Source organism: Scyliorhinus canicula, chromosome 9 (genome assembly GCF_902713615.1).
Source record: "Scyliorhinus canicula chromosome 9, sScyCan1.1, whole genome shotgun sequence".
Lineage (NCBI taxonomy): Eukaryota > Metazoa > Chordata > Chondrichthyes > Carcharhiniformes > Scyliorhinidae > Scyliorhinus > Scyliorhinus canicula.
This window is the reverse complement of record NC_052154.1, coordinates 13,223,808-13,764,484: the sequence shown is the minus strand read 5'-3', so window position 1 is coordinate 13,764,484 and position 540,677 is coordinate 13,223,808. Positions and strand designations below refer to the sequence as shown.

Below are 540,677 nucleotides of genomic sequence, written 5' to 3'. Positions count from 1 at the left end.
TGTAGGTGTGGGTGTGGGGGTGGGGGTGGGGAGTGGGTGTATGGGGGTGGGGGTGGGGGGTGGGCAGTGGGTGTGTGGGGGGTGGGGAGTGGGTGTGTGTGTGGGGGGGGGGGGCTGCCATGGTTCCAGCTCAGAGCAATTGGACTGAATGTGAATATCGCTCTGAATGTCCGCGGGAGGCACGCACCTGGTGCTCAGAGTCAGAAAGTGTCCCAGCACAGTAAGAGGCCCTTCGGCCCACTGTGCCCGGGCCAGCCATCAAAACCCCTGTCTATTGAGCCCCCACCTTCTCAAACTGGCCTGTGGCCCGAGCTGCCGTTATATCGCCCCCCAGTCAGCTCTCTGTCAAAGTGGTTGCTGAGCCGCCTCTGGTCCCCAGGGACTGTGCCGACTGTCATTTCCATTGCAATCCCATTGCCCAGCATTGGGGGGGGGGGGGGGGGGGGGCTTCGGACATTCAGGCCATGGGATGTCACTGTCTGTTCGCCTTGCAAGTGTCCCGTCCGATATTCCCATCTCTCTCGCACGTCGCTTATGTGAATTGCATTCTGTGGGATCTTACTGTGCACGGAGGGGCTGCTGGCTTTCCTTCCATTGCAACAATTGCAAGGACAGAGAGAGAGAGAGAAAGATAAATCCCTTCGCGCTACAGGAACTTGGAGACGTTTGAAAGAAATGGAAATGCTTAACTTTCCAAAGCGATCTCCACGCCAGGCGCTGCCCTTCCAAAGTGATTGGTGATGTGAAGCGAATTGAGACATTCTCGCTGCTGCTGGAGTCGACATCACAATTAGAACATTTGGTTCCACTATTATTAATAGAAATGAAAGCAGTGCACCAGACAGACAGACATCCGGATGGAACTGTGCAAGACCAGGGCACCCAGAGGGGTGGGATTCTGCAGGCTCCACATCAGTTACATTCAGGGCCTGTGACAGGACAAGCCAATGCAAACTGCGTTGCTATTGACCGAGCGTTAACGCGTGCAAGAGGTCAGATCAATGCTTTTTGGAAGGTGGTGTTTATTTGTTGATTAATAAACTGCCTGGCCGGGGCGAGCAGCGTTTAGCGTCAGTCACTCAACCTGTGACACTTCAGCAATAAGTTCCAGCTGACAGGGTTCAGGGCGCCGTGTCCTCCCCACCAGCTTTCCCTGGGTCACACAACTCAGCGGCCAAATAGCCACAGCGACCCCCCCCCCCCCCCCCCCTCACCCCCTTCTGGACAAGCTCAGAATTCCAATAAAGCAAAACAAACGCTGACAATCGCTACCCCAATCCAATGATGGTCTTAAAAAAAAGGCAAAACAAATGTTCTTATATCCCGGCCACAGGAAAGCTGGGCTTTCCAAATTAATTCATGATGCTCAGACCAATGAAACACATTGTTGAAACACAGTCACAGTAACTTCATTGAAGCCTACTTGTGACAATAAGCGATTTTTATTATTAATAGACTCTTGGGAGTTTTGCAAAGGGAAATGATTGGGAAAGTATCACGGGTCAATTGTCTTCAATTTTAAGGATAGCCTGCCTTTATGTGGCGCCTGTCATGAGCAATTGGGCGTTACAGAGTTGTAGTGAGTTGTACATGATGTCGCACGCCCTAAATATTGCAGGACAAGCACTTTCGATCTCAAAGCCAAGGTTAAGCGAGAGCACAGGACGGGTGAAGGTACTTCAGCCTTCTGTATTCCCGGGAAACCACAGCGCTCCCAGTGCGCCACTGGCAAACCATTCACCTGGATGGATGCATTGGCGAAGAATCATATCTTGAAAATCACAGGCTCCACGCAGCGCATTCACAATTCATTGGGGGTTATGTAGAAACTCGCTGTGCAAAGAATGCGGGATAACTAACCAGGCAGATGTCCAGAAGGAAAGAGAGCGGGTGAAAGACAACATTAATCTGATTTGAGGCTACTTTTTTTTATTGGCCCTCCTTCAGTTTACTGACGTCAGATATAGTTTTTAAAAGAAAGAACCATGCTGCGGTCAATAACACTTGGGGAGAAGGATTTTCACCGCGAGGTCGGGTGTGTACAACATGCAAAGAAGTGAAGGTGTTGCTAATCAGTGCGGTTGGCCAGGCGTCGGGTGATCTATCCATGGTGGACACCTTGTAAAAGATGATAAGACCGGTCAGGGGGGAGACTTCGACCAACAGAGCAGTTTCTACTCTCCACGTGAACGATCGCCTGTGGGTGAAAGGCATTCTTATACGATGTCTCTCCCGGGCAGACAAGCAGAACTTGGGAGGTAGATGCCGCCATGGAGGTGAAATCCATACCAAAATCCAATCTCTTCGAGAAAGAGGCCCCCGCCCCTCCCTCCACACACACACACACAATTTGCTGCGGTGGTGGAGGAGGGACCGTGAAAGAGGGACTTGACCCCTTCCAACTCCTTCTGACCAATTGATTGCAAGGAAAATGCAGAGTCTGCTGCAGGAATTCTTTTCACCCCCCCAACAAGCCTACCTGATACTGCAAACAAATTTAAACAAGGAAATAAGTCCACCAGGTTAAAGTCCAACAGGTTTGTTTCAAACACTAGCTTGCGGAGCACTGCTCCTTCCTCAGGTGAATGAAGAGGTAGGTTCCAGAAACATATATATAGACAAACACCAGGTAGGAATGTTCCCTTCCAGTCCGGGAACACTTCAGCAGTCAAGGGCATTCAGCCTCTGATCTCCGGGTAAGCGTTCTCCAAGGCGGCCTTCAGGACGCACGACAACGCAGAATCGCTGAGCAGAAACTTGTAGCCAAGTTCCGCACACATGAGTGCGGCCTCAACCGGGACCTGGGATTCATGTCGCATTACATTCATCCCCCCACCATCTGGCCTGGGCTTTGCGGAAATCCTACCAACTGTCCTGGCTAGAGACAATTCACACCTCTTTAACCTGGTGTTACCCCTACCTCTGGATATGTAAAGACTTAATTATCTGCAAATGCTCGCATTCCAAGCATTGTCTGGCATCTCTGACTTTGTCTATATATATGTTTCTGGAACATACCTCTTCATTCACCTGAGGAAGGAGCAGTGCTCCAAAAGCTAGTGTTTGAAACAAACCTGTTGGACTTTAACCTGGTGTTGTAAGACTTCTTACTGTGCTCACCCCAGTCCAACGCCGGCATCTCCGCAGCTCTGGAAGAGGGTTTATTCGGGATGTTGCAGCCCTGCCTTCAGAAGTGAGCAAACATTAAACCCGGTGCAAAGGACCAGGTCACTTCCCTGCCGAGCAATACATTTGATTGTCTCCTTTTCACCGTCCCCAGTTCAATAAAGATCCACTATTCTGTGTGACACATCTGTCTGTCCAGCTAAAGGACACCGGAGGGGAGATTCTTTTTACTCTCCAGGGAACAGTTATGAGCTGGAACGTGCGCCAAGGCTAGCAGAGGCAGATTCAGTTGCAAATTTCCAAATGTTTACATGCTTGGCACGGGGAGGGAGATGCAAGGCTGGGGGGCGGGGGGGGGGGGGGGGGGTAGATGGTAGCAGTGGGTCATTAATTAATTGGTCGGCTCTTTCAGAAGGGGCCGACACACAATGGGCCGAACGGCCTCCCTATCAGCCCTGTGGGATCCAATAGAAAGAAACCTCCCCCCCCCCCACCCCCACATGTCATTCCAATCGGCCGCCCACTCAGAAGTTGTACTTTGTGAATGCGGTGCCACGTGAGCAGATCTGTTGACCAGGTTTTGCAGCTCCGAGCACCGCAGAATTGCACCGAGCGCCGCAGCAGAGTTTTGTGTAAGTTCCAGCAAAGTGGGGAGGTCATTGTTGAAGGTCATCTCGCTCCTCTGCAGTCGTTGTTTGTACGGCCCACAGTGAGAGTCTCACATCGGGCTGTGTATCCAAATGGACCTCGCGTGATTAAAGATATGAGCAGAACCATGTCACACAGGATGGCCAAGGCCAAGTTGGACAGGAAATGCAGTTCTGGGTTTCAAATTTAAAAATTCGCTAATATTAGCAGATCAAAAGGAAACGCCACCAAATTGAACGTCCCTTAAACAAAACCTGCCTGATATTTGCACCGGGCAGCTTTTGAGTCAGGCCATTTGCTAATACATATTATATACCGAGGAATGTTTGTTTTTTGTTTTTCACAAATTGCATTCCCCCTCTAGATTGAAGCCACTTGTTATTAAGATTTTCTATTTTAAAATCATTTGCACCAGTAGATGTTTCACCCGACTCACCGGCTCAGGGGTGTCGTGTTTTGAATTAAGAGTTGTTGGGGGGGGGGGGGGGGGGTCTCCATGTGGTGTGTTCATGCAATGAACCCCACCAGGCATTTGCCCTCTTCTCTGGCTCCTTTCTAAGTTGTTGGGACATCAGTTCCAGGTATCTTACATTCTGAAGTCAGACTTGTGATCCAGTGGGTATGGGAGATTGAGGAGGTGATCTCAATCATCCCTTTCATTGTTAAGGCGATTCTATTTACTTAGGAACAGAGAACCCCTTTCCTCTGATGGGGGAATCAGGAACGGGGGTATCACCTTAACAGTATACCCCGGGTAAAATCTACGTCCAACAAAGGACATGTTTAAACCTCTCTGTTCCAAAGGACAGTGAGCGCGGGATGAATTGGACTTTTCCAGGCTTGAGATCGATACGGGTAAATGCATCAGCCATGATTTTAATAAAATGATGGCGAGAAGGCGAGAAGGGCCGAATGGCCTCCTCTCCTACTTCCAATTCTTCCTCCCCACACCCAGTTAACGGAATCCTCTTCAATTTGTTATTTTAACTCCGGCCCAATGGGCGATCGCTCGTTTCCACCTCTTGATAAAAAGATGAGGATTATGGAGGTGACAGACTACACAGGCTGGGGAGAGGGCAGGGTGTGGGGGGGGGGGGGGGGGGGGGGGTCTGAATCAGCACAGGCTGGGGAGAGGGCAGGGTGGGGGAGGGGGTGGGGGGGTCTGAATCAGCACAGGCTGGGGAGAGGCGGGGGGGGGGGCTGAATCAGCACAGGCTGGGGAGAGGGCAGGGTGGGGGGGGGGCTGAATCAGCACAGGCTGGGGAGAGGGGGGGGGGGGGGGGGGGGGGGGTCTGAATCAGCACAGGCTGGGGAGAGGGCAGGGTGGGGGTGGGGGGGTCTGAATCAGCACGGGCTGGGGAGAGGGCAGGGTGGGGGGGGCTGAATCAGCACAGGGCTGGGGGAGCAGAGGGCAGGGTTGGGGGTGCATCCAGCACAGACTGAGGACGAGGGCGACGGCAGGGGGGGGGGGGGCTGAATCAGCACGGGCTGGGGACGAGGGCAGGGTGGGGGAGGAGTGGCTGAATCAGCACGGGCTGGGGGAGATGGGCAGGGTGGGGGGGGTCTGAAATCAGCACAGCTGGGGAGAGGGCACGGCGGGGGGGGGGGGCTGAATCAGCACGGGCTGGGGAGAGGGCAGGGTGTTTGGCTGAATCAGCACAGGCTGGGTAGAGGGCAGGGTGGGGGGGGGGGGGGTTGAATCAGCACAGGCTGGGGAGAGGGCAGGGTGGGGGGGGGCCTGAATCAGCACAGGCTGGGGGAGAGGGCAGGGGGGGGGGGAGCTGAATCAGCACAGGCTGGGGAGAGGGCAGGGTGGGGGTGGGGGTCTGAATCAGCACAGGCTGGGGGAGAGGGCAGGGTTGGGGGGGGGGGGCTGAATCAGCACAGGCTGGGGGAGAGGGCAGGGTGGGGGTGGGGTCTGAATCAACACGGGCTGGGGGCGAGGGCAGGGTGGGGGGGGGAGGGCTGAATCAGCACAGGCTGGGGAAGAGGGCAGGGTGGGGTGGCACAGGCTGGGGAGAGGGCAGGGTGGGGGGGGCGCTGAATGAGCACAGGCTGGGGGAGAGGACGGGGTGGTGGCACAGGCTGGGGGAGAGGGCAGGGTGGGGGGGGGGGGTGGCACTGGCTGGGGGAGAGGGCAGGGTGGGGGGGGGTCTGAATCAACACGGGCTGGGGGCGAGGGCAGGGTGGGGGGGGGGGGGAGGGCTGAATCAGCACAGGCTGGGGAAGAGGGCAGGGGTGGCACAGGCTGGGGAAGAGGGCAGGGTGGGGTGGCACAGGCGTGGGGGAGAGGGCAGGGTGGGGGGGCGCTGAATGAGCACAGGCTGGGGGAGAGGAACGGGGTGGTGGCACAGGCTGGGGGAGAGGGCAGGGTGGGGGGGGGGGGTGGCACGGCTGGGGGAGAGGGAAGGGTAGGGGGCTGTGGTGGGCAGGTCTGAATCCCCCTCAATCACAATTGAAGAGATCGGGGGCAGGCGTCAGCGCCGGGACTGGTTTGCGAAAACCTTTACTAAAACCTCACGAGTTACCCCAGCAAATGCCGGGCCCAACAGGTGTTGACTGGTTTAACATTGGCTGAGGGCCTCAGGGCGTCGATATATCTCCAAGTTAAGGTGCAGATCCCAACTGGGACTTCGAAGCTCTCACTCTGAGCAGCTGATGTGATGGAAAGGAGGATTTGACGCGGGTTTCAAAGTCTGACCCTAACTTTGTGAAATAGACTCCTGCCGGATCCCAGTCTTGAATTTTATTGCGAATTCCATTTCCAGTTGGTATCTATTAGGCTAGCGGTACACCAAAGTCCCTTTGAAGACAATGCAAAGAGGACATCCCCTTGTAAGTTCCGACCGCCTGGTGCCAGGAACGGGCACCGCACATTGTTAGAATGTCAGAGTCACCAATGGATGCGCTTGCTGTCGGTGTTGGCACTGGTCTGGTGGGCACACTGTGCTCCCTGTCCCTGGTTCCCACATGGGCACAGCGCACCCTTTCACCCTCACCTAGTGCTCTGCCCTGTCACCATGACTGGATTACTTAGCGGAATGGTTCAACCACAAACATGAGCCCTTATCTTTCCTTTCTTCTGCTCAAAAACATTCGCTTGCACCACATCAGCCCATCAATCGCAATTCGCTTGAATGTATAAACGAGGGATTTTATTGAAACCGCTCCTGATATTTAAAACTCACGAGTTAGAATATACGGCCGAGAACCACCAAATCTTAATCACAGCCCGAAAATACCGCCTTCAGCCACTGCTAGCAAGACCAATAACTCTTTAAAAACAAGTGGCTCCTCCAACCAGGTCTTTTTTAAAGCCTGATTTGTCGTATCTCTTCAAAATAAACTCTTGCAAATTAAAGTTTCAACAAACACAACAAAGAAAATCGTCAAAGTCACTTTTTATACGTAACTTCTTAAGCAAAATATTATGCTGGTCCCTTTTCCCGTCTGTTCCATTTGACCTAAGATTCTGGATTCAGGAACCTGCAGAGGATCAAATAGGGAAGGACAGTTCCTCGCTTCCCCACTCCACCGAAACACGGTTTCCAGAACATTTCTGTCCACCTCCTTTGCTCAGAACTCGACCCCCGCTCCCCGTTTTGCTCCGAGCTCACAAAGTAGAAACCAGAAGAGCGCTTTCACTCGTCTCTCTCATCAACGACTGACTTCCAGCGCAAGTTATCCTCTCGCATTTTCATACATTAAACCCCCCCTCTCAGAACAAAAGACACCCTCTCTGTCCTGATGAATTGAGGACTAGAGGGTTAAACCCATTTCTGATTGATTGACACGATTACGCTCCTCCTGGTTCGAAGCCCACCATGGATATCCATTAACTGTGCCCTGTTGACGCAAGCATTTCCTCGTCAATCCCACATCACTTTCATATTTCCACAATCGATGAATCGATCGGAACATCAATCAGCGATTGCTCCTGGGATGCCTTGCAGAATCGATGAAATGGGGCCCCCAGTGCGCTGAATGGCCCCCTTTAAAAATACGTGGACTCATTTCTGGAGTATCTTTAATTAGGATTTCCGTAATCCCCCCCAAAAAAAGACACACCAAGGGGAAATATTGAACAACCGTCCAGCTGATTGCAGCATGCTTCACCCTGGGTTATTTTGACAGATGTGCAGTGAATGATGTTGTGATAGTTGAGTAAACCTCTTCATGCTTCAGTGTGGAACGGCACTGAGTCAAAGTTCCAGGAACACCGTGACTGTCTGCAGACAAACCAATAGAATTAAGTTCCCATGTAATGTTTAAATATCGATCCAAGTAACAATGGGCACAAGCGGAAACTTTCCGAGTTGCCCCCCTCCCCTGAATTTGGGTTTCAACTCAGAGTTCGGAGCTTGATTGGATTATTATCTTGGAGTCATGCCCAGAGGGGATCAATTGTTCTATGACCAGACTGTCTGAGTAGCTGGACCAGACTACAGCATTCTAATCATTCCAAGCTATCCATTATTTTCTATTTAATACCAATAACACGTTGGATGTCCTGTTTTTCTGCCCTTATCAGACTAACTCCCCAGGCTCTCTCACGGATGCGGAGGTGCTGACTTTGGCAAAAAGAGGCAGGAAATCTTGCTAACGCTTAACAAATCTGTTAGCATCTGTGGAGAGAGGAACAGAGTTAACGTTTCAGACTGATAACCTCTCAGATTGTTTATTGATGCGGAGATGGTGAAGGAGCTACGCTCCAAATGCTAGTGATTCCAAATAAACCTGTTGGACTTTAACCTGTCCTTATTGTTTATTGATGAAGAGACGTTCAGAACCGCAGGGCGTGACTAAATGCTTCCCAGCCAATTAAGTACTTTCGAAGTGCAGTTCCTGTCCTCGTGTAGAAAACGTGGCAGCCAGTTTACACACAGCAAACTCACACAAACAACAATGCGATAATGACCAGAGAGTCTGTATTTGGGATGTTGATTGAGGAATAAATATTGGCCAGTGTACCTCCCCTGTATAAAAGCAAAGTACCATAGATGCTGGAAATCTGAAATAAAACCAGACAATGCTGGAAAAACCTCAGCGCTCTGAAGGAGAGTCACATGGACCGGAAAGGTGAACTCGATTTCTGACTCCACAGATTCTGCCAGACCTGCCAAGTCTTTCAAAGAGCAAAGAAAAATGCAGCACAGGAACAGGCCCTTCGGCCCTCCAAGCCTGAGCCGATCACGTGTCCTTTCTAGACCAATCGCCTGTATCCATCTATAAAGATTATTATTACCCCGTCTGTTCATGTGTCTATCCAGATAAGTCTTAAAGGTCGCTATGGTATCTGCCTCAACCACCTTACTTGGTAGTGCATTCCAGGCCACCACCACCCTCTGTGTAATAGTCTGTTGTTAACTCTTTGACAAAGTGCTATGGGATCTTTTATATCTATTGGGAGACAGGGACAGGCCCCTGACAGCACAACACTAGCCTCAGTACCACACTAGAGTGTTAGTCATGATTTTTGTGCTCATCCCTAACCCATCCCTAATTGCGCTGTAACTGAATGGCTTGCTAGGAATCCATGACCTGGATTCACATGTAGGCCAGACCAGATGAAAACGGCAGATTTCCTTTCCCAACGGGACATTAGTGAACCAGATGGTTTTTTTTTGCGTATATCCACAATGGTTTCATGGTCATCATTCAACTTTTAATTCCGTCTGCCGTGGTGGAACTTGAACCGAGTCCCTAGAGCAATACCCTGGCTCTCTGGATGTCTAGTCCAATGACAACACCGCCAAGTCTCCCCTCGCTGCATTTTCCCAGCATTTTCCATTTTCTTTTCTGATCTCCTGTACCCACAGGAGATTTTTCTTACACCTCCCTCAATACCCTGAGAAATGACAGCTTTTATGTAATATCTCAGCTTTAGTCATGTCTCGATTTATCTCCAACCAGCTCCTTTGCATTTTCAAAATACAAACACCTTTTGGTAAATTTGTGCTTCAGTACATTACGTGGCAAAATATCAAGACAGGGGCACTTCTTATAGATATCATAGTATTTACAGTGCAGAAGGAGGCCATTCGGCCCATCGAGTCTGCACCAGCTCTTGGAAAGAGCACCCTACCCAAGGTGCTGGGTTATCCCCATAACCCAGTAACCCCACCCAACACTAAGGGCAATTTAGCATGGCCAATCCGCCTAACCTGCACATCTTTGGACTGTGGGAGGAAACCCACGCACACACGGGGAGGATGTGCAGACTTCACACAGACAGTGACCCAAGCCAGAATTGAACCTGGGACCCTGGAGCTGTAAAGCAATTGGGCTATCCACAATGCTACCGTGCTGCCTGGCATCGCTCCCTCTAATACTGTGCTTGACATTTTGCCTTTATTCTATCATACATGCAACACACATCAATATTCAGTTGACATGCATTTCCCATCTGAGGCACACTCTTGTCACTTATCACAATTTGAATGCTGTAGTGTGTTAAAGATTTGGACTTACAATCAGGTATCTATTATCCCAAATACTGCATTCTATTTTCTGCGGTTTCAGGAATTAAAATTTTAATTTTCAAATCTGGGTGATAAGCCAAGGACCAAAATAGAGGACCTAATAGAGATTGAAACGAGCAGGACAAATAGAAATGAATACATTAAGGAAATTAATTGATATTACCAGCTTTGGTTTGAAAATCCCAGGGGAAGGAAAATCTAAGGTGAGTTAAGGATTTTCAGCTGAATACAGCTGAATTGAGCAAATTACAGCTTTGACTTGCTTCACCCATACATTTAATCCACCTAGATCCCACAATGTGCAGCAAGATGAAAAATTTAACATCGGCAATATTGGCAGCCATAGTCCCTCAACGCTTTCAGTCAACAATGAATCCCTGCGTCAGTATTGTTATTTTCACAAATTAAGTGAATGTCCTTTTAAGGTGTCATCTGTGACTCAGGTGGTGACGCACTTGCCTCGGAGTCAGGAGTCACTCCAGTGCCGTATTGAACGAATGCTACGTTGTCAGATGTGCTGCCTTTTGAATCAAATGTCTCTTCCCTCTCGGGTGGATCCCAAGGCATTATTATAAAGTGTTGGGGATCCTCCCCGGAACCTTGAACAACATTTATCTCTCAAAGAGCATCGTAAAGACAGGCCACCAGGCCATCCAGCCCGTTGGTGTTGTGGGACCTTGCTCCGCACAATTTCCTACATTACATCAGTGAATTTATTTCAATAGTGCTTCATTGGCTGGAAAGCGCTGTGTAACATTCTAAGATTGTGAAAGGCATTGCACACATACAAGTTTTTCTCTTTTGAAGTAAGTGTGAAATAAGCATATTCTTCTTTCTGGCCATGGTCTTAACTAAATCACTTAAATACAACCGACTCCTCTTAAAAATAAACTACAAATTTTCAGCCCAGGGTTGGTAAAATTAACTATAAATTACACATTCATTTCTGCAATGTAAAAATACAAATTAAAAAGAGGAAAAGTGGCTGGCATTGTTTCAAGTAATTGACAATATTTTCTTATTTGGATATTAGAAGAGGAATAAAGGGAGGATTTTGTTAAGAGAATTTACAATATGTTTAAATTATGATGTTAGGCCTGGTTTACTGTGGATACACAGCACTGGTGGGAGGTGGGTATGCTGGCAGGTGAGCAAGGTGGTAGACAGGTAGGGTGGCAGGTAGGTGAGATGGTGAATGGGTGGGGTGGCAGAAGGGTAAAGTGAGTAGGTGGGTCAGGATGGGTAGTCAGTTCTGGTTGGGGTAGTTGGATGGTCAGGGGGTTAACTTAGTCGGGAGGGGTAGTTGAGTGGGGTTGGGGGGCGAAGTCACGGTTGTCAGCCTGAGTAATTGGGGGCTAAGTTTTGTAGTTACCCAGTTGTTAGACTGTGAAACATTCCCTGGGTAACTATTCAGGTGAGTACAGTGGAACTATCAAAATTCTCTGACTCTAACTCAGAATTGAAGAGTTTTGTGGAGGGCGCTGGGGAGCAGAAGAATTGTCCGTTGAAAGTTCAACTTCCTGGGGAAAGGCCCATAGAAGACAAGGTGTTGTAATGTCCGCAGCGCCCCGACATGAATCCTGGATTGTATGCCTGGTCTCGTTATTGGGCCATTGTGAGATTTGAGTGCAGAATCTATAATGATATAAAAGTCAGATGGAAAGGTCAGGAGGTCAGACCCCACGAGCACCTGCCAACTACCAGCATGCTGTAAAAGGGAAAATAACAGAAGGCTGTAGACGCTGGAACTCTGAAATCAAACCAGAAATACTCAGCAGGTCTGGCAAGATCTGTGGAGCGAGAAGCAGAGTTAAGGTTTCAGGTTTGTGACCTGAATGTCGATGTTCAAATGAAAGATCTTCAGTCTGAAATGTTAACTCTGTTTCTTTCTCCACAGATGTTGCCTGACTTCCGGAGTATTTCCAACATTGTTTGATATAAAATGGCTTCAGTTTTGCACCAAACAAATTTTGTAGTGTCATTTGGATGCGACTTCAGAGGGGTAATGTGGGATCACGTAAAAATGCAGGCTGACATTTCTTTGGGCTTGCACTGGGGTGTGAAATAAAAGTTACCTGAATTACATTGGGCTAGCTGGAATATAAAAATATCTATAACTTTTAGCAATTTTTAACGTTGACCGTTTTGCTGACTGCCCTGTTCATTCTTTGCTGATAATATTTGGGGATGGGTGAGAAGAGTAGGATGTATGTATAACATTCTCGTCTTGCACCCAGGCAGGAATGCGGTCAATGTATCACTCTGATTCACTTGTTCTTGACTCACTTTGAACATATGTTAGTCTGAAACTGATGCTACGTGTATAATGTGGCCCCCAAAAGGCACAGATTTGGGATAGTATATCTAACCTGAAAAAGCAACGCGTAGGAAAAAATAACCAGTTTAAATCCCTATTTGTGTTTAGCACAGAAAAAAATACAAATTTTGAAATTAGCTTCAGTTTATTGACAGTAAAAGAATTGAAAGGTGGACGGTCTTTGTTATGAACACATGGTTTCACTTGGCACCACCTTAATGTTTACTTAATGTTTAAGAAATTATGTCAGACTCTCAAATGCCATGATTGGTGAGGTTACAGTGACTGCCCTTGATATCAAGGCATCATTTGATTGAATGTGGCATCAAGGAGTCTATGGGAATCAGGGGGATACTGATTGGTGTCACCTTTCTAGCATAAAAGAAAATGGTTGCGGTTGTTGCAAGCCACTCATCTAAGTCCCAGGACATTGCCACAAGAGTTCCTCTGGATAATGTCCTAGACCTAGCCACCTTCAGCTGCTTCATGAATGACCCTTTTTTCCATCAGAAGTAGAGATGTTCGCTGGTGATTGCACAGTGTTCAGTCCCATTTGAAACTCTTTAGTTACTGAAGCAGTCCATACCCTCATGTAGCAAGACCGGGACCAGATTCAAAGCTTGGGATGATAATTGGCAAGTAACATTTGTCCCACACAAGTGCCAGGTAATGACCATTTCCAACAGGAGAGAATCTGATCATCTCCTCACGACATTAAGAAGCATTATCATCATGGAATCCTCCACCATCACCACCCTTAACTGTGCCAGCCATATAAAAGTTCAAGGCAGAGACTGGGAATTCTGTGGGTAAACTCAAACTCGCTCTTCTTCAAACAGGTCACATTGATTGTCATGCAGATGTTCCTTCAGGAGCAGAGATGGACTGATGGTTTCCAAGGAGTGAGGATGCTGTCCAATTACGAGATTCAGGGGTCTGTATGGAAGCTGGGACACACCGACTTCTTGTTCTCCAGACATTTACAGCACTTTGTAACAGTTTTTAAAAGCTCCTCAAAGGTGCATTGTTCCTGACTTCCCAATGCCTGTGCATCAATTCAAAAGACACAAGTCAGGAGAATGATGGAATGCTCTCCCCTTGTCTGGATGAGTGCAACTCCAACAACAGCTAAGGAGCTCGAGACTATCCAGGACAAAGCAGCTTGTTTGATTGGCACCGGCTCTACCACATTAAATATTTACTTTATCCACCACTAACGCACTGTGGCAACAGTGTGTACTATGTACAAGATGTACCATAGTAACGTGCCAAGAAATCTTGACAGCAGCTCCCAAACCCGAAATTGGGAAAAACAAGAGCGGCATCAGGCTCATGGGAACACCACCACCTCAAAGGTACCCTCCAAGTCACAAACCATACAGAGTTGGAAACATATCACTGTTCTTTCACTGTGATGGGATTAAAATCCTGGAACTCTTTTCATTATAACACTATGGTTATAACTACAGAACAAGCACTGCTGGGTTTTTTAAAAAGCAGCTCACCAGCACCTTATCAAGGGCAATTAGGGATGAGCAACAAGTGCTAGCCGAGCCAGTGATGGTCACATCCCACAAATGAATAAAAAAAAGTGACTCACCCAGTTTGAACTTGGGTTTGCATCTTTCTGGCCACAGGTCACTCGTAGTTGTTCAACGTAAATCAAGATAGAGGGCAAAGACTCTGGAGATGACAATAATTTTTTGTTTCGAAGTCAGAAGAGGATGTATCAGACTGACAAGAGCATGAAAAACACAACATTTGGAATTCTATTACCTTGCGCCACAGAGCACTAGTCCTGTGTGGATGACCTGAGCTTATTTCAATTACCGTGTGCCCAGATTTCACCCAGAAACATACAATTCACTGGTTCATGTTCTGTGCATAGGTAGAACATCCGTGCGTGTTGTCTCCTCCATCTTGAGGAGCTGGTTTAGGGGCTGGTTTAGCTCACTGGGCTAAATCGCTGGCTTTTAAAGCAGACCAAGCAGGCCAGCAGCACGGTTCAATTCCCGTACCAGCCTCCCCGGACAGGCGCCGGAATGTGGCGACTAGGGGCTTTTCACAGTAACTTCATTGAAGCCTACTCGTGACAATAAGCGATTTTCATTTTCATTTTCAGGAGAAGAGACCTGTGGTGATGTGCATCACTGTAAATACACAAGGGGTTAATGTAAATTCACGTAGACTAGATAGACAATAGAGACCAGAGACATGACACACAGACACTCAACCAATAGGCCAGTAAGACAGGACACGACCAATGGGCAATCACGACACACACAGAGGTGACACTACCACGGGGGGGGGGGGGGGGGGGGCATTACACCAACCCATATAAAATGACACAGCAACATGCTTTTTCCAGTGGAGACACTTAGTGTGTACACAGGGTTGATTGATACACATCACACCCACCATGTGGATTTTAGCAAACCGGTTAGATAGTCTGAGTAGCTATAGCAGGATTAACAGGAGAGTCGAATCCAAGTTGGAGAATCGTTAACAGTTTAATAAACGTGCTAAAGCTATCTCCAAGTCTGACCCTTCCTTTGTCAGAGAGCACATCAAGGAAGCAGCTAATGCTACGTCAAGAGCATAACAAAACAAGACCGTCGCCTGTTGGGTGAAACAGAGCTGTGGAGACCTACTCTCATTGTTGGCAGCGGAGAATACAGAAAAATAAGACAGCCGAGATGAGACTTAATAACAGGAGGTAGTAAATTACATGAAATGGGGCAATCTGTAAGAATCTGTGCATTAGTGGTGGATAAAGTAAATGTTTAATGTGGTCGAGCTGCTGCCAATCAAACAAGCTGCTTTGTCCTGGATAGTCTCGAGCTCCTTAGCTGTTGTTGGAGTTGCACTCATCCAGACAAGGGGAGAATATTCCATCATTCTCCTGACTTGTGCCTTTTGAATTGCTGCACAGGCTTTGGGAAGTCAGAAACATTGAGGAACTTTAAAAACCGTTACAAAGTGTTGTAAATATCTGGCGAACAAGAAGTCGGTGTGTCCCAGCTTCCATACCGACCCCTGAATCTCATAATTGGACAGCATCCTCACTGCTTGGAAACCATCAGTCCATCTCTGCTCCTGGAGGAACATCTGCATGAGAATCAATGTGACCTGTTTGAAGAAGAGCTAGTTTGAGTTCACCCACGGAATTCCCATTCTCAGCCTTGATCTTATAGCCATAACGTTTATATGGCTGGCACAGTTAAGGATAGTGATGGTTGTCATGTGAGAGTACCTTTAAGAATGGGTTTTAAGAAATGTACCTTTAAGAAATGGGTGTTTATCAGTGATGTCAGAGTGTGGGTGGAGCTGGGCTGTCTGTCAGTTTTTTTACTTTTGTTTTAGGCTGTATGCTGTAGGGTGTGTTTTAGTTTCGTTTTCAGTGTTGGAGCTGAAGCCAGACAGAGCAGGTGTACGGTCTGATCTCTCTGCCATGAAAAGACTGTCTCTTGATCATTTGATGAATTTAGAATTATAAATGTTCTGAGTAGTGACTTTAACCTGATGTGCTTCTGTTAAATGTTATGTTTTTTGTCAGTCTTCTGGATGTTGTTTGGGAAGTTATTAAGGATTACGTAGTGTTGTATTCTTTGGGGGTTGTATTTGAATTGATGGTTGGTAAGATATTCACTGTGTGTTTCAATAAGGTTAACTTGAGTTCATAGAATAAACATTGTTTTGCTTTAAAAATTACTTTTCCATTTCTGCTGTACCACACCTGTAGAGTGGGCCGCGTGTGCCCCATGCCACAATCTATTAAAAGTTGTGGGTCAGGTGAACTCCATGATACACTTTGGGGTTCTCTAAACCCTGGCCCATAACAAATTAGGGACTCGAGGGGGATAAAAGTCTATCTATTGGATTGGCTTAGTGAACTCAGGTGTGGTATTCTAGTTTAAGTGGGGAGTGTGTTGTGGACAATGGCTCTTTCAGAGGCTCTGAAGTGTTTGGGGATGGAGACGGTCACATGCAGTACCTTATGGACAGAGACTAAAGGCAGACTGTTAGATTTGGCAAAAACATTGCAGTTAACATTACCTGACAAAATGCGAAAAGACGAGGTAATTATGGTGGTGGCTAAGCATTTAAAGTTGCCTGAGATACAGTTTGACTCATTGGAAATGGCAAAAATTCAGTTACAACTTCAACAAATGGAACATGAGAAAGAACTAAAGCAGCTTGAATATGAAAGAGAGAGAGTGGAAAAAGAAGAGGAGAGAGAAGAAACGGGAAAAGAAAGAATAGCCCTAGCAGAACAAAAAGAAAGAGAAAGGGTGATACAGATCAGGGAAAAAGATAAAGAGAGAAAGTTTGAACTTCAGAAAATGGCCATGAAACATGACAGTCAGTTAAAATTGGCAGACGTAAAGGGAAACGTACAGTTGGATGATAGTGATGAGGATAATGAGAAAGAGCGTCATAGTCGAAGGCTTGATGGGGATCTATTTATATATGTCCAAGCATTGCCAAGGTTTGATGAAAAGGAGATGGAAGCCTTTTTCACTTCATTTGAGAAGGTAGCTAAACAAATGAAATGGCCACATTGTTAGCACCATGAATCAATGCTATTTAAATCCATTGTTGCTGACCAGTTTTATCTTCCTTCCCACTCCCCCAATAACTTATAGTATCCTCACCTGGAGGAGTACTTCAGTGCATTTTACAAGTTGGAGAGGAAGACACTAAGTGGTGGGGGTGGGGGGAATGGGGAGAGAGGAATGGTTAAGATTGAGATGTGGCATACATTTCCATCTGGAGTCTGGGTCAAAACACGTATAGCCTATTCTTCTGACAATAAATTCACCATTTGATGGCTTTACGAGACTTATGTGAAAAGATGTTCTTGTTTCAGTCCCCAGCAGGCATGGGTCTACCCACAAAACCACCATCCCCTAATTCCGGTCTAATTGGCAGTAATGTTCAGCCAAGCCTAAAATAATGGGTGCGAAAAATAGGTAACGGGGAAATAGGCGAAGCTATAACAAAGTTGGGCTGAAGTGTTGTTGAGTTTTGTTGTATACCAGACTGTGCTTGGTGCAAAAAGCAGATGCCTGGAGTGGGAAGGGTTCCATTTCCTCAGTGTCAACAAATAGAAAGGGCTAATTCAAAGAGCTGACATAGAGGAAGTTACACTTTCTTGTGGTTCCTTCTGCTTACAATCATGTCTTCTGGTTTTCTGTGAAAATACTTTGCTAATTTCAACCAGTATTATTAAAGCTTGAATTGTAACGTGCTCTTTAATGATGTAAAACCCATCTCGAGATTGATGCACTATCACTGAAATCTACCTGAGATTAGTAGAAATAGTACCAGCTCAGTGAGTCCTACAAGACTGTGATTAATAGGCACTGCACATTGTACTGCTGTCATTAAACGTCAGAGTTACTGAGTTTACTAATGGGAGTCAGTTCTGATTGATCAAAGTCAAGCATTTACACATGTACAGGACGCATGAATGTGAAATCTCAATGTAAGGTCATAGTGAACATTAAGTGAGTCAAAAGTGAATCCATCTATCTGTAATACTGAGGCCTCTTCTGAAACCAAACGAGGAAAAGATATTAAAATTGCTTTGTTTTTCTGAATTCTATTTCCATTGATAAAAAAAAACAAGAGTCCACCCAGTAACAAATGGATTCTTTACCAAATAATAGAGAAACTTTTTACCATCGCTTGTTATTCTTCTCTCTCGCTTTGTTTTGATCAACCTTACAGGCAGACATCTCGGGCTGTATTTTCCAGTTCAAGGTGGGAAGTGGTACTTTAATGACCCTGGAGATGGGTCTGATGCTCGTTTTAGTAGCTGGGGTGTGTGGATGGGAATGGAGGTGGGGCACCATGGACGTGGGCCACCTTCTGGCTCAAATTGACAGCCATTGCTGTGCGTAGCATTAGCAAAATGACAGGATATCCATCTACTCAATGACCAGGGCAAATGGAGAACATAAGAACATAAGAACATAAGAACTAGGAGCAGGAGTAGGCCATCTGGCCCCTCGAGCCTGCTCCGCCATTCAATTAGATCATGGCTGATCTTTTGTGGACTGCTCGGGGGTTGCGTAACTATTTAGCATGTGGGAGTCTCGTTCGTTATCAGAATTCGGAGAACTGGAACCTGGGATAGCTTAAGGAAAGTGTGGTTATTAAAATTTAATTGCTGCTCTGTTTTGCACTCGTTTCCTCATCAAATAAAACTGTTCCAGCACTGCCCATCTTGTCAGGCTGGTGCTGGCCAGCTTCACAGAGGTCCGAATGGCCACCGCCCCCAAACAAGGGTCAAGAGGGGAGGTGGCAAAGCGGCAACCCAGGACGCTGCCTCCATTTTGTTTTGCCAACCCGTCTCCATATCATCCTGATACAGAACGGGAAAATCCAGCTAACCTCATGCCAAGTCTAATTCAGGATCATGTCCCAAACAAGATATTCTGTCCTTCTCAACTAACTGAATCTCCCATGTTTTCTATTTTGAGGGCAGAAAAATGAACTGGGCAACACCTCTTCACCCCCGCAATTTATTAAGTAACGGCTCGGATAGTTTTAGGATTTGACAGTGGAACTAGACAGTACTCAGTTATCATTTGAGGAAGGATCCTAAATGTAGCCTCTTTTGAAGAATTAACTAATTCCTGCTCAGAAGCTTTAGACGAAGAGATCCTTTGTTACTTTCTGCTCGATTAAAGAAACTTTCTGTCTCGTCTTTGCACCATCCTAACCTGTCCTGCAAATATGTTGGTCCAGAATTAACTTTCAAGTCAAGTTCAACACACTGAGGTGGATTTGAGTGACATGGTCCTTTCACCTCTGGAACTTCTTACACCAAATTCAGTCCAGATGGTTGGAATGTAATTATATCCACAGAGGCTGCTACATTCCTCAGATGAAACAATTTGGACAGCTTCCACAAAAAGTGTCTCATGCTCTGCGCCTACACCTCTCTCTCTCCATCGTTAAGACCGCCCCTTTGACCAAGGATTTGGTCACCAGTCCTGTTAACTCCTTATGTGACAGGTTTTGTTGGATACTCTTCCAGTGAAGTGCCTTGGGACGGTTTAAGCACATAACGCAAATATCGGTTCCTCTGTTGATTCTGCACAAATTGGAAAGTTCATTTTTGACGTCATAAAGGTGAGTGGTGTGGGGAATCCTGTAGGAAAGATTGTTTTTCGGAGGATGGTATTTAAAGCAGGTTGCAGGGAAGTCTAGAGGCAGTTTTAGTTCACATCTGATTCACACTGTTTCTGCTTTGGAAGTGCCTGATGCAGACTGTGGGGGTGTGCAATGCAAAGAAAAAGTTTGTTTTCCCAGAAACAGATAAATTAAGACGTATGAAACTACTTTCAGTAGGTTTAAACAGCAAGCAAAGTACTGCAATTTCATGTGGACGTGACACTGTTTTCATCACTAATAACGCACAGTGATTTCCGCCTAAAATAGATAACACTGTAGTTTATTAAATAGGAAAGGTCACTTGAATAAAAAAAATATGTATGAAGGATTCCAAAATTCTAGTCCTGCTTAAGGGTAGAGGCAGGGTGGTTTGATCATCTGAGGCTGCGCTTTGGTGCGGTCGTTGCAATTCCCCTTGTTTTCCACTCTAGTTTTTTTTTGTCGGGGGGGCCATCTACAGCACACGTCGCTCGTGTTGTAAGGTCATGTTGAGGAAAGGCTCCAGGTTACTTTGTCCTTTAGGCCCATCAAGGGCTTTGCTAGAGCGCACACCAACAGAGAGTGGCTCAATGAGATCTTTGAGAAGGCTCCAAACCTTGCCTTGAGTAAGGTCATCAATCTAGGCGACTGAAAGGAAAACATGACTCTTTTTGGAGGCAGTAGTTTGAAGAAGTTAGATACCCCCCTGGGTTTGGCAAATTCTGAGGTAGCGGGGCAATGCCCCGATCCACTGCATAATGCTGCAATGAAGTGGGCACCGCCTGTGTCCCCTTGTGGATGCCTGATGCCCACCTGCCCTTGCAAGTGATCTCTATCCACAGCACTTAACATGAGATGTCAAGTGTAGGGTGTGACACAGTGGCACAGTGGTTAGCACTGCTGCCTCACGACGCTGAGGACCCGGGTTCGATCCCAGCCCCGAGTCACTGTCCGTGTGGAGTTTGCACATTCTCCCCGTGTCTGCATGGGTCTCACCCTCACAATCCAGGGTCGGTGGATTGGCCATGCTAAATTGCCCCTTAATTGGCCAAAAAAGAATTGGGTACTTTAAATTAAAAAAAAAAGAATTACAGCAGGTGGATATCTCAACTCAACTGTACTTGTGGAAGCCGAGTGGGCTCCAAAGAATTTTGAAGTTTCAACAATTTAAACTGCCTGAGTAGTGATCTGAAAGATATCCTGGTCTTTTCTGCAAACACCAATGTGTAGCATTGCATTCAGCACCCAAAACAACCTTGCTGGTTCTGTTTTTGGTATTTGGACTAAATTGCCACCTTTATGGAACAATTTGCATCATCACAGAACCACAAATGCTTACAGCAGAGAAGCGTGTCTGTGCTGGCTCCCTCGAAGAGCAATTTACCTATTGCCACTCTATGCATCAGTGCCACAGAAATGTTGATAGATATTTGTATCTGAACTAACTTGCTGTATTCCCAGCTAAATTCCATGTCTGCTTCAAACAAATTAATTGAGACCAATGGCAATTGTCTTTCCACTGTTGACCGTTTCGATCTGACCAGCATCGCCAATACTGTTGTTAATATTAATAATGTTGATGATTGGATTAGATTGGATTGGATTTGTTTATTGTCACGTGTACCGAGGTACAGTGAAAAGTATTTTTCTGCAAGCAGCTCAACAGATCATTCAGTACATGGGAAGAAAAGGGAATTAAACAGAATTCAAGAAAATACATGAGAATACATAATAGGGCAACACAATATATACAATGTACTACATAAGCATTGGCATCGGATGAAGCATACAGGGTGTAGTGTTAATGAGGTCAGTCCATAAGAGGGTCATTTAGGAGTCTGGTGACAGTGGGGAAGAAGCTGTTTTTGAGTCTGTTCGTCCGTGTTCTCAGACTTCTGAATCTCCTGCCCGATGGAAGAAGTTGGAAAAGTGAGTAAGCCGGGTGGGAGGGATCCTTGATTATGCTGCCCGCTTTCCCCCGGCAGCGGGAGGTGTAGATGGAATCAATGGATGGGAGGCAGGTTCGTGTGATGGACTGGGCGGTATTCACGACTCTTTGAAGTTCCTTGCGGTCCTGGGCCGAGCAGTTGCCATACCAGGCTGTGATGCAGCCCGATAGGATGCTCTCTATAGTGCATCTGTAAAAGTTGGTAAGGATTAATGTGGACATGCCGAATTTCCTTAGTTTCCTGAGGAAGTAAAGGTGCTGTTGTGCTTTCTTGGTGATAGCGTCGACATGAGTGGACCAGGATAGATTTTTGGTGATGTGCACCCCTAGGAATTTGAAACTGCTCACCATCTCTACCTCGGCTCCGTTGATGCTGACAGGGGTGTGCACAGTACTTTGCTTCCTGAAGTCGATGACCAGCTCTTTAGTTTTGCTGGCATTAAGGGAGAGATTGTTGTTGCTGCACCACTCCACTAGGTTCTCTATCTCCCTCCTGTATTCGGACTCGTCGTTATTCGAGATCCGGCCCACTATGGTCGTATCGTCAGCAAACTTGTAGATGGAGTTGGAACCAAGTTTTGCCATGCAGTCGTGTGTGTACAGGGAGTAGAGTAGGGGGCTAAGTACGCAGCCTTGCGGGGCACCGGTATTTATAGTGTGGATGAGCAGAGGGATCTCGGTGTCCATGTACATAGATCCCTGAAAGTTGCCACCCAGGTTGATAGGGTTGTGAAGAAGGCCTATGGTGTGTTGGCCTTTATTGGTAGAGGGATTGAGTTCCGGAGCCATGAGGTCATGTTGCAGTTGTACAAAACTCTAGTACGGCCGCATTTGGAGTATTGCGTACAGTTCTGGTCGCCTCATTATAGGAAGGACGTGGAAGCTTTGGAACGGGTGCAGAGGAGATTTACCAGGATGTTGCCTGGTCTGGAGGGAAAATCTTATGAGGAAAGGCTGATGGACTTGAGGTTGTTTTCGTTAGAGAGAAGAAGGTTAAGAGGTGACTTAATAGAGGCATACAAAATGATCAGAGGGTTAGATAGGGTGGACAGTGAGAGCCTTCTCCCGCGGATGGAGGTGGCTAGCACGAGGGGACATAGCCTTAAATTGAGGGGTAATAGATATAGGACAGAGGTCAGAGGTGGGTTTTTTACGCAGAGTGGTGAGGCCGTGGAATGCCCTACCTGCAACAGTAGTGAACACGCCAACATTGAGGGCATTAAAAAATTTATTGGATAAGCATATGGATGATAAGGGCATAGTGTAGGTTAGATGGCCTTTAGATTTTTTTCCATGTCGGTGCAACATCGAGGGCCGAAGGGCCTGTACTGCGCTGTATCGTTCTATGTTCTATGTTCTATTGAGGACTATTGTGGAGGAGGTGTTGGTGTTCATTTTTACTGACTGTGGTCTGTTGGTCAGAAAGTCAAGGATCCAGTTGCAGAGTGGAGAGCCAAGTCCTAGGTTTTGGAGCTTTGATATGAGCTTGGCTGGGATTATGGTGTTGAAGGCGGAGCTGTAGTCAATAAATAGGAGTCTGATGTAGGAACCCTTGTTTTCGAGATGCTCTAGGGATGAGTGTAGGGCCAGGGAAATGGCGTCTGATGTGGACCGGTTGCGACGGTATGCGAATTGAAGTGGGTCAAGGCGTTCCGGGAGTATGGAGGTGATGCGCTTCATGATCAGCCTCTCGAAGCACTTCATTACAACTGACGTCAGGGCCACCGGGCGGTAGTCATTGAGGCACGTTGCCTGGTTCTTCTTTGGTACCGGTATGATGGTGGTCTTCTTGAAGCAGGTGGGGACCTCGGAGTGGAGTAGGGATAGGTTAAAGATGTCTGTGAAAACCTCTGCCAGCTGGTCCGCGCAGGCTCTGAGTGCACGACCGGGGATCCCATCCGGGCCCATCGCCTTCCGTGGGTTCACTTTCTGGAAGGCCGATCTGACTTCGGAAACTGTGATGGTGGGTATGGGTGAATTATGGGTTGCTGGGGCACTCGATAGCGGATTGTTGGTTACCTGCTCAAACCGAGCATAGAATGCATTAAGTTCATCGGGGAGGGGTGCACTGCTGCCAGAGATACTGCTCGGCTTCGCTTTGTAGCCCGTTATGTTGCTTCGCCCTTGCCACAACCGCCGAGAGTCTGTCTGTGACTCTAGTTTAGTTTGATATTCTCTCTTGGCATCTCGGATGGCTTTGCGGAGGTCGTACCTGGATTTCTTGTATAGGACAGGGTCGTCTGCCTTGAACACCTCAGATCTGTCCTTCAGTAGGGAGTCAATCTCGCGGTTGAGCCATGGTTTCCGGTTGGGGAACGTACGTACTGCTTTCTTTGGCACGCAGCCGTCCACACATTTGCTGATGAAGTCTGTGACGGTGGTGACATACTCATTTAAGTTGAGTATGAGATGAACCACAAGCCTTCCCTTATATTGATCAAATGACCACACAACCAGTTAGTTAGTTCAAAAGATGGTTTATTTACATACACAAGGGTTATATTGACATGCAAACACAATATCTACTACGAGTTAAACTATACCTATCAGCTATAATAACCTATACTTAACTTCAGGGCGACCGGCACTGTGCAAATGGATAAGGCCTTTATCTGTATTTTACTTGGCTGGTTCGAAGAAGATGGCTCTGTCTCTGCTGGGCTTATCCGTCAGGTAGCGATCGTTGGTCTTGAACTTAGCTGGCTGTTCCTGCTGCAATTGGGCTGGCACAGGCTGGATCGAAAAGAGACAGAACACATGGCTGTGTCCTCTTTTATCCCTCTGGGATTTCGCGCTCTTTGGGGCAGTCCTTATCCTTGGACCGAATAGTTCGACAGGGCTCTGATCACTGTCTTCGATTTTGGCCAATAAAGGGGCGGGTGCCTTGGTCTGGGTGGGTCCTTAGCGATCATTGACCTTGGCAGTTGGGCTTTCTGAGTAAAAGGATTGGCGCCGATCAGTCTGTGGCTGTACCGGTTGCTTGATTGGAGTTCTATTGTCCTGGGAGAATGGGCCATTGAAATGCAAACGAGCGGGGATTTCGATTAGGCCTGGTGACCTGTGTTTCAGATACACATATGCTCTGTATCTGTCTGAGTCCTGGGTTGGCCATAATTCCCATGTTCCTTTGCAGGTGGCCATCTTAGATGGCTACATCACACAACCCGGGTAGGCAATTAATGCAAAGGTACAATGAAGGAAGAGAAGTGCCATTTGTTGGTGAGGACACATTACAGCATGAGAAATAAAGGATGCAATTGAAAGACCACATTCACCTGCATTGCATTCACTTATAAGGGCTCCACAGGAAGATGAATAATGCACATAGGAAGGTGTGCATTATAGAATATTGTGTAGTGCCCACTCATGCTCCCTGGTATCTAGTCAACTGTGTGACATTGATGGTGGCAAAGCCAAATTAAGCTGGCTAGATTTACGAAGGCTGCCGACAGTGAAAACCCATTTCTCATGAGGTGCACCGAGAGTGATTGACATTAACATGGTCCTAACACAGCATAGGGCACCTATCAATGGGTCACCAGAATCACGCTAGGAAATCAGTGTCCTGTCACCCAACTATAATCTTTCTTGGAATGGACTTTTATTGTGGAATAGACAGTACTTCATTTTAATACAGTACATCACCAAAACTAAAGGAAGAGCTGGATTTTGTCGTGTAGTCACTGGATTCAAGGCTTTCTTGTTTTCTGTTTAAACAATGTATTCCCACAAAGAGTTAACTATAGAAGGGGCACTGTCTCACATAATGATCTTTCTTTCTGAGTTATTGTTTAATGTCAAAAAGGTCAATTTTATGTTCCCAGCTTTTCTGCCAGAACGGACTGCCTTTCTCCTGAAAATAAATGTTTCGCCACTGAGACTGACTGCTTGCTCCATCACGGACAATGAGTGTTTTACTGCCAAGACTTAGCATTTCTTGACTTGGACTGGATAGAGCTGACTGTTGGGGTGTTTCTGATCTTTACTTCTCCCAAATCAGCATCGGTCCGTAGCACACATATGCATAAACACGCACACCAGCCCCTGCCCCGTTTCAAAAGAAATCCTCATTACCTCGCTGAGCCACAAATAACATTGAAGGAATCCTTCCCCCCTAAGGGAATGCTATTGACAGGAGATGCATGGTTTTCTTATAGACAATGACGAAAATAAAAACCTGTATTCTCCAGAATCCCAACAGCAACGTAGGTCAACTTTCCCGGGGGTTTTGTCAGCTTGTGTTGGGCTTTGTGTCTCCTGCCCTTGCTTGCTTGCTTGCTGGCTCCATGCGCTTGTGTCCTTGTTGCTTTGTGGCATAGTGCAAGGACATGGATGCAATGGAACATTTCTCTGACACTACTTTCCCACTAATCTGCAGTTATCATCAACGAGGGGCTGGTTTAGCACAAGGCTAAATCGCTGACTTTTTAAGCAGACCAAGGCAGGTTAGCAGCATGGTTCAATTCCCGTACCAGCCTCCCCGAACAGGTGCTGGAATGTGGCGACTCGGGGCTTTTCACAGTAACTTCGTTTGAAGCCTACTTTGACAATAAGCCATTTTCATTTTTTCTCATGAACAGTCAGGTGGAATAGCACTCCACCCAGGCCCGCTCTCCCGACCTATCCCCGTAACCCCATCTAACCTTTGGACACTAAGAGGCAATTTAGCGCAGCCAATCCACCTAACGTGCACATGTTTTGGACTGTGGGAGGAAACCAGAGCACCCGAAGGAAACCCACGCAGAGACAGGGAGAATGTGCAAAATCCACACGGTCATCCGAGGCCAGAATTGAACCGGGGTACCTGGCACTGTGAGGCAGCAGTACTAACCACGGTGCCACCTTGCCACCCTAAATAGTAGATGGTAAACCTAAACCTTGCCTCCCATCTGAGGTGGCTGTAAAAGATCTGAAGGAAAGTCAGTTCTCTCCATTATACAGGTGACTATTTGTCCCTCAACCAACACCTAAAAGAGGTGATCTGGTCATGAGAACTCGGTGGGTGTGAAAGTTTGCTGTGTGCTGTGTGTTTCCCACATTGCAACAGTGGGCTACACTTCAATCATTCTGTTCAGCATTTTGTAAGATTCATGGTAGGTGCTATAGAAATGCAAGTTCTTAAAAAAAATTTAATGATTAAAGAACACATCAACAAAGAAAATATCAGGATTTAAACTATAATCCTGCACTTTTAAAAAATTCTGAGTTAATGAATATTGCAATCCTACTGGATCAGTCAGATCCTATTTGAAAAAAGTCCAGGGCAATAATATCAGGAGAATTATCAAAGAATTGAGATTATGGAAGAATGTGAATTGACTTGAACTGAGAGTGTGCTGAAACGAATTAACATAATAAAAAGTTACTTCCTGGAAGTATTCAGCAGAGGAGACATTAGTCACATGCCAATAGTCATGGAAGATTCTGCAACTAAACTATAATGACTTTGATATTACTCACATAGAGGTCCTGGAAAGACTCAACAGCAATGTATCCCTAGGGATGCATGTTCTGCACTCAAGGGTGCAAAATGAGACTAAGGATAAAATGCAGTAAGTTTTCACCATCGTCATGAGAGAGTCAACGAACTTCGGAGTCATCCCACTTGGTAGAGAAAAATCAGCACCAATTTTTCAAAAAAGATGATACAGAAAACTCAGTAAACTATAGATTCATCCGATTTCTCCTTCCCCATCTGTAGTGTGTCTCATGTCTTCCTCTCCGTACAACATTGACCAGGAAAGACAGCAGCTTGGGATCAAATATTCAACTCCAGTCAAGTGCTCTGATTGCTAGTTTCCTCAATGCCATCACAGCTAAACTAACACTTCTTCTGCCCTTAAGAAAAGATTCGCAGAGCTGTTTGGGTTGCCAGTGCTCTAAGATTTAACTTGGAGTTTGTTTAGTTTTTCATGGGATTTTAGCATTGTTGCCGAGGCAACCCATCCTGTTGCTCTTCCTGAATTGCCCTTGAAACACTATAGCCCATTTGGTGCTGTTGGGAAGGGAGTTCCAGGATTTTCTTTTTTAAATTTTGAGTACCCAATTCATATTTTCCAATTAAGGGGCAATTTAGTGTGGCCAATCAACCTTCCCTGCACATCTTTGGGTTGTGGGGCCAAAACCCATGCAAACACGGGGAGAATGTGCAAACTCCACACAGACAGTGACCCAGAGCCGGGACCAAACCTGGGACCCCGGCGCCGTGAGGCAGCAGTGCTAACCACTGCGCCACTGTGCTGTCCTTAGCATTCCATGTTTTTAACCAGTGACAGTGAAGGAATGATGGTTCTGTTCCAAGTTAGAATGGTGTGTGTGTTGAAGGGGAACATGCAGGTGATGGTGTTCCCCTGCATCTGCTGTCCAAGGCCTGCTGGGCAATAGAGATCGTGGGTTTGGAAGACATTGTTGAAGGAGCCTTGGTGAGTTGCGACGGTGCGTCTTCTCGATGGTACACACTGCTGCCTCTGTGTGTCAGTGGTGGAGAGAGTGGACGTGGATGGTGGTGGATGGGGGTGTTGAACAAGTGATCTGTTTTGTCCTGGATGGTACAGAGTTTCTTGAGTGTTGCTGGAGCTGCACTCAGCCAGGAAATGCTGAGTGTACCATTACATCCCTGACTTGTGTCTTTTAAAATGGTAGACAAGCTTTGGGGAGTCAGGAGGTGAGGCACCCACTGCAGGATCCCTTGCCTCTGACCTAGCCACAACTTGCAGGAATCAAAGATTAATTAATCCCCTGGACATCATTGTTAGTTATCCTGGAAAAAAACTCATAGACAGTAAAAAAAAAGTTTTGTAATTTTCCTTGAACACTACTGTTTATCATTAGTTGTAAGAAAATAGAAAAGGGGGGAAAGGCTGAGTGGGAGTCAAGAACCATCCACTGGGTATGGAAGAGATTTTTCATGTATTGTTTGGCATGGGAGGCAGGGTACTGTGAGGATAGAGAAAGGAGAGGTTGGGGGTGCAGTTAAAGGTAGGAGGTTAGACGATGGAACCCGGAGGAATACATTCAACCAGAGTTAGCAACGCGAAGAGCAGCAGATGTACACAGATCTGTCAGTAAGTAGCTGTACAAATAGGGACTAATATCCACACTATAATATTCTTGGCATCATTTGACAAATACAGAATATTAACTGAGTCTGCAGGGGTAAGTAAACTATAAACTATATTGGAACATATCTTATAGCTGCTTATATCTTCCACAAGGTTGTACAAGAGAGAGTCAGATCATGGGTGCTGCATCACTTCCTGCGATGGTGTACACAATGTCTGATGAGCATATCAAACAGCAAAAGTTAAACAAAATGTTACATCACCGCCCCTCCTCCCGCCAAGTCTCTGATTCCCTTTTCCACAGGGTAACGAAGAAACTCTGGTGCGTGGCAATCCTCAATCTTTTTTTGTTCTCTTACATCTTCTTTCTTCCATTCTTCTTATAAGGGCAACTGCTTTGGCAGTTTCATGCGCCGACCGGAATGGGTCCCCTTCCCATTTGGAGAGGATGGGGAGGGTTTGAGTCCTGTGGGTGTTCCCTCAGATAGGACAGGAGGGAACTTGGTCGATAACTCAGGTTCACCAGACAGGTTGTCATCTGGACTGGTGGAGGGCTGTGGCAGCTCTAATTGGCTCAGATGAGTAGATGACTTCTTCAGGGGAGTAGGTGGCTCTTCTTGCACGGCAACAAGTGCACATCTGTTCCATCTCACATACTGTGCACCGTTTCCGTGAGCTAGGTCCATGGATGCAGTAGTGTCTGTTCAATCACTTATCCATAGTCAGCTCAGTCTCTGATCCAAACTGCCACTCCTGCTTGGAGGTCCGGCAGGTTGAGAGCCTTGTGATATTTCTCATAGTTCTACCTCTGGCTGGAATGACATTTGTCCCCTTCCTCTCTCATTTTGTCCAAGAGATTAGCTTTTACTTGAGGCGCGAGCCGTTTGTGAGACTGGGGGAATTGAGTTCTCAGTCTTCTTCACATGGGGGTTCACATGGGGCTAAATCATTTTAGAATGGTGCTGAGTGATAGTTCTGAAGTGCAAGTTGGACGTCGCCGTTCCTCTTCAGCAATGCTTTCACTGTACGCACTTTTCTTTCAACTTTGACATTGGCTTGAGGGTATCTTGGTGAATTATTATTATGGACAAATCCATACAATACTCATTAACTCATTAAAGTGTTTATTGGCAATCTGTAGATCATTGTCTGAGATTACAAGGTCTGGGATTCCATATTATTCAAATACCTCCTTCAGCAATGTAACCTCTGCTTCAGAAGTGCAACCTGCCATTGATCAATATCTAGCCATCTGGAATAGTAGTCTACTACCATCAAGAACATCTTACATCTGTGTTTGATGAGGTCCATCCTGAGATATTCCCATGGTCCTGATGGAAAGGAAGATGACATCAATGGTCCTCTTGTCTCCTGACAATGAAAAGCACAAGTTTTACAGCTTTATACCATCTTGTCCAATTATTTTGGGAAACCTGGCTACCAAATGGAAAATGTTGTGATGCTCAAATGGCCTTGGTGCAATCATTGCAATATGGCGAGTCTCAGAGCTCCTGGAATGACCAATCTCTTATCATAGATAAGTAACTATCTGAAAGGTCCTCTCTGTTCACAGTATCGCCTGAGAATGGAATGTGTACTGGGAATCGTTTGACACAACACTCTCTGAACTGAGCATATTATTCAGCAGATTTCTGTGCATGTCTGATTTCATTTGGTTGCTGAACTGTTGCTGATAGAGTTAAGGTTGTTGGTGATGCAAAGATTTTGTATCTCTTCAACATCACCTTGTTCGGGTCTTGTCACTCGGACATGGGACAAAACATCCTCTGTATGTATCCTCTGTTTTGGATACTGTTGGGGGAGATGACTCACCAGGGGAAGGCAGTAGTAGCCAGGCTCATGGCACCGTGGCTAGCTCTGCTGCACAGAAGGGCGGGAAAAAGACTGGCAGGGCTATAGTCATAGGGGATTCAATTGTAAGGGGAGTAGACAGGCGTTTCTGTGGTCGAAAATGAGACTCCCGAATGGTATGTTGCCTCCCAGGTGCTCGGGTCAGGGATGTCTCCGATCGGCTGCAGGACATACTGAAGGGGGAGGGTGAACAGCCAGTTGTCGTGGTGCATAAAGGCACCAACGATATAGGTAAAAAAAGGGATGAGGTCCTACAATCAGAATTTAGGGAGTTAGGAGGTAAGTTAAAAAGTAGGACCTCAAAGGTAGTAATCTCAGGATTGCTACCAGTGCCACGGGACAGTCAGAGTAGAAATTCAAGAATAGTCAGAATTAATACGTGGCTTGAGAGATGGTGCAGGAGGGAGGGGTTCAGATTTCTGGGACATTGGAACTGGTTCTGGGGACAGTGGGATAATTACAAACCGGATGGTCTACACCTGGGCAGGACTGGAACCAATGTCCTAGCTTTTGCTAACACTGTTGGGGAGGTTTTAAACTAATGTGGCAGGGGGATGGGAACCAGATTAGGAAGTTAGAGGTCAGTAAAGAAGCAGCAACTAAAGCCAGTAAGGTACGAGACAATAAACTCAATGTGACTAAGGGGAAGAGTAGACAGGGAAGAGATGATGAACGCAAAGGTGGTCTGAGGTGCATTTGTTTTAATGTGAGAAGTGCAGCAGGTAAGACAGATGAACTTAGGGCTTGGATCAGTACCTGGGAATATGATGCTATTGGTATTACTGAGACTTGGTTGAGGGAAGGGCAGGACTGGCAACTGAATATCCCAGGGTATAGATGCTTCAGGAGGGATAGAGAGGGTGGTAGAAGGGGTGGAGGAGTTGCATTACTCGTCAGAGATGATATCACAGCTGTGATTAAGGAGGACATGATGGAGGATTCGAGCACTGAGGCAATATGGGTGGAGCTGAGAAATAGGAAGGGTGCAGTAACATTGTTGGGACTTTACTACAGGCCTCCCAAAAGCGAGCATGAAGTAGAGGTGAAAATATGCAGACAGATTATAGAAAAATGTAGGAGCAATAGGGTGGTTGTGATGGGAGATTTTAACTTCCCCAACATTGAATGGGATTCGTGTAGTGTTGGAGGCGTAGATGGAGCAGAGTTTGTAAGGAGCATCCAGGAGAGTTTTTTAGAGCAGTATGTAAATAGTCCAACTCGGGAAGGGGCCATACTGGATCTGGTATTGGAGAATGATCCCGGCCAGGTGGTTGATGTTTCAGTCGGTGATTACTCTGGGAATAGCGATCACAATTCCGTAAATTTTAGAATACTCATGGACAAGGACAAGAGGGGTCCGAAAGGAAGAGTACTAAATTGGGGAAAGGCAGCGTATAACAAAATTCGGCAGGAGCTAGGGAATGTGGATTGGGAGCAGCTGTTTAAGGGTAAATCCACATTTGAAATGTGGAAGTCTTTTAAGGAAAGGTTGATTAGGACAGACATGTTCCTGTGAAAATGAAAGATAGAAATGGCAAGATTAGGGAACCATGGATGACAGGTGAAATTGTGAGACTAGCTAAGCTGAAAAAGGAAGCATACATAGGATCGAGGCAACTCAAAACTGATGAAGCTTTGGAGGAATATCGGGAAAGTAGGACGAATCTCAAACGTGCAATAAAGAGGGCGAAAAGGGGTCATGAAATATCTTTGGCTAACAGGGTTAAGGAAAATCCCAAAGCATTTTATTCGTATGTAAGGAGCAAGAGGGTAACTAGAGAAAGGATTGGCCCACTTAAAGACAAAAGAGGGAATTTATGCGTGGACTCAGAGGAAATGGGTGAGATTCTTAATGAGTACTTTGCATCGGTATTCACAAAGGAGAGGGACAAGACGGATGTTGAGGCTAGGGATGGATGTTTAAATACTCTCGGTCAAGTTGTCATACGGAAGGGGGAAGTTTTGGGTATTCTAAAAGACATTAAGGTGGACAAGTCCCCAGGACCGGATGGGATATATCCCAGGTTACTGAGGGAAGCGAGGGTCGAAATAGCTGGGGCCTTAACAGATATCTTTGCAGTATCCTTGAGCACAGGTGAGGTCCCGGAGGACTGGAGAATTGCTAATGTTGTCCCTTTGTTTAAGAAGGGTAGCAGGGATAATCCAGGGAATTATAGACCTGTGAGCTTGACGTCAGTGGTAGGCAAACTGTTGGAGAAGATACTGAGGGGTAGGATCTATTCACATCTGGAAGAAAATAGACTTATCAGTGATAGGCAGCATGATTTTGTGCAGGGAAGGTCATGTCTTACAAACCTACTAGAATTCTTTGAGGAAGTGACAAAGTTAATTGATGAGGGAAGGGCTGTAGATGTCGTATACATGGACTTTAGTAAGGCATTTGATAAGGTTTCCCATGGCAGGTTGATGGAAAAAGTGAAGTCGTATGGGGTTCAGGGTGTACTAGCTAGATGGATAAAGAACTGGCTGGGCAACAGGAGACAGAGAGTAGTGGTGGAAGGGAGTGTCTCAAAATGGAGAAGGGTGACTAGTAGTGTTCCACAGGGATCCGTGCTCGGATCACTGTTGTTTGTGATCTACATAAATGACCTGGAGGAAGGTATAGGTGGTCTATTTAGCAAGTTTGCAGATGATACTAAGATTGGTGGAGTTGCAGATAGCGAGGAGGACTGTTAGAGAATACAACAAAATATAGATAGATTGGAGAGTTGGGCAGAGAAATGGCAGATGGAGTTCAATCCAGGCAAATGCGAGGTGATGCATTTTGGAAGATCAAATTCAAGAGTGGACTATATGGTCAATGGAAGGGTCTTGGGGAAAATTGATGTGCAGAGAGATCTGGGAGTTCAGGTCCATTGTACCCAAAGGTGGCAACGCAGGTTGATAGTGTGGTCAAGAAGGCATACAGCATGCTGGGGTATTGAGTACAAGAGTTGGCAGGTCATGTTACAGTTGTATAGGACTTTGGTTCGGCCACATTTGGAATACTGCGTGCAGTTCTGGTCGCCAAGGATGTGGATGCCTTGGAGAGGGTGCAGAGGAGGTTCACCAGGATGTTGCCTGGTATGGAGGGTGCTAGCTATGAAGAAAGGTTGAGTAGATTAGGATTGTTTTCGTTGGAAAGACGGAGGTTGAGGGGGGACCTGATTGAGGTCTACAAAATTATGAGAGGTATGGACAGGATGGATAGCAACAAGCTTTTCCCGAGAGTGGGGGTGTCAGTTACAAGGGGTCACGATTTCAAGGTGAGAGGTGGAAAGTTTAAGGGAGATGTGCGTGGAAAGTCTTTTAAGCAGGGGGTGGTGGGTGCCTGGAACACTTTACCAGCGGAGGTGGTAGAGGCGGGCACGATAGCATCATTTAAGAGGCATCTAGACAGGTATATGAATGGGCGGGAACAGAGGGAAGTAGACCTTGGAAAATAGGAGACAGGTTTAGATAAAGGATCTGGATCGGCGCAGGCTGGGAGGGCCAAAGGGCCTGTTCCTGTGCTGTAATTTTCTTTGTTCTTTGTTCTTTGTATGCTAATGCTGCTTTGCTGGAACATTTGCTGCAAACCTCAAACCCCTCAGTCCAAATTGTTGCACACATGGAGTCATTTTTGCGAACTCCTTAGAATTTAAGAGTCTCACTGAGAGCTTGCGGCTTGTCTCTATCTGGAAGTGGAGACCAAGAACACAATCTGCAAACTTCTCATAAACCCACACAGCAGATACTGCTGCTTTCACTATCGCTGGATATCTCTGTTTCGTCGCTGTCAGTGAACAGGATGCGTGGTAAACAGGTCTGCACTTTCCATCCATCAGTATCTGAAAGAGCACATCTCCCAGTCCTGCACAAGATGCCTCTGCAAGATAGTGGGTAACTCTGGGTCATCAGGAGCTGAAATATTAGGTGATATTCTTTTCTCAAAGGACCTCAGTTGTGCTTCCTCGCAGTACTGTGTATAATCTTGATGTAACAGCTGACATCGTGGCTCATTGACAGGATGGGCAGGAGTTTCCCACCTTGGTTTACCACACCCATGAATCTCTGGAGCTCAGTCAATTTCTGAGAATCTAGAAAATCCTTCATCGCTTGTGTCTTCTGTGGATCGACTCTGATACCAGTGACGGGACTCTCGGTTCCGAGTCCGCCCCGATACCGCTGCTGCGAGGGCGGGGAATTTGGCGCTCAGCCAAATCTCCCATTCACTGCAGCAGGAGTGGAGAATTCCGCCACAATGAATGGACGGTGAATCCATGTGCAGGTACATCCCTATATATGCCCAAGGAGCTTTTCTGCGAGAATATCTGATTAGCATATTAAACAGTCAGAGTTAACTCATTATACGACACAAAGCAGTGTCATTCCAGGCAACTCTGATGGTTTACTGACTATGCTAAATTGCCTCTTATTGTCCCTTAGGTGAGGTGGGATTACAGGGCGGTGGAGTGGGCCTCGGTAGGGTGATCTTTCAGAAGGTCGGTGCAGACTTGATGGGCTGAATGGTCTCCTTCTGCACTGTAGGGTTCTTATTATTCTATTATTCTAAATGCCGAATGTTGCTGAATGTTTTCCTGGTGGTGCCCAGAATCGTACTGCTTTGTGGTCGGATTATACTTTTTCCACTGTATCCAGCTAAGCTACAGAGGACAGAAACCAAGATGGCAGCGCAGGAACATGCCATATGGTTAATCTTAAAGCAAGTAGAGATTCGAAGGGCTCTTCCCGATTGGTGGCGGGATTCTCCAATCCCGCTGCAGTGAATGGGAGATTTGGCTGAGCATCAAATTCCCCGCCCTCGCTAGCAGCGGTATCGGAGCGGACTCGGAACCGGGAATCTCGTCACTGGTATCAGAGTCGATCCACAGAAGACAAGAGCGATGAAGGATTTTCCAGATCCTCGGAAATTAACTGAGCTCCACGGCGCCGAGATCCCGGGTTCGATCCTGGCTCTGGGTCATTGTCCGTGTGGAGTTTGCACATTCTCCCCGTGTTTGCATGGGATTCGCCCCCACAACCTAAAGATGTGCAGGTTAGGTGGAATGGCCACGCTAAATTGCCCCTTAACTGGAAAAAATGAATTGGGTACTCTAAATAAAAAAAAAAGCAGGTACAGATTCAAACTAGGAAAAGTAGGTTCAGATCCTGATACAGGTTGAGCGTCCCTTATCTGAAATTCCGAAAGCTGAAAAATTCCAAATCTTGCACTTTTTTTCGAGTGCCGATGCTCTGTCACGAATGGGAAATCCCACAAGGCACCTGCGTGATGCCCAGTTCCCAATACGTGCCACATGTGTGCCGTTCCCAACGTTCTGCACATACGCGGTTCCCAACGGGCAATCTCTTTTCTTTTCTCAAAGGACATCAGTTGTGCTTCCTCGCAGCACTGTGTATAATCTTGATGTAACAAGATTACATGCGCAGTTCGCAACGCGCGCCACAACTGTGCAACATATTCCGAAATCTTAAAAATTCCAAAATCCAATATACATCCGACCCCCAGCAATTTGGATAAGAGATGCTCAACCTATAGTCATAAACCTTTCCCACAAAGGATGATCCATTTCTCTGTAACCACCTCCATTTAAATAAGATATCAATACTCCTTCAATTCTGGCCTATTAAGCATCCTTGATTTTAATCACTCCATCATTGACTATCATGCCTTCAGCTGCATGGGTCCCAATCTCAGCAATTCCTGCCCTAAATATCTCTACCTCTCAATCTTTCTTCCTTTCAGATGATTCTTAAAAACATACCAGGTTGGCCAACTGCCCGAGCACTTGTTTATTCAGCTTAACGGTAGTTTGATAAAGCTCCTGTGAATTGCCTTGGGACGTTTTACGACACCAAGCCTGCTGTGTGAATGCAAGTTTCTGTTGTTGTCGTCGTTGGTGCTGAGAATTAACTTCTGGGCCGGGAAGTCGAGTCAAGAAATCCTGGAATTCCCAACGAAACAGTTGGATGCCGTGATGGAGGACTGCAGGGCTGTTTGGAACAGATGGGCTGAGTGGCCTTTCTAATGTGTTTCAACTGCGTGATTGCGACAAAGGCAGCGGGTGGGATTTAACACCTTCCCGCATGGTGAGTTTGGAGGTGAGGGGTGCATTTGATCAGGTGGGAGGGTACAAGGTGGGGGACCCCATTGCCTTCCTGCATTAATCCCATTGAATTCTGGGTTGGGGGTGGGGGGGGGGGGGGGGCTCATGGATGGCCGTTCTTCCCCATTTAGTGGGAAATTAAGGGCTTCAATCAGCTGCTGCTGGTGTTCAACCCACCCGGATAAACATAAAGTAAACCGTAAAAAGTAACAGTAATGGTAAAGGAGACTTAAATATAACAAGGTGGAATGGCTGTCTTTTCATTACCTTATTAGTATTCAAGCACTGAGCATAAATACTGAAAATGAATTGAAACGTCTGTATCTCTGACACGAATGTGTGCCCCAGGGTACATTATAGAGGTAATAAGTAATGAGACTATGGAAGTTTAGTGCAGGGTTTTACCCACCAGAAGTGCATCTTGGCAGGAGGTACAGCTGAATGATAAAGGACCTGTCCAGCCAAGATGGAATTGTTTGTGGTCAAAGCAATTCCACTGCTAACAATTAATTTAAAGAAACCCTGTAAATAAAATAAATCCATTGAAAAAACAAACAAACAACTCTTCAGGAATTGCTGCCCGTGTCCCAGGCTTGTTAACCTGGAGCTGAGCCAACACGAGGAGTTTCTGCTGTGTACTTGCACTCCCCCCCCCGACTCGAGACCTTGTCCATTGGCAGCACCCCATTGAAGGGCGCCCGTGATAACGATCGCCACCACATATGTCACCTGAAGCAGGATGAGCATTGGCAAGGTTGGCAGATGAGGCTTGATATCCTCTGAAGTCTATTTTTCGTCTGCCAAAAAGACGGCGGGATGTGATTTCCTGGGTGCCGTGCATCTTTGGCATGGCAATTATTCATTCCGGAGCCATGCCAACGATGGGGACTGGTTCTCCAAGATGCGGGCAGCCTCTCTCATGAGCTGTGCATCCCGTGTGCATGCTCAGCTGGTGAGGCCACCATCTGACCACCTATTCATCAAACCTCGGATGCAAGTCTGTGGGAGTCATCACAACAGGTCTGATTCATTGCCGATTCATTGCCCTCTCTGAGGGCTGCTATAAAACTAAAGATTATGATCACCCAACAAACCCTGTTTTTCCTTTCGCCTTGTTATCTCTCTCTTTCGTATCCTTTCGCCCTCTGTCTCTCTTTTTTCGCCGCCACATTCCTTTTCTTCTTTGTTCCCACCTCACATTCTGCACTGTTCTGTCTTGTCTCTGAGTAACAACAAAACTGGGTCCTGTTCCAAAGATTTTCTCATGAAGCATAAATAATTAGGGGTTGGATTCTCCGTTGCTGAGTCCAAGTGCTGAGGCCAACGAAGGATTCGTGGAGTTCCAGGTCAGATAAATCAGTGCCACACCCGCACCGATTCCGCTACCGGTGAGGGGCTAGCACCGATGCCGCGTGGAGCACCAGCAGAGCACATGGAAAACGGTGCGGGAATCGCCGGGTCCGTGATGGACAGTTGTAGGGCTGACAAACTGCAGCCGTGCTTAGACTATACACCCCCCACACACACACACTGATCGCGGCCGGAAATATGGCATTAGTTGTGCTGGAGTGCCCACACAGCTGATGAGTCAGCTAAGGCCAGAGGGCACCCAGGCGGTGCCCGGGGGGGGGTCACCTATACAACCCAGGGCACCAGGTTCACGACTGTTAAGAGCACACGTGGACCGCACCGTCAGGAACTCGGCCCATCGGAGCCGGAGCATCACGGGTGGGCCCGCTAATGAGATGCGAACGGGGTTGCAACTATGCGTCACAATGATGCAATTTTTGAGAAGGCGGAGAATCGTGATTCGGCGTCAAAACAGCGCCTGCCGCGATTTTGGAGACGGCAGCAGTTCTCCGCCCGATCGCACGCCACAATTCCGGTGTCGGCCAACGGTGAATCCTGCTTCTTATGTTTGACAGAGAACATTATCAGCCATTCTAAAACTGTAGGATGGCTTACATGACAAAAATAGAGACATAGATTGTTAATTTTCTGTCCACAGATTGAATTTGGTGTTAAAAATAGCCGTGATTCACAGCATTGCGATTGACCCTAGTTTTCTAGATCCATTTGTAGAAATATACTCAGACCCTCATTGCTAATGTAACTCTGATTCCTAATCTATTGTGGAATGTTCCATTTGGAAACAATTGCGCCTTTCAGCGACTCAGAATATTTCAAAGTGTTCCTCTGCCAATTAAATACTTTTGAAGTGTAGCCACTGCTGTAATTCAGTAAATGTATAGGCAATTTGCGGACAAGGTCCCACAAACAGAAATATGTTAATGATCGGACGACACGTTTCACCGATTTGTTGACTGAGGGATAAATATTGGTCAGGACATGGGGATAACACCCCTGCTCGACTTCAAAATTGTCCCAGAGTATCTTTTATGCTCACCGAGGACAGCAGATGGGACTGCATTTAACACCATATCAAAAAGACAGCACCGCCGACAGTGCAGCGCTCCCTTCGTACTACCCTGGATTATCCTAAATAATTGTACTCCGATCACTGGGTTGAACTGGGACTTGCAACCTTCTGACTCAGAGGTAAGCCGACTCATAGAACCAGAGAATTTACAGTGCAGAAGGAGGCCATTTGGCCCATCGAGTCTGCACCGGCCTTTGGAAAGAGCATCCTACTTAAGCCCACACCTCAATCCTATCACCGTAACCCTACTTAAGGCCACACCTCCACACTATCCCCACAATCAAGTAACCCCACCTAACCTTTTTGATACTAAGGGCAATTTAGCACGGCCAATCCACCTAACCTGCACATCTTTGGACTGGGGGAGGAATCCGGAGCACCCGGAGGAAACCCACACAGGCATGAGGAGAAAGTGCAAACTCCACACAGACAGTCACCCGAGGCCGGATTTGAACCGGAGTCCCTGAATCTGCGAGGCAGCAGTGCCACCGTGCCGATCAACACTGTCAAATCATTCAGGATAATTAATTTGCCATAAATTTCTGTTCAATCACATCAATAGAACAATAGAACATTACAGCACAGTGCAGGCCCTTCGGCCCTCGACGTTGCGCCGACTTGTGAAACCCCTCTAAAGCTCATCTACACTATTCCATTATCATTCATATGTTTATCCAATGACCAATTAAATGCCCTTAATGTTGGCGAGTCCACTACTGTTGCAGGCAGGGCACTCCACGCCCCTACTACTCTCTGAGTAAAGAACCTACCTCTGACATCTGTCCTATATCTATCTCCCCTCAATTTAAAGCTATGTCCCCTCGTGCTAGCCATCACCATCCGAGGAAAAAGGCTCTCACTGTCCACACTATCTAATTCCCTGATCATCTTGTATGCCTCTATTAAGTCACCTGTTAACCTTCTCTCTATCGAAAACAGCCTCACGTCCCTCAGCCTTTCCTCATAAGATCTTCCCTCCATACCAGGCAACATCCTGATAAATCTCCTCTGCACCCTATCCAATACTTCCACATCCTTCCCGTAATGCGGCGACCAGAACTGCACGCAATACTCCAAATGCGGCCACACCAGAGTTTTGTACAGCTGCAACATGACCTCATGGCTCTGAAACGCAATCTCTCTACCAATAAAAGCTAACACACCGTACACCTTCTTAACAACCCTATCAACCTGGGTGGCAACTTTCAGGGATCTATGTACATGGAAGATCTCTCTGCTCATCCACACTACCAATAATCTTACCATTAGTCCAGTACTCTGTATTCCTGTTATTCCTTCCAAAATGAATCACCTCACACTTTTCTGCATTAAACTCCATTTGCCACCTCTCAGCCCAGCTCTGCAGCTTATCTATGTCTCTCTGTAATCTGCAACATCCTTCCGCACTGTCCACAACTCCATCAACTTTAGTGTCATCCGCAAATTTACTCACCCATCCTTCTGCGCCCTCCTCCAGGTCATTTATAAAAATGACAAACAGCAGTGGCCCCAAAACAGATCCTTGTGGTACACCACTAGTAACTAAACTCCAGGCTGAACATTTCCCATCAACCACCACCCTCTGTCTTCTTACAGCGAGCCAATTTCTGTTCCAAACTGCTAAATCACCCTGAATCCCATGCCTCTGTATTTTCTGCAATAGCCTACCATGGGGAACCTTATCAAACGCTTTACTGAAATCCATATACACCACATCAACTGCTTTACCCTCGTCCACCTGTTTGGTCACCTTCTCAAATAACTCAATAAGGTTTGTGAGGCACGACCTATCCTTCACAAAACCGTGTTGACTATCCCTAATCAAATTATTCCTTTCTAGATGATTATAAATCTTATCTCTGATAATCCTTTCCAAAACTTTGGAAAACAACGCCGGCCGTCATTGGCCGATGGTGGACTCTTCTGATCCCTCAGTCAAACACAATAAATTGATACAAAAGCAAAATAATGTGGAAGCTGAAAAGCTGAAAAAGAAATCAGAAAATGCTGGAAATGCTCAGCAAGTTAGGCAGCGTCTGTGGAGGTAAAGACACCATAAATATTTCAGACTGATGACCTTTCATCAGAAAGGTAACAGAAAGAAACACAGGAAGTAGTAGACAAAAATAGCACGTCTAGCATCATTTGCGGAGAGGAAAACAGGGATGATGTTTTGAGATCGTATGACTGTTGTTGGGAACTCTACTTCAAAGCATAGTTTTTAGCAGATTACTTTGATCAGTGTTTACCACTGTTGATTAGTGGTTAGCACTGTTGCTTTACAGCACCAGGGTCCCGGGTTTGATTCTTGGCTTGGGTCACTGTGCGGAGTTTGCACGTTCTCCCCGTGTGTGCGTGGGTTTCCTCCGGGTGCTCGGGTTTCCTCCCACAGTCCAAAGATGTGAGGGTTAGGTGGATTGGCCATGATAAATTGCCCTCAGTGTCAAAAAAGGTTAGGTGGGGTTACTGGGTCATGGGAATAGGGTGGAGGTGTGGGCTTAAATAGGATGCTCTTTACAGGGTCTGGTGCAGACTCGATGACCATTCGATTTTGGAAGAATCAATGTTCCACCAAGTTGGCCATGAGGACTACATTTCTGAAGCAGTAATCATGCTGACAAAAGAAAGGACTCGGGTGACAACCTTACAAAGGTCCGAAGAAGAGTTTCTCCAGCACTTTCTGTTTTTATTTCAGATTTCCTTCATATGTAGCATTTTGCTTTTGTATCAAAATTAATAGGTTTATGCAGGTGAAGGGGGGTGGGGGGGGGGACTAGGGAACCAAAGCCATACCTTCCTTCGCTCCGGAAGCATGCCCCTGACCGCATCGCTGGCCATTGTAATTTTACACATTGCTCTCACGCTGCCTTTAGCCGGCTGCAGTGTTCCAATGAAGTTCAACATATACGGTAGGAACAATGCCTCATCTATCATTCAGGCACTTTGTTGCATTCAGGACTCAACACTGACTTCGGCGATTTCAGATTGCCATCACTAGCCCCATGTTTTCTTTATCTCTGGTAATTTTTATTGTACTGTTGTTTCAGTCTCCTTTTTGCTTTCAGATGGTAGCAGTTCATCATTCTGCCATTCACACCTCCTCTCGACACATCTTTCATGTTTTGTCCCATTTACCACTTCCTTTGGCCCTGTGCTAACTCCTTTGTCATTTAATCTCTCCTGCCTTTCACCCGATCACAGACCTTCCCTTTTGTTTTAAAAAAAAATGTTTTTAATAAGGATTTTCCCATTAAATGGAACAAAGGTAAAGGTGGACATACGCTGAAAACAAAAGAAAAATAAATAAAATAAATATATATATGGATCGGTCATCTCTTCCCATTTGTTCTTTCCCTGCCCTCAACCACTCTCCCTTCAGTTGTTTAAAATATTTCTACTATTCCCAGTTCCGGTGAAAGATCATGGGCAGGATTCTCCGTCCCGCCAGCCCCTTTTTCCAGCGTGGCGTGCCCTGCTGGCAGTGGGATTCTCCGTTCCTGCAGCCAGCCAATGGGGTTTCCCATTGTGGCCACCCCCATGCCGCCGGGAACCGCACAGACATGGGTGCGCTTCCGGCGAAGCGGTAGATCCCGCCGACGGAGAATCCCGTAGCCCAGACCTGAAGCGTTGAGCAGGATTTTCTGCACAACCCGCCAGATGTTTTGCGGGGGCAGAGGCCGCCATTGGCCGGCGGTGGACTCTTCTGACCCTGCCATCAGCAGGACTGGAAGTCCCAGAAAGTCCCAGCTGTTGGGTGGGAATTACCAGCTGTTCATGCCGACCGGTTATTCTGGTCCCACGTCAGCGCACGGGATTCCCGGCAACGAGGGGTACAGTCAATGGGAAATCCCGTTGACAGCGGCCGGGCCGGTAGATCCCACTGGCGGGCCTTGCCTGCCCCTGAAAAACATTCAGCTGGTTGGTGGGTAAATCCCTTCCGTTAACTCTGTTCCTTTCTCCCAGAAGGTAAGCACCTGCTGGATGCTGGATGAATTCCTTCCACTTTATTTCCGCAGTTACGGTCTTGTTTCAATTTTGTATCCATATTGTCATTCTGTTATTGATGGCTATATTAGGGATTGAGATAAAAGGGGTGTATATTAAAAGAAAGGTTTGCACTTGAAAGGCACCCAGTCATGCCCACAGGGCATCTGAAATTGGTTACAACCAAAGAATTACTTTGGAAGAGCAATCACTGTTATAGAGGCAAATACAGGAGCTTATTTGTAGATAGGAGGGTTCCATGTACAGTAAATATGAGAAATGACCAGTTAATCTACTTTTGATGGTGTTGCTTGAGGGAGTATTGTTGGCCAGATACTGCGACAACCTTAAAATGCTAGAATCCCATTAAAAAAAGCAGGTAATAAAATTTAGAAAACCATGATAAAATCAGGGACAGTCAACGTGGATTTCTTAAATGTTTGACTAACGTATTAGCGTTTCTCCTTGTGGGGGAGTCCAGAACACAGTTTATCAATTGAGTTGAGATGAGGAGACATCGTTCTCTCAGCGGGTCGTTAGTCAGAGGAATTCCATTTCCCAGAGAATGATGGAGGCTGGGCCATTGAATATGTTCAAGACTGAGTTTGTTCGATTTTTGATCAGCAGGGAAGTCAATAGTTATTGGGGGCAGAGTGGAGTTGAGGCCACATTTAGATCAGCCCCAATCTTATCAAATGGCAGAGTTCGCTCAAGGGGCTGAATGGCCTATTCCTACTCCTAAATCTTGTATTTTACCATTCTTCTTCAAGCAGTGCAGTAGTTCAGAAATAGCTGGTGAGAGTAAATCAAAAATCCTGAAGAAATTGATGTTCTTCAACGCTCAGGAATGATTGCAATCAAGAATATCATACAGGGCAAAAAGAAAATCTCAAACTGACTGATACCCCTGGAATAGATGACAACATAACCAGCCAGACAGATGGAGGGCACAAAGGAAGGCAACACAAAACAATGGTGGATAGTAACATCAGATTTAAAACAGATTGGCAATGTCTTATAGATTACATCGAATTTACAGTGCAGAAGGAGGCCATTCAGCCCATCGAGTCTGCACCGGCTCTCGGAAAGAGCATCCTACCCAAGGTCAACACCTCCACCCTATCCCCATAACCCAGCCCAACACTAAGGGCAATTTTGGACACTAAGGACAATTTAGCATGGCCAATCCACCTAACCTGCACATCTTTGGACTGTGGGAGGAAACTGGAGCACCCGGAGGAAACCCACGCACACACGGGGAAGATGTGCAGACTCCGCACAGACAGTGACCCAAGCCGGAATCGAACCTGGGACCCTGGAGCTGTGAAGCGATTGTGCTATCCACAATGCTACCGTGACAATGGCAAATGACAAGCTGCTGTTGCTGTTTCCAGGGGCATTAAAGGCCACAGGGCACGAGAAGCAGCAGGCTCCCTACACCTCCGATCTGCATCCTGGGGCCACACCTAGACGTAGCGGCAGAGCATGGAAGTTTAAGAAGATTGAGGATCACTGAGTGGGCACTGGGGGTGGACATGTCGCTCTACTATTGTGCCAGGTTGTGGAGGGCACGGCTGACCACCACAATGCGGGAGACCCTCTAGTGGGTGTACTGCAGCGCTCCACCAGAGCAGTCCATGTAGCTGAACCGCATTTTCAGCAGTCCGATGCACTCTCAATGACAGCACAGACGGCAACATGGGCTTCGTTATATCAGGTTTCCGCCTCAGTCTCCAGCCTTTGCACTGGCGCCATCAGTCAGGACCTCAGCGGGTACCCCTTATTCCCCAAGAGCCATGCCAGCATCCTGGGGTGGTCCTCAAAAATCTCTGAGTGTCCCAGAATGTAGCTATCATCCATGCTCCCGGGTAAGCATGCACAGGCGTACATAATCTGGAGGTGGTGGTCGGACACGAGTTGAACATTCAGTGTGTGGAACACCTTCATGTTAATGAAATGCGCGTCCTGATGTCCCGGTGCGCGCAAGACGACATGCGTGCCATCGATAGCCCCCTGGGCCCGAGGCATCCTGGTGACGATGGAGAATCCTGCCCCGGGCATCTTGATGGGCTTGGTCCAGTTCAAAGTTTATATAGTCAGCTGACCGGGCCCACAGGGTAACTATGACTTCATGGATGTATACCACACAAGCCCTGGAAGGAACCGGTGGCATAAAAGTTCAGATCCGTGGTGACCTTCACGGCCACCCGGAGCAGGTGTCCTTCTCCTCCAGGGGATGCCAAGTCCGCAAGGGCGGCTGGGTCTGCTGAGAGTGTGGCAGCCCCCTGCACATGGAGTGCTGCCTCCAAAATCCTTCAACCTGGGCATCTTGGTGCGCCAGGAGGAAGGATGTTTTGAGGATACACTTCAAAACTGTAAGTTCAGTGATTGCAGATTGTGAAGAAAGCGAACAAAATGGGACGGGTAGCTGAAGTTGTGACTTAAGTCTTACGGAAGAAAAATTAAAATTGGAAAAGCTCAGTGGGTCTGGCAGCATCTGGAAGGAGGGGAAACAGAGTCCGCTTGGCTCTTCATCAGATCTAAAGAGAGGGAGATATGTGTTAGAAATTTAAGTGTATCTGTGAAAGAGTGCAACAAAATGTAGCAACTTTAAGAACAAAAGACAGATGTGCTGGTGTGGGAGGGGGTCGGGGGGAGGTGGCGGGGAAGCGTCGTTTGCATTGAGGCAATCCATATGGGATCATATGCGAGACTTTAAAAAAAAAGGGTGGTTAAGATGGAAGAGAAAGTCATAGTCTAAAGTTGTTGACCTCAAAGATTAGTTACAATTGTATGGTGTCTGGTGAGGCTTCTTCTTCCGATGACGTCAGCACCTGCTTGGTGTATTTGAATTAAGATACCTCCCTTCAAACACCAAAAACTCTCCGAAATTCCCCAGAAGGCTTTTGATTGTGGTGAGGAAAATATTCTTCACTCCGAGGGGTGTGAATCTTTGGAATTCTGCATATGGCTAGGGATGGTCTGTCCTTAAATAGATCTTATAGATAGATTCTAGATGCCCTAGAGAACAGAAGGAGGCCATTTGACCCATCAAGTCTGCACCAATCCTCCCAAAGAGCACCCTGCCTAGGCCCACTTCCCTGCCCTATCTCCATTGTCCCATAACCCCATCTAACCTGTGCACCTTGAGACCCGAAGGGGCAATTTAACGCAGCCAATCCCCCTAACCTGCACATCTTTGGAATGTGGGAGGAAACCGGAGCACCCGGAGGAAACCCATGCAGGCACGGGTGAGAAAGTGCAAACTCCACGCAGACAGTCATCCAAGGCCGGAATCGAACCTGGGTCCCTGGCCCTGTGAGGCAGCAGTGCTAACCACTGTGACACCGTGCCGATCTGCGTGTTCAGGTCTGCGGGCAATAGATTTTTGGACACGAAGGGAATGAAAGGCAGCAGGTGGAGGTGAGGTGGAAGATTAGCCATGAATGGCGGAGCAGGCTTAAGAGGACCTAAGGCCTGTTCCTGCTCCTATTTCTTGCGTCAGTGTTGCATGAATCCCATACTTTACCTAGAATGCCAGCCCTGCGGGGTTGCGGACCCACTCTATTCGCAAAAAAAAAAGAAAATGAACAAAGATCTGCTTTCAACTTTGATTATTTTTCCTTCATTTTTTAATGTCTAATTTTTATTTGTTGACTACCCGCCTGAAAGGATTGATAAGGGTTGGAACTATGATACAGGGATCATGGTTACCATAGGTGACTCTCAATCTCTTCTTTAGGTCAGAAAGATGCATGTCTTGAAGAAAAAAAAGGCAAGTGGGACACAGTGGGTGGGGTTTTCCAGCCCCTCTGGCCAGTGGGATCTTCCCATCCTGCCACAGACAACGGGGATTTGAGTGGCTGAAAAATCCAGGCCCATGTATTTTCTCCAATTTATGGCCTCCTCTCCTGCAGAGTCTTTGATCATTCGTGTGCCACATAATTCAGCCAGGATTGATGCTGACCGCAGATCTGCTATATCAAACAGTTCAGTTTATCAGAATAGCCTTTTAAAAATCAAACCACATGTCTACTAATCCAACCAACAGCAGTAATCTAAGGAGTAAAGTGAAGAAAGCCGATTGTAAATGTCAAGCCATTTCCTTTGCATTTACATCATCTCAAATGGATCATGTGGTTGGTTTTCAGCACATTATATTAATCATCCTTTCTTTCAGCATAGCTATCTGCATCTTATTGCCTTATTTGTTCACCACTTCTGACCAATTCGAACAATTGCGAGAAGATATTCGCTTCACAAGAGAGTTTTGTTGTTCAGCCAGGGATCAGGCTATTTTGGATTTGGTAATGTGTAATGAGGCAGGTTTACCAAACAATCTGAGAGTGAAAGGTCCCCCAGGAAGCAGTGACCATAACACGATAGAATTTAGCATTCAATTTGAGAGTGAGAAACTGGGGTCAGAAACAACTGTGCTAAGCTTAAATAAGGGTAATTATAAAGGAATGAGAGTGGAGATGGCTGGCGTGGACTGGGAAAGGAGCTCAGCAGGAAAGACGGTTGATCAAAAATGGCAGACGTTTCTGAAAATAGTTCATGACTCACAACAAACATATATCCCAATGAGGAAGAAGAATTCTCGGAAGGGGATAAATCAACCATGGGTAACCAAGGAAGTGAACGATAGTATTAAAATGAAAGAAAAAACAAATCACATAAAGTGGCAAGCATTAGTGGTGGGCCAGAGGATTAGGAAAGTTTTAAGAACTAACAAAAGATGACCAAAAAATAATAGAGGGAGAAGATAAACTATGAGGGTAAACTAGCAACTAACACAAAAATGGACAGCAAGAGCTTCTTTAAATGTATAAAAAGGAAGAAACAGGCTAAAGCTAACATAAGCCACTTAGAGAATGAGACTGGGGAAATAATAATGGAGAACCAGGAAATGTCAGAGGAGTTGAGCAAATACTTTGCATCAGACTTCATGGTGGAAGATACTATTAACATGCCAAAAATGCTAAATGATCAAGGACAGAAGGGGGAGGAAATAAATAGAACTACAATCACTAGGGAAAAAGTACTATTATATCTTAACTATGCAATACACTATGAATCTTATCTTCGTCAGCTCCAGTCTAATCTCCCCTTAGCTTAAGTGCCAATGCAATTTATAGTACTGTCCCTGAGCTCCCTCTAGTGGCTAGGTTTAGCATACCATTAACTCTTCACATGCTGTACATTTGTACAATGTCACAGTCAGGATGACACAAAGTCTACAGAGGGCTATCGACAGGTTATGTGAGTGAGCAAAAACGTTGCAGATGGACTATAATGCAGGAAAATGTGAAATTATGCACTTTGGTGGGAAGAATAAAGAAGCGGAATATTATTGAAATGGAAAAAGACTGTGGAAAATTACAAAACAGAAGGGATTTGAGGGTCCTTGTGTGTAAATCACAAATGCAAATTCAGCAGATAATTGGGAAGGCAAATGAAATGTTGGTCTTTATTTCAAAGGGAATGGAGTATAAAAATAGGGAAGTCCTGCTAAAACTATACAGGGCACTAGTTAGACCCCACCTGGAGTACTGTGAACAATTCTGGCCCCCTTATTGAAAAAAGATATATACTGGCATTGGAGGCAGTCCAGAGGAGGTTCACTGGGTTGATCCTGCATATGGAGGGATTTTCCTTTGAGGAGAGGTTAAGGAGGTTCGGCCTGTAATCATTGGAGTTTAGAAGAATGAGCGAGGAACCTATTGAGACAGGGTAGGTTCTCAGGGGGCTTGACAGCGTAGATGCTGAGAGGATGTTTCCTCTTGTGGGAGAGCTGAGGCCCTGGGGGCATAATCTCAGAGTAAGGGGTCACCCATATAAGACAGAGATGAGGAGAAATCTCTTCTCTCAGAGGGTCGTGAATCTGTGGAAATCTTTACCACAGAGAGCTGTAGAGATGGGTCTCTAAATACATTGGAGGCTGAGATAGACCGGTTTTTAATCAGTAAGGGAATCGAGGGTTAGGGGGATAAGGCTGGAAAGTGGAGTTCAGGATTATCAGATCATTCACGATCTCATTGAGTGGCGGAACAGACCCAATGGGCTGAATGGCCTCCTTCTGCTCCTATGTCTTGCCGTCTTAAAACTTTAATTGGCTGGTTTCCAATTCTTAAATGTGCAGCTGACGTTGTTCGGAGGCGATCCTCTCAGAGGATCCCCAGTCTGACGGTGCGACAAAAGGTTCCAGTGAAGGAAACCTGTTCAATGATTGTGACTTCAATTGTCCTGTGCCTCCTCAGACCTCTCAGTTATCCCGTTGGGCATTAAAGAACGCTGCATCAAATAGTGACCGTGAAGTGACATGAAATCCCAAGCCATCCTAAACTATGAGCCATAGGAATAGCTGCTGGCTGTTCAACCCGGCAGCGGGCTTTGGAGAAAATCCCACTTCCTCTCACTCTCATTTTCAGCACACAGGTACTGTAGCTCTGCAAGATGAGGAACCAGGTGAGCAACGGTATGCCATCTCCATATTTTGCACGGTATTTTATGAGTTGTGATGAATTAGAAGCATAGAATTGCAAGGTGAGGAAAGATCAAGATGCATCTAGCACAGCGTCTACAAACATTGGATTGGATTGGATTTGTTTATTGTCACGTGTACCGAGGTACAGTGAAAAGTATTTTTCTGCAAGCAGCTCAACAGATCATTCAGTACATGAAAGAAAAGGGAATTAAACAAAATTCAAGAAAATACATGAGAATACATAACAGGGCAACACAAGATATACAATGTAACTACATAAGCATTGGCATCGGATGAAGCATACAGGGTGTTAATGAGGTCAGTCAATAAGAGGGTCATTTAGGAGTCTGGTGACAGTGGGGAAGAAGCTGTTTTTGAGTCTGTTCGTGCGTGTTCTCAGACTTCTGAATCTCCTGACCGATGGAAGAAGTTGGAAAAGTGAGTAAGCCGGATGGGAGGGATCCTTGATTATGCTGCCCGCTTTCCCCCGGCAGCGGGAGGTGTAGATGGAGTCCATGGATGGATGATCCGATGATATAAAATATTGCAGATGGTGGAAGGCTGAAACAAAAACGGAGAAAAGCTGGAAATACTCAGCAGACCTGACGGCATCTGTGGAGAGAGAAAATGGAGTTAATGTTTCCAGTCCGATGACTCTTCTTCAAAGCTGATCAAATGCTAATTGGAATTGTTGACCAATCTCAGCCATCAACGCCTATTCATTTGTCTGCAACAGACCCTGAGATGAGGTGAGGAAAGCTCCCGGTAGCCTTTGGAAACCATGGGGCGGGATTTTGCCGGCGGTGGAGGGTGCAAAGAACAGGAAACCCTGGTTGACAGCGGTGATACCGGAAGACCCTGCAGCCGGCCAGTGGCGGGCCGTTGCCAGGGCAAAGCACGCCACCGGGGGAGCTGATAATCCCATCCCACAGGTATCTGGAGGGGAGCTATTCCTCACTCGAAACTGAGAGTTTCTTCAAAGCCAAGGCTGACAGGTGTAGCCTCCTGGTCAACATGTGCATGGGAGGAATCTGCACTTTGCACTGCTATTGACGTTCTTCTTTGTTATTTAATGAAGGTAGTGGCCCATTTAAAATATATTTAAAACAAAAGGGCCAACAAATCCTTTGAACCACATAGAAAGGGATGTGCAATACGCAAAGAGTGTGATTTCGCCGCCATAATGAACATAATGGCTCGTATGCCGGTGAGATTTCCCTGCTCAAGTTTCCCCCACCCCACTACCAGTGATGTAACGGGGTTCCTGTCATGCAATGACAGGAATCCCATTTGAATAAATTTTAATATAATTAGCAGGCCTCCCCACTTTAACATTCCTCCTGCAGGAAAGTTCCGCCCTCCGGTGGCGTGACGTCAAATCGGTGGGGTCCATGGTGGATTTTTAAAAACGGGGAATGAGCGAATAGACCCCACTGGGGTGCACGGGTAAGTTTAGCCCCACCTCCCTGGGAGCAGAAGACCATGGCCGGACAGTACCCTGGGACTGCCCAGGAAGTGTCAGAGGGGTGGGTTTTCATTGGGGAGGTTCGGAGCGTGTGTGTGTGTGTTGGGGGGGGGCTCCGTGTCTATGGGGTGATTCCTTTGTTTTTTTAGACCAACGAACCCTTATCAGGAGGCTAAATTGCTGGCGGGGCGGCACAATGAGACCATGTCCCGCCCTCATGATGTTCTGGGACCTGCCTCCTCGATTATTTTCCCCCAAAGCGTTCATCTATTTGACAGGAAAAGCCAACAACACAGCTTTACCCGTCTGAGTTGGCACTTCAAATTGGAAAATTCTGCCCGATGTAAATGATTTATCAATATCTTAAAACTTGTTTGGTTTTCAGGTCTGCCAACCGTGTTTTGCAGCGCGGCACCCTTCGCCGGCAGCGGGATTCTCCGTTCCCGCAGCCGGCCAATGGGGTTTCTCATTGTGGCCACCCCACACCATCAGGAAACCTGTGGGCATGGGTGCGCTGCCGGCGAACCGGAGGATCCCGCCGACGAAGAATTCCGCTCAATGGTTTTCAAACTTTTTTCCCGGGACCCACTTTTACCAACGTCCGACCTTTGTGATCCTCGCCGGCCGACCTACTCGACACACTCATTAATGCGGCAGGTGAACCTGCTTGGTCCTCACAATCTCACTTCCTTTGTCATTCAATGTTACATTTCTGCTTCGAAAAAAATAAGGTTTGGCCTCGAACTTGCCATGCTTCAAATGCCATTGAAATTTTCAAGGATTTAAACTTTAATTTGTCCTGCCGTGGACTCTCTTGTGCAGCTCTCTCCAGCGGATTCAGCTGAGAGACCCTGGCCTCTTTGTGGCTCTGGCCCTCTCTTCCCTAAAAGGATCCATCTTCAGTTCTTCACAGTCCTGTTGCCTTGCTTACTGGCAGCTAGAACATGGAGGAATTGCTCCTCTGTAATTGAACGCCAAAACATGGACATGTAGGGCACGTGACGTCAGTGTACGTGCCGGGCGCGTGACCTGCTCTCTGCTGCCACTTCTGGTGGGAAAATTGCATCGATTGCATTTAAAAGCTGGTCACGGCCAGGATTCTTAAAAGCCTCACTGGCAAGAAATTACAGTCACTTAGGATTGGCTCTCTGAATCTTCCTCTCTATATCTCGAGATAGCAGGAGGTTGGAAGTCCACAAGTGCCACATATTTTTGATCATGTGCCTTATTAAGAAAAAAAGACTTGCATTTATGTAGCATTTTTCATCACCATGATGTCTTTTTGTAGCTAATTAATTAGTTTTTAAAGTGTCATCATGTTGTAATGTATGGCGATTTTGCGTTAGCCGGCAGCGGTGTCAATGCGTTTCACTCTGCATGTACAGTAGGCACCGTTTGCATATCATTAGCGGGCATGACGCAGTATTCTCTGGGGCCTCCGCGATTCTCCGCCTCCGATGGGCCGAGTTCCCGACGGCACGGTTCACTTGTGCTTTTACAAATCATGAAACCGGTGTGGCGGCTGCTGAGGGAGAGAGAGGGGTAACAGAAAGTGTCCAACGTCGCCATAGTTTGCTGACAGTTGTGCCGCTGGCTGGGGGTGGGGGCTTCTGCCAGGACTGGGGGGAGGAGGGGGGGGGGGGTTGGTCAGGAGGTGGACTGTGGGGTCGGGGTGAATGGGCAGGGAGCATCATTGCCACAGCCTGCCAGGCAGCCATTCAGCTGTGCACGCCGCTGACTGCCCACTGTGAACGTAACACCACAGGTCATATGGGTGCCCCCCAGGTTGTACGGGTGCCTTCCCCTGCCACCCAGACACCCCCCCCCCCACCCCCTCGGAATCCTCTGGCCCCAGCTGGCCCATCAACAGAATGGACACGCTCAGTGCCATCTTGCCGGCTGGGCTGAGTGTGTGTAGGGAGTGGAGTTCTAATACACGGCTGCAGCTTGTCAGCCTTCTGAGTGCCAATCCCGACCCTGGAGAATCCAACTCTGTTTTCCATTGGAATCGATCGTGTTCCAAGTGGTTCCGGTCCTGGCCCCTCAACAGTCAGTGAATTCGTCCAGGTGCGGCGCCAGTTTTGTTGTCATAGAACTCCACTAATGCTGCCCCAGCCTCAACATTTAGTCACAGGGACGGAGAATCCGGTCGAGGATTAATCCTATGCATGTTTGTGTCGTTTTGTGCCCAGTAACAAAATTAAGTGCCAACCTTGTTTTTTGTGCAATATTGGATAAAATGTAATAAATGCATTGTTCTCTATTTAATTAGGACATTTATCCAGGTCTCAATTCTTTGAGGTCAGAACCACACAGTAATCATCTCAACAGAGCATTGGAGCAAATGGAGCAAAAGGAATGAGGTGATGATTTAACTTTCTGGGCTGTTTTGGTAAATTGGCCAAGTTGATGCGTCTGGGCCACACTGTGTTGATATTTGCACTAAGAAACTTGCCTGTCAGTGAGCTGACTGAAATTGCAATTCAGAATGCCAATTCTTTGTATTGCCTATTTGTAAGTCCCCTATTGAGTAACTTTGAAAAAAAGAATAGTCTTTCAAAACGATCAACTTCATAATATAGCAGCTGTGTACATTGTTGAACAAAGGATGCTGGACAAGATGTATTTTCATCAGGTCTCCTCAATAAATATTTCAATTTATGAGCAATTACGTTTCTCTTGAACTCATAGCCACTTTAAAGCAAAAGAAGCTATGAGTGTTTTGGTAACTGTAATAAAAGTCACTTCACTACCCAAATGTGCTGATAACCAGATAGGACACGACATTAGCCACAGAGCAAAATCCTGACATGAATTTCCACTGGTTTTAGTCATTTTTTATGTGCAATGACTTTTCTCTTTTTTTAATGTGTTTTATTGGTTTGCATTTATAATAATATTGAAACGAACATTACACAGCAATTCAGAGATATCCACAGAATGGGTATCTGCATACATTTACAATAGCAAAGAGGAAAAAACAAAACAAAGGAAAGACACAACTATAGGAACATACACATGTGTGTATATGAGGGTAACAAGAACACGCATGTGTGGGCTCTTCATGGAGGAGGAGGACAAATGTGAACAGTGCCATGGGAGGCCCGGCCAGCCACACCCACATGCTCTGATCTTGTCCCAGTCTTGTCTGGTACTGGGCCTCCTCCTTTGAGGCCATATTCCACGTTTTAAAGGAGGCGTCTATTGTCGCTGGGGTGAATTTATGGTTCTCGCAGGTGGGGGTCATGACGGACATTGTTACCAGTTCGAAGTGGTGCCTGACTTAGTTCCACATCCTTGGCGTAGCCACCACCACTGGGAATTTTAAGTACTTGGCTGGGGGGAATGGGACTGTGGTCAGTGCCTGGAGAGATGTCCCCATACAGGAGCTCTCCTCCGTTTTTACCCATTCTGCTCCCGGCTCTTTGATTCACCCTTGGATTCTTTTGGCAATGGCTGTCCAGTGGTAGAGTTGGAGATTCAGACGGGCAAGTCCTTCCATGTTCCTCCTTCTCTGTCGGACTCTCTTGTGGGTCCTAGGGGTCTTCCCCACTACACCCCTCCCCCCACACACAAATGCAATAATCCTCCGCGGTGGATCTCCTGTTTTGGACCTTTGCCGGTGTGACCTTTGGGTTCTGTCCACCTCTGGCAGCTTGGGGAAGCTTTCTCCCCCAACCAGCTTTCCCAGCATCTGTGCTCCATATTCTGCTGGGTTTCTACCTTCTGTGCCATCAGGGAGCGTGGCAATCCTGAGGCTCTGGTGGCAATCCTGAGCCTCTGGTCTTCCACCTTCCCTTTGTGCGCTTCTTGGGCCGCCACTAACCTTGCCACTTCTGTCTCGAGTGAGGTGGTCCGATCCATTCTGGCCAGTGGCTGTTTTTTTGTCCAGTTCCCGCACCGTCGACTCTTTAGGTCTCCATTCCCCCTTTGAAGGGGGCTAAAGCGATTACTGTGGCTGACCTCACGGTCACCATGAGGGCCTCCTCAATGGAGTCCCCGTGTTTTAGCAGCTCTTGCGTAAGGAGCTCCATCCACTGCCCTGTCGGTGGGTGGGCTGGCATTTGCGTTGGCGACCCCTCTCGATTTGTCATGTCCTGCTCCACTTTGCTCCATGTGTCAGAGGTCTGGATCTTCCTCTTTCGGCTCTTGATGGTCTTAGTGGGGGGGGGGGGGGGGGGGGGGGGGGGGGGGTGGTTATTGGTTTTGTGACTGATTTTCGGATTAAAAGGACCTAGGTTGAAGTTTCCACAGGAGAGACTCCGTTCAGCACATCACTACCACCGAAAGTGGCGACACATCTGCCAAAAGTTTTCATTTTGGGCAGACTCAGTGAACCAAATTGTGCGCAAAACCCCCGGTAGTTTTCAGAACTGAATCTTTTTTCAAATTTCCACTCATTTTCATACTGCCAAATATAAAAACCTCCACAAACCAGTGCAAGTGGGTAGCATTTTAGAACGTAACTTAAAAAAAAAATGTTTGCGTGAAAGAAACCTATGCTATATTTAAGAGTGGATGTCTGGTCTTGTTTCATTAATGTAACTGAAAATGATTTATCAAAAAAATAACAGGGCAACCTGCTTTGAAATAATTGAAAATGACTTAAAAAAATAATACAGGGCCGATTACCAATTTCATTGGCTTGAACGACTCAGTTTCTGATGCTTTTTAATATTTACGAGATTTTAAAAAGGTGCCTATTTAGTCCTTGGGCCAAAAGAGTTTAATTTTAAGATTCCCCTTAAAGGGTTGCAAAGGGCCGCAAAGAGTGGAAAATCACCATGGTGATTCATTTAGATTGGGGGTTTGGCCATTTTTTGTGGGTGGGTCCAAGGTCCAGCAATTCTTTTTTAAGAGGAGTTCAAAAGATTACAGAAACTTGATTCCCATTGGGCAAGGTCGATATTTTACTGCCTTCCAACGGTGTGCTTTCTGCTGACCGAGGTGGCCCGCCATTAACTGGTGGCGGGATCTTCCTGTACCACCGATGTCTGCGGCGCTTCGCTGGGCTCGTCCATACCACAGCCGGGAACCCGCCGTGCGGGGAGGGGGTGTTGCCTTTGCTGGGACCGGAGGATCCCGGAGGCAGGAAGGACCAGGAAATCCTGGCCGTAACTTGCATTTTGAATTCCTCGCCCTTTTGTGCGTGTTGGCCGATTCCAGTTGAATTGGCAAGGGAATCTATGTGTGGAGCCAGAGGAAATGGGCAAGGTACTAAATGAATACTTTGCATCAGTATTCACCAAAGAGAAGGAATTGGTGGATGTTGAGTCTGGAGCAGGGTGTGTAGATAGCCTGGGTCACATTGAGATCCAAAAAGACGAGGTGTTGGGCGTCTTGAAAAATATTAAGGTAGATAAGTCCCCAGGGCCAGATGGGATCTACCCCAGAATACTGAAGGAGGCTAGAGAGGAAATTACTGAGGCCTTGACAGAAATCTTTGGATCCTCACTGTCTTCAGGTGATGTCCCGGAGGACTGGAGAATAGCCAAAGTTGTTCCTTTGTTTAAGAAGGGTAGCAAGGATAATCCAGGGAACTACAGGCCGGTGAGCCTTACGTCAGTGGTAGGGAAATTACTGGAGAGAATTCTTCGAGACAGGATCTACTCCCATTTGGAAGCAAATGGACGTATTAGCAAGAGGCAGCATGGTTTTGTGAAGGGGAGGTCGTGTCTCACTAACTTGATAGAGTTTTTCAAAGCGGTCACAAAGATGATTGATGCAGGTAGGGCAGTGGATGTTGTCTATATGGACTTCAGTAAGGCCTTTGACAAGGTCCCTCATGGTAGACTGGTACAAAAGGTGAAGTCACACGTGATCGGGGTGAGCTGGCAAGGTGGATACAGAACTGGCTAGGTAATAGAAGGCAGAGACTGGCAATGGAAGGGTGCTTTTCTAATTGGAGGGCTGTGACTAGTGGTGTTCCGCAGGGATCAGTGCTGGGACCTTTGCTGTTCGTAGTATATATTAATGATTTGGAGGAAAATGTAACTGGTCTGATTCGTAAGTTTGCAGACAACACAAAGGTAGGTGATGAGGACTGTCAGAGGATACAGCAGGATTTAGATCATTTGGAGACTTCGGCGGAGATGGAGATGGCAGATGGAGTTTAATCTGGACAAAAGTGAGGTAATGCATTTTGGAAGGTCTAATGCAGGTAGGGAATATACAGTGAATGGTAGAACCCTCAAGAGTATTGAAAGTCAGAGAGATCTAGGTGTACAGGTTCACAGGTCACTGAAAGGGGAAACACAGATGGAGAAAATAGTCAAGAAGGCATACGGCATGCTTGCCTTTATTGGCTAGGGCATTGAGTATAAGAATAGGCAAGTCATGTTGCAGCTGTATAGAACCTTAGTTAGGCCACACTTGGAGTATAGTGTTCAATTCTGGTCGCCACACTACCAGAAGGATGTGGAGGCTTTATAGAGGGTGCAGAAGAGATTTACCAGGATGTTGCCTGGTATGGAGGGCATTAGCTATGAGGAGCGGTTGAATAAACTCGGTTCGTTCTGACTGGAACGACAGAGGTTGAGGGGCGACCTGATAGAGGTCTACAAAATTATGAGGGGCATAGACAGAGTGGATAGTCAGAGGCTTTTCCCCAGGGTAGAGGGGTCAATTACTAGAGGGCATAGGTTTAAGGTGTGAGGGGCAAGGTTTAGAGGAGATGTACGAAGCAAGTTTTTTACACAGAGGGTAGTGGGTGCCTGGAACTCGCTGCTGGAGGAGATGGTGGAAGCAGGGATGATAGTGACATTTATGGGCAACTTGAGAAATACATGAATAGGATGGGAATAGAGGGATACGGACCCACGAAGTGTAGTAGATTTTAGTTTAGATGGGCAGCATGGTCGGCACAGGCTTGGAGGGCCGAAGGGCCTGTTCCTGTGCTGTACTTTTCTTTGTTCTTTGTTCTTTGCTTGACGGAAAACTTGGATTCATGCCCCTCTCCTGCGCATCGTAAATAACTCTGTTTAGAGAACAAGATTCAGCCTGGTGGTGAATAAATTTACTTGGTGCCAGATGTGCGGTGTGCTCTGCAAATGTGCATTAGCACATGTGAGATTTACATAAAGGGTGCAGATGGGTTAATAATGCAATTCTACCCAATGCCTCCAGCATGCGTACAATAAAAACAGTTTGTGTAAATGTAGTAAGTTTAACATAGTAAAAGGTATCAATGCACAGGAGTGTTGTCAAATATAATTGACAGCAAGCCATGTAAAGAGATATCTGGACAGGTGGTCAAAGAAATGGGTCAACGAGTGTCTTCTAGGTGGCGAGAGAGATAGAGGTTGAGAGGTTTATGGAGGTAATTTCAGAATATGAAGAGGAATGGTGCTGGCAAAATTCTGTTTAACTCCATTAGTGACTGGGAATGTGTCAGAAGACCCATTATCATCCAGGACACATGTGATTATGCCTTCATGGAACTGTAAATCCATTGTGATATATTTCGCAGGGCATCCGAATTTCTCCATAATTTTCCAAAAACCCTTGTGGCTGACTGTGTCAATGGCTTTGTTCAGGTCAGTAAAAGTGGACAGAAGTCCATGTTCTGTTCTTAGCTTTCTCCTGGAGCTGCCTAACTGCAAATGCCAAATCAGTGGTTCCTTGGCCTTTGTCTGACTCTACACGGACTCTCTGGCAGAGATGTTGGGATGTTGCAGTAAGAGGTTCAGACGTATTCTGGCGAAAATGCTTCCAGCGACGATTATCGTAGGATTGGCGAGTTCCTTTCTGCTTGTACTGATGTGTGCAGAGCACGAGTTTATAATCACCAACACAGATTTCCCCCTCCTCAGTCGCAACAAGGCGCCGTGGATACAGCCATCTAGTTGACTATGTCATCAGCAGGTAGAGGAACAGACAGCATGTACATCTAATGAAAATCATGTGTGGTACTTACTGCTGGCCTGACAACCATCTTCCCATTTCAAAGCTAAGGATCATCTATCCCCCAAGACAGGGCAAGAAAACCCGGAATTGTCTCGATGCTCAAACAAGCACTCATGAAAGAATCTCTCTCAGAGAAACTCATGAGTTGCCTGTGTAGAGAGAAAATGGACACTCACTGCATTGAGGAGGACTGGGTAATCTTTGGGGATATAGCGTACTCCACTACTCTAGGGACCCTTGGCCCCACTCCTCGTAACCTTCAAGGCTGGTTCAAGGAAAAGAATGAGGTACCTCAGAACCTACTAGAAGAAAAACATCACCTCTACAGGGTTTCACTCAATGTCAAGTCATCACTATCCAATGCCAACTGAAAAATCTTCAGGATTGCCAATCCAATTTCAAAGGGATGCAAAACACTTGGCTAAATCAGAAAGCAGATGAACTCCAGTTATAGGCAGACAACAAAGATGGGAAGAGATTCCATGAGGCTCCGAAATCTGTCCACGGGTCCTGGTCTCCTGGTTCATCACCAATCTTCGGTGCTAATGGTCAGCATTGCTCATAGAAAAAGCCAAGGCTCCAGAAAGATGAGCAGAGGACCTTAGCCTCAGATTGCCTTCCATCTAATTAAAAAGCAATCAACGGGGCCGACAAATTTCCATCCCTTGATGACGTTGGATATGACGAAGGCAATCAAACTCCTGTCGAATAGCAAAGTTCCAGGAGTTGATGCTATCACAGCTGAGGTCTACAGGGCTGCAGGTCAACGCCTGGTCAAGAAGCTCACTGAACTCTTTCTGTCTATGAGGGAGCAAGAAAACATGCAGCAAGAAGACAAAGATCGTCTTCACTGTCTAGCTGGCTGTAAAACTGTTTGGAAATGTAGAAATTTTGCAAGTTGCAAGGCATAGTGAGTCGCTTGAGAAGGAAAATGCAGATTTTAGCATTTGAGTTTAAAACAGAAAAGTCTGTTGGAGAACGGAAAATCTAAGGTAACACATCAGTTTTAATGGGGAAGGTTCTGTGGATCATTGAGCCCACCCTGCTCAGGAATAATTCTAGTGCATGGAAAAAAAACATTCTTTTGCCAATTTACCGTTTAATAATGACCCTTTCACTCACAACGTGCTCTCATGGAGGCGATTAGTTCACATCTTTATTGGCAGAAAGCCTCTCAGGATCGATAACAGGTTTACAGAAAAAAAATTGATCTTGGGTGTAATTTGATTTTAAGAGAACTAATGAATATGGAATATAATTAATACAATACTTCGATTGTGCCAGAAGATATGGGTAATTGCTTTATAATTATATTATAGAGTATTTATAACACACAATATAGCATGTATCTGTAAAAATCATGAAGGAAATTTTTATTTGCACCACTTGACGCTAATCTTATGGAATTAATTGCCGCCCCTTTATAGAAACTGTTCTCATTTTGATCACTCTAATCGTCAAAACACAAATGGATTATAGAATGCATGGTAGTCTGCTATGGCATATTACTGACTATAGGGTGAGGGTATGGGTGGAGGGATGAGGAAAATTGATTGCAATGGGTGACAAAGGTTTTCAGAAGTTATTGTAGGAAATGGATATCAAGGCAATTTAGGATTACAAATTGATCCAGATGTATTTGTAAACAGGATTGTGACTCTGGGTGTAATAATTCACGGTACGCTGAGTGGATTGCTTATAATCTCAGACTTGGTCTTAAGTGAGCCCTGCTGGACAGGAGGCTTGTTACCACAATGCATTGTAATGACAATGTCTTGCAAAGGTAAAGTCGCCATAGTCTCAGATAACCCTCGGCTGCTGTCCCCTTTGAGGGGCAGAGCTGGCTCGCGGTGATTTAACCTGAGGATCACCACACCTTAGGTGAGGGGCAAGATTGAGAAGGCGAAGCCTTCATGAATAACCTCAGCTAGTGCAGGAATTGAACTTGTGCTGTTGGCCTTGCTCTGTTCAGCCAACTGAGCTAAACCAGCCTCTATAATGTATCGTAGAGCAGTAATGAGTGAGTTTTCCTGAATGATCTTTGCACGGTTAATTCTTAATGTCATCCTGGGAGTGGCATAGAGGGAAATAAGGAGGAGGGATTCCTGAGGGAGAGGACAATTGAAATGGAAGTCACCCCATCGGCCTGGATTTTGTAGTAAAAATAACGATGAGGCCATGAGTGCATCAAAGAAGGTACCAAAGAATAAACCCGGCAACAACTTGCGGTGACCACACGTGCCTGGTTATATGTGGAGATTTGGAAATTGCTGCCCCAGTGCCTTGTTCCTCCAGGAGCTTCACTGTCAGCCAGTTTGTTAAGAGATTGGGCATTGAAAATCAGGGAATCCATAAGGTTTGCTGGATCTAAACCTAGAACATCTTTCCCAGCTAGGGTTGCCAATCTTCCTGGAATAGCCAGGAGTCTCCTGGAATCAACATCAGTCTCCCTGTGGCCAAATAAAGCCGTGCTGGAGATTTTAAAATAGTATTTCACATTGACACCATTGAGTGAGCTCGGCCAGTTTGCTCCACAAGACCGTAAAATCATAAGAAGTAGTAGCTGAAGTAGCCCATTCAGCCCAGTGGGCCTGCTACGACATTCAATGAGATCATGATGATTTGATATGAAAATTCTCAACTCCACTTTCCTGCCTTATCCCCATAACCCTTGATTCCATTACTGATTAAAAATCTGTCCATCTCAGCCTTGAACATACTTAACAACCCAACCTCCACAGCTCTCTGTGGTAAAGAATTCCACAGATTTACTGCCCTCTGAGAGAAGAAATTCCTCCTCACCTCTGTCTTAAAAGGGTGACCCCTTACTCTGAGATTATGCCCTCTGTTCCTAGACTCTCCCACAAGGAGACACAACCTCTCAGAATCTACCCTGTCAAGTCCCTGAGAATCTTTAATGTCTCAATAAGGTCGCTGCACATTTTCCGTGTCTCCAATGATTACGGACCCAACCTACTTAACCTCTCCTCATAAGAAACTCCCTCCATACCCGGGATCAACCCACTGAACCTTCTCAAGACTGCCTCCAATGCCAGTATTTAATTTTTAGATAAGGGGACCAAAACTGATCACAGTCAAACTGGCGCCTTGTCTAGTTTCAGCAAGACTTCCCTATTCTTATTTTCCATTCCCTTTGAAATAAAGGCCAACATTCCATTCGCTTTCCCTATTGCCTGCTGAACTTGCACGCTAGCTTTATGCATTAAACCCCCAAATCCGTCTGTGCTGCATCTTTCTGCAGTCTTTCTCCATTTAAATAATATTCAGCTCCTTTATTCTTCCTACCAAGGCGCATAACTTACATTTTCCTACATTATATTCCACCTGCCAAGTTTTTGCCCACTCACCTAACCTGTCGATAACCCTCTGTAGAATCTTTGTGTCCTCCTCACCATGTGTCTGTCACCTACATTTGTGTCGTTTGCAAACTTGGCAACAGTCATTCGCTTCCCTCGTCCAAGTCACCACCACCACTTAAACCAGGAAGGAGAGTCCCTATGGTACTGGCTGGGAAATGTAGTCACTCTATATCTGCATGGGGGAGGGCCAGGAACTGGTCAGCAAGCGTATGCAACATACGGAGGGCACTGCGGCACTGGGGTGGGCTGGCCAGAGAGGGTGACGTGATTTGAAGCTCCAGAGGTTGAAGTACAGGGTGAGAGTAGCGGCTGGAAATGGCTGTGACAAAGGGTAAGTCGACTGAGATTTTCGTGTTGCTGATGATTCTAATATCTGCACCCCATGTCCCACCCAATTATTGCAAATCAACAGCGCTAAGAAGAGATGGGATTTGGATTTGGAAGGATTCTCTGTTCGTCGACAACTCATGATCTCAAAACCCACTTGCGCCATGCTACCGGCTTTCTGTGAGTGACATCACCCGGAATATGTCCAGCCAGAGTTGGTAACCCTATCCCCAGCAGCACTGTGGACATATCTATGCTACATGGGCTGCAGCAGTTCAAGAAGGAGTCTCACCACTACCTACTCAAAGACAATTAGGAATGAGCAGCAAATGCTGGTGCAACCAACGGCGCTCACATTCCAGGTAATAATTTTTTAAAACTTCATTGATCAAATGTCATTAGGTTTTATTGATTGCTGTTGAAAGTATTTAAATTGGCCCAGGTTCGTGCCATGTTGTTTGCACCTTGCACAGTCCCACAGAAAGGTTCTTACTCTAATGCGGGCCAAAGCAAGAAGGTACAGCAGGTTTATAAACCGGTGCGCCCCCTTCGCAATGAAATCTTGCATTCCTCTGGAGGTTTGCCACAGTCCTGTCAATGACATTTCGCTGAATTTGAAACTGACATTCATAAATATTTACTGTGCAGTAATTATTCAAAACATTCCTTACTTAGCGCCCGAAAAGGATTCTTGATTTTGCATAGTAGAGAACGTAGATTTTAATTAAGATATCACAAAATGTTAATGCATTGGCCTCCGCATGTCTCCCCAGGGTCTGGAAAGTAAACAGCGAGCAACAAATTTGACAGGATAAGAATCAATAAAGGCTGCGTTTGCTCCAGGGCAGACAGTGGCAAAACCCAACACTCTGCACTAGCTGGCTTTTGTGTTCTTGGCATTGACCGGTTTTGAGTTCTTTTTTTTTTGCTTGTTGTTTTTCATTATGGCAAAGTTGGAATAGGAGGCCTGAAAGAATCTGAGATTTCTTTGGATCACATCAGCGTGATGAATGGGGCCCAAGGGTGGGGTGACAGTGTTGCTCGTTCTAGGTGAGTGTGCTTAACACTCAATTTGGCTCTGTTTCGTTACTTAGCTCTGGAGTCGCCAGGTATCGTTAAGATACCGCCACAAGTTTCAAGGTCAAGTTCAAAGCAATAAAACCATACACCAATTAGTAAGTTCAAACAACTGAGTTTATTATAATACTACCCATACACACGCTAAGAGGATTAAACTATTCCTACCGATAAATAAACCAACACTTATCTCAAAGGGAACTGCCGGATCAGGGGACAAGGCCTCTTGCTCTGCTCTGGTCTGCAGACTTCAGGTTGGTACGGGTTAAAAAGGGGTCAGGAGTGTCTATCTCTGGTAGCGATCGTTGTGAGACTTACTTGCTGGTGGCTGCTGTCCCAAACCTCTCCTCTCTCTCGTTCAAGGTCTTCCTTGGCAAAAGCTGGTTGAGATGCTGGTCCACAGAGGAGGGCTGGTTAAGAAGAACGAACTAAGTGTGGGACCTGTCTTTTATAGATCCCAGGGCTGCGCGCCTTTTTGGGCGGACCCTTTTCCTGCTGGGAATCGATTGGGTCTCTTCCCAATCAATATGTTTGAATCCCCCCAATACTGAGGCTGTTCCTTGGCTACTGGGCGGGCCTTCAGGTGCTTTGTTTTTGAACCCCGCTGGTGCCGGGGTGTCTGGTTTCCCATACACTGTTGCAATCACTTCCCCATTTGTGTCCATTGTCCCTGGGATCATTCCATTACTATGTTAACTATCCCGGAGATTGCCTCATTAGTATGCAGAATGTTCGTTTCGGTGCTGTCTGCTCTCTTAGCAGACAGAACACACATTTGCTTGGTACAGCCTGCTGGTGCTGCAAACATTGTCCATTTTAACCTGCGTTCCTCCATTTTGTATTTAGGGAATGGCCAACTTCGGTGGCTACAAAAGGATAGGATCACTGCCCCAGCAACAGGCTGGAAAGCACCAATCCGTCATGGGGTTGTGCAGTCTGGGCTGGATTCCAAAGCACTCAATGTCAAATTCGGTCTCCCCCCTCAGATTACCTTCCCTTCTCTCTCCAGGCTACCTCATCATTCTCTACTGCAGGATCTGTACTAATCATGAAATAGAATCATAGAATCCCTACTGTGCAGAAGAAGGCCATTCGGCCCATTGAGTCTGAACTGACCCTCTGAAAGCGCACCATAACTAGGCCCAATCCTCCGCCTTTTCCTCGTAACCCACTAACCTTTGGACACTAAGGGGCTATTTAGCATGGCCAATCTACCTAACCTGCACATCGTTGGACTGTGGGAGGAAATCAGAGCACCCGGAGGAAACCCACAAAGACATGGGGACAATCTGCAACCTCCACACAGCCAGTCACCCAAGGCCGGAATCGAACCCAGGTCCCTGGTGCTCTGAGGCAGCAGTGCTAACCACTGTGCCACCGTGCCACCCCAATGCCAATCTAGAACTGACAATTTGTAGGTGTAGCAGTTTGACCTATTTTCCTGTTTGACCTGTGTGGAAGCATCTCTGCTCTCAGTGCCATTGCCAACACCATTCAACAACCGATGTGAAGAACGGTGTGCATCTCATTTCATTGCTGGATGGAAAAGGTTGCTGGACAGGAAAATATGTGTCCCTCACTCAGTCTCTCTCAGGATCATGGTTTCTTGCTGATCATCCTTTCAAAAGTTAAAATAACTGAATTTGTTTGATAACGAAGTTCCTGCTTTGGAATATTTTACGATGTTGAACATTCTTGATAACTGCAAGTGGTTTGCTGTCGTTAACTGGATAGAAATTACTTTCACATATTTTAAAAGAAAGTTCCACATATTAATGTTTATATGAGACACAATAAGCTGATGTAGCAATATAATGTCAAGATAAATTCCAACAAAGAGCACCAGTCAATCTAGGTCTCCACCAGTTTGCTAGCCTATACACACAGACTCATATATACATATGTATAAACACAAAAGATGCATGTCATTGTACATATATACATACACAGAAATACATGTATGTACACATTTATAGACGTGCATACTATGACAAAGTTTATGTCACGGGGTTGCCCTTTATTTTGGATATGCGCAATGGGCAGATCAGCTGAGGGGCAACTTTCAGTTAAGTGTCAGTGGGATGGACATTTACTGCATTTTCACTCAACCTGCTGATTTCCAAGTTGAATTTCGGTGAAATATGCCGTCAACATTCTCAAAGTGACTGCATACATTTGTGAAATGAACACTCCAGGGCACAAAATCAGGGGCATCCGGTATGACAATGCCCAATGACAATTACTGTAATTGCAGTAATAACTAGATTACTGAACAGCATTAAAGATTTGACATCGCTGCAACAGTTCAGAGGCTCATTCATGTAAAAAAAAATGGAAGACTTAATACTGAAGGGGTGCCAATCAAGCGGGGCTTTTGGAGATGATATTTCCCTTTAATACAAGGGCATAAAGAAATAAAATGCATTGGACTGGATTCTCCATTCCAGCGACTAAGTGTTGACGCCAACGGCGCCTGGGCTGGCTTCTCCAGTCGCTGATGCCGAAATCGCGTTTGGCGATCAGCTGGAGAATCAAAGTTTGGGACCAATTCGGGGGCGGTGCCGCTTTCACGATGCTCCGGCCCCTCCAAAGCGGTGTCCTCGGAGAGTAACGTCGGCCTCAGGGCATAACCGCTTTCATGAGCCTGAGGTTTCTTCCCATCGCCCAGCTGAAAAGCAATACTTGCAGCCCGTGGAATAAAACCCTGATCAAAACCCTACCAGGAGGACAATATGGAACATAGAACATACAGTGCGGAAGGAGGCCATTCGGCCCATCGAGTCTGCACCGACCCACTTAAGCCCTCACTTCCACCCTATCCCCGTAACCCAATAATCCTTCCTAACCTGTTTGGTCACTAAGGGAAATTTATCACGGCCAATCCACGTAACCTGCATGTCTTTGGCCTGTGGGAGGAAACCGGAGCACCCGGAGGAAACCCACGCACACACGGGGAGAACGTGCAGACTCCGCACAGACAGTGACCCAGCAGGGAATTGAACCTGGGACCCTGGCGCTGTGAAGTCACATTGCTATCCACTTGTGCTACCATGCTGCCCATATAATGCAATGTCAGGTCATTATGGGGAGGCCTTGTGGCACAGAGGGTAACGCCTGTGCTCCTGAGTCAGAAAGCTCCAGGACTTGATAGCCAAGGAATGTGTGCACATAATGCAGTTAAACAGGTTGATTATCAAGATCCCGATAGCAATCAGGAGTCTCCTTAGCTGTGCGATAATTCAGAATGCTGCCACGCAAACTACAGCCTCAGGAAAACAAGCTGCAGAATCAGACGTCAGCATGTGCTTTGTTTACATCATGCATCTCTAGATGCAAAAAAGAAAAGAAGGTGATTAGATCATAGAAATTACAGAGCAGAAGGAGGCTATTCGGCCCATCGAGTCTGCACCGGCCCATTCACCCTACCTAAGCACACGGCTCCACCCTATCCCCATAACCCAGTAACCTTTTTGGACACTAAAGACAATTTAGCATGGCCAATCCACCTAACCCGCACATCTTTAGGGGGAAACCGGAGCACCCGGAGGAAACCCACGCAGACATGGGGAGTGATGTGTTGGGTATGCTGGGTCTGCGAGGACTGCGTTTACCATAGCAGTGAGAGAGACAGGTTTCCAACACTTGAATAAATGCAACTCTATTTTATTGAACTCTTAACTATTAAACATACTTAGGCTGTGGGCTGACACTATGCTGAGTTGACTGGAGACCTGAGGCTAACATGACCAGACTATCTTACTACCACATGGTGGATGTTCGTGTTGCTGCTCACAGGCTCAGACTGTCTCAGAGGCTGCATCCCAAGAGAGCGGGAAAACTAGTGCCCTCTGGCTTTATAGTGGCCGTATCCTGTCTGGTGATTGGCTGCTGTGTTCTGTGTGTTCATTGGTCATCCTGTGTGTCAATCAATGTTTGTCTGTGCACCATCCGATACATGTGTGTATATTATGACAGGGAGAACATGCAGACTCCGCACAGACAGCGACCCAAGCCAGGAATCGAATCTGGGACCTTGGAGCTGTGAAGCAACTGTGCTAACCACTGTGCTACCATGCCGCCTTGGAATTCAACTGTCGCTGCCAAACCATAAGATCATTTATCTTAAAGTTTACTTTGAAAAACAGTTTGTAACTGAAGCATCCAGGCAGGTGGAAGTTGGTTTCAAAGCCTGTTCTCTGTTAGCCGATCTCAGGATGTCTGCAGTTGGCTTCTATTATGGCAGGATGCTATAGATTCTGCACTGTAGATTCTATGATTCTATGATATTTATCTGGCCGTCTGCTACGGCCTGTGCATTCTTACTCATCCACAAAGCTTTCTCATTTAGTTAAAACCAATGGATTAAAAAAAAATCACTTTCACGGGATGAGGGTGTCATTGGCTAGGTCAGCATTTATTGCCCATCCGCAGCTGTCCTTGAGAAGGTGGCGGTGAGCTATCTTCTTGAGCCTCTGCAGTTCCTGAGGTGTAGGTACACTCACAGTGCTGTTAGGGAGGGAATTCCAGGATATTGACCCAGTGACAGCGAAGGAATTATATATTTCCAAGTCAGGATGGTGAGTGACTTGGAGGGAAACTTGCAGGTTGTGGTGTTCCCATATATCTGCTGTCCTCGTCCTTCTAGATGGTAGTGCTCCTGGGTTCGGAAGGTGCTAAATAAGGAGCCTTGGTGAGTTATTGCAGTGCATCTTGTAGATGGTACACACTGTGGTGATATGCATCACTGTAAATGCACAAGGGGTTAATGTAAATACACGTAGACTAGCTAGACACTAGAGGGAGCACTAGAGATATGACACACAGACACTCAACCAATAGGTCAGTAAGATAGGACACGACCAATGGGCATTCACGATACACACAGAGGTGACACCACCACAGGAGGGCATTACACCAACCCATATAAAAGGGAACAGCACACATGATCTTCCTCTTTCCAGTGGAGACACTCAGTGAGTACACAGGGTTGATTTGAAACACATCATACGTGGATTGTAGCAGACTGGTTCGTCAGTCTGAGTAGCTATAGCAGGATTAACAGGAGAGTCGAATCCAAGTAGGAGAATTGTTGACAGTTTAATAAATGTGTTAAAGCTACCTCCAAGTCTGAACCTTCCTTTGTCAGAGTGCACCTTATGCTACGTCAAGAGCGTAACAAAACACACACAGCTGCCATTATCAGTGGTGGAGGGTTTGAATGTTTGTGGAAGGGGTGCCAATCAAGCGGGGCTGCTTTGTCCTGGATGCCACCAAGCTTCTTGAGTGTTGTTGGAGTTGGACTCATCCAGACAGGTTCGGAGTATTCCTTCACACTCCTGACTTGTGCCTTGTAGATGGTGGACATGCTTTGGGGAGTCAGGAGGTGGGTTATTCGCCGTAGGATTCCTAGCCTTTGACTTGGTGTTGTAGCAATGGCTTATATGGCTAGTCCAGTTCAGTTTCTGGTCAATGGCAACCCCCTGTATGTGGATAGTGGAGGATTCATCGATGGTAATGACATTGAATGTCAAGGAATTGTCAGAAGCAGATAGAGAGGCAATATTATTTGGCTCTCCCTACAAATTGTTTCTTGTTGAAGTGACAAAATTATTAAGAAGTGTTAGAAATAGAGATATTCACAGAAAACAATGAAACCTTGCTTGTATATAACATTTTTAACATAATAGAACATCCCAAGGCACTTCACAGGACTCTTATCAGAGAGACTAGGGTTGCCCCGTGACATAGCGGTTAGCACTGCTGCTTCACCGGGCTAGGGACCCGGGTTAGATTCCGGCCTCGGGTGACTGTCTGTGTGGAGTTTGCACGTTCTCCCCGTGTCTGCCTGGGTTTCCTCCGGGTGCTCCGGTTTCCTGCCACAGTCCGAACAGGTGCCAGAGTGTGGCGACCATGGGATTTTCGCAGTAACTTCATTGCAGTGTTAATGTAAGCCCACGTGTGACAATAAAGATTATTATTATTAAAGTAGGAGAGAAAGGTGGAGAACCACAGAGCTTTTGGGAGTTTTGGCAGTGGCACAGTTGCCAATGTGGAGTGATTAAAATCACAAGTCGCAATTTGAAAAACACAGAGGGATCAGAAAAAAAGTGGCATCAACTGGAAGAAATGATGGGGTAAAGAATACACAAACACCAGGGTCAACAGGAGAACTGCATTGATCGATTGCTTGGGAAGTGCAGAAGTCTCCAATAGGTTCTCTGTACATTTAGCTTTATTTTAAAGCCTTTTGTTATTTTGAGAACAGTCACCGATCTGAAAGCAGAATGTTTTTCTCTGTTTGTTCCATGTGCTTTGTGGAATGTTCCGGCATATGTATGAAGTTAGCTTGCTAGCGCTTGTTCACAAGGTCCCCATGGCATTGGCTGATAAATGGTTATTCTCTAGGAACAGCCATTATGAAATACTTTTGAATTCCTCGTTTGCAATGGTCCAAACTCCAAAGTTATATTAAAATGTTTTATTTGGGAGCCATCATTTGTAAGGTTTGCTTATTTTTCCTTTGCTGCAATTTTTCCTCCTTCGCTTAAAAGTTTTTTTTTTTCTTGCTCCTTCAGTTCTTGCACGAATCTCCATGTCAAGGCTGAAGTGAGAGCCAAGACAAGCACCACTCAGGTATTTACCGATGGAGCAGTTCAATAGGAGTTATGTAACAGTGCCTCATCCCCTAATCCTTCCGGCTTTCCACCTTTCACCCTATGCACGAAACCTATTCCATTTGCCCCCATCTACAGCGGGATTCTCCCTGCTGGGGACTAAGTCCCCATGCCGGCGGGAGAACCGGCGCCAACCACTCCGGCGTCAACAGCCCCCGAAAGTGAGGAATTCTCCGCACTTACGGGGGTTAGGTGGACGCCGGAGGGGGTGGCGCAACTCCAGCTGGCGCCGAAGGGACGGTGCGAGTTTGCGCATGCGCGGAACTGCCGGCATAGTTCCGTGCATGGTGCATGTGCAGGGGGTTCTCCTCTCTGCGCCGGCCACGGCAGAGCCCTACAGGGGCCAGCGCAGAAGGAAGGAGTGCCCCCATGGCACAGGCCCGCCCGCAGATCGGTGGGCCCCAATCGCGGGCCAGGCAACCGTGGGGGCCCCCCCCCGGGGTCAGATCCCCCTGCCCTCCCCCGAGGACCGCCCCAGCCGACTTACCTGCCAGGTCCCGCCGTGTGGGACCATGCGTAACCCACGCCGGGGTGACTGGCCACAACGGACGGCCGCTCGGCCCACCGGCACCTGAGAATTGCCGGGGGGCCGCTGCCAACGGCCCCTGACCGGTGTGGCCGTGGCCCCCCCGGAGGGGTCAGAGAACCCGGCGGAGGGGTCAGAGAATCCTGCCCATTGAGTCTGGTCTCTTGAACCACCCTGCACCTTATTAATATTTGCCACCACTAGTAACAGAACAGATTAGGCACTGCCAACCCCTCTAACTGCCTGTCCCTTTCCAAAAACATCTGATAGACCCGGAGAGTTTTACCAGCTCAAACAAAAGCTGATATCAATTTATTAACCCTGCAATAGGAAGCGTGAGGAGGAAAGACTGGAAGACAAAATTAAAGACCTTCGCAGAATATTCATCTTCACCGTCTGTACCCTTCCTGCTAGGGTCAGAGACAGGGCACCCACCTTTTCAAATCCGCCTTCACCCCATCCACCAGATAAGATAAATTAACTTTATGAAGCGAGGCCTAATCATGGGCCACCCGGATTCCCAAATACTGGAGGCTAGTATCAGCTCCCCTCCCGAGGGGGTTCACTGCCAAATATTCACCCAGATTTAGCTTGTACCCTGAAAAGGAGCCAAACTTCCTGAGCAACTCTATTATCTCCCCACATTGGAGAATGGGACCGTGATAAATAGTCACATATTGTCTGCATATAAGGACACCCTTTGCTCCCTCCCCCATGTTCTTTCCCCCTCCATTTGTTAGATGACCTCAAGGCAATGGCCAGTGGCTCGATTGCTGAGACAAACAAAAGTGGAGGACACGGGAGAGGGAGGCATTGGAGGGGTTTTGTGACTTGTTTTTGGAGGGTAGGTTCGCCAGCCTAGACAAGTTGTTGGAGAAGTTCCAACTCCTGAGAGGCAATGTATTCACAAATTTTCAGGCGTGCCATTTTTTGCACAAGGAGCTTCCTTCATTTCCCCTGGGACCTTCACCTTCACTCATGGGCAGGGTTCTGTCCTTGGCCGAGTTAGGGGAGGGTAAGATTTTAGATGTCTATGGACAAAGTTGGCGATGGTGCAGGCATCGTCAGAGGAAATAAAGAGGAAGTGAGAAGGTGAGCTGGGTTTGGCCTTTGGGGGGGGGGGGGGGGAGTGTGGAGTGAGGCTCTTTACAGGGTCAACTTCACTCCCTCATGTGCGAGGTTAAGCCTGATCTAGTTCCAGGTGATGCACAGGGCTCACTTGACGAAGGCGTATGAGTGGGTTCTTCTCGTGGGTGGAGAATTGGAGTGAACGGTGCTGTTGGGGGCTGACGAATCACTTGCGCATGTTTTGGCCTTGCCCCGAGCTTGTTAGTTTCTGGGTCCCCCTTTTTGATACAATGTCAGGGATTTGGGGTGTTCAGCTGGAGCCACGCCCGTTGGTGGCCATTTTTGGAGTATCGGACTCGCTGGTGCTGCAGACGGGGACGAGGGAAGATGTCCTAGCCTTCGCATCGTTAATAGCCTGGAGGCGAGTTGTGCTTGGGTGCAGCTAGAATCTTGGAGGGGTGGGAGAAATTTCTATATTTTTTGGTGAATAAGCGTTTTCTGAAATGAAATGAAATGAAAATCGCTGATTGTCACAAGTAGACTTCAAATGAAGTTACTGTGCAAAGTGAAAAGCCTCTAGTCGCCACGTTCTGGTGCCTGTTCGGGGAGGCTGGTACGGGAATTGAACCGCGCTGCTGGCCTGCCCTGGTCTGCTTTAAAAGCCAGCGATTTAGCCAGTGGCCTTTCCTGTTCTGATCCCTTGCACCAGCGGAAAGCAGTTTCACTCCAGCTACCTCACCAATTCCTTTAAACGCAACTGCCGATTCACACGTATGAGTGGGGCAGTGGAGATCAGCTCCTGTGCAAAACCATGGCATAAATCAGACTCTCTGAGGGAGAAGTCTGCCCAGGAAGAAGAACCAGCAGGCTCTGCAACACAGCAATGTTTTTCTTAAATAAAAAAAAATTAATCCCCCAAAATGTGTAGTGACTTAAACATCCACTTAACCCAGCTAATGTCTTGTGTATTGCTTTTTACATGGTTCACAATCATTCTTTCCCAGCAGCCCCCCACCCCCAGAAATGATTAACTAAAATGTTGAGCAACTGTGATGCTGCTAACAGCTGCTCCTCATGAGCAGCAGGAATATATAGAAAGGGAGGCAAAATGTCTTTGAGACAGAAGGGAAAAAAAACAAATTTATTACTCGGCAACTTTTTCCACCGTGCTAAAAATAAAACAAGACGTGCTGTAAACCCATGGCAGTCTGCATCTATCAAACCTTCCCGTTGCCCTCAGATATCTCAACACTGTCTCGGAGGTAAACTACACGGATAGAATTCTCCCACAACATACACAGACATTTAAAGTGAATTAATTTTCCTGTCCTCAAATTCATGTTCACAGATTGTAATCTTTTCCCCGTTGCGATTACATTTACCCCCATTGCTTTTTCAAAGCATTGCTGGTCCAATAAGAAATTGCTGATTTGCACGAGTTATTTTAAGGTGGTCCTATTTTTGTCATTGCATCTAATCTTTTTTTAGGTTGCTCCTCCTGCGTCACCAACTTATGCTCAAACAAAAGTTTGTGAGCAGCTCAGTAGCATTGTGGATAGCACAATCGCTTCACAGCTCCAGGGTCCCAGGTTCGATTCCGGCTTGGGTCACTGTCTGTGCGGAGTCTGCACATCCTCCCCGTGTGTGCGTGGGTTTCCTCCGGGTGCTCCGGTTTCCTCCCACAGTCCAAAGATGTGCAGGTTAGGTGGATTGGCCATGATAAATTGCCCTTAGTGTCCAAAATTGCCCTTAGTGTTGGGTGGGGTTACTGGGTTATGGGGATAGGGTGGAGGTGTTAACCTTGAGTAGGGTGCTCTTTCCAAGAGCCGGTGCAGACTCGATGGGCCGAATGGCCTCCTTCTGCACTGTAAATTCTATGTAAAAAGCGTGCCCGCAGAAAACATCCCCCAATTCACTCTGCCAAAATGGTTCACCCGTCAGTTGTCAGGCTGCCCACACCAAAGCGGCCTTGGCTGATTCAACCTCCCTTGGGGAAATCGTCCCCTTGCTTCTTCTCAGGCCTCAACAACTTGGAGTTCTAACGCAATGTTAATGTCGTAAGATGTCCCGTGTATAGGACAAGGTAGTGTCAAAAAAAAGGGGGTAGGTGGGGGTAAAATGTTGGAAACTCATAAGGAGTTGATGATTGGGAGGGAGCCTGGATAGGGAGAGGGAAGCATAAGTGGGAGGAAGAGTTGCAGAGGGAGGTGGAGCCTGGGGTGTGGGAGGAGGTTTTAAGGAGGGTGAACACATCCTCTTCTTGTGCTAGGTTGAAGGTGGCCCACAGGGCACACATGACTGTGGCTAGGATGAGCAGGTTTTTTGAAGGGGTGGAGAATAGGAGTGGGCGGTGCTTCTGCCTCTCTTTGGCATTACCGTGGCCGATTACTTTTGTTTTAAAATTTAGAGTACCCAATTCTTTTTTTCCAATTAAGGGGCAGTTTAGCGTGGCCAATCCACCTAACCTGCACATCTTTTGGGATGTGGGGATGAGACTCATGCAGACACGGGGAGAATGTGCAAACTCCACATGGATAGCAACCCGGGGCTGGGATCGAACCTGAGTCCTCGGCCCCATGAGGCAGCAGTGCTAACCACTGCATCACCGTACCACCCCAAACTGTGGTCTGTTACTTGATTGGAACATTTAAGGTCCTGAGGGGGATGTTGACAGGGTGGATGTGGAGAGAATGTTCCTTTTTGAGGGTGAATCTAGAACTAGAGGTCACTGTGTAATCATAGAATCCCTACTGTGCAGCATTTAGGCCCATCGAGCCTACACCGAACCCCCCCGAAAGAGCACTCTGCCCAGCCCTCCCCCGGTAACTCCACCTAACCTGCACATCCCTGGACACTAAGGAGCAATTTATCATGGCCAATCCACCTAACCTGCACATCTTTGGACTGTGGGAGGAAACTGGAGCACCAGAGGAAACCCACACAGACACGGGGAGAATGTGCACAGTTACCCGAGGCCGAAATTGAACCGGGTCCCTGGGGCTGTGAGGCGGCAGTGCTATCCACTGTGCCACTCTGCTGCCCCCTTATTAAAAATAAGGGTCACTCACTGAAGACAGATATGAGGAATTCTCCAAAATGGAGGCAGAGTGTCCACGCCATTGCAAATGCTGTTGCGTTTTACGGCGGTGTGAACAGGCCACTCCCACGTCAAATTCTGGCCCCTACAGGGGGCCAGCACGGCACTGGCATGGTTTGCGACACTCCAGCCGCAGATGCCGGCATGAACTGGGTGCCACGGGATCTGCGCATGCGCAGTTGCGCCGACGCCAACAATGACACGCGCAGTTGCGCCGGTGCCAATTGATGCATGCGCGGTAACCTCGCGGAGTGCTCTGTCCCCTCACCAACATGGCACCGGGGTTCTGGGGCCGTTCGCGCCCGACGGGGGGGGAGAGGCCGGCCCGCCGACCGGTGAGGCCCGATCGCGGGCCAGACCCCATCGGAGGCCCCCCCCCCGGGAAAGGAGTCCCCCTCCCCCCCCCCCCCCCCACAGGCCGCCCCCCCCAAGCCTTCGCGACGAGTACCCGCCGGCAGCGATCAGGTGTGGACAGCGCCGGTGGGGCTAGGCCGTTTACGTGTGGCCGCTCGGCCTCATCCGGGCCGGAGAATCGCCGCTCGCCATTTGCGGCGATTCTCTGAGCGGCCCGGCGCAATTCGCGCGGTGCTGGTTTCAGGGAGGGTGGGAGAATCACAAGAGGGTCGCGAGTCTTTGGCATTCTCTTCCTCAAAAGGTTACTGGCAGATTTTTCAGGCAGAGGTTGAAAGATTCTTGACAAGCAGGGGGGTGAAAGGTGATCAGGAGTTGGCACGTGGTTACAATCAAATCTGCCACCGTCTTATTGAATGGTCAAGCACAGCTCGAGGGGCCGGGTGGCCTATTCCTCCTCCTAAATCGTATGTTTGTCGGAAACATGGGGAACCTTTACCCTTTGGACCTATTTAAAACTGTCTATCTCCACTTGATGTGAGTTTTTTTCAAACCATTGGAATGAATGGGATGTTCCTTCTAACTGTGGCCCAGTCTGGAAGAAAAGCGTTAAATAACATGCTTTGCATGGCTGCCAAGCATTAAGTGATTATCATTTTCAATTTCCACTCATGTGAATTATTGATCTTTAGGGTAGTGAAATTAACGATCATGTCCATTGAATAAACCATGCTTACAATCAGAGTGCAGTCACTGAGCGCACATGGAGGCTAGAAAAATAATAACCAGGAAGTTACAGAAAGGATCGTTTCCCCCTCCTATTATGCAAAACACAGGACATTCTTAAAAGCTGGAAAGAAAACTTTGGAGCCAAGGGTTTTTTTTATATGTGCAGAGAACAATTCTCACTGTTGTTTCACAACTGCTTTGCCATCATTTTATTTCAGCGATTAACTGTCTCGTAATAAAGCATTGTTAAGTTAATTGTGACAGATATTATTTCAGCGTCTCGCTGGGGATTGTAAGCACTTAAGAGGGAACTTAAAAGTTTTCATGATAAGGTCAGAGTACAAATAATAGTTATTAATAGAGATATATATTATGATTCAAACTTAATAGGGCTTGAGCAGTGCCAATCCAAATCATCGTGCGCGTAGCCTTGAGATTTTAACACGGTGCAGGAAAAATTCAGGGTGGGAGCGTGTTTTCCAGGTGAACTCCAAATTCCTCCACCTGATTTGATTCTCATCTCCAGGTTCCATCTGCATGCTCCACCAGACAAATCCCCACCTTTTATGTGGGCCACAAAGAATCCAGCAGAGGTTTGTAGAATCAAACAGAAAGCAACTTTATTGACACAGGCCTGGTTCTCTCTCTCTAGCCGGTGCCACACTGGCCAGCTCAATTTATACAACTGCATTGCTACTTATTGCCCCTCTCTTCTTCCCCCCACCCATCCCCTCATTAGGGGAGCTCATATTCCTCAAGGAACATGGGGTAACCAATATCCCCAGCCAATAGGATCCAGAACGGTTATAACAACACCCAAAATTGGCAGGAAGTGGCTGTTGGGTGAGAAAGTAACTTTTATGATTCTAAAAGTGCTCGACTGGTTGAAGTCGACAATCGTACATTGAAGCGAGGGAGCATGGTGACCCTTTGTTGACCTTCCATACATTGGTACAGCTCAGAAGATTGCAAAATAATGCCTGCATCACAGTTTAGAATACATATCATAATAACTAATCTCTAACACATTTATGGAATCGTACAGTGCAGGAGGACATTCAATTCATTATGCCCTTTGAAAACGTTTGTCGGTTAGTCGCACCCCCCTGTTCTTTCTCCCACAGCCCTGGAAGCGTGTTTCTTTTTAAGTATGTATCCAATTTCCTTTGGAAGTGAGGATGCTTGCACCATCTATCCCAGCAACACAGTCAAAATCATCACAACTCGCACCTTAAAGATTCCGAATACATCTTCTACATTTCATCAGTTTTGGAATGAAAATCTTGCTTTGGTGCTGAAATATAAAAAGGTTTCTGCCACCGTGGTCTGATCCATCACTTCCCCTCTCTTGCCTGTTCTCCCTCATTTCTAGTCCCATCAAGACATTGGTATGGGCCAGGGTTTAGAGAACCCCAAAGTGCATCATGGAGTTCACCTGACCGACAACTTTTAATAGATTGTGGTATGGGGAGCACACGGCCCACTCTACAGGTGGGGTGCAGCAGAAATTGAAAAGTATTTTTTAAGGCAAAACAATGTTTATTCTATGAACTCAAGTTAACCTTTTTAAAACATACAGTGAACATCTTAGCATCTATTAATTCAAATACAACCACCAAAGAATACAACAGTAAGTAACACTTAATAACTTCCCAAACAACATCCAGAAGACAAAAGAAATACCTTTTAACGGAAGCACATTAGGTTTACATTCTGATTCCACCAAATGATCAAGAGATAGTCTTTTCATGGCAGAGAGAACAGCAGTACACCTGCTTTGGCTGGCTTCAGCTCCAACACCGAAAACTAAACTAAAACACACCCTACAGCAAACAGCCTAAAACGAAAGTAAAAAGCTGACAGACAGCCCAGCTCCACCCACACTCTGACATCACTGATAAACACCCATTTCTTAAAGGTACTCTCACATGACAACATGTAAAGTAAACATGGGTATAATTCGCTTAAGGACAAAGCTAATAAATAACCGACATCAGTATGGTGGCGATCTCATGATATTTTTGCCCAATAGATTTATGGAGGAGCTGCTGTCCATTAAAGTTTCCAACACATGGAACGGGCCACTGGCCAGGTATGACTCACTGTGTTCAATAACTAGGATCTAATTTACGTTAGTGAAACCAGAAAACAGTTGCTTGAGAAAGATATCAATCAGTAAACTTGGGTTGCTGTCATTTCCTGCAATATGTTATGCAAGATCACCCTCAACCTCAATCACCTCAATAAGCTGTAGTTAGTTCATTTAGTCCACTCATCAATGAGGCAGCCATGGCAGGTGAGGATGTGAGCTCAGATCTTGCACAAGAACACAGAAAATAGGATCAGGAATAGACCATATGGTTTGTCGTGCCCGCTGCACCATTCAAGAAGATCACGGCTGTGATCTTGCGTTTCATCTCTAGTTTCCTGGGGTGGTGTTAGTGTTGGAGAGTGGTCTAATCCCAAGGGACAGTTGAAGATCGGAGGCCCAAGTGGAGGGCAAATGGAGGCTGAGGGGGAGGGTGGGGGAATCAGACCCTTGGGGTGGTGAGGAAATGGGAGGCCTCAGGGAAGATTGATGGACCCTGGGGCGAGGGAAAACCAAAAGGGTCTGGGGTGTGGGGGTGCGGATCGGGTGCCTAATGCTTTGTAATGCCCAGGAAGGTATATTGGATGCAGTACACTGGTGAAAAAAGTTACTTTCTGGATTGAGCAGTCCCTCACCTCAGTTTAGCTGGCATGTCCCCTGATGTCCAGTGCTCTGGGCATGAAAGGAGATGGGGTGGGGGGTGCAGCGGTGGGTGGTGGATGGGTGTGTGTGTTGGGTGGGGGGGTTGATTTGGTAGTGAGCTTTCAATATGGTTTTCTTTGTAACTTTAAAATAAAACCTCTTTTTGGTGCCAGTGAGATAAGGAATCACTTAGTTGGAACCCTCATGTTTTTGGTGCGCTTATCACACACTGGGCGGGATTTACCGAGTAACGCCCCGCGTGTTTTTCATTGGCTGAGGCAACCCCGCCAGCGGTATTTACCGACCAAGCCGTTGTTAACTGGATTTCCTGGTGACTGCATCCCGAGACCTCACTGCTGAGATTCTCGTTCCCAGTGGCCTCGTGGGATTCAGCACCGGTGTCTCCATTTTGCACCCCCCCCCCTACTTTTTCTTGAACTAATTTTCATCAGGGTCATTTTTCAATGTTACATAACCAGGCACTGCATAGAATGCTCCTCCCTATTCGCAATCCCACTCGGTGACTGATATAGAATTATGGATGTCTTTGCCATCCATTCATTTGGGGGGAGTTGGCGGGCGTACCAGCCTCCCCGAACAGGTGCCGGAATGTGGCGGCTAGGGGCTTTTCAGAGTAACTTCATTTGAAGCCTACTTGTGACAATAAGCGATTTTCATTTCATTTAATTTTCATTTCATTTCATTTTCAATTGGAAGAAATATTTCTGCCCAATGAGTTACAACGATCCGGAATGCACTGCCTGCAGTTTTGGAAACCATTTAATCGTTACTTTCAAAAGGCAATTGGGCCATTGCTTTGATAAGCAATATATAGGACTATGGGGGTAGAGCAGAGGAGAGGGACTAAATTGGATTGCTCTTTCAGCGACCTGGCACAGACATGACGGACCACACGGCCTTCTTCCAAATCTGTTGACTCGATGACCAGGGAGGCTGAAGTCACAACAAGGTAAGTGGAACACAATCTATTTATTCGCCAGGCTGTGCAGTGGCAAACCACACGCAGTGTGGGCAGCGGTCATGCCATCTCTGTGGTGATTGGGATTTGAACTCTTGACCTTCTGATGGGCAGATGGATGCTTCATGTTGAGAACTTCCAGGGCATCCAACTATTAGACAAGCACAAAACTATCCCAGCGAGAGAAGCATGGAGTGGACCCAAACTTCTCATTTACGAATCCCAAATGCTTGGCAGATGGGTTGCCTAACCAAGTTAAATGTAATCTTTTTCAATTTGTGGAATTTTGGCCAAGAGCTTTCTCTCCCCTGCAGGGCTGGGTTAGTACACTGCTCCAATACTTCCGTACATGTTACTCAAATCTGGGCAAGATTGGCAGAAAGCTCCCTTTCCAGCTGTGGCTAATGTTCGGCGTGAGATTCATTTGACAAAGATTCTCGAGGGTTTTACAACACAGGAACAAGCCAGTTAGTCCAATAGGTCTTTGAGTGTATTTTAAAAAAAAATCTTTATTGTCACAAGTAGACACGCATTAACACTATAATGAAGTTACTATGAAAGTCGCCACTGTGTTCAGGAACACAGAGGGAGAATTCAGAATGTCCAAATTACCTAACAGCACATCTTTCGGGACTTGTGGGAAGAAACCGGTGCACCCGGAGGAAACCCACGCAGACACGGGGAGAAAGTGCAGACTCCGCACAGTGACCCAAGCCGGGAATCGAACCTGGGACCCTGGCGCTGTGAAGTCATAGTGCTAACCACTGTGCTACTGTACTGCCCACGGTATTTGCGTTCTGCCTCAGCTTCCTCTTACCCAACTTGATCTAACCCCATCACAGTAATGCTGCACTCATTTCTCCCTTATGCGTTTGTGTAACCTCCTCTTAAATGCATTTTGAGAAATCACAGAGATCATAGAAATAGAAATGTACAGCCTGGAATGAGGCCATTCAGCCCACTTTGTCCACATGGGTCAACAAGTGACCATTCAGTCTGATTCCCCTCTCCGCTCTTGGGCCGGAATTTTGAGCTCCTGTTAACCGTCAGCGTAAACATTGACGCGGGGCTGGAATCCTGCGAGAGTCGGGAAAGCAAGATTCCGGTCGGCGAGATCTGTTTTCCTAATTTTCCACTCCCTTGCCTGTGTCGTAGCTAGGTACCCGCCCAGGAATGTTGGGAAGCTCAATTTGATAAATTATAATATTATTAGCGATCCATCCAGCCGTCACGTCCCCCCCCTCATTGAATATTCACGCCACGCCGGTGTAACGTCAGGCCGGCACGATTTACAATAGCTCTGCAAAAACTTAACCCTGGCGATCTCACCTCTGAGGTGAGCGTGCAGGTCGTCATTACCCATCAGTGAGTCCAAAGGAGAGGGAGCGCAGGAGAGGACGTGGGGGAACCAGCGAAGTCATTCTTGGATATGTGGAGGGCGGGCGCGGGTTGAGTCTCGGATATTTGGCCGTACGTGGGAAGGGTGGCGGCTGTGGGGTGGGGTGGGGTGGGGGGGGGGGAGGGGAGGGAGGGGTGGTGCAGCAGGGTTTGTTGCTTGTGAGCCTTGATTATTGTGGTGCTGTTGGTCTCCATTGGATCTGGTGCTTGGTAGGGCGGCCTTGCTGTAGACTTTGCACACCTCGGGGCGCCCCTGCTGGGGTTGAAGCGATGGTTCTGGGTGGCAGCCTTTCCGGGTGGCAGCTGGAAGTGGGTGGGAGGGGAGGGGAAAGCCTTTGAGGAGGCAGAGGGAGGACCTTGGGCAATAGCCAGGGTCTGAAATGGGCGCAGGGATTGGTTTGCACTGATAACCTCTCACTTTGGGTAGAACCAGGACTAGGGTGGGCATCCCTTCATGGGGTTGCAGACCTTCTAACGTGTGTGCCACTAGCAGGAGGTCATCATGTTGATCGCGCTTTTCATGGGCAGGGCACAGAAGCCCAATGGCCAGGCCATGCAGGAGAATGTTGTTGACTTGCGGTGAGGGCGGAGAAATGCTCCTCACATCTCTTGCGAACGCCTGGCTCCTGCCTGACAGAATCTTCAGCACAACCTGCCAAGGAACTGTGGATGAAAAGATGCTGAATGACACATCATCGCTGATACTGTCTCCTCTGAGATTCGGGGTGCCGATGTGGGTCTGCACCTATTGTGCCAATGGCGTCCTCCCACTGAAAGAATTCTTCCAGAGATGACAGGACTGTGCAGTTGCCTGGGTTTGGCTGCTACTTCTAGGTGTTGGCTCAGGACCCACAGCTGAGGATTGGATGGCTTGGTGACTGCCGCACCCATGCTCACAAGGGGCCTTGGATGACCCTGGCAGGCTTCCACTGGAGGGTCAGGGCTTTGAGAACCTGGGCCAGCTTTCGGGCAGCATGGGTGTCGTGATGCCACCCTCTGTGGTGTGGGGGGCTAGAATGTGTCAGTCACAGGAAGGGGGATTCATATGGGCTGGACATGCGCAGGTTCTCCTGGGAAGAAGTACCCGGGCTATGCACCAGGTGATCCCCTTCCCTCTGGGTGCATGGGGGCCTCTGGGCTCCTCCATGGGATAGAGGAGCAGCTGGAGTGAGATCCAGAAGCTCCACTATCCTCTGGCACTGACACTCATGGATTCCCACTAGTACCTGCACCATGCAGTTGATGCCCTGCACCCTCAGCCATTGAGTGCATGAGTTGAATCGTGGAACAGGTATCCCCCGCCATGCTGTACATATCCTGGATCAAGGTCTCCACCGCTGCCCTCAACTCTTGCAGTGTTGGCCTCATTGTCCCAGAGTGATGGCACCAGCTCCTTGGGCAGGATGCCATGGGACTCCTCCAGTCGACCTGACAGGTCGAGGAGGGATGCTGACATCCCTTCCTGATGGTCGCGAATCTGCCCTTGTAGCTCCAGCAGCTCTAGGATGACCGAAGCCAGTGGCACATCATCTGACCGGGTCTCAGCAGAGTCCTTGGGCTAGATTCTCCGTTTCAGGGACTATGTCCCCACGCCGTCCTGAAAACTGCGGTCTTTTACGCCAGAAAAACTGGTGTGAAAAGGCCACAGATTCACAGCCCTGCAGGGGGCTAGCAGGCAGCTGTCATGGAGCTCGCGACTCCAGCTGCAGATACGCCCTCTCGCACTTCCAGGTCAGAGGCCACGCATGCGCGCGGCAATGGCCTCCGGCAGCCGCGCTGTGCTCCATGGCGGACTCAGACCACAGACCTGGACCGCAGAAATAGTGCCACCAATCGGCCGCGCACCCGACCAGGACCACCCGCACAATAAAGGCCCAGTCCCGTATGAGGAGCTCCCTGCCCTCTGATCAAGCCGCCCCCGACTATGGCGGCCGCAGACTGAGTCCACATATGCCACAAGAGTATCCCGAAAAGCAGTACCATGAGTGATCCAAGCCGTCGGGAATTTGGCCGGTTGGTGGCGGAGAATAGTGGGGCGGGTCCCTGGCAATGGCCTCTGGTGGCGGATACTGTGCACGGTGTCCTCCCGCAGTACGGTGCTTTTCGGGGGGGGGGGGGGGGAGAATTGCCGAACAGCTGCTGGTCCCGATTCCAGACATAAAACTGGATTCTCCGCCCCCGCACTGAATGCAATTCCGGCTTCGGTGGGCGGAAAATCCAGACCCCGGACATTCCTACGAGTGCCGGATCCGTGGGACATCCCTGCCTCCGCCAGCTGTACATTTTCAGCAAGTGAGGTGCTCACCAGTGTGTTGACCAGAAGCCTGCGTACTCATTGTCCCCACTGAGTTGTGGGTATCTGGGCTGGTGGAGTGAGCGGGTGACAGCTGCGACGCCTCTTTAATACTATTCTCCGAGATACTTCCCTCAGATGGGCTCGAGTCCATCGTGTCCAGATGGCGAGAGGCTAGGCCGGGCTGGTTCACTGCCAAGGAAGTGAGATGGCATTAATGCGTGACAAGGTAGCAGCAACTGAACTCAGGTGAGGATGACGCCATGGTTGGATGTGTTGAAGACTCTCACTTTGTCTCTTGCCCCACCGCACCCTCAGCACAGGTGCGTTCCTGCTCCTCGTCGGCCAGCTCAAGGACTCTTTCCGCAAACCGAGTGAGGGTCTTCAGCTTGGGCATTACTTCGGCCAGCTGTGCCCACTTGTGACAATTGTGCTCAAGCTTGTCCTGCAGTGTGATAAATGAGGAGAGTGTAGGCAGGACGCGCGCCGCGTCAGAGATGCCTGGCATGCATGGTAGGTGAGTGGGAGCGGGCATGTGAGGAGGAGAGGAGCCGCTGGGGGGAAAAGAGGACTGGGGGTTGGCAGGGCGAGTTAGGACCTCGTGAGGTGGCTATGAGTGAGCTCGCTGTGGAAGTTGATGGGAGTGCTGATGGGTGCAGGTGACATACCCTGGCTGCAAGAAGAAGGCCATTCATCTTCTTCCTGCGCTGTATCCCCATCCTCTGATGGAGCGTGCTGGCCCTCACTATTGCTGCCACCACCTTCCATGCGGGGTTGGTGATCTTACTGGCAGGCCGTCTGCCCATTCAGGGTGTCGCGCCTCTGCTCCACCCCATCCAGAATCTTGTTAGGGCTCACTCTGAGAAACGTGGATTTATCTTCCTGGCTGCCATCTCCTCGACTGGGCTTGGAAGCAGTGCTGAGAAGGCGTTTCAAAATTGCATCCTCCACAATTACTCCGATGAACTGATGAAGGGTCTAACAGATCAAAGGCAGGCCGAACGCGGAGTGAAACTCGTCAGCATTTTTTCATTTTTAAATGTCTGAGTTTACGCCGATTTTCCTCACAAACCGATGGGATTCCCTCCGGTTTCCTCACTGAAAGCGACACTTTGAAAAAGCATCGGAAGACCTTCAAGTGGCCCTTCAAGTACATAACCAAGTATTTTCTAGAGGCTGTGAATCTTTGGGCCGCACTTTCACTTGGGGGTTGGGCGCTTAGAGTTGGAAAAATTACCTGACTCGGGAGATAGTTGCCCGAATGAGAGGTTGAGAAGACTGGGACTGTACTTGTTGGAATTTAGAAGGATGAGGGGGGATCTTATAGAAACATTTAAAATTATGAAGGGAATAGATAGGATAGATGCGGGCAGGTTGTTTCCACTGGCGGGTGACAGCAGAACTAGGGGACATAGCCTCAAAATAAGGGGAAGTAGATTTAGGACTGAGTTTAGGAGGAACTTCTTCACCCAAAGGGTTGTGAATCTATGGAATTCCTTGCCCACTGAAGCAGTTGAGGCTCCTTCATTACATGTTTTTAAGGTAAAGATAGATAGTTTTTTGAAGAATAAAGGGATTAAGGGTTATGGTGTTCGGGCCGGAAAGTGGAGCTGAGTCCACAAAAGATCAGCCATGATCTAATTGAATGGCGGAGCAGGCTCGAGGGGCCAGATGGCCTACTCCTGCTCCTAGTTCTTATGTTCTTATGTTCTTATGAACGTTCGGATTTTTGTTCCTGGTGTGGAGGTGGGACTAGCAGGTGTTGGGCCTGCCGAACCAATAAGCAGTCGAGATGCGGAGGCGAGTCCAGTGTCTGCTCTATGGCTCGGTTGGGGTTTAAAAGGCAGGCTGTTACTGCAGAGAGGTAGGAAGCAGATGGACTTGCTGCTGATTCTTGGAAGAGACGTCAATCAGCAGTCAGTCGAATACTGGCTGCAATAGTTGTCCAACTGGTTGTTGACACTGGAACAGATGGCCCATCATGGGGCTTCCTACAGGAAGAAAATGTTCTTGCTGCTGACTTTCCCCATTTGAATGAAGGAGCACAACATCAAATTCAGGCAGGAAAAGCCGCACGGGGCAGAGCCATGGAAATGGCAGCATCTTGGCACCATCCGCTTTTCAATGTACTCTGCAGTAACTCAGGCGGCTCCAATGTCTCAGAGGGCAAACTGATACACGCCACATTAGGCACAATCCTTTGCTCTTCCACCTACCTTCTTTCTCTCAGAATGCAGCCAAGCAATAAGGCTGCAAAATCCCTCACAGCCGCAGCATGTCATGGCACAACAGTGTGACGAGGAGAGAGCTGGCGAGCATGCATAGTGGGAGCACATCATGCCACCTGGGAGGGGCAGGAACAAAAGCCAGGCCATCATGCATTTGTCCAGACCCATTGCACCCCACCCCACCCCACCCCAACATTGAGCAGGAGTTCCAAAACACCCTTTCTGTCAGCATGATTTTCCTGCTTGATTGTCCCCGTCCCCGATTTCAAAAGTTGGGATATCCATTTGTATCCGATTTACAATGCAGATCACGGTTTAATCCCGATTGCCCCTCCCACATTGGACTGTTCCCTCATGCCGTGTGAATCATGACAGCTACACCATAACTTGCTCCTGGTGAACAGAACCCGCTGGAGGTGCCCAGGTGTGTAAAGTCCCCAGGGTGAATGGGGTAATGGCCAGGCAGTACCCTGGCACTTCCCTGGCATTGCCTTGGGATGCTGTTCTCTGTCCATAGCATGTTCATTTTTTTCTATTTTGTCTTGCATTAACCCTTTGAAAACGCCGGCCTGGTCTTTCAAGATCCATGGTTGCTGGCGGGGTGGGCTCAGTCAGACCCTGATCCTCCAGCATGAGGTTGTGGGACACGGCCCTTTTGACTAAAAGTGTGAAAGATTACAGCGGCAAACTCTGGCACTGCAGCCGGCAGCTGCCATCCCGCTTTTCCTACCCGAGTTGACACCTGGCCAAATAAACCAGAATAATTCCTCCCGATGAGACAGAGAACATGGTTTGTGTGTGTAAGGAGACATATGGGTCAAGGTTTTACCGCCCCTCCCATCAGGCAGGATATTATGGTCCCAGACATAAACTGCAATGTCCGGCTTTCATACAGAGTCAGGCATAAAGTGTGATCTCATGGTGCTTCACCCCACAGCGCTGCCTAAAACTCAAATGTTCCTGTCTAATAGCCTCTGCCAGAGGCTCTCCAGCCAATGTGAACAGCAAAGGGGACAAGGAGCACCCCTGCCTGGTCCCTCTCCGAAGGCCACAATTCTCAGATCTATAACCATTCGCTGAGCACTGCCGCCAAGAGCCGGCGATACAGCACCTGTACCACTTAACATACTCCTCTCCCAGCCCAAATCTCCGCAACGTCTGAACTAAGTGGTTCCATTCCGCCGAGTCAATATCTTCTTCGCACCTAATGAAATCACTTAGCCGTCCAACTCCCACTTTTTGCAAACTTCGATGACATTCAGTGACCTACTGACATTATTGCAGGAATACCGACCTTTTGTGAACTCTGTCTGAACCCTGTCCACCCCCAACTCCTTCGGACGATCAACAGGAGAATTCCTTCCAAACGTCGCACCAACACTTTCAACATCATTTTCAAATCAACGCTCAGAAGCGAGATTGGCCTTTGATGAAGTACATTCGTCTGGCGTCCTGCCTGCCTTCAAAATCAGGGAAATATTCGCTTCCTGAAGCATTGGTGGGAGAAGACCTGTCTCAAATGAATGACAGTGCATTGCAATTAATGGATCTATCAAAAAGTCCCCGGGCTGGATTCTGAACCTGGTATTGTCATTTGGGATACTCGCGTGGCGGCTGTGGACTCAGTTCGAGGCTGCCTGGTCGGGGGCGGGCCGATTGGAGGCCAGAGGTGGCCTTGTAGGCGGCCGGGGAATGATTGTGTGGGGCCTGTGGGTTGGGAGCGCGGCCGATCGGCTCTGGGGTCCGAGTCCACCATGGAGCACGGTGTGGTCGGTGGAGGCCGCCGTGCGCGTGCGCGGCCTCTGACCTGGACGTGCGGGGGCCCGTACCTGCAGCAAAAGCTGCGAGCTGTACTCCGGGTCCCTGCTGGCCACCTGCAGGGCTGGGAATTTGTGTCCCTTTAATCCAAGATTTTCAGGAGTAAAACTCCACCGTTTTGACACTGGCGTGGAGACATTGTCCCAACAATGGAGAATCCAGCCCCTTACATTTCCTGTTCAATCCGCACCCAAACCATCAGTAGATTTCTTAAAAACACTCCAACCAAAGCAGTTATCTTACATCACAGAGCACGTGCCTACGAGGCAGCTGAGGATTGCTAGCAGATCAAGTCTCGCTTTAATGAAGATTTGCAGCAATGTTTCCCAACCTTGTTTGATTGTGCACCGCAATTAGATTTATCAACTTTTTGCCAAACCCTGTCGGCAGTTTCGTTTGTAGCTACTCCTCTAATGACCACATGATTTGTAAATCATTATAATTACACGTTGCAGGTAAATTATGTCTTTAATAAGAATAATTCTTTACTTACAACTCATGTGAAGGGTGAACTTGTTTGTTGGCGATTCTTGCTCCAGACCTGCCAATTCCCATTTCCAAGGAAGAATTCATAGAACCCTGCAGTGCAGAAAGAGGCCATTCGGCCCATTGAGTCTTTACTGAGCCTCTGAAAGAGCCCTCCACTTAGGCCCAATCACCCGGCCTGTCCCCGTAACGCTGCACATTGATCATGGCCAATCTACTGAACCCTTGGACTGTGGGAGAAAACTGGAGCACCCGGAGGAAACCCACGCAGACACGGGGAGAATGTGCAAACTCCACACAGGCAGTTACCTGAGGTCGGAATTGAACACGGGTCCCTGGCGCTGTGAGGCAGCAGTGCTAAGCAGAGTGCCGCCGTGCCCTTCCCACTTGTTAATTTCCGTATCCTGTTCCTTCCCTCTCTCTCACTGAGTGAGGACACGGGAAGACAGCGGTGAGCAGGAAAGGACTAGCAGGAGGGTTGTGGCACACGGGGCAAGCAGGAGGGTTGGGAGAGGGAAGTGGCAAGTGGGAGAGACAGGGGAGGGAAGCAGTGATAAGGAGGGTCGGGGGAGGGTGGGGGAGGGGAGAGGGTGGGGGGAGGGAAGCAGAGGGGAGGGGGGAGGGAAGCAGTGGGGAGAGGGTGGGAGGAGGGGAGAGGGTGGGGGAGAGGGTGGGCGGAGGGAAGCAGTGGGGAGAGGGTGGGGGGAGGGAAGCAGTGGGGGGGAGAGGGTGGGGGGAGGTGAGAGGGTGGGGGAGGTGAGAGGGTGGGGGAGAAGGAGGGCGGAGGGAAGCAGTGGGGAGAGGGTGGGGGGAGGGAAGCAGTGGGGGGGAGAGGGTGGTGGGGAGGGGAGAGGGTGGGGGAGGGAAGCAGTGGGTGGAGGGGAGGGGGAGGGAAACAGTGGGGAGAGGGGATGGGGAGGGAAGCAGTGGGGAGAGGGGATGGGGGAGGGAAGCAGTGGGGAGAGGGTGGGGGAGGGAAGCAGTGGGGGGAGGGGAGGGGGAGGGAAGCAGTGGGGGAGGGGAGGGGGAGGGAAGCAGTGGGGAGAGGGGTGGGGCAGGGAAGCAGTGGGGGAGGGGAGGGGGAGGGAAGCAGTGGGGGGAGGGGAGGTGGGAGGGAAGCAGTGGGGGAGGGTGGGGGGGAGAAGCAGTGGGGAGAGGGGATGGGGAGGGAAGCAGTGGGGAGAGGGTGGGGGAGGGGAGAGGATAGGGGGAAGGGAGGGGAGGGGGAGGGTGGAGGGGAGAGGGAGGGGGGAGGGAAGCAGTGGGGGGAAGGGAGGGGGGAGGGAAGCAGTGGGGGAGAGGGTGGGGGGGAGGAAATCAGTGGGGAGAGGGTGGGGGAGGGAAGCAGTGGGGAGAGGGTGGGGGGAGGGAAGCAGTGGGGGGAGGGGAGGGGGGAGGGAAGCAGTGGGGGGAGGGGAGGGGGGAGGGAAGCAGTGGGGGAGAGGGTGGGGGGAGGGAAGCAGTGGGGGGAGGGGAGGGGGGAGGGAAGCAGTGGGGGGAGGGGAGGGGGGAGGGAAGCAGTGGGGGAGAGGGTGGGGGGGAGGAAATCAGTGGGGAGAGGGTGGGGGAGGGAAGCAGTGGGGAGAGGGTGGGGGGAGGGAAGCAGTGGGGAGAGGGTGGGGGGAGGGAAGCAGTGGGGAGAGAGGGCGGGGGAGGGAAGCAGTGGGAGAGGGTGGGGGGAGGGAAGCAGTGGGGAGAGGGTGGGGGGAGGGAAGCAGTGGGGGGGAGAGGGTGGGGGAGGGAAGCAGTGCGGAGAGGGGAGGGAAGCAGTGGGAGAGAGGGTGGGCTAGGCTAGGGAAGCAGTGGGGAGAGGGTGGGGGAGGGATGCTGTGGGAAAGAGGGTGGGGGAGGGAAGCAGTGGGGGGAGGGGAGGGGGAGGGAAGCAGTGTTAGAGGGTGGGGGAGGGAAGCAGAGGGGGAGGGGAGGGGAGGGGGAAAGCAGTGGGGGGAGGGTAGGGTAGGGGGGAAGCAGTGGGGAGAGGGGATGGGGAGGGAAGCAGTGGGGGAGGGAAGCAGTGGGGGAGGGGAGGGGGGAGGGAAGCAGTGGGGAGGGGGAGGGGGAGGGAAGCAGTGTGGAGAGGGTGGGGGAGGGAAGCAGAGGGGGAGGGGAGGGTAGGGGAAGCAGTGGGGGGAGGGGATGGGGGAGGGAAGCAGCGGGGGAGGGGAGGGTAGGGGGGAAGCAATGTGATAACATGAGCTTTTCCAGCCTCATTTGCCAATCTGACTTTGGAATCACCTCTGAATTACGGTACACTTAGGGCGGGATTTTCCGGCTCCCCATTACGGTGTGTTTGCCGTTGACGGAGCCGGCCCACCATTGGCTTGTGACGGGGTCTTCAGGTCCCGCAGGTGTCTCCGGGGATTTGAGTGGTTGACACCCTCCACCACCGGGGAACCCACCACAAATGGCTGGGGGTTGCCGTCAGCGGGACCGGCTGATCACGCCCGATCTTGAGAAATTAGATAATCATCTCAGTCCCCGAAAACAAATTCAATAAGGAAAGGTATTTGTGCTTGATGGAGAAGCTGACCTTGGCTGAGAGTTATCAAGTTGGACATGCACCGTCTCAAAAGACACAAACTGAGTGACAATCTTCTGATCTGCTGGAGGTGGAGATTTTATACTCGCCACCCAGGCCAACGCCGCTGCTGCAGTGCGCACTGGCACCTACCGTGGGGAACATCTCGTTTATTTGGAAATTGGCATAGGGCAGTTTTGAAAGGGGGTAGACAAAAGAACAAAGAAAAGTACAGCACTCGGCCCTCAAAGCCTGCGCCAACAATGCTGCCCATCTAAACTAAAATCTTCCACACATCCTGGGTCCGTATCCCTCTATCCCAATCCTATTCATGTCAAGGTGCCCTTAAACGACACTATCGTCCCTGCCTCCACCACCTCCTCGGGCAGCGAGTTCCAGAGTATCCACTCTGTCTATGCCCCTCATAATTTTGTCGACCTCTATCAGGTCGCCCCTCAACCTCCTTCATTCCAGTGAGAACAAACCGAGTTTATTCAACCGCTCCTCATAGCTCATGCCCTCCATACCAGGCAACATCCTGGTAAATCTCTTCTGCACCCTCTCCAAAGCCTCCACATCCTTCTGGTAGTGTGGTGACCAGAATTGAACACTATACTCCAAGTGTGGCCTAACTATGGTTCTCTACAGCTGCAACACGACTTGTCAATTTTTATACTCAATGCCCCGGCCAATGAAGGCAAGCATGCCGTGTGCCTTCTTGACTACTTTCTCCACCTGTGTTGCCCCTTTCAGTGACCTGTGGACCTGTATACCAAGATCTCTCTGACTGTCAATACTCTTGAGGGTTCTACCATTCACTGTATATTCCCTACCTGTATTAGACCTTCCAAAATGCATTACCTCACATTTGTCCGGATTAAACTCCATCTGCCATCTCGCCGCCCAAGTCTCCAAACGATCTAAATCCTGCTGTATCCTCTGACAGTCCTCATCGCTATCCGCAATTCCACCAACCTTTGTGTCATCCGCAAACTTACTAATCGGACCAGTTAAATTTTCCTCCAAATCATTTATATATACTACGAACAGCAAAGGTTCCAATACTGATCCCTGCGGAACACCACTAGTCACAGCTCTCCAATCAGAAAAGCATCCTTCCATTGCTACTCTCTGCCTTCTATGACCGAGCCAGTTCTGTATCCATCTTCCCAGCTCACCCCTGATCCCATGTGACTTCACCTTTTGTACCAGCCTGCAATGAGGGACCTTGTCAAAGGCCTTACTGATGTCCATATAGACAACATCCACTGCCCTACCTGCATCCATTATCTTTGTGACCCCCTCAAAAAAACTCTATCAAGTCAGTGAGACACGACCTCCCCTTCACAAAACCGTGCTGCCTCTCGCTCATGCTGCACAGCCAGATATCGGCTGGGTCGACTATGCGGAAAACTTATATTTGCCTTTTTTCAATCCAGAGTAACTCGGCTCTAGTTTGCACAATGAACACTTTCAGTTATCTGGAACCTTTCAGTTGGTGAGGTTTTAAAAAAAATGTGCCCCAGGTAAACCAGAATGTTGCAATGTTTGGTTATAACCTTCTTTCGGAACATTAAAAACAGGAAATGATCCATTTCACAATCACTTTGAGACGTGAGGTGAATCTGACAGCATGAGGCAGTCAGAAAATTTCAAAATCCTTGTTAACTTTACTTGAAGGTTGGTCACATTTCTTACCAGTTTCTTGCTTTCTTGATACACTGCAGTTTATATGAATCATTCAGGACTTTCTTTTAAAGTCATTCATGAGATGTGAGCACCCATGGCTGGGCCAGCACCTATTGCCCATCCCTAATTTCCCTCGTTGTTGCCCTCTTCACGAAAGCAAAATAGAGTGAATGTTGGAATTCCGAACCACAAACATTGGACACGATTCTCCGTTTCAGAGCCCAAGTGGGACAGAATCGGTGGACTTCGACGACAGCAAAATTGGCGCCAATCCCGGAACAATTCAGGAACGGTTAATGGGCTAACACCAACGCCATGTAGAACACAACTGACACCAATGAAAAATGCTGTTGGATTCTCCGATGGTGGGATTGGCAGTCGGAAGGCTGACATGCTGCAGCCGCATATTAGCACTTCATGTCCAGCCCGTAGGTGGGGCTGGGGGGGGATACCCATATGACCCATGGCACTAAGTTGACAGTGAGTAGTCAGCAGCGTGTGCAACTCCATGGTTGCCTGGAAGGCTGTGGCAATGGTGTTCCATGCCCATCTGCCCCGACTGCACGGCCCATCTCCTGGCCGCCTCCCACTACTCCCCCTGGGCCCTGGCAGAAGCCCCCCTGGCCAGCGGCACTACTGTCAGCAAGCTGTGGCGATGTTGGACACTTTCCGTACCCCCTCTCTCTCCCTCAGCAGCCATGACACCTGTTTCTCAATTTTTGAAACAACAAGTAAACCTCGCCATTGGTAATTCAGAGGTGGAAACAATGCAGGGGCACCGGAGAACACCCTGTCAGGCCCGCTAATGGTATGCCAACGGCCTTCACTATACGTGTGGAGTAGAACACATTGACACCGCTGTCGAGGCAACGGGGCACGGTTTTATGGCGAGCGCTTGGTGTCGGCCACGATTATGATCTCATGACCGATTCTTCGCCCAATCGCCTGCCCTGGTTTCAGCGTCGATGGGGGAGAATCCCGGACATTATACTAGGAATACTAGCAGGTTGGGCAGCATCAGTGGAGAGAAAGGAAGATCACGCTTCAGGTTGAAATAACCTTTCATCAAGAGTTACCTCGACCTGAAAGGTTAACCCTGTTTCCTGCATTAATTGTTTTTCTGTCCTCGTTCAAGTGGCTAATCTTTATTTGCCAGATTAGGCAGTGTGAGTTGATCCACGGGAGGGGTCTGGACCCAATTCTACCCTCTCTCTTGATGTCCATCAAAGCACACTTTCCAACAAGGATCATTGAATAGTAATAGGCAGCAGGAATCCAGGTGCCTTTTTACCCTTTTCTCAGGGGTCAGGTTTATTGATGTCAACCATCATGCTCATGTCACATAGATCGAGAATCAGATCTCAACATTCCTCAACGATACCTTTCTGTTCCAAAACATTTATCATGGAAACTAATTCTTAAATAGTGTTTTGTTACCTGTGTGGTAGGTAACGTGCTACTCAATCCTTGGTTAGTGATGTCTTCTGAATTTCGATGAAGAAGACTCAAACTCGTCCAGTAATAACAAAAGGTTTATTGAGTAACTATAACAATAATTGCATGAGTTCATTACTTTAACTTTGATACTAGTGATAAGGTTAACAAGATCTACCTACCATAACTATACGTAACTCCACGAGCCATCTGAACTAGTCTGCTGTTGCCCTGGTCACAGTGCACCCAAAAGAGCGAAAGAGACTCAATGTCAAAATCAATACCCCTGTTGGTCCGGCCCTCTAGTGATCATGTGGTGCTACTGATTACACATTAACCCCTTGTGTACATGCACATACAGAGATCACTACAAATAGATTTTTAATACATACATATATATAAAAATTCTTTCCTTGAATTGCCACCTTGCCTTCTCCCAATCTCTTTAAAAAAAATAAATTTGGATTACCCAATTATTTTTTCCAATTAAGGGGCAATTTAGCGTGGCCAATCCACCTATTCTGCACATTTTTGGGTTGTGGGGGCGAAACCCATGCAGACACGGGGAGAATGTGCAAACTCCAAACGGACAGTGACCCAGAGCCGGGATCGAACCTGGGACCTCAGCACCGTGTTCTCCCAATCTCTGAAGAAGTCCTTCCAGTAAGTCAGTGTGAAATCCGATCAAACCATGGAACAGTGGACATGATTTTCACTGCTCGGCAACATCAAGAGAAATACCAGGAGCAACATAAACCTCTCTGCATGGCCTTCATTGATCTGACGAAGGCTTTTGACTCAGTCAATTGGGAAGTTCTATGCAAGACCCTGTCGAAGGCCAGCTGTCCAGAGAAATTCATCAACATCTTCCCACTCCTCCACGACAAGACATCGGTGACAGTCCTCACTGGCGGAAATAAGATAGAAACCTTCGAGATCAAGACAGGAGTCCAGCAGGGATGTGTCATTGCCTCCACCCTTTTCTCCATCTTCATCGCAGCCATCCTTCACCTTGTCAAGAGCAAGCTGCCCAGCGGAATGGACGTTGTCAACACAATGGGTAGAAAATGTTTCAACCCCAACCAGTTGAAATCCAAGAAGAAAATGACACTGACATCACTCGTGGAATCCTAGATAAATCATAGAATTTACAATGCAGAAGGAGACCATTTGGCCCATCGCGTCTGCGCAGGCCCTTGGAAAGAGAACCCCACCCAAGCCCACACTTCAGCACCATCCTCAAAAACCCAAGAACCCCACCTAACCTTTTATGGACATTAAGAACAATTTATCACGGGCAGTTCACATAACCTGCACATCTTTGGACTGTGGGAGGAAACCGGAGCACCCGGAGGAAACCCATGCAGACACGGGGAGAACGTGCAGACTGCGCACAGACAGTGACCCAAGCCGGGAATCGAACCTGGGACCCTGGAGCTGTAAAACAACAGTGCTAACCACTGTGCTGCCATGCTGCCCATTCAGCATGCGGATGTTATCGCCGTCTCCACTCTTTCAGAAGAGATTCTTCAAGCCGGGCTTAACACCTTCGCAAAGCATACCAAAGAATCGGTCTCAGCCTCAACAGAAGAAGACTTCAGTGCTTTACCATCCCACTTTGGGGAGAGATCCAGTCTCTCTCTTCATCAAGATCAGTGGAGAAACCTTCCACATAAATGGGGAGCCATCCTTCCTCTGAGGCTGACATTGATGCGGTGATCCAATATCATATTCAATCGGCAAGCACCTCCTTTGGACACCTAAGGACAGGAGTCTTTGATGTCTGCGACATCTGTGCTGATGCCACAATTCTCGAGTAAAAGGCAGTTGTCCTCCCAACTCTTCTGTAAGTTTCAGAAACTTGATCCTGGAGAGGTACAAGCAATGCTGTCTGAGATGGATTCTCCGCATCAGCTGGAGGGGACCGGCATACCAACAGCAGAGTCCTTGAATGAGTCAAGAGCACCAGCGACGAAGCCATAATAATCCAAAACCAACTCTACTGGGCAGCCACAAGCTTCGGATGTCAGAATCCTGACTTCCAAAATAAATCATCTTTGCCGAGCTCAAGGAAGGCTTCCGAACAAGAGGAGGACAAAGGAGGCATTTCAAAGACATCCCGAAGACTTAGCGCAAGAAATGCAAAAACAATGTCCAGGCCTGGGAGACCCTTGCTCAGAATGGACCTACTTGGAGGAACTTCCTGATTGAAGGGATACCCGAAGGTAAGAGGAGGCCCTGAAAAGGAACATGACAAAGGAACACCAGTCATTTAAAGTCTAAGGACCAAACCCACCTCCTGAAAACACCTGCCAAGTGTACGGTCGAAGATGCGGCTCTAGGACCGGGCTCATCAGCCATGCAAGAACCCACAAAACCCATGACCACTAACATGGAGTTTCTTAGGTGGACATTTACAATTGTTTGTGAGTGCTCGCCGAGAAGAAGAAGAATATACATTCATTAACTTATAATGCTGTATCATGCCGACTGGAGGCATGTCATATTTACAACTTCAAACATGGACTCTGTTCCCATGGAAGCTTCAGGAACTGACTTTTATGTTTTAAAATGGATACTCACAAGGTGGCTAAGATGGCTGCCAAAGGGTCAGGTGACCATTGAAACTTCAATACAGACGATCTTAAACTTCAAGAAAGTTCCTAATTGAGTCAGCCTGGTTGCGAGGCTTCCCCTAGAATGTGCATGCCTCGACAGCACCTCATTGTGGAATTCACACCTGTCATTGTTTGATGTTTGCTGCAATCAATGAATCATCAGGCCTCTAAATGTCTTGGGCAGGATTCGCTGCTCTCCAACGCCATCGCCTGAGGCCCGCCCCGCGATGCTCCGTCTCCGAACGGCTGAGTTACCGACGGCGTGGGACACATGTGGTCTCACCCGCCGTGAACTTAGCGTGGCGGCTGCGGACTCAGCCTGGCGCCGCCACAGTCAGGGAAGTCAATCCCTGGGCAGGTGGGGCTTCATTCGGGGCTGGGGACACTGTGGGCGGGCGGTCCAGGGGGGGGGGTACTATTTTTGCGGTCTGGGTCCGAGGGCTGAGTCCGCCATGAAGCATGGCTCGGCCACTGCAAGCCGCCGACGTACACATGCACGGCCATGGACCCGGCAATGCTCCGGGCCACATCGGCAGCTAGAGCTGGGAGCCCCCAGCTGCCTCGTTGTTAGCCCCCAGCAAATTGCGAATTGTTGGCCATTTTGCACCAGTTTCTCTAGTGTAAAACACCACCATTTTCACGCCAGCATGGGAACAGTCTCCCAAGTGGAGAATTTAGCCTCTTGTTTTCAAGATCAATGCTTCAGAAAAGAGAGTTGAAGAGACCAGATTTATCCACAAAGAATGTGTGAAGGATCACAACCTATCTCCTGCTGTGTAATGATGTTTTTGGACTTCCAAATCACCCTAGTTAGACAATTCTAGTATTTACCATGTGACTGATCCCAGCCGGAGGTAATGAGTTTTGATCTAAAGGTCCAGAAAAGCCCGGGCTGTCTGCAGAAAACACTGAAAGTGGTAACATCCGCAGGGAATTCAGTTGGTCATACATGGTTTTCAAGAACTTGGAGGCTGGAGGGACTTTAAAAGCCTCCCATTTAGGTCCAACATACAGGTCCACCTGTAAAGCAATTTGAACTCCTAACATGAAAGCCACAAGTCCATACCATGCTGAAAATGCATCTGTTCAAGGGAGTTCTCCAATAACCTGGCTATCAGATCCAACTATCTGAACCTGTCTTTTTTAAGGCCATGAAGGAGACCACACTGAGCAGTTCAAAAGAAACATAGTTTATTTACAATCACTATTATATGCCTCACACTGTAGATTCCAAATGAGTCTGCTTTGTCGGTGCCTAACTGGCTGGATATATATACCACATGACTATACATTGTTTAGAGGTTCCCCTACCCACTTATTGGGGAAGCTCATATTCTGCAAGGTCCACGGGGAAGTTAAGTGTTCCCACCCTGTAAGGTACACGTGGGTAATAATAATGTCTAAACTGCAACCCAAGAGTGGAAAGGACTTCCATCTTCACCAGACCTAATGAGCTAGACACTTGAACTATTCTTTCATTTGCAACTCATAAACATTCTCTATTTTCTTCAACATTTTAACACCCTAGTGTGTGTGAATGTTGAATGATTAATGTCACGTTTCGACTTGGGCGATTATATGAACAACTCATTTTTATTTTTAAGCCGAAGAAAGCCTGTTATAATTTTTAGAAAGCTGGTTGTATAAAATTAACTACATGCTTAAGGTGGCTTAGAAACACAAATATTTACCTTTGCAAATCAACCACACTGATCACAGATGGGGGGGGGGGGGGGGGGGGGAGAGTTCCTGCTTATTTCCCCTCCCTGCTCGTACCAGCTGAAATATATCTTAATTTGACGTCTATTCAAAGAAGGGTCTACGTAGCCACAATTTGTGAGGGAAAAGAGCCAATATGATTTTGTCGCCCTTTGAAGTCTCAAAGAATGGCTGCTTCAATTTCTGTCACAAAGGGAAACAGGAAATGCTGTCAACTCATCCCCATACCTCATTTAATCACAAAGGCAATTTGTGCAATTTACTTTTGATTTGAGCAAACAATTATCAAGGCTACCCCTGTGGGAACAGATCACAACATCAGGGCACATAGACAACAAAATAAAGAGGCTCAATGAAACGGAATAATTTAAACTTACAACTCATCGGTAGTCTGTTAACACTGAGAGCAATGATTGTGCCCGTCACTGATTGACTTGAATAATATTACATTACAAATGTTAAACATTGCACAATCCAGAAACGGGATGGTTGTTGTGGGTGATGGGAAATGTCTCTCTGAAGTTGAAGTGGAGGGAGTTTGGCTCAAAGGAAGATGTTTGTGGTGATTGGAGGTCAATCATCTCAGCCCCAGGAGGGCATCACTGCAGCAGTTCCTCTGGGTAGTATTCTAGCCCAAACCATTTTCAGCTGCTTCACCAATGACCTTCCCTCCATCATAAGGTCAGAAGTAGTAATGTTCACTGATGACTGCACAATGTGCCACACCATTCGCGATTCGTCAGATCCTGAAGCGGTCCATGTCTAAATGCAACAAGTCTGTTATATTACGTGCTCATAATATGTTGTTACTCTTTGCTTTAATTCCAGAATGGTCTGATGGTTAGATTTCAATGAAACTTTCAATTCAAAGCAAAATAGATTTAATGAATAACGAATTAACTACTAATGAGTTTGTTCACTTTTACAGAACTATAACTGATGATAAAGTAAATCAGAAGTATTAATTATATTTAACTACACGTGCTAACTATGTTATATCTCTCTAACACTCTGCTGTCTAGTCACTCCTGGTTCGAAGAGGCCCAAGATCCTCTGAGTTCAGTTTCTATACCTGAATTTAGTGCTGCCATCTAGTAGTTGTCTAACACTGTGATGCAGTTGTTAACCCTTTACATACCAGCAGATATACAGACCACAACAAAGACCTGGACAATATCTAAGCTTGGGTTGACAAGTGGCAAATAACATTCACACCATACAAGTGCCAGGTAATAACCATCTCCAACAAGACAGAATCTAACTATTATAACCCGCACGAGACCTACAGGATGGAAACAATTAGCCTCCCTGAGGGCTTCATTGAGTACGAACGCCCTTTCCCATGGGACCCTAATAATCTGTAACATAAAGGTCGGCCATGTTCGGAACTGACACCTCAGACCCGGTTGGCAACTGAAGAGTATTGTACATCCTATTACTTCATAATAAAACTAGTTTCTCTTATTCACTCACCTCAGACTTGTCTGTGGTTACTAAACTAATCATCAGCCCTTGGCATTCAATGAATTAACGTTGATTAATCCCCCACTATCAACATCCTGGGGGGGGGTTACCATTGCCCAGAAACTGTACTGGATGAATCCTATAAATACTGTGACTACAAAAACAGATTGGTGGCTAGAAATTCTCCAGTATGTAACTCATCTCTTGAATCCCCAAAGCCTGTCCACGATCTCCAAGGCACAGGCCAGGAGTATGATAGAATACCCTCTCTTTGCCTGGATGAGTGCAGCTCCAACATCACTCAAGAAACTTAACACCATCCTGGACAAAGCAGCCCATTTGATTGGCACCCCTTCCACAATCATTCATTTCCTCCACCACTGACCCACAATAGCAGCAGTATGTACTATCTACAAGATGCACTACAGAACTCACCAAGGCTCTTTAGGCCAAACCCATCACCACTACCAGCAAGAAGGACAAGAAAAGCAGATGCATGGAGAGATGACCATCTTAAATTTACCCTCCAGGTAGGGAGGAAGTGGCACAGAGAATAATCCAGAGACACATGCTGTGGTGACCTGGGTTCGAATTCCACCACGACAGATGGTGAAATTCAAATTCAATAAAAATCTATAATTTAGAGTCTAATAATTTTGTTTACATTTAAAAAAAAATAAAAAATTTAGAGTACCCAATTCATTTTTTACAATTAAGGGGCAATTTAGCGAGGCCAATCCACCTAGCTGGCACATTTTTGGGTTGTGGGGGCGAAACCCACGCAAACACGGGGAGAATGTGCAAACTCCACACGGACAGTGACCCAGAGCCGGGATCGAACCTGGGACCTCGGCGCCGTGAGGCCGCAGCGCTAACCCACTGCGCCACCGTGCTGCCCTTTAGAGTCTAATAATGACCATGAAACCTTTGTTGATTGTCGTAAAAACCTATCTGGTTCACTAATGTCCTTTAGGGAAGGAAATCTTCCATCCTTACCGGGCTGACTCTTGCAAGGCCCTCTGAAATGGCTGAACAAACCACTCAGTTCAAGGTCAATTAGGAATGGCAATAAATGCTGGCTCCGCCGGTGACTCCCACATGAACAAATACAGAAAATGTCACACACCATCCTGACTTGGAAATACTGCCGCCGTTCCTTCGATGTCGCTAGGTCAAGGTACTGGAACTCCCTTCCTAACTGCACTGTGGGCATACCTACAGCACAGGGACTGCTGCAGTTGGAGAAGGCAGCTCACCATCAGCTTCTGAAGGGCTGTTAAAAATGGACAATAAATGCTGGCCTAGCCAGCGATGCCCACATCCCGTCAACACATTTTTACAAAATGCACAGGAGCAGGACTCGGCTTTTCAGTTCACCAATCAATGAGTTCAAGGCTGTTTTTTTTCTTTTTACCTCAACTCTCTTTACCGATCTCCATTCCATGTCAGCTAATTTCCTTTACTTACAGAATTGATCGATCTCAATCTTGTAAATTTAATTTGACCCCCATCGTCAACTATCCTATTGGAGGAGCAAGCTCCAGATTTCCACTGTAATTAATGGCTGCTGCACTCAAACTGATGCAGCGTTTTTGTCATTCTTCCTTAAAACTTAATAACATATGCTTGAGAAAACAAAGCAACGCAATGTGAAACTGTAATTAACTCACAAACAGAATCCGCAGTCCAGCCCACTGATATGTAAGCTGCCGTGCAGAAATTAGAATATCAGACTTACTTTGGAGACTAGAGTAGGGCAGGATTCTCTGACACCCCCCCCCACCCCGCTGGGTCGGAGAATCGTTGACGGTCGGTGTGAATCCCGGCCCCACCGTTCTCCGAATTCTCCGGCCCCCCAAAAATCGCCCCGGCGTGAATCGCGCCACCCACCTCGGAGAATGGCGGGGACCGGCGCGACTCAATGGGCCCTGGGGCCGCCCAAATTCTCTGGGCCGCGATGGGCCAAAGTCCCGCCCGTTTAACGAGGGTCCTGCCGGCGTAAATCAAGGTTGGTCCCTACCGGCGCAACCCAGCTCCGTGGGCGGCCTCTGGGGTTCTCGGGTGGGGGGGGGGGCGCGGGGGGATCTGACCCCAGGAGGTGCCCCCACGGTGCCTGGCCCGCGATTGGGGCCCACCAATCCACGGGCGGGCCTGTGCCATGGGGGCACTCTATTCCTCCGCATTGGCCGCTGTACAAACCCTCCCGCGCATGCGTCGGGATGACGCCGTCACATGCTGGTGCTCCTGCGCATGTGCCAACTTGCGTCGGCCGGCGGAGGCCCTTTGGCGCCGGTTGCCGTTGCGCCAAGCCCCTTCCCCGCCGGCCGGCAGGGCGCAAACCTCTCTGGGGCGGGCCTAGCCCCTGAAGATGCGGAGGATTCCACATGTTTGGGGCGGCCCGGTGCCGGAGTGGTTCACGCCACTCCTCGGCGCCGGGACCCCTTGTCCCGCCGGGTAGGGGAGAATCCCACCCTAGAATTAGGGAACGCAGTTCAAAAATAAGGGGTCTTCCATTTTAGGTGAAGACGAAGAGAATGTTCTTTCTCTCAGAGAGATGCGAGTGTTTGGAACTCTCTTCCAGAGGAGCGGTTGAGGCAGGGTCATTGAGTATTTCTCTCCACATTATGAGTATTTTTAAGGCAGAGGTGGACTAATTCTTGACTAACCAGGGAGTATCGGGGGGAGTGGGTGGAGCTGTGGACTTGAGGCCACAATCATATCAGCCATGATGTTATTGAACGGCAGAGCTGTCTGGAGGGGCCGAATGGCCTACTTCTGATCCTGAATCACATATTCGCATAAATACAAAGGTACAAAGAAGTTACTTTCCTCTTACCTGTGCTGTCAATATCGTGTTACAGCAGGTAAACTGTTAAAGGAAATTGGTCACTTGATATGATCACAGAGCTTATATTCCCGATATCTCAAAATGTTTCACAGCTGCTTTTATTTATTCTTTCGCAGGATCTGGGTGTCGCTGACTATGTCTGCATTTATTGCCCGTCCTTATTGCCCTTGAACTTGGTAGGCCATTTCGGGGGGCATTTAAGGGGCAATCATATTGCTGTCGATATGGAGTCACATGTAAGCCACAGCAAGTAAGGACGGCAGATTTCCTTCCCTGAAGGACGTGAGCAAACCAGATAGGTTTTTACAAACATCGACAATAGTTTCAGGGTCAAGTACTTTTTATGTGTAGTCACTGTTATAATGTAGGAAACACTTTGTGCACAGGAAGATCGCACAAACACCAAGGTGATAAAATGCTGATATGATTTTTGGAGACAATTCTTTTCAAGGATCAAAATTCTATTCGGGAAAATGCTCACAGGGAAACCAGTCTGTGAGCGGAAAAGAACAAAAATCATTGTGGCGAATTAAAACATCACATTTTAAGCTTGGTTTCTCCACAATTAAGTTGTGAAGGGCTGTGAGCGAAAGCCAGAGCAAGCGGCTTCTGAAGAAGCCACCACAGCGCGCCATTGCAAAAATAGAGGTTAATTGCCTTTTATGTGGGTAAATCACTTTAATAGCTCCCGAAACATTGTTAAATGAGGTTGGATGTGTTATTTTGCTCATTTCAGAACATCTTCCAATTTTGTAAAAACCAAGTGTCGTTAATCTCAGAAATTTGAAATTGACTGCGCCACATTATATTTTCTAGAGGTCGCAGTATGCATTAATACAGCAACAAAGATGATTTTGTAGTGATATTTGTGAATGCATTTTCTGAAAATTGAATGTGCACAACCAGCAGGAGCCCTGAGTGATTCTTTGTTGAAGGTATAAGATCATAAATGTTCACTCGAGAGGGGAGTAGGGACCGTCATTTAACCTGGAGTCCAAGAGGCAGTGCCACTGACAGTGAAGCACCCCATCAATACTGTAGTTAAGCTGAATGGCCTATTCCTGTTCCGATGTCAGACTTATATTATAAATTCAATCTTTATCAGTGGAATCTTTATCTATCATATTCTCCGGCGCCGGTTTTCGGACGGGGTTCACGCCACGCCAGTCGGGGGTTGTTGGCAACGACCTCCCCGACAATTCTCTGGACCCCGATGGGCCGAGCGGCCGTCCGTTTCTGCCCAGTCCCGCCTGCGTGGATTAGACATGGTCCCACACGGCGGGACCTGGCGGGTAAGTCGGCTGGGATGGTCCTCGGGGGGAAAGCGGGGGGATCAGTCCCCCGGGGGGGGGGGCCGCCACGGTGGCCTGGCCCGCGATCAGGGCCCGCCAATCTGTGGGCGGGCCTGTGCCATGGGGGCACTCCTTCCTTCCATGCCGGCCCCTGTAGGGCTCCGCCATTGCCAGCGCGGAAAAGAGAGCCCCCACGCATGTGCCAGAACACGCCGGTGGTTCCGCGCATGCGTGGGATCACGCCGGCTCTTTGGCGCATGCACAAACTCGTGCCATCCCTTCGCCGCCGGCTGGTGCGACGCCAATCCCTCCGCCATCCACCTAGCCCCTAGAAGTGCGGAGAATTCCGCACTTTCGGGGGCTGTTGACGCTGGAGTGGTTCGCGCCGGTTTTCCCGCTGGCATGGGGACTTAGTCCCGCGATGGGAGAATCCCGCCCTTCTATGTTCAGTTTCAGCATGTTTAATATGTTCAGTATGTTCAATATGATTATATGTTCAATCTCTGATGTGGGGGGCGACATGGTAGCTCAGTGGTTAGCACTGTTGCTTCATCGCACCAGGGCCCCAGGTGCGATTCCCGGCTTGGGTCACTGTCTGTGTGGAATCTGCACCTTCTCCCCGTCTCTATGTGGGTTTCCTCCGGGTGCTCCGGTTTCCTCCCACAAGTCCTGAAAGACGTTCTGTTCGGTGAATTGTACATTCTGAATTCTTCCTCTGTGTACCCGAACAGGCACCGGAATGTGGCGACTAGGGGATTTTCACAGTAAGTTCATTGCAGTGTTAATGTAAGCCTACTTGTGACAATAGAGATTATCATTACTATTACTATTAAACCCGTGACTTTCTATCACTGAAATCGGTGTTCTGCTCAGTTGTATGTAAAAGCGTACGAAATATCATCTGCCCAAGTGGTTGATAAAAATAAACATCAATGGTCAATGGGGAAACTAGACTTCTCCATTCAAACATACCTTATGGTATTATGAAGGCCATCAAACATTCAGTGCCATTTGCAACTCCCCAGACGTTGAAGCAGTCTGTGCCAATATGCAGCGATACCTTTTCAACATTCAGGATTGAAATGCTGGAACTCCCTTCCGAACAGCATTGCGGATGTAGCTTCACCACCTGAACTGCAGCAGGCAGTGCATCAAGGTGGCTCATCACCACTTCTCAAGGGCATTTAGGGGTGGGTAACAAATGTTTGGCTAGCCGGCGTGCCGGTGATGCCCACATCCTGTGAAAGAATTAACTTGCCGTTCTATATATACTGTTGGATATGCTGATTGTAGGGAGTTTCACAAAATGGTTGCCAAAATGATCCAATGTTCACCTTTCTTCTGAATGGGCAAAAGAAAATAGGGTGCGTGGTACTTATTCTTTGAGCCAACAGTCGTCTTGTGAAATCCAATGACCCCGTTTAAATTAAATACTTTTCTTGAATGGTCTTCGAACTAAACATATCGGATTCTGCTGTATTCCAGAGCCAAAGCTTAAATTAAACAGCGCTGCCGACATGCGGGAGTTTGAAGAAGTCCAGGGTCCTCCCTTTCTCAACCAGTAACATTATATTCCATTGACTCACCTTTGGTTTTCTTTTAATTGAGACAATAATTAGTTGAAGCGTCAAGCGTCGGTACCAAAGACAATGGATAAAAAGACAATAGTGTAAAGTAAGGAATAGTGTTAAGGTGGCACCAAGTGTAACAGTCTTTCAGACTATGGGAGGAGTAGGTTAACTATAACCCAGCATTTTTCCCAATGTTAAATCAATAATTCTCTCACCTCACATTTTATTAATATTTTTCACAATTTTTAGCAAGTCATCTGGTTCAACTGGTTTATGCAGGAGCCTTGGCTTCACACAAGCCTCCTCTCACTATACTTCAAGAAAGGTAGATTTGCATTTATATGGAACCTTGCATGATGACAGGACATCCCAAAGTGCTTTATCATAGAATTTACAGTGCAGAAGGAGGCCATTCGGCCCATCGAGTCTGCACCGGCTCTTGGAAAGAGCAGCCTACCCAAGGTCAACACCTCCATCCTATCCCCATAACCCAGTAACCCCACCCAACACTAAGGGCAATTTAGCATGGCCAATCCACCTAACCTGCACACCTTTGGACTGTGGGAGGAAACCGGAGCACCCGGAGGAAACCCACGCACACACGGGGAGGATGTGCAGACTCCACACAGACAGTGACCCAAGCCGGAATCGAACCTGGGACCCTGGAGCTGTGAAGCCATTGTGCTATCCACAATGCTACCATGCTGCCAAGGCTTTACAGCCAAGGAGGTAGTTCTGAAATGTAGTCACTGTTGTAACATAGGGCAGGTAGCCAATTTTCACACGCAGGATCCCACAAAGCGCCAATGACAGGGGCCAGATGAGAGGCGCACGATCAGTGAGGGGAAGCCTTGGTCTGAATGAGACAAAGATGGAGTGAGTATATTTGGGACTTTGTTTCATAAGGGGAAAAAGGTGCTTTAGGTAAGATTTACTGCAAGAAGTGCAACTTAGAATTGCTGGGAGTTGGCCAATTAGGGGATTCAAGGAAGGAAGGGAATGTTTGCTCTTTCGCTCTTTGCTTTCTAATTTTCTCAACCTTCAGAAAGTGGTCTTACGCTGTGACAGGAGAAGGAGCTAGTTATTTGGTGAGTACCTGGTAAGTGACTAAGAGTTTGGGACATCTGCTCCAGTCTGGAGAGGAACTTGCAGGGGGAGGGGGAGGGTCCCAGGGTCCCATTGTCACGGACCATGTAGGTACTAATGACATAAGGAGAATGAGGAAAGATCTTCTGCATAGATGAATGCATGGCTCAAAGACAGGTGTGGGAGAGGAGGGTTTCGATTCGTGGGGCACTGGCAACACTGGGGAAAGTGGGGGCTGTAACGTTTGGACAGAGTACATCTGAACCGTGCTGGGGACAGTGTTCCTGCAAACCACATAACTAGAGAATTAAAGAGGCCTTTAAGATAAATAGATGGTTCTATAGAGGGGATATATAGGTTTACAAAGCAAAAGGATACAGCAGCATTGCAAGACAGCTATTTAGGTAATGATACCCAGAGTGTGACAGGAAGGGACAGAGAATGTAAACATGAAAAAACAGAAGCAAACAGGGTCAATGGGGAGAAATCAAAAAGAAGGCAAATTTAGTGGCTCTTGAATTAAATGCACGCAGTATTGGCACAAAATAAAATAATTAACAGCGCACATTGAGGTTAATGCATATGGCCTTATAGCCATTATAGAGACATAGGGCTGGATTCTCTACAGAATCAGGAACTCTGCTACCAATGGTGAGAGATGGAGAATCCAGCGTTGGGCAGAAAACGGGATTGGCACCTGTTCCAATGCTCTGATCCCCCACTAGTGTCGGGATCAAGATTCGCACCCCATGCCAGTGGGAGGATGTAATTGGGTCATTAAGACACATTTGCATCCAATTACCGGACCAGGTACCATACTCTACCGGTCTTCGAGATTCTCCGGGCCTCTTGAATCAGGAATCACGTGGGCGGGAATTGGTGCAGTTCCTGATAAGTGTGTATCTGATGCGATGGGCCTCGTGGTGGGCCAAGGGGGTAACTCTTTAAGGGAGTTTCCTCAAAGTCTATCAGAGACCTCCCTCCTGACCACAGTGCAAGACCTGCCCACCCAGCCCACCCAAGAGACATTCTAATTAAAGAGATCCCCATCAGAGATCCCATAATTAAAGGGATACCCACCAGAGACCCCATAACTAAAGAGATTCCCACCAGAGACCCCATAATTAAAGAGATACCCCACCAGAGACCCCATAATTAAAGATATCCCTACCAGAGATCCCATAATTAAAGATATCCCCACCAGAGATCCCATAATTAAAGATTCCCACCAGAGACCCCATAATTAAAAAGATACCTACCAGAGACCCCATAATTAAAGATACCCAACCAGAGACCCCCTAATTAAAGAGCCCCCCCCCCAGAGACCCTCTAATTACAGAGCCCCCAGAGACCCTCTAATTAAAGAAACCTCACTGCGGCCCCCCCAGAAAAGAGTCCCCTGTCTAAAGGCTTCCAGAAGAGAGATGCCTGTCTGGAAGCTAGAGAACAGTCCGGACAGAAGCAGTGAAAAAAATGTTGCTTTAAAACTCACCCGTGCAATATACCTGCCGGCTCAGGCACAGGAAGCAACACCTACCAATTCCTGGAAAGGTAAAACCAGACAGCTAGTTTTAAACCCCCTCAGAGCTTCGATCCGAATGCCATTCATTCATTTCTCTGCGATATTGATTTTACCAAGCTGTGATTGACAGCTTCCATACGCAGCCAGCTGTCTGTATTATTTCATTCACCTTTCTTCACGCTTGAGTGGCTTTGAAGTAGTCAGCTGTGAAACTAACTGCAATGTTTATCACCATCAAGCTATGATTGACGGCTGCTGGACCCCATCAAAGAGAGTTAAGTGCTTTCTGTTAGTTTTACAGCGGACTAGGAGTGAGGCAGGTAAGGGAGTTCAGGGCAGAAGCACAGGAGCCTCAGCCATTAAAATTGTCCAGCTGGTGTGAGGTGTTTTCAGCTTGTTTGGGCGAGAGTGGTGGCTGCAGGGTGGATGAGCAAACTGACCGTGGCACCACGGTACAGGAGGTCATTCAAGTAGGGGGAGCAAAAACGAATGTAGTGGTAATAGTAGATAGTACAGTCAGAGGGATTAATACCATTCTCTGCAGCAAAGAGCAAGAGACCAGACTCCTGTGCTGCCTGCCTGGTGCCAGGATTTGGGACATCTGCTCGGGGCTGGAGAGGAACTTGCAGCGGGAGGGGGAGGATCCAATGGTCATGGTCCTTGTCCGTAACAATGACAGAAGCAGGATAAAGAAGGAAGTTCTGCACAGTCAGTATGAAGAGCTAGGCACCAAATTAAGAAGCAGTACTGTAAAAGTCATAGGGCTGGATTGTCCGATTTTGAGGCTATGTCTGGAGCATGTGTCTGTTCTTACAATGAAAATGTCAGCGGCACCTCCGCACCAATGCTCCTCCCGGTGGGGGGCTAGCAGCCGCGCCACGTAAAACCCGCGTTCCCGACAGAAATGGGCGGAGAATTTCAGGGACTGTGGCCGGGCATGCGCACGCGCAAGCGTGCGGACCCGGTCTGCCAGATAGTGCCCCCCGTAACCCCTCTCGCCACCCACAGACCACCCCCAACAGTCGCCCCAGGCCCGCCGAAGCCCCCCAGGCCAGCGAACGGCTGGCCCCCCCCCCCCCCCCCGACTGTGTTGGCATTGGACACAGGCTGCAGCCGCCACGCGAGGTTGCGAAACCTTAGACCACAAGTGATCCACGCCGCCGGGCAGTTGACCCATTGGAGGCGGACCTTCAGATGACGACCTGAGGCCGTCCCAATGGTGTGTGGCGTGCTCACCGATGACGTCATTTTGGAGGGGGCGGAGCATTCAAAAAGAGGTGCCGCCCCTGATTTCGGCGTCGGCAATCAGAGAATCCTGCCCATAATCTCTTGATTACCTGAACCTCTTGAAAATTGGTACAGGACAAATCTGATTAGAGAGATGAATGCGTGGCTGAAAGGCTGGTGTGGGAGATGTTTTTTTTTTATAAATGTTTTTAATTGGGTTTTTGAACAAAGTATATTTACCGTTATGTACACAGAATAACATATATATAAAGAGAAGGGCACACACAAACATACCAAAGAAAAAGTAATAATAAAATATAAATAAAAAATAAAATAAAATAACTGGTAAGGTATTATGCACCAGCTCAACAGCAGCAACTCTGTACAATTGGCAATATTATTTCCAACACATAAGTAGGCATGGTTTGTGTATGTGTGTGTGTGTGTGTGTGTGTGGGGGGGGGGGGGGGGGGGCGGTTGGGTGGGTGGGGGGGGGGGGGGTGGTAGATATACATTTGGGTGCCGGAGTAACAATTCCAGATGGCAATACTCGAATGGGTCTGGTGTTGGTGTTGTCACTTGTTCTCCCAGATGGATTTCGCTGCCGTTGTTGCCTCACATTCACCTCCACTTCAGCCGTTCCTCTCGTGTTTCTCCTGGATTCTCCTTGCTCTCTGTTCCTGTAGATGCCAAGTTTCTTATCGTTTCCCGTGCTCTCCTTCGGCTATCATTCCCCTGCCTCCCCCCACCTCCCTGGTTCTCCTCTATTGTTCCCTGTCTCTTCACTCTGTACGGAGTTGGCCCTTTCTACCAGTCAGTCATACATGTCGCTACAGTTTCCTTTATCTAGTATGCTTGCGTCCAGTAACTCTTCCAGTAATATCTGTTGTGGCGGGTGTAGGTACATCCTTGTCTCTTTTCGTAGGAAGATTTTGAGTTGCAGGCACCTTAGCTTGTTCCCCTTGGCTAGCAGGAATTTCTCTGTCAGTTCGTCCAGTGTTGCGATCCTGCCATCCGTGTATAGGTCCCTGACTGTCAGTGTCCCTCTGTCCTGCCCCCATGTTTTGAAGATGGCGTCAGATAGCACTGGTGTGAACCTACGGTTGTTGCAGATGGGAGCTTTGTCCGACATTTTGGTCAGGCCAAATTGCTGCTGTAGTTGGTTCCAGGACTGGAGAGTGGCTATCACCACCGGGCTGGCTGGAGTGTTTTTTGGGTGGGGATGGGAGTGCTGCCGTGGCGAGGGTCCAGAGGGAGGTCCCCATGCAGGAGGCCTCTTCCGCATGCACCCATTCAGCTTCTGGCTCCTTGATCCATTCCCTTATTCGCTCGGCTGTCGTCGCCCAGTGGTAGAATTGTAGGGTACCTGGGCAGTACGTTCATTTTGATCGTCTGGACTCTCCCCGCGAGGGACAGTGGGAGTGTGTTCCATCTTTGCAGGTGCTTTTTTACTTCCTCTGTCAGACTGGTGAGGTTCCGTTTGTGGATCCCTTTCCAGTCATGGGCTATTTGGATCCCCAGGTAGCGGAATTTGTGTGGGGCTTGTTTAAACAGCAGTCCCGTTATTGCTGCCTCCCCTACTTGTGGGTGTACCGGGAAGATCTCGCTTTTGCTCATATTGAGTTTGTAGCCCGAGAAGGCGCCAAACTCTTTCAAGAGCGCGATGATTCTGTCCATGCTGCTTTGTGGGTCCAAAATGTAGAGGAGCTGGTCTCTGATATAGAGTGAGACTCTGTGCTCTCTGCCGCCCCTTCGGATCCCCCTCCAGCTTTCTGCTGCTCTGAATGCAATTGCTAGTGGCTCGATTGTTAGAGCAAACAGCAGCGGGGACAGTGGACATCCTTGTCTTGTGCCCCTGTGCAGCTGGAAGTATCGGGAGTTGGTGTTGTTGGTCCGTACGCTTGCCATGGGAGCGTTGTATAGGGGTGTGGGAGAAGTTGGTTCTGGTTCATGGGCACTGCACAAGTACTGGGAAAGTTTGGGCTGTACCCATTGAGATGGTTAGGCACAGATTGGTGTGCAGAGTGTGTTCATTGTTTTATAGTTGCTGGTGATGGCATGGTCATGGTTAATAGCCAGAGGGAGCTCGACCTGCACATTGTGAAGTTCCAGGAATATTGGAGGGCCCCGAAGACTAACAGGGGAGGGTCACACCTGGTCTCAAAATAAAAAATGCAGCACCACCATCTTGAAACCCTGACGTTATTGAGCTGTTTGATATCACAACTGCAAAATAATCTGCTCAGGTGGAGCCTCTGGCTTTATGGGAGGAACCCACTGTTGTGTTATGTACTCTGGGATAACACAGGCTGCAACTCGATGCAGCTTTGACGAAAATATACTCCAGACTTTGAAGTGAGTTCAATGTGATTTATTGAACCATTAGCACAGTTCTCCATAAGTTCGACTCTCCTGCTAATCTTGCTACAGTAACTCAGTCTAACTAACCAGTCTGCTCTAAGCCACGTGGTGGGTGTAATGCTTCTGTTCTGCCCCTGTCCTACACTCCAAGTGTTGCCTGTGGAAAGAGACAGAGCATGTGTGCCCTGTCCTTATATATGTAATGCCCCCTTGTGGTAGTGTCACCTCTGGGTGTCTTCACTCCCCATTGGTCGTGTCCTCGTCTATGTGTTCATTAGCTGTATGTCTGCATGTCATGATGTCTCTGGTGCTCCCTCTAGTGTTTACTTAGTCATAGTGTATTTACATTAACCCCTTATGTATTTACAGTGATGCATATCACCACACCCACGACTGGACTAAGGGGCCTTTTCAGGGATGCTCTCAAAATGTTTAGAGTCCCAACATTGAAATAGAGGCGGAACTGAGAGAAAATAGGATGATTTCCTTGAGAAGGTGCGATTGGAGCCACTGCCTTTTGGTGCACTTTCGCAAGATTCCAGAAGGAGTAAGGTGCAGGCAACGAGGCACAGACACATTCCTGCTGTCCCTCAGTGCCTTGCCAGTGACATCAAAAGCAAGTTCAACATTCGGACTTGCATCTTCAACCAGGCCCAAACCTTTGCTCAGGTCAACAGTGAACCCTGTGCCCATGCATTCAGGGAAGCGAATGGTGGCACAACAGCACAAACGCTGCGTTAAAGGATTTGATGATATCATCGTCATCTTGATGGGAAACTTGCAGTGGATACTAAGATGCGCACATGGTTGGAGAGACCATCATGGCTGCTGACCTTTGCTACTACCAAAACAGCCATCTCATTTTGAGATACAATTAGAGCTAACTCTCCAAGGATATTGAGTACGCCTAACTCCATGTTGATTTGCGAGACCTAGAGTTTACTAAAATATTTTGCAGACACTTCCAGTAGATATCTGACATATCTCCCTGACATAACACAAAGATCCAGTAACTATTGTGACTCAGTTACACATCACATGGATGGGAGGCTCACAAAGGGAGTGGGCACATGGACAACTTTATAATAAGAGGACGCATGTCTTCACGTTGCTTTCAAATGACGAGAACATCCTCACGAACAGCGAATGTATTTACAAAGTTGCTTGATTTGAAGCCACAGGAAATGCCTCAAAGACGCCCTTAAAGCCTCCTTGAAAAAGTGCAACATCGCCACTGCCACCTGGGAAACTTTGGCCCGAGATCACCCAAAGTGGAGGAAAAGCACCCGGGAAGGATCTGAACACCTCGGGTTTGATCATCGAGAGTAAGCTGAAGCCAAATGACAACAGCAAAAGGAACGTGTGACAGCCCGGGCACCTCACCCACCCGCTCCTCCAACCACTGTCTGTCCCACCTGTGACAGAGACTAATGGTGGGTCACCTGAGAACTCATTTTTAACGTGGAACCGAATCATCCTCCATTCTGAGAAACCGACCAAGAGAAGATTGAACACCCAAAAGTTATGTCAAAGTTTCTTAATCTTTCTCACCCGACCGCTATGTTTAGGTGCGTCCCCAACATCTGCAGCAGAGGTGGAGGAAGCTTACTGACTGCTACTCCTTGTTGTCTTTGATGGCCTTGGAGGGCGTCCCCTCCAGAGGTCTGAGCTCTGAAGTCTTCCGGCCTGCTTTGGATGTCCTGCTGTGTGACAGGCGCACCCCCCCTTGGCCTAAAGAGTTGGAGGTGATGGGGTCACAGGCAGAGGGGATTGGAATTGATGCACTGTCAATTACGACGAGATGAGAGTAGAGAGTAATCGAGGCTTTATTATGCAGCTTGGTGAGCACACACATTTATACTCCGCCTACTGGGCTGAGCCAGCGGGCAGAGATCTCCCCCCATACCTGTAGTACAGGAGCCTTACCGCATTACTTCTCGTATACGTAATATATATAACAGTGGTGACTACCACAGGAATCGCCTGGACACTCTTGGAGTCACCTGAGTGGATGGCCCTGAGATCTTCTCCCTATGAGTGGCAGAGGGCCTCTGCCTCACCCCCTGAAAAAGAAGGGGCTTTTGGAGGGACGGCAAAAGCCATCCCTACCCCTGCCACCCCTTCACGCCACCTCCTCTCGGCTAGCCATTGCTGGATCCCACTGAAGCCTACAGCAATGGACTGCAGGTCCGAGTACTAATAAGGAAATTTGGACTGAGCAATAACTGCTGGCTTAGCCACTGGCCCCCCTCACATCCCAAGAGTTAAGAAAAGCAGGCAGGTTCTGCTGGACTAGGGCCTTTAAGGCTGCAACCCCCGTTCCTACGGAAACCGTGACGTGCCCGCATATTGGAGCCACAACATCAGACAGAACTCGGACGGACTCCTTCATCCTTCGTTCTCGTTTATGGATGACCTTTCAGAACGCTATCTAATTTTCCACTGCCTCTCACTACACCTCCAGCATGTTTGTGGTGGCATAATTGATTAGCATTCGAGCCTGAAATCGGGAGTCAGTTCATGTGAAGCTGCTCAATGGGAAAGGTATCACAAAACCCACCTGTCACTGCACTTAGTCTCCAAATTGGAAAATAATGCCCAATGTTTCCTAACAGCAAGAGCATAACAAATAGGAGGAGTAAAGCGTACGGCCCCTTGAGTTTTCTTTGTCATTCAATCGATCATGCCTGACCTTCAACCCCCGTATTCCTTGATTCCCTTCGTGTCCAAAAACATTTGTCCCATATACTTGAGACATATGAAACATTTTTTCAAATGTACATCATTGGCTATCTACCATTGCACCTTTTAATCCTATTTCCAAATCTATCTCAGCCAATTTGCCTCTCAAACTAAGTTTAAACCTCGAGTTTCAGACTTGTGTACTTCGCTCTCAAAGTTAACGTGAAGTTGTACCATAATTTAATCAACTCTTCAACAGAGGATCCCCTACCGTGAGATTATTAATTAACCCTGTCTCATTCCACAAGACAAAGATCTAAAATAGGCTCTTGTCTGGCTGGATTCGTGACCCATTGTTTTAGGAAACTATCTCGAATGCATTCCATGAATTTGTCCGACAAACTACTTTTACCAATCTTTTAAGTCTTTATGAAGGTTAAAGTCTCTCACAATTATTGCGTTGCCTCAGTTGCAAATGCCTCTTGTTCTTAATTACTACGCTGCCCAATACATACTGTTAGGGAGGGTGGGGGCTTATAAAGCGCTTCTGCCTGTGTTTTCTGACCTTATTTATTTCAAAAAGCATCTTTAACTGTCACTTTTTTTACCATTTTCCCCTGGTCAGTGACGCACTATTACCATGGAAATCTTTGGCTGGGTTCACCGGGGCGGGGGGCATGGGAGTCGCGCCACACAGCTCCGACGCCGGGCTGCCGGTTCTCTGGCGGGGTCGCCGGCGCGCCGGTCGGGGGCCGTTGAAAGCCCCACCGAGTGCCTGCCGAGTTCGGCCTAGTCCCGCTGGTGTGGGTTACGTATGGTCCTACCCATCGGGACCTCGGAGTTCCGGCTGCGGGGGCCGTCCTGGTGGGGAGGCAGGGGGCATATGACTCCGGGGGGGGAGGGGCCTCCACGGTGGCCAGGCCCGCGATTGAGGCCTGTCGGGCGCCGCCATATTGTCCGGGGGCCGGTGCGGAGACACCAACCCACGCGCATGCGCGGACCAGCACTGGCCATGGCGTTCCAACTTTCGAGCGCCGGACACCACTCTGGTGCCGCACTAGCCCCCTAGGAAGGGGTGCATACTCGGGCCTGGCGGCCCTTTGATGCCGGAGTCGCTCGCGCCACTTTTGACACCGGCGTCAGATCGGAGAATCCCAGCCTTTATCCTTTCCCGTCACACTGCTGCACTTGTTTGAGACCTTAACTTTTAATTTCAGATTTATAAATTCCATTCTCCCCTCACACCCCTCCCTACTTGGTTTTAAGTTCTATCTACAGCCATCACTACACAATTTACTCGACCAATGGACTCAGCCCTGTTTAAGTGGAGCCTGTCCCAACGGAACATGTCCCTCGTTGCCGAGTACTGGTTCCGGTGCCCAACCAATCCAAATCCCTCCTTTGCACAGCACTCTTTGAGCACCACACCCCACTCTCTGATCTGTTTAATCCTATATGTGGCTCAGGGAGATTACTTTTGAGGTTCTATTCATCAACTTGAAAGCTAGGTCCTCATTCTCCCTCAGTGGAACCTAACTTCTGATTGTTTGTTCTGACATGGGCCATGACAACTGGGTGCTCTCCCTCCCCACTCCAAGTCCTTCTTAATAATAATAATAATAATAATAATCGCTTATTGCCACAAGTAGGCTTCAATGAAGTTACTGTGAAAAGTCCTTAGTCGCCACATTCCGGCGCCTGTTTGGGAGGCCGGTATGGGAATTGAACCCGCACTGCTGCCTTGTTTAGCCATGAATAGATGTCCTTACGCTGACACCTGACAGGCAACATAACCGTCAGTGTTCCCGATCACAGTCACAGAGAACTGTATTTATCCCCATGACTACACTGCCCCCTACCTCCACCACATTCCTTTTAGTCCCCTTACTATAATGGCTCCCGTGGTCGGTTTTGCTCATCCACCCTGCAGGTCTTGCCCTCATCCATTGTCAGCAAGAATCTTGTTACTTGTTGGATAAGGGCACAGCTTGAGTCTCCTCCAGCACTGAACCGGGTTCCCCCACCTGCCGCACTCGCCGTCACCGTCTCCTGACCACCAACGAGACCCGACCCATTGCGAAACCGAAGCTGTGCGACTGCTTCCCGGATGAATGTGTCCGGTAACTCTTCCCTCTCCCTGATTCCCCGTGCTTTCCCTCTGATGTCTGCTCATCATGTTCCAGTTTAGAAAATGTGGGCGGAATTCTCTCATCCCGCCAACGCTGGACCTGGCGGCAGCCGGGAGCAGAGAACTTAGCGGGGGCCAAAATGTCAGAAAACTGCCCGCGTAAAATCATGTTGCACTTCTCCCAGTGGCGGGCTAATGGCAGGTCGGTCTTCCCTCTGGCTGCCAGCATGAACGCTGTTTGCATTGATTTCCATCTCTCATGAATGCTTAAACCAGCTGTTCACTGGCATCCCATCAGGCCTTGCGTCTCGCCAGGATGAAATTATGTCATTGTAAAGAAGAGATTGTTGAAGAGAGATGCGCACAAGGTGTTTCTCAGCTCGCGAGGGACTTTGAGGTGAGTGCAACAAAGCCTTTCCGCCACAGTCCTGCGCTGCTCCTGAAGCGCTGTTCACCACTCTGCTAGGGCAGGCCGCTTCCTGCCCTCCATCTCCATGCCCAGCTGGTTTTCATGGACAGCACCGTGCCGCTGGACCCATGGGCCCCCCTCCTCTGTCCAGTCTCAGTTCAGTACTGTGCCTGGGGTTGGGGAGTACAGGGGTGTCCTTTCCCCGGTGCCACACACTCCAACGTCTATCCGGACAGCACTGTGCCATGAGACCCATGCTGCCACCGCAACAAATGTCCGAGTTTCGACCGGGGGCAGAGTGTGAGGTGAGGCCGGTGGGGGGAAGGTGGGGGGGGTTGTGGGTCTGGCATGACACAGAAGGAGGAAGGAGGGCTGTGAAAGGAGGGGGTGCAACCGGTGAGGGTACACAATGACCGGCAGAGGGGCAAGGAGGTGGGTGAAGAGGACACGAACAATGGAAAGCTGAAGGAAGCCCCAGGGGGAGAGCAGCTGAACTCCGACAAGGCTGCAGGAAAAGCTCACAAACATGGGGGTCAAAGTGATCCCACATTTTATTCTGGAAGGGGATGGACAAAGATGCGGTGGGTAGAGGTTCAAGTGGGGAATGGGAACCTCGCGTGTAATAAACTCAGGGGTGAGGGTGGTTGAATGGAGGAACAGAGTTCTTCTTGAGGCAGCCAGCCTTTATCTTCTGGGGTGCTGACGTCCTGCACGGTCTGGTGAAGACAGGAGAGAGTGGAGAGAGTGATACGAGTGGGCCGGGCTGGTGTCTAAATGTGGCGCCAGGATCTTTGAACCCGCCAATTGACGGTGGGTAGACAAATTAACTGCTGATTCGCGAGGAGATTCGGAGGAGAACTCACGTGTGCATAATTAATGAGGTTCCAAGCATTGGAACTGGTGCGGGATCCTGTCATTCTGGCCAGCGGGAAAGCTGCCCCCTTCCGCACTCACTTGGATGTGATGTGTTGATTCATCAACGCATTGCATAACTGGGCTGGTCCCTCCTGCCCCTCCTCTATTCCAGGATTGCAACCAATAAAATGATAGGAGTTCTAACTCGTTTATTACACTTGAAAAAGTGGCTTCCTTAAAGGCAATTTGAAAGCATAAATATTATTATTAAATCCAGCTACTGGTAAAAGAAGCTGAAAAGAATACAATCTTTTACCAAGGGCATCAGGGAGAGAAGCCCCACTGATTTGGCATGGCCAGCAGCCACTGATCCATCATATTGTGTGGGACGTAATAAAAGGTGTGTGGATGCCCAGATGACAACACAAAGTCAATGGTTGTTTTGCACCAGCCCCAAAGTTGTCCTGGTCTTGTTGCCGGACGGAACATTCCAGTACTGAAACCTTTGCTGATTCACGATCTGTAAGTTTGGCTCTTTGGGGCCTCCCACTCCATTCTTGGGCAAAGAGTCATACAGACCTCGAATGGTCAGTCTGTCTAAGATGCACCCTTTGAAGATTAGAGTGGTCCTATTCCACCAGAATAAAATTTAGATATATATCGAATACAGCCTGAAGTCAAAGCAGAATACAATCATCTCCAAGTTAAACAATTACTTGATCTGACCACAGTTCTGAGTAGGCCAGCAAACAAAGAGACGTAAACAAAACTATTTGCCACTCAATTCCATTGTACAGAATTTCAGATTCAGGTAAACTATTTGCTGATTGAATGGAGTCTTTAAAAGAGCAGGAATGGTAGAGATTTCTCAATCTTCAATTTCTCAGATTCAAGGCAAATAGGGATCAACTTTCATCGTTCTACAGCAACAACAACAACTGCATTTAGATAGTGCCGATGATATAATGAAGTGTCTCAATGTACTTCACAGGAGCAAAAATAGACAACGGGCAGGAATCTCTGATTCTGGGGCTATGTCCCATGCCGGCCTGGAAATGGTGGCGTTTTACGCCAGATAAAGTGGCGCAAAACGGCCACCAATTCCCCGCTTTGTTGGGGGCTAACAGGACGGTAGCATGGCACATCTGGCTCTCGCTGCCTACATGTCCCGGAGAATTGTCGGGTCCATGGCCGTGCATGCACACGGTGGCATCTGCAGCAGCTGTGCCGTGCTACATGGCGGAGGCTGCTCGCGGACCCGGCCCGCGAAATAGTCCCCCCCCTTCGGCCGGCTTGCGTGCCCCAACCACCTACCCACAGTGCCCCCAGCCCTGAATAATGTCACCCCCCCCCGCCCGCGGATTGGCCCTCCCACGACTGTGGCGGCGTTGGACTGAGTCCGCAGCTGCCATGCCGAGCCCCCGACGAGTGAGACCACACGCAACCCACGCCATCGGGCGCTCGGCCAGTCGGGGACGGAACATCGGGGGGGCGGGGGCGATCCTCAGGTAATGTCCTGAGGTCGTCAATACGTGTCGCGGTATACTCCTAGAGCACGCTGCTTTGGAGGGGGGGGAGCATCGCGAAAGCGGCGCCGCTCCCGATTTGGTCAGAATTGGGTATTTTTCAGCCGATCGCCGAACCCGATTTCGGTGTTGCCGAAATCCAGAGGATCCCACCCAACATCTCACACCAAGAAATGTGAGGAGATAGGAAGTCAGGTGACCAAATGCTTGGACAAAGAAATAGGTTTTGAGAAATGTCTTATGTAAGGAAAAGGAGGGAGTGAAGCAGTAGCATTTAGTAAGAGAAAGCCAAAGTTGAAAGGACAGCTGAAAATGGTAAGAATGGAGTGATGAAAATTAAGGATGTGGAAGAAATACAAATTGGAGGAGCAGAGATCTCAGAGGATTGTCGGACCTGAAGCCCACTTGTTGCAAGGTCTTCCATCCCACAAAAATGTTTGCAGAATCACAGAGTAATACAGTGCTGAAGAGGCCATTTGGCCCATTGAGTCTGCACCTACGCAGGAAAGACACCTGACCTGCCTGCCTAACCCATTTGCCAGCTCTTGGCCCATTGCCTGTTTTGTGGGCATCAGTGGTACTTCAGCCAAGTCTCTGCTCACAGCTGCCATGATGCTTTATTCTGTTGTCAGTGTTACATCTTCATGCAGGAAGTGGAAGGTTGGAGGCTTAGGTACAAGGGTAATTAATCCCTTGCATATCTGGCTCACGAGTATTCTCCGAAACATATACTTGCCAGCTCAAATGCCCTACAACCTCGACTGAGTGCACCACTGCAGCATGCACAAACCATTTTTTATTACCTGGTGACTTCCTCAAGTACAACTCAGAAAGAGAACCCCACATAATGCCGAACTGCCTGTTACAAACCTTGAGGCCAACACACCGCCAAAATTTCTGAGGAGACCCCCCCCCCCCCGCCCCACAGAAACCTGCCCTCAAGAATATTTGAACACAAAAATGCCTCATTTTCGCAAGGAAACCTGGGGCTGGATCCTGCGCTCCCTGATGGTGGAATTGCGCTCGGTGAGGGGGTGGAGAATCCCCGATGAGGCCAAAATTGGGGGCGGGGCCACTTTCGCGATGCTCCGCTCCCTGAAAAGCAGCGTCCCCTAGGAGTATACCGTGCCATGTATCCACGACCTCAGGCCATTGCTTGAGGCCCGCCCCACGATGCTCCGTCCCAGACCAAGTTAACGACGACGTGGGACACATGTGTACTCACCTGTCGTGAACTTAGCGCGGCGGCTGCGGACTCAGTCCGGCGCCGCCACAGCCGGGGTAGGGCCTATCCACGGGAAGGAGGGGAGCTTCATTCGGGGCTGGGGGCACTGTGGGCGGGCGGTCCGTGGCACATGATCAGACGAAGGGGGGTACTATTATTGCGGTCCGGGTCCGCGGGCTGAGTCCGCTATGAAGCATGACGCGGCCTCTGCAAGCCGCCGCTGTGCGCATACGCGGCCACGGAACTGGAATTGCTCAGAGCTGTATGGTCAGCTAGAGCTTGGAGCTCTACAGTGCCTCCCTGCTAAGGCATAGTCTCCCCAACACAGAATCCAGCCCCAGAGTTCTGAACTGAGCTGACTTCTGACCCACACTCTAGCTCCCAACAAGGCGGAAAGCCGCTGTGTTCTCCTTCCCCTCCAACCTTGCTCAGGTTTCCAATGACAGGAATGGTCAGGCCCTGAAGACATGATCATGACTCAATATGCATAGCTAAAGGAGGACACAGCTTCCTCCTGCCAGTTTGCAAGTCACAGGTTAACATCAGGACGCAAAGGGAAGGCAGCAGGGACAGAGGGGATATGTTGGAAATAGCTGCCATTGCAATTCATCCCACTATATCTATGACATTCTAAAACTTAGCAATGCCCCATTGTCTAATTGGTAATCTGCAATTGGTTATGCTCTATCCTTCTATCTATCCCATAACTAGATACACATCTCTTTTTCAAAGGAATTGCTATCGCATTATCTGTCTTTGATGGCATCCCATTCCACACAGCAGTGACTCAGGAAAAACAAAATCCTTCTCATTATTTATGGGACTGAAAGACTATCAAGATTTCTGTGATCTTTGGTCCAGCAGTCACAATGTATTTATTTTTAAAAACTATTTGTTTACTCCTGCATTATTCATGGCATCAATTGTTGCATCATGTCTCCTGTCAACAATCTTCCCTCTGGTGCAAATCAGTCCAATCCCATTAGCCCATTCTCAAGACTTCCCGTTTGATTCCTGGAATCATTCCTGTTAGCTCTCCCTAAACCCTCTCGAGCCTATCAATGGCATTCTGAAGATCAGACAGCAAGACCAGCGCCCAATAATTCAAAAGCTGCCTTAACAATGATTCATGGAGGATTAAACAAACTTGTTTTGACTGAAATCAAATGCCCTTGTGATCCATTCCAGCATTTGATTAGTTCAATTAAAACTTTGCGCTGACTTGATGTAGCATCTATCAACTTAGTAGAAGCTTTTCATGATCGCCATAGATACTGCATAATGGATTTATGTTATTTTCTCCTATTTGATGATGATTTATATACGATTACTCATTCTTTTATTTTGTTTAAATGTATCAGCGTGGGTCAAATGCTCGTACGATTGGGGTCCTCAAGCCTGTGGACAGAATTCTATCTCATGTATAAATCCTGATTGGGCAAGACTCCTGAATTGTAAGTGCAATGCTAATGCGGCCCATTCAAATCAACCATAAGACGATAACTGGGATTTATAAGAAAAGGGCATGAAGCAAGTTAGGGGCACACATTTTTGCTTTCTCAGCTGGAATTCTTTGAAGAAAAGAAGACAACTCAATATTTGGTTAAGTTTGGGTCTGCCACTGAATACTACGGAGGCTGAGCTTCCAGGTCCAGACCGTCAATGGCCATTCTGGAGCGCTCCATTTTCAGAAATTGACGATCTTGCAATTTTCAAAAGACATTCAGTACTCAGAAAGGCTAATCTTCTCTGTTTCATTTCATTTCAGCAATGTTTGCTGTGGCAAAACACTTGCGTTGGCTATTTTCTTTTGCCTTCACTGCATAACTTCAGCAGTGGTATGACCACAATGGTTGGACCCAGACACATTCAAATCCTGATCTTGATTTCCAGGATGGAAGATCGTCTGCTTGCCATTAGAGGTAGGGCAGGAACTCCCAACTGATCTCAGTTCTCAAAGAGCATCTCCATTTGCAGTTATTGCCTTGACTGAGCAGCAGGTTTTGGGACTTGCTGAGGATTCAGGATGGGAACTTTGCCTGGTGTTCCAAAGATTTGCCTTAAGCACTTACACCACCTTCTCCTTTTGTAAGTTGACCATGGCGTGCGGCTATAATTTCCTTTCAGGTGGGACCCCAACTTGCCCGTCCACTTTACTTTATGTGATGTGGGCGCCTGTTCTTTAAAAATTAGGAAAACTCTCCTGATCTTATGAGGTTCACGGGGCCAGTGAAGGAGGTTCCTTGCAGGTCAATGCTGTTTCAGATGTCACAGTTGCTTGCTCTTAGCTTTTTAGGGCCTCACAGAATTGGCAAATCCGATTGTGCAATAATCTTTAATTCAAATAATTTGCTTTTCCTTAAACTGCACTACAAAAGGGGGCGAAGAGAAATATGTTTAAAATCTTTTACCTCATAATAAATGCCATGAAACTCAAACAATCAAACTGGCTCTAATTTAACCAGACTAGAGCCGGGATTCTCCCTAAATCGGCGGGGCGGCAGGTACTGGCGCCAAAGAGTGGCGTAAACCACTCCGGCGTCGGGCCGCCCGGAAGGTGCGGAATATCCGCATTTCCGGGGGCTAGGCTTGCTCTGGAAGGGTTGGCTCCATGCCAACCGGCACCGATGGACCTCCGCCGGCCGGTGGGTTGGCACATGTGCAGAACTGCTGGCGTGTTTCCTGCGTATGCGCAGGGGGTTTCTTCTCCGCGTTGGCCATCGCGGAGCCTTACAGAGGCTGGTGGGGAGGCAAAGAGTGCCCCCACGGCACAGGCCCGCCCGCAGATCAGTGGGCGCTAGTTTTCGGGCGGGTGCAGGGATCGCGCCGCGCCAGTCGGGGGCCGTTGGCAGCCGCCCCCACCCTGATTCTCATGGCCCCGATGGGCTGAGCAGCCGCCCATGTTCGGTCCACTGGCGTGGATTAGACAAGCTTCATACCAGTGGGACCTGGCTTGGAGCGCGGCTTGCAGAGTCCTCAGCGAGGTACGGGGGGGATCCGGCCCCCGGGGGGGAGGGGAGGGCATGGTGGCCTGGCCCGCGATCGGGGCCCACCGATCTGCGGGCGGGCCTGTGCCGTGGGGGCACTCTCCCTCTGCGCCGGCCTGTGTAAGGCTCCGTGATGGCCGGCGCGGAGAAGAACCCCCTTGCGCATGCGCAAGAAACAAGGCAGCGGTACTGCGCATGCCCAGAACACGCTGGCGGTCCTCCACATGCGCCGGCCAGCAGAGGCCCTTCGGTGGCAGATGGCGCGGCGCCAACTCATCCGGCGCCGGCCTAGCCCCCGGAAGTAAGGAGGATTCCGCACCTTCCGCGCGGCCCGACGCCGGAGTGGTTCACGCCACTCTTTGTCGGCGGTACGGGCCGCCCCACTGATTCCGGGAGAATCCCGACCCACCTTCCTGTGGCAGTAAAGGTCATGGCAGCCCTCAATTCCTACAAGACAGGTTCATTCCAGAGATCCATGTATGACCAGTGTGGCATTTCCCAGTAATTCGCCCATGAGGTGACGGATGCACTCTGTGTGAGGGCATTACACTTCAACCTTGACCAGGCACCGGAGACGTACGGTCTGCCACTGGTGCAGCGGGTGATCAGCTGCACTCGTGTCATTTTACCCGTCCCCTGGCATCAGGGAGTCCTGTTCATAAACAGGACGGGGTCCCATTCCCATAATATCCAGTTGGTTTGTGACCACAGACGAGGTTCATGCCTCTGTCTGTTTTCCAGGGAGCATGCATGATAGTTACATTCTTCGGCAATCGCAAATCCCGAGAATATTTGAGGGTCATCCAAGGCTGCAGGGATGGCTTGTTGGGGACAAAGGGCACCGGCCGAGGTCTTGGCTGATGGTGCCAGTGCGGAGGTCTGTAACCAAGAGGTCTGTTCCAATGAGACTCAGAGTGTTATCCGCTCTGTGATTGAGCGGTGCATCAGGCTCATTCAGATGCGTCTCCGCTGCCTCAACAAGTCTGGTGGGGCCTTACAGCGCAGAGGGTCTCCCACATCATTGTGGTTTGCTGTGCACTACATACCTTGGCATAGAAGTGGGGCAAACCTGGTACTGATGAAGATTTGGAGGAGTGGAACGTCTCCTTGGGGGAGGATGAAGATCAGGATGAAGAGGCTGGAGAGGAGCCAGAGGACAGTCGAGGCTGAGGGTTCGTATGGACAGAAGGACCAGGGCTGCCCTCATCATTGAACCATAGAATCCTAACAGAAGGAGGCCATTCGGCCCATCGAGTCTGCACCGACCTGCTGAAAGAACACGCTACCTAGGCCCCACATCCCCAGCCCTATCCCCGTAACTCCATCTAACCTTTGGAGACTGAGGGGCAATTTAGCATGGCCAATCCTCCTAACCTGCATATCTTTGGGCTGTGGGAGGAAACCGGAGCACCCGGAGGAAACCCACGCAGGCACAGGGAGAATGTGCAAACTCCACACAGTCACCCGAGTTCGGAATCAAACTCGGGTCCCTGGCAGTGTGAGGCAGCAGTGATAATCACTAGGCCACCGTGCTGCCCACATCATTTTTTGCTTCACACTATAGGAACACCGCATTGTCTGACAGATCAAGAAGTCCCCCTCTGTGCCCATGACAATGCCCTTCACGATCACAGAAGGAGTGCCGCAGTAACAGGGTTAATGCGGCACACCAGTGCCATCCGGACTGGCAGGCATTGGGGTCTAGCAGAGAAGCGAGGTCAGCGCCTCTTGATCCCGTGCAACCACGCATTGAGCCTTGAACTTTGAGTACTCATCCCATTCCTTGACTTTGAAATGAAATGAAAGTCGCCATAGTCTCCATGGAGCACAGGCTACTCTTCCCTTTGAGAGATAGAGAGAGCTGACTGGAGGTGGTTTAATCTGAGGATAAGCACATTTTAGGCGAGGGGCCTAAGGTTGAGAAGGCGGGGCCTTCATGGATAACCTCAGCCGCTACGGGAATTGAACTCGCGCTGTTGGGGTCACTCAGCTGCCCAAACCAGCCATTCAGGCAGATGAGCTAAGTGTCTCTGACTGTGGGCAGCTGACATTGTAATGGGTTAACTCTGGATGGCCAATTAATTTGATGGGCATGAGTCTCAGTAATGGTAGAGAACACAGTTGTTTTATGCTTCAGGGATAGGCAAAGCTAATGGGCGACCTTCTTACTCAGGCTGAGCATTCTGAGATCTCATTGCTGTCACGCATCTACATATAAGCCTCCTGGACAGCTAATTCAGACATTGAGCACCCCTACACCCGCTAGGGTGGGCATCCTGTGTTGCCTCCTCTTTTGGGGCCTCATTCACCCAGCCCCTTAGGGCTGGATCCTTGACTTTCATCATACTCCACCCCCACCGTATGTGCCTGCAGATGCCCCACCCCAGACGTCCATGCCACAGACTGCGGACTAACACAGCTTGCGTCATGAGGTAGCAGTGCTAACCATTGTGCCACCGTGCCGCCCGAAAAGCTCACTTAAACAACTGGCTTGTAATGCAGAACAATGTCAGCAGCGCGGGTTCAATGCCCGTTCTGGCCTCCCCGAACAGGCGCCGGAAAGTGGCGACTAGGGACTTTTCACAGTAACTTCATCGAAGCCTACTTGTGACAATAAGCGATTATTATTATTAATAAACGAAGACAGCAGACTTCAGGACCACCTACGCAAACCGCGACCCCCACCTCACCCCGCTCGTGCGGCCTCATGCCCCTGACAGTAGCTGTCACCTGCCACCCTCCTGCCACCCCCCCCCCCCCAAGCCATCCCCCGCCCCCTCCAGAACCCTGAGATCCCACCCGGACAGCCCCGAACCCACTCTCCCTATCTCCGGAGCAGGCCAGTGGAATGTGTGACTCTGTCCCCTTGGACTCCCTGGTGCTAAGTCGAGACAGTGTTGCTCACTGCCCTCCCTCCTCTCCGAGGTCATGGTGCCTGATTCCCATTTTTAAAAAGCAGTCGGAATCCGCGCAAGCGTGATGCCACGCTTGGTGGGTGGGAAGATTCATTGAGGCCTGAATAAGCAATGTTTACCATGCTAAGTATACGGCAATGGTTTTAAATTCACACCAATCAGGTTAACATCCTTCCTGGATGTGAACCTGATCACGTTATTGGGGAGGGCCCAGGAAGAGTGCGATCAGAAATCTCGCGGTGCAAATCCCGTTTTTGGGACTCTTCTGATACTGAGTGGTGAGGATTGCATTTGTGCCAGGGGCTAATGTGGCTGCTAAATCCCACCCATAGAATCTTTACAGCACCAAAAGAGGCCCTTCGGCCCATCATGCCTGCACCGGCCATCAGGCACCTATCTGTTCCAATCCCATTTCCCAGCACTTGGCCCATAGCCTTGTATCCCGAGGTCTTCCAAGTGCTCATCTAAATGCTTCTTAAATGTTGTGAGGGTTCCCGCCTGTACCATCCTTACAGGTAGTGAGTTCCAGTTTACCATCACCCTCTGGTGAAAATCTATTTCTTCAAAACTCTTGCCCCTTAACGTAGATCAAAGCCCCCTGGTTATTGACCCCTCTACTAAGGGGAAAAATTCCTCCCGATATACCTTATCTGTTGTAATGATATGCAAACAGGCAGCTAATGAACACATAGAATAGGACAGGACCAATGAGCAGCCCGGACACTCAGGGGTGGTATCTCACTATAAAAGGGGTGAGGCACTCACACCCCGCCTCTTGCCACAGACCAACATCTACAGAGTGAGACAGGGTGTATCCTCAGCATCACACCCCGCACGTGGTTTAGAGCAAGGCTGGTTCAGTTAGACTGAGTTACTACATTTAGATTAGCAGAGAGTCGAACTCATTGAGAACTGTGCTAATAGTTCAATAAAATGTATTGAACTCACTTCAAAGTCTGGAGCACCTTTTACTCAAAACTGCATCAGGTGGCAGCTTGTGTTATTCCAAATTACATAACACAACATCTGTGTCCCTCATAGTTTTGTGTACTCGATCAAGTCCCCCCCCCCCCCCCCCCCCTCCCCCCCCCCTCCCCCCACCCTCAACCTTCTCTACTTCAAGGAAAACAATCTCAGTCTGTCCAGCCTCTCTCCAAAGCTGAATCGCTCCAGCCCAATCAACATCTTGGATGAATCTCCTCTGCACCCTTTCTAATGCAATCACAACCTTCCTATAGTGGGCCGGCCAGAACCACACACAGCACTGTGGCCTAGCGAGCATTTTACACAGCTCCATCATAGCATTCATTATTGAATCTACTCGCCCACCAGGAATGACATCACGCTGGCGCGAATCCCGACTGCTTTTTAAAAAAATGGGTGACTGAAGCAAACCCCACATCTCTCGGCATGACTCAGCCACTGTCCAACTAAACCTGCTGGGCCATCGAGGAAATGATGCTTACTGCAGAGAGAGGCGACCGAGGGAACGAAAGTGGCCAGTTAATGAAAAGAACCAAGTTGATTCATTCCAGCCGACTTGTCAATCAATAAAGTGGAGCTGGACGATTCTGAGCATCCTCTCTGCTGCTTGTTCAGTTGCAGTTTTTAAGCCATGGCAAAATGCTTTCTTTTACACTGCTGGCCGTTCTCTTCCATCTTTTGTTACAGTGCACCTGGGTTAAAACACTGATCCGCAGCTCCTTTTCATTTAACAAGGTAGGGTGGTGCTGGGGGGTGGGGGGAGGGGTGGATTAGATAGAGACAGAGAGAGACAGCGAGCAAGAGTAATAAAAAAAAACATGTGCATCTGGTAATCCATTAAACGCACCCTGTGCCCATTTCGTTATTGACAATTAACTCTGGGAATTCATGGCCGGTCAAGGCCGGCTTTTGCAGAACTGTTGATTAACCTGAAAGGGGGGGGGGGAGAAAAAAACAACTGATAAAATTAACTGTGTGAGGACTGCAGCTGGTCTCCCACAGTGTTTGCTCACTTGGACTCTCTTCACATTGATATCTAACGCTCATCATATCGCACTCAGTGAATGAGGTCAGCAGCTTGAGGTCATCATTTAAAATTCAAGTCGTCTAATAAAGCTCCAAAGATGGAAAAGGAGATGGTTTGATTTCCTCCAGCTCCTGGTGTTGTGGAACGTACAGTTGTGTCTGTTGACAGAGGCTAGAAAGCATTGCTCTGTAACATAAGAGTACATGTGTGTGTGTGCGTGTGCCATGTGCGTGCGCCCAGGAGGGTTACCCCGTTCCACAGAGTGGGTAGGAGGGCCAGCCACAGGCCAGCCAGTGCCACCCGGGAGGCAGTTGCAGCAAACCCTCAGCTCCGGGTGTATCACCAGGAGGACCACTACCCAGTGCTGCAAGGCACCGGCAACTCGGGCTGTCGCCCGGGGCGCCATGTGCTCGGGGGCGCCAGAGACTCGGGTCCCGCGCATGCGCAGTTGGGCCGGTGCCAACCAGCGCATGCGCGGTGGCCGCCCGCCCCCAGGGCGGCCCCCCGGCTCGGTCCCCCCCCCCCCGCTCCGCCCCCCCCCGCCCCCCTCGGGTCCGCCCCCCCGCCCCGCCCTCGGGTCCGCCCCCCGCCCCGCCCTCGGGTCCGCCCCCCCGCATGTCCGCCCCCCCGCGTGTCCGCCCCCCCCCGCGTCCGCCCCCCCCCCGCGTCCGCCCCTCCTTGGCCCCGCCCCCCCCTCGGGTCCGCCCCTCCTCGGCCCCGCCACCCCCCCGCCCCCCCCTCCTCGCCCCCCCCCCCCGGCCCCCCGCCCCCCCGCCCCCCCCGCCCCCAAGGGCGCCGAAGTTCCGCTTGCCCGGGGCGCCAGCAACCCTAGAGCCGGCGCTGCCCCCCCCCCCAACCTATGATGTATGAAGAGGTCATCTCACGATGCCCTTCTGTGTCCCTGCAGGAGAAGTTGGCGCACAATCATTAGGAAAGGCCTCAGACAGGTGGCGGGTGGCTGGACCTCAAGGCCCTCACCCTTTACAAGGAACAAGCCCTGGAGATCACAGGGATGGCCAAGGACAGATCGGTCACCGACGCCGAGCTTGGCTCCACCGGCCCCCACCCAGATGACGTGTCACACATGAGTTGTTCATGCCAGCATGATGACCCTTCCCTCTCACTGGCCACATGTCCTTTCTCCCGCTGGATCTGTAACTGGTCCCACCTGGGTGCACCACCCCCCCCCCCCACCCCGCCGAGTCCCAAGAGGACAACTAGGAGGAGAGCTCCGAGGATGCCACCATTGAATGGTCACAGATGTCACCCCCAATTTCCATCAGTACAGAGAAACACACCTTGGTGGGCGTAGATAGTGAAATGAAAAAATGAAAATCGCTTATTGTCACGAGTTGGCTTCAATGAAGTTACTGTGAAAAGCCTCTAGTCGCCACATTCCGGCACCTGTTTGGGGAGGCTGGCACGGGACTTGAACCGTGCTGCTGGCCTGCCTAGGTCTGCTTTCAAAGCCAGCGATTTAGCCCAGTGTGCTAAACCAGCCCCTGGTGGACAGGCGTCTGGGGCACAATCTGGCGAGGCCCACACAGTTGCTGATGCGGATCAGATGGGGGCAGGAATATCCAGGGGAGACAGCAGTCGGAGATCACAGAACCCAGCTGAGTCCCAGGCTATCCCGTAGCTGATGCAGTCATTCGAGTGCAGCCGTGAGATTCAGAGGGGGATGTCAGCGACACTCCAGCGAGTCCATAGCCGATATAGAAGATAGCGCTGGCAATGCATGGCACTGAGGCCAATGCTGCTAGGGTGGCGACCACAGTGGAGAACCACGATGTCAGCACCATGAGTGGTGGTATCCAAGGCCTTGCTCAGTCAGTGATGGCCATGCCTGAGGGTCTCGGTAGCACGTCCCAGTCACTGGGGGACGTGCCCCTGGCGCAGGTGGACCTTTCCAAGGCATAGCGGAGCATGTCCCAGTCTCAGGTGGGCATCGCTGGGGCGCTCCAGAGCATATTGTGGTCACTGAGGACAGTGTCCCAGACGCAGGTGGACATTGGCGAGGCGCTGCAGAGCATGGCCAGCTCACAGAGGGGCATCGGTGAGGGCGTCGCCACCATGGAGCAACCACTCGCTGGGGAGGCGTTTAGATTACAGGTGTCCGTTCGATAGGGGCTCCTTCCCAATAATGGTATGGAGATTTTACTTAATTGGTGATTATTGGTTTCTCGCTACGCTGCGGCATGATTCTGATCTCGGCAAAGGGAGCGGGCCGGTTAGATCGGAAACCATTCAGCGCCAAGCGTGGTTCCCCGTTTCGGCCTCACCCGCAATCTAACCGGAACGCTCGTTTCTGAGCCCGGTGTGACAAGGCCGGTAAATCGCGCCCGAGGGATTTGTATCTTATATTAGGCAATGTACATGGGCCAAATTACACTTTTTAATATCAGTATATTTGGATATCCTGCATCTCATTTGTACCACAGCAGGTACCACACCCACTGCACCGTGTGCACTACCACGTGTTGTTCATCCTTTCTTATGACACGTTTATGGGCACTGATGTAAAGTTATTACATGAGTGGTGTCCGAAGCTAAGGTAGATTTTGACTTTGTTAATTTCTGCAGGTGAGCTGCAGGGTCACAAAGTCGCGCCCTGACAATATTTGCCAGATTGAAGCTTGAAAACTAAGCAGGAGCTGCGGGCTCGAAACGTTAACCCGGTTTCTCTCTTCAGCAGGTGTTGCCAGACCTGTTGAGTTTTTTCCAGCATTTTCTGTTTTTGTTGCAGCTGCCTTCAGCTGGACCAGCCATATTAATACTGTGGCTACAAGAGGTGGTCAGAGGCTCGAGTAAGCCACTTCCTGACTTCCCAAATCCTGTTCACCATCTACAGGGTTCAAGTCAGGAGTGTGATGGAATACTCCCCACTTGCCTGGATGAGAGCAGCTCCAATAACACTGAAGTAGCTCAACACCATCCAGGACAAAGCAGCCCGCTTGATTGCTAACCATTCCACTAACCTTCACTCCTTCCTCCACTGACACATAGGGGCAGCCGTGTGCACCATCTACAAGATGCACTGCAGCAACTCACCAAGGCTCTTTCGGCAGCACCTTCCAAATCCATGACCAGTACCATCCAGAAGGGCAGCAGATACTTGGGAACACCACCAACTGGAGGCTCCATGTCAAGTTACTCTCCACCCTGACTTGGAAAATATCACCGTTCCTTCACTGTCGCTGGGTCAAGATCCTGGAACTCGCTCCCTAACAGCACTGTGGGTGTACCTGCACCACGTGGACTGCAGCGGTTCAAGGAGGCAGCTCACCACCACCTTCTCAAGGGCAGCAACGGATGGGCAACAAATATTGACCTGGCCAGCGACGTCCATATCCCTTCAATTAAGAAAACAAAACATTGCGGTCAGAGGTTGCAATTGTGGAGGGGCGGTATCCTGGGGAGGCAATGTCCCAGATTAATTTTGTAATTTTGGGGAAACAAAATAATGTGACTCTTGCCTTCAGTGGACATCTGCTTTCCATTATTGGTAGAGGTTATTGAACAGTTTATATTTCAGTTGGCACCTCAGGCAGTGTAACATTCCTTCAGTACTGTACCAGAGTGTCAACCTGTATTGTCATGACTTGTCATGAGTGGGGTTTGAACTTACAACCTTCTGATTCAGTGATGAGAGCATGAGCCAAGGTTGATACACACAAACATGCGTATGAAAGCCAAGGTTGACACACACAAACATGCCTATGAAAGCAGTCTTTAAAGATGGAAAGGACATTTTCAGAATCTTTGACGTGCTCCTTTCACGAAGAGAAGATTTCATCTAATTGCTGCCATGTCGAACAAAGGTTCACAAATTAACACAAAGTCTTGTCCTTTAGCGTGGAAACCATTTGTTCCTCTCAGCAACAATAGACTCAAAACATGGAAATAGTCATCTTACAAATATGTCACAACAACCACTGGACTTTCTTTGGAACCACCAAGAGGTTAGTCACTTTGCAGATCTAGCAGAAACTGCCTGATACAGGAAGTTGCCAAGACAGACCGAGATGTAAAGATATCAAAACTACGTATGAAAGCGGAACACTTGAGAACCAAAATGTAAAGATGACGGGCGCGATTCTCCGCGAAACATTTCCAAGTGTTGTAGCAAGCGGGAATTGCCACAGGGCGAACGTGAAAACTCCAAACCGACAGTCACCCAAGGCCGGAATTGAACCTGGGTCCAGGCGCTGTGAGTCAGTAGTGCTAACCACTGTGCCGTCAGGCCGCCATCTTGCTTGCCTTCAAATGCTTTCTGGAGGTAACTATTTATTATGCTACGCTGGTCAAGGAAGCTGAACTATTCGTCCATTTATGTGAGCCACACAGTCCCATCAGCAGGCAGGATGGCCCTTCCCAGGACATTGCCAGCCAGGCATTAACTTGCAATCTGCAATTGGAAAGGCATCTCTGAACTTGCTGCTCTGTTGCTGCTGAACAGATACCTCACAGTAAGGTGGATAGAGATTCCACAGCACCAGGACCACTCCTATCCCAGGACTTCATATTCACTTTATACTTGCCTATGTTCCAATACACTTCCATATTGGATGAAGAGATCCTGTTCCTGGAGAGATCGTCTGTGCTCAGCTCCATGGTGAGGAAGCTGCTGCTGGCTGTACACGTTGAGCCGCACTGGCTAAGATGGAAACCCAAAGAAATAACTCTGCCTATAACCAGTGCTGAAAATAAGGGGTACATTTCTATAGCATTGAGTATCTCTAAAGAAGATTGCTCAGGGCGCCTGCCCTAGGTAACAGGCAGCTAAGGGGTAGGGGAGGAGGTTAGGGAATGCCAAAATGGATCAAAAATCTTAAGCAGTTTCTGAAGGCAGTCAGAGAAAAGAGAAGTTGGTAATGCTGAGAGAGAGTTGCAGAGGGAGGGAAAGGTGGAGTAGGAGGAGAGGGAAATGGTCCAGATGGGCGAAATGGCCTTTTTCTGTGCTGCAATGACTTTACGACTTGATGGATGCGAAGTTGGCCAGTGTTGGAGGCCTGGAAGGTTCACAGAGTTACATCGGACTGGCAAAGTGTAATTCTCGGCGTGATAATCGGTGCGAATCCGGTCAATTCCGGCACTACAATCTTGATCACAATCTTTCGGCACTTCGAAAAGTACTTCGAAGCACCTGATTCACCTGCCATGGGGGTCACCTGAGCACTTCAATCAAGGGGACACTGCATTTCAATGGCTTCGTAGTGCTTGATCGCATTCAAGCCAGGAAAATGGCAGTGGGAAGACCAGCCCCCTGATTTTCGGAGGGGGCCCTCTCTCGATTACTGGATTCTGTGGAGGAGAGGTGGGCAATGTACCCATGGGTCGGCAGGAGGGCCCACCAGCAAAGTCAGCAATCCCACCTGGGAGACGGCGGCAGCCCTGGTCACCCCCACCCCGACAAGTAGGAGCATCCTTCCCCCCCCCCCCCACCACAGGAATCGCCGGGTGACCCCCCCCCCCCAACAGAAAGCATGCATGCAGGTGACCCGACCCTCTCCCACTGATCCACCACCAGAAAACCCCACCAGAGAGCCCCCACTAGGGACCCTCCATCAGGCCGGTCCACCAGAGACCCCCTACCAGAGACTCCCCATCAGACCCTCCCCCACCAGAGATGCCCATCAGAGTCTGATAGCCCCTGACTGCAACATGCACATAAAAGTAAATGTTGCCATAGCAACGCAGACTCCCTGGGCTGGATTCTCCATTTTTGGCACTATGTCCCCACACCATCATAAAAACTGTGGCCTTTCACGTCAGAAAAACTGGCGTGAAAGGGCCACTTATTCATAGCCTTGCAGGGGGATAGCTGGGACCCGTCGTGAATCTAGCAGCTTTAGCTGCAGATACGGGCCCCAGCATTTCAGGGTCCGAGGCCGTGCATGCGCACGGCGGCGGTCTCCGGCAGTGGCCACAGGTAGGGGATGCAAGGCACACACCGCTTTTCGGGGCCCGGACAATCGAGGAACCGGCGCCAGGCCCGATGCCATGCGCGGAAGTGGATTCTCCGCCCCGGCGTCGGATACGATTTCAGCGTCGGGGTGTGGAGAATCCAACCCCTGATAACACCACCACCATTAATGAATATGGTGCACTTTCCTAACCCAATAATGCAACAGCTGCTTCATCTTGACGTAAGTGGCAATTTATTACAGGGGTCGCAGTGAAAGAAAACGGTTCAGCCTTTCTCCTTCCTGGCAAAAATGGAGAGAGCCACCGCCAGAAAACATTTCTGGGGGAGACGACAGGGCAGGAGTGGGCTCCGTTTACTAATCTTGTCATGTTCATATTTACACCAGTGGAACACAGCTGACAACTGTGTTGGGCCAGTTCATTAGGCACGTGCGTAAATTCCATAATGGCCATAAAATGCTACAAGAGGGCAGCACGGTGGCACAGTGGTTAGCCCTGCTGCCTCACGGCGCTGAGGTCCCAGGTTCGATCCCGGCTCTGGGTCACTGTCCATGTGGAGTTTGGACATTCTACCCGTGTTTGTGTGGGTTTCGCCCCCACAACCCAAAGATGTGCAGGGTAGGTGGATTGGCCACGCTAAATTGCCCCTTAATTGGAAAAAATGAATTGGGTATTCTAAATTTAAAAAAAATAAAAAAATACCGTAAGTGGCCAAAATCAGGAATCGCGGCAGCCAGATTCCGGAATGCAATCTTCCTGGGCACGCCCCAATGATGCGAGCAGGTTCACGCCCAGAGAAGGCGGGAACCTGATTTGAATTAATTTGAATACATTTTAATCTAATTAGCGAGTTCAAAGTCAAATCTTCAGACCTCATTGAATCTTCCCAGCCACCAGTGTGATTATGACTGTTTTTTAAAAATGGGAATGAGGAATCATGACTTCGTGAGGGAGGAAGGTAGTGAGCCCCCCTCTCCACAGTGTGCCAAGGTGTTCAACGTGAAAGATCCCAATGGCCAGCTTCGGAGGGGCGTGGTTCAAGGGTATGGGGGTGTGGGTTGGGAGTGAGGGAGCTGTTTGGGGATGAGTGTAAGTCGGTGTGAGAGGGGGTGTTTGGGGCTGAGGGAGGGGGTTAGAGTGAGGGGGGATTCGAGAGTGAGCGGTGGGTCGAGAGAAGGTAGGATGGTGACCGGTGTATTGATCTGTATATCTGTGTATATATACCAGGGGTCAATGCAGATGCAAAACAACTGAGCAAGCACAAGAGGGAGCATGGGAGAGGTATAAATAGAGACAGACAGGAAGTTAGAAGGCACGTCACAGGAACGGCAGCTGGGAGCAGAACACAGACAGGCAGCTCAGATGTAACATTGTTTAAGCGCTGGAGAGAGAACAAACTCACAATAAAGCACCTACTTCAACTTTAAGACTACTAGCTTTATTCAGAGACAAGGAACAACACATGGTACCAGGTGACTTCAGAACGCTTACCATAACAAATTTGAAGAGTACTGTATAGAATTTGAAGAGTACTGTATGCTAAGAGATCAAATTGCACAGGGAATGAGTGATGCAAAACTCAAACAATCATTACCAGACCAGAAAGGGTACAGTTTAGAAATCTCGATTGAAAAGTCCAGATCGAAAGGAAAAAGTAACTTTAACTTTTTACAAAGAAAAATGCTGAAATCCACTGTAAAATGGTGTCTGAGCACATTTTACAGTCTCCGGGAACAAACGACGAACATCTGCGCCTGCGCATGCGCAGGAAACAGAAGCCGCGCATGCGCAGTTAAAATCAGCTGATTTGCGTTCTGCACATGCGCAAGTTGCGCATGCGCAGTTAGAAAAATAAGTTTTGGTCGCGGATCGTTGAAAGAAAAGATCGCACCATTCAAAGATGGTTCTGCGCATGCGCAAGCCAGGCACGCGCAGTGTACAAAAACCCACACAGTAAAGGAAGATCGATTTTCGCATGCACAATCAATTTCCATGCATGACGTAGACGTCATGCCGTCAGAAGACCCAGACCACACCCAGTTAAAAGGGAAATGCCCGAAAATTGAAAACAAGAAACTTAAAGCTGTAAAACCCAATTTTCTTACCTCAAAAGACAGAACAATGCCTGAACTTACACCAGCAGTTGAAAATAACTTTCACAACACCCAGGAACAAGCAGTCTGCACCAAAGTGAAGAGAGCGACAACAACTCCGAAACAAAAATAAATGATTTGTCGATAGAACAACACTACTCAGACATGGCTGAGTTGGCTGAGTTATTTGGATATGCTGATCACAGCATCAGCAACACGGTTGCAAAGCTCAACACAATTCTACTCATCGTAGATGATTCCGATGCCATGATGCCATGGCAGATCGTTGATAGATTGGATGACAGCAACCTGTCAAATACCCAAGAAGAAGACGGCGCCACACAGAGAGCACAGAACAACCCCGTTGAGAGAGAACAGACCGACTACAGTGAGAACATTGCACGACTCCACAGAGAGAGCGATGAAAGACTCCACAGAGAGCGCGATGAAAGACTCCACAGAGAGCGCGATGAAAGACTCCACAGAGAGAGTGATGGCAGACTCCACAGAGAGCGCGATGAAAGACTCCACAGAGAGAGTGACGCAAGCCTCCACAGACAGCTCAGTGACAGACTCAAAAATGGAAGCAAGCAAACACTCCTGAGCGAATGCCATGCATGAACAAGACTATGAAGGTCTATCCACCTTATCTGCGCCACCAGCAGCAGACTATGAAAGTCTGCCCAGCTTATTTGAGCCACTAGAAGAAGACTATGAAAGTCTATCCAGCTCATTTAACCAACAAGAGGACACTGAATGTCTACCCGCTGTATGTGAGAACAGAGACAATGTGATCACAATCGACATACAAGATGTACAGGATCATAGTAAGACTGATAGATCTCAGCTCCTCTGTACAGAAGCACTCAACAATCAGAGGAGGACTACCCAAGAGTCCAGAGAGACCACGTCATAGAAATCTTGAAGATTTTGACTCCAGAAGAGGAGCACCAAGAGTCCAGACAGACCATGTCAATAGAAATCTTGAAGATTTTGACTCCAGAAGAGGAGCACCATGACCCACAACAAAATGAAATCGTGAAGATTTTGACTCCAGAAGAGGAGCACCAAGGAAGCAAAGAAGAGGAATCAAATCCACCACAAACGACTGATGTCACCAACATCAATGCAACAGCAGATCATTCTCACCATTCTCTAGAAGAAACTCTCAATGTAACAGATACCACAAAGGACACTCACACCAATAACTGACAATTACTCAAATTATCCACACAGAACACTCATTGAGCGCAACAAGAACAAAAAAAACCGCAAGAAGCACAGCAGAAACAAGAAGAACGACAGCAACAACAAAAACAACATGAAGCACAACAAGAACAAGAAAAACCACAAGAAGCACTGCAGAAACAAAAACAACAACAGCAACAACAAACACTACAAGCACAACAACAAAAACTACAAGATCACCAACAAACACAACAAGAAGCATAACAAAGAGAACAACAAGCACGACAAGAACAACAACAAAAACAACATAAACAGAAACAACAAGCACGGCAAGAAAAACAACAAAAACAACAAAAACAGAAACAACAAGCACGACAAAAACAAAACCAAGAACAACAACAACAAATTAAAAAAAAACTTGCTGTTGGGGGTTTCCAGCTGAATCCGGTTGGAGTGAGGACAGAGTGACGGCTGTGTAAGTAGTAAAGATTTAAATTGTTTGCGTGGGCCCATAACAGCTGATTGCTGTTAGAGTGCAGGGTGCAGTGGTTGCTGAGTCAGTGGTTGCTGAGAAGGGGAGTAATTTTTTAAAAACACTTACTGTTGGGGGTTTCCAGCTGAATCCGGTTGGAGTGAGGACAGAGTGTTGGCTGGGTAAGTAGTAAAGATTTAAATTGTTTGCGCAGGCCCATAACAGCTGATTGCTGTTGTAGTGCAGGGCACAGTGGTTACTGGTTAAGTGTTTAATTTTTACCTGTATTTAAGTTGGGCGGTTCGTAAACCGGAGACACTACACTTGTAGTGTTCCCCCACCCTTCCACCTCCTCTAACCTAAGGGATTGAGTGATTATCAGGTCAGCTCTTTCTTTCTTTTTCTTGTTTTTACCGCAAGTTATTTAGAGGGGATGGCAGGGAAGGGAGTGCAATGTTCCTCCTGCAGAATGTTTGAGGTGAGGGACGCCGTCAGTGTTGATTTCACCTGTGGGAAGTGCACCCATCTCCAGCTCCTCAGAAACCGCGTTAGGAAACTGGAGCTGGAGCTGGAAGAACTTTGGATCATTCAGGAGGCAGAAGTGGTCATAGATAGTAGCTTCAGGGATGTAGTTGCTCCGAAGAATCAAGATAGATGGGTGATGGTGAGAGGGTCTGGGAGGAAGCAGTCAGTGCAGGGATCCTCTGTGGTCATTCCCCTCAGTAACCAGTATACTGCTTTGGATACTGTTGAGGGGGACGACCTACCAGAGGTAAGCCACAGTGAATGGATCTCCAGCACTGAGTCCATCCCTGTGGCTCAGAAGGGAAGGAGGGAGAGCAGGAGAGCAATAGTTATTGGGGACTCGATAGTTAGAGGGACAGATAGATGGTTCTGTGGCAATGAAAGAGTCTCAAGGATGGCATGTTGCCTCCCAGGTGCCAGAGTCCATGACGTCTCGGAATATGATTTCCGAATCCCTTAAGGGGAAGGGTAACAGTCACACGTCGTGGTACACTTCAGTACCAACGACATAGGTAAGAGAAGGGACGGGGATTTAAAGCAGGAATTTAGGGAGCTAGGGTGGAAGCTGAGAGCCAGGACAAACCATGTTGTCATCTCTGGTTGTTGCCGGTTTTGCCGGTGCCACGGGCTAGTGAGTTAAGGAACAGGGAGAGAGTGCAGATAAACAGTGGCTGCAGGGATGGTGTAGGGAGGGTTTCAGTTACGTGGATAATTGGAGCACATTCTGGGGAAGGTGGGACCTGTACAGACAGGACGGTTTGCACCTGAACCAGAGGGGCACCAATATTCTGGGAGGGAAATTTGATACTGCTCTTCGGGGGGGGGGGGGGGGGGGTTAAACTAATTTGTCAGGGGGCTGGGAAAACGAGCTGTTGTCCAGAAGCCAGTGTTGAGAGTAGTGAGGTACTGAGGATGGTATCAAGGTCGCAGGAGTGTACCGACAGTCAGGAAGGTGGGTTGAAGTGTGTCTACCTCAATGCAAGGAGCATCCGGAATAAGGTAGGTGAACTTGGAGCGTGGATTGGTACCTGGAGCTATGACGTTGTGGGCATTATGGAGACATGGTTAGAATAGGGACAGGAATGGATGTTTCATTAAGAGGAGGGAAGGTGGTAAAAGAGGTGGAGGAGTAGCATTGTTAATCAAGGATAGTTTAACAGCTGCAGAAAGGCAGTTCGAGGGGGATCTGCCTACTGAGGTAATATGGGCTGAAGTTAGAAATAGGAAAGAAGTGGTCACGTTGTTAGGAGTTTTCTATAGGCCCCCAAATAGTAATAGCGATGCGGAGGAAGAAATTGCAAAACAGATTATGGATGGGTGTGGAGGTCTCAGGGTAGTTGTCATGGGTGACTTTAACTTTCCAAATATTGATTGGAACCTCTATAGGTCGAACAGTGTGTGCAGGAGGGTTTCTTGACACAATATGTGGATAGGCCGACCAGAGGGGGGGCACATTAGGGCAGCACGGTAGCATTGTGGATAGCGCAATTGCTTCACAGCTCCAGGGTCCCAGGTTCGATTCCGGCTTGGGTTGCTGTCTGTGCGAAGTCTGCATATCCTCCCCGTGTGTGCGTGGGTTTCCTCCGGGTGCTCCGGTTTCCTCCCACAGTCCAAAGATGTGCAGGTTAGGTGGATTGGCCATGATAAATTGCCCTTAGTGTCCAAAATTGCCCTTAGTGTTGGGTGGGGTTACGGGGTTATGGGGATAGGGTGGAGGTGTTGACCTTGGGTAGCGTGCTCTTTCCAAGAGCCGGTGCAGACTCGATGGGCCGAATGGCCTCCTTCTGCACTGTAAATTCTATCTATCTATGTAACATTGGATTTGGTACTGGGTCATGAACCGGGCCAAGTGTTAGATTTGTTTGTGGGAGAGCACTTTGGAGATAGTGACCACAATTCGGTGTCTTTCACTATTGAAATGGAGATGGATAGGGCCAAACGGCAGGGCAAGGTTTATAATTGGGGGAGGGGTAATTATGATGCGATTAGGCAAGAATTAGGGAGCATAAGATGGCAACAGAAACTGTCAGGGAAAGGGACAAATTAAAAGTGGAGCTTGTTCAAGGAACAAATACTGCGTGTCCTTGATAGGTATGTCCCTGTCAGGCAGGGAGGGAATGGCCGTGTGAGGGAACCATGTTCACAAAAGAGGTTGAATTTCTTGTCAAGAGGAAAAAGGCAGCGTATGTAAGGATGAGAAAACAAGGTTCAGTTGGGTCGCTTGAGGGTTACAAGGTAGCAAGGCATGAGCTAAAAAAAGGGCTTTGGAGAACTAGGAGGGGGCATCAGAAGTCCTTGGCGGGTCGGATAAAGGAAAACCCCAAGGCTCTTATGTGAGAAATAAAAGAATGACCAGGGTGAGGTTAGGGCCGGTCAAGGACAGTAGTGGGAATTTGTGCATGGAGTCAGAAGAGATAGGGGAGGCGTTGAATGAATACTTTTCTTCAATGTTCACCAAGGAGAGGGACTATGTTTTTGAGGATGAAAGTGTGATACAGGCAGGTAGGCTGGAGGAGGTAGATGTTCTGAGGAAGGACGTATTAGCAATTTTTAAAAACCTTAGGGTCGACAAGTCCCCTGGGCCAGATGGGATATATCCTAGGATTTTTTGGGAGGCAAGGGATGAGATTGCAGAGCCTTTGGCTTTGATCTTTGGGTCCTCACTGTCCATGGGGATAGTGCCAGAGGACTGGAGAGTGGTGAATGTTGTTCCTCTGTTCAAGAAAGGGAATATGGATGACCCTGGTAATTATAGGTCAGTTAGTCTTACTTCGGTGGTCGGTAAGTTAATGGAAAAGGTCCTGAAGGATAAGATTTATGACCATTTGGAAAGATGCAGCTTAATCCGGGATAGTCAACACGGATTCACGAAGGGTAAGTCTTGCCTCACAAATTTGATTGAATTCTTTGAGGAGGTAACTAAGTGTGTAGATGAAGGTAGAGCAGTTGATGTCGTATACATGGATTTTAATAAGGCGTTTGATAAGGTTCCCCATGGTCGGCTCATGAAGAAAATAAGGAGGTATGGGATAGAGGGAAATTTGGCTAATTGGATAAGTAACTGGCTATCACATAGAAGACAGAAGGTGGGGGTGGATGGAAAACTTTCAGACTGGAGACCAGTTACCAGTGGTGGACCACAGGGATCAGTTCTGGGTTCTCTGCTATTTGTGATTTTTATCAATGACTTGGAGGAGGGGGCTGAAGGGTGGGTCAGTAAATTTGCTGATGAAACCAAGATTGGTGGAGTAGCGGATGAGGTGGAGGGCTGTTGTAGGCTGCAAAGAGACATTAATAGGATGCAGAGCGGTGTCAAAAAATGGCAGATGGAGTTTAACTCTGATAAGTGCGAGGTGATTCATTTTGGTAGGAAAAATTTGAATGCGGATTACAGGGTCAACGGCAGGGTTATCTGAGGAATGTGGAGGAACAGAGAGATCTTGGGGTTCATGTCCACAGATCTCTGAAGGTTGCCACTCAAGTGAATAGAGCCGTGAAGAAGGCCTGTAGCGTGTTAGCGTTTACTAACAGGGGGCTTGAGTTTGAGCCTCAGGGCAGCACGGTGGCACAGTAGTTAGCATTGCTGTCTACGGCACTGAGGACCCGGGTTCGAATCCCAGCCCTGGGTCCCTGTCCGTGTGGAGTTTGCACATTCTCCCCGTGTCTGTGTGGGTTTCACCTCCACAACCCAAAGATGTGCAGGATAGGTGGATTGGCCACGTTAAATTGCCCCTTAATTGGAAAAAATAATTGGGTACTCTAAATTTATTTTAAAAAAGAGTTTGAGCCATGGGGTTATGCTACAACTGTACATGACCCTGGTGAGACCACATTTGGAGTATTGTGTGAAGTTCTGGTCACCTCACTATAGGAAGGATGTGGAAGCATTGGAAAGGGTGCAAAGGAGATTTACCAGGATGCTGCCTGGTTTGGAGGATAGGTCTTATGAGGAAAGGTTGAGGGAGCTTGGGCTTTTCTCTTTGGAGCAGAGGAGGATGAGAGGCGACTTAATAGAGGTTTATAAGATGATGAGGAAGATAGATAGAGTGGACGTTTAGAGACTATTTCCTCAGGTGGATGTAGCTGTTACAAGGGGCCTAACTATAAGGTTCAGGGTGGGAGATATAGGAGGGATGTCCAAGGTAGATTCTTTACTCAGAGAGTGGTTAGGGTGTGGAATGGGCTGCCTGCTGTGATAGTGGAGTCGGACAGTTTAGGAACTTTCAAGCGGTTATTGGATAGGCACATGGAGCACACCAGAATGACAGGGAGTGGGATAGCTTGATCTTGGTTTCGGACAAGGCTCAGCACAACATTGAGGGCTGAAGGGCCTGTCGTGTGCTGTACTGTTCTATAGTCTACGTTCTAACAAGATCAACAACGAAAACAACAAAGACAGAAATGACAATGAAACAATGACCTGTACAACATGGTACAACTTTGCACATGAAGGACAATGCCACAGCACACTGCAAAACAATGACAAGACTACAAGGCAGATGCCATACTAAATCGATTCCACAAGCACAGAACAAAAAAGTCCACGTTAGCCAACATCAGTGGTTCGACCATTCAAACACCTCGGGATGACTTGTTAGTTCCTTAACACACAAGAACACTGACGACATTCACAAATGAATTGCAATATCAATATCACCACATCAACAACAACAAAAAAAAACTCACGAAACTAATTCATAAAGTTTGGACTCATAAATGCTTTTATTCAGATTGGACTCATAAATATCAATTGATTTTGTATAATAACCAATATCATCACAACTTGTACAGATGTATATATCATAAGTACTCTAACTGTTTTGTACAATTTTCTTTACCACTGTACAGAAAATATGTAAGAGAAAAAAAGGGTGATGTAGTGATCTGTATATCTGTGTATATATACAAGGGGTCAATGTAGATGCAATACAACCGCGCACTAGAGGGAGTACGGGAGAGGTATAAATAGAGACAGACAGAAAGTTAGAGGGCATTTCACAGGAACGGCAGCTGGGAGCAGAACACAGACAGGCAGCTCAGATGTAACATAGTTTAAGCGCTGGAGAGAGAACAAACTCACAATAAAGCATCTACTTCAACTTTAAGACTACAAGCTTTATTCAGAGACAAGGAACAACATTTCAAATTCGTGGATGGCTGCCCAGGAACAGTGAGGTCTTGGGGTGATGCAGCCTGAGCTAAAACTGTGCCTATTAGTCTTGCCTATCCCTGATTCGGGGAGTAAATGTGTCCTCTAACATTTCTTAGACTCCTGCTCGTCAAAAAAATTGGCCATCATGAGTTAACGCTCAACAATGACAGCTGCCCACATTCTCAAAGTCATGGATATGGTTGAAAACTCATATTTCAAGGATAACAGGGTGGGTACAGGGAGCCGAGCAGGTGTGTGTAAACATAATTGCTGGACCCAATGGCTGCCAGGGGGGATCCATTACCCCTCAAGGTGTATATAAGTATATGTGTCCAAATGACCTTGCCCATGAGGTTTGGGTGACCATTAAAAATGATTGTCAGAACCCCCAGCGATGTATATATTAAGGGAGGGGATAACCAGACAGGAGGCCACAGGCCACCCTGAGGGCATTGACTGGGGCCCTCACATATGAATGAGTACTAGCTGCTGGGTAAGGTGGAGGAATGGCTGCTTCCAGGACCGGGAGGACAAAGTGTGGTTTGTCACTAGAGTGATGGTCACTAGCTGGGATACCAACCTTTCAGTCCTGTCTCTCTATCTCTCGCTCTCTCTCGCTCATCCCTTGCAGCTTTCCGTGAGATCTCGGGAACAAGACAGTGGAACCGGCAATTATACTTAAAGCAGCGCTGGAGGAGCACAGACTCCAGCTGCAATGAGCGGCCGTATGCAGGGAGAACCCAGTGCCAGGAGGCCAGGAGGCTGCAGGGTGCTCAGGGGACTGGAAGGAGCACTAGCCAAACAGGGGGCTTGAAGGCGAAGAAGCAGACCAAGGGGTTACAGGAGGCGGGTCTTCTTCATGGAGTTGTCGGACATGTGCCACTGGTGACTCTTCCTCAACAGGGAGACAGTGCAGCAGTGGTGCAACATTCTTGCCAACTTGGTGTCACATGGAGGAGGAGGGCAGCCGTTCCCTGTGACCGTGAAGGTCACGACAGTCCACAACATCTGCACCACGGGATGGTTCCAGGGCTCAAGGGGTGGCCTGCATGGCATTTCCCAGTCATCTACACACAAATGCATCTGTGAGGTCATGGGTTCACTCGATGCCAAGGCATTGGACCACATTACCTTCGACCTGGACTAGGCCCATCCGGACAAGAGGGCTGTGGGATTCAGCATCATAGCTGCTCTGCCACATGTGCAGAGAGCCATCAATGACACTCATGTGGTTCTACACATGGCATCAAGGAGTCCCATTTATTCAGAGGAAGGGATTTCACTCCCTTAACGTTCAGATGATCTTTCGCCACCAGATGAGGATCATGAACCTATATGCACATTTTCCAGGGAGCTTCATCCTTGGGAAATCTCAAATCCATGGGGTATTTGAGGGTCACCCCAGACTGCAGCAATGGTTCATTGGGGACATGGGATTTCCGCTGAGATCTTGGCCAATGACACAGAGGCTCGAGGTCAATGCTGAAGCCCTTTACAATGAGGCTCACAGTGTCAACTGGCTGCTGAAATCTGCTTCCACTGCCTCAAAGGTCTGATGTGGCCCTGCAGTACAGTTCCCAGATGGTCTCTTGCATTTTCATGGTTTATTGTGCCTGACATAACTTGGTACAGCTGCAGGGTGACATCCTTGATGAGCAGGAGGAGCGGAATGTGTCCTCTGATGAGGAGGAAGTCCATAAGGAAGTGGAGGGAGAGGCCAAAGAGGGGCAGAGGATGGATGCCAGGGGGGGTGAGGGTTCACATGGGCAGGAGGACCAGGGATACCCTCATTGGTTCCCGCTTCACCCAATAGGACTATCATGTTGTCCGACAGCTCCACAATCACTTCCTCCACAAGATCCTCGTCACAACTCTGCGACCAAGGGAGGCGGTCTGCATGAAAACCATTCAGGGGCCTGGGGCTCTCAATGCAGGAGGGTGATGATGAATCACAGCGAGGTTAGCTCTCTGATGTTCCTCAGCTTTTCCTTATGTCTGAGTGCCAGCACGCCGACTCCCCAGCTCATGGGTGAGCAAGATTCGGACCTGCATCCCTTTGTCCTGTCGCACTAGAGGGTGTTTAAGGGTGAGGCTCTCGGGTTCACTGATTATTATATAATAATAATAATAATAATTGGGGGAATTGCTTCAAGGGGTTGATTGGCCTTCTCCCAGTTCCTCTGTACCTTCTTTTGTTATGTCAGGCAGGAGGTTGGTGCAGGTAGTTGTGTCTCCAGCAATCAACCAGGTGGATAATCAAAAGGCAAATAAAGGACATTCCAGGGTAGGGGTCGCACCAGCATTCACTTTTTAGCAGTTTTGTAGTCAGCAGTGATATGGCTCATTGCCAACTGCAGTTTGAGCGGGGCGTTAAATAGGATACACTCACTCTTGACATAATACACCATTTAAACAACGAATGAACCGACTGACTGACAGATGGGAGACAAAGGTTTTCTGTCCAGTTTAGGGTCACAACTAATGCAAGCTCTTGTAAAAACCTTGAGCAAGCTTTTTATCATCTTGTTTACAACCACATATTGTGACGGTGTAAGCCGTGCCAAAACTGAACACATTATGAAACTGATACCTGTCTCTTTTGGCTGTCCACAAAGAAAAGAATATTCACTAAACGTTTTACAAAGAGCCCCTTGTCACATGAGAATCAAAATAATTCCGCATTCATGCACTCGCCTATTTTGGTAAACATTGTTTCTGAATTATTGAAGGGCCCTTTCTGTGGTTTGAGATGACTAATTTGTTCTATACTGATGAATGAGCAGGTTATATGATATAGTGTGGAATGCAAAGGAGCTCAGGCACCAGTTCATCACAAAAAGCTAAAAGCAAAGTGGAGGTTACTACTAGTTATTGGATTTTTACGCTGGACAATGCTGGGTAACAGGCAGGGTGGAGCGATGAGACCGCAACACACAAGAACAAAAGGTGTGGGAGCAGGGGCAGACCATATGGCCCATCGGGCCTGCTCTGCCATTCAATACCATCTTTTTAAAAAAAAATTTGAGTACCCAATTCATTTTTTTTCCAACTAAGGGGCAATTTAGCATGGCCAATCCACCTACCCTACACATCTTTGGGTTGTGGGGGCGAAACCCATGCAAACATGGGGAGAATGTGCAAACTCCACACGGGCAGTGACCCAGAGCCGGGATCGAACCTGGGACCTCGGCGCCGTGAGGCAGAAACGCTATCCACTGAGCCACCGTGCTGCCCGTTCAATACGATCTTGGGCTTCACCACCACTTGCCCGATATCCCCAAATCCTTAGATTTCCTGAGAGATCAAGGGCTGGATTCTCCGCTGGTGGGATGCTCCGCTTCCCCGGCATCGCACTCACGCCCGCAGATCTCCCGTGGGGGTGCCCATAATGGGAAATCCCATTGGCTGGCTGCCGGGCGGAGGATCCCGCTGCCAAAACAGGTGCGGCGGGATGGAGAATCCCGCCCCAAAACTCTGTCCTTCAGAGAATAGAATCATAGAATTTATAGTGCAGAAGGAGGCCATTCGGCCCATCAAGCCTGCACCAGCCCTCGGAAAGAGCATCCCACTTAAGCACGCTGCTCCACCCTATCCCTGTAACCCAGACCCTGAGGGGAATTTATCATGGCCAATCAACCTAACCTGCACATCTTTGGACTTCCCAGTCTTAAATGCACTAAAGAATGCAGCAACCACAGCCCTCTGGGGTAGAGAATTCCAAAGATTCACAAACTTTTGAGAGAAGAAATTTCTTCTACATGGTTGTGTTGTAATTTACGACTGACCACTAGCAGTCTCACTAGTATATAAGTGAATGTCCAGTCAGCTGACCAGACACTGGCTGGAGGAAGTAAAAGGGAGAGCTTGCATGTGCATTATTTGACTGTTGTTCGTCTGTTGTCTTGTATATAGTCTATTGTCAGTTAATGTTAATAAATCATTTATAACTTTAACCACAAGTGTTCTTGTAATAAATAAGGCCATCCAACAAGAACATTACACACCTCAGATCAAAATGATTAGCCCTTTAATCGGAGACTGTGCCGCCGGACTTTAGATTGCACGACCAGTGCAGGCAATCTCTCAATATTTACTCTCAGAAACACCTTTCAGAATCTTGTAGCCCTCAACATGAGTTTCATAGTTAGCTTTGTCCCTGATGGAAACTCCCCAAAAATCGTTTACTCTCAAATTGCAAACATGGGCCCGTTGTGGGAATTATCAGAGGCAGGGTGGAAAATGTTATGCACCAGCAAAAGGTCCGTCGACTTTGGGCAGGAATTTCCAATCTTGCTCAGTGGTCACTGGCCAACCATGGAGTGTATCACAGTGCACCTCAACAGTCTGGAACTGCCTGTTAAAAAACATAATTCAACCTACAAATCAAACCAAACGCTGTACCAATTTTTCAAAACTGTCAACTTTTGATGGTACTGCATTGTTTGACTTCTGAACTGGAGTGAATATTGATTTACAATTTAAGTGGCACCATCGCATACAATGTACTAATACTGCCAAGTTGTCTGAATAATTCAAGCTCCACTTTCAGTGGTTGATAGTCTCTGGGTCAGTGGAGATGGAGGAAGGCTGCAGCCGTTTGTTAGAAAATTAAGAATGAAGGACATAAATATGGGATTAAATGTAAAAGATTAAAACAGAGGGAAGTTTGATTTTTTGCCCAGAGTGTTGTGAGGTGTTTGGAATTTTTTTCCAGGGTTAGTAGGTGAGGCAGAAATGATGGTGCCATTCAAAATTAGATGGAATATGTGGATTAACAAAAGGGACCTGCAGGATAATAGGATCAGGGTAGGAAAACGTGATTCACGGCATTTACCCAGCTGAGGAGCATTTACATAGAATTTACAGTGCAGAAGGAGGCCATTCAGCCCATCGAGTCTGCACCGGCTCTTGGAAAGAGCACCCTACCCAAGGTCAACACCTCCACCCTATCCCCATAACCCAGTAACCCCACCCAACACTAAGGGCAATTTTGGACACTAAGGGCAATTTATCATGGCCAATCCACCTAACCTGCACATCTTTGGACTGTGGGAGGAAACCGGAGCACCCGGAGGAAACCCACGCACACACGGGGAGGATGTGCAGACTCCGCACAGACAGTGACCCAAGCCGGAATCGAACCTGGGACCCTGGAACTGTGAAGCGATTGTGCTATCCACAATGCTACCGTGCTGCATAAGGACTAACACAAGCTGATCAGGCCAAATTTCTCTTTATTGCGTTGTAACTTGTCGAGAATGTGCCAAAATGTCATTCACTGCACTGAGCAATCTATTAGGTTGAGCGGTAATCATACTCTTTGTAGTAATCCACGGGAGGCAGGAGTTCCGTCACCACACCAATATTTATTTACAATAACGATATTACAGGAGCAGCTACAAACAGTGCTGCCAGCAGTCCAGTCAACTTAAGACTGGCTCACAAAGCCTACACAGGTGATTATATGGGCCCCCTCAATGAGCTATCAGTGAGGGAGCTCATACTCCAATTGGCCAACCAATAATGCCAATTGGAGTTCATTACACTGCACCATGACATACTGGTGTATATTATGACAACTTTGTCTCTGCATTTAGATCACTCACTCGAGAAGACGGTCTCCCCATTGGTACAAATAGGTAGAATTCTCACATTGAAGGAATATAACGGTGGACTTTCTCAAACCCAATTAAGTGATTTTGTGTGAAATTGACCGCCGATTGAGAATCACACACTAACAGAATGATTAGTGGTTGTTAGCTTTCTCAAATGATTTGTACTTGTGATACAGCCAGTGCTGACAAAGCCACATTTATGCAATGATACATCATACCGGCATGATACGATAACGGCAGAATGTGTGAAGGTTTAGTTATCTGGTCGTGATATCGCACTGGATGTTCCTTGCTGCTGCTGATTGTAGCTACTCTTGTCCGGAGATCTGCTGTCATTGTATGTCACGCTCTCTTGTGCCATGGGTGGCTGGGGCAACATGAATGACATGGAGAGTGTGCGAGGGGCCCGGGGGGGAGGGGGAGGGGGGGGTGATGGGGTATAAAGAGTGAGGACTGAAGGGCCCTTCTACCCTTTTGTTTTTGATTGAATTGGGACAAAGTCCCACAGACTGAGGTGGGCCTTTTAAACAGTCCGCCTCCACACCCAGCCAGCCCTGTAGCTGCCTCCGATCTTTCAAACCCAGCCCAGATTAATGAGTATGTGGCTAATGGGGAGTGTCCCTACCTCTGAGCCTGAATCTCCGAACCTCAGTCCCTTATCAGGATTTGCATTCATAACTTACTGTGCAGAAGGAGGCCATTCGGCCCATCGAGTCTGCACCGGCCCTTGGAAAGTGCACCCCACTTATCCAGACATCTCCATCCCATACCTGGAACCCTGAAAACCCATCCAACCCCTTTGGACACTGAGGGCAATTTAGCATGGCCAATCCACCTAACCTGCACGTCTTTGGACTGTGGCAGGAAACCGGAGTTCCCATAGGAAACCCACGCAGACACGAGGAGAACGTGCAGACTCCGCACAGACAGTGACCCAAGCCAGGAATTGAACCTGGAACCCTGGAGCTGTGAAGCGACAGTGCTAACCACTGTGCTACTGTGCTGCCAATTACTGTGTCATGCTCGCCACAGGATTCCTCGTCTCTCATCGGCTTTTGTAGCCACAGTATTTATTTGGGTATTCTAATTCAGTTTCGGTCAATGGTCACCCTCAGGATGTTGATGTTGAGGGATTCAGTGGTGGTATTGCCATTGAATGTCAAGGGGCGATGATTTGATTCTCTCTTATTGGAGATGGTCATTGCCGAGCACTTGTGTGGCACGAATATTATTTGCCACTTGTCAGCCCAAGCTGGGATATTATCCAGGTTTTGCTGCATTTGCACATGGACATGGATTGTGCACCCATCAGTGAACATCCCCACATCTGACCTTATGATAGAAGGACGGTCATTAATGAAGCAACTGAAGATGTTTCGGCCTAGGACGCTACCCCGAGGAACTCCTGCAGTGATGGCGTGGGACTTAGATGACTGATCTCCAACATCCGCAGCCATCTTCCTTTGTGCCAGGTATGAGTCCAACCAGTGGAGAGTTTCCCCCCTGATTCTCATTAACTCCAGTTCTGCTAGGGTTCTTGATGGATACTTGATAAAATGCTTCATTGATGTCAAGGACAATCACTCTCACCTCATCTCTGGAGCTCATCACTTTGGTCCTTGTTTGAACCAAGGCTGTAGTGAGGTCAGGAGCTGAGGGACTCTGGCGGAATCCAAACTGAGCACCTGTGAGCAGGTTACTGCTAAGTAAGTGCTGCTTGAGATCACTTCCATCACTTTACTGATAATTGAGAGTAGACCTAGAGGGCGGGAATTGGATTTGTCCTGTTTCTTGTATACAGGACACACCTGGGCAATTTTCCACATTGCTGGGTAAGTGCCGGTGTTGTACTGGAAAATGAAAAATGAAAAAATGAAAATTGCTTATTGTCACGAGTAGGCTTCAATGAAGTTACTATGAAAAGCCCCTAGTCGCCACATTCCAGCGCCTGTCCGGGGAGGCTGGTACGGGAATCGAACCGTGCTGCTGGCCTGCTTTAAAAGCCAGCGATTTAGCCTTGTGAGCTAAACCAACCCCTGGTGGAGCCCCTAAACCACCCCCTATGGAGAACATGTCTTTAGTACTATGCTGGGATATTGTCAGGGCCCAAAGCCTTTGCAGTATCCAGTGTCTTCAGCCATTTCTTGATATCAAGTGGGATGATTTGAATTGGCTGAGGACTGACACCTGTGATGCTGGGGACCTCTGGAGGAGACTGAGATGGATCATCCACTCTGCATTTCTGGCTGAAGTTTACTGCAGATGCCTCAGCCTTGCCTTTTGCATAAATGTGCTGGGCTTAGCCATCGTTGAGGATGGGGATGTTTGTGGAGTCTCCTCCTCCAGTGAGTTGTTTAATTGTCCATCACCATTTACGACTGGATTTGGCAGGACTGCTGAGCTTAAATCTGATCCGTTGGCTCTGGGATCACTTTGCTCTGTCTATCACTTGCTTATGTTGTTTGGCATGCGAGTAGTCCTGTGTTGTAGCTTTACCAGGTTGACACCTCATTTTTCGGTCTGCCTGATGTTGCCTCTGGCATGCTCCCCTGCACTCTTCATTGAACCAGGGTTCATTCCCTGGCTTGGTGGTAATGGTCGAGTGGGGGATATGCTGGGTTATGAGGTTGCAGATTGTGGTTGAATACAATTCTGCTGCTAGTAATCGCCCACAGTGCCTCATGGATGGCCACTCTTGAGTTGCTATATCTGTTCTGAATCTATCCCCTTTAGCATGAAGGCGTGCCACACTGCACAATGGATAGTGTCCTTAATATGTAGACGTGACTTCACCTCCACAAGGATTGTGCCGTGGCCACTCTTACCGATACCATCATATTCAGATGCGTCTGCAGCAGGGAGGTTGGTGAGAATGAGCTCTAGTATGTTTTTCCTTCTTGTTGGTTCCCTCACCACTGTCACAGACCCAGTCTAGCAGTTATATCCTTTAGGACTCAGCCAACTTGGTAGTAGTGATGCTACCGAGCCACTCTTGGTGATGGACATTCCCTGAGTACATTCTGTGCCCTTGCGACCCTTAGTGCTTCCTCCAAGTGGTGTTAAACATGGAGGATTACTGATTCATCAGCTTAGGGTGAACAGTAGGTGGTAGTCAGCAGGAGGTTTCCTTTCCCATGTTTGACCTGAAGCCATGAGAATTCATGAGGTCCAGAGCCGATGTTGGGGACTCCCAGGATATTCCATCCCAACTGTATACCACTGTGCCGTCATCTCTGCCGGGTCTGTCCTGTCGCTGCAACAGGATATACCCAGGGATGGCGTTAGTGGTGACTGGGACATTATCTGTCAGGTATGATTCCGTAAGTGTGACTATGTCAGTCTGTTGCTTGACTAGACCATGAGACAGCACTCTCAATTTTGGCACAAGCCCCCAAATGTTAATCAGGAGGACTTTGCAGGGTCAGCAGGGCTGGGTTTGCCGTTGTTGTTTTGAGTGTCTAGGTCAATGCTGGGTGGTCTATCCGGTTTCTTTACTTGTAGACTTTGTAGCGGTATTGATACAACTGAATAGGCCATTTCAGAGGGGCATTTAAGAGTCAACCACATTGCTGTGGATCTGGAGTCACATGTAGGCCAGATCAAATGAGGACTGCGGATTTCCTTCCCTCAAGGACATCAATGAACCAGCTGGATTTGTGCGACAATTTGCAATGGTTTCATAGTCATCATCTGACGTTTAATTCAAGATACCTATTGGATTCAATTTCCACCATTTGCCGTGGCGGAATTTGAACCTGGGTCCCCAGAGTATTACCCTGAGTCTCTGGATCAGCAGTCCACTATACCGCTATACCACTATACCATGTCCTTCTGCCAAAATGGCCTCTTCTTGTCTTGTTGCTCTTATGTTCAGGACATCACCAAGGGATGGAGATAGATTTTGTTGAGGTCGGGTCCATGCTTAGGTTATATTTTTCCGACCAGGGTATAGGAACAGCTTCTTCCCCACAGCTACTAGACTTCTCAACGGCTCTCCCTCGGATTAATCTGTTCCTGTAAGAACACTATTCACAACGCCCTATGCTCCTCTTGCTCATGTATTTGCTTTGTTTGGCCCCTTGTTCCGCACTGTAACCAATCACTGTTTGTCAACGTACCATTTGTACATCGACAAACAGTATAAAATGTTCTTCTAAAGGGTTGTGGTGAAGTACTCTCGATTATTCTTTTTTTGTCTACTATGTACGAACGTGTATGTTCCCTTGGGGTCGGGGTAATGGAAAAGACAACCTTAGATAGACTGTACTGAGAGGGTGGAAAGCAATTAGGCACCAATACAGACATGAGGGACACTAAAATGGATTAATCAAATTCTATGGCAGAAATAAAATAAAGATATTCTTCATCGAATAGATTCTGTGTCGCAGAAGCACACAAAAGCAAACTGCTACAGATGCTGGAAATCGGAAATAAAAACAGTAAATGCAGGTCTATCAGCATCGGTGGAGAGGAAAACAAAACACAATTCATTTTTCAGGTTGATGACCTCGATGCCAGAACTTTCAGCTGAAAGGTCATCAACCTGGAACGGTGCGAAGGATTTTCCATGCGGAATTCCGGACCACACCATTAGTTTCACATGGGGGTTGGGAGCCGGCACAGCTGTGTGGGGAACAGTCGCCTGGCCGCGACTTTCCCCAAATTAGTGACAAGAGGGTCGGCTCGCTGCCCAGTTTGAGGTGTTGGGCTGCTCACTGAAGCTGGAGGGACAATCGGAGTCTCCCCAGGTGAAACCAGTAACAGGCAAGTGAGGAATAAGACGGCCCAAGATGGGGGCACCTCTCGCCAAAATACAAAATGTCCTCCGCGGCCAGGCCACTGTCGTGGGGGTGGGCCCTATTCTGCGGGTTACCCTGAGCAGTAGCTGAGGCCAGGCCGGTAGCGAGGCCGCATCCAGGCAAGCGACTACATCATTCCCTGATGTCTCTGGGGATCGGATTGGAAAATTCCAATCGAACTCCGACACTAGGCCTGAATGGGCCTTTAACTAGTTGAGCCAGCTCCCCGCCACTTGCGGGTGGATAGTGTGGTGATATGCATCACTGTAAATACACAAGGAGTTAATGTAAACACACTACAACTAAGTAAACACCAGAGGGAGCACCAGAGACATAATAACATGCAGACATACAGCTAATGAACACTAATAGAATAGAACATGACCAATGGGCTGTCAAGACACCCAGAGGTGACACTACCACAAGGGGGCAACCCATATAAAAGGACAGGGAACACATGCTCTTTTTCTTTCCACAGGCGACACTTCGAGAGAAGGAAAGGGGCAGATCAGAGCATCACACCCATCGCATGGCTTAGTGCAGACTGGTTAGTTAGACTGAGTTACGATAGCAAGATTAGCAGGAGAGTCGAACTCAAGTAGGAGAACTGTTAACTGTTCAATTAACGTGTTGAACCTATCTCAAAGTCTGAACCTTCCTTTGTTAGAGTATACATCAAGGAAGCAGCTTATGCTACATGAAGAAGCATAACCCAACAGATAACCCTGCTGCCTCTCGCCCCAGCTCTGAGAAAATGTCCAGGGGTGGGATGGAGTGGGGGAACCAGCATGCCGGCCGGCTGCGCAAAGTTCAACTTCGGCTTGCGTCAGGGCCGACACATTCACCCCGTTAACTCTGTTTTTCTCTTCCCCGGACGTTGCTGGACCTGCTGAGCATTGGCAGCACTTTGTGTTTTTATACCTGTGGAGTATTTGCTTCAGAGTTTATTTGGCACAAGTTCCTGTTTTGAAAAAAAAACACGCAATCAGGCCAATTAGTTTTTTTTACCAACAAGGTGATTCGACTCTGGCATATAGGCAAACGTAACTCCACTCCCCTTGGGTGAAAGCAAGCTGTCGGCCCTTCCTACTTAAAGGTTAGCATGCCCCATCCCTCCAGCTGAAATGATCTCCTGCTCGCTGGCAAAAGTATTCTCGTTTAATTGAGCCTCTGCTAAATTCAGCTCTCTGCTTGGCTGCTCGAGGGAGAGACCTGTGGACTGATTGGCCCATTTGTTTTAGATGCTATCGGCTTCTTAATCCCCCTGCAACCAATCCAGGGGTCCTGCCCAGACTGAGAAAATGGGTCTCTTGCTGTGAGGGGCCCAATGCAATAGATTAACCCTTGTGCTGGCAATTCCTTCGTATTCTGCAAAACTGGAACTTCTCCCGCCTCCCATAAAATGTGCCAGCTGCCTTAACAATTCATGTGACGGCTAACAGTTGAATCTGCTCCAGTATCAGAACAAAGTAATTTGCGGATAAGGTTCTCTCCGATTGCAAAATTATCAATTACATTGTTCATCCACATGCAACCTCTGACTATTTATCTTCAGTTAAGCATTGGAAGTAACCCTATCATTGGATGGAACGTATAATTTTTATCATGTACAGGCCAAGGTTTAAGGAGTTAAACTACAACATAATGCCTTTTTTGTTTGGGTCTGGGGTGTAGGTGACACTGAATGTATTCATTAACCCTGCCCCAGAAGGTGGTGGTGATTGGTCATTCATAAAGCACTATAGTTCTGGTGCTGATCGTACTGTTGGGGTGGGCTATTGTTACATAGGATTTGGATTACACAGGATCACAGAGGATATATGGCACACAAGAGGCCATTTGGCCTAAATAGCCTATGCCAGCATTTATGTTTCACTCGAGCCACCGCCCACCTTATCTCATCTAAACCTCACATTGTAACTCTCTGTTCCCTGTCCCTCATCTGCTCATCCAGTTTCCTCTTAAATCCAACAGTATTATTCACTTCAACCACTCCCTGTGGTAGTCAGTTCCACACTCTCACCTCTCTTTGGGTGACGACGTTTCTGCCAAATTCCTTATCGGATATCTTTAAAAAAAATTATTTTTTTATAAAGTTAGAATCCCAATTCATTTTTTTCAATTAAGGGGTAATATAGCGTGGCCAATCCACCTAGCCTGCACATCTTTGGGTTGTGGGGGCGAAACCCACGCAAACACGTGGAGAATGTGCAAACTCCACACAGACAGTGACCCAGAGCCAGGATCGAACCTGGGACCTCGGCACCGTGAGGCAGCAGTGCTAACCACTGCGCCACCGTGCTGCTCTCCCATCGGATTTCTTGGTGACTATCTTATATTGATGCCCCCTAGTTGTGCGCTTCCCCACAGGATGAAACTTTCTTTGCGTATCCACTCCATCAATAATTTTAAATTCATAATTTTAAAGATCTCTTTTCGGTCACCCCTCAATCTTCGTTGGTCAAGAGAAAAGGGACCCAGTCTGTCAATCTTTTCCTGATATTTATATCCACACATTTCTGGTATTATTCTTGTAAATCTTCCCTGCACCCTCTCCAGTGCCTGTGCATCCTTTAAATAATATGGTGACCAGAACTGCACGTGATGCTCTACATGTGCTCAATCCAAACTTCAACACAGGGATTGCATAACCTCCATACTTTTCAATTCTGTCCCTCTAGAAATAAAGGCCAATGCTTGCTTTTTTATGGCCTTACTAACGTCTTATTCTGTTTCGCAAGAGTTGCTTTACGACTGAGTACTTTGCTGGGCCACTTCACAGGTCATGAAAAGTCAAAAACAGCTAGTGAGTTGCCAATTCCATCTGAGTCATACCAGTGAGTGGGTGGTAGCTCCCCCTCCGTGAGCCAGTTGGGATCTTATGGAAACCCAGGAAATTCTCACCAATATTGTTCTGCCAACCCCACACATTTGGCAACTCGACATGATGGAGTTTGAATGTGGGCCAGATTCTCCGGTCCCCCAGTCGCGTGCATCTCGGCGCTGCGCGATTTGCTGGTTGCAGGTTTCTCTCTTCCGTTCAATGAGACTTCCCATTGCAGCCACCCCCAAGCTGCTGGGAAACCCATGGGCGGGGGTGCGCTGCCAGCGGGAAAAGAGAGTCCAAATGGCAGGAGACATCGGCCTGGCTCCAGCATCCTAACCTCTAGGATATTGGTTCAAACGTTGCTCGTGGAATTGAGTACATACGATGAGACTATCACTCCAATGCACATCAGAGGGAATTATATGCATTGTTTGAAGTTCTACTCTTCTTAGAATCATAGAATCCCCACAGTGCAGAAGGAGGCCCTTCAGCCCATCGGGTCTGCACCGATCCATTGCGCCCTATACCCGCAACCCCGTAATCTAACCTGCACATCCATGGACACCAAGGGGCAATTTAGCATGGCCAATCCAACTAAGCTGCACATCTTTGGACTGTGGGCGGAAACTGGAGCACCCGGAGGAAACCCACGCCCACACATGGGGAGAATATACAAACTCCACACAGACAGTCACTCCAGGCCGGAATTGAACCCGGGTCCCTGGCGCTGTGAGGTAGTAGTGCTGCCCAGATTGCTGTCAAGCATCCGCCTGATTTGTTGGCTGTTCGGACCTTTAACATCCCATGGCAATGTGTGAAGGAGAGCTGCCATTTCCCTTGGTGGTCGAGACAACATTCCTCCCCTCAAACAAGAGCACAGAGAACAGACTGACTGCACATACAACTCATTGTTGTTTGTGGCATCCTACTGATTGCAAAGCAGTTACCTACATCACAACTGTTACTGCGCCCCAGAGTAATTCATTGCATGTAAAATACTTCAAGATGCTTCCGAGGGACACAATGAGGCGCAGTATCAAACACTGATTTTCCAGATAGTGCCTTGACAAACTGGGAAATCAGGGCCTCCACTGTTTGATATCAAAACCCAAAGACCAACCAGAAAGGGGTGGGAAAGGGGAGGTGGAGGGGGATATTCAACCCAACATTGGCAGACACGGGACAATTAAAACGAGAAAACAGCAGGAAAAGAAGGACATTTCTGCTGATCAGCGTTGCATTCAGATTTGTAACACTGCAGCTGGGTGAGTTTTAACGATCAATCTTTTGTGTCACCCATCTTTAAAAAAAGCAATTCTACAGTACATCAGCACACGAGAACAGAATTACAGTAAAGAGCAAACAGTGCTTGGTGGTGGAGGATGTTGGGGTTGGGGGGGTTGGAGGGGAGGGGGGGGGGGGGGGGGGGGGAGGAGAGGGAGAAGAGAGAACAGTGGACTTTCCAGCAGAGGAAAAGAATCAGAACACAGTTTCCTCCGGCAATGTGGGCCACCACAATGCATCATTGAAAAAACAAACAAATGCGAGATTGAGAAAACACGGAGGCTCGGACAAGAGGGTGGCATTTTAAGAATGAGGATATTTAAAGAATGCTGCGATGCATAAAGGAGACCTTTATGGTAATTCAAAGGACTCCTGTCAGACCCAGGTCACGGAGAAACACTGAGCCAAAGGAAATCAAACACCATTGAGAATGAAAGGAAATCATCGAGAAACTTTCCCACGACTGAGAGCAATCAGTCTGAATAAGTTTAACGGACAAATATTCTTAGGTTTGGGTGGATCTGGGGGAGGCTGAGATCTGAGTCCTTTCACATATTTAAAAATATTCCACGATGTCAAGACAGGAATCCTTGTATTTTCAACATCATGCTATTATTCCAGAGGATGCAGAAGAGGCATCAGACCTGATATATTGATGCACACTTGTGAAATAGTAAGTTACATTTCATTCTCCTGGGGATACAGCCGTTACATTCATTGCCAAGTTGTAAGTTGACTTGTGAAGACTTTCACCGTGAACTGCGGTAGCCCTTGCGATGAAAGTTTTACAATGGCATGAGGTTAGATGCTCCAAGATATTGACACTGTAATAACGAAGGAGCAGTGATCTGACACGAGTCGTAGAGTGGATTCAAATATTAGGCTTTAATAAGCTAGATGTGAGTCCTGCAGTGGTGGTACAAGGAAAGGCCGACTGCCGCATGGTACGAGCTTTTATAACCATCCTCTCGGCCAATCAGCGGGGAGTCACATGACTAGCCACAGCCAATTGGCAGAGAGGCACATGACTTGCCTGGGCCAATGGGCAGCGGGACTGCTGTACCAATGGCAGCCTGGTTCTAAGGTAATGTGATCTCCCTAGCGATACTACCACAAGCAGTAAAGTATCTCTGAGCCAGGATGATGCTATGTGACTGAGAGGCATTGGTATTCCCTCAATCTACTTTCCTAATTACAATTAACAGCTATTGGTAAGGGAATCAGAACCCATATTTGACACCTACGATAACGAAATAGAGGTGAGATGTACTTAATAAATTGTATGTTAACTGTGCGTTGTGGGGGGGGGGGGGGGGGGGAAGGAGGTGTAGGTGAATCTCTAAGTTGTATGAAGTTATATCACTCTGGACTGTTGCAGGAGCTAATCAGGATCTGTAAGGCGAGCTATGTAAAATAAACCACTAACAATCATCAGCTTCTGACTGACTTTTGCACAGTGATGTGTATGCATGTAATAAGGTGATGCTTTCTTCTTCATCTACTGGAATAAAGTCATGGGGATTCCATACCCAGCAATACAGTGAAAGCAGCATTAAGATCGGCTCAAGGAGAAGGTCCAGCAACATCTTCTGAGGCAATTAGGAATGGCCAACAAATAAATCTTTAACCTCGGATTGTCTCGGGTTCTTTGTTGTCAAACTCTGCCGAATGCTGTCTTGTTGTCAACAAGTTACATTTATATGGTGCCCTTAAGATAGTTAAATCACCCAAGGTGCTTTCCTCCCCCTTTGGGTACCATGCCCTAAGACAGCATTGGCAACCATGGATTTGGGTTGATCCATGATTATGTTTGGCTAAGTGCTCCAGTGGTTTGCTGTTGGCTTCTGCAGTATGGCTGACCAGAAATCTCTCCCAATCACTTGCTACCTTCCATCAGGTGTATTGGAAAGATTTGCAGGTTGATAATTAACCTATTTGGCCACGTAATCAAAGAATCATGAATTCCCTACAATGCAGAAGGAGGTCATTTGGCCCATCGGGTCTGCACCGCCCCTCTGAAAGAGCACCCTATCTAGGCCCACTCCCTCAGCCTGTACACATAACCCTGTAACCCCACCTAACCTTTGGATACTTAGGGGCAATTTTTAGCATTCCCAGTCCACCTAACCTGCACATCTTTGTGGGAGGAAACCGGAGTATCCGGAGGAAATCCACGTAGACGCAGTGAAAATGTGCAGACTCCACACAGCCAGTTATACACAGGTCAGAATCAAATTGGGATCCCTGGAGCTGTGAGGCAGCAGTGCCAACCACTGTGCCACCATTCCACCCCCAATAAACACACCGCCCCCATGTAAAGACACCTTCCAAGGCCAACAAGTCCTGAAGTGTGGCTTGAACTCAAGGCCTACTGACTGAAAGGCAGGGATGGTACAATGCACAACAAGACCATTCAAGGTGCTATGTCAATATGTTACTGAATAGAATTTGATACTGAGGCACATAGCATGATATTAGAATAGTCAACTATAAGTTTCGTCAAAGAGGTAAATTTTAAGGAGCATCTTACTGGAAGAGTCGGAGGTGGGGCGCCAGAGATTTTGAGGGAGGGAATGATAGAGGGCAGGACCCAGGTCACTGGAATTATGAACTCCAATAGTGGATGAAAGAAAATTGAGGATGGACAAATGAGCAGAATTGGAACAGTGCATGATGAGACCATCAATTCACAAGACACGTGATTGGAAGTGAACAGTGGTTTTAATAGTCTTACAACTGAGCTTGCCTGCGCCGAGATGAACTGGCAGCAGGCTCACGACTGCAGAGCTTTATACTTCCGGTTAGTGGGAGGAGCCATGGGCGGAGCCATGGGCTGAGCCAAGGGTGGAGCCCAGTACAAACTCCTCATCTCCCCCTATGGGCAGAGCCGCGCAACGGCTCATATACAGAGCCCACAAGGGCACAATACATATAATAGAACACAGTGTGAATTACTAGGTTTATAATTCACCACAGTGCATAGATTTCAAAGAGTTGTAGAACCCAAGGAAGTTGCAGAGATAGGGAGGGGAAAGATAAACGGTTACAATCCTCTCCGCCCTATCACTTCCGTTCCTGGATTAAGGCTATGATGAGGTTTGATGCCAGCTATTTCACATTAAGTGTCGTTTGATGGCAATACTGATTTTGCTTTCCATTACTTTGCTGAAGATTGAATGGAGGCTGACAGGATAGTAATTTTTGAGAAATTAATGTTTGCGAGATGTGGGCCTCGCTGGTTAGGCTAGCAGTAATTGTCAATCCCAAGTTGTCCTTCAGAAGGCGCTGTCTTCTTGAACCGCTGCAGTCCCTGAGATATAGGTACACCCACAGTGCTGTTAGGGAGGGAATTCTAGGATTTTGACCCAGGAACGGTGAAGGAATGGCGATATATTGCCATGGTGAATGACTTGGAGGGGAACCTCCAGATTGTGGTGTTCCCAAATATCTTCTGCCCTTGTCCTTCCAAATAGTACTGGTCGTGGTTGGAAGCTCCTGCCTAAGGAGCCTTGGTGAGTTACTGCAGTGCATATTGTGGATGGTACACATGGCTGCTCCTGCGTGTTGCTGGTGGAGAGAGTGAATGTTTGTGGAAAGGGTATTAATCAAGCAGCTTACTTTGTCCTGGATGGCATCCAACTCATAGTTTACCTGACAGGAGAACATTCAACCCCAAACGTAAAATTCTCCATTTCTAATTCTGCAAGTGGCAAAAGATTATCAAATGATTTTATGAACTTATTCTTGTCACTCGTCCATATTAGATACTTTACTCAATTTATGTGACAGGTATGAACCCAAAAAACATCAATGGTACAATAATCACTTTGTCACCAATATTCATGGAGTCAAATCCCTCCTTTAACTCATCCCACTCTATTTGGGCATCTATAGCCATACATTTCAACCTCTGCATACCAATTTCCTGACTAGATTATTGTCTATTTCCTGTTGCCTTCTATTCTATCATCAGCTGATCTTTCAGCCTTGACAACTCTGGAACTCTGATATGAAATCACTTTGCCTTACTGCTTTTTCCTACTTTCAAATGTCTTCTTCAAATCTGTCTTTGACTGTGTCTGCAACCTGTCCCTTACCTTCCTTCACTTCTTGTTCAGTGTCCACCCTTGCAACTTGTCAAATGCTGTGAAAGTCCTCCCCTGCAAGGAATGTTTTATGGATGTTAATCGTTGTTCTTGCCCTATTCAAATGGAGACCGATGTGTTAGGCTATGAGGAGAGTCCTTCCTGTGGGCTGTTACAGCTGCTGAACTGCCTCAGTGCCATCATGATTAAGGCACAGTATCCCTGGCGGAAAATACGGGCCGTCAGCAATTGTTTCATTTACCATATGCAGTCAATTGCCTGTGGGACCGCCCATGGTCAGTTGGTGAATCTAATTTATTTTTTGAAACAAGGTGACGATAAAATGGGATGCACTGCACAAAGCCACGTAGGTTTCCAACTTAGCTCTTGACTGCAGAGATGAATTAAAGAGATTGTTGAACCATTTGCTATGGTAAATATTGGCACAAAAAGATGAGAGTAGGAATAGTGGTGACAGGACAGGAAATGTACACGCTATCCAAAAATATTTTTATTGACAATAATATTGGGCTGGATTCTCCGCTGGCGGGATGCTCCATTTTGCCGGCAGCCGGGGGGGGGGGTTTCCCGTCGGCGTGGGATGCCCCACAATGGGAAACCCCACTGACCAGCCGGCGTAATGGAGCATTCCGCCGATGTGCTGAAACAGTAGAATCCTGCTCATCTAACAGAACTAGAAATCCGAAGGCCTGGACCAATGACATAGGACAGAATCTTGTGCTCTTCTCTGTGGCATGTTTGGTGATGGGGAGAGTTTCATTGGACGAGAAGGTGACAAGTCAGGACCCTGGCACATTTACGCCTTCGCCCCGGTTAAATCCGTGATGGGAAGGTCTCTGTATGTCCTTCCTGCCCCACCACCTATTGAGGTACTGAAGTGCCTGGTATTAATTGAACGGCGGTGTAGTGATCTGCATATCTGTATGTACATAAGGGGTTAATGTATACATGTAACAGCCACATAATCACTAATGGGCAGCACTAGAGACAGGTCTAAATAGTCAGACTCAAGCCAAAATCTGCCTCTTCAGGACTAGGGACCACAAGCAGACAGAGACAGCTCAGCACAGGTTTGCTAATTATAATTATTTCTCATTTAATCATGTTCATGTAATATCTAGTTTAAGCATTGGAGAGAGAACAAACTCACAGTTAATTTATTAACGTTACTCAATAAAGTATTTGCTCTAATTGAAAGACGATGAGTGTTAATCAACATCGAGTTAAAGATCATTCTGGAAGAAGCAAGTGAGTGACTTATATTGCACCAAGCAATATAACATTCCTATCAGAAATAGTAATATACTAGGTGCTTGCAGGGGTTCGCCGTTTAGGGAGCAGGTCAAGAAATTTCTGGCTTGTTTTCCTGTGGGCTCCTTGAGGTGGGGATGCTCATTCAAAGGAATGCGGTGTCTTATCGAGGCACTTGGAGAGGGGAAGGTAGTCCCATGCCCTTGCTTCAGACCCCTGCAACCCCCTTCCTGCCATCACTCACCCGTGCCTCCTGGGTCCCTCCTCGATCTGAGATCTTGGCTCGGTATAGTGCAGTTGCAGCCGCTGCCTCCCAGGGGGTGCTGATGAGTACAGAACTGCTGCTGACCAATCAGAGGCCAGCAGCGCCTGGCAGGCCGAATGTCCATCGCAGAGTCTGATCCCGGGGTGGAAGATGTCCCACTGGCCTCTTAAATACCTGAGTGGCACAAAATCAGGCAGGCCTTCTCAAAAAGAGGCCGCGCGGATGTCTCATTGGCCCTCCAGCCAGTGGCTGAGTCCCCGTCTCCTGCACAGGTTTCTGTCCCCGGAGACAGGAGTTCAAATCCCACCACCTCAAATGGGGAATTCAAAATTCGGTAATTTAATAAATCGGAAATAAAACTCTAGCATATGTAACGGCAATCAGAATGCCACCAGATTGTTGTAAAAATCCATCTGGTTCACCATTTCCCTTTAGAAAAGGAATTCTGCCATGCTTACCTGGCCTGACCTACATCGGACTCAAGACCCACTGAAGTTGCCCTCTGAAGCCACTCAGATATATTGAAGAAGGCAGCTCACCAACTCCTTCTCAAGGACAGTTTAGGTAAATGCCAGCGATGCCCACATCTCACTAATGAATTAAAGAAAATTACTTTCTGCTGTTACATGGGTAGGGCACAATGCAGATCTCGTGCAAGTAAAGATTTATTGCCATCACAAACAAGAAAATCATGACACGTACTACTTGTGTCGATTAGTGTTTCTCTCCACCAGCCACTCCATGATAACTCTGGCTGAGCGTTGGTGCAAAATATAGGACGCGATTTATCGGCCGCGTCCCGCAGGAATTGGGACGGAACGTGGCAGGTAGATCCCCCGAGAGGCCTCTTCTGGAATTCCCGATATTTGTCATGCCTTGCGAGATCCAATGAGATCTCACCGGACGTCCCGATTTGGATCCCATCCACAATGGGCAGGATCCAGACTTTCATAGTAAAATGAGCTTAACTGCTCACTTAGCTCTGCGGACGTCTGATCTAACCGGCCCCCGGGACCAACAGGCATTATTGAAGAGGCCCCAGCCGGGTGCCGTTTAGCACTGATCCCCACAAATAGGGACCAGGAGAAATGGCACTTGGGAGGGTCTCCCGGTCGATCAGAGGACCCCGGGCATTTGGAATCTGGGCAAGGTGGCACCCTGGCATGGCTGATGCCACCCGGGCACTGTGGCACTGCCAGACTAGCACCCTGGCAGAGCCACCTGGACACCCTGGCAGAGCCACCTGGACACCCTGGCAGAGCCACCTGGACACCTTGGCAGTGCCATCTGGGTGCCACACTGGCACTGCCAGGCTGGCAGGGGCACTGCCAGGTTGCCAGGCTAGCGGGACCAAGGTGGCATTTTGCCCGCAACGGGAATCAGACTCAGGGGTGCGCTGACTGTATGAGCTGGGGTGCAGGTGGCTCAATAGGACAGGTGGCGTGTGGAGGGGGTCTGGGGGGTCGCATCAGGGTGGGGAGGGGGGTGGTCGAGAGACTGGAGCTCCATTCCTGCAATGGCGAGCGGAGCTCCTCAGTGCAGGAAATGTGAGAGTGTGGCCTCGGTGGGCCATTCCCCACTGAAGCCAAAAAAACCACAGTGCCGCTTGAAAGCGGGGCAGATCCCACTGCTCCAAGCGCGGAATGACCCAGCTAATCCCGCCCAGAACGGGGCTCTGTTCTTTTTCCATTAGATCGCGCCGCAGACTTTTCATGTTCACACTCACCAGCAATTCGATCCAAAAGCCCATTATGTTTTGGACCCAGAGAGTGAGAAAAAGGACCCATCACCCCACTCATTTAGGCAGTCTTTCGACCTGGGAAATAAGAGAGCAGTTTTTAATGCAAGCCAACCACCCGGTCATTTCCCTGTTTGTAACTCCCGTCAGGCTGCCTTCACACTGTAACAGTATCGTTATGAAACGGTCTCACGTGACATTAATGCTTCGTTTCTAGTGTAAGTGCAGCCTGATTCTCGGGTCAGGCTAAGCTGATCCTGCAATTGAGCAGAGTCAGGCACCATCACTAACCTTGTGGTATGAATCCACCCCTTAAGTATCAGTAACGTGCTTTCTCTCTCACTTCCACATTTGTATTCATTTTATTCCTGTAGCAGACTGTAAATGGTCCCAAAAAAAATGAGTCCCCATACTCCCATGACCTCTAACACAGATCATGTAGCTCTGGTACTGTGTATAAATAAAAAGAATTGATTGAGTGGTTTATTTTTCATAAAATATTGATTCCCTGTCATGTTTCTATTTGTACTACAGATTTTTTTAAGTTTCCCGCATATTTCAACAGAAGAATAAGCGGCAGTGATTTTTATTTTCTCTTGGTGTCTACCACAGTGCTGCAAGAATTTATAGACACAGCCGTCCTCCTTTACCCCCTCTCCCCTCACTGCAAATCATATTGTGCTCGGGAGCCATTCTCTCTGCCAGTGCAGAAGATTGTTGCCTTCACTCGGACACTTCCAGGATTCGTACCGGCAATTGGAATGTGCGGCAAATCAGCCAAACAGCTCACCTTCCACCTTTCCACTTGTCCAGCGCACCTGTTACTCCACTCAGTGTATCTCCATTCCTCCACACCTCACTGTCACACCACTGCAGCAAATCACCAATCTAACATTGACAGGGCCTCCTGACTTGACAACTGCAATTGCTGGGTTGGAGAGAGGTTGGGAAGGAAGGAAGGAAGGAAGGGAGGGAGGGAGGGAGGGAGGGAGGGAGGGAGGGATCACCGCTGCAAAATATGCTGGCAACCAATTTTCACGCTGATAAGAAGTAATAACTAAGTGATACGTTTGGGCACTTACTTTGGTCACAGCGATCGTCTGTCTACAGGCTGTGTTAGACCTGTCACAACGCCCTGGGCCAGTGTGCAGTCCATTCCAGCTCCACTTGACCTGGAGTCTTAACACAGACAAAATTAGATTTTATTTGAAATACCTGAGGTTTTTGGTTGCGCCCAATAAACTGTAGTTACCAGGTTTGTAACTTTAACACAAGAACCTTTTCACAATATTATAATTAGACAGACATAAAATGTAACTGAATATCTAATACCCCTTTCCCAACCCCCGCTTTCTTAACTACCCCCACTCTCTACACGCACAGACAAACAACACAGAGGGGACAGTGTAGTAGAAATATAAAGAAATTATTAATAAAATAAAATAGATAAAAATCTTTGATTCACTTGGATGACGTCCAGTCAATGTCTTTCTGAAGTTTAATTTCGTTTTGGTGCTTCTTCCTTCTCGGCTTGAGATGCTTCTCTCGAGCAAGGTTATCCGCCTTCTCTGCAGACTCAGCATCATTCCAGGTTCACAGCATTGTATGTGCCAGGCACACTACTTTCAGGATAATGGAGCAGCTCTTTTACTTCTTCAAGCAAGAGAGAGAGAGAGAGCATATCTTCTCCTACCAAGGTCTAAACATTTCTGCTGAATTGCCTCAGAAAGCATCATGCAGGAACCAATCACTGACTGTTGTCAGGCGGAACGCTGTCCCTGTCCAGCTCACTGGTTGCCAGTTAACCAATCAAGCTGAGTCCCTCCAAAGCTGGTCCCGAAGATCCATTCAGCGCCGAAGTGTCTGGCTTCTCCATTCCAAAATACACAGTGTCCCGGCGAGTAGGCTGTTTTAATTGCGAATTGGCACATCCGGATTATGAGTCCATGGACCAAAAATGATAAAATAAATGGAGACAAAAGAAATAAACACAAGGACTCATCCATACCTCCTCACTTTGAGGAATGAAACTTCATTGCAAGAACATTTCATCACAGGGTATGCGACACAAACCACAAACACACACATCCATTCATCCTTCCTTTCCCAATACATAAGTTCCACAATCTTACATCTGCCATTTATCATCACTTAAATGCATCATAATAATATTGTCCATTCCAGGAATACACAACATTTTTACATTGAAAGGTTGCAACAATAAACTCCAACGGAACAATCTTGCGGTCCAAGTTTTACATTTTTCCACAAATGTAAGCCATTACGATCAGTATAGACTAGTCTTTGCTTGTTATCATGTGTTACGGTACCCGGACCAGATCCCAATGTATATTAGGTAACAATACGAGACTCCAACAATTTTTTAATTGGTAAACTGTGAGGAAATGATACTTTGCTCCAGGAGAGATTCCACTGACAACTAGGGATCATTTTTATTCAAACAAACTTTATTATTAACATAGGATTAACCCCATTAATAACCAAGGGAACACAGCTTTTTACTTAATAGTTAAACAATTTAAACAAAAGGTCTTTGAACTTACTTTCCCATCCACTTTTAAAATTTCAATTCAGCAAAATCCACACCCACACACACAGGTCAAATGCCACTTATTAAGAAAGTTAACATTCAGTGGCTTACAGATTTATTCAGAAAGTCCTTGGGCGAGAAGCTTTCAGGTCAGTCTGAGAAACACGTCCTTTCCTCAGAAACCAAAGCAGAACTCTAAAAAGGAAACTAAAAACAGCAGGCACAGGGCAGGGCTGAAAATGAAACTATAAAAATAGCCCCAGCCCCTCCCATGAGTAACATCACAGCCTGCCTAGCTGTTAACCTCTTAAACACAACTTTAGAAGGCATAAAATCTGGATATATTAACCTAAATTATGTTAAAATTATTTCAACAGAGACATAATAAAATATATATAAAAATGTTCTACATTCATCACACATGCCAGACATAAACTTCAAAATGCTAGGATTAGTAGCAAGCTCAGACTTGCTTTGGCACAGATTTAGTTCCTTTGCAAAACATTCCACTGACCTTTCTATTCCTGACTCATCATCCTGTAGTAACACTGCCCCCACCCCAAGGTCGATGGTATCCATGGCCATTTTAAAGGGTTTGGCAATATCAGGAGCAGCCAACACTGCTTTGCTTAACAATATGGCCCTCAATTTCTCTAAAGCTATTTGACATTCAGCGGACCAGACCATTTTTGCTTGTTTCTGCAAAACATTAGTCAAAGGTGCCGCGGTGGTGGTTAAAGTTAGCGACAAATTTCAGATAGAAACCGCACATGCCGAGAAACCTCAATCTCCCGTTTTGTTTTGGGAATGGGGAAATCTAGTCATGCGCTTATCTTGGCTGTTCTGGGACCCACTCACCACTGTCCGACAACCTGACTTCGACAGGTCACTTTTGCTCAGTTTTGTCCAAACCGATGACTAAATCAGCCAGTTGCAGTTGTTTAACTAGCTCCTCCAATTGCTCTACGCGCTCCTGCCAAGTGTCACTGCAAACTACCACGTTGTCCAAACCGACTACACAGTTGGGCACCTGAGCCATGAATTGATGTAACTGAAATGCAGCTGGTGTGTTTTTAAGTGGGAATGATGTCACTTTACAACTGATACAATCACCTTAGAGTCCAAAGGTAGATATATCTTTAGCCCTGGTGTTAAAGGATCCTGCCAATATCCATTTAACAAATAGATTTTTAAAAGGCATGAGGCACCAACTGTCCTATCAATACAGTCCTCCAACCCGGGTGGCACGGTAGCACAGTGGTTAGCATTATTGCTTCACAGCTCCAGGGACCCTGGTTCGATTCCTGGCTTGGGTCACTGTCTATGCGGAGTCTGCACATTCTCCCTGTGTCTGTGTGGGTTTCCTCCGGATGCTCCAGTTTCCTATCACAAGTCCCAAAAGACGTGCTTGTTAGGTGAATTGGACATTCTGAATTCTCCCTCTGTGTCCCCGAACAGGTGCTGGAGTGTGCTGGGTTTTCACAGTAACTTCATTGCATTGTTAACATGCTTCTTGTGACATTGATAAAGATTATTATTAGAATTATAATCAGATACAAATCCATTTTGCCGATGGCATTGACCTTCCGGTAATCTAAACCAGGCTGCCTCATCTGGCTGAGGTGGTAACACAACTGGTGAGCTCCAGCTGCTCTCACTCTGCTCAAAGAAATGATTCTCCAGCATGTATTGGATTTCTGCTACAACTTGAGCTAATTTCTGTGGATGCTGTTTTATTGGGTTGGAGTCATGTACACCTACATCATGTTCAGTTAACGTAGCGCATACCAGTGTCTCCCCACAAATCTTCGTATTTTTTTTACAGGAGCCTTGTGAGATCTTTTCATTGCTCTTCTTCTAAGTATGCAAACGCAGTATCTAACTGTTCACAAAGATGTGCAGGTTAGGTGGATTGGACATGATAAATTGCCCTTTGTGTCCAAAATTGCCCTTAGTGTTGGGTGGGGTTTCTGGGTTATAGGGTGGAGGTGTTAACCTTGGGTATGGTGCTCTTTCCAGGAGCCGGTGCAGACTCGATGGGCCGAATGGCCTCCTTCTGCACTGTAAATTCTATGATCTATGATCTAATGTATTTGTTAGTCATACCACAGGAAAATGAAATGAAATGAGGGTTGCTCTGTGAACTGGCGACGTCTTCCCCTCTCTCACTCTTACCATCTCTGTGCTTTTACAGTCCTTCTACCACCTGACACACTGGTTCCTTCCTATCTTCTTCCCTTCAACAGATTTATGTGGCATAATCGGTCCTTCCTCCTAAGGTCTGAAGTGTCTATTCGGTAAATCACCTTACTCACCCTCCCAACTACCTTATAGGAGCCCTTGAATTTCACTATCAAAGGTTCACCCTGCAAAGGCAACAAAACCGGTATCTCATCTCCATCATGGAATGTTCTGGACCTGGCATGTTTGTCTGCCCACATTTTCACTCTTGCCCCCAAATCTTTGAATGCTCTTGGGCTACCAAACAAGCTCATGTCAGACCTTTCCGGAAACATGGCCACATAATCCAAAATTGAGGATCTGCCTTTTTGTTTTAGAAACTTTTCTTTCATCAACTTTAATGGATCCTTTACTTCATGGCCATAGACCAATTCAAACGTCCAGTAAATTTGTTTGGAGAATCCCGAGTGACAAATAGTAAATAATCCAATCCCTTGTCCCAGTCTCTTGGATATTCATGGCAATAGGCCCTAATCATGGTGTTGGGCATCTGATGATTTCTCTCCAAAGCTCCCTGGGTTTGTGAGTGATAGGTGGCCGACTTTAGTTGCTTGATAGCTAAACTATGTATTGTGCCCTGGAAAATTTGAGACATAAAGTTATAACCCTGGTTAGATTGTAGTTCTAAGGGTAGGCCATAGCATGTGAAGAACTGCATCGACTTTTCCACCACAGCCTTAGCTATAATTGTTCTTCAATGTATGGCTCCTGGAAATTGGGTGGTCATATCCATGACCATAAGAATATACTGATGCCCTGCACTTGTCTTGGCAATGGTCCTACACAATCTACTCATTCCCCCCAACACTGGTATGAGCATCAAAGGTGTTGATCTCTTCACATGTTGTGGTTAACCTATTACCTGACAGTATGACAGGTTCTACAGAATTGCACTACATCCATAGCCAGTCCTGGCCAGGAAAAATGGCTGTTGACTGATGCCTGAGTTTCTCAAATTCCCACATCTCCTGCCATTGGTATCTCGTTTGCTATCCGTAGTATTTCCCTATGAATTTTGGATGTACCACTATCTGATTTACAACTGTCCATTCATTGTCTGCAGGTCGATGAGGATATCTCCAATTCCTCATAAGTACTCTATTCTTAACCGAATAGCACACCGGAACCCCCTCAGCCTCAAACTCTGTGAGAGCTAATCTATGTAACTCTGGGTCTTCTCGGAGGCCTCAATTAATGAAGTTCTACCAAACACTTCCTCAGACTAATCCTCGCCCTCAAGGATAGTTTCAGCTATTCCACCATCCGATGGTGGTATGACATCACTCTCTGGTGGTGGACTATGTTTAGCCATTGCCTTTGTCACCATGCATGACAGAAAAATGTCTGGAAACATTTCCTGTAACTGTTCTGTTTCATTGGGCGGGATTCTCCCCTACCTGGCGGGGTGGGCGGTCCCAGCGCCGAGGGGTGGCGTGAACCACTTCGACGTCGGGCTGCCCGGAAGGTGCGGAATCCTCCACACCTTCAGGGGCTAGGCTGGCACTGGCGGGGTTGGCGCTGCGCCAACTGGCGCGGAAGGGGCTTGGCACCGCGCCAACTGGCACCGAAGGGCCTCCGCCAGACGGCACGAGTTGGCGCATGCACGAGAGCACCAGCTTGTGCTGGCATCATCCCAGCGCATGTGCAGTGGGGGTTCGTCCCTGCACCAGCCATGGCGGAGGTCCACAGCAGCCAGTCCGGAGGGAAAGAGTGCCCCCATGGCACAGGCCCACCTGCGGATCAGTGGACCCTGATCACGGGCCAGGCCACCCCCTCAGGCCAGAACCCCCGCACCCCCCCCCCCGAGGACCCCAGAGGCTGCCCGCAGAGCCCGGTCCCGCCGGTAAGTACCAGATCTAATTTACGCCGGCGGAACCGGCCTAAAATGGGCGGCTGCTCGGCCCATCGCGGGCCGGAGAATCGGCGGGGGGCATTGCTAGCGGCCGCCGATTAGCGTGGCGGGATTCCCACCCCTGCCAAAACCCCGGCTTCAGAGAACTCGGCAGCCGGCGGGGGTGGGATTCACACCGCCCCCCGGCAATTCTCTGGCCCAGCAGCGGGGGCGGGGGGGGGGGGGGGGGGGGGGGGGGGGGTCAGAGAATCCCACTCCTTATCTTCCCTTGGACTCTCTGTAATTATGGGTGAAGCCAAAACTTTCATTCCAGCCAACATGTTCCCCAAAAGTAAGTCTACTCCATCCATTTGTAACTTCTTAACCACTCCGACAGCTGATGGACATGATAATAAATCACACTACAATTACACTTTATACAAGGGAACTGGGATATAATCTCCATTTATCCCATTCATTAACACCTTATCTTTCATTGAACTATCCTGAGGGAAAAACAAGTCCCTCTCTGGTAAGAGAGTTTGCATATCACCTGTGCACGTTCAGATATTTATGGGTTTGGCTACATCGTTGGATGAAAATGGGTGATCTTCCAATTAGACAAAGCTCTGCATAGCGCCCATCCGCCTCATTTGCCACACCTACTCCTACAGCAATGTTCACCTCAGGTCCTCTGGTTCTTACTGGAGCTATAGTCTGCCCTGTAGTATTCTCCACTTTTGTTCCCTTTCCAGTTTTTCAGAATCCTCATTTTGAACCCCAGCAGTCCCATGGGCTTTCCGTGCAACTTCCAACATGCTGCATGAACATGTCCCATTTTATTATAATGGTAATGTTCAGGCCTTCGAGTCTTACCTCCACCCTCAGTACCTTCCTTCCTGATCTGAGTAGGAGATCTCAGAGCATTCCCAGCTATCCTGTACTTACCTTGGCTACCTGACTTCCTTTCGCTCTCCCACTTTCTATCCTTTTCAAAGTTAAGGAAGTGATGGATTGAAGGTTTAAATTTATAGATCGGCTCAAAACCATAAACCATTATTGCTGCTTGACCAGTGGTCATAACCCTTTGGCCGTCAACATGGGTTCTTATCACAGAGGCAGAGAGCCTCATGGGTAGTTTCAACTCCCAATGCTCGTACCCACCTCTTAAAATTGTTCTGCTTAATACTTTCAAATTCAACTGAGGTCTGTCCCAGCTATTTCCTTAAATTCCAAAGGTTTGCCTATATGCTTCTGGAACTAATTCATATGCACCCAAAATAATCTTTTTTACCTCACCCTAATCACTGGGCCCCACCCTCCTGACAGGGAAGCATGAGGTTCCTGCCCGCACCCCATCAGGTTACTTTTCAGAGTCAATGTCTACTTTTTCTTCGGCCACTCCATTTGAGTTGCTAGTTTCTCAAATGCCACAAAGGGTGCCTCTACATCCTTTTCCTGCAGATTTGGTAGCGCCTGTACATATTTAAACATATCCACAATAGGATTTGACTTCCTTCAAATCCAACCTTTTTGAGTTGATGTCCTCTCTCTCTCTCCTTTTCCCTTTCTTCCCTTACTAATCTGTCTTTCCACTTCCCCACCAAGTTACCTCATTCGAATTTCCTTTCGAAAAGCTCTTTTATTCCCACATCTGGATTTTTAAAAAATTCCCTCTCACGCTCGAACTGCAATTGCATTCTCTTAGGAATGGTTGCCCCTCCAGAAATTGCTTCTGATGCTCCTCTACCTGGACTACTTGCTCGTGAGCTCTTTGGTATTTCAACAGACCCAAACACTCAACTAATACACCAAATATCTCTGCCTTTTTAGCTTTAACCGGCACCTCGACTTTTAATTCATTTGCCAGTTCAATGAACTTGTCTTTTCTAAGCCCTTGCAATAGACCAAAGACAAGTCCTCTACCTGAAGGAAGGCTTTAGCAGCTTCCACAGCCACCCTGTTATGCTATTACAACCCTGGTGCTTTGCTAATATATACTGTACCCCAATCGTCACTGTCAACAGTTACAAAGGTCCCGGACGAGCCCCCAAACTATTTGACAACACCCTGAGCTAGTGCGGAGTCAAAATCCCAGCCCTACTAAACCCAGAGTTGCAACGCAGGTAAAATTCGATTTTATTTTAAATAACCAAGTTCTTTGGTTGAGCCCAATAAACTGCAATCACCAGATTTGTAACTTTAACACAAGTAACCTTTTATTACATACAGTATTATAGTTAAACAAACAGAACATGTAACTGATTTTCTAATACCCCTTTCCCAAATCCCCTTCCTAACTACCCCATACACTCGACAGTGGTTAGCACTGCTGCCTCACAGCACCAGAAATCTGGGTTCAACTATGGCGTTGCATTATTGTGTGGAGTTACATATTCTCCCTGTGTCTGTGTAGGTCTAATAATAAGAATCTTAATAATATTTTCCTCCCATAGTCCAAAGGTGTACAGGTAAGATGGATTGGCCATGCTAAAATTGCCCCATAATGTCCAGAGATGTAAAGGTTAAGTGGGATTACGGGGATAGGGCAGGGGCGTGGGCCTAAGTAGGATGCTTTTTCAGAGACTCAATGGCCAAATGGCCTCCTTCTGCACTTTAGAGGTTCTATGGATTCTACAAACTCAAAGAGACAAACATACAGGGGAAAGGGTGGTGGAAAGGTAAAGACAATGTTAATAAACTAAAAAGGATAAATATCTTTGATGCCCTGAGATGGCTTCCAGTCAATGTCATTCTGAACTTCAGGCTTTTGTTTTGGTACTTCTTCCTTCTAGGCTTGAGATGCTTTTCCATGGCAGGATTGTTTACCTTCTCTGCAGCACAGCATTATTTCAATGTCACAGCAAAGTATGTGCCAAGCACTCACTGCTTTCTGGGCAGCATGGTAGCACAGTGGGTAGCACTGTTGCTCCACAGCTCCAGGGTCCCAGGTTCGATCGTGGGGTCACTGTCTGTGTGGAGTCTGCACGTTCTCCCTGTGTCTACGTGGGTTTCCTCCGGGTGCTCCGGTTTCCTTCCACAAGTCTCCAAAGATGTGCTGTTAGGTGAATTGGACATTCTGAATTCTCTCTCCATGAACCCGAACAGGCGCCGGAATGTGGCGACTCGGGGCTTTTCACAGTAACTTCATTGCAGTGTTAATGTAAGCCTACTTGTGACAATAAAGATTATTAGAACAGTTCTTTCACTTTAGCAAGCAAGAGAGAGGTCATAGTCGGAGTTGATGAGAAATTACTTCTCCCAAAGTGTGTGAATCTGTGGAATTTGCTACCCCAGAGTGTGGGGGATGCTGGAGATGCTGGGACAGTGAGTACATTTAAGGAGGAGTTAGACAGATTTTTGATTGGTAATGGGTTCAACGGTTATGGAGAATGAGCAGGATGGTGGAGTTAAGGCTAGATTGCGATCAGCCATGATTGAATGAGGGAGCAGATTCGATGGGCCAAATGGCCTAACTCTGCTTCTATATCTTGTGAATTTATGAGAGTGTTCCTTCTCCTTCCAAGGACTAAACAGTTCTGCTAAGTTCTGTCATGCAGAATCCAGCTTCCAACGCAGTTACATCTTTCCTTAAATTAGGGGAGCAATACTGTACACAATACTCCAGGTGTGTCTCACAACTGCCCTGTACAACTGAAGTATGATCTATCTACTTCGGTATTCAATTCCCCTTGCAGTAGATTATAACATTCTATTAGCTTTCCTAATTGTTAATATGGGGAAAGGTGAATAGCTAGGAATGCACAGGAGAAATGTGCCTGTGGAGACATTGGGTGAGGAAGGGATCAGTGAAAGGTCAGCGTTTAACCCACTACACCAGCTAGTCTCCGAGACTCCAATCTGTTTACGTTAAACAGTCAAAATAATCTGGACTGGAAAGTTGAGGCTAAAACTCTGCAGAAGAGGATTAGGTCAAAAAGTTAAATTAGCGAATGGGCCAATAAATACCCTGACGTAGCTTTTGACTTCGTCCGGAGGATTTACAACCTTGCACAACCCCTATTTTAAGCATGCCTCCATTAGCGACTGTGCTTTCAACTGCCTGAGCCCTATGTTCTGGAACATTCTCCAGAAACCAGGGCGGGATTCTCCAATAATGGGGCTATGTTCCCCCTTACGTTGGCAAATCACCCTGAACTTTCCTGAAGAAAGTCCAGAGTCATTCTCCTACCCGCAGGGGGCCACCAGGGCCCCCAGAGTGCTTCTCGCAGCTCTGGCTGCGGATAAGGGGCCCTGCACTTCCGGTCAAGGGTCTGCGCATGCGCATGGTGGCAGCCTGCCGCGGCCGCGTCGTGAGACATAGCGGAATCAGACTGCGGAGCGGCACCAGAAGTGTAGGCCCCCCTGAGATCTCGCGCATCCGTGGGTCTGTGATGCCCGATCGCTCCCCTGGCCGTCCATGAGCCCCCCCCCCCCCCCCCCCCCCACATGATCGGTCCCCCCACCCCCTACCAGGGCAGCCGCTCCTGATGGCCAATAGGTGGTTAGAACTCAGCCAGTTTTCCTCGGAGAATTGCTGGGGGGGCGGGGGGCTCTATCAATGGCCCTCTAACCGCGCTGCGTAGTCCACGTGTGCGCGATTCGCGAGCAATTCTCCGGGATCCGAAGAATTGCGGGAGCGGCGTTGGACCGGATTTCGGCGTAAATGCCCATTCTCTGCCCCCGTGCTGATCGTGATTTCGGTATGGCGACTAGGAGAATCCAGCCCCCCAGTTTCTGTAACTCTCTCCCCCTCCTTTGAGATGCTGCTCAAACCCTACTCCTTTCTGTCCTGATATCTCATTATGTAGGATTTTTCTGTGCGATAATACTCCTGTGAAACACATTGAGTTTTTCTTTACTGTGTTTAAGGAGATATAATTGCAAATTTGTGTTGTACATGCCTAATTTTGGTAAAATCTCAGCAAGCTAATGACAACATTTAATGAAGCATTGAGTGTAAGCCATTGTTGGAAGTGTCTGTGTGCACCATAGAAGGTGCAGAACAGCAGATGGCTGCAGTGAGTTGGAAGGAAGCTGCTCAATCGAATGGTGCTGACAATATCATAAAACACAAGGCTGAAGCTTGATTTGTTTATGAATATAATCAGAACTTTGGGGGTTAGGTTATTGCGCTATACTTAATACCATGCCATTCAATGTTCCTTATGGATATATTTAATAAATGGAAAAATGTTTTATTCTCTAGTACCTTCACCTTCTTCAACTTGTCATGTACTAAAACACACACACTTACATGCACACACTCACTTACACACACACAAACACACACATACAAACACACTTACACACACTTGCACACACACACATATACTCACAGACACACACTCACACTCGCACACACACACTCACACACACTCGCATTCACACACATACTCAGACACATACACTCACTCACACATACACGCACTCACTTACACACACACTCGCACTCACATGCACATACTCACGCACACACACTCACACACACACACACACTTACACACATGCACACACGCACTCACTCACACACATTCAGTCTCACACACACATACACTTACACACTTGTACACACACTCACACACACACACACATGCATGCACTAATTCACACATGGCTCACTCACTCACACATGCAAACTCAAATACGCACTCACTGAATCACACTCACGCACATGCACTCACTCACACAAATATGCACACACACAAACGCATACACACTCACAAACTCACTCACATACACATTCAATTACACACACATGCACACACTCATACTCACACACACACAAAGGTTTTCTGTTAAGAGTTTACACACAATTTCAGGACATTCAGTGTTTCTGTCCGACACAAGCTTCCTGGCATCCTACTTATTCACATAGCCTCTATTCCATTCTCTGTGCTGTATTTACCTGGCTACCTCTTAATTATATCACTGCCGTTCAGCTCAACTGTTCATTCCGTGAATCGAGTAAGGTCTACATTCTAACCATTCTCTGGGTAAAGAGGCTTCTATTGAATTGCTTCTTCGATTTATTCCTTACTATTTTATATTGATAACCCCTTGTATTGGTTTCCCCCACTGATGGAAACATCTTCTTTACATCTACCCTCTCTTAATAATTTTAAGAGCCTTTATTAGGTCATTCTCAGTCTTTTCCCTGGAGAAACGAGCCCCAGATTAGAACATAGAACATAGAACAGTACAGCACAGAACAGGCCCTTCGGCCCTCAATGTTGTGCCGAGCCATGATCACCCTACTCAAACCCACGTATCCACCCTATACCCGTAACCCAACAACCCACCCCTTAACCTTACTTTTTTTATTAGGACACTACGGGCAATTTAGCATGGCCAATCCACCTAACCCGCACATCTTTGGACTGTGGGGGGAAACCGGAGCACCCGGAGGAAACCCACGCACACAGGGGGAGGACGTGCAGACTCCACACAGACAGTGACCCAGCCGGGAATCGAACCTGGGACCCTGGATCTGTGAAGCATTTATGCTAACCACCATGCTACCCTGCTGCCCCATTACTTGAAGAAGAGTCAGAGGGACTCGAAACGCAAACTCTGTTTCTCTTCCCACAGATGCTGCCAGACCTGCAGAGTTTTTCCAAACTTTCCTGTTTTCAATCCCAGACTGTTTCGCCTTTCCTGATAATCATAATCTCACAGTTCTGGCATAATTCTCGAAAGCCCTGGTGGACCTTCTTCAATGTTTCCATATCCTTTTAGTAAAACTGAGACGGGAGCTGTGCAGCGGACTTGTGTGGCCTAACCAAAGTCCTGTACCAGTTTAACATAACGACTCTGCTTTATAAATTATATTTCTCGAGGGATAAACCAAGTTCTTTATTTGGATCTTTATAGCCTTGTTAACCTGCATCGATTTAAGGGCAGAGATCTCAAGTAATTGGCAAAAGACGCAACGACGACACGAGGAAAATCGCTATTTTGCAGCAAATGTTTGCAGTCTGGAATGAACTGCCCAAGAGTGTGGTGGAGGCAGATTCAATTGGGGCATTCAGGGGTGGATTAGAGTGTCATCTGTACCCATCTGAGATGGCCACTTACGACAAGAAACATGGACGTTCGCAAAGCCCGAAGGGAAATGTGGCCAATATAAGATTCAGGCAGGCTCAGAGCCTGAATGTATATTCGTGAGCAGAGAATCCAGACAGCATCGAAACCCCCAACCGATTAGTATTTTAATGACCCATCTCCGTAAGACAAAGGACTGATACTCAGGTAACCGATACAATCCCAGACATTTCGATGCCACTCCCTTTACTCAGGAAGCATAAACAGCAAGATGAATGACCGCTTAGCCCAGCCAATAAGGCACCCTTCCCCTTTATTGGCTCAGATCGAAGGCAGTGATCGAGAACTGCCCAATTAATTAGGTCCAAACCTAAGGACCGCCCAAAACGGTGCAATCCCCCCCCCCCCCCCCCCCCCCCCCCCCCCCCAAGGATAAAGTGAGACACTGCAGTGTGTTTGATCTCTTTTGGACCTGGCGCTCCGGCAACGTCCATCTCCAACTGCACCACCACGACCAGAAGCAAGTCCAAGTTCAAAGCTCGCTACCAGACGGATGAGCCCAGCTGAACAGCAGTTACTTCTCCAGGCCCAGCAGATCCAGATTCGAACAAAGGCCACTGTTCCTCTGACCTAAGCCGGGTGCCTGAAGTTAAGTACAGGTTGTCAGAGTTGTTAGGTGTAGTTTAACTCGTAGTGTTTATGTTGTATGTATAAGTAATCTTGTGTGTAAATAAAGTATTATTGAACTTGAACTAACTAACTGGTTGTTGGGTCTTTGATTGATATCCGGTTGAACCTTGTGGTGGTATCATTTGATACCTGCCAACTCTGAAAGCAATATAATGTCAATATCTAGACAAAGGAAGGGCAACCTTATTGACTGCCATGTTTATAGCGAGTAAATATAGCAACACATCTGCAAAGGAAGACGATGCAGGACCACAGGGAGAAGGCCGGGGAGTGGCACTGTGCAAATGGCTTGCATGGCGAGCCACTGCAGGGACGATGGGCTGAATGGCCTTTTTCGGTGGTGTAACAATTCTGTGATTCTGTTCGGTTGCATACCTGGATCCTTTTGCTCCTCTCTCCCCCTTTAGATTTAGTCTCACTGAGCGGTACCAGGTCAAGTCGCAGGTGAACGGATGGCGGAGGTGACAGGAATAGAATGCCAGGAGGTAAAGGCTGTTACATGACCACGTGGTGGGGATTTTATATGTTTTTTGTTTGGTGAATTTCCAGCTGATAATGCGATTGCGACTGCTCCGTGGAGAATGCATGGAAATCTGGGATGAGCAGGAGAAATTGTTGAGACATTGGGCGAGGGTGAGACCAGATTTGACTGCGACGGGGCACTTATTTATTAACTGCAATGACTTGCCATCAGTGCTTGCACACAGAGAGACAGCGGTTGGAGGCAGAGCTGAGGGATCGACAACATGAGTGGGGCCATGAGCAAAGGTTCTGAGATTACCGAGTTGAGACATCAGTGGGTTTCTCTCTCCACAGTTGCTGCCACAGCCTCTGCGTATTCCCAGCGCTGCCTCTTTTTATTTCTGTGGATTCATTCCCGGGCCTGTATCAACAGAAAACAAGTTGAGAAAACTGGAGGGGAAATTAAATGCCACTGGGTTTCTCAGCTGTTGAGAAGAGTGAAAGAATTAAGTGACATTTATATGCCACCCGTCACAGACTGTTTAACAGCCAGTCAATGGATTCGATTTTGTTGCTGTACAGATGCTGATGTAACATTGGAACTCCAGGAGCCAATCAGTGCATGGCAACTTCCACATAGAGCTGAGATAAATGACAAGATGATCTATTTTAGTGATTTTGGTGGAGGGAAAAATGTTGGTGTGGACACCCCTGAAAAAAAGCGATCAGAGTTTTTATGTCCATCTCAGAGAGTGGATGGCGCATTGATTTTACAGCGCATCTGAGTAACGACACCTGCAACGCTGCAGATTCCCCTTAGTATTGCGCTGGAGTGTCAGCCTGGATTTTGTGTTCAGGTGCCTGGAGTGGGGCTCGAATGTTTAGACTCAGAAGGAGGGCACAGCTGCAGCCAGGCCACAGCCGACCTTTCTGAGCTTTGCTGGTGGATACATCCTGAATCAGAGAGCTGAGGTCTGCAGAGCAATGAGGCGGCCGACTGCATTGTGTCGGTAACAATGTGCCCATGTGTGACATTGCGGCAAACATCACAGATGGGCGGCATGGTAGCACAGTGGACAGCACTGTTGCTTCACAGCGCCAGGGACTAGGGTTCGACTCCCGGCTTGGGTCACTGTCTGTGAGGAGTCTGCACGTTCTCCCCGCGTCTGCGTGAGTTTCCTCCGGGTGCTTCAGTTTCCTCCCACAAGTCACGAAAGACGTGCTTGTTGGGTGAATTGGATATTCTGAATTCTCCCCCAGTGTACTCGAACAGGCGCCGGAGTGTGGCGACAAGGGGATTTTCACAGTAACTTCATTGCAGTGTTAATGTCAGCCTACTTGTGACAGTAAATAAAGATTATAAAGGCTAGCTCTTGGAAAAGGAAAGCTGGTTGACTATGAAAGACTGCTTTTGTTGGCAATCTGGATAGCACTCATCTCTGTCTCTGTCTATGTCTCTCTCTCTTACACACACACATACATACAAACACATGCACACGTAGAGACTCACTGTTAGGAAAACAAAGGTTGTTCTAAGGGATTTTATATTTGTATTAGAAAACAGAAATAAGGCATGGTTTTAAATGTGTTAAATTTAATGTTTCATGCCTGGAAGAGTAAAATCTATACATTCATGTTGAACAAAGGCGTTTGTGTGTGGGGGGTTTGGTTAAACTCCAACTATGTTTCTATTGTGCTTAGAGAGGGCTATGACGAGAAGAATAAATAAAACTCTTAAAGGTTGCTTCGCAACTGGAGGCCATTGTAAGGATAAAAAAGATCTTTCAAATTTTTGTTTGAGTTAAATTTGTGAGCAATTGAAGACAGGATCTCAAGGAGTGAAGATCTCTGATCTCTGCCAGAAGAAAGACTGGACATGACAGGAGCTGTAAAGAGGCAGTCTTCCTAAAGTTCAAATTACAGTCCAGATAACTAGGGAATTGGGACAGAAAGAGTGTTTAAGATGGCTGGAGTTATGTCAACAAGAATTCAAGGAAGAGTAAACAAAGTGTTCATGTTAAAGAGACAATTGCAGCAGGCAGGCTTAAAGTGGGACAGCATCCTTCAAAGGTAAATCAAATGTCTGCTGCCATTTTAATACAAGAGTTAAAACAATTGTGAATAGTTTGCACAGCAAGACAAATAAGTCTTTTGCAAGACAAATAAATACTTCAGCTTTGACAAAGAATCATCCAGACTCAAAACGTTTTCTCTCCACAGATGCTGTCAGACCGGCTGAGAATGGCTTTGTTTAAGACTCCAGCATCCACAGTAGTTTGCTGTTATCAAAGAAATCCTGGGCTGGATTCACTGTTAAAAGTGGAGTGGATACTTTATTTAAAAGTGTCGTTTGGAAAGCCTGGTCTGGATTTTGGAATGAAAACCACTAAGGGAAAGCATTATTATGAGAGACGATTTTGGACCCTGTTTTTGGGAGTCTAGTTTGGAAACACCCATGTAATAAACATCTGGGGGATTCTGAGGAGACATCCACAAACATTCACTTGGGGTTCAGAGTAGAGAGTGTATTTGCCCACAGTCATCCTGTGTGCTTAAAAGGGATTTTGTGTTAATGAAACCATAGTAGATTAAGATGTACTTTGTAATCCTTTGTTAATCCTAAAACCTTGTGTGTAATTGTTAAACCAAAGGGGAGTAAAGGTGTATTGTACAAAAATCCAACTTTTCATGTGAAAGAAATGTTTTTTACTTGTTGTTAAATCTAATTAGCCATCCTGTTCATCCATGTTTTATAAAGAAAAGGAAAGGTTATGGTCCTTTGATTTTGATTTGATTTGATTTGAATTAATTTATTGTCATATGTACTGAAGTACAGTGAAAAGTATTTTTCTACGGCTGAGGGAACGTACGCAGTACGTACACAGTAGACAAAAGAATAATCAACAGAGAACATTGGCAAATGTTACAAACAGTGATTAGCAACAGTGCAGATCAAGGGGCCATGACAGGAGCTGAATTGCAGGAGCAGCAGCATAGGGCATTGTGAATAGTGTTCTTACAGTGAACAGATCAGTCCGAGGGGAAGTCTTTGAGGAGTCTTGTAGCTGTGGGGAAGAAGATGTTCCTATGTCTGGATGTGCGGGTCTTCAGACTTCTGTATCTTCTCCCTGATGGAAGGGTCTGGAAGAAGGCAAATCCTGGGTGGGAGGGGTCTCTGATAATGCTGCCTGCCTTCCTGAGGCAGCAGGAGGTGTAGACAGAATCAATGTGAGGGTGGCAAGCTTGTGTGATGTGTTGGGCTGAGTTCACCACACTCTGCAGTTTCTTGCGATCTTGGACCGAGCAGTTCCCATACCAAGCTGTAATGCAGCCAGATAGGATGCTCTCTATCGCACTTCTGTAGATGTTTGTGCGAGTCGATGGAGACATGCCAAATTTCTTTCGCTTCCGAAGGAAGTAGAGATGTTGTTGGGCTTTCTTGACTGTTGCATCAATGTGAGTGGACCGAGACAGACTGTTGGTGATGGTGACCCCCCAGGAACTTAAAGCTATCGACAATCTCCACTTCGGAGCCATTGATGTAGACTGGAGCGTGTGTCATGCTACACTTCCTGAAGTCGATGATCAGTTGCTTGGTCTTTCTAACATTTAGAGAGAGGTTATTTTCGGTTCACCATGCAACCAAGTGATTTATCTCCCTCCTGTAGTCTGATTCGTCATTGTTTGAGATACAACCACCACCAGTCATACAACCAGTCATATTATCCGCATATCATAGATTGAGTTGGAGTTAAGTCTTGCCACACAGTCATGTGTGTATAGGGAGTACAGTAGATGACTGAGCACACGTCCTTGTGGCGCTCCAGTGTTGAGGACTATTATGGAGGCGGTGCTGTTGCCGATCCTGACAGATTGCGGTCTGTTGGTGAGGAAGTCAAGGATCCAGCTGCACAGGGAGGGGTCAAGTCCAAGGTTGCGGAGTTTGGTTATTAGTCTTGTTGGGATAATGGTGTTGAAGGTGGAGCTGTAGTCTATGAACAGCAGTCTTACATAGATGTCCTTGTTGTCAAGGTGTTCGAGTGTTGATTGTCGAATCAGGAAGATAGCATCTGCTGTGGACCGGTTGCAGTGATAGGAAAACTATAGTGGATCGAGACCGTCTGGGAGGCTGGCAGTGATCCGTCTCATGACTAGCCACTCGAAGCATTTCATGATAACAGACGTCAGGGCCACGGGTCGGTAGTTGTTGAGACAGGCTACCTTGTTCTTCTTTGGTACTGGTATTATGGTGGCCTTCTTGAAGGAGGTGGGGACCTCAGAGCGGAGGAGTGAGGTGGTGAAGCTATCTGTGAATACACTTGCCAGCTGGTCTGCGCAGGTCTGAGTGCTTGCCCAGGGACTCCATCGGGGCCCGTCGCTTCCTGTGGATTCCCTTTCAAAAAGGCAGCTCTTACCTCCGAGGCTGTAATAGTGGGTATGGATGTGTCCAGGGATGTTGGGGCGGGTGGCACTGATGCATTGGCTGACTACTGAAAGCGGGCATAGAACCTCTTCAGATCATCGGGTAGGGATGCTCCAGCCCCAGATATTCCACCTGGCCTTGCTTTGTAGCCTGTGATCTTGTGTAGGCCCTGCCATAGTCGTTGTGGGATAATGTTGTTGGTCTTGATCTCTAGTTTGATGCGGTATTGTCTTTTTGAATCCTTGATGGCTTTCCGTACCTGCATTTCTTATATAGGTCAGGGTCATCAGACTTGAACGCCTCCGTCCGGAACTTCAGCAGGGATTGAACCCTTTGGTTGAACCAGGGTTTCCAATTGGGGAATACCTTTGAGCTCCTTTGAGCGAGGTTCCATTCTGGGGTATTCCAGTTCAGTTGTAACATCAACTGGGATCATAACAACATGCAAGCACACATACACACTCATGGACAGGCACATACACACACATAAACACATACACACACACATGGCCATACACACACTCATCTACACACGTATACACACAGCATGCACACAAACACACAGCCATGCACACACACATACGCATGCGCGCAAACACATGCATATACTGTATACATACGTGTGGGCAGCACGGTAGCATAGTGGTTAGCATAAATGCTTCACAGCTCCAGGGTCCCAGGTTCGATTCCCGGCTGGGTCACTGTCTGTGCGGAGTCTGCACGTCCTCCCCGTGTGTGCGTGGGTTTCCTCCGGGTGCTCCGGTTTCCTCCCACAGTCCAAAGATGTGCGGGTTAGGTGGATTGGCCATGCTAAATTGCCCGTAGTGTCCTAAAAAAAAAGTAAGGTTGGGTTGCGGGTGTAGGGTGGATGCGTGGGTTTGAGTGGGGTGATCGTTGCTCGGCGCAACATCGAGGGCCGAAGGGCCTGTTCTGTGCTGTACTGTTCTAAAAACATGCACACACACACACACTTTCTCCCGTACTCCCACGCCCACACACACACCTGTGTGTAACTCCAAGACCCGATTTGGCAGCGCACTGCTTTGTAACACCTGTGTCCGACTTCCATAGCTGTCAGACTGGATGGTACTATGCCAAACATTTGGTTTTAATGCTTCGCGTACTGACTGTAAAGCTGCTGTATGACTGAGTAGCTGGAAATAATCAGGCCTCACAATATCCCTCCCCCACCACTCCTCCCTATCTTAGGATTTCCCTGAGTGCTCTACCAGAGCAGCTCTAAGATCATTAGCAAGAATTGCTAACCTATTAGCTAACAGTCAATGTTTTTGTGCAGTGGTGTAAGGCACATTAGTGAGGCATTAACTTTTTGCATAGATTGCCTGCTATTGCTGGGAGCCAGAGGCTCTTGAAGATTGCAAACCATAATTGGTTTGGAACTAAGGTTGTCCTGAGCAAATGGGTATTCCTGGAAACTTGATCCTAAGTTTAAATTCGATCAGGCCAGATCAAGCCAAACTGGTTTAACATCTGGTGTGGAGACCAACTGAGCTTTTGGGAATGTCTTCATTTTGTCTGGGAAAAGGGGACTGATCCTCAAAGTGAGGGGCCTATGAATGTTGGGATGGACTAAAGCTCTTACTACACAGTGCTAGCGTTTCACTCCTTACAAATCATAGGAAATTTACGAAGAGAAGGAAGACTACTTGGTCCATTGGCCCATGCTGGTCACCAAAGAGCTCGCCAGGACTCGGCCCATAGCTCTCCAGGTCCAGGCAAAGGGTGGGATTTTTCGCGCAACCCTACCTGTGTGTTTTGCAGCAGTGGAGTCGGCCGGCAATTTGCCGACGGCAGGGTCTTCTGCTGTGAAACCCATGGTGAAACCGCGCTGTCAGTGGGACCGGAAGACCCCGCCGGTGCGAACAGCCGGAATGTTCCGGCCTCCATCTCTACCACCCTTTTGGGTACTGAGTTTGAGGTCCCTACATCCCCTCTGGGTGAAAATGTATTGCCCCACCTCCCGCCTATCATTCTGTCAATTATTTTACTTTAAGTTACTTTAAATCTATGGCCCCCCTCTAGTGTTTAACCCATCTGCTAATTTTACTCTCCCTCGGCTCCCCATAATTTTACGTACCTCAAATAAGTCACCCCTCAGGTTTCTTCTTTTCAGTCAGTTCGAGATCCTTTCACATTCCATCCGTGTCAGCGGACTGCGCTGATCTTCTGAACCAAGTTGCGTTGAATTGTAGGCAGGTTTACGCTGTGGGCTCAAGGGATAGACTGAGCTGGTCCCAAACTCATTTTGCATTGGTCCCCGAACAGGCAGCCAAGAGAGGAGAACGTTCCGCGTCAGCCTGGATTAGAAGTTCGGAAAAACCTAATCCAATCTTTTGCTCTTCAAGTCACTTGAAAAGGCTTCGTAGCCAGGAACATTGCAACAGGAGGAGGCCATTCAGCCCCTCGAGTGCCGTTTCACCATTCAGTTGGACACTGGCTGATCTGTATCATAACTCCACTTGTCCAACCTTGGCACCGTAACCCCTAAAGCCCTCACTGAACCAAAATCTGTAAATCACAGGAGCTTTCAAGGGGACGTCGACTCAGAATCTTTTGCAGAAAGGGCAGCACGGTAGCATTGTGGATAGCGCAATTGCTTCACAGCTCCAGGGTCCCAGGTTCGATTCTGGCTTGGGTCACTGTTTGTGCGGAGTCTGCACGTTCTCCCCGTGTGTGCGTGGGATTCCTCCGGGTGCTCCGGTTTCCTCCCACAGTCCAAAGATGTGCAGGTTAGGTGGATTGGCCATGATAAATTGCCCTTAGTGTTGGGTGGGGTTACTGGGTTATGGGGATAGGGTAGAGGTGGACCTTGGGTAGGGTGCTCTTTCCAGGAGCCGGTGCAGACTCGATGGGCCAAATGGCCTCCTTCTGCACTGTAAATTCTATGATAATTCTATGAATTCCAAACTTCTGATCAACACTGCTCAATTCGAATAAGGTGAAGGACATTCGGTGCAGCGCTATGGGTCATAGTAAGTCTTTTTAATAACCTGGGCCGTGTCTCACACTGCCTGTGACACAGGACGTCAATAACCAAAAGGGAACAACAGGCTAAGTGAGTCTTTGCTGTGCTTTTCATATTAAATATTCATTCACAGAAAGTGAAACAGATAGAGCAATTGTTTTTTAAAAAAAAATCAAATATGTTTAGCCCTGATTATTAGGTTAAAAGAACATTTTGCCCGTGAGTTTCTTTTGACTGTTTAGCAATGGTGTTAATGACAGAGGAAATTAGATATGTATCAGCTGTGGTTTGGATGAAGATTCCTACAGTTATGGAGGAATTTTTAAATGCATTAATCAACCTTGTAAGTGGATATCCTGCCATGTAGCTCCCTTCCTCAAAGTATCTACCAAGGCATCAGATTTCTTCTCTCGTACCCACAACACCCTACATTTACAGTCTACGCTTCGGTGCTCCTTTTTTCAAAAATTAGATTTCCTTTTTGCCCCTCGTGAAACAATATTAAGAAAAGAGGCAATGGTTCTGTGCTCAAAATAGGCTTGCTTCAACTACATTGTTTACATGTAGCAACACAGCTTCCATTTCCTGTCAGCCCCATCATATATCTCCAAGCAAGAAGATTGGGGCCCAATTACAACCTGATATCTAATCAATACACAGCTTATTCCTAGAGCAGGAAGTAAGAGAGTAGGCCCTTGGGAACCAGGGTTCAAATTACTCTACTGTCAATTCAAGATAGCAACTAATGATAGTAAAATACGTCTAAAAGGGGGATGGGCAGTCCAGCTGTCTCACAGAGCACTTAATCCCAAAACGACTTCCATCTCAATATTACCTCTGTATTCTAAGCCCTTTCTGATATTCTTCGGAGGAGCGTGATAATTCTCTTCAAACTACTTCACCGTGCCTATTAAAAAATGTGCAGTGTCTCATGGTTATTCGTCAATTGAACTCCCATCATCTAAATGTAAAAGGTATTGGATAATCCAGTTTGGGCAAATACTGTATCGCTTTAAAAACAAGTAGCAAAATAATGATGACAAACTTCCTGTTGTATTCATTTCCCTGTGTCGGTAGAGAGCCTTGAGCCCACCAGAGTGAGCGTACCCGATCAAATTATGCACACTCTTAACTTTGCCTCACCCCTGCATTATTGTCTGCATTGTCATTGATGTGGTCATGGGTTCAAGTCCCACTCCAGAAGCTCGAGCACAAAATTCTGGCTGACTCTGCATTGCAGTAGAGGGGGAGTGCAGCGCCGTTGGGAGCGTTGGGTTGTAAGACGTTTTCTCTTGGGGATTAGATATTAAAACTGAAGCCCGTATTTCTGCGGAGTGGTGGAGACTCCGTGAATCTTCTAAAATGGTGAGAGGGACTCAGCTCCGGAAGTCTCACCGCCCCATTTCGACAGATCCCATTTGTACCAATAGAGGAAAGGGGACAGTGTGTCACTCACACAGGAGGGAAACCTGAACTCAGTGGGGCCATTTGAACTCAGTGTTAACAGTCTGTCTGTGTCAGCAAGAGGTAAAGGAAAACTCTGTTCTCGCAGTTACAATAGCTGTTTGTTGTTTGCACATTCTCCCAATATCTGCGTGGGTCTCAACCCCGCAAACTAATGATGTGCAGGGTAGGTGGCTAGGCCATGCCAAATTGACCCTTAATTGGGAAAAAAAGAATTGGGTACTTTAAATTTATTTAAAAAGCAATAGTTGCTTGTTGACATTGAACAGGATATGCCACCCTATTAGGAGCTCCAACGCTGGCGGTGGGCGGCCCAGAATCAGCGTCAGGCAGACAACGAGGTTGCTGCCCAACGCCAATCCCATTCCTATGCTCGAGTTCCCTGCTGGCATCGGGATTGAGGTCCATGTCCCGCACCCTGCGCCAGTGTGAGATGCAGATGGATCTATTTGTATCTTATTAACAGGCTGGACATCATGGGCGGGATTCTCCAACCCCTCCGCTGGGTCGGAGAATCGCCGGGGGGGGGGGGGGGGGCGGTGTGAATCCCGCACCGCCGCTCCGACGCCAGCTGCCGAATTCTCCGGCGTCGGCTTTTTGGCGGGGGTGGGGGTCACGTTGTGCTGGTCGCGGGCCGTTGGCAGTGCCCCCCCCTCCGGCGATTCTCCGGGCCCCGATGGGCCGAGCGGCCGCCCGTTTTCGCCCTTTCTCGCCGGCGTGAAATGCACGTGGTCCATACCGGCGGGACCTGGCTCTGAGGGCGGCCTGCGGAGTCCTCGGGGGGGCGCGGGGGTTCCGGCCACAGGGGTGGGGGGGGGGGCACTGTGGCCTGGACTGCGATCAGAGCCCACCAATCTGTGAGCGGGCCTGTGCCATGGGGACACTCTTTCCCTCCGCGCCGGCCTTTGTAAAGCACCACCGTGGCCGGCGCGGAGAAGAAACCCCCTGCGCATGCGCCAGAACATGCTGGTGCTGCCACGCATGCGCCAACTCACGTCGGCCGGCGGAGGCCGTTAGGAGCGGTTATTGGGTTATGGGGATAGGGTGGAAGTGTGGGCTTAAGTGGGTCGGTGCAGACTCGATGGGCCGAATGGCCTCCTTCTGCACTGTGTTCTATGTTATATGTATGAAGTCCTTAGTTCTTAAATAATTAACTGTTTTTTATTGGTGTTATGAGCAAAGGTTTGTATGTTTTTATAAGGAATGAAGAACTTGAGGTGCTTTTAAAGCTACAGAAAGACTTTGCTGAATGCTGGGATTTTTAATATAGTGAAGGCTGTAATAGATTTATGTATTTTAATTTTATTTCATCTCAACATGGTTCATGAGGTCCGTCCATGATAGATACCGTGTGCATTGTCATGAAGGGTGCAAGAGTAAAAGGTGATGGGTGGGTTGGCATGAGTCGGTTTTAAGTTGGGGGCTATAAGGGCCTATGGTGGTGGGTAGGGGTCATAGTTGGCATGGAGGATATGAGGGACCATTGGAGTGGGTGGGGAGGCATGTGGTGGTATGGATACAGCATGGAGAGTTGGTATGTGATCGAGGGGGTGTGAGGCCTGATGGTTAGAGGGCATAAACGTTGAGCTAAGTACTGGGACAAAGACCTAGGTGGGCCTTTTAACCAGCCCCTCTTTGGCACTCAGCAGCCGTTGTGGCTGGAGGTGGCAAGCCCAACTCTATCCCAACACATTCCCATCCTGGAATGAGGATTGCACCACTCAGGGGATTTTTTTTCCCCCAGGTTGGTGCGCCAGGTCGGGAAGTTTCCTCACACATGTTACACGGAAGTGAAAGCCATGTCCTGACAGTATTCCCTCTCAGGCGAAAAAACCTATTGGACACCTTTGGAACATGAGCAGAGGAATTATTCCCAGAGTTTAGGACAATGTTTAACCCTCAAGCAACATCAGGAAAAAATGGAGTATCTGCTCCTTTTCCCATTGGGAGCCATTGGAGCAATTGGCTCCGACATTCCAACCGGGGCTGCAGTTCATAAAAGTATTTTATTGGCTGTGAAGTGATTTGGGACATCCCAAAGTAATGAAAGTTGCTATATGAATGCAGCTTCTCCCAGCTTATTCCATTTGACTTTCTTATCTGCAGTCACCATTTCTAAAAGGGCCGCTGTGTTCATTGAGAGAACAAATTGTAAAGCAAAAGCAATCTTTGGGCACAAAATGAGCATGTCAAGATTCCGCATGTGTGCAACATCAGTATGAAGACACTGATGATGAGGGCGCACAACAAATTTTAAACGCAAAAAACAAAATACATTTGGCGGGGGGGGGTTCCCGCTGTTCTCACCAGAGAGGTCATCCAGTCCCACATACGGTGAGCCCCCGCCATGGGTTTCCCAGCCGAGGGGGAGGGGCTGGTGGATTTAACACGATATCCCATTGATAGCGATGGGTCCAGACAATCTTGCCACTGACTGACGCCGGGCTGCCTCCCGTTGCCCAGAAACTTTCCTTGGGTTTGGCGGGGGGAGGGGGGGAGGCAAAATGCCCCCCAATTATCTATTTAGTAGATGGTAGCATTTGCTCTAATGGTCACATTGGCTTTATATCTTTCGGTATTTTGTGCAGTGAAGTCCAAAATCAGCACACACTCATGTTGGTAGGTTCCCCTATTTCTTCGGAGATTACTATCTTTAGCTCCCAGCTACAAATGCGAAAAGTTTATTTGCAGGCCAAGCATGGACAGAAGAGCTTTAAGTAACAACACTATTTATACTTTGAGAGTTTCGGGCTTGACCACTGGACAGTTTAGACATATGTGGTGTCTGCACTAACATCAAGACAATATTTAGAGTCGGGACTAATATAACATTAATTTGAATGTAATATTCATTTGCTGAGGAGCAGGGAGTGAGCGGTAGGTAAATATTAAAATGTACTTTTGACAATGTTGAATTATGAATAGTGCGAGTGCTGTAGAAGTAAATCAATGCTGAGTGAATCAATACTTGTATTGCAACTCCTTCACGGATTGCGCAAACCTTTGGCATAACCTGTGAAGAACTTCAGGGAGAGTCAAGGATGAGAAAAGCCCATCTGACTGACAAAATGTTTGTCTTGTAATATTTCAACTCAACCAGTCTGACATCGGAATGCATATTGGAATCTGCGAATCTCTTCGATTCCACTTACTTGGCAGATTTATCCAAGCGGCCATCATCAATATGGCAAAGGCACTTTCCTGAAATAAATGTTCACTTTTCATGAACTTAAACATGATGGGCAGGTTTCTCCAGTCTCCAGCCGCTTGTCGGTGGGATGTCCCATTGAAGCCACCCCACGCTGTCGGGAATACCCGTGGGCGGGGTCCGCTGCCAGTGGGAAAATTGAATCCTAACGGCTGGAGAATTCTGGCCCAAATCTCTTGTGTTAATGGTCTGATTTAATAAGGACCCCAGGTGATCATATCTATACATAATAATGCCTTCAATGCCAGAAATCTCTTAAATTTCTATAGATTGTAGAGCTTCTTTAGTATTCCTCATTTTGACCCTACATACTAATCATGTCAGTGCTGGCTTGAAGTAAAGTGAAAAGTGAAAATGATCCAAAAATGATTGGTCTGAATTTGGAAATTATTGCATTTTTTCCTTTAATTGACTGATGGGCTAAGAGATTCAGTCCTGGACAAGGCTCGTAGACACTTGGGAATACACCATCTTCAGGTCCCCCCCCCCCCAAGTCACACACCACGCTGATGTGGAACAATATAGTTGTTCCTTCACTGTCACTGGGTCACAATCCTGGAACTCCCTTCCCAACAATATTGTGGGTGGGAAGACATCTCCTTCTGGCCAGCCAGGGTTATTAAATGCTGATGACCATTGAAGAGCTCTCTTTGAAGTTGAACTGTACAGTCTACAGGGGGGGTCATCAGTAGCTTCTCAGAGATAACAAGATACAAGTTTTCCCGAATTGGCCTGGTAGCTTCTTTTGTTGGGGCTCACAGACAGAGATAGGTTTAGCCATTTTTAAGGTCGGTGTTCAGTTTGTAAATTTCAGAAATAGCAATGCACATATACATTATAAAAATATGCAGTCTTAGACCCTCACAATTGTCTGAGGAGTTGTGAATGATGCTGCACTTGGTGAGATGATCAGCGAACATCCCAACTTCTGACCGAATATTGGAGGGAGGGCCATTGATGTAGCAACTCAAATGGTTGGGCCTTGGGCACTACCTGTGAAGAGCTCTAGCAGCAAAGATCTGGGGCTGAGATGATTGACCTCCAACAACCACAACCATCTTCCTTTGTGCTGAGTATGGCTCCAGCCAATGCAAAATCTTCCCCTTAATTCCCATTGAGTTCAATTTAACTAAGTCTCCTCAATGTCATACTCAGTCAAATTCTGCCTTAATGTCAAGTGCAGTCACTGTTACTTCATCTCCGGGATTCAGTTCTTTTATCCATGTTTGGACAAAGGCTAGAATGAGTTCTGGAGCTGGAGGGATGCTGGTGGACCATGAACAAAATATGAGTGATCAGTTAATTGGTGGATAAGTGTCACTTAATAACATCGTAGATGGCACCTTCTGTCATTTATCATTTAAAGTAAATCTGTTTCATAGAGGTACAGCCTTAACCTTGGAATCGTAGAAAGTTTATTTTGCTGCCTTCTGAAGGATCATGAGGATCGGCACACAGGATCCATGGAATCCCTGCAATGCAGAAGGAGGCCATTTGGCCCATTGGGTCTACAGCGACCCTCTGAAAGAGCACTCTATCTAGGCCCACTCCCCTTAAGGGCAGAACAATAGCGCAGTGGTTAGCACTGTGCCTTACAGTGCCAGGGTCCCAGGTTCGATTCCCCACTGGGTCACTGCCTGTGTTGTGACTGCACGTTCTCCCCATGTCTGCGTGAGTTTCCTCCGGGTGCTCCGGTTTCCTTCCACAGTCCAAAGACGTGCAGATTAAGTGGATTGGCCATGATAAATTGCCCTTCGTGTCCAAAAAGGTAACGAGGGTTACGGGAATAGGGTGGAAGTGACGGATTAAGTGGGTCAGTGCAGACTCGATGGGCCGAATGGCCTCCTTCTGCACTGTATATTCTATTTCCTATGTTCTAACCCATCCAGAAAACCACGCGGATTGAGCATGGCCGATCCACCTAACCTACACATCTTTGGGCATTAAGGGACAATTTAGCATGGTCAATCCACCTGCACATCTTTGGACTGTGGGAGGAAAGCGGAGCACCCGGAGGAAACCCATGCAGGCACGGGGAGAAAGTCCCAACTCCACACAGTCACCCCAAGGCCGGAATGGAACCCGGGTCCTTGGCACTGTGAGGCAGCAGTGCTAACCACTGTGACGCACAATATAAGCAGAGATCAAACATATAGCAACATGGTCTATTTGATCCTTGACATGCTGCAGATACTGATCTGCACACTTTTGGTCATGGAAAGTGGGGATTCACTGATGAGGTTGAGGTGAAATGCTGAACCCAAGAAAAAAGATTTTGGGTTGAAATCCATCCTGAGTGGTCGTGTGAAATGGGGGTTGTTAGCCTGACTGCACGTTCTACGCAACCCCTAATATTAGTTTCATTACAGTCAACAGAATTCGATATTGGGAACAAGGTAGAATGGACGGCTGATCAGATTTGGTCTATTTTATGGCACTGACTGTGGTGAGTGAAGACCCAAACATGGAACGGAAGAGAAAATTTACGATGTACACCATAGTGCAATACTTTTGTATTTAACAGTGTTATCAGATCAAAGGTCTCCATTCATTTCTATGACTCCTGTTCTGACATCGAAAGGCCAGAGGGGTAAGTCCCAATGTCAGGATCAACAGCAGCTCCTCAATCCAAGCAATATTTCTAGTGGTGGCCTCTGAACTCTCTGCTGTTGGGTCATCTGGTTAGGGGCTGGTTTAGCTCACAGGGACTGGTTTAGCTCACTGGGCTAAATCACTGGCTTTTAAAGCAGGCCAGCAGCACGGTTCGATTCCCGTACCAGGTGTCGGAATGTGGCGACTAGGGGCTTTTCACAGTAACTTCATTGAAGCCTACTCGTGACAATAAGCGATTTTCATTTCATTTCATTTTCATTTCAACTGTCCAATAAAGGGCAGTCTCTGGCTCTCTAGCAGCAGTATCGAGGCTGGAGGGATGTTCTTAATAATCATCTTTATTAGTATCACAAGTAGGCTTACATTAACACTGCAATGAAGTTACTGTGAAAAGCCCCTAGTCGCCACATTCCGGCGTCTGTTCGAGTACACCGGGGAAGAATTTAGAATGTCCAATTCATCTAACAAGCACGTCTTTTGCGAAGAAACCGGAGCACCCGTAGGAAACCCACTCAGGCACCAGGAGAACCTGCTGACTTCGCACATACAATGACTCAAGCCGGGAATCGAACCCGGGTCACTGGCACTGTGAAGCACCAGTGCTAACCACTGTGCCACCATGGTCCAGGCCCCCTTTCGCTCCAGGTCCCCTTCCTCCAGCCACAGAGCCTCCGAATGGAATGCCCCTCCACCCCATCCTGAGGAAGGCACTGAAAAGCTCACTCCATCAAGCTGGCAGCCTCCCTCTGTGGCAGAAGTGGGCAGGGGAGGTAAAATGGTTCTTAATCGGCCTTTACTTTCCTAAAATGACATCCTGCTCCTTTCTGGGAGATTCTGTCATTCCTGCTGCACATACAATGGCCCAGTGGTGGGGACAGTGTGGGAGAACTCTCCCAACAGAGCTCTGACCCCATGCACCCCCTACGCCATCTCCTCACCCAACAGTAAAGTACCACCCCCCGTTACCGATACCCAAGTTAGCACTGGACCTAATTTGTGAGCATGTCACAATTGGATTACAATCTTTCCTTTCTTACCACGTTGACAGGAGATGAGGGATATCTTTGCCCCTGTACTGTTGACCTAGTTTCACGTGTATTTCTCTGTGGTTTGTGGAGTGGTGCTTTCCATCAGCTGCTCAATGTATTTGCACTAAAAGGTGCAACATGAAATTTACACCAACTGTGTTGGCTTCTGGTAATCAACTGTGGATTATCACTCGATAAACTTGTGGTAAGTATAACCGAGAAATTACTGTTGATGATGTTTGTACGTGAATTCTTGTTGGGTTTGCTTCCCATTCTTCGCGCTTACCATATCGATGCCGATGTTCATTTTCAATCACTTAACATCTCTGCTAAAGTAGGACTGTTCTCAGATAAGATCATCACCTGTAGTTTCTAGGCGTATATAGTTTCTAATAGACTCAGTGTCGATACCATCTTGAACAAACTACATGGGGCATTTTGACCGCCCATGATTCCCGTGACAGTCAACGGCAATGGACTCAAAAGCAAATCGAACATCTCACATCGACCTTCCAGTGAATATTTAGAAATTTAACAGATGCAAGGGCCAATTAAGCAGCCATCCTATCTCAGGGCTAAAATTACGTTTGCTCAAGTGCAATGCCGCATTCCAGAGTGCTCTGATGTATAAGGCAAGGGTGTACAGGAGGTGTGGCTCTGAGGAGCTTGCACTCTTAAAAAACCTTGGGCGAAATTGTGGGCAGTGGTTTGGGCAGTTGGAATGGGCTGAGAATTGGAGTTCCATCTTGTCCTTCACTTTCTGCTCCATTGCTCCAGCCTGTAATTACACTTGTGTGAGAATTATGACCTTAACAGACGGCTCGTTCCTACTTCCATTAAGACAGGACTGCAAGCCAAGTGTTTAATGTAGGCGACAGATTGCCTCTTTTCAGGAAGGCCTGCACGTCCATTCTTTATGTTTCATTCTTGATTTTGTTCATCTTCTCCATAGAACTCTGACAGTGCAGAAGGCGGCCATTCGGCCCATCAAGTCTGCACCGACCCTCTGAAAGAGCACCTTATTGCAGCCCGCTCCCCCACCCTAATCCCATAACCCCACCTAACCGGCACTTTTTTGGACTACGGGAGGAAACCGGTGCACCCGGGGGGAAATCCACGCAGACACGGGGAGAAAGAGCAAACCCCACAGACAGTCATTCAAGGCCAGAGTTGAAGGAGGGTCCTGGGCACTGTGAGGCAGCAGTGCTAACCACTGTACCACTGTAGCCCTAATTCTCAGCTAATTCTTTCAGCTTTGGTCAAGTCACACACTGTGGACCTTGGTGCTTCAGCAAATAGCCTCAATCTCAATGAACAACATACTGCAATTAATGTTTCACTGTCTTTAGAGGTAGACCATTTCTCTGTCAATCTGCAGTAGTTGTGCCATAAAAAAAAGCGGCCTCTTGTGACATTGACCAGGATTCTCCATTCCGAGTCTGCCCTGCATTCACTGCCAGCGAGGATGGTGAATTTGGCCCTCAGCCAAATTTGCTATTCCCTGCATTGGGACCAGAGGTTCCTGCTGGCGTGAATGGACAGAGAATCCCGCCCATCATATTCCAATGATGTGGCTTCTAGAATAACACAAATAGCACAGGTTACACTGTAGACGTTGCCAGTAGTTGCATTTAAGGGGAAACTGGATGAGTACATGAGGCGAAAGCAATAGAACAATATGTTTACTGGTTAGATAATGAAAGGTATGAGAAGGTTCTTCTATGGGGGACTGGTTGGGTTGATTCTGTGCAGTAAATGCCATGTAATAGCTAAAAGCCTAAATATTAACATTTCCAACAATCAAATAAGTTACCTCAGTTTCTGCCAATCCTATTTATCAAATGGAGGAACACAGTACTTTTATATACAAACAGGAAGGAAAACAGTGGTAATTATATTTTGAAAACCGTGGGCGGGATTCAGCTATAATCGGCAGGGCGGGCAACTCCGGCGGGACGGAGTGGTGTGAACCACTCCAGCGTAGGGCCGCCCCAAAGGTGCAGAATCCTCCGCACCTTCAGGGGCTAGGCCCCTCCCAGAGCAGTTTGTGCCCGCCGGCTGGCGGGAAAGGGGCTTGGCGTCTCGCCATCCGGTGCCGAAGGGCCTCCGCCAGCCGGCGCGAGTTGGCACATGTGCGGGAGCGCCAGCGTGTGCTGGCATCATCCCGGCGCATGCGCAGAGGTCGCCGGTGCGGAACAATAGAGTTCCCCCACGGCATCGGCCTGCCGGTGGATCAGTGGGCCCCGATCGCGGGTCCGGCCACCGTGGGGGCACCTCCCGGGGCCAGATCCCCCCGCGCCCCACCAAGAATCCCGCCCGCGCCGCCAGGTCCCACTGGTAAGGGACCTACTCCAACTTACGCCAGCGGGGCTGGAAAAAATGTGCGGGACTTCGGCCCATCGCAGGCCGGAGTATTCGGGCAGCCCCAGGGCCCATTGAGACACGCCGGTCCCCGCCATTCTCCGAGGCGGGCGGCGCGATTCACGGCGGGCCGATTTTTGGGTGGCAGGAGAATTTGGAGGACGCCGGGGGTGGGATTCACGCCGACCCCCGGCGATTCTCCGACCCGGCAGGGGGTCGGAGAATCCCATACCTTTTATAGATCTGGGGACCTGCAGATGAATCGAGGAGTACTGACTAGGCGACACCAAGCTTGATTTCTGAAACATGTTGACGACGATTGATGCCCACAAGTGACTCACTCACAGCCATTGGACCATGGTGGAAAATCCTCATCTACATAAATGGAATAATACATAGAAACCTGCCTTGTCTGTACACATTATAATTACCAGATAGAAAAGTCAGATTTCTTTACATTTATGTGATGGTCATAGCTTTACCCCGATGATTTGTAATGTCATCTGAGCAGTTTATAGTTGCCAAGTTGTTATGTTCCTGTTATAACCTGCCTGCTTGTGTTATACAAAACAGTTGGAATCAGAGGAGGACCATCAGGCTTAAAGATATTGTAGAGATTGGTAAGGGAGAGGTAGTAGAGAGATTTGAGGATGAGAATTATATATTTAATAGATTGGGGGCAGGGGAAAATAGTGAAATTTTGAAACTCCTCTGCTTTAACTTGCCTGCTTACCACTGGCTGGGGACTAATGACAATCCCACAATCCTGTGGGAGTATGAGCTTCCCCAATGAGGAGGGGGGGGGGGGGGGGAGGGGAGAAATCATTAGCAGACTCCCTGCATAAATAGAGCTGGCCAGTTTGGAACCACCAGAGAGTGAGAGAGGAGTGAGCAGCAAGGGAAGTTGCTGCTGTTGTATATATATATATGTTATTGTCAATAAATGTTATTTCTTTGTATCCTGATAACTCGTGCTGAATTCTTCGTGGCCCTCACAAAAGTTCCCAAAGTCCCAAGTGCGTGAATTCAAATCCTGCCATAGCATGGACTCAATAAACCTGGGACAGAATCTTATGTTGCTTGGGCGGGCGCGTGCCACAATGTCATCGCGCACTCACGCATTATTCTGGTTGACAAATATGCACGAGGGTCGGAAGCTGACAATCAAACTGGTTTAGCACAGGGCTAAATCGCTGGCTTTGAAAGCAGACCAAGGCAGGCCAGCAGCACGGTTCAATTCCCGTACCAGCCTCCCTGAACAGGTGCCGGAATGTGGCGACTAGCGGCTTTTCACAGTAACTTCATTTGAAGCCTACTTGTGACAATAAGCGATTTTCACTTTTTTCAAACAGAAAACTGAGCCCATCGAGGGGCAGGTTATACACGATTTTACGTGACCTGTCTGCTGTACCGGCTGTTGGGTGGGCTGATTGGTCAGGCGGCCTTTAGCTTCAACCTCGGCCCAGTGGAGGGGCGAAATGTCACGGCTGAAATATAATTTGAAGAAGGTGTTTGAGGACTGTGGCTTGTGTTTGAACGTGCTGCCTGGACACTCTTTGTGTAGATTATCGAAGGCAGTTTGTTTTCTTTTACAGGTCTGCAGCTGCCTGAGACAGATCCACAGATGCTGTCCCCCTAAGGGAGCCCGTTGGAAACGGCAGCCCGCATGCACCATTTTCTCAGTGCCTCCCCTCCCTGGCAACGCTGAAACCTTCGCAAATCAGCCGGAAATCATGTTCCGGGTCTGACCGCGGCTGGACGAGCATTCTGCTCCTGCTTCCAGTCTCGCAGAGTGTGAGCAACCGACCGGCAAAAAACTCAGGCCCTGGTAATTTGTGCATCAGCTGCAGAAATTGGCAATAAAGGTGATCAGGTTATTGTAAAAACCCAAATAAAACCTGCACCCTCAGCTAGTCTGGCCTAAAAGCACCGTACGATGCAACTGATTCTTGAAGGTCCTTACGGCGATTGATCGCGCTACCCACATCCCAAGCATAAAACAAGAGAATATCAACAATTTGCCTTTCTCTAGCTTATTTACTGACCCATGGTATTTCACAAACTAGGATATGTACAGTAAACCCAGGAAACGAGTGTCAAGGCTTGGTGTAAGGTGGGGAAGGTGGAGCGATTTTGGGAAGGCGTTGCAGAGAGTAAAAACAAGACAGTTAAACATTCTGTCAGCAATGGTGTGAAAGGCAGGGAGGCAAGTTCAGTACGGTAGCACAAGTGATTGGCACTGTGGCGTCACAGCGCCAGGGTCCCAGGTTCAATTCTGGGCTGGGTCACTGTCTGGTGCGGAGTCTGCACATTCTCCCCGTGTCTGCGTGGGTGTCGTCCGGCTGCTCCGGTTTCCTCCCATAGTCCAAAGACGTGCAGGTTAGGTGGATTGGCCATGATAAATTGCCCTTAGTGACCAAAAAGGTTAGGAGGGGTTATTGGGTTACGGGATAGGGTGGAAGTGAGGGCTTAAGTGGGTCGGTGCAGACTCGATGGGCCGAATGGCCTCCTTCTGCACTGTATGTTCTATGTTCTAAGGTTGACTGGAGCCAGAGTAGGGCCTTCCCTGCTTGTCGGGTCTGGGCAGCGTTATTGACCCTTTTAATCCCATTTTAATTTGATGTTTTAAGTTCCATTTGTGTTTTTTTTTAAGACTGTATCCCTTCAAGGGGCTGCCCCTTTTAATTTGCCCTTCAGTTTATTTAATTTAATTGAATTGTTTTATACAAAACAGTTGGAGTCAGAGGAGGGCCATCAGGCTTAAAGATATTTTCAAGATTGGTAAGGGAGAGGTAGTAGAGAGATTTGAGGATGAGAATTATATATTTATTGGATTGGGGGCAGGGGAAAATGGTGTAATTTTGAAACACCTCTGCTTTAACCTGCCTACTTACCACTGGCTGGGGACTACCAACAAGCCCACAATCCTATGGGAGTATGAGCTGCCCCAACGAGGGGGGGGGGGGGGCGGAGAAATAATTAGCAGACTCCCTGCATAAATAGAGCTGGCCAGTTTGGGTCCAGCAGAGAGTCAGGGGTGAGGAAACCAAACTAGTTAGATAGAGTTAACAGACCAGCCATGAGCTAACTCAATGGCTTGAATAAGCTTGAGGGGCTGAATGGCCTATTCATGTTTATATGTTCTGATGAGCCAGTTTAGATCAGCGATAGCACCTCAGGATTATAAATGATGTGGAGATGCCGCTGTTTGACTGGGGTGAGCACAGTAAGAAGTCTTCCAAAGTCCAACAGGTTTGTTTCACTGAATTCACCTGAAGAAGAAGCAGTGCTCCGAAAGCTAGTGATTTGAAACAAACCTGTTGAATTTTAACCTGGTGTTGTAACACTTTTTACCAGGATTATAAAGTCCTTTATTATCCTTCATCGTAGATTTCAGTGTGATGTGCTTACAGGCAGGCTTGATTAAGGGCAGCCACAACCAATCGAGCAAAGTGTTACTTCAGCATGCAAGCAACAATGGGGTGCCCTCCACTCTGCCTCATGATCGGTGATTTCTAACAGTTGCAGAGCAATAAAGCAAGACACATTCAATCAGTGGCAGAAGCCATCGCTGAATAGCAATAGTAACCTTTAGCTATATTGTGCCAGGGAGAAGCAGAGCTGATGGAAGGAAGCACACAGCCTGAAGAATCCTTTCTCAAACTGGTCACTGTGATCTCTAGCCACAGAGCAGGACACATGTGGCCAGTTTTCCTCAACTGTTCTTATTATTCTGTGTATAATAAGACCAATTTCTACCTGTGAGTGAATAGATTTATGGGCCAATTAACGCCACAGAATTCCACATCTACGGAAACCAATATATCCATTGTTTATTTTGAAGAAGCAGTCTCTCCCCCTCATTATTCAGTCACAAGAACGTAGGGAAATATAAGCCAGAGAAAGGCCGCCATTTGGCTGGTCCTCAACATGGATAACTTCAATTGCCCAGTCCCTTAAATATCCGCCCAATCCTCCCTTCAACGTCCCTGTACCATTTGGCTCCTGGGTAGTCTATTACCACCACTCTCTGCGTGAAGTGTACCATACTGGTGTATTAATGTAGTTACTGGACTAGAAACCTAGAGGTCTGACCCCTTAATCCAGAGGAGGTGTGTTTCAGCCAATGTTTACTGAGGTACACACTTCGGGCTGTGTGACTAACACTGAATGCCTATATTAAATTTCACACATATCACAATTGTAATGAAGCACCTCAGAACGCAACATGACCCATGTAGATAATTTGAATATCATTGCGCTTTCTGTGGTGGCCATTTTGAAATGTTTTGTAATGTTCTTTGAGATATTTCAAGTATATTCATTTTTGCAAAAAAATGTAATTGAAAATTTTAATCCTGTTTAAAAAAAATAATCCAGCAATAAATTAAAAGCTGCTCGCCATGACAGTGAAGTTGCCAGATTCTCGTTAAAAAGCCGAATGGTTCACCCAGGCCCTTTTGGGAAAGAAAGTTGCTGTCTTTCACTATTCCGGCCTATATGTGGGGCAGGATTCTCCATTTGGGAGACATGAGCCGGGATTCTCCGATCCCGCGCCGGGTTGGAATATCGCCAGGGGGCGCGAGAATCGCGCCACGCCGCTCTGACGCCGGGCCGCTGATTCTCCGTGCCTCGATGGGCCGTGTGCCCACCACCGAGTTCGGCCGAGTCCCATCGGTGTGGGTTACGCATGGTCCTACCCGATGGGACTTCGGAGTTCTGGCTGGGGGGGAGATCCGACTCCGGAGGGGGCCAGGCCCGCGATCGGGGCCTACCGATCGGCGAATGGGCTAATTCCATGGGGGGCCCATGTTCCTCCACGCTGTGCCCCTGTATTGCCATATTGCCCGGTGGCCGGCGCGGAGATTGCAAACCACGAGCATGAGCTGGCCGTGGTGCGCCGGCTTTTGAGGGCCGGAGCAGTGGACGGCACTCCGGCACCGTACAAGGCCGCTTGGAAGGGATGAATGCCTGGAGGCCTGGAGGCCCCTTGACGCCATAGTCGCTCGCGCCACTTTTGACTCCAGCGTCAGAACTTTGCCGCGGGATCGGAGAAACCCGGCCATGGAGTGTGATCTAACCATGTGTTCCAGGTGGGATTAGAGGAGTCGTTCCTGGTGCTTGTAGCATCGTCAATGACCCCGCTATCTAATGGCACTCTGTTTCCTTTCGGGCCTCAGCCGGGAATAACCCACCGAGGCCTTGCTCAGTTGCATTTCCTGCACTTAATGAGTCGCCCGACCTCTCAACCTCCTGATGTGACCCCTGGATCCCCCCAATTGCCCCAATATACCTGTTGGGGAAGCCCTCTGGCCCCCCTACCGCTACCGGCAGGGCAACCCCGGGGCCTGATCCCAAGCACAAGCAAAATACCACCTAGACACCTTGGCTCTGTACTGAGGGACACAGTACCACCTGAGCACACTGGTAGTGCCAGGGTGCCACCCTGCCCAGGGGCCTTTGCGCACCTGGGATTCCCCCCCACCCCATGCCATTCCACCTGGTCCCCATTTGTGGTGACGAGTGCTAAATGGCACACTGCTGGGGCCTCCTTGGTTAGGCCGATTGATCCTGTGAGCTGATTAGATCTTGCGTCATCAGAGTTAAATGGGAAGTTAAGCTCACTTAACTCTGCAAGTCTTGGTCCCACCCATCGTGGGCAGGGTCCAGATCACGATGTCTCGCGAGAACTCCTTAGATCTCGCGAGGCATGTGGTGGTCACCACTGTTGTATTGTATATATCGCAAGTGAGGTGTATTACGGTAAGGCTCCTGTACTACAGGTATGGGGGTAGATCCCTACCTGCTGGCTCCGCCCAGTAGGCGGAGTATAAATGTGTGGGCTCACCGAGCTGCAGCCATTTCGGCAGCAGCTGCAGGAGGCTACACATCTCTGCGTAATAAAGCCTTGATTACTCTCTACTCTCGTCTCGTCGTAATTGATAGTGCATCAATTTATTACGCAGAGATTTTACAACGATGGACCTCCGCATCATGCCAGATCGCCTGCAGCTGCACCCTCAAGCAGACAACGCCAAGTCGGCCTTCGCACATTGGCTAGCTTGCTTTGAAGCATACATCGGATCTGTGACAGAACCATCCTCAGAGGCACAGAAACTCCAAATCCTGTATACGTGGCTGAGCTCCGATATCTTTCCCCTCATCCAGGACGCCAGGCACGCTCGATCGCCGCTTTGTTTCTGCACCCCAACGTGCGACCAGTGGGCACCGCCATCTTGCTTGCCTCAGAACACGTGCAGCCCGTGGGCGCCGCCATCTTGCTCGCCTCACAACACGTGCGACCCGTGGGCGCCGCCATCTTGCTTGCCTCAGGACACGTGCAGCCCGTGGGCGCCGCCATCTTTAACGCTCCAGGACCCTGCTCATCGGGCACCTCTTCGGGCCGCTCATCGCCTGCAACTGCCGTCGACCAGCCAGGGGTCTTCCAACACCAGCCGCGTATCGCCTCCATCACGATCGACCAGTCCCGACCGCACAACCTCGTGACCGCGTCGATGACAGTGAAGGTGGATGGGCACAAGACACCATGCCTTCGAGAAGGAGGCCCAAGCCATAGTGGAAGCTGTGTGGCATTGAAGACATTACCTGGCCGGCAGGTGATTCACTCTCCTCACTGACCAACAGTCGGTTGCCTTCATGTTTAATAACACACAGCGGGGCAAGATCTTGAGGTGGAGGATCGAGTTCTCCACCTATAATTACGAGATTTTGTATCGCCCGGTCAGCTCAACAAGCCCCACGATGCCCTATCCCGAGGTACATGTGCCAGCGCACAAGTGGACAGACTCCGGACCCTGCACGACGATCTCTGTCACCCAGAGGTCACCTGTCTATTTCACTTCGTAATGGCCCGCAATCTGCCCTACTCCATTGAGGAAGTCAGGGCTATCACTAGAGACTGCCAGGTCTGCGAGGAGTGTAAACCGCACTTCTACCGGCCAGATCGAACGCAATTGGTGAAAGCCTCCCGCCCCTTTGAGCGCCTCAGCGTGGATTTCAAGGGGCTCCTCCCCTCCACCGACTGAAACACGTGCTTTCTTAACGTGGTCGACAAATACTCCAGATTCCCCTTCGCCATCCCATGCCCCGATAGGACATCTGCCACCATCATCAAAGCCCTCAACACCATCTTCGCTCTGTTCGGTTTCCCCGCCTACATCCACAGCGACCGGGGATCCTCATTTCTGAGCGATGAGTTACGCCAGTACCTGCTCAACAAGGGCATTGCCTCGAGCAGGATGACCAGCTACAACCCCCGGGGAAATGGGCATGTAGAGCGGGAGAATGGGACGGTCTGGAAGGCCGTCCAACTGGCCGTATGGTCCAGGAATCTCCTGGCCTCCCGCTGGCAGGAGGTCCTCCCCGACGCCCTTCACTACATTCGGTCGCTTCTTTGCACTGCGACTAACGAAACCCCCCATGGACGTCTCTTTGCCTTCCCCAGGAAGTCCACCTCCGGGGTTTCGCTCCCAACGTGGCTGGCAGCTCCAGGACCTGTTCTCCTCTGCAAGCACGTGTAGCTCCACAAGGCAGACCCGTTGGTCAAGAGGGTACAGTTACTTCACATGAACCCGCAGTACGCCCGTACCCCGACAGCCGCCAAGATACCCTCAGGGATCTGCGCCAGCTGGGTCCCCACATTCCACCCCCCCTGCCCCGGCGCCACCCTCCCTCACCCCCAGCACATCTCACCACAGACCCCACTCCAGGACGATCCGTCCTCGCCTTGGTCCCACCCGGGGATGAAGATGAGGTCGACACACTCCCGGAGTCACCAGCGACCGAATTGACGCCTGCATTTCCACCGGGACTGCGGCGCTCGCAACGAAGGATCAAAGCGCCCGATCGTCTGAATTTGTAAACTGATGTGTTAGGCGGGTTGGTTTGACGTTGACTGCAACTGGATGCAGGGAAGCTCGAAACAAACGTCTAACACCGGAGATGATCCAACGCGGTTTTATTCAAACTATGAACTGTTGTACATGTTCAGTTGTGGGTTGACACTCTACTAATCCGACTGACGACCTCTTACTGGTTCGACCAGACTTACTAGCTACCACATGGCAATATTGTCCACTGACTTATGCACTCTGACTGTCTCAGGGTCTGGGTCCCGAAAAGAGCGGGAGTCTTAATGCCCTGTGAGCTTTATAGTGGTGGTGTCTTGTCTGGTGATTGGTTGTTCTGTGTTGTGTGTTCATTGGTCATCCTATGTGTCAATCACTGCCTGTCTGCATCTCATTATATACATGAGTGGATATTATGACATAAAATTTTCCTAAAATTTCAAACAACTGCATGCAAATAGTCTTCCACCACCCCCGCTGGACTCTTTTTTTTACAGGGGGTGAATGTGGTAGTCACCACTGCTGTATTGTACAGAACATAGAACATTACAGCGCAGTACAGGCCCTTCGGCCCTCGATGTTGTGCCGACCTGTGAAACCACTCTAAAGCCCATCTACACTATTCCCTTATCATCCATATGTTTATCCAATGACCATTTAAATGCCCTTAATGTTGGCGAGTCCACTACTGTTGCAGGCAGAGCATTCCACGCCATTACTACTCTCTGAGTAAAGAACCTACCTCTGACATCTGCCCTATATCTATCTCCGCTCAATTTAAATCTATGTCCCCTTGTGCTAGCCATCACCATCCAAGGGAAAAGGCTCTCACTGTCCACCCTATCTAACCCTCTGATCATTTTGAATGCTTCAATTAAGTCACTTCTTAACCTTCTTCTCTCTAACGAAAACAGCCTTAAGTCCCTCAAACTTTGCTCATAAGATATTCTCTCCATACCAGGCAACATTCTGGTAAATCTCCTCTGCACCCTTTCCAATGCTTCCACATTGTTCCTATAATCTGGCGACCAGAACTGCACGCAATACTCCAAATGCGGTCGCACCAGAGTTTTGTACAGCTGCAACATGACCTCATGGCTCCGGAACTCAATCCCTCTACCAATAAAGGCCAACACACCATAGGCCTTCTTCACAACCCTATCAACCTGGGTGGCAACTTTCAGGGATCTATGTACATGGACACCGAGATCTCTCTGCTCATCCACATGACCAAAAATCTTACCATTAGCCCAGTACTCTGTCTTCCTGTTACTCCTTCCAAAATGAATCACCTCACACTTTTCTGCATTAAACTCCATTTGCCACCTCTCAGCCCAGCTCTGCAGCTTATCTATGTCCCTCTGTAACTTGTAACATCCTTCCGCACTGTCCACATTCCACCGTCCTTAGTGTCATCTGCAAATTTACTCACCCATCCTTCTACGCCCTCCTCCAGGTCATTTGTATAAATGACAAACAGCAGTAGCCCCGAAACAGATCCTTGTGGTACACCACTAGTAACTGAACTTCAGGCTGAACATTTCCCATTAACCGCCGCTCTCTGTCTTCTTCCAGCTAGCCAATTTCTGATCCAAACCTCTATATCAACCTGAATCCCATGCCTCTGTATTTTCTGCAATAGCCTACTGTGGGGAACCTTATCAAACGCTTTACTGAAATCCATATATACAGTTTTACCCTCGTCCACCTGTTGGTCACCTTCTCAAAGAACTCAATAAGGTTTGACAACCTACCCTTCACAAAACCTTGTTGTCTATCCCTAATCAAATTATTCCTTTCTAGATGATTATAAATCCTATCTCTTATAAACCTTTCCAAGACTTTGCCCACAACAGAAGTAAGGCTCACTGGTCTATAGTTACCGGGGTTGTCTCTAATCTCCTTCTTGAACAAGAGGACAACATTTGCTATCCTCCAGTCTTCTGGCACTATTCCTGTAGACAATGATGACATATAGATCAAAGCCAAAGGCTCAGCAATCTCCTCCCTAGCTTTCCAGAGAATCCTAGGATAAATCCCATCCGGCCCAGGGGACTTATCTATTTTCACACTTTCCAGAATTGCTGACACCTCCTCCTTATGAACCTCAAGCCTTTTTAGTCTAGTAGCCTGTATCTCAGTATTCTCCTCGACTACATTGTCTTTTTCCTGCTTGAATACTGACAAAAAATATTCATTTAGCACCTCTCCTATCTCCTCAGACTCCACGCACAACCTTCCACTACTGTCCTTGACTGGCCCTACTCTTACCCTAGTCATTCTTTTATTCCTGACATAACTATAGAAAGCTTTAAGGTTATCCTTGATCCTACCTGACAAAGACTTCTCATGTCCCCTCTTGGCTCTTCTCAGCTCTCTCTTTAGGTCCTTCCTAGCTAACTTGTAACTCTCGAGCGCCTGAACTGAACCTTCATGTCTCATCTTTACATAAGCCTCCTTCTTCCTCTTGACAAGTGATTCAACTACTTTAGTAAGCCACGGTTCCCTCGCTCGACCACTTCCTCCCTGCCTGACAGGTACACACTTATTAAGGACACGCAGTAGCTGTTCCTTGAATGAGCTCCACATTTCAATTGTGCCCATCCCCTGCAGTTTCCATCCCCAACCTATGCATCCTAAGTCTTGCCTCATCGCATCATAATTGCCTTTCCCCCAGCTATAACTCTTGCCCCATGGTATATACCTATCCCTTTCTATTGCTAAAGTAAACGTAACTGAATTGTGGTCACTATCACCAAAGTGCTCACCTACCTCCAAATCTAACACCTGTCCTGGTTCATTACCCAGTACCAAATCCAATGTGGCCTCGCCTCTCATTGGCCTATCTACATACTGTGTCAGGAAACCCTCCTGCACAGATTGGACAAAAATGGACCCATCTAAAGTACTTGATCTATAGCGTTTCCAGTCAATATTTGGAAAGTTAAAGTCCCCCATAACAACTATCCTGTTACTTTCGCTCCTATCCAGATTCATCTTTGCAATCCTTTCCTCTACATCTCTGGAACTTTTTGGAGGCCTATAGAAAACTCCCAACAGGGTGACCTCTCCTTTCCTGTTTCTAACCTCAGCCGATACTACCTCAGTAGACGAGTCCTCATCTAACGTCCTTTTTGCCGCCGTAATACTGTCCTTGACTAATAATGCCACCCCTCCCCGTCTTTTACCACCTTCCCTGAGCTCACTGAAATATCTAAACCCCGGAACCTGCAACAACCATTCCTGTCCCTGCTCTAGCCATGTCTGCGAAATGGCCGCAACATCGAAGTCCCAGGTACCACCCATGCTGCAAGTTCACCCACCTTATTCTGGATGCTCCTGGCATTGAAGTAGACACACTTTAAACCACCTTTCTGCCTGCCGGTACACTCCTGCAACCTTGAAACCTTACTCATGACCTCACTACTCTCAACCTCCTGTATACTGGAGCTACATTTCAGGTTCCCAACCCCCTGCTCCTGTACTACAGGTACAGGGTAGATCCTTGCCTGCTGGCTCTGCCCAGTAGGCGGAGTATAAAGGTGTGGGCTCTCTGAGCTGCAGCCATTTCGGCAGCAGCTGCGGGAGGCTACACATCTCTGCGTAATAAAGCCTCGATTTCACTCTACTCTCGTCTCGTCGTAATTGATCGTGCTTCTGCACTGTAAAAGATATCAAATCTATGAAAATCAAAGCATAACAATCGTCCTTAATCCCGGAAGAAGCCTCTTGCGGGATCTAACTGTCGTGTCCCATGCTGATTCCGGAGGGATGCGGCCGTTAGATCACACCCTAAGAGTTCCTGCTGGGACTGGATTGCGCATGAGAGGGACACTCCAAGTCCATGGACTTGGTGCCAAGCCACTCCTGGCTACTGCCCCTGCTCCCAGAGCATGGCATCGGAATTGGTGCCGGGTGCAAACCAATGTTGAGTGATTCACCGCCCAATCGCGATTCGCACTTTCAGTGTTGCAGAGCAGAGAATTCAGCCGCTCATGTCAGTCTCACACCAATGTGCTTGACTCTTAACTGTTCTCGGAAGTATCCTCACTTGCCAGCCACTCATCTGGACAAGGGTGGCCTGGGATGGACAAGTAATGCCGGCATTGCCAGCAATGTCTACGCCATAAGAATGGATTAAAATAAAAAAACAGGGCTGGATTCTCAAGTCTCTCTGCCGCGTATTTCTTGGCAATGCGCCGTTCACTGGCAGTGGGATTCCTTATCCCGGTCAGTTGCCAATGGGATTTCCCATTGAAACCAACCCATGCCATCAGGAAAGCCAGCGGGAATACAAAATCCCAACAGTCGAAGAGTTCCGGCCCTGGTTATTCAGGTTATCCCTCCACCTTCCCGCTTCTATTTCTGAGATTTCATCAGCAAATTTTCCTGCTTTTTTATTTGCCAACACAAGACTGGAGTTTTACTATATTATTGGCCTGGGGCATATTGCACAGCAAAGTTAATAACACTGAGGCTATACTGTGGACTGCATGTGACTGCCAAATCGTACACCTTGCCAAGAGAGAGAGCTCACATCTGTGCTTATACATATGTGTAGTTCTCTACTCTCTTGCCAAGAGTTTTTTTTAAATATCAATAGAGAGTGCGGGTAGCATTGCTCACTCCCACTGAATACAGTAAAAGACCTTTTAGAAAAAGATTCAGATTTGATGGGCCACCTGTGGACTTTGTATGAAGCTTGCTTGAGTAATGTGCCAGGTCCAAGCAGATTGAGGTACCCACCCACACACCCCCACCTCCATTTCAATGATGTTGTATAGTTCATTGCATTCTGGAGTCAGATCAGAATGTGACTGGCACTTTGGCGGCGATGTGTGCCTGAAACCATGCCCAACATTCAGTTAGATTCACCAAACTAACCGGGAGCAGAATTCTGGAAGTATTCTACGCAAGCCATGAGATCACTATGCTACCGTTGGCAGAACTGTAGCATAGTGGTTAGCACTAAGGCTCCACTGCGGCAGGGTCCCAAGCTCGATTCCTGGCTTGGGTCACTGCCTGTGCAGAGTCTGCACATTCTCCCTGTGTCTGTGTGGGTTTCCTCCGGGTGCTCCGGTTTTCTCCCACAAGTCGCAAAAGATGTGCTATTAGGTAATTTGGACATTCTGAATTCTCCCTCTGTGTACCCAAACAGGCGCCTGAATGTGGCTTTTCACAGTATCTTCATTGAAGTGTTAACGCAAGCCGACTTGTGACAATAAAGATTATTATTATAAAGAAGAGTAATCATAATGAAAACCATGCAGGTCAGCTTCCATTAATAGGCCAGAACTTGAAAGAATTGCTAAAGATGGTGGGTGGGATGATCAGCATCAAAATTCAGAGAACAAAGAACAACAAAAAGTACAGCACAGGAACACCCCTTCGATCCTCCAAGCCTGTGCCGATCATGATTCCCTGACTAAAAAAGAAACAGTAAGAAGTCTTACAACACCAGGTTAAAGTCCAACATGTTTGTTTCAAACACTAGCTTTCGGAGCACAGCTCCTTCCTCAGATGAATGAAGAGGTATGTTCCAGAAACATATATATAGACAAATTCAAAGATGCCAGACAATGCTTATAATGCGAGCATTTGTAGGTAATTTAATTTTTACAGATCCAAAGATAGGGGTAACCCCAGGTTAAAGAGGTGTAAATTGTCTCCAGCCAGGACAGTTGGTAGGATTTTGCAAGCTCAGGTGGGGGATGAATGTAATGCGACATGAATCCCAGGTTCCGGTTGAGGCCGCACTCATGTGTGCGGAACTTGGCTATAAGTTTCTGCTCGGCGATTCTGTGTTGTCGCGCGTCCTGAAGGCCGCCTTGGAGAACGCTTACCTGGAGATCAGAGGCTGAATGCCCTTGACTGCTGAAGTGTTCCCCGACTGGAAGGGAACATTCCTGCTGAAAGGGCTACAGATCACAAACCCACTCAAGTCGACCTACCTCAACCACCTCGTACGCCAGCTCTACAGACAGCGACCACGACACCACACAACCCTGCAGTGGCAATCTCTGCAAGACGTGCCAGATCATCGACATGGATACCACCATTACACGTGAGAACACCACCCACCAGGTACGCGGTACGTACTCGTGCGACTCGGCCAACGTTGTCTATCTCATACGCTGCAGGAAAGGATGTGCCGAAGCGTGGTAAATTGGCGAGACCATGCAGACGCTGCGACAATGAATGAACGGACATCACGTGACAATCACCAGGCACGAATGTTCCCTTCCAGTTGGGGAACACTTCAGCAGTCAAGGGCATTCAGCCTCTGATCTCCGGGTAAGTGTTCTCCAATCTGGCCTGGACTTGCGAAATCCTACCAACTGTCCTGGCTAGAGACAATTCACACCTCTTTAAACTGGGGTTACCACTATCTTTGGATCTGTAAAGATTTAATTACCTGCAAATGCTCGCATTCTAAGCATTGTCTGGCATCTTTGAATTTGTCTATATATATGTTTCTGGAACATACCTCTTCATTCACCTGAGGAAGGAGCAGTGCTCCGAAAGCTAGTGTTTGAAACAAACATGTTGGACTTTAACCTGATGTTGGAAGACTTCTTACTGTGCTCACCCCAGTCCAACGCCGGCATATCCACATCATAAAAAAAAACATTTTTCCTTATGCAGTCCGTATCCCTCTATTTCCTCCCTATTCATATGTCCATCCAGATGCCTCTTAAATGTTGCTAATGTGCCTGTTTTCACCACATTCTCTGGCAGCACGTTCCAGGCATCCACCACTCTCTGCATGAAAAACTTACCCCCGCATCTCCCTTAAACTTTTCCCCTCTCACCTTGAGCCTGTGCCCGCTTCCACCTTTGGAAAAAACCTCTGACTATCCACCTTGTCTATGCCTCTGACAATTTTGTAGGTCTCTATCAGGTCTCCCCTCAGCCCCTGTCTTTCCAGTGAAAACAATCCTAGTTTATACAACCTCTCCTCATAGTCAACACCCTCAAGTCCAGGCAACATCCTGGTGAACCACTCTCTCCAAAGCGTCCACATCCTTCTGTTAATGGCCTGACCAGAACTGCACGCAATACTCCAAATGCACCTAACCAAGCTTTTATATAGCTGCAACATGATTTCCCAAATCCCCGACTCAATGCCCCGGTTGAAGGTAAGCATGCCATATGCTTTCTTAATCACCTTGGCTACCTGTGTTGCCACTTTTAGGGAACTGTGGACCTGCATGCCCAGTCCCTCTGTATGTTAATGTTCGAAGGGGTCTGCCATTTACAGTATAATTCATACCTAGATTTGATTCTCCAAAAAGCATCACCTCACATTTGTCCAGATTACACTCCACCTGCCATTTCTGTGCCCAAGTCTCCAATCTATCTGTATCCTGTTGTATCCTCTGACAATTCTTGGCACTATCAGCAACTTCGCCAATCTTCCTGCCATCCGCAAACTTACTAATCAGACCACCCACATTTTCCTCCAGATCATTTATATATTCCACAAACAACAGAGGTCCCAGCACTGATCCCTGCAGAACACCACGAGCTACAGATCTCCATTCTGAAAAACACCCTTCCACCGCTACTCTCTGCCTTCTGTAACCAAATCAGTTCTGTATCCACCCAGCCAGCCCACCCCGAATCCCATGTGATGTTAGTTTTTGTCCCAGTCTGCCATGTGGGAACTTGTCAAACAGCAGACTCCACACAAATGCTGAGGTAAAAAGGTGATGCTGGGCATAACAATGAACCACATGAAGCAAATATGAATGGTCGTGATCCATATCAATGTCAATGGCAGAAGTAAGAAATGGGATGGGGTCCTGCAGGCAGATTCTGGGGAACTAAAGATAGTATTAAGCAGAATCTTGAAGGTAGTAATCTCCAGATTGTTTCCAGGTCTATTGAGCATGGAAATAGGCTGATGGTGCAGCTGCATACTTGGCTGCAGAGATGGTACAAGAGGAAGGACTTTTGGTTCGCAGGGCATTGAGATCAGTTCTGGGAGAGGGAAGACGTGTACTGGATGGACAGATTGCGTCTCAGTAGGGCTGTGACTGGTATTGAGGTTTGCAAGAGCTGTTGGGGAGTAGCTTAAACTAGATTGGGAGGGGGATGGGAGTCTGACTGCCGGTTCAGAAGAGAGAGAAGTAAAGCGAGAAATGGCAGGCAAACAATTAGTAATTGGTGGAAGGCAGAGGAAACAGAGGCTAGAAAATAGACCACGAAGGAGGTTGGCAGTGCTTAATGGATATACTTTAATGCACGTAGTCCAGTCAATAAGGCAGATGAGCTGAGAACATAGATGTTTGGAAGCATGATATCAAAACCATTACCAAAAGATGGTTTGATGGACAGAAATGGCAGCTCAATGTTCCTGGCATACAAGCTTTCAGGTGGGTTAGAGAGGGGTTGAACAAAGGAGGACTGCCGCAATATTGATTAAAGGGGGGGTTGTTATTTGAGAAATAACTACTTGGGGGTGTTTTAGCTCAGTTGGCTGGACAGCTGGTTTGTGAAGGGGAGCAAGGCCAACAACGTGGGTTCAATTCCCGTACCAGCTGAGGTTAGATGTGAAGGCCTCACCTTCTCAACCTTACCCCTCGCCTGAGGTGTGGTGATCCTCAGGTTAAATCACCACCTGTCAGCTCTCCCTCTCAAAGGGGAAAGCTGCCTGTGGCCATCTGGGTCTATGGTGACTTTTACCTTATTTAAGAAATTAGGCTGTATGGTTTGAACTGAGAAAGATGTGCTGATAAACTCCCAACCCCCCAAATGGTCAGAGGAAGTGAAAAGAGTGAATATGGCGTAAAAACAATGGGCGGGATTTTTGCTCCACCCACTACCAGTGGGATCTTTCAGTCCTGCCAAAGTCATGACCTCATGGCAGGTTCCACGGTGGTGCGGTGGGTGAGCCACAGAAAGATCCATAGAATTCGGGGGAATTAGAGGATCCCGTCAGAGGCCACTGGTTCGCTGCATCCACTGTGGGAAATCTAGTCCCAGATGGAGCTGGAAATTCCAGCCGATAGGGCAGTATAGACGATTTCAACTACCCTAAAGTTAACTGGGAGAGAATCAGTGTAAAAGTTATAGAGGGCACATTCTTACAGTGCATTCAAGGGAGTTTTTTTTTAGCCACTAGGTAGCAAGTCCAACAAGAGAAAGGCAGTTCTGCTGGGCTCAGTACAATCACTTGCTTTTTGTGACACATATCAATGGTTCAGATTCAAATGTTGGAGACATGATTACGAAGTTTGCGGATAACATGAAAATTGGTCATGGTGTTGATCGTGCACAAGAAAGCTGTAGATCGCAGGAAGTTATATCAGTCGGACAGCAAAAGGCAAATGAAATTTAATCTAGAGAAGTGCGAAGAAATGCATTTGTAATAATAACATTTCTTATTGTCACATTAACACTGCAGTGAAGTCACTGTGAAAATCCCCCAGTCGCCACACTCCAGCGCCTGTTCAGCTGCACAGAAGGAGAATTCAGAATGTCCAATTCACCTGACAAGCACGTCTTTCGGGAGGAAACCGGAGCACCCGGAGGAAACCCACGCAGACATGGGGAGAACATGCAGACTATGCACAGACAGTGACCCAAGCCGGTAATCCAACCTGGGACCCTGGCGCTGTGAAGCAACAGTGCGAACCACTGCGCTACCGTGCTGCGGCCAAACAGAGCAAAGGAGGCAGAATATATGGCAGGATTCTTCAAAGTGAAGAGGAACAGAGTGACCTTGGCGTGACTGTCTACAGGTCCCTGAAAGAAGCAGGATAGGTGGATAAGATTGTCAGGAAGCCATCTGAAGGGCAGCGCGGTGGCTCAGTGGTTAACACAACTGCCTCATGACCCTGAGGTCCCAGGTTCGATCCCGGCTCTGGGTCACTGTCTGTGTGGAGTTTGCACATTCTCTCTGTGTTTACATGGGATTCGCCCCCACAACCAAAGATGTGCAAGGTAGGTGGATTGGCCATGCTAAATTGCCCCTTAATTGGAAAAAATGAATTGGGTACTCTAAATTTAAAAAAGAAAAAGGAAGCCACCTGGGATATTTTCCTTTATTAGCCTTGGCATGGAATATAATAGCAGGGAGGTTATGCTAGAAATGTATAAAACTCCAGCTGGGCCACAGTGAGAATGCCACATACAGTTCCGGTGACAGGAAGGATGTGATCCCACTGGAGAGGGCACAGCAGAGGTTTAGGTGGATGTTGCTGGGGATGGAGAATTGGCAAAAGCAAAATACTGCGGATTCTGGAAATCCGAAATAAAAAAAAAAGATAATGTTGGATAAACATGGGGGGCTATATGGGTAGAGATCAGGAATAAGAAGGGTGCAGTCACAATGTTGGTGTTTACTACAGGCCTCCCAACAGCCAGCGGGAGATAGAGGAGCAGGTAGATAGACAGATTTTGGAAAGGAGTAAAAGCAACAGGGTTGTTGTGATGGGAGACTTCAACTCCCCCAATATTGACTGGGACTCACTTAGTGCTAGGGGCTTAGACGGGGCAGAGTTTGTAAGGAGCTCCACGAGGGCTTCTTAAAACAATATGTAGAAGTCCAACTATGGAAGGGGCTGTACTGGACCTGCTATTGGGGAATCAGCCCGGCCAGGTGGTAGAAGTTTCAGTCGGGGAGCATTTCGGGAACAGTGACCACAATTCAGTAAGTTTTAAAGTGCTGGTGGACAAGTATAAGAGTGGTCCTTGGGTGAATGTGCTAAATTGGGGGAAGGCTAATTATAACAATATTAGATGGTAACTGAAGAACCTAGATTGGGGACAGATGTTTGAGGGTAAATCAACATCTGACATGTGGGAGGCTTTCAAATGTCAATTGAAAGGAATTCAGGACCGGCATGTTCCTGTGTAGAAGGATAAATACGGCAAATTTTGGGAACCTTGGATATCGAGAGATATTATCGCCTCATCAAAAAGAAACAGGAAGCATTTGTCAGGGCTAGAAGGCTGGGAACAGACAAAGCCTGTGTGGAATATAAGGAAAGTAGGAAGGAACTTAAGCAAGGAGTCAGGAGGGCTAAAAGGGGTCACAAAAAGTCATTGGCAAATAGGGTTAAGGAAAATCCCAAGGCTTTTTACACGTACATAAAAAGCAAGAGGGTAGCCAGGAAAAGAGTTGGCCCACTGAAGGTTCAGAGGAGATGTACGAGGCAAGTTTTTTACACAGAGGGTAGTGGGTGCCTGGAACTCGCTGCCGGAGGAGGTGGTGGAAGCAGGTACGACAGTGACATTTAAGGGGCATCTTGACAAATACATGAATAGGATGGGAATAGAGGGATACGGACCCAGGAAGTGTAGAAGATTTTAGTTTAGACGGGCAGCATGGTCGGCACAGGCTTGGAGGGCCGAATGGCCTGTTCCTGTGCTGTACTTTTCTTTGTTCTCTGTAACTCGGCAGTTCTGGCAGCACCTGTGGAGAGTTAAACAGAGTTAATGTTTCGAGTGATTCTTCTTCAGATTCGTTTGGGTTGTTTCCTTTGGGACCCAGGAGGCCGAGGGACAATTTAATAGAGGTGCGTAACAATATGAGCGACCATGATAGAAGGACAGGCTAAGGACCTACCTGTTTTTAAATAAATTTAGAGTACCCAATTCATTTTTTCCAATTAAGGGGCAATTTAACGTGGCCAATCCACCTACCCTGCACCTCTTTTGGGTTGTGGGGGAGAAACCCACGCAGACACGGGGAGAATGTGCAAACTTCACACGGACAGTGACCCTGAGCCAGGATCGAACCTGGGATCTTGGCACCGTGAGGCAGCAATGCTAACCACTGTGCCATCGTGCTGCCCAGGACCAACCTTCTGAGCAGAATAACCATACACCTCAATCAATTGATAGATAGATTAGAGGAAAGTTGCAAATAAATCCAGGACTGGCTGCCTGAATGGATGTGGTGGTGGAAGCAGCAACCCTAGTAACATATTAAAAAGTACTTGGATAGTTGTTTGAAGTGTCGTAACCTTCTGGGTTATGAAACAAGAGATGGAAAATGTAATTTGGATGGTTGGCTCTTTTTTGGCTGACTCACGCATGATGGGAAAATGGCTTTCCACAATTCTGTGATTCAACGGAGGGAGCTTCTTGACCTAGCCCATTGAGGTTAGAGTTGATCAGGCAACAAGGTCAGTTATCTCTTCAGGATGAGCTGGCATGCGGGCCATCAGGAGATCTAACTTGGCAAGTGACCAGAATGATTGGTGAAGAGGGTGGGAAGACAGCATGTGGCATTTCCTATCAACAAAGTTGTTTTTGTGACCAACACCATTGCTGTCAGCTAACTTTATTACCAACACATTTTCAGGCCATGAACACACGACCGCAAGGCATCTGCAACCTTGTTACTATACTATTTGACTTTCGACCCCCAGGTCATGTAACCCCATGAAGCACAGTGTGTACCGTATTGTAGGTGATACTGGAGTCCGCTACCACAATCGCCCTATGATCATGACAACTTTCAGCAGCCACAGTAGTGGCTTCCTTCAATTGCCTTGCAAGCAAATAAAAAATTGGCTTGAGATTGAGCAAGGTGGCAGGTGCAATATTTTTGAAAGCAATAGCAGAACATCTACCCAATCGAAGCAAGACGTAGTACCAGCTCTAACCCAAGAGAGGCAAGCAACCTTCCATGGCAGCTAGTATAACATCAGGCACACACTGGGAGTTCATTAAAATGTTTCTTCTTTTAGATGAAAGAGTAATTCTTAGAAAAAGGCAAGTGTCCTTTATTAGCTTGCGGATTCTAGCTTCTCTGAATGTTGCATTTGTTTCTATTTGTACGCTATTTTCCTGGCAGGAAGAGAAGTAATTTGGAACATCAGCTCAGGATTATTGTTGGAACAGATATGTGTTCTTCCGCAGCCAGAACCCTCTAGTGGGCGCCATTCCTGGAAGGAGATAAACTCTATTGAAAAAAATGCAATTAGTTAAGGAGGGTCTCACTCACCCTCACAATCCATTACAGAAGAACATACTTTGGGTCAAATACATTGTGTCAGTTGCTCTGTGAAGGAGGTTGGTGTTATGTTAAGGTCACTTCCAGGGAGATTCAATCAATATTCTGTTTTGGGATACCCCAAATTTTTGAGGCATTTCCCTCTGCCACCTCCCCTTTGCCACCATTATAGCAAGCATTCCATCCAACTGTAGGTTAACGCACATTGGTTTGTCAGTGCAGAACATTCTATTGTGGGAAGAACCCAACGCAGGAGCACTTTTGGCAAAGAATCGAGGAGCGCAGTTGCTGAAAGCGCCATTTTACCCTGCATTTTAAGGACTAAGGGCTGAGTTTACCACAATGGGAAACCCCATTGGGCGGCTGCCAGAATGGAGGATCCAGCTGCCGCGGGGGGGCGCGGGAAAACGGGGCTGGCGGGACGGAGAATCCTGCCCAGGAGTCGGGCCCGCTGCTCCGGGAAAGTGTTTGGAGGCAGCCATAAGGGCAGCCGGATGCCGGACGGTGCTCCCTGGTTAAAGGGTACCAGCGCTCTAATTCGTTTCCACAGTTTTAACAATAAAAAAAGAACAGCCCTCCATCCTTCACATGTCACAGCCCCTCATGCCCCACACACTGCCCATGCTCGAGAACTTTATTCATCGAGACAGTGCTGTGCCTGTGGAATTCTCAACAATGGAAAGCAGTTGAGGCCAAAACATCGTGGGTGGGATTCTCCATCCTGGAGCCCATTGGTTAGATTCACCATTTTTGAGAATAAGTGCGGAGGATCTGTGGCATTTTCCGTCAAAAAAATCGCCGCCAACCCCTCACCAATCCTGCTACCGGTGAGGGGCTCGCAGCCGCACTGAGTAAAACTCCCGGCTCCCATGACAAAAACGGTTGGAGAATGGCAGGGTCTGTGGCCACGCATGCGCATGACGGCGATCGTGCCGTAAAACATGGCGCCGGCCATGCCTGGACCCGACCTGCCAAATACTGACCCCCTGCCACCCATGGCCAACCCCCACCAGTCCCCCCAGCACTCGTGGAAGCCCCTCTGGCCAGCAGCATGGCTCCCGGCCGACTGTGCCGGCCCTGGACACAGTCCGCAGCCGTCATACCGGGTTCCCGACCACAGACACCACAAGTGAACCGCTCCATCAGGAACTCGGCCCATCGACGGCGGTGAATCGCCAAGGCCGGAGAATAGAAATTAGGCCCGCTAATGATATGCCAACGGTACTTAAACGGCGCACAGCGCACAGCGAACGACGCATTTACGCCAGTTTCAGCGTGCCGGAGGATCACGATTTGGCGTCAAACTGGCACCGACTGCGATTTTGGTGTCGTAAGCTATTCTCCACACAATTGCATTTTGTGATTTCGGCGTCGGCCAATGATGAATCCAGCCCATAGTCTCCCAAATGGAAAATTTTGTTCAATGTATCTGAAATTCCTACAATCATCATCACACTGTGGTGGCTTTTCAACCCATGCCCCCAGAGCATTAGACTGGGCCTCTGGATTACTAGTCCAGTGGCATTACCTTTAACCCTCCATCTCCCCTTATGTCGTGCTTTTTATGTAATAAACCTCCCCAAGGTACAGGAGCATTATAAAATGAAATATGACACCACGCCAAATAAAGAGATATCAGGTCAAGTGACCAAAAGCTTGATGAAAGATTTTTAAGGAGTGCATGAAGCAGGGGAAAGCATGATCGAGAGGCGGGGAGGTGAATGGAGGGCAGTTCGGAGCTTGGAGCCGACCAATTGAAGCCATGGCCACCAGTGGTGGAGCTAGAGGCCAGAATTCCCGGCTCCCGGGTAGCATGGTGGTTAGCATAAATGCTTCACAGCTCCAGGGTCCCAGGTTCGATTCCCGGCTGGGTCACTGTCTGTGCGGAGTCTGCACGTCCTCCCCGTGTGTGCGTGGGTTTCCTCCGGGTGCTCCGGTTTCCTCCCACAGTCCAAAGATGTGCGGGTTAGGTGGATTGGCCATGCTAAATTGCCCGTAGTGTTCTAAAAAGTAAAGGTTAGGGGGGGGGGGGGGGTTGTTGGGTTACGGGTATTGGGTGGATACGTGGGTTTGAGTAGGGTGATCATTGTTCGGCACAACATTGAGGGCCGAAGGGCCTATTCTGTGCTGTACTGTTCTATTCTATGATCTATGATAATTCAGGGAGCAAAGGTATCTTGGAGGGATGTGGGGCTGGAGGCAGAGTGGCAGAGATAGGGAGGCGCAAGACAGGGGAGGGATTTGTAATCAAGGTTGAGGGTTTTGAAATAAAGATGTTGCTTCAGCCGTGAGAGCCAATGTAAGTCAGCGAGCACAGGAATGATAGCTGAATGGGACGTGGTGCAAGTAAAGATAAGGCCAGCAGGGTCTTGGATTACTTCAAGGGGAGAATGCGGAAGACCGGTCAGAACTGCGTTGGGATAGTTGAGTCTAGTGGTCACACAGGCAGATATGAGAGTTTCAGCAGTAGATGTGCTGAGCAGGGTAAGTTGGGCAGGGGTGCGAATCGGCAATCTTAGCAATCACGCGATTGTGAAGTCATAAACTCACCTTTGGGGCCAGATGTAACACCAAGGTTGCGAATGGACTAACTTAATCAGGGAGGGGCACTTTTAATGTCACTGCATTTCCTGCTTTTTCCTTTCATTGAGCAGATGTCATCGTGGATAGTCTGCATTGGTATGCATCGGTCACTTAAGAAAGAATGGCAGTGGCATGATTATTGAGCAATTCTAAGCAACTAATCACTGCGTAATAAAATGGCCTGCTATTCTCTCGCACCGCAGGACATTGTTAACAGATTAGCAGTGGAATCATAACCTGCTCCATCTTGACTCATCCCGACAACTGGTTGTCAACTGAACCCTGTGACCTTGCACCGATTTCATCTGCAATGGAATAAATATTTTCAGGTGCTGTTTTATCAGTAATGAAAGAGGCATAGAAAAAGTGCTTCATCCATTATTAAGAGGAAGGCTTAGAGTAAATTATTGAATGCGCAACAGTGCTTTGATTTACTGATGCCTGACCTTGGATTAATATCTGCGTGCTCTGCTTGTGTTGCCAAGTGCATATACTATCTATGAGTATGTAACTGTTAGGCTTTGCCATTCTATTGAGTTTCAGCTAGTTCACCATAATAAAAACAAAATGTGGCATTGTTGAAAATGTACTGGAATGTTCTGAGACCTAAGCAGGCATCATAGGCATTTGCTTTGTCACAAGGCTAATTAATGGCTTTACCAGATAGGATCTTGAATTCCCCACTGACAATACAGTGAAAAGGTGAACAGAGTAACGTTAGTTAACAAGGCCATTGGGCCCTTCACCTTAATCCCTGTCACCAGACCACAAGAATACAAAAAATGAACGCCTTGGAAACAGATCATTTGATTCAACCAATCAACGTTTGTTTTTACCCTCCATGTGACCAAATTGTTCCAGCCACACTTACCCACTCAGCCAATGACCCTTCAATCCCTTTTCCCTCATCCACTCGTCCAATCTAATTTTGAATGTTGACAAACTCTAACACTGTGTGAAAAGGCTTCCCCTGCCCTCTATTCTAAACTTCTGACATTTTCCCACAACATTACCTCTGATGTCCCCAAGGATCTCTCCCTGGCCACCTCCTGTTTCTCATTTATGTGCTGCTACTTGTGAACACAGCATCAGCTTTCACATATACACGACCCCACAATTGCCCCTCTCAAACCCTCCACTGTCTATATCATCAGAATGTCTGCCCAACACTCAGTACTGGGTGAGCAGAAATGTTCACTACAGTATCAGGAAGCCTGAAGCCATTGGCCTGGATTTTACACCTCTGTTTGCCGTGGGCGTAAATGGTGACAGGGGCGCAAAATATCACGAGAGGCCAAACATGAGATTTGCGCTGGCGAGATTTCCCAGGGCAACAGTCGCCAGTGGTGTTAGGGGGTTCCCACCATGAAAGGTCACAGTAGTCAGGGACCATCAACGGTGTGGTCCCGGGTTGGATGGGAAAAGGGTCAGGGCACAGAAGTGACTCCTCAATGTTCACTCTTCCTCTTTCTTCCCGTTCAGTGAGTAGAGTGGGAGCCACATTCTATCCTCCATGAAGTTAAAGCCATCCAAAGCCGTGACGTCCATGTTTTTATTCACGCCAAAACGGTGTTTATCCAAGACCTCTGTGTTTTCTGGCCTACACTGGCTTCTGGTTAGACGACACCTCCATTTTAAAATTCTCATGTCCCTGGTTGGCCTCACCCCTCCCTATCTCTGCAATCTCTCCCAGTCCTACAGCCATGTGAGCTAACTGTGGTGCTCTGATTCTGAAGTTCGAAGCTCTGGAATTCACACCCACCTCCCTACTTCGCTTTCCCCATTCTGAACGCTCCTTGAAACCTTTCTCTGACCATTCATTCACTGCAATATCTCCTAAAGTGGCTGAGTGTAAAGATATTGCTTCAGGAAGCTCCTGTGGCGCACTTTGCTATGTCTAAACTGCTACACGAATAGAGCTTGTTGTTCTTAGCATATCAACACACACAATAATTTTTTTACCCTTTGGGGAGGGGTAGGGAGAGGATTCCCGAGTTGATTATCAGTCCATTGAACAGGATTACGAGCACTCTTTCCATGACCAACAAGTCCTGGCATTGCAACTCAAACCCAGAGCTTCTGGTCCAGAGGTAGGGACGTAACCTACTGTGCCACAAGACCACACTGTCGCTGTTGATGATTTATCAATCCTTTATCTACCATATACCAAGCTTATATAATTTGAAGCAATTCTAATATATCCCCATGTTGTGTTGTTCAGATTGAATGAGATCCAATTCTTCAAATCTTCCTTCATTTGGCACGGTGGTACAGTGGATAGCACTGTTGCTTCACAGCGTCAGGGTCCCAGGTTTGATTCCCGGCTTGGGCCACTGTCTGTGCGGAGTCTGCACGTTCTTCCCGTGTCTGTGTGGGTTTCCTCCGGATGCTCCGGTTTCCTCCCACAAGTCCCGAAAGACGTGTTGTTAAGGTAATTGGGACATTCTGAATTCGCCCTCCGTGTACCTGAACAGGCGGTGGAATGTAGGGATTTTCACAGTAACTGAATTGCACTGTTAATGTAAGCCTACTTGTGACAATAAAGATTATTATTATTATTTTCTACGTTCTCACACGAGACGGTAAAACTGCATGTAAAAGTTTCCCCTCAATCCTCTAAGGCAGTCTATCTGACATGGATTTATCTGCTGTAACTTATATTCACTGATGCTCCACACTTACATAGCATAATAATAATAAATTGATTTAGGCAGGAGCATAATGCTTCTTAAAATGTTTAATCATTTTCAGCTTTACTTAGTCCCTTTCATAATCAAACATTCAACCAACTCTGTTATAGAGTTATTGGGAGTTAACTTGGATAATCCCCAGTGCAGGTTCATGATATGCAATTAATCGCACCATTCATTGTGATGCAGACTGTATGTTAGATGGGTGCTGCCTGCTGTTTTATGCGATTGCTGTGTGCACTCGGCACTATTCGTTGACTGCGGGCATTAGCAAGGACGCCGATATCGTGGGTTCGCCAGGGTTATTTAAGGGTAGCCTCAACTTCTTAAAGGGAAGTTGCATTGCTGCTGGAAGAAGAGGTGGAAGCCCTTTCTGAAGATTGCCGAATGGCCGAATGAGCATGGGGCTGTGTGGCAATAATGAGCTGGAGAACTTGGTGCAAAGCTTGGAGAGAGGGAGAGGCACTTTCAGTGAGGTGGGAGGCTCTCCAGGAAGCAGCGGCAGAGGGGAAAGCCTGATGAGTGACACCAAGAATATAGATGCAGTGCATGAAGAAGTTTAACAATCTGAACCGTCAAGCTGATAGAGTTCAATGTTACATCCTGCCAACTCCACAACTCGCCTCAACTCTTGTTCAATTTACTACATCCCCATCTCCCAGTGATAATCTCCATCAACAAGTTCTCAACCCTTTATCCATGTACATCACCTTCATATGCTTAGTACTGTTTGTTTAGCACCTCAGTGCAAAAAAGGGGAACTCTGCAGATATAACTTTTATTTGATTTGAATCTGCCACACTATGCTACTAAATCAGCAGACTGTTAGAAAATCAGCATTCTTTCAACAAGCCAATCTTCACAGATATTAAAGAATCTGCCTTAGGGTGCCTAACACTCCTGCTCCAGACAGAACACACAAAAAGCAATGCTGTGAAGAAAATTAATGGATATTACAAAACATTACTAAAAGATAAACGGATAAATCCCCTTGCTGGGTTTTCAAAGAAACTAGTCTTTAAGTATCAGCCTTGGCTCAGTTGGCAGCACTGTTGCCTCTGGGTTAAAGTCCCACTCCCGGGCTTTAGCTGACACTCATGACCAGTACTGAGGGAGTGCTACACTGTCAGAGGAGCCTCCTCTTGGATGTGATGTTAAGCCTGCCATCTCAGATGATGTAAAAGATCCCATTTCATTATCTTGAAGACAAGCAATTATCGCTGATGCCCTGCCCAATATTTATCCCCCAATCAACACTTCAGAACACTTAAAACACTTCAGGAGAACTTCATTAGCTGTAAAACATTTTGAGATGCTGGCTGTTACGACAATATAACATTTCTCCATTACCCACACAGCCATTCAGCGATATGCATGGAAGTGCCAATTTTCAACGAACGAGGGTAAGATAGGTGTAGTGGGCCCTTGCCTTCAAAGACCTCTAGTAAGACTACCTAAACTCAAGTCTTAGATTTTGTTTTGTTTAATAATCATAATATTAATATTTATTGTCACAAATAGGCTTACATTAACACTGCAATGAAGATATTGTGAAAAGCCCCGAGCCACCACATTTCGGTGCCTGTTCGGGTGCACAGAGGGAGAATTCAGAATGTCCGAATTACCTAACAGCACATGTTTTGGAACTTGTGGGAGGAAACCGGAGCACCCGGAGGAAACCCACACAGACACAGGGAGAATGTGCAGAATCCGCATGGACAGTAACCCAAGCCTGGGGCCCTGGTGCTGTGAAGCAACAGTGCTAACCACTGTGCTACTGTGTTGATAAAACAAGAATAGTTGCAGGTATGGAAGACAGTTAAATTGCTCCTCATTCCATGACACATAAGTTACTTTTCAACTTCTATTCGTATGGGAGCAGTAGCCATTTTTAAAATAGCCAACAGATTAAACATAGTGTACAGAGCTACTTTTGCCCAAATACTCTTTATTTTAAGAGTGAGTGACATGTGTCTTATAAATAGGCATAACTTACTTCACAAGATTTGCTATCAGCTGCTGCCCAGAAAGCAAACAGCACAGTCAGTGGCCCTCCGATAGATGTTCAGAGGCTGGGGGAGGAGTTGGGGGTGGGGGGGGGGAGTTGCCTTCTCGGTATTGTAGATTCACACCAATAATGGGAACGGGAGGAATAACTTCAGCACTACTACTGTTGTTAAATAATGTTAGGAAAATAAAGGTTTTAGGGATTTATATTTGTGTCGGTAAACATTACAAATAAGGTATAGGGCGCGATTTACTGGCTGTGTCCCGCTGGAATCGGGGCGGGATGTGACCGGTAGATCCCAGGAGAGGCACAGGGTTCCTGACAGCCAGTGTGCCTCACAAAATCTGACCAGATCTCGCCAGATGTCACAATCTGGTCACAATTAAAAAACCCACTTAGCCATGCTGACACCTGATCAAAGTCCACCTGGCATCTATCAGCTTTGCCAAGGAGACCCCAGCTGTACGCCATTTAGCACTGATCCCCACAAACGGGGACCTGGCGGTGGGGGGTGGGGGAGGTCTCTCAGGCAATCAGAGGGCACCAGATCATCAGCCTCTGGCCAGGCTGGCACCCTGGCACTGCTGGTGCCACTTGGGCTCCTTGGCGCTGCCAGCCTGACACCCTGGCAGTGCCACATGGTAACCCTGGCTGGGGCAATGAGGCACTGGCGAGTTGGGGCATTGGGAAGATCCGGGGTTCGTGTGTGTGTGTGGGGAGGGGGTGGGTCCAGCGATCAGGGCGCCATTTGAAAATGGCATCTCAATCTCTTCCTGCATTGAGGAGCTCTACTCATCGGAGCTCCTCAGTGCAGGAAATGGGGGGGGGGGGGGGGGGGATGGCATCCCGCCAAGGCCCGAAATAGCAACAGAGTTCCAATTGTTAGCGGGTAGCACTGGGAAAGATCCGTCTAACCCCGTCCAGATCGGACTCTGATTTTCCTTTGGTTGGATCAATCGCACCCAGAGATTGCGGTGGGTATAATTTAATGTTTCTGTGCCTGGTAGGGTAAAACCTCTAGTTAGATTCATGCTGGACAAAGGTGCTTATAGGTGTGGGGACTGGTTCTAATTCCAACTGTGATTCTACTGTGCTTAGGGAGGACTAAAGTATGAAGAGTAAATAAACTAGCAATGGTTGCTGGGGACTTATAAGGTAGCAAAGCTTTTAAGTTTTACTTCAGCTAATTTCATTGCAGTTGGAGATAGGCAATGAGTGAGAAGGAAGCTCTCACAGCTCTGTTAGAAGGCTAAAGAGAGAACATTTCTCAGCCTTGCAAGAAGAAAAGCCATACTATGGAGTAATGATTAAGAAAATGGATGCTGGAAATCTAAAGTCCAGCGAGTTAAGGAAACTAGAGAACCGATGAAAAGAATCCAAGAAGTCTGGAGTTAACAAATCAGTAATATTTATATCATATAAGAGCATGATATAACCTTTTTTCTAACGGAGTATATCAAACCACTTGCTATATGTACTCAACAGCTGACCAGACTTGGCTAATAGAGTGAGCCCTCTATATTTGTATTTCTGGGGTGTATTGATACATATCACAGAGAATTATGTGATCAGAATGAATTTCTATGTAAATTTTCAAAGGCCAAATCTTTCAAATGGGATTACCCAAAAACTAATTATCCCCCCCCCCCCCCCAAACTTGCTGAGGTAGATCAAACCAGATTTTGTATTGTATCTGTTTGGCAAAGTAAAGGAATCTTCATGCCTGGGTTGACCAGTGGCAAATGAAGTTCAATCTGGTCAAAAATAGATACCCTGTCCATCCAACGTGGAGGGAGATGGTGGCATAGTGGCATTTGTGTTGGACTAGTACTCCAGAAACCCACGGCAACACTTGTAGGATCCGGATTTGAGTCCCACCGTGGCAAATTTGAATTCAATTTTTTTTAAAACTGGAATTGGAAGTCTACTTATGACCTGTCATAAAAACCCGTCTGGTTCACTCATGCCCATTAGGGAAGGAAATCTGCCATCCTCACCTGGTCTGGCCGGCACGTGACTCCAGATCCACAGCAATATGATTGACACTTCAATGCCCTCTGGCATCACCTAGTGACCCGTTCAGTTCAAGGGCAATTGGGGATGGGCAATAATGCTGGTCCAACCAGCAATGGCCACATTCCATGAATGAATAAAAAAAAATAGAACTTGCCAAAGGGAAAAGTTAAACAGAGCTATAACTATGAGTTAACGCATTATTCTTTATAATCAAACAGTGGCGAGAGGGTACAATGATAGGGAATGGATTCAGGATGTTGGGTTGCATTGCCAATTCACTGGGTTCAAATAATGTCAAGGTTGAACAGTACAGCTCACAGCTGGATTATTAGGTTGGATCAGGTGATCTGGCATTTAGGCCGGTTCATTGCTGTAGAGAGGAGACAATGAGGTTTTACAACAATGACAACTTGTAGTTCTATAACACCTCTAATGTGATGAAACATCCCAAGGCACTTCACAGGAGAGCTAGCAAAAAAAATCACATAAGAGGCTACTGAGAAAGATCTCCAAAGATAAGTAGATTTCAGGGAATGACTTAGAATCCCTGCAGTGCAGAGTGAGGCCATTCAGCCCATTGAGTCTGCACCGACCCTATGAAACAGCACCCTACCTAGGCCCACTGCCCCACTTTAACTCCGTTCACCGACCTAACCATTGGACACTAAGGAGCAATTTAGTACCGCCAATCCACTTAACCTGCACATCTTTGGATTGTGGGAGGAAACCCATGCAGACACGGGGAGAACGTGCAAACTCCACATAGACAGTCACCCGAGGTTGGAGGGAGATGAACCCGGGTCCCTGGCGCCGTGAGTCAGCAGTGCTAACCACTGTCACCCATGAGGTGAAGCTATTTAGATATTAGGGCCGAGAAGGCCGAAGGCATGGCCAGCAATAGGCAGAGCAATGAAAATTGGGGCTCTGTAAGAATCCAGAATTGGAGGAGCATAGATGGAAGTTTGAACAGCTGGAGCACACAGGGATAGGGAGGGAGAGGCCACGAGGATTTTGAATGAGAATTTTAAACTTCAGCCACTGCTGGACTTGGATGCAGAATCACCTGCAGACAGATGTAGAGCCTGAGGGAGCACTTCGTTTCTTCTTCGAAGGAAAGAAAAAACAGACTGAGACCATATAGCCAGCACCTCAAAATGGCAGCTGTGTCGGGTTGCACCAGACAGTGTACAGACGAGGTCGCAGACTGATGTCGGGCTATTTTTACATGCCATTTCTACCTTGAGACTCGCGATCCAAAAAAAGGAAACCCAGTCATAGACAGTTAAAAGCCTTTTTTTAAAAAAAAAAACGGGGCTGGAAGAATCAGATTGCATGAATCGCAATCTTTAAATTGATTTATTTTCCCAAAGCGCCGTCTTCTCATTCTCAATCTCTGTCGGATGATGTTGTGGTTGAGAAACATGTTCTGGAGTAAAAGGGAAAAATAAAAAGCAGCATCTCATTGCAGCATAATAATCTATTACATAGACAGACAACATTAATATCTGGTTTCCCTGACCCTACCTACCCACATTTTGGAAAAAAAATAAGATATATCTGTTGAGAGTGAACTTGAATTTCATACAATCCAGATAAAATGGCTCAGGCCATATCCGTGAATGGATTTATTTTTATTTATTTATTTATATCAAGATTTATTTTAAGGTCTGGACTATTTTTAAAAGAAAAATCACTACAATATCCTGACCAGTGGGTAGATTAATGGGAAGGCGCTCCATTGAACTATCTCCTGTCTACACCAGAAACCATCGATCTGTGAAGCACTAAAATAATACAGCAATTAAATACTATTATAAAATAAAACATTACTGAGCAACAAGGCCTGTGCTGTGACCTCTGCTGAGCTGAAATACCTTTGACTCAATATCCCTCTTCTCTTTCTCCTTCATAGACTCAGAGAATCATAGAATTTGCAGTGCAGAAGGAGGCAATTCGGCCCATAGAATCTGCACTGGCCCTTGGAAAGAGCACCCTACTTAAGCCCACACCTCTACCCTATCGCCGTAATCAGTAACCCCACCTAATCTTTTGGGCACTAAGGGGCAATTTAGTATGGCCAATCCACCTAACCTACACATCTTTGGACTGTGGGAAGAAACTGGAGCACCCGGAGGAAACCCACGCAGACACGGGGAGAAAGTGCAAATTCCAGACAGTCACCTGGGGCCGGAATTGAACTGGGGACCCTGGAGCTGTGAGAGAGCAGTGCTGACCACTGTGTCACCATGTCGCCCCTTCCTCGCCTCCTCTTTCCCGTACCAGCCTCCCCGGACAGGCGCCGGAATGTGGCGACTAGGGGCTTTTCACAGTAACTTCATTGAAGCCTACTCGTGACAATAAGCGATTTTCATTTCATTTCATTTCATTTCCTCTTTTCCTCTTCCTCTCCCTCTCATGTTCTACCTCCTGTTCCATTCCCTTCGTTTTCTCTCTCTTCTTTTTTTCCTTTTCTTCTCTCGATCCCTCTTCTTTGTTCTTCTTCTCCTTTGCACTGTTCCTCACCCTTCTCCCTCTCCCCTCTTCCTCTCCTCTCTACTTTCCTTTCCCCTCGTTTTACTCTTTCACTTTCTCCCTTCTTCCTCTCCCTCCTGTTTAGTGAGGGAGCCAGAGTGAATTAATGGGGCACTGTAATTTGGAAATTCCTGGGAGTTTTCTCAGGGTTTCTCTCTCGCTAGCGCTGTGGAAATTCTGCCTCCGCAGAAACTCTGGCACAGCTGTGGCGTCGAAATGGGAAATATCACACAAAGATCCCAACAAATCTATTTTACCAAAATCTTTTGATGCTGCAGGGCAGAGGTTGTGTGCCACATGATATAATTGTCACTCAGTTGTGTTTGTCATCCCAAATATCAATGTGGGACAGGGAGTTAGCACGGTTGCCCCTCAGCGACAGGGACCCAGGTTCAATTCCTGCTTTGGGTCACTGTCTTTGTGAAGTTTGCACTTCCCCCCCGTGTCTGCGTCGGTTTCCTCCGGGTTCTCCGATTTCCTCCCACAGGTCCAAAAATGTGCAGGTTACACGGATTGGCCATGCTAGATTGCCCCTCAGTGTCCAAAAGGTTAGGTGGGGTTACTGGATTACGGGGATAGGATGAGGGCATGGGCCTGGGTAGGATGGTCTTTCGGAGGGACGGTGCAGACACGATGGGCCGAATGGCCTCCTTCTGCACTGCAGTGATTCTATGATTCGATGAAGATTAACAGATGTGAGCGTGAAAGCTTACCGGTATGTTAAGCACCTTACACAGTTTTTAGGATCATGTTCATGGTTTTGCCTATTCCCAAAATGTAGCGTTCCGGAACATTTTTCTCTTCCAATAACAATGACCCTCTTTACAGGCATTGTACAGTGTAAGGAGAGTTCAGACTGCAGTCTCAGTCTTATGGGACAGTGTATTGCAAAAACTGGTCCTGCCAAATTACCATATTGGCTTCCCAAAAAAGGATATTTAATAATACAAGTGATTGACATAAGGACATGACTGATTACATCATATATTCCTCTGCAGAGAAATGTGCCATCTCCAGTAAAGGACGGCAATGTAACTGTTAGGTCCCTTTAAGATTTTCCACCTCAACCCCCTAAATAAAATGACCTTCCAGTCCACTTTCTTGTTAGTCCTCCCCAACAAACCATAAACTAATTTGACTTGGACTGAAAGTGATCTGAAAAGTTCCCTTATTATCACATGGGTTGCAAAACATCAATGAAAATTGTCTCAAACATAAATCAGTTTGAAGTAACCCTTCGAGTCCCAAATGCTTTTATTACATTATACATGATCTTAGTACTGTAACAGTGACTCTCTGCACACTTGTGATACCTGCCGTGTCCAAGTAGGATTACTGGAACGAACAGCAGCTCAAACTATGCCTTCTCAATAATATAAAACCTTGCGGGATTTTCGCAAGCGCATTTTTTTTTTTTCTATTTTGGAGCCTATTGATGTCTTTGTTTTGAAGGGTTGAGCCCCGTGTAAATCATATCAAGTGGCATTTGAAACTTTACTGCCTTAGCAAGGAATGAATTCCCTTCTCGAGAACTGTAATGCTGGTCACTGTAAGACTCAGTAAGCATTATTAGCAGTCCCCTCGCTATACCGTTTTGATGCGTTAATGTCATACGTGATGATTAATTTCACACAGGTGTCACATTCTTTAACCCAGCCAGGTGAGGATTGATAGGATGTGGTCGGATGATCCATCACTGGAGGCAGGTAGCACTATAGTGGAATTTTCGAGAACTGCTCGCCATCACGCCTCCTGCAGAATGATGCACTAATTCCACTCCCCCGTCCCCCCCACCCCCTCCTCGCCCGCTCATGATGTGATACGAGAAATCAATGCACTGCCTTCAAGGTCAACCTGCTACTTGGAAACCTCCTCAGGTTCAAACAGATATATCGTGTTCATTGGAAGCGAGTGTGAGAGGTGACTGGCAGCTCCTTGTCCCTGTGGCTGGGCACTTTTTAAATGCGATTCTTTCAACAGGAGCAAGGATCTGGAGAGACAATCCTGCTGAATCCCCTACTGGCCCATCCGTACTTCTCCTCCATATCCCACTTCGGACTTTCCTCTTCCCAGATCTCCTTCAGGAAGCTGGTCGATTGCGTAGAGATCCCTGCCACCATCAGAGAGATGGTTCATCTTTGTCAATGACATTCTTGTGATTGTTCTTGTCATCAACGTGAGGCACGTCAGTGCTGGATACTTGATTACATTCCCATTTCAGGTACCCAATACGTAGCAAACACTCTGAAGCCAGGTACCATGCAGTTACATTCAAAGTAAAACTCTCCTCCAACTCTACATCTTTGTGCTCCCGTCTCAGTCCTTAAAATACGTCTCCAACGTTGCTTACTCTGTCTTTGTCCAAACCAGCCGTCTAATGGTTCGTCTCATTTCAATTGCATTTTTGCCAAATTAAAGGCCGTTTTTATACTGTGGGTGGATATCGTTCAAGAATCACCCACGTTTATTTTAACGCAGAATCTTACACCCGACAGAAGAGACTTTCATTCCACGTAGCAGCCGCTGTGACTCAGCAGGTAACACTCTCGGTTCTGAATCCGAACATACATATGTTTGATTTCCAAACTAATGAGTTGAGCACAAAATCGAGGCTGTTACTTCATTGCAGCATTGAAGGGAGTACTGCTGTTATGAATGTAGGAGTTTCAGGTCTCATTGTGTTATATGTATTTGGTGCAGTAAGGGTTAAAATCCTGCGTTCGTGTGTATGACTGCTGCAGTCACGTTTTTAAAAACTCTGCTTTGAAAGATTGGTAGGATCATGGGGGCCAGAAGTGCAATTAAAGCATTGTAAAAGTTTGGGCTCATGGACTTTTATTTATATTAAGAGGGTTCCCTGAGGAGAAGATAATCAGAGACTCGGTCCCGTCGCACCAGATTTCTGGTGTGGCACCCTGTTGGGATGCTCCGTTTTGCCGGCTGGTCAATGGGGTTTTCCCATTTTGGGGCAGCTCCATGCTGTCGGGAAGCCCCCGGGCTGCCGGCAAAATGGAGTATCCTGACGGCGGAGAATTCAGCCCATTGTGTTCAGCTGCAATTCATGGTGTCGGTAAATCCACAGTGCTGTCAGGGCGAGAGTTCTATGATTTTAACCTAGCGACGGTGAAGGAAGGGCGACAGAATTCCAAGTCAGATTGGCTTTAACTTGGAGGTGGGTGCTTCCAGGCATCTGCTGCCCTTGTTCTTCTTGGGGGGTGAACGTCATGGGTTTGGAGATAATGTCAAAGGAGTCTTGACAAGTTGCATCTTGGATGGTACACACCGTGAACCATTGCTGGAGGGAGTGAAATTTAAGGTGCTGGATGCGGTGATGATCAAGTGGGATACATTGTTTTGGGTTTCTTGAATGTCGAGGGAGCTGCACTCACCCAGGAATGTGGAGAGCGTTCTATTACATCCCTGACTTGTGCCTTTGGGATGGGGAACAGGCTCTTGGAAGTCAGGAGGTGTGTTAAGCACGACTGAATTCCCAACCTTTCACTTGCTCTTGTAGGCTGACTATTTAAGTGACTGGTTCAGCTGAGTTGCTGGTTAATGATAACCTCCAGGACGTTGATGATGGGGGAATTAATCGATCACACACATCATTAGAATGATCATGCTGTTGTAGCTTCGTACCTGCAGAATAAATAATAAGAATACAGGTGCACGTGGTTTGAGGTGGTGGACAGACTCCCACTGACTGAGGTGGTGGACAAACTCCCATGAGCTTTCAGCTGAGCCCTTCGCCATGATTAAAAGAATGCTGGTCAAAATGAAAGGCCTGAGTGATATTCGGGGTGGGTATGGGGGGAGGGGGGGGGTGGGGGTTGGGTGCTGAGGTGGTGGGCATTTGGGGAGGTGTGGGGAGGGCCAGATCGTCTCAGTGTTAAAGTGTCATCACAGAGGGAGTGGGGCGAACCTTTGCACTTCCAGCCTCTCAAAGGGGAGGGGAGATGTGTGGACAGATTTGCCAGATTATGTTGCAATTACATGAGAGTCGGGAGACACTTTACGGGTGATCAACATGCCATTTATTATGTTTAATGGTTCTAACGCTCGTGACTTATCTCTACTGGTGTCTAAGTTCACCCGTGTCTGCTACGTGACTACCTTTTCTTTGCCTCACTTCTTCTATTTCTCTGTAGAAAGCACCTTACTGCTTTTGATGTGGTCAAGGTGCACCTGCATCAGTGACCCGAGGAGTTCGACGGAAGGTGAGCATCCAGCAGAGGGCAGCAGAGCAGAGCTTCTGATTGGCTGTTCCGGGGAGATTTGCATACGTGCAGTGCGGTCAGCGTAAGTTGAAGGTGGTTTGTGAAGGGGCTGTTCTCGGGTGACAGCTTTACCCGAAACACTACTTATGTAGTGTCTCCCACCCATCCTCCTCCTCTAAACAAAAAAAAAGCTCTGTCCGTTGGATTGCTAAACTAATAAGTTTTTTATTTTTCAGTAGTTGGGAAGTTAGTTCAGTGGGAATGGAGGCTAGGGCAATTGAATGTTCCTCCTGCAGAATGTGGGAGGAAAGGGTCACCTCTCGTGTCCCTTCTGACTACATCTGCGGGAAGTGCACCCAACTCCAGCTCCTCGAGAGCCGCATTAGGGACCTGGAGCTGGAGCTGGATGAACTTCGGATCATTCGGGAGGCGGAGGAGGTTATTGAGAGGAGTTATAGGGAGGTAGTCACACCTCAGGTAAAAGAAGAAAGTAGATGGGTTACCGTCAGGGGAGGCAGAGGGAACCGGCAGGCAGTGCAGGGATCCCCTGTGGTCGTTCCCCTCTATCACAAGTATACCGTTTTGGATACTGTTGCGGGGGACGACTTACCAGGGGTAAGCAATAGGGCGCAGGTCTCTGGCACAGAGTCTGTCCCTGTTGCTCAGAAGGGAAGGGAGAAGAGGAACAGAGCACTTGTCATTGGGGACTCCATAGTTAGAGGAACAGACAGGAGGTTCTGTGGGAACGAAAGAGACTCACGGTTGGTGTGTTGCCTCCCAGGTGCCAGGGTCGTGATGTCTCTGATCGTGTTTTTGGGATCCTTAAGGGGGAGGGGGAGCAGCCCCAAGTCGTGGTCCACATAGGTACCAACGACATAGGTAGGAAGAGAGATGGGGATTTGAGACAGAAATTCAGGGAGCCAAGGTGGAAGCTGAGAGCTAGAACAAACAGAGTTGTTATCTCTGGGCTGTTACCCGTGCCACGTGCTAGCGAAGTAAGAAATAAGGAGAGAGAGGAGTTGAACACGTGGCTACAGGGATGGTGCAGGAGGGAGGGTTTTGGTTTCCTGGATAATTGGGGCTCATTCTGGGGTAGGTGGGACCTCTACAAAGAGGATGGTCTTTACCTGAACCAGAGGGGTACCAATATCCTGGGAGGGAGATTTGCTAGTGCTCTTCGGGGGGGTTTAAACTAATTCAGCAGGGGGATGGGAACCTAAATTGTGGTCCCAGTGTACAGGATGTTGAGAGTAGTGAGGTCAGGGATAGGGTTAAAAGTTCGAAAGAGGGCACCGGCAAGCAGGACGCTGGTTTGAAGTGTGTCTACTTCAACGCCAGGAGCATCCGGAATAAGGTGGGTGAGCTTGCAGCATGGGTTGGTACCTGGGATCTCGATGTTGTGGCGATTTCGGAGACATGGGTAGAGCAGGGACAGGAATGGTTGTTGCAGGTTCCAGGATTTAGATGTTTCTGTAAGAACAGAGAAGATGGTAAAAGAGGGGGGGGTGTGGCATTGTTAATCAAGGAAAGTATTACGGCGGTAGAAAGGACGCTTGAGGACTCGTCTACTGAGGCAGTATGGGCCGAGGTTAGGAACAGTAGAGGAGAGGTCACCCTGTTGGGAGTTGTCTATAGACCTCCGAATAGTCCCAGAGATGTAGAGGAAAGGATTGCAAAGATGATTCTTGACAGGAGCGAGAGTAACAGGGTAGTTGTTATGGGGGACTTTAACTTTCCAAATATTGACTGGAAATACTATAGTTCGAGTACTATAGATGGGTCAGTTTTTGTGCAGTGTGTGCAGGAGGGTTTTCTGACACAGTATGTAGACAGGCCAACAAGGGGCGAGGCCACATTGGATTTGGTACTGGGTAATGAACCCGGCCAGGTGTTAGATTTAGATGTAGGTGAGCACTTTGGTGATAGTGATCACAACTCGGTCATGTTTACTTTAGCAATGGGCAGGGATAGGTATATACCGCAAGGCAAGAATTATAGCTGGGGGAAAGGCAATTATGATGCTATTCGGCAAGATTTAGGAGGTATAGGATGGGGAAGGAAACTGCAGGGGATGGGTACAATCGAAATGTGGAGCTTTTTCAAGGAACAGCTACTGCGTGTCCTTGATAAGTATGTACCTGTCAGGCAGGGAGGAAGTTGTAGAGCAAGGGAGCCGTGGTTTACTAAGGAAGTTGAAGCACTTGTCAAGAGGAAGAAGAAGGCTTATGTTAGGATGAGACATGAAGGCTCAGTTAGGGCACTTGAGAGTTACAAGTTAGCCAGGAAGGACCTAAAGGGAGAGTTAAGAAGAGCGAGGAGAGGACACGAAAAGTCGTTGGCGGATAGGATCAAGGAAAACCCTAAGGCTTTCTTTAGGTATATCAGGAACAAAAGAATGACTCGAGTAAGATTCGGGCCAATCAAGGATAGTAGTGGAAAGTTGTGTGTGGAATCAGAGGAGATAGGGGAAGCTTTAAATGGATATTTTTTGTCAGTGTTTACACTGGAGAAAGACAATGTTGTCGAGGAGAACACTCAGGTTCAGTCGACCAGGCTAGATGGAATTGAGGTTCAAAAGGAGGAGGTGTTAGCAATTTTAGAAAATGTCAATATAGATAAGTCCCCTGGGCCAGATGGGATTTATCCTAGGATTCTCTGGGAAGCCAGGGAGGAGATTGCTGAGCCTTTGTCCTTGATCTTTATGTCGTCTTTGTCGACAGGAATAGTGCCAGAAGACTGGAGGATAGCAAATGTTGTCCCCTTGTTCAAGAAGGGGAGTAGAGACAACCCTGGTAATTATAGACCTGTGAGCCTTACTTTGGTTGTGGGTAAAATGTTGGAAAAGGTTATAAGAGATAGGGTTTATAATCATCTTGAAAAGAACAAGTTGATTAGCGATACTCAACACGGTTTTGTGAAGGGTAGGTCATGTCTCACAAACCTTATTGAGTTTTTTGAGAAGGTGACCAAACAGGTGGATCAGGGTAAAGCTGTTGATGTGGTGTATATGGATTTCAGTAAGGCATTTGATAAGGTTCCCCACGGTAGGCTATTGCAGAAAATAAGGAAGTATGGAATTGAAGGTGATTTAGCGGTTTGGATCAGTAATTGGCTAGCTGAAAGAAGACAGAGGGTGGTGGTTGATGGCAAATGTTCATCCTGGAGTTCAGTTACTAGTGGTGTACTGCAAGGATCTGTTTTGGGGCCACTGCTGTTTGTCATTTTTATAAATGACCTGGAAGAGGGTGTAGAAGGATGGGTTAGTAAATTTGCAGATAACACGAAGGTCGGTGGAGTTATGGACAGTGCTGAAGGATGTTATAGGATACAGAGGGACATAGATAAGCTGCAGAGCTGGGCTGAGAGGTGGCAGATGGAGTTTAATGCGGAAAAGTGTGAGGTGGTTCACTTTGGAAGGAGTAACAGGAATGCAGAGTACTGGGCTAATGGCAAGATTCTTGGTAGTGTAGATGAACAGAGAGATCTCGGCATCCAGGTACATAAATCCCTGAAAGTTGCCACCCAGGTTAATAGGGCTGTTAAGAAGGCATATGGTGTGCTAGCCTTTATAAGCAGGGGGATTGAGTTTCGGAACCACAAGGTCATGCTGCAGCTGTACATAACTCTGGTGCGGCCACACCTGGAGTACTGCGTGCAGTTCTGGTCACCACATTATAGGAAGGATGTGGAAGCTTTGGAAAGGGTTCAGAGGAGATTTACTAGGATGTTGCCTGGTATGGAGGGAAGGTCTTACGAGGAAAGGCTCAGGGAATTGAGGTTGTTTTCGTTAGAGAGGAGAAGGCTGAGAGGTGACTTAATAGAGACATATAAGATAGTCAGAGGGTTAGATAGGGTGGACAGTGAGAGTCTTTTTCCTCGGATGGTGATGACCAACACGAGGGGACATAGCTTTAAATTGAGGGGTGAGAGATATAGGACAGATGTCAGAGGCAGTTTCTTTACTCAGAGAGTAGTAGGGGTGTGGAACACCCTGCCTGCAATAGTAGTAGACTCGCCAACTTTAAGGGTATTTAAGTGGTCACTGGATAGACATATGGATGAAAATGGAATAGTGTAGGTCAGATAGGCTTAAGATGGTTTCACAGGTCGGCCCAACATCGAGGGCCGAAGGGCCCGTACTGCGCTGTAGTGTTCTATGTTCTATGTTCTAAGAGTTGTCAATCATAGCCAGATGTTTATCAACATTGCAGTTAGTTACACAGCTGGGTTTTTGAGATCCAGTCAAACGGGAGGAGAAATGAAATTAAACAATCCTGACAGCTGTATATGTGCACGCTGTCAATCACAGCCTGGATCGAGAAATCTTGCATTGATGTGAATGAAAGCCTTGCAGATCAAAGAAATGAGGGGATATAAATGCTATAGATCTGGGGCTGGATTCTCCGCCGGCGAGATGCTCCGTTTTGCCGGCAGTCTGGGGGTTTCCCCCCAGCGTGGGGCTGTCCCACAATAGGAAACCCCATTAACTGGCTGCATAATGGAGCATCCCACCGGCGGGGTGAAACAGAAATGTGGCGCAGTGCGGCAGAGAATCCAGCCCGTGGTCTTCGCTTTCTGGGAATTTGCAGTTGCTGCTTTCTCTACCCGAGTGTGGTAGTCACCACTATTGTATATATCACATACATGAGATGTAATACGGTAAGGCTCCTATACTACAGGTACAGGGATAGATCCCTGCCTGCTGGCTCCGCCCAGTAGGCGGAGTATAAATGCGTGTGCTCACCGAGCTGCAGCCATTTCGGCAGCAGCTGCAGGAGGCTACACATCTCTGCTTAATAAAGCCTCGATTACTCTCTACTCTCGTCTCGTCGTAATTGATAGTGCATCAATTTATTAAGCAGAGGTTTTACAACGATGGACCTCCGCATCAGGCCTGATTGCCTGCAGCAACACCCTCAAGCAGCCAACGCCAGGTCGGCCTTCGCCCACTGGCTAGCTTGCTATGAAGCATACATCGGATCTGCGACAGAACAACCCACAGAAGCACAGAAACTCCGATATCTTTCCCCTCACCAACCCCGGGGGACCCAAGTGCTACTTCTGCGAACAGACAAAGCACCCCCGGAAGCGCTGCCCAGCGCAGAGCGCAGTCTGCAAGGCCTGTGGGAAGAAAGGACATTTCGCTGCAGTGTGCCAGGTCCGCTCGATCACCGCTGTAACCAGGCCCATTGTTCCTGCACCCCCATGTGTGACCCGTGGGCGCCGCCATTTTCACCCCCACAACCCACGTGCGGACCGTGGGCGCCGCCATCTTCCTCGCCTCGGAACACGTGTGGCCCATGGGCACCGCCATCTTCCTTGCCTCAGGACATGTGCGCCCCATGGGCGCCGCCATCTTCCCTGCCGTAGGATTCCTGCTCATCGGGCACCTCATTGGGCAGCTCATCGCCCGCAACCGCCGCCGACCAGCCAGGGGCCTTCCAACACCAGCTACAGCTCACCTCCATCAAGATCGACCAGTCCCGGCCGCACAACCTCGCAACCGCGTCGACGATGGTAATGGTCGATGGCCACAAGACATCCTGCCTTCTTGACTTCGGGAGAACAGAGAGCTTCATCCACCCTGATACGGTAAGGTGCTGCTCCCTCGCGGTACACCCCATTAGAAAACGAATCTCCCTGGCCTCCGGATCCCACTCCGTGGAGATCCGGGGGTGCGGTACCGCCACCCTCACCATCTAGGGTGTAGAGTTCAGTGACCTCCGGCTCTACATTCTCCCCAACCTCTGCGCTGCCTTGCTACTCGGCCTGGACTTCCAGTGCAACCTCCAAAGTCTAACCCTGAAATTCGGCGGGCCCCTACCACCCCTTACTGTATGAGGCCTCACGACCCTTAAGGTTGACCCACCTTCCCTGTTTGCAAACCTAACCCGGGATTGCAAACCTGTCGCCACCAGGAGCAGATGGTACAGTGCCCAGGACAGGACCTTCATGAGGTCTGAGGTTCAGCGGCTGCTGTGGGAAGGTATTATCGAGGCCAGCAACAGCCCCTGGAGAGCCCAAGTGGTAGTTGTGAAAACTGGGGAGAAACACAGGATCGTCGTTGAGTACAGTCAGACCATCAATCGGTACATGCAGCTCGACGCGTAGCCCCTCCCACACATATCTGATAAGGTCAATCAGATTGCACAGTACCGGGTCTTCTCGACAGTGGACCTGAAATCTGCCTACCACCAGCTCCCCATCCGCAAGGTGGACCGCCCATACACGGCGTTCGAAGCAGATAGCCGCCTTTATCATTTCCTTAGGGTTCCCTTCGGCTTCACTCATGGGGTCTCGGTCTTCCAACAGGAGATGGACTGAATGGTTGATATCGCTACGGACTGCGGGCCACCTTCCCGTACCTGCATAACGTCACCATCTGCCCCCCCTCCCATCTGCCCCGGCACCACCCTCCCTCACCCCCAGCACATCTCACCACAGACCCCACTCCAGAATGATCCGTCCTCTCCTTGGTCCAACCCGGGGATGAAGATGAGGTCTACACACTCCCGGAGTCACCGGCGACCGAGCCGACGCCCGCATCGCCACCGTAACTGCGGCGCTCACAACGGAGGATAAAGGCACCCGATCGGCTGAATTTGTGAACTTTCCCCAAAATGTTAACTTTAAAATGCTCGCATACATGTAAATAGTTTTTCCACCACCTCCGCTGGACTCTTTTTTAACAGGGGGTGAATGTGGTAGTCACCATTGTTGTATATATCACATACATGAAATGTAATACTACATTTGGCTCCTGTACTACAGGTACGGGGGTAGATCCCTGCCTGCTGGCTCCGCCCAATAGGCGGAGTATAAATGTGTGGGTTCTCCGAGCTGCAGCCATTTCGGCAGCAGCTGCAGGAGGCTACACATCTCTGCGTAATAAAGCCTTGATTACTCTACTCTCGTCGTAATTGATAGTGCATCACTGAGGCAGCAGATTTCGGCCACAGGTGCGTTTTAAAGCAGTGATCTTTTCATTGGGCATGATGTATTGGCCTCATCGCCTCCGACTCGAGACGCAACAAGGCCGGTAAATCTCGCGAGAGGCCCCTTGCAAGATTTATGATGCGTGTTACGCCTTGCGAGAGCTAACGAGATCTCGTGAGGCGTTGTTATCTGGATCCTGCCCATTAAGGGCGGTATCCAGATTTGCATATTTAAGTGTGCTCACTTAAATATGTTTGCAATGGAGTTACTCAAGGTGTGAGATTGAATGGCCTCAGCTAGGAGACTGCGGGCAGGCGCCGTTTAACACTGGTTTCCACAAATGTGGACCAGGCATACTGACACTTGTGATCAGGGGCTCCCAGGTGATCAGGGGCTCCCGGGTGTTCAGGGCTAGGCAGGGCCGTACCCTGACACCCCGATGCCACCTGGGCACCTTGACACTGCCAAAGCTCCTGGGTGGCACTGCCAGAATGTTGGACTGGCACTCCCACCTGTGCACCAGTAACACTCTAGTAATGCCAGGTGCACAGATGGCATCTTACCCATGCCAGGAATCGGGCCAGAGGTACCCTGCCCTTATGAGGTGGGGTGGGGGGTGTTCAAGGACCTCATAATTGGTAGGTTGGGCATCGGGGAGTGTCCACAGGTCGCAGTGGGGGATTCAGAGATCGCCATATAAGTGCCCCCGACCTTTTCCTTCTCTGATGAACTGAGCTTGTTAGGGCAGGAACTAAGTCTATATGTGACTTGGGCGGGGAGGGGGAAGGGGGTTTCCTCGCCAAGTCCCAGAAATGAAGGCGAGTCCTATTTAATAATGGGATCGTTCTTGGTGCTGAAAGCGCCAGGATAATCCGGCTAAACTTGCCCAAGACTCTGTTTCATTTATATTTTAAAATAACTGTGAAGTGCCCAACTCTTTTTGCCCAATTAAAGGACAGTTAAGGCCAATTCACCTAACCTGCACATCTTTGGGTTGTGGGGGTGAGACCCACACAGACACGGGGAGAATGGGCAAACTCCACACGGACAGTGACCCGGGTCCTTGGCGCTGTGAGGCAGCAGTGCTAACCACTGTGCCACCATGCTGCTCCTGTACTCTGTCTCATTTTCATTAGATCACGCCCATAGAATCTGTCTGAACTGCTCTCTGGCTTCCAGACAGGGGCTCTGCTATGGGGGGCGGGGGGGGGGGGGGGGTCGCAGGTGGGGGGCTCTATTATTGAGGGGTCTCTGGTGGAGAGCTCTCTTATTGGGGGCCTCCATTGGGGCTCCTTCAGGGGGATCTGTGAGGGACTCCATTGTAGGAATCTCTGGTGGGGGGGATTTGGGGGAATGTGGGGGGGGTTGGCTCACCCTGTGCTAAGCAGGGGGAGGGGGGGGGGGTGCTGTCCCAGCATACCTGTGATGGGGAGACAGAAATGTTGCAGTTGGGGAGGGGGGGCCAGTTGCCTGACCTCGCTATCGGGCTGCCCGCTCAAAATGACAGCTCGATAGCGGGATTCACGAAGGAATCTCTCACAATCTCTGTACTGTAAATTCTATGTCATTTATATAAATGACAAACGATAGGGGGCCCAGCATTTATCCCTGTGGTATGTCGCTGGTCACTGGCATCCAGACACTAAAGCAGCCGTCTATCCTCACCCTCTTTCTCCTACTGCTAAGCCAATTATGAATCTACTTTATCAAACCCCATGTGCATTTGCCTTTTTAATAAGTCTACCATTTTGGAACTTGTCAAAGGCTTTGCTGGAATCCATGTATGTAAACTATACACTTGGTTATACTCAGAAAATTCAATCAAATTTTTTCGGCATGACCTCCCTCTGACAAAGCCATACTGACTATTCCTGATCAAACCGTACCTCTCCAAGTGGAGATAGATTCTTCTTCAGAATCTTCTCCAGTAGTTTCTCAACCACTGACCTGAGACCCACTGGTCTGTAGTTCCCTGGCTTATCTCTCTGACTTTTCTTAAATAGTGGGACCACGTAGCTGTTCACCAGTCCTCTGGCACCTTCCCCGTGGCCAGAGAGAAATTAAAAATCTGTGTCAAAGCCCCGGCAATCTCCTCCCTCGCCTCCCACACCAGCCTGAGGCACAATTCATCCGGACCTGGAGATTTGTCCACTTTTAAGCCTGCCAACACCTCCAATATCTTGTCACTCCCTGTGAATATTTGTTCAGGAACCTCACAATCTCTCTCCCAGAGTTACACAACTACCTCCTCATTCTCTTGGGTGAAGACAGATGTGAAATATTTGTTCAACACACCACCAATGTCCTCTGGCCCCTTCCTCTTGGTCCTTAATGGGCCCTTTCCCTGCTTATCCTCTTCCCACCCACTTACTGCCACTGTATTCCCTCTGACCTGATGGCTTTTCGATGTTATACTGTGTCCCTATTCTGCTCTCAGTCTGCATCCCCTCCCCCTGCCAAACCAGTTTAAACTCTTCCCAGCAGCACTAGCAAGTGAGCCAGCAAGGATGTTAGTCCAGTTCCGGTTTAGGTGTAGACAGTCCCGCTTGTCTAGGTCCCACCTTCCCCAAAAACGGTCCCAATGGTCCAGGAAACTAAAACCCTCCCTCCTGCACCAACTCTTAAGCCTCGCATTCACCTGTGCTCTTCTCCAATTTCTGTACTCTCCAGCACATGGCACTGGGGTTAATCCAGAGATTACAACCCGAGAGGTCCTGCTTTTTTGTCTATTGCCTAACCCCCTGAATTCTTGATGCAACACCTCATGCCTCTTTCTGCCTATGTCGTTGGTACCAACATGTACCATGACTCTACCTTATCACCCCCATCCTTCAGGATGCCCTGCAGCCGTTCTGTGACATCCCCGACCCTGGCACCGGGAAGGCAACACACCATCCTGGAGTCTTTTTCATGACTACAGAAGCGCTTATCTGTGCCCCTGACTATGGAGTCCCCTATGACTATATCTCTTCTGTGCTTTGACCCTCTCTGCTCAACAACAGTGCCAGCCATGGTGCCTCTGCTCTGGCTGCTATTGTCGTTATCCCCCCGACAAGCCAACCCCCCAACTGTATCCAAAACGGTACACTTGTTAGAGAGGGGGACAGCGACGGGGAATTCCTGCACTAACTAACTACCTTCCTTTTCCATCGGCCACCCATCTGTCTGCCTGCAGACTGATGGTTAAAAAAAAAAATCAGCCAACATACTTGCACCTAATTACCTGCTAGATTCCCTTTGCGTCTGGGTGCCAGCTGGGGACAGGATACTGTTCAACACAGTTCCACACATGCGGGCTCATGTCCACTGAAAAGAAGTTGGCCCATGATTCCCATCCTCATCTTGAGCCAGGCGCTAGAATCCTGGCAAAAATATGCCCAGTGGAGATCGGTGCTGTCAGGAGGAGAGAAGGGTGGCAAACTCAAGGGCAGAAAATAAACCACAGACAGATTTCACCACGAGCTCTCCTACTCGTCGCAACACAGCTACTGTGTTTATTCAGCAAGAATGTCTACTTGAATAAATGGCTTAGTTTATTTTACTCTCAATAAGCAGGTCATTAAACTATCTGATCTGCAATTTAATGAGATATGTTGTGATTCCCTTGACATCCAAAAACAGCACCGCAGGCTGCTCCTAGCAGTACCAGTTACTTTGACACTCTCCAGGAACCTGTAGGCTACAGTCTAATTGTCATTTCATTTTAAGCTTTTATTTCATTACTCTCTGCAGCCTTCTCTCATGCTTTAGCAGAACGGGTTCCATCCCCAGGTCAGTCGCATTTAAAATTCCCCTCTTTTCCTCCAAATTCGTCGATGCTGGAGAATCTCTGTGCTATCACATTTTGGATCAGCCCCAATCACAAACTAAATTCCTTAAAACATGCCAAACTACGAGCACTGCGTCCAGTTTGAACCTTATTTATTGGTATGTGTACTCATGGCTTTAGTTCCCAATTTCTGCCCAATGCTATCGTGAACCACAAAAGTGTAAGGGATAATCCAAGCCAGTCTCTCCAAATTGCATTGAAGGGAAATTTGAAAATACTAAATGTTACAGCGACTCTTCGAATAAATAGGTAGCTCCCTGTGAGTGTAGCTTCCCTCTAGATGCATGAGTTCATATTGTAGCCACGTAACGACACCAGTGCTGCTGGTTGAGTTGAAGTTGTTTTACCCACTTCTCTCGACTTCTCACCTGAGGTCCTGATTCCTTCTCAGCATATGGCTGTAAGGGTGTCAGCAGCCTTGGCTATCATGCCCATGTTATCTGTATATACATCAGAGTCTAAATAGTGAACAGCCCATCCCTAATTGCCCTTGAACTATGTGGCTTGCGAGGCCATTTCAGTGAGCAGTTAAGAGACAACCACAGTACCGTGGGTCTGGAGTCACATGTAGGTCAGGCCAGGTAAGGACGGCAGATTTCCTTTCCTGAAGAACAATAATGAACCAGATGGGTTTTTATGACAATCAGTGATCGTTATCATGGTCACTATTACTGATGGATAGTTTTATTTATTTATTTTAAAATAAATTTAGATTCACCAATTCATTTTTTCCAATTAAGGGGCAATTTAGCCAGGCCAATCCACCTACCCTGCAGATCTTGGGGTTGTGGGGGCGAAACCCACGCAAACACGGGGAGAATGTGCAAACTCCACACGGACAGTGACCCAGAGCAGGGATCGAACCTGGGTCCTCGGCGCCGTGAGGCAGCAATGCTAACCACTGCGCCACCGTGCTGCCCCTTAGTTTTATTTATTGGATGAATTTAACTTTTGCCCACTGCCAAGGGGGGGTGGGGGGGGGGGGGGGGGGGGGGGGGAAGGAGATTTGAGCTTGTCTTCGCTCCCTGACTTACTCTCCCAGTGACGTTACCATGGCCACCGTCTCCCCCGAAATACAACTGTTTTTTTTTAAACAATGAAGAGTCACACAAATTAACTGCATTTCCTCTCCGCAAAAAGCAAAAAACACAGCTATTGCTCAACGGACACCCTAATGGACACTGTTGTTAGACAGTGATCAGGAATGGGAATGCCGGCTGTTGATTTCGCTTCTCGAAATCACATTGCTTTATATCCGGCTGAACAGATCTGACTGAGACAATCATGCTCGCTGTTGCTCAACCGGTGCTCACTTAACTCTGACTTTGGAAGCTTATGGTTCAAGTCCCACTCCACAGACATGCACCCAAAACCTATGCTGACACCTGTAGTCATGGAGCAGTGCATTGTTGAAAATCTCATCTATTGAATTAGGCATTAAACCAAAGTCCTATCTGCACTTTCGGGTCAATATTGTAAATCCCATGGTACCAATTTGAAGGGTGTTCTTGTTGGTGTCCTGGTGTACAAATAATCTGGTCATTTATTTGATTACTGTTTAAGAGAGATTGCTGTCATACTACAAAAGTGGCTAAACTTCAAAGATTCTTCATTGGCCTCTAAAGCACTGTGGGATATCTGGAGGTCACAGAAGGCACTATATAAATCCTTCCAAGCCTTTGTTTTTGGGCACAGTAAGAAGCCTTACAACACCAGGTTAAAGTCCAACAGGTTTGTTTCAAACACGAGCTTTCGGAGCACTGCTCCTTCCTCAGCAGTGCTCCGAAAGCTCATGTTTGAAACAAACCTATTGGACTTTAACCTGGTGTTGTAAGACTTCTTACTGTGCTCACCCCAGTCCAACGCCGGCATCTCCACATCTTTGTTTTTGGGAGCAACCAAAAACAGCTGTAACAAGGCCCATTGTTTCACGAAATTGGCTCTTGTGGGTTACGAATAGGCTGGTGATTTGATAATGGATAGAAATGAGCACCAAGGATCTCACAAATAATGCATGTGCTATCAGGAGCAACTGAGGTTACTGCTGCATTTATTGTTAATTAGCCATAACCCACTCTCACACAGCACTCTGTATTCAAGCAAAATTAATGGTAACAAGTTGGATTTGCCATGGAATAAAATTAGGTTTTATTAAAGAGTCCCGCCAAAGAAACATGCATCACCTTGCAACTGTTTTAATCACACTTCCTTCCAAGTTCTGCAGTCAATATTCAGTCAATAGAAATTGATAAGGGTTTAGTCACAGTTCTCTGAAATAAGGTTATCATTTTCCTTCATAATAATTTTATTCATTTATCAATTTATCAAGTTTTGCCTGTGTGAATTAACGTCAACAGATGCTATCAGTCTTCAATAATGTAGAATTATAGAGGCAAAGGGATGGACGTGGGAGCAGCATTGAGCTCATTCACTTCCCACCACAAACGGTTGGGTAGTGTGGTCAGTGTACTGAGGCCAGAGATTGAATCTAGAACAGCCTAATGGGTTGTGAGACTTATCTGGGAACCACCTACATCTTCAGCGAAGTAATTTAATACAGTCTCAGCACAGTTTCTACCAGAAACAAGGCCAAACAGCAGATTAAGACAGGGAGGAGTTGCAAATGTATAGTTCCACTACAGTACTGAGGCAATGTGCTGTCGGAGGCGCCATCTTCTGAACAAGATGTTAAGCTGAGGTCTGATGGACCATTTCGGGTGGTCCTGAAAGGTCCCATGGTGTTATTTGAAGAAGAGCCGGGGAGTTCTCTCCAGTATTCCGGAAATATTTATCACTGAACCCACACCTAAAACAAATGATCTGGGGCGCAATGTAACGGCTGCGTCGCGCCCGACTGAGAACCTGATGCAGCCGGTAAATCTTGCAAGAGGCCTCTCGTGAGATTTACCTGGATTGCTGTGCCTCACGAGATCTAACGGGATCTTGTGAGACGTTGGGATCTGGATCCCATTCACAATCAGCGAGACCTAAATTGGCACATTCAAGTGTGCAGTTGGGTGCACTTGAATACACTCTAGCCGGAGTTAGCCCAGGTACGGAACCTAAACCCTGCGCCTTGGAGACTCCGAGTGAGTGCCATTTAGCACTGGTCTCCACAAACGGAGACCAGACAGTACAGCACCTGGGAGGGGGCTTCCAGGTGATCAGAGGCCCCTGGATGGTCGCCCTTCGGGCAGGGTCGTAACCTGGCACTGCTGATGCCACCTTGGTGCCAGCTTGGCACTGCCAGGGTGCCCAGGTGGCACTGCCAGACTGGCAGGGTAACTGTCAAGGTGTCAGTGGCAACGTGTCAAGGTAGCGTTTTGCCCATGTCGCAGATCAGGTCCAGGGATGCCCTGCCCTTATGAAATGGTGTGTAGGGGTGGGGGCGGCTCGAGGACCTGACAAAAGAAAAATTGGGGCTTTGGGGGTCTGGATGCTGCATTTGAGATCATGAGATTGGGATGCCATTTAAAAATGGTGCCCGATCTCTTCCTGCACTGGTGAGCGGAGATCCTCAGTGGAAGAAATGGAGTATGCGCAGCTTCAGTGGGGCCTTCGCCGCCCAGGCCCGAAAAAATAACAGAGTATCCCGTTCAATAGCAGGGTCATTGTAGTGCTGGGAACCACCCCGCTAAACCTACCCATACCAGGGCTCTGTTTTTTCCCCATTAAATCGAACCTCTGGTCTTATTGCCATTTCCGGGACTTGCTCAGGGCATATTGGATATTGTGCTTCATCATGAAAACAATGACTACATTTCATGAAGTAATTCTGAACGGGATGGAGGGATAATGGGGTTGGTAAAGAAAGTGGAGTTGAAGCCAGAGATCAGTCCTGATCATATTGAATGGCGGAGCAGGCTTATTTCTTATGTTCTTATTGTTACGGATGCCTGGTCAGCTCTCAATAGTGGCTGAGAGACTGGACCAGATACCATAAAGTTTTAAAGTTTTAAGACAGTGCGGCTAGATCAATTCATCCCAGGAGTGATAATATAAGAAATAGGGCTTGGTTATTTTATTAAAAAACTTTATTGAAACACAAGAACAGAAAACGTATTTCACTTTTTAAACTTCAACCCTTACAATAACAAATTATATCTAGCTTCTTAATCTTAACACACTAGTTCCCCATAAACAACACTGTAACAGAACATGCAGCTCTCATGCCACTTTCACAGGTAGACAAAGGCAATACTTGCGTTCACAAAGCAATTTTCTGGTAGGGAAATTTGTCCTTCACCCTTTTTCCAAAGCCTGCCTTGGTGGTAACTTTCATGATTTTCTCGGTCGATTTCCAAAGCCTTCTCCTTGGAACTGTTCAAAACAGCAATCCTTCCTTCTCTCTAAGCTCCACCCAGCCCCTCAAACAAAGGTTTTCTGGGGTTTCCAGACGTGAACCTATCATTGTTATCTTGTCTGATGGCCCACTCCCGTTTATACCAACGAACAGAGCCATTCTATTGATATGCAACTAACACCCCATTGATGGACAAAAAGGCCACCAGATTCTTTAATGGGCTAATAGCTGGTCGTACAGAAATTTTGGATCTGAGGCATCCTGTCCATTTCCAGTAAGTCTGACTGGGACAGGGCAGCACGGCGGCGCAGTGGGATAGCCCTGCTAGCTCACGGCGCCGAGGTCCCAGGTTCGATCCCGGCTCTAGGTCACTGTCCGTGTGGAGTTTGCACATTCTCCCCGTGTTTGCGTGCGTTTCGCCCCCACAACCCAAAGATATGCAAGCTAGGTGGATTGGCCATGCTAAATTGCCCCTTAATTGGAAAAAATGAATTGGGTACTCTAAATTTATATTTAAATAAAAGTCTGACTGGGACAGCGTAACTTGGCCAGGTGTGCGCGTATACCTCTGACTCTGTGCTAGCAAGGTTTTCCTCCCTCAGTCTGTTTAGCTCCTAAATTGCCTGCTTCATTCGGGCCTCATTTCTGGACCAAATTTCTAATATCTCCCTCGTGTGATCTTATGCTTTCTCAGTCTCAGTTGTTCGTTAGCCACATGTTGAAAAGTAAGCAGTTCTCTGAAGAAGCTATTTCAGGCTTTGAAGAGACCCTGAGTTCATCTCCGTCCTTCAATGATGGTGCCGCAATACTTTCAAATTTTAGTTCTGTGTTTTAAGAGAAAAATAACTCTTTGGGTGTGGGGAGGAGAAGGCGGAAGACATACCATTAATATTAGGTATAGTTAAACGCATCCATTCTATGTTTTATGATTGATCCATTTCACATCCTGTGATGAACACATTGAAATGAAATGAAATGAAAATCGCTTATTGTCACGAGTAGGCTTCAATGAAGTTACTGTGAAAAGCCCCGAGTCGCCACATTCCGGCGCCTGTCCGGGGAGGCTGGTACGGGAATCGAACCGTGCTGCTGGCCTGCTGGGTCTGCTTTAAAAGCCAGCGGTTTAGCACTGGCATAAGGGGGCGGGTTTTGTTCTGGCACTGTTTTTGGGCCTAGATATGGTGAAGTGCAGGCAATGAGTGCCCCAATCAGGAGGGCCAAGGCAGGTCCATTTTTAGGCCTGAGGCCTCAGGAATATTTTACTCATGAATTTGTTGTGCTGTTTTCCTTGTCAGTGGAGGCCCAAAAATAAACCTTGGAAAGAGAGTTGGTGTGGGCCACTGGGAGGCTGAAGGGAAGAGGAGACACTGGAACATTACAACAATGATGGAGTCACGGAGATGTTCTCCTGCTCCTCCAGGTGTCACAAAAATACTTCCTGAAAATGTTTTAAAGCGTGCCTTCAATTGACAAAGAATCCTGAGCATGTATGTTGAATCAGTTTCCCACACCATGAACTGTGTTAAACAGAAGTTCCCTTGCTTGTGACTCTCTACACAGCTGATTCGAGGAACACTCTGCATCTAATGGTTTGTTGAGCCGTTTGTATGGTGGCAAGCAGAAAAGACCCAAAGAGTCCTGTGCAGTCTCTTGTCACCGAAACACTTTGAGAAAGTAATCGAAGGTAAGATTATGATGTATGGAATTGCCCATTGCCGTCTATTTCCCTTCTCCTGTCCCCTATTTGTTGCATTGTGACACCTTTCTTTGCTTACTATGATTCAAGATGGATCAGTGAACAGGGAGAGGTTGGGGGAGATAAACACCCTTCTTCATCCGAGACACCAATCTCAAATATGTCAAATTGTTTGGATGTCATCAGTTGACAAGAATCAGTTTTTTACAGAAGTTACAATCTTTACAGGAGTTGCATATTTCCCATTGGGAAATACATCTATTTTTATGAATTGGCTGTTTTAGTGCCACTGAGTGCCCAGGTTGGAAGGCAGCCATCCTGTTGACATGAATGATGAAAGGACCTGATCATGGGAATGGCAATTGGCAGCCTTCCTGGTCCTTGGTTATGGATCTGACTGTTCAAAAGTGGCTGCAAAAGGAAGATCAATTCTATTGGGAATCATTTTCATTGACAGTGTTTGATGTTGAGGTTGCAATCTTGAGCCAGGCAAGATTCTCCCTGCTATTTACCAATAGTGCTCAAGCTAGTGGGGTGACTTGCTTTAATCGCAAGTGGAGACTTCAAGTGGAGATATCCCTGCAAGCTATGACAATCTGTAAAAAATATTTCAAATCTTAATCTATATGGAACGCCACTTGATGAATTGCGCGGTCTTCCATCTCCGAGCATGATACTCCTCATGGAGACCATACTATTTCTTGGAGCAATATGATAGTGGCAAATATAATAAACAAAAGCTCCTCTGAAGATCGAGAGTAACCACTCTCTGTGTTGTGCCAACATCTATTTCACACCTTGACTTTTCAATATAATATCCAATTTTCTCTGGTTTATTATGCACCATTGATCTGTGTATGTTGATTGTTCCTGATAAGATGGATGGAAAATATATACAATTATGCATATCTCCATCAGCTTATTTTCTTCCCTGTTTGACAAAGATTTTTTAAAATGAATTTGGAATACCCAATTATTATTTTTACAAGGGGCAATTTAGCGTGTCCAATCCACCTACCCTGCACATATTTGGGTTGGGGGCTGAAACCCACGCAGACACGGGGAGAATGTGCAAACTCCACACGGATATTGGCCCAGGGCCAGGATTCGAACCCAGGCCCTCAGCGCCGCAGTCCCCGTGCTAACCCACTGCGCCACCGTGCTGCCCTCTGGCAAAGATGGATAATTTATGGGCTGATAAAATGGCTCCAGCTGATCACATGCTAGCTTCTGGAGGTTTCTGAGCAGTTTGAAAGTGGACAAAGGCTAACAATCAAACGCCCTCCGGGTGTTCCGGTTTCCTCCCACAGTCCAAAGATGTGCAGGTTAGATGGATTGGCAATGATAAATTGCCCTTAGTGTCCAAAAAGGTCGGGTGAGGTTACTGGGTTACGGGGATACGGTGGAGGTGTGGGCTTGGGTGGGGTGCTCTTTCCGAGGGCCGGTGCAGACTCGATGGGCCGAATGGACTCCTTCTGCACTGTAAATTCTATGATTCTAACCCTCTATTTGCTTTTGCCTCATATGCTTGTTTATTTTCCCTTAAGCGTGTCAATGCTGTTTGTTTCAACCCCATGGTAGTGACCTGCATATTTGAATGAGCTTTTCAATGGAATTTAGTTTTACGTTTACTAACAAACAGACTGTAGCCCAATAAGCAATGGTTTTTGTATGCATTTTAAAGTCATTTTCAAATTGGGTTACTCATTTAGTGAATTGACACTGTGATTAAAAATGATTATGTTTTGTGCAAAATCCATCTTCAGCTGTATTACCGAAGTGACACCAAACGAGTACTCTTAAGTATAACAAGGGGGTATTTTTTCAGGCAATAATTTTTTTAAAATATTTTAAAATGCTGCCCACGTGTGCTGGCTTATGGCACATCTTGTAACCAATGATATGCAAATTGGGAAAAAAAACAGGGGCTGGATTGTCCGACACGCCGTGCCACATTTCTATTTCACCCCGCCAGCGGGATGCTCCGTTATACCGGCCAGTTAATGGGGTTTCCCATTGTGGGTTAGCCCACGCCGACGGGAAACCCCTGGGGCGCCGGCAAAACGGAGCACCCCGCCAGCGGAGAATCCAGCCCAGGTGTTGAATAGATGCAATTTTAGGGGCAAATTTCCACATGCAGCACCCAAAGCTGAAACTCTATCCCCTGCTCTCCAAGCCAATTGTGATGGGAAAAATCTACTATCAAATCTGTCATTAAATGGGACAATTCTGGTACCCGCCATTTAATGAGATTCCATGATCTTATCAACAGGCAGGCAAAACATGAAACTAAATGAGAATAATGCAGCAGCTGTTTAATAGCTTCTGCTCTGCCTACAGGCCACTCATATAGCAGTACTGGAATTAGTGAATCCAGGTCTTCGTTTGGTACCCCTTCCACAAACGTTCACCCCCTCCACCACCGAGGCACAGTACAAGTCTTGTGTGCCATCTACAAGATGCGCTGCAGGAACTCACCAAGACTCCTTAAGCAGCACCTTTCAAATCCATAACCGCCACCATCTAGCAGGGCAGGTTCAGCAGAGAACACCACCCCTGGAGGTTCCCTCCAAGTCACTTCCCATCCTGACTTGGAAATATATTGTCATTCCTTTGCTGGGTCAAAATCTTGGAACTCCCTCCCTAACGTCCACAGGTCTTTAAAATTGGCAACACAAGTTGACAAGGTAGTCAAGAAAGCACACGGAATGCTTGCCTTCATTGGACAGGGTATCGAGTATTAGAAATGCAAAGTCATTACAGTTGTATAGAACATTGTTAAGGCCGCACTTGGAATATTGTGCACAATTCTGGACGCCACACTACCAGGAGGATGTGGAGGCTGTGGAGAGGGTGCAGAGGAAGTTTACCAGGATGTTGCCTGGTCTGGAAGGTGTTAGCTATGCAGAGAGGCTGAATAGACTTGGACTGTTTTTATTAGAATGATGGAGGTTGAGGGGTGACCTGATAGAGGTTTACAAGATTATCAGGGGAATTGATAGAGTGGATGGGCAGGCACTCTCTCCCAGGGTGGAGGGGTCAGTCACCAGGGGACATGGGTTTAAGGTCCGTGGGGCTAGGTTTAGAGGAGATGTGCGAGACAGGTTTTTACACAGACGGTGGTGAGTGCCTGGGTCGCGTTGTCAGGGAAGGTTGTGTCAGAAGATACTTAACGGCATTTAGAAGGTATCTTGACAAATACATGGACAGGATGGGTATGGAGGGATACAGCACAAGGAAGTGCTGAGGGGTTTTGGCCAAGTTTGATATCATGACCGGAACAGGCTTGGCAGGCCGAAGGGCCTGTTCCTGTGCTGCATTGTTCTTGGTTCTTTGTTCTTTGATCTAACAGCACTGTGGGTGTACCTACATCACATGGATTGCAGCCGCTCAAGAAGCCAGCTGAGCACCACTTCCTGAAGGGCAATAAGATTGGGCAATAAATGCTGGCCCACCTCCTGGAAATTAATAAAAAAATGTTTCCATTCCATTGTCAAGTGTGCTCACTTGTCACAGTGATCCTGGAATCATTTTACAATAAACCACAGTGTTCAAGACCTAATTGTGGTGATATGATTTGCATACCTGTCTGCCATTGGGGCAGAACACCGGCTTACCATTGGCCCTGGTCGGTCATGTGCCTCCCGTCCGATTGGTCGAGAGGCTGAGTTAACCGCGCCTCCTTGCCGAGGTATAAATAGTCAAATGTCCGGCGGTCGTCCATTTTATTGTAGACGACCGCAGGGCTAAGTTCTAGTTTATTAAAGCCTAACTTTTGTAAAGCAACTCGTCTCTCGTACAATTGATGGCACATCACTAATTTTCCAAGAAAGCTACCCAATCGGACCTCAGTTACCTTTTCCGGCAATATGATTGTAAACAAAGTTTCACATGCACTGAAGTCTCGGGTTGGGTGACGTTGAATTTGATTCACGCTGTTGAGTTCGTGCAGTTCATTGCCGTGGACTGCTGCTTGCTGGTAACTAGATGGAGGCTGTCAATGGCCTTCTTTATTTATGACCCCTGCTTCTCATATCCCCTCCCCTTTCTCAACAGCCGTCAGTAAAAGGTGACCTTCATCTTTCATGCTGCTGAGTTGGATTCGACCTTGGGTCAGCGGAGGTAAAGCCGAGCGTTTTACAGCTAGGTGTGTGGCTGCACACTTCTGTCTCTCCTCCTGTCTGAAAGGGTTATGGGTTATTTGATAGCCAAGTGTTTGCCGTTAGAAAATAGAATACCACACAGACTGTGATCAATGGGACACTTCAGAGAAAGAATCTATACGCACCCTGATATTTTCACCTCTTCTATTTTGTAGCGATTTAGCTAAAGTTCACACCATCCATTAAGTAAAACAGAATCTTTTAAATTCTCCACATGGGCCGCCACGCTTCAGGAAAAAAACAAGTATTAATTTCTGCAAGTTGCTAATGTGACATTTGGAGAACTGAGACTCTAACCGCTTTTAGTATTGATAAAAATTACTCTTTATAAAGGAAGTCATTTTACCAATTAAAACCACCCATGCATGAAACAACTCATTTTCTTTCCTTTTATTTTCAAGTGCACATGTGCTGTGGCTGGTCTGTAGGCAAGATTTGATAATGACAATGAGTCATGCCGAGGCTGTTTGCTTTCTCTATCACCTCGCTGTTATCTTTATTCTTGGCTGCAAGAAGCTGCAGACGATACACGCCAAACGCCTCTGTTTAGAAAGTCTCACGGCCTCGAGCTTTACTTCAGGAATCTCTGAAAGAGCCAAACGGGGAAAGGCCGTCTTGCGTGACCCCAAAGCCCCAGAGGTCGAACTCAGTTCTGACCTCTGATCCTTGCAATCTCTCCACCATTTGCCAGTTGGGATTATCCTCCAATATGCTGCTGGTCGGTAAACACAGAAGGTGTTAATCATCAGGATAGTTTTATGCAGTTTTCTGGCAGACTATTTTTTTAAATTGCTGTTGGGAGCTCATTGCTCAGCAAGAGAAACTAAAGAAAATAAGTAACCTGCGTTTATGTAGCGCCATTCATGACCTTAGATCATCCTAAAGCAGTTTTCTTTTAACACTTGAAATGAAAATCGCTTATTGTCACGAGTAGGCTTCAATGAAGTTACTGTGAAAAGCCCCTAGTCGCCACATTCCGGCGCCTGTCCGGGGAGGCTGGTACGGGAATCGAACCGTGCTGCTGGCCTGTTTGGTCTGCTTTAAAAGCCAGCGATTTAGCCCAGTGAGCTAAACCAGCCCCTGTGAGCTAAACCAGCCCCTTTTGCCTGGGACTCATTTTTAACATCCATCGTGACCCATGCCGCCCGATCTTTGTGACCCACACTGGCCGACCTACGCGACCCAGACTGGTTGACCTTCGTGACCCACACCGGCTGACCTTCGCAATCCACGCTGGCTGACCTTCGCGACCCACGCTGGCTGACCTTCGTGACCCACGCTGGCTGACCTTCGCGACCCACGCTGGCTGACCTTCGTGACCCACGCTGGCCGACCTACGCGACCCACAGTGACTGACCTTCGTGACCCACACCGGCTGACCTTCACAATCCACGCTGGCTGACCTTTGCAATCCACGCTGGCTGACCTTCGCAATCCACGCTGGCTGACCTTCGTGACCCACGCAGGCTGACCTTTGTGATCCACACCGGCTGACCTTCACAATCCACGCTGGCTGACCTTCGCAATCCACGCTGGCTGACCTTCGCAATCCACGCTGGCTGACCTTCGTGACCCACGCAGGCTGACCTTTGTGATCCACACCGGCTGACCTTCACAATCCACGCTGGCTGACCTTCGCAATCCACCGTTTTCACTTACCTTTAATGTGACAGGTAAGCCTGTTTGGCCCTCACGATTTCACTTGCTCTCTTATTTAATGTTACATTTGTGATAATGATTTCAGCTAATAATTTAAGATCTCACTGCATCCGTTGAAACAAGCAAAAGATTTGTCCTCGAACTCGCCATGCTTAGTCTTCAAATGCCTTTGAAGTTTTGAGGGTTTTAAACTTTCATTTGTCAGTGCTTCCCTGCAAACACGCATGAGCTTTGCATCCTGATTTGCAGTGGCACAATTAATCAATCCATACCTCAAGAAATCATCTTTATGCTGCTTTGTTCCTAATTTCAGCTACTCCTTCATGGGTTGTTCATCAGAGGCCCTTGAGTCCGCACCAGCACTGCTGGCAAATTCAAAATGGAGGAATCTCTCTCGTGTCCAGAACACGTGACATCAGTGTATTGGGCACATGACCTGCTTTCTACAGCCGCTCCAGGCTGGAAGAACCTAACGATTAAAAAAAAAATCTGCTCCTGGGTCAGTGCGCTGACATCAGGAGGAGGCGGCCTGGGCTCTGGGCCTGCGCACAGCTGAGGCGGCATTCCGGCATGGAACGGCCGGCATTCTGAGAAGCTTGTCGCGGCCGGCACTTTTAAAAGCCAGTTGCGCCATTGGGCACTACTTCCCATGATCGGGAATGCCGCGAAGCATGGCCCCTGACCCTCCTGACATCCGGCTGCAATCCACCCGCGGATTGCGACTCTGGCTTTGAAAATGATTGTCCAAAAGTGCTTCACAGGTAATGAAGTTCTTTTGAAGTGTAGCCACTGTCGTACTGCAAGAAATTTACTGCCAGATTGCACAGAGCAATCTCCCCAAAACCTTAATGAAATAAATGACCAGGCCATCTGGCCATGAAGCCAGGAGCAATTCTCAGTATATGCCAGGGCCGGGGGCCGTAGTGGGGGGGACAGCCAGGAGGTGGGTCATGGAGTCGGGATGGCCGGGCACGGCAGCCACACGGCTGCACACGCCGCTGGGACCTTAGCACCACGGGTCGTATGGGTGCCCCCCCCCCCCACTTCCTGGCCACCGCCCCTAGGTACCCTCTGGCCCCATAAATGGGATGGGCATGCTCTAGCACAACCAGTGCCATCATCTTGGCTGGGATGAGGGTCAGCTGGCATTGGAATTACACAGATTCTACTTGGCACTGGTGCCAGCCCATTAAAGGGACTGGAATTGCTCAGGCACCGCGTTAGTCCAGAACACATTCATGTAGAACACTCGCGATGCAGTCCTGGCGTCAGTCTCTCAAACGGAGCATTTGCCCCGTTGTCTTTCAGTGTATGCTTATATCTCTTTGAAATGAACCCTAAATATCAAGGTATTTAAATAGAAAGTGCTGGAAAAACTCAACCAGTCTGGCAGCGTCTGTGGTGAGAGAAACAGAGATAATGGGCGGGATTCTCCAATCCCCCAGACGTGTGGTTCTCGGCGCTGCACCGTTCGCTGGCAGCGGGATTCTCTCTTTGTGCCCTTTGTAAATGGGATTTCCCATTGAAGCCACCCCAGAACCTTGGGGAACCCACGATCGTGGATGTGCTGTCAGTGGGAAACCAGAATCCCGATGGCCGGAGGATTCCGGCTAACGTTTTGACTCCAATACAACTCTTCTTCTGAACTGAGTGAGAAGTGTGATTGGTTTTATGCTGTTGAAAAAAGTAATGGGGGGGGGGGGGGGGGGAAGGGGGATGGTGTCAGGTGGAACAGAAGAGTAGCTCTGTGATAGTTTAGAGGGCAGAGAGGTTAAATGCCAAAGATGTCATGGAAGAAAAGGCAAAAAAATGTGGTAAGAGTAGCCAGAAACAAACAAAACATTGTTCCAGTGTAGGTGTTTCTACCTCTCCAGTTCCAAACTAGAGTCGTATTGGAGCTCACTGACAGAAGATAGCCACAGGGCGGCACGGTAGCACAGTGGGTAGCACTGTTGCTTCACAGCTCCAGGGTCCCAGGTTCGACTCCCAGCTTGGGTCACTGTCTGTGCGGTGTCTGCACGTTCTCCCCGCGCCTGCGTGGGTTTCCTCCGGGTGCTCCGGTTTCCTCCCACAAGTCACGAAAGACATGCTGTTAGGTGAATTGGATATTCTGAATTCTCCCTTCGTGTACCTGAACAGGCGCCAGAATGTGGCGCCAAGGGGCTTTTCACTTCATTGAAATGTTAATGTACGCCTACAGGTGACAATAAAGATTATTATTGTTATTAAGTAAACGACAGCTAGATAGACCTGCACTGTAAGCAGAATAAAAGTAAACTAACTTCATGATTTACCATGTGGAATACCAATGAGGCTTAATCTCAATGTGAATGTTTTGAGGGAATGGAAGAATTTAAGATTGCCTATTTTGAAACTGGTGGAAGAACCTACAGTGATCCTCCCTGAGTCTTGTGACAAAGAAAACAATCAGTAAATTCATTTGGAAGTATTAAAAAGTAGCCACAATAGGGAGCTGAGAAATCGACAGTCAAGGAATAGAAATGGAAGTTATACCTCTGAGAATAGCTGGAGCTGAGGAGAACTTTAATGTCATTTCCAGAGGACTGTGGCATACTTACGATTGATCCCTATAGAAGCAAACAACTTTAAAGATATTGTAACATATGAGAGAATTCTTGGGGGAAGTAAACATAGGACCTAGCAAATAAGAATATGAACTATTGAGTTAACGTAATCATATTTGCTATGTTTAATTTGTTCTATTTATGAGAACATTTGTGCTTTCTTTAAAGGAGAAGTGAAATATTTTTGACGTAGTTCTATTAATTAAAAAGAGGGGCGGGATTCTCCGCCCCCTCTGCCGGGTCGGAGAATCCCCAGAGGACGGCGTGAATCCCGCCCCGATGCCGGCTGCCGTATTCTCCGGCGCCGGTTTTTGGGTGGGTGCGGGGATTGTGCCGCGCTGGCCGGGGGCCGTTGGCAGCGGCCCTCCCAGCAATTCTCCGGTCCCCGATGGGCCGAGCGGCCGTCCGTTTTCGGCCAGTCCTGCCAGCGTGAAATGGACATGGTCCCACACGGCGGGACCTGGCTGGTAGGCCGGCTAGTGCGGTCCTGGGGGGGGGGGGGGGGGGCGTGGGGGATCTGGCGAGCGAGGCCCACCGATCTGTGGACGGGCCTGTGCCGTGCGGGCACACCTTCCTTCCATATCGGCCTCTGTAGGGCTCTGCCGTGGCCGGCGTGGAGAAGACATCCCCGTGCATGTGCAAGAACACGCCGGCCGGTCTGCGCATGCACGGAACCATGCTGGCGGTTCTGCGCATGCGCTATCACGCGTCGGCCCTTCGGCACCAGTTGCCGTGGAGCCAACCCCTCCGGTGCTGGCCTAGCCCCTGGAAGTGCTGAGGATTCCGCAACTTCCAGTTGGCCCGACGTGGAGTGGTTCGCATCGTTCTTGGCGCCGCCGACGGGCCAATTCACCGATTACGGGAGAATCCCGCCCGAGGTGTTTGGATTTCTCTTAAATGTTAATGATCCCTCACATGATCTTAATACTATTTTTAGAAAAATAAATCTTCACTTTCCCATATAATCCTGTGTCTCATGATGTGGAAGTGTTAATCACGAACAAAGAAAAGTAATCAAATACGAGCAAATTTCAAACAACGCAAAATTCAAAGCTTCCCATTCTCTGCCTGGCAACCTTCATCCTAACCATGCTCAGCTTTGCAATCGGTATTGTGTTATGCTTCTTCATGTAGCATAAGCTGCTTCCTTGATGTATGCTCTGATAAAGGAAAGTTCAGTCTTGGAGACATTGATTGAACAGTTAACAATTCTCCTACTTGAGTTCGACTCTCCTGCTAATCTTGCTATAGTAACTCAGTCTAGCTAACCTGTCTGTTCTCAGGCATGCGGTGGGTGTGATGCTTCCGATCTGCCCCTGTGTCGCCTGGGGAAAGAGAAAGAGCATGTGTGCCCTGTCCTTTTATATGAGTTGCCCCCTTGTGGTAGTGTCACCTCTGGGCGTGTCTTCACTGCCCATTGGTCGTGTCCTATTCTAAGTGTTCATTATCATAGATCATAGAATTTACAGTGCAGAAGGAGGCCATTCGGCCCATCGAGTCTGCACCGTCTCCTGGAAAGAGCACCCTACCCAAGGTTAACACCTCCACCCTATCCCCATAACCCAGTAACCCCACCCTATCCCCATAACCCAGTAACCCCACCCAACACTAAGGGCAATTTTGGACACTAAGGGCAATTTATCATGTCCAATCCACCTAATTTGCACATCTTTGGACTGTGGGAGGAAACCGGAGCACCCGGAGGAAACCCATGCACACACGGGGAGGATGTGCAGACTCCGCACAGACAGTGACCCAAGCTGGAATCGAACCTGGGACCCTGGAGCTGTGAAGCGATTGTGCTATCCACAATGCTACCGTGCTGCCCTAAATTAGCCATGCCAATGCTACCGTGCTGCCATACATTAGCTGTATGTCTGCATGTCATGATGTCTCTTGTGCTCCCTCTAGTGTTTACTCAGACCTAGTGTATCTACATTAACCCCTTGTGTATTTACAGTGAGCATTGATGCCGTAACTTACATTTTTGGACTTCAACAGAGAACAACATCCGATTTTTCGGTGAGCCCCAGAAATTATTGGGAAATATAACAGAGTCAAGGTGTATTTCCAGTTTATTTTCTTCATTCATTTTATTCAACAGTTTCCTTGTTTTGCAGAGTAGGTCTCACCAAGGTAATCGAGAGCTTTTTTGAAATTCACCAACAAATTACTATATTCACTGTCACTTTCTTGAAAAAAAGCAGGTTTATCATCTCAAAGGTATGTTTCAGGATAATTAGTCAAAAGAGTTCAATGTTCACCGAATGAATAATTAGTACGTTAAAAGTGCCTTGTTTCTGTAAGTTTTGACAAAGGGGTTCTTGTTCGGCTTTTGGTAATGGACAAAAGGTCAGATACATTATATGCCTCCCTTGATATGAGAGAGAAAAAAGCCACAGGTTTATAACATAGTTAATGTCGCCTCCGTCTATTTCCACCAACAAGAGACTGAAGCTTTCAATACATTGAAAAGTCTGGATGAAAGAGTCATCCAGACTCGAAACGTTAGCTCCCTTCTCTCTTCACAGATGCTGTCAGACCTGCTGAGATTGTCCAATATTTTCTGTTTTTGTTTCAGATTCCAGCGTCCGCAGTATGAAACCAGTACTGTTTGGTACCAGCTCTGCTGTAGGAGTTGCTGGAAAGTTGCCCAGTTGATGACAGATTTCCACCTACAGGATTTCCACCACTGGATTCCATTCTGGATTTTATGCCAGGGCTTACTCCCTGAGATCTCTTCTCTCCCAAGACATGTCGCCGGCAGGGTAGCACAATGGTTAGCACAGTTGCTTCACAGCTCCAGGGTCCTATTTCGATTCCTGGCTTGGGTCACTGTCTGTGCGGAGTCTGCACGTTCTCCCTGTGTCTGCGTGGGTTTCCTCCGGGTGCTCTGGTTTCCTCCCACACTCCAAAGATGTGCAGGTTGGGTGGATTGGCCATGTTAAATTGCCCTTAGTGTCCAAAAATGGTGAGGTGGGGTTACTGGGTTATGGGATAAGTTGGAGGTATGGGCTTAATTAGGGTGCCCTTTCCAAGGGCCGGTGCAGACTCGATGGGCCTAATGACCTCCTTCTGCACTGTAAATTCTATGATTCTATTATTCCATGATTCTATGCACAAGGCAGTGAAACTATTTATCCATAGCTAGGGGTCTGATGTTTGGGCAACAGGGCATAACCACATGTCTGTCAGCTTGTCTGCCATGTGTCTGTGGGCCAGGCCTTCCCTGGGTCCCTTGTAGCTTAGCCTGGGTTTGTGAGGTATCCAGTTTATGTACGTCGCCATGGTACTACATAGAGACTCACCAATAAAGAGGCCATGTGCTGGTAGGAGAGACATACACACACACACAGCTCTTTTTTTACAGTTGTTACACTGACAGCCAGTGGTGAGAGCTGAAATCGGAAGGTGACAAGCAGACTGATCTTCACCCTGGCCACGACAGAAACAAATCCAAAATATACATTATATAATTTTTCAATGAGAATTTTTATTCTAATTGAGACACTTGACATTTCACAAACATAGTTTTTTTTCAACAGGGAGAGCATGAACCAATAATTATAAACTTACCATGCTGTTAAAAACACAGTTATAACTCATGTTGTGAAGGCTAACCTTTCAAGGGTTTTCACCATGAGAATAATCATGCTAAAGAGCAAGTTTTCATCAGTTCAGTGATTTCTACTTGACGGCATTCTGGGGCCATTTAACAGTGCATCCTGAGGGAAAACATAGAATCACTGACAGTAACATCTGCATTTCTGCATTTAACTGCACATATGCGGACTCCAGAACTGCTGTCAGCTTTAGAAGAGTAATGGTGGAAAGTGGGGAAAGTGTACTCAGATCTCGACAAGATGCAGGCTAATTTTCTTTTCATAAATTGGGATATGCAAATGCAGCCCTCTGAATGGGATGCCGTCTGTACTGAGATTGATGGAGGATGAACAACAAGGATAAAATGCATAGACAGAAAAGGGAAGATCAGTAAAGGAGTCGTTGGCTTTCAACAAGATTTAGTTTTAAGTTTCTGTAGGCTTTAAGAAGGAGGGCTAGCTGACAGGATAGAGAGAGTCATAGCTCCAAGGTTTTGGGAGTGAATGAGATAAGAGAAAGAGATTGCATTATTAGTCTTTTGACCAAGGTAATGAGTATTCAGGAAGAGGACCCTGTGTCTTGTAATATCCATCAAGTTAATCACAATCGTGTCAACTCTGTAACATTGACTCTGTCAATCACGGTGAAATAGACCAGATAACACCCACTTTGTCACTCCGAGATACTGCCTTATAATCTGCAGAGTACTCCAAGCCCCAGTGTTGAGAGTCGGCCAAAAGAAATCACTTGAAAATTGTTCACTGCGACAGAATTATTTTCACTGTAAATGAAACTTCCTGCAGACCATGCGTAGACTCTAAAAGATAATACGTGTCAACCTATAATGAAATAGAACACTTTAAACACAACACATGGATGGCGTAAAGGGTTACTCGCAAAAAGGTATTTGACAAGACGGTCCGAGGGCCAAGGCAGCTACCAATGTGCAGCCAAGAGGGCTTACTTAATGTCTAAACACTGAGGCATCATGTTCCATTCCTATTTCTCATGTTTACACTGTTGTGGAGTTTCTAAATTAGATCCAATCATTTTCCGATGATGGTTCTTTACTGCTTATTGTTTCTGACAATTTCTTGGCCTCAGCTATGTCGCATTAGGAACAGTGGAATACATTTTCCTTTTGCGGGTTGGAGTGACATTCCAATAGTTTTAGTTCAATATCCGTACTGACACTCCAGTGCTGCATTACCCGTCAAGATGAGATGCTAAACTGTGATCCCCCCCACCTGACTGCCAAGCCCCACGGCTTTTGGAATTCCTTCCCTAACTATCTCCACTTTTTAACCTCCCTTTGCTTTAACAAGGTTCTCCTTGAAAGCCATGCCTTTCACCAATGTTTTGTTTATTCCTTATGCAGCTGAGTGTCAAATTTTCTTCGATAACAGTTCTGGGAAGCACCTTGCGATACTTTTCCATATTAAAGGCGTGAGATAAACACAAGCCCTTGTTATTGAAATAACAGAAATAACAAATTAAATCTGAATTTGAAAGGTGAGAATTAAGCTGTTGCTGGAGGAACAGAAATTCACCCGCAGATCACCCGGGGGGGGGGGGGGGGGGGGAGACTGCACAGAATCCGTTTACTCTTTTGCTGATCTTGTCTCAGGCTTTCCTCACAGCTTTCTATTCCCCTTTTCTTATAACTCGACAGGTCCATTTTGAAACGATCAGAGATAATTGTCCCAGTCACAACCTGTGGGAGCAAGTTTCACATTCTAACAGTTATCTGAGCAAGTAAATTTTCCCTCATTTCCCAAATAGGGTCTTTAGTCATTATCTAATATTTAAGACCCCCTTCTTTTGGATTCTCCCACAAGTGGAAACATGGGGCTAGATTTTCGGAGAGTCAGGAAGATCTTTAAAAATGGCCAGCGGGACCCCAATGTGGATGATTCTGCCAGCATGGGAAATGAGGGTGGTGGGGGGTGGGGGTGGGGGTGGGGGGGGGGGGGGGGGTAAAATGGAATTACGATCTGGTTATGTAATGTCTTTATTGACATTTTCCCAAAGGCTATCATTATTATTATGATAATGATGTCATTATGAATGCTTGGCTGAGTTTCAAAAGCTACAATTATCTTAGTGGGGGTGCTGAGTTCAAAGTTTGATTGGCTATTTAAAGAGGCTATTAAAGGATAAGCTGTATCTGATGTGGGATCTGAATTGAGGTTTATTTTTTTAAATAAGAGAATAACTCTGAAGCTAGTTAAAAGCTTTGGATAGGTTTCTTGAATGGATGTTTTTCACTATCAAGTGCATACGAGTGACAGCTTTAAAAGATTATTCGGAATTTATTTTTTAAATCTCTGCATGTCTCCTGATTTATGCCCATGGTGGATACTGGATGTGTGGCTCTGGAGCATGGTATGGGTGGCATAGGGTCCATGACAGTTGAGTAAGGGATATGATTTGTCATGAAAGTGGCACGGGAGGTATGACTGGCAGTGGGGTTGTGAATGAGGATGCGAGCTAGATGGGCCAAACAGTGTTTAAAAGAACTGGGATAAAGTTCAGGGAAGTAAGGTGGGCCATCCAACCAGCCCATCTCAGCACTCACCCACTCCTGTGGCTGCCTAGGATCTGCTTCTGGGGCCAGTGGTCCAAGTTTATCCTAAGCCCACCTCTTCAGAGTGAAAACTGGGTACAACTGAGCTCTTTAAAGTAAGGTGGGCCTTCCAAATTGGGAAAGTTCCCTGCTCAGGCTACCTGCTTTGGTTGCAAATATCTGGCCCATTCACTCCAGGTGACTTAGGAAATAGGCACAGGAGGAGGCCCTTCGGCCCTTCGACCCTGCTCTGTCATTCATTATAATCATGGCTGATCATCCAACTCAGTAACCTGATCCCGCCTTCCCCCCATATCCTTTGATACCCTTCACTACAAGTGCTATATCTAACTGCTTCCTGAAAACATTGGCTTCGACTGCTTTTTGTGGTAACGAATTCCACAGACTCACCACTATCTGGGTGAAGAAATTTCTCCTCATCTCTGTGCTTCATGGTCTACACCATATCCTCCGATTGTGACCCCTGGATCTGGACACCCCCACCATCGGGAACATCCTTCTTTCCTGTCTCGTCCTGTTAGAATTTTATAGGTTTCTATGAGCTCCCCCCACCACCCCCATTCTTCTGAACTCCAGCGAATACAATTCTAACCGACCCAATCGCTCTTAATACGAAAATTAATTTAAAATACACTAATAAGCAAATTCTCACTGCCAGTGTTCCTCGATATTTAACTACTCATAGACATCCAAAATACCTGGGAGAGATTAACTTGTTCCGAAGAAATAGGCAAGCAATTCAATTCAAATACAAATACCTGCTGCGGATTTTTAAGAACATGCTTGATTGGCAGCTCTACCTGAATTTGAGAGATACTGTTTTGATTTCCTTTGTTCGAGTCAATCTTCAAAGGATTTTGAAACCATTATCTGAATGTGAATTCAGGACAGAGCGATAGGCAAGAAGCTGCGTGGAAGGTTGCAAGCGTAGCTGCCCCATAAGGACCAGATTCGGGCTTTGATACTACAATAAGTGTTCTTGTCACAAAATTGACATGATAGAAAAGGCCATTCAGCCCATCTGGCCATGCTGGTGTTCACATCCTATCAGCATATCCTCTCATTCTTTTATCTCTCGTGCATTTATCCAGCTTCCCCTTCAATGCACCATTGCTATTTACCTTAACTACTCCTTGTGGTCGCAAGTTACATAATTTAACCACTCTTTGAGCGCTGGGTTGTTGCATTTTGTAATAAATATTTGCCAAACAACTTTTAAATTCCAAGGAGGAATGAATAATTACTGTCAAAAAGCGTTTAGCCTTTGCCACTGCTCACTTCTTTGATTTGCATCTGACAGTTTGGCTGTTTATAGGCCGGGTCTTATTCCTATATCAATGATCTGCTCAGCTGAAATACAGTGGTCTGAATCTCTCGCTAAGTCACAATTATAATTGCTTAAATTCTGGTAAGGTATGGGGAAACTCCGCTTCATAGGGAGTAAAGCATTGCTTAGAGGAATAGCTTTGATGGTGAATTGAAGGAAAATATCAAGCATGCTTCCAAAGACACAATCCTCAAATGCATGTTTTGTGATTGATGCAGACACAATTTTACATAGAATTTACAGTGCAGAAGGAGGCCATTCGGCCCATCGAGTCTACACCGGCTCTTGGAAAGAGCACCCTACCCAAACCCACACCCCCACCCCATAACCCAGTAACCCCACCCAACACGAAGGGAAATTTTGGACACTAAGGGCAATTTAGCATGGCCAATCCACCTAACCTGCACATCTTTGGACTGTGGGAGGAAACCGGAGCTCCCGGAGGAAACCCACGCACACACGGGGAGGATGTGCAGACTCCGCACAGACAGTGACCCAAACCGGAATCGAACCTGGGACCCTGGAGCTGTGAAGCGATTGTGCTATCCACAATGCTACCGTGCTGCCCAATGATTGGGACAGGACATTTTCTGAGTCACCTGCCACTTGTCAGCACCGGGCTGAGGGAGATGACTTAATGACCATGTTATAAATTACATTTGCATTAAATGAAAGTGTATCCTGCCTTTTTCCATAGAATCCCTACCGGGCAGAAGGTGGCCACTGAACCCATCGAGCCAGCGCCGATTCTCCGAAAGGGCACCGTACCCAGGCCCACTCCCCCCGCCCCACCCCCATAACCCCACCTATCCTTTGGACACTAAGGGGCAATTTAGCATGGCCAATCCACCTAACCTGCACACCTTTGGACTGTGGGAAGAAACCGGAGCACCCGGAGGAAACCCAGACAGACATGGGGAGAACGTGCAAACTCCACACAGTCACCCGAGGCAGGAATTAAACCCGGATCCTGGGCACCGTGAGTAGCAGTGCTAAGCCACTATGTCACTGCGCCAACCTTTTCTAAAAAGTTGCAAGACAATGCAAAAATCAGACATGACCTAAGGAAGCTGTTGTTTTATAAATGAAGCTGCCTCGATGAACCACTGACGCGCAATTTTGAACCTGCCCCTTTTCTTCCCCAGGGTAAGTGGCATGCGTCAGGTTTGAGGAGCGGGGAAGTCTTCCGGATTTACACCTCTGGAGCCATTTCCACAATAACGCAGAGGCTCTTGATTGCAGCAAAAATTCAGGCCTCTCTCTACTTATAGGACAGCCCTATCAGCATTGAAATCAATTGAGTGAATGTACACGGTACAGAGACCTCGAAGCGACATATATCCTTCCTGATGTTCGGAGACCAAAATTAAAGACAGTTTTCCAAATGTGGTCTCGTTAAAGGCCTGTAACATAGCAACAGGGTTTCTTTACTCTTACCCTCCAACACCAGTACAATAAAGGCTTGGGTGGAGGACAGAGATTATGGTCTGAAATATTTGAACACAATGTTGTAAAAGATTGTAAGGTGCCTCACATTTCCCCATGTTATTCTCCATTTGCCACATTCATGTCCTGTTTTGGCCTCTTTATGTCCTCCTCACAACTTACTGGCCAACCAAGCTTTGTACCATCGGCAAATTTGGATATGTTATATTCAGTCGCCTTATCTAAGTTATTGAAATAGATTTTAAATAGCTTATGCCCAAGCACTGATTCCTGCTTCACTCCATTTGTTACTCCCTATCATCCTTCAAGTGCTCCACTTGTTCCTACTCCCTATTTTCAATCCATGTGAATATATTACTTGTAACCCCAGAGCCCTAACATTGTGTATCAACCTCTTTTGTGGCACCTTGCCAAATGTCTTGTAAAAATCCAAATGTAATTCATCCACTGGGCTCCCCTTATCTACCCTGCTGGTTATAACCCAAGAAACTCGAATAGATTTATCTGACGTGACATTCCCTTTATATAACCATGTTGACTCTGACAAATCTTACTCTGATTTTCCCAGTGTTCTGCTACCATATACCTAATAATGGATTCTTGTGTTTTCCCAGTTGAACAGCTCTCTGATTTCTCTTCCTTGCTTTTCTTGAATGACAAGGTTACATTCGCGAGCTTTGAATTGAATCGGACAATTTCAGAATCTGGGGGATTCCGAAAGGTCCAAATTAACGCGTCCATTATCTCTGCAACCACCTTGGGTATGGTGTTTTGTCCCATGGGGGTGGGGGGGGGGGGGGGGGGGGGGGTGAGTACCAGGGCAGGGGGGTGCGGAAGATGGGCAGACCCCTTCAAAATGGTCCCCGGCACCCGAGGCCGATTTCAATTTCATAGAATTTACAGTGCAGAAGGAGGCCATTCAGCCCATCAAGTCTGCACCGGCTCTTGGAAAGAGCACCCTACCCAAGGTCAACACCTGCACCTTATTCCCATAACCCAGTAACCCCACCCAACACTAAGGGCAATTTTGGACACTAAGGGCAATTTATCATGGCCAATCCACCTACCTGCACATCTTTGGACTGTGGGAAGAAACCGGAGCACCCGGAGTAAACCCACGCACACACGGGGAGGATGTGCAGACTCCGCACAGACATTGACCCAAGCCGGAATTGAACCTGGGACCCTGGAGCTGTGAAGCGATTGCGCTATCCACAGTGCTACCGTGCTGCCCACCGATCTTTAATTTGAAACTGTTAAACGTTCAGGGAGGGCGCCTCAAAATTGAGATCCCAACAACTATCCTTATTTGGGTTGTGAGCTTGCCCTTCGGCCACTAATGGGTCAATTCAGGGAAAGTCACGGCCAGTTGGCTGTTTCTTACAATGTGCGCAGTTGTGATCCTCATTTGACCTCAACATCAGGGTTGTGATCCAAATCCCCAATTCCTGCCGCTATTCAAATCCCTCGGACGTAGGGTCTGGAGATGTCCCGTCTTTGAGTTCCGCTAATTTTTCCAGTACTCCCTCTGTACTAATATTAGTTAGTTTTACCTTCCTCACTCTCACTGCAGCCTTGGCTTCCCACAACTGTAAGTTTCAAAAACAAAATCTTACAAAATTGTGCATTTTTTGATCGGTCACGGACTTGGCAGTTCAAAATAAGGCCATTGTAGTGTCTAATCCAGGCAAACTCTCTTAATCACTGAGACTTGCTCCTGACACGAAACCTTAAGCCATCATTTCCTTGAGTGTTTCTGGCATTGCTGTTCAGGGCGATGTACACGTACTGCATTTCCCATGTGTGACACTCTGTCTATTGCTGTTAAATCTGGGGAATATTCCCTTTGCTTGGAGCAGAATAATGGTTTTGTACGTGAAATGGAAAAAAAACACAATGATGTCCGTTTAACTCTGATCGTGGAGGATAATTTATTCTGCGCACACATAATGCAGGCGATGATCTGGGAGACCCAGATGCAAACAGTGCAAAAGTTGAAGTTCCCCCCCCCCCAAACCATATTATGGCAATGTTTGTGTGATGCGCAATTTTTTGGGACAAAAACAGAGGACCGTTTTGGTCACGTTTAGCGACGTGTTTCTTGGCGCTGCAGCAGCGGAAATGGCACCGTTATTTAACGGAACTTTGTCATTATTTTGGCCTCGGCGAGGAATGCCTCGCTGAAGACGCACTAACCTTCATGTCCTGCACTGACCAGTGCAGGAAGAGTCTTCGCGGATTGGGGGCCATTTTTAAATGGTCATCCGACTGCCCTCAGCCACTTCACCGCAGCCTGCGGACCGCCTCATTCCACCCAACCTACCTCTTAGGGGGTCCTCGAGCACTACCCCCCACACCCCACCTCTTAAGGGTAATGGACCCCCCGGGTCTGACTCCTGTCATGGGAAACCTGGCACCTGGGCACCTTGGCACTGCCAGCCTGGCACTAAGGCAGTGTCCTTCCAGCCTGGCAGTGCCGCTCAGGCACCCTGCCAGTGGTGCTGCCATGGTGCCCAGCTGCCAGGGTGACCATGCTGGGATGCCAGACGTCAGTGGGAGTGCGAGGGTACCACCCACTCAGAACCAGATCGTCCGGGGCCTCCAAACTTTGTGCGGATCGGCACTAAATAGGGCCGTGACGAGGTCTCTCAGGTGAGGCTGTTAGTCCCTGGGCCACTGGAGAATACAACACAGACATATTTAAATGAAACTAATGGCTCATTTGAATATGTATATCTGGATCCAGATTGTGACGTTTCGCACGATCCCGTTAAATTTCACGTTGGCGTTTCGAGCGTCGCAAATCGCATGAGAGGCCTCTTCCAAGATTCACGGCCTCGTTGCGTCACCAGGTCAGGCGCCACCAGGCCACTAAGTCACCTCCAATACTTTTCTATCCACTGTCTAATCGGGGAAAAAAAAGATAGCATCACGTGGAAGGTAAGTGTCTATGACTAGCGTTTGAGTGAGCATTTTTAGGATACTGGAGTTTCCCTTCCCACCTTATGAAGATTTGGCAGTGTACACAACCCCACATATAACGCCTGCCCCGCAGGTATTTAACATTCCAACTAGCGTCAATTGACTGGAGATGGGACATCAGCCCCTGCCTCAGAGAGCTGCCAGCCAATCTGGGAGTCCAGGGCTATGCAAGTTTTGGGGGTCTCAGGGCAGGGAGGAGAGGACTATCAGGGAGGGACGAGGGCCGTGGGGGTGTTGGCCGAGGCGTTAGGGTGGGGGTGTGAGAGAGAACCTGCAAGGGCCAATCCTTTTTTTGGGGCGGGGGAGCGGATTCACCTGTTGTTGATAGGAGGCTGCAGGTGGAGGCGTTCCCTTCTCTACTAGCCCCTTGCCTGAACAGGGTAGCTTTTCCGACTTCCCCCCCAGCCCCTGAGCTCGTCCTGCAAGCCTGACAATAGAGGCTGGGTGGGAAACTGCACTTAAGCGTTCAACACTTGGCCACTTAAGGGCTACAACTGGGGAAAGGTCAGGCGGGCGGGTAGGCCTCGACTCCGCCTGTCTCAGTGTAACATTGTGGAGAGGTTTTGGTGAGCAGGAAACCAGTGGGAAGGCCGTCGAGGAATTTTGTGGCCACACCCAACCCCTGTCACCTATAAACCTGGTGGTGGAGGAACGTAAATTTCTGCCCTTGGGTATGTGACTTCCTAAAAGTTTTCTATTGAGTGAGGGGGTTACAGAGAAACTTTGCATGGAAAAGTTTCTTCTACTGAGTCTGGTAGTGTCTTCTGATATATTTTGCCTTGGAAATGACATAACTGTGGGACAAATTGTGGGGAGTGGGTGATCTACCTGACCCCGGCCGGGGGGGAGGGGGGGGGGGGGGGGGGGGGGGTGGGGGGAGACAGTTGTGTCTTGGGTGGGGGCTGGGAAAGGTAAGTGAGGTCTTATCATGACATTCTGGTAATTAGGTTATGGGGTACAGGTTTGATGACTAGGTTGTCTTTTTTACCCTTTTGTTTTGTGTGCTTGAAGTTTGTAATAACTCTTGTGCGTCGTGCGCAATCACACACTTCCTCTGATGCTTTTGTGTGACATTTATGTGTCTCTCAGATCCTGGCAAATGCATTCCAATTCAGGAAAACTAAACTGGCCAATTTCTTTCTACCTTATTTGAATTGGTTATTGGCCCCCTTCAAACCAATCACCCTCAATTCCAGATTCTCAAGAGCGAACTATAAAAAGCTGTACACCTTTCAATTTAATGCACTGTCCTTACTGCCTACGATGCAGTCTCCTCTACGCCGGGGAATCATTTGTGGACCAGCCACAGTCAGTCCATCAGTGTGACCCCCGACCTTCTGGTCGCCAGTAATTTCTATTTTACGCTCTACTTCCACTCTGGCCTCGGCCTCCTGAACTATTCCACTCAAATTCAGATTAACTCACGGAGCAAGACCTCCTCTTTTGACTAGGAACACCCTTCCGGACTCTACATTCAGTTAAACAATTTCATATCATAACCTACTCTATTTTGGATGGCAGCCATTGCTGATGATTCTGTGTGTCCCATTTATACCCTCCTTCAACCCAGCTTTTGTTTATTTAATACCCCCGTTGCCTTTTCATCTTCCCTGCCTTCCACTGCATCACATTGCTTCCCTTTTTAAAAAACTTTCCTCTCTTCCTGCCTTTAGTTGCCTTGCCTAAATACTGTTACATCTCCCCCAGGATGGCTGAGCAAAAATGTTAATTCTCTCTCCAAAAATGCTGCCTAACCTGTTGCGTATTTTCAGCAGTTTCTATTTTTATTAGCCGGAAAGAACTGGCGAGCTCCAAGCATTTGCCAGTCTTTCTTCCCGACCCATATAAGTTAACATGTTGTGCTTGAACATCTAACATTCTCCCTCTTTCCAAGAAGATTATCATCATAGAATTTACAATGCAGAAGGAGGCCATTCGGCTCATCGAGTCTGCACCGGTTCCTGGAAAGAGCACCCTACCCAAGGTCAAAACCTCCACCCTATCCCCATAACCAAGTAACCCCACCCAACACGAAGAGCAATTTTGGACACTAAGGGCAATTTAGCATGGCCAATCCACCTAACCTGCACATCTTTGGACTGTGGGAGGAAACCAGAGCACCTGGAGGAAACCCACGCACACACTGGGAGGATGTGCAGACTCCGCACAGACATTGACCCAAGCCGGAATTGAACCTGGGACCCTGGAGCTGTGAAGCAATTGTGCTATCCACAATGCTACCGTGCTGCATGGCTGTAGGTTCCAAGTGAATCTATATACTGTATAGAGCCAGAGGACTTACGAAGATGAATGCAGCACCAAGAGCTGAAGTGGGGTGTTACTGATGCGGGTTAATCACTCCCCAAATCGTTCAGTGAATCAGGTTGCCAAGCTGATTCCAAAGATAGAAGATTGATGTACAACGCTGGCCATGAGCTAGATATGAGCCAGCTTGAGTTGGGTGATGCTTCCCGAAGTTATGTTATAATTCATACTTCCAAGGGTTTGTTTCAGTATACGCGCCTGCCTTTTGGCATGTCGTCAATTGGTGTCATATTCTTGAGGACGAGGAAGTTGGTTGCAAAGTTTCCCCGTGTACTAGCATACCTAGATGGTGTATTGATAATGGGATAGAGGGAAAACGAGCGCCTACCTAACTTGGAAGAGGTGCTAAGAGGATTTCAAGAACCTGAAGTTCTCCTCAAGAAAGAAAAATGTATTTTTCAGGCCAATGAGGTGGCTGACCTGGGTTACCGGATAGATGCACATGGGTTGCACCCCATGGAAGACAAGGTTAGAGCAATAAAGGAGGAAGAGACCCCCAGAAGCACATCTGAGCATAAGTCCTTCTTCGGAGTGACAAATTATTCTGGGTGTTTTCTGTCGAATTTGTCGACATTTTTGCCCCCATACATGAGTTATCAAAGAAGTACCAGTGTTGGTTTTGGAGGACGCCTCAGAGAGAAGCTTTTAACAAGGTAAAGCAGTTATTACATTCATCTTGTTTATTGGTACACTTCAACCCACCCAGAAAATTGGTGTTAACTTGTGACGCCTCTCCTTATGATGTCAGCGCAGTTTTGTCTCACATAATGGATGATGGATCTGAACGACATAAAGGATATGTCTCCAAAACCCTCTCACAGGCGGAAAAAGGCTATTCTCAGATTGAAAAAGAAGGTTGGCAGTTGTGCATGGAGCAAATATGTTCCTCCAGTGCGTGTATGGAAGGCATATTACCGAAAGATGAATTAAGTTGTGAAGACGGCATCATACTTTGAGGAGCAAGAGTAGTTATTTCTGTACCAGGAAGGGAGTTGCTCTTGGCTGAATGACATAGTGCCCATCCAGGAGTGTCAAAAACGATGATGCTTGCTCGGAGTTATGGCTGGTGGCCTGGCATAGATTCCGACATTGAGAGGTTAGTGAAGCGCTGCAAACAGTGCCAGTTACAACAGTTGCCTGTTACAGACCCTTTGCACCCTTGAGAATTGCCTGGTTGGCCTTGGGGCACATGTCCACATTAACAATGTGGGGTCATTTTTGGGTACAATGTTTTTGATTCTGATAGATGCCCATTGATGAAAGGAGGATAATATGCTGGAAGTCCTAAAAAAAATTAATAGTCGCGAGAGGACAGGGATTTAATACAATTAACCTCAGTACAGTCTCAGTAATTAGGCAATTAATGGAACGAAAGAGTGACAAATCAACAGGACCAAACGGTTTCTATCCGACGGTGTGAGAGGAAGTAGGGGAGCATATTGCAGATACTCGAACTCTAATCTTTCAGAGAGTGCCTCAGGTTCGGGAACAGTCTCTCTGGATTGGAAAATTCCACCTGTCTCTCCACTTTTTAAGAAATGTGAAAGAGGGAAACCAGGGAATTCAACAACGGTTAGTCTAACATCTGTGGTGGGGAAATTGCTGGAGTCTATGACAGGGATAACTGAATACCGTGAAATGTTTTGGCCAATCAGGGAGAGCCAGCAAGGATTCATGAATGGATGGTCATACTGGCTAATCTTACTGAATTTTTGGAAGAGGTAACTAAGGTAGTGGACAGGGGATGTAATTTATATGGACTTCCAGAAGGCATTTGATAAAGTTCCACACAGGAGACTGTTAACTAAGGTGGAAGCCCACGGAGTTGAGGGCAAATTATCGACAGGATGAGGAAATTGGTTGAGTGGCAGGCGGCAGAGAATTTCCAGTTCAAGTCTGATGAAACATCTTGAACAAAAATGCAATAACTGCGCAATAATTCATAGTAACCCACAAGTAGCTTCTTATCTGTGGTTTTCATCTCTGTTTATTTTGGCACTAAATAATGGGGAACTCCAGAACGAGTCAACCTTTCAGATAAATGATGGTAACACTTACAACATCACACAATCGGGAGACAGAATCTTGACGATAGTGAAAACTGGACAGATATTGATGATTCTTCTGAATCAGATTCCAGGAAGATGCCCAAGAAACGGCAATAATTGACTTCCTGAAAACTGGGCATACTGAACCTATCAGTGAATCCTTCTGTTGAAGCAATGCATTGACATCAAGAACAATAATGGGCCGCGTCACGCCCGACTTGGCATGGTTTTGCCATCGCTAGTTGACATTTAGCACTGCTTTCCACAAACGTGGACCAGGCATTACAGCACCTGGGTGGGGGTGGGGAAGGATGGTATCCCATGCCATTAGAGACACCTGGGTGTTGGGCTCTAGGCCGGGTGGTACCTTCTCACTCCTGCTAAAAACAGGGAAACATTGACACTGCTAGCTTGGCACCTTGAGAGTGCCACTTGGGCACTGTGGCAGTGCCAGGCTGGCCAGGGCACTGCCAGGGTGCCAGACTGACAATACCAAGGTGTCCGTTTGCCTGTGCCAAGGATCGGGTCCGTGGATGCCTTGCCCTTACGAGGTGAAGTGAGGTGAGATGAGGAAGACCCCGTAAGAGGTACATTGGGTGCATGGGGTGGGGAGGCCTTGATGCCATGGTATGGCAGCTGGGGGAGGTGGGGGGGGGGGGGGGTGGTCGAATGATCAGGGCAATATGCACAAATACCTTTCCTGAAATGATGTAAGTAGCGGTGCTCAGGCGCTGAGAAACGCCCCGCTGAACGCACTGGAACAGGACACTGTTTCGCGCCCAACATCTTCCTATAACATAGTGAAATGTCCCAAGTCGGTGGACAGGAGCATTATAAAATTACAGCAATTACAATGAGCCACATGAGGAGATATTGGGCGTGATTCAACCAAACAAATCTCAAAGTGTTCTTTTGGGTGAGTTTGACAGTGTGTTTCCCACCGGAACTTTGGGTGAGATCCGGACCTGGATTCACCCACACTTAGTCATTCCTTTGGGACTTGGGGAGTTTCTCCTGGGTCTGGCCCACACCGAAGGCATGATCCTCCGCCGTTCCGCAGTGAGGCCGCTTGCCCACCGTGGGTGTTGGGGGAGGGGGGGGGGCGAGGATTTTTCTTGCATTTGGGCTGGGGGAGGTCGTCGTGATTTTTCTGGGGGCCTCGGAAATGGCGTCCTGATCTCGCCCGACAATGGAGAGTTCTGGCGAGCGGGTCCCCATTGTACAAAACGGGGCGATGTGTGGCCTCGGCCGCACCTTCTCCGTTCAGGCCCCTTATTCAAAGCGAGTCATGTTGAATAGCCATGTGCTCCTCGGCACTGCGCGTGCTGGGAAACATGCGGCTAATCGTGCTCGCTCGGGAACTTTGTTCCCTTTAGGTAAGATAACAACCTCAGAAACATTTCCTGCAGTGGGGAGCTGAACTCACCAGCAAGACCCCATCCTCAGTGAGCAGGGTGCCATTTTGAAAGGGCGCTCGATCTCTAAATGAGCTTGAGGGCTCCCCACACTCCCCCACCCACAGACAGTGCCACCCTCTACAGATATGGGCAATGCCCCCCGCCCCCCACCAAGTGATGACATCCTGCTGTGAGGCAGCAGTGCTAACCACTGACCATATTGCTGGTCGCCTTCCTAAATTCTATAGATTCTAGAATGGTCCCTGCAGATTGGAGTGCAATAAATATAATCTGATGGTTTGAGGAAAGAGAAAGAGACAGAAAGGGAACGACAGACCCATTAGCCTGACATCGTTCAGAGGGTAAATGCGAAAATCTATTATAAAGGATCTGATAACTGAACATTTAAGAAATAATGGCCAGAGACAACATTGTCTTTTGAAATGTACCAACCCTGCGACCAGTTTACATGCACACCAAGGTACCTATGATCCTCGGTGCTTCCCAGAGCTCTGCCGGTTATCGTGCCTCATTTGTCCTGCCCAAGTGCATCACCTCGCACCTATCTGGATTGAATTCTATTTGCCACTGAACAGCCGATCTGAACAGCCGGTATAAATCCTCCTGTAATCGAAGGCTAGGCTCCTCCCTATTTACCACCCCACCAATTTCTTTATCATCGCAAACTTACTGTTATCCCTCCTACATTCATGTCTAAATCATTTCAATAAACACAAACATTAAGGGCACCAACACAGATCTCTGTGGCCACATGCTTCCAGTCAGAAAAACACCCCTCGACCATCACCCTCTACTTCCTGCCATTCAGCCAATTCTGGCTCCAATTTGACAAATTTCCTTGGATCCCAATGGGCTCTTACCTTAACTATCAATCTCCCATGTGGGACCTGACGAAAAAAGCCTTGCTGAAGTCCAAGTATCTACACACCTGGTCACCTCTTTGAAAAGTTCAATCAAGTTGATCAGACATGGCTTCCCTTTAACAAAACCACGCGGACTGTTTCTGATTAATCTCTGCCTATCCAACTACAGATTAATTCTGTCTCTCAGAATTTCTTCCCATCGCTTCCCCACCAATGAGGTTAGATTGACTGGCCTGTAGTTTCCAGGTTTATCCTTCCTCCCTTCTTAATTCAGGGTACCATAATGGTTACCCTCCAGTCCTCTGGCACCTCTCCAGTGACCAGAGCAGATTTGAAATGTATCGCCAGCACCTCTGTTATTTCCTCACTTGTCTCGCTCAGCAGCCTGGGATACATCTGTCCTTATCTGAGGACGGATATACTCACCAAAAAGCTGGTACAACAAAGGTTCACCACACCGATTCCCGGAATGTTGCGATTGTCCGATGGGGAGAGATTGAGGAGACTGGGCCTGTATTCCTGGACCTGAGTTGAGGAGAATGAGAGGCGATATCATGAAAACATGCACAATTCTTACAGGGCTCGACAAGGTAGATGCAGGAAGGATGATTCCCCTGGTTGGGGGTCTACAACCAAGGGACACAGTCTCAGAATAAGGGGTGGGTCAATTAGGGCTGAGTTGAGGAGGAATTTCCTCACTCAGAGGGTAGTGAATTGTTGGAATTCTCCACCCCAGAGGGCTGTGGAAGTTCAGTCAATGAGTTATGTTCAAGACAGAGATTGATACGTTTCTAGATAGTAAAGACATTGAGGGATATGCAGATGGTGCAGGAAAGTGGCATTGAGGTAGAAGGTCAGCCACAATCTAATTGAATGGTGGAGCAGCTTGAGCAGGAGAGGTATAGCTTACGTGTGCTCTAATTTTTAATGTGACTATCCCACAACTGGGCCTTTTCCCATCATTTGCAAGAAGATATGGAGGCCTTCCCTATTTCCATGTTGTTGTGAATGTGATTCACACTATATAGAGTTGCCAATATCACTCCATGTATATAGGTTCGTTATCTACCCATTGTAAGTGCAGGTGCACTATCCGACCACCAGGGGGAGTCGCTCTGGGAGTACGAGAGAGTTTGTACTGGGCTCCTCCCTTGGCTCCGCCCAGGGCTCCTCCCCCTGGGACCGATGTATAAAGATCAGTGCCTTAGAGCCAGCCTGCCAGTTCACCTGAAGTTCAACGACGAATAGGCTGGCTCTATTGTAAGTGTATTAAAGCCTCTGTTCAGATCCAACTACACGTGCTCGCTGAATTGATGGTTCCATCAATTTAATACACTTAAGAAGCTGCCGAAGTAAAGCATGGAATCCGCTCTAAAACCAGGACGTCTAGAACTCGATCCGCAGGATGCAGAGGCGAAAGAAACCTTCTGCCACTGGCTGAAATGTTTTAAGGCCTACCTGGCCGAAATCAGCACCGCTGAAACTACGAAGGAACAAAAGCTCAGCCTACTGCATGCGAGGGTAAGCCACAGAATTTCAACACAACTAAATCCAGCCGGTTCCTACACCGCTGCGCTGGCGATTTTGGACAAAATGTATATTAGGCCCATGAACGAGGTCTTTGCCCGCCATGTGTTCACAACTCTCCGACAACGGTCTACTGAAACTTTAGCTGAATTTGCACGCGAGTTGACCAATCTCTCAAATGACTGCAATTACCAGGCCGTAACCGCGGCCGAACATAGGGAGCTTGCTGTGCGGGATGTTTTTGTAGCGGGCCTTCGATCTAGCTATGTACGCCAGAGACTATTAGAAAATGGGGCCCAGGGCTTAGAGACTACCGTAGAGGCTGCTATCACAATGGATGTTTCCTTCCGCAGCCTCAACTCATTTCCCGCGGACCCCGCTAACCCCACATGGGCCCCCGACCTGAGGATCCCCCCAAGCCTGTGCCGCAAGGCCCCCCAGCTATCGCGCTGCCACAGCCGGTCGCCCTACTGTCCCAGTCAAATACTCAAGCTATTCAGCTGCTCCAGCTAATTACTCAGCTTCCCCAGCCAGCTACTCAGCTCGCCAAACCAGTTATTCAACGGCTCCAGCCTGCCACTTCTGTGGACAAAGCCAGCACCCGCGGCAGCACTGCTCAGCCCGATCCGCGACCTGCAGCAACTGCGGGAAGAAAGGCCACTATGCTAGAGTATGCCTCAGCAGAAGGGCCCTAGCCCTCAACACCCCAACAGTCCAAAAACATTGCCCCCAGCACCAGCACTCCCGCGGGGCCTACACTCAGGCTCCGCCCCCTCTCGCCACGTGCGATCCATGAGGGCTGCCATCTTGGCAAACCTCCACCATGCGACTGGCCACGTGCGATTCATAAGGGCCGCTATCTTGGACGCCATCTTTATCACCACCCCCCACGTGCGATCCACGGGCCCTAGCTGCATCCCCAGACTCAAACAGCTCATCGGAGGAATACGACCTCCCCGGGCAGTCACCACATGGCCCGCAACTCAGCGCAATGTTCCTGCATCAAGCTCGCCAGAACGCAGCGGCATCTACTCGACAGGACGCCCGATTGGAAGAATTCGACTCCCCCGGGCACCCACCATGCGGCCCGCAACTCAACGCAGTCACCCTCGACCAATCTCGCCCCAAGCATGTGAGAAATTCGATGACGGAGGTCTAGATCAACGGGTACAACACGTCGTGCCTCTTTGACTCGGGGAGCACAGAGGGCTTCATACACCCAGAGCTGGTTAGACGCTGTTCCCTCCCTATTTATCCCGTCTACCAAACTATTGCCCTCGCTTCGGGCTCCCATTCCATCCAAATCCAAGGCCGCACTACAGCAACGCTAACGATTCGGGGCACTAGCTATTCCAAATTTAAACTGTATGTCTTGCCCGACCTCTGCGCGCCACTCCTCTTAGGCTTGGATTTCCAAAGTAACCTCAAGAGTCTCACCCTCAGCTTCGGCGGGCCCCTGCCCCCACTCACTATCTGCAGCCTCGCCATGCTGCGCATCGCCCCCCCTCCTCTGCGCCAATCTCACCCCGGATTGCAAACCGGTAGCCACCTGCAGCAGGCGGTACAGCCTGCAGGATAGGGTATTTATCAGAACAGAGGTCCGAAGGCTGCTCAGTGAGGGGATCATAGAGGCCAGTAACAGTCCCTGGAGAGCACAGGTGGTGGTCGTCAAGACCGGGGGGAAAATTCCGCATGGTCGTCAATTATAGCCAGACCATCAATCGCTTTACGCTCCTAGACGCGTATGCCCTCCCCAGAATTGCAGACATGGCAAACCAGATCGCCCAATATCGGGTATTTTCCACGGTGGATCTGAAGTCTGCATACCACCAGCTCCCAATCCGCCCGGAGGACCGCCACTACACGGCGTTCGAGGCCGATGGCCGCCTCTTCCATAACCTCCGGGTTCCCTTCGGCGTCACTAACGGGATTTCGGTGTTCCAACGAGCAATGGACCGAATGGTAGACCAGTACGGGCTGCGGGCCACGTTTCCGTATCTGGATAATGTTATCATCTGTGGCCATGACCAGCAGGACCACGACGCCAACCTCCACCGTTTTCTCCAGACGGCCCAAAAATTAAACCTTACATACAACAAGAAAAAATGCGTGTTCCGCACAAACAGAGTAGCCATCCTCGGCTACGTCGTGGAGAACGGAGTCCTGGGCCCAGACCCGGACTCTTAGAACTCCTCCTCCCCCATGGCCCCAAGGCCCTCAAACGGTGCTTGGGGCTCTTTTCGTACTACGCCCAGTGGGTCCTCCAATATGCGGACAAAGCCTGCCCACTCTTCAAGGCCACACTATTTCCCCTGTCTGCTGAGGCGCGCCAGGCCTTCAGCTGCATCAGGGACGACATCGCCAAAGCAGCCATGCGGGCGGTGGATGAATCCACTCCTTTTCAGGTTGAGAGCGACGGCTCAGAGGTAGCGCTAGCAGCCACTTTAAACCAAGCAGGGCGGCCCGTTGCATTTTTCTCCCGTAACCTATCCGCTTCAGAACTCCGGCACACCTCAGTCAAGAAGGAAGCACAAGCCATCATGGAGGCTATCTGACACTGGAGGCACTACCTCGCAGGTAGGAGTTTCACCCTCATTACCGACAACTTGCAAAGGGGCAAAATTAAAAATGACAAAATTCTTCGGTGGAGGATCGAACTCTCCACCTACAATTACGATATCAAATATCGACCGGGGAAGCTCAACGAGCCCTCGGATGCCCTATCCCGTGGGACATGCGCCAGCGCGCAAATCAGCCACCTAAAAGCCATCCACGATGACCTCTGCCACCCAGGGGTCACCCAGCTCGCCCACTATATCAGAGCCCGAAACCTGCCTTTCTCCAACGAGGAGGTAAAAGCGGTCACCAGGGACTGCCCGATCTGTGCGGAGTGCAAACAGCACTTCTATAGACCAGACAGGGCCCACCTGGTCAAGGTTTCTCGGCCCTTTGAACACCTTGCGATGGATTTCAAAGGGCCACTCCGCTCCACTAACAAAAACATTTACTTAACATTATTGACGAGTTCTCCCGATTCCCCTTCACCATCCCATGCCCCGATATGACCTCCCACACAGTTATTAGGGCCCTGCATAGTGTCTTCACCCTGCTCGGTTTCCCCAGCTACGTGCACAGCGACCGGGGTTCGTCCTTCATGAGCGACGAGCTGCGTCAGTACCTGCTCGACAAGGGCATGGCCTTGAGCAGGACTACCAGCTACAACCCCAGGGGGAACGGACAGGTGGAGAGGGAGAATGCGACGGTCTGGAAGACCGTCCTACTGACCCTCAGGTCCAGGAAGCTCCAAGTTTCCCAATGGCAGGAAGTCCTCCCTGACGCGCTCCACGCAATTAGATCCCTCCTGTGTACAGCTACCAACCAAACCCCCTACGAGCGGCTCTTCATTTTTTCCAGGGGCACTACCACAGGGGTCTCACTTCCGGCGTGGCTGAGGACGCCAGGCCCGGTTCTTCTAAGGAAGCACGTCAGGGCGCACAAGACCGACCCCATTGTTGAAAAGGTGCGCCTGCTTCATTCCAACCCACAGTACGCATTTGTTGAGCTCCCGGACGGTCGCCAGGACACAGTATCCCTCCGGGACCTGGCACCCGCTGGATCCAGCCCCCCATCTACCCCCACCGAGGAACTCCTTTCCCCGTTCCCTATGCGGCCGCCCCCTTGCGCCCCCGATTCTGCAAGCTCACCCCACCCGTCCCGAGCGCCAGCACTAGCCTGCCCCCCGTGCCCCCAGTCTCCATTCGACCAGGAGGTGTATGAGGCTCGGACAAGACTCACCCCAGAGCCGGCAACCGTACCCCAGACCTCGACGCCCGCCCAGCCACCTCAAGAGGCTGCAACCCCGGTGCTCCGCAGATCAAAACGGACAATTCGTCCACCGGACAGACTGACTCTTTGAACCATCACCCCCGCCGGACTTGATTTTTTTTTAACAGGGTGTGAATGTGGTGAATGTGATTCACACTATATATAGTTGCCAATATCACTGCATGTATATATGTTCGTTATAAGAACATAAACATAAGAACTTGGAGCAGGAATAGGCCATCTGGCCCCTCGAGCCTGCTCCGCCATTCAATTAGATCATGGCTGATCTTTTGTGGACTCAGCTCCACTTTCCGGCCCGAACACCATAACCCTTAATCTCTTTTTTCTTCAAAAAACTATCTATCTTTACCTTAAAAACATTTAATGAAGGAGCCTCAACTGCTTCACTGGGCAAGGAATTCCATAGATTCACAACCCTTTGGGTGAAGAAGTTCCTCCTAAACTCAGTCCTAATCTACTTCCCCTTATTTTGAGGCTATGCCCCCTAGTTCTGCTTTCACCAGCCAGTGGAAACAACCTGCCCGCATCTATCCTATCTAATCCCTTCATAATTTTAAATGTTTCGATAAGATCCCCCCTCATCCTTCTAAATTCCAACGAGTACAGTCCCAGTCTACTCAACCTCTCCTCGTAATCCACGTGAATCTCCTCTGCACACCCTCCAGTGCCAGTATGTCCTTTCTCAAGTAAGGAGACCAAAACTGAACACAATACTCCAGGTGTGGTCTCACTAACACCTTATACAATTGCAGCATAACCTCCCTAGTCTTAAACTCCATCCCTCTAGCAATGAAGGACAAAATTCTATTTGCCTTCTTAATCACCTGTTGCACCTATAAACCAACTTTCTGTGACTCATGCATTAGAACAACCAGGTCTCTCTGCACAGCAGCATGCTTTAATATTTTATTGTTTAAATAATAATCCCGTTTGCTGTTATTCCTACCAAAATGGATAACCTCACATTTGTCAACATTGTATTCCATTTGCCAGACCCTATCCCATTCACTTAACCTATCCAAATCCCTCTGCAGACTTCCAGTATCCTCTGCACTTTTCGCTTTACCACTCATCTTAGTGTCATCTGCAAACTTGGACACATTGCCCTTGGTCCCCAACTCCAAATCATCTATGTAGATTGTGAACAATTTTGGGCCCAACACGGATCCCTGAGGGATCTACTGATTGCCAACCAGAGAAACACCCATTAATCCCCACTCTTTGCTTTCTATTAATTAACCAATCCTCTATCCATGCTACTACTTTACCCTTAATACCATGCATCTTTATCTTATGCAGCAGCCTTTTGTGTGGCACCTTGTCAAAAGCTTTCTGGAAATCCAGATATACCACATCCATTGGCTCCCCGTTATCCACTGCACTGGTAATGTCCTCAAAAAATTCCACTAAATTAGTTAGGCACGACCTGCCCTTTATGAGCCCATGCTGCGCCTGCCCAATGGGACAATTTCTACCCAGATGCCTCGCTATTTCTTCCTTGATGATAGATTCCAGCATCTTCCCTACTACTGACATTAAGCTCACTGGCCTATAATTTCCTGCTCTCTGCCCACCTCCTTTTTTAAACAGTGGTGTCACGTTTGCTAATTTCCAATCCACCGGCACCACCCCAGAGTCTAGTGAATTTGCACTATCCGACCACCAGTTGCACTATCCGACCACCAGGGGTAGTCGCTCTGGGAGTACGCGAGAGTTTCTACTGGGCTCCTTCCTTGGCTCCTCCCCCTGGTATCGATGTATAAAGATCAGTGCCTTAGAGCCAGCCTGCAGTTCACCTGAAGTTCAACGACGAATAGGCTGGCTCTATTGTAAGTGTATTAAAGCATCTGTTCAGATCCAACTACACGTGTTTGCTGATTTGATGGTTCCATCACATGTGTTCAGCTACAATAAACAGGCCACCCCATGGAGCTGTTTACCAGCTCCCTTTCCCACCACAATTTTGGCCAGGTTGTTTCAGGATGGGAAGATCTGGAGAGAGGGCGCCCCTCCATTTTGAAGTGCCTCCATTGTGAACCAACCTGCCAGGGCATCCTTCTGCCGCTATCAAGCTGGAGGACCTTCAGTTTCGAGAGTTCGCCCATCATCCTTATTTGGATAGCAAGCCCGCTCCGCCTTCAGGCTCGCTGGCCGATTGAAGAACAATCACGGGCGGAATTCTCTGTTGCGGGTCCACCCCTCCAGCGCCGCGAACTTGACGCTCAGCCGAATCTCACTGCCGTAAGTGGATGGAGAATCCCGCCAAAATAAGTGAGTGACTGTTTCACACACAATGCGGGCTTCTGACCCCCCGCCGCAAACACCACCAACCGCCCCCCACCAACCGCCATCACCCCCATTTCAGCCTGATGGTGGGGTTCAGCGGCCCAGAGCCCAAAACAATCAATCACCGGTTCCGTCAAATATTGACTTTGACCCACGCAGTTAGGTAGAGCCAGCAAGGTGGGATCCAGGGTCCTAATTCCCTCAGCTGTCGGTTCATATTTACAGTATCCTATTGGATGGACTGTTATTTTTATCGTTTGATCGGGTAAATAGAACATAGAACAGTACAGCACAGAACAGGCCCTTCAGCCCTCGATGTTGTGCCGAGCAATGATCACCCTACTCAAACCCACATATCCACCCTATACCCGTAACCCAACAACCCCCCCTTTAACCTTACTTTTTAGGACACTACGGGCAATTTAGCATGGCCAATCCACCTAACCCGCACATCTTTGGACTGTGGGAGGAAACCGGAGAACCCGGAGGAAACCCACGCACACACGGGGAGGACGTGCAGACTCCGCACAGACAGTGACCCAGCCGGGAATCGAACCTGGGACCCTGGAGCTGTGAAGCATTTATGCTAACCACCATGCTACCGTGCTGCCCACATGTCGAACTAATATTCACCATTCTCATTTGATGATTTGATTCCAAACGATCCAATTAAATATCGAGATCGATCCAATAGTTAAATCTAATCCAGCTCTTGCTTTACCTTCCATATTGCAGACCTGACCTGTCCTCTGGGCTGGGTTGAATCCCTGTCAATTTCCTGATGACACAAGTGCGGAGGAAGTGACATTTAAAATGGCTGCTCCTCACCTGCGTTTAATCAGCAGTTTAAGACCATAAAACACAGTGACACGGGGTGTCTGAAAGGCAAAGTTAAATGTAGGCGTGTTTCTCTTCACAATGATAAGGATTAGATGACAATTCAGCAACATTTGCTTTGCCTATATCTTCTATCTGATTTAAGGTTAACAATTGGGTCAAGAGGCAAATGATAGTAAATGTGAATGTGTTCAACAAAGGGTTCACCTAGGTCCAGCCAGCCTCACATTGTGCTATATTATCAGGAAGGTGATTGGAGGAGTGCGGTTGGTGGTGTCATGTTGCATCACACGTTTAAATGATTATTCCACTACATATGAGCACGAACGCACGCCCGCACTCTTTTAAGAACTATCGAATCAGCTATTTAAAAAATATATATAAATTAACAGGGCTCCCTCAATGGGTTCGACTGGGGGGGAAAATGCCATGGTTTGCATCAGGAATGTGATTGACCTCAGCACCACTTCTGAGTCAGGAGGGGGCAATCAGGCAGGGATCACAGTCATTAATGATGCCCAAAACAGGGGGGGGGGGTGTTGTGGAAGAGATGGTGGGGGTAAGTATAAGTTTGGAATGTAGTCTATTGGACAAGGCAGCTCATGTCAGCTAAGATGTTCAGGACAATTAGGTTTGGGCTGCAGCCTAAGAGCAGTGGGTGAAAAGGGAAGGGGGGGGGGGGGGGAATGAGGGGGGAATGAGGCTCTTAATCATTGTCTAGTGACTCTGGTTGAAAAATGATTTTGTTCAGATATTTAGGGAGGGCAGGTTACAGAGATGCCCCCCCCACTGTCAAATAGCTTCACAGTAGAAAAAAAAACAGGCGAGGTTTACACACCCAGGAAATGGTCATTTTAAGTACAATTATATCTGGCACAATGCGAGATTCCACAACTCATTGATGGGACGAGGGCTTCTGGCAAAGCGATCGTTTAAAACCCATTCCTAATTACTATTGAGAAGGCATGTGTGAGATGCAATAATACATGTGCTAGGTGCAGTGCTGCATGTAAAAGGCATTTTATGAGGTACCGCAAAGGTTACCACACAACATAATAGCACACGGTGTAAGGGGATCTCATTAGCATGGATAAAGGATTGATTATCTAACAGGAAGCAGAGAGTAGGGATAAATGGGTATTTTTCTCGTTGGCAAGCTGCAACTAGCGGAGTGTCACAGTGATTAGTGCTGACAGTCTATATCAATTACCTGGATAGTGAGACTGAATATATGGTTGCTAAATTTGCCTGCAGAGTCTGGTGAAGTGACCACACGGGAATGCACAGTCGGATACAAATCAAACACAGATTTGTTTATCATGCAGCAATTTCTTCTCCCATCAAGGAAGTTCGTATTCCGAGGTGGTCACGGGAAAATGAATAGTGCATACCCCGTGACCTCCGAGGGGGTCATAACACCCCTCCCCCCCCCCCCATAAATACGGAGAAACATCCATGTCCATTGGCTGTAGGAGAGACCCCGGTCCTCTTGGCTTGAGGGCATTCAGGAATCAGGAGCTGGGCCAGGGGAGAATTCCACACAGTGGGCCGATGTTTCAGCATGGAGCGTCTTGGCTAGACTGGTGTGTCCGACACGGGTGTGGGCGGCGGCGTGTCGACTCTGCTTGGATGCTCGTTTCGGAATCGGGATCAGAATCTGATTGGCCAACATCAGGCATTTCAACCTTCTGTAATTCAATGGCTGGCGGAGTGGGTGGTCGAGGCGTCAATGGTGGCTGTGGGATAAGCGGGTCTGGGGCTTCTGGTTAGGTCCTGGCAGCTCCTGGATGCATCGGCAAATTTGGTCCACGTGGTGATTGGACTCTCTGTCTTGAGCCCGCACGGAAACAGAGGCTGGCCCCACAATTCATAATACCACACTTGTAAATCCATGAGGAGTCGCCCTCATCGTCCACATAGTATGTCCGGTCCCGAGGGGCTGCTCACGCCGGGAGGGTCAGCGGGAGGCGGAGTCCTCATGGGGACGTCTGGAGCCTTGGTCCTGGCATCTGGCCTGCTGACTGTGGCCGCCGTCTAGGTTTCCCTGCTTAAGGTCATTGTCTCGACAACCCTTGGGCACCATGTGGCCTCCGGCTCTGCTACATGCACCCCACTGCCGGGGGTCCCATTGGAAAACCCAGTCGGCACTCCGTTTGACGTCCCAGGTTTCGGACCGCCATCCACTGGAGGTCTTGTACCCCCAGCCCAGCGATCTCGTAGGAGACGGAAATTTCGACCGCCGGCTGTAGAGTGAAATGTGTTTCTGTCAAAGGTTTCCTCTGCGTGGCTGCATCGTAGATGAACCGGTCTCGCAGGGATTTGTGCACGGCAGGTACAAATTTACAAGTTTCGGCGAGCTTCCACAATCGCGTCAAAAATCACTGTTGGTCTTCCCTTGGGTCTGTGTGGCCGTATGAAAGTGGACGATAATCCGGGGTTTTGGATTATGGTGCTCTCCAATCAGGGCGACTGGTGTGGCCATGGAACAGGAATCCGGCACATATGGGTGGGTTAAGCTTTCGATGAGTGCATAGGTCAGGCCACCAATGGCCGACAATTGCATTTGTCCTGAAAACATACTGCATCCGCTCAATGCACCGAGTCCAGTCATTGGCTCCACAGCGTGGACTTCACAACGTGGTCTATCTCGGTCGGCTGAAGGGAGGCCTCCTGAGGCCTAGATAAAGTAGTCTGGGTATGCAATACGCGGGGCCGACGTGAGCTCCACTTCAACCTCGTCGCCAGTGTAGAATCCGACAAAGTGACCACACGGCAACGCACAATTTGATACAAAATGAGCATATGTTTATTTCTCATACAGCAATCTCTCCACTCCCTGAAGGGTTTCCCTCCCTACCCTGGTCGAGGTTTATACACTGAGAGGTTCCCCTTGGTAAGGGGAAGCCCCGCCTGTTCATTGGGGAAGTTGGTATTCCGAGGTGGTGACAGGGGCACATCTCGAGAACTCCGAGGGGTGTCGGAGCATTGTCGATGGCACCAGGATAGGTAGGAAGGTATGTTGTCAAGAGAAGGAAACAATTCCTCAAAGGAACTTCGACTGGTTAAAGTTAGGTAGATGGACCATAACGTGGGTAAATGTGAGCTTGTCCACTTTGGCAGGAAGATCATAAGATGTAGGAGCAGAATCAAAAAGCAGTCTACTATTTAAACTGAGAAAGATTACAGAACTCTGAGGTACAGAGGGATCTGGATGTCCTGGTATACGAATCACACAATGTTAGTCTGCAGATACAGCAAGTGATTCGGAAGATAAATGGAATATTGGAATCTATTGCAAGGGGAATGGAATGTAAAAGTCGGGACGTTTTACTACAGCTGGACAAGGCTGTACCGAGAGCACATCTGGGTGCTACGTAGAGTTTGGTCTCTTTCTTTTAAAAAAATATTTCTAATTCCGTTGGAAATAGTTCAGAGATTGTACTCTGGACTCACTCATAGAAATATATTCATAGAATTTACAGTGTAGAAGGAGGCCATTCGGCCCATCGAGTCTTCCCCGGCCTTTTGGAAAGAGCACCCTACCTAAGCCCACATCCCCACCCTATCCCTGTAACCCAGCAACCCCACCCAAACTTTATGGACACTAAGGGCAATTTAACATGGCCAATCCACCTAACCTGCACATCTTTGGACTGAGGGAGGAAACCGGAGCACCCGGAGGAAACCCACGCAGACACGGGGAGAACGTGCAGACTCCGCACAGACAGTGACCCAAGCCGGGAATCGAAGTTGGGACCCTGGAGCTGTGAACCAACTGTGTTAACCACTGTGCTACCGTGCCCCCTGAGGTGAAGGGCTTATCATATCGTGGGCAGCACGGTAGCACGGTGGTTAGCACTATGGCTTCACAGCACCAGGGTCCCAGGTTCGATTTCTGGCTTGAGTCACTGTCTGTGACGTTCTCCCCGTGTCTGTGTGGGTTTCCTCCGGGTGCTCCGGTTTTCTCCCACAAGTCCCGAAAGACGTGCTGTTAGGTAATTTGGACATTCTGAATTCTCCCTCTGTGTGCCCGAACAGGTGCCGGAATGTGGCGACCAGGGGATTCTCACAGTAACTTTATTGCAGTGTTAATGTAAGCCTACTTGCAACTTAAAAGATTACTTTTTTAAAAATTAAGAAAGGTTTTATGCACATTGATGTTTAGAAGAATGAGAGGTGATCTTACTGAAGCATATAAGATCCTAAAGGGGACTTGGGAGGTTGTTTCCTATTTTGGGGAGATTAGAAATAATGGACACTGTTTAAGAATGAGAGGTCTCCCTTTTACGATGGAGATGAGGAGTGTGGGAGTGGGACGAGGTGAGTTGCTCCTTGCAGAGAGCCATCATGGTCATGATGGGCTGAATGGCCTCCGTGTGTGCAGTAACCATTCTCTGATTCTGATATTGTATGATGCCAAGGTTACATACAACAAACAGCACGGAAACAGATGATCCGACTCAAACAGTCCATGCTCCGTGTTCATGCTCCACCCAAGGCAGTGGACAGTGCCACTGATAAAATGAAGCTGAGATAGGGTTGCTAATAAATTACATTTCTCTCCATTGGCAAAAGAAATTAGGATTAACTTGATTGCCCATCTTTTTAAAAATACCAGTCGTCCAACCTGCTCTAATGTTTACCGTAAACACGAACAGTGCAAGGAAATTCAGAGCCCAAGGGAACTGAATTAAGGTCAGTGGGTGTTAAGGGGTTCGGAGTAGTACAATTGGGGGAGTTTTTCAACCAGGTTTATTTCCCAGAACAGCTGTTCCAAAAACCCAGCTGTGCTGATCGTGGTGGCAGACACTACATCTGCCGGAAGTGCAAACTCTTTCAATGTGGTTTTCTCAGGTTTTGAAAGAGCCAAGAACCAGATACGTGACAGGATCCGGCGCCTCATTGAAAATATAAACCGCAGAGGGAGTTGGGCCCACACGTCACTCTGTGGTTTATTGGTTAAACCAATCCTGTCTTGTCGTCTATATCTGTTACACTAGAATATGCCAAGGTCAAGAAAAAAATCTGTTATCTGATAGAAAATCCTTCTCTCACCTCTCACTTCCAATCTGTCTTTCTTCATTGTATCCTTTCTAGTCTTTCTCTATTTTTATCAATACTATGGTCAATGTTGTTCTGAACTTCCGTTTAACTTTCCTGAGTTTTAAATACACTTTTCCACTTGCTTGTCCTCTTCCCAATATCCTCATTCAGCCAAAGTGATATTTTCTCCTATTCCTGTTAATTTTCTCTGAGGTTCCCCAAACCTCACCTCCCTCAATATTCCCTTCCTCTTCTTCTCGCTTGTAAAACTCAAGCTTGGCATCATATAAGCAATGCTTCTGCATTTACCTTGGGCGGGATTCTCCGTCCGGCCGCACCAGATTTCCGGTGCGGCGCGCCCCCGGGATTCTCCGTCTCGCCAGCCAGCCAATGGGGGTTTCCCATTGTGGGCAGCCCCACGCTGTCGGGAAATGCCTGGACTGCCGGCACAACGGAGAATCCCAACAGCGAAGAATCCAGCCCCTTGTCTTTGTTCCATGCTCATTTTGCCTCGTTTGGTGCCCCATGTTATAGGACTTGGCCCAGCATCCAGGTTTCTTACCGAAGGAAGAAGGCATGACTGATTTTAACTGATAACTGAACTGCAACAATCTGAAATTTATGCCAGCAGGGGAACAATAGCAGCTTTGCTATTCTACCAAACAACACCATCTCAGGACACTTGGGTTTTCACTGCCAGTCAGCTTCCTTCCACGCAGCTCCAGCAGTCGATCAGCTCCATCAAGAAAAATGAATATATCCTCAAAACTCATTCTTGAATACTGCTGAACAGAGAAACATGTTAACAAAGCTTCTGAACTTGCACTCAGCAGGACAAACATGAGAGTGCCAAATTTCAAACAATCTTCAGCCAATCCTCAAACGCCTTGGCCAATTAGAGTCCAATTGCCAACCATTCAGAAACCTTTTCTCCTGCAATATAAATTGTTGTGATTGTTTGAAATTTGGCATTCTTGCATTTTTCCTGATGAGTGCAAGTTGAAAAGCTTCAGCAACGTGTCCCTTTTTCAGCAATATTGAACTTCCCCACCCACAAATTATATTTCTATTGGGATGCAGGTGTTCCCATCAGTCTCCTGTACCCATCTGTACAGGTGGGTCACCTGATCTTCTCAGCAGTTGCAAAATTGCCCCTGTAACTTCTACTTCATCTATGGGCAGCATGGTGGAGCAGTGGTCACGGTGCCGAGGTCCCAGGTTCGATCCCAGCTCTGGGTCACTGTCCGTGTGGAGTTTGCACATTCTCCCCGTGTTTGCGTGGGTTTCGTCCCCCGACCCAAAGATGTGCAGGCTAGGTGGATTGAACATACTAACTTGCCCCTTCATTGGAAAAAAATGAATTGGGTACTCTAAATTTAAAAAAAAACTTTTACTTCATCTTTATTCTGGAAGATTGCGAGTAACCCACGTAAACTGCAACCTCACTCCCCCCACCACCCATTTCATGGAGATTTTCTGACTGGGCTGCTTTAGGAATCGTAATATGCAGAGGTACAAAGGAAGGGGTAGGAAAACAGGAAAAGGATAAGATTATTCAGTCCCTTAAGCCTCTCACGCTACTCAATTAGATCATGGCTAATCTATAATTTAACCCCATCACCGCCTTGGTTCCATTACCGTTAATACCTTTGCTGAACAAAAAACTGTTTTTGAAATTTTCAATTGACCGAATCTAATCAGTTTTTTAGGGGAGGGAATTCAAGTTTTTGTATGAAGAAGTGCTCCCTGACATCAACCTTGACTGTCTGGCTAAAAATTTAAGGTTAGGACTCCTTGTTCTAGATTCCTCACCAGAGAAAATTCTTTCTCTCTTTATCCTACTAATTCCTTTAAATGTAATACGCGTCTCAATATGACGCCCCCTTAATCTTAAATACCCAAGGGAAGCCGAGCCGAGCCTCTGGAACTGATCTTTGTAATTTAATTCTTTTCGCTTCATAGAATCATAGAGTCATAGAATTTACAGTGCAGAAGGAGGTCATTCGACCCATCGAGTCTATACCAGCCCCTGAAAGAGCACCCTACCTAAACCCACACCTCCACCCTATCCCCGGAACCCAGCAACCCCACCTAACTTTTGACGGGGAAATTTAGCGTGACCAATCCACCTGCACATCTTTGGACTGTGGGAAGAAACAGGAGCACCCGGAGGAAACCCAACAGACAGGGGGAGGACGTGCAGACTCCGCACAAACAGTGACCCAAGTCGGGAATCGAACCTGGCTTTGTGAAGCAACAATGCTAACCGCTTGCTACCGTGCCGTGTCACTCTGGTGAGTTGCCGTTTCACCCCCTCCAAGATCAATATATCCTTCCCTGAGTGTGCTGCCCGAAATTGGGCACTCTACTCCAAATGGGGTTTAACCAGAGCAATCTCTTTTTAAAAAATGTTTATATTAAGGCTTGCACCAATTTTAATCTGCATCCATTTGATCTAAAGTCAATCCAGATATAAAACTTACGAGCGGAATCTGTTAATCAGGAACAAGGGTCAATCATACCTGAGCGAATAATGCCATGCCAGGGACAACCTTTGACCTCGGTCCTGTTTGACACTGAACGGATTGAAGTGTTGAAGGCCTGAGGCCAGCTTTCTCTTTATTGCATTGTTGTGACATGAGTAATTTATTTTTTTTACCTTCTTTTGATTGAAGAAAGCTGCAGTCCACATGTGTGTTTTGAACGCATGTTGCCTTTGTACTTTCGCCAGAGTACAAATTGCAGGTCTAATGGGGGGATCTCATTTAGATTAGATTCTTTTGTTCTCTCTGTCGCAACCCGATGCTGATGTTTTAGAAAATGGCATTAGTTTGAAAAAAGCACCTTGTTACCCACCAAAACGGCACAAGTAGCTGTATCTCCCTCTGTTTTCTTTACATTATTCTTCCTCCTTCTTCAATCCCTTCTTCTTTTGTCACATTGAATGTCTTCAGATTGCAATTGCTGTTTCCAAATCAATGAATTAGCATTGTGAATTCAGAAACTCAGCAAATCGCAAAGTACACATTTCTTCTTCTTCTTCTTGGACAGTCCCTCAGGGTCGAGGATGGCTTGCTTGCACTCCGGGGAGGTGGGTTCTGCAGTGGTTGACTTGTCCAATTCGCACTCTGTAACAGGTTTGGCAGGTGGTGTTTTGGTGAGGTGGGACGCTCTGGATTCTGCGCAATCCTTTCATTGTGGACGCTTAGCCTGCGTGTGCTCCACCCTACGCGCTCGAGGTGAATGGTACCCTCGCGGATACTTCTTCGCCAGGTCGTGCGTTCTAAGGCAAGTGATTCCCACGTGTCGGTGGGGATGTTACATTTATTTAGGGAGGCTTTCAGAGTGACCTTGTAGCATTTCTTCCGACTTCCGAGTGATCGCTTGGCATTGCGGAACTCGGAGTAGAGCACTTGTTTTGGGAGTCTTGTGTCGGGCAATGAGGCCCGCCCATCGCAGTAGGTTGAGCGTGACCAGTGCTTCGACACTGGGGCGGCACGGTAGCACAGTGGTCAGCACTGTTGCTTCACAGCGCCAGGGGCCTTGTTCGATTCCCGGTTTAGGTCACTCACTGTGCGGAGTCTACATGTTCTCCTTGTGCCTGCGTGGTGATGTGTTAGAATCATAGAATTTACAGTGCAGAAGGAGGCCATTTGGCCCATCGAGTCTGCACCGGCTCTTGGAAAGAGCACCCTACCCAAGATCAACACCTCCACCCCATCCCCATAACCCATTAACCCCACCCAATACTAAGGGCAATTTTGGACACTAAGGGCAATTTAGCATGGCCAATCCACCTAATCTGCACGTCTTTGTGACTGTGGGAGGAAACCGGAGCACCCAGAGGAAACCCACGCCCACACGGGGAGGATGTGCAGACTCCGCACAGACAGTGACCCAAGCCAGGATCGAACCTAGGACCCTGGAGCTGTGAAGCGATTGTGCTATCCACAATGCTACCGTGATGCCGTGTTGGGTATGCTGGGTCTGCGAGGACTGCATTTACTGTAGCAGTGAGAGAGACAGGCTTCCAACACTTGAAGAAATGCAACTCTATTTTATTGAACTCTTAACTATTAAACATACTTTAACTGTGGGTTGACACTATGCTGAGTTGACTGGAGACCTGAGGCTAACCTGACCAGACTATCTTACTACCACATGGTGGATGTTCTAGTTATTGCTCACAGGCTCTGACTGTCTCAGAGGCTGCATCCCAAGAGAGCGGGAAAACTAGTGCCCTCTGGCTTTATAGTGGCCGTGTCCTGTCTGGTGATTGGCTGCTGTGTTCTGTGTGTTCATTGGTCATCCTGTGTGTCAATCAATGTCTGTCTGTGAACCATCATATACTTGTGTGTATATTATGACACGTGGGTTTCCTCCCGGTGCTCCAGTTTCCTCCCACGGTCTAAAGATGGGCAGGTTAGGTGGATTGGCCACCCTGAATTTCCCTGTTGTGTCCAAAGGTTAGGTAAGGTTACTGGGTTATGGGGATGGGGTGGAGGTATGGGCTTAAGTAGGGTGCTCTTTCCAAGTGGTGGTGTAGACTCGATGGGCCGAATGGTTTCCTTCTGCACTGTAAATTCTATGATTCTATTTGGCCTGGGAGAGGACACTCACATTGGTATGCCTATCCTGCCAGTGGATTTTCAGGATTTTACAGAGGCAGCATTGGCAGCATCCTCTCCAAGGATTTAAGGTGTCTTCTGTACATTGTCCATGACTCTGATGCATACAGGAGGGCGGGGACCATGGTTGTTCTGTAGACCATGTGCTTGGTGCTGGGTTTGAGGTCTCGGTCTTCGAACACTGTTCCTCAGGTATCCGGAAACTGCATGACAATCATTTAACTATATCTGAAGTGTTGTCACCGTTGTAATGTCGAAAAAATGGTAACCTATTAGTGCATAGCAAGCTCCCACAAATAACAATGTGACATTTACTGTATTTGTAGGTTTATGATGTGGATTGAGGGACAAATATTCTTTGAAATAGCGCCGTGGGATCTTTTAGTCTCAATCTCTCCTGAGCACCATCTGCGCCTTGGTTTTCCACCTCAAAATGAAAATAATGAAAATCCGACCGTGGAAATATTCGCAGTGGAGCAAGTTGATCCACTGCTAACCCATTGCCCTTAATTGCAACAATATTTATATGCTACCTTTAGCGGGAAGGTCTGGCTGCACAGTGGGTAGTGTCCCTGCATCTGAGCCAGAAACTCTGGCTTTCAGTGCCACCCCAGGACTTGATAGTCAAGGTGTGTTCCTAAGGCGACCACATGGGTTATGTGTTAACCTGCAAATCCTTCCAACATGCGCCATTGGTAAGATGGGGGAGATTACTTTTCAGCCATGTGATGGAAAGAATGGGAGAGCTTCTGCCATCAATATCCATAGCTCCAGACAACAGCATTCATGGAAGAGTGTACGTTGCCAGCGAAACCTGGACTCCCCGAGGGAACATTAACACACCACCACCTTTAATGTACAAGGCAACATTTGACACTGAGTTGATCAACATTCGTCCATCTTATTGAGGTAATAGACATGTAGCAAATCCACTGGTCATGGGATAGTTTCATATGCTCCAATTTTTCTGATGGCTGAAGACACCAACACATGAGAGGTAGGTTCTGCTGTAAGGGTTGCATATGAGGTGGTTGTGGGTTGTTGTTTTTGGTTTTGGCACCTTTTGTCAAGCTACTGTCGCCACTGCTCACCATGGTGGCACATGCCAGCCCACAGGTAATGTTGCCACTTCTCTCTGTATCTCCCACATGTGAAAATTGATGTCTCGGGCCTCCATTCTTGAAGCAGAGTTTCGGGTGTACTGATGACTCCGGTTACCTCCCCAGACAGAATATTCTTAAGAATGCACCTGGTTTCCATTGTGAAAATGTGCCTGGAGCTCTACCTTGATGAGTGCCAGCATACCTAGAGATTTGCCTTTGGTGCAGAAGGAGCCACATTCACGATTTGTCCTTCCATGAGATGCCAGAAATCCCCTAGACATCAAAGATGCAAATTGTTGAACTTCTTGTCTTGATAACTCTAAGTTGTCCATGCTTCACAAGTCTCATCTCGGTTTTGAGAGTCAGCTTGATGTTATTCCATTCATGTTTTGTGAGTTGGTCAAAGCTGCTTTCCCTAAGTGCGTATTGAGCTTTGCATCAAGACCCAATTGGTCTCTGAGCGGAAGGGCCATACTTCACATAGAAACATAGAAAATAGGAGCAGGAAGAGGCCATTCGGCCCTTTGAGCCAACTTCGACATTAATTATGTTCTTGGATGATCATCAAACTCAATAACCTATTATCGCTCCCCCCCCCCCCCCCCCCACCACTTTCCGGCCTGAACACCATAACCCTTAATCCCTTTATTCTTCAAAAAACTATCTATTTTTATCTTAAAAACATTTAATGAAGGAGCCTCAACTGCTTCACTGGGCAAGGAATTCCATAGACTCACAAACCTTTGGGTGAAGAAGTTCCTTCTAAACTCAGTCCTAAATCTACTTCCCCTTATTTTGAGGCTATGCCCCCCTAGTTCTGCTTTCACCCGCCAGTGGAAACAACCTGCCCGCATCTATCCTATCGATTCCCTTCATAATTTTATATGTTTCTATAAGTTCCCCCCTCATCCTTCTAAATTACAACGAGTACAGTCCCAGTCTACTCAACCTCTCCTTGTAATCCAACCCCTTCAGGTCTGGAATTAACCTAGTGAATCTCCTCTGCACACCCTCCAGTGCCAGTACGTTCTTTCTCGGGTAAGGAGACCAAAACTGAACACAATACTCCAGGTGTGGCCTCACTAACACCTTATACAATTGCAGCATAACCTCCCTAGTCTTAAACTCCATCCCTTTAGCAATGAAGGACAAAATTCCATTTGCTTTCTTAATCACCTGCTGCACCTGTAAACCAACTTTTTGAGACACATGCACGAGCACACCCAGGTCTCTCTGCACAGCAGCATGCTTTAATATTTTATCATTAAAATAATAAACCCTTTTGCTGTTATTCCTACCAAAATGGATAACCTCACATTTGTCAACATTGTATTCCATCTGCCAGACCCTAGGCCATTCACTTAACCTATCCAAATCCCTCTGCAGACTTCCAGTATCCTCTGCACTTTTCGCTTTACCACTCATCTTAGTGTTGTCTGCAAACTTGGACACATTGCCCTTGGTCCCCAACTCCAAATCATCTATGTAGATTGTGAACAATTGTGGGCCCAACACGGATCCCAGAGGGACACCACTAGCTACTGATCGCCAACCAGAGAAACACCCATTAATCCCCACTCTTTGCTTTCTATTAATTAAGCAATCCTCTATCCATGCTACTACTTTACCCTTAATGCCATGCATTTTTATCATATGCAGCAAGCTTTTGTGTGTCACCTTGTCAAAGACTTTTTGGAAATCCAGATATACCACATCCATTGGCTCCCTGTTATCTACTGCACTGGTAATGTCCTCAAAAAATTCCACTAAACTTGTTAGGCACGACCTGCCCTTTTTGAACGCATGCTGTGTCTGCCTAATGGGACAATTTCCATCCAGATGCCTCGCTAATACTTCTTTGATGCATCTTCCCAACTACCGAAGTTAAGCTCACTGGCCTATAATTACCCGCTTTCTGCCTACCTCCTTTTTTAAACAGTGGTGTCATGTTTGTTCATTTCCAATCCGCTGGGACCACCCCAGAGTCTGGTGAATTTTGGTAAATTATCACTAGTGCATTTGCAATTTCCCTAGCCATCTCTTTTAGCACTCTGGGATGCATTCCATCAGGTCCAGGAGACTTGTCCACCTTTAGCCCCATTAGCCTGCCCATCACTACCTCCTTAGTGATAACAATCATCTCAAGGTCCTCACCTGTCATAGCCTCATTTATATCAGTCACTGGCATGTTATTTGTGTCTTCCACTGTGAAGACCGACCCAAAACACCTGTTCAGTTCTTCAGCCATTTCCTCATCTCCCATTATTAAATCTCCCTTCTCATCCTCTAAAGGACCAATATTTACCTTAGCCACTCTTTTTTGTTTCGTATATTTGTAGAAACTTTTACTATCTGTTATTATATTCTGAGCAAATTTACTCTCATAATCTATCTTGCTCTTCTATATAGCTTTTTTTGTAGCATTCACTTGTAAATTGACACTGGCCCACAGATCTTTTGATTCTCTCTTTCTGATTGGCATGATCTGAAGATTGCCAATCATCTCTTATTGCATGTTATCACTCTGGGGTAAGGCGAGCGGGAAGACCCCAAGAACTACCTCAGCTGGCACAAGGATTGTACGCATAATGTTGATGTTATTCTGTAGTGCAAACTAGCCATCTAGTCAACTGATCTAATAGGACCACAATATTTCTAATGCTGACAGCCAAATTGTAGTGTGTCCCTAAAAGCTCCATTATCTGTTTCATGCACTGCTTCAGATGTCAGGAAACTTCTTTCAGCCTCTGGTAGCCTCTGTCTCACTTTCTTCCCTGATAGTTAAGTCAACAATCTCCTCCAAATCAGGAAGTTCTTGTCCTGAGTTCTTCAGCCTCTTCAACAAAATCAATCCTCCTCAAGATTATTTTCCATTCTTTCCTTATTCGCAAAGTTGTGCAGGATACGGCAACCAAGCACAGTGAGCGGGTGTGTTTGGGAGTGTACTGCAGTGCTCCATTTTACCTATAGAGGCACCAAAACCTTTTGAGAACTTCAATAGTTCTTGAAACTAAAATGACACATGTGTCTCATTCTACCGATGTTCAGATGCTATAAGGTGGCACTCAATGTAAATTCATGAGCGAGAGAAGGAAGAGAAATGCTGGTTCCCCATAATCCATCCTGACGTTTGACAGTCTTCTCTGAATACAGCTGAGGACCTGAAGAGTTTCAAAAATGTTGTGGCAAAACCCACATATTTGACTTTGGTAAAGCATCCAACTTGATTGGCACTCATTCCACCACCCTTCAACAGTCACTCCATCCACCACCTACGCACAATGGCAGCCGTGTGTACCACCCACAAGATGCACTGTAGCAACTCACCCAGGCTCCTTCAACAGCACCTTCCAAACCCGCGATCGCTATCATCTAGAAGGACAAGGGTGCCAGATGCATGTGAATACCTCCACCTATAGGTTACCCTCCAAGTCACTCACCATCCTGACTGGGAACTACATCGGCCGTCCCTTCACTTTTGTTGGGTCAAAGCCCTGAAACTTCCTCCCAAACAGCACTGTGGGTGTACTTACACCTCATGGACTGCAACAGTTCAAGATGTCAGCTTCTGACCTTCTGAAGGGCAATTAGAAATGATCAATAAATGCTGGCTTAGTCAATGACACCCAAACCCTGCAAATTAATATTAAAAATGAGGCACAAATAATTTGTCACTATTGGCCTTAAACAGTTTGTACATCCAAGCAGGGGAATCCCTTTTTATTCAGAAAAATGTCTTCAAAGTAGGAACTGACAGACGATTCTGAGTGTCTTCTATGACCTTTTGAATTCAAAGGATATTAAAATCGGGAGAGAGGCACACTGTGCTGCAAATCCAATATCTCACATTTATACTGTCACAAACATTAACATTTCCTGCAAAATGGGGTCACGTGATGTGAACATGGAAGCGGCTGTGTTTTTGCAAGCACAGGCTCTGCTCATCTTGTAATCCTTTATTTCATCCTGGTGCGTATTCCATATTTATCTTTTTCTTGGGATTTGAATTTGAATTTGATTTAGTGTCACATATACCGAGGTACAGTGAAAAGTATTATTCTTCGTACAGTCCAGACAGATTGTTCCATACATAAAAAAACATAGGACATACATGATACACAATGTAAGTACATAGGCACAGGCATCGGGTGAGCTTACGGCGTGTCGTGCTACTCAGTAGAAGAGATCAGATCAGTCCACAAGAGGGTCATTCAGGAGTCTGGTAACAGCGGAGAAGAAGCTGTTTTTGAATCTGTTAGTACGTGTTCTCAAACTTTTGTATCTCATGCTTGATGGAAGAGGTTGGAAATGAGAATAACCCGAGTGGGAGGGGTCTTTGATTACGCTGCCCACTTTCCCAAGGCAGCGGGAGGTGTAGACAGAGTCAATGGATAGGAGGTGGGTTTGTGAGATGGACTAGGTGGTGTTCACGACTATCTGAAGTTTCTTATTGTCTTGGGCAGGCTGTTACCATACCAGGCTGTGATGCAGCCAAATAGGATGCTTTCTATGTGCATCTGCAAAAATTGGTAAGAGTCAATCTGGACATGCCGAATTTCCTTAGTTTCCTGAGGAAGTATAGGCGCTGTTGTGCTTTCTGGTCGGAGCGTCGTCGTGGGTCGGCCAGGATAGATTGAGTGTTTATGTCTTGTGTTATGTCCGTGAGGGTTCCTGATTGCTGTTTTATGAAGAGGAGCCAAGATAAATTGTAGAGGATCCTCGTTTGACCATGGCGGTCGGAGTGGGCAGGGGTGGGGCCCAGCTTGCAGTGGCGTTCCTTCTGGTGAATGGGCTTTCACCTCAGCGGTGTTGTGTGTATCAGGATGACTTTGGCAACACAGATGGCGTTATTATCCTGAAATTCTTCTGAAATCCTGAATGTTACTCCCTTGAATTTATGTTGTTGATTGTTTATCATTGTCTTTTGTCCTGCAATGGTGTGCATGATATGAGCGCGAGGATGAGTGTCGCCTATTATTCTGTTCCAGCAAAAATCCTTATTGACTGGATTATGAGAAATGTGCACAGTTTTGCTCCTTTTTGTCAGTATGTGTTCCAATCCTTGTGTTTATGGGAGGGGAATGCTTTTTTGACACTCCTTACCCCGTTTATAATAAAGGTGAGTGGAGCCATAGCGGGGTGATGAGCGGATGTTTGGGGTGGAGTTGGGTTAGTTAAGTCCTCTCTGAGATTGAGGATAACCCCCCCAGTTCGGCCTAACCACATTGGGCTTTTATTTTGGTTTCCTTGTTATTTTGGATTGGATTGGATTGGATGTGTTTATTGTCACGTGTACCGAGGTACAGTGAAAAGTATTTTTCTGCAAGCAACTCAACAGATCATTCAGTACATGGGAAGAAAAGGGAATTAAACAAAATTCAAGAAAATACATAATAGGGCAACGCAAGATATACAATGTAACTGCATAAGCATTGGCATCGGATGAATCTGTAGAAGAAGTAGTGAAGAATCCGTGCTTGTCTCCTTTGATGACCTGGGCAGATTATTTGTCCTGGGGAGGAGTGACTCTTCCTTGAGGAGTTTATCCTTGGGTCTTTTTTCTTTGGAACGGTTAGCATGCGAGGAACTGAGTGGTACAAAGAACAACGAACAAAGAAAAGTACAGCCCTCCAAGCCCGTGCCGAGCATGCTGCCCGACTAAACTACAATCTTCTACACTTCCTGTGTCCGTATCCCTCTATTCCCATCCTATTCATGTATTTGTCAAGATGCCCCTTAAATGTCATTGTCGTCCCTGCTTCCACCACCTCCTCCGGCAGTGAGTTCCAGGCACCCACTACCCTCTGTGTAAAAAAGCTTGACCTGTACATCTCCTCTAAACCTTGCTCCTCGCACCTTAAACCTATGCCGCCTAGTAATTAACCCCTCTACCCTGGGGAAAAGCCTCTGACTATCCACTCTGTCTATGCCCCTCATAAGTTTGTAGACTTCTATCAGGTCGCCCCTCAACCTCCGTCGTTCCAGTGAGAATGTACCGAGTATATTCAACCACTCCTCATAGCTAATGCCCTCCATACCATGCAACATCCTGGTAAATCTCTTCTGCACCCTCTCTAGAGCCTCCACATCCTTGTGGTAGTGTGGCAACCAGAATTGAACACTATACTCCAAGTGTGGCCCAACTAAGGTTCTGTACAGCTGCAAAATGACTTGCCAATTTTTATACTCAATGCCCCGGCCAATGAAGGCAAGCATGCCGTATGCCTTCTTGACTACTTTCTCCACCTGTGTTGCCCCTTTCAGTGACCTGTGCACCTAGATCTCTCTGACTTTCAATACTCTTGAGGGTTCTACAATTCACTGTATATTCCCTACCTGCATTAGACCTTCCAAAATGCATTACCTCAAATTTGTCCGGATTAAACTCCATCTGCCATCTCTCCGCCCAAGTCTCCAAACGATCTAAATCCTTCTGTATCCTCTGACAGTCCTCATCGCTCTCCGCAATTCCACCAACCTTTATGTCGTCTGCAAACTTACTAATCAGACCAGTTACATTTTCCTCCAAATCATTTATATCTATATCTCTGGCTGTCACTTCTTAGAGCTCTTTTTGCTCTTGCAATTTCAAACAGCTTCTCATTGGTTCTGATGGTCAGTTGATGGAATTTTAAGCATATGTCTTACCAGAACAGCAAAGGTCCCAGCACTGATCCCTGTGGAACACCACTAGTCACAGCCTTCCAATTAGAAAAGCACCCTTCCATTGCTACTCTCTGCCTTCTATGACCTAGCCAGTTCTGTATCCACCTTGCCAGCTCACCCCTGTTCCTGTGTGACTTCACCTTTTGTTCCAGTCTACCATGAGGGACCTTGTGAAAGGCCTTACTGAAGTCCATATAGACAACATCCATTGCCCTACCTGCATCAATCATCTTTGTGACCTCTTCAAAAAACTCTATCAAGTTAGTGAGACACAACCTCCCCTTCACAAAACCATGCTGCATCTCACTAATACGTCCATTTGCTTCCAAATGGGAGTAGATCCTGTATCGAAGAATTCTCTCCAGTAATTTCCCTACCACTGACGCAAGGCTCACTGGCCTGAAGTTCCCTGGATTATCCTTGCTACCCTTCTTAAACAAAGGAACAACATTGGTTATTCTCCAGTCCTCTGGGACATCACCTGAAGACAGTGAGGATCCAAAGATTCCTGTCAAGGACTCAGCAATTTCCTCTCTAGCCTCCTTCAGTATTTCTGGGGTAGATCCCATCAGACCCTGGGGACTTATCTGCCTTAATATTTTTTAAAGACGCCCAACACCTCGTCTTTTTAGATCTCAATGTGACCCAGGCTATCTACACACCCTTCTCCAGACTCAACATCCACCAATTCCTTCTCTTTGGTGAATACTGATGCAAAGTATTCATTTAGTACCTCACCCATTTCCTCTGGCTCCACACATAGATGGTGGCACACACTGAGGTGGGTTTGGATAATCCTTGGTTGGTCTGTTGAAGAGAGAGTTTGTTTGCCATGGTTTTGCATTGTTGGAGCCCTTCCCCTTGAATCAGGGTATGTTTGAACATGAGTATCCTTCTCATTGTGGTTGGGATTTCCATGTGGAAGCAGTGCTTGTGTCTCTGTTGAGGCCGCTCTGTCGTATTTCTTAGTATACATCTTATAATGGCGGATGGGCCTGGATGGTGGTTAATATTTTTAGGTCAGCTAGGAATCCGTACCTCAGGGTTTTTGTTATTCTCTTCATCTGGGTGAGCAGGGTGCTGTTATTAATCCTGGTCCTGTCCAGTGGCTCAGGGGAAGTTCCCCTCATTGTACTGGAGAGGAAGGAATCGCCCTCCCCCGTCCCCCACTCCAGGGGGCACCCAATTGTTGGCTGTGTTGACGATTCTTCCACTCTCCGGTGATTGGGTCTCCCCGGCTGGGTCTGGCACAATCATTCTTTTTTTTATTGGTGTGAATGGGGGCAGTGGACTGCCCTAAATGTGGTTGGAGAAGGCAGGACCGGTTGGGGTGTAGGTTTTGGGGTGTACTGGAGGTTCTAGGGGTATTGATTCCTGTGTGTCAGGGTGTGCTGGTCGAGGACAGGTCCGTTGCTGTGGTTGGTATCCTGTCGCCCCCTGGAGCTTGGGATGTCCCTTCTCGAAGGGACATTCGGGGCATCCTGGGAGCCTGGGTTTTGCTTCTTCAATGTACAGAGGCCTCGGATTGAGCCAAGTCCAATACTTTAGTTGCTATCCTGTTGCCTTCCTAGAGGGTGGGTGGGTGGTATTATTGTTTGAATCAGCAGCTTGTTCTCCTCTTCATTAATGAGTGACCAGCGTGGGCCTGGGTGATATGGAACCATGGTTGGCTCCTGATCCTTTGCTATCCTGTGGTCTATTTCTGGTAGCTCTTCTCCCTTTCTGTTTTTTCTTTGGGTGGCCCTGAAGGTGTTGATCATAATCCAAACTTGTCGTTAGTGGTCCTCTTTATACAAATGTACAGAATGATGTTAGTTCTCTTCTGGGCGTAGACTGGTTATGTTGAGTTCTGGTTATGTTGCGTTCTGTGTAGGTAATTCCTCTTTGGAGCGCGGAGTTGTCGCCTATTTTCTTTTGTATGTTTTGTAAGGGTAGGTATAAAGAATCTGCGATTGGCTCTTGCATGGGTGCAGATGGGTCTGGCATCCAAGGAGAGGATGCTGTGATGTGTCGTTGGTGTCTTTGATGCTGTTGGAGTTGAGGGAAGTATATAGTTGCGTGCCTGAACATGAGGCGCAAATTTTCTCCTGAACTCTCACGGCAATGGCGAGCAGCTGCTGGGTGGGAGGGTGCGCACCAGTTTACCACATTTTCGTGGTTTCATCCTGTGTTTCCCTTGGTCTCTGGTGGGGCTTAAAGAGGCAGCTACCCATGTTTAATGGCTGTATTGAGCCATTCATTCTGTCCCCCTCTATATTCATGCATGTTTAGCCATATTACCTTACTAACTGCGATGTATCATTTTTGTAATCTTTGTTGCGTTGTTTGCACAACTGTAAAACCTTAATAAACACACTTATTTTAAAAATGCCCCCTAAACATGTGTTACCAGGGACTCAATCCCCCCACGCATGGGCTCTTTCGTTACGTTTGAAGTGTTGGCTAGTGCAGACTTGAGAGATGAACAGACACTTTCAACACTGATGAAGGTTCAACTCAATTTTATTAACTACTTCTAACTAATTAACACACGATGACGGTGGGTCTAAATGATGCTAACTTAAACTAGAGACCTAAGCCTTGTCCAAGCCAGTTGATTCTCTCAGCACGTGGTGTGAGTCTGTGCTGGGCTGGATGAGTTCTTGTTACACTGAGAGGCAGCACCCAGAATGAGCGGGAACCGTGGTGCCCTCTGCCTTTATAGTGTGTGTATTCTAACTGGTGATTGGCTGCGGTGTTTGTACATGTTGATTGGTCCCTGTGTGTGTCCATCAGTGTGTGTCTGCACCATGACATACTGGTGTATATTATGACAACTTTGTCTCTGCATTTAGATCGCTCACTCGAGAAGACGGTCTCCCCTTTGGTACAAATAGGTAGAATTTTCACATTGAAGGAGCAGAAACGCTGGACTTTCTCAAACTCAATTAAGTGATCTTGTGTGAATTTGACCGCCGATTGAGAATCACACAGTTAACTAACACTGTTAGTGAGCAGCAACGTGAGGATGATTAGTGGTTGTTAGCTTTCTCAAATGATTTGTACTTGTGATACAGCCAGTGCTGACAAAGCCACATTTATGCAATGATACATCATACCGGCATGATACGATAACTGCAGAATGTGTGAAGGTTTAGTTATCTGGTAGTGATATCGCACTGGATGTTCCTTGCTGCTGCTGATTGTAGCTACTCTTGTCCGGAGATCTACTGTCATTGTATGTCCAAAGATGTGCAGGTTAGGTGGATTGGCCATGCTAAATTGCCCGTAGTGTAAGGTTAATGGGGGGATTGTTGGGTTACGGGTATACGGGTTGCGTGGGTTTGAGTAGGGTGATCATTGCTCAGCACAACATCGAGGGCCGAAGGGCCTGTTCTGTGCTGTACTGTTCTATGTTCTATGTTCTATGTATGTCACGCTCTCTTGTGCCATCCTGACACATCCACGCGTCTGCAGCCGTTCTGTGATTCCCATCATCCAACTGTGCCGAGGTCGATCCCTCTCTCTCTGCTGCCCTGCACTTTGCCCCCTTTCAGCTCTGATCAAATGGGCAAAATACTGACATTGTCTTCTCTGGCTGTCACTTCTTAGAGCTCTTTTTGCTCTTGCAATTTCAAAAGCTTCTCATTGGTTCTGATGGTCAGTTGATGGAATTTTAAGCATACGTCTTGCCATCCACATTGCAAAGGCCTCTCTTTTCAACATTGGATCTTTACTTATTTTCCAGATAATTATGTCACATTGTGAATTCATGACAGCTGGTGAAAGAAAGAGAACTTTTGTTTATAATATAGTCTTTATTCGAATCACAGAATTTACAGTGTAGAAGGAGGCCATTCGGCCCAGCGGGTCTGCACCGACCCTTGGAAAGGGCACCCTAATTAAGCCCACACCTCCAATCTATCTCCATAATCCAGTAACCCCCACCTAACCTTTTTTGGACACTAAGGGCAATTTAACATGACCAATCCACTTAACCTGCACATCTTTGGACTGTGGGAGGGTACCGGAGCACCCGGAGGAAACCAATGCAGACATGGGGAGAACGTGCAGACTCCACACAGACAGTGACCCAACCCTGGAGCTGTGAAGCAACTTTGCTAACCACTGTGCTACCATGCCACCCACGCCCAGTGACACAGTAGTGTCACAAGTAGGCTTACATTAGCACTGCAATGAAATTACTGTGAAATTTCCCTAGTCACCCCATTCCGGCACCTGTTCAGGTACACTGAGGGAGAATTCAGAATGTCCAATTCACCTAACAAGCATGTCTTTCAGGACTTGTGGGAGGAAACCGGAGCATCCGGAGGAAACCAACGCAGACACAGGAAGAACGTGCAGACTCCGCACAGGCAGTGACACAACCTGGGACCCTGGCACTGTGAAGCAACAGTGCTAATCACTGTGTTACCGTGCCAGATATAGTGTTGCACACGTGGGTCCTGCCCACAGGTTGGCACACCGGCGGGAGGCCCTGGTCACTTCGGCGGGGGAGACCTGACAGAGTCAGGCACTTAAGTGGGCAGCGCTGGGCTTTCTCCAGAATTCAGGAGCCCGGTGGCAGAAAACGCAGCCCCTGAGAGCTTTGATAAAAACAGGGGGAGGCAGCTCTCCATTGCCTGTCAGCACCACCAGCAGCAGTGGATGCTGCCGGGAATGCACCCACCAGAAGCCTTGGATTGATGAGGAACTCAGGCATGGGAAAGTGAAGGCGGGATAGTGGTTGCTGTCGGATGCAAGCTCAAGAGGGTAGCTCACAGCGGGCACCTTTCTCCCTGACACCGGGTCCTTCCATTTGGCACTATGTGCCTTAGATTTACTGGGCAGGCCTTCAATAATCATGGGAGGTTAGGGAGAATCCTTGATCCACCGCTGAATCCCGATTGACTCAGGGATAATGTGTTTAATTAGCCAGCTGGTGGATTCCCCGAGTCTGCCCATTACCAATTTTCCCGTCGGGAGAAATGGGGTGTTGTGACCTTCGAAGCAGGCCTGCCTGCCAACTCTCCCTCTCTGGTAACCCCTATTAAATCCAGTCCAATGTCACCTCATTAGTTAATGTCAAGCTACATCCGCCATTGGCCACTGTCCAAGGATATTGCATCATTTATGTATCATTAGTCAGCTGCAGCCTTTTTCCATACCACACCTGTTGTTACTTTGGTAGCAGATTGTTTCAAAATAGAATTATAGGCCCTAAGGGAATTTGTTTTTATTGAAGAGTCCAAATAAGATATTTGGGAACGGGTTACATGTGGAATCTAAGCAGGGAACGTGACAAAAATAAAACTTTTTACTGTTTCTGCTGCTGTGAGGTATTGACTTCATTTCTGTCCTAGTAGATATATCGAGCTTAATTTTATCAAAACCTGGCAAAGTGTCAGTTCCGGTGGGAAAACTGAAGCAAATCCTGCCAGCGCCGGCAGTGGGAAGTCCAGAGCAGATGTTCACTTTACGAGCCATGGACAATGGGTGTCCTCCCATTCTATGTGGTGCCAGCTCTTTCAGGACCTGATCATGGTGGTCCACCAACTCCCGGGTCAGACTCAGTCCTCTCCAGCACTGAAGCTTTGATATCTGTAACTAGGATGTCCGAGGTTGGAAGACCCTTTGCCAGTAGTGTCCACCATCTGTGGTGCTGCTCCCAGAGGAGCTACGGGCCCAGCCTCCTCTTCAGGGCACTGGTTCTGGCAGCAGCACATCAATATCCCCGCTGCTGTTCTATCGCTGTGAGAAGAACCGCCAACTCAACTGGCTCCATGATTCTCCAGAAGCATCCACCGAAAAGAAGAGAGCACCAAAGTGAGCGATGAGGACTTCTGACAGAGCCCCGACGCTCAGCCCTCCACCCTTCTTGGGCATCCACCTCTCCACTCGGCCTCATACCCTCCCCTCTCACACTATGCCGCATCCCCACACTTGGCCCTCCCAAATCCACCTGGATGAGATGCGTGGACCCTTGAAAGTCTCAGTTGCACCTTACCCCTGACCATTCTCTCTCTCTCTCCCCCCCCCCCCCCCAACCCAGGCATTCATGCAAGGGCAGTTGAGTGGATGTATGGGACCAGCATCTGCGTCCTCACGGGGAATCTCAAAGACGCACCTTTAACATGGTGAGTTATGATAGATACCATGATCACACCTTGCACAGAGGAACACATCAATGTTACCTGTGTAATGTTAGCACTTGTATTAGCATTGGAGTTCAATATTTGGAGCTAATGCTCCCAAAGGGTTAAGAACTTGGCTCCAATCAGTGGCACTGATGTTTAACTCTGCAGGTTGCATTGGTACATTGCAAGTCAAGGATGGGTGAGGCAGCATTTCAGCCAAATGACCGCCTCTTGTGGCAGATGTGGCACAGCTGGTTTGAGTGAGGCCTTTAATTAACATGAAAAACACATCCCGAGAGAGCACCCTCATTCTCCCAGGTCACAAGGGGTGCATAGCCGGCAAACCTTCCATCACCCACAGCTTACCATGCCAGCACTAATTCCTGAAAGTCAAACTTCCCTGACACGTGGATTTGAGTTTCCATTCACCAGCCCAACATGGAGCAGACGGGAAGTAATGCCAACCTTCAGACCCACGAAGCCTCAACACGAAGGTAAGGTACGGTCTGCGACCAACCTCTCTTGAAAGACTGAACCCCACCCCCCCTGGCCCCGAGTTGAATTTTATCAGTGTTTCCCGCTTCCTCTCCGGTGCACCCTGAGCACTTAGCACCCTGGAGGGTGATGGCTGATTGAGAGGTCACCTCCAATATCCCGCTCGAGGGTGAGGCTGCCAGGTTCACGTTTATATAAACCTGTTGTAAATGGCGCTGGTGTGACATCCCGCCAGCTACCGCTGAATATTCAAAGGAACAAAGTTCTGGAGTGCGGCCTCGCTAATGACATGCTGGTGTATAAAAATGGGCTTCCAGGGCTCCCGTGGTGTGTTTCACGTTACTCCACCGGGGTGAGGAGGGGATGTTGAAAATCAGAAAACACAATCTTGCCAGAGACAATCGCGCTTTTCAATTCTTATCGGATTTTTAGCCAATGTCACCACTCTCAATGACGGATAACGCTGGCTCAAAATTGCCCCTATTGCTAAAAGTCAGTTACACTCAAAACTGTGTTTTGACACACGGTCAAGGCAAGGCCAGTTACCAGATATGCACTGAGATTTCCGAAATAATCTGGAAGGAGATTCACTGAAATCGCAGAGAAAGGGCACACACAGCTTTACACCATGGCCGGAATTCTCCAGCCGCTCACTGGCACCTGGATTTGACCCCTGTGGAAATTCAATCCCATTATCAATCCCATTGCTGCTTCCTCACCTCCAACTCACACCCATACTTCCCACTTATGGCATTCATCTCAACCAGAAAGACATCATGGATGGTTAAAAAGGGAACTGTCATGTATTTACATTTCAATGTAATCCCGTGGACATAGCTATTAGGGGCTGGTTTAGCACACTGGGCTAAATCGCTGGCTTTTAAAGCAGACCAAGGCAGTCCAGCAGCACGGTTCAATTCCCGTATCAGCCTCCCTGAACAGGTGCCGGAATGTGGCGACTAGGGGCTTTTCACAGCAACTTCTTTGAAGCCTACTCGGGACAATAAGCCATTTACATTTACTATTTTACCAACTGCAAGAGGAATAGTTAAACTTGTGGTGATTTGAATATCTACAGTGTCTCCTTGGTAATTTTCATTAATCCATTTACTTTTAGTGAATCAATTTTGTCATTTAGTCACGGTCTAGTGAAATGTTGATTCCACCACTTTCCAAAGCCAAGGAGGAGGGCATGAGGACCATGCAGCATAAGCAGTGAGCCTAAAATACATCAGCGTTGGTGTCCTGTTTGATCTCTGTACACGGTTACCGAGATATAGAACAGGTAAAGGAAAATATCTACCTGTAGAAAGTGACTGTTTAACCGGTCTTACATCCTTCCAACCCTGTAACCCTTCGAGAAATCTGACCTCTTGTGAATCTCCCACTTCCTTGGTCCCACAATTGCCGGCATGCCTTTGGCAAGTCGCGCCCTACACTCAGGAATGCCCTCTCTGAAACGCTCTGCCTCTCTACCTCTCAGTTTTAAAACTCTGCGTACAACACATCAGACTGAGCTGTTGGGCACCTGTCTTCGTGTCGCTTTCTCTGGCTCAGATGTTGTTGGATTACACTCCCGTGAAATGGCAATCTGGACGTTTTACTACTCCAAAGGTGCTATATAATTCCAAGTTGTTATTGCTGGCGTTGTGTCAAGTGCGATTAAAGGAATCATTCTGGAGGCAAGTCTGTATGACCTAAGAACATACGTGTCAGACACCGAGAGGCCAGGTGAATGGGTTGATCAATGAGGACAGTAGGGTCAGTGACTGGATTGAAGCTCAGTCACTGTGGGGTGACTGACTGGTTGTGTGTGAACTGGGCCGGGATTCTCCCCTACCCGGCGGGGCGGGGGTCCCGGCATACCGGAGTGGCGCCAACTACTCCGGCATCGGGCCTCCCCAAATTCTCCTCATCTGTAGGGGCTAGGCCCGCGCCGGAGTGGTTGGCACCATGCCGACTGGTGCCAAAACTGGCGCCAACAGCCTTTGACGGCCGCCGGCCGGCGTCGGGGCTGGCCGAAAGGCCTTCGCCGGTTCGCGCATGTGCTGGTGCGTCAGCGGCCGCTGACGTCACCACCGGCGCATGCGTGATAGGGGGGGTCTCTTCCGCCTCCGCCATGGTGGAGGCCGTGGTGGCTGCGGCAGAAATAGAGTGCCCCCACGGCACTGGCCCGTCCGCCGATCGGTGGGCCCCGATCGCGGGCCAGGCCACCGTAGGGGGCACCCACTGGGGTCCAATCGCCCCGCCACTCCTGCCGGGACCAGAGGTGCTCCAATTCCTGCCGGCGGGAGAAGCCTGTTAGCGGTGGGACTTCGGCCCATCGCGGGCCGGAGAATCGCCGCGGGGGGCACGCCGACCGGCGCGGCATGATTCCTGCTCTCGCCGATTCCCGGGTGGCGGAGAATTCCGACCACGGCGGGGGCAGGATTTACGCCGGCTCCGGGCGATTCTCCGACCCTGCGGGGGGTCGGAGAATTCCGCCCCTGATGTTGGGGAGATCTCAGAAGCTCAAAACTGTAACAAAGGGTTAGGTTAGAATAGATACCTCGGAGTGGCGTCAAAAGCTGGAATCTGACTGAGGGGTTCAGTTAAATATAGAATATTGGCAATGTGGGAATGAATAGTAGACCTGTAATTTAATCAAGGGGTTTGAGATGATGTCGTAAGATCAGAGTTTGAGTGCTTTATAGCTGCGATATGAGTCTTGAGATTAGATTACAGCTTTGTGATTGTCATGCTAGTTACTGGTACCTTTTAATATTTATGATACATTTTGTTTTAATTTGATTTGTAATCCTCTCCTGCCTTTTTTGTTCTGTTTGAGGGAGCAATGGCAGACAAGGCGGGGGCTAGCTGTCCTGCACGGTAGCACAGTGATTAATATTGTTGCTTCACAGCGCCAGGGTCCCAGGTTTGATTCCCGGCTTGGGTCACTGGCTGTGTGGAGTTTGCACGACCTTGCTGTGGCTGCACGGGTTTCCTCCGGATGCTCCGGTTTCCTCCCACAAGTTCTGAACGATGTGTTTGTTAGGTGAATTGGACATTCTAAATTCTCCCTCTGTGTACACGAACAGGCGCCGGAATGTGGCGACCAGGGGATTTTCACAGTAACTTCATTGCAGAGTTAATGTAAGCCTACTTGTGACAATAATAAAGATTATTATTGTTATTGTGCTCCATGCGCTTAGACACCCTCCAGTGCAGAAGGAGGTTTTTCGCCCCATCGAGTCTGCACTGACCCTTTGAAAGAACACTCCACATAGGCCCAAATCCGCCAACCTATCTCTGTAAACCCACCCCAAACGGACAATTATCATGGCCAATCCACCTAACCTGCACACTATGGACTGTGGGGGAAACCGGAGCACCCAGAGGAAACCCACGCAAACATGGGGAGAATTTGCAGACTCCGCACAGTCACCCAAGGTCGGAATCATCCTGGGTACCTCGTGCTGTGAGAGAGCAGTGCTAACCACTGTGCCACCTCGCCGCCCTTTAATCGCCGTGACCAACGTGCCGCAGGTCTAATTATCTATGAAAGAGTTGTGGAAAACTGCATCCAGCACACATTGTTTGGCCACTTCTTCCCCCTCTCTTACCTCCTGGGAGCACTTATATTGGATTGGCACCAACCTTACACTTGTGTCCTTCTACAAAAGATTCTTATTCATCTGACAGCACAACCCCGGAGCTTTGGCAGGCTGCTTCACCACGGAAGTGCCCACTGCTTTTTTTTACCTTTTGGATCTTAGGAGTTTCCGCTTCTGTTCGCGGTGGGCATGCTTGGCGGCACGATTGGAAAATATCGCGAGACAGCCGAGCCGCATTTCCCAATGGCATAAAGGCAGGGCACAATCGTCCCCAGGCCCCCGTCAGTGGCGGGCCGCGTTTCTCACCGTCCAATGCCTGGAACATCATTACAATAATTTGCGTATCATTTTATAACTCCATACACTGAAATCATCGCCCCACGTGAAATTTAAATCTCAGAGTGGCGTGATCTCAGATCAGTGCCATGTACTCCTGGGATCAAAAGGCGTGCACTCGGTGAGCAGAACTCTGAGGGGAGCTTGGAGGTACACCCAACTTGGCCAAGCACTCGCAACACGGTAGAACGTCTTCATGCAGTGGTCTATGGGCAAGTCTGCAGGGTAGCTTCTTCATTACTGCCTTGTGGTCCTTGGGGCATGGGATTCAGTGCAGGGCGGAAGGGAGGGAGAGAAAGGATACCGTGGAGCACAGGCTTCGGAGAGGGATGGGTAGGGATTCAGCAAAGACGGAAGGTTGCACACAATTACAGGATGGGGGACTGTGCAGGGAGGTGGGATGAAGACAAGGGCAAGGCAAATGGAAAAACAAGTCAAAGATGAGCGCTTGAGTTCGACTGACATGCTTGGAGTAAGGCTATGTCACGCATTTGTGGCACTCAAGCAGCACGAATGTGTGAGAGTGCCAATGATTACTGCTCTCAATTAAAACTTGATACACAGACTTCCAAATTTAATGACTGCTATGGTTTGGCAGTACCATTCGGTGACTGGGCAAGCAAGAATATTCCCTCAGAAAAGCGACCATCTCACAATGTCCGCGGATAGCATCTCGAATCCTTTGCTCCATGTTGAAATCCCTATTTACAAGAGTCCTTCATGGTCCAAGCTAAATGCAAAGCCTCGGAGTGCAGGTTAGAACAATGCCTGTGCCTGGGGTGAGAGCTCAGGATTCAGTCAAGTGGTCAAAGCTGTCACCACCTGGTCATGGGGCGGGGATGGTGTTGGGGTTTTGCTCAACCATCATGTGCACTAAAGAATGGGCATCCATGTTGTGGCCAGAAATCTCCGGATTTGTCCATGGGCCTTGAGAGCTGCAGGTGATGAATGGACAAAGAGTGGTCCTGAGCAGACTAATGCTAACCGTCAAGTTTCTCTCTTTGATACTGCAGCGAGGAGACCATCAGGAAGATAGAGCAAGGTGATCCCGCTGTTTGCCTCTTCGCTCATCAGCAGGAGAGAAGATGAAGAAGAATGAAATGGCAGGGCTTGGCTTGCCAAAGGCAGGAGCAGAAAACTCAGCAGCAGGAATTCCTCTGCTTGCATAGGATGAACCCCAGAGATTTGTCATTCATAGACACCTTGCTAGACCAAGGATCTACAGGTGGTTCTCAACTTTCCTGAAGGTGATTAAGAACTCGTATCACTGAAGGCTGCGCATGACCAGGGAACTGGTTGGTCACCTGCTGCAGGATTTGCCGCCATGGGGACCTGGAGGACATCCACTGCCAACGTCACTGAAAGTTATAGCAGTGCTGAATTGTTACACCAGTGGCCCATTCCAGGGCTACACAGGTGACCTCTGTGGGATCCCGCAAGCCTCCACGCACAAGTTCATCCAGGAGGTCACGGAGGCAATCTCTGCGTGGGCACACAGCTTTGTGCATGTTCACCATTTTCAGGCAAGCCAGAAGAGAAGAGCGCTGAGATATTGTACAGATCCCTGGGTTTCCACAGATGCAGGGTGCCAGCTACTGCACTCACATGTCACTCAGATATCTGGGACATCAAGCAGTGAACGATGTGAACCACAAGGGCCTCCACTCGCTGAACGTTCAGCTGATCTGTGACCACACCCTGTAATGGCTGTGCAAGGTTCCCAGGGAGTGTGCACGACACCTACATTCTCAGACATGCTCAGATCCCTGATGTTTTTCTGAGTGGTCAAAGACTGCGGGGTAGAGAGAAGGCTCAATGAGGCTCATGCTGCAACTCTCACTTCGGTGGAGCAGATCATAGGGATGGAGAAGATGAGGTTCCAGTGCGTGGACCAGTCTAAGCTCCTGCAATATAATCCACCGAGAGTGTCACGCATCATCCTTGCCTGCTGCGCCCACAACCAGGTTCAGGAAAAGAGGGAAGAGCTACCTGAGGAGGAGATGGAGGAGTGTCCTCCGATGAGGAGGATGTCGACGGCGATGAGGATGACGAAGATATTGAGGGTGAAGACAGTCCATAGATCCTCACAAAGTTTATGTGAATGTCTCCTGTCTGGTTAATGGCAGCTCACTTGCGCTCAATGATTAGGATCATCTCATTGTGATGCAATGGGGAAAGTTTAACTTCTCCTGATCCATTGGTATCCTTCGTGAGCTGAACCCTTCAGGACAACAGTGTCACGGGTGACACAAACCGAGGAGTTTGGACACACCGTACCTCAAAGGAACAGAGTGCGTAGAGGAGAATGACAGACCTCTGTGATGCCATCTCAGGACGCATGCAGTCCCATCAATATGGAAGGATGGTGTGCACAGTGACTGTGAAGGTGTACCATCCGTCCGCTGGGAAGGTTGTACACAGCACAGTGAGGAGGATCTGGACTGAGGCCACTGCCTTTGTCGAGTGTAGGAATCCAGTTTTCAGCTCAGACTGACAGGAACACTGTTCATCATAACAAGGAGCCATAGGCAGGGTGACGTTGATGGGTGTTTATTTACACTGGTTAACATTATATACAACTGATTAATACCTGAGCCTACACTGTGCAACAACACCTTCTTGATCTTTATAACCCTGCTGCTATGACTTGGTGCAACTCCAACGGCCACAGTGGAGGTGGGGGCAGCCTGCTGACTGCTACACTATGTTGTTTGTGATGACCTTGTCGAGTGTCTTCTGGAAGGCTGAGACCTGGAAGGCACTTGCCTGCTTTCAAGGTCCTGGTGTGTAGAAGTTCCCCGTTCCTTGGTCTGTGGAGTTGAGGTTGGAGGGGTTACAGGAAGAGGGAATTTGGATGGGACGGACATTCTCGGAGTCACCTGGGTTGATGACCCTGGGGTGCGCACTCGCTGATCCTCCTTCCCATAGGTGCCCGAGGCAGTAGTGAAGGACACATGTCCTGGACCAAGGTTTCCACTCTGGCTGCCACCCTACCAGTTTTGGTCTTGGTGCATTGACCTTTCGGTGCTATCACCTCGGTCTGAAGCCGTACGGACTCCTCCGTCAAGCCTTGCAATCTGAGTGGACCAGATTTCCTTTCCTGAGTTTGTCCTTGGAGCTCCAGCAACTGAGGCATGACTGAATCCATTCCATCGGCGGGTCAAACACCACTTCACCTGCCCAAAATTAGAGTTTGCAAATTTCTGGAGCGATTTGAATCACATTGCATCTAAGACGCCTGTTTGGCCCTTTGTATCTGTTCTGAGCCTTCGATAATGCTATCCAATTAGCCCCACTCTTCAGCTCTTTGCCTTGGTTACAGACCCTTCTGCCAGTGGAAATGCTTTCTCCCTGTCCACTGTGTCGTAACTAGTCATCATCCTGAACACCTCTATCAGGTTATCCTTCCCTACAGCACAGGCATTACCCCATCAGCCTAGAGGCTAATTGCATTAGAATGACTCCTTGGCTACTGTGTTGACTCAGATCAGATAAATCAGTGCAGACTTGGGGTTGAACCTGGGGCATTCTATGTCTGGCTTGGTTGAACACCTGGTGCCCTTACCTGTGAAACCGTCAGGTTGAATACAATAGTCGCTGCAGTCCACAAGACATCGTACTTGGGGAGTTCCCCTCCCCCTTTGGTCTAAACCACAATGTTCTGAGCCAAACCTTATCAGAACATTTATTTCTCACGAACTCTACTCTGCTTTATACATGAAAGGCACGTGCGTTCTGTCAGTGACTGCTCAATGACCTTCCTGTGGCCTGGGATTGTGCCGTGTGAGAACAGAGGCATGCGGATGACATAACAAGTCGATAAAACCAAACCACAGACACAATTCTGCTCCACCAGCCATGCTTTGTTTCAACATGTTTACGCCTTGATTAGGAGAGAAATTGACAGCACTGCAATGAGCAGGAGAATGGAAAAGGAAGCGACCTTCCCAATTCATCGGTGTTCTTATGCTCCTCGGAGCCAATGGCAGCTGGAAACACTTCCCGATTCGTAAGGCAAATGCCAGGAATGCATTTTGGTAGGAAGAATGAAGAAAGGCACCTTAATAAGGACACGGGGGGCCCACAACGAGCAAAAATAAGAACAAAGTTTTATTTAAGAACGAGACATGTGCACTTCCTGGTAGAGCCCGAATGGTTTCCTCTCACTGATCGTGCCTTACTAGCCGACATTATATGTACTGGGTAATCGGGCTGCCCTGCGCCTAGTGGGTGTTGGGTTATGCTTCTTCATGTAGCATAAGCTGCTTCCTTGATGTATACCCTGACAAAGGAAGGTTCAGACTTGGAGATAGGTTTAACACATTTATTGAACAGTGAACAATTCTCCTACTTGAGTTCGACTCTCCTGCTAATCTTGCTATCGTAACTCAGTCTAACTAACCAGTCTGCTCTAATCCATGCAGTGGGTGTGATGCTCTGATCTGCCCCTGTCATTCTGAGGGTCGCCTATGGAAAGAGAAAGAGCATGTGTGCCCTGTCCATTTATATAGGTAGCCCCCTTGTAGTAGTGTCACCTCTGGGTGTGTCTTGACTGCCCATTGGTCGTGTCCTATCTTACTGACCTATTGGTTGAATGTCTGTGTGTCATGATGTCTCTGGTGCTCCCTCTAGTGTTTATTTAGTTCTAGTGTATTTGCATTAACCCCTTGTGTATTTACAGTGATGGATATAACTACATCCCCCTTTTTTCATGTTACACATTTTCTGTACTGTGTCAAAGAAAATTGAACAAAATAGGTCAATAAGTGATGACATGTACAAATCACGATGACAGTGATGATGATACAATACCAAATAATATGTTATGAGTCCAAAGTTTATGAATTAATGTGGTCGAGTGGCTTTCTTGTTTTGTTGGTGAAGTGGTGATGTTGGTGGTGGCATGTCCTTGTGAACGCCATCAGTGTCTCTGTGCTTAAGGAACCAAGAAGTGGTCAAATCACTTTGTTGTCTGATTTAGACTCTTTTTTATGCTTATGGTAGCGATACAGTATGTAATCTGTGTCGTCCAACCTGGACTGTTTCTTGTGATTGCGATATTGATGCAGTATGTCATCTGCCTTGAAAGCTGGTTTGCCTGTTCGTAGTGGAGCAAACTTGAATCGGTGAGATTTGCTGTCATGCCATTGTATGGCTGTACTCATGCCAGTGTTAGGAGCTGTGCTGTTACATTGTCCTGCATTTGCAGAGTTGTACCCTGTCGTACCAGTCGTTGTTCCAGTGTTGTTGTTTTTGTTGTGCTTGTTGTTGACGTTGGTGCCTGTGATATGCTTCTTGTTGTTGTCTTTGCTGTTGTTTTTGTAGGGTTTGTTGTTGTGTTTGTTGCACTCAATGACCACACCGAGTGGAGAATTTGAGTCCTTCACAAAGTTACTTGTGTCAGTATCGTTTTTGGCATCTGCTGTTTCATTGAGCGTGTCGTCTCTGATTCCCCAGCGCTCTCCATCTGGAGTCATGTCCGGTTGACTAGAATCATCTGAGGTGCCTTGATTCTCCCCGTCCGGAGTCAAAACGTTCAGGAATGCATTTTCTTGTGGAGAGACTCGAGTGGATGAGGTTTGAATTAACGTGGTGTCACTGGCGTCACTAAGAACTTCACTTTGATCGCCTCTGTACATATTATCTGAGATCTGTCTTCTTCTTCTGGTGGCTCAAATAATCTGGGTAGACTGTCATAGTCTTTTTGTTGTTCACATGAGCCTGGTAGACTGTCATGGCCGTCTTGCGGTGCACTTGAGCATGGCAGACTTGCATCGTCTGCTGCTGGTTGCTCATGTAAGGTTGCTAGACCTTCATGGTCTTGTTCATGCAAGGACTGCGCTCTGGAGTCTTGTGTTGCTTCCATTGTGGAGTCTGTCCACGGGCTCGCTGTGGAGGATGGTATTGCTATCTCTGTGGAGTCTGGCATCATTCCCTGTGTGGAGTCATGCAGTGATCTCGCTGTGGAGTCTTTCATCGCTCTCTGTGTGGAGACATGCAGTGGCTCGCTGTGGAGTTGGGGACTCTTCGTTGTGCGTGGAGCACTGTTCGTGGTGCGTGGATCACTGTTGTGGCGTCAGGTTGCTCTCTGTGGGCTTGGACCTCTCTCTGTATCTTGGTGCCAGGCCGCTCTCTGTGGGTTTGTACTTCTCTCTGTCTCTTGGCGTTAGGCCGCTCTATGGGTGTGTCTTGACTGCCCATTGGTCGTGTCTTACTGACCTATTGGTTGAATGTCTGTGTGTCATGATGTCTCTGGTGCTCCCTCTAGTGTTTATTTAATTCTAGTGTATTTGCATTAACCCCTTGTGTATTTATAGTGATGCATATCACCACAGTGGGGAGCTCGTATTCCGTAAGGAACATGGAGTAGACAAGCATTCCCACCCTGTAGGTCCCATGTGGGATATTACACGCACCATAAACTTTAAGGGGGTGTAGGAACAAAGAGACTTCAGAGTATATGGACTTAACTCACCAAAGGTGGCAGGGCAAGTTGAGAAAGCAGTTCAAAAAAAACATACAGGATCCATGGCTTCACCAAGAGGGAAACAGAATGCAAAATCAAGGAAATTAAACATTTAGAAAACACTGCTGAGGCCTGGAACAGAGAATTGTGCTCAATTCTGGGTACCACGCATTTGGATGGGTGTCAGGAGAGATTTACCAGGATGGTGCCAGGCATGAGAGATTTCAGGGGCGGGATTCTCCGTCCCGTTGCACCCGTTTTCTCCATCCTGGAAGCCGGCTAATGGGGTTTCCCATTGTGGGCATCCCCACACCGTCGGGAAATCCACGGGTGTGAGTGTGCTGCCGGTGAAGCAGAGGATCCGAACGAAGAAGAACACAGTCCCAGTTATCTGGGGAGATTCGAGAAACTGAGCTTCCTCAGTACATATTGTAAGGGGGGGGGGGGGGGGGGCGCAGAGTGTGAGAGCCCCTTTGGAGTCTTAATTAGGTTCAGAGAAGTACTCTGGACGTATCAGGAGTGAGTGACAATGACAAGTAATGTGTTCAAACAACAATGTTATAGAATATTCAAAAATGATAATGATATGAAAATTCTAATTGATAACATATAAAAATAACTAAAACAAAAGAATGCTAATTTTGTTCAAAGGAGAAAGCACTTTATAGACTAAATGTAAGGAAGAAATACATCTCTACTTACATACTGTACATACTGTGTTAAAGATATATTATATTACAAATGATAACCCCAAATTGGACTGCTTCCAACAGTTCCTCAAAATGGATCTCTCCAAATTAGTCTGTTCCATGACAAGAACCTAATTTGGTATAATTCCCCTTGATTCATATGTCACCAAGTCTCTGGATAACCTGACAATGGGTGGGCACTATGGTCAGTCACTCCATTCCTGGCCCTTCCTCCCATAGTCTCGGCTATTCCACTCTGGCTGCAGCCCTGAGTCCTGGAAGCAGTGTTCCTTTCTAGCCTAATTTCTGGTTCTCGTCAAGCCATCAAAGGCCTGTTACAGACGTTCTGAAAGTACGTCAGAACTTGTCGATTCTCCTCAGAGGCACTGCAGGCTTCTCAGTATCCAAGTTGTTTCCGCATCTTTTGATGGTGTTTTCTCATCTGCCACCAATCGGGTGTAATCTCCATCAAGAAAATGATATCCCATGATACTTCAGTGGTTGACTGCCTCAAGTGAGGCCACCCGCCATCCTGGCTTGCAGTCCAAGGGTCACTAGGGTCAATGTAGTAAGGACAGTTCCTCTTTTTAAACAACGGAAAACTATCTGTTTTTCAGCACTGTATGGAGAAAAAGAACAATGTTCAGTCAAGGCTGTGTGATATGACACGCAAGAAAAATCCTTGGGAAAAAATCCAAGACCACAGTTAACAACATTACTGATTATATAATTGATCACCAATCAAAGAACAATTACATCTCGGTTTAATCAACATCTACAAATTAAGATTCATTACAGCTTTACTTCACAACAGGGGGTAAAAAACAATCACAAACATTTAGTGATGTGGCTGTAGGCCTATTACATTCAGAGTCAATCTGAGAGGCAATTCCTTGATTTGGGTAAGATTATTTCAGTTCGAAATCTATAGGATCTGTTGCCAAAAAGTTAGTTTAATTGTGTACCCTTTGTAAGGCATCTCTGGGGACTATAGAATCAAAGAGTCATAGAATACCTCCAGTGCAAAAGGAGGTCATTCGGCCCATCGAGTCTGCACCGACCCTTCGAATGAGCACTCTGCCCATTTACGAGTGTCCACCCCGCCCTATCCCCCATAATCCCAGAACCTAACCTGCGCATACCTGGACATTAAAGGGCAATTTAGCATGGCCAATCAACCTAATCCACACATTTCTGGGCTATGGGAGGAAACCAGAGCACATGGAGGAAACTCACACAGACACGGGGAGAATGCGCAAACTCCGCACAGCAAGTCACCCGAGGCCGAAATTGAACCAGGGTCCCTGGCGCTGTCAGGCAACAGTCCCAACCACTGCGCCACCATGCCGCCCCATTAGCGACGGTCTGCCGCGCTTTCTTGTGAGATCTTTTCTGATTGATTGATATTTATTGTCACATGTACCGAAGTACAGTGAAAAGTATTTTTCTGCATCCAACGGAACGTACACAGTACGTACATAGTAGACAAAAGAATAATCGAAAGAGTACATTGACAATGGTACATTAACAAATAGTGATTGGTTACAGTGCGAAACAAGGGCCAAACAAGAGCAGCATAGGGCGTCGTGCATAGTGTTCTTACAGGGAACAGATCAGTCCAAGGGAGAGTTGTTGAGGAGTCTAGTAGCTGTGGGGAAGAAGCTGTTCCTATGTCTGGATGTGCGGGGTCTTCAGACTTCTGTACCTTCTGCCTGATGGAAGGGTCTGGAAGAGGGAAAAGCCTGGGTATAAGGGGTCTCTGACAATGCTGTCTGCCTTTCTGATGCAGCGGGAGGTGTATACAGAATCATTGGGAGGGTGGGAAGTTTGTGTGATGCTTGTGTTGGGCTGAGTTCACCACACTCTGCAGTTTCTTGCAATCTTGGACCGAGGAGTTGCCATACCAGGCTGTGATGCAGCCGGATAGGATGCTCTCCATGGCACATCTGCAGACGTTTGTGAGAATCGATGCAGACATTCTGAATTTCTATAGGTTCTGTAGGAAGTAGAGACGTTGTTGGGCTTTCTTGACTGTTGCATCAACGTGAGTGGACCAGGCCAGATTGTTGGTGATGGTGACCCCCAAGAACTTAAAGCTATCGATCATCTCTGCTTTGTGGGTGGGGGGGGGGGGGGGGGGGGGGTTGTGCTACGCGTCCTGAAGTCGATGATCAGTTCCTTGGTCTTTCCAACATTTAGAGAGAGGTTGTTTTGTTTTCTGAATATGGATCTTTTAATTTGTGTGTTCAAACATTACCTTTTCGTTTGATAAACGTGTTTAATTCTTCAAATATTAAAAGTTATCACTGGAGTGCTGTGCTGTTGAGTTCAGTAATTATCCCTCCACATTTCTACAATGCAAAAGGAAACAGATTACGATCTGAGTTCTGACTCTAGCATTAGTATCATCTGCAGCCGTAGCAAGCGGTATCGTACAGGAGGAGGAGAGAGAGCTGGGGACAGCAGAGTTTTTTAGGTAAGGAATTCCAGAGCTTAGGGTCTAGGCCACTGAAGATATAGCTGTCACTGGTGACTGATGAAACCCATGGTACATGAAAGGGTTCTGAACTGGAGAGGCACAGGGATCCCAAAGAGTAGTGGGATAGTGGAGGTTACAAATGGTGGGGAAGGGAGGGGGCAGGGAAGGAGTTATAAGTGGTCTTCCCCAGTGAAAACTGAGTGGCTTGCTAGGTCATTTCAGAGGGCATTTAAGTGTCAATCGCAATGGGTCTGGAGTCACATGTAGGCCAGACCAGGAAAGGATGGCAGATTTCCTTCCAGATGTTTTTTTGCGACAATTGATTAAAGGTCATCATTAGGCTTGTTAGACTTTTTAAATACCACCCTCTGCCAGATCCCTGGAGCATTACCAGGGTCTCTGCATTACTAGTCAAATTAAATGAAAATCGCTTATTGTCACAAGTAGGCTTCAAATGAAGTTACTGTGAAAAGTACCTAGTCGCCACATTCCGGCGCCTGTTCGGGGAGGCTGGTATGGGGATTGAACCGTGCTACTGGCCTGTCTTGGTTTGCTTTCAAAGCCAGTGATTTCGCCCGGTGTGCCAGGTGAAAATACCATTGCACCACCAACTCCATCTGTTATTTTCACCTCTCCACCAGCTCATTTATCTGAGGATAGAGCACTTGACGTTGTTTTGTTTGGCATTGTTGTTTCATGTGCACAGTGCAAATAACGAGGACATAAAGACATCCCTCTGATTAGACAGTGTCTCTACTGGGATCTCAAACCTCGTGAACATTCCTCAGCAACACATCAGCCAAGATGTCTGCATCGACTAACAAAAGACTGAACGTGTCTTGATAGATGTAATCTGGTTCCCGAATACTGTTTCATCAAGCCACTTCAGTTAGGCATAAGACTTCTGTCCAGCCTCTTGACAATGTTCAATGGGTTGAATTAGTAACAGTGTCATCATTGCAGTCACTAAAGTTTACACTGACACTTATCGCATCATTTTACAAAATGCAGTTCTGTCCTCAGAGATAGGAAGCCGGTTTAAACTGTTACAACAAACCCGGTGCAGTTTGCCTCCAGCATCTTACAGATCTCATCAACCTGCCTGCAGTGACACTGTCCGGAAACTTCCAACCTCTCCCACGGTGGGTTTCCCGATGGTGGCCGCTGGTGGGAACTTGCGGTCCGCCAAAGTCAGTAACCATTTGTATTGCCCGCCGGCCATGCTGCCAGAGAGCTGGCTGAGGTTGGGTCACTTTCACCAGGACTGGAAGATTTCACCAGCAGGAAGGATTTGAAAATCCCACCCACTGTCTTTCAGCTCCTGCCCCTCTGCCAGTGTTGACCTCTGTAGCTAGATCATCCACATTGCTCCACCACTCTGCTCACTCAGACGAGGCGAGTGTACCTGTCTAACCTGAGCGCCCATATTTTCTCATGTCGGCTTGCTGAGTCTCTCCTATCTCTGTGCTTCGCAATCCACCTGGGCTCCCGTGGTAGATTTTACGTTGAAGCGTTCATGGTTTTCCCTGAAGTCCCTGCGTGATCCGAAGTCACTGCTCCCCACTCTGGCCATTAGCTCCTGCGTGGCTTGAGCTTTTGGTTTTAAGTGGACGCAGCTTCAAAGTTAAAGCTGGCCTTTTAGAGGTCAGGAGTCACCTCTCCACTCAAAGAACAGTGAAATTCTAAAACTACCTCCTCCTCAAAATAGAGTCGCGCAATTTTGGAGGTCATGAAAATTTCAAAACTGAGATTGATAGATTTTTGTTGGGCAAGGGCGAATTAAGAGATTTGGAACCTAGGCAGGTATTTGGAACAAAGATACAGGTTTGCTGTTGTCCAATTGAATGGCAGAACAGGCTTGAGAGGATCAATGGTCTCCGCCTGCTGCCATGTTGATCGTGCGACTGTTACTTTGGTGGGACTCAGCACCACAAACAATTCCTGATTCTAATTAATCACCAAAGCTTTTTATCCTGGACTATATTGACCCCAGAATCCCCATTCGTATTATTCCTCAACTGAATCTCAACTAAAGCCCAGTGATCAATTTTAGCCAGAGTTACGTTAACTGACCCCCAAAAACCATGCAGATAATTCCCTTCCTTTACCAGTGGTGGAAGGTGCAAGAATTGTGAAATATTCCTCGTATTAAGGATCGGTGAATTATAAGCAGTTGTTTGCTATAAAGGCTCAATCTTCCAGGTTGAGTTCTGGATACTCAACTTTCAATGGCTGCCATCTTACCTCACCTTGTCGGAGTTGCAGCACTTTAGATCTCTCGGGCTGAATTCTTCTTCTTTCATGAAGACTGTGTTGAGGTGGGGTGGGTGGTTGAGGTGCGAGGAACCAGTAGGAGCTGGATCGGGATGGCTCCTTTCCGGCACATTCCTACCTTTGGGGGACTTCCCTGGGGTGGATTGGAAACCGTGTCGGTTGCCTGCTCCACAGAGGTGGGCAATCAATTAGCCCAATTAGGTTCCCCCTCGGGACCATTTTGCGGCAACACTAATATTTTCCCACTGTCAGAACACCATCTCACCGTGTCCAATAGCTGCCAACTTAATCGATGCAGCCTGCCAGCCATCGAGACTGGGCAGTTCCGTCTACTAATGAGAGGGACAGGAGGTTGAAAGGCCAAAGCCCTGTCTGTTATTAGTGCCGAAGTGTATCCCCTCTAACCCAAGGGCCCTGATGGCTTTAGCTTCTTTATTCCGTTAATAATATGGAGGTAACTGAGGTGGCCCTCATGCTCACCTGCCTGCCTCGGCAGTGCCAACCCTCTCCTGGTGGAGCTTTCTGCCTGACATTGCTGTGAGTCTTCTGATGGGACCTCGGGAGTCAGCCCACCATTGTGTTATGAATGACAAGTGCAGCAAAGGCCAATTGGAAAGCTGCCTTCCCGAAATAGGAGCAGGACTAGGCCATTCGATCACTGGAGGCTATTCCGCCAGCTAAGGAAATCACGGCCGATCCTTATCTCCACTTTCCACTGTCGGTCCTCAGTGGCAGGGGTTCTCCATTGCCCGACTCCAAAATCTGGAACCACGATCGGGCGGAGAATGGTTCCCGACGCTGGAATCAGGGCAGACGCCAGTTTGACGGCGGGTTGTCATGCTCCGTCCCCTCTAAATCGGTATCATCGGGACGCATGCAGTCGCAACACCGTTGGAACGTCATTAGCGGGCCCACCTGCGAAGTTCCGCCTCCGATGGGCCGAGTTCCCGGCAGCTCGGGCCACATGTGGACTCAACGGTGGTGAGCCTGGAGAGAGGATGTGCGGAGAGTGTCCAGCACCACACTTGGCCGAGATCTGTGCTTTTGGCCGGTGTGGGGTGGGGGGGGGGGGGGGGGTGGGGTGGGGGGGGGGGGGGGGGGAGCGGTGGAGGCTTCTGCCAAGGGCTGGGGGGAGTGGTGGGGTGGCCAGGAGGTGGGCTGTTGAGTCAGGGTGGGCTGGTACGCAGCCCAGCACAGCCCACGCCATCTTTTCCGGCATGATCGGTGTGTGTGTTGTGGGGGGGGGGGGGGGGGGGGGGTGCAGACGTACGCACGGCTGCAGCTTGTCAGCCCTGTGCATGTGCAGCACTGACCCGGCGATTCTCCAACCGTTTTCCATGTGTTCCGCAGTTCACCGATGCTAGCCCCTGACCGGTAACAGAATCGGTGCACGTTTCGCGCTGATTTTTCCATCATGGAATACCACGGATCCTCCATTGGCGTCAGCACTTAGATGCAGGAATGGAGAATCCAACCCCTTGACTCTTGAATCCCGTGTAAATCAAAACTCCGTCTGACTCGGCCTTGAAAATGTTCCATGATCCAACCTCAACTGCTTGCTTGTGGAGTGAATTCCAAACACGGATGACCCACTGAGGGAAGAAATTCCTCCTCATCTTCATCTTGGAAGGTTGTGCCGGTGGCCGTCCTGGCGAAGTGGGTGGAGTCATGATCCTCAAATAGGCCCAACATCAGAGTCCTGGCTCCCACCGTAAGTTCTAAGCCCCGGTGTCGCCACTTGCACACCAATCTGTAAATATTGAAGCTGTCTGGTGTGGTCAACCCTCACTGACCAATGGAATGGATCACCACTTTTCTTTTGTCTCCAATGTTCACGGGATCAAACTAATTGTCTTCTTCACCTAGCTGCACATGTCTGAACCTTGCTCACCTGCTCAAGCGGTCATGACCTACAAATCATCTATAGACATCATGAAAATAAATCCCTTGATATTAAGTGCCTTGTATCTTTATAATCCATGACATAACTTCAACTCAGGTACAAAGGATGAATCAAAGATAATGACCATGACGGGGCTACATGAGTAGCGATACAAAAACTGGCATGAACATGTCTCTTTGGCTGTGTAAATCAAATCCCTCGAGCTATAGTGAACAAGCAGGAGGCAAAAACAGTTAGCCTAGACCCTCGTTCATCGGAGTAAGCCAATTAACCAGATGCAAGTTAATAAATAAAAAAGTAACCATATTACCAATAGTTAAAAAAAATAGAGCTGATAAATCGCTGTTCTGCCTGCCGGCTAAAGCTGACACATGCAGAATTTTTAATTTTTAATACTTCTAAACAGTGCGTATATCACAATAGTTTGCAGTATTTTGGAAGAGATGAGTTAAGGGAAAACTGGGTGAGGGAGAAAGGGATGGAAGGATACATTGACAGTGTGAAATGGTGTGGGGTGCGAAGCAGATCTTGTGGAGCATTAACGTTTCTACGATGGATTCACGCTGTTAAAAAGGAGCGCGAAACAAAGCCCGCGTGACCTCTCGCTGGGGAACCAGTTAATTCCCAGGAGGCCGTTGCATTCGACTTCAATCCTGCTGATGAAATGGAAATACATGCAAATGAGGTTCAATGATAAGCACACCATGTTTAGGTGTGATCTGGAACTCGCCATTGGGAGCGGGCCGGTTAGATAGCAAACGAATTGGCGCCTGGTGTAGTTCTCGTTTGTGGCCGCGCCCGCTATTCACTGGCCTCCTCGCTCTCTCGCTCAAGCGAGACGAGGCCATTGCATTGTGCCCTTAGATGTTTTGGGTTGAATCGCGCCCATAAACTAAACAAAATGCAGTCTGTTCCGGGCAGGATTAGCAGGTCGATCCTGACATTTGTAGCCCAGGGAAAGACTCCATTATCTAACGGCACTCTGTTTGTTTTTACTGCCCCAGCAGGGACCCCCCTGCCCACCAAATGGCCATGCTCATGTCATGTCAGGAAGAGATCAGGACACCATTTTTAAATGGCGTCCCGATCCCTTGACAACCCCAACGCAACTCCAAAACTCCCCAACGTCACCCCGCACCCCACCACAGGCAGGGCACCCCTGGGCCCGATCCCGACATGGTCAGAATGCCAGGCTGGCACCTTGGCTCTGACAGCCCGGAACCCTGGCAGTGTCCCTGGCATTGCCACCTGGGCACCCCAGCAGTGCCATTCTGGCACCCATGTAGCACCAGCAGTGCCAGGGTACCATCCTGCCCAGAGGCCGATCGCCAGGGGGCTCCGATTGCCTGGATGCTATTTCTTTTGTCGAACACAAAGTCTGCCCCTGTGGGCGAGCATGCTTGTTCCTAAGTGCCAGAGCGTGCCCTAGTGCAAAAAGCAGACCAATTTAACGCTTCTGTATTCACATGTAACATTCATTGTTTCTGGGATTGAAAATGACCTGTGATAGTCTTATCTTCATTTAAAAATGTTTTATTCTTTTTATTGGGCTGTGGGTGTGGCTTGCTGGACCATTTCAGAGGGCAGCTAAAGGTCAACATGTTACTTTGCTGTGAGTGTGTAGCTACATGTCGGGCAGGCCAGGTAAAGGTGGCAGATTTCCCTAAAGGACATTAGTGAACCCGGAGGGCTTTTACAAAAACTGTTGGTAGCTTCATGGTCACCATTTCTGAGCTGAGCTTTATAATTCCAGATTTAGTAATTGGATTTAAATTCCACCGGCTGTGTGGTGGGAGAAAGAACTCACGCTATTGTTTTACCAATCCGTGTCATGCGATTGCTGTGTTTAAATTGAAGAGATGAATGTAACAGTTTTGAACAATTCCTGAAAGAATTAAATAGCGTACTTGAGTTCCGACTTTACACAGCTTTTCAAATCATGGGCACTTCTTAATGTCTCAGGAGCACTGTAATCCTTTCAATTCTCTTCCCATATCCCGGGCTGCGATGTGTCAGACTTTTGAGTATTTCCATAGCTAGTTATTCCTGGGACAGGTCGCTAGTCTGTCACCAAGGGCTTATAGCTTGAGGGATCCCATTCCACATATATGTGGCTGACCAGGAGTCTCTCCCGCTCTTACTGTCAGCAATTGCGCGTTTGGAAGGATTTGCAGGTTGACATGCTCAACTTGTTTGGCCGCGTTACGAACGCACCTTCCTTGGCACTCAAGTGCTGGGGTGGGACCCGAACTCGGAGTTTCCAGCGCAGAGGCAGAGACTCCGCCCATTGCCTCACAAGGCCTTCAGGAGCGCTGTAAGCCTGACTGTCATTCTGTACTACACCGAAAAGCAATTACTCATCAAGTGGATCAGCATGACCAACAATATTACCACATACACAACGGCTTGTGAAAAACTATTGGCTGGAAGTGGGAGAGGGCTGGGCTTGTGAGCGCTATCTGGCCGAGGTTGTTTTGAATAGATTGCGAAGTTACCCCCCGGCTTGGATAATGGAGCAATTTGGATAATATGCTAAATGTATCCAGTACTTCGGATCATTACTAATAGACAAAAAGTCCACTTGATTAGTTCCCCATCCGCCACTTTAAACATTTACTCCCTCCACCGCTGGCACACAGTGGCAGCCGTGTGTACCATCCAGAAGATGCACGGCAGCAACTCATCAAGGCTGCATCTACACCACGTGGACTGCAGTGGTTCAAGGAGGCGGCTCATCCCCACCTTCCCATGGGCAACTAGGGATGGGCATGGTAGAGAAAGCTGCCATCGCAGTCGGTGGATTCAATGCCGCCTTTCTCGCCCGACATCAGCTTCGGCCCACTCCGGCCCTATCCCCGTAACCCCATAACCCCACAGAACCTAAACATCTTTGGAAACCATGGGACAATTTTAGCCTGGCCAATCCACCTAACCTGCACATCATTGAACAGTGGGAGGAAACCGGAGCACCCGGAGGAAACCCATGTAGACATGAGGAGAAAGCGTAAACTCCACACAGTCAGTGACCCAAGGCCGGAATCGATCCCACGTCTCTGGTGCTGTGAGGCACCAGTGCTAACCACTGTGCCACTGTGCCACCCCCATATTGCAGCAATGACTAAAGAGAAATAAACACTTGCACCTTTTACCATCTCGGGGTGTCCCTGAGCAGCATATACCAAGGAAGTACTTTGAAATGTAAGTAAGTAAAGTCGCTATAGTCCCAGATGACAATAGGCTGCTTTCCCCTTTGAGGGGGGGGGGGGGAGCTGACCAGTGGTGATTTAACCTGAGGATCACCACACCTCAGGCGAGGGACAAGGTTGCGAAAGCGAGGCCTTCATGAATAACCTCTGTGTGGTGGTATGATTAGCATAGCTGCCTGCCATTGGTGCAGAACACCGGCTTACCATTGGCCCTGGTCGGTCATGTGCCTCTCGACCGAGACCAGTCATGTGACGGCTCCCCGATTGGTCGAGAGGCTGAGTTAACCCCACCTCCAGGGTGGGGTATAAATACCCAGTACCCCCGGCGGTCGTCCTTCTACTGTAATCGACCGCAGGGCTAACATCTAGTAGATTAAAGCCATACTTTTGTTCAGCAACTCGTCTCGCGTTCAATTGATGGTACATCAATCTGGCAGTTCGGGAATTGAACCCACGCTGCTGGCGAACCAGCTGTCTAGCCACTGTCTAGCCACTTTTAAAATGTTACTGCAATGTCAGGAACACAGCAGTTAAATCATAGATAGCAAGGACTCACAAGCAGCAGGGAGATAAATGATCGAGCAGCGTGCTTTATTCATGTGGGATAAATATTGGCAGCAGTCCGGGCAGAACTTCCCAGCTTTTCTTTGAAGCATTGGCATGGGATTGCTTTTCGGCTGACCTGACTGGGGCACCTGGTTCAACATCTTACCCGGAAGACAGTATCTCGGACTGTGCGGCACCCCTTCAGCACTTCCCTGGATTGCATGGTCAGGTTTTTAGTGTGGCGCCGTGAGTTAACGAGCTCTCGACTCGTGAGGAGATTTGTCACTCACAGTGTGACGGCGAACACCATAACCTGTGACTAAAGGATGGGAGGGGAGACAACAGGAAATTGAAAAACTCATTGTGCAAAGCTCCGTTTGCTGCTCAGGTTTCAGTGTACACACACAGTGAAGAGATTAGGGCCAAGCCTCTCTGTTCTTTATGTTGAAATGGAACTGCCATTTATCAATGCTGGATATGGCCTACATCCAATAAAAGCCTGCAGTTTGATTACTGTATTCGCTGTAAACAGATCAATAATGTTGTCCAGATTTAGCAGCAACTAAAAAAAATTAGAGATAAATAAATTACATAGTAACCTGCAGGAACATTGTTCATTTGCTGCTTCAGACAGATTAGCAGGATAATGATAAATATTCTCTCAATTATTACCAGTAATAAAAATGGTGAAAAATTAATAGGGGTCAGTTGTGCCTTTGTGATTACAGCTGAGATTTCAGTACTCAGTCATTGGGCTTTTGTCATTATCTATTAACTTCTGATAAGGAAGATAGAAAATACTGGGATTAATATATTATTGTGACAATGCAGTAGAATTGGTAACCAATTAGGGATGGGGGTACAGTGTCGTAGAACATGACCTTTCACCTTTCCGAGCTCAGTCAGAGGCCAGCCTAAAACTGTTCAAGGTCCTTTCTCTCGGCAGCACCAGTTAGAATCAGGTGGGTCTCGTCCTCAGTGGGTGAGGACCAAAGAACCATGTAGCAAAGGGGAAACTCATACCCATATCGATTCAGTGACCGACAGTAGAATATGAATACTTCCATTTCATTGAGCCTTTTAATGTGGGATATAAAAATACAGTGCAAAATGAGACCATTTAGCCCACCGTATCTCTACGGGCCCTTTGAAAGAGCTATCCCAATCAAGTGTCACTCCTCCACGCTCTCCCGATGGCTTGACATTTTTTTTCTTCTTGACAACTGTAAAGTGCTGAATGAAATGGAATAATTTTAAGTACAGTGAATGTTATGTAAAAGCACAATTTAGCAAATAGAAATATTTTGTTTGCAGATGACTATTTTATCCATTTTGAGCCTGCGTGCATGACTGCCATTGGCGTGCTGTATTGTGGGAGGGCTCCTCAAACACCCCCTTATTCTTCTGCAAAGCTCGTGAGCTTTATATCCGCTGAACTGGTTCACACCCGGTGATGGTGAGATCCTGATTGCCTGGCGAGACTCCGTTCAATGTCACGAGGCGTTTCAAGCGTCGCAAGAGGCCTCTTGCGAGATTCAACTGCCTCATCCCGACACAAAGTCGTGCACAACAAGGCTGTTAACTCGCGCCCTTCATTTCTTTCACCGTGTCTTATGTCTTTGCTTTGTTTTTATCTTAAGTCAAAAGCAATTTTTAAGGACTGTGGATTTATATTCCGAAACACGTCACACCGACATTCGCAAACAGCTCTGTCGACTCAAGCTATTTGTCGAAGTCTGACCAGAGTGATGAAATAGTAATTGTGCTTTAGTTTTGAAGTTCAGGGCCGGGATTCTCCCCTACCCAGCGGGGCAGGGGGGTCCCGGCGTGTCGGAGTGGCGTGAACCACTCCGGCGTAGGGCCGCCCCAAAGGTGCAGAATTTGTGCACCTTTAGGGGCCAAGCCCTCACATTGAGGGGCTAGGCCCGCACCGGAGTGGTTCCCACTCTGCCGGCTGGCGTGAACGGCCTTTGGCGCCACGGCAGCCGGGGCCGAAAGGACTTCGCCGGCCGGCGTAGGTCCGCACATGCGCCGGAGCGTCAGCGGCTGCTGACGTCATACCGGGAAGGGGGTCTCTTCTGTCTCCCCCATGGTGAAGGCCATGGCGGAGGCGGAAGAAAAAGAGTGCCCCCACGGCACAGGCCCGCCCGCCGATCGGTGGGCCCCGATCGCGGGCCAGGGCACCGTGGGGGCTCCGCCTGGGGTCAGATTGCCCCGCGCCTCCCCCCAGGACCCTGGAGCCCGTCCACGCCGCCAATCCTGCCGGTCAGGTAGGTGTTTTGATTCCCGCCAGCGGGAGAGGCCTGTCAGCGGCGCAACTTCGGCCCATCGCGGGCCGGAGAATCGCCACGGGAGGCCCGCCGACCGGCACGGCGCGATTCCCGCCCCCGCCATATCTCAGGGGCGGAGAATTCGGGACACGGCGGGGCGGAATTGACGCTGGCCCCGGGTGATTCTCCGACGGGAGAATCCCACCCCAGGTTCTTTAGTTCTTAAATGACAAGTATTTGTCACGTGCTCTTGAGTTCTTGGCCCCCAATTTGATCTCGAGTAAAAAAAGAGCAGAGTGGGGTTTTCTTTGCCCTCTAGGCCTCACTGAATATTAACGAAAGACAGAAAAACGTAGATTTAGGTGGCACCTTTCATGGTAAGTATGTTGTCACTGTTGTAATGTAGGAAATGTGGAAGGTAATTTGGGCACAGCAAGCTCCCACAAACAGCAGTGAGCTAATGACCGGATAAACTCTTTCAGTGATGCTGGCTGAACAGATTCTCAAGAACGCACACTGCCAGGGCACGAGGAAGGACTCCCCTCTGTTTCTCCAAAAGGTTCCCACCTTCCAACTGAGAGAATGGATAGGCTGTTGGCTTAATGCCTCATCACAAAGGTGACCGGACTGGATTCTCCGTCGGCTGTCGCTGGTATCGGGGTCCACGACGCCGCAGAGAATAGCGAAATTGGGATTGGCACTGGGCGATGCTCCGACTTCCCCGTTGGCGCTGGAATTGAGGTCCATGACCGCACGCCAGCGGGAAGATGTAAATAAATGCAAATAGGCCTTAATGACCCATTAAGTGGTCTGGCAGCCTATGATTCATCCCTCCATGATTCTCTGGTCACAAGAGTGGTCTCTGTCACCGTGTCCCTGGTGTGACAGACGTTGCAGTGGGCCATAACTCCTGAGGGGAGTTGCCACAGAGTCCATCTGAGGGCCACTCTCCACCCTCCACAATGCACTACCTGCCCACCCTTCCTTTACAAGATTCCCTCCCCTAAGACCCCTTAATAGGGAGACACCCCCCCCCCCCAGGACCCCCTTAAAAGGGATACCCCTCCCCAGTACCCCCCTAATAGGGCGACCCCTTCCAGGGACACTTGCAATAGGGAGGTGATTCTCCTCCCATTGGTGCTTCGCGATTCTGGCCTCGCTAGAAGAGGAATCCCACTCTTCATTTCTCAATTTGTACCCCCCCCCCCCCCCCCCCCTCCCACATCTCTGGCAGTACAGCTCGCCATTCGTGCTGCTCTGGAGTCTCAGTCTGAACTTATGTATGCAAACTTCGACAATGGGACTTAAACCCACAGCTTCTAACTCAGAGGCCACAAGAAAAGTAGGATGAATTGAGGAAGGTTGACTGTCCACTGGATTCCAGAACGACCGTGGAGTCAGCGTGGCCGAGATGGAAATTAGGGTCACGGGGGAATGACCGTGTACTCTAACATGTGCAACAACTTCTTCTTTCCTCTTCCCTCATCTAGTGGTGCACAAAGGCAGACTTTCATCTGTTTCCAGAGATAGTTATTCCCAGAACTGGTCGCCAGAGGCATAGAGCTTGAGGGGCACCACTCCACATCAAGTATGGCTAACCAAGAGTCTCTCTCACTCTCATGGTCAGCCAATGGCCAGTTTGGAAGGATTTGCAGGTTGACAGCATTCAACCTGTTTGACCTCGTTACATCTTCCTCGGCCATCAAGCCCTGGGGGTGAGACCCGAAGCCAAAGCTTCTGGCTGAGAGGCAGGAGCACTACCCACTGCGTCACGCGACCTCCAACACAGCAACATAGCAGTGACTATATTGTGCTATCGAGCATGAACACCCGTCCATGTCTTTGATTAATGTAGGGGGAGCTCACACACTGAATGAGAAACTAAACCCAAGGAATGATAATCTTGCGCTCTCAGAGTCGATAGTGATCTGGTGCCCCTTTGCACAATGACGATCTACCTGATAGTCAAACGAGAGCATCGACTCCACAAAGACAGCTGAAATAGAAGTATTGCCTGACATAGCCCTTGAGTTCTCACTACACCCTGTGGACCGACAGGAATTACATGAATAATGTCAGCCGAGGGCCTTGGGAACAGACAGGCCTGTAATTTTTGTTCACACGTTGTAATTAAATCTACTTTGCAACCATAATAATTTAGTAACGGAAACCCAATGCACACAAGCCATACCAGGACACGGTTAGAGGTGAGTTACATAAATCTGAGTTTTGCAAGTTGACATTTTGTGCACGTTGCATCAAGAAACAATGTTTCATCAAAATAACTTGCAGCTAAATTACAGTTTAGACAGCAAAAGCCTCATATTGCTGAATACCGCCCTGTTTACAAAAAAAGCGTGAAAGTTGTTTGTTCTGATTTCTGGTGCAAAGAATCGTCAATTCACCCACGCCTCCTGTCTTAAGCTTCTTCACGGTCTTCTGTTATTCTCATTCATTTATTTTAATGGTGCACCTCACAAGTTATTATAATTATCCCATCATTCCTTGTTTGACCAGCATTACAGAAGCTATTATTGAATGGTCTCCATGTGACAATAATGGAAAGCTTGCTTCCAAATACCAGTTCCACTGACTCCAGGCCAGTGATATGCAGTCCGTGGGCTTCACAGCTGACTGACTCGGGACCAGCTTTGTAATCCTCTGTTTGGCTCCCAGAGCCAATGGAAACATTCCAGAGCAGCCAGAATTTTAACCGGACATTGGAACTAGTTCTACCCGCCGCCCCCCCCCCCCCCAACATTTCTTCTTCAGCCTCCCCACCCCCTGCCAATGCGCTGCTACAGTCCGCATGGATAAAGAGGCAACAGCTGTGAAATTCAGCCATCGAGTACCTTTTGTTTGCGGGGGTTGGGGGTGAATGTTGTTATATCTTCAAAATCATGTTTACAATGCAGGCACCCTGCTGGTGCTCACTAGACCAGACGCCGTTTTTGTCAAGGCTTTTGCATGTCCACAGGGGCCGTTTGCCAACATTGTGCAGAACAGGCAGATCATGAAGTGACTGGAGCTCAACGTTTCAGCTCATTCCCTCTCTTAACCTTGCACAACTGAACATGCGTTTGACGGCAGGTGGACCATCCCTTCACTACCAGCACTATTGAAAGGGCCAATCAAATACTTTCAGCTCAGTTGCTGACTAATTTCCACTGGCTCTTGCTGTGATTGTTGCAGTTGTTTGTTTGAAATTGTTGAAGTGTCTGGTGAGTGGTGAGGCATGGCGTGTGCTGACGATTTTATCCTGACTTCAAGAATGCTGCACAAACCACTCGCCGCCAGACATGGGAGCAATAGTTTACATCCTCCTTGCAGTCAATGCAGCATGGGACAATAAACAGAGGTGACACAGAGAAGGACAAACTGCTGGAAGAAGGAGGAGGCTGAGGAGGAGAGGGGATCTCAGGAGAAGTCCTATCCACCCAGGGTGCCCAAGGACAATTCTTCTGCCTGAATTAGAGTGAGGAAAAGTGTCAGACACCCCCGAGTCACTTAGGGCGCCCTCACTGAAACCTTCTACCGGCTGCGGCCTCAGTATAGGGTGAGGACAGTATTGTTGGTGACTGTGAAGGTGGCCTTGTCCATGAGGCATTTGTGCGTCTGGCTCCTTCTGGATTGGAGCAGGTGATATTTAGAACACCTCCCAGTTCGCTACTCCCAATTGGAGAAGGAACGTCACTGATGCTCTGCATTCCAAGAGCTGAGAGAGAGAGCGGAAAGCAGGCCAAGTGAACACACAGCTTTACTGGGAGTGCAGACTCCCCCATGGTGCAGGGTGCCCTTGGCTGCACCTGCTGTCTGTTACTGACCACCATAGCATCCTCTAAACCACAAAGCAAAAGTAAAAGCCACCACAAGGCAATCACTCAAAACCCAATTTGTAAAACAAACCATCCCATATTACAAACAAATGTCAACAGTGCATCACCTCAACCTGTCTGGCAGGTAACATGGATTAGTGCTCCTATGTAGTGCCCCTGGAGTGGGTGCAGCACGACTGGCGGAAGGCTGCTGACTTTCACTAAGGATAGCTGTAGAAGGCCCTGCAAGACAAACATCAAGCGACCCAGGGTCCCGAATGTCCGGCATCCGACTGCACCATCTTGGCAACCCCTGCAGCATACTGGGCTGGCTGGCTGACAGGAAATAGAAAGGGCAGTTGTGGAGTGGCAGCGGTTTGAGGTTAGATGCTGTACTTCTGAGGGGGGACAGCAGATTTGTGCTCGAAGGAGCCACTGCCACTCGCCAGGAATGGCACCTCAGTGATCCCAGCAATATGTTGCATGTTGTGCAGAACGTTCAGGTTTTTAAATTAATTTTACTACCTGTAAAACAATCTTCCACAGTCAAGCCTTTCCCTCATAACCTATCCCATCTTTCGTCTGACCTTGTCTGGTTTTGTCCATCAAAATGCCATGCTTCCAGCGGGCAAATGGTCCATATCAACAGCACTTTGTATGAAGATACCTTTGTATGTAGACATGCCATTGCGCATTTGTGTCCCAATCTGAATGCCACACAGGTCAAAACTGCTCATTCCATCTCTGACATTCAACGGGATAAGTGTTGACAATTTTTACTGCAGCGAAAGGAATGTAGGAACAGAAGAAGGCTATTTCACCCCTTGAGTTTATTCTACCATTTAATTATATCAGAGCAGATCCGTACCTCAACTCCACTAATATCTCTGGGTCCCATATTGCTTGTTATCCTTATTTAATAAAAATCTAACAGTCTCAGTCTTGAGAATTTGAACTGACTCAGCACCCCTATCATTTTGATGGGGGGAGGGGGGAAGAGTTCCAGGCATCTAAGCCAATGGGTGCGATTTTCCTTGCTCCCCGCCGCGTGTTCCGTAGTGGCAGACGAGGCCTGTCATTGGCTGGCGGCAGGATCCTCTGGTTCCACTGGTGTACGCATCCCCTCCCCCAACCCGGTCGCTGGGAAACCTGTGGCAGGGGTTCGCCGTCAGCGGCACCGAAAGTTCCCATTGACGGGAGTGGCTGGAAAATTCCCGCCTCTGCTTGAAAAAGTGCTTCCTGATCTTATGCCTACATCACTTGGCTCCAATTTTAAGATCATGCTTTCTTTTTCTCGATTCTCGCACCAGAGGAAATAGTTTCTCTATCTGACCTATTGATCCCTTTATCATTTTAAGCACATTGCGGGGGCCAGTTCTCAATCTCCTCAACTCAAGGGGATGCGAGTCATGTTTATGAATCTACACCCATACTGTATAGTCCGTGTGTCATTCTGTACTGTGCCCCTTGTCATAATATCCACTCATGTATATAATGAGATGCAGACAGGCAGTGATTGACACACAGGATGACCAATGAACACACAACACAGAACAACCAATCACCAGACAGGACACCACCACTATAAAGCCCACAGGGCATTACGACTCTCCCTCTCTCAGGACCCAGCTACTGAGACAGTCAGAGTGCACAAGCTAGTGAGCACTATTATCATGCGGTAGCTAGTAAGTCTGGTCAAGCCAGTAAGAGGTCATCAGTTACCTCTCCATTCACCTGAGGAAGGAGCAGCGCTCCGAAAGCTCGTGTTTGAAACAAACCTGTTGGACTTTAACCTGATGTTGTAAGACTTCTTACTGTGATCAGTTAGATTAGTAGAGTGTCAACCCACAGCTGAACATGTACAGCAGTCCACTAGTTAAATAAAACAGCGTTGGATCATTTCCTGTGTCAGACGTCTGTTTCTAGCTTTGTTGCATCCAGTTGCAGTCAATGTCGAACCAACCTGCCTAACACATCACCCCTTCCAAGGCTAGTTTGTCTTTCCTGATGAAGAAGCACTTTGTCTCCTGGGTGGTCATATCGGTATGTCTGGCCAACTCAAACCTTCTTTTGGGTGGTCATGAGAGAAATAAAACTGCAAGTGGTGGAGAGGGCAGCACAAAGTAAGCATGGAGGTAACTGATAAAGGGAATGTAGAGGAGATAGTGAGGTGAAATATCAAAAGGTGCAAGTGCAGTCCACTCCAATCAGTGAAAGTCATTTTCCTGACTTCTAACTAAATATTAAATTATCCAATAATTTTAATTAAGCAACATAAATAGCATGGCCAAGTGACAATTTAGTATACATCGAAATAATCAAATTATCAATCTGAATTAAGTGAGTGCAAATTAAGAGGAATATATTGAGGCACAGTTTCAGAGGATTATTCAATAGGCTCCGTGGGGAACAATGGGATTGATTGGTCAATCAATTGACTGTCTAAATGCTAGCATTTCAGGATATTAAATGGGTGTGTTACCCGGACAAGGCCTTTTGAAATGATGTGACTTTGCTGATTACTCACAACTTAACCAAAGCACTCAACTTGCTTCTGGCCTGAACCATTAGATTTTGAATTCCAATCGAGGAGCAGCCATGATAGATCTTGAGCGGGCCAACTTGGGCATTCTTTTTTCATGTACGTTAGGTGCTGGGATATCTATGAATCTAGGTCATTTTGAAAGATCTTTGTATCTCTTTTGCAGTATGTCAATTATCTGATCATGCAGACGCAGACCATGTCATGAGGAAATGATGGAATTGGTGATGTGTAATTTGTTCTCCCTCTGTTTTTTTTTATTGTTCTGTTGTGAAGATCTTTGGGTAGTACTTGTACCTTTGAGTCTACAGCTTGTGGGTTCACCCAGGGACTTGACCGCCTAATCCAGCCTCATACTGTAGCTGCGTCAGCGACGTAGCGCGGCACTTTGAGATGACGGGTTGAAGGTTTCTTGTTGGGTCATGATCACGTTGTCAGCCTCTATTGTGGGTCGGGATCTCGGAAGGGTTCATGCCGTAATGTCGCTCGTGACCTTACCAGAGGCAGCCAATTAAGAAGCCGACTGCGGGAGCGTTGTCCCATTAAGGAGGGTGGGTGATGAGGGGAAATGGGAGGCCCGATCAAGGGTTGGCAAGGATGTCTGGCTGGTTGCTGCACCTGGGGAAAGGGGGGCGCCGCTGTAGATAGGCATGAGACCAAGTGGGAATCTCAACATAGTGGTGATCTATGCAGCATTGGGAAATATTGAAAATCACGTCAGGCCGTTATTCTAAAGGAATTCTGGTGATGGACACAAGGGACTGGATTCTTCGATGTCCTGACGCCGGTGTGGGAATAGTGGGGTTTTAAGACCGTACATTTGGCAGCAAACGGCCACAGATCCTCCATTTGCGGGGGGTGGGGGGGGGGGGGGGGGGGGGGGGGTGGGGGGTGGGGGGGGGGGGGGGGCTAGCAGGCAGGCAGCGCTAGCTGGCGATACGGCTGGAGAATTGCCGGGTCCAAGGCGGCATAGACCCACGGTGGCAGCCAGCAGCGGCTGCATCGTGCAACATGGTGCCGGCTGGGTGCGGATCCGGCCTGCCAAATAGTGGCCCCATTTGACCGGCTCGTGACCCCCGAACCATCCCGCAAAAGTGCCCCCAAGCCCCTGCCAAAGTCCCTGGTCTGGTCAGTGCTGGGCAGTGCTGGTCTGATTCCGCAGCCGCCACACCGAGTTCCCGATAAATAATAGCATGAGAGACCCACGCCGCCAGGAACTTGGCCGGTCGGGGGCGGAGCATCTGGGGGAGGGCCGCAGGCAACGTCCTGAGTCCGTCGATACGGCATGCGGCGTTCTGTTACAGAGTACCGCTTTGGAAGGGGCGGAGGATTGCAAAAGCGGCGCCGCCCCCGATTTCGGTGCAAACGTTGATTCTCCAGCCATTTGGGGGTCGGCAACCGGAGAATCCCGCCCAAGGTTCCAGTGGATCTGTGCTGGGGTGAGATAATGAAGACTTTGATGGTCCCAGGCCTGCCACCAGGAAGCCTCCTGCAGGTAGCGGCTAGTCTCTGGGCTTAGCAAGGAGCCTGTCTGTGGTCAGGAAGATCTTGGCTGTGCCATCGCCTAATTGGCTGCCCTAAATTGCCTAGAGGCGGGAATGCAGAGGGTAGCTAAACCAATTTGAAAATTCCTCCTGGTTATGACTCCTCGGCCACGTTTACAGGCCAGAGAAAATGCAGCCTGTCACCTGTTGGTGAGGTTTTAAACTGGGTTGACGTCTGTTCTCTCAGATAGACATAAAAGATGTAGAACATAGAACATAGAACAGTACAGCACAGAACAGGCCCTTCGGCCCTCGATGTTGTGCCGAGCAATGATCACCCTACTTAAACCCACGTAACCTGTATACCCGTAACCCAACAATCCCCCCATTAACCATACACTACGGGCAATTTAGAATGGCCAATCCACCTAATCCGCACATCTTTGGACTGTGGGAGGAAACCGGAGCACCCGGAGGAAACCCACGCACACACGGGGAGGACGTGCAGACTCCACACAGACAGTGACCCAGCCGGGAATCGAACCTGGGACCCTGGAGCTGTGAAGCATTGATGCTAACCACCATGCTACCGTGAGGCCCTACACAGCTCTATTCAAGGAAAAGGGAGGGAGTTCCTCCAGTCTTCTGGCCAGCAATGAATATCCGCTCATTTATCTCATTATTGTTTGTGTGAACATGCTGTTTGCAAATTTTCTGCTGCTGTTCCCGACATTACAATTCTCTCTTGTACCTCATTGGCTGTGAGGTATTTGTTCCTGAGGTCATGAAAGATGATCTTTAAATACATATTTATTGCTGAAAAGAAAGACATCTGGACAAACACAAGAATGCCAAATTTCAAATGATCACATTTTCCCCCCCCCAATTAAGCAGCAGGTTAGCGTGGCCAATCCAGCGACCCTGCGCATATCTTGGGTTGTGGGGATGAGAGCCGCGCAGACACGGGGAGAATGTGCAAACTCCGATGATTGCATTTTATACCTGTGGTGATCTACCACTGTATATATATGTGTGTGCTTGTATTAGGGGATGTACGACAGTACCTGTATTACAGGTTTACCGGTAAGCTCCTGCCAGCTAGCTCCGCCCAGAGGGAGCAGTATAAATATTCATAAGTTCCCCTGAGCTGCCATTCTACAGCTGCAGCCGAAGGAATAACATCTCACGGTAATAAAGCCTCTCTTGTACCGATTCGAGTCTTTGTGTGCAATTTTAAGCGCATCAATACCACAGGAGAAAACATTGCTCATTGGTTGGCAACTTGACTCTGATTGGCCGAGGTGTTGCTGTGGAGACAGCAACAGGAAACAATAGGCTCCCCAAGCCCCTCAGGTAATATGCTCCAGGGTAACAAAAGTGGCTTTTTAAAATGCAGGTTTGTTCCTACTTTCTTCATAAGTGTTTCAAGAATTGTTGCTGATCATTGCTCTATCAACTTAATCTGATGTTTTCATCAAAAATGTAAATGGCACCAGCTTTAAGGGGGAAGAAATGAGCGCCAGACAGTTTTGGAAGGCAAGAGAAGGCACTTGCCTGAACTTCAGGGTTTACAGGATGATTTGATGTGCCAAGACAAACATCTGCAGCCAACCACATGCTACATATTACACTCAGGCCAAGGCCTAATGTTAATTTTTTTTTTTGGCAAAGGGTCAAACTGCTCCTCGCTTGGAAATTGTCTGAAGAAAATCTAGTCCTCATTTCATTCTCTTCCAAACAAACTTCCCGTCTGCCAATTTGTATTCCGCTGTCTGTCCAATTATTACAATGTTCCTGAATGGATTTCAACTCGTATCTCCCTTCTCTGAAGGAAGGGCTTTTGTACCCAATCGATTTGGAGTTTAATGGTAACAATGCCGAATGGCATATCTGTGGGGTTTTTTTTGCCTTCTTGCAAACATTCCAGTCGCCCTTATTCTCTTTCTTCCATGTTACAATCTACGAATGTTGAGAGCTTCCACCCAACACGTGGATAACTAATTCAGGAGTCTTTGCACCTCAGTAAATTGCACTGGAGGCTGACACCAAGATCCACATTAAAAACAATTGGATTTGCCACTAAAGCGGGTGTGGATTGGGTTCAGCCGAAATGCACAACACACAATTTCTACTGAAGGCAAGGTCTGAGCTGGCATTTTGTGCCCCTACCCCCCCCCCCCCCCCCCCCCCCCACCACCCGCCAACACTCCACCTCACCCCCCCCACCCCCCACCTCCCACCGCCCCGCGCATTTTGTACGGCTCGCTCACCCCGCTGCTGGTGGATCTGCCATTGGGCCGCACCCTTCGGTCGGACTAGAAGATACCGCGGGTGGGCAGGGCTGGAAAATCCTGCCCCGGTCTAATTTCTTCCGGAGCCTCCATGATTCCAAACAATGGGGGGAATTTCATGGTCCCGTCGGGATGGAGGCCGAGGCCAGAAAATAAGGTGAGCCCTTCAAAATTCCATCGGTTTTGGTTGGACCTGAAAATCCTGCTGGCTGGAGTGGCCGTAAACGTCTGCTCCACGACACGTCCAGTTGATGTTCCAACACTGCAGCACTGATATTTCATCTCTACTTGGATGTAAAAATCTGCTCAGCATCAGACTGAAGTAAACAAAGATGGGGAGTCACAGAGCAGTAAACAAGACACCCTTCAACTATAACAATGCCAATTGGCTGGAAATGATCAGCATTTTACGGGCCAATGATATTGCTGAATTCGCATTGATACCAGCACCTGAAAACGAGGATGACATCTGAACACTGGAAATTCTTGGCAAGCATTGTCATCTCGAGGCCTTACCCGCATGCCAGGGCTATCAGTCCTGCACTTGTCTGAAACAAACTTTAACTTGTGCAGCAGTTCTGTCAGCTCTTTGCAACACTTAAGACACAAGGGATCGAGGGAAGGCCCTTTCAATACTGCGAGCCAAATTAAAAAGCAGCTGAAGATTGAAGCGATGATACTTCACTCTCCTCACAACTATCCTGAGTGGAGTGAGCCTGCATGGTCTCAATGCCAATTTGTCCGACACTAGAAAACTACTCCTAATTTGACACTAATTGACATTGAGTTCTTTTTACTCTGTGAAGTCATAGGATGGCTGGTGTGGCAAATGATGAAGGAGTGCAGTGGTGTCCAGTGGAAGCCATGGCATATTATTATCGATCCTGAGTGGGGAGAATTTTATCTTTCATCTACCTGTGCTAAACCTACCTTGAGAGCGTTCATGCTGACATGGAGGTAGAGGGAGGAGGATAGGTGGTGGTGGAAATGCCGTGAGTGAGCTGTTAAAATGGAAGGCATCAATTTCCAACTCCATTTCCAGAAATTTTGTGTTTTAACTTTTTTCACATTTGGCAAACGTGAGACCGCCACCTAAAGCACATGCGAGCCTATGGATGTGGATCCTAATATTTCAGTAGAACCCCTGATGACATTCCAATGGGGAACGGGAAATTTCTTGTGGTTCTCTTGCTGTTTTAATGTGAAAGTGGGGCCAGGGATGAACAAGTCCTCCGGGCACATTAAAGAACTTTCTTTTGTGGGGCCAGGAGGAGCTGGTGTCCTCCTCCAAGGTCCACAGGAGCCTCCATTGCCCTTGAGTCACCCCATACCTTGTTCACCTCCTTCAGGACTCAACAAAGAGTGAAGGACGTGTGGGTTAGTGTCATGCTCCCCATGGGAAAAACCGTAAAGCAAAATAGCCAAAGCTACTGAATGAACCTCAAATGAAGAAACTGCTAACAAAATTCAACTCTATGCAGCTTTTATTTTTGCACGAATCAGAACCAATACAAATTATGCATTAATTAACAAACAAATTATACTTCAAATAAAAAAGGTCAATTTCACTTTAAATAGTCGATACAACAAAAGATATATTTTGCTCAACTACAAGCACCTGAATCACTCTCTGCATACATGTGGCATTATGAGCAACAAGGTTTCGCAATATTCTGTTCTTTGTTCACACTGGACAGGTCAGGGACTGTATCTGACAGCAGATTTCACCTTTGAGTACCGCGGGTATATTATCATCAGCAAGCAACACTTCTACGAACCCTTTTCCCTCAGGTGATAATATGGGAATTTCCAGACTGGGGTGTCCCTTATGGGGGGATCTCTGGTGGGATTCTATGTAATTAGAGAGGTCTCTGTTTGGGGACTCTGTAATTGGCGTGTCGCTGGTGGAGGCCTCTCTCATGGGGGGGCTTCTGACCAGCGGGGGCAGTGAAGGGAGTTCTGGAAGGGGGTGGGTTGGCAGGATTTGCATTGCCAGTGGGGAGAAGGTTGGCCCTCCAATGGACTTTGGGGAAAACTCCCTTAAAGAGTTACCCCCTTGTCTCACATCAGGGTCCATCGTATCAGGGACTTGTTTATAAATATCTGCACCAATTCCCACCCATGTGAATCCGGACTCAGTAGACCGGATAATCACTTGGGTTTGGAGAATATTGGGCGGGATTCTCCCATTGGGTGGCTAAGTGCTGGCGCCGGTGTAAAAACGGGAGTGTTTTACTCCGGCGTCGGCGCCCATTCCGGGACCCCATTCTGCGGCCCACAGGGGGCTAGGACGGCGCTGGAGCGGCCGCCTACGCCGCTCCAGCTGCCGATCCCGGCCTGAACCCAGCGCCACGGGGGGTCCGCGCATACGCAGTTGGGCTAGCGCCAACTAGCTCATGCACAATGGCCTTCTTCCCCGCCCCGGCCCTGATGCCAAATGGCACAGGGCTACAGGAGCCGGCGTGGAGGAAAGGAGGCCGGGGGGGCAGAGAGGCCAGCCTGCCGATCGGTGGGCCCCAATCGCTGGCCAGGCCACTACGGAGGCCCCCCACCCCCGGGTCAGACCCCCTCCCCCACCACGGGCCGCCCCCGGACAATTCAACGCTGAGGTGCTGCCGGCTCAGTGGATGATAGAACAGCGCAAGCGGGACTTGGCTTCTTGATGACGGATGCTCGGCCCATCTGGACTGGAGAATAGGCACGCCAGCCCGAGCCGGACCGGGCCGGAGAGTCGGCCCATACCCCGACGAGCACCACACTGACCACGCCGGCGCACTGCGGAGAATTGCAGGCGGGGGGGTCGGAGAATTCCGCCCATTGTGCTTGGCCCGTTGATTAGATTCATTTGCATCCTCCCGCTGGCACCAGGCACAGAACCTCAATGCCGCCACCAGTCGGGGCCCCGAGCATCGGAATGGGATCACCGCCCGTTTCCTGCCTAACGCTGGATTCTCTGTCGCATCGGGAACTCCTCGACCGACATTGGGTGGCTGAGAATCCTGCCCAGTATTTCTTATTATCCAAGAATATTGCAATTGATCCCTTTGCAATTGATGCAATCTCTTAAAAGTCATTTTCAAACATTCTTAAAAGCAATTACAGGTTCCACAGACATTTTAAGCAAATTACAAATTTTCCTTACTCTACTGTTTCTGGGTCAAATGTCGTCACAGTTAGGAAATCAGCAGCAGAGTTTTGGATTAGCTTAAGTTTATGGAGATTGGATACCTGTTTCCTTTGTACTTGTGCTGTTGAATTCTATATCTCAGCATATGTCCCTGAGTACTGACAGAGGCTCAGGAGCACTCCCAATGCATGCTAATTAAAACAAGCTGGGTGTTAACGCATTGATATGGCTCACAGGCCATTCCTGAGGCAGTGTTACAGCTTGTGGGGTGCCGTGCTCACCTGCATTTCTGGTGTCCCTCCGCCGCCAACCTCACACCCTTCCCGACCCCACCCACCCACGCCCCACAGAAGGAAGAAGCCACAAATTATCACTTGTAATAACATGCCTGTATGAATAATTGCTGAATTGAAATCAGGCTTACTTTTGTCAGAATGATAGGAGAGATGGTCAATATTGCAATGTGTGTCTTGGATGGTCAATGTTGCGATGTGTGTCTTGTGGATGGAAAAACCGGCAGACGCTATCAGTGCAGCGCAGCCCAGTGGAGGACAGAATGAACCGGTCCAGTGCAGGATGGAATGAGCCAGTCCAGTGCAGGATGGAATGGGCCAGCCCAGTGCAGGATGGAATGGGCCAGCCCAGTGCAGGATGGAATGGGCCAGTCCAGTGCAGGATGGAATGAGCCAGTCCAGTGCAGGACAGAATGAACCGGTCCAGTGCAGGATGGAATGAACCGGTCCAGTGCAGGATGGAATGAACCGGTCCAGTGCAGGATGGAATGAGCCTGTCCAGTGCAGGATGGAATGAGCCAGTCCAGTGCAGGATGGAATGGGCCAGTCCTGTGCAGGATGGAATGGGCCTGTCCAGTGCAGGATGGAATGAGCCAGTCCAGTGCAGGATGGAATGGGCCAGTCCTGTGCAGGATGGAATGGGCCAGCCCAGTGCAGGATGGAATGGGCCAGCCCAGTGCAGGATGGAATGAGCCAGTCCAGTGCAGGATGGAATTGGCCAGCCCAGTGCAGGGTGGAATGGGCCAGTCCAGTGCAGGATGGAATGAGCCAGTCCAGTGCAGGATGGAATGGGCCAGTCCAGTGCAGGATGGAATGGGCCAGCCCAGTGCAGGATGGAATGAACCGGTCCAGTGCAGGATGGAATGAGCCTGTCCAGTGCAGGATGGAATGAGCCAGTCCAGTGCAGGATGGAATGAGCCTGTCCAGTGCAGGATGGAATGAGCCTGTCCAGTGCAGGATGGAATGAGCCAGTCCAGTGCAGGATGGAATGGGCCAGTCCGGTGCAGGATGGAATGAACCGGTCCAGTGCAGGATGGAATGGGCCAGTCCAGTGCAGGATGGAATGGGCCAGTCCAGTGCAGGACAGAATGAACCAGTCCAGTGCAGGATGGAATGAGCCAGTCCAGTGCAGGATGGAATGAACCGGTCCAGTGCAGGATGGAATGAGCCAGTCCTGTGCAGGATGGAATCAGCCAGTCCAGTGCAGGATGGAATGAACCGGTCCAGTGCAGGATGGAATGGGCCAGTCCAGTGCAGGATGGAATGGGCCAGTCCAGTGCAGGATGGAATGAACCAGTCCAGTGCAGGATGGAATGAACCAGTCCAGTGCAGGATGGAATGGGCCAGTCCAGTGCAGGATGGAATGGGCCAGTCCAGTGCAGGATGGAATGAACCAGTCCAGTGCAGGATGGAATGAACCAGTCCAGTGCAGGATGGAATGAGCCAGTCCAGTGCAGGATGGAATGGGCCAGTCCAGTGCAGGATGGAATGAGCCAGTCCGGTGCAGGATGGAATGGGCCAGTCCAATGCAGGATGGAATGGGCCAGTCCAGTGCAGGATGGAATGGGCCAGTCCAGTGCAGGATGGAATGGGCCAGTCCAGTGCAGGACAAAAGGAGCCAGTCCAGAGGCAAATATTCCAGTCTACAAGACGCACGCTCTGCCATTCAGTATATTTCAGAATCTCACTCGGTTTCAAAAACAGAAGTTAGCTTCCTTACTTCCTCTCACCAAATCGACAAGGTTATTGCTGTAAATTCACATGAGTGGTGTGTCCAGTGAGTCCAATATCAGTGGCTCTGACTGGCAGGATTCCGTCCTTTGTCTTTCCGAAGGCCAGTCTTGAGAGTGATGGTGGCTAGATCTCCCAGCATGTGACCAGCTGCAGACATTATGTCAGACCAGCAATGGCCCATTTTAAAAAACACTGATCCCTGCGGGATCCATCGTCAGATAATTCACCCATACTTTTGATGGATGAGGATGAGTGTGCAATTTGTGCACCGATCAATACTTCAAACTTTTTCATGTAAAATGACAAACTGTCTTTTTGCCTAGATTTGTCCGCATGCCTCGCCTTCAGTTTTCTGTATTTCCGACTGCCAGATTGATGATGTCACTTCGTATGCCTATAGAAACTGATCTTGATTTTAGGCAGTTAATAAAGTGCCTGAAAGAGTCGCCATCTCTTTGTCCAGTGAATCCAATGCTTTTATCAGGTTCAAGCCCATCTGAAATTGGATTAATCTTTTAACTATGAAGGTGTGATTCTGATCATTGATTTCAAACAGCATTCATTCTACCATCTTCCTGCCCATTCCCCTCACAAACTCACAAACTCTGCCTCCCCATGAACCCACAACCCCACCCCAGACTCTCTTTCCCTCCAGAATGCAACCCGGCTCTCACACACTCTCTCCCCCCTCAAGTTTACAACACATTTCCCTCACACACTCTCCTCCCCCGCCCAAATCTTCAAACTATTCCCCCCAATCCCCTCCCAGTCTCTCCCCCACCCCTCACACTCTTCCATTCCCACAATCTCGCTCGCTGGGGTCTACAAGGCATCCTGACCCGTCATGGCCGCCATGCCTCCCCCTCGCCTCAGGGCATCGTCGCGCACCTGTTGCCAGTCCACCAGTGACTGCGCCCGGCACAAACCTGCTGACCTGCTGAATTCCTCGTGGCTTGATTCGCAAACTTCAGCGGCCACTCCTCCCCTCCCGTCGTGGTCTCGGGTGTACGCATCTCAAGTTAACCGTTCGTTACCAGTTTTCCTGCTCTTTCAGACTCACCAATCAGAGTCTGATTTCACTCTGCCTTTGCTGCTGGTCGGCCTATTTCTATTATCATAGAATTTACAGTGCAGAAGGAGGCTATTCGTCCCATCGAGTCTGCACCGGCTCTTGGAAAGAGCACCCTACCCAAGGTCAACACTTCCACCCTATCCCCACAACCCAGCAACCCCACCCAACACTAAGGGCAATTTTGGACACAAGGGCAATTTATCATGGCCAATCCACCTTACCTGCACATCTTTGGACTGTGGGAGGAAACCGGAGCACCCGGAGGAAACCCACGCAGACACGGGGAGGATGTGCAGACAGTGACCCAAGCTGGAATCGAACCTGGGACCCTGGAGCTGTGAAGCAATTGTGCTACCTACAATGCGACCGTGCTGCCCAATTTGCCTATCAGCAAATGCAGACGAATCAACCTCTCATTGGATGCCCAGTGCACCAGCCCGGCATTGGTCGGGGCGGTGAACCTCGGCACAGTGCGTTTCATCGTAAATCCACCTCTGGGCCATTGCGTATGCTTGTCATTGGTGGAGTCCCACGATGTGTACATTGGCCTGAGTTAACATAAAGCTTCCTAAAGGTTCCTCACTACACTTTGACACAAACAATAAGTTAATCTTATAAAGGAATAAATATGCACTTAGGCACAGATAGGAAATTAATCAGCGAGGCTGGGATGAGTTGCAAAAAGTTCAACAAGACAACACACGGAGACAATGGTGGAGGGGGAGGAACAAAAAGACCTGATGTGTTTATCTGGTTCAGAATAGAATCAAAGATTGTTAGGGGTAAAAAAATACACGTGTATCATCAACTAATCAATTCTGTTTCCATTCATCAGGATGATGGAAATGTTTGTTGTGGAACACAACCTTGTCGGGGTTGATTAACGTAAGTGCATTTTGGCAAGACGTAACCACATTTCAGCACAGTACTGAACAAATGCAGCGTTGAAGGAGGGCACGTCCTTCATTAGCAAGAGGGTGGAAGGTTATCGGGGATAGGCAGGAATGTGGGGTTGAGGTTACAATCAGTTCATCCATGGTCTTATTGAAAGGCGGAACAGACCCGAGGGGCTGAGTGGCCTACTCCTGCTCCTAGTTCTTATGCTCATGTCTACAGATAAGACTCTTGTACTGCGCTTCTGTCAACCTAATGAGGTGAGCAGCGAGCATCTGATCACACTCTTCAAAGAAGAGCAGAGAAATCTTCCCGCATCCAAATAGCAGCCCCACCTCCGCCAAGAACAATAGAAACAGACCGGTCAGCTCACGGCTGTTTCTGGGATGTTTGTGATGCAGAATGGCAAGGTGCCAACAATCACTGCACTTCAAAGTAATTTGCCGGTGTGCGATTTGCTTTGACATGCGCCTGTGTGGAGAAGTACGACTGAAATTAAAATCTTGTTCGGCTGCAACTATTCTTTGGGACTGTTGGAAAAAGCATTGCAACGTTCTTCTGGTGTTTGAAGGTTCACCTGCCAGCATTCAGCTCTCTCAGGAAGCACTGGCCTGAAGTTGCTCTGATTTGTAGCTTTGCTGAGTCTGGACAGAGTCCCTCAATCTCCACTCATGGCTAATTGGCACGTGGAATTTTCCATTCCTGATTTTCCTTCTGATAACAGTTTAAATCTTTATGAACGCTATCTCAAATCACCCAGACTGAGCCAGAATCAACGCAAGTCACTTCGACTAGCACCTCCGTAAAAAGGAAAGTTGCACACCTTACTCTCACAACCTAATTCAGTTCTACTGCCTGGCCACAAAGGAAACCAAATCTCTCACCACTGGTGACGATTCTCAGACAGCCTTCCACTGAGACGAATGACCAGTGCGACCCATTCATCTTGCACAGCTTTATCTGTCCTACCTGTTAAACAGCAATCTAACCATCCCCTGAAGGCTTCACAACTAGATTCAACTGATTGTGAGTCATTTAGCCAGACCATCAAATTCACTTCTGGGTCTAAGCTCCGTCTACTTACCTCAGGTTAAACTGCAACAGGAGTGACAATTGGTTGAATGCCCTGGACTGGTAAAAGCAAATATCAGCCCACGTTCCTGCTCTTGTTAAACTATCTTGTGGCTTCCATTCGAAGGAGTTCAAGTGGATTTATAGAGCGGAATCTACCTGGCCCCATGGAGACCTGTTTGGAGGCGGGACCAGGAACCGAATCAGGAACTTTCCCTTTGTGGCAGCGCCTGCAGGCGTTACCAGCTCCGAGTGATCTGCCCAGCGCTGGCTATTAAATACTCACAGCACATTGGTGATGCTGCCGTGTCTACCAGTTGGGGGATGAGACCCATTGAGGACTAAGCCTGGCAGGTGACTGGAGATGCCCTCCGAGTCATTGGCCAAGGCAGCAGTGAGTTCCCTTATAATCTCCCTTCATCCTTCGAGCCAGATGTGCTGGAGGACAACAGCTGCAGGCCATCCTGTGGAGGAGGTTCCCCATTAACACCCATGGCCTGATAACTGTGGTCACGCATAAATTTTAGAAGTCTTCAGGAGGCTCCTCCATCACGGTTTCCGTCACACTTGGGAAATGCCCAGCTCTCTCAGTAAGGTTACCAGCTCCGAGTGCTACAATTAACTCAATTGCTTGGGGAGTTTGTCCCTCCCACCCCTCACCTCTGTCCCTAATTGGACAGAGTTTTCAGAGACTGCCTGTTAATTGGCCGTCTCTGGGAGGAAAGAATTGGTAAATGGGCGTCACGGTAGCACAGTAGTTAGCACTGTTGCTTCACAGCGCCAGGGACCCGGGTTTAATTCCCGGCTTGGGTCACTGTCTGTGTGGAGTCTGCACGTTCTCCCCGTGTCTGTGTGGGTTTCCTCCGGGTGCTCCGGTTTCCTCCCACAAGTCCCAAAAGACACGCTTGTTTGGTGAATTGGACATTCTGAATTCTCCCTCTGTGTACCCGAACAGGCGCCGGAGTGTGGCGACTAGGGGCTTTTCACAGTAACTTCATTGCAGTGTTAATGTAAGCCTACTTGTGACAATGATAAAGATTATTATTATTATGAGGCACAAACACCAACGGGGATGCATCCTAAATATGGTCATACAACCCCAGCATCTTCTGCGAGAAGATTCTGCCCACAGTAACAACGATTTGCATTTAGTTCGTGCCTTCAACAGAGGAAGGTGCTTCGGAGAAGTGTCATTAGATAGAGAGGGGGATGAGCCAAAGAGAAATGTATTAGATGGGATGGCAAAAACCTTGGGCAATTAGTTTGTTTTTAAGAAGGGTCTTAAGGCAGGAGAGTGAGGTGGGATATAGAGGGCTCCAGGGAGGTAATTGTTGAGTCTGGGCCCAGCTTCTTGAAGGCACAGCTGCCAACATTGACCATTCCTCCAGCAGTCACCCACCATCAGGCACAGCAAGTTCAAGAAGCTGCAACCAGTGAAAGTGTTTCCAGTTTTACCGGGACTCATGCCATAAAAATACATTGAAGGGACTAATTGAGGATAATTGCGGTGAAAAGACCATGAAAATGGTTTTGTATCGCAATGTCCCTGAAATTCCGGTGATAATTTGAATACATGTTCCCGGGCAAGTGCAATTGGAGAATGCCCCCGACTGTCAGTGTCAGGCTGTGAGGCCAGTTGTACGGTTGCAAATTGGCTCAGATGAAGAGTTTTATTGCTGGACCTGTGGGGTGACCTGATCGAGGTGTACAAGATTATCAGGGGCATGGACAGGGTGGATAGGGAGCTGCTGTTCCCCTTCGTTGAAGGGTCAGTTATGAGGGGGACACAAGTTCAAGCTGTGGGGCAGGAGGTTTAGGGGGGATTTGAGGAAAAACCTTTTTACCCAGAGGGTGGTGACGGTCTGGAACGCGCTGCCTGGAAGGGTGGTAGAGGCGGGTTGCCTCACATCCTTTAAAAAGTACCTGGATGTGCACTTGGCACGTCATAACATTCAAGGCTATGGGCTAAGTGCGAACAAATAGGATCAGGTAGGTAGGTCAGGTCTATTTTTCATATGTTGGTGCAGACCCGATGGGCTGAAGGGCCTCTTCTGCAATGTGTATTTCTGTGATTGGTTTGGTTGTCCTGCAGGTATAGGCAGAGTTCAGTCACGTCCAAAAATCCTTCAACTTTTATGCGCCACGCAACCAGTTTGCACCCCAATTGTGGGCCACCCTTCGCCCAGTGGCAGAGAAAATATTCTGTCCAATGTCACATGTGGCAGCACGGCGGCACAGTGGTTAGCACTGATGCCTCACAGCGCCAGAGACTCGGGTTCAATTCCGGCCTCGGGTGATTGTCTGTGTGGAGCTTGCACGTTTTCCCCATGCTTGCGTGGGTTTCCTCCGGGTGCTCCGGTTTTCTCCCACAGTTCAAAGATGTGCAGGTTAGGTGGGGCTACAGGGAATGGGGCAGGGGGAGTGGGCCGAGGTGGGGCTCATTTTCACAGGGGCAGTGCAGACGCAAAGGGCTGAGTGGCCTCCTTCTGCACTGCAGGGATTCTATGGAAAAGAAACTCCATGTCGTCTGGTCTCCCAAGGAATGCAGGATTTTGGATCTTAATCTCATGCAAATCACATGTATTACTGCGACAGCTAATAAGTGGTGAAAGACAGATTTGTGTTCTGGAAAGTGTAAAAGAAAATCATTGCAGTACAGGTTATAGCGCATGAGGTATTCTATTTAAAATTGTAATTAAATAATATGCAATTCAACTTTTAAAAGAATAATTGGTGCACTCATAACACGGGGCATTGCTAACCAATGACTCCTATCATAAACCCGTGAAGGATGAATCAAAATCTTTATATCAATTTTACTGCTTCTGTGGCTTGTTAGAATAAATTGGTAGAAATAAATTGTTCTGAGAATTGAATAATTGCTAAAAATCACAGGAGAATTCATTACCTTGTCCCTTTGGGAAGTGAAAAAAATAATCTCCCATGCGCACATGTGGAAATTGTTTGTTAAGCAGTTAAGCGTATTAAGGTTAAACAAAAATCTCTGAGTCTGTTGCTTAAGAAGGCCGTCCTTTGGAAAACCCACTATGAAAATCTCCATCTGGACCCAGTGCAGACTTTGAACTTAAGGCTCCCTGGCCGGTTAATGAATGAAGAGTGAGCTGTTTTGTTCACAATCTATTTTTCAAGCAAGCAATAAACAGATATGTCACGGCTGGTCACGCGGAACATCTCGGCAGACAGAAAACTGCTCTGGAGTAGTTGTAAAGAGTCCTTAAAGGAGAGCAATTACTAGACTTAGCCCTCTTTCATGTTCAATTGTTAATAATTGACTACTTTAAAACTGAGTTACAGTTTGATGGAGCCATAACCAGATAACCCAAATCTGGTGATCACATCTGACAGGTCTGAGGAAAAACAATTTTTTTTTTTGTCAAACATGAAGAAACCTAAAGTTCATGGACGGGATTCTCACTCCAGCGATGTTGGAATCACGATTCTGTGCAGAATCAGCCGAAAATCGAGGCCGGCGCTGGGCGACCAACGGAGTGCCATGCTCCGATGCCTTGACAGTAGCGTGAATGGGTTCCACGCTGCACGCCAGTGTGGGCGTGAAAACTGTACAGTAAAGGCCGTTGGCATATCATTGACAGGCCCGATCCAGCATTTTCCAGACTTCCTACAATGCTCCGCCTCCGCCAAGCGGAATTACCAATGCCAAGGTTCACTTGTGGTATTTAGAATGAGGAAATGGACATCATGGCTGCTGAAGGAATGAGAGAAGGTCAGATATGTTCCCAAAGGCACAGCGGTAGGGTGCTATTCCTACCACTGGCTGGGGAGGCGTCTGCCAGGACCGGGGGGATTAGCGGGGTGCGACCAGTGGATGGGTCGTGGGGTCGGGGTATCCAGGCCCGGTTGACGTCCGCAGGTGGCAGCCTCTTTCTTACCCCAGGGAAGAGTGTGTGCTGCCTCTCCTTCCATGGCCTCCAATATTGTCTCCAGCTCTGCGTCAGGTGTTGGTGCCGCTCTTTGAGATCTCAACATCTTGGCTGGAATGCCAGTGCGTGGGGTGTTTATATGCAACTGCAGCTTGTCAGGCTCTCGAGTGCCAATTCTGACATCGGCGAATGGCATACCAACACTCATTGGAATTGCACTAGTTCCACGTGGCGCCGGTGCTAGCCTATTCTGATGTCTTGAATCGCCCCCCCCGGGACCAGTGCTGCTTTCGGGGCCACAGAACTCTCGCAATTCAGTCCCAGTCTTCAGAATCGGAGAATTCCGCCCCATACCTGAGCATGCCTTTGTCTACAGTGGCACATGTCAGCTGGCTCAGTGAGTAGTTCTCTTTGAGACAGAAGCTTGTCCCATTCTGAAGACTTGAGCAGAAAAACAAAACCGACACTCCATTGCAGTATGAGGGAGTGCAGCATTGTCGGAAGTGTCACCTTTCTGACGGGTGTTAAACGAATACCCTGTCTGGCCAGTCAATTGGGAGTAACAAATCCCATGCCACTATTGATGACGCACAGGGAAATTCTCCCCATTATCCTGCCCTATGATATATCCCTCCACCAACATCAGTAAAACAGACTATCTGGTCATTATCAGAGTGCTTTTGAGGGATTCTGTTGTGCTAAACACTGGCTGCTGTATTACCCACATTGCAACAATGATTACACTTGAAGCGTTTTGGGACATAAGATCATAAACGGTGCTACTTCGTTATTTCTTTTTAGTTTACAATCTGTCTGGCCAATTCTAGTTTCCATACCAAGACCTCACTGATTTATTACTGAAGGGGAACGTTGGCACATTGCTGTTTTATTTCCTTGTTTATTCTAAACCTCCACAGAGCCAAGACCCCAGGACTGAGAACTTCAAATGAACAAGTTAGTGCCAACCGGAGTCTTGTGTCGATGATATTGCAAAGGAACCTGCGAAGGTTGCTGGTGCTCTGAACTCATTGGGTGGGATTCTCCGTTTCTGAGTGTTGATGCCATCGCAGATTTTGTGGACTTTCACGACAGCAAAACTGGTGCCACCTGGACCGATTCTACTATTGCTCAGGGGCTAGCACCGGCACCATGCTGAACACAATCGATTCTAATGAGAAATGGTGCCGGATTCGCCGGGTTTCGCGATTGACACTCAGGAGGCTGACAATCTGCAGCCACATGTACGCACATCACTCCCCACACACACTATCCCACCCAACAAGATGGCAGCAAGACCTGCGGTACCAAGGTTCGCAGACGCAGCGCTCGAAACCCTGGTGGATGTCGTGGAGGAGAGGGGTTGACTCTGTCCCCCATTCCGGGAAGGAGGCTGCCAGCGCCGTCTTTCACTGTGCCTGGGCGCAGGTGGCAGAGGTGGTCAGCGCTCTGGCAATGCCGTCCGTACTGGCCGAAGAAAACTACACAATCTCCTCAGGGAGGCCAGGGTGAGTGGGCAGTACCGTGGCCCTGGCACCAACCCCTATCCCACACACCCGTAACCCGACCCCCCCTGCGACCCTCACCCACAGGGTGGGCGAACACCCACCTTGTACCACATGTCGTTACCCATACCGGCCGCCATGGCCTGGTAACCAGGCCACTGAGGCCACCAGCTACCCACCCCCTGGGCGATGTGCGTTGGACTGTCTGACACTGTCATTTTATTTGCACCTTCCCCCCCCTTCCCGTAGGAGAAGGCCACGCACAACCGTCGGGAGAGGGAGTAGACAGGAGTGCAACCGCCGGACATGTGGCCCCTCACTGTGGCTGGGCAGAGGACCCTAGATATGGTTGGCGACCCAGAGGAAAGGGAGGTCATTGAGGTGGAGTTCGGCCGTGGACAAGTTAGTGAGATTGAGCTGAGTTGCGGTTCCCCCGCGTGTGCAACCCCCACCAACACCACCCTCACACAAGCCTCACCCCCACACCCCCATCACCCCCACCCTCACATCCATGCCACCCCCACCACCCCCCGCCCACAGTCTAATCGTGTGTCTTGTCTTGTGTCTTGCAGGGCCTGCTGGCGATGGGGTGGCTCCATCTGGCGTTCCCCACCCTTCCCCGTGAGCCGAGCATCGACGAGAGCAGCTCGGACACCAGCCCTCTACCCGAGTCTCAGGTCACCTCGGGGCTCGATTCGGAGGATGAGTGATTTCCTGTCACAGCTGTCGCCAACACCCCCCACCATCCCAGAGACACTCACCTTCGCTGGGTACTTTAGTGAAGAGGCTCCTGGGATAGTAACTGGTGCTCACCACACAGCTGAACCAGTACAGCAGGTGGAGGTAGGAACACCTGAAGGGGATGGACAGTCGGAGGGCAGGAACTTGCTGCCGTCCAGATGGGTTTCGGGCCTCTGGAATGTCCCATCAATTGTGGAGATGCAATCACAGAGCCAAGGACTACTTGGGGTTGCCGGCGAGCATCCAGCACCTGCAGGTGGAATTGGAGGAGTCCAACCTCGCGCAAGAGCAGGCGGTGGTACCAACAATGGGTGCCACCCAGGCCAACACCGCATGGATGGTGTCCACGGTAGCAGCTTAGGGGTTGACAGTTTTGGCTATCGATCAGCATGTCCAAGGTCTGTGGCATTCTGTGTGGTCACCTCAACCACATCTTTAGGATGTTGGAGCACCGCTCGACCACGGATCTGGTCGCTGTAGGGGTGTTGTTGTAGCGGCCTCCGGATAGGTGTCATCGGCCACGATTACAGCGGATTTCCCCTCTCGTCCAGGAGCCCACTGCCCAGCCCGGGGGTGGGGTGGGGAGGGGGGGGGGTGCATCTCGAACATGTCAGGAATCATCGAGTGTGCCAGGATGAAGGCGTCCTGCACACTGCCCGGGTCTCCGCCGCAGACGTGTATGATGCGCAGCTGATGGTCACACATCAGCTGCATGTTCATAGAGTGGTATCCTTTTGGATTTTATAGAGCGGCCTGTCATCTGTAAGTGCTCGTAGAGCGGCATGCATTCCGTCGGTCACCCTCTGAATCCAGGGCACCCTGGCAGTGGTGGCGAACCCAGCTGCTTGGGCAGCCTGGTGGGCTCAGTCAACATTGAAATGGATGCATAGAGCTGTCTGGGAAAAAAGGGCTTCCGGACGGCATGGATGCACCTGTGCACCGAGGTCTGTGAGATCCCGGACAAGTCCCCACTCGACGCCTGGAAGGACTCAGTCGCATAAAGGTTCAGGGCGACCGTCACCTTGATGGCTACTGGGAGCGGGTATCCTCCCCCATACCCCCGCAGTGTCAGAGGTGCCACCATCTGGCAGATATGTGGCACTGTCTCTCTGCTTAGCCGGAGTCTTTGATCCAGCAGGTACACACAAGGCCTCATCCAGCGCCTTCTTGGCACCTCCTATTATTCAGCCCTTTGGGTGGCTTGGTCTCCATCCTGGACAACTGCCCCCTGTCTCTCTGGGGTACGCTCCGTTGTGCAGCTTCCTCCTCCTCAAGTACCGCCAGTTCGTACAGTCGCAGGGCATCCCCCAGGGCTGCAGCGACCAGCAGGAAGGCCATCATTGCTGGTTGAAATCCAATATCCATTGTCTGCAGGGGGTGAAAGGCTGACATGTTAGCACGTTGCATATCCATGTGCACAACAAGGTCCACTGGGCTACATGGTGGTCCAGGTCGATACTGCAAGCATTAGATGGTAAATAGTACAGTGAACACTATCTTTCATAATAATACCTAATGTATGCTTCATTTCGCTTACACTTGACCCCCTGCTCATTTATTGAGTACTGTACTGTACCCCCAATCCTTTTGGGGTTATTGAGGACCATACCCCAAGTCCCTTCAGGGTTATTGAGGATTGTACCTCAAATCCTTGCACATTTATTGGGCACTGTACCTCCAATCCCTTTAGGATAATTGAAGACTGTACCCCATTTTCTTGCTCATTGATTGAGGACTATAGCTCCAGGCCCTTTGGGAATATTGGGGAACTGGACCTTTAATCACTTTGGAGTTATTGAGGACTGCACCTTCAATCCTTTCTGAACCCTCCAGACCCTTCACGATATTTGGGTTCTTGTGTTTCAATGCTTTCCTGTTGGCCTGCTGAGAAAGCTATACGTACATTGTTTGCTGGTTTATTGAGTTTGCACCTTCAGTCATTCTGGAGGAATGAGTTTATAATCCTTGGACACCGAGACTAGATCACCTCACATCTCTAACAGTGTGGTAGCTAATATAAACTTCTGTATGGTGGTTAGCAGGTGGCAAGGAATGCGTAGCTTCACGTTGACTCCACATAGTCAGTGAACCCAAGTATGTAGTTTAGTTTCCCAATTTTGGTTTTGGCTTCAGACATCTGGCAAACCTACAACTTGGTCTTTTTGAAATTGAAGTTGATTTATGACGGAAGGCTCACCCCTATTGTCCTTGTGTTTTGTCTGGTCCTTGGTGCTGGGGAACACTGTCATGATTATTTAGGACTCAGCAGGAGATTGATAAATCCTTACCGGCATTGATACTCTTTGGCCATCGAGGGAAAACAAAACTCAACACAAGAAAAGATGAACAGGTGTCTGAGAATCACCAGGCCTCATCCAATGGGAGGGAACTTGCTTCCCAAAAAATAATGATTCGTCTCAACCGCAACGTTGAGCGAGTGCTGCGCTGTCAGAGATGTTGGGCTGGATTTACCGCCGTGCGTTTCACGGAGGTGGAGGCAGCCCGCCATTGGCCAGTGGTGGGATCGTTCTGGCCCCGCCGTTGTCAAGGGAGTTTCCCGCTGAATGCACTCCTTGCTACCGGGAAACCAGCGGCGGGCATGCGCCATTGGCGAGACTGGGAAATCCGACCGGCATAAATGGCTGGAAAAGTCTGGCCGTTGTCTTTTGACTGAAACGGTAAAACAGGATCCTCATCTGACCTTTCGGTGACCATAAAAGATCCCAGGCCATCAATCAAAGAACAGCAGGCGAGATTTCCTGGTGTCCTGATTAACAACCAATCCTAAAACAAGCATCAAAACAGACTAACTGACCATTTGTCTTGTTGCTGTTTCAGTGAAAATTGACTGCCACGTTATTATTGCACAGTGGGCTAAACAGCTGGCTCGTAATGCAGAACAACGCCAGCAGCGCGGGGTTCAATTCCTGTACCGGCCTCCCCGAACAGGCGCTGGAATGTGGTGACTAGAGGCTTTTCACAGTAACTTAATTGAAGCCTGCTTTTGACAATAAGTAATTATTATTATTATTACAATGTGAGATACTGTTACAGGTAGAATTTGTTTACTCCCTTCCAGCCTGTAATCAGGATGTTTGTGTGTAAGGTATGTTTATCCACTTACCCTCAGAGTGATTTGTTCTCATTTTTTTTCAATATAAATTTCGAGTACCCAATTAATTGTTTCCAAAGAAGGGGCAATTTAGCGTGTTCGATCCACCTACCTTGCACATCTTTGTGTTATGGAGGTGAAACCCATGCAGACACGGGGAGAGATTTGTCTTCATTTTAAAATAAATTAGAGCAGAAGGTTTTTGGTGATTTTGAAAATGAAAATGGTTATTCATTGTCACACACTTACCCCCATTAAAACATGACGCCTCAATCATGCACCTCACGCACACTATCACTCGTGCAAAGATTCGATACAGGCAAAGTTAAAGCCATAGTTATGAAAATTGAACTTTTACCTCACTCCCTATGTCGGTGCAGCCTTGATGTCATCTTAGTTGAGCTGCTACTTCAGTTAGGGGTGAAGGCCTTTTAGAAACAAAAGATTTTCTTGAAGCTGCAAAGCTTCCTGTGGATGAACAGCCAGGGGATTGGTTTTCAGGTGGACCTGGGCGTTGGAACAGTACTTTGGCTGCAGGGGTGGCATGGTGGCACAGTGGTTGGTACTGCTGTCTCACAGCACCAGGGACCCGGGCACAATTCCGGCCTTGGGTGACTGTCTGTGTGGAGTTTGCACTTTCTTCCTGTGTCTGCGTGGGTTTCCTCCGGGTGCTCCGGTTTCCTCCCACAGTCCAAAGATGTGCAGGTTAGGTGGATTGGCCAAGCTAAATTTCCACTTAGTTCAAAAAGGTTAGGTGGGGTTACTGGGATATGGAGATAAGGTCGGGGCATGGGTCTAGGTAGGGTACTCTTTCCACGGGCTGAATGGCCTCCTTCTGCACTGAGATTTCATGATTACAAAACTTCCAACTCTGATGTTCAACTGTTTTAGATGTTTCTGGTGATTCTCTCCTGCATTTGCTTTGTTCTGAATATTTGAACTGCAGTCCCTGAAAGCTAGTTTCAGTCACATGACCGCAGGGTCGCCACTTTTGAAATCCAGACCACCACAATACAATTGCAGTTGACAATGGTCATTACCACTTATCTCTGATCTCACTTGAGTTCAAATAGTCTTCTTTGTTCAATATGTCACTCGGAGATTTCATATTCCTCAAATGCTGGTTCATCCTTAAACAATGAGATATTTACAGGCTGTAAAGTACCCTTATTCCCGTCCTTGGCTCAATATCGGCTACAGAATTGAATGCAGCCCACAGTTTAAATGCCTACAGTCACATGTTAAATTGTAGCCAGCTGAACAGGCTTTGTGGCCCCTTTCATAAAGTGAGATCCACAGTCTATAATATCCAACATCTTCATGCTTGTATTGAGTGTGAAATACACAGAAAATTATACAGGTTCCCTTTATATTCATTCAAAGCAAAGTACTGCAGAATACACAACAGGGCAAGCAGCATCTGTGGATAAATAAAGAGATTTAATGGTCCACGATATCGACAGTTTTTCCAAGTTTGGAGAAGGGGGTGATGTTTCGGATGAGGAGATTGGCTTTTTCCGTTTGCTGTGGAGCTTACAGCACGGGCTATTCTTTGTTTTTCAGGTTTCCCTTCTGGACATCGCCTGATTGACACGTTTGGCTTTCAGTTGGATGTGGAGACTGTGGAGCAGGCCTCAGTCACATGTCGGAAGCCTATAGTTGTTAGTGGGGGTATGGGTCAAGAGGGAGCAGGGTGATGGATGAATCTCTGACTCCAAAGTTGGAAGGGTCTTTGAACGGGGCGGGTTCTGAGGTTGGTAGGGGTGGGGTCCATGCAATGTCAGGGAATGAGATAGGGTTTGTTGGTTTGCAGAGTGTGGGGTGGGTGGGGGACACAAGAGGTGCGCCCCTGTTCCTCCTGGCCCACAAGCAGAGTGGGGGCCCTTAACCTTTCCCCAAAGGTGTCTGAGCCCAGTTGGATTTCCACCTGTAAAGGAATTTAAAAGTGAGTCTCCTAACTCATTATCCTAGTTAAATGGCCAGCCTGTCCCACCCCCGCTGCTGTCACACCCTGCTCCAATTCCTTTAAACCCAAACATAGGTGGGTTGGAGGGAGACTGATAAGACCACAAGACCACAAGAAATAGCTTGATTGATTGATTGATATTTATTGTCACAAGTACCAAAGTACAGTGAAAAATATTTTTCTGTTGCCAGGGAAACGTACACAGAATGTACATAGTAGACAGAAGAATAATCAACAGAGTACATTGACAATAGTACTTCAACAAATAGTGATTGGTTACAGTGCGGAATAGTGCTAAACAAGAGCAGCAAAGGGCGTCATGAACAGTGTTCTCACAGGGAACAGATCAGTCCGTGGGGGAGTCATTGAGGAGTCTAGTTGCTGTGGGGAGAAGCTAGAAGAAGCTGTCGAAAGGAGCAGGAGTGGGCCATTCGGCCCCTCGAGCCTGCTGCACTATTCAATAGGATCATCTACTTTTTTGCCCATTCTCCGTAACCCTTTATCCCCTTACTGACCAACAATCTCTATATCTAGGGGCAGCATGTGGCACAGTGGTTAGCACTGGGGCTGCGGCACTGAGGACCTGGGTTTGAATCCCAGCCCTGGGTCACTGTCTGTGTGGAGTTTGCACATTCTCCCCATGTCTGCGTGGGTTTCCATGCAACCCCAACCCCACAATCCCAAGATGCAGGGTAGTTGGATTGGCCACACTAAATTGCCCCTTAATTGGAAAAATGAATTGGGTACTCTAAATTTATAAAAAAAACCAATCTATATATCTGCGCCTTAAATATACACAAGGGGCAGGATTCTCCGACCCCTGCTGGGTTTTTTGGGCGGGGGCGGCACTCGTGCCACACCGGTCGGGGGCCATTGGCAGCGCCCCCCCCCCCCCCCCCCCCCAAGCGATTCTCCGGGCCCCGATGGTTCGAGCAGCTGTCAGCTGTCCGTTTTTGGCCAGTCCCACCGGCGTGTGTGGCATATGGACCCACACAGCGGGACCTGGCAGGTACGTCGGCAGGGGCAGTCCTCAGGCGTCGTGCGGGAATCTGACCCGGGGACAGGGGGGGGCACGGTGGCCTGGCCCGCAATCGGGGACCACCGATCTGCGGGTGGGCCTGTTCCGTGGTGGCACTTCTTCCTTCCACTCCGGCCCCTGTAGGGCTCCGCCATGGTCGGCAAGGAGAAGAGAACTCCCTGCGTATGTGCGGAATCACGCCTGTGGTTCTGCGCATGCGCGAGATCACGACGGCCGTTCTGCGCATGCGTGAACTCGCGCAGTCCCTTCGGCGCTGGCTGGAGCGGTGCCAAAACCCTCCGCCGTCCACCAAACCCCCGAGACAAGTGAGAATTGCTCACCTTGGGGACCCGTTGACGCCGGAGTCGTTGGTGCCGGTTTTTCCATCGGCGTGGGGACTTAATCCCCGGAAGGGAAATCCCGGCCAAGGATTCTGTCTCCACAGATCTCTGTAGCAAGGAGTTCCAAAGACTCACAACCCTCTGAGAGAAGAAATTCCTCCTCATCTCAGTCTTAAATTACCCCCCCTTTATTCTGAGACTCTGCCCTCTGGTCCTAGACTCTTCCATGAGGGGAAACATCCTCTCAGCATTTACCCTGTTCAACCCCTTAAGAATTGTAGGGCTGCATACTCCGATTCTGCGGCTATGTCCGCAGTATCTGTCTGGCCTTGCGACCAAACTGTTGGCATCACCCCCGCACCGATTCTCCTCCCGGTGGTGCGCTAGCAGCAGCGCCACGTAAAACCCCCGCCTATACATGATGATACGGCCGCAGAATGGCCGGGTCCACGGCCGTGCATGCACACGGCAATGGCCTGCGGTGGCTGCGTCGTACAACACGGTACTGGCCTGCCAAAAACTGCCCCCCTGTAACTCCCGGACCACGCCCCGCCAGTCCACCCAGCCCTTGCCAAAGCTCCCCTGCCAGCGGAACGGCTCCCCCCCCATCCCCGACTGTGGTGGCGTTGGGCACAGTCCGTAGCCGCCACGCGAGGCCCCTGAAAATTGTGAAGACACGCGCTCCACGCCGTCGGGCTCTTGGCCCGTTGGGGGCGGAGCATCGGGGGGAGGGCCTCAGGTGATATCCTGAGGCTGTCCCGATGGCGTGTCGCATACTGGAGGGGGCGGAACATCGAGAAAACTGCACCGCCCCCAATACCAGCGTAAAAACGCATTCTTCAGCCGATCGGCAAACACGATTTGGGCGTCGGCGATTGGAGATGCCAGCCTCAAATGTTTCAGTGAGATCACCTCTCAGTCTTCTAAATTCCAATGGCTGAAGTCCCAAACTGTTTAACCTTTGCCCATAAGACAATGTCTCCATACCGGGGATTGTCCGAACCGCCTCTGAACCGCCTCCAATTAATTAATGGACTGGATTCTTTATTGGCGGGATTCTTATAAAACAATACCTCCCGAAGGTTGTGTTAAATGTGTCCATTTTGGTGTTAGTTTCAGTTGCCAGAAGCCTTGTGATGCGTGCAATTTTCAGAAGCAGGTTGCTCCCGCCATTTCACATGTTATCTCCTCCCTTTTTGGTACAGGGTAGTCTTCCCTTTTAATTTGAGACTCAAATCCTTCAGATCCTCTCCCGTGTTCTGGGTTCGCGTACAGAACATAAAGCACTCAAAGGTTTCATTTCTTTTAGGGGAGCAGTGCCAATCGAATTGTTTCAGCACTTCGACGAAGCTTTTGCTGTCAGCCTCGTTTTCAAGTACAAAAGTGTTGAAGATCTAGTTGCCATGGGACCTGCTACAGTGAGCAGCAACACTATACCCCTCTCATCGAACTGTGTCTGCAGACCAAGAGCTGCAGCATAGAGTTTAAACTGTTGCTTAAACACCCCCCAATTCTACAGTTTCAAATTCCTCGGGGTGTCATTACCTACATTACCAGTACATTACCGGTCTACATTCTTGCCTACAATACCGGTAATCCAAAACTGTTCAGGTGCCTTGATCCCTTCCATCCCATAATTCAACGTGTTAAACTGGGGTGTGTTGAACACCAGAAGCCAGTAACTTGCAAAGTTTGTAGCGAAGCTACGTTTCCTTCCTTATCCCTCAAAGCTATCTTTCGTGGTTCGGATTTGTTCATCCAGAATCATCCAGTTCTTGTTAAATGATCAAACCTGGTACCATGTCATGTTCTGTAGACTGGCCAAAGTGAATGGTGAACTATAGAACATTCAGTTTAAATAATTTACTGTAGAACAGCTAAGATAGCTAGGATAAATAAAATACTAAACTACTCACACTAACTATTGTGGAACTATTGCAAAACACGTCTATCCTCCAGCACGACCCACTGTGATCCCCCCATTCACATTTGGTTTGATATTTTAAGTTTCCTTTGCGATTTGTTCACGTCTGATGGCAGTGTCCCTTTAAGGAGCTGCCCTTTTGTTTTGTCCCTTGGTTTGTTTAATTTAGTTTCATTGGTTACACTGAAAAGAGCAGCAGGAACAGATTCAAACTGTGTTGGCCCAATACCCTCCCACCTCTCTACTTGCTTTTCCTCCTCGAGGACAGAAGCAAACTTGTTCTCACATCCGCTTAGGCGGCTTGGTGTCAAGTTTTGTTTTGATAACTCTCCTTTGAAAAGCCTTGGGGTGTTTTATTGGGTTGAAAATGCTATATAAATGCAAGTTGTTGTTGCTTTCATAGGAGTCAATGCCTTATGGAAAGAGACATTTAATTTATTTAAATAAAAACACAGAGCGCATCTCAAGCGGTGTTATTTTTAAATTCCCAATAGTAAGTACAAAAACAGTGAGTTGACATATCCCTACAAAATATCAATCAAAGCTTTTAATAGCACGATCCATTGCTTTTCTTGAAAGGCTTTTTTTTTTCAATGCTGCCACACTCTACTGGGTGCAGGTTCCGTTTGAAGTTTTCTGGTGGGTTCGGAAATTTATTTCTCAAACAAGTTTTTTTTTAATGCAAGCCTTTGCGGAGGTATATCTGGCACATATGTTCCCCATTAAAAGAATGGCACACTTGAGAAGGTTTTACTGATTGCATTGCAGTAAAATACAACCCAGTGTGAACTTATATAAGAGCCTGGGCTGTGATTATGGAAGGCACGCTACTGAGGCGTGTAAAATGTAAAAAGAGGTTTGTGTTGGCAAGTCGTTGAGAAGGGGATGTATTCACCATCAGATTCCTTCCACATCTGGGACTGTGCTTAATAAAACTCGCATGCTTCAATACTGCTGCATTATCACGGAGACCCATTAATATCAGCTGAGGCACAAATAACCAATGCAATTATGCTGCTGCCCCTGTCGACCAAGGACATAACGCCAGTAGTTTCTCATTTGAATGAATGCTGTGCGCTTTCCAAACAGTTAAATGGATGTTCAATGTGCTGCTTCCCTCCCAGTCCCTGGCTTTGACCGAGGAAGGAGTCAGACCACCTGGCCCATTGTCACTGTTTTCCAACTCTTACTCTCCGACTTCCTTTCTCTTTCCCCAAAGCCCTTCAAGCCCACTGCAAAGATCTGAGATTCATATTGTCGGGGCCCAATTATTTATCGGTGGAGTCTCATCTGCAGAACAAAAGATGGAACCTTCAGTGGGCAGAACTTAAAATTCAAAAGTCAGAGGATATGGACCCCTTGCTCCATTTTACTTACCCTCCAGCCCGGTTTCCTTTGGACAGTGAGGGATTAAAGTTACCCTCCATCAAGTCATTATTGCCTAAATGATCTTGGACTGATATGTTGGTATCATGACCAGCACAGGCTCGGAGGGCCGAAGGGTCTGTTCCTGTGCTGTTTTTATTTTTGTTCTTTGTTCTTTATTCTTTGTTCTTTGATATGAACATAGAGGTTCTAGAACAAGATGAGTGCCAGAAATTTATACTTGTTATTTAAAGAAGAATCTCATTTTAGAACATGATTTTCACTCACTTATAGGAAAACAAAAAGTAATAATAACAAATCTGTGAGACCTTCACAAGGCCAGGTTGGCTGAATATGAGGGGTGTAGCAATGGGGTTTGGATTTGACAAAGTTGCAGGTTAAATAAATCTTATACCGAACACAATGCATTTCTCCCGAGATCTGCATGCAAAAACTAGATTGATCCTGAAGTGTTGGACTGAGGGAGCACTATACAACTCCAGCAGACTTTGGATGAGATAGCAAACTCAAGCTGTGTCTACCTGGTCCACTATTTCAGCTGGACACTGAGGACCCTCATAGTCTTACTGAAAGAGCAACAAGACTATTTTTCTGGTGCGCTGATCAACTTTTGTCAAACTCTAATCACTGTGGTCATTCACTTCCGGGCAGTTATGGGACCTTGCTGTGTGCAGGATAACTTCCTCATTTCCCTGAAAAACAACCTAATTCATTCGATATGAGGCACACTGGGGCATGACATGAAAAATGGTTCCTGCTGATTCAAGTCGTTCCTGCTTTTCTCGTCCCTGTTTGCTTCATGCTTTGTTTTTATTCTTTGTTAATTTTTTATTCTCTTTCCTTGTTGCATCAGTGGGCTGCTGGAGTTTGTCCAACCCAGGTTCCTGCAGCACAGCTGTGTTCTGTTCCTTTTCCAGTAATTGTTTTTGATGAGTGGAAAGTTAATTTATAGGGTTTTCTTTTACAATATGTTTATTGAAAAAAATGTTCATTGTAAACAAAATAACATAAAACAATCAATTCAAGTTAAAATGACAAAAAACACGACAATCAAAAGCACTTTCAACATTAAACTAAACCCCTTAACAACTGACGGTGACTAATTCTTTAAAAAATAAATGAATGGCTGCCATCTTGGGTAGAATACTTCTACCAACCCCCTAATGGTGCACTTGACCTCAAAATGTAAGAACGCCATGAGTTCACCTAACCAGGCCGAGGCACTGGGTGGAGTAGGAGATCTCCACCCAAACCAAACTCTTCTCCAGGTTATCAGCGAGGCGAAGGCAAGGACATCCGTCTTCACCCCCGACTGAAGCACTGGCGAGTCTGATACCCTGAAAATGGCCACCTGCGGACACGGTTCCAGATAGACATTACGAATGCTAAAAAATAGACTAAAAAGCTTATTAACTTGGGACAAGGACAGAACATATGAGTGCTCCCAAGAACAACGCTCACAACTGTCCTCCATCCAGAGAAAAAAACGCTCATCCTCGCCCTGGTCAGATGAACCCCGTGCACAACCTTGAACTGGATCTGACTGAGCCGAGCACAAGAGAATGTGGAGTTAACCCTGTGAAGAGACTCTTTCCACACCTCATCATCCAGGATTGGACCCAATTCATCCTCCCATTTCACCTTCACCTCATTCAATGGAGCCGACTCTGTTGATAGGATCTGGCCGTATGTGCACAAAATAATCCCCCCCAACTGACCCGGCAAAACAAAAAATCTTCTTCAACGTGGAGGAGGGTGGTGCCAAGGTGAAAGAGGGAAAAGGCCTGCGTGAATCTGAAAGTATCAAAGCAGTGTGGAACCAAAACCTCTTCAACTGCAACCACCGCCCCCCCGCCCCCATGACCTAAACATTGAGTCCAAACTCACTGGCAAAAAAGAGGTGATTATTGCAGATGGGGGGCCAATAAGGACATGGAACTATTTTCTAGATGCGCCAGAGGAGGCATAGTCCTTTCTAATGAAGCATGGGCTGGGCGCGGGGTGACTGAGGTTTTGGTGGTTTTGGGGTTTCGCGGATAGACATGTTGATATCTCGAATTGTTGGGCTTTCTCCCACATTCCAAGGGTGTGCTGGTTAGATGGATTGGCCATGCTAAATTGCCCCTTAGTGTCCATGAATGTGCAGGTCAGGTCACAAGGTTACTGGGATAGGATGAGGTGGACAGGGGAGTGGACATGGGTGAGGTGCTCTTTCAAAGGGTCGGTGCAGACTCTGTGGGCCAAATGACCTCATTCTGCATGTAGGGATTCTATGATTCAACATTCAGTTCAAGGGCAATAAGAGCCGGGCAACAAATGCTGGCCTTGCCAGTGATGTTCACATCCCATGAAAGAAGAGTTCACATGGAATGGGAATCTGGGAAGTGCCAGCTGAATGAGGACAGGGTCTATCTCGGTTGCAATCCTCCTGTCGCTGAATGGCAAGCAAACACTGTCTTTCCAGACTTACAAATGAAGAACAATCTGTTAGTCTCCAACATAATTCTGGTATCCAAGGAATTTTAATCCAGCAGGTGCCAAGGTCTTCAGGAGTGGAAAGGGGAAGAAAATTGGGCGGGAAATTGGTAGAAGAACAACAGAAGGAAGCTGGACCAATTGAAGTTGCTGGACAAATAATTACCATTCGTCACCAACATGCGTGTTGAATATTGGGTCCTTGTGTCGATATTCTACACGACTGCACACATTGTTAGCTCTTGCTGTACAAGCTTTGAACTGCGATCTACAAGAAGTGCACAGTATCAGGCAGAATAGGTTTGACAGCTTTTAGAGATGCAGGAGTTGATAGAACCCAGATGGCTTGTACGACACCAGATATGAACGAATTGCCAAGTCTAACCCAACATGTTCTGTTTATATGTTGGAATTAGCACAAAGGAAGACTTAACCTCTGCAGTACAAGTATTTTCTGATGCTGTTCTTTTGAAGACTGGAATGAGAGTCGAGTTGAAGAAGAAAGACTTGAACATTTAACATATCGCATTTCACAACCTCAGGAAACCCTAAGGCAGCCAATGTAGTACGGTCACTGTTGTAATGTAGAGAAACGCAGCAGTCAGTTGGTGCAGAGCAAGGTCTCATAAAAAGCTAAGTGGCAATGGCCAAATAATCTGTTTTAGTGATGTTGATTGAGGGAAAACCGAGGAAACTTTCCTGTTCCTCTCCATTGAATGGCTTTGTCAGAGCGGATACAGAGAGAATGCTTCCTCTCGTGGGGAAGAGCATGGGACGAGACGCCACCAATAGTCACCAAGAGAGTGGTGAGAAGGTAGTACTCGCTACCACAGGGAGAGGCTGCAGAGATTAGACTGATGCATTGAGGAGAAACGACAACAGAGGTTGACCGTGGTAGATGTATGAGAAAACAATTGAAAGGAGCCTCGAGTGGAGCGGAAACACTGACATGGCCCAAATGTCCTGTTTGTGTGCCCTATGTCCCACACAATCCCATGTAGAGTCCTAAGATCTTTTAAATCCACCCGTGAGGGCAGACAGAGTCTCAGTTTAATGTCACATGTGAAAGACAGCACCCCAACAGGGCAGCACCCCCTCAGTGGAATCATTTTCCCAAGTCTCAAGAGTAGGACTTGAACCCACAACCTTTTGAGTCAGATGGGAGAACGTTGTCCGTTTTGTCGAGGCTGATGCAATGTGCTTGCTAAACTCATGACCGGGAGGAGAGAAGGGAAAATGATTCCTTGAGTTTATTCCTTGTGTGCAGCACCATGCGCTGGTCTGGAATTTCATGACCTTTAGAGCCTTGACACTACTAAAGCCCCGAGTGAACTGATAATCGGTGAGTATTCCTGGGCTCCTGGTGACCCCCTTCCTCTTTTTAAAAATAAATTTAGAGTACCCAATTCATTTTTTCCAATTAAGGGGCAATTTAGCGTGGCCAATCCACCTAGCCTGCACATCTTTGGGTTGTGGGGGCAAAACCCCCGCAAACACGGGGAGAATGTGCAAACTCCACACGGACAGGGACCCAGAGCCGGGGTCGAACCTGGGACCTCGGTGCCGTGAGGCAGCAGGGCTAACCCACTGCACCACGGCGCTGCCCACCCCTGCCTCTTTTAATGTTACCTGTGAATGAACCTAAAAACCAAATCTGGCGACCACGTGTCTCCACTGAAGGCAAATGATCTCGCAGACTGACATTACATTGAAAGGCCTCTCCCACATAATGGTACAATAACGAAATGAAATGTGCAAAGAGTGAAAAGTCCTGAAAGCAAGAGGCAAATGCTTAAAACATAAGTCAAATACCTTAAGTATGCTAATCATTTCATTAAACAGCACAGATGGAGGCCATTTAGCCCATTATGTCTGTGCCAGCAGTTTTAAAGAGCCTCCCCTGCTATTTCCTCCTGACCATTGCAATTTTTCCTTTTCAAGTATTTATTCAATTCCCTTTCGAAAGTTACTATTGAATATGTTTCCACCACCCTTTAGCAATGTGCCGTGTGCAGCAAAAAAAATCTCCTCATTGCCCTTCTGTTGTCATGTGCCTTTAAGGGATGTCAGCATGGCATCACCAGAAGGGAAGTGTGTCAGGTGATCCAGTCTCTGCTGTATTTTGGCCAGCAAACAGAACACTGCACGCACAGCTCTGCGGCTGATGTCTTCAACCATTATTTCCATGGATAAATACTCTCATGTGCCCAGTTTAAATAAATGAACCTACAATATGTTTACACGGTCTCTTCTGAGTGATTGGTGTTTTGATGTCATTGTGAAAACAGGATGGCCTCTAAACTCTTTTGCCAGTAATCTCAAGTAATCCAAGGGGAGTGTGAATGTTATCCCAATTGTTCCCCCCAACACTCCCCCCTCCCCTGGCCTCCACAATTCTTGAGATTACCCCAGGTGTACAGTTCAGTAGGTCTGAGGACGTCTTCAAAGTCATACGTAGGTAATTATAAGTGATTATTGACTCTGAGAACCATATAGAGATCGACAGAGAAGGGTACAAGATAGGAGGTGTCTCTATGCTTGCTCTGTCCAACACTAGACTCAGTAGGAAGTCTTACAACACCAGGTTAAAGTCCAACAGGTTTGTTTGGAATCACTAGCTTTCGGAGCACAGCTCCTTCCTCAGGTGAGTCTGCTGCGCTCCGAAAGCTAGCGATTCCAAACAAACCTGTTGGATTTTAATCTGATGTTGTAAGACTTTTTACTGTGCCCACCCCAGTCCAACGCCGGCATCTCCACATAGAATCACAGAATCATAGAATTTACAGTGCAGAAGGAGGCCATTCGGCCCATCGAGTCTGTACTGGCCTTTGGAAAGAGCACCCTATTCAAGCCCACGCCTCCACCCTATCCCCGTAACCCAGTAACCCCACTTAACCTTTTTGGACACTAAGGGCAATTTTTGCATGGCCAATCCACCAAACCTGCACATCTTTGGACTGTGGGAGGAAACCGGAGCACCCGGAGGAAACCTACGCAGATACGAGGAGAACGTGCAGACTCCGTACAGACAGTGACCCAAGCCAGGACTGGGGTGGGCACAGCAAGAAGTCTGACAACCTCAGGTTAAAGTCAACAGGTTTGTTTGGAATCACTAGCTTTCGGAGCACAGCTCCTTCATCAGGTGCAACAGACTCATCTGACGAAGGAGCTGTGCTCCGAAAGCTAGTGATTCCAAACAAACCTGTTGGACTTTAACCTGGTGTTGTAAGACTTCCCACTGAGTCTGGTGTTGGACAGAGCAACACTAGATTGGCTATGGGTGCGGGTCATGCATTCTCTTACATCATTGTGTGGGCTGTACTCTACTCAGTCCTACATTAACCCCATATGCACAAGACCCTTATCTTTCAAAACCCCTCCCCATTGCCCCATCCAACACCCCTTTCACAATTTAGCTGAAGGCCGCTGCCAATGGCCCAAAATTGAATTTTCCCCCTGAGCCAGTTGCCTGTGGAGGCCGGTCCAGTCCCCATATCCTGCCACAGAGATGTGGATGAAGTCCAATGTCCACACTGGGGATGGGCCCTGGGCCTCTCGATTCAGCTGGTGCGCACTCCCAAACTCGTGGGGACTTTTTTTTAAAGCAGATGTTCAAGGCCCTTCAGTGTGTTAATGAGACACCAACACCTAACACGTGCTTAGATTCAATCTTACCACTTTGTGGCTAACATTAATACAGAGAGGATAAGAGTGAAGACAATAACTACAGGCAAAAGCTTCATGAAGAGAAATTCTCCCTGACCCCCAAAAAAACCACAGAAGAACTCGAGGAAATCAATCTCCCGTTCTAACCTGCATTAATTCACTCTGAAAGGAAAACTGAGAGAAGACAAGATTACAGGTTTTAGTTTAATGGAAGGCTGTTTGCATTGGACAGTGAGATCAGTACTCAAGGACACTATTACAAAATTCATAAGCTTTGAGGGAGATCAGCGATTCTTTCTCTGCCCGCAGGAAAAGATTTCAAAAACTTAGTTAATTCTAGATTAATTGATACCTTTTAAAAGGAATTGGATCAATATGGTCAGAAAAATGAGATTGAAGGTTACAAAGATTTATTTGAAAGGAAGAGGCTGAATTTTCTCTTCAGAAGCCGTCCTTCACATTCTCCAAGTGTTCTGAAGCACTTAATAAATTGGCTGTGAACTGTTGTTATGTAGAAAAATCAAGGTGGCTCAGATGGCAATGAGATTAATTTCCGGTTAATGGGTGTTGGGAGATGTTGAGTAAGAGGTAACTATTGGTGAGGAGATTGGAAATACTTTCCTGTTCATCTTTGAATGGGATCTTTCACTTGAACATGCGGTTCTGATCCAAAAGGCCACATCTCCACCAAGGCAGCACTCCCTTAACATGGCCACCCTAGGTTATATGCTCAACTCTGTCGAGTGGGACATGAACTCATGACATTCGACACAGGGGCAAGAGTACAGCCAGTGAGGCAAGCTTGCGCAGCCTCAAGATGGGATCTGACATTTTCAATATTGACTTCAGGAAGCAAAGCACTGCACACACCCCTGTCTGCATCAATGGGCTTCAAATTCCGAGGCGTGCACATCACCAAAAATATGTCCTGGTCTACCCACGTCGATGCTACCACCATGAAATCACAACAGCACCTATACTTCCTCAGGAAACTCAGGAAATTCGGCATGTCCACATTAACTCTTACCAACTTTTATAGGTGCACCATAGAAAGCATCCTATCTGGCTGCATCACAGCCTGGTATGGCAACTGTGCGGCCCAAGACCGCAAGAAACGTCAGAGAGTCGTGAACCTAACCCAGTCCATCCCGCAAACCTGCCTCCCATCCATTGACTCTATCTACACCTCCCGCTGCCTGGGGAAAGCGGGCAGCATAATCAAGGACCCCTCCTACCCAAATGCACTGCCAATCACACCTTACTAATCGATTCTAATGTTTTTCCAATAACTGAAGTCAGAAAAACTGGCCTGTAGTTTTACATTGGCAATTTTCCAATCCAGATTTGTATTGAATTAAAATTTCACCATCTGCCATGGTGGGATTTGAACCCTGGTCCCCAGTGCATTACACTGGTTCTCTGGACTTCTAGTCCAGTGGCAATACCACTATGTCACTGCTTCCCGAAATTGACTGCACTGCAATCCACTGCGAGGAAAAAAGCAACCAAATGATAATGATTACATGTGACTGAAGCACAACAGGTTTGTTATAATTTTCCCCCCAAGTCTAATAATTGCACCAATCATTGCCTACCTGGCCTGAGATCATCAATGGGCAGCTCCCTAAGTATAGGTTCCCATCAATTTTAAGGGCCAGGGTTTAGAGAATCCCAAAGTGTATCATGGAGTTCACCTGACCCACAACTTTTAACAGATTGTGGTATGGGAAGCACACGGCTCACTCTACAGGTATGGTACAGCAGAAAATGGACCAGTGGTTTTTAAAACAAAACAATGTTTATTCTATGAACTCAAGTTAACCTTTTTAAAACAAACAGTCAATATCTTACCAACCAGTAAATCAAATACACCCCCCCCCCAAGAATACAACACTAAGTAACCTGTATGCTGTCCTTTTACACCCAAAAGACATAACAAACCTTCAAACAGGAGCACATTAGGTTTACATTTAATACTGAGACCTTTTTACAATTCTGAGTTCACCCAAATGATCCAAAGATAGTCTTTGGATGGCAGAGATCAACAGCAGTGCAGCTCACTGAAAAACACAGACACACCCAAGCTCTTCCTCGAACTGAAACTAAAAAGCAGAAGTAGAGCTCAGCTCCACCCACACTCTGACATCACTCCAGTAACATGAGCAGCTAAACATTTCTTAATGGTACATTTCTTAAACACCCAGTTCTTAAAGGGTACTCTCACATGACATCAAACAAACAAAAAACCTTGTAAAATACCCCAGCAGTGCATTTGGAAAGTCATAATCTGAGTCAGCATGGTTTCATGAAGGGGAAATTATGACTAAAAACAACAGTGGGAAGAGGGCGGATGATATTAATGGCGATAGGGAATCCAACAGATTTTTTTCCAAGGAGTTGCGAAGAAACACAAGTGATATTGTAGCAATGTGCATCTAACATCTGTTGGAACAACGACAACTGGTTTGAGTGGAAAAAAATTGTAAGCAATTTGAAAAATGCTGTAAATGTTTATGATGTCGTTATTTATGAGCCACGGGATAATAGAGCAAGCCCAAAGATAGAACAAACACAAATTATTAATTAGAGCTGAAATATTCCGTGCAGAGAAAACAAATAATAAAAGTTTTATTTTACTGTAAATCTTCTAATATGTTTGAAGGGGAATGAAATGTAATTAATTTTCAGAGCACACATTATAAAATGCCACTTCCTTCGCCTTTAATATGTTGCAGGAATCTGGCAGTGGTAAATGACAATGTTACTGATGAGGTGCTTGGGGAGGAGGGGGGTGAGAAGCAAGAATTAATTATGGACTTGGGAGTTTCGTTTCTCCGGGAGAATTTACAGTATTTAAATAATTTAAGCCCCCGTTGATAATTTGACAGCCTTGATATTTTTTTTCTCTCTCCCGCAGTAACGTGCTGTTAGATGAATTAAATCCACTGAGCAAATTTGAGTCTGTGTCTGGCTTTTGGCATGAAGTCTCCCAATCAATTAATGATTTTGCGCCGCAAATTAGCTTATAGAGTTTTTGCAGTCGGTGGATATTTTAACCGAGGAGAAATATTGAAATATTTCATGGACTCATGTGCAGAGGGGAAAAAGGATACAAACTTTTTGATATTTTATACGTCAAAGTTAAGGTTCTCTTGCCTTCTTTTACGTTTCTCAGGCTGCCTGCTCAAGGGCTGTCCTTGAATTGGCTGGGTTATTATTTCCGGGTGAATACTGCAGAGGTGCTTTAGATGAAGGCCAATCTGTGATTGGGTGCAGCTGCGAGCATTCCGAATTTCCCTTGCTTGCAAAGTCAAATTGAAGCAGTAGGGGAAAAACTGAGCATTGCCAATGTGTCCAAATGATCGGGCGCTCCTTCATGGACTTTTCATAACTTTTGTATTCCAGCTGTGACAATTGGATAATTGAGAGAGAGCCAATACAGGCCCACAATCGAGGCCAGTTGCATTGCTGGCCTGTTTGGCTCGGCTGAGATCTCAGCCCACGCATGGCCAGTACAAACTGGCAGATATCCTACCTGCTGCTGTCTCCCATTAGCCAGGTGCGACACTTTACCTCTTGAGGAGTCTTAGGAGGCCATGCTGCAAAATAAAGAGCCAATGAGAGACGTCCAGAAAAAAAATCATAGCCAGGGTCTAAAAGTGACCATTTGCCTTTTTCACGCTGGAAATGGATCTGACTACCACAAGGGACCAACTTTTTCTGCATCGCGGATGGCTGGAAAATTCAGCAGGCCAGCCAGAAGCCCATCGACTTCTGCGGGATTGGACGATCCTGCCGGCAAGTTGGGTCGGAGGATTTTGGCCAGTGTTTCTTCCCACTGCCTGGATTTTGTTGGTCAACATTAAGACCTTGTGATGCAACACAGAAGGTTGATTGTGAATGAAATCTTTCCCTAACTATTTCTGGTGTAATGTGTTACATGACACCAGCGGTTTTCAATTAATATTGAATATTACAAATATATCATTCTCCCTTTAAATCCCAAAGCAAACTGCCCAATGGGTTTACAAAATTTGCAGGTAAGAAGCACAGGCCTGGAAAGTCCAAGGTCCACTTGTCAGTCTGCCATGTTCGCAGATCTCAACAGTTAATGTGAAAGCTAAAATTGACGTAAGAAGGAGAAAAATAAGCGTTATGTTCAGCATTCCGTGAAGGTAGAATGAGCTTCAGCTGTAATATTTCCCACGCTGGAATAGCTTACCCACACTTACTGTCAAGATGTGAATAATGGCCAACATTGTACAGCCATGACAATGGGACTGAATCCCAGGGAGGAGGCAATTCTTTCAGGAGAGGAGGAAAGAGCTGGTGGGGTGAAGGGAGGAGAGATGGAGAGAGAAAAGGAAAGAATTGAGGGCCAAGGGAGGAAAAGAGAGGTGAAGGAAGTTAGGGGAGGGTGTGGAGATGGACGTAGAGGAGGCCGGTGGGGAAAATAAGATGTTAATGTAGCCACAGACTGGATTTTACAGTGGTGGAGGAGATGGGGATGCACCCCACTCACTCCCCTGACAAAAAAAGACTTTTGGAAACTCACTGTAAGGTCTGCCCCGGAGCGATACCATGGCGTGGGGTGGGTTCAGCAAGGAAAGTGTGGGTCTTTCATCTCTCACTGGGAGGAAGTCCCACCCTTAGGAGCTGCTGGCCAATCTGATTGGCTGACTGCTCTTGCAGTCTGTTAGCACCTGAGCTCAGTGGTGGGCGCAGCTGGTACTGCAAGCAGGCTTTGCTCCAGTGGATCCAGGACTCAGGTAAGTCAGAGTGTGGCGAGATTGGCCTCCACGAACAAAATGCATCCCTTTCCTGCCCTCTGAAATTGGACCCCCTTTTAAAGACATTCTTGAACGAACAGCTGACCGTGTTATGGTATGGGCCGCATAATATTGGGGGTCAAGTGGTTTGTAAATAAGCTTAATTGACTCAATTATTTTTTTTACATTTGACAGGCGGGCTGTCGATTTGGGCGCCTCCGTACGCACCGTATTATGAGGTGCAGCCCGCGGGAGAGAGAGAAGATGGTCGGCTTACCACCCTTTATTTGTTATGTGCACCCCCCACTGAAAATATGCCTAGCAGGGGTTGTAAAATCCAGCCCCATGCTGAATGTCCCTGGACCTCTCAAAGTGCGATCACTAAAATTGGTGCAGCTTTAATTACCCAGAAAATTTGATTCATGTGAATCTTTATTTTGCCAAATTATTTGTTACTATTTCATAGATTACATGATTGATCTTTAAACCAAATATATGTAAATAAGTGTCAGTAGTTAGCAGTGCAAAGTTAAAATACAATTAAATACTATTACGATCCCAGACCAGGCTTCAACAGTGACTAGGATACTGGAGAGAAACCCCAATATTTTATTTTAAATTTAAAATACTGTGAGGAAAGGCTACTTCCTTCCAGTGGTGGTCTACTAAAACAAACTTTATTACCAACACAGTATTAAAATCTTTAACATAATAGTAGAAAATAACTTACAATTATCCCTCAAACAATACTACTCAATAAAGTGAATATAATACCTTTAATTGCTATATTTATTCCCACTTAAACAACAAGTTAAATAAACCACCACAGCTCTGAATCCACTGTAACTATCAATGGCACGTAGCAATATTTGTTTTATAGAATTGTTCTTCCAGAAAGATAACTCTCTTGCTTTAAAGACAAGATCTGACTCATGTCAGACCCATGCAGAAAATTTGGCTGCATGTCTTCAGAAGCTGATTCTCAGCCTGTATCACTCCCTCTTGTTCTCAGACAAGTCTGCATTGCTTTAAAGACTGTTAATCTCTTTCAACTGAACTGCAGAGAGTAAAACTCCTTGACTTGTGGTCACAGCTTCATCCAAAACTGCACTGACCTGCTTTTGCGACAAAATGCCTGATACCTTAGATCCACCCAGTAACGGCATCACTTTACCAAGCTAAAATCTAATTACTCCACAGAGAATCCCCTTAATCAAAACAAAGTTCCATTCGTCCAAATCTTTTAATGATGCTTTAATTGCACCCCTGGCTTCCAAAATGTTAGTTGTTTTTCAGGCTAGAATTCTTTTAACACATGACTGCAGCAGTCAAACACACTCTAACCCAAGCCATTAACCTTTACTGTGCCAAATACCTATAATGCATCACATCTGAATTCCAACATTCATCATAATCCAGTGGAAATGATGAACTATTTCATCATTTTTCTACGTAATTTATGATAGATTTATCTCTGTTCCCTTTGCATTGCAGAGACTGAACTGAGACTGAGATAATGATATTCCTATCTCTTGTCTCGGAGTGCAGAGGGGATATTGTTTTCCCCTTTATTAAGGTCAATGCCCTCTTCCTTACTCAACATTTGAGTTAGAAATTGGGCCGTAAAGTCAACTCCCTGACTGACCACCGATACCATGACTGACCACCTAACCCCAAGACTGACCATTCACCCTTCCCCTGCACAGACTGCCTAAACTCCCTTTGCCCCATCTCCTCCTCCGCCCCCCCACACGCCACGGTTTGACTACCCAACCCCCCCAACTGTTCGTCCCCGTCCGACTCCTCCCAATAAAAACCAACCCCTGACCACCCGACACACCCCTCACTGACCACCTGACTACCACCCCCCACTCATCACCCCATGACCAGCTCCTGCCCCCCCAAGACTGAACCTCCTCCGACCGATTCTTCCCCACTGATCACCTGACACCCACCCCCTGACCACCTGACCCCTGTTAGCTGACTCCCCCTCTCCATTGAGCACCTGACTTCCACGCTTACACTGACCACCTGAAACCCGGTGACCAACAACTACCTGCGGGCACACAGACCCATCCTTCCACCCAACCCAGGCCAACTCTGCAGAAGTTCAGACATTATTGTCTTCAGCCCTCTCAAGTTAGGTTCTGTATTCCTAATACACCTGATCATTTTGATTCATTTGAAAGCTCTATTAGTTCTGGGGCATAAAGTTGTGGGGGTAAGCTGCCCACGACGAAGCTTCCAGTTGGTTCACCATCCTTAATGCAGTTCTCAGCCGAAGGTGGCGTCCTTCAAATAAGATAATAAGCCAACGTTCAGGAAGATGCGAAAGATCACATGAAAGTTCTTTGAAGTGGGGAATGGAATTGTCAAGTTCAGCATTCCTCCCTGAACCAAAATCTCCAGAAATTTAGTTAACTGGTCACTCATCTGATTGCGCTGTATCGCACAAACATAATTAATTATGAAGTGACTTGAGGTATCCCATTGTCAGATGATGGCACACGATAAATGTGTGTATGTATTTCCTGAATCCAATAGTATTTTTCAGATTTATTCAAACTGATAGACACTTTTCGGAGACTCGCTGGAATGAGTTCACTTTTTTTCTTCATGCTTTCTTGGGGACTGGACATCACTAACAATTTTTGACGCCCACCATTGCCCTTGAACTGAGCGGCGGATCGGCCATTTCAGGGGGCAGTTAAGAGTCAACCACATTGCAGCTGGTCGTGTGGTCAATGTCCATTCTCAAAGTTGTACGCTCATTTTCAAAAAGGGGATTCGAGTCTGAAAACAGGACCCAGCAGCCAGCTGAAACTGCCATGCTTAGCTCAATTAATTGGGAATGTGCAGAGTCCCAGCCTGCTTCAACACTTGACTCCAGCCGTGATCTGGATCACTTATAAAGGTCAAGTGAATGCATCACCTGGCACAGCCTGATACCTGCAGATCGGCCCCTCCTTTACCTGCCACCAGTTGGATTCCACCAGAGGTGTCTCAGTTTAAAATCTTCTTTTGCTGGGAATGAAATAAAAAGGGAAAAGCTTAAATTCTGACTTAAACATAAAGAAATGTTGGAAACACATGGGGGAGGGGCCATCTGAAAGAGAAAGAGTAATATCCTGGTAATCTGTTCCTGATTAAATAATCCCACAAAAATGCTTCTATTACAGATGTTTCAATACTTGTGGATTTTCATCATTTGCTCCTTTAAATTTCATTTTTTGGGGGACTGCTGCATGCTACTTAGCAGCACATAGGATTCAAGGGACATTGGGAGCATAAGGTATGAAATTGGCTATCTGACAGAAACAGAGGAGTGGTGAACGGTGATTGCTGGGTGTGCACTGATGCTCCCTGGAGGACACTGTGAGAGCCACTGCTACTCTTCACACACATTAATGACCTGGACTTGAGTGGACAGGGCATCATTTCAAAGTTAACATGTAACTCGAAACTCGGGTATGTAGTCAACAATGCACAGAGGCAGACGAGATTGAAAAGCAAGAAAATGTGAAGTGGTGAATTTTGATGGAAATAATGAGCAGAAGCAATTTGAACAAAATGGTAATGAACTCAATATCGAGTTCAATAGCTTAAGTCTGTGAACTTTCCCTTCCATCTTGACCCCCGCTTTTGTAGTTTGTTGTTCGTTGTTTTCCAGTTCCCTTGAACTGCCCCAGCATAATCTCTCCCCTCCCCCACATGGCCGCCTGTCCCTTGTTCACTTTTGCTCCCATTAACAGATTCTGTTATTTTACCTTTTGCCTCTCTTAGCACTCGTCATCCCTTAATAGCACCTTTAATAATAATCTTTATTATTGTCACAAGTTAACACTGCAATGAAGTTACCCTGAAAATCCCCTAGTCGCCACACTCCGGCGCCTTTTTGGGGACACTGAGGGAGAATTCAGAATGTCCAATTCACCTAACAAGTGGGACTTGTGGGAGGAAACCGGAGCACCCGGAGGAAACCCACGCAGACACGGGGAGAACGTGCAGACTCCGCACAGTGACACAAGCTGGGAATCGAACCTGGCACTGTGAAGCAACAGTGCTAACCACTATGCTACCATGCAGCACCATACTCCCCTTTGTCTTATGCCCATGACATCGTTGCCAGTGTCTCCTTTGCGCCGACCTATCCGTGTTCTTCTATTCTTCCCCACCTCGTCCACCTACCTCTCCTATTAAAAATTCCATTACATTCCGAAGGGTCATATGGACTCAAAATGTGAACTCTGTTTTTCTCCACAGATGCTGCCAGACGCGCTTTGTTTATCCAGCATTTTCTGGTTTTGATTTCAGATTTCCAAAATCTGCAGTTTTTGCTTTTATATATTATTCATGGACGAATGGTAAAATGTTAGAGGATGCAGGAACAGAGAGATCGGGCACAGACAAAAATCATTGAAGGTGGCAGGCCAAGTGGAGAAGGTTGTCACAAAAGCAGACAGGATCCTTGGCTTTATTGATGAAGGAAAGAACTTACACTAAAACATTAACAAACTGGTTTGGCCTTGGTTGAAGGGTTCAAGTCTGGGCATCGCACATGAGGAAGCATGTTAGGGCCTTCGAATGGACACAACAGATACTTTGTAGAATGGTGTCAGGGATGAGAGATGCTTAGTTATGTGGAGATTCTGGAGAAGATGGGGTCCTTCTCCTTCGAGCACAGCAGGTTAAAGGGAGATTTGATGGAAGTGTTCAAAAATCTTGAAGAGTTTTGATATATAAAATAATGAGAAACAGCTACGAGTGATAGGACTAGTAATCAGAGGACATAGATAGGCAAGAGAAACAGAGACTACTTGAGAGAACTCTTTCATTTACACCGTGGGTTGTTGTGATCTGAAATGCACTTTCTGAAAGAGGAGTGGAAGCATTCAAAAGAAAACCGAGTGAAAAAAATTACAGGCCACAGGGAAGGGGCAAGGGACAGCAACTTTATTGATAGCGCCACCAAACAGCTAGACAGCAGAGGCATGATGGGCAAAATGGCCTCCTTCAGTGCTGTACGATGCTATCAGTACGGAAGCCAAATGTCCATCTGCTGGTGCATACTCCACCTCCAGCCCTATCTGGCATGGTCACATATTGAGACGGGCGCTTGTGTGGGCATTCCCAGTGTGCTGTGGGAGCAGCTGAAGTGGCGCTATCGCAATGTCAAACAAACCAACAGGCTGATGTGACGCCCAACTTCCAAATTTGGACGACGCTGGTCCATTCAACAAATTTGCTTGTCACTCACCGAAGAACAAAGAGCAAGTGGGATGCAGCCTTGTGACGTAGGACTTAGGAACTGGAGTAAAGGCTAGCCCTGGTGTACAATTAAGAGCACCTGCCTGCCATAGCTGAATGGGCTGGGGGTATGTGGAAGCAGCAGGAGTTGGGTGTGAGGGAGTGAGCAGCACTGGGAAATGTGTGAGGATGAGTATCTGAATGTGAGGAATGGGTCCTGTGTGCCTGGAGGTGTGGCGCATTGAGCAGCGTGAAAGGTCGGTGGAGCAGTGGGTGGCAGATGGTCATTTGAAGACGCATTCACTGACCTTGACTACCTGGTCACAGACTTGAAACATTGGGCAGGATTCTCCATCCAGGGACCCTGGAATTGGGATATGCGATCGGGTGGAGAATTGTTGGTGAACCGAAAATCGAGACCTGACGGAGTGCCATGCTCCAGTGCCTTGACGGTGGCGTGAATACATTCCACAGCGCACGCCGGCATGGGCATGCAAATTGTACAGTAAAAGCCATTGGCATATCATTAACGGTCCTGACCTCGAAATTTCCAGGTCCCCCGCGATGCACCAGGAGGAATTACCGACAGCGAAGTTTATTTGTGGTATTTAAAATCGGGGAACAGGTTCCGTGGCTGCTGAGGGAGTGGGGGTGGGGGGGGGGGGGGGGGGTACAAAAAGTGTCCAATGTAGCTGCAATGTGCTGACAGTTGTGCCACTGGCCAAGGGCTTCTGCCAGGGCCGGGGGGAGTAGTGGGGGAGCGGCCAGGAAGTGGGCCATGGTGTCGGGATGGACAGCAGCCATGCAACTGCGCCCGCCACTGACTGCCCACAGTGAACCTAGCGCCACGGGTCTCAGCGGTGCCTCCACAGGCCAACACCCCTGCCCAGGTACCCTGTGGCCCCAGCCAACTAAAGAATGGGATGGGCTGCTCCAGCGCAACCAGTGCCATCTTCTTGGCTGGGTTGCGGGTGTGTGGGGAGGGGAGTGCCTATATGCAGCTCATGCTTGTCAGGTTCCCGAGTGCCGATCCCGACCCCAGTGAATCGCATGCCGGCATTCGTTGGAATTGCACTGGTTCCACGGTGCTAGCCCATTAGGATGTCCTGAATCGCTCCCGGACTGGCATCAGGACCGTAGAACTCACATGATTCAGTCCTGGCGTCAGCACTCAGTCTCTGAGACGGAGCACCCTCCCCGTTAACTCTGCTTATCCTCGGACCTGCGGAGGTTTCCCCAGCATTTTCTGTTTTTTAATTTCAAGCTTCCAGCATCCGCTGTATCTCGCTATTGCGTTAAGAAAATACCAAGTGACCTGCACAAGTGACACTTTTTAACCTCCTGAGGGATGGTTCCAGGGATATACTCCCTGATCCTCAAGGGTAATTAAAGGAATACTTACCTACCTTAGTGATCTTGTTCAAGACCCTGGTCCAAACTCTCTTTGTCCCCCTCAGGAAAAAATAAAATATTCCAGATATTGGAAATATTAAATAAAAATAAAACTAGAACTCTCTGATGATAGTTCATTGCCTGGGCATGCTCCCTGACCTGCTGAATATTTACAGTATTTTCTATTATTATCTCGCTTCTTTTGGTCTCCCTCCTTAGATTTTATAGAATCATGGAATACTAATGGTGCAGAAAGAGGCCTCTTGGTCCATCGTATCTGCATCGTTCTACCTGTGTGAAACCTCGTAGGCTCCTCATTTACGTGCATATCTCCTATCGAAAGTGGAACATTGTAATGCCTCTGTAAGATCTCTTTAGAGCCCATACGCTTATCTGAAGCACCACATGCCGGCTCAGTTACTACGTGCAGTTCTAAGGGGAAATATGCACTCTAATCAGAGCAGGAAGACCCTGGCTTCAACGCTGAGCTATCTCGAGAAATTTGAGGTGCTATCTTTGATCTTGATGTCTCTGAGTGGACGGCCTGCGATCCTGCTCCTGATCGGTGAACCTTCCCCCCCTGACTGGTGAATTGTGCTGCAAAATGAACAAGGCAGCTTTCACTGAGGGCTGAATTGGTCCAGGGCAGCATTGTTAAATATAGTGGAGAAAGGCGAAGGGGAATTTTAAAAAAAGATGCTCGCCACTTGTGTGGGGTATATTCCGTTGAGTTTGAATTGCCTGATTTATGCCAAAGTGGTACTCTGCATCAGTACCCAACATCTCTTCAGTTGCTTTGAGGAAAAATAGATTATTATCATCGATTGTCAGAATGCCGGATAAATGTTCTATCTTTGAGATTCTCTGGCACTTTAGATGTATTTTGAAAGCGACAACTCAGGAAGCAGCAGACAATCGGGGTGGGGTCGTCTGGTCTTTATTGCTAGCACTGAGCGATAGGACAGCTCTGGTGATATGTAGTTACGCTCATTTTCAATATTTGGACTGGCAAAAAGTCAAAGTTAGAAATTTACAGCATCCCTCCAGTAAGTTCTTGAAATATACGGCTACTGGGACAGGCTCTGAGCTATAATTTCTAGCTTTAATCCCACTGACAGGGTTTTCAAGTTCACAGGCAAATGCCTCTGGGGGGACGTGAAAGCCTTTTTTTACAGAAAGGTACAGCACATTTACAACAGCCCAGACTAAAATAAATACTATATTTTACACAGTTAGTGGTGCAAACAGAATGTGTTACAGTCAAACATGGAATTTATTACACCAGTAAGACATACAGTGAGGGACTCATGAATGACTTCATCCTCTGACTGGTGGGGTAAGTTTTATGTTTAACGGTTTGGCCATGAGATATTGTGCTGAATGTTACTAGCTCTTTGGAGACCGATTGGGAAACGGGAGGAGTTGCGGAATCCGCACCGAGGGGCAGAACCTTGTATGATCCTGGTGCCAGGAGACGTTCTGATTCATAGCCATTTCTCAGGCTGTAAGGAAGAGAGTGCGCCTCGAGATTGGGCCAGTAAGAGATTAATTTATGTGCCGGGACCAGCAGCTCCGGTGATCAGAGGGGAGGAGTGGGGGGGGGGGGGGGTGATCCCTTTTTGGGCAGTGTCAGAGCTGTGGGGTTAGCCGTTACCACAAGATTTGTCCCTCTTTGGGCCAGGGAACATCTGGAAAAAGGAGGACGCTTCCCAGAAAGCTGCTGGGTGGGCCATTGCAGTGCAACCGGTGTATACACGCGATGAGGGTGGGGTAGTGGGTCATCCTGACAACTCCATAAAAGACCAGTGGTCAGGGGAATGGGTGTCAATAAACCAATTATCTGGATTAATTGGCTCCCATCCCCACTATTGTGATGGGTAGCTGAACAGCTGTCATTCCTGCCTCTGGGAATACCTCCTGATGATGCAAACACACCTTTTAAAAAAAATTTAGAGTGCCCAATTTTCCAATTAAGGGGCAATTTAGCGTGGCCAATCCACCTCACCTGCACATCTTTGGGTTGTGGGAGCGAAACCCACGCAAACACGGGGAGAATGTGCAAACTCCACGCGCAGTGACCCAGAGCTGGGATCGAACCTGGGACCTCGGCACCGTGAGACTGTAGTGCCAACCCACTGCGCCACCATGCTGTCCCTGCGTTTCCCTCCTGATGCCATTTGAAATGAAATGAAATGACAATCGCTTATTGTCACAAGTAGGCTTCAAATGAAGGTACTGTGAAAAGCCCCTAGTCGCCACATTCCGCCGCCTCACCCCTGCCTCCCAGCCCCTCCCCAATGGGTTGGAAAAATTCAGCCCAAGTAATTGACGTGTTGACCAGGCGGCCTATTAATTAGCCACCGCCATGAACACGCATTTGGTCCTGATATCGGGACCTCCAGGATGCCTGTAAAATTCCACTAACATATGCATGCGTGTCTATGGGAATGTGTATGCACACGTGTGTGCATACATGCTTCTGTAAAGTAATGTGGTCTAAATGTTCTTGACTCATCTGTGCAGAATCAGAAGCAGCCACCTAACTCGCAGGTCATTCACAGAATAGGTCAGCAGGGGAACAATAGGATTATTACCTGTGTGCGCTTGATCTCAATCGCATCACCTTGGATAGTTGAGAAATCAGGGATGCAAACTGCTGTGTGCAATGTGGAAAAAATGTTTACACCAACACTTATAAACCGAAAATCCCCCAAATGCACGTTCAGTGTATGAAAGAGCGAGACACATGGAAATACTCCGTCAGAATGGTTGTATTTTTATCTGAGATCTTTCAGTTTGAGAATGGAAGCTGGGATAACCCAAATTTTTAAGAGAAAGCATTTTCTTGCTTTTTTTGTTCTGGAGAAGAAGATAAAAGCTCTAAAGATTTTGGAGCCTGTCCAAATTCCACTGCCAAGGGGTAGAAATAACATTCAATTTTGTTTAACAGACCAAAAACTGAGCACCGCGTTCATGAGCAGCAGCAGGTCCGTGGATAAAGTAGCAGAGGTCATCAAATGGGCCTGCGAATTATATTATTTTCAATTGTATCTCAGTTCCAAAATCCTCACAGCTGTGTCTGGATCAGAGCAATATAATATATAAAAGCAATTTACTGCAGATGCTGGAAACTGAAACCAAAGAGAAAATACCATAAAATCTCAGCAGGTCTGGCAGCATCTGTAGGGAGGGAAAAGAGCTAACGCTTTGAGTCCAGATGACCCTTTGACAAAGCTAAAAGACAGAGGAAGTGGGAAATACATATGTCTATATATTGGTTAATATCTGCAGTGAGTAACTCACCTCCTAACCTCCCAAAGCCGGTCCACAATCTACAAGGCCCATGTCTGAAGTGTCATGGAATATTCTCCACTCGCCTGGATGAGTGCAGCTCCAACAACACTCAAGAAGCTCAACACCGTCCAGGACAAAGCAATCCACTTGATTGGCACCCCTTCCACAAACATTCACTCCCTCCAACAGTAGCGTACAGTAGCAGGAGTGTGTACCATCTACAGGGTGCACTTCAGGAACTCATAAAGGCTGCTTAGACAGCACTTTCTAAATCCAGGACCACTACCATCTAGAAGGACAAGGGCAGCAGCTGCATGGGAACATCTAAACCTAGAGTTTCTCCTTGGTGCACCTTTAAAACCTCTCATGTGTTCGACCGGTTTATTTATCCAAATGTATAAGGTGCCCTTATTTGCGAGATGAACAAAGGACAAAACAAGGTTCACAGTTTAACACAATTTTATTCACAGTTCTATTATGGGCAGCATTGCAGCATGGTGGTTAGCACAATTGCTTCACAGCTCCAGGGTCCCAGGTTCGATTCCCGGCTTGGGTCACTGTCTGTGTGGAGTCTGCACGTTCTCCCCGTGTGTGCGTGGGTTTCCTCCGGGTGCTCCGGTTTCCTCCCACAGTCCAAAGATGTGCAGGTTAGGTGGATCAAACCCGAAGGAATTATACAAAGGTCCTTTACATTTCTAAAACCAACAGAGACAATCTGCCTGTGAAAACAAAATAGCCGGATAACTCTGTCGCACTTATTAATAGTTGAAGCATTAACCATCTCAAGAATCCAGACAAAGAATATATACCTTTCATCAAACCAAGGTGGAGAAGCGGGCGTGATGCCACTTGACTTCCGCAAGCTGATAGAACCTTTAATATTGCCTTGTGGAACTGAAAAAGTCCGTCGGTCATCTTCCATCGAGCAGGCTGAACCAGAACTTTGGAGAAATATATAATATTCACGTTGAGGCGTATGAAATTCATTCAAAGCTGCACAGACTCGATGCAGTGATAATGTTTCCTCTGGTTTGGGGGTTGGGGAACAAGACGTCACAATCTTAGGGTAGGGGGTAGGCCATTTAGGACGAAGCTGAGGAGAAACCTTTTTACTCAGAGGTTGGCTAACCTCTGGAAGTCTACAGCACAGAAGGCTATGGAGACCGAGTTGTTTAATATGTTCAAAGAGGAAATACACAGATTTCTAGATTTTAAGGGTCAAAAGGGATATAGGGAGAGAGCAGGAGTGTTGCGCGGAAATAGAGGATCAGCTATGATCATATTAAATGGTGGATTAGGCTCGAAAGGCCAAATTACTTACGACTGCTCTTATTTTCCATGTTCTTGTCCAGGTTCTAATTGTCTGTCCCGCCAGCTACATAGTTTCTGCTGGGTCTTCTGAACTTCTACACTAGCACCTACAAGTCTAAATCATCTCTATTTGCCTATCCCATCGTGGAAGTTATCCTGACTGGAGAAGTGGATTATCCAGCATCCGTTTTCAACCTGCCGACTCTGTGAAAGTTTACATCATTGGATTTCATTCTGGACTCTAGACTCGTATGAAACAGGAAATCTGATTTTGTCCATGGTCTTGGTCTATACCTCTTTCTGTTCTGTGTTCCACCTTTTCTGTATGAATGAAATGGATGCCATGTTGCAGCCCTCCTCTGACATTTGAAAGTGTCCAAATAAATGAAGCTTTTTGGTACATTCTATATCGGGTTTGCCGTGAAGTTATTAATAGACAATTTTATCACACCAACACTGAGGGGTTTGGAAAATGCACGACAACATATAAAGTGGTGAACAAAAAATCAAAAACATCTTTCTGTTTCCGGATGGGTGGTGAGGGGAGAATCAGGGCCATTTAAATTAAACCCCCCGCCTGTCTGTAACATTAGATTATGTGCTTCATGGGAGAGAAGAGTGATGCTGACTGAGCCATGTCTGATGGCCATCATGCAGTTATTATCATAAAGTTTGTGTTCTGAGGCATGAATCCCGCCCCCGCCAGCCGCCGAATTCACTGGCACCGGAGATTTGGCGGGGGCGGGAATCGCGCTGCGCCGGTCGGCGGGCCCCCACCCCGGCGATTCTCTGGCCCGCTCTGGCCCGAAGTCACGCTGGTTCTAAGCCGGTCCCACTGGCGTAAATTGCACTAGATCCCATACCAGCGGGATCTGGTGGCGCGGGCGTCCCTCCGGGGTCCTGGGGGGGGGGGGGGGCGTGGGGCGATCTGGCACCGGGGCCTGGCCCGCGATCGGGGCCCACCTATCTGCGGGCGGGCCTGTGCCGTAGGGGCACTCTTTTCCTACGCGCCGACTATTTCAGCCTCCGCCATGGCCGACACGTAGGTGAACCACCCCCCCGCGCAAGCGTGGGATGACATCAGCAGCCGCTGATGCTCCCATGCATGAGCGGACCCGCGCCAGCCGGCGGAGTCCCTTCGGCCCCGGCTGGCGTGGCGCCAAAGGCCTTCCACGCCAATTGGCAGGGTGCCAACCACTCCGGGGCAGGCCTAGCCCCTAAAGGTGCGGAGGATTCCGCACCTTTTGGGGCTGCCTGACGCCGGAGTGGTTCACGCCACTCCATCCCGCCAGGACCCCCCGCCCCGCCGGGTACGGGAGAATCCCACCCCTGATCCTTGACCTGACTCGTGGGCGTGGGAGAGATCCAATTAGGAACCAGTACGTTTAGTTTAATATAGATTTTGTTTGAAGTTCAAGAATAAAGTCACAAGGTTCCACGGGTTTTGAGCAAAAAAACCTGAATGCACAAGCTCCGAAAGATAAATCAATTTACAATATCTAACTAACACTCGGGGCTGATATTGAGAGGATATGACTGGTAGACACTCCGCACACTAAAGAGTGATATGACCAATCAGATCCTGGTCCCAACAACCACGCAACATTGTCAATTGTGAACCACCAATTTCACTGAAATTTTCTTCTCACAAGATGCCATCCATGTACAAGCATTATGGGGACTCTAAGGATGCAGTGGATAGGGGCAATATAGTGGGGGAATCACTGTTCGCAGCAAAGAGTGAAAGTGCAGACGGCTGTGTGCTCCCTTGCAGGTTTGGGGCATTACTCCGGGTGGGGGGATCTTGGAGTGGAGGGGAAGATAATTTGTTGTGGCCCTTCACCCAACCAAGTGAATAAGAAGGTTCTTTTCGGAGACGAGGATCAGGTGCAATTAACCAACGCCAGGTTACATGGATGATTACACTCAATTTGCAAATAAGATTATCGGAACACCTGGTTCAAAGAGGTTGTGGGAGAATGGGTTTGTATTCGTGGACATGTATCAGTATGAGGATGTGGGCAAACGCTACACTACATGCTGGCCCATTAGCAACCGCTAGGAAGGAGAGAATGGGGAGGGGGATGGTCTCAGAGGGGATAATAGCTTACAAACAAAGCATCAGCTAGGTAATATGCAGAGTCACTGAAGAGGCAGAGTACGCATGAACAAAACGCAATAGGTCAAGGTAAGGAGAAATGGTAAAAGGTACGATTAATGGCTCTTTACAAAGCAATGCATTCGGCACAAAATAATGAATTATACAAATGAGTTAATGGTATGATCATGCATTACAGAGGCTTGGAGATCGATTGGGACTAATATTCCAGAATGTGATTTTCGATGGACAGCGGAAGGAATGTCGAGCAGAACCACCTCCCTTTGGCCATACAAAGTCACACTTTGCTGACTTTCAGATCTTAGGGTTCTAATATGACTAATGTACCCCCACATTCTGTCTTAATCTGGAGTCTATTCCTGCCCGTTTTTAAAAACTTGTATCTGTTCCCTAGCTTTGTCCCTTACTTGGGATTTCTTTTTGGGACCTTTCCAGTCCTCCTCCCTCGGTTTTGGACCTGCTTCCTGTCCCGCTGCTGTGTCCCTGGGACACACTCATTAGGATGTCTCAGGTAATTCGACCTGCCCCTTCGCACCATTTACTCTTTTCCTTTCTGCGCAGGCACACAGGGCCCCAGCCTGAAGAACATTAAAGTAACCGAACTGCACATGTGCATGGGTGCGAGACCCAAGGATCATCAGGAACTGGAACTCCCAACCTCTGAGGTTCTGACAACCGTGAGGGACTACGGAGCATCCTCCTCAAATTCGGCTGCCCGCAGAAATTCGTCACCATTCTCTGCCTGCTCCACAATGGCATGCAAGCCGCGATCCTCACTAATGAGGATCCTCACCCAGTACGTGTGCAGACTGGGGTCAAACAGGGCTGTGTCATCGCAACAATGCTCTTCTCCATCTTCCTCGCAGCAACATTCCACCGCATCACTCTGAAGCTCCCCGCTGGAATGGAGCTAGCATACCAAACAAGCAGGAAATTGTTCAACCTCCAACGCCTCCGTGCCAAAACCAAGACCAACCCAACCTCTGTCATTAAGCTGGAGTACGCAGACAATGGCAGAATGTGCGCACATTGAGAGGGCAAGCTACAAACCATCGTGGACGCATTCACCGAGGGATATGAGAGAATGGGCCTCACACTAAACATCCGGAAAACAAAGATTCTCTACCAGTTCACTCCTGCCGCTCAAAACTGCCCCCGAACCATCAAGATCCACGGTGAGCCATTGAACAACTTGGACCATTTCCCATACCTCGGGAGCCTCCTCCTGGTGCAAACAGACATTGTGGACAAACTCCAGCCTTGATTCCAATGCCTCACTGCAGTCTTCGGACACCTGAGGAACAGAGTTTTCAAAGACCGAGACCTCAAACCCAGCACCAAGCGCATGGTCTACAGAGCAGCCGTGATCCCCGCCCTCCAGTATTCACCAGAAACATGGACAATGTGCAGCAGACACCTCAAATCCTTGGAGAGATATCACCAACGCTGCCTCTGCAAAATCCTGCAAATCCACTGGCAGGATAGGCATACCAACGTGAGCGTCCTCTCCTCGACCAGCTGCGATGGGTGGGCCACATTGCCCGCATGCCCAACATAAGACTCCACCAAAAAATGCTCTACTCCGAGCAATGGCAAGCGATCACTAGGAGGGCAGAGGAAACGCTACCAGGACACTCCGAAAGCCTTCCTAAATAAATGCAACATCCCCACCGACACGTGGGAATGGCTTTCCTTAGAACGCAGAGGCTGGAGAAAAAGCATCCGTGAAGCCGCCGATCACCTTGCACATCGTAGGGTGGAGCCAAGAATGAACAGTGGAAGCGTGGAATCCAGAGCATCCCACCCACCCACCTCATTCAGCGCCATCTGCCAAACCTGTGGCAGAATCTGTGAATCCAGGTTTGGATGTTTCAGCCACTGCTGAACCCACCTCCCCTCAGTGGAAGCAAGTCATCCTCAACACTGATGGACTGCCCAATAGAGAGCACAGGGATCGGTTCGGGATCCCAGCTATTCATGATGTACATAGATGATTTAGATAAGGCAAATAAATGTAATATCTCTAAATTTGCAGATGACACAAAGCTGGGTGGGAGAGTAAGCCATAAGGAGGATGCAAAGATCCTTCAATGTGAATTGGACAAGTTTAATGAGTGGGCAAATGAATGGCAGACGCAGTTTAATTTGGTTAAATGTAAGTCCATCCACTTCAGTGGTAAAAACAGGAAAGCAGATTAATGGCCATAAACTAGGAGAAGCGAATGTGCAACGAGACCTGGGTGTCCTCGTATGCTGATCGCTGAAGGTAAGCATGCAGGGGCAGCAGGCAGTTAAGAAGGCAAATGGTATGTTGGCCTTCATAGCAATAGCATTTCAGTACAGGTCAGGGAAGTCTTACTGCAATTATACAGGGTCTTGGTGAGACCATACCTGGAATATTACATACAATTTTCATTCCTTATCTGAGGAAGGATGTTCTGCTCCAGAGGGAGTACAGAAAATGTTTACCAGGCTGATTCCTGGGAGGCCGGACTCATGTATATGGGGAGATTGAGTCAGTTATGCTTGTATTTGCTGGAAGTTCAGAAGAATGGTGGTGGGGGGATCTCATAGAAACCTATAAAATTCTAACAGCAATAGACAGGGCAATGCAAGAAGGACGTTGGCATAGTGGGGTGGTTATGGTGGCACAGTGCTTTGCACTGCTGCCTCACAGCGCCAGGGACCTGGGTTCATTTCTGATCTCAGGTAGCTGGAGTTTGCACGTTCTTCCCGTGTGTGCGTGGGTTTCCTCCGGGTGCTCCGGTTTCCTCCCACAGTCCAAAGATGTGCAGTTTGGGTGGATTGGCTGTGCTAAATTGCCCCTAGGTGTCCAAAGGTTAGATGAGGTCATGAGGTTACAAGGATAGGGTGGGGGAATGGGCCTAGGTAGGGTGCTCTTTTGAAGGGTCAGTGCAGACTCCATGGGCTGAATGGACTCCTTCTGCAGTGTCGGGATGCTATGGATCCTATGTTCCTGATGATGGGGGTGTCTAGAACCAGGTGTCACAGTCTGAGGATATGGGGTACAGCTTTTCGGACTGAGATGAGGAGAAATTTCTTCACCCAGAGAGTTAGCAGCCTGTGTAATTGGCTACCACAGAAAGTAGTTGAGATCAAAACATTGCATGTTTACAGGAGGCAGTTAGATGTAGCTGCTGGGGTGAAGGGGTTCAAATGATATGGTGGGGGGGGGGGGGCAAGGTGGGACAGGCTTGAGTTGGATAATCAGCCATGATCATACTGAATGTGGTGCAGGCTCAGAGGGCTGAAAGGCCTCCTCCTGCTATGTTTCTATGTTTCTATGTCAATGGACAAATAATCCAAAGGCCCAGGCTAATGATCTGGGGGCAGAGATTCAAATGCCACGACAGCTGGTGGTGGAATTGAAATTCAATTGGCGATCTGACATGGAAGCACTGGTCTCAGTAATGGTGACCATTGTCAATTGTCATAAAAACCCATCTGGCTCACCCATGTTCTTTGGGGAAGGAAATCTGCCATCCTTATGTGATCTGGGCTACACGTGACTCCAGCCCCCACAGCAATGTGGTTCACTCTTAACCACTCTCTGAAATGATGTCAGTTCAAGGGCTGTCAGGAATCAACAGCAAATGACGGCCTTGCGAGTGACATCCCATCAAAAAAAAACCCTCAGTGTCTCTGGGTTAGTTAGTAAAAAAGAAACCTTTCCCTCCTTCTGACTACTATTCAATGAGATCTACTGGTATGCGGATGTTCGATAAGTTTGAGATCAAGCTTTGTTGTAATGATCAACCAATATGGAAAACCTTCCTGATGTACACTCACTCTTTCGGTTTAGTTCAGTTGGCTGGACAGATGGTTTGTGATGCAGAACGAGGCCAGCAGCGAGGGTTCAATCCCCATACCGGCTGAGGTTATTCATGAAGGCCCCGCCTCCTCAGCCTTCCCCTCGCCTGAGGTGTGGTGACCCTCAGTTTAAATCACCACCAGTCAGCTCTCCCCTGTCACAATGTGCACCCATGGGCAGCACGGTGGCCTAGTGGTTAGCACAACCGCCTCACGGTGCTGAGGTCCAAGGTTCGATCCCGGCTCTGGGTCACTGTCCGTGTGGAGTTTGTACATTCTCCCCATGTCTGCATGGGTTTCGCCCCCACAACCCAAAAACTGTGCAGAGTAGGTGGATTGGCCATGCTAAATTGCCCCTTAATTGGAAAAAATAATTGGGTAATCTAAATTTATAAAAAAACATTTTTTTAAATAAAATAATGTGCACCCATGCACATAATGAGGTAAAAACAGGCAGTGACAGACACCCAGGTGAGCCAATCAACATACAGAACAGAACACAACCAATCACCAGACAGAACACCAGAGGGGGGCTTCCAACTATAAAACACACGAGGCATCAGCACTCCGCCTCTTTCCAAAGGTGACAACTGTAACGACAGTCAGGGTGTATATATCAGTCAGCACCTTCTACACGTGGATCAGAGCTAGTCTGGTCTAGTAAGTTAGACTTAGTTTACTTAGAGTAGCAGAGTGTCAACCCACAGCCAGCTATGTGCATTGTTACAGAAGTTCAATAAATCATATTGAACCAACGCCTACATTTGGTGTATGCTTTACAGTTCATCTGCATCCTGTTGCAGTCTGTGTTACCCCAGGGTGAATAACACGACATCCCCCTCAAAGGGGAAAGCAGCCTATGGCCACCTTGGACTATGGTGACTTTACTTTACATAAAGAATAGCCAGTTGGTGAAATAAAAGTGAGCAGCACCTGTGGAACTGTCCTCCAGGATGCGAGAATGTCAAATAACTCATCCTGGCAAAGGTGGACATGACATGAGCGGGCGGGGCGGGGGGGGGGGGGGGGGGGGGGGGGGGGGGGGCTAGTGGCGAGTGAGTGAAAAATTAGAGAGAGGAAGAAGAGAAAAACACGAGAGAGGGAAGAGAAAAGGAGAAAGAGAGGAGAGGGTGAGGGAGAAAAGAAAGGAGAGGGAGAAAAGAAAGAAAGAGGGAAGAGCGAGAGAGCGGAAAGAAGAGATGGAAAAGAGATGATGGAGAGATGGAGAGGGGAGATGCGAGGGAAGCAGAGGGAGAGGAGAAATAGGAGACAGGAGGAAGGCAGAGGGAGAGAAGAATTCTGTATCATGGTTTCAAATCCCGAAAATGAGCATTCGGTCGGAGTCTGTGGATAATGGAAGAGGTCGTGATCCCCACATAAATGTCAGTTCAAGGATAACTTTGGAAGAAAGCTCAGAGAAACCAATGGGCTCAACGGCTGAATGAGGCTTCCGAGAAATGAGCTCCACCTGCGAGGGTGCTATAGAGGAAGAAATGGCAGGATAAAAATATCACGACGAAAAGCCCAGCTGCCTGTGGCTTTGTGTTGGATTACATGCTGCGCACACCACCACCAGTGATAGCTCAGCAGCTGGGAATACAGAGAATCCAAATGAATTTTCTGCAGCTAATCTTGCTTTCAATCACTTCTCTACCCACTACCCCTGGCACCACGAGTGACTTTGAATCCACCTGAGATTCCCCCTTGGGATGGATGTGGCTGACATGTAAGATTATGTATTTATTATATACCTAGTGCTACAATCATTCCCGAGGAAGGAGTGGGAACCTGCTCTTTCTGAACATCCCTCCATATGACTATTTGCTCAGTTTATACTCCGGCGCTGAATCCTAATTGAATTCATTTTGTTTCCTGATGCACTCAGTTTTATTCATCAATATCATTCAATTGAAAATCATTTGATTTGAATTGATTTTATTATACTGCGGGAATAGTGAGTATATTTCAACTCTATATTACACATTAGATGTAATGAGCAAAAAAGCAATAGCATAAAACGCACAAGAAGCATTCAGAAAAACATTCCTGCGATGTTCCTGAGAGGGGTGAAAGTCGCAAGGGAAATGATGGTGGTGGGGAGAGAAGGTGAGCTGCGTCTCTTTGGAGATAAGGAGGTTGCAAGATGACACCCTTGGCGCTGGAAGTTGAATACTAAGTTAACCATCTGTGACACATTCAGTAATAAACAACAGAAGCTTTGTTGTTTTACATCTAGTTCCTTCAAACCCTGACCATATCCTGCAAAAGTACTGAAAGAGGAAGAGGACATCCAGACCACTCAGATTAATGACCTAGTTGAGAATCTCTAGCAGAATAAAGGAACTCCGAGTGACCTTGGAGATGCCATCGTGATCTCAACTTATAAGAAAGGAGACAAGGTGAACTGTAGCAATTACAGGAGAAGAGCACTGCTCTCAACCATTGGTAAGGTCCTAGCTACGTTACTTCTTAATTGCCACCTGCCATTTGCAGTGGAGGCCCTTCCAGGATTCCTGTGTGACTTCCGACCTACCAAAGAAACAACCAAATTGGTCGTCACAACAGATTCTGGCTCTTGTCAGAGCCCCTTCAAACTCTGGCTGAATATCTTCAAATAGCTACTTCAAATTAGCTGTTTCAGCCTCTTCCTTGTCTTCAGACAAGACTGCTGTGCTTTAAGACTATTATTACTATTTTAAAAAAATACTTTCCAACTGGGAAAGAACATTTTCTTTACTTGTGGTCTGAAATGGTTGCCAGGTTAGACTTCTTCCGTAGCTTTCCTCCAAAAATACATCGCTCCACCCAGAACTGACATCATCTCCCCAAGCTGAAAATCAAATTAACTTTCCAGGGACTGAAAGCACATTAACTCCCCAGGGACTTCCCCAGTCAAAGCGTTATGCATTAGCCCAGGCTGAAAAGCACATTCCTTTGTCAATTTAACCTTCTAGGTCTTAAAACCACCCAGACCCTTCTGAACAGAATTATTTAAAAGAAAGCATGACTATTGCAGTCAAACACATTCTAATCCCAGGCTTTTAACCCTTAAATTGCCCAATACATGTATAATCCAATTTTCCTAAAATCTTCCAATCGGCATTGTGCCGATGGTGGAACTGATCCTGCTCTCGTCAGTTGTAAATATTCTGTTTCATTGAAGAAAAGTACAACAGTCAAGTCCACCCATGGATAAATGATTAACTCCTCGAGGATCGGCAAAAGAGAGAAGATTTCCACCAAGCATTAGCTGGATCCTTAGCTGGAAAATCTATTTCAAGTGAACCTCAGAGTCCAGAAGAGGAGTGGACATTGTGGTGTTCATTTTTGTTGCTTATTTCAGGATGGTTGGCGTAGTTTTCACAAACCACAAAATAGCATGAACTTAAACAAAGCTATAAATTTATTAACACTACTAATTTGGATTTGACATGTACTCCTAAAGAATACACAGTTGATTGTTAACATTTAAGCTACAATCATCTACATCTAATCATAATACTGATATAAACTATGATCTGCTCTCACTCACACTATTTGTACTTCTGACTCTCTCTAGCTAACTCCTGTACACACACTGCCACAAGGCTTAGCATCACTGCCTTATATACTTGGAACTGTAGCTCCCTCTAGTGGCTACTCTCGACACTACATTAAACCTGCAGTTCTTCCAGTTATGATAATACCGCAGAAATAATTTCAGGACATATTGACTGCAATAGCAGGGTACATTCTTGGTGTAAATAACCTATACCAACTGGTTCAATGTTCATGTCGTTGTCTTTGCTTCAATGATTGAAAGGAAGGCAATTGTGGAGTTCTTTGGCACCCCTCACATTGCAAATGAGCTGCAAGTGAGGGAAGAATCCCAAAACATCCAACAAAGTTAATAATAGTTTGATATCTACCAACATTTCCAGACGTGTGCTGAAGATAATGATGCAAGTGGCCTGTCTGTCAGACAATGGGCCTTATTGTCACCGGGTTTGCACTACCATGGGAGAAATGATCACTTCCAAAGTGAATTACAGTCCGTTGTATAGAGCCTTATTCGGATGTGTACAATAGACAAAATGCAGTCAGTAATAAAGCTATGAGCTTCTTGATTAGCGAGCTAAATATGAACTAGAGGCACCCCTACACCTTCCCCACAACCCTCCACAATGGAGGATGTCATAGTTGTGCTAAAACAAATGTAACCCGCAAATGTGCCTGGTGCTGATCAATTGCCAGCAGAACTCCACAAGCTGGGAGACCATCGACTTTTAAAAATTATTTTGCAGGATGTAGGCATCTCAGTCAGGCCAGCAGTTGATGCACTTCCCTAATTGCCATTGAGAAGGTGGTGGGGGAGAGGCAGGGAGTGGCCTGGAGGTGGGCTGTGCGTTTGGGGTGGATGGGCACGGACCATCATTGCCGCAGTCTGCAAGGCGGCCATGCAGCTGTGCATGCCGCTGACTGCCCACTGTAAACGTAGGGTCACAGGTCGTATGGGTGCCCCCCCAGGCCACCTCTGGCTCCAGCCAACCAATCTGCAGGGTGAGCGCATTCCAACACAACCAGTGCCATCTTGTTATCTGGGGTGAGTGTGTGTGGGGAGTGTAAGGTGTATGTGCGGCTGCAGCTTGTCAGCCTCCCGAGTGTTTATCACAGACCCGGCGAATCCCGTACCGTTTCTCATTGGAATCGATTGTGTTCCACGTGATGCCGGTGCTAGCCCCTCAACAGTTGCTGAATTAGTCCAGGTTGGGCGGCAGTTTTGCTGTTGTAGAAGTCCGCAAATCCTGCCCCAGCATTTCCCGACGGCGTGGATCACTTGCGGTCTCTACCTCTCATGGCAGCAGCGGACTATGTCCAGCAGCGCCTCAGTCAGCGGGGGGGAGCCGTTCCTCTGGCTGGGGTAGGGTAGGTTTCCGGGGGTGGGCTGGGGGAACTGGTGGAGGGGTGGTCCGGGGGTGACGTTGGCGTTACAGGGGGCGACCATCTGGCAGATCGGTTCCCCGTGTGGCCGGCACCAAGTTGTACGGCAATTCTCCAGCCGTTTCTATCGGTAACACCGGGGTTTAAAGTGGCGCGGCTGCGAGTCCCCACGGACCGAGCATTGGTAAGCCTAGACACATGGTCCGGACAAAACCTCAAAATCGGAAATCCAGTCCTGATCTCAGGAATGGAAAATGCCGCTGCCCATATTTTAAAAAGAAAACTTACCATGTGCGGGATTCCCCATTCTGCCGCACCAGTTTTATGGTGCGACGCGCCCTCGCCGGCAGTAGGATTCACCGTCCCACCAGCAGGCCAATGGGGTCTCCCATTGTGGGCAGCCCCATGCCGTTGGGAAATTTCTGGGCGTGGGTGCCCTGCTGACGCAACGGAAAATCCCGCCAGCGGAGAGTCACGCTCCCTATCTTTGCCTCACTTAGTTACAATGTTTACAATTTGGATATGTTCCCCTTTGATCCAAAACAACCCACTTCAAGACTACTTTTTTCATTGCCCTCATATAAATTTTTACTGAAGTTCCTCTTGCCTCATCAACATATCAAAACCAGTCTTATAGTCACTCTGGGGGTGATTTTCAGCCGGTGTCGCTGTTCACTCTGATGCGATTCTCCTCTGGCGAGATCGGGTTTCCAGGTGTCCCATGCCCCTCACTGCTGATGACACGGGGTACACACCCACAATGGGCGACAACCTCATTTTAATGTTGTACCCATTATATTTTAATGCCATTAGCGAGCACCCCATCACATTATCCCCCCCTCACTAAACATTCAAACCTTGCCGACATGATGTTACATCGGCGAGGTTTACAACAGCAATTTTAAAATGTGCATCAGTTGAGTGGAATCCCCCTGGGGTGTGAAGCTAGATATAGACCCTGGGGGCGAGCGGGGTTGGGGGGGGGTTTGGTAAAGAGACTTGCCTGGGTGCTCCCCAGTACTGCTCCCTGGCACAGGTTGGCAGTGCCAGAGTGGTGGAGAGGGGGACAATGCCCCTATGCTTGCAAGGAGGGGGCGGGAGTGAGAGGACTGCCACCCCAAGCCTGTAAAGAGAGTTGGGGGGGGGGGGGGGGGCAATGTGCCCTAATGTTTGCATTGTGGGGGTGTGGGGGAAGGAGCCATATTACTTGTGCTGTGGTGGTGGGGTGGAGCCCTGATGCTTGTGAGGGATCTCCTAATGTATACGTGGGTGGGGAGGGGGTCTGGGGGGCATTCAATTTCTGCGCCCTTTAAAGATGGCACCCCTATCTCTGTAGAGCCAGCCTTGCCAGCTCCATCAGTCCTCGCCCAGCCAGAGCGATGGCGAAAATCCCGCCAGGTCATTTTTTTTTCTCAGAGAGCTTCAAGGTCTGGAGTGAAGACTGCCGTGTGAAGCTGGAAAGCTACACGCCAGTTTTCTGTCATGACGTTATGCATGGGTTTCCTCCGGGTGCTCCGGTTTCCTCCCACAAGTCCCGAAAGACGTGCTGTTAGGTGAAGTGGACATTCTGAATTCTCCTTCTGTGTACCCGAATAGGCGCCGGAATGTGGCGACTAGGGGCTTTTCACAGTAACTTCATTGCAATGTTAATGTAAGCCGACTTGTGTCAATAAAGATTATCATTATTACCTCACTTATTGCCCTGGCTTGGATTCTCGGTGTCGGGGATTGTTGGGACTGGAGACTTACCAGCCATTTGATTTGCTGGAAGCTCTCTGAGGTGCGAGTTTCTATCTAGATGGGGGTGGAAGAACCAACTTGTGTCCCTCGAGCTCCAGAAGCATGTGGGGCAGAGGGCTGCAGGGGGGAGGGGGGGCGGGAGCGACGGGATGTGGGAGACCTCAGCTCCCTGTTTATTCCAGACCTATATAAATATTTATTTGCCAAGTATTGACAGCATCATAATAAACAAGAACATGAGGCTTTCTTTTCAATATTCTGGCAATTGATTGCCACATGACAGAAAGAATTCCAGCCTTTTACCACTCTTTCTTCTTGATGATACCATGAAACAGGTAGAGAAGAATGTTACAAGAGTGCCTTTCGCAGTCGTTTACCAGCACTTCACAGCACAGCACATATATTGCAATAACACATTCTGTCACTGAACACTAAATCTGCGACCAGCAATGTCTGTCACATTTAATAGGGCATTATGCGTGTTTTTATTACCATGGGACGACAGTGACAGATTGTAATCATTAGTGTTAAAATATTTGTGATTATAAAATTAGGCATTAAATTGTCTAATGGTAGGCACTTTTAATTACTCTTAGATATACTTTGAAATGAGAGTGAGGTGAGGTAATTCCCTACGCTGTGTTATTTTAAAGAGTGAAAGTCATTTATTAGGCGAACCCAAGATTGATGACACATTTCATGTGGCACTTATTGTATGTACAGAGTTTCAACAGTTAAGAGTAATGTTTAGACAAAACGGACGCATGAAATGACAGGTAAAGAGTTGGGTGTAGATAAAGAGCTAGTGTCAATACTGAAAAGGGGTACAGATACCTGCTTAGTAGTACCTGCTAAGATTGATTGCAGTGCAGCGATGTGTTTTGATGATATTATTTGTGTCCAAGTGCACACTGCAGCATCAGTATTCCTTGCAGTGAATACAGTGACTGCAGTAAGAAGACCTGCTTTCGCACCTGATCTTGCTCCAGTGATCTTCTGTTTGAACATAGGAAACTAACAGGCGGGGAATGATCAACTGATGCATCAAGCCTGTCCCACATTCATGATGCCTAGAGAATCAGGAACAGACACTGAAAGCCTCCTGATCCCTTGGGAGAGGCCAAGAACAAAACAGGAACCAATGAGAGATTTTAAAAATTGTTGTTTTTTTCCCAGCAACAGCAACTTGGTTTTATATAAAACCTGGGGTGTGGTATTTATTTCTTTCTTTAGCAAAGGCCAATCCTCAAAGCCAAGCAATAGCCTGCTCATTTGGCGAGTTTAAAATGATTAGCCCGGCAGCGTTGTGTAGCGTTGTTTGTGCCTTTCTACAAGTTCAGAAGGGGTTTGGATTGAGGCTCCAGTGATGGAGATTGGGATACACAGGAGCTCCCTGGTGTGTTCGGAACCTGTTTAGCAAGGACCTCCCTCGCCATGGGAGTGCAAAGCCTGCCATTCTATAGATGTGGCTTTTCACAAGGAATTTGCAAATGACTTCTCCTGTTAACATTCCTCGATCCAAAGGAAGTTTGCAGGTCGATCTTGCTCAGGAAGAGCGCTCCATATGGGGTGCTGAGATGGGTACGTGGGTTGAACAGGTCATCCTGGAGTAGGTAAGTGACGTTCAGCGTGGGTGGTTTCAACCAGCTTGTGAATTAAAACATTTTTTTTTTTAAAATTTAGAGCACCCAATTCATTTTTTCCATTAAAGGGCAATTTAGCGAGGCTAGCCTGCACATCTTTTGGGTTGTAGGGGCGAAACCCTCGCAAACACTGGGAGAATGTGCAAACTCCACACGGACAGTGACAGAGCCAGTATCGAACCTGGGACCTCGGCGCCGAGAGGCAGCAGGGCTAACCCACTGCACCATCGTGCTACCCGAGCTTGTTAATGTCTAATCAGTCGACGGATGTGTGGGGGAGTGATTGTTGTGTGGATAGGAAGCCAGGGGTTGAGTGAAGAATCTCAGTTATGGTGCACATTGTTGCATTCAGTTGAGTGTAAACAAGTTGTGTGCGTGATGGGCTTTACCAGACAGATACACAATACTCTGGTGTGGAGTACGATCGGGCAAGTGCTGAGGTCTGGGGTGTTGTGGCAGTAGTGTCCTAGTAGATCCAGCAAGTTTGGTTCATAGATTGTTTCTCATTTTCCTGCTGTTTTCTTCAAATGTTCCCGGAAGGACAGAGTCCTATCTAGATTCACTTCAAGTATGTTGGGTTGGGACCATGCTAACCCTCAGACCATCCATACAGACCTGCAATTCCTTTTTGGTACTGGTATTGTGGAGGTGGGATACACTTGATATGGTTTTAGAGGGATTCAATGTGAGATTCCGTAAATTGCAGTCCATCAACTTTGAAAAATCTTCATGAATGATCTGGTCCAGAGTGCAGAAGGATGGAGCTTGGGTGGGATGTAATCAGCAGAAATGAACTTGTGGTACTTGGTTGCTGTCAAGCACCTTGAATATATATTGAATAGAATGGGGGCTAGCACTGAGCCTGGTGGTAGTCCATTGAACTGTCTTCCCCATGCACCTCTTGCCCAAGGTGGGTTCCAAATCGTCTGTTGTGAAGTAAAGTTTCAACAACTGTCCCAGCCCAATTCTGGACAGTAGGCAGGTGATCCAATGGCATTGTGGCTGTTTTCATGTTTTTTTGGTGCCACTTTCAATGTTGATGGTCAGTGCCATAAATTGATCACATGTGATACAGAAGCAAGCTCGGTCGACGTTAAGGATGGTGTACACTTCTGGATATGTGTGTTGTAAGATATGATGCTCAAAGATCTAAAAGCACACAGAGAATAGTGAAATCAGTCCAATAGTCGATGTGATGATCTTTGAAAACTATCCCAATGCACTCCCGAGGAACATTGTCACACTGGATTTGAGGTAGAGTCACACAGGAGATATTAAGGAAGGTGACAAAGTATTTGGTCAAAGAGGGAGGTTTTAAAGAGCATCTTGAAGGAGGATAGAGAGTTAGACATTCTGAGAGGTTGAGGGAGGGATGTCCAGAGTTGAGGCAGCTCAATGCTCTGCCACTTACGGTGCAGTGATTAAAATTGTGTATCCTCAAGAGGCTAGAAATGGAGGAACACAGATATCTCAGAGGGTTATTGGGCTGGAGGAGCATACAGATATAGGTGAGGATGAGGCGGCACGGCAGCACAGTGGTTAGTAGCATTGCTGAACAGCTCCAGGGTCCCATTTCTGATTCCTGGTTTGGATCACTGTCTCTGCGGAGTCTGCACGTTCTCCCCGTGTCTGCGTGGGTTTCCTCTGGGTGCTCCGGTTTCCTCCCACAGTCCAAAGATATGCAGGTTAGGTGGGTTGGTCATGCTAAATTGCCCTTGGTGTCCAATAAGGTTAGGTTGGATTACGAGGACAGTGTGGAGGTGTCGGCTAAAGTAGGGTGCTCTTTCCAAGGGCCGGTGCAGGCTCGATGGGCCAAATGGCCTTCTACTGCACTGTAAATTCTACGATTCTATGATGAAGAGATTTGAAAACAAGGGTGAGAATTTCAAAATGGAGGCATTACTTAACTGGGTGGGAGCCAATAAATACCTAGCAAGCAGAGGAGTGATTTCAGACATGGCATTAGAGTTCTGGACGACAACCGGTTTATGGAAGGTGGAACAGCCAGGAGAGCATTGGTTCGGTTTGGCCCAGAAGCAACAAAGGCATGGATGAAGGTTTCGGCAGTAGATGATGAAATGGGCCAGGTATTAGCTAGAAAAGAAGCACTGAAACTTTCTATAAAATGTAATCTCAGCCCAGTCAGGAAACAATCATGCTCCGTATTCCTTGGCTACAAGTGCATCATCTGGCAATCATAGATCATAGAATTTACAGTGCAGAAGGAGGCCATTCGGCCCATCGAGTCTGCACCGGCTCTTGGAAAGAGCACCCTACCCAAGTTCAACACCTCCACCTTATCCCAATAACCCTGTAACCCCACCCAACACTAAGGGCAATTTTGGACACTCAGCGCAATTTATCATGGCCAATCCACCTAACCTGCACATCTTTGGACTGTGGGAGGAAACCGGAGCACCCGGAGGAAACCCACGCACACACGGGGAGGATGTGCAGACTCCGCACAGACAGTGACCCAAGCCGGAATCGAACCTGGGACCCTGGAGCTGTGAAGCCATTGTGCTAACTGCTATGCTACCATGCTGCCCCAATGCAAGGGGCCTGGGTCTCCTGCTGCCTGTAGCCTGGAGTGTACCATTCCTAAAGGACCACCCGCAATGTCCAAGCTAATGAGTCACTGAACATCAGTGGATCACGATGGAGGGCGTATAACAAGTGGCCAATGGGGGAACAAAAGTTATGAATGTTACAGGTGCAGAAACAAAAACTACATATCAGCATGATCAGCAGATAGCTGATATGATTGAGTCAGCTTGCTGTTTTCATTTTATTCCCCTGTGCAAAAGAATTGGGTATGATGAGTATTACTCATAAAATGACTGCTTCCCAACAGATTTGGGACCCTTGACTGAAAGCAGTCCCTACTGAAAACATTTGACTTGTCTTTGCTCTGCTCAGATGCTGCTGGACCCATTTAGTTTCCCCACCATTTCTCTGTTCCTATTTCAGATTTCCAGTAATTGCAATCAATTTATTTCCCCCGCCAAGTGTATGATTTGCTTGCCGGGAGAGAAAAGATGAGCTTTTGAAACTCAGCATATTTACCAGGCGTTCATTTCATATTGGGGATATTGGAGGGTTTCAGCTGCAATTTTCACAGTGATCACACACTCCGAATAGTCACAAACATTTTTTTAAAAATTAATTCACGGCAAAGCCAGCATTTTCTTTTGTCCATTCCTAATTTTCCGGGAGAAGGTCGTAGCGAGGCGCTTGAAATAATGTGGTCTCCTGCAATCATAGAATCCCTATAGTGAGGAGGGAGGCCATTTGCCCCATCAAGTCTGCACTGACCCTCCAAAAGAGCACTCTAACCTAGGCCCAATACCCTGCCCCATCCCTGTATCCCCATCTAATCGTTTGGACAGTAAGGGGCAATTTTATCATGGCCAATCCACCTAACCTGCACATCTTTGGACTGCGGGAGGAAACGGGAGCACCTGGAGGAACCCACGCAGACACGGGGAGAACATGCAAACTCCGTGCAGTCTCCTGAGGCTGGAATTGGCCATGCTAAATTGCCCCTTCGCGTCCAAGAGGTTAGGTAGGGTTACTGTGTTACAGGGATAGGGTGGTGGCGTGGGCTTAAGTAGGGTCGGTGCAGACTCAATGGGCCAAATGGCCTCTTTCTGCACTGTAGGGATTCTGTGATTCTATGAAAATATAGTGCAGTGAGAAGCAGCAATCAGCAAAGTCATCAGAGTTGCTGATTAAGAAAACACAGGTGCAATTGTGAACCATTCAGTGTTCACCTTCTGACCATTTAAAATTTGTGTCTCACAGAGACACCTGAGGATTTCAATGCTTCACTGGCAATGTAAATCTATGTTGTTCAATTATTCCATTTAGTTGCTCAGGGGTCATTCGATCATTATATCCTATGACATTACTGATAAAATAGAATTCAATTACACCCCTTCCATGAAATAATTGTATTAAATAACATCACGCACCAAGCAAGAGAAAGTCTTTTCCTTCTTCTACAAAATGGAAAAGATCTGGTGCAGTTTTTCTGGGTTACAAGTATAGTGGACGGGATTCTCTGATCCTGAGGCTAAGTGTTGACGCCGTTGCGTTTCACGACGGCACCAACATGCCCTCAGGAGCAGCGATTCTGACCCTTACAGGGAGCCAGCATGACACTGGAGCGACCCACACAGCTCCAGCTGCTGATGCCGGCATCAAATAGGCGCCGCAGGGTCTACGTATACACAGTGCGGCCGGCGCCAATGCGCGCATGTGCAGTGGATCCATTCCCTGCGCTGGCTGTGAAGCATGGCATAGGGCTACAGGGGCCGGCGCGGAGCAAAGGATCACCCAAGAGGCCAGCCCGCCGATCGGTAGGCCCCGACGTGCAGAATATTGCAAAGAGGGCTGAAGCAGTCACCAGAATTAGTGTTTGGGTCTGTACAGTGTTACAACTAACCAATAGGATATTTTTCTGGCAAATTTGCAATATTGCATGATGTTGATCAAGTAAAATGTGTGGTTTATTTAATAGTTGTTGTCAGATCGCTTGAAAGATGCACACAAACTACCACTGGGCTGAAATTTTCCATATTTGTTCAGAGTTAGGCGCTTAATGAAATCTCATGTGCAGCTCGCCAGTTTCACAACTGAGTTTCGAGTCCAGATTTTGAGCCTCCCTGAAAACAAAAAATAAGTGGCCGTGTTTTACATCGTCACTGGGGAGGGCCTGATAGAGCCACCAAGGCCAGCTGCACAGGGAATGGGGCCCCCTCAGCACAGAAACGTCCCACCCCCCCAGCCCTCAACGACACCCCCCACCCACAAACATCTGCATCGGGAGCTACTCCTTCCCCCCATCAAACATAACACAAACCATGCCCCCAGTGGGCTCCCAGAGAGTCCGCCCAGGCACTGCCCTCTGGCACAGGCTTACACTCAGGACTGCCTGGTCATGTCCCTCTCCACCCGAGGGCTATCCTGGCACACCCGAGGGATCCCTCGACTGATTCACGTTTCTCAAAGGCTGTTGTAAAGCTCTCCAATGTCAGGTCACATCGGCAAGTTATGAATATTCAGTGTCAAGGGATCATGTGGCCGGGGGCTCGGTAATTATATTAAAATGTATTTAAGTGAGGTTCACACCCTTTCTGACATGAACCTCGTTCGGGCAGCATGGTAGCATAGTGGTTAGCACAGTTGCTTCACAGCTCCAGGGTCCCAGGTTCGATTCCTGGCTTGGGTCACTGTCTGTGCGGAGTCTGCACGTTCTCCCTGTGCCTGCGTGGGTTTCCTCCGGGTGCTCCGGTTTCTTCCCACAGTCCAAAGATGTGCGGGTTAGGTGGATTGGCCATGGTAAATTGCCCTTCGTGTCCAAAAAGATTGGTGACGTTACTGGGTTACGGGGATGGGGTGTGGGTGGAGTGCTCTTTCTAAGGGCCGGCGCAGACTTGATGGGCTGAATGGCCTCTTTCTGCACTGTAAATTCTATGATTCTATGATACGTCACCAGCGAGGGGCATGGAAAATCGGAAAACGCAATCTCACCGCTGTGAATCACGTTTTCCGATTCTCACTGGATTGTTGGCCTGCATCGTTGTTTTTGCTGAAGGCTAACGCACACTGAAAATCACTCCCACTGCAGTGTAACGTTGCTGCGTTTAATAATAATGACCCAAAGCTGCATGGATATCGGACATGATTTGTAACTAGGTGCCAATAATGGGCATCACCATTGTTCTCTTATCTTTCTGTGATTGGTGAATTGGTTTATTAATCTTGAAAAGGAGGAGAATTATCATACGTGATTGAGGGGGAGGTTTGATTGGGGGTGGTTTGTGGGGAATAAGGGGCTCAGAAAAAAGTGAAGCATCAGGACCCATGGTTTCCCTCCTGCTCCTTTTTAACAATTAATTCAAGGGATATGGACCTTGCTGGTTAGGCCGGCATTCATTGCCCATTCCTAATTGCCTTTGTGAAGGTCGCAGTGAGCTCTATCTTGCATTACAACAGTGATCACACATCAAAAGTGCTTCACTGGCTGTAACTCTTTGGAAAGTTCTGTGGAAGTGATAGGTGCTACAGAAATGAAGGTCTTTCTGGTTTATAATGCCAGATGATTGATATTATCTGATATTAAACATCTTACAAAGGTTTAATTTAAAGGAGTAAATCATGGCTGGAGAGCCCCAAGTCATGATGTGCTCCTCAGGCTCCATGTGGGAAGCCAGGCACATTTCCAGTTCCTAGGGTCAGCATGTGTGCAGGAAATGTCTCCAGCTGCAGCTCCTGGAAGCCCATGTTTTTGAGTTGAAATGGCGCTGGGGACACTGGAACATCTGCGAGGCAAAGAGTTTCATGGGTAGCACTGCACAGCAAGCTCAGACTCTCCAACTAGAAAGAGAACATGTGAACACCAAGCAGTGCAAGAGGACAAGGCAGGCAGTACAGAATTCTCCAGTGGCCATTCCCTTGAAAAACAGATACACTGCCTTGGATACTGTTGAGGGTAATGGAGGCACCACAGTTTTCTCTGCTGCAGAGGTAGGAGCAAAACGCGTTGGAATGCAATGGTGAGAGGTGAGTAAATTGTAAGGGGAATATATAGGAATTTCTGTGGTCGCGAACAAGCCTCCAGGATGGTATGTTGCTTCCCTGATGCTCGGGTCCAGCATGTCTTGGAGCAGCTACAGGGTATTCTGAAGCGGGAGGGTGGACAGTAGTGGTTGTGGAGCACAATTGTATAAATGACATGGGTAAAAAAAGGGATGAGGTCTTAGAAGCAGAGTACATGGAGCTAGGAAGTAAGTTGAAAAGTAGGACCTTAAAGGATTATTTGAGATCCACGTGCTAGTCAGAGTAGAAACAGCAGGATATATCGTATGAATATGTGGCCTAAGAGTTACTTGTCAAGGGCGAAGGTTTCAGATTCCTGGGGCATTGAGACCAGTTCTGGGGGAGGTGGGACCAGCACAAATTGGACAGGTTACACCTGGGCAGGACTGAGACTGATGTCCTGGGGCAAGTAGTGGTTGGGGAGGGCTTAGACTAGAATGGCAGGGGGGTGGGAACCTAAGCAGGATGAGAAGGGAAAGGGAGACAAGGGCAGTAATAAAATAAATAACAGCAACATGCAAAAACGGTAGACAGGATAATCAAGGGCGAGAGGCAAATTGGGTCACAGTACAAAGAAAAGTAAGGATGATTGAAAATGGCAAAAGGCTTTGTATCTTAACATGTGAAGCATTTGAAGTAAGTTAGGCAAACTGACTGAGCAAATCGAGATAAATGGATCTGACCTCATAGCCATTACGAAAACATGGTTACAAAAAGATCAAAACTGGGAATGTAATATTCAGGGATATTTGGCTTTTGGAAAGTAAGGAGGGAAGAAAAAGGTGGTGAGGTAGCACTGTGAAGAAGAGATAAAACGAGGACAGTTGTGAGAGATGATCAACTATTTGGGTGGAGATAAAAAATAGCAAGGGGTTGAAGGCATTGATTAAAGTCATATATAGACCTCCAATGTGTAGCCACCCTATAGGAAAGGGTATAAATCAACAAAAGGGTATCAATCAATTCAAATGTAAAAAGAATAAAGCAATAATTATGGGTGATTTTAATCTTCATGTTGATTGGGTTAATCAAGTTGGAAAGGATAACTACGACACAAATTTATAGAGTGCATTAAGAATAGCTTCCTAGAGCAATATGCCATGGAGCCAACTATGGAACAGACTGTCATGGATCTGGTAATGATTTAATAAATGACCTCAGAGTAAAAGACCCCCTTGGAGATAGTGATCATAACATGATAGAATTGAATATTCAGTATGAGAGTGAGAAACGTGGGTCTGAAACAACTGTGTTTAACTGAAATAAAAGGAATTATGATGAACTGACGATAGAGTTAGATAAAGGTGTCTGGGCAGATCAATTAGCAGGAAAGACAGCAAACAAGCAGTGGCAGACATTTAAGGAGATAATCTATGACTCTCAGCAAAAAGTATCCAAGTAAGGAAGAAAGATTCTAACCATGGCAAACCAAGAAGTTAAGGAGAGTATTAAGTTGAAAGACAAAGCGTAAAAGGAGTAATAACCACAGAGACTGGGATAAATTCAGAATCCAGCAAAGGGGAGAGAAATTAAACTATGAGGGCAAGCTAGTGAGGAATATAAAGACTGGCAATGAGAGTTTCTTTAAATATTTCAAAAGGAAGAGATAGGTTAAAGTGAACATAGGTCCCTTAGAAAATTATTCTGGGGAGATAGTTATGGGGAACAAGGAAGTGGCAGATGAGTTAAATAGATATTTTGGAGCTGTCTTTACAGTTGAAGACACTTCAAACATCCCATTAATACTAACGAATAAGGTGGATCAATTAAATACCATCACTCGTGAAGTGGTATTAGACCAGCTAATGGGGCTAAAGGCAGATAAGTTCTCTGGCCCTGACAGCTTGCATCCTAGGGTCATAAAATAAGTAGCTACAGCGATAGTGGCTGCATCGGTTATAATTTTCAAAAAAATCCTTGGATTCTGTAAAAGTACCAAAGGATTGGCAAACTGACAATTCAGAAAGGGAGGGGGACAAAAAGCCTTATCACCTATTGTTTTAAAAATGTTGGAATCAATTATTAAGGAAGTAATAGCAGCATATTTGGAAAATCATAGTCTAATCAAGCAGACTCAGAATGGCTTCATGAAAGGGAAATCATGTCTAACTAATTTATTTATTGGAGAGGATAGAGGAGATCATGTAGGTGTGTGGACTTCTGGAAGGCGTTCGACACGGTACTTCACAAAAAGATAAGTCATAAGATAAGAGCCCAAGTTGTTGGAGGTAGCATTGGCATGGATAGAGAATTGATTAATGGACAGGAACAGTGAGTGGGGATAAGGGGTTGTTCTTCAGGTTGATGACAAGTAACCAGTGGGGTTCCCAAGGATCAGTGCTGGGACTGCAACTCTTTACAATATATATTCATGACTGGTAGGACTGCAGATGTCACAAAAATATGCGGGAATGGCTGGTTGTGAGAGACATGCAAACAGTTTACAGAACCCGGGTCATCAGATATCTTATGATTTTAACAATTAATCCTGCCACATGTAGACTTGTGATCCATTATCCACCAGTTCCTTTTGTTTTGAATGCAACATTTTGATGCTGTACTGCAAATAGCTGAGTTACTTATTCCAACTAAAGTGTGCTTAAATTAACATAAGGTTAACAGGCACTTACTTGCTCTTTGTGCCAATTATGGTAACTTTTAGATGGTTTCGAACACCTTGTTCTACATGTGGATCTGTCACCTGGGAAAGCTGAAAATTAAGATAAATTTTAATTACGTGAATCTTTAATTATGTTCCATCACATCAATTAATTTAAATGGTCTATTTGTTAATGAGATCATCTTGCAAAGATGCATTGTTATTAAGTCGTATGCACACGTTAGTTATGATCTATACATATTAAATAGGTTAGTTAGGCTTCGTGGGGCATGATGCCAAATTCTAGAAAAATGACTAATAGTCATTTTGGGTAGGAAAATCGGAGCGAATCATGCCAGCTGTTCCAGCATAATTCCCACCACGATCTGTCTGCACTTGTATTTGGAGGGGGCATGATTTGCACCAGGACTGAGAGGGCCAGGACCCAAATACACCGGCAAGCCTGGCTTCACAGAGGTCAATGCGCCCTTTTAAAAGGGACCCCCTACCTTTACGCCCTCACCCTTCACGTCCTCCTTAATGCTCCCCCCTTCATGCCCCCTACCTTCATGCCCCACCTTCATGCCCCACCTTCATGCCATGCCTCTACAGGCCTTACCAGTAGGCAGTGGCAACTGGGAAGCATCATATTGGCACTGCCAGGTTGCCACACTACCCTCCGTGGACCGACCACCCAGGAGCTCGAAGGTTCTCAGTGCCTCCAGTGTGGTTATCACATCTGGGACGGGATTCTCTGATCCTGAGGCTAAATGTTGACGCCGTCGTAAATGCCATCCCATTTCACGACGGTGTCAACATGCCCCTTGGAGCAGCGATTCTGACCCTTACAGGGCGTCAGCACGGCACTTGAGTGTCTCACGCTGCTCCTGCTGCCGATACCGGCGCAAAATGGGTGCCGCAGGTCTCTGCATGCGCATTGTAACCGGCGCCAATGTGCGTATGCGCAGTGCGACCGGTGCGATTGCACACAAGTTTGTGGCTCCCTTCTCGCGATGGACCCGACGCAACATGGCGTAGGGCTACAGGGGCCGGCGTGGACCAAAAGAGGGTCGAAGCCCGAGAGGCCGGCCCGCCAATCGGTAGACCCCGATGGACTCACGCCGGGGTCCCACCGGGTAAGACGACATGTGGACGGCGCCGGCGGGACTCGGATATTTTATGCGGCTGCTCGGCCCATCCTGGGCAGAGAATCGCTGGGAGGGGGCCGCTACCGGCGCCGCGCCCACCACGCCTGCCGTGCCCGCCGCACTCGCTGCACCCGCCAATTCTCTGCTCTCCGGAGAATTGGCGGACCGGCATCGGAGCGGCGTTGCGCATTTCGTGCCCGTCCTGATGATTCTCCGGCTCGGCGTGGGCTGAGAGAATCCCTCCCCTACCCGGTGTGACCGGGGGTCCCGGCATAGGGGAGTGGTGCCAACCACTCCGGGGTCGGGCCTCCCCAAAGGTGGGGAATTTTCCGCACCTTTGGGCGCTAGCCCCGCGCCGGAGCGGTTGGCACCAGAAGACTGACGCAAAAAACTGGCACCAGCGGCATTTCAAGCCCGCTGCCCGGCAGCGGGGCTGGCCGAAAGGCTTTCGCCGGTCGGCGCTTTCGCCGCTGGCCGCTGACGTCACCACCGGTGCATGTGCGATGTGGGTTTCTCTTCCGCTTCCGCCATGGCAGAGGCCGTGGCGGCGGCGGAAGAGAAAGTGTGCACCCAGGGCACTGGCCCGGAGTCTGAGCGGGGGGCCCCGATCGCGGGCCAGGCCACCGTGGAGGCACCCCCCCGGGGTCCGATCGCCCCCCGCCCCCCCCAGGACCCCGTGGGCCCGGTCGCGCTGCCGATCCCGCCGCCACCAGAGGTGGTTCAAACCTCGGCGGCGGGAGAGGCCTCCCAGCGGCGGGACTTCGGCCCATCGCGGGCCGGAGAATCGCTGCAGGGGCCTCGCCAATCGGAGTGGCGTGATTCCTGCCACCACCACTTTCCGGGTGGCGGAGAATCTCTGCCACGGCTGGGTCGGGATTTTTGGCGGCCCCAGGCGATTCTCCGACCCTGCTGGGGGTCGGAGAATTTCACCCCTGATCTCTGGTGATGAAAACAGTACTGATTCTCGCCAGCTTCATGCTGTGCCAGCAAATGGGGAGAATACAGGAGCTAAGAGAATCCAGCTTCAAACTGTCCCAGCATATTTACATGGCTATTATAATATGATAATCTGATTCGCACCCGGTGAGGGCATGACCCAGATTCCATCTACTGCAGTGGACTGGGAGCATCACGCTCAGGATGAACCCCGTTTAGGGGCTTTCCTGCTATTCTCCCAACATAGCGAGATGTGGGCTGGGCACAACACAGCCAGAGAAATGCCCCAATATGTTGAGGAAGAATATCAAGGCCGTGAAGAGAATGGTACCAGGGATAAGGAATATCAGTTCTATGGAAGACTAGAGAGGTTGTGATAGTTCATCTGAGAACAGAATAGTTTAAGGGAGGATTTAATAGGCATGTTCAAAATTATGAAAAGTTTTGATGGAAGCAATAGAAGGAAACTGTTTTCTCAGCGATCGGGTTGATAATAAGTCAGGCGGAAATAGATTCAAGAGTAACTTCCAAAAGGAAACAGGCTATCTAATTATTAGAATCTCAGATGAGAACCAAACTATTTTCAATTTGTAAGGAAATTTTCCTGCACCACAGGACTGACCAATTGGTACCTTTTTTGTCAAAACAAACTTTAATTTAATCACAGACTTAACTACATTAGCAACAAAGAAATAGCTTTACAGTTAAAAGTAACAACAGCTCTTAAGGGAAAGGGAAAATCTTAACTTACTTCCTAAAACTGCCACTGTATTCCAATTAAGCAAACCAATATATTTCAAATACTACTCATGATAAAGTTAACAACCAGGTTTCTACTGGCTTTTCTCCGTGCAGAATCTTTGGAGAGAGAAACTTTCAGACCAAACTGAAACACCTCTGTTCAGGATGACAGTTCTCGCATCTATTGCCTTTTCAGGCAGGCCTGGCTCCTCCCATAAACTACATCATCTGTACCCAGAACATAAGGTTTCCTTTTGTCCCTTCATACAAGATGTCCCCTGACTTGCTTAGCCAGGACCAAACACAATATCCCTCATAAATTATCTACACCCCAGGTCCTTCAAACATTAACAATATTCCATTAGCTAGCTATCTGTAAACAAGTAAATGGTTCTCAATATCTATCAGCAGAAGACGTTGCTTGAAAATCAATGATTACCTCACTTTTACGACATATTAATCACAGCTCCAACAGTCACATGTCTGTATGCATCTTAATCCAGATTTCAATAACGTTCCTTCAAAAAATATAAAATATGACAATTCCTTACCTTCATCACATTCTTGAAAAGGTAAAGCTTTTAAGGCTATGGGAATATAGCAGCGGAGTGGAACTAATTGAGTCGCTCTTTCAAAAAAGAAACACAGGCAGAATGGGCTGAGTGGCCTTTGTGTTGTCAAATTCTATGGTTCGATATTTTCTGTAATTGATTTCTATAGAAATCCTATGCAAAACTATTTAATGTGTTGGTTAATAACTTTCAATGTAGCCAAACACGGACATGGTGACAAGCTTTTGTTTGTTTCCTTCCATCACTTTGGGTGGTACAATTCAGGTACTACAGCAACTGAAGGTAGGACCAGTACATAAAAACAGAGATATGCCTCAGCTAGACAGTCCATGAGTGTCGTGGAGATGAGAGGAGGCCCACAATATCAAATTTCTTATGAAATCTGAAGCCCGTCTTCAGACTTTAGGAAGTCACCTTGTTGAACCTAGCCAATTACAGTCGAGTAATTGTAATTATTATGATAGATTTGTCGTGGAGTTTTATCACAGTGGCTTTTCAAGAAAGAGATAGTGTCAGGTGTGGGAGGGAAATTTCAGGGGTTATCGTTCTAGTTGGAGGTTTAAACTGCGACAACTAGTTTCTCTCCAGCCATTGATTCGAAAAGAATATCCACTAAATGTCAGTTTATCTTTTAATGCATTCATGCTCGGGGTGATAGAACACATGTGGCTTGCAAAGCCTCGATTATTTGGTACACAAGTCTGACTTAATTCTGTGGTTATATCTGGACTGCCTCACATTGTTTGAGATTTGGAAATAGCATTCTTCGCTTTGTTGGTATTTTGTTGGAAAAATCCTAAATTAGATATAAATGTCCACAGTTTAATGGGAACACAGATCTAAATTTTATATTTGCACTCACTGCTGCATGGGACATGTCTTAACTTTCTAAGGCCATGGCTCAATAAAATCAGTGAGCTTGATCAGCTGATTGCTCTTTCCGTGTTCCTGGCCGAAATATTCCGTCCTCGTTCCCGCCTGGAATTTGCCGGTGCCGCTGAAAGTGAATGGAGCTTTGGTTAGAAAGCCAAATTTTCCGTTCTCGCTCGTAATGGGTCCCTAGTGGGACCAGATAATATCACCCCTTGTGTTTAGTTTATACCTAATGTTTAATTCCGAAAGTATAACAATAGTCAATTGTAAGTCAACACATTCATGAAGCGGATAGCGCCAGGGTGGCTCCAAGTAATTTCTCAAGGAGGGTAAAAGTACTTTTGGGTCAATTTTCATTCTGTGATGTTTACGCTTCTCATAGATTAGATCTCCGAGCCCAACCCGTGGACCTATTTCTCAAATCTGAGATCTGTGTGCTCCTCCAAATCCGGCCGCTGATGCACTTCCAATTCCCATTGTTCCAACATTGTGTCAGTTGCCTAAGCCCAAAGTTCTGGAATTTGCTCCCTATAGAGTGCCTATAGGGAGCAGAGTGGCACAGCGGAAGCGTGCTGGGCCCATACCCCAGGGGCCGATGGATCGAAACCATTCTCTGCTAGTTATGGGCAGCACGGTAGCATCGCGGTTAGCACAGTTGCTTCACAGCTCCAGGGTCCCAGGTTCGATTCCCGGCTTGGGTCACTGTCTGTGCGTTCTCCCCGTGTCTGTGTGGGTTTCCTCCGGGTGCTCCGTTCTCTCCCACAGTCCAAAGATGTACGGGTTAGGTGGATTGGCCATGCAAACGTTGCCCTTAGTGTCCAATAAAAAGGTTAAATGAGGGTTATGGGGATACGGTAGCGACGTGGGCTTGTATAGTATGCTCTTTGTAAGGGCCAGTGCAGACTCGATGGGCCGAATGGCCTCCTTCTGCACTGTAAATTCTATAATTCTATGATATCACTCCTCCTCTCATTCCTCATTTTAGAAAGTTCTTTAAAGCTCCTCTGTATACTTGACTGCATACTTTTGATCACCTGTCCATTCTCTTTATGTGGCCCAGTGTCAGATTTCAGCTTAACAACTCTCCAGGAAGTGCCTAGGGATGTTTTACTGTATTAAAAGGTATTAAATAAATGCAAGCTGATGTTTTGTGGGAATAATAATTCAGAACATAAAAAAGTGAGGCATTATAATACGGTTTTCTCGCCAACAACAGAAGATGGACAACTTCAGTTGTCAGGAAGTGTTACTCCTTTCCTTCCCCCCCCCCCCCAAACTGATAATAACATTTGTTCTGTGAAATTATTACTTTTCGAAAAAAGCTCTTTTATTAAAACATTAAAGAGAAGTTGTTCAGTGGTTTGTCACTTTGGAGCTGTGCCAAATCAGGGAACAATGGTACACTCCTACTCCCTGCAGCCAGTTCCCGTTTCCCTGACGTTGCACATTGTCGGGACTGATGTGATAGGATCATCCCTACATTCCTCACTGTACCCGACCCTGAGTGACTGCAGACGCAAGCAAGAGAGACAGGGTTGTCAACTTACAGAAAAGGACAAACAAGATCAGCTCAGAGTGCAACATTTACCAGTCATATGACCATCACCTGCTATTTTAAGGTTTGTTTTTCGAAACAACAGATTTCAATTTTAGTCATGAGTAACAGGACATGAAACAGCAAATGTACTTGTACAGCACTTCAAAAAACTGTTATTGAAAGCTTTTCACAGAGGCATAGGGCTGGATTCTCTGCAGCCCGACACCGAAACTGTGATCGCCGATCGGGCGGAGAATGGATTTCCATGCTGAAATCGGGGCCGCCACCGGTTTGCCGCCAGTCCGCCATGCTCTGCCCCCTTCAAACTGCCATCTTCGTGACGCACCATTTCAACGGCGTTGGCACAGGATCGGCTGGCCCACCCATGATGCTCTGTCCCCCGATGGGCCAAGTTCCCGATGACGCTGGCCTCGTGTGTTCCCAGAGGTCGGGAACCCGGTGTGCCGGCTGCGGTCTGTGTCCAGCGCCGCCATACTCGGCCGGGATCTGTGCCAATGGCTGTGGGGGCTCGTGCTTGGCCTGGGGGGACTGGTGGGGAGTGCCAGGGGGTGGGCTGTGGGGTCGCGGATGGGGGTTTGGGTTCGCGCATGGCCGGCTCCATGTTGTATGGTGCGACCAGTGTAGGTCGTCAGCCATGTACATGCGCGACCCAGGACCCAGGCCATTGTCTGGCCGTTTTCGGCATGGGCGGCAGGGGTTTCAGTCGGCGCCGGTGCTCGTCCCTCACCAGTACCGGAATCGGTGAGGGTTTCACGCCGAGTTTTTGGTTATGAAAGACCACATATGCTCCGCTGGCATCAGCTCTCAATCTCCCAAATGGAGAATCCAGCCCATGATTTTTAAAACATGGGTGTTGGGTGAAGGAGGGAGATGTTGGGAGGGAGAAAAGAAATCGGCTTTAAGGAGTGTCTTGAAGGAGGCGACGACTGTGGACAGGCAGATCGAGTAAAGGATGTAACTCAAAACGTGAGGCCTAGGTGGCTCAAAGCATGGTTGTCAATGACAACAAGGGGTGTGAGGGGAGGGTGAAGGAGAAGCTCAAGAGGCCAGAGTCAGAGGAGGGGGTAGGTTGTAATGTTGGAGGACGTTAAAAAGATAGGGAAGCTGGTATAAGGGAAGATTTTGAGAACAAGGAAGAGAATATAAAACGATGAGACTTTAATGAATAAAGATCAAAATGAGTTGAGTAAGGACATGGAGACTAAGCAAACAAATGGTGTGGGCAGAATATAGGATTTGGATTTTGAATAAGCTGAGGTTTATGAAGGGCAGACAACGGAAGCATTGGAATGGATGTGGCTTTCTCGGGCAGCCATGGGCTAAGTTGGGTCAAGTACATGGCCTTTGTGACCGCGAGGACATGGGCTAAATATCGTACAAATGTTGGAAGAAGTGTCCCAATGAAGCTCAACACAAACTTGGGGAACAACACCTCATCTCATGGCTCATTACTCTACAGCCTGCTGAACTCAACATTGAGTTCAACAACTTTGGCTTAACCTCTGCCTCCATCTTGTTTGTGTATTTTCTTTTCGCTGGTTTGGTTATTTTTCCTGTTTCTTTCTTAATTCTTTTATTTTGCATTTGGATGGCTTCTTAATCAGTCATTCACTTCATCTAGACCTATCCTCTGTTTATTTACTTTACCCATTACTTTAGGCTCTTGAACCACAAAATCAGTTATCATCAAATTCTCTCCTGCCTTCTTCCCGATCATGGATCTTACCCTTTCTTCTTCTTGCCCTTTCACTTTCTCCAAACCCATTACATTTCTAAAGTTCCTCTGTTCTGATGAATGACCACCGTCCTGAAATGGTGGGCAGAATTTAGTCGAGCCAGCCCAACCTGACCCACTCGCCCCTGCGAAAGGTTCAGAGGAAGGGGGTGCCATGTGGTCAGATGGGAAGGTGTGAAGTGAGTTCCCATTGCCTTTGGGTTAGGAAGGCTCGAGAACAACCTTCCAGTCCAGAGGCTAATTGACACCCTGAAGTGTCTACATCAGGGGCTCATCCTGCTGCTGATTCTGATTTTTAACTAGTGGCAGCCATGCCCTGCACAACACTGGCAAGTAAGCCTGGCACTGGAAGGGCTGTTTAAAAAGCTTCCAGTTCGAGCCCAGATTCCCTGTAATGCGGAGAGGCGGCGGCGGGCGAACGGAGTCCATTCTGTAGGATGGCGCGAGACTGGTGGAAGGCAGATCACTGAAAGGTAGGTCTCGGAAGTGCTAGCATCCCTCAACGTCTGGTACCATGAAGTGTTGGCTAGTGTAGACTTGAGAGATGAACAGACACTACCAACACTGATGAAGGTTCAACTCAATTTTATTAACTAACTTCTAACTAACTAACACACGATGACTGCGGGTCTAAATGATACTAACTTAAACTAGAGACCGATGCCTTGTCCGAACCAGTTGATTCTCTCAGCGCGTGGTGTGAGTCTGTGCTGGGCTGGATGAGTTCCTGTTCCACTGAGAGGCAGCACCCAGAATGAGCGGGAACCGTGGTGCCCTCTGCCTTTATAGTGTGTGTATTCTAACTGGTGATTGGCTGCGGTGTTTGTACATGTTGATTGGTCCCTGTGTGTGTCCATCAGTGTGTGTCTGCACCATGATATACTGGTGTTTATTATGACACTGGTCATGTGGGGAGGGAGTTTATTTCTTTCTGGACACTCTGTGCCCAATGGAGGCACCCATTGGCAGGAACAGAGGGACCCAGGGTAAGACCCCCCCCCCCCCCCCCCCACCCAACCCAGTCTAACTTTAAGTTAATCTCCCCTTCCCCACTCCTCACTGGGGAAACCCTTTTGTTTCCTTGGGTTCCCGTGTCAATCTCTGGTGTGGGCCTCACTGCTGTACCAGCAGTAGCTTCCAACATCGGAATTGGGGCAGGCGGCAGTTTGACGCTGGTCCCCCCAAATCGCCGTTATCGGGGCATGCGCCCCGTGCAGCCGCAAGACCTCTGGCGCATCATCAGCCGGCCCACCCACAATGCTCCGCCCCCGATGGTCTGAGTTCCCAATGGCACGGGCCATGTCTGGATCCAGAGGTCAGGAGCCTGGAGTGCCGGCTGCAGACAGTGTCCAGTGCCGCTACACTCAGCCGGGTTCCCTGCCGCTGGCCGGGGGATGAGGGGGGGGGGGCTTCTGTTAGGGCTGGGGGCTGGCCAGGGGCTTGGGCTGTGGGGTGAGGGTGGGTCGCCAGTACGGCCAGCGCCATGTTTCCCGGCCGACCACTGGGGGTGTAGGCGTGCGCGGCTGCAGCTTGTCAGTTCTGCGCATGCGCAGCATGGGATCCGATGATCCCCCAGCCATTCTCCGCAAAATCCGTGGGTGTTCCACGTGGAGCCGGTGAGAGACCCGGTACAGGAATTGGTAAGTGGTTGGCCTCGATTTCCTCGTTTTCAGCACCATGCATTCTCTGTTGGCGTTGGCACTTAGCCTCAGAAGCTGAGAATCCAGCCCAAGCTGCCTGACTGACAGAGTATCTTCAGGATTTTGTGGGGGGTTTTTTTTCAGATTTTCAGCCTCTGCCTCTGTCCACACGTGGTCGCTGCCGGTGGGAACTCTGCGCGAAGGGTCAGGGGGCGGCCTGTGGGGTGGGGGGGGCTCCGTCCCCAGGGGGGGCCTCCGATGGGGTCTGGCCCGCACTCGGGGCCCACCGATCAGTGGGCTGGCCTCTCCCCCCCCCCCCGGGCCTACTTTGTTGCGCGTCCGGCCCCAGAACCCCTGCACCATGTTGCGTCGGGAGCGGTGCGTTCCGTAAAGCCACCATGCATGCACGGGTTGGCGCGTCGCCACTGCGCATGCGGTGTTGGTGCCGCCCCCAGTGCGCGACAGGAAGTGAGATTGGAGCGGTGTGAACCGCTGCAGCGCTGTGCTGGCCCCCTATGGGGGCCAGAATCGCTCATGCCCGTGCCCATTTCGCACCGTCGCGAAACGTGACGGCGCTCACGACGGCGCGGACACTCTGTCCCGCGATCAGAGAATCGCGCCCAATTAGTTTCCCCATTGTTTAGCTGGAGGAAATGCAGGATAAATCATTGGTGTTAATTCCCAACCTGCACATTATTGTAACTGTTCATGCATTGTGCAGGTGTATCTTTCCCACATTCTGCATAGTTATACATGTGCTGACAGTGAACTGGAGAGAGGAATAAATTATTCGAGCCATTGAAACTATTTCCAATGACCTGCCAGTTAGATCACATTATAAAGTGTCGTACAGCATTAACATTCTAATTACATACCAAGCTATTTTAATTTTCCAATGTTTTTCTATCCGATCTGTTGAAGCCGATTTGTAAGCAACCATAAACATGACGAGCGTTTATTGACCTTGGTCCTGTCCTGTCTAGATATTTTTTGAGTAAAATAATCAATACAAATTAAAAACACATGAACCATTATCTATCTGGCTTACTTACTGTGCTCAACATCTCTCACTCTGTTGGTTGTGCTCTGGTGTGCATCATTAATATTATTAGATGTCTTAAAGGGGATTGTCTGCTCACTGCTCTGATTCCACTCCCAAATTTCCATCTGTGTTTGTTTTAAACAACCACAGCCGCCGGCATGAGGTCCACATCGCAGAACACATTGTGCGCAGCCTCTGAGCATATGAAGGTCCGTTCTGTCACTTACTTGCCACTTCTCTGAGTAGGGAGGAATTGAAAGAAGCCTTCAACTTTTGCCAACCAATGTCAAACTAAGTACCCCCTCGTCAAGCAGGTGGCAACGTGAAGCTGACTTTATTCTGTGCCAACCCCACTCTGTCAGACTACACCTGTAGCTATTGTGCAGCCTTCCCACTTCATTTATCATCACGACCTCCCTTAAATGACACCACAAACGAGGCGCACGCCTCCACTGAATTATGGGCAGTTTTACACTGCAGGACTCAAAGAACTCGGATTGATCAAACAAACTAACCCTCTGTTATGGTCAGGCCACTGCAACTGAAGAGAGTTTACACTTTCATTTTCACACTGCAGGTGATTGAATTCCAAACCAGATGTGAAAAGCTGGTACGTTAACTGATTGGACTAATTTATCACTTTCATGTATTTTGAAATCAAACATCCTCTGGTTTAAAATTGTGGTTTCTGTTTTAAAAATACCAATTAAGTCGCACTTCCAGACACGTCAGTCCTGTAATTTAGAAGGTTTCAAAACCTTTTGTGGCTGTCGGGAACATGTGTATATAGTTTGAAAGTCATAGATCACAAGTGAGAGATTAAATCATATGTCTTCCCTGATGGAGTGGGTTTTGAGTGATTATAAGAAAGGCCCTTTGAAACACAAACCTTTTACAATCTCTTATATTGTGCCATCAGAGGCTCTGGACAGAAGGAAAAAGAACTCATCATTCTTCCCTCTTACTAGGGCGAAGCAGGGCGAGTGGACAGGTGGCTTAGCTGAACAATAATGCAGGGAAGTGAATGACTGCGTACATGTGGTAATGTGAGCTCCATACATCAATGGGGAGATGTTCTGAAATCACAAGGACAACCATGCCTCGAAGGTGCTGTCAGTGAATGGCGGTGTCCTGGGAGCAGGCAAGACACATTCATCCTGCTGGGTGACAAGCGACACTCACTCTACATCTAGCTTATGAGTGCCCTCTGCAGCCCGAACAGGTGTGAATACAGCAGCAATGAGCGTCATGCTGCAATTCAGAACATGGGGCACAAACCATTGAGGGGCTGAAACATTCCACTGCCTGGAGCGTTGGGGTGGCTGGTTGGCACTCATTGGACTGTGTCTCTGAGCTCATGATGGCCTGCCCCAGGATCTGATTATGGTGTGGGTGCAGCCTTGCCATCAGACCTTCGTAGGGCCTGAGGAGGAGGAGGAAGAGGGAGAAGAGGGGGAAAGAGGAGGTATCTGGGAAACCTTTGATCCTGAAAGAATGCCCATGAAATTCCAGTCCAGACTCAGACTCCAATTGCCCTGAGAAAGGGCCCCATATCACAGCTGCTTCACCATTCCTCACCTTTCTATCGCACTGCGATGGGCCATCTCCGCATCGTCTTGGCCGAAGCAGGGAAATAAAAACCTCCAGTTAAACAACCATTTCATAACAAATTTATCAACAGTAAATTCAATAATCCATAGAAAACGGAACTAGTTAAAATGCTCCATCCCAGGTAACATCCGGCTGAATCTCCTCTGCACCCGCTCCAGTGCAATCACATCCTTCCTATAGTGAGATGGCCAGAATTGGCACACAATGCTCCAGCTGTGGCCTAACCATCATAACCTCCCTGCTTTTGTAATCTGTGCCATGAGAGATAATGGAAAGTGCCCAGTATGCCTTCTTAACTACTCTATTAACCTGTCCAACCGCTTTCAGGAATCTGTGGACAAGCACCCCAACATCGGTAGCATTGTGGGTAACACAATTGCTTCACAGGTCCAGGGTCCCAGGTTCGATTCCGGATTGGGTCACTGTCTGTGCAGAGTCTGCACATCCTCCCCGTGACTGCGTGGGTTTCCTCCGGGTGCTCCGGTTTCCTCCCACAGTCCAAAGATGTGCAGGTTAGGTGGATTGGCCATGATAAATTACTTTTCATCCCCTCTACGGTTGCATCTATTTTATTTATATATAATCACAAACAATAAGGACAAACAATCGCAAACTAATTACTGAGGTATGCCACTGGAGATCAGCTTCCAGTCACAATAACAATTTTCTACCACAGCCACTCAGCCAGTTTATGATCCAACACGCCAAGTTACCCTGGATCCCAGGTGCTTTTAATTTCTTTTTCAGTCTCCCATACGGGACCCTGTCAAAGGTTTGCTAAAATCCATATAAACTTCACCTTCTCGAAAAATTAAATCAAATTCGTTAGGCATGTCCTACCTCTGACAAAGCTGCACTGACTATCCCTGATCACACCTTGCCTCTCCAAGTGGAGATTCTTATTTTTTCTCCAATAGTTTCCCTACCACTGACTCGCTAGTCTATAATTCCTTGGTTTATCTCTGATAAAAAATCTTTATTATTGTAACAAGTAGGCTTACATTAACACTGCAATGAAGTTACTGTGAAAAGCCCCTAGTCGCCACACTCCGGCACCTGTTCGGGTACACAGAGGGAGAATTCAGAATGTCCAATTCACCTAACAAGCACGTATTTCGGGACTTATGGAAGGAACCCGGAGCACCCGGAGGAAACCCACGCAGACACGGGGAGAACATGCAGACTCCGTGCAGACAGTGACCCAAGCCGGGAATCAAACCTGGGACCCCAGCACTGTGAAGCAACAGTGCTAACCACTGTGCTACCGTGCCGCCCACCCTTCTACCACACTTCTTGAAAAGTGGAACCACATTAGTTGTCCTTCAGCCCTCTGGCACCTCCCTTGTGGTCAGAGGGGAATAGAAAATTTGGGTCAGAGCTGCTGTAATTTCCCCCCTTGCCTCCCACAGCCGCCTGGGATACAACTCATCTGGGTCTTAGCAAGCAGCACACTTCGTGCTGGGCTGCACAAACAACAATGATGATGAGCAGGCAGCACTTTGTTTGTATGGTGCCTACCCATTGGGCCTAATTGAATTTTTCTCCCATTTCCTTAATGGCGTGAGACCAAAAACATAGTGGATACATAAAACTTTTAATGATCCAGCAGACAAATCACCAGAAGATAATCAAAACAGTTATCATGGCCGGGATTCTCCCCTACCCGGCAGGGCGGGGGGTCCCGGCGTGTTGGAGTGGCGTGTACGGAGGTCTCCGCACCTTTAAGGGCCAAGCCCTCACATTGAGGGGCTAGGCTCGCGCCAGAGTGGTTCCCACTCTGCCGGCTGGCGTGAACGGCCTTTGGCGCCATGCCAGCCGGGGCTGAAAGGACTTCGCTGGCCGGCGTAAGTCTGCGCATGTGCCGGAGCGTCAGCGGCCGCTGACATCATCCCGGCGCATGTGCAGGGGAGGGGGTCTCTTCCGCCTCCGCCATGGTGAAGACCAAGGCGAAGGCGGAAGAAAAAGAGTGCCCCTATGGCACAGGCCCGCCCGCCAATCGGTGGGCCCCGATCGTGGGGGCACCCCCCAGGGTCAGATCACCCGCGCCCCCTTCAGGACCCCGGCGCCCGCCTGTACCGCCAATCCCGCCGGTGAGGTAGGTGTTTTGATTCCCGCTGGTGGGAGAGGCTTGTCAGCGGCGGGACTTCGGCCCATCGCGGGCCAGAGAATCGCCACGGAGGGGTCGCCGACCGGCGTGGCGCGATTCCTGCCCCCGCCGAATCTCGGGTGGCGGAGAATTCGGGACACGGCGGGGGCGGGATTGACGCCGGCCCCGGGCGATTCTCCGATCCGGCGGGCAGTTGGAGAATCCTGCCCCTTATGTGGGCTGGAACACAAAAGTGTGAAAGTTATTTATCAGCATGTAGATAACGTTGGTAATACACCATCCATAATATTGTCCTGGGATCAAACCTCAGGAAGCAGATATTGACCTTGAAGGCCACAGGGAATTGTTCCACCATAATAATAACAGGGCATGAAGAGTTAAATTGTGAGGATAGATTACATAAGCCTTACTCGTATGCCCTTGAGTATAGAAGGTTGGCCAATCAGGATATTTAAATAATAAAACAATTCCATTGACTAAATGCAGAAAAATTATTCCAATAAGTGGCTCAACTCTTAAAATTTGAAGTTGACCATTCAGAATTGCTATCAGGGAGAACGTGGAGATGGTGGAAAGTTGGATTCTCTCTCCTGCTAGGTTGTGGATGCTCGGGGTTAATTAATACTTTCAGAACCGGGATCAACAGATTTATATTACTGTTGACCACAATTTGATGTGAATCAAACATATGAAAGTTGTTTTGCAATCTTTATTGTCACAAGTAGGCTTACATTAACACTGCAATAACGTTACTGTGAAAAACATCTAGCTGCCACATTCCGGCACCTGCTCGGGTATGCTGAGGGAGAATTAAAAATGTCCCTAACAAGCAGGGGCTTGTGGCAAGAAACTGGAGCACCCAGAGGTAAAACCACACAGACATGGGGAGAATGTGCAGACTCCACACAGGCAGTGATCCAAGCTGGGAATCGAACCTGGGACCCTGGCACTGTGAAGTAACAGTGCTAACCACTGTGTTGCCATGCCGCCCAGCACTGGGGTAATCAAGTATTGGTGAACCCCATGGATCACTAACCCATCATTAACTGTAAAAATCATCCTTGTAATAACTTTGCCAAGACGTGTCTTCCATCATCAAACCTCTTCAGTGCAATAACGAGCCCACGGGGGGATCTATTGATGTTCCCAAGTATCCTTTGTGGCCACCATAACATTCATCACCCCTCAAATCTGTTTCTCCTTCAGTGCTCCTGCGATGGGGGGGGGGGGGGGGGGGGGGGGGGTCACATCTGCCACTTTGCAATCAGTCGGAGGTCCATTGAGGGCAGGGCTGATCTGGAGGGATGAACCGAATTGGAGACCTTCGCTTCCGGGTGGTGTATCGAAGAGTAGTTAACATGGGCTCTTCCTTGGTATCTGCTTCAGTTGGAACGCCAACTTCCTCTGCTTCGATCTCGGAACACGTGTTCTCATTATCAGGGGAGATGGATGCAGAGTTCGCTTCAGATTGTTGCGCTGTACTAGCAGCTTGTACCTACTTCTGAGGTGGTCCAGTTATTTCCTCAAGACCTTATCCTGGACCTTCATATTTTAGGATACTGGTCCCATTTTCTCCAGTATGACTTGAGGGTCCCAGCTGGAACCATCTTGGAAGTTCCTCACAAAGACCAGATCACATGTCTTGAATTTTCTTTCAGTTCTTGTGGAGTCTGACTTCTTTTCTGATTGTCTTGTTGGGACTCCACCCTCCCCGCCATGTTTGGGAATAGTAGGCTTAATCTCGTACAAAGCCGCCACCCCACTAACAGTTCTGCTGGGACGATTCTTGTTATTGTGTGAGGAGTGATCCTATAATCAAATAAAAACCGTGCTAATTTGGTCTCTATGGATGCTGTTGATTGTTCTTTCTTGCCGATTTTAAAGGTCTGCATCATCTGTTCTGCCAGCCCATCGATGACCAGTGATAGATGCTGTACTGATGTGTCTAATCCCAACCTTGTCGCCACTGTAAAACTTTCTCAAGGCCAGTCTTCCATCACCAAATCTCTTCATTGCAGTCACGAAAAAGGCAGCTGCCATGGCTTACAATACACACATCCAAGCCTGGGGACCTATGAAGATACCCATCTGGATTGGAATAGCAGGTTTTAAGCTCCCACCATCCATTCCCTATTGGGCGAATTCTCACTTGTTTAATAGAGGAATTCATGGTCCACAAAGCCCAGGGGGAAACCTATTGACAGCCACACAGATGACCTCCAAACATCTCGACCCTCCCATTGGAACGGCGCTCCCCAGATTCTGCCCAGGTTTCCAATTAGATCCAGGATTAAACTAGCTATCTCCAATCTTTCTCGATGGAGCATCACAGCTTCAACATTCAGTAAAAAAACACTGCAAAATCAACCTTCAGTTTTGCTGAAATGAGCTCCCCCTGGGTAATAACCCATCTCCCATTGGGCCTGAACTTGCCCAGCATCTCCAACATGACCGGATCAAAGACATTACCCATCAATCACACTCCCCATGAACACATGGAAAAGAAAATATATAAATCGCAGCAAAAAACTATAAAATCAACTAACCTTTTATCAACACAACATAAATTGAAGAATGTAAGCATAAAACAAACCATTCATCCAGTTCCATGCTTATGTTATCCCTGATGTTTTCCCGCGTATATTTCAAAAATTAACGTAGGTTCAACTTGCAAAGGGTAGCACTCTCTCTGAAGTACATCAAGATAAACTGGCTCTGCTAAATATAGTAATTTCCACAGCAACACTAGCTCTGGTCTAATTATCTAATTCATCCTGCTGCTGTGTAAGAATATTAGGTTATTTTCCATTTGAAATGGTTAAACACTGAAGGGAAATGGCCGTCATTCCATTTTGTTGGTTTTAAGCCAATATACAAATAATATTCCATTGTTATATTCAGTGCAAAGACAGGACAGCCCAAACTCTCAGCCGGCAGTGCGACTTCCTCTGGCTTCATCCATTACGGATCAGCTCGTTCATTCATTCCTTATTAATGTCGGGGAACAACACTCTGAACTGGACAGTCAAGCTGTGCTGGGGAGGAGTGCTCCACATATGAAGCCTTAGCTTGTAATCACTTAATCCCATTGACTGGTTCACATAAATTGAACAAAGAGTGAAGTATGTTTAATTAAGTCCATCGAGCCAGCATTTGTGAAGGATAACACCATATCTCACTCCCTTGTAAAACACTGCTTTGTGCCGATGCATATTTAGTGTAAGAAAAATGTAATAAGGGACTTCTGCCAACTCCATATTTGAGAGTACAAGAAATGTGTTTAACCCTTTCCAGCTGCATTTCTTCACTGGATTCTGAAACATTCTGGGCTTCTTCCAGGGCAAAGGCAATACATGGTTTAGAATTAGGGCAAATAGATCCGAAGATCCCTGACTTGTGTTGTTTGGTCGACTTCAAGTGGGCAGCGAAAAGCCTCAGACCTCCTGGGGCAAAGTTCAATGGGCGTCGAGGAGAGATTTATCTAATGGCAGCGCGGTAGCACAAGTGAATAGCACTGTGGCTTCACAGCACCAGGGTCCCAGGTTCGATTCCCTGCTGGGTCACTGCCTGTGCGGAGTCTGCACGTTCTTCCCCGTGTCTGCGTGGGTTCCCTCCGGGTGCACCGGTTTCCTCCCACAGTCCAAAGACGAGCAGGTTAGGTGGATTGGCCGTGATAAATTGCCCTTCGTGAACAAAGCAGGTTAGGAGGGGTTAGTGGGTTACGGGAATAGAGTGGAAATGAGGGCTTAAGTGAGGGTCGATGCAGACTTGATAGGCCGAATGGCCTCCTTCTGCACTGTATGTTCTATATTCTATGTAATGCCTTTCACAATCTCAAGACTTCTCAAAGTGTTGTGAAAATAATGAAGTACTTTTGAAGTGTAGCCACTGCTGTAATGTAGGACTCAAGGCAGTTAATTTTTAAGTGAGATACTAACCAAATAATCTATCTTAGTGATCTTGGCTGAGGAGGTAAATATTGAGATCTCCCCTGCTCTTTGAAATAATACAATGGGTTCTTTTGCATCTACCTGGAAGGGTAGGTAGGGTCTTGGTTTACCATCCTATCTGGTTGGCAGCACGTGTGACAGCCCAGTGTTCCCTCAGCAATGCACTGAAGTGTCAGCTTGGATTACCTCCTCAAGTCTCTGGAGTGGGATTTAAGAGCCGGAATTCTGCGGCTGTTTGGATTCTCTTTTCCCGCTGGAGAGTGCACCCCCGCGTGCGGGTTTCCAGGCGATGTGAGGTGGCTTCAATCAGAAAACCCATTGATAAGCGGCGGGAAGGTAGAATCCTGCCACCAGCCAAGCAGTGCGCCACCGAGAAACACGCAGCCGGGGGCCCGGAGAATCCCGCACACGATTGCGCCTCAGCGTCCAAAAGGTTCGGCGGGGTTACTGGGTTATGGAGACAGGGTGGAGGTGTGGGCTCAGGTAGGCTGCTCTATCCAAGGGCCAGTGCAGTCTCGATAGGCTGAACGGCCTCTTTCTGCACTGTAAATTCCATGATTCTATGATTTTTATTCCATAACCCAAGCTGGAAAATCGATAAGTAGAACTTACCCTTTCAATTTATCCCCTTTGCTCAAGTATCAGTGATATATTTTCATGATGGTAGGTTGTGTAAAATGAGGATCAAGTCAAATCTAGGTCAGCAATGTGACTTCCTCCAGGGCGGCACAGTGGTTAGCACTGTTGTTTCGCAGCACCAGGGACCCGGGTTCGATTCCCGGCTTGGATCACTATCTGTGTGAAGTCTGCATGTTCCCCCTGTGTCTGCGTGGGTTTCCTCCGGGTGCTCCGGTTTCCTCCCACAAGTCACGAAATACGTGCTGTTAGGTGAATTGGACATTCTGAATTTTCCCTCTGTGTACCCAAACCGGCGCCGAAATGTGGCGACTCGGGGATTTTCACCGTAACTTCATTGCAGTGTTAATGTGACACTAATAATGGTTATTATTATTAATTTCAGTATTTGTTAATCAGCCGATCTCCTCATTGTTCATTTGGAGGAGCAGCTGGGCCAGGATATTACACCCCCCCCCCCCCAACACCCCTTCCACCCCCCCACTGCAAAATGTCATCTCCTTGGCAGCTGCAGGGAGCCATTTAAATCTCCATTCGGCATGGCGGAACTGTAATATCCCACCGGGAGGGGAGCTGAGGGTTAAAATCCTCACCCCAATACAGGACTGTTACAGCGGTAGTCATGTCTCAAACCCTTTCGAGTGTTTTGTGGGGAAGGCTGGCTGTCACCAAATGTAGAACTAGGCGGACAGGCCAAAAGTTTAAGCTTTGAGCTGAGTTACTAAAACTCATCATTTAGCGACGGCTGTCTGGAGAGATGCCATTCAAGATCTGAGACGAAATCTCTGGATGTGTGTTCAAGATGTGGAGCAATGCCTATTTGAGGTCAGCTTAAATGCCGACACTGGCTTCGGTCAGAAACATCCAACAATTTTCTTTATGGGAAAGAAGATGTGCTGAAACTTTTGTGGGGCGAGGGCCTGCGAAGAGGGGGAGAATTTATGTCCTTTCAGTACCCCCCAGTGATTTCTGAGGTTAGTGCTGGCGAAGAAACCCTTGCATTTTGCACAAGGAAAGGTGTGGTGGTGGGGGCTGGAGGGGATGGCGGGGGGGGGGGGGGGGGGGGGGGGTGGAAGTAGACAAAAAAACAAAGTTCTGGAGTTGTCGACCACCTACCCCTGCTCTCACTGGGAACTGAGCTTTGAATTGCGGATGCTCAATCAGAAATTATTCCAAAATCTAAGCAATTTACAAAACCAAGACATTCTTCCCCGGGTCATCACTTTAATATTCCTTTTCACCCCCACCTCACTGTGAAACAACTGAGCTGGTCAGGCAGCGGGGGCTCTGTCCCACTGCTGTGCGATGTGTCTGTTTTGCTCTCTGTATTTCTGTGGCGACATTCCCTGATGCCGCACCATGGAGGACCTTCTCCAGAATAAAATCTCAGCTTCGCCCTCTGATATCTCCCATGAAAGGAATTCCTTAGCTGTTTTCCCAGCAGTCAGCCTTGACCATCTGCAACATTAAAACATGCACTCCACCTCGATGTCTATTCATTGGCTCAGTTGTGCATGTGGATCAGGCATCGGAAAAATTACAGATTTGTCGTCGGAATGTTTGATTTTAAAAATTTCCACGAGGGCTTTTTGTTTTATTTGCAAATGGGTAACAGGCAAGACCAGACTCATTAGGAACTGTTGCTGAAGTCTTCATCATTACAGAATAATGTGAGTCATAACTACATGTAGTGTATACATAGTTCCTTGAGCATTTGCTTTCCTTGAAAAGTTTCAAATGCACTCTTTCTTCCTCAGTTTCTATTCGATTAATGTCTTCTCGGTGTTTATATTACAGAGCACAGGAACAAGACTCGCCCTTTCAGTCTCTCAACTCTGTTCTGTTGTTAACTTTGATATGCCCGATCTGTCTTTTAATTTGGTTCCCTAACCCTCAATATCCTTGTCTAATAAAATATTATAAATATCAGTCTTAACATTTTCAATCGACACACAGACTCACCAGCTTTTTGCAACAGTGCGTTCTAGATTTTAACTATCATTTGTACAAATAAGTGCCTCCTTACGCCATCCCTGGTAAACGTAGCTCAAATTTTAAGATTATTTGAAATGAAAATGAAAAATGAAAATCGCTTATTGTCACGAGTAGGCTTCAATGAAGTTACTGTGAAAAGCCCCTAGTCGCCACATTCCGGCGCCTGTCCGGGGAGGCTGGTACGGGAATCGAACCGTGCTGCTGGCCTGCTTGGTCTGCTTTAAAAGCCAGCGATTTAGCCTTGTGAGCTAAACCAGCCCCTTATTTCCCCTTATTCTGGACTTTCCCAACAGAAAAAATAGCTTCACTCTCTCTCTCTACCCTATTGAATCCTTTAATCATCTTAAACATTTCAATGGGATCACCCTTAATCTTCTGTACTCAAGGGAACATGAGCCTTGCTCATACAACCCGTCCTTATCATTGATCTCTTTTTAACCCCAGTATCGTTCTGTTGAATCTGCACCGCACCACTTCCAGAGACAATATATCCTTCCCGAAATGCGGTGACCAGAACTGAACACTTGACACCCTCTGGTCAGACGAGAGCTTGTCTAAGGCTAACATAACCTGGCATTCTGGCAGCTCAGCAGGGGGGCTATCTGAAAAGACCACCATCCCTTACAGCAAAATATACATAATAGTAGAAAGATATGGACGGCAAAACTTGCATCTGAAATGAACGCTAACAATTGTTCAAAATAAACATGGTACCCTCTGCCACTTCAGCACAAATACAGCTTATTTTAAGTCCAGTTAAAACAAAGGGTTAATGTAACGGAAACAACATTATAAAAAAGACAATAAATTAGTGCTGGGGCCCAGTTTAAACGTTCTTGCACAGTCTTCTCGAAGCTTCATATTTTGTGTGGGGTGTTTCTTTCCAGAAAAGAAATTGGCCAGAAAACAACAGGGACGAGAACTGGGCGAGTTTCAGGCCTTGGATTATTGAACTCAACTCCTCCACTTAGTCCCTGTCTCCCAGTCCCATGGACCTTGTCTGCACCGCTGGTCACACAACATCCTGAACGATAGTAAGTGGATTTGACAGGAAAGTTCACACAGGTATTAAATTTAATAATTTCAGCAGCATTCAGATGCCTGTGTGCAAAGGTCTCTACATGCATTGACTAACAGTATGGAGATCAATGGTGAGGCCCACCCTGGAGTATATTATGCAGATTTGTTACGCTGTCTGACAAAGAATGTTGATGAATTAGGAAGGGAACGGCCAGGCTAATTTCAGGTCCGTTGGGAATAAATTGCAAGAATAAGCTTATTTTCTCTGGAAGAAGACAATGACAGTCCATTAAAATGATGGAAGGTAGATTTAAGGTTTAAATCAGAAAGCAGTGCATCTTGGACAATGAACTGAGAACTCACACCAACTACAGTGATCACAAATCCCAAGGAAGATTGGAATTAGAAAAAAAAACTACTGTCATTCCCAATTGGCATGAAGAACGGATTCCAGGGAAATAAGTTGATGCAGATTGAATCGACTCACAACATGGAGGAGGCAGGTTGCTCTTTAGATAGAGGGGGGGATGGATTATTTGCAGCCCCGTGCCAAAATCGCGTTCCGCACAGGGGCGAAGAATCGAATTTCATGCCGAAATTGGGCGTTGGTCCCACGATTCCCCGGGACCTGAGAATCGGCGTGTTCACGGAGGTAATTCAATCAGCTCATCTTTCCTGCAGGAAACTCGGAGTAAAACTCCAGCTTTTTTTCGCCGGCATGGGGACATAGTCCTATTTTGGGGGAATCAGCCGAGGAAATTGTGGGTTAACAGCGCTGCTTGATTTTCCTTTTCACAACAGGCGGGGCTGGTAAATGGAATTCAGGTATCTGATTGTAAGGCAGAGCAAAAACACAAGCCACAAAATGGCCTTTTCCTGTTCCTTCAGTTAAAAAAAAACAAATCAACACGTGGTGGCCATTCTGACAACGAGAAATAGAATGATTATCCATGGAAGCTGGATTAAGCCATCCTGATGGACTCGATGTTACAGACTTTATGAAGTCAAGTGGAAAAATTGGCTATCGTGCACGAACCGGCCATTTCTCATTTCACCCAATCTTTTTCAGATTGAATGCATGTAGCTCTTCTCTGCAATGACCATAGAGTGATCCCCCCCCCCCCCCCCCCCCCCCCCCCCCCCGCTCTTGCAACATGATTCATGGCAGCAGAGGCAGCTCGTCAGTGGCCAACGGTGGGATCTTCTGTCCTGGTTATTGTCAATGGGGTTTTCTGTTGAACGCACCCCTCGCCACTGCGAATCTCATGGCAAGGCATCAGCAGGATGGTAAGATGAACAGCTGTTCACGCCAGGCTGAAACGGGCAGAAAATGGTGCTATGATGTATTTTCTCTATTATGTATTTTCTTTTATTCCCTTTTCTTTCCATGTACTTAATGATCTGTTGAACTGCTCGCAGAAAAATACTTTTCACTGTACCTCGGTCCACGTGACAATAAACAAATCCAATCCAATCCAATATAATCCAAATCCCACCCCGCCCCAGCCATTCTCGCCAGCGGGAACTTCCCGGCCCACCGACGATGAACCCCCGGCGCGGGTTTCCCGGTGCCGGTGTAGGTTTATTGGGAAAACCCATCGACAGCGGTGGGAACAGAAGATCCCATCTCCGGCCAATGGTGGGCCACCTCCAGCCGATGAGAAACGCACCCCGGGGGCGAGCAGGAAATCCACCCCTAGTACAAACCCTCGGAACTGCAGACTCACGGGAGGCGGTTTTGAGCCTCTCTCTCCGTCCGTGAGAAGGTTGGTGCAGGCTCAAAATCCTGAGCAAAGCAAAAAAGGGGCTGGTTTAGCTCACTGGGCTAAATCGCTGGCTTTTAAAGCAGATCAGGCAGGCCAGCAGCACGGTTCGATTCCCGTTCCAGCCTCCCCGGACAGGCGCCGGAATGTGGCGACTAGGGGCTTTTCACAGTAACTTCATTGAAGCCTACTCGTGACAATAAGCGATTTTCATTCCATTTCAAAAAATTGATTCTCTCCAGCGTGATTGGCATTTGGAATCTTAACCCCCCCCCCCTTCCCCCACTGCCACTGGAGCAGCGCGATAAGCACCGCGCGAGCCCAGGAACATCGGCGAGCACTCTCGAGAGAATATTAACCAGCGCCGATGTGATATCAAACCGGCATCATTTACAAAGGCTCTACACAACCGTGAACCTGGTGGTCTCACCTCCCAGGAGGATGTCGGAGGTGAGCGTTCAGGCAGCCATGACTCCCCAGGCTCTTCACTGCTCAGGGTGCACTGGAGCGGACGAGGGAGACACACATAATTCAACTCGGGACCAGTGCTGGGGGGTCAGTCTCTTAATCCCGGGGGAGGGGTTGCTAACAGGCCTTACATTCCACTCACTTTGGGGCAACCCTTGCTTTAAGGGGGTCTGGAGGCTGGGGCATCGCTTCCCGTGTCCTCCTTACTGGGCTTCTGCTCAAATCACCATTGAGGCAGTGGCCGTCCTTGTTGGGAGCCGGAAAGTAAATGGCAGGAGGTGAATACTGAGGATCACCACTGGGGGGGGCGACTCTGAGGTATCTGGGTGGGGTCCCATGAGAGGCCAGGCATCAAAGGCAGAGTAGGCGACTAAGGAATGGCTTGCTTCCCTGCCTTTTAGGGAATGAAGACTCTCTCACTTGGTGGCTGCACAACTGAACTGTGAATGCAATCCCACACTCCGGCACAATTCTGCTTAGCAAGGGGCAGAGCTCTATTGACTACCAATTACACTTATTTAGGAAGCTTGTCTCTCCGGAATAAGTGAAGTGGGAAAATATGGGTGCCCTCTATCTGTGTGAATGTCATGCTCATCAGCTTTGCCTAGTCTGTCACCGCGGGTACTCAATTGATTGGAATGCAATTTCACTCTTCATTGGCAACTCAACAGTGTCAATGGAATATGCCAAGATAAAGAGAAATGCCGCTGATTTCAGTCCAAACCAATAAATCCCAATGCTCAATCAAGTGTTTACATCACTCATCACTGACGTCGCCCCTAAGGCAAGGATATAGTCATTCGTCCCATCACATGTTATCTTTAAGGTGGCCCTTGAGGATGCAGATGTGGGTCCCATGCATCCACCCAATGGACCTGTCACCCAACACGGGGCGTTGGCCTTGTGCTTCAGGTTGGGGAATGACCGTGAGACAAGAGCCATGGAGACTCTCGAGTGTCTAAGGCACATTATCCTGGTGGACTTAAGATGGACAGGTGTGGGGGACATGCCAGTGTGAGTGTCCCCAGCCAGTTTACTGACTCTCTCCTCAAACGGGGTCATGATTCCAGGTGGTTGCACCATCTTACGCCCGTTGTGCTCCAGTTTGTCCTGTGCAGACACAGATGGGGGGATTGTAGGCGGCATGCCTGCCAGTCTAAATGATTGGGGAGTGGCATATGTGGGACTGGAGTGGGAGCAGGGATGTGAGGAGCAAACCTGAGATGCGGGAGGGGCACTATGGGATGTGATGGGGTTGCACCATGGGTATGGGATGGCACTGTAGGAGTGAGGTGGCACCAAGGGGATGGGGCCACTAATGGGAGTGGGAAGGCACACTGGAGGAGTGGGGTGGAGGAAATACGGCTTCGTAATAGGTGGATAGCCCATGAAGTCAATAGGTGAGAGGTCACCTTTGAGGGGCGAGTGGTGGGTGAGTGGGCGCAGTGAGATACTGGAGGTGGCAGATTCAGTGACCCCGTTGGGCCCAGTACTGATCCGGGGACAACGGGTGAATTGCGCGCGAGTCCCAAATCAGACGCCGGGAAGGTCGTGGGTCACACGACTTACTCCGCCTGGCAGATCTGGATCTCACCCTCACTGGGCAAGGCCCAGCACTGCCAGGGTGCAAGGTGATTCCAGGGTTCCAGGCTGGCAGTGCCCATGGAGGGGGTTGGGGGAGGGGGGCTTTCCAGGTTGAGGGTGGTAATGAAGGAGTGGTAGATGTATCATGGCCGCGCAAAGAAGGTCATACATTTTCTTCCTGCACTCCTGCCCCGTCCTCTTCAGCAGTGTGCTGGCATTGACCAAGGCAGCCATTGCCTCCTAGGCAGAGGTGGTGACCCTGCTAGTGGGCCATCTCCCAGATTGCTACACCCCTCTCCAGGAGTTTGGTCAGGGGTCCCTCTGTAAACCATGGAGCTGGCTTCCATGGGATCTCGATTGGATCTGGAACAAGTGCTGGGGAATGCCAGGGTGGTGTTTCAATGGAGCTCCTCATTCTCCGGGGTGAGTGAATAAGCGAGGGGGGGGGGGGGGGGGGGTGCCAAGAGCGCGCCATGATAATCGTGGGGAGAGAAACATTTCTTAAAGTGATGTAAGATTCCATGAGAACTGAATTCATTCCGGTTTTCTCTCTGGAACTGACACTTTGCCGTTTTTTTGGTATGATTCCACCCACAGTGGAAGGACTGATCTCAGATAGCATCTGCAGTATAACTGCAGCTTAAGGCCATCAATCACTGCGTGATCTGTTACAAATGCACTGTGAGGACTTGGCTGAATGTAAAAAGCCTGTTACATACTCAGCCAGAGGAATATTATGGTCTAGTAAACAAGCTGTCTAACCCAGAGTGGAGTTGATTCTTGTTCAAATATGATCATTTGACACATAAATAAAATATGGCAACATGTAATTTTAAATAACTCTGTACCTAATACACTGATTTTTCTCAATTCCTTGCCCTAAGGAGCTCATTATTGTGGGCAAATGCAGGTTTGAATACATCGAGGCAACTGAACCATATGTTGCTGTTCGAAATCTAAGAGGAACATTTCAAACAAGAGCTGCATTGTATTGCGGCCGAGAGTACAGGGAGAAGTAGAACAGATTGTCCAACTATGGGATGAAGCGACTATTCTAACAAAGTTTCATGTCTCCAACTGAGATGTTTAGAACCATTAAAGTATTTGTTAGGGCAGAAATATAAAAAACTATCTCCTCTGGTGGGGAGTCCAGAACAAAAGGATGCAATCTTTAAAATTAGAGGTCCACCAGTTAAGAGTGTGTCAGAACGGTAGCACAGTGGTTAGCACTATGGCTTCGCAGCGCCAGGGTCCCTGGTTTGATTCCCGGCTTGGGTTACTGTCTGTGCGGAGTCTGCGTGTCCTCCCCATGTCGGCGTGGGTTTCCTCCGAGTCCTCCGGTTTCCTCCCACAAGTTCTGAAAGACGTGCTGTTAGGTCATTTGGACATTCTGAATTCTCTCTCTGTGTACCCGAACAGGCGTCAGAATGTGGCGACTAGGGGCTTTTCACAGGAACTTCATTGCAGTGTTAATGTAAGCCTACTTGTGACAATAAAGTAGGTGGGTTTCCTCCGGGTGCTCCGGTTTCCTCCCACAGTCCAAAGATGTGCAGGTTAGGTGGATTGACCATGATAAATTGCCCTTAGTGACTAAAATTGCCCTTAGTGTTGGGTGGGGTTATTGGGTTATGGGGATAGGGTGGAGGTGTTGACCTTGGGTAGGGTGCTCTTTCCAAGAGCCGGTGCAGACTCGATGGGCCGAATGGCCTCCTTCTGCACTGTAAATTCTATGTAAATAAAGATTATTATTATTTCAAAGTACCTCTTTATGCAAAGGGGAGTGGAAATTGGGAATGCCTTCTCCCCAAGGCTGTGGAGTTGGAGGTCAATGAAACAAATCTAAAACACAATGGATTCTTTGCTATCGCGGGATGGCGAACTCAGGTGAATAGCTGGAGATAATATGATCCCATTGAATGGAGACCCAAGGAGCCGATTGGCTTCATCTTTTCACTATGTTCTTTAATAAGGAATATTATAGGGAGGAAACATCCTGGTCGGAATTCTCCGGTCATCGGGATTCTCTTTTCCTATCGACAGCGCACTCCCGTACGCGGGTTTCCCGGTGGCGTAGTACGGCTTCAATGGGAAATCCCATTGATAAGCGGCGGGAAAACAGAATCCTTCTGCCAGCGAACGGTGTGCTGGCGTGAAACACGCGGCTGGGAGACTGGAGGATGTCGCCTCTCGAATCAGGCCAGGGGCTGTGACAATCTACTGTCTCCAACGACTGATTAACATTGCAACAATTGCTCGCCCAATGACCAGTGCCTTTTGTTTTCAGGATGTTCTTCCAGTGTAATGTGCACCCTCATTGAAAAAGTGGATTTAAATGTACAAATCATGGACTAAACCTTGAAGACCTTTTGCAGAAGCTAGCTCTGAACAGTCATGTGTTTTGAAACTCTGTAACACAGGGACCTAGACAGAAGTGTTCCTATTCGTGGTAAGTACTTAGTTTCCTAAAACTGCAATGGGAAAGGAGTTTTGAACCTAAGTGACCACATACTGCATGGAAGAATGCATTTTGAAAAAAAAAAGCAAATTGTCAATCACTTTGGAAACATTTTAAGATAATTCATGAGCAGAACATAAGCTTTCGACTGAAAAATTAGGAAAAATCCATTCCTCTCCCTGGTAACTTGGGTGTTGCCTCTGGCCTGAGGTGAGGTCTCACCACATATTCACACAATTGCTTATTTCTACCTTCATAACATCGCTCGACATTGGTTGTGCCTGAGCTCATCTGCTGTTGAAACCCTCATTCATTCCTCTGTTACCTCTAAACTCATTGTTATCCTTGCAGGTCTTTCAGCTTCCAGAAACCTGATTTCATCCAGAACTCTGCTGCCCACATTCTAACTTGCACCAAGTCCAATTCTCCCATTACGTCTCGTGCTTGCTGACCCACATTGGCTCCGCATTGCCTCAAGTTGAAATTTCTCATCCTTATTTTCATATCCCTCATGACATCTTCCAGCTGATCCATATCGCTTAACCTCCTCCAGCTTTACTGCCCTCCGACATCTCTGCTTCTCCAATTCTGGCTGTTTTTAAAAATTCATTTCCGGAATTTGGGCATCGCTGGCTGGGCCACCATTTATGTCCCATCCCTAGTTGCCCTTGAGAAGGTGGGTGAACTGTCTTCTTGAACCACTGAAGTCCCTGAGGTGCAGGTAAACCCACAGTGCTGTTTGGGTAAGAATTCCAGGATTTTTGACTCAGTAACAGTGAAGGAACGGCAACATTTCTCCAAGTCTAGATGGTGAGGGACTTTGAGGACAACCTCTAGGTGGTGGTGTTCCCATGCATCTGCTGCTCTTGTCTTTCTCAATGGTAATGCTTGTGAGTACAGGAGGTGCTGCCTAAGGAACCTTGGTGAGTTGCTGCAGTGCAGCTTGTAGATGGTTCACACAGCTGCTACAGTTCGTTGGTGGTGGAGGGAGTGAATGTTTGTGGAAGGGGGAGCAATCAAGTGGGCTGCTTGGCCCTTGATGGTGTTGAGCTTCTTGAGTGTTGCTGGAGCTGCACTCATCCAGGCAAGTGGAGAGTATTCCATCACACTCCTGACTTGTGCCTTCTAGATGGTGAACAGGCTTTGGGGGGTCAGGAGGTGAATCAGTTACCTCAGGATTCTTAGTCTTCAACCTGCTCTTGTAGTCCAGTTCAATTTCTGGTCAATAGTAAAAGCTAGGATGCTGATAATAATAATCTTTATTAGTGTCACAAGTAGGCTTACATTAACACTGCAATGAAGTTACTGTGACAATCCTCTAGTCACTACACTCCGGCACCTGTTCGGGTACACTGAGGGAGAATTCAGAATGTCCAATTCACCAAACAAGCACGCCTTTCGGGAAAACCCCGTGCAGCCACAGGGAGAACGTGCAGACTCGGCACAGACAGTGACCCAAGCCGGGAATCGAACCCAGACCCCTGTGGCTGTAAAGCAACAGTGCTAACCACTGTGTGACCGTGCTGCCCCACTGTGCTACCGTGGGGATTCAGTGATGATAATGCCATTGAATGGTTAGATGGTCAATGGTTAGATTCTCTCTTGTTGGAGATGGTCTTTGCCTGGCATTTGTGTAGCAGGAATGTTATTTACCACTTGTCAGCCCTTCTCTGCTCAACACTGATTTTAATCGCTCCACCATTGACAGAAATGAAAGAGAACATGCTGGAAAATCTCAGCAGGTCTGACAGCATCTGTAGAGAGAGAAAAGAGCTAACGCTTCAAGTCCAATGACTCTTTGTCAAAGCTTTGACAAAGAGTCATTGGACTCGAAACGTTAGCTCTTTCCTCTCCCTACAGATGCTGCCAGACGTGCTGAGATTTTCCAGCATTCTCTCTTTCGTTTCAGATTCCAGCATCTGCAGTAATTTGCTTTTATCCACCACTGACAGATGTGCCTTCATCTCCCTACGATGTGGAGATGACGGCGTTGGACTGGGGTGGGCACAGTAACAAGTCTTACAACGTCAGGTTAAAGTCCAATAGGTTGATTTGGAATCACTAGCTTTCGGAGTGTCGCTCCTTCATCAGGTGAGTGAGGTATTCAGCTCCCCATGACCTAAGATCAGCAATTCCCTCTCTAAGTCAAATTCTCTCTCCTCTTTTGAATCTATGTCTTGGAACCAGCTTTTGGCTTTCTGACCCGCTACCTCCCAATGCATTGCAGTACCAGATTGTCTTTTCACAATGCTGTGAAGGACTTCGGGGAATTTTGGCTATATATGAACGCAGGTTATTGACTCTGCTTCCCTCTTCTTCCTTATTTTAAAAGAAGTGTGAATTTTCCGGAGCGGCTCAAAGTTTGCAGCACAATCCTCAACGCTGCAAAAATGTATTCGTGTGAACAAGTTCTTTTTTAAAAAATCCACTAATTCAGTTTTCTTATACATCTTCTGAATCAGTGAGAAGATAAGAGAGAAAAATCAATCGCTCAGCTATGTGACAAAAACAAAAAAGTTGCGCCCGTGGCAGATATATTCGTGCAAACCTGATTGGCGAGTTTATCTCATGTGACTGACTCTTACTCTTCTCCTCCCATTTTTCCAAGAGCTATTGCTGATTATGGACAAGCAATTTAACACAAATTAAGAGAAACTGAAGCGCTTCCAGCTAAGTAAAAATGTTGGGAAAGTTTAAACATTTTCAATAATATATTCTTACAATTAGGATAATTTGCACTTTCTACCTCTGGCACTGGGCCTGCACTGATGCAAATTGTTCTAAAAATGCCCTGGCTTTCTGCTCCTTCTCTCCAAAAACATATTGGTTCCACATTATCTTCCAACAACTTAATTGACCTGCCAATCAAACAAAGCCCCAATTCTCACCTGCAACCTTAAGTGAATCCACCATTCATTTAAAGAACCCGCTTTAGTGTACTGTAACATCCTCTCCTTATAACAGCAATGTGTCCTTTGCCTTGTGACATGCAATGCCATGGAAGGTCACTCATTTGTGATGATAAGGGCATTCGTCTGTCTGAGGAGATGATGGACTGCACTCAGGGTAAATATCACATAATAATAATCTATATTATTGTCACAAGTAGGCTTACATTAACACTGCATTGAAGTTACTGTGAAAATCCCCTCGTCGCCACACTACGGCGCCTGCTTGGGTACACGGTGTAGCCACCTGGGGTGGCCACTGCCCAACACAAAATGGAAGATTGCAAGGAATGCAGGGAAAATGGACATGTTGTAAAGCAAGCAGCTTGCAAAGCGCTTGTATATTTGGACTGCTGCAGAAACCAGACAGCACTGTGAAAAGAAACCGGTTAACATACTAATGAGGCGATACCGGGCGATCCCCAGATACAATGGAAACAAGTTAAACACAGATCGATACATTGAATGGAAGGCCAGACCTCTCGGCGCCAGAGAAGCCCAAAACAATAGGTCCCAAGAACCGCCCCAGTGACCGAGGAACTGCCCCATTATTGGGGGATTCAAACATATCGATTGGGAAGAGACCCAATCGATTCCAAGCAGGCAGGTAAGGCAGGTAAGATTCCAAGCCCAAAGGGGCGCGGATCCCCTGGGACCAATAAAAGACAGGTCCCACACATGGTTCAATCTTCCGATCCAGCCCTCCAGCCCTCCTCTCTCTTTGACTAGCACTCCTCCATGGACCAGCACCTCGACCAGCTTTTGCCAAGAAGACCTTGAACGAGAGAGAGGAGAGGGTTCGGACAGCAGCCGCCAACAAGTAAGTGCCTCACAACGATCGCTACCAGAGATAGACACTCCTGACCCCTTTTAACTTATACCAACCTGAAGTCTGCAGACCAGAACAGAGCAAGAGGCCTTGTTCCCTGACCCGGCAGTTCCTTCGAGATATGTATTAGTTTATTTAGCGGAGGAATAAGTTTAATCCTTTTAGCATGTGCATGGGTAGTTATTATAATTGTATTATAATAAACTCAGTTGTTTGGACTTACTAATTGGTGTATGGTTTTATTGCTTTGAACTTCACCTTGAAACTTGTGGCGGTGTCTTAACGATACCTGGCGACTCCAGAGCTAAGTAAAGAAACAGAGCCAAATTGAGTGTTAAGCACACTCACCCAGAACGACCAACAACGGAGGGAGAATTCAGAATGTCCAATTCACTGAACAAGCACGTCTTTCAGGACTTGTGGGAGGAAACCAGAGAATCCGGAGGAAACCCACTCAGACACGGGGAGAACGTTCAGACTCCGCACAGACAGTGACTCAATCGAACCGGGAATTGAACCTGGGACCCTGGCGCTGTGCAGCATCAGTGCTAACCATAAAATCATCTGTTGTGGCTGTCGAGGCGATTTCGTGAGGATTTGTCTCTTCTGCAGATGGCACAGATTGAGTTGGCCTGAGGTCAATTGATTATTTTGCCTTCCAATGGGCTCTCTTTACTTCCAGCTGGTCGTATATTTGTCCTCTGCTCTTTTCCACGTCCTTCCTGGCTGTTTGTCTCCAGGCACTCTGGTCATCAGAGAGCATTCCCATGCACCAACTCTGAAATAAGTCAACTTGAGGACTCACTTGGGGATACCTTTGTATTGTAGATGTGGTCGGCCGATTCTTCGCATGCCAATCTCACCATATGTCTATGGGGATGTGGCCATCATCCATTTGGCTCACATAACTCAGCCAACAGTCACCGCTGACTCATGAGGGGAAACAGCTGGGGATCCCTGGTGTACTACCATATTTGACACTCTGGCCGGGATTTTATGAGCATCCTCATGACAGGTTTTTGGGTGGCAGAGGCGGCTCGCTATTGGCCGCTGGCAGCATCTTCCAGTCCCGCCTTGCTCACTGGCTCTGCCACTGGGTAACCTAATGCAGGAGTGTCACCTTCAGTGAGTCAGAAGATTCCAGCCTCTGTCCTGCCAGGAGACGGTGAATATTCGTCTAAGGCAGGGGTGGGCAAACTTTTCCGTGCAAGGGCCACATTCAGAAATTCACAATTTTAAAGGGCCGCATAGTATATTAAGTAAAATAATTACTTCACCCGGTTATGATTCTGGGCGCCTCATATAGAACATAGAACATAGAACAGTACAGCACAGAACAGGCCCTTCGGCCCTCGATGTTGTGCCGAGCAATGATCACCCTACTCAAGTCAACGTATCCACCCTATACCAGTAAGTAACCCAACAGCCCCCCCCCCCCCCCACCCCATTAACCTTAAAAAAAAATTTTTTTTTAAATAATTAAAAAAAATTTTTTTAATTTTTTTTTATGACTTGGTGGGCCGCATAAAGACCTTTGGCGGGCCGCATGCGGCCCGCGGGCCGTAGTTTGCCCACCCCTGGTCTAAGGCCAGGGAAGGGGAAGTGGCTCAGCTGTTTTCATTGACTTACATAAATTCCAAGCTACTGTAATGGAGTGTGCTGAGACCACAAGCCTGGCACATGGAAATTTGTATTTTTGGTTAATTTGTTGTTGGTCTGCACTTGGCTTCTCCACTTTGACATGGCAGCTGTGGTCTTGGCAATCCTGGCATCATTTAACTCTGTTGTTAATTTAACTCCCGCCCGCTGATGGGTTCAGTAACTCCACAATGAGCAGGCTTCGCACGAATGCAACTGAACTTGACGCAATTTATTGCTCTTAAAAAGATGTTGGATAAATTTCCCTTGGTCATGGCCTTTATGGGATTGGGGTAAAGTAAGATGACTAAAGACTCCACAGGATCAATTGGCTCCTGTTCCCTTAGAGAAGGAGGTGTGTTATCTGGAGGACTGCAGACCAGATTGGATAGCGGAGATACATGACTGGGTGGTGTTCAAAAACATAGAACATAGAACATACTGTGCAGAAGGAGGTCATTCGGCCCATCAAGTCAGCACCGCCCACTTAAGACCTCACTTCCACCCTATCCCCGTAATCCAATAACCCCTCCTACCCTTTTTGGACACGAAGGGCAATTTAGCATGGCCAATCCACCTAACCTGCACGTCTTTGGACTGTGGGAGGAAACCGGAGCACCCGAAGGAAACCCACGCAGACATGGGGAGAATGTGCAGACTCCTCACAGACAGTGACCCAGCAGAGAATCGAACCTGGGACCCTGGCGCTGTGAAGCCACAGTGCTAGCTACTTGTGCTGCCGTGCTGCTCAACCTTGTTGAATGTCACTAAGGAATGTCATGGGGCTACAGAGAAGCTGTGGAAACCTTTATACATCACTGATAAGAACTTACCTAGTATAATGTGACACCTCGAAGCACCACGCTTCAGATAAGAATTTCAAGGTCTTCGAGGGAATGCAGAGGAGATTTAGAAATAAGGAAATTTAGCGCTTGACTCTCAAGCCTTCCAGCCACATGTTTCCCGGAGGTAGGAGACGGGGCACCATTCGCTGGCAGTGGGATTATCTACTCCCACCACCGTTAATCGGAATTCCTATTGAATTGATTTGATATAGATTTATTGTCACGTGTACCGAGGTACAGTGAAAAGTATTGTTCTGTGTACAGTGCAGACAGATTGCTCCATACATGGAAAACATAGGACATATAATAAATACACTATGTAAATACATAAACATAGACAGTGGGTGAAGCATACAGGAGTGTAGTGCTACTCAATAGAGAAGATGCATGGAGAAATCAGTTCAGTCCATAAGAGGGTCACTCAGGAGTCTGGTAACAGTGAGGAAGAAGCTGTTTTTGAATCTGTTAGTGCATCTTTTCAGACTTTTGTACCTCCTGCCCGGTGGAAGAGGTTGCAAGAGAAAATAACCCAGTGGGAGGGGTCTTTGATTATGCTGCCCGCTTTCCCAAGGCAGTGGGAGGTGTAGACAGAGTCAATGGATTGGAGGCGGATTTGTGTGATGGACTGGTTCACAACTCTCTAGTTTCTTATGGTCTTGGGCCGAGCAGTTGCTATACCAGGCTGTGATGCAGTCAGATAGGATGTTTTCTGATGTGCATCTGTGAAAATTGGTCAGGGTGAATATGCATGCCGAATTTCGTTAGTTTCCTCATGAAGTACAGGCGGTGTTGTGCTTTCTTGGTCATAGCGTCAACGTGGGTGGACAGAACAGATTGTTGGAGGTGTGCATACCCTGGAAGTTGAAGCTGTCAACCATCTCCACCTCGGCACCATTGATGCAGATAGTGGTATGCATGATACTCGCTTCCTAATGTCCTCTGTCATTGAGGGAGAGATTGTTGTCATTGCACCATGTCACTACGTTCTCCTCCATGCTAACTCATCATTGTTTGAGATCCGACCCACTAGGATCATGTCATCAGCAAACTTGTAGATGGAGTTGGAGCCAAATTTTGCCACGTAGGCGTGTGTGCATAGGGTGTATGGTAGGGTGTTAAGTACGCAGCCTTGCGGAGCCCCGGTATTGAGGACAATCGTGGAGAAGATGTCATTGTTTATCCTTATTGATTGTGGTCTGTGGGTCAGGTAGCCGAGGATCCAGTTGCAGAGGGAGGAGCCAAGTCCTAGGTTTTAGAGTTTTGATATGAGCTTGGCTGGGATTATGGTGTTGAAGGCGGAGCTGAAGTCAATAAATAGGAGTCTGACGTAGGAGTCCGAGTTGTCGAGATGCTCCAGGAATGAGTGTAGGGCTGGGGATATAGCATCTGCTGTGGACCAGTTGTGCGGTATGTGAATTGCAGTGGATGAAGCTGCCCCACGCTGCCGGGAAACTCACGAACGGGGGAGCGCTGCTGGCAGACCGGAAAATCCCACCGTCAGCCTATGGCTGAGAATTCCGGAATTAGTCTTGTGGACGGACTAGAGAAGATGGGATTGCACTCCTTACAGAAGATGAAGTGGAGATTTAATAGAAGTGTTCAAAATTATGAGAGGTCTGCACAGAGAGGATCGGGAGAAAATATTCACACTGACAGAACACACGTTTGATAATTGCCAAATAATTAAGAGGAGAGATGAGTTAAAGGTTTTTGCTCAGTAATTGTTCTGGATTTGGATTTTGTTTATTGTCATGTGTACCAAGGTACAGTGAAAAGTATTTTTCTGCAAGCAGCTCAACAGATCATTAAGTACACAAAATAAAAGAAAATACATATAGGGCAACACAAGGTACACAATGTAACTACTGTTTTGTTATGCTCTTGATGTAGCATAATCTGCTTCCTTGATGTGCACTCTGACAAAGGAAGGTTCAGACATGGACATAGCTTCAACATGTTTATTAAACTGTTAACAATTCTCCTACTTGGATTCGACTCTCCCATTAATCCATCTATAGCTACTCAGACTGATGAACCAGTCTGCTACAATCCACGTGGTGGGTATGATGTGTTGAATCAACCCTGTGTCTGTACTCACTGAGTGTCTCCACTGGAAAGAGGAAGATCATGTGTGCTGTGTCCCTTTATATAGGTTGGTGTAATGCCCTCCTGTGGCAGTGTCACCTCTGTGTGTATCATGAATGCCCAATGGTTGTGTCCTATCTTACTGACCTATTGGTTGAATGTCTGTGTGCCATGTCCCTGGTGCTCCCTCTAGTGTCCAGCCAGTCCACGTGTATTTACATTAACCCCTTGTGTATTTACAGAGATGCATATCACCACAACTACATAACACCAGCATTGGGTAAAGCATACAGGGGTGTAGTGTTAATGAGTTCAGTCTATAAGAGGGTCATTTAGGAGTCTGGTAACTGCGGGGAAGAAGCTGTTTTTCAGTCTGTTTGTGCATGTTCTCAGGCTTTTGTACCTCCTGCCCGATAGAAGAAGTTGGAAGAGTGAGTAAGCCAGGTGGGAAGGGTCTTTGACTATGCTGCTTGCTTTCCCCAGGCAGCGGGAGGTGTAGATGGAGTCAGTGGATGGGAGGCAGGTTTGTCTGATGGACTGGGCTGTGTTCACGACTCTCTGAAGTTTCTTGTGGTCTTGTTTTCTTGCGGTCTTGACGGTCTCGGTCTTCTGCCCCTAAGAGGTGCGGAAGCAGATTGAAATGTAGCTTTCAAAACTGTATTGGATATATTCTCACAAAGGAAACAAAAGGGCAGTTGTTGGATTCAACAATTATAGAGGGGGGTCCTTTAAAATATTAACTAAAATGATTCTTCAAAATTACTGAATTTGTAGAAATATGAGTAAATTATAATTGTTTGAATACTGTCCATGACTGTCACAAATGTTACTAATAATGTACTACAAGTTCTGATATGAAAGGTATATTCGACAAGCTTGAAACAATATCGTAACTGAGACCAAATGTGACGTAGAGAGTTTGAACATGGGACAAAAGTCATGGGACAGTTAATTAGGAGCTGGTTTAGCTCAGGGCTAAATAGCTGCCTTTTAAAGCAGACCATGGCAGGCCAGCAGTGCGGGTCCAATTCCTGTTCCAGTCTCCCCGAACAGGTGTCGGAATGTGGTGACTAGGGGCTTTTCACAATAACTTCATTTGAAGCCTACTTGTGACAATAAGCAATTTTCATTTCATTTCATTAATTTGGAGTAATTGATTAATGTCTAATTAACCAATCGCCTGTTAAGTGGCTGACACTTTCCTGAACAAATCAAGGGGGTCTCAGCTGAGAATTAGAACCAATGAAACTAAGAAATGGGCTAAACCAAGATAAGGATTCCCTCAAGAATGTGATCCGCCTAACTGATTAGCAGAGAAATTATAGCCATTGGAAAATAAATTTACTTTTAAAGGCCTTTGTTGAAATGACTTTTAATTTTGTAAATCTGAAGTCACTTTATCTTGAGGTTTTTGCTTTCACTTGTTGGTGCTTCAAGGACATTGCGAGAGACATGGGAAAAAGCATTTTCCAGTTAATTTTTTGTTAATGTACCAAAATGTGTTCTTAAGAAATAAACTTTGCTTTACATTCATTCAACTGGACTGACTCACCTATGAGCGAAAGATAAGACAAATCTTACTGGAGTAAAAATAACTCTTTTGGAGAACCAGCTCAGCAATGATGGACTGAATGGCCTCCTTCTGAGCTGTAAGATTCTTTAATGTACATCTAAAAGTTTCTTTCTGGAGATTGAAGGGATAAAAAAAAGTATGGCTTTATTTATTGTGGAGTCTGCTGGAAGGGAATACAGATGGATAGACTTCATTGGCAGGTTGATTTCACAATTAATAATTTACGTTCAAACCAGAGCAAATCTTACCAAACAATTTTAATTGTGAGTGGCAAGTAAACAAGATCAGTTACATTGTATTTTTTAAACTAAACAATCACAACGTTAAGTGATGGATCAAAGCTTTACAGAGACAGATCTCTCCCTTTTCTTGTCCCACTTTTTCGTATGGTAATTATATTTATTGGCTGAAATCTTCCATACTCGTTCACGGTGGGATTTTCTGGTGCAGTTGACAGTGAATGGGGTTTTGGCTGGAATGCCAAATTTTCCATTCTCGCTTGCAGTGTGTCGCACCATAGACGAGATGGGAAAATCCTGCCCACTGTATTGGTTTGAAATGCCCCAGTTAGTGGGATATATGTAATCTTTTCACAGCAAATCATTTATTGATTGAGAAATGGGGAGAATGGTGGTGGCACAGTGTTAATGTCACTGGGCTTGTAATCTAGAGGCCGAGGGCCCACTGCTCTTGGAGCATGGGTTCAAATCCTACCTCGGCAGCTGGTGGAATCCACGTACAATGAATGAATCTCTAATTTATAGCTAATCTCTGTAATGGTGACCATTACAACCACCATTGATTGTCCTGAAAACCCACCTGGTTCACTAATGTCCTTTGGAAAAGGAAAGCTGCCATCCTTACCTGGCCTGGTCTGAAAGCGACTACAAACCCTCAGTGATGTCATGGTAAAACTCACAGTCACTCAGTTAATTCGGGATGGGCAACAAATGTTGACCTTGTCAGTGACGCCCAGATACCATGAAAGAATAAAGCAAAATCTGCTCAATGCAACCAGCATGGACCTGTTGGGCAGAATGGCCTGTTTCTGTACTGTATATGCCATACAATGCAAACAGAACAGTGCAATAAATGTCCGCCTCTGAGTAGCTCCATCTCTAAAGATATACATTTGGTGTCATTAGGGTCATATGCAAAGAAGGAATCAGCCAAGATTCAATTATTGGCCACAATTGCAAACTGCATAAACTAAAGCTCAACTGAATGGTTGCATTCCTCCATATTTCAGACTGCCCCTTCCTGACCCTCAGAAACAATTCACAGCTTGCTCTGATGTTTCATTCAAATTATGTTGTTAAAAATATTCAATGTGATTCCGTTCAACACTGCCATAACTCACCAAGCCCAGCATAAACCCAGCTGGTATGTTGCTTACTTACCCGTGTCTCCTGGTCACAAATTTTTTCAGAAACATTGAGATGTTAGCTGTCAACATTCTAACTGTAGTTTCCTGCATGGCCAAGATCCATTGAATTTAGTATCCATGAAAGTTTTGTTGCGATAACTGATGGCTGCAGGAGGCTAGGGTTTGATCGTGGGTCGGCTTGACACAATCAGAAAATCTCAAACATGTTACCTGTGCAGGCCATTTTTTTTTTTTTAAATTTAGAGTACCCAATTCAATTTTCTTTTCCAATTTAAGGGGCAATTTATTGTGGCCAACCCACCTAGCTTGCACATCTTTTGGCTTGTGGGGGTGAAACCCACGCAAACACGGGGAGAATGTGCAAACTCCACACAGACAGTGACCCAGAGCCGGGATCGAATCTCGATGCTGTGAGGCAGCAGTGCCAACCCACTGTGCCACCATGGTGCCCTGTGCAGGCCATTTCTCATATCTGCCCAGGTTTAAGCCTTTGACGATGCACACTAAACTCTTAGAGCTAATGTAAGTACTGCGACCTAAAGCCAGTTTCTGAGTTGTGGCTATGGGCTACTCCTTGGAAAGACTTCCCCATGAGCTTTCTCAGCACTGAGCTGGGATACCTGTGACAATTGATAAATAAATAATCCTTATTGTCACAAGAGGGCTTATATTAACACTGCATTTAAGTTACTGTGACAAGCCCCCAGACCCCACATGCCAGCACCGGTTCGGGTACAGAGAGGGAGAATTCAGAATTCTAAGCTGGTACGGGAATTGAACCCGCGCTGCTGGTCTTGTTCTGCATCACAAACCAGCTGTCTAGCCCACTGAGCTAAACCAGTTCAACATCGCCTAGCTCTGCACATTGAGAGCCAAGACCAAAAGAGATCTGGCACTTAAAAGTCATCTTCCATGATCAAAAGACATCCCAAGTTGCTTTCCAGTCAAATAAGTATTTTTTGTAATGTTGTCATTGTTGTAATGCAGGAAACAACAGCCAATTTATGCTCATCAAACTCTCACAAACAGGAATGCGATAAAACGTATAGGAGCAGGAGTAGGTCCTCTGGTTCATCGAGCCTGCTCTGCCATCCAATACAATCATGGCTGATCTTAACTGGGTTTCAACTCCACTTCCCTGCCTGTTCCCCATATCCCTTGATTCCCTGTGAGACCAAACATCTGTCTATCCCAACCTTAACTATATTCAATGATGGAGCATCCACAACCCTCTGGGTTGACGACTTCAAAAGATTCACAATCGTTGAGTGGAGAAATGTCCCCTCATCTCAGTCTGAAATGATTGACCCTTTATCCTGAAACTGTGGCCATGTGTTTCAGATTCCCCGACCAGCGAGAACAATCCCTCAGCGTCATCCCTATCAAGCCTCTTCAGAATCTGATACATTTCACTGAGATCGCCTTTCATTCTTCTAAACTCGAGTGAAAATAATGAAAAATGAAAATCGCTTATTGTCATGAGTAGGCTTCAAATGAAGTTACTGTTAAAAGCCCCTAGTCGCCACATTCCGGCGCCTGTTCGGGGAGGCTGTTACAGGAATCGAACCGTGCTGCTGGCCTGCTTGGTCTGCTTTCAAAGCCAGCAATTTAGCCCTGTGCCAAACCCCATTTGCACAGTTACTCACTATAAGACAACCCTTTCATCCAAGGGAAAAATTTAGTTAGCTTTCAATGTACCATGTCATCCTGTAAGGAGGCTCCGGGTTTTCCTCCAGCGCACCCTCTGGTCGGAAGACCGTAGGGCCCTGAGGGTCACCTCGGGTTGGAGGGGCAGCTGGATTGAGGCCAGAGGCCCCTGCGTCACCTGGCTCTGCCAGCCCTGCTGGCATCCTATTGTCCGCACCATGGCTTCAACGCCCTCAGCGATACCCCTCTGTGATTGGAACATTCTCTGCAGTGCCTCATCATTGTCCGCAGCGACCGGGACATGCTCTGGAGGGCTTTGGCAATGCTCAGCTGAGACTGGGACATGTCCCCCAGTGACCAGTGGCGAGTGTTACAGGAAGCATTGATTACAGCAGCTGTGCTTGATAAATGGATTCAACAAATTCCATGACTATATGGATGGCCTACCGACATTCTTAGTGGAAACTGACCAGAGACCACTTGTGGCGATAGTAAAGAAAAATCTAAATAAGAAATCACCCAAGATACAACGTACGATGATGAAGTTACAAAGATATCATTTCAATCTCATCTACATGCCAGGTAAACATCGCATAGTAGCGGATGCACTATTTCATGCTACGGACATGAAAGGAGACCAACACATGGATGAGGATGCACAATCACAGGTGAATCTAGTGACGGAATCCATTCCAGTCTTAGATGAGAAGTCAAAACTAATCAGAGACGAAACCAACAAAGATGAAATCTTGCAGAAGACAATAAAATATCTCACGGTGGGATGGCCAAGAGGGTCCTGCTTCAATAATTATAATATCAGAGCAGAGCTGAGTACAGCCAATGGATTTTTGCTGAGGAAAAATAGAATAGTCATTCTAAAATCATTACAATCAATAATTCTGAAAGAGATTCATGAGGGGCATTTAGGCATTGAGAAATGCAAACGATGAGCCAGAGAGATGGTATACGGGCCAGGCATCAATCAAGCCATTCAAATCATGATCGGAAACTGTGCAACTTGTCAGCAATTCCTGTACAAACAACAAAAAGAACCAATAAAAATGGTCAAAATCATTACGGGTCCACGGCAGAAGGTTGGAATGGATCTGTTTTATCTGCAGGAAAAGAATACGTGTTAGTGATCGACTATTTCGCTATATTTCCAGAAGTGCTACAACTGGCAAACTCATTAGCTCGGTGCATCATCAAACACACCAAAGACATTTTTGCTTGCCACGGAATATCACAAATTGTCATGAGCGACCATGGCTCATGTTTTAGCAGTCATGAATGGACAGAGTTCGCATTTCAGCATATAGCTTCCAGTCCTCTGCATCCACAATCCAACAGGAAGGCTAAAAAGGTGTTCACATTGTGAAGCAGCTACTCCAAAAAAGCTCTGGACAGCCGGGAAGATCCATATCTCGCGTTACTTAGCGATAGAGCAGCACCGATGATAAATGGATTATCTCCTTCGCAGTTGTTGATGAATCGACAGCTCAGAACAACCTTATCACACGTTCCACTGGAACAAACGAATCAAAAAATTATGAGGAACTCACATTTCAAAAAGGAGGCAGGAGAGGTATTATGACAAATGACAAGATGTTTGCAACTATTAGGAAAAGATGACACAGGCAGGGTAGAAGATTCTGATGGAAATGGAAGGTTGAAGTGTGCAAAGGTACTCCAATCATCAGGTCCTCAGTCATATATCATCGTCACCGATGACAGGCAAGTTCTAAGATGAAATAGGAGAACTTTGCTGAAGGTTCAGCAACCCTTTGTTATGGAACCAGAAGATGATGTTGTGAAGATGATGTTGGAAGCAATCTTAGGCCAACAGAACAAACACTACCTTTTTAATCTTTTAATTATTATTGTCACAAGTAGGCTTATATTAACACTGCAATGAAGTTACTGTGAAAATCCCCTAGTTGCCACAGTCTGGCGCCTGTTCGGGTACACAGGGAGAATTCAGAATGCCCAATTCACCTGACAAGCACGTCTTTCGGGACTTGTGGGTGGAAACCGGAGCACCCGGCGGAAACCCACGCAGACACAGGGAGAATATGCAGACTCCACAGTGACCCAAGCAGTTACTGTGAGAATCCCCTGGTCGCCACATTCCGGCACCTGTTCGGGCACACAGAGGGAGAATTCAGAATGTCCAAATTACCTAACAGCACGTCTTTCGGGGCTTGTAGGAGGAAACCAGAGCATCCGGAGGAAACCCACACAGACACGGGGAGAACGTGCAGACTCCACACAGACAGTGACTCAAGCCAGAAATCGAACCTGGGACCCTGGTGCTGTGAAGCAACAGTGCTACAGCATACAGAAACAGAACAATCTGAAAATGTACAAAATCAAGAAATACAGCAAGAATCATCTTCAACAATCAGTGAAAATCACAGGTTCAATCAATGCTCAGAAAGTCGGCAAGACAGAGAAGAAAGCCAGACAGATGAACTGTAAATATGTAAATAATGAACACATTATGCATACCATGTATATTGTATATATATTTAAATAATGTATGTGAATACTGTACATTTCCAAAGGAAAGGGGGTGCGATGATATGCATAAGCAATCATTTATATAGTGCTGGACAAGACCTCCAACCAGCAGATGACAGTGGAGAACAACCAGGTGATACTGTTACCTCAGGAGGTTGGTAGAGTGTCTTCGCAATGGATAGTCACAGTTTGTAGGAGCTCTTCGATTATTTATAATAGTTGTGGTTTTTGATAATATTCTCATGGTTATCTAACCCATGCAATTGTTCACCAATAAAATTTTAATTTGTAAAGAACTAGCCATTCAGTAGTGCACTTATTCTGACCGGCCAAGCACCAGAACATAACACTAGGAGGGTGGGGGGTGGGGGGGTAAAAAAGCTTCACATTTCAGAATGACTTTCAACGGAGCCGTGATTAGGGGTTCAAGTAATTATTAAACTTTTTTGGCAAGAGAGAAACTCTGCCTTTGTGTAATTCCTTCGGTAGGCAATATTATAGCCTCTCATTTTTGACATTCAAATAGTCCTCGAAATTATGTCCAATTTGATATATGGATACACGGTCACTTTGTGATATCTGGTTGGAGATGCATGTTGACTCACAGATCAGTGGTAGATAATAGTTTGCATCTGACTTTATGTAATTATTGTTAAGCTTGTACAGATCTGGCTCAACACCACCTAAGGAACTGGCAGACTTCTTAAAAAGTAAATGGGCAGTAGCAGATTCATGGCCAGTAACCCATCATGCTTTTTAATTTTCCTTCTCTTTCCTGTCATAATTGAACTTTGCCCCTAGTTTCTCCACATCCTCTGTACAAACACTTTCACCATGTTAAAAACTTCTAACAGATCTCTCCTCAGTCTTTCTTTCCCACAAATAAAGACCCCCCAGCCCATTTAATCTTTTCTATTACTCTGCACACCTCGTAGTCTCCTTATAAATCCTTTCTACAATTTCTCCATTGCTTTACTATCCCTTTTAAGGTTGAATTAAAATTGCACATTGTACTCCAAGTGTGGTCAACTAAGATTCTGGGCAGGATTCTCCGACCGCGTTTGCCCGGCGACCGGAGAATCCCGCCCGAGGTTAATGGATTTTTCCATTGCTGCCGTCTCGCCCCTGGCTTTCTTGTGGCAGGCGGGGCGAGAGAATCCAACCCTCTGTATCAATTTAACATCCACACTTTTGTATGATTTTCCACTAGAAGTGGACCCGAATGCTTTGTTTGCATTCTTTATGGACTCAACAATTTGCATTACTATTTTTTCTGATCTATCTGGCAGGACTTGCAGATCTATTTCCCTCTGTTCTTGGCTTAGCGTCTAACCTACAAATGAATAAATTGCCACGTTATTCTTCCTATCATCATGAAGATTACATTCAATTCACCACTAAAATATATCAATGGACAATGCATTGAGATCAACCAGGGAAGACCATATTAGATTTGCAAATAAGATCTTGGGTACCCGTTCTGGATTTACTATTTAATAAGGGACATTGTACAACAACAGCAATGATTTGCATTTGTATAGTGCCTTTTACATGGTAAATGATCCTAAGGATATTTATTCACAGGAGCGACAAGCAGAATTTGAGACCAAGTCACATAAGCAGATATTAGGATAGGTTCTGAGGAGCATCTTAAAAGAGAAGTGGACATGAAGAAGAACCAAAGAGGAATCTCACTCAAAATTACCACCTCTCTCACAGAGGCTAATGGACCAGCGGAGCCCTTCCACCATTTTGTTTTAATTTTTCCAAGGCTCCTATTCTAGAATTTAATAATTAATAAATAAAATATCCTACTTAGTAAAAAAACGTCTTGAATGTTCACAAATTAACTACGCGAAGAAGTTGGGCGAAAATTGCCGGGAGGTTTTTAAAGAATCGCACCCCTGGGTTCGAATAGAATCCTAAGGATAAAAGACGGAAGGTTTCATTTTACCAAAGGGTGCTCAGGGTCACCAGTGAAGTGGTTCAGGAAGTTTCATCTCATCACTGAGAAAAAAAAGTCCCTACGTTTGCTTTTTTGAATGACCTTTGCATGTTTCTGAATTTATCAGATCGCTAGCTGACATATCTCTCAATTCATTGGTGGGCTACTCACATATCAATAGCCGAAGTTGTTAATAAGTTTTCCAAGTTGTGAAACATGAAGTGAATCCTGTTGTTTCATTTGTTAATTCCTTCTCATTAATTAACTGCTGAAATGTTAATTTGAGAACAATAGTTTGCATTTATATTGTACCTTTAACGTCTAGTAAGACTTATGCAAAATTTTATATGACAAACATAAGAAGATTGAAGTACATATGAGCAAAATCGTGACCAATGAATTGGGTTTTAAAGAGTATTTAAAAGCAGGGGACAGAATCAGAAAGGTTTGAGCAGTAACTCCCAAAGCTAAGGACCTAGACAGCTGAAGGTATATCTGTTACTGGTGAAGCGAAGGAAATCGGGCTGCACAGTTTTGGTGGCGTTGGTCGAGGGATAAATGTTGCCCAGGACACCAAGGAGATCTCCCTTGCCGTTCTTCAAGCAGTGCCATGGGTTCTTTCACATCCACCTGAGAGGACAGGTGAGACCTTGGTTTCAATGCCTCATCCGAAAGATGGCACCTCCTGATAGTGGATGCACTGAGTAATCCTAAACGTGCTGTGGAAACTGGGTGTTCTCTGAGGAAAAAAATTTAGGAAGTTCCGCCCTAATAAATGGATTATTATTAGCGGCAGCTAAGTGAGCCAGCATAATTAGAACACGTTGCAAAGTGGATGCCCAAAGATTAGGACATTGTGAAGCCATTTTCATTGGAGCCAGTATCAACGCACTCTCCGATATGGAGGAGTAAGATGTCCATTCTGGGCACTGTAAATATTGTCAGAGAAATAGAGACATTCAGCAAGTAGCAGAGTGCTGTAATTCTTGACACAAATAAATTCAGCAAAGAACACAATAATTGCACTGCATAAATCAGCTGGCAATTGTCTGGAATGTACAGAACAGAAAGAAATTAAAAAGAGTCAGCACTTTGAAATACGTAGGCTGAATACATCCTGATGGATGTGTTTTTGGCAAACTAACAGAATATGGGTAGAACCCAATTGCATTAACCAAAGACCATTACTTTCTGCAATATTACTTAATTTTAAAGGTATCTGTATATTTGTGTAGCCTGCTGTCTGAATATTATGATATAAAGCAGCACAAACTGGAACTGAACATCTTATAATGCTTTACTATAATATACTGCAGCTGTAACCGGTCTCAAGTGTGATTATATCAGATAGAGTTTAGTGTAATGGATTTATATTCAATAGTCTCCCATAACTCCCTAATGAAATGTCACTATTCCTGTACAAATCCTTTCATTTCACAGCTGCCCTTCCTCTCCCTCCCCCACATACTGTATTTCATTCCTCTACTGATGTGATATTATTGCTTTCTTTCCAAGCTATTGATTTAGGTGTATATGGTTATTACAATGCAAAACAAAACCCTTTGCAATCCATTCCAACTTGTATCCTCCAACATTAACACAATTTGCTTTAAATCTGCATTTGATTTGGCCAGGCAAAAAAAAACATTCATCTTTATGAAACAGTCGTTCACTATGCAAAGGCTTGAGGAGATTGTCTTTATATAAAACTTCATAACCATCGTGTTTTCTTTTCCTGCATCGCATCATTATGGAAAAAAACTGAGAGACGTGGGCCAACCAATACACTCCTCGGTCGGGCTCATTCGAGTGTTGGGAGTTTGTCACTTAATACAAGTTGATTAAAAAACAAATTAATTTTCATATGATGTTGCCTGACAAAGTGCAGTTTACTCAAAAGTGCCGATTCTTGCAGTTTATCAAATAATTGGGATCTTCCACCACCTTCCCCCCCCCCCACACCCCACCCCGCTTTCAGGTATTTATTAAACTGCGGATAGCTCAAATGAAATAGAGCGTGTACGCATGAAGAGAGGTTGCAGAGCAGTGGGGAGTGGGGAGATTGCTGCATTAGTGAGATAAATGTCCGCCATGACAAGCAGTACAGGAGTCATACAAGAATGAGAGAGTGGGAAGGATTACCAACAGTCATCTAATCAAAGGGTTTAGGATGCGGTATATACAGCATAAAGTGCAAAGGGAGTGAGCCTCAGGTCGGAATCTACTGGAGCTATTCAGCTGGGTTATAAAGGAAGAGAGAAGAAATTTTTTTTTTTTTATAAATGTTTTTATTCAGTTTTCGTATTTTATATTGAACAAATTACAAATTGTTAGGAGAGAGAAACAAAAAAAAACAAACAAAAACAAACACGCAAAAATTAACATACATATTTACAGGTAAGCATCTTCGTAGTAGTAACTGCGCCCCCCCCCCCCCCCCCCCCCTCAACATGTTTATTTAGCTTGGTTTTGGGCCTTAGCTAGCCATCGAACCCCCGTAACGAACCTGTAGCCCCCCCCCCCCCCCCCCTCCCGCTACCTTCCCCCGACTATTCTTCCTCTTGTACATTGGCCACAAATAGGTCCCGGAACAGTTGCATGAATGGCTCCCACGTTCTGTGGAAGCCGTCGTCCGACCCTCGGATGGCAAATTTGATTTTCTCCATTTGGAGAGATTCCGAGAGGTCGGACAGCCAGTCCGCAGCTCTGGGCGGTGCTGCTGACCGCCAGCCAAACAGGATTCTACGGCGGGCGATCAGGGAGGCAAAGGCAAGGGCGTCCGCCCTCCTCCCCAGGAATAGATCTGGCTGGTCTGAAACCCCGAAGACCGCCACTATCGGGCATGGCTCCACCCTCACCCCCACCACTTTGGACATAGCCTCGAAGAAGGCTGTCCAGTACTCCACAAGTCTGGGGCAAGACCAGAACATGTGGGCGTGGTTGGCCGGGCCTCTTTGGCACCGCTCACATCTGTCTTCCACCTCCGGGAAGAACCTACTCATACGGGTTCTTGTTAGGTGGGCTCTATGTACCACTTTTAGTTGCGTCAGGCTGAGCCTTGCGCACGTGGAGGTGGAGTTGACCCTATGCAGTGCTTCGCTCCAGAGTCCCCACCCTATCTCCATCCCCAGGTCGTCCTCCCATTTCCTCCTTGTTGCGTCCAGTACGGTGTCGTCCCTATCTACCAGTCGGTCATACATGTCACTACAGTTCCCTTTCTCTAGGATACTTGCGTCCAGTAGGTCTTCCAGTAGTGTCTGTCGTGGCGGTTGTGGGTACGTCCTTGTCTCCTTTCGTAGGAAGTTTTTGAGCTGCAGGTACCGTAGCTCGTTCCCCCCAGCTAGCTGAAATTCCTCTGTCAGTTCGTCCAGTGTTGCGATCCTGTCGTCCGTGTATAGGTCCCTGACTGTCAATGTTCCCCCGTCCTGCCTCCACCTTTTGAAGGTGGCGTCGGTCAGTGCTGGTTTGAACCTATGGTTGTTGCAGATGGGAGCCCTGTTCGACATTTTGGTCAGGCCAAGTTGCTGCCGCAGTTGGTTCCAGGATTGGAGGGTGGCTGTCACCACTGGGCTGCTGGAGTGTTTTTTGGGTGGGGATGGGAGTGCTGCCGTGGCGAGGGCCCGGAGGGAGGTTCCCATGCAGGAGGCCTCCTCCGCACGCACCCACTCAGCTTCTGGCTCCTGGATCCATCCCCTTACTCGCTCGGCTGTTGCTGCCCAGTGGTAGAATTGTAGATTCGGGAGGGCTAACCCTCCCCTGGTTTTTGTTTTTTGTAAGACCTTCTTTGGGATCCTAGCATTTTTACCCCCCCATACGAACGCCATGATGAGTTTGTCCAGCGCTTTGAAAAAGGCCTTGGGGATGTAGATCGGAATGGATCTAAACAGGAAGAGGAACCTGGGCAGTACGTTCATTTTGATCGTCTGAACTCTCCCCGCGAGGGAGAGCGGGAGTGTGTTCCATCTTTGCAGGTCCTTTTTAACTTCCTCCGTCAGGCTGGTGAGGTTCCATTTGTGGATCCCTTTCCAGTCATGGGCTATTTGGATCCCCAGGTAGCGGAATTTATGTCGGGCTTGTTTGAACGGCAGCCCCTTTAGTGCTGCCCCCCCCCCCCCCCCCCCCCCCCCCCTTTGCGGGTGTAATGGGAAGATCTCACTTTTGCTCATGTTGAGTTTGTAGCCCGAGAAGGCTCCAAACTCTTTCAGGAGCGCGATGATTCCGTCCATGCTGCTTTGTGGGTCCGAGATATAGAGGAGCAGATCATCCGCATAGAGTGAGACTCTGTGCTCTCTACCTCCCCTTCGGATCCCCCTCCAATTTTTTGCTGCCCTGAGCGCGATTGCTAGCGGTTCAATTGCTAGTGCGAACAGCAGCGGGGACAGTGGGCATCCTTGTCTGGTGCCCCTGTGCAGCTGGAAGTATTGGGAGTTGGTATTGTTGGTCTGTACACTCGCCATGGGAGCGTTGTACAGGAGCTTTACCCAAGCGGTGAACCCTGTTCCAAACCCGAACCGCTCCAGTACCTCTATGAGGTATTTCCACTCGACTCTGTCGAAGGCCTTTTCTGCGTCCAGGGAGACGATCACCTCTTGTGTTCTCTCCCCGGAGGGGGTCATTATCACGTTCAGCAGGCGCCTGATGTTTGCGGTCAGCTGTCTACCTTTGACAAAGCCCGTCTGGTCCTCTGTGACCACCTCAGGTACACAGTGGAAGAGAGAAGAAATGACGTCCATTAATATAACACCTTTGACAACCTCAGGATGTCTTTGAGCACTCTACGGTCACTGAAATGGAGTCACAATTGTCATGTTGGAAAAACCTGGTAGTGTCTCCTGTAAAGCAAGGTCCCACAAACAGCACTGCGTTAATGACCTGATTATTTATTTGTAGTGATGTTGGTTAAGGGGTAAATGTTCGCCAGGCCAAAAGAACAATAAATTGCTCACAGAGGGTTACAGCTTAACTGTGGCATTCGGGTGATGTGTAGAGGAAAGAAAGGGTATCCGGGAGTAAATTAAAGGTTGAATCCCAGTTGAGGGGTTCAGATAGGTTGTAAGTATGGATGGTGAATACCATGAGTTAATCCCAAAGATTAGTAGCTATCATCACCTACCAGAATTGAATAATGTACTCTGGTAATCTACTGCAGCTGTTTGGTTGGTTTATAAATAGAATAATGGATATCTTCGAGAGAGAGCGCTACAGATTTGAATTGTTTATGAAAATGATCTGAGCCTAATTAGATTAGGCCTCTCAATCATTCCCTTATGTTTCTGATTGTTGCTACATCATAAGCATTCAAAACACTGAACCTCCTCCTTAGCATGGTTTCTCTTGAAACTGATGTTTCAGAATGGGCATGGAGTTGCTAAAACAATGTGTCAATAAATTGTAATTGCCTTTCTACCAATGGGAGGAATGAAAGCTAATTGCAAGAATCTGGCGCGTCGCCAAGCAACCACTTAAGCCAATTTGTCATGGTGCAGTGCCCATCCATTCTAGCTATTCTGTCTGAAGTGTACACGTTGTCGAGAGGCTTTCGAGAAAATAAGGTGCGTGTGAAAAGAAACGATTTTTGCCAGGCAGTCAAAAGCAGATCACGGATTCAGGCTGTATTATTCAGTGTCTGGGGAGGGGGATATAATATGTGGTGACTATAGAGGAAGGTAGTAGAGAACTAAATCACTTGAGTTCCTCTAACGTCTTGTTCGTCTAGTTTAATGGAGAAAGTAAACGGGATAGAGACCCAGGTCTTTTTGAAAGGTTTCAGAGTTGAAGTTGGGGCACTGCAACATTTGTTCCCCTGTCAGTGGGGCCTAAACCCTCAGACTGGTCACCTGGAGGTGAAAGTCTTGGAGGTACAGCTCCAAAGGACATACATTTTTCCCTTCTCTCACTTAGCGTTGGCCACTCTTTAGCGAGTAGCAGTCTCACCTTTGAGTCAAAAGCTTATGGGTTCAAAGCGGAACCCAGATACTTGAGCAAAGAACCAAGGCTGACAGTTCACTGTAATACTGAGGGAGTTCTGCACAAGTGGAGGTCTATCTTTTGAGTGAGATATTAAACCTCGGCTTTGTCTGCCTTCTCTTCCTCAAAAGGTGATGGAGACAGGCTTTGAATATCTCTAAGGCAGAGGGAGAAAGATTCTTGATAAGGGAGGGATGAAAGAGTATAAGGAGTAGACAGGAATGTAGAGCTGAGGGTAGAATCAACCATGATCATAGTGAATGGGGGATTAGGCAGGAAGGGTCAACTGACTGCTCCTGCTCCTAATTTGTAAATTCATATGTTCTCTAGTAGATCTAAAAGAGTTTGTGGAAGTGTTGAAAGGGAAATTCTTGATGGTCCCTGATCAAACTTTCTCCACCAATCGACATAACTAAAACAGATTGTCTGATGAGTATCACCTCGCTGTTTGTGGGAGCTTGCTGTGCGTAGATTGGCTGCCATGATTCCTACATTACAACAGAAGCTGCACTTCAACATTGTTTCATTGAGTGTAAAGAACTTTGAGATGGCCAAAGGCCACAAATGGTGTGATACAAATACCAGCCTTTCTTTCTTATTTGAAGGAGTGTAGAAAAAAAAATCACTTTGCACAAAAATGAGAGGCAATATAATTTTCTTTATGTAATTATGACCTGTTTGTGAACAGACGTACAAAGTGACGCTGTGACACTGTATCAATAGTGGACGGCACGGTAGCACAGTGGGTTTCATTGTTGCTTGACAGCGCCAGGGACCCTGGAATCAAACCCGGGTCCCTGGCGCTGTGAAGCAACAGTGACAGCCACTGTGCTACCGTGCCGTCCATTATTGGTTCACTGTGCCGAGTTTTGCATGTCCTCCCTGTGTCTATGTGGATTTCCTTCAGGTGCTCCGGTTTTGTCCCACACGTCCCGAAAGGTGTGCTTGTTCGATGAATTGGACATCTTCAATTCTCCCTCTGTGCACCTAAATAAGCGCCAGAATGTAGTGACTAGGGGTTTTCACAGTAACTTCATTGCAGAGTAATGTAAGCCTACTTGTGACACTAATAAGGATTATTATTATCTTCCCTTCAGCTTTCGAAACACTAAATCCTCTGATTTTGTTTCTGCCAAAGATACAAAAACGGTTGACAACATCCCTACCCCGAGTGTCGAAAAGATGAACTATACCGGGAGCCATTGAACAGTTTATCCATTTGTCACCGGAGTTGTTATCCGATTACACTTTCCATTTTCATTTGCAAAGGAGGAAAAATTCTACTCTGGTCCTCAAAGGGTTCATTTGCAAAGGGTCAGGAAATGCTTGGTAGCGATTTTAATGATGCTTTACCCTCTCCCTGCATCCACTATCGGCTTCATATTTTCCGTTTGTGTCTCCAACCATAATAGGGCACAGAGTGAACTCGACAGAGGAGAGGTTATTTTCTCTCCCTCTAAGAGACCCAGGGGGGATTTCTTTTGCCTGACCTGCTCGGACCCCTGTCTTTGTATGCTGCTTAATTTCCTGAACAATGATTTAGTTAGCAGACCAAACTCCCCCTCCATACCACTCAGTCCAATGGATAATTTATAATGTTTTTTTTTATCCCATCCATTAACATAACTTTTTAAATCTTTTGCTTTTGCATTTAGGCTGAGCGACTGAATGGCGAACAGCTGCAGCCGATCAGAGTGCAGCCATTTCAAATTCTGGTGCATTACCTCAAAAAGTCAATTTTTGAAAAAGAATCAAAATGACTCCGGTTGCATTAAAAATGCATATAAAAACACCATTATATGGGATCAAAGAAAGAACTACAATACTGCCTATCACAATATTGCAATCAATGAAGTTCTTTCTGAAGTATAGTCACTATGGTTACGTAGCACACATGGCTCACATTTCACACACAGTAATATCCAACAAAGAGCAAATGAGTTAAATGTCCATTTAGTTTTAGTTATGATGTGGATATGCCGGCGTTGGACTGGGTGAGCACAGTAAGAAGTCTTACAACACCTGGTTAAAGTCCAACAGGTTTGTTTCAAATCACTAGCTTTCGGAGCACTGCTCCTTCCTCAGGTGAATGGAGAGGTATGTTCCAAAAATATATATATAGACAAAGTCAAAGATGCAAGACAATGCTTTGAATGTGAGCATTTGCAGGTAATTAAGTCTTTACAGATCCGGAGAAAGGGTTAATCCCAGGTTAAAGTGGTGTGAATTGTCTCAAGCCAGGACAGTTGGTAGGATTTTGCAAGGCTAGGTCAGATGGTGGGGGGGGGGGGGTGAATGTAATACGACATGAATCCCAGGTCCCGGTTGAGGCCGTACTCATGTGTGCGGAACTTGACTATAAGTTTCTGCTCGGCGACGTTGTCGCGCGTCCTGAAGGCCGCCTTGGAGAATGCTGACCCGGAGATCAGAGGCTGAATGCCCTTGACTGCTGAAGTGTTCCCCGACTGGAAGGGAACATTCCTGCCTGGCGATTGTCGCACGATGTCCGTTCATCGTTTTAGTGACAGCAGTTGAGAAATGCATGCTTAGCCAAGGAGAACTTTTCCATCCTTCTTCGAATTAAATCATGGGATCTTTCACAAACAGTAAACAGCAAATGAGGCTTCGATTTAATAACTTTTCCCAAAGGTGGCACCTCCAGCACTCCCTCAGCACCGTACCAACTGTGTGCTCAAGGCTCTGGAATGGGACACCAACTCATGACCTGAGAGGCAGCTGTGCTGTCCACTTTGCAGCCGACGACGTCTATTAAAAAAATTGGCATTTTGAAATTTTGTTCCCTCTTGCTCCTGTGGATTCCTTCAGCTGCACTTTGCACCCTGGCTGAGGGAAGAGGCTGAGAAATGTCATCATGGAATCTTACAGCACTGAGGTAGGCCCACTGTGTCTGTGTGTGGAGGCCGCTGTACATCAGCTGCGTTGAAGGCTTGAGGTGTTTGTGAGTTGTGAGGCTCAGTGTATCTGATCAGCAGGTCAGTGCACATATCCAACCGAAATGATCAAATAACCGGAGGGAACCATTGTGAGAGAGGTGAGCCATGTTATCTGGTCCAATCTGGCACTGTCTTCTCTCAGCTTTGCAGTTGAGGTTGGTTCATCTGTTCCCTCACTTTACAGTGTGATCATTTCTGAAGCATCAAAGAGCAAGGGCTGGGTGGGGGATGGGAGGGGGGGGGCATGAATCAATGGGTGGCACGGTAGCACAATGGTTAGCACTGTTGCCTCCCAGCGCCAGGGACCCTGGTTTGATTCCCATCGCGGCTAATTTTCTGAGTTGAGTCTTCATGTTCTCCCCGTGTCATTTTTTAAAAATTCCTTTATCAGAGTTACAAAGCCAGAGCTCAAGAGTGTGGACAGGAGCAAACCCCTAATCCAGCTCCTTGCCTGCTCCAAAAACCAGTTGAAATTGAATCCAATTCAAGAGAGACATACCAGATCCAGGCATTATACCTGACCTCACCCTAATCTTAGCTAAAATGTTGAGAAGCAATGTTCTCCCCGTGTCTGCAAGGGTTTCCTCCGGGTGCTCCTGTTTCTCCCACAAGTCCAGGAAGACGTGCTGCTGGGTGATTTGAATATTCTGAATTCTCCCTCTGTGCACCTGAACAGGCGCCGTAATGTGGCGACTAGGGAATTTTCACAGTTACTTCATTGCAGTGTTAATGTAAGCCGACTTGTGCCAATAATAAAGCTTATTATTTTTATTATCTGTGTGAGATTCACAAATCTGTGTGGAGTTTGCACTTTCTCTGAGTGCCTGCGTGGGTTTCCTCTGGGTGCTCTACTTTCCTCCCACAGTCCAAAGATGTGCAGGTTAGATGGATTGGCCATGCTAAAATGCCCTTAGTGTCCAAAAAGGTTAGTTGGGGTTGCTAGGTTATGGGGATAGGGAGGAGGTCTGGGGTTGGGTAGGGTTCTCTTTCCAAGGGCCGGTGCAGACTCAATGGACCAAATGGCCTCCTTCTGCCCTGTAAATTCTATGACTCAATCAGCTAATTTGTCACACTGTTCAATGGAATGTGAGAGAAAAGCAGATTGCCCTTGATGCTCAGTTTGAAAATGCACTGTGTGGATGTGAACCATATCGATGAAGAAACTCCCAGATTGGATCTGCACTGTCTGTGCTGTTGTTCCAACCAGATCATCATTTGGAGCTTACAATTAGCCTAGTGTCTCTTGTGTTTCAGATCATTGATAATTCACCATGTGTGCATGGTGTGCACGTCCATCCATCCATTCAAAGAAGTTGGCAAAAATAATGAACTTGAATGCCTTCAGTCCCAAGTCTAATAACCTCAAAACCCACACCCACACATGGAGACTGGCAAGCTGCTGATGGGCTGTTGGCACAGATGAAGGCATATCCCAGGACAAAGCAACATCTCACACGAACATACAAACAGAAGTGGACAGGAAAAGACATTACGGCCCATCCAGTCTGCCCCGATACACAATTGTTTAAAAAAAATATATTTAGAGTATCCAATTCTTTTTTTTTTCCAATTAAGGGGAAATTTAGCGTGGCCAATCCACCTAGCCTGCACATCTTTGTGTTGTGGGGATGGGACCCACACAGACAAGGGGTGATGCGCAAACTCCACACGGACAGTGACCCGGAGCCGGGATCGAACCTAAGTCCTCGGTGCCGTGAGACATCAGTGCTAACCACTGCGCCACCGTGCCACACTCCGATACACAATTGTGATACTTGTGCAACACAATATGTACACTCCCAGACCCTCTGGAAACCATATGATCAGCAAGGAACACCAGAGTAAAAACCAATGAGTAACAATCTGGAAAATTCATTTATGGAATGGGGAGGCGGTGGCATAGTGCTATTGTCGCTGGTGTCGTAAACCAGAGACCCAGAGTAATGCTCTGGGGATCCAGGTTCAAATCCCACTACTGCAGGATAGTGAAATTTGAATTCAATAAAAACCTGGATCCCCAGGTGACCTGGACTTTTTCACAGTAACTTTGATGCACGGTAGCATAGTGGTTTGCACAATTGCTTCACAGCTCCAGGGTCCCAGGTTCGATACCCAGCCTGGGTCACTGTCTGTGCGGAGTCTGCACGTTCTCCCCGTGTGTGCGTGGGTTTCCTTCGGGTGCTCCGGTTTCCTCCCACAGTCCAAACATGTGCAGGTTAGGTGGATTGGACATGCTAAATTGTCCTTAGTGTCCAAAATTGCCCTTAGTGTTGGTTATGGGAATAGGGTGGAGATGTGGGCCTGGGTAGGGTGCTCTTTCCAAGAGCCGGTGCAGACTCGATGGGCCGAATGGCCTTCTTCTGTGTTGTAAAAATTCTATGAATCCTATGATAAGTCAGATGGGTTTTTACAACACTCGACAATGGTTTCATGGTCATCATTAGACTTATATAATAATAATATTAATTGTCACAAGTAGGCTTACATTAACACTGAAAATGAAATGAAAATGAAAATCGCTTATTGTCACAAGTAGGCTTCAAATGAAGTTACTGTGAAAAGCCCCTAGTCGCCACATTCTGGCGCCTGTTCGGGGAGGCTGGTGCGGGAATTGAACACGCGCTGCTGGCCTGCCTCCCCGAACAGGCGCCAGAATGTGGCGACTAAGGGGCTTTTCACAGTAACTTCATTTGAAGCCTTGTGACAAGAAGCGATTTTCATTTTCATTTCATTTTCAGTGTTGATGTAAGATTTTCATTGTGACAGTGAAGATTATTATTATTATATAAGTCTAACGATGATCATGAAACCATTGTCGATTGTTGTAAAAACCCATCTGGTTCACCAACGTCCTTTAGGGAAGGAAATCTGCCGCCCTTACTCGGCCTACATGTGACTCCAGACCCACAGCAGTGTGGTTGACTCTTAACCAGCCCCTCAAGGTGAATTAGGGATGGGCAACAAATGCTGGCGACGCCCACATCCCATAAACAATAAGAAAAAATGATACTAACCTCCACCCCCGCAACCCAGATAATCAAAGTCAGTGTAGGACGTTTAGCACAGTGGGCTAAACATCTGGCTTGTAATGCAGGACAATACCAGCAGCGCGGGTTGAATTCCCGTACCGACCTCCCCGAACAGCTGCCGGAATGTTGCGACTAGGGGTTTTCCACAGTAACTTCATTGAAGCCTGCCTGTGACAATAAGCGATTATTATTATTGTTGGGCCCTGATCATTTTAAGCTGAACCACCATGAGAGAGGAAGGGGTAAAAATAAATCAAATAGACTCGGGGAAAAAGTAGCTGTCCTGAAAGAGTTAAAATACTTCCAGTTGATTCTGTTCACTGTCTTTGAGCTGCATATGAGTTCTGTCTCCCTGGGTGTGTGTAACTGAAGTAAATTTATTCGTGCCCTCAGGTGATTGAGCTGGGGTTTGGAATCTTTTGTACCTTGCATCCAACACAAGCTTGTAATATAGAGCAAATGAACGGGAAGTGATAGACCTTCACGCCACTGTGTTGCCTCATATCTTACTGCTTACTTTTCTTCGTTGTCCTTCATGCACAAAACCCACACAATACACATGGTTATTTTTCCCCCTCCAAGATGTCTGTCTCCCCTCTGGAGCTGGAATGTCTGAAACAGCAGCAAATTATAGTATTAACTGGACATTTAATTCATTATTAAAGCAACCACATGTTTGAGGAATTCATCCGGGAAGAATATTTCCTAATTCGACCAACATCACTGCTGCATGCTGTCTAGACTTTGGTGCATCTAATTTCCTCCCCATTGCAATGGAGTAATTTCCTCAAAGATTGACATTAAAATCATTAAGTTTATTAAAAACGTAAGGAGCATCCCTCTCTCTCAGTCTGATTTGCTGATATGGTCTGAGGAATGTATATCTGCCAGTATAGCTGGGCGAACCCCCTTGTCTTCTTCAGAGAGGTGCCTTTATTTCTCTCCATCCACCTGAGGTGGAATGTTGATCCTCATTTTTTAAAATTAAATTTAGAGTCCCCAATTCTTTCTTTTTCCAATTAAGGGGCAATTTAGCATGGCCGATCCACCTATGCTGCTCATCTTTTTGGGTTGTGGGGATGAGACCCACACAGGGACTGGGAGAATGTGCAAACTCCACACGAACAGTGACCTGGGGCTGGGATCAAACCCGGATCCTCGGCGCCATGAGGCAGCAGTGCTAACCACTGCACCACCGTGCTGCCCTTTGGTCCCCATCTTAAATTCTCATCTGAAGGACAATGCCTCCACCATTTCAGAACACTCTTCACTGGAGCGTCAGACTAGACCATGTACTGATGTCTCTAGAGTTGGACTTGAACCTGCTGCCAAAGATCTACAATCCCACTGCTGACGCACAGTCCCAGCTATGGACACCATCGACAGGGTGCACTGCAGGAACTCACCAAGACTCCTTTGAGAGCACCTTCCAAACCCAAGACCTGTATCGACCTAGAAGGTCAAAGGCAGCAGATACATTGGGAACACCAGCACCTGCAAGCCTCCCTGCAAGTCATACACCGTCCGACTTGGAAATATTAGAGATTTCATAGAATTTACAGTGCAGAAGGAGGCCATTCGGCCTGTCATGTCTGCACTGGCTCTTGGAAAGAGCACCCTACCAAACACCACACCTCCACCCTATCCCCATAACCCATTAACCCCACCCAACACTAAAGGCAATTTTGAACACTAAGGGCAATTTAGCATGGCCAATCCACCTAACCTGCACATCTTGGGACTGTGGGAGGAAACCGGAGCACCCGGAGGAAACCCACGCAGACACGGGGAGAGCGTGCAGACACCGCACAGGCAGTGAACCAAGCCGGGAATTGAACCTGGGACCCTGGAGCTGTGACGCAATTGTGCTAACCACTATGCTACCGTGCTGCCCTATCGCCCTAAATATATTGCTGTTCCTTCACTGTCACTGGGTCAAATTCCTGGAACTCCCTCCCTCACAGCACTGTGGGTCTACTGACATGACATGAACTGCAAGGGCTCAGAAAGACAATTCACCACTACCTTCTCAAGGGCAGTTAGGGATGGCAATAAAACTGTTGGTCTAGTCAGTGACACTCACGCCCTGAGAAAAAATAGAAAAAAAAAGTGCTAAAAACAGAACCACAGCTTATACCATGTAAACTATGCGTTGTAGAGTATGCTCCAGAAATCAGTTCTGGAAACTCTTCTGTTCTCCATTGATATAATTAGAGAATCACTACAGTGCAGAAGGAGGCTATTCCCTATCGATCCTGCACCGACCCTCTGAATGAGAAACCTACTAACCTTTTGGACACTAAGGGGAAATTTAGCATGGCCAATCCACCTAACCCGCACATCTTTGGACTGTGGGAGGAAACCCGGAGGAAACCCACGCAGACTTGGGGAGAACGGGCAGACTCCACACAATCACCCGAGGCCGGAATTGAACCCGGGTCCCTGGTGCTGAGAGGCAGCAGTGCTAATGATTGTGCTACCGTGCCGCCCTGATTTAGGCATTAGACATGAGGAATGGTAACATTTACTAATGGTACCAAATCAGAAGTCACGGCAAGCAGAAAGAAGAATGCAAGAGACTGCAGGAGGATGTAAATAAGTTAGCAGAGTGGGCCAGCAGCTGGATATTGAGGACCAATGCAGCCATATATGAAGCAGAACATTTTGGCAAAAACCACAAATAAAAACATCTGCCCTAATTGATAACTTATTAGGATGGCAACAGACGCAGAGATCGTCAAAGAGAAAAGTGCAGATAGAAAAGGCGAGTAATGCAATTTGAAACGTAATTAATAAACTTAAAGGAGCATCAAATATAAAAAATGAGATAGAAAGTGATGTTGGGCATTTATAAGACATTGGTTTGGCCACAGTTCAAGTACTGTATCCGATCTGTTCGCTTCATGCAGGAGAGTGGGTCAGACCCCAAGAAAGGGTACCGAAGGTTGTATTGGGATGATATCGAAAAATGCAAAGTTATAGATATGGGCAAGGACTTGGAACTATGGGCCCAGAATTTGCTGTGGCTGCGTGGGAGCAAAATCCAGAAAGAGACAGAAAACGAGAATCTCGCAAGTGAGGTCTTGTTTTCAGATTTTCCTCACCCCTGTCAGTGATGTAACAGGGCTCCCGTCCAGGAATGTCGAGAACATCATTTAAATAAAAAGGGCTTCTCCGCTCTATTTCTTCCCCCTCCCACATTGGGATCAATCCCTTTGCCAATGTGATGTCATGACGGTGAGGTGAGCAGCCAAGGTTCCAGGCTGGCAGTGCCCAAACACCAGGTTGGTTCCAGACTGGCAAGTTCCAGACTGGCACTGCCAAGGCACCAAGTTGGAAGTGCCAAGGTTCCAGACTGGCACTGCCAAGGCACCAGGTTGGAAGTGCCAAGGTTCCAGACTGGTAGTGCCAAGGCACCAGGCTGGCAGTGCCAAGGTGCCCGGGTGCCAGCGGGAGCACCAGGGTCCCACCCTTCCAACAGCCCAAGTACCTGTGCGCTTCCGATGGCCTGAGAGACTCCTCCCTCCCCCCCTCCCCCCGGGTGCCGTTATGCCTTGGCCACCTTTGCATGGACCAGTATTAAACAGTCCCACGGCAAGGTCTCCCACGTTCAGGTGTTCGATTACTTAAATATACAAATCTTGATCCCACGCATGAGGGCTAGCTGCAGATCGCAAAGTCTCAGAGGTCTTGTAAAATCTCCTGAGGCATCCCGAGCATGGCAAATCTTGCGAGAGGTCTCTCATGATATAACGGGCTTGCTGCATCCCAACTCGGGCACGACAAAGACGTTTGATCGGGCCCTAAATGGCAGGTCATGACACTTAAACTAACCTTATCTACCCTTCAGGTGGGTGTGGTGTTATGTATTTGCTGGTTTGCTGCATTCCTTATATACTCAGTTTATCTCAGAGCAATGCTGACACCAGATGACACCAGTTCTAAATCTACAGCAAATAATATTTACAATATTTATAAATATCTCAGCAATCACTCGGTATTTCTACATGCACATGGGGTGTAATTTTGCAGTCCCTCCTGCCGGTGGGATTTTCTGTTCCCGCTGAAGTCAGTGGAGTTTTGAATGGATCGCCGCATTTTACAGTCACGTCGCCACGTCAACGGGGCCACGTGATTCTGCCCATGATCTCAGTGAGCATTCAGGTAAGATTCTGGAACCTTCTCTCGAGAGTCAGTACCAAACGCTCCAGCTTTACCTGTTCACCTGGCTTAAGCAACTAAGGATAGTGCGCATGGATCAATGAATGGACTAGCATAATCAAACACAGATCAATCAAACCATTAAAAACTGCATTTACATCTACTCCATCAATTTGTGACTCCCGCACTGTGGGTTGATAGCCTTGCAGCAGCCAACATGTTATCTGTTTGAATTCAGCACTGAGGTCAAATGTCCCTGATAGGTTCAGGTCTCCCTCCCATTTGAATCATGCCCCGACCCCTCCCTTCTTGCAGACTCCATGAAAATCTGGCCCAGTGCCTCTTAATCTCTTCAACGTTTGCAGTTTTTCCTCAGCTTTTCTCCTGTCAGGCTGCAAAATTATTATTTAGCTATCACCCCTCAGCGCAGGTTTATTTTGCCGGGAGGTTCAGACTTGGGATCCAAGCCCAATGTGTGGTCCGTTTCCATAAAGTTCGTCGCAATACATAATGTTGCATCGATGGTGTAAACTGAGTATTTGAACAGGCAAGTGGCCGAACGACTAAATATTTATCTAAGGATTCCCATCTCAGTTTATTCAAGCCACTGCTAAGCTATGATACTGTTTACATCTGATGTGTGTGGAATTGGAGAGAAGAATGTGTATACTGTATGAATAAAATATATACAAAACATAATTCACAGCAGAAAGAAGCTAAATATCATCTTCCACTGCCTCTTTAATCTATATGGAAATAGCTCAGTAAATATACTGAATTCTTGGAAATCAAGTGCTGAATCGGTATATTTAAACTGTTTTGAATTAACATTATCATCTCGCAAGTGGTAAGAAGGCACAGTTCAAGCAATAGGTGTCAGACTCCAAAAGGTGAGAATTTGGAAAGGCACAGGTGAGTGCTGAGGTTGGGGGGAGGTGTGGGGAGAGAGAAATATAATTGACCAATCCCGTTTCTGATCTTTGGCATGTCTGGTTGCTGATGCTAGGAGCAACCAAGCAGCATTAACTAACCATTGTTCATCCAGAGAAAATTTTAATGGGCATCAGTGATTCAAGCCCTGATCTCCACTTTATTGTGCCCACCGCTTACTGAGCACACTAGCAATGGATAAAAGAGGCCAGAACGAAAAATTGGTTTTATGTGTGAAGGAATAAAGAACAAATGTGAATGACATTTCCTATGAAGAGGGAAGGCGGGGGGGGGGGGGGGGGGGGGGGGGCTCAATTCAACATTTGATCTAGAAATACAGGAAATCTGCAAGACACTTTGACTCTCCTTTGCTAACAGGGCAAAGGGGTGGGAGCAGAGTGCAACACGACCTGCCTATGAAACTTTCTCCTGGAGTTTTATCATATTTCTTGATGAAGGGACATGCCTTTTCACAATAACATGGCTGAGGTTTGACCTGGCGGAGATCTTTAAAATTATAGAGTGGTTCAGACGGCTAAACGTAGAGAAGGTGGTTTCGACTTCTGGAGGTTCAAAGCTGGGCATCAGATCGTCACTCATTAACCCAATCAGGAATTCGGAAGAAACTTCCAAACCCAGAGGGTGGTTAGAATATGGAACCTGTTACCACAAGGAATAGTTTAGGCAGATAGTTTAGATACATTCGAGGAAAAACTAACATGAGGGACTCAAAGAACAAAGTGTAGGTTTAGATTAACAAAATTGGGAGGAACTCAAGTGATGCATACATACTGGAATCAGGTTGGATCTATTTGCCCTGTTTCTGTGGTGTAAATTGAACTTTGTTTTTCACGTTTCTCTTATTTATTCATTCCGTTTAAATTTAGAGTACCCAATTCTTCTTTTTCCCAATTAAGGGACAATTTAGCGTGACAATCTACCTACCCTGCACATCTTTGGGTTTGTTGGAGGGTGAGACCCACGCAGACACGGGGAGAATGTGCAAACTCCACACGGTTGGTGAGCCGGGGCCGGGATTGAACCCGGGTCCTCGGCGCCGTGAGGCAGCAGTGCTAACAGCTGCAGCACCATGTCGCCCTGGTTTCAGTTGAACTAAATTGCTAAGTTTTACTTTTAGAAGGGGAATTCTCTGGCATTCCAGCTGTGTGTTTGTTGGCGATGGGAGGGGGTGGGGGGGCTCCACACTGTTCACAGGCAGTGGGGTTCTCTACCCAATGGCCACCCATTGAAGCCACTCCACGCCGCCGGGAAATCCACGGGCAGGGGGTACGCTGCCGGCAGGCGCAGAGAATCCCGCCGCCAGTGAACAGCCAGAGAATTCTGGCTACAGTCTTACCATTTTTAAAGCGTCAGTCAACATTGACTCAAACAACTTAGCTTGGTATAAGATATTTAACAATTATTTCAATCACAAATCGGACCTGAAATGTTTAGTTATCGTGACCTGGAGCTACAATGAATGTCTTCACTCACTGCAGCACATCACTGCCTGCATACAAACGATGAGTATATTATTCTCAATCTTAAGCTTCTACCAACGTCAGGTGTGCAAAACGCATCCAGTCACGTCGTGGTCCTAAGTAGATAAAAACAAAAGTAGCTTTTAGAGAATCTTTCCAAAGCCAAACGCACCTGAAACCGAACCTCGTGGAACCAAGTTCATTTTGGGCTTGAGTTTCACCCACAGAGGAAGCCTGGAAGTGCTGTGTTCAGACTTTTAACCACTGTGATTATTCTGTGCTGTGAAGAAGTATGAATTCAAGGGCACCGTCACAAAGCTCTTCCAAAACAAAAAGAGCTTAAGAAGTGACAACAATAAACAAAAGGCCAATTTTGCTCAATCAGTATAGATCTTTGAACACACCAGCTGCAATCTGCAGTCATGTAGACTCTGCCTGATTCACCTTATCCACTGCAGAAATAAGAGTGTTTACCTTAAGCAAAAAACTATGCATCCTCCACCTTGTCCCCGTGCTAAAGGTATGAAATGGTCAGCTTCATCCCATAGATACCTCCCAAGAACTGGAAGCACCTTGTTCAAATTCACTTTTTCATCAATTATCCACCTGATGCACTGTCAGTTACGACGAGATGAGAGTAGAATGTAATCGAGGCTTTATTACGCAGAGATGTGGAGCCTCCCACAGCTGCTGCTGAAAATGGCTGCAGCTCGGAGAGCCCACACATTTATACTCCGCCTACTGGGCGGAGCCAGCAGGCAGGGATCTACCCCCGTACCTGTAGTACAGGAGCCTTACTGTAATGCACCTCACATGCGATATATACAATACAATAGTGGTGACTACCACACCACCTAAGCTTCAGTTCCATTCTTAACGAAAGAAGATGGAACAAAAATGATCCAGCACCACAGCTTGCTGACTTTTAGTTGAAACTTAAGTTTGGGCGCGATTCTCCGCTGCCCACGACGGGTCGGAGAATAGTAGGAGGGTGTCCCTGACATTTTTCACGCCCTTCCGCTATTCTTCCCCCCCCCCCACGGCCGCCCCACGACACGAATCGCTGCTCGCCGTTTTTTACGGCGAACAGCGATTCTCCCCAGGCCAATGGGCCGAGTTCCCAGGCCTTTACGGCCGTTTTTACGGCAGCAAACGCACCTTCTTGCTGCCGTCGTAAAAACGGCTGCAACATGCCCGTTCTGGGCATCCAGGGCCCCGATTGGCACGGTAGTACCACGGCCATGCCAAGGGGGGCATGGGCCCGCGATCGGTGGGCAGTGCATCCGTAACGGACGCACTCTTTCTCCCTCCGCCGCCCCGCAGGATCAGTCCGCGGGACAGCCGAGGGAGATGACGGCCCCGCGCATGCGCGGCTGACGTCATCGTGCGTGTCAGCCGGCGTGGCGCTTGGCGCGCGGACCTAGCGACGGTCGCTAAGGCCGTGATGCCGTGGTTCACGGGGCCCCGCTGCTAGCCCCGCCCGGGGGGGGGAAGAATTGGGTCCCGGGAGGGGGCGCGTTTGCGGAGAATTGCGCCCGCTTTTTTGGAGGCTTAAATGGCAAAATTAGTGTGACCAATGAGGTTACAGTTCAGGTGAGTTTGGCTTTGAAAAACCTCGGGCTGGATTCTCCGGTCGCCGACACCTATATCACGTTCAGTGAATGGCCGGAGTCTCCAAACGTCTGACCAAACCCGTCACAAGCTCAGCGTGGTGGCTGCGGACTCAGTCCAGCGGCGCCACAATCGGGGCAGTGCCGATCTGCGGGCAAGGGGGACATTATTGGGGGCTGGAGGCCCAGTGGGGGGTGGTCAAGGGCGCGTGAGCACGCCGAGGGGTGGGCACTATTTCGCGGGCTGGGTCCATTGCGTGCGTCTGCCATGTCGCAGGGCCCGGCCACTGCAGGCCGCCGCCATGCACATGCGCATCTCCGGGGTGTATCGGCAGTGAGAGTGGGGCGCTGTACGCTGCAGTCCCGCTACCCCCCAGCAAAACAGGGAATCGGTGGCCGTTTTGTGCCATGTTTGCTGGCGGAAGACGCCACCGTTCCCACGCCGACGTGGGGGCCTATCCCCAGAATCCATCCCCTCATTTATCACTAATTTAGAAAGTCAGGGGCTGAATTCTCCAATTTTGAGGCCATGTCCTGACGCTGGTGTGCGGACGGTGGCATTTTACGACCGACAATTCGGCACACAAAAACCACCGATCCTCTGTTTGGCTGGGGACTCGCAAGAAAGCAGAGTAGAACACCCGGCTCTAGCTGCCGGTATCGCCCAGAGAATTGCCGGGTTCATGGCCGCACATACGCACGACCGCGCCGTGCAACATGGCGCCAGCACGCGCGGACCCAGCCTGCAAAATAGTGCACCCCCTTTGGTCGGCAGCCCTGGACCAACCCCAACAGTGCCCCCAGCCTCTGCCAAAGTCCCGCCTGCCCGCGGATCGATCCTCCCCTGAGTCCGCAGCCGTGTTCGCGGAAGGTAAGACCATGAGAGACCCAAGCCGTCGGGAACTTGGCAGTCGGGGGCGGAGCATCAGGGGGTGGGCCTCATGCAATGTCCTGAATCCGTGGATACGGCGTGCGGCGTACTCACAGAGTACGTCGCCCTGAAGGGGGCGGAGCATCGTGAAAGTGGCCCCGCCCCCGATTTCGACAGCAACAGGGATTCTCTGGCTTATCGCCGAACGCAATTTCGACATCGGCGGACGGAGAATCCCACCCCAGTTGTCCTTTCTCTCTTTCAAATAATTCTCGAAGTTTGGGACCAGCACACGTTTGCTGGAGGTTGTTTATTGAGCTCCAGTAGGGGCTAAAATGGAGGTTTCCTATTAATTTTGTAGTTAGGTCCCGACAAGTCTTGTCCGGAAAATGTTTGACCCTCAGAAATCTGACCATCTGACATAGGCCAGTGACCAATGTCCCCTTTAACTTTACTTTGCTGGGCAGCACGGTGGCTCAGTAGGTTAGCACTGCAGTCTCACGGCGCCGAGGTCCCAGGTTCCTCCGGCTCTGGGTCACTGTCCGTGTGGAGTTTGCACATTCTCCCCGTGTTTGTGTGATTTCGCCCCCACAACCCAAAGATGTGTAAGGTAGGTGGATTGAACACACTAAATTGCCCCTTAATTGGAAAAAATTAATTGGGTACTCTAAATTTATTTTTAAAAAAACTTTACTTTGCTGAGCGCCATACCGTGCGTTGATATTGGTGCGCGGCCCACACATATGCATTTCTTAAAGGGAACATTGCTTGTTTGCGGCTTGATTGTTCCCTCTGCAACACATTCCTGATTGTCGCCCAGCCTCGCACCATGCAGCTTTAAGCGAGCACTGCCAGAGACCAGGGACTGATGGTTTGATGTTGCTTTCAAAGATACCACACAGAGCGTTCACCACTGTCCAACATAAAGAATTAGATGCACTGCAGGTTCTTTACTGAGAACCATCCTCCAGGTAGGAGAGGCTAAATGTTCTGTGAAAGTTTTCCAACTCACCAAGGTTTCTTTGGCAGCACCTTTCAAATCCGCGACCTCTACCACCGGGAGGGACAAGGGCAGGAGATGTGTGGAAACATCATCACCTCTGCATTTCCCCTCCAGGTCACTCACTATTCTGACTTGGAAATATGTTGTTGTTCCTTCGCTGTCGCTGGGACTAAATCCCGGAACTCCCTCCCTAACAACACATTGGGTACACTGAAGCAAAATGGACAACAACGGTTCAAAAGGCGGTTCAGCACCACCTTCCCAAATGCAATTAGAGATGGAAAATAAAGAATGCTGGCTTAGTCAGCGATGACCACGGGCGGAATTCTCCGGAATGGCCGATACCGTCGTGAAACCTGGAGTGTTTCACTCCGGAGTCGGAGGCCGCTCCGGGGGGCTAGGAGTGGAGTTTTGTGGAACTCGGCCGCCGGGCCTTGATGCTGACGTCAAGGTGGCGCGCCGATAATGATGCGGCTGGTGGCGCCTTAGTTGCCGTCTTCCCCTCCACTGCCCCACAAGACGTGGTGGCTTGATCTTGCGGGGCGGCGGAGGGGAAAGAGTGCGTCTCTTAGAGATGCTGGCCCGACGATCGGTGGGCACCGATCGCGGGTCAGTCCCCTCCCGAGCACAGCTGTGATGCTCGATCCCCTCACCACCCCCCACAGGCCCCAAACTTACCTTTCGCGCTATGTTCACGCTGGCAGCGACCAGGTGTGGTTGCCGTAGGCGTGAACAGGTCGGGAATGGCAGGCCGCTCGGCCCATCCGGACCGGAGAATCGCGGGTCGCCGTGAAAAACACAACCCCGATGGGGGGGGGGTGGGAGAATCGCGGGGGGTCGGGAGGGGAGGATTGCTGGACGGACCTCTGACAATTGGCCCCCAGCCGCGCGGCATACTCCGCGGTCACGCCGATTTTTGGGGCCCAGAGAACTGCCGGACAGGTGCCGGGCCCAACTATGGTGTGAAAGTGTATTCTCCGCCTTTGCGCTGAACCCAATTTTGGCACAGGGCTGCGGAGAATCCAGCCCGATGTCTATTAGGAATGATGAAACAGGTTAGGGCTCTTTCCTCTTGAATAGAGTATTGAGGAAAGACCTGACAGAGGCCTTCAAGATTAAGGGCCGGATTTTCACCGTTGAGGCTCGTTGCTCAAGTCGTGACATTTCCCAACTCAGCAAAACCGCCTCAGCTTAATGGCGCCTTTAGATCCAGTTTTAACTCCAGGGAGGTGGGGAGGGAAGTGAGTTGATCTGCCGAACCCGAAAATAGGGCCAGCAGTAGAGGGAAAGTGCCAAGGTGGGCTGGGTGAAAATTCGGCCTTGGTTCTCTGGAACTTTAACCCAGTGGTAGGGAACTCTAACCCTCACCTCTTGTACCTCTCACCCCATCGTGGATACCCATACCCCATGCCAACGTTATTGCAGCTCATGCTTCACTCACCCCCATGGCTCCTTATACAACAACACACACATCCATAACCACTGACCCAGTGACTACACTTCAAAAGTACTGAATTGGGTGTAAAGTACATTTTGGATATCCTGAGATTCTGAAGGGTGCGATATATATGCAAGCCTTATTTTCCTTTTCCACAAATACATGGGAAGTGATAACATCAAGGTACCCTTGTATTCAAGGACACAGTTAATATAACCAGATAAAGGTGCATTGTTTAAATAATTCTGGCGTAACAGAGAAGCAGATGAAGGTGATAAAAGTTCCCCTGAATAAATGATTGCTAATGCAGTAAGCCATCACCCGAATTCCTGCCATCAAACAAATTAGAGACCAATTGGAAGGGGTCGGGAGGTGGGTGGGGGGGGGGGGGGGGGGGGGGGGGGGGAGGTGGGGGGGTGCGTGTTGGGGGGAGGAGGTAGAATTGGGGGTTGCTTTGAAAAAACAGTCAACAAATAAAATTTGTGAAGTTAATGAAAGAGATAAAGCTCCCAGGAAGACATATTTGGGCAAAATTTACTGGTCCCAAAATTCCAGTTTGGGAGCTATGCTTAAAGAGTTCCTGAATTGGGTATAACACAGGTGTTGTCTTATTTCTGCCCTGCATCTGCTCTCTAGCGGGAGGAGTCAATTTGACATTTAGGGCTGGATTTTCACCGAGTCTGGATTCCGATAACCTATCAAAATGGTGGGCGGGATCTGGATGCGGAGGCCCAGCCATGGCAGTGCCCCTGCCAGCTGGGCTATTTGGCAGCACCTGAGAGGCATCCAGGTGGCACTGCCAGGGTGTCAGACTGACAGTACAAGGCTGTCAGTGCCAGGTTGCCTGGGTGGCACCAGCAGAGCCAAGGTACCACCCTGCCAAGAGGTCAGTCAATGGGAACCTCCGATCTCCTGGGAGACCCCCTCATGTGCTGATCCACCTGGACCCGGTTTGTGGAGATCAAAATGAATGGCACACGCCTAAGGTCTCCAGGGTGAAAGGGTTAGATCCCAACGCCTTGGCTAGATCGGGGGAGTGCATTTAGAAGAATAGAATCCTTACAGTGTAGAAGGAGGCCATTCGGCCCATCGAGTCTGCACCAGTCCACCTCGCGTCCACTCCCCTGTCCTCCCAGCCTATCCCTGTAACCCCATAACCGAACCTGCAAATTCCTGTACAAGCAGGGTCAATTTATCATGGTCAATACACCTATCCGGCACATCTTTGGACTGCAGGAGGAAACCGGAGCACCTAAGGAAACCCATGCAGACACGGAGGGAAAGTACAAACTCGACATAGACAGTGACCCCAAAGCCGAAATTGAACCTGGGTCTCTGCCGCTGTGAGGCAGCAGTGCTAACCACTGCGCCGTCCTGGTAGTCCAGCCAACAAAATATAAAACGCAGTGAAACTTCAGTTATCCACACTGCCAAAATGTTCAGAGGAGCGAGAGATTAATTTTGCATAAACCAGATAAAATGTAGCGGCTTCAATTGAAGTGTTTTGGAATCTGGGTAGTTGATCCAGAAGAATTAGTTATCTGGTAGAATCCAGGTAGCATTTAGTTTCTGGTTTTAGGTCTAGAGGCCAGGAGTTAGCATGAGAAGAGAAGGAAAATAGGCTGGTGTTTGTTGTGAGCAATCATAATCGGCCAATCGAAATTTGAAAAATGTATCTGATTAAATAGGAGGACTATCAATTTTATAGGGGTTCCGCAAGAATTAATAGCATTCGATTAAACATAATTTCCAAGATATTTGATCCAGCAGCAGACAGTGAAGAAAAATGGCTGCTGTCACCAGAAGCTAAGCAAAAATATTGCTGGCCTCACTTGTACCAATAACAATAACATTTTCAATAATGTGAAAGACAAAGGGTGAGGTCAGCATCCTTCCATCTGCCAGAGATGATGGGAATGCAGGCTCAGAAATTTGGTGGTCAGAGGAGATCATCTGCCGCCGTTCTTTGATGGCTAACAAGCCAATTGTGGAATGACAGTTTGCCACAAAAATGAGACCAAGGCAATAAAGTTACTTATATATATTAATTGTATATTTTATGCTACCAAACACCAAACCTGCTGGGTATGTGTGCAAATACAAAGCTTCATTTTGTCAAGGCTGTAACATTCTTGCAAGCAGTTCTACTATTCTTGTTTTAAATAAATTTTCCCTCTTGCTTTGAGAAAGTCTCAAAAACAACGCAGAAACGACAGATCAATTCACTTGATCACATTGATCAATTTGAGAGTGAGACCAGCTGTCTTGCTCCCGTAACAGCCTCCCCGAACAGGCGCCGGTAATGTGGCGACTAGGGGATTTTCACAGTAACTTCATTTAAAGCCTACTCGACACAATAAGCGATTTTCATTTTTTTTTTCAACAGGCAGGTTTACTAAAAAGTGATCTGCCCAAATGGGGGGAATTCACATCGCGATGTCTTGCGAGATCGCGTTAGATCTTGTGTTACGTGGCGGGCCCGGTAGACATCGGGAACGGTATCTCCCGGCATCTAGCGACTACATCACGTCCTGCCTTTAGGCGATAGGGTGGAGGTGTGGGCTTGGATAGGGTGATCTTTCCAATGGCCTGTGCAGACTTGATGGGCTGAATGGCCTCCTTCTGCATTGTAACTTCTATGATCTGTAACCTGGCCAGCAGATTGGCCCCAATATGCCAATAACTGTCGTATGCTTTATGGTTTCTGCGTCGGTTTCCTCATAGTTGGCACTGACCTCTTCATGGATCTGTGCACCTGAGTTATGTTGATTTGAGATTGTGGTAATGAAATTCTAATCCTTCACAAATTGTCTGAATTTAGCACCGCATTGCAGGCTATGGCCCCTGGGAACATGGTAGTGTTGTGGTATTGTCACTAGACTGGTAATCCAGGGACCCGGGGCAAGATCTGGGGACCTAGGTTCAAATCCTGCCGTGGTAGATATTCAAATTCAATACAGTTCTTGTATTAATTTGGTAATTAAATAATGATGACCATAAAATTATTATAAAAGTCCAGCTGGTTCACATTGCTCTTGGGGGAAGGGAAATCTGCCATCTTTACATGGTCTGGCCTACATGTGACTCCAAGTCCACAACAATGGGGTAGACTCTTAAGAATGCCCTTTGAAATCAAGCACAGTTAGAAATTAGCAATACATACTGCATCCCATGTATAAAAAAGACTTCAATATTTGTGTCAAATTCTTCAATGAATCTTTCATTCACAATATGGAACTGAATCTTCCTTCCCCCTGCAGCATGAGCAAGTTTTCTGCTGCAGTCAATGTGCTACTGAGTGAGGTTCCTGTGGTCTAGTTTGCTCTATACATTAAGCCACATGAGTAACCTGCGACCGCGTAAGTAGCATCTTGTTTGATCCTGGCTTAATACTTCAGTGTTGGCCCTTTACATGTTTTGAAGTCCATAAGCCGAAGTGAAATGGATAAATAGTTGAAAAGGAACAAAAATAACCCTGGCTCAGTGAAAAATGCACAAGCATGATGGGCAGAATGGCCTCCTTTGGAGTTGCATGATTTTATGCAAGCTTCACCGCGTGCCAGGCCTAATGTTTGCTCAAGTAATGATGTCAGAAATAAATAGCACTCCAAATTCACGCTTGCCTTTATTCAATTTTGTTTCAACTCTGAATATCTTCAAGTAATTCTGACATCATGTTTCCTATTGGACAAACTCCAAACTATTATGTCAACCATCAATGTGCCAACATTACCAGTAGGCTTATATAATACAAGAATGGTTTTGTGTCCCGGTTCCAGAACAGGAGCAATGCCAAACGGACATTTTAAAAATCCCTCACACATATAGAGCGTATTGACGAGCATGCAAAACTGTTTCAGTTGCCAGTAGCCCAAGTATGCAACTAAATGCTAAAATGTTTGGGAAAATATTGCTGGCCCTTCATCATCATGGGGTGAAAATACCACATATCCCTCCTAACGGCACTGTGGGATGACAGCAGTCCAAGAGGGCAGCACATCACCTCCTTCTCAAGGACAATTAGGGATGGACAATAATGCTAGCAGTTGTGGTGACCTGTATATCTGCTGGTATGTAAAGGGTTAACAACTGTATCATAATGTTAGACAACAACTAGGTGGCAGCACTAGATTCTGTCATAATATACACCAGTAAATCATGGTGCAGACACACACTGATGGACACACACAGGGACCAATCAACATGTACAAACACCACAGCCAATCACCAGTTAGAATACACACACTATAAAGGCAGAGGGCACCACGGTTCCCGCTCATTCTGGGTGCTGCCTCTCAGTGTAACAAGAACTCATCAAGCCCAGCACAGACTCACACCACGCGCTGAGAGAATCAACTGGTTCGGACAAGGCTTAGGTCTCTAGTTTAAGTTAGCATCATTTAGACCCACGGTCATCGTGTGTTAATTAGTTAGAAGTTAGTTAATAAAATTGAGTTGAACCTTCATCAGTGTTGGAAGTGTCTGTTCATCTCTCAGGTCTACACTAGCCAACACTTCAGATTCATGTATATAAACTGAACTCAGAGGATCAATTTGAGTGCCACGGTAGCACAAGTGGAGAGCAATGTGGCTTCACAGCACCAGGGTCCCAGGTTCGATTTCCTGCTGGGTCACTGTCTGTGCGGAGTCTGCACGTCCTCCCCGTGTCTGTGTGGGTTTCCTCCGGGTGTTCTCACAGTCCAAAGACATGCAGGTTAGATGGATTGGGCATGCTAAATTGTCCTTCATGTCCAAAAGGGTTAGGAAGGGTTATTGGGTTACGGGATAGGGTGGAAGTGAGGGCTTAAGTGAGTTGGTGCAGACTTGATGGGCCGAATGGCCTCCTTCTGCACTGTATGTTCTATGTTCTATGATCTGATATAGCTGTTAGTGTTAGAGAGATATCTCTATAATGTTGGCGAGATATAGCTTAGTTGGCACGTGTAGTTAAACATTGTTAATACTTTTTCTGATATACTTTATCATCAGTTAAAGTTGTGGAGAGTGAACAAACTCATTTGTGTTCATATTCGTTATTCATTGAATGTTATTTGCTTTAAATTGAAGACTGATAATTTCATTGAGCTACAGCCATCAGACCACTCTGGGAGTAAGCAAAGAGTAATAACGTATTATGATCACGTAATATAACAGCCATGTCCAGATCTTTGGGATGAATTTAACAAAAGGGGATACTGGCTAATCCTTGCACCAGTTCAGTAACTTTCTCTCTAGGTCAAAGATTTGGCAAGTTTTTTCCCCACAAATCTTGATATTATTCCTTTGATGCATTTACGGGGAAGCTGGTTAAATATTTGAAGACAAAGGAATAGATGGCGGTGTAGATAGGGATAGATGAATTAGGATGGGAGGCGGCTCATGTAGAACAGTTCCCGTACCAGCCTCCCCGAACAGGCGCCGGAATGTGGCGACTTGGGGCTTTTCACAGTAACTTCATTGTGAAGCCTACTCGTGACAATAAGCGATTTTCATTTCATTTCATTTCATTTTCAACATGGACACTGGGACAGACCAGTTGGGCCGAAAGGTTTGTTCCTGTGCTGTGAATATAGGTCTTCATTAGGTCTCTGGAGGTCCAAATGAACTCACAACTCGCTACTCTTTTTCACAACAAATCCTAATGAGCTCCTTCATTATTTGGCTTCATCTGACCTCCACCATCTTTCAGTCTATCAAATTCCAATTTTAAATGTTCCTGTGTAGTATCCTGTAACTAGTATTATTTCAGGATGTATTACTGGGATAATCTGTTGGTGCGAGTCTAGCACTCCCCTGATAAATAGACCAATCCTTTAAATAATTCCTGCATTCTTGACAAAATGTTTAGTAGTTTCATTTTGCAATTTAGGTGTATGCAGTAATGTTGCCCCATGCGGTTGTGTCTCTGTTTCAATTTAAATGAAATGATTGCCACACTCATGATCAATTACTCAATCTCTCCCATTTATTGAATGTCAGGAGTAGCTACCCTCAATCCTTTTGGAGGTATTGGGTGGGTTTCTCTGTCTGTTTACGCCACTGAGATTTTCTGGGCGTCCTGCAGTGAATACAGATTTGGTTCAGCACCAAGTACTCCGTTCCCGTGGGAGCAGTAGAGAGGCGGGCTCGCAACGGAGAATCCCAGCCATCTTTCATCAGCGAATTGCAACTTTGACCCAGACTACAGCTGAATGCCCTCAACACCAAAGGACCCAAGCAAAAGTGAGATCAATTGAAGGCTAAGGAGAATTCCCATCAGTGCTTGAAACTTATGAAAGAAGCAAGAGAAGATCGGAAAGATATTCTGATTTCCCAAAGAGCCTTCATGAACTAATTGCTCCATTAAGTCCCAATCAGTCAAAAGTAATTTGTTTCAATACTGCACTGATCCTTTTTTTTATTATTCATTTGCGGGATGTGGGGGTGTCGCTGGTTAGGCCAGCATTTATTGCCCATCCCTAGTTTGTAAAGGGTTAACTCTAATTACAGTTACTGAACTTGTGCACACCACAGTGTTCTGAATCTGTTTTGTGCCAGCATGTTTTCCCACCGCGGAGAATCTGGCACGGGGGTGGGGTTTAGTCCTTTAAGTGCATCCTATTATCACGATGCAAATGAGGTTTCCGCCAGCTTCCGGTGGGTTTCCGGACCCTCTTTGGCAGGCGCCGGCCCAAGGTCCTGCAGTAAATTCACATCCATGTGAAGTCGACCTCTGGGCCTCCTGCCCATATTCTACCCCCCCACGCCCACCAGCGAACCCGCCGGTAGAGGTCTTGTGTAGATTCCGCCCAAGATCACCGAACGACACCTGAAGAGAGTAGCTTCAGCTTTGTCTTGGCCTTACGTAACCTTGTGCGTCCAGCAAAAGACCAGTGCAGTAAGATTCCTTTGAAGAGTAACGAATCCCAAGAGAAAACCTGGATGGCAGACGTTCCCCACTTAACTTGGGTGCAACTGACTCCTGCGTGATTGGATACCCGTAACTTTCAGCAAGCCAAGAAAATATTTTTCAGTCAGGACTCAGCCCTCGCCCTAACTGTTCCTCCGGCTCAATGATGCGCTGGAAAAATTGATTTGGGTATTTTTAAATGCATTGCTCAAAATAACTGCTGATGCCCCCTCCGTATGGATTAAATGCAATCGGCACAAGTACCTCAGTCTGGGGAGGGTGTGAGAACAGGATTGATTATTGCTCTAGGTGCTTTGTAAAAAAAATAGATCTCCTGCCATCTGGTGAGATTCAACATCGATGTTCAAAATGGATCCAACCATTTCTCTCAATTTTAAAAAGAGCACAATGGAAGCCCTTTTCTGATTGGATGTAAGTCATTTGGCTCCGACAGGGAGAATGTTTCCTGAATCTAGCTACAATTACGATCGAAACGCAAAGGTTTTGGTGCAACAAATCATTTTGCGTTCTCTCTGGTCCTGATCCAAATATAAAATCCTGAGGCCACTGATTATAGAGGAATCACTGCCAAGCTCCACTGGAGTGATGCGCACAGACAGTCTAGTTAATTCAGAATTTTTCGAATGTCACCTGAAGATGTAAGTGATTTCACGGGAAGTAGGGCAGAGGGCACTACCCATTTTATCCCCGTGCTTGGGCAATTCATTTAAAGCCTCCTAAATCAATTCCTTTAGTCCAAGCCTCCTAAATCAATTCCTTTAGTCCACATTGACCTTGCCTGTGTTTGCTTTGCAGCAAACAGTTACGAAACCCGGTCACGGTTAAGGTCAAGTTGCAAGCGTGCTGTACCTCACAAAGCACCTGCAGAACTACCAGCTTCCTTTTTAAACTTCAGATAATTGGTAAATGAACAATCTCTGCTCCTGCTGATGTACGAGCAATCTTGCTACTCGGAGCTGTTTAGTTGTGCACTGCGTGAAATCTTTGCTCCTCGCACAATAATTAATAGTACCGTCAATCCTGTTGTGTGAGGTTCTTTACAAATGGACACCCTAATTCTCCTCTGTAAAAAAAAACAAAGCCTCCTCTTCGACAGAACTCCTAATCCAACGGTCGACGGTCAGAAATAACATCCCAAGAATGTTTCTGAATGCCTCTTGCTTATTTTCCTTTTTCTTTCCTGAAAGTGCTCATCGGCGAATGAAACATGAGTAGCCAAGCGCCACTTCACCAAAATGGCCGACCTTCAGGTTTGGATCATGTTCAGCAGCCTTCCCTTACTTAGGGTCCCACACAAGGGGGTTTAGATGACCATTCACAGAAGTCACGAAGGTCCAGTTCACAAGCTCATGCAGATGAATGGAATGTTGCTATTCAAAGTGAGGGAGTGATGCTTTGTTTGCTTAAAGCCTTGGTAAAAATCCATCTTCACTACTGTGGTCAGTTTTAAGAGAGAAAAATATATTGACCTTGGAAACTGTTTAGTGCAGATTCACCAGAATTATACCAGGGTGAATAAGCTTCATTACGAGATATATTTGCATAAACGTGGCTTGGATTTCCCTGAATTTTGAAGATTGAGGAGAAATTGAATTGAGAAGCTTGAAATGATGAAGACATTGGATAAGGTAGATCCAAGGAAACTATCTCCTCTGCTCTGATATTCGTTACCAGCGACGCTGGAATCGGGAAACGGGCGGAATATCGTGCATCAACCGAAAATGAGGTCGGTGCGGGCTCCTGATGGAATGCCATGCTCCGGTGCCTCGACAGGGGCTTGAATACAATCCACGCCACACGCCGGCGTGGGCATACAAATCGTACAATAAACGCCATTGGCATATCATTAACGGGCCCCCTGCGATGCTCTAACTCCGCCAGGAGGAATTACCGATGGCGAGGTGCACTTGTGGTATTTAAACAGGCACCGTGGCTGCTGAGGGACGAAAGTGTCCAACTTTGCTATGGTGTACTGACATTGGTGGCCTGGCTTCTGTCAGAGCCATGGGAAGTAGCTGGGGGTGGTCAGGATGTGGGCAGTGGGGTCGGGGTGGACGGGCATGGAACATCATTGCCGCAGCCTGCAACATAGCCATAGGGCTACGCATGCAGCTGACTGCCCACTGTGAACTTAGTGTCATGGGTCGTATAGGTGCCTCCTCAGGCCACATTCCTAGGCCCTAGTTGACCCATCAATGGGATGGACGTGCTTCAGCCCAACCAGTGCCAACTTCTTGGCTGGGATGAGGGTGCGTGGGGAGTGGGGTGCTTATATGCAGCTCACGCTTGCCAGGCTCTCGAGTGCCAATCCTGACCCTGGCGAATCACATGTCAATGTTGGTTAGAATTGCACTAGTTCCATGTGGCGCCTGTGCTAGCTCATTAAGATGTCCTGAATCACTCCGGAATGGGTGCCGTAGAATTCACGCCATTGAGTCCTAGCGTCAGTCTCTGAAACGGATAATCCGGCCCAGAGGATTATACTAGAAGGCAGTTTTACACACAAAACCTGTTCAGAAATCCATTGATCTGTGTGTATTTATGCATTAAATTAGCTGTCTGTGGGGATCATAACATTTAAGGTACAGAATCTTCAAATGCATGTTACAATGGTTCTCGCCGAAACAAGGATGGGACCCTCTGGGAGTGTTTTGCTTGCTTCCCAGCTCAGTTCAAGGGTCAGTTTGAGGCAATCTGCCAGCCAACTAGTGTTGTAAAAGTTAAAGGGACAGAATTAGGTCTCAGTTAAGTTAAATCAAAGAAAGGGTTGCAGGAAGCAGACTTTATGAGGGTCGTTGGGGCAAAGGTATCCCTTTGGGGCAATGGTGTTCTGCTTGGCACGGCCATCGAACTGAAAGTGTGTTTGTCGGTACTTGGGAATCTAGGGAGAAGGATTCTCGGAAGAGAAGAATTAAAGAATTAGCTAGTTAATTAGCAAGCTTGGCCATTGTTCAAGCTGACCAAGGGGGAGTGAACATTGGATAGAATTCCAAAGAGAGATCTTCAAATGTGGAGATGGGAAACCCTCATGAGAAAGAGGAAGTTTCAGTGAGATTGGTTGACTCACAGTGGGACTATCATCTGGGTGATTTGTTGAGAAATCCATGGAATCTGTTTTGGTTGTATCTGTCATTTGCTCTGTAGTGTGGCGTGCCCCACCACAGTTTGTCTGTTAATTCGCCTGTACCTCATACTTACCTTGGATGTTAGGGTGCAAGATCCATTTGTAAATTGTTTAATCTTTTTGAATGTTTATTGTAACATTTGTTTTCGTTTGTTCAAAACCTGAGGGACCTTGAGGTTTTATTAGAAAAGCACGTGTCTTGAATCTCACCCTCCATCGACTTCAAACAAAACATTATTGGTCCCTAACTGGACCTAACCCCATGTCCCGGGGTGTGTCTGTAAATAGATCTCTGAAGGCAGAAGGGCAGATTAATGGGGTGGTGAAAAAGGCATATGGGACACTTGCCTTTATCAATCGCGGCATAGATTACAAAAGCAGGGAGGTCATGATGGAGTTGTATAGAACATTAGTGAAGCCACTGGTGGAGTACTGTATGCAATTCTGGTCATCACATTGTAGGAAGGATGTGATTACTCTGGAGCGGGTGCACTGTAATACACCTTCCATAAAGTCACCCGCTTTGTGGTGGTCTGCCGTGCGCTCCACAACCTGGCACAGTGGGGTGACATGCTGGAGGTGGAGGAGGAGGAGCATATGGCCATGTCAGAGATTGGGGACAAGGAGGAGCAGAGCGAGGAGGGGCTGGAGAATGAGCCTGGGGAAGACCCGCGGAACCAGCTAGAGGATGGAGGACCAGGTGGCGGCAGCAAGGGTACACCATGCCTGGAGGACCAGGGAGGCCCTCATTTGCTTCTCATAGGACATGGCTTTGTCTGTCATCACTCCTCCTCTCCCCTTCCCAACCACTGTCCCTTCCCCCCCCAACCAGGTCCACCTCACCTCCCCCCCCCTCCCTTCCTTCCCTGACCATTACCCCAACCACCCACCAATTAACCCTTCCCCCTGCCTGTTCCACCTGTCTAGGTGATCAATTACGACGAGACGAGAGTAGAGAGTAATCAAGGCTTTATTAAGCAGAGATGTGTTTCCTCCTGCAGCTGCTGCCGAAATGGCTGCAGCTCGGGGAGCACACACATTTATACTCCGCCTATTGGGCGGAGCCAGCAGGCAGGGATCTACCCCTGTACCTGTAGTACAGGAGCCTTACCGTATTACCTCTCATATATGTATTATACATACAGTGGTGACTACCACATTCACCCCCTATTAAGCAGAGATATGTTGCCTCCTGCAGCTGCTGCCGAAAATGGTGGTTTGGAGAAATTTGAAACGGTTAGCGTCATGGTCCTGCTGGTCGTGGCCGCAGATGGTGACGTTATCTAGATACTGGAAGGTGGCCCGTAGCCCGTAGCCCGTACCAGTCAACCATTCGGTCCATCTCACGTTGAAAGACCGAGACCCCGTTAATGACCCTAAGAAAATGGTAAAGGCGGCCATTTGCTTCGAACGCAGTGTATTGGCGGTCCAACTTGCGGATGGGGAGCTGGTGGTAGGCAGATTTCAGGTCCACTGTCGAAAAAACCCGGTACTGTGCAATCTGATTGACCATATCAGATGTGCGTGTGAAGGGGTACGCTTCGAGCTGCGTGTACCGATTGATGGTCTGACTGTAGTCAGTGACCATCCTCTGTTTCTCCCCAGTCTTCATGACTACCACTTGGGCTCTCCAAGGGCTGTTGCTGGCCTCAATGATGCCTTCCCGCAGAAGCCGCTGGACCTCAGACCTGATGAAGGTCCTGTCCTGGGCACTGTACCATCTGCTCCTGGTGACGGGTTTGCAATCCAGGGTGAGGTTTGCAAACAGGGAAGGTGGGTCGACCTTGAGGGGTCGTGAGGCCGTAGATGGTGAGGGTTGGTAGGGGCCCGCCAAATTTTAGAGTTAGGCTTTGGAGGTTGCACTGGAAGTCCAGGCCGAGTAACAGGGCAGCGCAGAGGTTGGGGAGGACATGGAGTCGAAAGTTGCTGAACTCTACGCCCTGGATGGTGACGGTGACGATGCGGTGCCCCCGGATTTCTACGGAATGGGATCTGGAGGCCAGGGAGAATCTCTGGTTAATGGGATGTACCACGAGGGAGCAGCACCTTACCGTGGAGGGGTGGATGAAGCTTTCCGTGCTTCCGGAGTCAAGAGGGCAGGATGACTTGTTCCCATCGACTATACCGTCGTCGACGCGGTTGCGAGGTTCTGCGGCCAGGACTGGTCTAGTGCGATGGAGGCGATTTGGGGTTGGTGTTGGTAGGCCCCGGGCTGGTCGCCGGCAGTGGCAGGTGATGAACGGCCAGATGAAGTACCCGATAAGCAGGGGTCCTGAGGCGCCGTCCAAGATGGTGCCGAAGATGGCGGCGCCCATGGGGCGCACATGGCGGGCGTCGTTAAAGATGGCGGCACCCACGGGCTGCACATGTCCTGCTGGGGGGAAGATGGCAGTGCCCACAAGCTGCACGTGGTCTGCAGGGATGAAGATGGCGGCACCCACGATGCACGGGGGTGCAGGAACAATGGGCCTGGGTACAGCAGCGATCAGCCGCGTCTGGCACACGGCAGCGAAATGTCCCTTCTTTCCGCAGGCCTTGGAGGTTGCGCTCCGCGCCGGGCAACGTTGTCGGGGTGCTTTGTCTGCCCGCAGAAATAGCACTTGGCCCCCCCGGGGTTGGCTGGCTGCCGTGCGGCGCAGGCTTGAGGTTGGCTGGGGGCGGCCGCTGGTGGGGTCCACGATGTCCACGAGGGCGCTGTGCAGTCGGGGGTGTACGCCGTGCGGTCGGGGGCATACAACTGTATGTGCGGGAGGCTAACATTAATGAATTCGCCAGTTGCCTAGTCACCGTGAGGTCAAGCGTACTCCCTTCTAAAAGGCGCTGATGGATGTACGCCGACTCCATACCCGTAATGAAGGTGTCCCTGGTTAAGAGTTCTGTGTGTTCCACAGCCGAAACTGCCTGGCAATCACAGTTCCTTGCCAGGATGTGCACTGCACGCCAGAAATCATCTAATGACTCACCGGGGAGCTGTTGCGACGTGGACACAAGGTGCCTGGCGTAGAGTTTGTTGATCGGCCGGATGTAGTACACTTTCAGAAGTGCCATGACCTCACTGTAGTTGGGCGCATCCCGGATAAGGGGAAAAATATCGGAGCTCACCCATGAGTACAGGATCTGGAGTTTCTGTGCTTCCGCGGGTTGTTCTGTCGCTGATCCGATGTAGGCTTCAAAGCAAGCTAGCCAATGGTCGAAGGCCGATGTGGCGTTGTCTGCTTGAGGGTGCAGCTTCAGGTGATCTGGCTTGATGCATAGTTCCATCGCTGTAAAATCTCTGCTGAATAAATTAATCCACTATCAATTACGAGACGAGAGTAGAGAGTAATCGAGGCTTTATTACGCAGAGATATGTTGCCTCCTGCAGCTGCTGCCGAAAATGGCTGCAGCTTGGTGGGCAAACACATTTATACTCCGCCTACTGGGCGGAGCCAGCAGGCAGGGATCTACCCCCGTATCTGTAGTATAGGAGCGTTACCGTATTAGCTCACATATACGTATTATACAAACAATGGTGACTATCACAGCAGGGTCTGTTACATCACTTCAGGTGATGGGCCTGTGTTTGTACTGTCAGCGGGTCAATATGTAAGGCAGAAGAATAATGATAACCCGCTGTGAGCTGAGTTCAGTTTCTCCTCATTCTATGCCATGGTCTGACTCCTGTCTGTCTGCTGAGTGCCAGGTCTAGGACCAGCGAGACCGGGGGACTTGGGCAGGAGGGCGGAGGACGGAGGGCAACTGGGGGAGGTGGCTGCAGGCCGATCCTCAGTGTGAATAACATGAAGCAGGCTTCACATGTCTCGGGTGTAACGTATTTTAATGGTGTACAATCGCGACCCCAACCATCCCAACCCCCGATGGTGCCACCCTCTCCCCCACCCCCCCCAGTGCACTCTCAGTGATCCTCAATCTTCTTAACCCTCCATGCTCTGCCGCTCCGTCTAGGTGTGTCCCCAGGACGCACATCAGAGGTGGTGGCTGCCTGTTCCTTACTATGCCCTGTGGCCTTTGATGCCCCCGGCGGGCATACTCTGGAGGGTCTGGGGCTGATGTGCTCTGTGGCACCCTGTTACACACACTGATTCTGAGATGCGCCATTGTCAGTAGGAGGGGAACCCGAGAAAACTGGCGACTGCCAGCGTCATCCTGTCGGGAGGCTCCGTGTTGGCCTCCAGCTTTCCCTCCTCCAGGTTGCTGCCTGTAGGGCCCTGGGGGTCACCTCAGGTTGGCGGGGAAGCTGGATCGAGCTCCAGAGGGCCCTGTGTCATCTGGCTTTCCCAGCCCTGGCGCCTCCCCATTGTCTGCACCATGGTGTCAGTTCCCTCAGCGAAGCCCTTCTGTGACTGGGCCATGCTCTGCAGTGCCTTGCCAATGTCCACCTGCATTTGGGACATGATCCTCAGCAACCCCGATATGCTGTGGAGCGTCTCGGCAATGCCCACCTGAGACTGGGACACATTCTGGATTGTCTCCGCAATGTCCACCTGAAATCTTTGAAGATATCACGTCGAGTTGATAAGGTGTATAACCACGCATGTGTGGATATTTGGCTTTCTAAATCGGGGTATTGAATGCAAAAAAAAGTACGGCATGCTTTTTCATGACTTTGGATGTCAAGCCTTGGGGACAGTGCAATGGAAGTTTGTAAGCTGATCCAGGGACGGGTTATGTGGAAAGATTGCAGAAGTTGGGGTTGATCTCCTTCGACGGAAGAAGGTCAAGGGGATTCCACTAGAGGCAAATGATGAGGGGGTTTTGATGAAGCAAATTTTTTCTTGGGCAAATTGTTCAGTAATCTGAAACTGGAGATTTAAAATCATTCCTTTGAATGGCAGCATCACATGTGAGATGGTTGGTGCCATGGGTACCACACCCATCCTCGGCCCGGGATCATTGCTGGGTCGAAGGCCAGAGGTGAGTGATGGCAGGAAGCGGTTCGTAGGATGGGGGAAGGGGGCGTCCAGTGGAGTTTGGGGAAGGAGGGTCAGGTCTAAGACCAGCGATCTGCAAACTTTTTTTTTGTGTCTTCGCTCAAAACCTAATCTGATTTTTAAAATTAGTTTTAAAGCGCAAAAAAAACAATTGTGCACATTAAAATAACCACCAGTACTTAGAGCACAACCAATTTGTTTAGCAGTTTGCCCAGAGGCAAACTGCAAGGTGGGAATCATACAATTGGGTGGAAAGTCACAGAGAGGAGACATTATCAGCCTGCTAACTCCTTCTGATTAAATCCCGCATTGGAAGGGGTGAGGACGGCTTTCCCACCCGGAGGTCAATTGAGGCCTCAAATTGGCCACTTCAGAGCCTCATCCCACTGCTGCTTGTATTGTACCAGCAGTGGAAGTGGGCATGGCAAGGTGTGTATGCCTGCAACTGCGGCGAGGGCTCCCTCCTCCTTGGGTAGCATATGCCCAGCAGGAAGGCCTGTTGGTGGCAAGGGCTGCTCCTGTGTGAAGGTCGCGACCTTCCCTTGAAACTGACTCCCCCCTCCCCCATTTCCCTGGCCTCCATGTATGGCCTCTGCGATCCTGCTTCACTGACCTTTCCTCCCGCGATGATCCCGCAGTGATACAGGTGGACACTACACCTGGTGGCCCATCTGATACCAGAGAACTACAGGCCTCTGATTGCTCGACAGCTCTGAAGGGCAGAATATCTGCCCTGTGGATGCCGAGGACCCCTGTCGCCAACCAGGTAAGTGCCTGATTGAATTAAATCGGGTCGGGGGTTGGAACCGCTGTGATGGAATTGCCCCATGTTTTCCAGCCAGTAGGCAGGCGCACCACTGCAGACACTCAGTTCTGCATCATTTTTTTTAGCTTAATGACTTTCATCTGAACTGTTGGAGATGTGGCAAGTTTTATCAAAATAGATCCCGGGGAGAGGAGGAAAGATCAAAAGGGAAGGTTTGTAATGGGGTGGAGAACAGGAGTGATAAAATGACGAAAGGGGCGATGGCGCAAAATGGGTGGTAATTTGATAGGTACGGACACAGGAGATGGATCTAGAGGTGGTGCCAGTGGTTGTAACAGAAACATTACCATATGTATTTTGTGAGGAGATGGGAGGATTGGTTGTGCTCTAAGTACTGGTGGTTATTTTAATGTGCACAATTGTATTTTTTTGCGCTTTAAAACTAATTTTAAAAATCAGATTAGGTTTTGAGCGAAGACACAAAAGAAAAGTTTGCAGATGAATGAGAGTCATGACCCCTTAGCGCGCTTACACTTTCCTTCAATCCTCGCCATTAAACTGCTGCTGTGAAGCGAAGAGAATGACAGGAGGACAGGAAATAAATTAAATAAAAATGCATGAAAGGGAAAGAAACAATGCTTGCATCCAAAGTGGTAATAAGGCACTGTAAGGTGTGTATTTACCTCAGTTACTGCACGCCAGGGCCTATTTTAACACCAAGCAAAGTCCCCCAGTGTGCTGAAACTCAGGATAAATGTGTACTTTTTCATTCCTTATTGCCCAATTAGTTGATGGCTGCTTAATCTCGGTGAAGCTTTCATTTAGTTAACCCGCAGTGTGCCGAATGTGCTTCACCGTTTCGCCTCCTTTTTCTTTCTAGCGTTAAAAGATTTTCTGTCGGCAAATTACTTCATGGATGGGATTTTCCGGCATGTTCTCTGGCAGCCTGCGGGAGTCTACAGTCCCACCTGGGGCTACCGAGTTTCGCATGGCGCGCTTGCCCCACCACGGGGGTATCTGCTGCGGGCGGGGCGGGGGGGGGGGGGGGGGAGGCTGCCTTCAGCGGGGCTGGAAGGTCCCGCCTCTGGGAAGGGCGGGAAAATGCCTTTTCCTCCGCCTCTTCCCCCGCGCACCCGCTACACTGCGTGGAGACCCCAGGAGGAACAGGCTTTGCTTCTGCCAGATGGTGATCTCATAGAATCATCAAATTTATAGTGCAGTAGGAAGCCATTCAGCCCATCAAATCTGCACCAATCCTTGTAAAGAACACCCTACTCAAACCCACACCGCCACCCTATCCCCGGAACCCAGTAACCCCACCTAACCTTTTTTTGGACACTAAGGGCAATTTACCATGGCCAATCCACCTAACCTGCACATCTTTGGACAGTGGGAGGAAATCGGAGCACCCGGAGGAAACCCACGCAGACACAGGGAGAATGTTCAGACTCCGCATAAACAGTCACCCGAGGCTGGAATTGCACCCGGGAACCTGGAGCTGTGAAGTGACAGTGCTAGCCACTGTGCTACCTAGCCACCCTGCTGCATTGTGTTTCTATTTGACTTCTCTTCCTGCAAGCTAGCGCCGGGCCTCTCCTCAATGTTTCCTCCTGTGCTGCCATAGCCTCCCGGCTGCTCTCCCATCTTCCATCCTTTGTAAACACTAAACTCAACCAAAACTGCTGCTTGTAACTGAGTCTCACTCACCTATCATCACCCCTGTGCTCGATGGCTGAAATAGGTTATCCAAGTCTAGCCAACATTTCAATTTTTAAATTGTCAACCTTGCGCTCAAACCCCTCCATGGCTTTACCCCTTTCTAACTCTGTACCCACTTCCAGACTGCCAAGATTTCTGCACTTGTTCCAATTTTAGCCTCTTGCGCCCTCTTATTTTCATAGTTTAACTATTGGCTGTGCCTTCAGCTGCCTGGGTCCTGACCTCTGGAATGGCCGGCATGGTGTTGCCATGGTTAGCGCTGCTTCCTCACAGCGCCAGGGTCCCTGGTTCATCTCCGGCATTGGGTGACTGTCTGTGTTGAGTTTGCATGTATTATGACTTCCCCGCGTCTCCGTTTGTTTTCTCTGGGTGCTCTGGTTTCCTCCCACGATCCAAAGAGGTGCAGGTTTAGGCAGATTGGCCATGATAAAAATTGGCCCTTTGTATCCGGGGATGTGCAGGTAGGTTAAGGGGTATAGGACGGATACATAAGAACATAAGAACTAGGAGCAGGACTAGGCCATATGGCCCCTCAAATCTGCTCCGCCATTCAATGATATCATGGCTGATCTTTTGTGGGCTCAGCTTCACTTTCCGGCCCAAACACCATAACCCTTAATCCCTTTATTCTTCAAAAAACTATCTATCCTTGTCTTAAAAACATTAATGAAGGAGCCTCAACTGCTTCACTGGGCAAGGAATTCCATAGATTCACAACTCTTTGGGTGAAGAAGTTCCTCCTAAACTCAGTCCTAAATCTATTTCCCCTTATTTTGAGGCTATGCCCCCTAGTTCTGCTTTCACCCGCCAGTGGAAACAACCTGCCCGCATCTATCCTATCTATTCCCTTCATGGTTTTATATGTTTCTAAAGATCCCCCCACATCCTTTTAAATTCCAACGAGTACAGTCCCAGTCTATTCAACCTCTCCTCGTAATCCAACCCCTTCAGCTCTGGGATTAACCTAGTGAATCTCCTCTGCACACCCTCCAGCGCCAGTACATCATTTCTCAGGTAAGGAGACCAAAACTGAACACAATACTCCAGGTGTGGCCTCACTAACACCTTATACAATTGCAGCATAACCTCCCTAGTCTTAAACTCCATCCCTCTAGCAATGAAGGAGAAAATTCCATTTGCTTTCTTAATCACCTGTTGTGGATGGATCAGTGCAGACTCGATGGGCTGAATGGCCTCCTTCTGCACTGTAGGGATTCTAGGATTTTATTCCCTCCCTAAACTGCTCTTGTCCTTTAAAGATGCTCCTCAAAATCTACCTCTTCGACCAGACTTTCGGTTACTTGTCCAATATCTTCTTTTGTGACTTGGTGTCAAATTGTGTTTGATAACACATCCTGTGAAGGTCCTGAATGTGTCACTACTTATAAAAAGCAAGTTATTACTGCAATCAAAATCACAGAATAGTACAAATATAACATTGAAGGAAGCCATTCAGCCAACAGAGTCAGGGTCAGCTCTTCTGAAAAACAATCCAGCTAGTCTTCCTTTCCTGCTCTTTTCTCAAATCCCTGCAATTTCTTTCTCCTCTAAGTAATCGTCCAAATCCCATTTGACGTTACTATTGAATCGGCATCTGCTACCCTATCAGGCAATGCATTCCAAATCCTAACCACCCAGTGCATAAAACAATGGGCAGCATGGTAGCATTGTGGATAGCACAATCGCTTCACAGCTCCAGGGTCCCAGGTTCGATTCCGGCTTGGGCCACTGTCTGTGCAGAGTCTACACATCCTCCCCGTGTGTGCGTGGGTTTCCTCCGGGTGCTCCGGTTTCCTCCCACAGTCCAAAGATGTGCAGGTTAGGTAGATTGGCCATGATAAATTTCCCTTATGTGTCCAAAATTGGCCTTAGTGTTGGGTGGGGTTACTGGGTTATGGGGATAGGGTGGAGGTGTTAATCTTGGGTAGGGTGCTCTTTCCAAGAGCCGGTGCAGACTCGATGGGCCAAATGGCCTCCTTCTGCACTGTAAATTCTATGTAAATCTATGTAAAATGTTCCCCCATGTTGCCTCTGGTTCTACCATCTAAACATGGATCCTCTGATCCTCAAACCTTCAACCATTGGTAACAGTTACTCTTTCTGAAATCTTCGGAATGTCAAAGATTATCCTTCCCTGCCCAAAGGAGAACAACTTCAGCTTCTCTAGCCACATAACCGTAAGGCCTCACGCATTCTTGGGGCCATTCCAGGAAATCGACCTGAATCCTTTCCAAACCCTTCATGTTAACATGCTGAGATGTGAGGCTCAATGTGATAATCTGTGAAAATCTTTCTTACTGTCCCAAGTAGGCTGACATTAACACTGCAACGAAGTTACTGTGAAAACCCCCTCGTCGCCACACTCCGGCGCCTGTTCGGGTGGAGGGAGAATTCCGAATGTCCGAATTACCTAACAGCACGTCCTTCGGGACTTGTGGGAGGAAACCGGAGCACCCGGGGGAAACCCAGGCAGTTATGGGGAGAACGTGCAGACCCCGCACAGACAGTGACTCAAGTCGGGAATCAAACCCAGGTCCCTGGCGTGTGAAGCAACGGTGCTAACCTCTGTGCTACCGTGCCGGCCATGTGCGGGATTTACCTGCATTATGGCGCAACTCCTAGGCTGCACGGCAGCTCCCAGACCGCATGGCACCTTTTCTCTCCGATTAAGCCAGAATTCTGTGTAGAAGGAATCTGGTGCCGTGGCTCATACTTTAACGGTGGTGATGGTGGTGGGGGAGGCAGGGGGAGGGAGATGGGGGAGGGAGGGGCGGGGCTGGAACAAGCTGACAGTGGGGAATCCCATGATCGGGACACCCTTATTAATGGGCAACCCAATCTCCAGCAACACAGGACACTCCCACACATGGAGACCCCCCCTCCCCCAATGGACACGGAGAAGCCCCCCCACATGCACAAGGGAAAACCCTGCAATCGATATGGGGAACCCACCCCTGCAATGGAGCACCCTCGAGAGGCCCCCGCTTGGTACTGTCCCTGGCACTGCCTGGGGAGTGTCAGGGGCAGTGCCAGGGTGCCAGTGAACAGTACCTGGGCGCCAGTAGGCAGGTCCAGGGTACTGCCAGGTATGTCCCTCTCCCCCCAGGGGCAATACTTACATGTAGGCCCTCAACCAGGTTCCTGCTTTTAAAAACCATTTGTAAACCTTGCCGGCAATTATATTCAACTGTATTGAAATTAGGTTCCTGACCTTCATGGACAGGAACTGTATCACGTCGCGGGCGATGGGGATCGGGAAACGGGATCTTGATGGCAAGATTCTCATTTTCACTTTGTTTCCTCCTTTATTCTTTATTCCTTTATTCTTTAAACTCTGAAGGTTTCAAAGAGAATGGGGAGCACACTGGTGCCTGGCACTGAAATAGAGGATCAGACATGATTGTGTTGAATGGGAGAGCAGACTCGAAGGGCCGAATGGCCTACACCTGTTCCTCGTTTCTATGTCTTTATGTTTCATGGGATGTAGCTGCTGCCGGCAAAGCCAGCATTTGTTGCCCATCCCTAATTGCCCTTAAACTGAGCGACTTGCTCGGCCTTTTCAGAGGGCGGTTAAGAGTCAACCCAGATTGCTGTGGGTCTGGAGTCACATGTCGGCCAGACCGGGTAAGGACGGCAGATTTCCTTCCCGAGAGCGACATCTGTGAACCAAATGGGCTTTTATAAAAGTCGATGATAGTTGCCATGATCACCATTACTGGCACTAAATTCATGTTGCAGGTTTATCAATTGAATTCACCTCCCACCTCCCATTTTGGTGGAATTTGAACAGATATCCTCAAAGCATTATCCTGGGAGCTGGAGTGCTCGTCTAACGAAATTACCATTACGACACCACCAACAACTGAGGTCCATTCCACGTGAATAAGCAATGCCAGGTTTTGTCTGGACATTCAGAAAGCTGACAATGATCAATGACAACCACCCCCACACACTCCCCCCCACCCCCCGCAACCCACTTCTGCTCTGCTGACCTAGTGAGAAAACACAGAAGGCACATCAAGTTCAGAATAGTTTAAACGTTATTACTCAACCTCAGCTAACCTAGACAGCACAAATGGTTCCTTGCCTGTGGCCTGTGTTTCAGACCTCTCCCCTCTTGTACGTATATTCACTTTTCTGCTGCTTCAACCTATTGTTATTGGAATTCTTGACCGGACTGCGATGAAAAATATGGAATGAATCAGTATGCTGCATTGAGAGCCTGTTGCAAAACACGGAATGGATTTCTGCAGTGCATTGGTACTCAGATGCACAACGTGGAATGGATCACTGCACGACAGCCAACTGCAGAGAAAATCTCTCACTTTTGGGCACAGGCAGTCCGAAGGGAGTAATATTAACCTAATGCATCAAGTGAGTGGCACGGTAGGACAGTGGTTAGCACTGTTGCGTCACAGCTCCAGGGTCCCAGATTCGATTCCCGGCTTGGGTCACTGTCTGTGCGGAGTCTGCACGTTGTCCCCGTGTCTGCGCGTGTTTCCTCCGGGTGCTCCGGTTTACTCCCACAGTCTAAAGACGTGCTGTTAGGTGGATTGGCCGTGCTAAATTACCCTGAGTGTCCAAATAGATTGGGTGGGGTTCCTGGATTATGGGGATAGGGTGGAGCTGTGGGCTTGGGTAGGGTGCTCTTTCCAAGGGCCGGTGCAGACTCGATGGGCCGAATGGCCTCCTTCTACACTGTAAATTCTATGATTCTAGGAAGTGGGAAACTCTCACAGGATTGAGTAAAATGTTCTCCTCCTTGGAGAAAAGCCTTAAAACTGACATTGTTGATATCAGCTACGAGTAAAACTGAGTGGGGTGTAAATCCAGCTTTGCACCCAATCCTATTAGTTTCCCGATGGGTGGCTGAGGTTAAAATGGCTCCCACAGGTTGGGTTGAAGAGGATGGCCTACTCCATACCAATCGTGGTTCTCTCCGCAATGTGGTTAGATTCGCTCAGCTTGTGAGAAATTACTGGCGTTTGAGAGTTTTAATCAAGAGCATGAGAAACCGCTATAAGATTTAACAAGCAGCGGAATTCTAAATCACGGCAGATCACCCACATGGTGATGGGGGGCGCAAACCTTTATTTGCCTTGTGGTAAATCTCCAGCCCAGATACCTCCACGCCAACGTAGAATTTTGTCCTTTACGCTGATTGATTCAAACACATTGGGTTGGACTTTCAACCCTCACTGGGGCTGGATTGAAGGCAGATGGGCGTTCAAAATAGTCACACTGGCCGGCGTGCTGGTTCCCGGGGATGGAGATTGGAGCGGGAAGGCACAGCAGTGGGCAGTGGTGAGGTAGAGCTGCCTGCCAAGAACACATTGAGCCCACTTAAAACAGGTCAACTGGAATTTTGCAGTCGGCCTCGAGGTCCCAGCAGGCAGAGGGGACCTGGCTGGAAGAGGCCCCCTGGTGGCAGACCAGGGGAGGCGGGGAGACGTGAGGCACCAACACTTCAGGCAGGCTTAGAGGCCCTTCCAGCCTGCCTGGGTACAGAAGCAGTCACAGGTCATCCTGTACCTACCCCCCCCCCCCCCCCCCCCCAACCCCGTCCCCCCGCCACCCCCGACAATAGTACTCGGTTTCTTTCTGTGCAGAGCTATCTCTCTTTTATTTATACCCTTGCAAAGACAGGCCCTGTGTGGAATAGAAATGCAGGTAAAATGACCTCATTCGCACTTCTGCCGATGCTGCCTTGAAACATTCCCCATCCAACTGGGACTTGCCAGCAATAAATATTATAAATGGCAAAAAGCTCAAGGTAAAAAAAAAAAATTGAATCCTATAATCACAACCTGGAAAGGTCAGTGTTTCTTGTATTTAAAAAAAAAGATTGCCGTCAAAATCCCCCAAACAGACCCGATGTGTATAATCTGGGACGATGGTGGGCTGGTTTAATTTAAGTTTAAAATGGTCGGAAGGGGGGGGGGGGGGGGGGGGGGGGGAGGCCCGTGAAAATCAGGGCTGGTGACTGTCCCACCCCAGGAGTGAGGTTCAGGAAATGCCCCAGACTTCTCTTTTAGGTCCTCAGCAGGAAAATACTACCCGCTGTTAAACCCTCCCCCCCACCTCACTTTCACTTGCTTATCAAGGACGAGAGGTACCCGTGCTGAACAGGAAACCTGCCACTTTCCCAGTGGATCCTTAGATTAGCCACAGGGTTTAATGGCAAAGGCACTAACGAACACATTACGATGCTCAGAATGGATTCGGTCATCCGGTGTTCTCTATTAGTAAACGTCCAGCCTCCACCTTGTGTAGAACGGGACAAGTGGATATTGCAACCAGTCAGAAGAACGGTGGATTAACTGTTTAAATTGTGAAAGTGGGATTTTTGTACTCAGGACATATATTTCACTGAAGGTGGCTGACCTGTGCAATAAGATTCAAAAGAGCGCAGTGGAGTACTGTACGCACAATGTTCCAATATTGAGGAACGTCGGACTGGATTCTCTGCCGGCGGGATCCTCCGTTTTGCCAGCACCGCACTCACCCCCTGCGGATTTTCCGATGGCATTGGGCTGGGCACAATGGGAAAGCCCATTGGCCGGCTGGCGCGACGGAGAATTCCTCAGCCGGCGGGAGCGCCAGCACCAGAAAGCTGGTGCGGTGGTAGGGACAATCCCACCCAAAATTTCTGTATTAGCTGCTGGTTTCTCTGAAGCGTGGGGTGGGGGGAGGTGGGGCAGTGGGGGGAGGTGGGGCAGTGGGGGGAGGTGGGGCAGTGGGGGGGGGGGCCCATTTGGAAATCTGTTGAGGCTGCTCCAAGTTGATTTTGCATTGAGCCTCTCGTCACACAGACAGTGGAGGCTTCATCCTATCTGCCTGGGCTGAATTCCAAACCAGGTCCCAGAGGTGTAAAGGATAGTGTGTGATCCTAATCCCAGACCAAGTTACTTTCAACAGAATATAATAGGAAAATTCACTATGTTGTGATCAGTGTAATGCAATTCATCACGCTGGATGATGGAGAGGCCTAGGATTTCAAACAGAGCCGCAATACTTGGTTTCTTTTGTGAACAGCTACCTCTCTGGTATATTCCAAACCCTTGCAAAGCGAGCGAGGCCCTATGCGGAATAGAGAGTCAGGTAAAGCTACCTCATTTGCACTTCTGCCAACACTGCCTTAAAACATTCCCCCATCCAACTGGGACTTGCCAGCAATAAATATTATAAATGGCAATACGTTCAAGGTAAAAAAAAAAAATTAATCATACAATTACAGCCCAGAAAGGTCAGCAACACCTTTGTTTGAAAAAAAAGACTGTCGTTGAAATCCCCAAACATACCCGATGATTACACGCGTAATCTGGGCTGTCAGTTCCAATGAGGAGCGAGTTCATGCAGAATTCAGAAGAGTGTTGAGGCAGTCAGGATTAATCATTGCAACTACTGTAGCTCAAGAGGGCCAGGATTCAGACTAATGCAGAGTATGCACAACGCTGAAGCCAGCTCCACGCCCCCCCCTCCACTCCCCCACCGGTTCCTTCCGCAACCTGCTGTGATACCATTGGGATCTACCCAGGCACGCTGCGTGAGGATGGTGGGGGGAAATGAGACAGATGGGACTTTACGCTCAAACTAAATCTGATTTCTGAAGCGGTTGAACAGGCTCAAATCTGGACTGGCAGATGTCGTTGGGATTTTAAATTGACCCCGGTTTCTTCTCAGGAATGAAGCGTTACCGAGACCTCAGAAAGCACTTGAGAAAACGAGGAGCCATCAAGCCCCTGCTACAATACCACCCGTTTTGCCATTATTCTCCAAAGGGAACTCTATTTCATTTTTTTTTAAGGACAGACGATAAATTGTTTTCAGCTTTAACAATCTTTGGTTCGTGTTTCTGTGCAGTTGTTACATCGAGATTTTTCTCCAATGTTTCCTCCTGGTGGCCTGTGCTTAGGCATCTGATCCAGGAATTATTTCTAATTGTGTCAAAGTTTTTGTCCTTTTTGACCAGTGAGGACTGTTATACTCATGGTTACAGGGAATCATATAGAATATGCACGGACAGAAACAGGCCATTTGGCCCAACCCATCTCTGCTCCACATAAGCCTCTTCATTAAACCCTAATGCTTTCTCCCTGGTGTGATTATTTAGATTTCTCTTAAATGCATCAATAGATGCTTAAACTGGCCCACTCCTGTCACCCCTATGTACACAGACACACACTGAGACAGAGGCCGCAATTCTCCCCAAAAGTTTCTAAGTTTTTCAGGGAGTTTCCCGTCGGCTCTGCCAGCGAGCTCCCCATCGCTATTCAATGACACTTCATCACTTTTATGGGCCCTGGGGATCATCTCAACGATTTAGCCCACAGTCAGGGCCCGATTCTTCAGCCATGTTCGCTTGGCGACCAGAGAATCATGCCCAAGGTCAATGCGGCATATTGCCCGTGGCGTTCCTGGGGCGGGCGGGGTGGGAGAATCCAGGTTTTAGAAGTTATTTAGCCCCTTGGAGCTGAACTCAGAGATGGGGTCGCCATTTTGAAAGCGTGTCCTGATCTTTAAGTGAGCTTGTGGACCCCCCAAATCCCCCACCCATGGGCAACGTCACCCCCAAGTGAGAACGCCCCACTATGGGGTCCCTGGGCGTCCCCCCTCTCAGGCCCCCTCAAGCCCTCTTACAGCACCTCCTCCCTTCCAGGACCCCCACCCATCACCCTTCAAACCTCCCAGAGGCCCCGACTTACCTGTCCTGCACTCTGCCACCCTTCAACACCCCCTCCACCCTCATTTTATGGGCATGGGCCCCCCCCTCTGGCCCCCTGGCCCTTGGAAGTGCCACCCTGGCCTCGGGCACTCTTGCACTGCCATCCTGGCACCCAGGCAGTGCCCCTGCTGACTTGGCAGTGCCATCCGGACACCTTGGCAGTGCCAGGGTGCTAGTGCCAAGGTGCCAGCTGGGCAGTGCCAAGGTGCCCGCTTTCCAGGGAGAGGACCAGGGGGCCACCTTGCACTTACCCGGACCACGCAGGGGTCTTCGAAGGTCCATGAGGCCCCCTGGGTGCCATACCGCCTACGTGGACCAGCGGCGTTCGGCGGCCGGCAGCAACCTCCCTGGGGAGGCCGGTGAATCAAGGGAGGCTGGTCGATCCTGGGAATGTAGATTTACGACCTACGTCTGGGAGCGGCATTTGGTCATGCCCGTTTGGGGCGGAGTTCTGACTCCGATGGCCCGCGGGTCTTCGGAGATGCTCACGAGGCGCAGAGCCAGTCGGGAGACCCGCTGGAGGCCTCCCCCGGCATTCTCCAGCTGCGGTGTGCTCTCGCTCGAGTGCAATGCGGCTGGGCAATCACACCCATAGATTGAAATTAGATAAGGCAACCAATTTCCATCTTCTAATTCTGGACGGCCAGTTTAGCTCACTTGGTTCGACAGCTGGTTCATGATGAAGAGCAAGGCAAACAGCGCAGGTTACATTTCCATACCAGCGGAGGGTATTCATAAAGGCCCCTCCTTCTCTACCTCACCCCTCACCTGAGATGATCCTCAGATTAGATCACCAACTCTGTACTCACTTTGTCAGCTGCACTCTCATAATGCTGGAATAATCCACCTTGCTACACAGGCACCGACCACACTTGCTGTGTCTACTGTCAACCATTGAATTAGGACATTGACACAAACTAGTTACTCATGAAGAAGGATGCCTTTGTATATATCAAGGCTGAAAAGGACAGTCAAAAAAGGAATGAATTTCTGACCCCAGCATAAGACCATAAGACATAGGAGCAGAGTTAGGCCACTCGGCCCATCGAGTCTGCTCCGTCATTCAATCATGGCTGATATGTTTCTCATCCCCATTCTCCTGCCTTCTCCCAATAACCCTTGATCCCATTATTAATCAAGAACCTATCTCTCTCTGTCTTAAAGACACTCAAGTCATTTGGCCTCCACAGCCTTCTGCAGCAAAGAGTTCCACAGATTCACCACCCTCTGGCTGTAGAAATTCCTCCTCATCTCAGGTTTAAAGGATTGTCCCTTTAGTCTGAGGCTGTGCCCTCAGGTTCTAGTTTCTCAGTAAAGGTGATGTAACTGGAGAAAAGGAGCAAGACTTGAGTTTACACTAAATGGCCCTCCTTACCTGGTTTGGTCTATATATGACTTGAGCAATGTATTTGATTCTTAAGCCCCCTCTTACATGGCCAAGCAAGACATTGAGCTATATCAAACTGCTGCAGAAAAGTCAAGAATAAAAACAGACGGATAACCTATGATCTAGACACCGGTCATGATAAAGGCCCAGTTTACTCTGCAATGGTGGATAACTGGAGGAAAGGAGTAAGACTTGAATTGACACTACATACCCTGAAGAATCTTCCTCACTGATAGCTGGGGACCTATGTATAATTGGGAGAGCTACCAAACAGACAGTCAAGTAACAAACAGCCTGACAAAATCACACTCAACGGATATAACTAACAGATATTGTCTGAGATCCCTCCACCACCATCCCTGGGTATGTTCTGTGCCACTGACCGGATAGACCCACCAGATGTGGTGGCAGAGAGGTCGGGAGGGCCTGGCCCTGAACATTAATGTTGATGAAGCCTCATGGCATCAGATCAAATATGGGCAAGAAAGCCTCCTGCTGATTACGACCTACTCTATCCTCTTTCAGCTGATCAACCAGTGCCCCCGTCCATTTTGAACACCACCTGGAAAAAGCACTGAGGGTAGCAAAGACACAAAATACATTAATGATGCCAGTGGACCAGGAAACAGGAAACCCAGTTATGGGCTACTGTCAGCAGCAGAAATATATTCAACCCTAATCTTTAACCCTCATGACAAGGTATATTCCTCACACTATAATATGGGGACCAATTCTGATGGGGTGACAAGTGCAGGAGAACATGCCAGGAGCAATGTCTAGCATATTGGGAGGATGACATATTGGTAATGTAGTAATCTACAGGCCTGGAGTAATGCTTCAGAGAGTTCAAATCCCACATGGCAGCTGAGAAGGATGCGAGGCCCCCAAGTGTGGAGACCTGGATCAGTGACATGGCGGGATTTATAAAATTGGAGAGGGTCAAATTTGCCCTGAGAGGATCAGTACAAGGGTTCTATAAATGGTGGCAGCCTTTTCTGGACTTTCTGACTCAAAGATAGGTATCTTGGTCAATGGCAGCAGCAACCCGGGTTGGGGGGGTGGGGGGGGTGGGGGGGGGGGGGGGGGGGGGTCAGGGGTTGGGGGGGGGGGGGGGGAGGGAAGAGGGTGTTCTTTATTTTTTTTATTTTTTCTATGGTTATTTAACTTAATATTGTGTTAATTTAATTTGTTGTTCATATGTTTTGTTGTTCATTGAGGTTGGGCGAATATTTATGACTGCTATTGTTATTGTTATTGTTGGTATTTTATTGCTGTTCATTGTTATATAAATAGAAAATTTTTCAATAAAAATTATTTTTAAAATAAAAATTAAAAATTGGAATAAGATGCTAGCCTCAGCAATAATGAAAATGAAACTACTGGATTTCTGCAAGAAAAAACTATCTGGCTCGCAAATGACCTTTCGGGAGGTGAAATTTGGCCTCCATGTGAATTCAGATCTATAGCACGGACTTGACAAGTTCTATCAAACCACTCAGTAGCATCAAACTACAAGAAAAAAAATCACAGTGGGTTTCTCATCACCACGTTAAGGGCAATTATCAATGGACAATAAATGCTGGCTTTGTGAGTAAACCACCTCCCAAGAATTATTTTTGAATATCTAAAATTGAGGTGCCATTCTGGTGAAGCTCCAGCACATGAGTCCATGCAGGAGAAACAGCGGAAGATTCCACAGCCAGTGGATCAGATCAAAGGGAGCGTACACAGTATGTACATAGTAGACAAAAAGAATAATCGACAGAGTACTTTGACAAATGGTACATCAACAAACAGTGATTGGTTACAGTGTGGAACAAGGGCCAAACAAGAGCAGCATAGGGCGTCGTGAATGGTGTTCTTACAGGGAACACATCAGTCTGAGGGAGAGTCGTTGAGGAGTCCAGAAGCTGTGGGGAAGAAGCTGTTTCTATGTCTGGATGTGCGGGTCTTCAGACTTCTGTATCTTCTGCCTGATGGAAGGGTCTGGAAGAAGGCAATGCCTGGGTGTGACTGTCCCTGACAATGCTGTCTGCCTTCCTGAGGCAGCGGGAGGTGTAGACAGAATCAATGGAAGGGTGACAAGCTTGTGTGATGTGTTGGGCTGAGTTCACCATACTCTGCAGTTTCTTTTTACTGTCACTGACTATCCCACCATCAACATCCTAAGGATCACCATTGAACAGAAACCTAACTGGATCAGTTACATAAATACTGCGGCTACAAGAGTAGGCCAGGGGCTGGGGGTTTAGAAAGTGACTCACCTTCTGACTCCCAATCCAGAAGTCAGTAGTATGATTGAATACTTTATACTTGTCTGGATAAGTGCTGCCCCAACAACATTCAAGAAGTTTGACATTATTTCACGCAAAGCAACCCGCTTGATTGCATCTTGACTATTATCTTTAACGTCCACTCCCTCCATCTGTGGTGCCCAGTAGCAACAATGTGAACCATCTACGAGGTGCACTGCAGCAAATTGCAAGGGCTTCTTTAACAACACCTCAGAAACCCTCGACCTCCATTGCCTAGAATAACAAGTTCAGCTGGCATATGGGTGTGATAATCTGCATAAGGCAAGTTTGTACATAATGTTATGCATGACCTCCGACCACTAGGTGGCAGTGTAAAGTCATCACATGATCCTGTGGTCTGGGAGTTGGGAATAGGTCATGCTGAAGGACAGATGCATTTTGCAGTGGTTCCACAATAGTTAATTGGTGTTAGTAGTTTATAATTTTTATTTATCCTAGATATCTTATCACGCAGTTGTTCTATAATAAATTATTTAAACTAAATGTTCTGCAGTTCATCATTCCCTTCGGCCAGTCTTCAGAACATGACAGTGGGAACATTGCCACTTCCAAGTCACACGACATCCTGATTTGGAAATGTATCACCTGTACCTTCATTGTTGCTGGGTCAAGAACCTGGAACTCCCACAGTGGGAGTACAGGGAGAGGTTTGGTGAATTTCTATGTCAGGAATGGAACACTCAACCAGTATCAGGGTGAAGGCAGCTTTGGGAATAAAAGTAGTAAATATTTTAAGATGAATAATTAAAATGGGTTTAGGGAAAGGGCAGGTGAATGGGATTAAGTCGATAACTGGCATGCTGCACATGCAATGGGCCAAATGGTGTGTTGTGTTGTAATTCTATACTCTGGTGGGTTGGCATTTCTCAGTTATGCTGGACGTGTGTGGAATAGGCCAAAAGACATTTTCTTCAATGTATGTTGTGCCCTTATGATCAAAAAGACAAGTGATGGATGTAAGTTTATCATTATATTACAACACGGTAGCACAAACAGTAGCTTCCCAGCTCCAGGGTCCCAGGTCTCGATTCCCCGCTGGGTCACTGTCTGTGCCGAGTCTGCACGTTCTCCCCGTGTGTGTGTGGGTTTCCTCCGGGTGCTCCGGTTTCCTCCCACAGTCCAAAGACATGCAGGTTAGATGGGTTGGCCATGATAAATTACCCTTAGTGACCAAAAAGGTTAGGAAGGGTTATTGGGTTACGGGGATAGGGTGGAAGTGAGGGCTTAAGTGGGTCGGTGCAGACTCGATGGGCCGAAAGGCCTCCTTCTGCACTGTGTGTTCTATGTAACACTAATTACAACAATAAGTAAGTATTGGGAGCTCAGGTTAACAGCTAAAACTCTACATAGAACTTCACAGCCCGCTGCCAGGAAACCAGTGACAACTGGACACGGACATGTCGGCAACCTGTCACAAATGTACATTTAAGACTAATGTCTGAACAATCCTGAGTTGTCAATCCTAATCTAATGCCGAGTCATTCTTTAAGTGAGTTATTGTGCAGCAACGAATGGGTGACTTTTCAGGTGCAATTTTTGCTTTAATCGTCTAAATGTGAGGATATGAGTATGATGGGATGCACGAAGGCAGATACCAAAGGATTTCACCCAAGTGTCTGTTTACAGGTCTCGAGGGAGATAATTACAGAGATAATTGGATAAGAAAGAGAAACAAAATAAAAACACCTTTTGGAGATCATGATGAGTCCTGCAGTATATTACAAGCAGCGATACTGTTAAAATTGTAGCATTATTTTTAGGTCATTGTGCAATCCCCTGTTATAATTGAAGGTTATGAGTCCAAGTCCGAATTTATACAATAATAGTAATTAGGATTGAGCAGTAAAGGGACAAAAGCCAATAAACCGGGCTTTTCTGACCGATTGAGGTTTTGTATAGGACTTTAATAGGCTGGTCATCCAATTAAAGCTATGATAAGTAAATATAGTAGCTGAGTGGTGGAGGATGGTGGAGCTCCGTGGTCACTAATGCACAGTTAAGTCTCCCAGTGTAAAAACTGAGCAAAGATTAACTGCAATCACATATCTAAAGAAAACCTGGACTTGCGTTTCTGTTATAAATCCGCCCTCTGGTCTCAGTGTCCAGCTTTACACTGGTGTCGTGATTTTGGAGACATGTTGCACTTAGCAAGTGATGCTCTCTGGTGTGAAAGGACATAGCTTTGGACAGAGGGACACTGTGTTATCTTGTTATATTTAATTCATTCGCTGGACAATGTAATGTTCTTTGATTATGCTGATGTTGAATCTTGATGTGGTAGTGTTAACAAAGAACATTACACGTTGTTTTACAACAAAGCTATTTATTACTAACACAGGGCAGCACAGTAGCACAAGTGGATAGCACGGTGGATTCACAGCGCCAGGGACTACAGAGCTACTGCAATATGCGACTGCTATCAACTCCTTACTAACACCTTATCCCGGAACACATGGTGCGTCCGGGTCACATGCTTGCATACTCACACCACCTGCTGGTCGGATGTCAGAACTACAACAGTAAAACATACCTTTAGAGTACACATACAGATGATGATGATCTATTAATATTATATACAGGTGATAGTCTGCCTAGCATCACAGACAAGGGTTAAAATATGAGGACAGAGAAACTTCAGAGGTGCCTGTGTGGTATGTGGGATGTGTTGCAGATGTATTGCTCTGACATCCATGCATTAAGGAGAGACAGACTGGAAAACCAGCAGGCCCTCTCAGAGCCAAGGAGATCTGCAGGAAGCCTCCAAAAGTAGAGATGGGAAGCAAGCTTAAGACACAACTTCTTTAATGCAAAGTGACTACACCCACTGAGACATTGGAGCCAACCCATTTAGGTGTGTGAAACCCAAGGTTTCCTCAATCTTATCTTCTGGCTTGGAGAGTCTAGAACGTCTTCAGGAATCTGCATGATAGGCTTCACATTTATGTTTCTGGAGTCTGGAGTGGGACCTCACTCAAGTGGGACCCACCGTTACCATTGTGGAGCCAGAAGGGGAATCACTGTCCAGTGATGCCGGAATCGTGAACTCCGATCGGTTGGAGAATTGGACATTAGCCGAAAATCAAGGACGCTCTATGGATTGCAATTCTTTGGTGCTTCTCTGTCGGCATGAATGCGTTCCACACTCTGCGCCGGTGTGGGCAAGCAAAACATAGAGTAGCAGGCGTTAACCTATCATTAACGGAGGGCAGCATGGTGGCCTAGTGGTTAGCACAACCGCCTCACGGCGCTGAGGTCCCAGGTTCGATCCCGGCTCTGGGTCACTGTCCGTGTGGAGTTTGCACATTCTCCCCGTGTCTGAGTGGGTTTCGCCCCCACAACCCAAAAATGTGCAGAGTAGGTGGATTGGCCATGCTAAATTGCCCCTTAATTGGAAAAAATAATTGGGTAATCTAAATTTTTTAAAAAACCTATCATTAACGGGCTTGACCCAGTACTCTCTGGCTTCTTGCCATGCTCCGTCCCCACTTGGTGTGGTTCATTTGTGGTATTTTTAAAATAAATTTTGGGTTGGCAATAATTTTTTTTCTTTTCCAATTAAGGGGCAATTTAGCAATCCACCTAACCAGCACATCTTTGGGTTGTGGGGGTGAAACCCACGCATGGTGGCTCAGTGGCTACCACTGCCGTCTCACAGCGCTAGGGCCCCGGGTTCGATTCTGAACTCGGGAAACTGTCTGTGTGGAGTCTGCACCTTCTCCCCATGTCTGCGTGGGTTTCCTCCGGGTGCTCCGGTTTCCTTCCGCAGTCCAAAGATGTGCGGGTTAGGTAGATTTGTCGTGCAAAATTGCCCCTTAGGGTGGAGTCGCAGGGATAGGACAGATTGGGCCTGAGTAGTGTGGCCATTCAAAGTGTTGGTGAAGACTCAATGGGCCAAATGGCCTTCTTCTGCACTGTAGAGATTCTATTAACCGTGACTATATGCATCATTATGCCCTGACCCCTACCTCTAACCTATGTGCTGCATCTGTGCCAACCTAACTGGTGTCCAACTTCTTTATTTTACGTGGCCTACCGCTCCTTCCAGGTGCGGCCCCAGACAGCACATCAGACATGGAGGAGGCCTGCTGTGTATTCCACCCTCCGACCTGAGGTGCTTTTGGCAGCCGTCTCCTGAAGACAGTGGACCTGGATGGGCCTGGCCAACCTTTGAATGTCACAGGTGATGAGGTGCCACCTTGTTCTGTCCACTGCTCATCAGGTGTGTCTTGACCCATGGCTGTGACTTTTTGATTCACTGTGGACACGAGCAGTTCGATGTTGGCCTGGGTCCCACGCATTGTTATCACCATCTCCTGAAGCTGAAGGCGGTTGGATTCCTCCAGTTGCACTTGCAGGTGCTGGAAAGTTGCTGACACCCCCCTCCTGTAGATCCTGACTCTGCATCTGCATCTCCACCAGTGATGGGATCATACTTTCCAGATGCGCAATAGCTGTCTGGATGACCGCTGCTTCCTGGGATCGGGCAGCCCTCCGATTGCCCGCTCCCTTGGGAGTCCCTACCTCCACCTGATGTCCTGCAGCATGTGTGACGTGTGCACCAGATGGTGACAGAGGAGCCTCCTCACTAAAATGCCCCACTGAGGTGATAGTCTCTGTGATGGTGGAGGGTGCAGGTCAATGCAGGGCCAAGGAATTGGTGTCATCCCCGGACAGGTGCTCCGGGATGTGCTGGGGATGAGGCTGGGGGTGAGGTATTCAGGCATGGTCTGTTGGTGATCCTGAAAGACAATAGACAAGACAGAGGGGGAGATCTTTGGAAGGAGTGGTCTGGGGAGAGGGGTGACTCACTTGCTGCAGGGATATTATTTTGCATTAGGGGCTCACATCGTTGTTGCATGCCGACCTCCACCTCGGTGATAGTCCTCTCCTGCACCTCCCTGGATAATTCCATCGCCCTCTGTTCGGCAGGAGTGAGAGCCCTTAGATCCGGGACACCCCCTCTGGTTTTCTCCTAGGTGGCACATAAAGGGCATGGTGAGACGCATGGAAGTGAGTTACATGAGGGATCTTTAGCTGGTGGCATGTATGTGGAAGGTACACAGCCAACGAGGACAATACAGGTGTTGGGGTTTGTTGCAGGGTCAGGTGTGAGCAAACGTCAGGCGGGTGGGTTTTGATTAGCCTCCATGGGAGTGAGGGGGTGATGTGAGGAGTGAGGGACAGGAGTGATGCCAGGGAAACTGAGCTGGTGGCTCACCCAAGCTGCCCTAAGGAGGTAATTCACCTTCTTGCATCACTGTGTGCCAGTCTGCCTGGTGTGGCTCACAGCGCTGACCGCCTTAGCCACCTCCACCCAGGCCCGGTTGACAACGGTATTCGGGAGCCTCCTGCTTACCCTGGGAAAGAGGGTGTCCTGCCTCTTCTCCACCGCATACAACATGGTATCGAGCTCTGACTCGGCAAATTGTGATGCTGCTCTTCTCTGAGCCACCTTCTTGGCTGGAATGAGAGAGTGTGGACAGGGAATTGCTTGTAAGCTGCTCCATCTTGTCAAGCTTTCCAGCACCAATTCCGGCCCCAACGAATCTAGATTTATGTGGGCAGACTGTTGGCCATTAGCATGTCCTTAATTGCTCCACAAATAGCGCCCCCAATGGGAACGCGACCCACATGCAATTCAGTCCCGATGTTAACACTTAGCCCACACGGAGAATTTCACCCTCCATCTCTCTCATGACACCTGGATGGCAAAGCCAGGTCTTCTCAAACATTCTCAAGTAACTGTGCCTCAGTCTTGTGTTCTGGGACATGGTCAGTTAAGAAGCAGACGTGTGAACTCCAATTGCACTTATTTTTCTTTCCTCTCTGAGAAGCCATCTTCTCTCTCCATCGCTGCCTTTAAGATACTTAATATATTTTGCACGATAAACAGATTGATTCTTACAATCAAAGCTTTAAAAAAATGTATTAAACAATGTACAAACTTGACAAATGACAGGAACAAATTAGTCTATCAAGCTGATGGCACTCCATGCCACCTCTTTCTGTTTTTTACCTCAACCCTTACATGTATTTAATCTTCGTGAAGATGCAAAAACCCCAGGGCTAATAAACGAAACCTGCTCTGAGATTTTCCTCTCAGACTCCCCCACCCAAGGTGATCAAAGGAAGCCGAGGAGATCACGTGGATCAAGAGCGATCTAAAAGAACTCTTAACTTCAATTTGACACAATCTCTGTCCCAGCCAAAATCAGTTAATAGAATGCTTCGCACAAATGAAAGGTGATAAAAAGATTTTTCTTCACAGCATCAGCTCAAAGGTAGAGGAGAAAATTATTTGGGCGCTCAGCCAAGGTTCTGCTTTCTCCTCTCAGGAGTAAAGGCAAATATGGAGAGCCATGTTCGACATGGAGCACTTTGAAAAGTAAATTACACACCCTGCAGTATCTATTACTTCAAATGCAACATGCAGGGACCAGAAACCCTGGGGTCTGGCACCCTGAATGGGTTTCGGAGAGTTATGGGCATGGCTTATGCTCAAAGTAAGTAGCACACTGACATATTTGTAAAATTAAAATCAATTTAATTGCTTCAATGATTATAACAGAGTTTTGAAACCCTTTTCATTAGTGGTCTGTTTTGCTCACTGCCTCAGGGGCACTCATTAAAGGTAACCTGTTCCTTTTGTTTCAAGCGAGGCTTTATCAACATTGGTATTCAACATTTAAAGAATAAATAGATAAGATTTTGAATCCAGGTTGTTATAGGTCTAAGTTCCAATCGCCCGGGGATGATCACTTTTTCATGTTTTCAGTTCAGTCAGAAACAACACTAATATTGCAGCAATAAAATAGCCCCAACAGCAGGAGCAGCTTTATTACCTCAATATTAATTTCACTCTACAAAAGAAAACATTTACAAGGCAATAAAAATAAATTGAAAACACTTGACAGTTTTTCCTTTCAGCCCTACTCGCACTCTATTGCCTCTGTCTTTCTCTTGTCTTCTCTGCTCAGTGCAACTCCTTCATTTTTATTAGATTCCTTCCTTCGCTTTCATTGTCAGTGCGCCTGGTTCTCACATAACTTTGCGAGGAATATATAACATTGAATATATCGGCATTTTATTGGCTGAAAACCATTCTGGAAAAGCACCCCGGATTATCTTGCATACAAATGTCTTGAATAACTTGACTTGGCATTTTACCTTTTGTGATAGCTGGTAGATATTGCAGTCTCAGGATATGGGTGAGGTCAGATGGTATCATCTGCTGCATTTCTTATGATGGCTGAACAAGCCAATTCTGGAGGTTATTCTCAACCTTGCCCCTCACCTGAGGCATGGCGATCCTCAGGTTAAATCACCACCAGTCAGTTCTTTCCTTCAAAAGGGGAAAGCAGACTATGGTCATCTGCTATGGCGACTTTACGGCCTTACATTGAGGGGGAACATGGCACAAGTATGGGAGAGGTTACCATTAGCCTTTAGAGCTGGTCTTCCGTCTGGGCAACCAGTGCATCATCATCAATGTGCAGATGATCTGCAATAAGAACATGCAACACTATTGTCTTGGCTTTCAGTCTTGATAGGGTGAGGAGTTTCCCATCTCCATCTGATCACATGTGGGGAAACAGTCCTCCCATATTGTCAGGGAACTCATAAATCAGGAGGGCAGATATCAAGATACAAAATAGAGTGGGGACTAGTTAAGACACAGTCCTGTCCCAATGCTTGTTCTCAAAACTATTGGACATGGGCCTATTAAACTGAATGGTGCCTTGCATGTTATCATGGAAGGACATTATGAGATTACGGGTGTAATTCAACGGCCTCTTTGTGCCCATCTTGGTGCCGGGACGAGACCGTTGAATCTCACGAGGGGCCTGCATTGAAATTCACAAAGAAACTTCTCGTCAGATTTAATATGGATCTTGCTCTCACTGGACAATATCCAGGCGCACATATTTAAATTAATCTAATGGCTCATTTAAATATGTGCTTACCCAATTCACCCAGGGCCTGGGATTCACCGGCCTCGCCAGCGAGACCTCAACCGGGGGGCTGTCTGGCACTCGTTCACAAAGTTGTGAACCAATTGTGATGGCACCTCGGGCAGTTGGAGTTGGAGTCAGGGAGTCTCACTGGGGAGTTGAAGCCCCTAGGGGGTCGTGGACAGGGCAGGGTGGCATTCTGGCACACCCTGGCACCTGGTTACCTTGGTACTGCCAGCCAGGCACCATGGCACTTCCACCCAGGCATCCTGGCACTGCCACCATGGCACTGCGGTGATCACAAGTTAACTAGATGCAATACAACTGAGCAAACACTAGAGGGAGCACGGGAGAGCCATATAAATAGACCGGGACAGGAAGTGAGGACACACTTCACAGAGGGCAGAACTTGGAGCAGGACACAGACACACCAGTGGTAGCACTTGAGGTAGCCGTAGGTAACAGCTCTGAAGAGAGAACAAATTCACAATAAAGCATCTTCTCCACATTTGAGACTACGAGCTTTATTAAGTCACAAGGCACAACACAGGCACTGCCAGGGTGCATAGGTGACACTACCAGGCTAGCAGGCAGGCTGTGCCAAGGTGCCCAGGTACCAGATTGCCTGTGCCAGGAATTGGGCCCAGTGGGGTCTTGGCTACAAGAGATGGGGTGAGGAGGGCCCGAGGAACCCATAAGAATTAAGTTGGGTGAAGTGGGGAGGTGGGGTCCTGAAGCTGTGGTGGGGGCACAGAGGGGAATCTAAAGATTGGGCTGCCTTTAAAAATGGCGCCCCGATCTGCGAGTAGTCTTCCTGTACTGGAGAACTCTGGAGAGCTCAGCTCATGGCTGCAGGAAATGGCCTCGGTGAGGTGTTCCTCATTGAAGCTAATAAAAACGGCAAAGTGCCATTGAATAGTGCGGTCTTTCTCAGCGATGCCGGCATCGAGAAACACCCCGCTCAATGCGCCATTCGGTGAATTTTAGTCAGCTGAATCGCGCCCTTGAATCTGGAGTAGCATATTATATAGTTTGCTAACCAGTGTATATACCTTGAAATCCGGTTCTATGTCTTACCGTGAGGAGATATTGTATATTGTAAAAGTCGCCACAGTCCCAGATGACCATAGGCTGCTTTTCTCTTTGAAGGGGAGAGCTGACTGGAGGTGATTTACACTGAGAGTCACCACACCTCAGATTGAGAAGGCCGGGCCTTCATGAATGACCTCAGCCGGTCCGGAAATTGAAGCCACGCTGCTGGCCTTGTACAGCTGTGACCTAGGGAGTGCCCAGGGAGCAATCCAAGACTTCTGATTTCAACAATATTTGCAGATGATCTCGATCAAGGTATCAAAATATCTAAGAATCCAATTGATGCTGTTAAGTGAAATTTTAAATTTTGTTTCCCTAAAAAGTGTTTCTCAAAACTTTGTAAGCATGTAAGGTAAGTTGAAATTTCTGAACTGCCTAACCATTGTGAGTAAAGTTGTATACAGTGGTGTTCCAGGATTTGAAGCTAAAATCCAAACTGGCATTCGAGTGCACTGCTGAAGGGGTGCTGCATTGTCTGGAATAGCTGTTCTCCTGATAATGCATTAGAACATAAGAACTAGGAGCAGGAGTAGGTCATCTGGCCCCTCGAGCCTGCAAACCAATTAAACCAATTAAGGCCTTGTTTGCCTGTTCCAGTACATGTTCAAGATCTCCCGCCATTATTCAATGAGGAGCAGGGTGATTTAACTGCTCCTTGACCTCATAGCTGCTTGTGAGGTGTGCCTGTTGCAGAATAGCAGTCATGGTTAACCTTGAAAAATAACATGAGTTACTGCACTTTGACATATGATTAGCTGTCAGGTAAATCAGTCATTTGTTCATGAAATTGAATGGAAAATAGCAATCAGGGTTTAATAATGCAAGGCAACGCATACACCGATTCCCAAAAATAATAGCAAAAATGATTGTCGCAGAGTATATTGTTAATTAAGACACATGTTGAAAGGCACCTGGGTGCAATGCTTGAACAGACACTGAAGTTGCCAATACTCCTTGTGGTAGCGGTTGTAAATGATGTGAAGTACAAGCAGATCCATAGAGATTCCGAGGCAGTGATACTGACACTCTGTTAAGCACTGCTGAAACCACACAAGGAGTATTGTGTCCACTTGTGGTCTCTGTGCTCATGACAAGAAGTCGAGGCAGTGGAAAGGATTCAGATCAAGGGGGAGACATGATCCAAGCTTTTAAACTGAGTGGAGATAATTGATGAAGTGTATGCAGGGAGAAAGTAAGGCCAGGATAAGTGATCAAAAGGACATGATTAGAAAGTGAAAGGAGCCACAGACTGAAGTAAATGAATAACTATTTCACCCTTAGTGCGATTGCCTTACGGGGCAGTGTAGCCTTGTGGTAAATACGGGCTCAGGTGGAGCGTTCAACAACAAACCAGATTGAATTGGTTGGAAAGAGATAACTTGCATTTGTGTAGCGCCCTTTCATCATATCACAATACCCCAAAACACTTTGCAGCCGATGAAGTAATTTGGAAGTGGATTCAATGTTGGAATGTAGGAAACCAAACGAACAATCTATGGACAGCAAGCTGTCACAAAACAGAATTGTGATGATGTTCAGCTGAGCCGTATTGTAATAAAATTTTAAAAAGTATTTTATTGTCACAGGAAAGCTTGCATTAACACTGCAATGAAGTTACTGTGAAAAGCCCCTAGTCGCCACATTCTGGCGCCTGTTCGGGTACACGTTGGGAGAATTCAGAATTCTCAGCTGGTACAGGAATTGAACCCGCGCTGCTGGCCTTGTTCTGCATCACAAACCGGCTGACTAGCCCACTGAGCTAAACCAGCTCTTGTTGCTAGCTGAGGGATGAATACTGGCCAGGACAACAGGAAGATTTCCACAGCTGTTCTTCAAAGTCAGAAACCACCCCCCAGCTCCGGCTCCCTCCCCACGTATCGATTTGACAGGCGAGGCCACCTTTTCATGTCTCGTCCAAAACATGACACCTCCAAGTGGTCAGCACTCCCTCAGCACTGCACTCGAGGGAATTAGCCGGCAAAAGGAGGACAGTGGAAAAAGGATAGAAACCGAGATTCTTGAAAGGAATTGGGAAGTCAAAATTAACCAAACTGTTTTTTCATGACAACACTTCCTCCCTCACAGTGGAAAAAGTGTTGTCTATGTGGGGGGTTAGAGTCAGTAAGTTTGCGAATGGCACAAAGATTTCCCGGATGGTTAACAGAGAGGTTGAGTGTCTCGGGTTACAGGAATATATAGATGGGATGGTAAATCAGCAGAAAGGTAGCACATCGAATTTAAAGGCCATCTTGAGCAGGTGGCCCGATAGCAAGGTCCCATCGCCGGCACACCCTCCCTCAACACAAATCGGCCACAAATGCATGCCCTGCCCCAGTATATAAATCGGCCCCGAACACCACCCGCACCGCAAATCAGCTCCAACCTTCCCTCCATGTCATGGCAGCCCCCCACCCCGGGATTGCCTGGGTACTCGCACAGGAACAGCACGGTAACATAGTGGTCAGCACAAGTGCTTCACAGCTCCAGGGTCCCAGGTTCAATTCCCGGCTGGGCCACTGTCTGAGCGGAGTCTGCATGTTCTCCTCCGTGTCTGCGTGGGTTTCCTCCGGGTGCTCCGGTTTCCTCCCACAGTCCAAAGATGCGCAGGTTAGGTGGATTGGCTGTGCTAAATTGCCCTTAGTGTCCGAAAAGTTTACGTGAGGGTTGCGGGGTTGCGGGGATAGGGTAGGTACGTGGGCTTGAGTGGGTCACTCTTTCTAAGGGCCGGTGCAGACTCAATGGGCTGAAAGGCCTCCTTCTGCACTGTGAATTCAATGATTCTATGATACCCGCAGGTAAGGGGGTGACCCGACTCTCCCCCTCCCCGTAATAGGGGACCCCCCCCCAGAGAACCCTGTAATAGGGAAACTCCTGCCCATGGACCCCAGTAAGAGGGGGACTCCCCATAGGCACCTCTGAAATAGAGTGACCCCCCACACGGACTCCTGGAATAGGCCCCAAGCCCCCCTGTAATAAGGGAACCCCCACAAGGACACCTGTAATAGGGGGACCCCTCACATGGACCTCCTGCCGAAAGGAACTCCCCCAACAGACCCCCTCGGACACAGACCCCTGCCCCCCCTCCACACAGACCCAACCCCCCAAACTCCCAGAAAAGGGACCCCTATGTGGAAGCTAGCGACCAGTTCAGACAGGGGAAGTGGGAAGCATTGCAGCTGTAATACTTACCTTGCAGCTCCACAAGTCCATTCCTGGCAGCAGAGCAGCTGTCCCTTCTTCTGGTTCCCACAGATCCACTATCTGCAAGCCATTCATAACTTTCAGGTAGTGGCCGTGAGCTACAGCTTGTAAAGACCATTTGCAGCTTTGATCCATTCATATCCTTTCAGGCTTCAGTGGTCTAAGTGGTGAAACCCCAATGTTTGAAAACATTGACCACATCAAAGAGAGATAAGTGCAGTGAAATAACACAATTGAGTGATTGGAATGCACTTAATGCATTTACAGCTCTTTGGGAGCTGCCATTTCTGTGATGGCGCAGAACATCTTTGATCTTAAAGAACGGTATGCGCATACTTTGACTTTGGCTGACACGGCGGACATTTGGCTACTTACACTGGGGAAATAACTGAATATTGTGGGGTCCATCCCTGCTCCGGTAGGTTTTGAGCACCAATCTGTTCGTCTTCCCCTCATTGTTGAAGGAAGCGGCCCGAGCCTGTTGGGCTGTGACTGGCGGCAACAGCTGCATTTAGATTGGCAACATATCCTCAAACTTGGATCTGGCGACATGTGTGCGGTACTGAGCAATTTCCAAGAGGCTTCGGTACCATTAAAGGGGCAGTGGCCAAGTTCCAGGTGGACATGGAGGTCCTACCCCAATATTAACGTGCCTATCTGGTTCCCTACGCTTTAGTGGAGAAAGTCGAGACGAACGTAGTTGTTTGGAGAGTTTGGGCATCATTAGGGCCGTGCGCTTCGCCGAGTGGGTGGGCTGGTGGTCCCCGTAATGAAGCCGGGTAAGGCAGTCCGCATCTGCAGAGACTATAAATTGACAATGAACATGGCTTTGAGGTTAGACATCGAGGAGCTGTATGCAACCTTGGCCGGTGGCTGTACATTTATGAAATTGACCATGAGCAACGCTTATCAATAAATCCTCACGGCACTACCTCACAATCAATACACACAAGGGATTCTATAAGTGCACGCGGCTTCCGTTCACAATATACTCGTTGTGCGCAGTTTTCCAGTGCGTCATCGAGAACATCCTGCAGGGATTGGCGTGTGTCACAGTTAACTTAGGTGACGTGCTGGTCACATGGACCAGAGAGCACATTTGCAAATGCTTGAGGTGGTGTTGAAACTTTTTTCGGAGTATGGGGTCCGCCCGCACCGCGCGAAGTGCGTGTTGCATGCGAAGGAAGTAGTATATTTTGGGTATCGGGTGGGCCAGGAAAGCCTGCACCCGGTCACTTGAGAATCCATGAAAATGGCCCACGTCCCTGCCCCATTACTATGGGTGATTTATTACAAACCTGGCCACCGTCCTGGCCCCCCCCCTTCACCTGGTCCTCAAGGAATGCCAGCCAAGGGAATGGAGCAATGCCCAGGATGATGCGTTTAAGAAGGTTAAACGACGATTGCCCTCATCCGGGGTGTTGACTCATTTTGACCTTTCAAATGCATCACACATCATGTGTGATGCTTCGCTGTGCGGAATTGGGGTAGTCCTGTCTCCTCGGATGAGCGATGGCTGTCAACGGGCAATCGCCATTGCCTCCCAGAAGCTGGTTGCAACAGAGAGAAAATATACCCAAATAGAGAAGGAAGGCCTGTATTTGGTGTAAAGTGGATTAATTGGTCGCCTCTGGCCGCCATTTCTTCATTGTCACAGATCATATGCCATTGCTGGGGCTCTTCTGTGACAAAAAGCAAAGATTCAGTGCTGGGCCTTATTACTGGCTGCTTATGAGGATTCTTTTGCGCACCGCCAAGGGATCCAGATTGCGCACACTGATGCGTTGAGCCGATTTCCTCGGCAGACCGAATCCGCTAGCACCACTCCGGCAGACAAGGTAGTTACGGTCCTGAATTTTATGGACTCCTTGCCCGTCACTGCATCGTGTATTCATGACTGGATGGCGTCTTTGCCAAGATGTGACATCTAGTGCTATACAGTGGGCAGCATCGATAACTATCGGAAGGTTCTTGATCAAATAGACATAGGGAATAACAAGGCATTAGAGAAGTATTCACAGGCTTAAAAGTGGACAAATATCCAGGTTCAGATGAACTGTGTCCCAGCCTGCGGTGAGAAGCAAGGGAGGAGATTGCAGGGGCTATGACCCAATATTTTAATTCCTCTCTGGCTACGGGACAGGTGCCAGAGGATTGGAGAACAGCTAATGTGGTCCCACTATTTAAGAAAGGTTGTTGAGGTAAGTTAGGGAACTATAGACCAGTGACTCACACGTCAGTGGTAAGGAAACTACTGGAGAAAATTCTGAAGGCGAGAATCTATGTCCACCTGGAGAGGCAAGGTTTGATCAGGGATAGTCAGCAGGGCTTTGTCAGAGGGAAGTCATGCCCAACAAATTTGATTGAATCTCTTGAGCATGTGATCACATGTGTAGATGAGGGTAGTGGAGTTGATGTAGTTTACATGGATTTCAGAAAAACCTTTGACAAGCTCTCATATGGGAGACTTATAAAGAAGGCAAATGCACATGGGATACTGGGTAACTTAATAAGCTGGATTCAAAATTGGCTCAGCTGTAGGAGACAGAGGGTGATGATAGATGGCTGCTTTAGTGACTGGAAGAAGGGCACAAGGGTTGTTGTTCCAACAAAGGGTCAGGCAATTGTGTTGGCACCCTGGAGTGTCCAAAATGAAAACACTGGTGAGAAGCTGCATCTGGTTTGGACACGGATATCGAGACGTTGCTCGATCAAGAGCATCAGAAGCTCCGTGCGGCAGCACCCCTGCACCCTTGGGAGTCACCAGGATACCCCAGGGCTCTCATGCACGCCAATTTCACCAGTCCATTCCTGGGGTCGATGTTCCTTGTCCTGGTGACGGTTCACACGATGGGAATGATCACCTCCCGGTGGCCATTGAGCGAATGTGCATTTCATTTTCCATCCATGGAATCACTGAGGTGCTCATGACAGATAATTGGGCCTCTTTCCCGTGTGAAGAGTTTGCTTTTATGAAGAGCAAAGGGATTCGCCATGTCCTCACTGCCCCACACCATCTGGCATGGAATGGCTTTGCAGAGAGGGCCATGCAGATGGTTAAACGGGGTCTAAAGAAACAGACTTTGGGCTTGATGGACACCAGGCTGGCAAGACCTTTGTTCTCATACAGGCCCACACCGCACGCAGTAACTGGGGTGGCCCCCGCTGAGCTGTTACTGGGTGATACATGACTGAGTTTGATTATCCCGGACATCGGCACGACGATGCGCTGTAACCAAGATTTGCAACGGCATTGCCCAGCTCGACGTCAACCTCTTCGACACTTCGTACCTGCCGACACGGTGTTCGTTCATAACTTCAACGACGCTGGCTCTCTGGCATTGTCATCGGCAAACAGTCTCGTATAAAGTTCGGGTTTGGGGGCCACTGATGGGGTGACATTTGGATCACATTCGCTTTCGCAGGTTGCTCCCTTGTGAGGTTTCACGAAAGAAACCTGTCCTGGATCCTTAGCCCCATTGCCAAACCAGCAAAGTCGCCGCTGTGTCTTCCGACTCTGAAATGGAGAGGCAGACCTCCTTGGACGCCGATCAGCCGCCTCCCGCGGATCGTCCGCCGCGCTGTTCTTATTGCCGACGGCATTCACCAGGAAGATATATTCCGAAGAAATCCACCGCGTCAGCTCAATGACGAATTGCTGGGGCCAAAGAGAATCCGACGTCCTCCATCTGCTCCTCCTTCTCCACCTCATCGGTCGTTGAGGGGGTCTTGGCACTTTGGTGGGGGGCGGGGAGGCTGTAACTGCCCGCAGGAGGCCGACGGGGTGGGAATGATTATCTTCCCTGTTGTCCTTGCGGATTAGGAGCTCCACCGCTAGGAGCGGGGAATCTCTATCAACCTTTGTTTGGTCAGTGTGGGCTCCCCGTGTCCTTATTAACAGATGTATAGCAAGCAGAAGCAGTAACTTTGCTGGATTTCCCCCCCTCTCCTGTCACTGAGGCCAATTGAGGTCACATATTCGAGGCCAGTTAACTCAATGCTGAGTTGAAATGCTGGAAACTCTCTCCCTTACAGCACTGTGGGAGCACCGTGCAGACCTCAACAGTTCCTGAAGGTTCCTCGCCACCACCTTCTGAAGGACCTTCGGGAAAGGGCAATACTGACCCTCCCAGTGATGCCTACATCCTGAGAATGAAAGAATAAAGACGGCAGGTTGAGAATCAGCCTGTTTTTTCTTTAGGTTTACCACAGCTCAGGTGGTTGGCCAAAACGCGAGAGAATGACTCGATAACAAAAAAGCATTAGCTAAAAGAAATATTTTCAATGATTTCAGATTTAAACCAGAACCAAATAGACATGGCGCCTTTGGTAATCAAAATGTACTAATCCAACATCTGGTATGATTTGAAATAATGCACCCATGCGTGTCATAGATCAGTATAATCAAAATAAAACTTTAATCCATGTTCATAATTCACACAGCGGGATATGGCCCCCGGAAGGGTATGGGGTTTTAGTCCAGATGGCTGCATGGTCAGCACGGGCTTGGAGGGTCGAAGGGCCTGTTCCTGTGCTGTCATTTTCTTTGTTCTTTGTTCTAAAACACGTTATGCTCACTCGTCCCCATGAATTCACGTCGAATTCGCATCGCAAGCCCGTGATTTTTAAATAACTGTGCATGAGAGCCGAGATCGCCTCAGGAAATGCACACCAGGAGAAGGACTAATTTAGGCTCTTGCTGCTGTGACGAATGAAAAGGATTTAAAAGCGTTAATTATAGCACGTGTAAATTTGGAGTTCCAGAGCTTCCTTGACAGAATCCGTATCTACATGAATGTGGCCAGGAGTTACATAGCATAGCACCAAGAATGTTCTTGTTGCTCTTCATGGAGGCTCGAACCGCCTCATTTTAAGTGAAATAACGCTTGAATCAAAATCGTAAGCAAAAAGAGATGCTATTTGAAAACGCAAAATGTTTGCCTTGTGTTGTGTTCTGCTGCTTCGGATAACACAGGCTGCTACTTGATGCAGTCTTGACTAAAGGATGCTCCAGACTCTGAAATTAGTTCAACGTGTTTATTGAACTATTAACACAGTTCTCAAATGAGTTCGACTCTCTGCTAATCTACCTGGAGTAACTCAGTCTAACTGTACCAGCTTTCTCTAAGCCACGTGCTGGGGTGTGATGTTGCTGATCACCCCTGTCTGACTCTCTAGATGTCTGTCTGTGGAAAGAGGCAAGGTGTGAGTGCCTCATCCCTTTTATAGTATTTATGTCATGCCCCCTTGTGGTGATGCCACCTCTGAGTGTCCTGACTGCCCATTGGTTGTGTCCTATTCTGAGTGTTCATTGGTTGCATGTTTGCATCATGTCACCTTGTAATGTCGTCAGTGATTTTTTTTTCTAGCCTTCTATCTAACCTATACCCAATCTGCTCACAAGAAATCCTTCAATTCAGTAACGCAGGTGCTGAATAAAATGGAACTTGGGGATACGGCTACATCAGGCCAAGTGTCATTCATCATTGGGCCCCTCTCGTCCCTTCCCTTGATAGATGTGACAGGCAAAAGCGTCGCCCTTAGGATGACCAGTAGCCGCTTTGTCAGCTCAGGGCTGAGGAGGTGTCTGCGCACATACAGGCGGATGGGAGTGATTTGAGAAAAGCAGGACAATCAATACGGCCAGCTGATCGATACAGAACGTTAAAAGTAACTGTACATCTTGCAGTGCCTCGGTGCCACAGTCGGAACGTACCATTTCATCAGAAAAATGGATTGGAGTTCAAAGAGGGCCTTGTTGTCCCCACACAGCAGTCTTTCAAATGGAAGCACCCCAGGGTCACTAATCTTTAAAATGAAATGGATAAGGCACCACAGGCCCTTGTCAGAAACAAATGCCACACTCGTCCCTGCTGAAAGCTCTAAATACTTTATCTGTTGAAGCTTAAAACAAGCGCGGTTGAATGGAAAGTAAGTGATTGTCTGGCAGATCATTTATTTAACGCAGGCAAAATTCAATAAAGTGGACAACATATCAGGGAGTGGAAGTAATGCAGCTGTGAGCCATTTATCATTGAACAGAAAGTCATTGTTATCATTATCTCTTCTATGATATTCTGGTTCAAGCTGGTAATGGGTTATGGCGCTTTTTTGATCTTAAAGTGTGTCTGCTTCGCTTTGCTTTGTGAGCAGGTAGTACAGGAAGCGTTCCTGCATCATTGGGAGTGCACTTTGAGTAAGAAATTTGCTTGCAGTGGGGTGAGGGGGGGGGGGTAAACCCGGCAGTTCGGGACCCTGGTATGCAACGATCCCGCCATGAAATTAATACGCAGCTCGGCAGTATAGTTGCCAACTCTGGTCGGGCGCGTTCCTGCTTCTCATAGCCCCATCTCCATCAATGGTCCAACAACAGGTCCACCACTTAGTCTCGATGAATTGAGAAGCAGACAGACTCTTCGTGACCAGACAGGCTGTGTCACATTGATTTCTCCCCCATCTCACAAACTAGCATTCTGAGGAGCAATAAGCAAACGTGTCCAACGAGGAAATGAAACAAACATTTGATGGTTTTCTGCCAGAATTGCTGACAGCAGAACCCTGCAGATGGATATTTAATACCTGGACAGGGTTGGAATGTAGGCGCCCCTACTCGACACAGAGCAGGAGGTCTTCAGCTTGGAAGGTGACATCACTACGTTAGTCCGTTTAGGTCTTCACCCAATTAGTCCAATGTTCAGCATGTCGACTCGTCAACTAAAAACTATCATAGAAATAAATTATAGAATCCCTACCGTGCAGAAAGAGGCCATTTGGCCCATCGAGTCTGCACCAACCCTCTGAAAGTGCACCCTACCTATAGGCAGGCCCACTCCCTGCCCTATCCCCATAACCCCTCAGTCCCACCAAACCTGCACATCTTTGGACACTAAGTGGCAATTTAGCATGGCCAAACCACCTAACCTGCATATCCCGAGGGCCCGGGAGACAATAATCTAATCTGGCTTACAGTGCAGCAGTGTAGGAGTGCCGAACTGTTGGAGATTCCATCTTTCAGATAGGATGTTAGAATGATGTTAGAATTTCAGACGGATGCAGAGGATCCCACGTGATTGATTTGAAGAAAAGCAAAGAGCTCTTGTCTCCAGTTCTCTCTCTCCAGCTGCTGCCAGGCCCGCTAAATGTTTCAACATTTTCCATTTGTATTTCAATTTTCATCATCCACGGAAATATGCTGATGTGTTAAAGTTCAACGCTGCTCTCTGATCCAACATTTATCACTCAACCAATATCACTCAAGCTGATTATCTGGTTCGTGCTTCATTGCTGCTTGTGGGTGCTTCTCGTATGCTCAGCATCCTACATTATAACAGTGGCCGCTTCAAAAAATTAAATTGAGTGGTTCTCAAGGGCTGCGGGGCATCCTGAGGTCATGCAAGGCATTGTGGGTGAGATTTTATGTGTACCCCCCCCCCCCCCCCCCCCCCACCCTGCGGCAGCAGCGGGATCTTCCAGTCATGCCACTGTCATGGAATTTCCCGTTGTTTGTGCTCGCCACCACCAGGATATATGCAATTGGGGGGGGGTCGCTATCGGTGGAACAGGAAGATCCCGCCAGTGTGAACAGTCAGAAAATCCCCCATATATAAATGTGATTCTTTCTTCTTAATCTGATTAATTTATTCTGGAGGCAGACTTGTAGCAGGTGTTATGGGCCAGGATTTAGAGAACCCCAAAGTGTATCATGGAGTTCACCTGACCCATAACGTTTAATAGATTGTGGTATGGGGATCACACGGCCCACTCTACAGGTGTGGTACAGCAGAAATGGAAAAGTATTTTTTAAAGCAAAACAATGTTTATTCCATGAACTCAAGTTAACCTTTTTCAAACAAACAGTGAATATCTCAGCAACCATCAATTCAAATACAACCTCCAAAGTCTACAACACTAAGCAATCCTTTAAGCTTTCCTTTTAACATCCATACGACTTAAAACACCTTTTTAACAGAAGCACATTAAATTTACATTCACTACTGAGAACATCTATAATTCTGAATTCACCAAATGATCAAGAGATAGTCTTTTGATGGCAGAGAGTTCAACAGTACACCTGCTCTGTCTGGCTTCAGCTCCAACACTGAAAATGAAACTAAAACACAACCTGCAGCAAATAGCCTAAAACGAAAGTAAAAAAACTGACAGAGTCCAGCTCCATCCACTCTCTGACATCACTGCAGTAATAAACACCCATTTTTTAAAGGTACTCTCACTACAGATATTTATATACATACCCATTTAACTCCCATTTCTTAAAGGTACTCTCACATGACACAGGACTACAATAACTTGCATTTTTACAGCTCAATTCATGTAGGAAGAATTTGTCCATTGACTCCATGGAGGTGTGAGACAAAATGGAATTGGAGCTGAAGAAGGAGCTATGAAGGTGGGATGCGGCCGGGGCGGGGGGGGGGGGGGGGAGCTGTGCTGAGGTTTTGAGTGCAGGGGTGCAATCACCACCAGGTTATCAATAAAAGGAATTGGAATTTAAGGAGGGTTTTAAAGGAGCAGAATGAGGTGGAAAGGCTGGAAGTTAAAGGAAAGATTTGCGTGAGTACCGCTCAGAGTGCAAGAGTAAGATGGGTAAGGTGGCTCAGCTATGGCTATCAAGAGAAATCAGGGATAGTGTTCAAGCCAAAGAGAAGGCATATTGTAGCCACCTGGGGTGACCACTGCCCAACACAAAATGGAAGATTGCAAGGAATGCAGGGAAAATGAACATGTTGTAAAAGCAAGCAGCTTGCAAAGCGCTTGTATATTCCGACTACTGCAGAAACCAGTTCTGACTGCTGCAGAAACCAGACAGCACTGTGAAAAGAAACCAGTTAGCATACTAATGAGGTGATACCGGGCGATCCCCAGGTACAATGGAAACAAGTTAAACACAAATCGATACATTGAATGGAAGGCCAGAGTTCTCGGCGCCAAAGAAGTCCAAAATAATAAGTCCCAAGAACGCCCCAGTGATCGAGGAACTGCCCTGTTATTGGGGAATTCAAATCAATCGATTGGGAAGAGACCCAATCGGTTGCGAGTGTATAGAGGGTCCGCCCAGGTGGGCGCAAGACCCTAAGAGGAGTATAAGACAGAGACCGCGACCCCAGCTCTCTCTCTCTGCCAGCCTTTCCTTGACTAGCCAGCCCTCCCAGCAGAACACCGTTGCAGCAGAAGAACCTTGAGGAGGAGAGATCTGGACAGCAGCCGCCAACAAGTAAGTGTCACAACGCACGCTACGAGAGTAGACACTCCTGACCCCCTTTTGTCCATAACTACTGGAAGCCTGCGGACCCAGGACAAAGCTAGAGGCTGTTGTTCCCTGATCCGGCAGTCCCCTTATCCAGATAAGTACTTGGCCTATTAGTGGTAGGATTAGCCTAGTCTTATAGTTTTATATGCATGATTAGTAGATTACTGTAATATAATAAACATGTCCTGTTTGAACTTACTAACTGGTGTATGGAGTTATTGGTCTGAACTTGAACTTGAAACTTGTGGCGGTATCTTAACGATACCTGGCGACTCCAAAGCTAAGGAACGAAACAGAGCCAAATTGAGTGTTAAGCACACTCACCCAGAACGAGTAACAATATAAATTGGCCAGAAAAAGCAGCAAGCCTGAGGATTGAGAGAAATTTAAAATTCAGCAGAGGAGGTCAAAGGGTTTAATTCAGAAGGGGAAGATAGGAAACGAGAGTAAACTTGCAGAAAACATAAAAACTGACTGCAAAAGCTTCTATAGATATGTGAGGAGAAAAAAACTGGTGAAGACAAATGTAGGTCCCTCACAGTTAGAATGAGGTGAATTCATAATGGGCACCAAAGTGATTGCAGACCAGTTGAACAATTACTTTGGATCTGTCTTCACTGAGAAGGACACAAAAAACCTTCTGGAAATACTCGGGGACAGAGGGTCTAGCATGAAGGAGGAACTGAAGGAAATTGTAGTGAGGGAATTGATGGGATTAAACCTGATAAATCTCCAGGGCCTGATGCTCTGCATCCCAGAGTACTGAAGGAAGTGGCCCTAGAAATAGTGGATGCATTGGTGATCATTTCCAGCATTCTATAGACTCTGGAAGAGTTCCAATGGATTAGGGGGTAGCTCATGTAACCCCACTTTTTTAGAAAAGGAGAGAGAGAAAAGGAGGAGTGAGCCTGACATCCTTGTTGAGGGAAGTACTGGAACGATTACTAAGGATGAAATAACTGAGCATTTGGAAATTGGGGACAGGATTGGTCCAAGTCAGCATGGATTCACTAAAGGGAAATCATACTTGACAAATCTTCTAGAATTGTCTGAGGATGTGGCCAGTAGAGTGGACAAGGGTGAACCAGTGGATGTTGTGTATCTGGACTTTCAAAAAGCTTTTGACAAGGTCCCACATAAGAGATTAGTGAGCAAAATTAAAGATTATGGTATTGGGGGTAATGTATTGACGGGGATAGAGAACTAGCGCTTTTCCAGGAGACACATCCGGAGTGAGACTCATCCAGAGTGGGGATTGCAACTTGGTAATTGGGTGCAGTGAGGTAATTCGGTGCAGAGTGTGAGGAGGTGCTTTTTCAGAGGTACTTTTCAACCCTGGTAAGTGACTGGTAAGTAGTTTTTCTTTTCATTCTTTTCACTGTCAAATCTATTTATTTTTATTTTGAAATTGTTGTTGTATAAGTTTACCTAAGGTTTAAGACGTGGCAGGAGATCCCAGACCCGTGTCATGCTCCCCATGTGCGATGTGGGAGCTCAGGGACATGTTCACTGTCCCTGGCTCTTTCACATGCAAGAAGTGTGTTCAGTTGCAGCTCTTGTTAGACCGCTTGACGGCTCTGGAGCTGCGGATGGACTCACTTTGGAGCATCCGCGATGCTGAGGAGGTCGTGGATAGCACATTTAGCGAGTTGGTCACACCGCAGGTGAAAATTAATGAGGGAGATAGAAAATGGGTGACCAAAAGAAAGAGCAAGAGTAGGAAGGCAGTGCAGGTGTCCCCTGCAGTCATCTCCCTGCAAAACAGATATACCGTTTTGGATACTGTTGAGGGAGATGGCTCACCAGGGGAAGGCAGCAGAGGCCAGGTTCATGGCACCGTGGCTGGCTCTGCTGCACAGCAGGGCAGGAATAAAAATGGCAGGGCTATAGTGATAGGGGACTCGATCGTAAGGGGAATAGATAGGCGGTTCTGTGGACGCAATCGAGTCTCCAGGATGGTATGTTGCCTCCCTGGTGCAAGGGTCAAGGATGTCTCGGAGCGGCTGCAGGACATTCTGGGGGGGAGGGTGAACGACCAGCTGTTGTGGTGCACATAGGCACCAACGATATTGGTAGAAAATGGGATGATGTCCTACAAGCGGAATTCAGGGAGTTAGGAGTTAAACTAAAAAGTAGGACCTCAAAGGTAGTAATCTCAGGATTGTTACAAGTGCCACGAGCTAGTCAGAGTAGGAATGTCAGGATAGATAGGATGAATGCATGGCTCGAGAGATGGTGCAAGAGGGAGGGATTCAAATTCCTGGGTCATTGGGACCGGTTCTGAGGGAGGTGGGACCAGTACAAACCGGACGGTCTGCACCTGGGCAGGACTGGAACCGATGTCCTAGGGGGGGTGTTTTCTAGAGCTGTTGGGGAGGGTTTAAACTAACGTGGCGGGGGATGGGAACCGATGCAGGAAGTTGGAAGGTAGTAACACAGGGACAGAAGCAAAAGGAAGTAAGGGGCAAAGTGCAAGGCAGAGAAGACATAGTCAGAAATCCATAAGGGCGACAGTACAAGGTACAGTGACTGAGGGGAGCTCAGTGAATAGGCCCAGTAATAACAAAAGGAATAAAACTGGAGATGTTAAGATTCAAAACAGAGGTAAAAAAAACCAACATAAGTGTACTTTACCTGAATGCTCGTAGGATTCGGAATAAAGTAAATGAGTTGATGGCACAAATCATCGTAAATGACTATGATTTAGTGGCCATTACTGAAACATGGTTAAAGGATGGTCACGACTGGGAGTTAAATATCCGAGGGTATCAAACTATTCGGAAGGACAGAGTGGATGGTAAGGGAGGTGGTGTTGCTCTGTTATTTAAGGATGACATCCGGGCAATAGTAAGGGATGACAACGGTGCTATGGAGGATAAGGTTGAATCCATTTGGGTGGAAATCAGGAATAGTAAGGCGAAAAAGTCACTGATAGGAGTAGTCTATCGGCCACCAAATAGTAACGTTATGGTGGGGCAGGCAATAAACAAAGAAATAACTGATGCATGTAGAAATGGTACAGCAGTTATCATGGGGGATTTTAATCTACATGTCGATTGGTTTAACCAGGTCGGTCAAGGCAACCTTGAGGAGGAGTTTATAGAATGTACCCACGATAGTTTCCTAGAACAGTATGTAATGGAACCTACGAGGGAACAAGCGGTCCTAGATCTTGTCCTGTGTAATGAGACAGGATTGATTCATGATCTCATAGTTAGGGATCCTCTCGGAAGGAGCGATCACAATATGGTGGAATTTAAAATACAGATGGAGGGTGAGAAAGTAAAATCAAATACTAGTGTTTGTGTTTAAACAAAGGAGATTACAAGGGGATGAGAGAAGAACTAGCTAAGTTAGACTGGGAGCTTAGACTTTATGGTGGAACAGTTGAGGAACAGTGGAGAACCTTCCAAGCAATTTTTCACAGTGCTCAGCAAAGGTTTATACCAACAAAAAGGAAGGACGGTAGAAAGAGGGAAAAGCGACCGTGGATATCTAAAGAAATAAGGGAAAGTATCAAATTGAAGGAAAAAGCATATAAAGTGGCAAAGATTGCTGAGAGATTAGAGGACTGGGAAATCTTAGGGGGCAACAGAAAGCTACTAAAAAAGCTATAAAGAAGAGTAAGATAGAGTATGAAAGTAAACTTGCTCAGAATATAAAAACTGACAGTAAAAGTTTTTACAAATATATAAAACAAAAAAGAGTGGCTAAGGTAAATATTGGTCCTTTAGAGGATGAGAAGGGAGTTTTAACAATGGGAAATGAGGAAATGGCTGAGGAACTGAACAGAGTTTTTGGGTTGGTCTTCACAGTGGAAGACACAAATAACATGCCAGCGACTGATAGAAATGAGGCTATGACAGGTGAGGACCTTGAGAGGATTGTTATCACTAAGGAGGTAGTGATGGGCAAGCTAATGGGGCTAAAGGTAGACAAGTCTCCTGGCCCTGATGGAATGCATCCCAGAGTGCTAAAAGAGATGGCTAGGGAAATTGCAGATGCACTAGTAATAATTTACCGAAATTCACTAGACTCTGGGGTGGTCCCGGTGGATTGGAAATTAGCAAACGTGACACCACTGTTTAAAAAAGGAGGTAGGCAGAAAGCAGGAAATTATAGGCCAGTGAGCTTAACTTCGGTAGTAGGGAAGATGCTGGAATCTATCATCAAGGAAGAAATAGCGAGGCATCTGGATAGAAATTGTTCCATTGGGCAGACGCAGCATGGGTTCATAAAGGGCAGGTCATGCCTAACTAATTTAGTGGAATTTTTTGAGGACATTACCAGTGCAGTAGATAACGGGGAGCCGATGGATGTGGTATATCTGGATTTCCAGAAAGCCTTTGACAAGGTGCCACACAAAAGGCTGCTGCATAAGATAAAGATGCATGGCATTAAGGGTAAAGTAGTGGATAGAGGATTGGTTAATTAATAGAAAGCAAAGAGTGGGGATTAATGGGTGTTTCTCTGGTTGGCAATCAGTAGCTAGTGGTGTCCCTCAGGGATCCGTGTTGGGCCCACAATTGTTCACAATTTACATAGATGATTTGGAGTTGGGGACCAAGGGCAATGTGTCCAAGTTTGCAGATGACACTAAGATGAGTGGTAAAGCGAAAAGTGCAGAGGATACTGGAAGTCTGCAGAGGGATTTGGATAGGTTAAGTGAATGGCCTAGGGTCTGGCAGATGGAATACAATGTTGACAAATGTGAGGTTATCCATTTTGGTAGGAATAACAGCAAACGGGATTATTATTTAAACGATAAAATATTAAAGCATGCTGCTGTGCAGAGAGACTTGGATGTGCAAGCGCATGAGTCACAGAAGGTTGGTTTACAAGTGCAACAGGTGATTAAGAAGGCAAATGGAATTTTGTCCTTCATTGCTAGAGGGATGGAGTTTAAGACTAGGGAGGTTATGTTGCAATTGTATAAGGTGTTAGTGAGGCCACGCCTCGAGTATTGTGTTCAGTTTTGGTCTCCTTACTTGAGAAAGGACGTACTGGCACTGGAGGGTGTGCAGAGGATATTCATTAGGTTAATCCCAGAGCTGAAGGGGTTGGATTATGAGGAGAGGTTGAGTAGACTGGGACTGTACTCGTTGGAATTTAGAAGGATGAGGGGGGATCTTATAGAAACATTTAAAATTATGAAGGGAATAGATAGGATAGATGCGGGCAGGTTGTTTCCACTGGCGGGTGAAAGCAGAACTAGGGGACATAGCCTCAAAATAAGGGGAAGTAGATTTAGGACTGAGTTTAGGAGGAACTTCTTCACCCAAAGGGTTGTGAATCTATGGAATTCCTTGCCCAGTGAAGCAGTTGAGGCTCCTTCATTAAATGTTTTTAAGGTAAAGATAGATAGTTTTTTGAAGAATAAAGGGATTAAGGGTTATGGTGTTCGG

At 47.7% G+C, this 540,677-nt stretch overlaps 1 long non-coding RNA gene across 2 annotated transcripts; it reads left to right on the top strand.

The window, feature by feature from the left end:
* Positions 1–53,390: 53,390 nt before the first annotated feature.
* LOC119971098 lies at positions 53,391–392,139 on the top strand. Of its 2 annotated transcripts, none has more exons than XR_005461735.1 (2): positions 53,391–53,464; positions 391,774–392,139. It is a non-coding gene; the product is annotated as an uncharacterized LOC119971098 (long non-coding RNA). The 2 variants fall into 2 exon arrangements; XR_005461736.1 differs by lacking the exon at positions 53,391–53,464 and adding an exon at positions 302,217–302,293.
* The last annotated feature ends 148,538 nt before the right edge of the window (positions 392,140–540,677 follow it).